General features: G+C 42.6%; 2 protein-coding genes, 1 long non-coding RNA gene, 2 other non-coding genes and 2 pseudogenes across 7 annotated transcripts; 4 read left to right on the top strand and 3 right to left on the bottom strand.

Annotated features, from left to right (window-relative positions):
* Window positions 1-92,917: 92,917 nt before the first annotated feature.
* On the bottom strand, window positions 92,918-476,810 carry NBAS (NBAS subunit of NRZ tethering complex). The gene is made up of 52 exons (XM_075557089.1): window positions 476,651-476,810; window positions 474,562-474,616; window positions 472,128-472,164; window positions 466,301-466,378; window positions 464,969-465,016; window positions 458,686-458,729; window positions 452,490-452,623; window positions 450,216-450,349; window positions 448,416-448,514; window positions 415,644-415,782; window positions 410,483-410,551; window positions 402,776-402,904; window positions 383,174-383,237; window positions 381,618-381,811; window positions 380,387-380,644; window positions 379,497-379,622; window positions 376,298-376,449; window positions 375,434-375,574; window positions 375,091-375,169; window positions 370,500-370,604; window positions 370,013-370,149; window positions 343,687-343,770; window positions 332,707-332,860; window positions 320,019-320,204; window positions 317,793-317,966; window positions 313,103-313,236; window positions 306,933-306,995; window positions 305,047-305,169; window positions 297,193-297,295; window positions 293,393-293,622; window positions 285,396-285,508; window positions 276,584-276,697; window positions 271,547-271,660; window positions 269,835-269,992; window positions 268,849-268,938; window positions 249,154-249,327; window positions 246,672-246,785; window positions 246,236-246,359; window positions 229,158-229,234; window positions 228,627-228,764; window positions 210,113-210,342; window positions 206,772-206,882; window positions 190,119-190,369; window positions 185,345-185,679; window positions 166,095-166,313; window positions 160,623-160,825; window positions 158,799-158,888; window positions 145,685-145,880; window positions 121,880-122,019; window positions 118,610-118,748; window positions 112,900-113,028; window positions 92,918-93,339 (listed from the first exon to the last, which is right to left on the bottom strand). Exons 1-52 carry the CDS (start codon window positions 476,771-476,773, stop codon window positions 93,064-93,066), a joined length of 7,131 nt encoding a protein of 2,376 aa, XP_075413204.1. The 5' UTR covers window positions 476,774-476,810; the 3' UTR covers window positions 92,918-93,063.
* On the top strand, window positions 129,410-130,586 carry LOC142455317 (UAP56-interacting factor pseudogene; annotated as a pseudogene).
* Window positions 449,315-449,477, bottom strand: LOC142455609 (U1 spliceosomal RNA). The gene has a single exon (XR_012785792.1). It is a non-coding gene; the product is annotated as a U1 spliceosomal RNA (small nuclear RNA).
* A 33,660-nt stretch (window positions 476,811-510,470) lies between the features above and the next one.
* On the bottom strand, window positions 510,471-515,385 carry LOC142455316 (uncharacterized). Its single transcript, XR_012785764.1, has 2 exons — window positions 515,137-515,385; window positions 510,471-514,948 (listed from the first exon to the last, which is right to left on the bottom strand). It is a non-coding gene; the product is annotated as an uncharacterized LOC142455316 (long non-coding RNA).
* DDX1 (DEAD-box helicase 1) lies at window positions 514,020-553,528 on the top strand. Of its 3 annotated transcripts, none has more exons than XM_075557088.1 (26): window positions 514,020-514,362; window positions 517,368-517,419; window positions 517,896-517,959; window positions 519,076-519,105; window positions 519,876-519,972; window positions 521,407-521,454; window positions 524,951-525,034; window positions 525,281-525,364; window positions 525,894-525,970; window positions 527,910-527,982; window positions 529,851-529,927; window positions 530,056-530,170; window positions 530,882-531,020; window positions 533,213-533,273; window positions 536,132-536,230; window positions 537,030-537,119; window positions 538,710-538,898; window positions 539,715-539,766; window positions 541,951-542,097; window positions 549,205-549,296; window positions 550,086-550,158; window positions 550,281-550,353; window positions 550,441-550,483; window positions 552,149-552,244; window positions 552,496-552,616; window positions 553,214-553,528. In XM_075557088.1, the coding sequence occupies exons 2-26, from the start codon at window positions 517,370-517,372 to the stop codon at window positions 553,342-553,344; spliced, it is 2,205 nt and encodes a 734-aa protein (XP_075413203.1). In that variant the 5' UTR covers window positions 514,020-514,362; window positions 517,368-517,369; the 3' UTR covers window positions 553,345-553,528. The 3 variants fall into 3 exon arrangements, with proteins under 3 accessions (XP_075413203.1, XP_075413200.1, XP_075413202.1); XM_075557085.1 differs by having other exon boundaries at window positions 514,154-514,283; XM_075557087.1 differs by lacking the exon at window positions 514,020-514,362 and having other exon boundaries at window positions 517,337-517,419.
* LOC142455850 (small nucleolar RNA SNORA42/SNORA80 family) lies at window positions 534,826-534,957 on the top strand. The gene has a single exon (XR_012785965.1). It is a non-coding gene; the product is annotated as a small nucleolar RNA SNORA42/SNORA80 family (small nucleolar RNA).
* A 3,380-nt stretch (window positions 553,529-556,908) lies between the features above and the next one.
* LOC142455661 (U2 spliceosomal RNA) lies at window positions 556,909-557,052 on the top strand (annotated as a pseudogene).
* Window positions 557,053-576,716: the final 19,664 nt, after the last annotated feature.

Raw genomic sequence — 576,716 nt, 5'->3', positions numbered from 1 at the left:
TATAAGAATTACACAGACCTATGGTTGTTATATTTATGTATGCATTTCATAAAACTCATACTTGTGAGAAAATACTACACTTTAATTCCCTTGCATTTGTCTCTTCAGTGGTCACACATATAACATAAAGAGAAAAAGTACCAAGTAACCAAAGGGTGAAATGCTGTCATTCATTTCAGCTTTGTGTTCTGCCCCAAATTCCCATGAATTCTCATGGTTTCATCATGAGACCAAGGACACCTTTTCTTTTTCCTTTTAATAATTGTATTGGGGCTCATACAACTTTTATCACAATCCATCTATCCATCCATCCATCCATTGGGTCCAGCACATTTGTATATTTGCTGCCATCATCATTTCCAAAACATTTTCTTTCTACTTGAGTCCTTGGTAACAGCTCCTCATTTTTTCCCTCCCTACCGGACCCTCCTCCCTCATGAACCCTTGATAAATTACAAATTATTATTTCATGTCTTACACTGACCAATGTCTCCCTTTACCTACTACTTTTCTGTTGTCTGTCCCCCTGGGTGGGGGTTATATGTAGATCAGTGTGATTGGTTCCCCCTTTCTACCCCCACCCCACCCCCCAACTTCCCCTTTCCCTCCTGGTATCCCTACTCTCATTATTGGTCCTGATGGATTTATCTGTCCAGGAATCCCTGTGTTTCCAGCTCTTATCTGTACCTGTGTACATGCTCTGGTCTAGCCAGATTTATAAGGTAGAATTAGGGATATGATTGTGGGAGGGAGGAAGCATTAAGGAATTAGAGGAAAGTTATATGTTTCAACAGTGCTATACTGTACCCTGACTGGCTTGTCTCTCCTTTGTCACCCTTCTGTAAGGGGATGAAAAGACACCCTCCTGAGGATGTGCACAGATGCCATACAGAATTACAAGGTGAACTATGAGCAACCCAGGCAGCTTATGCAACAGCGCCTGAGCTGCTACGGAGTCCAAAGGTCCCCCAGCCGGAGCACAGCCCCTGCCTCCTGGAGCAGGGCATCCCCTAGTTGCTGCAGGAACAAAAGCAACAGCTTTAATCCCTAAGGTCACCACAATCTGTTGTGAAGATCTGCTGAGCAGTTTCATGGAAACTAGCCTGGGCATCCTCTCTAAAGTGGCATTCTCCCTGTTGACTGGCCTGCTGACCTTCCTGGTTTATCATGGCCAGTTGGTAGGAGATGATGTAAGAAGCCTTTCAAAAACAACAGAACAAGAGGCCTGTGTATAAAACAATGGCAGAAATATTTGAGACTTCCAAATCATTTTATAGCATCGCATAACCTGTACTCTCCTACCCCCGCCTCCATCTCACCTTTAGTGTGCAGCCCGCACTCCCACAGACCCTCTGCTCCTCCTTTCAGCCTAAATCATGGGTTGTGGTCCCATCCGTGAAGCCCCACTGGGCCAGGCCCTACTGTGACTCATCTTTAAAGGACCCTACCTCCCACCCTTAAGACTCTGGGCATGTCACCTCATCCACTGTTGATCCAACTGCTCAGTACACCATCTCGGAACCCAATGGGCCCTCTGTGTAGTTAGGGGACTCAGGCACAGAGGATGCTGTTGTTGAGCCTCAGATGGCCTCCTTCCTCCTTGCTGTCACTGCCCTGGCAGGTAAGTGCCCTGGTGAGCCTCCAATTGAGTGGCCCGTACCCGCTCAGTCGAAACCGGTGTAATGGTGTTACAAAGCTGTGTTGCTTCTCCTGAAGGCAATAACACGACTCTTGCTTTACCACCCAATGAATGGCTAGGGTGTCATTTGACGTGTCCTTTCCTGAGTTTCTTGCATTGACATTGCAGCCAGGGAGGGGCTCATCCAATCAAGTTAAGTATGAATGTGAAGGGGAAGCAAAAGTCAAAATCTGGTTGACATAACTTTCAAATGGCGCCTCTGTCTAACATGCCAGGAATGCACTGATGTTGGGAACTACTATTTGTTTTAAGAAACAGAGCCATTAAAATAGCCAAGACGTCTGGATGAAGGGTCTAAGATGAGTCCTATAGAGAAATGCCCAGGTGCATATGCTTCTAGCGATGTTCACACAGGTGAACAGCAAGTGGAAAGTTGATTTGAGAGTCTGAGTTCTTTTTCCTCGACTCGATGGCATTTGAATTATAGCAAATAAAAATTCAGCCTATAGTCATTTAAGTTATGAAAAGTTCTTAAAATTTGGATTCATGGCTATATAACCAGGGCTGGCTTCCCTTTGTGTCTAAGTCAGAAAGCCCTACAGACACCATCACAAGCCTCCACTGACGGAGCGTGGTGATTGCACCTGAAGTGCCTTAGTGGATAATATAACCCACATCTCTGACACAGAACATGAACCACTGTTTTCCTACTCAGTTTGATTGTAACAAAGACACATCTAACATATCCCATTTTATGGATTTGAGGTGTTGTCCTGCAAAACTTCATAGAGTTGCTCAAGTTGAATACAATGTCTTCCAAGTTAGTTCAAGATGTAATATCTTATCATTTGATCTCCTTTCGACTCATTGTAAAGCTGTTTCTGGTTTTTGTTTTTGTTTTAAGTGAAGGGAAGTACACGTGGCTGAAGCCCCAGGTGAATCCCCTCAGACTGTGGACCAGGGATGGGAGCAGCCTTGCTCGCACGAAGAATGTCATGGAAAGTAGATGGTTGCAGGTGCGGTTAAGTTAACCTTTGCCACCGTATGATGTGAGCTCCCTTATGATTCACTTAAATTTGCTCGAGTTTTTTATATTTTCTGCTTTCTTTTCATTTGAGGTTTTTCTCTGTTTTGCTTTGTTGTTCTTGTTAGTTTTTTGTTTGTTTGTTAATGCTCTGTATATGAAATCCAGGATAGATAAATCTATAGAGACAATAACTGAATGACGGGTTCCTTGAGGGTATGGTTGGAGGGAAGGTTGGGAGGAAATGGGAAGCTAATAACGATGAGTACAAAAATGGGGAAAATGTTCTAAATCCAATTACGGTGACGGCTGTGCAATTCTTCCAAATGGGACTGAACTAGTGAATTGTGAAATATGTGAATTATAGGCCAAGAAAATTGTTAGGAGGAAAGGCACCATTTTCACTGCAGTTTTTGTGAGATGTGCAGCACACTCTGGGGGCCTCCGTGTAGTGGTGTAGGGTGGCTTCAAAAGTGTGTTGTATTGGAGAAGGTTCCGTATCCACAGTTAATTCTATGCTAGAAAGTGCATCATGGGAACACTACATGGACATAATCAATGGAAATTCAAATGATTCCAGAGCAAATAAGGTTACAGAACTAATGCATCTCACGTAATTCATTCGCCGCATCATTCTTGGGCAGGGTATTTGTGGTAGTTACAGAATCTGTAGTCAATTTGATGATTCAGAGTGAAGGAGTGGAGTCTAGCCTGTCAATCAGGTCATAGTTTGATGACCTCATTTGGAGGCACTAAGGAAATAAATATCTCGTGCTGGAGGTGGAGATGCGACCCATGATTAGACCCTATGAGACATTCTTGTTGACAAGTCACATGCAAACAGACCTCAGAGCTGGAGAAGCCATGTGGAGACCCCTGCCAGAGCTGAGATGCTTCCACTGCCATTGGATCCAGAAGACTTTCCACCCACTGGCCTGTGAGCTTCCTGCATTCAGCGTCATTGCATGTGTTTCATGAGTCTAAAGAGGACTTTAAAGATTGGTATTGGACATATGGGCGAATATCAGACTTATTGACTTGATCTGGACTGGGCTGCAATGTTTCCTCAATGTAAAATTGCTCTTGTATATAAAACTCTTACTTATACACATACGAGTGTCTATAAATTTCACCGAGATTAACACAGTATTTCAACACAGCTACTGGCTCATCAAGTACCACAGGGTACCATCAATGGAGTTACATATAGTAAGAGGAGGGGGAAGCATCTTTGAATAGTAGAATTTCACAAAACTTTACAATGATGTGGAATATTACCAGGAACCTTTTTTGGCGCACACAATACACTTGGGTGAATTGTTGAACTTGAAATTGGGTTATGCTTTTTTTTTAATGTACAAAGAGAATATGACGTTGGGTGGTCTTTTTGTGAGATGGGAAGTGGCTCTCAGCGCTATGTCGCTAGTGATGTTTTAAAACTGTGAGCATGTAATCTGCCCCTTTAGTATAAAGAGTGAGAACATGCCTGCTCTTCTAAAGAAATCCGTGTGTGAGAGAGCATTTAAAAACATTTCCATCATGGTGTCATTTTTGTTTGTGGTTTATGAGTAATAATAATCTTCACATCCTGACACACACAGAAACCTCCAGCCTGCTTTCAAGTCTCCCAAATAAAGCTTCGATGAGTTTGGGACCCATTTGCTTAAAACTGTAAAAATGAAATATCCTCCAATTAGTTTGCTAAAATAACTGCCTGACATGAGGAAGATGGAAATTTACTAGCCCAATTTCAACAAAAACCTTTGCATCATTGGCGGGTGGCACTGAGAAATGAGGATAGGATGTAGGATAGCAGTCACCAGTGCCCTTCATTCCTCTGGATCGACATCTCTTTGTGAGGCATCCTTGTCAGCCGACGCTCATTCAAACCACGTTTGCTTGTTTGTTTATACCTTTGATGTTTCATTATATTATAAATGGTTAACATTTCAAGATAAAAAATGTATCTAATCTTCATACTTACTCTAAAATATATGTAACTTCCAGTTCCAGCAAGAGGATTTTGTAACATTAACCCTCTGGCATAATAGCTAAACCATCTTTATCTTATGTGATATACACAGAAATAGAACAGATGATAGCGCCCATTCTAAAATCCAGAGCGTTGAAATGATCATCCACTACTTTAGTCACAAGCTCTTTCCAACACTTTTCAGACTTAGTTGGTACAACTCTGGTTGTAACTACCCAAAGATAGTTCTTCACTCTCAGACTAATTTTTTTTTTTTGCCATCAAAAAAAATTTAATGCTAAAGAGCAAAGGAATAATGTAGTGACACATTCTAATGTGTCTTCTTTGCTTCAACCTTTGTTTTGTTGTTGTTGTTGTTGCCTCCTTCCTAAGCCTTTGTCTACTGCCAGATGATTCATGAGTTTATATAAACACTCAGACAGGCCTTTCCCATCACTCCAAGATGCCGGGTGAAAACGCTGCAAAGAAGTCAGACACCGAGCAGAAGAAAGCTGAAGTCAAGAAAGCAGACACCAGCAACAAAGCTCCTAAGGCTAACTCAAGGGCAAAAAGTCCAAGAAGGAAGCCCACTCTACCCAAAACCCTGTCCTGATCAGAGGTATTGACAGATGTTCCCAGTTGGCCATTTGATCCAAAAAGACCATATACTAATGGAAGTGTTCAGTGGAACATCCAGGGTTGAGAAGAAGGGGAAAGTTCCTGCTGCCACCACAGAGCCATTTGGTGGTGACAAGAAGGGAGGTACCCGAGCGATGAAGTGGTGCAAAATGCCTAGTTTTGCCCTCCCGAAGGTGTTCCTTGGGAGCTGTCGGACAACAAAATACTCTCACTCAGCATGTGAGAAAACTGAGCTCCCCACTCAGCCCCACCCCGGGACCATGCCGCTCAGCCTGACTGCACCCCACCAAGACACGAGAGTGGTCTTCCTGAGGAAACTTGGCACTGACTTGCTACTTGCGGCTGAACCTCTGTCCATCAGCTGAGGTCCTCTGCTTGAGACACACCAGAAATGTGTCTCCACCTCCATCAGAATCGCCATCAGTAGTGTGAGCTTCCGCAAACATCTGACAGCGACAATGCCAAGAAGAAGCTGTGTAAGGCCAGGCACCAGGAAGGCAAGATCCTTGACACAGAGAAAGAAACACACAAGATGACAAGCAGTGTAAGGTGATTGCCAACTTGAACATGAGGCCCCAAACCGAAGATGTGCCCCAGCTCGAAGGCTGCATGGGTGCTGTATTCGCTCTCAAACAGGGAAGTTAGCCTCGCAAGTGGGTGCTCTAGATTACTTGAAAAGAACCTAACTCAATAACTAATATATATTAGTTATAATATATAATGTGATATGTAATTATATATGATATTACATATTATATCACAATATATATTTTTAATTCAGTCAAGATGTGCAGCTTTGGGGGACTGCTGGTGGAGCAGTACTGAAGGAGGGGATATAAGGAAGAGAAATGGGATCAGAGGGGAATGGCTTGTACAGTCTGACAGTTCGTCAACCATGTCTCCATGACCAGCAGTGGAGAACCAGGTCGCCCAGCACACTCTACACTGAAAAGCTGTCCTCTACTCTCCCAGTTCTGCCATCTCTAGGTCTGGAATGTCTTCCCAGACCCTTCCCATATGTGAAGTTACTCTCTTTCTTTTGAGGACAGTCGTAAAAGTTCTGAAAGACTTGACCAATGTGTCACCCTAGAAAGTGAGGTCCATATTCAACATCATCAGTATAACCCTAGGGAGCATCTTAAAATTCATATTCCGAGACCTTGTAATTCTCTAGGAAGTGATTCTTAGACATACAAACGTTTAATCATTCAAAAATGGACATTTAAAGAACTCACTGCTTGCCTTATACTTGCTTTTCTCAATTTTGAGTGATGGTTCTTTTCATGCCACGTCATGTCATGTCTTCTTTGGAAACAAGGGCCATGCCTGCATTTTGTTTGCCTTGTGTTATTGTTATTGTGTGTGGTACCACAGAGGTGCCTGCCATAGAGAAGTTGCTCAATGACTGGTTTTAAGTGAGATTAATAATCCGACTAATGTCTTTCTATTCCAGAGAAATTGTATTTTCACACTTGGGAGTTTTCTTTACACAATGTCTGTAGGGGGAGCTGTGGTTTTTCAATAGTAGATTGCTCACTTCCCATGCAGATCTGGGTTTGATCCTTAGCCACTGCACCCCAGGTACAGCTGTCACCCTTGTGTCGGTAAAAATGTAGATGCTAGGAGCCTGGCCGGGTTGCATTTGAATTATGGTCCTGGTGAAGAATACCGAGAATACCACAGACTGCCCAAAGAACAAATAACGCTGCCTCAGAGGAAAGGCAGCCATGATGCTCCTTGGAGGCAAAGTTGGCTAGACTTAGTCTCATGTCCTTTGGACATGTTATCAGGAGAGACCAGACCCTGGGGAAAGACATCATGCTTGGAAAAGTGGCCTTCCCCTCAAAGCAGTGGACTGACCAAAGGGTGACAAGAGGCTCGACCATATCGACAGCGGCAGAGATGGTACGTGGCTGGGCAGTGCTGCATTCTGGCTCTTTCTAAGTCAGAACACCTCGGCAGCCTCCAACAACAATCGCGTCAAACCAAGGCAGACTGTGAAGAAACGGCTCGCCAGTGAGCTACTTGTGAAAATTAACCAGTGGAAACCTTGGGAATCATAGCAGGCTCATCTACAACCAATCCAGAAAGCTGGGTAGCCATGAGCATGTCCTCCACTGTCGATGGAGTCACCGTGAGTAGTGTGGGGCTGACTGAAGCACAACTAGCAAAAACAAGTGTGTTTCCAGGGTTTAAACTGTTCTCTCTCAGGCCATCAGAAGGAGCACTGGTGGCTTAATGGGCCACACGTTGACCTGCTAACGGTAAGGTCATCGGTTTGAACCCACCGTCTGCTCCAAGGGAGACAGATGAGGCTGTCGACTCCCATAAAGATTTAAAGTCTCAGAAACCCAAAGGGTTAGTTCTGTTGGTTTGATAGCATCCCTGTCAGTCAGAACTGACCCGATGGTGGTAAGTTTGTGTTTGTGTTTGTTCCTTTGTGTTTGGGGCCCATCAAAGTAATTTTTAAAGTAGCTTTATTGGCATATAATTCACATATACAATACAATAGTTCAAGGAATTTTATGAAGAGTTGTATAATCATCACTACAATCAATTTCAGAATATTTCCTTCTTATGTTCATTATTAGCTCCTCATTTCTCCCAGACCTCCCTTACCGGGTCCCTAGTTCACTATTAATCCAATTATTCGTTAAAAACAGTCTGGACCAAGGACATAACTCTGCATTCCTAGAAACAAAACTTTATGTTCACTTCAATTTGAGCAAACATTCATAAATTTCTACCTCGTGTCAAAAAATGTTTCAAGGTCCAGGGAATTGAGAGACTAATCGCATGCAGTCCCACACCTCCAATAACTCCTCAGGCACGGGTGTGACAGGGACAGAGCACGTTTGCACAGGGTAATGTGACAATGACCACCAGCCATGTCCCCGTGATATTTTCCCGTGTCCTCCAGAATCTTTGGAACTTGTATCCCAGTCCCACGGCATGCATATGGAAAAGGCTAAGGCTTGTTTGGAAGACAGGGTAGTGAAATCTTTCAAAGATTACGATTGCCTTTTGCCTTGGGCTACGTCTGCCCAAATTGAATTTACTCGAACCACGGGATAGCTATTACAGTGGCACTCTTTCAGCCCTGCAATCTAATGAGATGGCTTTGGATACTATTAAAAGTTAAATCAGTCGATAAATGAAATATTAAAATCACCAGAGAATTGGCTCAATGTACAAAATATTAACACTGCAAGCTCTAAATCAAGTGCAGAACATGAATTTAGCCAAAGCTATTAAAATAAGACTGTGGATGCTGCCCTGAGTTTTGGATGTGTGCCTGCAGAAAGCTTTCTGAAAGCTCAGGTCTTATTTTGCCTCCAATTAGAATCCTGGGTGTACAGAAGCTCCTCAATGTAGCCTCTATTGGGATGCTTGACGCTGAACGGCCTTCTCTGGGAACCCGCAACACCTTGGGAATGATGTAGCAACTCACAGGACAATGTACCAAATGCTTTATCTACTCACCATTCCACTCCCCCTCTGGACCGGGAAGTCCCTGAGGACAGGAACCGAGCTCGGCCCTAAAACAATGTCTACAAACCCTAAGTGCTCAATGAACATCTAATTCAAGTTCTCTTCCCATGATGCTCTCTTTGCCTCTCTCACACACATATACACACCTTACCTTACCATAAAGTGACATGCCTCCTTCAAGACCCCATTCAAAATGCACCTCTTCTAATAACCAACTCTGATGCATGTTTCAGAATTACTCTCCCCTCCACCATACCCCCTCCTTTGAGGGTTGCTGTGTAAACCTTTGTAGGAACCCTCAAACCCTTCCCCCCCCCTTTTTTTTGGCAAGCACGTTTCACTGTCTTAGTTTAAGCTCACCCAGAGGCAGACTCTCGGGCGGGACTTAAGAGAACGGTGATTTGGTGCAGGAACCGCTGGAAGGGAAGTGAGCCAGTGACACCTGGAAGGGAAGGAAATCCGTGGGAAGTGTGGTATTAAACCAGTCCCAGCTGGTTCTTCCTTCCAAGGAGAAACAGTGGGAAAGGCAGAAAAGGCACTTCTCAGAAGTATCCACTTGAGGAGCTGGGGTATCTCTACACAAAACTGGGCAAAGCACTTGTTTGAGAGTGGCTTCTAGGTCCGTTTCATCAGCACTTCAACTTGCCCCGTGTGGACAGAGCAGCCTCTGTGTTCCAAGAAGAAAACAATCAGGTACAGCATAGAAAGTAATGGCTGTTGGAAGCTGACCAGAGCAATACCCAAAGGACAGAGGACCAAGAAGAGGAGCTGCCAACATCCTTGTCCTCCACCCACTGGACTGAAAGCACAGGGCAGAGACCAAGTACCACTGTCTTCCCTGAACAGCCACACAACAGAGAAGGGAAGCAGCATTTATTGAGCGCCTACTATGTGTCAGACACGGTACCGGTTATTTATAAAGGAAATTCACTAAGGGATAATTTACATGCCTTGAAACACACACGATTTAAATGCATAATTCAGTGAGTCTTAACAAATATGTATTTGACAAATACATAAGTATTTTAGATAAAAATACATAAGTATTAGAGATAAAAATATATATATGAGTATATAGATACATATACTATATATACACTCATATAAATCATTTATAACATTCTATTGGTGTTTATATGGGTGTGTATATATATTTATATAAATAAATGTGTATATATCCACCCACACACATATATATGTATATACAAACCTATATAAATATCAATATAAATGTTTCAAAAACTGTTGCAGTACTGAAAGCTCTTACATGTATATGCCAAGAAATTGTCTGTGTCAGGAAGACAGCTACCTGGCCGACTGATTGGAAGAGATACATATTTGTGCTCATTCCAAAGAACTATGACCCAACATCATGTGGATATTACTGAACAACCTCATTAATATCATATGTAAGCAAAATTTTGCTGAAGATAATTCAAAATGGGTTGCAGCAACACGTTGACAGGGAGCTGTCAGAAACCCAAGCTGGATTCAGAAAAGGACATCATTTCTGACATCACATGCATCTTGGCTGGAAGCAGAACATACCAGAAAGCTGTCTGCCTGGGGTTTCTTCACTATGTAAAGTCATTTACCGTGTGGATCATGGCAGTAACTTTTCAAAGAATGGGAATTCCAGAACACTAAATTGTGTTCATACAGAACCTGTAGATGGACCAAGAGGCAGCTGCGTGAACAGAACAGAATACTGCATGGGCTAAAAGCAGGAAAGGGGTGTGTCAGGATTGTATTCTTTCACCGTCCTAATACAATCTCTGTGCTAAGTAAATAATCCAGGAAGTTGGGCTATAAAAAGAATAAGGCATCAGGATTGGAGGAAGGCCATTAATAACTTGAGATAGCAAATGACACGACCCTGCTTGCTCAAGGCCAAGAATACTTAAAGCAGTTGGTGGATGAAGATCAAAGACCATAGCCCTCCTTATGGCTCTCAACTCAATGTAAAGACCATCAAAATCCCCACAGCGGGACCAAGACACAGCGTCATAATAAACAGAAAGCATTGAGGTTGTCAGAGATTTTATTTTCCTTGGATCAGCAATCAACATTTATGGAAACAGTGGTTAAGAAAGTAAATAATGCATTTCATTGTGCAAATAAGACTACTTGAAAGTGCTAAAGAGCAAAGATGTTAACTTTGAGGGCTTAGGCGAATGTGACCTAGCTCAAGCTATTTTCAATCACCTCAACTGCAGGAGAGAGCTGGACCATGACTCAGGAAGACCACACAGCCAGCAGAAGACAAAACAAATCTGTCTTGGAGAAAGTACAGCCAGGAGGTTCCTTAGAAATGAGAATGGCAAGACTTTTCCATACTTCGGTCATGATTTCAGGGGAGACCAGTCCCAGGAAAAGGACATCATGTCGGTTGATGGTCAGTGAGAGAAGAAGACCCGCAATGGAATGGAAGGATACCGTGGCTGCAACAATGGGCGGAAACAACAGCATTTCATTCTGCTGCACATAGGATTGCTATGGATTGGGACCAACTGCACTGGCCCTGACAATAATAACAATGTCACTACACTCAAAACAGGGGAACATTCGAATCACCCCAAAGTTTCCCTGTGCCTCTTCCAGGTAAATCCCAAGCCAAATCCCACCCCCAACCTGAGGCTTCCCTTGATCTGTTACTGTTGATGCTATTTGTCCTTTTAAGTCACTGTTGATGCTATTTGTCCTTCTTTACATTGGTATGGAATCCCACAATGTGCAGTTTTATGTGTCAGTTTTTTTGCTATCGATATAATGTTTTTGAGCATCATTCATTCTGATGTATTCATCAATGATTCAATCTTTTTATTTCAGAGTATAATTCCATGGTAGGAATATATCATGCAGGCTTTGCATAGTCAATCTCATCTGTTGATGGACTTTTGAGTCATTTCCAATGGGGCTATTATATTTTTAAGTTCAATATTTGTGTCTAAGTCACTTGAGATATATGTTTTCATCTCCCTTGGGCAGGGTCTGATAAATAGAAAATTACTGAGTTTCATGAGGAATGTAGATGAAACTGGGTTCTAGACAATTTTTAATTCACCTCAATTAATATTTTCAATCACGCAATAGGGCGGATATTGTTATCTTCAATTTATAAATACACAGCAGCTCATGGGGGTTAATGATTTATTTAAGCTCTTCAAGGTCATAAAGCTAGAAATGAGATTACACACAAGTTATGCAGCTCCAAAGCCTGTTCACTTTTTACTATACCTTCTTTTTTTAAATCAGCTTATTGGGGGCTCGTACAACTCTTATCACAAACCATCCATCCATCCACCCATCCATCCATCCATCAAGCACATTTGTACATATGTTGCCATCATCAATTTCAAAGCATTTTCTTTCTACTTGAGCCCTTGATATCAGTTCCTCATTTTCCCCTCCCTCCCTCCTTCCCTCATGAACCCTTGATAATTTATAAATTATTATTTTTCATGTCTTGCACCATCCTCTGTCTCCCTTTACCCCCTTGTCTGTTGTCCATCCCCCTGGGAGGAGTTTATAGGTAGGTCATTGTGATCAGTTCCCCTTTTCTCCCCCCAACCTTCCCCTTACCCTCCTGGTTTTGCTACTCTCAATATTGGTCCTGGGGAGTTTATCTGTCCTGTATTCCCTGTGTTTCCAGCTCTTATCTTCACCCACGTACTTGCTCTTGTCTAGCCAGATGTGTAAGGTAGAATGTAGGTTCTACATTTGTAAGGTTAGGGTCATGATAGTGGTGGGGGTGAGGGTGGGGGTGGGGGTGGGGGAAACATTAAAGAACCAGAGGAAAGTTGTGTGTTGCATCGGTGCTATACCTTCCTGCTGCCCTGAATTGACTCAACAAGGGAAATTTGAAGTTGAACCCCAGAAGAACGGTAGCTTTACTTTTGTCTGCATTTATCTGGTCCAGGAAAGGTTGTGTGATTAAACTGAGCCCACACAGCCATAGAGAAGAGAGGAGGGAGTGAGGTGGTTACAGAGGCTGGGAATCGCAATGTGTTGTGTAAAGCGCAAATTACACATACACACACACACACACAAAACAATTGAAAGAAAGGGGACACGCTTATATCCACCAGTGTTGAGTTCATAGTTTTGAAATCCATAATTGATTGTCTGTCAGGCTGTCAATACAACCCGTGACTAATGAACAGAAAAGAGGGTCGTTTTATTCTGTCAATATCTGAGAAAGAGTGTTTGCGGTTTAGCATCCAAGGCAGCCAAGCGAAGTTAGAGTTGTGCATAAGATCAACCAAATGAGGACCAAGGTCATCTAAGCCATTAAAACCTGCTAAATACGATTCCACATAGACTTCAGAAGAAAGACCTCGATGGAACAAGGAAATAAGGGAAACAGGGAAATAAGGTCATTCTTGATAAGAATTTTTAAGGGAGCTGCCAGCTTGTATAGCCAATCTCTTGCTGCTAAAGACGCGGTCTTTGGCGACTATGAAGGCGTAGAGAGGCGATTGAAAACGCCTGGAATGGTCATGTGAACATTCCAGGAGTCAACCAAAGCCTGTCCTTGTTTCTTGTCTATTGTAGTCACGGGGGCTGTCGGAGGAGACAGACACTGGATTTCACAGAACAGTAGTTCTTGGGAAATTGCAGAATATTTCTCGAGTTCACAGGAAGTATATGGAATTTTTTTATATATAAAAAGGAGAGGAGTCATCAATTTTAGTTTCTGACTCAGTTCCAATGCTGCCTCATGTAACCGCTCTAAGTCTCAGCTCTGCCACTTCTAACCGGGGATAAAACCATCCCGTCGTAACTTCCCTCATGGGGCGTGCTAATGAAGACCTATGGTCCGCAGCACTTCGCTCCTCGGATACCCTGCTAACGGGAGAATCAATCTAACCTCGTCAGCTCAAGAATATCACATCTACAATGTGTTTCTGGAAGAGGAAATGCATGTACTTATCCCTTCTCCAAAGATCACTAAAATGACAGTAAAAGATGAAACAATGGTGTAAATCCACAGATACAAAGTAGCCAGTAAAGAATATTGCAAACAAGAGAAGTCAATGATTTGTGTGTGTGTGTGTTAAATATGCATTCAATAAATAGTTTGCATTCGGCAGTTTTTCACATGTACAATTCAATCACAGTAGGTCTGAGTATCACGCCATCAACCAATATCATTGCATTAGACAGGGTTCTCTAGAGAGACAAAATCAGGTTGCTAATAATTTTATATATTTATTTATTTATTTACATAGATAGATAGGTAACACAAGAAATAAACAGTTCATACAGATAGATAGATATATAACACAAAAACAAACAGTTAAATTATAAAGCAGTACAAATGGCTCAGTGTAACTTACTCCTGTGAGACAGTTGTGAGACACTGGCAGTCCCTCAAGTCTTGAGGGCCACTGGGTAGTTCTCTGTAGAGAACTTAAGGCTATTCAGGCACAGGCAGCAAACAGCAATGCAGGTCACCAACAGTCATTCCCCAGCTCAAGAGATGTACATTCCAATTGTGTGGGGAAGCAGGTCTTGAAGGCACCTCAAATTACAGTGACATGGTCAACGGGTTCGGTGTCCCATGGGTAGTGTAGCTTGAAAATTGAGGCACAGAACAAGCAAGGCAGCTGCACACTGGTCTGATGATCAAAGAGCGAGAGACAAGAAAGGTGAGGCTTGCCGAGCCATTTATCTCTCTGCCCTTCAATTCATCCCACATGTGTTTATCGGCCAGGCTGGCCCAATAAACTAACTACCTCAATCATTATTAATATTCCAAGGTACCCTTCACTCCACTGTCACCTAAGTAATGAGCCACTCTCATCCTCACCTGGTGATCGTTAACAAACGTGGGTCACTATAGCTCTGGACACTTGCTTAACCTAGATGTTTCCTCCATTGGGACCGTACAATAGTTGTCTCTTGGTGACTGATTTATTCCACTCAGCATAATGCTTTCAAAGCTCATCCATGTTGCAGCGTGAATGAGGCAGGACTGAGAAAATCATGTTTGAAGCTGAAAAGTGCCTGGAGGAATGACGATGATGACAACCAGAGAGCAAACATATAAGGGTGCTACACAGACAAATTCCTGTCGGGAATCACCCGAGACCGCGCATCCACTGAAGGCAAGTGGGACGCCTCAAGCAGGAGTCAGGAAAGCGGGTGAAACCTGCACAGACGGAGACGGAGGGAGACCCCAGACTGCAGCCTTACTCTAAGCAGGTGTCCCTCCGTCTTTCCAGAGCCTTTGCTGCCCTGAAGCAGAGGCACAACCCCCGGGCAAGAGTAGGAAAAACACAGTATTGAGTGACAAAAGACAGCATTAGAATTGCTATTTATATTTTTTTTTCTAAAGAAAGAAATAAAGATAAGCTCCCATAATAGTTCATATGCAGATTGGCAGCAATAGGGATACACAACCAGAAATAAAAGATGCTTGAAAAAAAATCTTGAACGTGAAAGACAGGGACCAACATAAAGCCTTCAATAGAAGCATCCTGTAGGAGTGGGGACCGGGAACTGCAATGAATTGTTTCAGGAGGGAGGTTGACAAAAGGCATACAAAAGAAAAATATATATGAACAAGTTACTTTGTGTGGTGGCGCCCAATGTATTCATAGTTTGGATAATAAATGCTAACTTTGGGGAAATAACCCCACTGGAAAAAATGGAGGGAAGAAAAGTCCATGAATGGGTGGGTACTGGCTTGTAAGAAGACGTTATTCTTGCCTAGGTAAATGGAAGCTAATAGATAAGGTCCCCAGACCTCAACCTGGTGGCCAAGACTTGAGGCAGCATACCAGCATGAAGCAGCAAACTAACAGAGAAGTCTGTGGGGCTGGTTTCAATCCCAGCTACGGGGACCCCCTCCCCAAAAGAATGCACTACAGAGAACAGCACTGGGGATACAACCCTGGAAATGGGCGGGTCTTCTCAGAACACTGGGGCAAACTAAGAAGGAAAGAGAGAGAGAGAGAGAGAGAGAGAGAGAGAGAGAGAGAGAGAGAGAGAGAGAGAGAGATCCTGAACCTGCCAAGCACAGAGGACCATAGGGCTGACCCCACCATTGAGACATCATGTCCCCTCACTGACCCATGGGGAAAAACATTGCAGGAACTGTGCCCGGTCTGGAATGAACGTGCAAAGCAGCAAGGGAGCAAAGCAATGAAGTCCCCAAGAAATCCCCAAAATAGAATTTGGGAGCAGGGTTGGTACTTCATCAGACTGGATTAGAAAATACTCATAAATGTCAAGAGGCAGACTTGGAACTATTTATAGACTTTTTTTTCATGTATGTCTAAATAAGATAGGCAGGATAAACAATCCCAAGGAGAAAAAAATGGGACCAATATTTCCAGGGAGACATGGGGTGGAGGGCAGTTAGGGGAGAGCCAACAAACCAGGGACAAGTGATCTAAAATCATCGATGGCAAGGAGGGCATGGAATACCTGGTGGATTTGATCAAGTGCAGTGTAGCCTAGAGAAATTACTGAGAGCCGAATGAAGGTCAAACATGAGAGTGAGATAGGAGGAAAGTTAAAGGAAATAGCTAATAGAATTGGGATGCAAAGGATATTTATAGAGTTATAAATACAAGCATGTACATATGTAAAATATTTATATATAATGATAGGGATATAGATCTATGTACATATATTTATATGTTAAGTATTAAGGTAGCTGACAGACATTGGGCCTCTACTCAACTACTCCCTCAATGAAAGAATACTTTGTTCGAATAATCTGACATTCTGTGATGCTCACTTTCCTGACATGATCACTGAAGACAAAATGGGTGCATAAGCAAATATGGTGGAAAAACTGATGGTACCTGGCTATTAAAAGATATAGTGTCTGGGGTCTTAAAGGCTTCAAGATAAACAAGCTGCCATCTAGCTGGGAAGCAACAAAGCCCACATGAAAGAAGCACACTAGCCTCTGTGATCATGAGGTGTCGACAGGATAAGGTATCAGGCACCAGAGGCCAAAAACAATCATATCAAAGTGAATGAGGGGGGCGGGGAGGGTGTAGTGGAGACCCAAAGCCCATCTATAGACAATTAGAGATCTCCTTGCAGAAGGATCACAGGGAAGGAATGAGCCAGTCAGGGTGCAGTACAGCACTGACAAAACATACAACATTCCTCTAGTTCCCTAATGCTTCTACCCTTTCCATTATCTTGACCTTACAAATCTGGCATGTACATTGGTACAGATAAGAGCTCTCAACACAAGGAATCCAGGACCGCTTAATCCCTCAGGAACAATAGTGGGATACCATAGTGGGATACCATGATACCATGAGGGTAGGGGGCAGGTGGGGGGAGAAAAGGGGAAATGATCACCATGATCGCTATATAGCCACCTGCCCCCCTTCGCCCACAACCAGAGTGATGAAGTGAGTGAAGGGAGACAGACAGAGGATGGTGTCAGATAGGAAAATAAAAATAATTGATAAATTATCAAGGGTTGACAAGGGTGAGAGGGTGCGAAGGCCGGGATAAAAGAGGAGCTGATACCAAGGTCTCAAGTAGAAAGAAAATGTTTTGGGAATCATGATGGTGACATATGTACAAATGTGCTTGACACAATGGATGCTTGGATGGTTAAAAGAGCGGTAAGAGCCCCCAGTAAAACTATTGATTAAAAATTTTAATAGATAAGGTTCCACAATGGTCAATCATAAAATGAAGTATAGGATTCTGGGAAGATGGAAGTGGGCTCAGTATTTATACCAGGTTCCTGTTGCTGACTCACCGACCTGGAAGAGACTGGTAGAACTCGCGAGACTGGTTCTGAAACACCCTTCACAACTGGAGCGGAACCACTCCACTGCAGGGATCCCTATTCACCCAGTCAATCGACAGAGCTGTACAGTGAGACGCTGGGACAGACAGGAACATACTCCACAGAACAACCAACCAGAGGAGACCGGAAAGGCAGCAGTTGCCCAAAATCAAAGTTCAGAAGGCAGGAAGGGGCCAGAGAGAAGGTGAATGGAAACAGGGATCCCAGAGAGGAAATGGGACGTGTGCTATTACATTTGGAGAGAGTGCAACCGAACCACAAAACAAAATGTGTGCGCACCACGCACAGGAAAATGACTTTAATCTGCAAACCACAACGAAAGTTCCAGAAACAGAAACCAGTTTCCCATAATTGCTGTACCAGGTTCCCACAGACCTCGTGACCTGAAACAGCACCGGTTCATTATCTCACCGCCCGGGCGAGCAGCAGAGCGAAATCAATTTCCATGGGCTAACATCCACAAGCCTGAACTCTTTCTGGAAGCTCTTGCCTCTTTCCAGCTTCTTTAAAACAGTTTTATTGGCATATAATTCACAAAGCATACAACTTAATAGTTCAATCATATTAAAAAGAGTTGCCCAATTATGACCACAATCAATTATAAAACATTTTCTTCTTTCTTGGACTCTTCGTTATTAGCTTCTCATTTCCCCCTAACCTCCCCTGCCCTCCTTACCCCCAAGGAACCATTAATCCCACTACTGTCTCTATAAATTGACCTATCCTGAATTTCATATACTGAAAAACATTTTAAAAACCAAAAACTGACAACAAGCTCAACGTAAAACAGAGGAAAACCTCAAATGAAAAGAAAGCAGAAAATACTAAAAACTAGAACAAATTTGAAATGGGTCAAAAGGGAGAACAAATGATACAGTGTTAAATTTTACCCCAATGGCATCTGCCATACTGCATTTTCCATTCGGTGTGATATTAAGGCTCTTCACACTCCTGGTCTAGGGTCACAGGGGACTCGCCACAGGCTTAGTCCATGTGTACTTCCCCTTCACTTTGGCTTAGCACCTGAAACAACGTTTAAACAGGTCAAAAGGGAGAGCAAATGATAAGGTCAAAAGGGAGAGCATTGTGACCTGACTTTGCCACAATCAACTTTACCATGCTCTCTGACAACAAGACTATTCACATCCTTCAACTGTGGTCAGAGGGCAATCACCACTTGACCCATGTGTGGATCCTGAAAATGGATGTTAAGCTTCCACCATCATTGATAGCCCTCTGCAAACCAGGTGTCCACAATTTAAGATCTAATACCATTCCCTCCTCAGATTTGGATTATATTGCTTACAATCCTTAGGTCGCACAGGTTGGTGTGCTTCTTCCATGTGGACTTAATTGACACCTTACTTAGATGGCTGCTTATTTGAAGACAAGCCGTTAAGAGTTCAGAAGCTATTCCTGCTGATAGCTGGGCATCCTCCAATGTCTCCACCACACTTTGCTGTAGCACCCATGTCTTCAGTGATCTCTTCCTGAGGGAGAGCATCCAGCAGGCCACGCCATCAGAACTAATTGCTCTTAGATTGGAGCTAGTACTAAATGGGAGCCCCAAATCCACTCATCTATCTACGGTTTATCTATGTCTTTGGTTCAACTTAAAGACACCAATGTCTTGAATGTTAGAGAATAGTATCAATCATTCCCCTGGGCATAAGGTAAGTCTGTTGACAGTGTCATTAATGTAATCCATGGCATAGAATTTAAAACACTGTTGCAGAAAGGAGATGATACAAGTATAGACCAGCTGTGAACTGTAATACATGAATTATTGACGTGTGCATATTAAACTCCTAAATGACTGGACACAAACAATGGGGGTTGGTGGTAAGGCAAAGCTTTTAATAATATTAATTTACAATGGCAGAGCCAACCAGATTAATACATGGCATAATAAAGTAAGAAGGGCATTAAAATAGTAAGTATTTGGTAGTTGGGAGCCACCATGCATTGGGCACCCTCAAGGCAAGAGATCTGAACCAAAGCCCATTGTCCGCCATTTCTATCCCCTTGGGATAGCAGTCATCGACGTCTTCTCACATTAGGGAGTTTCAGCCTTAAGTCCAAGGGCTAAAGGTGAGTTTTCCTGCATTCCTTTGTCAGGGCCTCACATCACTCCTACCTCTGCTTCCACCAGCACATCTTTTCTTACTCTTACACCCCTGCCTTCCCTCCCATTCAGATAGTCCAAGAACATCTTCCCATCTCAAGAACCTTAACTGGATGGCTGTGGTATAATGAATAGTCCCTAATCCTTTTCCCCAGAAGTCCATAATTTAGGTTTATTGGAAGATAATGCTACAACCCAGAGATCTTGAGCTTGGGTTTATTGTGAGGGGAGATGAGCAAAGCTTCTTTAGAAGAGGAGCTGAAGGGGAGATGTTACCACCTTAAATTCGGTAAACCAGGATTCGTTAAAGCACTCAGCACATTACCGGGCATATTGTAGAGACACGATTTTTAAAGTTATTATTAATAGACCCATCAACCTAGGGCCACCGTGAATGGCCATAGCAATAAACATTATGGGGAGACTGTTCATTAGCAGCTGCAAATACACGTGTCGGCACTTCGGGGCCCACATCTTGTCATCACTTAATTATAATGGGAGACAAGCGCTTCACACACATAGCATCACACGTCTGTAGGAAACAAGCCGAGGTGCCATGACCATAGGCTGTGCAGATATAACAGCGCCAGAGCACTGTCAGAACAGGCTGGGGGGTGACTAACTCCATTCTCCTCGGCATTTCAAACTTCATTTCAGAGTCTGCTGGAATGACGGTTCTGGTCCTCGGTGACAGGAGTGTCAGGTCAGAGGAAAACAATCTTTCAGAACTGAACAAAACAAAACCACCCACCTCACTACCACCGAGTCAATGCCAGCCCACAGCAACCCCACGGGACAGGGTGGGGCTGCCCCTGGGGGTTTCGGAGAACTGTAACTGCCTGGAGTAGAAAGCCTCCTCTTTCTCATGACTTTCAAAGCAGCATTAACAGCAATGCTGGTGTCCCCACTTCTTTTGGATTCCCGGATGGAAGGGAAGATTCCAAGGATGAATGTGCACGTTTACAAATGAAAAACAGTTCATTATGGATTTGATTTGTTTTTAAGATAAAATGAAACTAGCTAGTTTTCCTCTGCATTTTAGGGACTTCTTAATTTAATACCTACATAGATTGTAGTTTTATAAATAAAAAAGTTCAAGTCATATTAAACACGCACTCGTGTTACCATCACTTTACCATCTTAGCACATGAAATTTGGAGCTGAGAAATTATTTTTGCTTTCTCTCTCTCTCTCATTAAGCCCCTTGCTCTAATTTTTCTCTGTCCCTTCTTATGCACGCAAGACTGTTTTCAACACAATACTCCAGAAATTAGAGCCAGAACAGGAAGTTGTACCTCTTTACAAAATACATTAGGCTTCCCGTGGCACACTGGGAGGGCCCTGGCCTACTGGTAGAAGGCATCCGGTCAATTCATGCTTGGCCACTTGAAGCTTGGAAGGCTGGGTAAGCAGTCTCCTCATCCCTAGAATGATACGTCCCAGAAGCAATCCACTCCAGAGGCTACCTGCTTCTAACCCTTGGTCCACTCCTGCTCAGGGCTTTGCTCTTTCCTGCTGCACGTGGACACGGAACTGACCTCTCCTTGGGTGCCTCTCAGAGTGCAAGTCCTGAAGCTGCTTCTTCTGAAGAACGATACCCCTGGGAGAACTACTTAGTCTGGAAAGTGCTTGTTTGAACGGAGATGTATATGCATGTTCCTCGACGACAGGACTTGTCTGAGCTTCTGGCTCGGGAATGAGCTGATGCGGTACAAATGTAGCCCTCGTGGGCTCAAAAAGGGAGCGTGCGGGCGGCCCAGGTCATTTATTGGCTGCATTTCAATAGGCTGCCCGGGCCTGGAGCGCAGTGCGCCATAAGTGAGGAGAAGATCTATTATCAGGCAACAGTCCCCTGTGTTTATCGGGAGCAGGCTTTATGAACAGAGAAAAAAGAAACAATTTGTTATTGACTCCACCTAGTAATTCACTGCCCTCTGGCTCTGGCTCGCGGAAAGCACATCTCGTCCCTGTCAGTCAAGCTGAAGAGGCTTCCCAGCCTGTGTGTGCCCGAGACTGTGGCTCAGCACGTCTTCCAGGACCGCCGGTTCTCCGGCCCCTGATTTCAGGGGAAGTTGGGACCAGCTTATCAGTGAAGTTCCCTGGGGAGTCTTCAGAAAATGCCTCGTGGGATAGCCACACAGGCCTGCTGGTTTCCGTCCAACCACTGCCCTGTTCAGACGGGCTGCAAAGAGCCACCACTCCCGGTCTCCCGTATTCTCTTATCTCATCTAGTCCACCACCAACACACACCAACACACACCAACACACACACACACACACATACACACACACACACACACACACACACACACACTCCCGGCATCCCGTATTCTCTTACCTCATCTAGTCTACCTACACTACCACCACACACACACACACACACACACACACACACACACACACACTCCTAAACTCACTGCCCTCAAGTCCATTCTGACTCAAAACATCACAGCACAGGGTAGAACTGCCCCTTTGGATTTCTGAGATGAACGCTTCAGGGTAGTCAGCTTCTGGTTTCGTACTGCTGACCCTGAGGTTAGCAGCCCCACGCCTCGCCACGATGCCACCAGAGTCCTTTGACAGGAAGTGAGCTGAGGGAGGGCAGCGTGTCCCACGCCTGCACTTACTCTTCTCTCGGTCTCTCCGCAGTTACGCTGGGTGGCCATCACTATATCTAGGGAACTGGAAATATAACTTTTTTACATGTGTCCCTCCTTAGCACATGTGCCCCTCGTTAGCACACGTGCCCCTCCTTAGCACATGTGCCCCTCGTTAGCACAGGTCATTGCCTTTGAATGGCGACACGTGGGTAGGTGGGGTGTCTGCAGGCTGACCCCATCTGTGGCTCATCAGAGCTGTTTGTATTCGGCCTGTGAAGAAATCCAGGCAGCCCAGCAGATACCTACCTACCTCCCGGGCCATCTTCACGACGGAGTGCCTATGACACCCAGGGGCTGGCTGGTAACCGCTCTTGAGCACATCGAATCCCCAGAATGAACCTGTAAGACATGATCACCCCAATTTATAGTCAGAGAAACTGAGGCTCAGAGAGCTTCAGCCAGGTCCTCAAGCCTGCCCCAGGCCGAAGCCCATGTCCTTTCCATGACAGCTTTGCCTGGGGCACGAGAAGAGTTGCCCCTCCCTCCAACAGGACTCTGCAGTAGACAGCAGCTTTCTTCTGTTTTTTTTTTTTGTTGTTGTTGTTGTTTTTCCAGGTATGGAAAGCGAGGCTCAGCAAGGGGGGTTGTGCCTCATTTAATGTGGCCAGATATGGAGTCAAAAGTCGGGATTTGAGCCCAGAACATTCCCTTTCCATCCCCAGCTCCTAGGCAGAGGACCTAGTGCCTCACCTTTGGAATTCTACTCATCCGTGTGAGGAAACGAGGGGCTGTGAGCCCACAGAAGAGAAAGGAGAGAGACGCGGCAGAAATGATCCTGCAAAGCTGGGCAAGCTGTGGGGGCGAGAGCATTCCCAGCCAGCCACGTTCTTTCTCTTCGCCACCCGGCGGGGTCGCTAAACACACCCCTGGAGATTTTCTCTTCTTCCCCCATATGGCATCTCTGAGACTGAGCTTGCTTTCAGCGGTTGACCTGTCCCCCCATCAGGACGCCTTTTGTCACTCTCCAAGGGCAGTCTTTCCTAACCTCTTTTATTCTTTTTTGGGGGGCTTCAAGAACATTTATTTTTCACTCAGCCAATAAATTTGCTCAATATCGAATCCATCCCGTCTTGAAATGAATCCAAATGCGGATGGAGACAATTATTTGTCAATTTCAAGCCAGCCCATATGTCTCCCAGAGACGGAGTTGGGGTTTCTCATAGGCAATCTTTGCTTTCGGTGGAATGACATTCTGGAACAGTGGCCTAGTGTGGCATTGGAAACAGCGGGCGTAGTACACCCTTTATCTCTCGGATCGTTTCAGCCAAGAGACCCAAGACTCCTGTAGCTGAGAGTCTGAGGAGCGCTGCTCTGGCCAAGGCCAAGTGCGAAAGGGGTGTGTCCTCAGGAGGGGGGTGCGGAGCCAGCGCTACCCCTGTGTTCTCCTCAGGTCTGGCTCTGCAGAGGAGTGAGGTAGAGAGACAGCCCTTTACATGACAGCTAGCCAGGGCAGAAAGAGCAGGGGACCGTCAGCGCCATGTACATGTCTAAGAGGGACATGTTTAACCAGGTCCGAGGGATAGTTTCAGTCTGTTCATGAGCATAAATGGGGGAGGAAAAAAACTACATCTTCATTTCTAGGCGTCTCCAACGTAAAGTTAACTCTCTTTTTTTCAATTATGCAAGCAGATCATGAAAGAGTGAATGAAGCTCTGAGGGGAGAAAAAGAAAGACCATAATCACTCCTCAGCCTTCTGGCTGTAAGTTCAAGGGCATGAAAGCAGACAACAGGTCCTTGGTAGTAATAGTCCCAAGGCGTTGTCACCAGAAGGATGGGAGATGTTTTAATGTCACACAGCAGAGCCCAGGTGGTATGGTGGGTTACTCACTGGACTGCCCACATCAAGGTCAGCAGTTTGAATCCACCCAGCCTTCCTCAGGAGAAAGATGGGGTTGTCGGCATCCCTAAATGTTGAAGCGCAGCCTTGGAAAGTCTAGAGAGCATTGGACTCTGTCGTATAGAGTTGCAGAATCAACTCAGTGGCATGGGTTGGTACAGGGGCTTCAGCTATGGAAAATATTATGTCAATTACTACACGGAAAATATTATATATGTCAATTACTACTACACGGAATATAATGGAAGTTATCTCCCCATGAACTCTTGTTATGAAATTTTTAATAGCAAACACAGTTGAGAGAAAATTTTAAAATATTGTCGTTAGGGTTCCAGTTCATATTTGCATGGGTTTACGCCAAACAAAACATGTTTAAGCATGTCTCTACAATCAGTGGAGTTCTCTCATTAATACACTCATCTTCGGTTTGTTAGAATGCCTTTAAAGAATAAATGATAAAATTGTTGTGAAAAGACCAGCTAGCTCCAAGAGTTGATCTGTTCATCAGTCTGTTAAGTAACATAGAAGCAAATGAGGACAATGTTATGGAACAAATCGTGACCCAGGATTAAAACTGGATTTACCAAAATGACCCAGAGAGCAAGGTCCAGTCTCCACAGTGGCTTCCTGGGGGACCAGCTGGGCCAATTGGAGTTCAGCTCAGAGGGCTATAGTGAGTGTGTGGGGGAGTCTCACCGGGTCATCTGGATCAATCTTTCTCAAAGGACACAGGACCATCAGAGTGCCTTATTATGAAGAAGGTTTTTTTAAATATTATTTTTATTATTTTAATTTATTTTTTATTTTTTTATATGAAGAAGTTTTACAAAAATTTAAAACTGCATTGGTGAGAAAAAGGCCAGGGAAAGAAAAGTAATTTCCCCCATTGCAACAAGGTGTCTACATACTGTTTGAAGCAAGCAAGGACTGCCCCATGAGAAGTTCATTGTGAAACCTTGTTCCATCCACCCTGCAGTCCTGGATTTTCCCCTTCAGACTTCTTTTTGTTCCCCAAACTCAAATAACATTTTAAAGAAACAGGATTTGAGTCCTTCAATGATGCCCAAAGTGTCATTTTGACATGATATCTATCAAAGAGCGTAGACATTTGTGGGGAAGAGTTAGAAAGATGGAAATACCACCTTCAGAAATACATAGACCTGGATGAAGAATATATTGAGAAATAATAACCTTATACTTTAATATTTTTGTTTCATAAAGAGTTCTATGATTTTTTAGCATTGATATTTTGGCTTACCCTTGTATATTACTATGCTGCAAATTTTTATTTCTAAAGTTTATTGTATCATATCATATAATCAAACACTATTCCACTGTGCTTTACTTTCTCTTTTTTTAAATCATTTTATTGGGGGCTCTTACAACTCTTATCACAATCCATACATGTATCAATTGTGTAAAGCACATTTGTACATTTGTTGCCCTCATTATTCTCAAAACATTTGCTTTCCATTTGGGCTCTTGGAATCAGTTTATTTTTATTTTTTCCCTACCTCCCTGCTCACCCCTCCCTCATGAACCCTTGATAATTTATAAATTATTATTATTTTATCATATCTTACACTGCCCAACATTTCCCTTCACCCACTTTTCTGTTGTCCAACCCCCAGGGAGGAGGTTATATGTAGATCCTTGTAATTGGTTCCCCCTTTCTATCCCCCCTTCCCTCCACCCTCCTGGTATCTCCACTCTCCTCACTGGTCCTGAGGGGTTCATCTGTCCTGGATTCCCTGTTTCCAGTTCCTATATGCACCAGTGTACATCCTCTGGTCTAACCAGGTTTGTAAGGTAGAATTGGGATCATGATAGTGGGGCGGGGGTGAGGAAGCATTTAAGAACTAGAGGGAAGTTGTGTGTTTCATCAGTGCTACACTGTAATCTGAGTGCCTTGTCTCCTCCCCACTACCACTCTGCAAGGGAAGTCCAGTTGTCTATAGATGGGCATTGGGTCCCCACCCCATAGTCCCCTTCAGTCATGATGATATGATTTTTTGTTTTTGGGTGCTTGATACTGGTCCCTCCAACCCCTCAGGATCACACAGGCTCATGTGCTTCATCTATATGGGCTTTGTTGCTTCTGGGCTAGATGGCTGCTTGTTTACCTTCAAGACTTTAAGACCCCAGATGCTATATCTCTCGATAGCCAGGCACCATCAGCCTTCTTCATCACACTTACTTATGCATACATTCATCTTCAGTGTTTGTGTGGGGAAGGTGAGCACACAAGGATAATTTTTGTTCTTTGTTGTCTGCTACCTGACCCCTTGAACACCTCGTGATCACACAGGCTGGTGTGCTTCTTCCCTGTGGGTTTTGTTGCTTCTCAGCTCGATAGCCACTTGTTTACCTTCAAGCCTGTAAGACCCCAGGCACTATATATTTTGATCAGCTTTCTTCACCACATTTGTGTATACACCTGTTTGTCTTCAGCAATCGTGTCGAGAAAGTGGGTAGCATGGAATGTCCATTTAGTCAAGCAAAGTGTTCTTTATTGAGGGAGTATGTGAGTGTGTGGTTATATTTTATATATTTTCTAAGAAGGGCCCTTAGGCTTCACCAGATACCAAAGAGGTCCATGGCATAAAATTGGTTAAAATCTGCTTTGAGGGAAATACTGATGCCTCAAGAGGTGGAGAAAGAAAGGGGAGCAGGGGTCAGAAAAAAAAGAAGAAAATATAAGGAGGAAGGAGAGGAAGCTTATGAAGATTGCTGTCATTACAAAGGGATGCAAAGTAGCAGGAAAGAGTGACACAGAAAATGCATGGTTTTCCAAAACTACCCCGAGAATACAGACCTGGCAATTACAACTGATCAACTGAACCAGATACATTAGGAGAGAGAAACTGAAGGAAACTTACAACTTTCTATCCTCAACTACTGTGATGGCTGAATTTTATGTCAACGCGATGCACCTGGCTCAAGATAGAGGTAAAGCCCAAACCATCAATCAAGTAGAAGTATGATGACATCTCCTTGCGACTGTGATCTTTTCTGTCATAGAGACCCTGAGCAGAACTGAGCTCTCTCTTGCCCCTTCACCTTCTGCTGGGTGTGGATCATCTGGTTCATCAAACTCCTATCACCTGCAGATCCCAGAAGCAAACAGTGGGCTCTGTAACTTGGATTCATTCAGCTCTGCACCCGCCAGTCTGTGACTCTCTTGATTTTTCTTCCTGCTTTCCATTCATCAGCTCCTGCAGCGACATGAGTCAGAAGAAGCGTCCAGCTTACATCTACCCTAGAGACTTGAGCCAGACTAAACTTACCTACCTCTACAACTGTGTCAGCCACTTCTTGATTTCCATCTCTTTCTATGTACATACTCGTACCCATACCGGCCACACTGGTTTTTCATTTCCAGAGAACCCAACTTATCACACCTGTCCAGTAATAGTACTGAAATGCCTGAAGAAAGACCTACCCGCTAGAATTAAGGAGTAGCTCTGCTTCTGACACAGGAATGTTATATGAGAATCAGGCAGAATGAGGAAAGCTCTGTTTGCAATAGGATCCTACTGTAGACCTTAGAACCAAAGTCCCCTCTCTGTGGCTGAAACCAGAAGAGGTTTCCTTGTCTTCTCTCCATTCGATGATGAGAACTTAGGCACAGAGTTCCAGCTCAATACTTTGTAGACTAGAACAGAACAGAACTGGTTGAGTCCAGTAAGGTAGCCTGGGGAATAGGCAGGCTATATTATGGCCCTTAGGACTCTGATGCATCATGGCAAATGGATCAATTACACCCCCTCAACTTCCTCATTGGCTTTTTTTTCAAGCCAAATAAAGCCAGGTCTTCCTTGTGCCCCTTCCAACACTATACCTCTCTTGACCTGGGTTCACTAGAGAAGCAAAACTGATGACATGCATAAACATGTATACATAGAGAGATTCATTTCAAATACATTGCTGAAACAATTATGGGTGCTGGCAAGACCCAAAGCTATGGGTCAAGCATCAGGCTGGAGGCTTCTCCTGACTCACATGGTCACAGGAGTTGATTAACGCCCAAATCTGCAGGTCAGGTAGCAGGCTGAATGAAGACTTCTCACATTCCAAGAACTGTAGATCACAGAATGACAAAACACATGCAGGATCAAGGGAGTGCAAACCTTGCCAAACTGGTCATTTATAGCATGACTCTAGGCTATATCCACAAAGAAAGCCCCTTCCGCACTGATTGGATGCTCACAACAGATGACAAAATGGGAAGTGATACAGAGTGGCTGTCAAATCACAGTGAGTTATAGCCTACCCATGTTGACCTACCCCATGAACCAGCACAACATCCCTGCTTTCCCCTATCTGCTCTGCCCATTTTGCTAAAGGAAGGAGAATGTGGTGTGCGGTACCTTGACTGAGATTGGGCTCTCTAAGAAGCAGATCATGAGGCCACAGGAAGGGAACAGAGAGACGAGTGGGGAACTGAGATGGGAAATAAGAGTACGCTACTCTGTAAGGGTCAGGCACCTGGTGGTCCAGTTCTGAAAAGAGTTTAACTGCCAACCCAAAGCTCAAAAGTTCAAAGCCATCCATCTCCTGGAGAAAAAGCAGAGGCTGTCGATTTCTGCCAAGATCTCTGCCTTGGAAGGCCCACAGAGAAGTGCTGGGTGGCCCTAAGGACTGCTCTAGGTTGGAATCAATGGCCACAGGTGTTTTGGGGGTTGGGTTGGGTTGGGTTTTGGAGGCAAGTGAAGCATCATCTCTTGAGGGAACTCTGAGAGCAATTCTCCCTACAGGGGGAGGGAGTGGTGATAGTGAGCCACGCGATTCCCTCCGTCAGTGGTGGCAAGATGTCATTGTGCTTAAGGGCCATTGAGTCACTTCCAACTCACAGGCACCCTGTGTACAACTGAAGGAAGCACTGCCCAGACCTGTGTCATCTTCAAACGCTTTCTTGTGTTTGAGCCCGCTGGTGTAACCACTGTGTCAACTCACATGGTTGAGCGTCTTCCTCCTTTTCTCTGCCTTGCTACTTCACCAAACATGATGTCCTTCTGCAGGGATCGGTCTCTCCAGACAGCATGTCCAAAGTACATGAGATGAAGTCTTAATGTCCTTGCCTCTAAAGAGCACTGGGGCTGTACTTCTTCCAAGACAGATTTGTTTGTTCTTTTGGCTGTATGCAGTACTTTTAATCTTCTTCGCCAGCATTTTCATTCAAGTGCATCGATCCTTCCTTATTCAATGTCCAACTTTCGCACGCACAAGAGGCAATTGAAAGAACCATGGCTTGGGTCAAGCACACCTTAGGTCAAGCACACCTTAGGTCAAGGATGTCAAAATGACATCCTTGCTTTTCAATATTTAAGGAGGTCTTGTGTAGTCGATTTACCCAACGTCGTGCATCACTTGATCTCTCAACTGCTGCTTCCGTTAGCAGTGATTGTGGATCCAAGCAGGACACAATCCCTGACAACTCCAATCGAGTCTTCCTTTCTCATGATGTTACCTATTGGTCTAGGCTGATAACGGGTGTCAATCTAAACGAAGCCCACTGTCACGGAATTGATTCGGACCCAAAGCAAACCCGAGGTAGGGGCTTCCAGGGCTATAAATCCTTCCTGGAACAAACAGCCTCCTCTTTCTCCCTGGGAGCAGCTGGTGGGGTGGAGGTGCTTACCTCATTAAGGGTGTGATCGTGATTACTTCTCTGGCTGCAGCCCGAGAAAACCTTGCAGCAACAAACGCAGGTGCTGGCTGTTGGGAGGTGGACGGTACGGTGAGAGCAGCAAGTCAAGGCACCAGCAACACTGCGAGGGAGCTAAGGCTTGTTCATGTCTTTGGAGATACCAACTACGAGAAGCCTTCAAAACAGTCTGTGGAAGAATTTTATTATTGTTTTATTTCATCTTCCCACGGACTTTTTGAAACCCCCTTACAAATACACTATTAAGCACTGTTAGTCTTTACAAGATTGCCGTAGGATTCCTTCTATCAGCCTGACAGGACCAAGGAGGAAAGAGAGCCCCCCCACCCCTGACCCCCAGCTTCTATCCAAGGTTAAATGGCTAGTCAAATGCAAACTGAGAATTGATCACAGGCTTGCTGGCCTCAGAATGCAGCTCCATGGGTTTTCTGCCTGAAAGCTTGCGGCCTGGCCCCTCCTCATGCTCAGCTCATGCTCAGGGGGACAAGTGTGTGGTGGGACTGCTCTGTTGCCATCATCTGGGATCTTTAGAAACTACCCCCAAAAGAATTTATTTCAAAGGACGAAATTGAATCTGCAGCTCCGGAAGAGGGGCATATCTGATCTCTGATCGGAGCACAAGGGAGCAGATGAAGGGGGAGGAGAGAGTGGAGCACATTCTGGTCCACCAGGTCATGAGGACGATGATCTCAATTAGAGCAGCCAGTCCAGCCCCACTATGAGACATGACGCCCCTCACTCACCCATAGACCTACAGGGGATAACACCAGAGACAGTGTGGGAATTGCACCCGATCTGATCCCACCCCACCGAGGCAAAGCACTGGGGGAGTGCAACAGAACAGCAAGGGAATGGAGCGGTGAGGTCCCCAGGGAATGCTGAAGGTGGAATTTGGGGCCAGGGCGTGGTGCTCCAACAAACTGGACTGGAAAACACTCCTAAAGGCCAATAAATGATCCTTGAACTAACTATAAGCTTTTCTTTCTTGTTGTGTTTTGTTTATTTGTCATTGGTGTGTTGTTGTTTTGTTGTACATTGTTACTTGGTTTTACTCTGTCTTGTTTTTGTGCATGTTATTATCTCCGCAGGTTTGTCTAAATAAGATAGGCTGGATGAACAATCTGGAGGAAAAACAATTGGACCGACAGTTCCGGGGGACATGGGATAGGGGGAAGTGGGGGGTAAGGAAGTGGTGTTAACAAACCCAGGGACAAGGGAACAACAAGGGATCCAAATTGGTGGTGAGGAGGGTGTGGGAGGCCTGGTAGGGCATGATCAAGGGTAATGTAACAAAGAAGAATTGCTGAAACCCTGGTGGGGACTGAGCATGATAGTGGGACTGGAGGAAAGTCCAAGGAAATAGAGGAAAGAGCTGGCAGGAAAAGGGCATTTATAGAGGTCTAGATAAAGACATGTACATATGTAAATATATTTATACATTAGGATAGAGAAATAGATCTATGTGCATATATTTACAGGTTTAGTATTAAGGTAACAGAAGGACAATGGGTCTCCACTCAAGTACTCCCTCAATACAAGAATACTTTCTTCTATTAAATTGGCATTCTATGATGCTCACCTTCCTGACACAACCACTGAAGACAAAGCAGGTGAACAAGCAAATGTGGTGAAGAAAGCTTATGGTGCCCGACTCTCAAAAGATATAGCATCTGGGGCCTCAAAGGCTTGAAGGTAAACAAGCGGCCATCTAGCTCAGAAGCAACAAAGCCAACATGGAAGAACACCAGTCTGTGTGATCATGAGGTGTCAAAGGGATCAGGTATCATCAGAACAAAAAATTTTGCCATAGTGGATGAGACTTTGGAGACCCAAAGCCCATTTGTTGGCCACTGGAGATCCCCTTGCAGAGGGGTCTTGGGGAGGAGAGGAGCCAGTCAGGGTGAGATGTAGCAACAATGAAAAATACAAATTTCCTCTAGTTCCTAAATGCTTCCTTCCCCCACCAACATGATTCGAATTCTCCCTTGCAAGTCTGGCTAGACCAGAGGATATACACTGGTACAGATAGGAACTGGAAACACAGGGAATCCATGGCAGATGATCCCTTCAGGACTAGGGGTGTTAGTGGCGATACTGGGAGGGTAGAGGAAGGGTGGGTTAGAAAGGGGGAACCAATTACAAGGATCTACATGTGACCTCCTCCCTAGGAGATGGACAACAGAAAAGGGGGTGAAGGGAGACGTCGGACAGAGCAAGATATGACAAAATAATAATTTATAAATTATGAAGGGTTCATGAGGGAGCAGGGAGCAGGGAGGGAGGGGGAGAAATGAGCACCTGATGCCAGGGGCTTAGTGGAGAGCAAATGCTTTGAGAATGATGAGGGCAATGAATGTACAAATGTGCTTTATACAATTGATGTATGTATGGATTGTGATGAGTTGTATGAGCCCCTAATAAAATGTAAAAAAAGAAAAGAAGAGAAAAAAAAGAAAATGATTAGGGCAAAGAATGTACAGATGTGCTTTATACAATTTATGTATGGATTGTAATAAGAGTTGTATGAGCCCCTAATAAAATGTTTTTTAAAAATAAAAATAAAATGATTTAAAAATTAAATTAAAAGGTCTCACAAGGAACCTGGCATTTTCATTCACCACCGGCCTGCGAACCCTGGGGCTGGTCCTGCCTCGGGGGGCCTTACCCAACCTGGGACCTAATTTCCCGAAGAAACGTGTCTCGAACTCTTCACCACTGCAAATCTGACTGACTCCACACCCGGATTGAAAACCCTCTGCCTCTTGGATAATCATTTTCTTCCCCAAAGTTGCAGGTGATAATGGTACACTCCCAGCTACAAAGACAGGCCAAATTATTCCTCAACAGCACTGGCTGCTGTTTTAATCTTCTCACTTCTGCCCTGTGTCTTGGCGCAGGAGTTCATGGCTGGCAATAACGCCGAGAAGCAGTGACTAGAAAGCTGCTGAGGCCCAGCCAGGACACAGATCTATGTTTTCTGTGAGAGGGGGTATCGAGGCTGCCTGGGCCAGCAAGGATTCTGTGATATTACGGCTGTTCTTCTTTTAAGGCCCAAATCGACAGCTCCACCCTCTCCCCCAGGGCCTCGTTTTTTGTTTTCTTTGAATCACCTGCATAGACTCTTTCATCTTACATTTCCAGGCGGCTTGCTCTTTAAAGTGCAGAGGTGACCACAAATGTGGTCCAGAGGGGAATTTGGGGGCCCTGGGTGTGATATGGGACCCTTAAGATGTGAGGGTTCAAGTCACGCACTGGTGCTGGGGGGCTTTCGCAGGCCCCTGCTGTACCCCAATAATGTGCATGCACACACAATGTTCAGTGGTGCCTAAAAGAGCTTTCAAAGGTCATTAAGGCTTCAGACATACCTTTACAATTCCAATTGCCAGTTCAGCTAAATGGTCTCTACCTGTTTGCTATGAGCGCAGACTCTCCAGGCTGCCTGGGGAAAGGATGTCAGCAGGCTCAGTGTTCTCCCCAGCAGTAGTCCTTGATAGCGCCCGAGGGAATTCCTGCGGGGCACAAGTCCACAGTCTTTTATACACAAATCCTAACTCATAAAAGTGTAGGAAACGGAATTTTCCTTAATATATTTGGTCACAACCTGAATTGGACTGAAGCTCGATTTTGTTGTTAGGTACCAGCGAGTCGATTCCAGCCCCTACTGCCTTTAATGATACCCTTTAATGAGGATTGTGGTTTTGCAGTAAACCTATAAATGCAGGTGACTCTGGGGTACTGCACCAGACCTGCTGGGGGCGTCGCATGAAAATGAACAGTACCTGCGCTCCGCAGTGTTCAATGAAAGTAGATTTCCAGACCTTTCTTCTGAGTTAGCCCTGAATGAACTGGACCTACAGCCAAATGTGCTGTTTGCACCCCAGAGCACTCCTGTTAGGCATGCTGGGACACTATGGGAGGTCAGAGAAGGCCCTGTGGTAATAATAAAAGAGGTCAAGGAAAGCGAGCCAAGAGAGAGAAAGGCCATTCAGGGTGTGCTAAGTCCAGAGACAAGAAGCTGCACAGGCAATACAGGGCGAAGGACCTCCCTGAGACCAGGGCTCGTGGGGAGTAGGAAATACTGTTGGGAAAATCTAGAGAGTCCCGTGGGAAGGCTGTTGATTGCCAGGCTAAGGCAGAGACTGAGGTTGTGGGGGGGTTTCAGGAGGTTCAATCAAGGCCAGGTTGGGCAGAGTCCAGGATTTTAGGAATACAGAGGAAAAGAGAGTGAGGCAGTAAATCAGCGTGTGATGGAGGAGTCAGGAGATAAGGTCATGCGAATAGAAAGACAAGGTTGGGAAAACAAGGAGCGACGTAGTTCTCGGGTGACAAGAATAAGAGGTTGAAATGCACCTTGTTTGCTGGGTGCGTCCCTCTACATTTGGCGTACTAATACGTCACCACAAGGTAACGAGGCCCAGGATCACCAGCTCCACTCGTCTTCCTTTGGATTTGTTCCCTAATCAACTCAGTGAGGCCTAATTATTTAAATCTCAATTAATCCTCATAAGGGTGCTTGCATGGGAAGTTTGTTTAATTAGCTCCGTTAAACTCCCCCTGCACACATGGCCTTGTTTGGTTTAGTGATCACTCAACCACCAAGCCTCTCTTTCAGAACTGACAGGTGGGGTAGCTCCGAGGGGATTCTTTGGGAGTAAATGGCAAGTGGTATTGTGCCCTTTTATTACTGTCCAGGCTGCATGGAAAGGGGGGCTCAGGATAGCCCATGGTTGAGAATGGAGAAATCAGAGCCATCATCAAGGGGCTCCACCTCTCTTTCCTCCAGGCACTTTTCTGCCTGAGGATTCTCCAGAGAAGCAGAGCCAATGTAAAACAGGTAGATGGGGAGAGAGGAGGAACCAACAGCAATGATCGCTACATTAACACCTCTCCCCTCTCAGAAGGACAAACAACAGAAGCATGGGTGAAGGGAGAGAGCGGATGGCATAAAACATCAAAATGAAAATAATTCATAAGTTATCAAGGGTTCACAAGGGTGGGAGAAGGAAAAGCAGGAGCTGATATCAAAGGCTTAAGTAGAAAGAAAATATTTTGGAATGATGGCAACATATGTAAAAATGTGCTTGATATAACTGATGTATGTATTGATATAAGAGCTGTAAGAGCCCGCAATAAAATGATTTATTAAAATAAAAATAAATAAAATAGATAGATAGATGGTAACATGTCTAATCATAACTTATAGCCCAGTAACTTCCCTAATACATCCCACAATTGTGTGTATTGGTTATTAGTTCTACGTGGCCATTACAACAGATTATTTAACCATGGGGGGGGACCGTTGGCATCAGAATAGGGTTAAAGAAGTCTGGCCTCTGTCTTGTGGGAACTGCCCTTGAGTTGCTGTGGAGTTGAATTCTTCTCCCTACTGAAGCCAGAGAAGGTCAGATATGGCCAGCAACTAGTTTTCTCAGGAGGATCAGTAAGAACTATTGATAGAAAAACCATAGAAACTTTTATTAAGCAAAAAGAACACTTGTGATGCTGTTGTTTCTCAACATGTCCTCCATCATCTCTCCAACCACACCCTACAGAGTCCTGGTGGCATCCAGACCCACCAGTTGCTCCACAAGAGAAAGAGGAGGCTTTCTTCACCCTGCTCCCCCCTCCTCCTACCCCCTCCCCCAGATTGACAGCCTCTCAGAAACCCAAGGGGGAGTTTTCCTGAGTCTGAACCAGCTTGCTGGCAGTGAGTTTGTGTTTAGGCTTTGAACCATTCCCTGAATAATTCTGCACTCTTTAGTTTGAACCCCATCAAAATGACAGTTTTGGCATCCTTGACAGAGGCAAACCATGTGCTTTTTAAATATTGTTTTTTGAGTGGTGGAAACTGAAAGAAATCTGTTGGTGCAAGATTGGACTTATAGGGTGGATGAAGAAGGTTTCACAATACAAAGAATGAACAAGGACATTTTTGTGAGGGGGAAAAAATTCCTCAGTCCAGCTTTCCTGGCACTTTTCTCACCGATTAAAAAGTCTTGATAACCTTCTGAGTTGACCTCTCTGCCTTGAATTTAGCTGGCCTAGCAGGTCCCTTAGCAAACCATGGTTTTGACTAGCTGTTTTTTAAAAGACACTTTAATGAGATTAAGACAAGTATACTTTTAAGAAAACTTGCCTGACTGTAGAAACATTATCTTCTCTCTCTCACACACACACACACACGCACACACACACACACACACACACACACACATTTGAGCCCTGCTGACACTGTGGGTTAAACGCTGGACTGCTAACTCTCCAAGGTCAGCATTTCAAGCCCACTAGCCCCTCCACTGGACAAAGAGGAGGTTGTCTGTCCCTATAAAGACATACGGTCTTGAAAACTCTACAGTTTAAGTACACTCTGTAGGGCAATGGCAGGATGGAAAATGAGGATTTTGTGTCTACCTACAATCGGTAGGCAATGGGTTAGGATTTAGTCTTGAGGAAAAATTCTCCTCCTCCCAGAAGCCTCTGGTTTTGCCCCTAAGACCTTTAGCTGGTTGCATAAGGCCCACCCACACAATCAAGAGTAATGTCTTTTGCTTAAATTCAATGGATTATAAATGTTAATCACTTTTTAAAATGATGATGGCAGCATGTGTACAAATATGCTTGACACAATGGATGGATGGATTGTGATAAGAGCTGTACGAGCCCCCAATAAAAAAATTTTAAGAATGAAATAGTGAAATATATACATATAATAAATCATTCTGTTAAAATGAAAAAAAAAGGAAAAAGTCCTATTCAAGACTTAATAAAGGATTCTTTATTTTTTTTAAGACTAAAATGACTTTTTAAAATGTTAATCGCTTAGAAATACCTGCATGATAACATCTTGACTAGTATCTGACCAAAGCAGCCGGCACCGTAAAACCCAAAACAACTACTGTCATCAAATGGATTCCAACGCACAGTGACCCTGTCATATGGGATTTCTAAAGCTTTACAGGAGCAGACAGCCTCATCAGTGTCCTTTGGAACAGATGGTGGGGTTGAGTCACAAAGCTTGCAGTTTGAAGGGCCACCTGGGTTCCATTGTGGACCCTCCACTTGCGGCATTTCACATTCTCACACAAGCCAAACACGTCCCTCTGTTTCCTGCCTATGTGCCTAGCCTGCACCCACTCCCATGTCCGGGTTCTCCCCAGCCTGGCATCTCTAAGAAGCCTTTCCCCTCTCAGACTCCTTTTCAACAACTCGATGGCCCAGAGCCTGGTTCAGCACCGGCCAGCTGACAGGGGGAATCCCATCTGCTAAGTTCATCTCTGCTCTGTCAGAGCTCTTGTGAAATGTTAGACCTTACCTCGCTATTTTTTTGCACGAAGTGACTTTTGCATGTGAGTGCTTTCCTCAAGGCAGGGAGCCTCGTGTTCCCTAAGAGAAGAGGTGTGTGGGGTTCGGGAACGCTGCACAGCACCTCACCCGGTGAGTGCTCAGTCTGGCTTTTGGACTGTGAATAGGCCTTCTGCTGAGGTTTAGCCACTTCCATGAGCACTCACCTTTACACAGCAGAGAAGGCCACTGAGCAGGCGCCAGCATCTGAGCAGGAGAAGAAACTCCATCATCTGTAGAACTTCCACAAATCCTGTCTCCTACCAGTTTCCCAACTACCCTCACGGTGCGTCGCCTCCCCATGGCTGCGCCAATGAGAAGCAGCAGCTTAGAAAGGGAAGTGACTTGAGCTGATCACACAGCGTCTGACCATTCAGGATGGCTGAGACGAGAACCCTTCTCTCTGCTTCTGAGCTCTTTTCCTTTCTGACCCTGGAACAGAGATGAGGGCTGTGTTAGGACGGAGCCTAAGGACCATCTCCTCTTAAAGTCTTCCCCAACCTGTCCCCTGGCCTCCATCCACCTGAGGCGGGCCATCCCCTCCTCTTGCTCCTTTTGTGTTTCTTTCATCTCCAGGTTCAAAGGGAAGCACATGGGTGTGCAGATGATAGGAGCAAAATGAGTAGATATTAGACTATTTTATCATCTAATTAGAAATCAACATCTAGTATTAATTTGGATTTTATTGTATAATAAGCACACTAGGATAGCATTGCATGCATATAAATTTAAAATGTGAACTATATATATAATAAATGGATTACATGTGGAGTATATGAGTACACACACACACATTTTACAGTAAAAGCATTCAAGCAAAAACTCCATGGATACGGACAGGGGATCTTTGGACTCTGAATCTCTCTAACTCATCTCTGACTTCCCTGGTGCAGCATTTAACACATCATCTCAGAGTAGTGAAAGTTGTAAGTGTAAGTTTTTAAGAAAGAAAAGCAACATATACACACACTGAAAAAATGACTGGAAGGAAATCGTCTAAATATTAACTGTGATTGCCTCTGGGAGGCAGGATTATAGATCCTTTTCTAATTATCTTTTATGGTTTGCCATAGCTTCTAAACCATTTACAATAAGAAAGCACATAATGCTTTCCCAATATGAAATAACAATTAAAGTGATAAAAATGTCAACACTCTTTTTCTGAAAAACTAAAATCCACCATGTGATTTGAAAGTCAGTGCGCCACCTCCATCAGCTCCGCAGGTGGCGTGCAAGTCCCAGTACTGACGACTCCACTGCAGAACCTCATGACCATCAAGTCCACACTGACTCCGAGCGAGCGACCCTCTAGGACAGGGTGCAACTGCCCCTCTGAGTTTCCAAGACTAACTCTTTACATGGAGGAGGAAGTCTTGTTGTTTTTCTCCCACAGAGAGGTGAGTGGGGTTTAAAGATAAGAGTAACCTGTCTTCTCCTGGAGAAGTTCACAGGCCCACTAAGAAATCAGACAAGTCAGATGTTAGAGGCACACATTGTAAGGCTCCCACGGAGAAAAAGAGAAAGTCTATGGGGGTGACAGCATGGGATGAGGCCTGGCCTCGAAATCTAAAGTCCAGAAAGGCTGCAGTCAGGAAGAGGTGCCTCAGAGATGGGAAGGAACTGGAGGCTCTAACGGGAGGGTGAACCGCATTATCAAAGGCCTGGCTCCCCGCCTGAAGAGCAGAGTTGGAGGGTGACTCTGTAGTTGCCTGGCAGCGTTGAGGGATGAGGCGAGGGGATTGAGTCTGACCTATATTGTGAAAACCAGTCAATGCCTCAATAAGCAGTTTGAAGCTAACCCCTCAGGCAACGGGGAGCCACAGAGGTTTTGAAGAAATATGGCAATCGTGTTTGCCTTTAGCAAGCTATAAAGCAGTGTGCTTCGTATGATCTCATCATTGTGTGCACGTGTACACACACCCTTTTATTTTTCCGAGATGTGTGTGCTGCAGCACCAGCTGGATTTTAAAGGTAGGCAGTATTATCTTCACAACTGGAATGAAACAATGAAGTTATTTCCATTTCAGAAACTGCTTTCAAAAAGACACTTCCGTTTTAAAGGTCAATCTGGAAGGGTGCAGACGACGCACAGAAGGGGCGCAGGCAGCACACCCAAGGACCTCGTGGTGATTGTGAGGAGCCCCCCTCTCCGTGCCACGCCCACCCTCCAGCAAACCCCACCCCCACCCCCCGCCGCAACTCTCACTTTTCCATGCACACAACTTCTCTGCCAGTCTCAGTCTCTCTCTGCCAGTCTCAGTCTCTCTCTGCCAGTCTCAGTCTCTCTCTCTCTCTCTCTCTCTCTCTCTCTCTCTCTCTCTCTCTCTCTCTCTCTCTCTCTCTCTCTCTCCCCTGCTCAGTGAGACAGAGGGAGGGAGGGAAGGAGGGAGAGAGAGAGAGAGAGAGAGAGAGAGAGAGAGAGAGAGAGAGAGAGAGACAGAAGGTTCCCCAAAGGAAAGGTTCTCACTCCTGATGAGAGCAGACATCTTTGCCCGGCAGACAGGAGGGAGACCTCAATACCTGTTGGCTTCCTGGCTTCCGTCTCAGTGTGGGGCTGGGAATGGGGACTCTTTGCTGCCTCCTCCAGGCCTCCCTGCCTCTCATCCCTATCTGAGGCTACTTACATCATCTGCTTCTTTATGGATTTTATATCTATCCCCTTTTCTAATAGTCTATTTAAAGCTGCAAGATGAACCTCATTTTTTCTAAATGTAATTTAAGAGAATTTGCATGATACACGCAGTAACAAGTAGATCCTGAATTATGTATGATCCCCTCTAATGGGCCAGCGCTTGTTTAGAAAGTACTATCTTATAAACTACTGGGTTTGCTTTTTATGGCAAATTGAACACTATTCCCCCCTCTTGCTTTACATATTCTCCTAATTAGGGGAGATGAAATAGATTTTAGACCTGAAAGAAGCTATTCCTTTACGAAAGCCCACATTTGTGTGGAGAATTCAGCTCATTTCAGTTAGCTGCACCCTCTGATTTAGAGCTGTTGTCAGCACAAAGTATAATCATAAAAGATTTTCCATCAGCTCTTACGCAATCAGATTCTTAATGGTGACATCTTCGAGTTAAGGAGGGAACATTTGGGTTAGCTCCTTTGGGTGGCCTCAGAAAGGCTCGGGGAGACTCGGATTTCATTAAGGATGATTTCAGTTTCTACCTTTTCTTTATCTGTTCCTGGGGAAGCAGAGGGAGTCTGAAATTAACAATAATTGCTCCCACTTACGGAACCCTGACAGCCTGCCGGGTGGACAAGCTAGGTGCTTCTGTGACGCAGGGCTGGGCATGGCCTTGGGTGACTCCGCAGGGACAGAGAGCCACGTCGGGAGCCCCAGCGGGAAGTAGGGCTACACTGGTAAACAGAGGAGTTTCCTTCTTGGAGGAGATCAATGGGGCTGGGAAGTAGGGTGGGCTTTAGGGTGGACCGTGTGGCCAGGGGGGCTGGGAGGAGGCTAAGAGGGGTCGTTTCCAATCATGGAAGGGTGGTTGACTGTTATATGCAGCCTGACGATCCTCGATAGTGGAATCGTGGCTTCGACTCCTCACTGCAGGCATTAGATTAAACTGCTTTCACTCAACAACAAGATCGTAGCAAACCAACGACGCCGAGGAGAGACGGCAAACTGCAGCCATGCAGGCTCAAGGGGAAAACACCAGCACCGAGAAGCCAGGCTGGGGTTAGGGGCGTCCCATCCTTTCTGGGACCCACAACAAGGCCGGAAGGAAGAGACACTCAGTCTGCGAGGCACGTGGGGGATCCAGAGAGAAGGTTTCCTCCCCCTCCTCTCCACCACCTGCCTTTTCCAGCCTCCTTTCCAGACCAGGCAGCCCCTTAATCAGGGTGGCTGGCAGCAGGCGTGTGTGTAAAGGGTGATTCGTGTCGGTGTCACCGTCCGGGCAGTTCTCTGAGCGTGCGGACTGGGGCTGCTCCATCAGCCACCTTTCAGAAGCAGATCTCCCCGCCTGTCTTGGTGGTGCTGTTGGGAGGGTGCAAACTGCCAACTTCTCGGCATCGTGGTGGTGGACTTGAGGATCCTGGTGGCGCGGAGCTCAAGTGCTCTGCCGCGAATGAAATGGTTGTGGGTTTGAACCTAGCAGCAGCTCCACGAGAGAGAGTTGGCAGCCTGCTCCTGTAAGCCTTGACCAGCCTTGGCCATCAAGTTAACAGTGAGCCTGTAGAACAGAGGAGGCCCAGCCTTGGCCATCACGTTAACAGTGAGCCTGTAGAACAGAGGAGGCCCAGCCTTGGCCATCACGTTAACAGTGAGCCTGTAGAACAGAGGAGGCCCAGCCTTGGGGCTTCCAAAGGGGCAGTTTTACTCAGTCCCACGGGGTCACTGTGGTCAAGTGGACAGCAATGCTTTATTAATTTTTGTTGTGTTTTTGTTTTTTTTCCGTTCAACTCTTTTTGCCACTTGGGACTTGAGTTTTGTGGGCCGTGTGGTTTTTAGCGAAGCTACTCAAGCGTGCCATTGGCGTGCAAACGTGTCCCAAGAGAACATGTCAGTGAAGGAGAGAGATCCAATCAGGCTACATTTAGACCACGCCCACCCTTTCCCAAGCCCTGGACCAGAGAGCCAGCCCATCTCAATGGTAAAGAACACAAAATGTACTACAGTGGGGGTAGGTCACATTTCTGTGGCCTTTTCTCTAAAAATAGATAGAGATAACACACATCTGTCTTTCCTTTCTTTAAAGCTTAAGATCTTCGTCTTGATTGTCTGCTAAAAGCTACTGTGAATAGTTCTTATTCAGCTTCCTGGGGAGGGAAGGGGAAGTCTTTTCAACTGAAATAGAGCCAAGAAACATAGCATATAAGTACAAGAGAAAAATGTGCAGCTCCTTAGAACACAGGCCAGGCTCAACAATGCTCTGCAATTCGCTGTTCCGGGCAGAAAAACACTTTTCTAAAGAAGACATCTGCATTCAGGGGAGTGGCGTCCTGTCCTGCTGTTCCCAAAGAATAGGAGGGTCTTCTCTTGACACCCAGATGACTGAAGACCTTCTCAAGAGATTTCTTTTTTAGAACAAAAGCTTTTTTTCCCCCTTTGGCTTCACAAAAAAAAAGGCACCTTTTACCCCCCCTGGAAAGTTGAAATTGGCTTCCTGTCCTGGAGATTCCAAAAAGACCCTGGGGGCCCTTCCGGTCCCTGGCCCCAACATCAGAGTTACCCTCTAAAAACACCACTCGCAGCAGGAATTCCAAAGTTGCCCGGACAAGTGCAACACCAGGGAGCGGGGCTGCGGCAGCAGGAGGAGCAGTGGCACATGGGCGGAGGGCCCTGCTCCTCGAGAGGAGGCCGAGAGAAGGGAGCATGAGGTCAGCCGGAGGAAACACCATGCGCCGGTGCTTTCTCTCCTGGAAGATAAAACCAACCAGGAACATTCTAGAAGCTCAAAGAAGTTCCATGAGGCTGAAGGGAGGAGCACAAGAGGCAAGTAGGTGCCAGATGATGGGGTGTGATAAGGCCGGGCTACTCTTTCCAAGTGGAGGAATGATGTCATCATATTTGCCCTATGGGAAAACCATCGACTGCATGGTGACATGTTCCTCCATTCGAAGGCCTGCACTCTGTGATTTTCACGTCTCTCCCATTTATCCTAGAGAACAGCCCGGCCTAATATTTAGAGGCACGGGATGTCATGGCCCGCTCTGGGGCCACATGCCTGCAAAGGAACCCCAGGCTCCTTGTTCCCCTCTTAAATGCAGGCTTCAGAAGGGAGCCCACAAACCCAAGCATCATCAAAGGAAGAGAGAGAGAGAGAGAGAGAGAGAGAGAGAGAGAGAGAGAGAGAGAGAGAGAAATATTAAAACAACCAGACCAAGGGAAGAAGACAAAAAAGAAAGAAGGTAAAAAGACAATAACCAATATTCGGGAGATGCTCATTTCATGGCTAATTTGTTCAGACTCAGAATGTATCCCTTTAGTGTGATTGCAGAATGGGACTCACTCAAATAATAAAGAGAATGTAGATGCTGCGAAGAATAAAGAGTGGGGTGATTAAGACGCATTAGTTAGCGCAGCGGGAAGCCAAGCAGTCCCTCAGAGCGCTCACCTTGCTCTGGAAAGTTAACAGGGACATGAAGGCAACCTTGTTTTCTCCTTGCCTTGGAGATGGCAAACTTATTTTTCATATCTTCTTTTTTTTTTTCTGCTGACTTTTCGTTTGTTCTTGGGGCTGGGGGTGGGGGTGGGGGGTGGTTCCACTCACACAGTGGCCCAGCATGGATTTTGTGAGTGTATGAGTGACAAGACAATGAGAATCCTTTAACCTCTCCCAAGGTGGCTACAGCCACAGACAGACAAAGCCCACTACCCCGCCCCCACCCTGCTGTGCAACTCCAATTCACTCTCCAATGTGGGCTATTACCCCATTAAAAAATAAGGAAAAGCTCTTTGAAGATCTCAGAAAACTAAGGGTGGGCAGCTGCGCTGGGTGCTCAGAGAGGCGCTGGGGAATGGACGAGTGAGCGGCATTGGCTGTCATCCCAAAGCGGACTCAGGACAGCCCGGCTCACCACAGAAGGAAGCGCCGCTGCAGGGTCCACCTTGAGGGTTGAGGAGAGGACTGATCCCACCAATAGTAACCTTAGATTGTTGTCAACCTTAGGATTCTCCCTGGGAAATTCTTTGGAATTAGATTGTCAGTCCTTTCTTCCCAATCTGCCTCAGTTTGGAAGCTTCTGGACATTATAGCAACACACCTGGGTCCACAGACAGAAGGGTGGGGGCAGCACGTGGGATGCATTGGCCGGGGATCTAACCTGGGTCTTCCTCATGGGAGGCAAAAATCCTATTGCTGAACCCCAACTACCTCCCGGGTAAGAAGCACTTTAAGACACACCGCCCCCACCACCCCGCCCCATTTTATAAAGAAGGAGTCCAGGGGATCCAGTGGGTTAAGCAAATTGAGAGGTTAGCTGTTTGCCTTACCGAGGGGGAAAGAGGCGGTAGTCTGCTTCCTTAAAGACTTACATCCTAGGTCCATGGAGGCTTCTACTCCCATCTACGCGGTGGCCACAGGCAGAATTCACTTGAAGCCAACGGGTTTAATTTTATAAATATTTCTGGCTTTTTTTTGCCTTGTCTTCCAGGAAACTGCGTTCAATCACTGTTAGTATGAATTTAATGTGGGGGATGCAGTTTTAAGGCGAGTTCATGCTTTCTACTTTATGCCTTTTTATTTGGACTTTGGTCTTCTGTGCTATTATTGTGTATCTCTTGTTGTGAGTGTGTGCTGCCTGCTACCAATCTCCATTCGTTAGAGTCATCCACACAACTGGTATCTACTTTAAGGCATCCCTTGGGAATGAAGTCAGGGTCCTCCTCTTTTCTAAATGGTACTTCATCTGAGATTAGGAAGCATCGGGGGACACCAACGAGGCTGAGGCTACTCTCTCTCCCAGAGCACCGCTCGCAAAGCCACCTAACAGCAAGCCCATGCCCTTCAAAAGGGGATATACCAGTTTGTGCCTGTGACACAGACAGCCACAATACGCATCTCCTAGCCCACATCTTCTTTTCACATTTTGACTTGGGAATTCTGCCCACAGAGGTCACGGACAGGTTTGGGATGGTGAGATATATCATCCTATATGGCTTCTGAGGCCTTGACCCCCGCTCACTTTGAGGTATCCGCCCATAGAGCCAAGCCGCCATGTGGTGAGGAAGCCTGTGCAACTGTGTGGAGACCAACCACTGGAGGGGAGGTGCCAGCCCCTAGTCAGCCTCAACTAGCAGACAGGTAAGTGAGCAAGGCTTCAGAAAATTCTGAACTCCAACTATCAAGTCACCTCAATCTTTCATCTTCCCACATGAGGGCTAAAAGAGCATGGAGGAATAGAAACGATCTCTTCCCACCAGGACCTTCCCAAATTCCAGACACACGGGATCTGTGAGCAGAAGACAATGGCTGTGGTTTGTAAGGTAAGGGCAACCATGACCAGAAGACAGAGGAAGGAGAAGCGGATGCCAAATCAGAAGCCCAGTTCCAATCCAGTCTTATTATTCGCTGAGAATCAGCTAACCTCTGTAGGCCACCTTATGTGGTGTTGCTCAGGGTTATACAAGTGAAAGCACAGAAAGCCACTGGTAAATCAAAGGGATGCCTTCCAAATATGGTGATTTTTAAATTGCAGCTAGGCCTTCATTGATCGGACCGCAAATCCGGTAGGACTTCCATATGATGCAAAGTTTACAGCACGAGGTGGAGACCTCAGGACGGGGCATCTGCTGCTCTCCCTTGGGAACGGTCGCCTAAGAGGTATTCTTGAGTAATCCAGAGAGGAAGCACAAATGAATGTGAAAATGGATTTAGTGTTATGTTGAAGTTAATTCAATCATATACTCCTACAAAGTTGGACTGTTTTAAGCACAGACTTGTCTTATATATTCATTATAAGGTTGAAAATAGAACATAGGGAAGCTCTGAGTCTTTACATACACTCAGGCTGACACTCACCCCCAGGGAGAAAACAGGGGATTCTTCTCGAGAAACTGCACAGCATCTGGCTTACTAAGAATTGCATACATGTGAGCTATTATCTCTGGTCCACTCTGAAATGATCTTTCCATGCAAAATATTTCTGTTGGAGGAAAGAGATTTCTTAGAAGTTTTTCAGGATAACCAAATTCATTGCCATTGAGTTGATTGCAACTCATAGCAAACTTATAGGACAAGGGAGAAATGCCCCCTGTGGGCTTCCAGGAGGATGACTCTTTATGAAAGTAGAAAGCCTCATCTTTCTCTCCTGGAGAGGCTGGTGGTTTAGAACTGCTGAACTTGTGGCTAGCAGCCCAACTCATAATCCCCTGTGGTGGTTACATAATTTAATGTCAACTTGAAGATAGATAAAAATGTAAGGGTGGTATCCAACCTGTCAATCAGGTCACAGCCTGATGGTGCCGCCTTATGGGTGTGGCCTTCTCATGAGGAGGGCCTGGGGAATACTCTTTCTCTCTCTGCCTCAATTCTCCTGGGTGCTGGCCACCTTCAGAGCTGCCAGAGTCCTATCATGTTCCCACGGACCTTGGATCCACATGACTTTGCACCCAGCAGCCTGTGATCTTCCTGCATTCTATGTGGTTGCATGTGGCTGCGGGAGTCTGAAGAGGGACTTATGGGTTAGTACCGGACTGATGATCTTGAGATGGACAGGGTTGGGCTGCTATCTCCATGCATGGTGGCTTCTTGATAGAAAACTCTTTCTTAGGCCTAGATGAGGGGCACCGGATTTCTTTCTCTAGTCCACCTGGCCTAACCCAACCACTCTGCCCTCATATGTTTATCCCTCTGCTCTGTGCTACCTCTATTCCTTGTGCTCTCTCCCTCCATGATTTTGAGTTGATGCAAACATCTATTATGATTTTTCTAATTTTAGAATACGCGTTTAGAGAGTATTCTCTCTGAGTTATGTGCTTCCCCAGACTCTGTTTGTTTAATCCTGATAAACGACCCGTGAGGAAGACATTGCCAACCCTATTTTACAGTGAACCCAGGCTGACCTCCCGAGCCTCCGCAGGGGAGCACCGGGCGAGCAGCAGAGGCCCAGGCCTCCGGCTCCACGGCTTGTCCACTCCTTGCCAGCTGGGTTGAGGGTACTCTCCTTCTCATTTATGTTTAGCTCTGTCTCCTAGAGTTCTGACACGATGCCGTTCTGTGATAAAGCATTTCAATTAACTCCTCAAGCCGAAGCTGGGGGACGTGTTGATAATTTGATTTTATAAAGGTTAGACTCATTGGTAGAGAGAGCCAACATGTGTTATGGTTAATGCTAACTTACTATTGATTATCAGCAAGAAACAATTTTTTTTCTTAATACGGACAGTCTACGTGTTCGGGCAAAACGGAGGGATCACAGGTGGAACGGGCGCCTCCTGGCGCGGATTCTGCTCCTTCCGGCTGCAGGGACTAAGGCAGTGGGGGCTAGCGAGGAGTCCAGGAGACTGACGTCAGGCAGATGCTTTGGCATCTGGATGGGATGGGTTTTCCCCCCCTTTTCCTGGAAAGCTAAATAATGAACTCTTGAAGTTCAAATTCCCCTCGACTCTGTAGTCATGACTCCGTGACATTTACAATCACTAAATTCATGTCAGAGAATAAATCCGGAATCACCGACAATCACTGAATATGGAAAACCCATTCATCTCCAGCCATGTGTTGGGGGACATACGCTTCAGAAAGGATCATATTCAGAAAACGCTGAAAGGATTGCACGCGGGAGGTAGCCATCCTCGGCAGCCGAGTCTTTACCCATTTCCAAATGCACTACCGACCAGGGAGCCCGCCCGAAGACACGGCAGCAGGAAGCAGATAATGGAACCAGTGAGAGCCGCCCCGCCTGGCTGTTCGTCAACCTCTACCTGGGACAGGCGCATTTGGCCTTGCCCAGAGGCCCAGGTGTGTGGGATGAACACAGCAAATGGGATGTCACATCCGGGAAAAGCATGTGCATTTCCCAGCCAGAAATGTGTCCCCATTAAAACCAAATAAGGCCCCTGCAGGTGACGTCAGAAATGCTTCGCGGCTACTGTCACAGAGGGACCATTTATTGAAGAGCTAAAAATGCTCGCCTCGGCAAGGCTGACAGGCAAATATTGGAGGGAACGCTTCACTGGCCACCTACCATTCGGAGGAGACATCTGCCAGCTCTGCTGATTGGCACCCTTCCTGTGTTAGTCATATTGCTGGGCCTTGCTGAAAACCTTAAATACAGGTTTATGCCTGCCGCTACATCTCTTTTCCCTGTGGGACTGTCCCAGGACGCTGACTGTAAAAGCTTCCTGCCCTTTCCCGCTCTCTCTGGGAAGATGATGTGGGAGGGGGAACGCGAAGAGCATTCAGTGGGTTGAAATAAACACTGACTCTCCAGAGTTTTCGAGAGCATCCTAGTTTGGAATCTTCACTTTTTGACTCTCTCTGGCGCACAGAGGACAACAAAGAAAATGCTGTAGCAGAACCGTTTCTCCCGTTTTTATAAGTAGAGGTTGAGGAACACAAGCCCACTGCCGCCGGGTTGATTCTGGCTCATAGAGTTTTAAAGACTGTAAACCTTTAGAGGAGTAGACAGCCCATCTCTCTCCCATGGAGTGGCTGATGGATTTGAACTCCTGAACTTGCGGTTAGCAGTATAATGCCTAATCCTGTATTCCTGCTGACATTTTTAAGCCCTGACTTTACAAAAGGGTATTAGAGTTTACCGTGGAAGCCCACAATCCATTTATGAGCCTCCACATAAACTCAGACTCCACTGAATTCCTTCTGCTCATTAACCGGCAGCACCGATAGCTGTATGCTCAGACGGAATGTATTAGCGAGTGAATTGCTGTCACTCCCCTCACTGTTCCAGGGCAGAGCCTCATAGCCGTTGGGGAGTTGCTGTTGGGGAATGCTTTTCTTTCATGAAAATGGGGACACTAGAGTCCAGAGTCACATCCTGACTGCCCCAGGTGGAGGGCTCTGACCCGACCTCGAAAGCTCTTCTGTCTGACATAAAGTACATGCCCAATCATGGTCCTGCTCCTCATGCCAAAATCCCCCTGCACGGGTGATCCATAGATCCGCCAGTCTTCTTTGCCCTCCCATGACATTTGCAAGTACTGCTGGAGCAGAAATATACAACACATGTCACAGACACTCTTTCTCACGGTAAAGTGGTTCAGGCGTTTGAATTTAGGGCGAGCTTCAGAAAGAGGTTCTTGCTTATCTTTTCCACGTCCAGTAGCTGCCAGCAACCTTTGGTGTTTCTGGACTTCTAGATGCACCTGTCTCTGTGGTCGGGCTTCCTTTCCTCATTGTGTACGTCTGTGCGTGCAGACTGATCTTTTTTTTTTTTTTAACTCGGAAAGTGATTCCGCTTAGAGCTCACCCTAGATTGGTAGGAGATCATTAACATCAAAGGAAAACTAAACTCTATTCCAAACAGGACCGTACTGACCAGTCTAGGAGAAAGGATGTCGACATATTTGGAGAGGCCCGATTCAAATGACACGCATGCAGTGCCGCGGAGCGTAGAGTGTGGCTCCTTTCCAGGAAGCGTCCTTAGCCCCAGCCCCTTATTGCCTATGGGTTAGCTGCCTTTCTTTAGCAAACCTTTCTGAGAGCAAAGGTTCTGTCAAGGTAGTTGAAATATACCCGGGAAGGCTTTGGAATGACATTCCAGGTAACATTGTCTAATTATTCCAATTTCTCATGATACTTGACAAATCCTAATTTCCCCAAGGCAATTTCCAATAATCATTCCAGAGAAACCAACCACAGATCAAAGTATCAAAAGCATCATCACCTCCAAATTTTAAACCTAGTTAAAGAAAATATTGTCTTGGTTGCTAATGAGTCAGCTCTGGTTCACAGCGACCTTACAGATAAGTAAACAAAGTGCTTCCCAGTCCTCCCATGCCATCTTCATGGCTGTGGCTACTGGGTTCATGCGTCTCCTTGAGGATTTCAGTCATTTTCATTGGCTTCCACTTGACCAATTATGATGTCTTTTTCTAGCGATTGGTCTTTCCATGTGACATGCCTAAAATAAGCAAATCAAAGTCACTGACCTCGCTTTTAAGACACATTCTGGTTGTATTTCTTCTAAGAATGATTTGTTTGTTCTTTTGGCAGTTGGTGCTATAGTCGATTCTTCACCAACACTACAGCCTGCAGGCATCAGTTTTGTTTTGTTTTTTTAATCATTTTATTAGGGGCTCACACAGCTCTTATCACAACCCATACATACATCAATTGTGTCAAGCACATTTGTACATTCATTTCCCTCATCATTCTCAAAACACCTGCTTTCTACTTGAGCCTGTGGTATCAGCTCCTCATTTTCCCCTCCTTTCCCACTCCCCCATCCCCCATGAACCCTTGGTAATTTATAAATTATTATTTTGTCATATCTTACACCATCCGACATCTCCCCTCATCCACTTCTCTGATGTCCGTCCCCCAGGGAGGAGGTTATATGTAGACCTTGTAATCTGTTCCCCTTTCTCCCTCACCTTCCCTCCACCCTCCTGGTATTGCCACTCTCCCCAGAGGTTCTGAGGGGTTCATCTGGCCTGGATTCCCTCTATTTCCAGTTCCTATCTGTGCCAGTGCACATTCTCCGGTCCAGCCAGATATATAAGGTAGAATTGGGATCATGATAGTGTGGGGAGGAAGCATTCAAGAACTAGAGGAAATTTGTATATTTCATCATTGCTACACTTTACCGACAGGCTTGTCTCCCCATAGCCCTTCTGCAAGGGGATGTCCAATTTCCCACAGATGGGCTCTGGGTCCCCACTCTGTACTCACCCTCATTCACAATGCTATGGTTTGTTTTTGGTTTTTTTTAGTCTTTGATGCCTGATACCTGACCCCTTCGATGCCTTGTGATCTCACAGGCTGGTGTGCTTCTTCTATGTGGGCTTTGTTGTTTCTTAGCTAGCTGGGCACCATCAGCTTTCTTCTCTACTTTTGCTTATGCACCCACTTTGTTCTCAGCAATCAAGTCAGGACAAGCTGATGTTCTTCTTCCATGTGGGTTTTGTTGTTTCTCAGCTAGATGGATGCTTGTTTATCTTCAGGCCTTTAAGACTTCGGATGCTATATCTTTTGGTAGCCAGGCACCATCAGCTTTCTTCACCACATTTTCTTGTGCACCCACTGTCTTCAGCGATCCTGCCAGGAAGGTGAGCATCTCAGACAGGCATCAGTTTTTTGTCTTCTGTTTCATCACTAAAGGGATAATTAATATCTATGTTTGACATGTTGTTATTACTATTTACTGGAATATAATTTCCTTCATAAACATTTACTGTGAAACTATTCTGTATGAGGGATTGAGGGAAGACAGCATATTGTGATTCAAACCTGGTTCCCAGGAATCCCCTGTATGTCAAAGGGGCATCTGCACATCCACATTGGCCATTTTTCTTACAACACATCACAATGGCACACACTTGCTTTGCTTTTGCATGGCGAGGTAGTTACGTCATCGCATGTCAACTTGAGGGTAATAAGAGTGAAGGGGTGGAGTCTCCCTGTCAATCAATCACAGCCTGATGATGTGGGCATGGCCGTCTCAGGAGGATTCTGGGAACTTCCTCTCTTTCTCACAGAGGCAGGCTACACTCTTTCTCTGCTTCACCATCCTGTAGAGGAGACTCTAAGAGAGCTGGAGGAGCCACGTGGAGACCCGCACCAGTGCTGAGATGCTTCTACTGCCACTGGATCAACAAGACTTTACCCACCGGCCTGTAGTCCTCCTGTATTCAGCATCGTTACATGTGCTGTGTGAGTCTAGAGTGGAATTTAAGGACTAGTATAAAACATAGGGGCTAATATAGGATTTATAGACTTGAGCTGAATTGGGCTGGGATGTTTCCTCAAGAATATTCCATTGCTCTTTGATATAAAGCAGATAAGAGAGAGAGAAAGAGAGACCCGGGGTTGTTTCTCTAGTCAACTCAGTCTAACACACATGCCCATTCTGTAACGAGAAGCCCTAGAAGAGAAGAAAAAGACCATGGATTGGGCAGTCAGACAGATCTGAGTTCACATTTGAGTTCTGCCCACTCTGGAAACGTCCAGTCTGCTGCAGCACCCAAAGGCACATTGGTTGATAAAACTTGTTTTTAGCATACCCATTTGAAGGGATGGGGACAAGCTCGCTCACAATTAAAGAGGAAGGCTGAACATGCACAGAAGCACCTCCTTTAACTCTAAGTACTCACTGATTTACAGGCTACTTGGACCACTCAGGCTGTCTGCAAAGTGAAGCTATTTGGTGGAGGCAGGAATGGAGATAATCCCCTGTATTGAAATAGTGGATTAATGAAAGAGGTTAGACCAGATTTTTAATTTGGGTTTTAAAAAAGGTCTCAATGAGACGTGAATGCCCTCCAGAATTGAATCTCAGTGGAGGATTTCACTTGGCAGAGTTTAAGGCTGCAAAGAATGGAAGACTTACACAGCCGGGTGTAGACAGGAGTGACACTTTCATTCTGCTGGTGGTTTCATGACAAGTGTTTATTAGATTGTCGGCTTTCTAGGCACTGGACATGTTTTGGAGTCTGCCTTTAAGTCTATTTTCTCTAGTTTGGTATGCAGTTTTGTAGAACCCAGGAGTCTTAGGATAACTAACGTACAGTGTTAAGGAAAGCATGAATGGATGCATGCGTTTGGGTGTATCCACGTCTAGCATTAGGTAGGCTATTTGAAAATGGGGGGGTTGTGTTCCCATTCACTCTCCACTCTGCATCCAGCAATCTGTGCAGACTTGCCCAGCGACAGGGCTCAGAACCAGCTATGGCTCCTGCTCCTGCCACTGAGAGCTGCCCTCCCAGGCAGAGACCAAGCTGCATAGATGCGCAGCAATGGCCAGCTCCAGCCCCTGTGGACTCCAGTAAGCCCAGTGCCTTGAGCTAAAGGATTTTTACCTTCTTCCTGCAGTCTGAATGCCTCACACCAGTGGTTCTCAACCTGTGGGTCATGACCCCTTTAGGGGTCGAATAACCCTTTCACAGGGATTGCCCAATTCATCACAGGAGCAAATGACAGTGATGAAGTAGCAATGAAACTAATTTTATGGTTCGGGGGGGGGGGGGGGTCACCACCACATGAGGAACTATATGAAAGGGTCGCAGCATTAGGAAGGTTGAGAGCCACTGCCTCACACAACGCTGATGGCACACCACAGTTCGACCATTGAGAGAGAGAAGGGCCCCACCTCAAAGAGTCAGGGCTACAAACACCAGGCGGGCCAGCAACCTCTGTCCTTGGGATACGTGCTACACCAGTATGAGCAGAGACGCCATCAATATGTGCCCACACAAATTCATCACAGCACAATTAACCACTGCAGACTGTTGGAAACCACCTGAGTGTTCATCAGTGGAGGCATGGATGCATCCCTTCAGGCACATTCATGCAACGCAGTGTCATGTACTATTAAATAACAATGAAGCATCTGCGAAATGAAGACCTGTTGTTTGAGATCACTATGAGAAAAGGTCTTGACACCAAGCAAAGAGATCTCCGATGGTTAGGAGGGGTGGGAAGGAAAGGGAGCAAGGGGAAGCCACGCACTAAAGCATGCTTTTGTTTGTTTAGATGAACTTGTTTGTCACTAAAGACTCCAAGTGCATTTTGATTTAATTTTTCCTCCTCTGTTTTTTAAAATTGTTTTCTTAAAGCCACGCAAACCAAGCACAACAACATTTTTGACAGCTTCCATCTTTTCTCCACTTACCGTGATGTGACCTCTTGGTCCAGTTGTGAGGGTTTTGGTCCCCTTTAATTGTGTCATAATCTGTACTGAAGGCTGCGATCCTTGCTCTTCATCAGCCAAGTGCTTCACACAAGGTGGTGTCGTCTGCACATCAGAGGTTGGTACGGAGCCTTCCTCTAATCCCGATGCCACACTCTTCCTCAGATAATCCGGCTTCTCTGATGATTTTCTCAGCATGCAGCTTGAACAAGTGCAGTGGGAAGACACAACCCTGTCCCACACCTTCCCGGATTGTAAACCACTCAGTGTTTCCTTTGTTGTGTTTGCACAACTGCCTCTTGATCCATGAACAAGTTCTGCATGAACACAGTGAGATGTTCTGGAATTTCCATTATTCTACGAGCTCTCCATAATTTGTTATGATTCACACAACCAACTGCCTTGGCATAATCAATAAAACACAAGCAAACATAGTTCTGGCATTACCTGTTTTCAACCTTCTTCCATACTCTCTTCTGAATCTAGCCGGAAACTCTGTCAATGTACTGCTGCAGCCATTGTTGGGTGATCTTCAGCAGAATTTTACTTACATGTGAAGTCAGTGATATCGCTCTATAATTTGAGCACTCTTTGGGGTCACTTTCCTTTGGCAGGGGTACAAATATGGATCTCTTCCAGTCAGTTGGTCAAGCAGCTGTCTTCCAAAACCCTGGCATTGACTAGTAAGTGCTTCCAGTGCTTCATGAACTTGCTGAAACATTTCAATTGGTATTCCACCAATCCCTGGAGCCTTGTTTGGGGCTAATCTTTCAATACAGCTTTCTCTTCTTCCTTCAGCACACTGGCTCTTGTTCATATGCGACCTCCTGAAATGGTGGGATGTTGACTAGTTCTCTTTGGTACAGTAACTGTGCATTCTTTCCAACACCAGGCTCATGGCTAGGCAGAGTTAATTTGGGTGAGGGGAAAGGCAATGTACAATAGGAGGGAAGTTAGCAAAAAAAAAAAATGGAGGCAGGAGAAGACACTGAGGTCTGCAAGAGTTAAATGTCATACAGGCCAATGCTGTTATGTACACAATCTTACAATAGTGATGATTGACAGGTAGATGCTTGGCCAGACACACAGGCTGAACAACTCTGGAAGGTAGAATGGAAGATTCCCCTATATACAAAGGCTTGACAGAGGTTATTTCTCTATGTCCTTTTACTTCTGCTTCAAATATATCCATGAATATGGTGAAGCAGGTAGGAGACAGTTATGAAAACTTCTTAGCTATTACCATACACTTTGAGGGAATGATTGAGTCACTGTGTGACCCACAGGGGATGGGGGTCATAGTCTCAAGGACACCAAGGTCCATTGGCATAATACTGTTCACAAAGACAATGTACTACATCACAAAGACATTGTGCTACATCCCACTTGGGGTCTAAAAGCACATGAGAAGAAATCTAAGGTGGAAGTGCTGGCCTCTACCCATCCAGAGGACAATCCAAAGCTATATGGAAACAATCGCTTTAATGGACTAACCAGCGTTCCTCTGCACAACCCAGAGATCAGAAGAACTCGATGGCTCCTGGCTACCACCACCAACTGCTCTGAAAAGGACCACACTAGAAGGGTTTGGGTCAAGTGGGAGAAAAATGTGGAACAAAACTCATAATCATTAAATAACCAGGCTTACTGTTCAGAGAGAGGTGATGGGCCCCCCAAATTATGGATCTTGTCACCCCTCAGATTTGGAATTGAACTCACCCCTATGTTAGAATACTCAACCATTTAATATCAAATGGTACATTAACAACCATTCAATCCATGAGTTAAAACACAATGTTTATGAATTGTTGAAAACTGATTATCTGCTCTGTAAACCATTCATTTTACTCACAGTAAAATATTTAATAATAAATAAATAGGAAGATAACAAGCTGAGCTTCCCCTACTGGAAGTGGTCAGCAGCGCCCAGAGACTGTGGCTCTTAGTTGTTCTTCATGTCTGAGATGCACTTTCCCATTACCCTATTTTCATCCCAGCAATAGACAATCCTATAAGGTTAACATTAGTGGTGGGAAGTTAGCACATCTTAAGAGTGAGCAACCCTTTGAGATCAGAGGGGCAGAATTTTCCCAGGACAAAATTCAGACTATTAGGAAAGAAGGAGAAATAGACACAGAAAACACAGGGAGGAGAGGAAAGGAGCAAGTGATGGTGTGGTGTGGGAATGGCAACCAATGGACTGAGACATGATGTGCATGAATTACTGTTGAATGGTACCCTCATCTGTTCTGGAAACTTCAGAATAAAAACTGTTCTCAAAAGAAAGGGAAGATGCTTACAAAACCCAAATGAAATATTATTCAATAATAATATAGGTTCAATTTCAATATATGAGGGGGTACTCCCCAAAAAGATGGAACATTTTTCCCCAATGTATTTAATTTTTTTTCAAAACAATCTTATCACCTTCAAAGTACTCTCCATTACACTGAATACATTTGTCAAATCTGTGATTCCATTCTAGGAAATACTTTTCAAACTCATCTGTTTGCATGGCTGACAGAACCTCCCTTGGTTTGTTTCACCTTTTCTACTTCATCAAATCGCTGTCCTTTCGTGTCCCTCTTCATTCACACACAGAGCAAGGTCAGGTGAGTAAGTACATGAGGCAAGAGAGGCAGGCTGTTTTTGCCAAACACTGGCTCACTGAGATGGTTGCATGAGCAGGTGCATTGTCATGGTGTCAAAATCAGTCCCCCACTTGCCATAAATCAGGCCTTTTTTGTCTCACAGTTATGCAATCTTTTCAGAACTTCTAAACAGAAGGCTTGATAAACAGTCTAACCTGGTGGAATGAACTCCAAAGTCACTACGAGTTGACATTTCCATCCATTTGGGAAGTTGGGAAACCAGAGCAAAGTTTGTCATCGATCGACATTTCACCTTTTTGGAAAGGAGGAAACAACTCGTACATGAGTTTTTCTCCTACCGCTGTCCTTGTCAGCTGTGTTCAACATCAACAACCGTTTCTGTGGCTTTTTCCCCAAGCAGGAAACAAAATCTCACAACCACAAGCTATTCTCTTAATTCAGCCATCACAAAAAATGAGGTTCAAGTGAAAATACTTATGAAAAAATCCACTGTGATCAGACAGAATCTTCCCAGGCGATGCCACTGGGTGCACTAACTCAGAGCAAGTTGCTTGATGCTCGCCCAGCAGGAAGAATACATACTACGGAAGCTCTGCACAGCTGAGCTACTTTCCACTTTGGGGGGTACTCTCTTGTGTATATATATATTGAATAATATATATCCAATACATGCCTTTTGGAGTTCGGTCTGCTTCAGAATACAGTGTGATGCATATAAGGCCAGGGGAGAGCTCTGTGATGATCTGCAGAAGCGAGTCTTGACATAGTTGCTATTTCAATATTATGACCCACAAGCCCAGCATCCCCAACCAGAAGAGGACAGGTTGAAGCCACCTGGAAGCGGCTTACTCCAGGTGACTGTGGAGCAGGAGGGAGCAGAGAAGGGACCCGGTCCTGTTTGGAAAACCCACTCTGTTCTTGGAGGGCTGAGATACCTCCCGAAGTTCCCCAGAGCCCAGGACAGAGGGAGAGCCCAGTCACGCAGTAGAGCACTTGGGAGAGCAGCTAGCCCTCCTCCACCTGGACCTGGCCCAGCAAGAGCTCCATGGAGTGGGTCTCCGTGGAGCTGCCAGAACTGATGGGAAGGAACAGTGAGAGCCCAGCACACGATATGTTCAGAAGGCCCTGGGGCCGTGTGTCAGGTGCTGTGGCATCTGTGGAGGGAGGCGACAAGCCCCTCAGACCTCCAGGAGAGCACCTTCTTCCTGGCCTGTCACAGAGCAGCCTGCTGGCCAGTGCATCTCTCCAGTCAGAGAGGGTGTCCACCCGTCCTCGAACCCCTGCCCTGCCCAAGGCTCTGCACCGTCCCTGAACACTGCACGCATGTAGGAGATAAGAAAGTTGACAGGAAACTGTGGCTATAGCTAAAGGCCTGTTGGGTGCAAACGAAATCAATGTGTTCTGTGGCGGTCCCAGAAGACAGAGCTAGGGCCGGTGGAGAGACATCTCTTGAAAGGGGTGGAGACTCAAAGAAAAAAGAAAGTTGCTAGAAACAGAGGCTGCGCAGTCAGCTCCCTGCACAAGGGTCCCACTGCGGCTGACTGGTACAGACGAGGCTACTTCAGCAAACTTCCACTCACAGAAGTCTGTCAGGGAAAGCAACTCCGGCCCTTTCCAACTGGGGTTGATGACTGATCAATTATTTGGAATAGCCTACAGTGATTGTCTCCTTTCTCCTCCTTCAGGGCAGCTCCCAGGCCCATGTATTCATTGCCTCCCGTTTATGTAGCATGCAAGCAGGCGGTGGTTGCTGCGGATGTTGAGAGGTGTAATTATCACATCACTCCATGAGTGAATTAGGAGCAAACAATTCGTGTGTTGATCTCCTGTCAGAGTTTAAATGTAAGACAGCAGGCTCAGATCAGGAGAAACCTGGCAGATTGTACCTGGGCTTTGAAGATGTGCTAACGCCCCTTGTCCCCGCCCCAGTCCACAGACGTCAGTTGGGAAGGGAGAGCAACATATAAGACTACCTGGAAACAATTCAATGTTGGCATGAGCCCCGTTCCTCACAAGTAGAGGCTACTTCAATGAACACTCTTGCAGTACGTGCTGATTTCTCTACGGGGTTCAGCTCTGTACTCTGTGCTGGGGACCCTGGGGGTGGGGTGGGGGCAGATCCAGATCCTGTCACCAAGGAGGCCACATCCAGTGGAGGAGATAGATAATAATCAGTCCTAAGGGTCTCCTGAAATTAGAACTTAGGTTATTGGGAAGCCAATGAATAAGACACTAAACCCAGTCTGGGCCTGTCTGGAAACTCTCCCAGTGGGGAAGTGAGGCATGACCTGCCTTTTTAGAGAGCCAGGTGGAGAGGCAGGAAGAGAGGGCGGCGTCCCTGGTCCAGAGTAGTGCCCATGTGAAAGGTCAAGGAGGCAGCTGCATGGCTGGAGGCTTCCTGAACAAGGAGAACTGACACACGCTGGGCCCACGGAGATGCCACTTGACTTGTGCGGGCCATGAGTGTGGCCTCACAATTGGAAGGAACGGAACACCCGCGAATTAGCCCCAGGATGTCAAGCCGGATAGGGTCTTTCCATGTGGGGGCAGTGGAGAGGCACCGGCTCAAGTCTAACACTAACTTCGATCACTTTGAAAGGAAGTCTGAAACCCCAGCCTGGTCACCAGTAGTGAGATCTAGGAAACAAGGACTTAAAAAGATAGAACGTAGAGCCTAGAGCTTTGGTTAGTTCATCCTCAAAATTCACAGTCACCGGGGAACTGACGAAGGTAGAATCCTTTGCTGCGGGTCTCACTTTCGGAAAAAGGAAACTATCTTAAAGCAAGGAAGGCAAGACTCCTCCCCTTGGATTATGGAAAGTTATCCTAAAGGGGCCAGTCCCCGGGGAAGGACGGCCCACTTGGTAAGGCCACGGGTCAGCAACAAATGAGGCAGCCTCAGCGAGCAGCAGGAAAGGGATGGAACAGCTACCGCGAGCATGCACAGGACTGGGCAGCCGCTCCGTCACTGTGCACACGGCGGCGATGAGTCGGAAAGGAGCGGGGCGCCTGGCCACAGCAATGACCACCTGCAGGACACCCGACAAGCCTTTTGCCAGAAGGGAACGCACTGTTCTGAAGCAAGTTGGACCAGTGGATCTCTCGGTCCTTTCTATTTTAAAAACTTACAGAATTGTGATTTTTCAGGTTAATGGTTGTTAGGAATTTAATGTGGTCCCTCCCAAATGTATGCTGTAAACCTTAGACTTGTGACTATCATCTAATCTGGAATTTGTTTTCTTTGTTATGTTAATGTGACGGTATTCGTGGAGGATAGCTTTTCTTTTCACTGTAGTGTGTGTTTAAAATCTCTTTTGAGAGGACCTGATGCAAAGGGCTTAAGTGGAGAGCAAATGCTTTGAAAATGATTAGGACAAAGAATAAACGGGACGTGCTTTATACAATTGATGTATGTATGTGTATGGATTGTGATAAGTTATATGAGCCCCTAATAAAATGTTTTTTAAAAATCTCTTTTGAGATGTAAAAGAGCCAATTAACGTGCATGCCTATCTGTAGATCTACTTTTAGATTTTTTTTATTACCTCTATTGGAGGATTGTGTAATGTATTAGCATTTCCCTTTGATTCCTTTTATCCTCCTGAAACTCCCAGTCTTCATTTGTATTGGTTACACTATGCTGCTCGCCCCCTTATTGTATATTGACTCTCCTTTCACTCAAGTTAACACGTGTCTGTTCTCTGGTTAGTGATTTTCTGCCCTTCGCCTCCTGTCACTGATAGCCATTAAAGTACGCTTCTTTCTGGGTGTCAACGTTTTCTCGACTTTTAAAATAATAGTGGCCTCATACAATGTTTTTCTTTTGTGATTAGCTTATGTCACTCCTGCTAAGGTCCTTGAGGATCACCCATATTATACATTGGTTTGTGTTTTCTTCATCATTTTTCAATGTTGCCTAGTATTCCGTTGTGTTTGTGTACCATCCAGTGTGGGTCTGTCATTGTAAATGAAGCTACAATGAACACGAGAATGCATACACCTGTTCGTGTCATGGCTCTTATTTCTCTTGGCGAAATACCTAGTAGTAGTTACTGGAGCGTATGGTCTTTCTATTCACCACTTTCTATGGAAGCACCCCGCAATTTCCCACAGTGCATGTAGCATTTTACATGCCCACCAGCAGTTTGTGAAAGGCGAAGGGGAGTACACCCATGAGGATATCTAGGTAATGGCAGAGGGTATTTTTATATCTGTATTTGCGTGTGTTGCAAAAATACTCATGGATATAGTGGAGTATGTAGGGGACAACGTTCAGAAGATTTCTTAGCCACAACCAAATGTGTCCTACGCTGAGGGAATGAAATGTTGAGGGCTTGGGATCACAGTCTTGGGGGACAACTAGGTCAACTGACATGATACAGTTTGCAGAAAACAATATGAAGAGGTTTCCCAAAGCTCATGGAGAAATGGAATTAAAAGGCAATGGAATTTTTCCATGAACTTTTTGAAGTCCCTGTATATTCTATGTCCTTCGTTGGTAAGGAGTGACTTGGAGCCTTCAAAGCTTGCAAGCGGTCATCCAAGACACCACTATTGCTCTTTCTCCATCTGAAACAAGAAGCAGTGAAGAAAATGAAAGACTCATGGGAATAATTGGTCCAAAGGACTAATGGACCATGGGAACCACATTCTCGTGACCCTGAGACCAGAAGAAAGAAATGGTTCCTGATGACCATGACCAACTGCTTTGATTGGGATCACAAGAGAAGGTCCTAGACAGGGTGGGAGGAAGAGAGGGCAATGTAGAACAAAATTTTTTTTAAATATACGAGTTACTTGTCTAATAAAGACTGGTGAAACCTCTGAGACTGACCCTGAGACATCCTTCAAGCCTAGAACTGAGCCCACACTTGAGGATCAACTTTCAGCCAACTAATAATAACCCCCTGCCAGAAAGTGGAGTGTAACTCACCACCACCTGGTATAGTTTCCCAAGATGTAATCTTTCCTAGAGCAGACAGCCTCATCTTTCTCCTATGGGCCAGCTGGTGGATTCCAACTGCTGACCTTGTGGTTAGCAGTCCAGTGCTTACCTGAGACTAGACAGGCCTGCGAACTTCATAATAAGACCAAGGATGGCTGTGTTCCTCAGTATAATCATCCATACAAAACAGAAAGGACAACACTGATCTAAAGGTGAAGCTGCAAGGGCAGGAAGGGCCTGGAAAGAAGGACAAATGGAAATGGGCCACAGGGAGGAAGTAGAAAGAGCGGTTAGTTTATGGGGATGTCAACCAATGTTACAAAGTAAGACGTGTGTTAATATTAATGGAGCTGAACGTCTCTGGGTAGAGGCTTATGGTGGAGTGGCATGCCCTTGGAGGCATTTGTTGGCAACCCTAAAAGCTTTGTAACATTGCCAGAGCAGAGGCCAGGCCAAGAGGCTGAGGACCAAAGAGAAGCCTGGACTTTGGGCATGACCCTGACTGAACAACTGTATCCCAAACACTTCTCACCCGAATTACAACCGATTCACACCTCTCATAAATTCCACAATTGAGAACAAAACTTTTTGAAAGAGCTGGTTTTCTTTGTAAACTTTCACCCAAACCACAAAAACTTAGAGATAATTAAGCAAATGAGTGTCAGATGCCATATCACTTGAGCCCTCTAAGAGCCAAGAAACGAGTTGAAAAGATACTAGGACACTCCCCTTGACTCAGTGCCCCTAAATCTAGCCTCCGGAACTAGGGGAGAATGCCCCTCTCTTGGTTAAAGGCGCCCCCTTGTCATAATGCTATGGGAGCAGCGCCTGCAGTCTCTGAAACCGAGCTCTCTGCTCTCAGCCAGGGGCCACGGGGCCACGGGTTGGAAAGAGCACAAGGTCTGGAGAAAGTCCTACATTTCATGACCTGTTCGACCATGTCCAACTGGTGACCTTTGGGAATTCAATTAACCTCTTGAGGCCTCCCTCTGTGTAGAATGAGGGGGCAATGCAGGGAGGTTGTAAGGCATAAATGAGATCATGTCCGTAGAAGGACTTTATCAACAGGAACGGCTGTACTAATGTGTGTGATCATTAAGCTGTTAGGGGCTTGGAAATAACGGACTCTGGAGGCTAGTAGCATTTCGCACAGATTGCAGTACTTGATGTTGGCACGTTGAAGGCTGCACAGAAATAAAGTGCCGTGAAGCATAGCCTGCCAACGCTGGCATGTAGCTTATAGATGATCACTCACACTTCTCGTTCAATTGCAATGATTATTTTAAAACATCAAAGCCAGGCAAGTGTATCAGTTTGGGAGTTGGCATATCTTTATTTAGGTTTCTTCTACGGTTGAAAGCTACATAGGTTCATCTCTGGGCACACGGACAGTCAGTGAAATTCCCTACTTAATTAAAGGAGTTGACAGATGGAAATGCGTCTCATTACATTATCGCCCCAACTCACTGCAGGCCTCGGAGCAAGGTCACCGGGCTGTTCACTGGGGGGCTGGTGGAGGGAGATGCTGCTGCAGCTGGACAGGGTGAATTTTTCCCTCTTTTGTCCTCCCTGGGGCTGCAGAGGCTCAGCTGTGGTTTGGGGCCTTCTTAGCCGTGACTTCTAGCGTTAGGGCCTCACTGTGTTCCAGAGAGCTGCAGCTGGGAAACACCAGTTCCAGGTGTCTGGGGACATGGATTCCTTGCATTCCCGTTGACTGTGTACCTTTTCCTTTCTCCCCTGCGAAGCTACCCTAATTCAACCAGGACTTGGTGAACACCCCACTACGCAGCAAACTTTGCCCTTGGTACTGTGAGTCAGGGTTGTTTGGTGGCTTGGGGTCTTGTGGCTTCTGAGGTTGAGGAGAGACAAGTGCTTTTTCAGGGCAGGTCTGGGCCCAGCGCTAACTCAAACGATACTACATTTATTCCGCTGCCCATTTGTATTCTAGTACTCATCGCACGGACACCCTGAGGGACTTAAGATTAATTTCAGATAAGGCTACCTATAAAATTCCCGACAACCGGTTGATAGTGGCTGTTAGGTGCCACTGAATGGACTCATGGTAACCCCATGTGACACACTGCCCCGTAGGGGTTTTCTGCCTCATTTATGAAAGCAGATCTTCAGCCCTGGAGCCACTGAATGGGTCTGAACCACCAACCTTTCAGTAAGTGACGGCCTTAATTATTTGCACTGCCAAGTCTCTTTTATCGACTGAGGGAGCAAAGAAAACATTTAAACTGAAGCTGCTTCACCAAGTTTCAAGGATCCCAACCCTAGGAGGATGGTTGGAGCCGCAATTTCTAAGGACAATGCTCTAAGACAGTGGTTCTCAACCTGTGAGTCACGACCCCTGTAGGGGGTCGAATGACCCTTTCACACGGGTCGCCAAATACATCCCGCATATCAGATATTTACATTACGATTAATAACAGTAGCAAAATTACACTTATGAAGTAGAAATGAAAATAATGTTATGGTTGGGGGTCACCACCACATGAGGAACTGTATGAAAGGGTTGCGGCCTGAGGAAGGTTGAGAACCACTGCTCTAAGATATGATGAGCTTCCTGAAGAAGGGTAACAATTTATAAAGCCTTATAACACTATGTAGCAAACATGCACCAACTGGTGGGTTCTGCTACTTAACTAGTGGAATGCCTGTAGGTGAGCTCGTGGTCTGTTTGATAGTCCACTTTTCACCTGCAAAGACAGTCGGTCCCAGATTGCTGATCAGTTCTGCCCTAACTGTCTTTAAACCCAATCCATAGGTCACTACAAGTTACATGTGGTCTGCCACTGACTTCAAAAAGTATTACTACAAAATCAAATCATAGAATCGCTTATTACACCAAAATATCAAAATATGCTGCTGCTATTTTTTTCATATCCTCCATCTAGGTGTATACATTTCTGCGGGCAGTGTTTCATCTCCCTAATTCTCCCACAAAGAATTCTGCACCCGTTGACTTACCCCACGTAAAATGGTGGTTTGGGCTTCTCTGAGAGACTCAAATTGTGTGTGTGTGTGTGTGTGTGTGTGTGTGTGTGTCTTGTACGATAGCCCTTCCTATCCTAGAAGAATGAGCAGGTGAACTCTCATAATGGGGAGGGGAGGGGATTATGTTGCTGGCCTTTTGTTTCCCCCAGTTCTAGTTTATCTTGAACCATCTCCCTAATAAGCCCCTGTGATTGTTATGTGTCCTTTAAGAACTTCTACCAGGACTTCCCCTTTGTAGTCCCTAAACACCCTCTCCATCACCTTCTGAGCTAACCTTCCTGCCTTGAATTAAACTGGCCCAGCAGATCCTCTGAGGCCACGGTTTTAATTGAACCCTTTTTGGAAGGCACCTTAATGAGATAAGGATGCGGGTTTTCCTGACAGAACTTGCCTGCAGGCATCCACTGATGGAGGAGGCAGCCTTAAACCTACCATTCCTGTAATTAACTCATGCAGGTATGAACCTTTACAGTAATACTTTTATGACTTATCGCTGTACTTCATGTATCTCTCTAAGCATAAGTAAATAAACATGTTAGATGCACTAAAACACCTCTAAAATAAAAACAGTAATATTAATAATAATGTTCTGATGCACACAATAGTACACCCTTTTATTACAATGTGCATACTTCAAAATTTCTAGATGAAAGGTTTTTATGGTGTGTAACTACAGGTTGTATGAAAGCCGATTGTTCATGGTCCTGAGACTGTAAGGATGAAAATATTTACATCCAGAGAAATTTTAAGTTCTAGGTAAAAACACGTATACCCAAATCTAGAAATTTGACCCGCACATGGAAGAAATTCCTCTTCGTGTCTTGATTTCAAGAAAGCCGAGGCTTATTTTGCAGTCAGTCCCACAGCTAGGGAGTTCAGAAGGAGGAGAGCCCCAGGACTCAACACTGTCAGCTGCTGCGAAGTCAATCTGACTCACGAAGACACCCGCGTGCGGCAAAGCAAACCCAGGCTATACTGAATCTTTGCGGGGTCTTTCTTCCACGGTGCATCAGAATGGATGTGATCTTCCCTCCATTCAGTTAGCAGCTGAGCACGATCATCGTTGGCACCACCGGGAATCTTGCTCTTCACAGGGAAGACCTGGTTTGATTCCTGGTCAATGCACCTAGTGCACAGTGCAGTCTCAACCCTGCCCGTCCCCCCCCCCCCCCCACACACACACCCCACCCTGTTAGTTGTGGTGAACAAGTATCAGCTAGAGCTCCAAAACCTGGACAGACTAGGAAGGAAGGCTCGGAGATGTATGTCCCCAAATCAGCCCACGAAAACCTTGTGGATCACAACAGTGGGATCCACAGCCCGTCATGAGGATGGGGCAGCGCTGGGCAGCACTGTGGTCTAGTGTACACGGGGTGTTCCAGGAGTCAGGAGCTGATGCCACGGCAGCTGGCAATAACCAAGACATAAGTTTCCCTGGTGGCCCTGGCAGGTAAGCACTGGGCTGCTAACAGCAAGGTTGGTGTTTCAACCCAGCAGCAGCTCACTGGGAGAGAGTGAGGTGAAACACTCCCAGAAGGCTCTACGGCCTTGGAAACCCTAAAAAGGGATGCTCCATAGCAATGCATCTGGGTTTAGTAGGTAAAGCAAGAGAGCTTCTTATTTCCATTTCATCCAACATAGTAGGAAGTTTTTCCAAACTACCATTTTTGTGGCTGAAGACATCCTTGCTCCATCAGATGGCATTTCCCTGTGACTTGGGGGGGGGGGGGCGGGGCAACTAGACACCCTTTCTCTGAATCTGGCAGCAGATGGGACACAAGGCCTCTAGGGAGCAGAGCCCCCCCACCCCCGTTCTCCCAGCCAGGCCGTGTTCCGGAGGCTGCGTTTCATAGAACAATATTCGCAGGGCTCTGCCTTTCTGGATGTAGTAAATCTTCGTCCTTCTTCCTGCAGAAGTAATTGCTGTACATGCATAAAACGGAGCGTTGAGAAAGCCTCATCCCGTTTCCCGCTCCCTTTCCACCACGTAAGCATTCCTACAGAGCTGGCTGCGCTGCCCAGATGGTCTTTGAGAAGAAATCAACAGCCCCTCACTGCGCCTCGTGGGGCCAAGATGCGCAGAAGGGTGATGTTTCACAACGGAAAGGTAAGTATCGCGAAGAAGCAGAATCCGGGGTAATAAAAGCTCCTTTCATTTCATATTCTCTTTCACAGTGGTGGGTTTTTTTCTGAATCACACTAGACACTTGGCGGGCATAAAAAGCAACTATTTCCTGCTCGGAAGTGTGGCATTCTGAGCTCTCTTTGTTCCCTTGCAAGGCGCCGGCCTAGGTAAGAGGCGGCTGTTCTGCATGGGAGGGTGGCGGCGGGGAGAAAGGGCCACTGTATGAGCTGCTTGCAGCCACAGCAGCCCTGTGGGGGCTCCCGGACGCCCCATGATTCAAGGTCTTTTCCTACAGACAGGCAAGGTGGGGGCAGGCGGGTGGGTTTGAGGCAGGGAGGGAAGAGGTTGTTTGTACAGAACTGATTTCTCTCTCACTCAGATGACTGTGGATGACTATGAGGCCATGCCATCGTTCCCTGTACGAGCTCTGCGCTTGGCACTAACTCCATGGAATGCAATTTCTGGTGCCGCCGTGCCAGGGCTCCAGCCATTCAAATAGCTTCTTACTTAGTGTGTTTCAACGTTTCTGGATTTCTGAGAATCCGACAAAAAAAAAATGTGAGCATTTTCTTTCTCTCTGCCTCTCTCTCTTACACACACATACACACACACACACACACACACCATATACACTGAACAGTTTTTGTGCGACCTTAGAGTTTTCTTTACCCTCTAAGGCAGCGGTTCTTAACCTGTGGGTCCGGACCCCTTTGGGGGTCGAACGACCCTTTCACAGGGGTCGCCCGATTCCTAACAGTAGCAAAATGACAGTGATGACGTAGCAAGGAAAATAATGTTGTAGTTGGGGGGCCCCACCCCATGAGGAGCTGTGTGAAAGGGTGGCGGCGTGAGGAGGGCTGGGAAGTGCTGCTCTCAGGTCTGCCCAGGAGCTCTGGTGCAGCAAGGGCTGAGCAGCTCAGCTGCCGAGTGAAAGGTCACCAGTCTGGGCCATTAGCTGCTCCCGCAGAGAAAGGTGCACAGTCTTGGCTCAGAAAGATGACAGCCTTGCCAACTCCTAGGACAGTCACAATCTGCGGTGTCTTTCTGAGTGGGAGTGTTCACTCTTGGAAGGCCATGTCGCTTTGCCTCCATCTCTCGGTTTCCCACCACCATCAACTCCAGGTCAAAGAGAGACTGATTCGTCACTTAATTTATGAACAACTGCCACCACAACAAAATCCTACCCACTCAACAAAGAGCTTTGAATTGGACCTCATCCCGAAAAGGAGCCTAGGTGCCGCAGTGGTTGCAAGCTGCTAACCACGAGGTCAGCAGTGTGAGACCAGCAGCTACTCCGTGGGCGAACAACGAGGCTTTCTACTGCCAACAAAAGTTGCAGGTTTGGAAACGCCCAGAGGAAGTCCAACTCCATCCTATCAGGTCCCTCATCCTGTCCTATGAGCGTGAGAGGGAGTTTGTGTTTTCTTTCAGACGAAAGCCCACAGAAAGCCTTGCGTCCAATGTCCATGCTACTGGTGGGGAAATTCCTCACGAACACAGATCTAGCCAGGCTGCTCCCTGGCCCAGAGCCCTCCCGCTGGAGCTCCCAGACCTGTTCGGAGTTGTCTTCAAAGCACAATATCCACAGGCCCCTTATCTGGCTTCTGCTGATCTCCCCCTTGAGAGGTGTTTAGCTGTGCTTAGGTATTAAGTTGATGTGGTCCTGAAAATAGGGCCTTCTCGTTCTCCAGTGGCGCCGAGGTTAAGCATGAAAGATCAGTGGCTTGAACTCACCAGCAGCTCTTGAAGGAGAAAACGTCCATAAAGATTACAACCTTGAAAATCCGACAGAGTAGTTCGACTTTAAAGTACCCACTCAAAGGCGCCTTTGCTGACTTGTGTTTCTGTATTTTCCCATTGCTTGAGCTTGCTGCTTCAGCATGCGCTTTGCCGCCCAGAGCCACCAGATTCAAAATGTCGTGGGCTGCTGCCCCCGCCTGTAACGAACACCGGTGGGAACTTCTCTAGCTGCTCACGCCGAGCCATCGTGTGCCCTTGTGACGGGATGGGAAAAGGCACCCACCCGCTCATGACTGTCGCTTCATAAACTGGAGTTTGCGTAGCGCTTGGGGCTGAGGACACTGAGCGACAGCTGACACCTGGTCACCAGCTTTTATAATAAAGCTTCTCATTAAACCAGTCCGGCACGGTCCTGATTGACCTGGAAACCCGGAGAAGGCACGACTTCTAGGATCACTGCGAGTCAGAATTGACTGGATGGCCAATTGGGTTTGATTTGCTTTTTTCTTTCTCATCAGCTGCAAAGGATTTTACAGACAGTTGCAGTCAGCCTCTGGTCACTGGCCACAGGGATAAGAGTTGTCCACGAGTGTCATTTACGTGGGTCAAAGTGCTCTTTTGAGAACTGGGGGAGAGGCGGCGCTAGAGAAACATAATGGAAAATGTAAGGCATTTGGATTGAAAACCCAGTTCCCAACCCCTGCATTATTAGTTATGAGTTGGGGCAGCCCTGGCCCTGTGATTTAACCTCTCTTAACTTTTTATACATCCTCATCTGAAAGTGAAATAGTAGTATTGACCTCACCTAGTTGTATTGAGAATTAGATGAGATGATGGCTAAAAAGTGTAACGTGCATCGCAAGGGAAGACTCTGATGAGTCATCTGGCTGCTGGTCTCAAACGCTAACCAAGATTTGCATAGTCTGCCTGGGAACAGTGTCCATGGGAGGTCAGCTGGAGCTTGCGGCACCCCGACCTCCAAAAGCCTTTCCATCAACTGCAGGGCCTAAGCCAGATCAGCTCATGGCCTCCCCCCAGACCAAGGAGCCCGGAACTTATACAGCAATGACCCTTCTCCGGTAAACTCTCTGACCCCCACAACTCATCACAAGGCAGGTAACAGCCAGCAAGAAGCTAATAAGCCTGGGGCAGGGAAGAGCAGGGCTCCAGGATCCTGTTGCCATAGCAACTCCTGCAGGTGTTCCTGAAAGCAAGGCCAAGGCCAAGGGGTTGGTTTTGCTTTGCTCTCCCGTTCAGCATGTCTAAAAGTACGAAAGGTCACCGGGTGCCAGAGGCCTCCTTAGGCCACGAGACACAAAGGCTCTTGTCTGGGGCTACACAGCTAGTAAATGGCAGCACTCTCCCACCTGCTCTTCCCACTAGACCGGCTGCCACTCTGGAAACAACAGAACTTGAAGGAACTGTCTTTGCTGCACAAGTCTCACATGCACCCTTCCTGGACTTTCTGATGCCGTGGTCCTCGGAGCTTGTTAACCCTCGCTACTGACAAACCAACCGATGGCTGCAGTCATCAACTCTGACTCATGTCCGCTGGGACTTCGATGGCGTCTTGTTAAGAAGTTGGTTGCCTGGCTTCTCTTCGGAGGCACCTGTGGGCATGAGCGCACCCCTCCCACCTTTAGATGAGTAGTGGGCAGTGGTAACCACCACCTTCTCACTGCTTAACATGATTTAATCTAAAGGAGATCTAAATCTGGGTGCCACCAGGCACCTCAGGACCCCAACTCCTCTGTGCTTCCTCTGGCCACTCATAACCCACTCTGCATCCCTCACAGTGTATCTCAGGACTTACCTGTGGGGTTTGACAGGTGTGGTAGTTATATAATCTGATGTCAAGTTGAGACTATTAAGAGTCAAGGGGTGGAGTTTAGTCTGTCAATCAGGTCACAGCTTGATGGCCTCATTTTGGAGGCACTACAGAGATAAATAGTTCGCTGGAGGCCAGATACACTCTCTTCATCTTGCTGTTGACAAGACACATGGAGCTATGCTGACAGAGCCAGAGCCCTGGAGCTGGAGACGCCATATGGAGACCCACACCGATGCTGAGATGCTTCCACCGCAAGTGGATCCACAGGACTTTCCACCCACCGGCCTGTGATCTTCCTGCACTCGGCATTGCACATGCTGTGTGAGGAGGATTTAACAAGCTGGTATCAGACATATGGGCTAATATCAAATTTATGGACTTGATCTGGGCTGGGATGTCTTCTTAATATACAAGTATTCTTTATATAAAGCTCTCTCTTATCCACATAGGAATGTCTATGAATTTGTTTCACTAGCCAACCCACACTAACACAACAGGGAAGGTGCTCTTTCCTCTTGGTGTTGAGGCATTATAATAGGACCCCAGGGTTATAGGTGGCTCTGGGTCCCCGCTGGAGGAGGGCCAGGTGTGGGCACAGAACATGAAACCAGCCTGTAAAGAAAGGCAGGGAGGACATAGCGAATGGAAGAGGGATTTGTGGGAGTGCCTGCATCCCTTCATCCTGTGTTGCCCAGAGCATGTGCCTTTCTGAAGTTGTAGATTTACATAAATAGTGCCTCTTTCCATTGGTCCTCTGTCCACTAGAGCCACAAATCTCCAGGCTTTGTACACTGCCCAGACCACGGGGACAGTCACTGTCCCCTTCTCCATAGCCTTCAACGTGGCTAGGGGCTCTGGTGGCCTAATGGTTACGAGTTGGGTTGCTAACCGCAAGGTTCAGAGTTTGAAAACACCAGCTACTCCAAGGAGAAAGGTAGGACTTTCTTGTCTTGTAAAGAGTTAGTGTTGGAAACGTACAGCGTGTAACTGGACCCTGTCCTGTAGGGTAGCGATGAGCTGATCCACTTGATGGCAGTGACTCTGGATTTTGGTTTGATCCACTTAGCTAACCTATGATTCTCGGGAATTTTGGCAGATATTGGCCTGGAAGTTCTTCATTATAATATAATATGATATCTTGTATGACTGATATCATTAACATAATGTAGTATGATGTAATATAATATCATAAACTTTCCACAGTGTGATCTGATGTGATCAGACAGCCAGTCCAAAGACGCGTTCCCTTGGGTGGATGGTCTACCTTCAGACTGTAACTGGATGTTCCTGCAAAGCTGGCTCTTCTCTCCACCTATCACCCAGATGTTTCCTCCTTGACTTCATTCCTGAGACGGGAGCAGCGTTTCCTAGCCTCCCTCCTAGCATGCAGGTTTGGGATGTGTCAGCCGCCACAATTGCAGGAGCCATCCCCTACAATAAATCTCTCGATGTAGAGATTTATAACCCCATCTCGCTGCTTTGGCTCCTATAGAACAAAGTTTCTCCAACGGCGGGCTGTGGCCTCCTATGGTCTGCGCAACTGAACGCGGAGGGCATGGCAAATGTGGCAACGGCAAGGGCTTATGGACACACAGTGACCGCAATTTGACTGAAAATCAAATGCCTGATGACCTGAGATGCTTCTAGCAGCACTGGTCCATGTTGCGTCGTGTGACTTCATGCCGTCGTCCTTCTAAAAACACACTATGCACACATTATTTTTAATTAAAAGAGCATTTTACTGGGGGCTCTTACAGCTCTTAGAACAATCCGTACAATTTTATCAAGCATATTTGTACCTATGTTGCTATCATTATTTCCTAAATATTTATTTCTTATTTGAGGGCTTGGTATCAGCTCCCCTGTTTTCCCCTCCCACACCCCCGCCCCACATGAACCCTTGATAAATTATTATTATTTTTGTATTTTACACAGACTGCTTTTGCCCTCCCCCCACGGTTTCTGTTGTTCGTCCCCTTGGGGGAGGAGGAGGAGGTGGTGGTGGTTATGTGTTGCTTATTGTGATCGGCTCCCCCTTCCTTCCCTCTTCTCCCCACCTTCCATGTATCAATCCATACATCATTTGTATCAAGCATATTTGCACATATGCTGCTATGAGTTTTCTGCTCTTACAGAAATAGAGTAGTTTAATTATATAAAATACTTTCACTGTTTCCCTACTGCTGTTGCTCAGTATCCATCAAATTAGTGTATCTTTGAATTATATGGTGCTCTAGTTTTCAATATATTTTTTAATATTTAATGCTTTATTTTCAACTGAAGTTTTCCTTTGCTTTACTTTGCTATTGTTGTTGGTTTTGTTGTTGTTATTGTTATGTTTTCCTGCATATGAAACCCAGGATAGGTGAACGTACAGAGGCAGTGACAACATCAATGGTGGCTTGGGAGTAAGGGACGAGACGGTGGGGAGAGATGGGAGGTAATGACAATGAGTACAAGAAAGAAGAACATGGTCTAAAACTGAGTCTGGTGATGTCTGTAAAACTCTTAATAGGATTGAACTATTGAATTGTATGATATGACAATTATATGGCAATAAAACTCTTTAATGTTTTAAAATTTAAGCAAAATCAAATGTAAATTTACAAACTAAAGCTACTATTAATTTGATAAATTATTAGCACTATTTATTTATACTTTAGGAAAAATAATTTTTATGCTGATTGAAATAATGGTTGTACAATTCTTCTTGAGATAACTGGACTATTGAGTTGTATGATCTGTAGATATGTGCCAATAAGACTCTAAAAAATATATTTTTTTGTTATGGGTAAGTATCTAAATTTAGATAGAGGATGTAAAAATATTAATGGCAATGCAGCAGAGTCTTCGCTCCTAGAATGTAGAAAATGTCAATTGACTAGAAAAGGAGTACATGTTGAATCATTTTTGCTATATGGATTTATTTCCAGTAATGATGACGGTGTTGCAAAACCTCGTCGCTTAATTCATAATGAAGTTTTGGCTGTTAAGAGCCTGAAACCAGCCAAATAAAATAACATCCTCATACCAAGCATGCAGCATACTGCAATAAAGCAAAGGGATATTTGGAATGATTTGAATGACCGGATGATTTTGAGAGACTGAATAATTTTGAGAGATTTGTTACAGCAAATGAAATGTATTTTCTTGCATCTTATGGAACTCCTTACTAATTGCAAAGACTAAACACCCTTTGTGAGGGGAGAAAATCTTGTGTTCCTGCTGCTATCAAAATGTCAGGATCAGTTCATGGAGAAAAGTCTGTATTGGTAAAATTCCTCTATCAAACGCTACTGTTTCTGAGAGAATTTCTGAAGTTAGTAGTGACCACTTTCAGCCCGTCGTTTGCAATTCAGTTAGATGAAACAACGGGTAATTCTCACAGGGCACGGTTGTTACTGAAGGTTAAGAAGGAGGCACAGGTGTGTTCTGTCACCCCCTGGAAGGGCACCCCGGATGGAGGGGAAGATCTACATCTGAAAGTCGATGAAGTTTCCTCAGTGCCGGCTGCCAGCGGAGGAACAGCGGCATTTAAGCCTCCAGACGGTGGCTGGAGCAATGATGGGCGAAGGCTGTGGGGTGTGTAGCATGCAGTGAGTAAAAGTGGCGTTTCCACGGCCACCAGCTTTAACTTGTGCTTGTGTGCCTCCTTCGTAGCCAACAAGAAAAGAGAAGAAAAAACATTACCAAGTAGATGTTGTGCTTCACAGCACTACCAAACTCACTGGCCTCATTAAAAGTTGTGCCCGGAACAGCCGTTTGCTTTCCAACCTTGGCAGAGACCGTGGACTCCAATTACCAAAGGTTCGTACGAAATGCGTAGGTAAAGTGGCTCCCGAGCGGGTGAATTGAGACAGATTATTGGAAGGGTGTTGTTATGTTTTAACTGAACAGAAATCTAATTTTGTTACTTTTTTTCCCTAATGACTTATAGCTTTCAAAATCGTGTTACATGTTTTTTAAAGTGTATGATTTAAAGGGATTTAAAAATATAACAGATTTAGGTTAGAACAGAAGATGCAAAGTTTTACTAAAAACGTTAACATATGGAAGAATAGGATGGAAATCGGTTCTTTAGAAATGTTTACAACTACAGCTGATCTTATAAATTAAAATAACCTCCCCAGAGATTTAATTTTAGGATTTGTAATTGATCATCTGAAGTGCTTGGAGACACGGTCTCAGAAATACTTCCCTTCAAATTTTAATTCTAAAATATTAAGTTGGTTCATATGAAATAAAAACCATCAGTTATCTGCCATCCAAAATTCAATAATTTGCCTGGTTATCAGGCAATATTAATTTAAAAGTTGAGTTTCCGTTAAAAAAAATCATCAAATGAATTTTGGCTTTGTATTTCAGAATTTCAAACATTTTCTGAAATGGCCCTCAGCATACATCTGCCATTTTGAACTCTGCGTTTACGTGAAGCGGCATTCTCAGCACTGATGATTATAAAATCAAAATATCGATCAACTGTGGAAACTGCTGAAGATGCTCTACATCCTGCAGTATCAAATATTCTGTCGATTTCATTCTTTAGGTGAAAATAAACAGGCATGCCCATCTTATCAGGATGTAAATTTGCTGTAATCTCTGATAAGTGGTAAAATTATATGTGCACCAAAGAGTTGTTTTAAAATAGACGACTTTGTGATGTTTGACTTGAACGCCTAGTTTGCATATCTGTATGTATATGTATATGTAAGTTCCTAGGGGCGGGGCGGGGTGCAGGAGGGGTTCTGTCAGAAGTTTAAGATCCCCTGCAGAGGAGCCAGGCTAGGACAGGGGTCTCCCACCTCAGTACTCCCAGAACCGGAAATTCGCCACCACTGAGACGACACCCCAAAGAGGAGGCATCAGAAACCAACAGGGAACAACTTGAACTTGGAGGTGGAGGATGGACGTGTCTTTCCACATTCCCGAAACACACCCCAAAGCAGTGGTTCTCAACCTTCCTAATGCCACGACATAACATTATTTCTGTTGCTACTTCGTAATTGTAATTGTGCTACTGTAATGAATCAGACGACCCCTGTGAAAGGGTTGTTTAACATCCCCAATGGGTTCACGACCCATAGGTTGAGAACCAGCCTAAAGACAGCTATTTTTGTAATTACAGGTAGCACAACCTCTGGGGCACAAGGCGTTGATTGGAGGGCATCTAGCTCTGCTAATAATCTGGCCCTGGTTTTCTCATTGGCACCTTGGGGGCTAATCATTATTATTAAATAATGCCTATCACAGTGTGGTCATAAGGATTAAATAAGACAGCGCATAGGGTAGTTTGGGCAGTATCAATGTCTAGCTCCTGGTCCCGCACCAGAAATTTACTATAATGACAGAAAAACAACGAAGAAAGGAACCGAAGTACTGAGGCCAGGGAGAGAGGGCGCAGCCCTCACACCGCAGGCTTCAAAGAAGGCTAACTGCCTGTAGGGCGGATGGGACCAGAGTGAAGGAATTCATGACTCTGGTCCACAAATCGCCTAGAGAAAGTCATGCGCAGTTTCAGAAAGGAATCCTAGCAGAGCCTCACAACCCCTACAACGCAAAAAGGCTGGGGGGGGGGGGTAAAAGGGGCGGCATTTCCCCCACTAATAACATTGAAATCAGCTGTTAAAACATTGAAAGCGCTCTTGAATACAATGAGGGAGAATACACTGGAAGCGGAAGTTAATATCAGAGTCTAAATAAGCTATCCAAACCTTTAAATAACTTAAAACACCAACCGCAAAACCCTTCCAAGGCAAGCTGTTGTAAATGAAAGGTAACAAAGCATTAGGAATGAACATGGAATTGGGGGCTCTTAAAAAGAAAGAAATGAATGAACACGCAGAAGATAGGAACAGAAGGTACCTTTCCAGGGCTGCCCTGCAAAGGGACACAGCTTGTACGAGGCTCAAAAGGGCAGAAGTCATTACCTTCGCGTGTGGGAGACTGGGAGGTCACGTGAGGGTGCTGCAGGGCCATGTGCTCAGCAAGGCTCTGGGGACAGATCCTTTCTGGGCTCCTTTGCCTTGCAGCGGGGGCTGGGGACCCCGGGCGAACCCCGCAGAGGAAGGTTCTTGCCTTCTGACCCAGAATGACCAGCAGAGACGCAGAGCTTCCACCGAAGGAAAGCTTTATTAGAGAAGCCAGCTGGTGGCAACAGGTGGGGCTAAGCAACACTCATGCCCATCTCACCAAAGCTAGATGAACAGGGCACTCATACACCTGTCCTCCAAAATGGGTCTTGCTTGCAAGGGATTCTGGGCTACCGCACAATTTGGTTTCCAGTGCTGCTTGCCTGAAAATTCTGCCATCTGCCACCCTCTCCGGAATGATTTCTGCGGAGACCTAATTCAGCGGACCCCACGGACTTCTTGGACCTCTCTTATGATTTAGTAAGAGCGTCTTGGGATGCCTTCCTAGGTCACAGCTGCAGTATGACTCTTTCCTCATGTTCCCCTCTCCATCTTTTCCGCTTTCATTTTATTGGGAGCTCATATAGCTCTTATCACAATCCATCCATCCATCCACCCATCCATCCATCCATCCATCCATCCATCCATCCATCCATTGTGTCAAGCACATTTGTACATTTGCTGCCATCATCATTCTCAAAACTTTTTTTTTCTACTTCAGCCCTTGGTACTGACTCCTCATTTTCCCCTCTCTTCTACACCCTCCTTCCCTCATGAACCCTTCATAATTTATAAATTATTATTTTTTCATGTCTTACACTGACCGATGTCTCCCATCACCCACTTCTCTGTTGTCCATCCCCATGGGAGGGGCTTATATGTAGATCATTGTGATCGGTTCCTCCTTTCTCCTCCCACCTTTCCCTTCCCCTCCTGGTATCACTACTCTCCTTTTTGTTCCTGAGGGGTTTATCTATCCTGGATTCTCTGTGTTTCCAGCTCTTATCTATACCAGTGTACATCCTCTGGTCAAGACGGATTTGTAACGAGAATTGGGATCATGATAGTGGTGGGGGGTGGGGGGGTGGGGAGGAAGCATCAAAGAACTAGAGGAAAGTTGCATGTTTCATCGTTACTGCATGCTGACTGGCTCATCTCTTTCTTGTGACCCTTCTGTAAGGGGATGTCCAATTGTCTACAGATGGGCTTTGGGTCTCCACTCTGCCTTTCCCCTCATTCACACTGATATGATTTTTTGTTCTGCATCTTTGATACCTGATACCTGATCCCATCAATACCTCAAGATCACAAAGGCTGGTGTGCTTCTTCCATGTGGACTTTGTTGTTTCTCAGCCAGGTGGCTGCTTGTTTACCTTCAATCCTTTAAGACCCCAGATGCTTTATCTTTTGATAGCCGGGTACCATCAGTTTTCTTCACCACATTTGCTTATGCACCCATTTTGTCTTCAACGATGGTGTCAGGAAGCTGAGCATCATGGAATGCCAGGTTACTAGAACAAAGTGTTCTTGAGTTGAGGGAGCACTTGAGTAGAGGCCCAATGCCGGTCGGCTAACTTAATACTGAATGCATAAATATATGTACATAGATCTATTTCCCTATCATGATATATAAATATATTTACATATGCACTTATCTGTATTTAGACCTCTAGAGATGCCCATTCGCATCCTAGTTCTTTCCTCTATTTCCTTTTACTTTCCTCTTGTCCCACTATCATATACAGCCTTCATTTGGGCTTCAGCCCTGTTTCCAAGCAAAGCCTCATTCACAGTGACCAGGAGTTAGGGCTTCAACATACATTTTAAGAAGACATAATTCAATCTATATTAGTGACCATTGTAATTGAAATAAACAATAACATTGAAACTGCTCAGTTTGACTTATCAAAAATATTCAAATGCACAAAATTTAAAATGACCAATTTTATATAACCAAAGATACAGAGTTAAGACATGAAGAGGGAGACTTTATATAATTCTACTCTTTTTAAAAATAAATTTCAAGAAATGAAGGATTTTTAAGGAAATATACTGATTATACCAATTGAATCAAGAAGTAGAAATTCTGAAGAAAACAATTACTATGCAAAAATTGAAAAACATATCAAAGAATTGGCTCCATAAAAGATACGGAGTTCCAGTGTTTCTGAAGAGGTCCTTCAAGCATCTCAGAGACAGGCAATACGTGTACTGTCGTGGCGCTTTGAAAGGACTAGAAACTGCTTTTCATTTTATAAAGTGAATGTGACGTGAACTCTCAAAACTTGATAAGATAGCACACCTGTACCCCAACACTCCAAGTTCATCTCACCTATTATGAAAACGTTTAAGATGAACTATTGACGCAGTGGAATAGTAAATGAATGATTCATATCACATCCTCGATCTTATGCCAGAAATGCAAGGATGGTTAACTATGAAAAGAGTGATTAATTTCATTAAACTCTTCAATTGGTCAAAGGAGACAATGACTGGAATTATCCCAGGGCTGAAAGTAATTGGATAAAATTCAACATGCAGTCCTATCAGCCTAAGAAGAAAAAAAACAAGGTTAGGTAATAAAAGGGTACTATCAAAGATTGTACCCCTCACTGCCATCGAGTCGATGCCGACTCATCATGACCCTATAGGACAGGGCAGAACTGTCCCTGTGAGTTTCTGAGATGGTCACTCTTTAAGTGAGGAGAAAGTCCTGCTGTCTCTTGCAGCGTGGCCAGTGGTTTCAAATGATGGACCTTTCAGATCACAACCCAACACGCAACCACTAAGCCACCAGGGTGCTCCGGTGGTGGACTGCTTATAAGTCAGGCTGTGATCCAAAAGTCAGCAGTTGAAACCTCTAGCTGCTCCAGAAGAAAGATGGGGCTTTTTATTCCTGTACCTAGTTACAGTCTCTGAAATTCACAGGGCCAGTTCTACCCCATCCTATAGCGTCACTCTGAGTGGGCATACCTCGAAGGCAGTGAGTTTTGGGTTTATCAAAGATTACTTCCTTACCACAGTGTAGGGGGAAAACGAAATTGCCCCTACGCCAACCATATTCAATTAGTAAGAACACTCCTGTGAGTTAGAGGAAGGTCTACAGAGCAGATCATGCGTTACAGTCAGCACATCGAGGCACCCCTCAACGTCCCATGGATTCTCCCACCTCCTCCCTCGGGCTCCATTCTGCCTTCTTTCCTAAGCCACTGAATGCCGGCCTTGAGTCAAGGCTGCCTTTTTGACTGTTAACGGAGGAGTGTTGTACCACGTGGGTGAGCTCCGTTCCAGAATTGAAGTATAACAGAGCACCATTGTCTCCGCAATCTCTATCCTACCAGTCAGCCTGGTCTCTAGTATGACTCCGAATCCTGTCCCATATTTTTCTCCTGCAACCAGACCTACGAGTGTGATCCTTTTCAGAGAGGTTGGTGGTGGCAGCTGGACATCATCTAGCTCTTCTGGTCAAAGGGCCCGGAGCGTGATGGAAGCGAGTCCATCAATCCCGTGGGTGAACTCTCCCATGTGTCTTCCTCTGGAAGTGGAGAGAGCAGTGCTTGCTGCCCTAGATGGCTGCCGGAAAGCTTTTCAGACCACAGTCGCTGCCCATCAACTTCGGATGTAGAACGCTGAGAACTACGCGGGGCCAACAGACCTTCGCTTCCCTGGAACTGTGCTCTAATCTCCTAGGACAGGTTCCCTCCAGGCGTTCGGTTGTCTAAGATATTTCCCTAACGTTGTCTCCTTGACCACATTCATGAATATATTCGCAGAAGTATAGATATGTTCTATTTTGATGCTAAAACCTTTGATGGTTGCTCAGTTTATCGAAGAATCCATTCTTCCACCGCTGCGTATTGTTTCCATCTTCTTCTATGTTGAATGATGCTACAGTGAACATGGGCCCACATATGGCTATCCTTTCAGGTCCTGGTTCTCTAAGATACACACCCACTAGAGGACTTGCTGGGTCGGATGGCATTTTTATTTCACAAGGCTTTTATGAGAATGCCACGCTGCTTCCCACAGTGGTTGCACCCTGTGTGAGTCCCCAGCCCGTATGAGAGCTCCCTTCTTTCTGCATGCTCACCAGCACTGGTTATTTTCTGTTTGCTTGTTGTTGTTTTAACCTTGCCATTAAGGCTAGGATGAGGTGGTGTCTCGTGGCCACCAGTATGTTCACTGGGGATCACAGGAGCATAGGAATGAGCCCTGAATTTGCACACAGATGCACACAGATTCTGACCCTTGATCTGTTTGCCTTCACTCTTCCTGCCACCCTAACCCCATCATGGGCCCCTCTCCTCTTTGTCTACCTCCTTTTGCACCTCCCACCTTGGAATGAAGGAACCGTGGTGGTGCAATGGTTAATTGCTTGGCTGCTAATCAAAAGTCCCATGGTTCAAACCCACCAACAGTGCTGAGAGAGGAAACACCCTTGATCGGCTCCTGTTAGGACTACAGCCTAGGAAGCCCGGTAGGGCCACCGAGTCAAAACTGACTTACTGGAACAAACAACAGGCTTGGAGGGGTCCAACCTTCACTGGAGACCTGTGTCTGAGGGGGGAACAGCAGGAATGGCAGAGGCAGCAGCAACGGGCCTCAAGACCCGCCTAGGAGCCTGAACTACATACTGGGCAGCAGCCGCCCTGGAGGTTTGTCTCCCAGGTTTTCTGTTTATGGAGACTGCCTGCTGCAAACACTCTGAAACTCTTGGATTGGATACTGGCGTTGTGGGAAGGCTCTGAGCACAAACCCGGAGTCTTCTCCCCTTCAGAGCTGGGCGCAGGACAGTCTTACACTTGGACATTTATGGAGGTGGTGAGCAATAGGATGCTATGTACCTGACGACTGCCCCAAAACTTGTTTGGGGCATGCAGGTTAAGTGTGGGTTTGAGCTTGAGAAATGGCAAGGTTTACGTCTCAGTTCTGCCACCTACTGGCCTCATCATGCTCTATAAAGGTGCGTGTGCGTGAGTGTTTTTAAATAACACCTGGTAAGAGAATGAGTTGGAATACATTCAAAGAGATGGGGGAATGGTTATTGTGAAAATTATCTATAAAGGATGTTCAATATTACATAAGAAAGGGCCCGGTCCCAAATAGGATATCAGAATCGTAGGCTTTGGTTTTCATGAGTAAGGCACAATCATGTAGATGATGCACAAGCCCTTAGAACCATGTCTCTGGTGCTGACATGGAGGGAGGGGCACGGTACTGCAGAGATGGTTGGTAAGGACAGTGGGTAGTGTTCGACCTAGGGAAGATGTGAGGGCAGGGTTTCAATTGCCACCGTGGTAGAGTATAACTTCAAGTATTCGGGAGAGGAAGGATTGGGTCCCACAGTTTGTGAGCAGAAACCAATGGATGGGCAGAGAACTCACCCCTAGGCCATGCTGACCTGAATCCAGCAAAACCTGTGGAAAGGGCTCCAGTGGGCTCGTGGCAGGGAGGGACTTGTTGCTGTTCTTAAAGAGAAGGAACTTAGAAACCATGGATGCTATTCCCTGGGAACCAGCTGGTTAGCTCGAATGCTGCCGGGGCAACTGAAACAGGGGCCAGAGTGGGGGGCTGACTAGGGAACCTCCCAGGTCCTCCCCTGTCTCTAATCTCTGCTGTCAAGTTTTCTGGCAGAGATAATCCCTAACCTGCCAATTTCCTCCCAGACCTATTTTAAATGCATGATCCAGGGGAGAGTTTGGAATGACTAAGCTGTAGGACACTGACTGAGCTCCAGCAGAAGTGTACAAGTCTGAAGGGGCGTGAGCCCCTTGTCGCCGCCTTATAGGACAGGCCAGATAAAACTGGCCCTGCGTTTCTCAGACCGTGAATCCTTCCCAGGGTAGAAAGCCTCATCTTTCTTCTGTGGAGCGGCTATGGAATCGCTACAGAAGCTGCTTGCCAGCCTTTTCTTCCACAGTGCCTCTGTGAGCAGGCTGCCACGCCAAAGCTCTCAAGTGGCAGTGTTACATCTCTGGATGATGAACTCTGGCTGCCCTAGAATAAGAAGCCCAAATGAGTTTTCTTCTCCCACCCCCACCGATGGTGCAGAGAGAGCCCAATGGAAGGGTCGTCGAGCATGAAGCCGCCTTGAAGTCCTGGTGCACCCATGAGTTGATTTTCTGATTTTCTCATTTTACAAGCCATCTTTTAATTTATAACGAATTTGGATTTAATAGGAAGAGATACTGAATTCCCAGCTGTTGGAGGTAAATGAGAATACGGTCTGCTGTGTTCACAGTTCACTGGAGAAAACGCGACTTCTCTCTAAAGAATGGGGCCAACTTGCCTTGGAATACTCTCCTGCTGTATTGCTCATAATGAGTTTTCTTTCCAAAAAGATAAGACCCAGTTTGCAAGGTGAGGGGGAAGCTTAACATATCCTGTACCACAGGGCTGCCGCTGTCCAGGTACAGGGACCCCAGCTGACTTACAGACACAAGCTCAACTCCGGATCTAAATTCAGCTGCATGTTAAAGCAGCAGGAGACCTTCATTCCTCTTTCCAATGGGAGCCCTTCTTTTAAAAGCCAGCGCCTGCTCCCCCTCAGCTGGGAGGGTCCGAAGTACAGAGCTGGGGTTCACCAAGCACTCCACCAACTCCAGCTTCCTCTTTTCCTGCAACATCTCCAGAATAGGAGTAAGAGAAATGGAGCCAGGTTTGGGGCCTTTCCCTTTCTTTGCTTGCCTTCTGAATTAAAGGCACATCCACCAGCAAATGATGAGCCGTGATGATATAAACCTGGTGTCCCCAACTGGCTGAGCTTCGGCATCACTTGCGGAGATAATTTTGATGTACCGTATATACTTGAGTATAAACCACGTTTTCCAGCACATTTTTCATGCAGTTTTGTGGTAAAATTAGGTGCCTCGGCTGATATTCGGGTTGGCTTATACTCAAGTATATACAGTAATTGGTATGTTTTAAATTCTCCTTGGGCGATTCTAATAGGTAGCCAGGAATGAAAGCTACAGATGGACTTCAAAGTGATACGGACACTTTCGAAGCCATTGATCTAGTCTTGGTTTAGAAACAAAACCCAAACCACTGTCGGGTTGACCCTTGTAGGGCTTCCACGGCTGCAAATCTTTATGGGAATAGGCAGCCTCACCTGTCTGCCATAGAGCTGCTGGTGGGTTTGAACTGCAGGCTCTGCCATTAGCAGCCCAATGCCGAATCTACAGCGACACCACGCCTCCTTAGTGAACTACGTGCTGCCCTAATAATACTTGTCAAAGAAGCGTGTTGGTGGCAGTTAAATCGACGTAGCCCCTGGAATATGGGGTCTACTAGGAGAGGTTTGAAGGAAGACCCAGGGATTCTGAGAAGTCGGGACGGGAGATGGGACATCGAAGAGGTACCGTTCTTGCGACTGGGACAAGGGCAGGTGTTTGGGACAGGGCAGTCAGGGCTATTTCAGGGACACCGGTTGCTCTGTTGTCAGTGCAGGGAAGGAAGGGAGGGATCGGAAACAGACCACAGGGTCATGCCATGCCTGCCAGGAACTCCACCAGGGTTCTTCAACGACGAACGAGGAGCCCAGGCAAGCGGAGATGACCGAGTTAACACCACGCTGAAGAAAGGGCTAGGTTCTGAGTGGATCTTTAGCCTTTCTGTCCATTTATTTACAAAGCTATCATGAGGATTAAAAGGGTTCATGTATTTAAAGTTGGGGGGGGGTCAGTTCTCCATCGGAAGAACGCCCAGCCTCAGTTACAGAGAGGAGTTCATGGGAAGACGGCGTTTCATCGGGCACAGAGACCTTGGATGGCAGTGAGGAAAGCGCACCATTTGTTGCCTGCAAATATATCCTGAGAGTCGTACTAGCTCTGGTTGTGGATGAGGAAAATGAGGGTCAAAGAGGTGGAGTGCCTTGTTCAAAGCCTCCCAGATGACTGGGGAGCCAGAGTTCCGTAGACACTGAGACAAAAGCTCACTCCACACCCCGCCTCACTCATTGGATTCCCTTTCTGGACATGCAAAGCTATAGGGCAGAATGAGAATGAGGGTCCCTCCCACCCCGGCTAGCCACTGCCATCTAGCAACCTGATAGGGCAGGGTAGAAGTAAGACTGGCGGGTTTCCAAGACTGTAGAGCTTCAGGAACAGCCTCAATTTTATTCTCAGGCTGGTGGATCCCAGCTCCTGGTCTTGTGGTTAGCAACCCAACTTTCAGCATACCATGCCACCAAGTCTCCTTGATGGTTAAATTCGGTGTCTTATGTGGTAAAACAATCTTCCATGGAAAATAAGCAGAATTAAAGGGGGGTGGGGGTGGAGAGGGCCAGCCCAGCCCTTTTTATTTCAAAAACATTTTTTATTTCATATCATTATTTTTATTATTATTGCCATTGAAGGTTTACATTCCATATACTTCAAACTCTGAATTCAATTACCGACTCATCAATCCCTAACCCCCATATCCTATTCCACACCACCACCACCCCTAACCCCCGCGATGTCTTTTCTCTCTTACGGTTTTATATCCTGCTTCACACCCAAGTCTGCAATTGTCAGCCTGCGGGGTCCATTGGTTTGTCTTCCCTTTGGGAACCTCGCTCCTTCGGGAGCCTCCAAAGGCTATTCCTTTTAGCAGGTGAGTCTTTGTCTTAGTGTTTATCCTTATAGTACTAGATTCTACAACAGCTGTCCTTTAGTGACTGACTGAATCTGTTCAGCATTATGTTCTCCAGGTCTATCCGTGCTGTGAGGGGTTTTGTAATTTCCTTACTATCTCCTATGGATGTACAGTATCCCACTGTGTGTAAGTACTAAAGTCTCTGTATCCATGCTTCTACTGATGGGCATTTGGGCTGCTTCCAACTTCTTGCTATTGTGAACAGTGCTGTGATGAGCATGAGTGTGCATCCATCTGTCTGTGTTGTGTCTCATACTTCCTTAGGGTATACACTCAGCAGGTATTGCTGGATTTTACGGAATTTCTATTCTCATTTGTTCAAGGTAGCACCATATTGCTTTCCACAATGGCTGTTTTTATTTACAGATCCAATCCCTCCACACCGCTCCAGAATGTGTTGTTTTCTACTCTGTAGAATTGGACTGTCAGTGTTTGGGTAAGGTAATATCTCATCATTGTATTTGCATTTGGGGGATGACGAGGGATCATGAACATTTTGTCATGTGTCTGTTAGTATTTGAATATCATTTTTGGAGAACTGCATGGTCATGCCTTTTAAGCACTTTCTAATTGTTTTTTTCTTATATATGTGGAATTGCTATATGTGGAATATAGCAAAGTTCCACAGTTTTAGAAATTAGTCCCTCAGGTCATTGCTAAAGATTTTTCCCATTGGATAGGTTCTCCTTTTTAATGGAGTCTTTTAATTTGCATAAGCGCCTTATTTTTAGTAGGTCCCACTCATCTATTTTATCTCCTACTGTGTGTGTGTGTGTGTGTGTGTGTGTTCCTCATTATATTCAATAGCATGTCTATGCAATAAGGCCTGCAAGTTTGTCCTGGTTTTCTCATTGGTGATCTTTATTTGGGGCTTTGATCCATCCTCAGTTCAATTTTCTACATGGAGTGAGGTATGGGTTTGCAGGTTGTTATTTAATGTGGCACTTCTTCTAGTCAAAGTCTCTGTACTACCCACCAAATGACCTTTTCCTACCTGGGGTTGGGTAAGTAGAAGTAGAGGTTGGGGGTGGGTGCTGGAAACACTGGTAAGATTCACCAGTAACTGATAATGTTAGGTAGCTTAGCCTAGGGAATTGGGAAGTCCATTACGCATGCCCAGGAGAGCCAGCAAAAGACAAAAGCTGGATTTTCCCGCTGGTGGGCTTGGATGGGCGTTACACCTGGAGCAGCCCACCTGGGCCGGGTGATTGCAATTCAGCCAATGGGATCGACCTGGGGTCTTTCACCACACCTCCCCCGGAAACCCTTAAAAGGCAGGGACCTGAAGGGAGAGGGGCTCTTGGTCTCTTGGTCTTGTCTTGCCTTGCCTTGACTTGCTTGGTGGTCTGGTTGTCTTTGTGGGAGGAGAGAGATCCTCGCGTGACCTGGAGCAGTCTCTGCCAGGCCGCATGGTCAAAGAAATCCTATGGGTGCCGCGTAAAACCTGATGCTTCTTTGAACTTTCATTAAATTCACTTGGATCACGAGCCCGGCTTCGGCGTGAAATCTTTCTTGCGTGGAGCCAAGGACCGAGGCTGAGATTTAGGCCGGAGAGAGAAACCTAACAGTAACAGGATTCATTGAGATTGCATCTTGTCAGGTACAAAATGAGCCCTCTGAGAAGCAGGAAGGGGGATTTCAGTACCAGCAAAGGTCCTTCATAACCCGTGTCTGTGATGGAATGGTATTGCAGTTTGAAAGGTAAGACATTTGGGATATATTTAACCTCCACCTTCTTAGAACTATTCTTGTGTTAATTTCCATGAAGGAAATGGTTACTTCAGGATCCTTTTCCATTCTTCTGCAGATGGAGATCCAATTTTGCTTTACCTTTGTTAAAGAGACTCTTTCCCATTTAATGTATTTTTAGTCCTTTGTGGAAGATCAGCTGTCCCTAGATAGGGACATTTATTTCTGGGTTTTCCATCTTGTCCCATTGGTCTCTATACCTATCATTGTACCAGCACCAGGCTGTTTTGACCATAGTGGCTCTCTAATAGGTTTTGAGGTCCTGTATTGAGAAGTCTATTTTGTTCTTCGTAAATTCTTTGTTTATTCTAAGTCTCTTCCATCTCCAATTAGTAATTCATTTTTATGTTTCTTTATAAAAATGAAGTTGAAATCTGGATTGGAATTTTTTTTGGATTTATAGATTGCTTTGGGTAGTACTGAACTAATATTTTCATGTTGTTAAACTTTCCTATCCATGAACATGGGATATTCTTCCATTTGTGTAGGTCTCTTTTGGTTTCTTGTAATAGTGTTCAGTGGTTTTCTTTGTACAAGTCTTTTGTTTCTATGGTTAGGTTTATTTCTAAGTTCATTTTTGTACATGGGGTCAGGTGTGGGTTTTCTGAGGCTGTGACTTATTTAATGTGCTTCTTCTAGCCAAAGTCTGCAATTCCCACCAAATGGCCTTTTACTACCTGGATGTAGGTAACTAGGTAGGGAAGGCTGATAAGATTCACCCATGAGTAACTGGTAACAGGATACATTGTGATTGCATTCTGCTGGGTATAAAATGAGCCTAAGTAATTAATCGTTTATTGCCAATTGTAAATGGTATTGTTTTATTGATGTCTTTTCCAGAGCTTGAATCATTTGTATACAAGAGTCTGCCCGATTTTTGCATGTTAATCTTATATCCTGTCATGTTGCTGACTCAATTGTTTCCAGCAATATTTTTTGCTGAGTTTTTAGGGGTTTTCTACATATAAAGCCATATCTCTGAAAATAGTGAGAGTCTCACTTCTTCTCTGCCCAACTGTAGTCCATTGATTTCTCTTTGTCGTCTAAAGGTTTGGCTAAGACTTCCAGCACAATGTCAAATAAAGGCGGCGGTACTGGGCACCCTAGTCTGCTTCCCGTTAATGGGAGAAACACTTTCAGTTTTTCTCCTTTGAGCAAGATGTTAGCTGTTGTTTTTTCATATGTGGTCTTTATTGTGGTCCAGGGAGTTCCCTATTTAGTTGAATGCTTTTATCAGGAATGTGTGTTGGTTATTGTCAAATGCCTTGTCTGTGATGACTGATAAGATCATGTGGTTTTTATTTTTATTGTGGTGGATTGCATTGGTTGTTTTTCTAATGTTGAGCCATCTTTGTGTACCTGGTTGAAGCCCACTTGGTCATGGTGCATTTTTTTCATTTTTAAAATTTATCGACCAGGATATTTTTGAATATTTCTGCATCTATCTTCATGAGAGATGTTGTACTTTTCTCTCTTTGGGATGTATTTGCTTGGTTTTGGTATCAGGATTTTGCTTGCTTCATAAAATGCGAATGGGAATTTACTGCCCTTTTCTATATTTTGGAATAGTCTCTGTAAAATTGGTATCAATTCTTCTCTGAATACTGGGTATAATTCTCCAGTGACGCAATACGATCCTGAACTCTTTGGTTGGGAATTTTTTTTTCATTATCAATTTTATTTTTAATTTGTTGGGAAGTTTTTAATGACCTGTTCTATTTCTTTTTTGTTATGGGTCTTTTGAAGCTTCTCTATATCAGTCTGGGTCAATTTGGGTGGATAGTGTGATGATCAAAATTTTCCATTTCTTCTGGGTTTCCACACTTGTTGGAGTAGTCTTTTGTAGTAGTGTTACTCTCTTTATTTTATTTGGTTCCATCATGATGTCACCATTTTCATCTATAATTAACATATTTATAACTTCTTTTCTTTTGCTATGTCTGCAAGTGGTTTGTCACTTTTGTTAATCCTTTTAATGAATGAACTTTGAAAGAATGAATTTTTAATTTTCCCCCTGTTTTCCAGTGCATTTATTTTTTGTTACTCTTGTTCAAGAGCTTTTGTTACTCTTGTTCAAGTTGTTGAAGATGTTGGGTTAAGGTGTTGCTTTTGTTCCATTTTTTTTCATATATGTAATTACTATGAATTGTCCTCTGATGACTAACCTCATGGTTCCCCAAATGTTTGGGTATCTAGTGTTTTCATTCTCATTTTTCTCAAGGAAATAACATTTTTTCTCATCCCTTGTGTTGTTCCCTATGTATTTTGTTATTATTATTTGGCCTTTATTTGTTCAATTATTTATTTCTACTTTTACAGTGTGGTCTGACAAAATGGGTTGTAAAATTTTAATATTTTAAAATGTATTAAGGCTTGCTTTGTGGCCTAACATGTGATAGTTAGGTTTATTAGGCCAACCTGGCCAATGGGAACATGTAGGCTTAATCAGATCACATTTTGACCGGAGGACAAAGAGATAAATGGCTCTGCAAGTCCTGCCGCCCCTGCCCCCCCATCACTGCTATCTGATTGGACAAGCGTGCTGCTGCTTTAGCTAGTTCTTTGCCTCAACCTGTGAGCTACACTAACTATGGGCCAAGCCAACCCATGGATCGTGTTTCTAGAGCTTGAGGCTCCTTCGAGACCTGCTTGGCCACGCTGCTGGTGTGTACATCACTTGAGCTTGAGGCTGGTGGATCCTGTCCCCTTGCATTGCTTGAATTCAATATTCCATCCAGGCCTGCTTCACTAAGCTCCTGAGCTATGGACTATTGCTGACCCACCCTGCTGTTTGCTGCCTATGGACAGACTCTGCCTGTCTTGCCCAAAGGAGGCCTCTGCTTTCTGCTTCCTTGACCTTGGACCCAGCAGTCCATGTGAGTTGAAGGACTTTCAGTATATTAACTGTTCCACGAAAGTGAGTTGAATGAACCCTCTGTACTACTACATGGACTAATTAGCTGCTATATTCCTTCTAGCGTGTGTGACATACACACACACACACATATAACCATAAGTGTCCTGGTTTTGTTTCTATAGAGAACCCTGCCTAACACATATGTGGGAAATGTTCTCTGTGCACTGGAAAACAATGTATGCTCTCATGTTTGGGGTGGAATGTTCTTTATTTGTCTAGGTTGTTAGCTAATTGCTTCGTTTTTCTGTGTCTTTGAGTTTCTCTCCTGATAGAATTGTCTTTACTCAAGAGTGGTATACTGAAATCCCCTAGTATTATGATACTTTAACACTTTGTGTGATTAATGTTATTTTGAGAGTCTTTCATTGGGAGTGTATATATTTAATATAATTATGTCTTAGCTGTTTAACTATGTAGTGTCCTTTCTGTATCTCATGTATTTTTTTTGTCTTTGATGTCTATTTTATTGAAGATTAATATTGTCACTCCTGATGTGGTGCAAAAAGCTGATGGTGCCTGGCTATCAAAAGATATAGCATCTGGGGTTTTAAAGGCTTGAAGATAAAACAAGCAACCATCTAACTGAGAAGCAACAAAGCCCACATGGAAGAAGCACACCAGCCTGTGTGATCATGAGGTGTTAATGGGATCAGGTATCAGGCATCAAAGGCCCAGAACAAAAAATTATATCAATGTGAATCATGAGGAGGGCGGAGTAGAGACCCAAAGCCCATCTGTAGACAGTTGGACATCACCTCTCAGAAGGGTCACAAGGAAGAGATGAGCCAGTGAAGGTATAGTATAGTACCAAGGAAACATACAACTTTCCTCTAGTTCTTTAATGCTTCCCCCACCCCCACTGCCATTACCCGTTTTACCTTACAAATCTGGCTAGACTGGCGCATATACAGGGGTACAGATAAGAGCTGAAAAAACACAGGGAATCCAGGACAAGTAAACCCCCTGAGGACCAATAACGAGTGGCGATACCAGAAGGGGAAGGGGAAGGTAGGGGGAGAAAGGGAGAACCAATCATAATGATCGGCATATAACATCCTCCCAGGGGGACGGACAACAGAAAAGTGGGTGAAAGGAGACAGTGGTTGGTTGGTGTAGACCAGGAATCCTCAAACTACAGCCTGCGGGCCACATGCGGCCCACCGAGGACATTTATCTGGCCCTCCGGGTGTTTTGGGCCCATTTGTTTTTTTACTTCAAAATAAGATATGTGCAGTATGCATAGGAATTTGTTTATAGTTTTTTTTTCAAAACTATAGTCTGGCCCACCAAGGGGTCTGAGGGACAGTGAACTGGCCCCCTGTTTAAAAAGTGTGAGGAGCCCTGGGGTAGATTGTAAGACATGAAGAAAACAGTCATTTATAAATTTATAAATTATGAAGGGTTCATGGGGGAGGGTGGGGGTAGGGGGTGAAATGAGCTGATACCAAGGGCTCAAGTAGAAAGATTGTGTTGAAAATGATGATGTATTTGACACAATGGATGGATTGTGATAAGAGCTATAAGAGTCCTCCAATAAAATGATTAATATATATGTGTGTGTATATATATATTCCACTCCTGATTTTTTTTACTTGCTTTTAGCTTGATAAAAAATTTCTCCATCCTTGATTTTCAGTCTGTTTTTGTCTTTGTGTCTCTTGTGGGCAACATAATGGTGGGTTTTGTGTCCTAATCCAGTCTGCTACTCTGTCTTTTGACTGATTCATTTGACCCATTGACATTGTGTCATTATTGAGACGTGCAGGTTTGCGGCTGTCATTTTACTCTGTGTGGGTTTCTTGTTGTTGCTGCTGATTTGGTTTCATTGGTCCCTTTGTTCTTCCTGTGTGTGTCGTTTGACTACTATTTTTATTGTGTTGATTTCCAGAGGTTGTCCTGTATGTTGCTCTCAGGTTCACCTGCAGTCTTAGTTTATTCTCCGTTCAAAGTGTTCTCATTAGTATTTTTTGTAATGCTGGTCTTGCTTTTACAAATTAATTTATCTTGTCTGGAAATAACATGCCTCATATTTGAAAGCCTCCATGCAAATTAGCTGCTTATTTTCAATGGGAAAGTTTTCACAACCAAACAGACAACATATAAATACTAACATAAATAAGAACGTTCATTTATTTATGCAATTAGTATGAATCTGGCGTAAACTCTTGTATCCTTTTCTTTTATTCATGTTTATAAATAGAAACTGCTCAAACCTTGAATGCTTAGTGTCCCATAAAGCCAGGACACGGGACTGTTTTAACGGAGGAATCCCTCCTAATTAGTCTTGTGAACTGGTGGATGGGAGTGTGGAAACCTAAAATTCACTGTTGTTTTTGAGAAAGTCATTTCAGCCCTCTGTGCTGGTTTCCTAATTGATAAAGGCAAATTTCTAAGGCCTAACCAGTGTGAGAGTCACTGTAATTTGACTACTTCTGGAGGGAATACTTCAATATGTGGACTATGTTCTCTCAGAATACTGCCTACTTGGTTTTCAATTGCCTGAAATGATGATGCTGGGCTGGAAGGTTTGAGACCACCCGAGCTGGCACACTCCTGCTTCCTGAGAGTGACATGATCAATGCCATATGCACAGAAGGTACCATCAAAATTCTGAAAGGACCTTCTCAGCCTTGCGGGCATATCTCTGGAGAAATATTACCAAATATGGGAAACATTTCCCCCTTTCCCACTGCCTTTCAGAGGCCTGTGCACGTGACTCCCAAATTCTAGGTGTTGCTGAAGGTTTGGCAAGCAACTCAAAAGTCAGGGGTGAATGATACACTGATGAGCCTCCTACAAAGATGTGTGTGTGTGTGCGTGTGTGTTTGGCTGCAGAGCTCTGTACCTCCACCTCCTCTGATCTAATCTATAGGACTAGGAATGAAGTGAATCCAATGATGATGCTGGTGCTGGCAGACTGTCAGGCGACATGATACTCTTGGGTTGAGGGCTGGCCCAATCAGCTCTGCGTGTGGCAGTAGTGGGCAGGGGAACTGGGGAACACGTACACCAGGTTGCCCCTCCCAGGCTCAGTGTGCTCCGTAGGAAAAGACTTACAGTGAGCCTGGTCACCTTCCATCCAGTTACTTTGACGTAGCAAAATAACTCCATCCAGGTAGACTTTTCTTGAATATGTCAAGAATTTGAGGAGGCCTGGAGGCACAGTAGTCAGCTTTGGACTTCTATAAAAGAGTTGCAATTCGAACTGACTAGCTGCTCCGTGGGACAAAGACAAGGTAGGAGTCGGTGCCTTAAAGGTGACAGCGGAGAAAGCTGATGGAGCTGCTCTGCTCTGTCCTGGGGGGCCGTGAGTCCCAATCAGGTGGATAGCAGTGGGCTTTATTAAAAATGTGTTCCCCATAACAAAGAGTGGGGAAGACTGTGTGCTGGCTCTGCTAACCCACACCGCTGGCTGGAGGCTTGGGCAGAAAGGAAAACTTGTCAAATTGAATATCTGGGCAAGTTATGCTAAGTGGCCCTGATTCGAGTGAGCACGACTCTCGTGTGTTTGTATTGTCCCGACTGTGGTCAGAACTGGGTCTGGAGCCCTGCCTGGTGCATACTCATTTATACCACAGTGCTAGCGAGGAGCGTGAGACCAATGGGCCTCGCTCGCTCTCATCACCTCGTGTAATGCTTGACAACTGTACAATACGTGACAGACCTTCGTTGACAGATGACAGACGAGGGTTCGCAGAGGTTGAAGAACTGGAACAAGGTCCCACGACTGAGAGTTGAACCTGTCCCAGCGCCCCTCATCTTCCATGGCTGCCCTGGCCATTTATTGCTCCATGGCTCTCTCTTCCTAAGGCAATCCATCCTACTGCTGCCCACTGCACCCCACCCCGGCCCAGCGTGAATTTTCTGAACTGCCACTTAGGTACATTATTAATTGAATTCTATTTAGAAAAAGCAGTTAAAGGATTCTCCTCTAATCAGTAAGCAAGCATGTTAAGCAGTCACTATAAGAAAGATAAACAAATTTTAAATGGAAGCATGCTCACAATTTACATACAGCTTTATTTGCAATTTGCTGGAATCACTTGGAACAATCCGTGGGCATATATGTTGCTTTTGGGAAGAGCATTTGGCTCTGGCTTTTCTTCTCCCCAGGGAGACTGGCGCCTGTGCCCACCGCGAGCAAGCTCACACCCAGTGCTGTCCTGCGCTCAGAGCCGTGCTGAAAGTTCTCAGAGCCCGATGTGTCCCCCTCACAGCCAAAAGGAGTGACCCGGCTTCAGCTTCGTGGCCGGCCTCCCACAGGTGTCTGCTCAGCTCCTCTGCGTCCCAGCGCCCTTGCTGCAGGCTGGCCAGGAGGTGGTCAATGATACGGGGATAAAAGGGAGTCGCGAGACACTTCACCAACAGCTTGGCATCCAGGAGTAGGGAAAGAAGTTCTGGGTCACAATTGGAATCATCCACCTGTAAGAAATCCGACACAAAACATGAGTGGCCTTTGGTTAGTCCTTCCCCTCGGACCCGCTGCGCTTAGTTGGTTCGTTACGCGCTGTTCTCGCTTTCTGCTTGCATCGTGAATACCCTTTCCTGGGTTTGACATCCTGGTCCAAAGGCACATACAAGACAGGCGCATCTCTGAGAACTTACAGACACGGGATGATGGGCAGTTTCCTTTACACAAGACAGTCATGTCTCTTGAATCATTGCGACAGCTCCCACATTTAGAGGCGCACCCCTATAGCTCCCTGCTTTAGAATCTGTTCCACACTCTCATCAGCAATGGAGCCAACACATATCCAAGCCTCGAGCGTCTCCTTCACACTGGAGGCCACAAACCTGCTTTAAGCAGGGTCTTGGTCACTGTGAATAACTTTAGTTGGATGAACCTCACATAATGTAACATTTCAGAGCCAATGAACTGGTGTCGAGATCACCAATCTCACTGGGTGTGCTCTCCCGGCAAAGGGGCCACGGGCAAGACGGTCAGCTGTGTCTGCTGGCCTGGAGCAGGAACGAGGGCAACCGTGGCGGCCTCCTCACAGCCTGCTGAGCCGGTGAAATCCACGTGCGCATCGGCTCCAGGGCCATCTTCTCAGCGACACGTTCTATCACAGATGACTCCTGCTTCCGTACTGCAAAGAGATGCCCTCCACACTCTTCCTCATGCTGTGTCACAGCGCTGCCTGTCTCCTGTGCCTGACTGCGCGGCTCTGCGGGCTCAGAGGTTTGCCATCGCTCTACTTCAGCATCCAGCTGCGTCAGCACTGGCTGAAGGCGTCTATGTCATTAAAGGTGTCACATCTGTACAAATGGGGCCAGTACATAAGGGCCCTGTCTCTACAGAGTATCCAACCAGGGATGTCCTAGGACGGCAGGGTGTCTGTCACTGCCAACGCTCAGCGTCTTTTCTTTGGCCCCTAAACAGGAGCATGTATACCCACAGCTCACCTTTAACTCTGGAAGACAAGTAGGTTGAACTCAAGTTAGTGTTTTTGCTTTGTTTTTCAGTCTAGGCAGAAAGGAAGCCAATGAACTAGTTTTTCTGCTAAAAGGGGCCCAAGAGCTTTTAATCTCCCAATGGATTGGGTTGGGGCAAGGGCTGCTTATGCTTCCTGCATGTCTTTCTCTCCATGTCTCTTCTGCCCCGTAGCAAGTCTGCAAGCCTCACGGAGAACCTGCCTGTATTACAATCGTGCACACAAGTGACTGAGTACCTCTCCCATGCCCAGTCCTAACTGGGTGCTTTGTCTCTGTGTCTTACACATCCCCAGAATATAGTTATGAACCTCGTGTTATGAATAAAGAAACTGAGATTCATTGCGGTCAAAGTCTCGTGTCCATGGAGTGTAGCTGCTAAGTGGTGGCTAGACGAGAGCCCACAGCGCTCTGGGTGGCTTGCTAGCTTCCTCCCAAGCAGAGTCTGTGTCTGTTTCCTTGCTTCCGCGGGCCCTCTGCTCTGAACAGCGCTGACCGCATGCTAGCAACACGGTCACATTTGTGGACTGAAGACCTGAATGAAGGACTCTCACAAAAGCCATAATTCTCTCCCTGTGCCTTTCCGCCTGCACCCAGGGCCAGGACGTGCGCCTAGACACACGCTGGTCTGGATCTTTGTAAGGTGAGAAAGAAAGAGCTAGGCAGACTTCACAGCTGTCATGTGTAAGGAAACGACCACGGGTCCATTTTTCGCTGCATGTCTGTGGCAGACGACAAGAATGTTAAGAGGTGGACTTTAGCATAACCTAGTCTAAGATGTGCACGTTAGAGAAAGGAGCCTGCGGGTCAGAGAAGACAGGTGCACAAGGTCACAGAGCGCCACCTGCTCTCCGTGGGGCAAGGCTACACCGAGGCTCACTTCCCGGCCCGTACTGGTCCCCGGGGGGTGGAGTGTTTTCAGGCCCTTCGGCGTTATCTCCACACCAGGGAGTTGCTAGGTTAGTTTGTGAAGCTCCAATTTGTCTTCATTTTTCTTGTTTTTGACTAACATCTAACTCCAGGCACTCAAAATCTGGTACTATCTGCCACGGCAACCTGGAACTGTCATGCCGCCCATTACTCATTCTAACCGCCGTTATTTCTCTCTGGAAAGTAACAAGAAAAAGTGGGAAGAGTTTGTCAAAAAGACATCCCCTTGGTCACGGTAAGAAAAATGCTCGGCAGTTCTTCCTCTCCACTGACTGTCCACAAGCAAGCTTGCAGAGCAGCCGAGACACAAACCCATCTGTCGCCTTCCCTTCCTCCTAAGATACACACAGTTAAGATGTTTACGTAATTTCATCCTTAGAATTTCTAAGGTTAACAAAAACAGTCTACTGAGTAGATATATCAAGTTATTTAGTGTTGAATGCTAAAAATATTTCAGTTGCTTTTAACTATTATTGAAATTCTAAAACAAATGAGCATCTATGCACACAATTTCTTCCTTATTTAAATTAGGTTCTTAGGGTAAGCTACTAAAAGAAGTATTGCTGGGCCCGTGTACCTGGGACTTCTTGGTTCTGCAGAAGGATGCACAAGATAAGTTCAAAAGTTCATCAGTTATGGAAGCCCTGTTGGCATGGTGGTTTATGCGTTGAGCTGCTAGCCACAGTTCAACGGTTCAAATCCACCAGCTGCTCCACGGAAGAAAGCTAAGGCTGTCTGGTTCTTAAAGATTATCAGACTTGGAAACCCAAAGGAACAGTTCTACTCTGTCCTACAGAGCCACGATGTGTCACACTTGACTTGATGGCAGTGGGTTTTGGTTTTTGTATCAGCTTACATGATGACATGGATGTAAGAATATAAAGATGTCAGTTTAACTATAAAAATCTTAGCTTTGGGTATTATTAAAAATAATTTGCCAATCCAGAAGATGTGTAATTAGTATTTCAATGCTGCTTTAATTTTAATTGCACTTATTTATGGATACTTTTACATGTTTCTTATTTTTCTTCTGTGTGAGAAAAATCATATTCATTGCTTTTCACTAGAGTTGTGACATTTTTCTTTCACATATGAGAGAGCTATTTGCACTTTATATATATATATATATATATATATATATATATATATATATATATATATATATATATATACTCTTATTTTAGTTGTAATAAATATTCTGATTTGTCCTTTGCAATACTGCTTTGGAAATTTTTGTTGTACAGAAGTTTTACATTGTTACACTGTCAAACCTGTGGCTCCGTTCAATTATGAACTGTTCTACTGCTTCAAACCGGGAAAATTATCACTGCTCTTGTTAGATGCTCATGTCCTGGAAGAAGAACAGGCAGGGCAACATAGCAACCTAGTACAATAGATCCTAACACTGCCTGGGCTGACGCCACTCTCACAAGAGGTATGTTTGGGTGCATCGATGCAGCCACTGTGTTGATCCATCTTGTCCAAGGTCGTCTTCTTTTTCACTGGGTTCTATCTTACTAAGCATGCTATTCTCTGGAGACTGGTCGCTCTTGACGACATGTCCAAAGTACATGAGATGAAGCTTACCCGTCACTGCCTCTAAGAAGCATTCCAACTGGACTCATTCCAAGGCAGATCTGTGTGTTCTTTTGGCGGTCTATGGTACTCTGAGGATTCTTTGCCAGCACCACCATTCAAATGGATTGAGTCTCCTTCGGTCTTTCATAATCAGTGTCCAACTTCAGCCCCATATGAGGCGATTGCCAACACTAGGGCTTGGGTCACATGCTCTTTCTTCCCAGGAGCAACAGCCTTGCTTTTCAATATTTAGCGCTCTTGCAGGGCACATGTAGTCAATGCTATGCACTCTGGCTTCTTGACGCGGTTTCCGGGAACACTGATTGTGGTTCCAAGCAAGAAGAAAATCTTGGACAACTTCAATCTCTTCTCCATTCATCAAGATATTACCTATTGGTCCAGTTGTGAGAATTTGGTTTTTGTGTTTTTTTACACTGAACTGTATTCCAAATCGAAGTCTGCAATTCTTGATCTTCAAAAGCAAATGTATCAAGTCCTCCTCACTTTCAACAAACACGGCTGCATCATCTGCAATGTTGCAGGTTGTTAAGAAGCATTCCTCTAATCCAGATGCTGCACTCTTTGTAGAATCCAGCTTCTCTGATGATTTGTTCACACACAGGCTGAATGAGTGTGGGGAGAGGACAAAATCCTGATTTTATTTTAATCATTTTATCGGGGACTTATACAGCTCTTATCCCAATCCATACAAACATCCATTGTGTCAATCACATTTGTACATTTGTTGCCATCGTCATTTTCAAAACGCTTTCTTTCTACTTGAGCCCTTGGTATCTGCTCATTATTTTTTACTCCCTCCCTCACCCTTGATAATTAATAGTTATTATTTTTTCATGTCTTACACTGACCAATGTCTCCCTTCACCCACTGTTCTATTGTCCGTCCCCCAGGGAGGGGGTTACATGTCAATCGTGATCAGTTCCCCCTTTCTCCTCGCACCTTCCCCCTACCCTCCTGGCATTGCAACCCCCATTATTGGTCCTGAGGGGTTTAACTGTCCTATTGTCCGTGTTTCCAGCTCTTATCTGTACCAGTGTACATGTTCTGGTCTAGTCAGATTTGTAAGGTACAATTGGGGTCATGATAATAGTGGGTAGAAAGCACTAAAGAACTAGAGGAAAGTTGTATGTTTCATCATTGCTACATTGCACCAACTGGCTCATCTTCTCCCTACAACCCTTCTGTAAGGGGATGTCCAGTTGCCTACAGATGGGCTTTGGGTCTCCACTCTGCACTCCCCCTCATTTCCAATGATATGATTTTTTGTTCTGGGTCTTTGATGCCTGATATCTGGTCCTATCGACACCTCGGGATCACACAGGCCTAGCCTGATTTTAAGCCATGCAGATTTCCCTTCTTTTGTTTGCACAGCCCCCCTTGACCCAGTACAAATTCCACAGGAGCACGATGAAGCCTTCTAGAACTTCCATTCCTCCCGAACCTATCCGTAATTTGCTATGATCCACAAAGCCAAATGCCTTGGTATGGTCAATAAAATACAAAACAACGTATTTCTTGTGTTCTCTGCTTTGAGCAAAGGCCCCTCTGTCCCATATCCTCTCATGATCCATCCTGAACCTCTGGCAAGCTCCCTGCTGCGACCACTATTGGACGATCTTCAGAAAAATTTTACTTCTTTGTGATATTAATGATATTGTTCTATGATCTGCGCATTCTATTGGGTCATCTTTCTTTGGTATGGGTGCAAGTATGGAGCTCTTCCCAATTTCTACCAAGTTTCCTGGCACAGACAAGTAGTGGCTTCCAGTGCTTCATCAGCTTGCCGAAACATTTTGCTATGTAATCCATCAATTCATGGAGTCTTGTTTTTGGTAATACATTTAGTGCAGCTTGAACTTCTTCCTTCAGCACCACTGATTCTTGCTACCTCTTGAAATGGTGAAATGTCGACTACTGTACATACTCGTGTGTAAGCCGAGTTTTTTCAGCACAAAAAATGTGCTGAAAAACTGGGGTTCGCTTATACACGGGTCAGTGGTACCTCAGCGAGGTGTAACATCTCACAGGTGACTGGCGTTCCTCTGCTGTTCATTCAAAGCCCCGCTGACACTGCAGGGCTTTGAATGTTTGTTTACTCACATCTAACCAATCAGAGCCATTCTATGACATGGATGGCTCCAATACCCATTTCATCCAATACCAATATTTCTGACACTTCACAGAAGCACCCATAGGAATTCACTTATGCCGGCAGCTGAACTGGTAAGGATGTGTCGGTGGCTGCACTCCATCTCTCCCCTCTGGTCTCTGTCTTAATTCACATCCTGCATTTCCCAGCCTAGGCTTATACTCGAGTCAATCAGTTTTTCTGGTTTTCCAGGTAATAAATTAGGTACCTCAGCTTATAGTCGGGTCGGCTTATATTCGAGTATATACGGTAATTCTTTTTAGCACAGCCACTTTGTGTGTTGTTTCCATCTACTTTTGATGCTTCCTGCATCATTTAATAGTTTTCCCAGAGAGTCTTTCAATATTGCTTGCAACTCAAGACTTTAATTTTTTTAGTTCACCAGTTTTAGATACGCTGTAACTGTTCTTCCTATTTGATGCTTTAACTCTAGATCTTCGCCCATTTCCCTATACTTTACTTTGTCTTCTTGAGCTACCATTCAACATTTTATTTTCAGCCCTTTCGTTTATCATTGCTTCCTTTTGCATTAGCTACTCTACGATTAAGAGCAAGTTCCAGAATTTCTTCTGACATTCCCTGTGCTTGAAATACAGGTGGGGTATAACCACTGCCATACTTTGTCTCTGGTGACCTTTCCATTTATTTTTTTCAGCTTCAACCTGAACTTACATATAACTTGATGATCGGATCCACAGTTGGCCGCAGGGCTGGTTTAGCTGCTGATATTGCGCTTCTACACCATCTCTTCCCCCCAAACAAACTCACTGCCATCAAGTCAATTCCGACTCATCGCCACCCTCGAAGGTAGGCTGGGGCTGCCTCTGTGAGTTCCCCAGATTACAAAGCCTGACCTTTCTCCCTCAGAGGAGCTGGTGGTTCGTATTGCTGACCTCATGGCTAGCGGCCCAACGTGTACCTACTGCGCCACCGGAGCTCCAGCCTCTTCACCCATTTGTAGTCCATTTGATTTCTGTGTCTTCCATCTGGAGAACTCCATGCATACAGTTCCTTTGTTTGTTGCAAATAGGTATTAACTATGAAAAAAGTCATTGATCTCACAAGATTCTATCATGAGATCTCAGTGATGCTTCTACTACCAAGGCCATATTTTCCAACTGCTGTTCATTCTTTTTTTTGTTTGTAATTTATTTTTTTCTGCTGTTCATTCGTGTTTTCAACTTTTGCATTCCAATTGCTAATACTTATTAATGAATCTTGATTGCATGTTTGATCAATTTCCAACTGAAGATATTGGTAGAATTCTTTAATTTCTACATCACTTAACATTAATGCTTGGTGCATACATTTGAATAATAGTTGTATTGACTTGATTTCCCTGTATGTGGATACATATTCTATTACAGATAGCATTGCATTTCAAAGTCGACCTTGAGATGTCCTTCTGGATCATGGTCAAGTCATTCTTCTTGAGTCTCTCATTCCTTGCCAAATAAATAATTTGATTTCCTTGTTCAAAATGGCCCAAACCTACCCATTTCATCCAATACCAATATTTCTGACAACTTCCAATTGTCCCTAGATCAGTGGTTCTCAACCCTTTAATACAGTTCCTCATGTGTATTGAACCCCAACCATAACATTGTTTTCGTTGCTACTGCATCACTGTCATGCTGCTCCTGTGATGATTCCGGAAACCCCTGTGAAGGGCCATTTGACCGTTGCCCGATTCATACTTCATACAAGCTCCGAGTAGTAACTGGTGCTTGCAGCTGTCTCTTCATTTTGCACTGTGCCCATCAGCAAATGGAAGTCTCGAAGGCTTTCTTTCCACAAACTGTACTCCCTCCGTGTCGGGATGGTCGACGCTACTTTCAGAAGGCAGCTCTTCCTCAGCATCCTTTGAGGAGCTTCTGCACTGAGAGGCTGGCTCATCTCGGTCACCATCTCCGACAATGTTCTGCTTCTTGGTGAGGATTTCAGTGCCTGACAATGTTTCGATGCTGCCCATCAGGTTTCCATTGTCTGACTCCTCTAAAGCAGACAGTCTGTTCTTAGTCTGGAAACTGCTGACCCGTGTTCAACTGGGGCGACCCTGCTGGCATTGGAAATACCAGTGACACAGCTTCCAGCGTCCCAGCCACACACAGGCCTGTCAGCTTGTCACACCACCGTGGCAAGTGGGTTATAGTCCCTCTTACGTGCTCAGAAGTCTTCTTTTTCTGACTTTACAAATAAATGCATTACTCACCAGGAATTTACTTTGCTATATGATCTGTGGAAAGTCACTTGCCCCTGAGAGTGGGCTGGTAGTTTAAGAGCTTGAGAAAGTGAACAAATAGATTGTCATTTTGGGACTCAAATGTCTTCCATAAATGAGACAAGTCCAGGCAGATGAGTTGGTTCTGTTTTCCGCATCAATTGCGTCGAGTGGCCCGAGCAGCATTCTGGTGCTGTGGAAAGATGACTAGGCCCGAGGCGGTTCCAGCCCATGCTCCTTTGCCACAGAGCCGCGTCCTTGGTGAGGACACACCCCGTGCCTGCTTCCCCACACCCTGTCTGTAAGGGACGACGGGAAGCTGTGCGCTCATATGTTCAAGTTAAGCTCAGAGTTGAAATTATTAGTCAAACAAATTGAAAAAACAAGATTCTCTAGACGGGAAGGAGTTTACACATAAAGTAAGGGAGAAATCTGCCTTGTCCTTCAATGTTTTCTTTCTTTTTTTTCAGCAATTAATTTTGGAGGATAAATGAAACTTCAGATCTTGTGAAAGAAATCTATTAAAACACAAAGCACTACTATCTTCTAACCCATTACAATGTTATCTACTTAATTCCTGTTTCAACAATAGGTAATGAACCTTCTCTAAATTAAAATCTTTGATTTTATGGATCTATGCCAAGCTAAGAGTAATTACAGTAATGGGGTAAGCTAAAATTCTACTAGCAAAATACATGCAAGGCCTTATTCCAATTACTGTAAAGAAGACTATTTAATTTTATTCCACTGCTTACTTTTAAAGAGGATATTTGTCATATATATATAAACATCGTGTGGGGAGGGAATAAGGAGAAAGGGGAAACCCATCACAACGTTGGATTTATAGCCCCCCTCTGGGGTGTAGGGCAAAAATCAGAAAGGTGGGTGAAGGTAGGCCACAGACAGTGTAAGACATGAAATAACAACAATAATATGTAATTGATCAAGGATTCACGAGGGTGGGAAGGTGGGGGAGGGAAGGGAAAATAGGGGAGCTGATAGCAAGGGTTCATGTTGAAGGAAGTTGTTTTGGAAATGTTGACGGTGCATATGTACAAATGTACTTAATACTATTTCAATGGTGGATTGTTATAGGATTTTTAAGAGCCCCCGCCCCCAGTAAAATGACTAATTAAAAAAATAACTACAAGGGCAAAAAAATAAATAAAAAGGACATCACCAATGTGTAATTGAAATAATAAAACTGCCTAAAGATCGTTTCCCCGCCCTTCTAGTCTAGAGATTCCTTCGACAAGAAGAGCAGCCACAGTCCGGGGCTGAATGACCACGAGTCAAGCTGAGCAATGCCAAGGCTGAGGTGGTACTAGGAATTAGTAGATATGCCCGGAATCTGTAAAAAAGAGGCTCAGACCCAAAGAGCAAAAATAACAACAATGACTGTGATATGAAACTTTGAACAAAGAGGACTACAATAAAAAAGACAACCGTGCTCGTGAGGATGTGGAGCAATCGGAACGCGTACACTGGGGGTGGGGCTGTCTGCTCTGGAAAGCAGTCTGGCAGTCCCTCATATGATTTTTATTTATTTATTTTTGCCCTTGTATAGAGTACACAATCCCGAACAAATGTGTGCTGATGTCTTAGTCCAGCAGGCCTGGTGCTGCCTTTGTGAGTGAGCATGACGGAACGTTCTGCCCCATCTTCAACCCTCACAGTTGTGGAAACCCAGTCCCTTAGATCGTTCACTTGTACAGATTTTTAAAAACATATTTTATCTAACAAGCTGTCCTGTACATGTATACTTTCCTCTCCTCAACAGCATTTTAAGTGAGCAATTTTAAGCTCATTGAATGACTTAATGAAACAATCAATACAATTACAGCAAGTTCCATGGACAGGATCTATAATGTTCCTCCAGTACAGTGATAGCATGTCTCTAACACGAACTAGGGACATATAGAAACCATAGCTATTATGGATGGATTTGAGCTTGCACTTAATTGTAGCCCCAATCTAAGGACAATTAGTTCTCATGATGCGTCCCTACTGGACACGTACTCTCATGGAGGGCACGTGGATTATACGGAAACCACAGCAATGTGTGGTGAAGAAATCAGGATGGTGCCTGGTCATCAGAAAGAACAGCATCTGGGCCTTAAAACTTGTATTCAAACACGTGGTGAAGGGAAATTACTTGCTACTACTCGTCTATTCATAATCTTTGCATAATTGGGAGTATGCAAATAATATGCAGAGGATTGTAAGTAGGGGATTGGTCAGTATTTCCATTCGGTAGGGTACAAGGGTAAGCCACTTCCATCACAAGAGCAGTGGAGGCCACTGCTCCGAGACTGTGAGACAGTATGGGCTCCGCGGTCTATGAAACAGGCACAGCTGCGTGTCTTTGGATGGGATGCTGGCTTGTTTAATGGGGTGTCCAGATGCTGACAACCAGAGACTGAGAAGAAGCAACGGTGTGTACAAAAGGACTGTATCCCACTGTTTTCTGATCTTGACTTGCTGTGCCTTAGTAACGTCCAATAACTCTGACTATGGCCTGTGTGCTCTGCGAGAATGTTGAAACAGGTTACTGCAGCCAGTTGAGAAGTGCCGTGGTAGGGATGGCTGCTGTCAAAATCAGGTGAAGAAGGTTGGAAGGTGGAGGCAGGGCTGGTCTTTGTCTCCTAGGAGCTGAGTTTCCCTTCCCCTCTATGTAACCAGAGGAGGTCAGATGTGTCCCTATGCACCCCCATGCTAGCTTGCCAGTTTTAAAATGGTCATGGTCATATCTATCTGTGAACACACAAAAAAAGCCAACCCAGTGGACTCTTTAAGTGGATGAATAGTATGACAAATACATCATTTCTCAATAAAAAGGCACAGCTGTTTTAAAGAGATGCAGACAATGGCATTGCTCTCTTGCATGAGACCTTTTTAAAACATGGCCCAAGCACAAAAGCAGGTGGCAATTCCCCGCTCCAAGAAGTGCAGGACCAGAGCCTGCTGGCCCAGTAACCCAGCCCCAAACTCACTGCCATCGGGCTTCTTTCGAGTCACTTCCCAGAGACTGTGGGAGTAGAATGGGCGCTGCAATGGGCTCTCAGGCACTGCTGCGCTACATCTGCTCTGCTCCTTTTAGGGGCTGATGCCACGGGGCTCGGGATGCTTTCCACAATTTCCTTCCTTTGTGGCGATAAATCCTCTTCAATAATCTAGAGGCCTTCCTGCCTACATCAGAAACATGGTGGAGGACGGTTGCTGACTGACAGTCAGACCTGGAGGTTAACGTCCAGCTCTGTGTGTCTGTGCTTCGAGCTGTGAAACCAGCGTGACCACGCCTCTCCTCGCATGAATATTAGGAAGATAAAGTGAGAACGCGTTTATTAGAATGGTTGGCAGTTGGTAATCGAAAGACAGTAGTTGCTATTAGCTTCAGGGAGAAAGCCTTACTTAGGTACTAAAGGTCTTAAAGACTTCTTATAAGCCCTTGAATTATTCTTTTAGTCCACACGGCAGCCCAGGAGAACCCCTGGGACATGGAGTCGGGGTGGAGGCAAGACGTGGGAGAGAGGAGGAATATGAGACCAGAAAATGCTCAACATGTAAAACTATCACAGATAACTATCTGCTTAATTTGCTGAACCAAATCAAGAGGCTTCCACCTAAATAGAAAATATTCAAGAAATGCTACTCCAACACCCCAGCAGGTGCGTTCTTCCTGGAGAGAGGATGAAGATTTGAAGGGGGTTCTGAGCCTCACTGAGGCTATGGTGGAGGCAGATCTAGCAGCCGGTGTTATACAGGATTTTAATTTCTCATCAACAATAGCAGCTCCAGGAGGAACTTACTCATTCCAGTCGAGGAAGAGGTTGTTGAACATTTGTGAGAGGTACATACAAAACACCTGAGGTTTGCAGTTTCAGAAACGCTTAAGAGAAAGAAACGAGCCCTGCCATTGGAGGGAAAACCTGGCATCAGCACTTAGGCATCATCCTTTTAACGGTAAACACCTATAAAGCCGTCAGCACCGTATAACAAATAGCAAAATAATGCATGCTATCAGCAAGCGAGTGGGCGTTTCTCCACTTGGATCTGCACACTGCGCAGGAGTGATTGCCTTTCAGGAGCCCCTTTGTCAAATGTTTTACTTTGTTAATGCCAACAAGAACAACCAGTAAGGGGGAACACTGTTGTGGATGAACACAGGTCCCTACTACTCGACACAGAGAATAGCAAGGCAAAATTTACAAGGAAAGTAAAAGTCATGTCTGTTTCACTGGAATGCCAAGTACGATTTACAAGTGGCCAGGCAGACATCGTACAAAATAATGTTCATCGAAACTCTGACTATTTAATGTTGGGAGAACAGTCATCCATAAAAGCAAAATCTTATTTCTGAGTAATACAACTTCTAATTCTGTTAACTATTTTCATATCTTTTGATCGTGCCAATAACCCCTTCTACGCCATGACATTTGCTCTGTTCTTTTGAGGTAGCAGGTTCCTGGGACGCATATCTCCAGTGTAAAAGCTGGGGTGGTGGCTGCGTTTCCAAGCTAAGAGCACCTTACACGCTCTTCAGAGGAAACGTGTTATTGCCATTCATCCACATAGGGAGGAGTGCATAATTCACATGTGCAGAGCACGAAGCCTTTTACAAAGGAACACACAAGGCCTGCCTCCCATGTCAGAAATTACGACCTTGGCTAGCATTCCAGAAGCGAGGCCTGTGCCATCCCTCCAGTCCCTGCTTCCCACTTCTCCTCAAAGATCACAACTGGTCAAGTTTGTGAGACAGCAGACGGGACGAGTTTACCCCTGGGGGCACAGTGGTTAGGCTTTGGGCTGCGAATTGCAGGAGGCAGAGGGGGCTGTCTTGACTCCGCCAAGATTTTAGTCTCAGAAACTCACAGGGACAGTCCCTGTCCTGGAGGTTGCTGTGCATGAACAATGGTTTCATGGCAGCGAGCTTGATTTTTAAATTTTTATTAAATAAAATTATTGATATACCACTCTTAAAAACTTTTCATTGAGAAGTAATTCACCTGTCAGGATAAATACAAAGAATATTGCTACAAAACTAAGGGAACCTTTACCCCCTGCCACCAAGTCTAGTCCCGATCACAATGACCCTGCAGATGAGAGCAGACCTCCTCCTTTGGGTTTCCAAGACTTCAAATCCTTAGGAAAGCGGAGCACCTTGTGGAAAACTAATAAATTACTGGCATTTTTTGTTGGTCTTTAATGGGTCTATACACATCTGAAGGCAGTGTTTCAATATCTGTAACCCCTCCCCAAAGAATTCTGCACTCTTCCATCTGTGCAGCATCAAAATGGCAGTCTGGGCATAGTGGAGGGGTTCAAATCACGTTCCTTTTAAATGGTCTGTGAGTTTGATGAACAAAGCACGTACGCAGGGGTAGGATCAGGGCTGCCTGGTGGAGGAGACACTGTTCTCTAGTGACCCTCAGAGGGCAACCCTTACTGTCTTTGTGACGAGAAGGTGCAACGTTTGTGATGGAACACAAAAAAACCCTCCGTGCAGTCCTCATGGTTTCTCTCTCCCCAGTAGTTTTCAATTTAAAAAAACTTCTCCCTAACACGTGATGCTCCATGTCCTTGGAGAAAATATGTCAAGATAAACAGGTGGCGTAACCTTGTGAGATGACCGCTCTGCCTATTTAGGGGGCACAGCAGATCCCTCAGAAACCAGTTTATATATATATATTTAAAGGCACCCTAATGAACCAGGCAAATGCATTGCTGGAAGTACTTGTCTGCAGCCACCGGTCAGAGTCATCGTTGAACACGCTCCCTTAGGAAGAACGAGTGCATATATGAACTGGTTCCTTGGTAGCAATTATGTTTTGACGCACTCTCACACCTACGGCCACGCATTTAAGTGCACCATGGTTTTTAATACATTTACAGAGCTTTGCAACCGCCACCATTCTCTAAATACAGACGATTCCAGTCACTCATAAACAGTAACTCCATGTCCGTGTTCCGCTCTAACGTCCAGTCCTACACAGTCACTCATCTACTCTTTGTCTCGAGAGATTTATTTTCTGGGCAGTTTGTATAAACTAGAGTAATGTAACATGTGGTCTTTTGTGAACTGCTTCTTCCACTTAGAAAAATATTTTCAAAGTTTGTCTATAGCATGGATCAATAGTCATGCCTTTTAATTCCCAACTAATACTGCACTGTATAATGTTCATAATTTATTCATCTGTGTATTAATTGATGGAGACATAGGTTCTTTCTGCTTTTTGGCTATTATAATGCTTCTTATGAACCTTTATCAGCGGCACAGACCTCTTTAAAGTGTTGAAATGCACAAGCGTCTGAGGATTAAGGTGCAGATGTACCTGACCCAAGTCAAGGTATTTTCAACTGCCTCGTCTGCACGTGGAAGTTGGACCTGGAATAAGGGAGACCACAGGAAAACTGATGGGTTTGGATTAGGGTGCTGGAGAAGGACAGAGAAAGCATCCTGGACTGCCAAGCAAATGAAGAGATGTGTCTCAGAAGTACAGCCAGACTGCCGATAGAAGCAAGACTTCACCTCACCTACTTTGGAAACGTGGTCAGCAGAGAGCAGTCTCTGGAGAAGGACCCCCTGCTTGGTGAAGTAGAGGCCAGGGAGAGAGGAAGGCCTTCTACAAGGTGGGCTGACTGCACTGATGGGCGCACACCTAAGAACGAGTGGTGAGCATGGCACAGGACGGGCCGGCTCTGAGTCGGCAACAACGTGGCCACACCGAGAACAGCAGGCTGGACCTCCAAGTACTGGCCTTAGTGGAGGACGGATGCTCTCCCTTCTCCTACACGCCTTCGTGGGAGTGGAATGCTGGGTCACGTGACAACTCTACCTTTCTATCGCTGAAGGGCCGCTCTCCTTCACCAAACAGCACCCCCCTTCCTGCCTGCCCACCGGTTCTGGACGAGGTTCCACTTGCTATCACTTGGTTTCCATGTTCCTGTTGTCCTAGTGAATTTGAAGCGGTGTCCTGTCATTTGGGTCAGTGTTTCTGAGATGGCTGATGAGGTTCAGCACCTTCTCCATGCTTATGGGGCAACTGCACATGGGGATCCCTCGGCCTCTCCAGGAGGCTCGGCAGCTGTCCTTCGGGCGTGCGGCGTGGGAGTTCCTCACTCGGCACACCTTCACGGAGGTCTCCTTTGCACATGGCTTTCTCTGTTCTGCCGGCGGTCCTTTCACTTGCTCCATGGTTTTTATTTTTCCCGTTTGTCACTTATGCTTTTGTTACTATATCTAAGAAATCACTCCCTTATCCAAGGTCACAAAGATTTATTTCTACATTTTCTTTAAGAACGCTGTAGTTTCAGATCTTCTGTGATCCATGTGTCGTCAGTTCCTCTGTGTGGTGTGAAGTGGGTGTCCACATCCATTGTCATTCTACTTCATTGCCATATAAATATCCAGTTCGCTTTGTATCATTTGTTAAAGGCCTGCTTGGATTCTTCTCAATATTATGATTGGAAAGCTTTGTGTCTGGCTCCTTTTCCTGAAGATGTTGTGAGTTTCATTCATCTTGTTGTGTATAGCATTCATTTATTAATTTCCATTGCTACACAGTAATTAATGCATTTACTGATAGGTACACGCCACACTTAAAAAAACGCACATTGTACAATTGATGGTGTCGTATTGTGTTGTTTCCAATTTGGGGCTATTCACATATATTGTTCCCAGGAACATTCTCGTGCAGGTTTTCATGGCGACTATAAGCACACTTCCCTGGGTGTTTAGTGCTTAGGTATGGAATGGCTAGGTCATAGCTCAAGCCTATGTCCAGTTTGAGTAGAAACTGCCAGTCCTAGTGGCTTTTCCCAAGTGGTGTCCCAGCTTAAGAGTTTTACCAGGCTTGTAGGGGCCTTCCATATACAGGGAAATTTTAGGAGATAAAATGAGAAACTAAGGATAAAAGTGATTTGAAAATCTGGAAGGCCAAATAAATGAGACAAAAGTGGTAGGCTGCTGAACATTAGGCCCGTTAAGTAGTTAACTTTCAGTTTACAGGCTTTCAAATTTCAACATGTAATGCCCATCGAACTGAGCTGATTCTGACTTATGATGATCCTATGTACAAATATCGTCTGCTTAAATTGGTTCAGATAAAATGTCTACATGATCAGAACCAGGGAAACATTTATTCAAGAAATGGCACATTTATTGTATGACCAATACTTTCACTCCTCGGTGAGTAGGACCTAAGAGAACTGAACACATACGACACCCAGAAAGCCCCACGTGGATATTATGGTCTCAGCTCAAAACCCCCTCCCATCGAGTCAACTCCGACCCATAGTGACCCCATAGGGCAGAGCGGAACGCCCCGTGACTGGCTCTTTACAGCAGGAGAAAGCCCCGCCTCCTCCGAGGAGCCGGCTAGTGGCTTCGAACCTTGTGGTCAGCAGCCCAGCACGCACCCACAGGGCCACCCAGCTGGCAGCACTGTCCTCATAGTCTGAAAGTCTAAATAACTCAAATGCCCACTCACTGATGAAGAGAGAAATAAAGCATCTTATATTCATACAACCTACTGCTATTTAGCAATAAGAAGGAGTGAAGTATGTGCTGTCAATAACATGGATGAACCTGGAAAACTGTCGGGTAAAAGAAGTCAGTCATGAAAAAGCCTACACGTTGCACGATTCTGTTAGTAGACAATCTTCCAATTCAGCCAATCGCGACAGAGGCAGTGAGTTAGTGGTGTCTAAGGCTGTGGGGGGGGGGGCGGGGGTTGAGGGACAGTGAAGAGTTCCTTTTGAGGTTAGGAAATTGCTCCAAATTGTATGTGATGGATGCACAACTCTGTAAATACACTGCAAACACGGGACTGTGAATTTAAATGATCGAATTGCATGGCATGTGAATTATAGCTCAATAAAGCTGTTATTTCAAAAATTAAACCTGGTCTAAATGTTAAATTCAGACACGGTGATCCGATTACAGGTACGGAGGGGAGAGGCACTGACGCTGTGTGTCGTAGAGCAGGGGTAAGGAGGCCCTGGGTGTGGAGGGGTAACGGGGGCACCTTTAGGTGAAACCGCTATGCACAGTTGACAGTGACACGAGAGGCACAGAAACCTGCAAGTGATAAAGCTAGAACTACATGCAACTAGAAACGCACACACACACACAAATGAGCGCATCTCCGGGAGGTCAAATGGTGAGATCAGGGTTTCCCAAAGTGGGCAATACGGCCCCCAGGGGGCTCTGGACCGATCCAGGGGGCAGCAAAAGCAGGTGCCTGCACTCTGTCCTGGACTCTGGGCTATGCTACCAAAGGTTCACCCTGCCAGGGAGGGCACTGAGCAATTCTCTTCCCCCCTGAACAGGGGACGGCAGGCCAAACACGTTTGGGAACCTATCGGTTAGATCCATCCATGTTGATATCCTGGTCATGAGACGGTATTTATCCTTATGAGCATAATATTATCAGAGGATTGTCTGGGCGAAGTACACAAAGGATCTGTGCTCATTAAAGCTGAGTGTGGATTTCAAACGAATTCAGACTGAAACGTTTTAACATACTTAAACAACGAACAATTGTGCAAAACTTTAACAAGGCCCTTGGAAGATGCGAAAGGTCGGGGCAGACTGGATTTTTATGGGCCACGTTTAAAAGCCACAACTTAACGTGGAGAAGCGACAGATCCCTCTCATTACGGAATTCCCGAAAACGAGGGCCTCAAAAGGCACAGAATCAACTCATCCCGCACTCCCTGCCTTTTGCTTTTGCCCTTGTATCTGTAAAGTGCAAAATATTACTTACCATTATCAAGGTAAACTACCATCTGCAAGGCAGTTTAAAAGATGCACTTTTAGAAATATGCTGCATGTCAGAAGTGAAGTTGGAAAGTGCGACGCAGGTAAATCAGTGTCACTAGAAACGATTTGGGTGCTGCAATGTTCCATTTCATTTCTTATTGTGCGTGCGTGGGGTGAGGTGTGGGTACACAGCCTAGTTCAGGAGCTCTGGCTCCAGTTAGGATTCTAATCGACGCATTTAGAATGAGGAGTGATCTTGTTCTCATTCGCCCATGGTACTGAAGAGTGCACCATGAGAGCTCTATGTGGGCTGAATAGGGGAAGCAAGGAGTTATGTATCGCTCTGACTTCCGGAAGAGGCCCCTGGCAAGTGTGGGGGAAGGATGCATTCGCAGAGGTGCCAACACAGGGTGCGAGGGTGGGCGGATGCCATGCAGGCTGACTTTCTTTAGTTCTCTCATCCAGATTTCTTGGGTTTACAAGGAAAAATAGACTATGGAAAAAACTCTCTGCAATTCTTGTATCATTTAACTCCCAAAGTTAGGAAACTTATATTCTGACACAGATAGCGAGCCTGTCAATAGAGACGTTGCCTGGATTTTCTACTTCAGCCCAGTTGCTAGAGAGGCCCTCGGTATTACATGATTATCAGTGAAAACGGAATGTACTCCCGAGCTCTTTATAGCAGCATGCACATTCTTCCGAAAATAAAAATCATCATCAACAACAATTTTGTTTTGTTTTGTTCATGATGGCTGTTGATAAATGTTCTACTTTCTATAAGCAACTAATGCAGTTTTTAGTCCTTCACATAGTCTCACATTCTCCATGTCTTTGTCCCACTCTCGTCGCTGTTTTATATGGCAAGCATGAACCTTTAGAGTGTTCCTCTACTTTCCAGGTCCCAGAAAACATCCCGTGACACTTGTGAATAATAACTAAAGACACCTGTCCACACACGTCATAGAGCAGTCTATAGATAAGTGGGTATAAATCCATGCCAATTAGTCTCTTTGAATTATAAATGATTTGCATATAGATTCGGCCTCATGGTGAGTCTGTATCTGTCGGAGCAGAATTGTGTTCTACATCTTGTTCAATGGTGAATGATCTGTCAAACGTGGATCACCAAGCCTGTCACCCACAATATCCCTGGGTGGGCTCAGACCAACCACCTTTCAGTTCACAGCATAGCAGTGTCTGCCACCCAGGGACTCATAAAGGGACTCTCTGTGACTCTCTGTCACAGAGAGACAGAGAGAGTGTGTGTATGCACACACAAGCAAAATCGCACACACAAAAGTAATTACAATAAAAGAGTGATATTTCCATGGGTTTTGAGTAAGAAATAACATGAATTCCTTAAAATAAAATGAAGTGTCTAAATGGAAGGAAAAAACAGTAAATGTTCCTTCCTGACACGACAAGCAGCTTTGAGGGCAACATATCAAGACCTGACTTTTGTATACCGTGTCTCAGGCCAAGAAGTCTCTTTCAGCAATGGCATACGTTTCCAGAGAAGACACGTGAGAGGTGTAATATGGGGCCCAGGAAACACTACTTGAAGCAATTATTTCACGAGCACATACATTCAGAAAGGAAAACCTGCATGACTCTAGGAATTTCCTAGACCCAAATTCTCACCACAAGGGGACAGCTCTTAAAACACATGACTAGTCCGGCTGCTTTGATATTTTCCAAAAGAAATTACTATATGGCTTCTCTAGAGAAACAGCATTGTTATTTCGTTTTGAAGTTTAGTAGCTAAACAGAGTCTGGCTCATGGAAAGAGCTTCCTTAGTGAGTGTTTGCAAAATACGGCAACATATACTTCTTAGGTGACTACTGATGAGCATGCTCATGCGTTCCCGACGTCACCGGCCATACCTTAGCAACGGCTGTGATCCGCTCCAGCGCCAGCGCACGGAGGTGCTCATCTCGGCTCTCGAGAAGCAGCTTCAGGGCCGGAAGCAGGAGGCACTGGTCGAGCAGCAGCAAGCACAGCTCCCTGATGCACTGAAAGCAGAAGTCAAATTCCGGGAGTGAGAACGCAGAGAAACACTGCTGACCGCTGGTGTTTTGGTGCCTGTGACTTTCCACACAGTTTTCCGTAAGTGTGAGCGCGTGAGACGTACACACAGGAGAACTCTGACTACAGTGTTCGGAATTTGCTTCCTTCACTTCAACATGTGTCGAAGATAATAAGAAGCCTTAGTGACCCAGCAGGGAAAGCACTGGATTGCTAACTGCAAGGTTGGCAGTTCAAACCTACTAGCTCCCGTGAAGATTTGCCGTCTTATCAACACTATATTGAGTTGAAACGAGTGGGAACCCGTTTGATGGTAGTGGACAGGTTTGGCTCTAAGGTATTAGATATTTGTGTACACATTGTCCTAATGGCTGCACAATATCTCTTTGTGTGAACATAGTATTATAATTTATTTTCCTAAACTAGAAAAATGGGAGAAACTGTACTTGGCTGTCAATGACACTACTGAACAACACTCAGCACACAGCACATGCTTAATAAAGAGTAAACCTTTTATGAGTTGCCAGAAATATGAACAATATTCATTTAATACCCAAAACAAGAAAAGAAATCAATACACTAAATATTTTAAAGACCTGTTTATCAGGTGTTTAATGTCAAAGTAAGCATCGGATACCTAATAGACTTCAGATATTTGTGGTCAGGGGAAAAGGGTTTGGAGCTCCACACGTGGATTTGAATTCTATTCTCAGCTTTTCAAACTGGCTGAGCCTGTCATTTGAGAATAATTGTTTTCGTGAGGTAACCAAATGGTAGCCTTTTCCAATTAAAGTACAAAGGAATAATAATTAAAAAAAAACAAACATTTACACGCGACTCTTTCCTGCTGAGCACCGCTCTGTGGGTGCCTGGATGTGGTCTGCAGCCTCCGGGAGGGGCTGCTGGAAGTGAGCATAGATGGCTACCTTTGCTCAGAGGGACCTCGTGAGTGAAATTCTGACATTCCTGTGTGCTACTCAATAGAAACCTATCAGAGGAAAATGCCACTCCATGATACCTTCATAACTTTGTTATTCTGTCGTAAAGAGCAGATTAAATGAGAATAATATGGGAGGGTCCTATTCAAAGTTTAGCATGAAGTTATCTTTGGAACGCCAACCAATCTGATGATTATTGTTTAAGCTTTCACCAAACACATCTCTCCTGGAAAGGAGCCAGGCATGAGAATTTCAGACTGGGAGGTTTGCTGCAGTAACTGTGTGACACTGATCAATATTATCAGAGCATCCGTTTGTTTCATTCACTCGGAAAGGTACCTACCATGAGTGCCCTTTTTTTCTTTATTTTTAAAATTTATTATTAATTGGGATTTATATCATATCATTCCATAGTTCAATCGCATCAAGTGGAATTGTGCAATTGCTCCCACCACCAGTGTCGACATTCTTTTTCTATGTGGACTCCTTCAGGTTGTCTCCCTTTCACTAGCCCCCCATCACCCCACACTGTATCCCACTCCCCCGAAATCCTTATTGTACTTGCTGTCCCTATAGGTTCATCAATCCTGGGTTTCAGACACCAAAAAAGGAAAAACACATAACAACTTTAAGAAGGTGACCTCCAATGATGTAACACCTCTGAGATACACCTAATACGAACAACCAAAACTCAAACAAACCATACCAACTAAACACAGAAGATTTTGGAAACGAAATGAGATACAGTCTGAATCACAGTGTGTGGGGGACGTGTCTGCTGACAAAGTTCTAACTGTTCAAATCATCAGGCTGTGCCTTTGGTCTTCTACACGCCTCTCTCCCAGCACTCGGCTTGGAGACCACTGTCCTCCCACCCTCACTGTTAGACAGGAAGAGCTCTCCGGACACTCATTTCCGATGCAATTCCACAAATGACTCTCCTGCACACCGATTCGCACAGTTTAGGCTCTGATCCTGATACTCCCTCCCACTTCTGATTACATGGATTAGAATCCTTTGGGGACTGATGTTGACATGCTTCCCCCATGTGGACTTAGTCGACAACTCACTTAAATAACTGCTTGGTTGGAGACAAGCCTTTAAGACCCCAGAAACTGTTTTATCGGATAGCCGGGCACCATCTAAATTCTTGCCCACATTTTGCTATAGCACCTTATCTTCTATGATCCCTTCCTGAGGAAGAGTTGTCAAGCAGGGCCATGCTCTAAGAACTAAATGTTCTTAAGGTGGTGCTAGGATTTATTATTTTTTTAAATCATTTTATTAGGGGCTCATACAACTCTTATCACAATCCATGCATACATCAATTGTGTAAAGCACATTTATACATTCATTGCCCTCATCATTCTCAAAATATTTACTTCAAAGGAGGGCATTGAATCTGCAGCCCAGGAGAGGTACATATCTGATCGGAGCACATGGGAGCAGATGAAGGGGGAGGAGGAGAGAGTGGAGCACATCCTGGCCCACCAGTCCGAGAGGACGGTGTTCCCAATTAGAGCAGCCAGTCCACAGAGAAGACCACATGGCATGCCCCACTATGAAATATGATGCCCCTCACTGACCCATGGCCCTACAGGGGACAACACCAGAGACACAGGGTAGGGAGTGCACCCGATCTGATCCCGCCACACCTAGGCAAAACACTAAGGGGGTGCAACAGAACAACAAAGGAATGGAGCAGCGAGGTCCCCAGGGAATGCTGAAGGTGGACTTTGGGGCCAGGGCATGGTGCCCCAACAAACTGGACTGGAAAACACTCCTAAAGGCCAACAAAGAATGCTTGAACTTGTTGTGGTTTGTTTTGTTTTTTCTGTCATTGTTCTGTTGTATGTTGCTTGGTTTTGCCCTGTCTTGTTTTTGTGCATGTTATTATCTCTGCAGGTCTGTCTAAATAACATAGGCTGGAAGAACAATCTGGAGGAGAAAACAATGGACTGACAGTTCTGGAGGGACATGGGAGAGGTGGAGGTGTGGGGAAAGGTAGTGGTGTTAACATGTGTGCCTTAACGTGCATGTGACAGAGAAGACTCACTAGGCATTTGTGCCAACAGACTCGCAGAGTTTTAATCCAGGACACCCGAACTGGCAGAAAATATTTGGGAGGGCGAAATACACACCCCCATGCCTGATAATCTGGCCCATCTGCCATGTGCCAACTGGTTCCTGTGTCCCCACCCCCAACCCCTGCACCCGCTACAGCAGGGCCCTGCATAGTCGGCACTGCCCAGGATGAATGATGGGAATGGTCTCTAACTGCTCCTGAGCCCCCGGGCTGTGACTATTGCCCCAGAGGGACCGGGTTTAATATTACCCAAGAACGAGATGGTGTCTGGCTCCTGAGGGCACACACTGACCCGAGACCGTGGAGGGCAGCAGAACAGAACGGAAAATTCTCAGATAGTCTAAACGGAAGCAATGAAGCATGGGTAAACATGAAATCATTGTCCTTGGATAACACTTAAACTTTAAGCCAAAAAGAGCCCAATGTCATCTTAAAACCAAATAATCATTTAGCTTAACTAGTTAACAGTTCTGCTTTGGCCACTGTGCTCTGTAAAGATCAGCTGGATGACAGTGACTGACACGACCAGTCAGGGGCAGTGGGGGGAACAACTCAAAAAGGCGGGAGGCATCCCTGCGCCAACAGAAGGATGAGGTCGGCGAACGAGAGCACACTGAGTCGAACTGGTGCAGGGTCTGCTGTGTGTAATCTCAGCAACAACTAAGTGTGACAGAGACAGAAACTGAGGCAGCACAGGGACAACCCCTGTGGGAACAGAACTGCTAAGTTCATCCTTTTATTTCCTCAAACCAGAACTGGGGTTGTAGAGGCCTACTTCAACGTGAGATTAAATCCAATTCCTTTCTCTTCGCTTGCTGGGAATGATGGGCTTATAACAGGTGGCTGGTTATATGCTCCAGATGAAAACGCATGTAGGCAACCCGTGTGCTCACCACGAGACAAAAAAGCACCCCACACCAAACTCAATGCTCATTTCTAACAACCCCATGGGGCAGGGTGGAACTGCCCATGAGTCCCTGAGAAAGTCATTGCCTGTGCCAGGGAGTAGAAAGGCCCTGTCGTTCTCCAGAGGAACTGCTGGTATTTGAACTGCCAACCTACAGATCACAGCTCACTGTGGACCCCTCTGGCACCAGGGCTCCAGTACTACAAGAGCCACGGGGGTACAAACTCACATGCAAGTGGGCCTGCCGACTCTCAGTTCTGTGCTGTTCAAGGGTCAGTGGTAGTATGTATACATTTAAGTATAATATACATGCACGTCATGCTATGTAAACTCGTTCATGTAAACCAGATGCTATCAAGCTGAATTCCACTTCACAGCACCCACACAGGATGGAACTGTCCCCTCAAGTTTCCAAAGCGGTCCAACCTTCCACAGATGGCCAAGGTCTTCTGTCCCCACAGCGGCTACTGGATTCAAACACCCCACCTATCCGCTCGCAGCCTGCTCTGCGCCCAGGGCTCTTGTGGGAACACCACCCGTTTTATACCTTCCAGAAGAGCACACATGAACGAGAGTCCCCGCTGCAGATTCTGACTCAGCCACGCACTCTGCGCAGCCACACGTCTCAAATGGAAGCCTTTGGGGAATGGTGCTAAATTGATTTAGTGGTTTTGAGTTTTTACCCTATAGGAGATAAACTTGACATAGGTTTTTGAATCCTAATAATAATCATTAAAAGCAAATATTCTTGTGACTGCATCCTTAAGGTATTCTGAGGAAGGGACTAAGTGTTTTAATTGAATCTTTAAATATTTTATCCATTTAAAAAAGAACTAGGGATTCAAGGTGCAAGGGTCAACCTGTGGTTCGCGACCCTTTTGGGAGTCAAACGACCCTTTCACCAGGGTCGCCCGATTCATAACAGTAACAAAATGACAGTGATGAAGGAGCAGCAAAGAGACGTTTGTGGTTGGGGGAGCTGTTGTATGAGAGGGCCGCGGCACCGGGAAGGTGGAGAGCCGCTGCTCTGGACCCCGTAGGCAACGAACGGTAGGACTGACTTGCCAGCTGAGTCTCTGTCCCGGTGCCTATGGAAAATGGGTGCTTACAGATCAAACGCCCGTCTAAGGCTGTTTTGTCAGTTTTATTACAGTGGATTCCCTTTTCCATATACTGCCTTCAGGAATGGCCTACCAAATCTATACCCAGTGTTGTCGGAGTGTTAGGCTGTATGGCCCCAGGCTCTCTTATTCCGAATGGCCTGTGCACGCTGCTGCGGAGTCAAGGCGACCCTGCGTGCACAAGATCGAACTGCTCTGTGGGCTCCGAGGGCTTGCACGCCAACCACCAGGCCGTCTGCGAGGCACCCCGCGCTGGGTTCCACGTCCCCACCTGCCAACGGGCTGTCAGCAGCACCACCAGACTCTTTCTCGTTGTCTGGAGACACTGGTGTCAAAGCTCCAACCAAAAGGCACATCTCTCAAAGCATCCTTTCTTGTCGCTTTTCTTCATTTTGCCTGATACAAACGGCAGGCTCTTCCCCACAGTGGCTCCTCAGCACTGCCTCCGTATGCTTACACTAGAAAGCTGCGTGGTGAAAAGGCAGACCCCCGCCGAGCCCCTCGCTGCGCACTCACCTCGGCAGGGAGCATCTGCTGGGTGCTATACAGAGACCGACAGAGTTTCAGTACTTCCTCTCCCAGCCTTTCCTTGTTGTCTGCGGTGCATCTGGTCAACATCGCTGTCGCCAGTCTCACCCACGGGTGAGTGTCCGTTCTAATGGAGAAAATGCACAGCATTGGAAAGGATCACGCCCATCCCAATCGTAATAGCAACTTTAAAAAAGAAAGAAGTCTCACTTTGTGAAATAAAACTCTTATGGCACATTAGTCAGTATCTAGCTGGTGCAGTCCTTTAGCAATATCATGTGGAAAACCCAAGCTCCTCGTAAAGAAAAAGGAGCTTGCTGTGATAGCAACAAGTTCCCCAGTGGCCTGCAAACAACCGGGAGTTCAGAGATAAGCTTGAAAGTTAGAGATCTGGGCTCAAATTCTGGTTCCTTGACTTATGATGTGGATGATTCATAAAGCTACACACACACACACACACACACACACACACACACACACACACACACACACACACACTCAATCTGGTTCTGGAGAAGACGCCCACCCAACCATTCCGGGCCTCCGTTTTCTCATTTATGAAAAAGACAATGGTTTCCTTGCAGGGTGGCTTATTTAATGAATGGTGTTTGCAATTGTCAAGTGTTCTGAAAAGCAGGAGCAGCTCACTGTGAACTATGGTCACTTGGTGATCGGATCACTGCCCTAGAACAATGGGACCGTGGCAGAGCTCGAGGACACAGGACGGTGGAGGTCAGAGGCCGGTCTGCGTCCAGCAGAAGGGAAAGCACAGAGGCAGCAGGGAGGCATACTTCGGCTTCACAGTGTTTCCCTCTTTCTCAAACACAGGCGCCTGGAGAAGAAGGCCTTGTCCCCCCGTGCCCTGACGGCCGTCGCCCGGGTCTCATTACCACGTCACGACATGCATGTCCACAGACAGGCGAGGGAGGAACTCACTCCGCAGGCCCTGGACAGTGACGGTTTACGCATACTGGTTTCCAAGGCACATTGTACGTCTTCAGAGTCTGCAGTCTCCTTAGCACACCCGAGGCTCTACACATCGAAGGGTGTCCTACCTTTAAATGAATCTCATACCTTGCCTCCTCAGAAAAATATCAAGTGCCATCATGATTAGAGAAGTCTGGCAATGTCTTTTTCACTCTCAGCTGTGATAACAGAAAATAACACGTCTTCCAAAGTACGACGAAGGGTCTCTAGGCGAAGGTCTGGTTGTCGGAGGACTCGTGTTATGCTCCAGGACTAACCCCCGCTTTCGTCTTTCAGAATCTGAATTCTGCTCTCCTGGGTGTTCCTGGAAGAGACTGTCTGTCTGTCTGCCAGCAGCACACACACCAGTGAGCAGCAGGGCTCTGACAACAAATGATACAAGTGTGGCCTTCAGCAGTTAGCAGTCATCCACGGGGGGGAAACGAAATCTCTTCTCTAACTACTAACTTGCGACTCTATCTTTGTCTTCATGTAGCCAAGGGCTGAAAACCAAACACCACAGTCCTTAAGCCTCACTGCTGGTATCGGTAAATTAGCGGGGGGCATGCCAAGCATATTTGTTAGGTTTTAACTTAACTGTATTTTCAAGCATGGCCACACATTATCTCTCTCTCTCTCTCTCTCTCTCTCTCTCTCTCTCTCTCTCTCTCTCTCTCTCTCTTTCCCCTCCTCTCTCTCACTAAGGCTCTCTCTGGAGATTCTGGAAACGTCCCAGTCTCACATTCAAAGGTCTGAAAGTCTTCTGAGAACATCTTTGGAAGGATCCCATCAGACGGCCTCCTCTGGTCAGCAGCACTCGAGGCAGAAGGCGGTCGGACACGAGTCTACTTGGCCTGGGAGTACTCGGAAGAGGAGAAATGCTTGCTGGGGGTTCAGCAAATTGTTCCCTGCTTTGTTCTGATGCTAATGATGTAACAGGGGCTAGCACTGTATGAATCTCAAAACAAGACTACAAAAATAAGAGTATACCTTTAAGAATTAAGAACGTGTTTTCTACCAGTGTATAACAAGCTTAAATCGAGCTGATTTTGCATCTTGTAAGTATACGTGACGACAGCAAGTGAGTGACTTTACATGGCCTGTGTTTCACATCATCATCGTGTAGGGATTTCTTTATAAACAGATTCCCAGGCCCCCACAGGAAGTTCAGCAAGTCTAACCTGCCACTTGAGGGTGTGCTCTTAACGAGCTGCTCCCATCTTCCTGTCACCAGGGAAACGGGAGGCTTTCCTGCCGCGCGGGCCTGACCGCCGTTTCAAAGGTGCAGGAAACAATCTGTTCTTGGAAGTGCATGTCGGCATGCCGTCTCTGTCAGAGGCTGGAGAGCTAAGCTGCTTTTCACTTTCCCTAAATACACTTGGTTAAAAAACAAGACCAAACAAAACACCACTCTCCTCGGTATGCGTTCGACATTCTGAAGGGTCTCACGCGGGAGTGAAGGTAGGGCGTCTGTTTCAGAGGTTCGTCGGCAGCGTTACACTGATCACAGTGAAATTTCCTTTCAGGCTGCCATCTTGTTTAACTTCCTCCCCATGGAAAGCACACGGGACATCAAGGGAGAGTCGGTCTGGCCCGTAAGGATGACCAGGATGAGTCCCGGAGCCAAAGGGCATTTCGAATAGAGGCCGCCACTGGAACTGGTCCTTTTTGCCAAAAACAAGTAGCAGTTCATGATCGCCAGCAGATGAGCTTGGAGGCAATCTAGCCACATCTTCCACAGGAGAAGAGCAAGTCGTGTGGCTGGCAGCACAAGGCAGTGCATGAAAACCCCGCGTGGCTGTGAGCAGCAGCTGCAAGCTCAGCATGCCACGCAGGACACAGCACGGCTGTGAAGACGGCCGCAATTCTGTCTCTCCTCCACTGATAAGCTGTCGACGTCCAGTTTCTCTCACTTCCGCACCTCAATTCCAATTCCGTGGCATTGGGGTAGCATCTCCTTCCTCTGCAGGTTTGTGGGGAGAATTAGTGATAGTCTACGTGAATTACACATAGCGTGGTGTGTTTTCATTCCACGACAATTAGTCACGTATCTGACACAGACTCACAGGCTAGTGTTATGAGTTATATGAAAGGGTAGTCCTTTGTTGGCTGTTGGCGAAAGCACCAGGATGAAATTGTTTTGTAAACCTCATAAATAGGATGCTATCATTAAGCACTGTCTGAACTAGAATTTGAGGTCGTCTGCAAGGAGACTCTTTGGAAAGCACTACTCGTTTAGGGCCAAGGCCCAGGCAGGAGCACCGAGGAGGCGGACGTGATGCTAGTACTCACACGCTTTCACTTCTCACAGGAGGCCACGCTTGCAGGAGCAGCGCCAAGTGCTGGAAGTCGTCCTCCCGGAAGCTGGACTGCAGGAGCTCCGTGAAGAGAGAGCCGCGGCTCGCTTCAGTTTCAATGTCGGCCACAGCCACCTGTCAGTGGAAACCACACTTGAAACTCGGGCGGAGTGTGATTGTTTTCATTAAATAGTGTGATTTGTGGAAACTTTATAATATGCACAAGGTAAAGAAAACCAAAGTGCAACACACCCGTATAAACACAAAAACAAGCAAATAAGCAATCTTGAATGGCTCTCTGCCCTACTCAATTTCAAATATTGTATTTAAAATTGTTTAGATTAGAACAACAAAATTAGAGGCAATTTCTTAATTCTTTTATCAAAAAATTTAAGCAGCATCTCATAGAACTGGGGTTTATGGTATTTAATGTTTGCTATGTTAAACTATGGAATGAATCGACTCCATGGAAGTGGGCTTGCTTTTCTGTTGCTGCTTTAAAGTACACGGTCCACTTCCAGCTTTCGCATCATGATGACCGAGTGCCCCTGCCTTTCACTGCGGGCTAGACTGGCGTATGCGCACAGCGACAGGGCCAGGGACGGGAATCCAGGAGCAGGGATGGGGGTACTGATACCAGGAGTGAGGGGGGAATGGGTCACAGTGATCACAGAACCTCCCCCACCCCCAAAGGGACACGAACATCAGAAACCGTGGGAGAAGTGAGACAGCGGTCAGTGTAAGAATATGAAATGAATAATTTGTAATTTATCAAAGGATCAAGAGGGTGGGAAGGTTGGAAAGAGGGAAAAATGAAGAGCTGATACCAAGGACTCAAATAGAAAGTAAATGTTTAGAAAATAATCATGGCAACATATGTACAAATATGCTTGATGCAATTGATGTATGGATTGTTATAAGAGCTGTAAGAGCCCCCAATAAAATGATCTTTTAATTTAAAAATTCCCTAATTTATACTAGGATTTTACTAGCATTGATTCTTTGCTATACATTAAAATAAAATAAAACATTTTATTCAACTCCATATTTAATGTGACTGAGTTTTCTATCATACATACAGTAGTCATTTATTATGTCACTGAAGAACTAAATAGTGCTACTCATACATCATGGCAGCCCTAAAATCACATCTTCAATATCTCTGAGGACAAAACATTTAAGTTAAAATCTAGTTTTATGTATAAATGCAAGCCAACAACTGATTCTCTAGTTTAAAAATCTCTCTAAATTCCTTCTATTTGAGAACACAGACATTCCTGACTCGGATAATTATACCTATAAGAATCATAAGTATAGATGGTTACCTATATATTTGCTAAATTGCCTGCATTAGTTGCATTGTTTCCAAAACATTTCATTTAATGGGCACTCTGGTTCGGATTCCAAACAGTCATCTGAAAAAGCCACACTATGAATTTGATATTCACTCAAAAGTTGAAACGTGCCATGAAGGTATTGATAATCTACGGCAGCTCTGCTCGAAGAGGGCGACCCGTCAGATTTTACCAAACCTGCATGAAAGCCCCGCCATGAAATAATAATACAAAAGCATCATGTGTTTTCAAGATAACTTCTAATCACAAGACCCCTAGAACAGTTAGTTTTGTGCAAAGGACAACAGAGGCAGACTTGGTTCATTTACAGAGGAGAGAAGGACGTGGCAGGAAGTGGCGGAGCCAGAATATAATTGTAATTACATCCGGTGTTATAACCTTAGAGAATCCAATAAGCAACAATAAGCTTTACATTATTTACGTTGATGTTTTAATTGCGGGTTTGGAAATAGTCTCTGGACTACATATAGAGAAATTCAGCAAGGAGAACAAGAGCCTTAGGGTGTTCTTTACCTGACTAAAACTCCCTCAGCGGGAACCTCCAGGCACAGGACCCCACCGCCTTGCACACCATGCAGCCCCACCTCGGGAATACGGATCTGGTTTCTTTGCCTACATCTTCGCTGCAGCTCGCCGATGTACTCACTTAAGTTGTTCAAACGCCATCTTACAGCTCAGTCAGCCGAGCTGTAGCGCTGCTCTCTGCTAAAGCGCTCACACTGTTACGTGTTCCTTCTCGGGCCTCACAGCAGCGCGGTATTTAGTATTGCTTGACCGATTGTCCTTCTTCTGTAGGAGTACACACTCCTTGCGAGTGAAAACTTAATTCATTCCCCGGCTTAGTCTCACGATTAAAAATAATACTCCGTATAAAGTCGATGTTACAATAAGTACTTAGTGAGTATATGAGAGTAATTTCTAAAGTGCTCCTACAAGATCAGAGAAACGTTTAGTAAATAAAAATATCGGAAGGCCTTTGGCATGCCACTGCCCAGGCAAGGAAGCACTTGGCATCCCCGAACTCTGGCAAGACAGGCGCAGGCCCCAGGCCCGGCCTTCCCCAGGCTACAGTGAGAGAAGCCAACCACTTCCACATGATTAGCAGCATTCCCGACAAGGACCGCTGCACCGTGATGCTGAGGAAACAGCGGCCAACTGCAGTAAGCACATAACAAGAAAAACAGTCACCAACACACTTATATCTTTTTTTTTTTTTTGCATGATGCCTTATACCTGGTCCCTTGGGCACCTCGTGATCGCACTGGCCGGTGTGCTTCTTCCATGTGGGCTTATTTGCTTCTGAGCTAGATGGCCGCTTGTTCACCTTCAAGCCTTTAAGACCCCAGACACTATCTCTTTTGATAGCCGGGCACCATCAGCTTTCTTCACCACATTTGCTTATGCACCCATTTGTCAGGTATAAGGCATCATGTAAAAAAAAAAAAGATATAAGTGTGTGTATGTATGTGTATATATGTATATATATATTATATTAAATGAAGGGGGAAGTGCAGAGTGGAGACCCAAGGCCCAAGTGTCGGCCAATGGAGATCTCCTCATAGAGGGGTTTAGGAGAGGAGATGGGTTAATTAGGGTGTGAGGTAGTATCGATGAAGAACACAGCTTTCCCCCAGATCCTGGATGCTTCCTCCCCCCAACTACCATGATCCGAATTCTACCTTGCAGGGCTGGATAGGACAGAGGCTGTACACTGGTACATATGAGGGTTGGAGGTACAGGGAATCCAGGGTGGATGATACCTTCAGGACCAAGGGTGTGAGGGACGATGCTGGGAGAGTGGAGGGTGAGTGGGTTGGAAAGGGGGAACTGATTACAAGGATCCACATGTGACCTCTTCCCTGGGAGAGGGACAGCAGAGAAGGGGGGAAGGGAGACTCCGGATAGGGCAAGATATGACAAAATAACGATGTATAAATTACCAAGGGCATATGAGGGAGGGGGGAATGGGGAGGGGGGGGGAAAGAGGACCTGATGCAAGGGGCTTAAGTGGAGAGCAAATGCCTTGAGAATGATTGGGGCAGGGAATGTATGGATGTGCTTTATACAATTGATGTATGTATATGTATGGATTGTGGTAAGAGTTGTATGAGTCCCTAATAAAATGTAAAAGAAGAAAAGAGAAAAAAATGATTAGGGCAAAGACTGTACAGATGTGCTTTATACAATTGATGTATGTATATGTATGAACTGTGAAAAGAATTGTATCAGCCCCAATAAATTGTTTAAAAAAAACAAAACAGTCACCAACAACTCAACAACACCCAGATCCCAAGAAGTATTTGGAAAAGGAGACCCTAGAACAACATTCTGACTCTTTATAATCATAAGGTTGAAAGAAAAATTATGGCTATAGATGTAAAACAGAAAATAAGAGCATGTTGATTTATACTAGGTTAAAAAATTAAAATATGAGTCCAATGTTTCTCAATATCCGCCAACTAGGTGCATCCTTAATTGTGTGCACGAAGGACCTGCACATGGATCAAAAGGCAGTTGTGCAAACACAACAAGGAAACTGTGCATGGTTTAAAATCAGGAAAAACGTGCATCAGGGTTGGATCCTCTCGCCATACTTTTTCAATCTGTATGCTCAGCAAATCCTCAGAGAAGCTGGCTTAAAAGAAGAATGTGGTATCAAGACTGGGGGGAAGGCTTATTAATAACCTGTGTGATATGCAGAGACAACCTTGTTTACTGAAAGTGAGGAGGACTTCAAGCAATTGCTGACCAAGATCAAGGATTGCAGCCCGCAGCATGGATTACCATGCAGAGTGACGAAGACCAAACTCCTCACAACTGGATCAGTAAGAAACATGATACATGGAGAAAAGATCGACGTTGTCGAGGATTTTGTTTTGCTTGGATTCATAATGCGCCTGAAGCAGCAGTCAAGAGCTCATGAGACCTCTTAAAAGTGGTGACAACCAAGGAGGTTACTTTAGGACTGAGATGTGCCTGACCCCAGCCATGGCATTTTCAGTTGCCTCCTTCTATACATGTGAAAACTGGGTACTGAATAAGGAAAGCGGGAAAGAATCAATACATGAACTGTGGTGCTGGAGAAGAGTCCTGAAAGTACCGCAGACTGACCAAAGAACAAAGACCTGCTTTGGAATAGGTACAGCCAGAATGTTCCTTTAAGCAAGAATGGTGATGTTTCATCTGACGTACTTTGGACGTAGTATCTGCAGAGACTTTACCAGGCTTGGTAAAGGGGGACAGCCAAAGATGACGGCCCTGCACAAGATGGACTGGCGCAGTGCGTATGTATCTACAATTATCTCAAGAAATTTGACAGAAAAATATCTATTAAAACAAGAAGCAGAAAACGAGTTATAAAATAAATGAACAAAATTTTATTCTGAGAAAACACATGTATAATGCATTATTTCTAACCCTTGTCCGTGATTAACATATCTCCGTTTATTTACCTGTAAGATGTACTCTAGGAATACCTACTTCACTAGGTTGTATTCATTCAAATTCATGAATATTGACTAATTACTTACATTTTGTACTGGTGATAGAAGTTGTCAGAATTCAACAAGTCAAGGGTTTATGAATATAGGTAGATATGATTCAAATGGAAAGGCATTTTTCATGAGAAATAGATTATGGAGATCAGTAACTGGAACAAATCAGGTGTCTTCAGATGCGAAACATAAAAGTAGACAAACAAAAAGTGACTGTCCTTTACTCTCATGGTTAGGTGGCTTCAATCCACCAAGAAAGCAGTACGTGGTTGCTCTGCAAACATACTCAGTGGATATTTTAAAAAGGTAAACCTTAGGTGTTTTGTACCTGGAGACAATTTCTTCAGCCTTCTTCAAGCATTACGGATAACGTCATTCCAAAGAACCTAACGGAATACCCCTGCTTCACATCTCCACTCTGATCCCCAAAGGTGGATGTGCGCAGGAGTCTGAAGACTTACTGACGTAGGTGCGTCTGCACCGGAAGAGGCGGCTGGCTCCTCTCCGGCAGGTTTCCACACTCAGTGCCTGTCGGGTGGGTCACAAGCTCTAAGAGTCAGCCACACTTGCTCCCCACTTGGCGATGCCGGTTAAACTTGTTCCCAGTCAGGCAAAGTAATTCAACACACATAAACTAAGGAGATATAAACGCGAGACACCTTTTGGTCAGACAACGAAGCTGAATGCTTGAGAATAATTCAGATCTGCCACATTACAGATGCCGTAGACGTGGGGAAGCAATAAGGCTAGCTACATAAAACACTGTGGTAGAGCTGGACGTAGACCGAAGAGCTGTGCGATACTGGAGGACACACAGTCACCCGAGACGTGCAGGACAATTGCTTTGTAAGTTCCTGCTCAAGAAATTGAAAATTAAAATATGAGATTCCAGTTTTTGAATATCTCAAAGAATAGGCCTTAGCTCTAAATACCTGGGAAATGGATGCTCATGTGGTACCTTTTATTTTCTTATAAAATGCTTGAGGTACAGTCTGTCCTTTTAATGTCCCCGACCACTCCACCAGACTCAAGTAACTGGCTCATGTGGTCGTTAAAAAGGTTTGTAGTTGAACGCATGCAGTTTGGTAAAGGCAGTCAGAAAGCTGTCATCTAGAGAGCACTAGGAAGACAGGAGCTCATTCGACCCCTGGAAAGAGGAAGCGCATCAGAGAAATGCTCACTGAAGGCACACTTCCGTCGCTCTGACATGGTGAAGCTGGTGGTTGCTGGGGCGCCTCCCTGCACATGGAATCTTCTCTGAAATGGTTTGTCATCAAGAATGTCTGCTCTGGGGAGATGGGATTTATCTGCTGGATAACCAGCACGGAAAGTCCTTAGCAACTGCCTGCGATGTTCCTCTAGGAGGGGGACATTCTGCTTTTCCTGGCAGCAAGAAAATCAACTTAGAAAGTGAAGTAGACCAAAGATTCTCTAAGTGGGCAAGCAGCAAGTCAGGCCTACCGACTCCATTTCCGCATCACCAGCAAACAGAGCTGCATCTTTGCACCCCACTGCTGATTGTCCTGGCCCCTGAGGCAACAGGGCAAGCCAGCCTCTCTCCTCGCTGGCCTCCGGGACAGACCAAATGCACAGCGTGGTGTACACAGCCTCAGTACCCAAGCTGTACTCTTCGCCATTTTCCCCTTCCTCCTTCGTTCCTGTATTTCGCTGGTGCCCGCCCGCCCACCTGACTCCACGCGCCCTCCCTTCCCCTGTGGAGCACAGGGCACACAATAACACTACACAGCAGAATGAATCCTCACCCACAGGCAGTCTTATGTTTTACTTTGCTTTGTTACTTTTGTTCAATTATATTGCCTTAAAAATATTTTCTAGTTTTCTCCTACTTTCTCTTCAGGTACAATCCCACCCAACTGAGAAAACATTTCTCCCACCCAGGAAACCAAGGGCATTTTCTTTGCTTCCCCCTCCCCCTTGGAGTGTACAAGCCCACCCACATTCATGCTGCCATAGCAACAACATTCCGGCACCCACCCCCAAGCCACACTCCTGGTTTTTGTCTATTTTGGTTCTCTTCTTCTCCACACACCCCACTTTTATGGTGACTCAGTCTCTGTGCTGGCGACTCCTGGGACTTTAACACTGTCCTTTTAAGCCACACAACCGCCTACATACACAACCCCATAAGAATTCAGTGTGGAAACCTCACAAAGGAAATAGGACTTTACCTCAAAATCACTGGAAGCAGATTTAAGGAAATGACCTATTTCCCCTTGGCGTTAGGGAATGTGAATGTTTTTCACTGGACAGTAAGCATGACTTTCCTTTGCTCTGGAGGGTGGTAACTTTCTGTTGGCAGTGGGGTGCTTACCCCTTGGGCTGCTAACTGCAAGGTCGACCATGTGAAACCACCAGTGCTCCTGATGGGGAGAGTGGGGGTCAGTCTGGAAAGCTGTTCCACCCCATGCTGCCGGGTCCCTATGAGTTGTCAGCTTCTTGAAGACAGTCTGGAATATAGGCTTCTTACTGGCAAGATTTGCAGAAATGTGGAAAACCCAAGGGAAAATGTCTCCCAATAATCTTGTGATATGGTTATAACTCATCCTATTGGTAGAAGTCCAATACTAATTACCGCATATATTCGTGTACAAGCCGAGTTTTTCAGCACAAAAAAATGTGCTGAAAAACTGGGGTTTCCAGTCTGCGTGCGCGAGTGGGAGGTGGCAGGCCTCGCTCTCTGGCCTTCGCCGTGGACTCTCCCAGCGCGACATCTCCAGCCATGAACCGGTTTGGTACCCGGTTACTGGGAGCCACCGCGAACCCGTCGCCACTTTCGAAAGCCCGCAGCAATGAAAACCTGGACAAAATCGACATGTCATTGGATGATATCATCAAATTGAATCGAAAGGAAGGGAAGAAGCAGAATTTTCCAAGACTAAACAGACGACTTCAGCAAAGTGGTGCCCGGCAGTTTAGGATGAGAGTACGGTGGGGAATGCAACCAAATTCTGGTTTTGGTAAAAATAGTCTGAGCCGTAGAGGAAGAGTAGTGCCTGGAAAGAGACGTCCTTATGGAGTTATCACTGGCCTGGCAGCTAGAAAAACAACGGGAATTCGAAAAGGAATTAGTCCTATGAATCGACCACCTTTGAGTGATAAGAATGTAGAGCGATATTTTCCAGTGTTGAAAAGGAAGACAGACCTTCTGAGACAAAATGAAGTGCAGAGGAAACCAGTTGCAGTTCTCAAGAGACCTAACCAGTTAAACAGAAAAAGCAATATTCCAGCCAACTTGACCAGAAGCGGAAATAAATTAAGCCACCAGAAAGACACTCGTCAGGCAACTTTTCTTTTCAGAAGAGGCCTGAAGGTTCAGGCCCAGTTGAACACAGAACAACTGCTAGATGATGTAGTAGCAAAGAAAACTCGTCAATGGCGGACTTCCACCACAAATGGAGGAATTTTAACTGTATCCATTAACAATCCTGGTGCAGTTCATAACCCAGTAACTCAGAAACCACGATTAACTCGTACGTCTGTACCGTCATTCTTGGCAAAACGGGAGCAATCTTATGTAAAGAAAGTTCCTAAAGGCGTTCCCCTACAATTTGACATCAATAGTGTTGGAAAACAGACAGGGATGACTTTGAATGAGCGGTTTGGGATCCTGAAGGAACAAAGAGCCCCTCTCACTTTCAACAAAGGAGGAAGCCGCTTTGTAATCCTGGGATAGAGCCCCTGTCAAAGGAACTTTTTGACTGTTTGAAAAATTGCTTGGAGAGCTTGTCACAGGAATTCAAGAAACTATTTGAAAATAGTCATAAGGCTAAATAACACATTTTTATTTTTGAAGGGTTTTTTTTTAGAACATGTATAAAATAATGCCCTGAAAGAATAACAGGGATATCTATTGTTTTAAAGATTTTATGGTTGTCCAGAAAGAACAATTCCTCTATTTGACTTCTTTGGTTCTTCGGGTAGCAGAAGAAAAGCAGAAAGATAGAAAGTGATTATTTTTCTGGGACTGGGATTTAGTATCTTGTATCCTTTGCTCAGTTTTTAGACTTTGCCTTGGTAAACCTTGGTCTTCAGAAATAGGAGTGAATCTCTTTGTTGCTGTCACTTATCTTTTAATAGTGTTTGATGTAATACGTGCAGTTGCCTTTTCTTCTATAGAGATATTAAAACAAAAAACCATTAAAAAAAAACAACTGGGGATTGGCTCGGGACAAGCGCCCGTTATCTTGCGGGAGATTGCCGTTTCTCCGCTGTTCATTCAAAGCCCCGCTGACACTGCAGGGCTCTGAATGTTTGTTTACTCACATCTAACCAATCAGAGCCGTCCTATAACATGTATCTTTGAATAAGCCTTTTAAATACCGTGTGCGAAGGATGTGGCATGAATGGATGTCATCTGGTCAAGCCCGACTAACAAAAGGAGGAAATCTCATGAAGCCTGACATAGTTAATAGCAAAGTGGGTTCGAGATGCATGGGAAGACATTCCAGAAGACATGGTGCGACGTGCCTTCCAGAAATGTAGTATTAGTAATGCTCTGGATGGCAGTGAAGACTGCGCTCTGTAGGAAAATGACAGCAGTGATGGTGATGATGGCGATCTCAGTGAGGACAGTGTCTATGAGGACCTCACACCAGCTGAAACTCTGCATTGGGATACGGATGATGATGAGGAATCCAGTTTTGAAGGATTTTAACTCTTTACATTTTAGCTTGGTTGCTGACTGAGCTCAGGGAATAGTAGTCTTAAGGTATCCTTGTTGATACCTTACTGTTTTTGTTGAATCTATTTTCCACTTACTGTACTGGTTTATTAATGTTAAATGACTTGTCCTTATGTTTTTATTTAAAATAAATATTTAAATGCATTACCCCACTGATGTCTCAATTTTTAGTAATTTTCATTTGTTTTGATTATTGAAACTCACCAAAGCTTCTGCATTTTCCACCCTAGGCTTATACTCGAGTCAATTCGTTTTTCTGGTTTCCCAGGTAATAATTAGGTACCTTGGCTTATACTCGGGTCGGCTTATATTCGAATATATACAGTAGTTTCTTTTAATTACAAATTCTGTTTTTTCAGAACAGTAGTAAATGAAGGCTCTTTAACATGGTTTTCTTAATGATTAAAGAATTAATATATTTCCCTTTGGGAATAACACTCACGCTCATGTTTACGAGAATGATGGTAAACTAATTTTTAAAAAGAGAGCATTCATAATGAGACTAATATTTTACTAAGCCCCCAATTCTCGGTACTACTAGGTAGACAGATTCTGACCAAGGAAAAACGGTACTGGGAAAGATTTCGCGCAAAGAGAGGTGAAGGCACATTTTCTTTATCAACAACGTCCCCGCAAACAGGAAGGTGAAGAGCAGAAAAGACAGTTCTTTTCAGTCGTTTTCAAGAAGGAGACAGTGAAATGGTGTGGGTGGAAAGGCAGATAGTCACAGTACCCCCACAGTGACTGAACGACCCTTAGTTTGGGGCATGGTGACAAAGGATCACATGCACTCCGGGGTGCACACGGTGGAACGAGGAAGCAATCCAGTCAACACCAGAAGGCTCGCCATCCGAAGAGCATACTTATGCAGCCAGTGGGCATCTGAGACTAGCTGGGGTGACCCTCAGTATGCCATGCCAAGTATCTCTCTCATAAACTTACCTGCTCCGTTCAAACCTTTTCTCTGTCTCTGATCTAAGTACTGTGCCTCATGTGAATACATGTGAGCTGAGCAAGAACACAGAGGGGAGGGGCTTAAAATCGTGAGCTCCCTCCAGTGACGCTGCTAGGAGATTTACTTCACCTCTGGTACTGCATGTGTTCTTCCACTACTTACTTATTCCTGTTAGAGGATTGTCTATTCATTTTAGCTGTATCTTGGAATTTTCTTTGGCTTTCTTAGACATTAGAATGATATTATCTACATATCAAATAATGATCATTTTGACTTTTAGACATGTCCGTTCCATTTGTGATTGGATTTCCAGAAAACATTAAAAATTAATGATTATGAGGAATCCTCATTTCCCCCATAATTTTCATGGGAATACCTCCTCCAAATTTTTACTGTTCAAAATTACGTTCTAGTTAACAGAGAATATGAACCATAGCATGATACACATTTTCTGCATAAATATTATAGTAAAGACAATGATGTTGTTTACTTACTTTCTAGAATGTGGTTTCAATTTATTTGCATAGCACATATAGCAATGTTGCTCATTAGGAGTGGGAGAAAAACTTTAAAGCCTATTCTGAGGAAAATTACGTTGTAAAGGGCAAGATATGACAAAATAACGAGGTGTAAATTACCAAGGGCACATGAGGGAGGGGGGAAAAAAAAAGAGGACCTGATGCAAGGGGCTTAAGTGGAGAGCAAATGCCTTGAGAATGATTGGGGCAGGGAATGTATGGATGTGCTTTATACAATTGATGTATGTATATGTATGGATTGTGGTAAGTTGTATGAGTCCCTAATAAAATGTAAAAAAAGAAAAGAGGAGAAAAAAATGATTAGGGCAAAGACTGTACAGATGTGCTTTATACAATTGATGTATGTATATGTATGAACTGTGATAAGAATTGTATGAGCCCCTAATAAATTGTTAAAATTAAAAAAAACTAAAAAAATGGTATCATGTAGTATATATAATTAAAATTATTTTTCATAATAATAAAAAAAGCTGACAAATTATTTGAAAGGTAGATTAGAGAGGACAGAATTGCTCTGGGAGCCCAAAAGTTAAAGCAAATGAGCCTCAGAGGTTTCGCAGGCTCGGGAGAACATGGGGACAGTATGAGGAGCATGCGAACTTAAGTTGCTCAAACGCCTGACAACAAGGCAGCGACGCAGACCTAGGAATCGCCTTCTTTCTGTTCTGCAAAGTATCAAGTCCATATTGAACGAGATCCAACCGCCTAAGTATGCGGCCATTTCTTAAAGCGGTAATGACTGAGCACACATGACACCGGTGCCCATATGGCTCCAGTATGAGATGAGCATGGGACATATGTAACAGAGGCACAAATCACTTTATATGGCTTTCAGACATTTCAACATATCTCATTAAGGGAACATAACACAGTGATTCAAAGTCAACCTAATTAAACAGGTAGCTTTCAAAATAGCGATGATGAAGCCACAATAATACAGAAAAATGCTTACTTTGGAGACCTTAGTAGCCCTCTTAGAGCTTTAGTTTTGTCTTACTTACATGATGGTGGTGAACACTAAATAAGATAATGTGAGTAAAACAGCTGGCAAAAGAGATCAGCATACAGTAGGCATATGATAAATGATAGGTGCTATTTATCTTATCATATGCATATTATGCTAAGTGTAAATCACCAGAAAGCTGTATTTGTGCTGTGATTCTGTTTAGTAACAATCTTGCATATATACAAGACACAGCCTCTTCACTTCATCTCAGATGGAGATAGGTTCACCTAAGGACCCGAGGCTGCTGAAGCTGGACAGGTGTATCTTAACCGACTGAAACATGCATCTCCAATAGGCACTGATAATGGCTGATTTTACCTTAAACATTTATGAATAGGAAATAGCTATAGCACATAAAATTACTTTATTTTTGGAAATAACTATAAACGTATAAGGGATCATTGTCTGGAGTAGTATCATCCGTATGAGTTAATGAGCTGTTTGACTGCTCCGAGGAAACTCACACGTTGGCCAGATGGTTTACAATAGCAAAGAAACTACAATTCCTTTGATGGACACAGAAAAGTCACGAGGTATCCTCATATATGAGAATTCAAAATACAAAACTAACACACAAACTAAAAACCACTGCCACTGAGCCGATTCAGACTCCTAAGGGATTCAATAGGATCGAGCAGAGCTACTCCTGGGGTTTCTCAGACTGTAAATCGTTATGGGGGCAGCCAGACTTCTTTCCCTGCAGGGTAGCTAGGGGTTTTGAATCACTGACCCTGGGGGAGTCTGCTTTGGTAAAGATTTCATCATGGAAATCCTAAGGGGAAAGTCTAATATGTCCTATAGGGTCACAGAGTATTGGAATTGCCTTGGTAGCAATATATATATATTTAAATTTATTTATGTATATTTACTTATATTTACATTTATATATAAAATGGTCCATTATCTTCACTAGACCCAACCACAGTCTCTAGAAAAGAAAATTTAAAGTTTGAGAAGACAAAAAACGCAGTCATAGATTTGGGACTAATAAACTTAAAGGGCCTAAGATCAAGTGGGCTGGGTGTGGATGTCCAGAGACGGAGTAAAATAATGGTTTCTCAGGCTAGAAACATTATTATAAAAGGTGGAGAAAGAAATTAAGTTTTCTGTGTTCCCCAGGGAAACAAGCAGATTTACTCAGCAAGAATTCTGTGACCCAACGGCTGGAGTCAAAGTGGGTGAACAAGTGGGTGAACAATGTGGTGAAGAAAGCTGATGGTGCCCGGCTATCAAAAGAGATAGTGACTGGGGTCTTAAAGGCTTGAAGATAAACAAGCGGCCATCTAGCTCAGAAGCAACAAAGTCCACATGGAAGAACACAACAGGCTGTGTGATCGAGTGGTCCCAAAGGGATCAGTTACCAGGCATCAAAGAACAAAAAATCATATCATTGACTGCACACCTCCATGATAGGATCGCTGAAGACAAATGGGTGCATAAGCAAATGTGGTGAAGAAAGCTGATGGTGCCCGGCTATCAAAAGAGATAGTGTCTGGGGTCTTAAAGGCTTGAAGGTGAACAAGCGGCCATCTAGCTCAGAAGCAAATAAGCCCACATGGAAGAAGCGCACCGGCCAGTGCGATCACGAGGTGCCCAAGGGACCAGGTATAAGGCATCATGCAAAAAAAAAAAAAGATATAAGTGTGTGTATGTATGTGTATATATGTGTATATGTATATATGTATGTGTATATATGTATATATATATCATATTAAATGAAGGGGGAAGTGCAGAGTGGAGACCCAAGGCCCAAGTGTCGACCAATGGAGATCCCCTCATAGAGGGGTTTAGGAGAGGAGATGGGTTAATTAGGGTGTGAGGTAGTACCGATGAAGAACACAGCTTTCCCCCAGATCCTGGATGCTTCCTCCCCCCAACTACCATGATCCGAAATCTACCTTGCAGGGCTGGATAGGACAGAGGCTGTACACTGGTGCATATGAGGGTTGGAGGTACAGGGAATCCAGGGTGGATGATACCTTCAGGACCAAGGGTGTGAGGGACGATGCTGGGAGAGTGGAGGGTGAGTGGGTTGGAAAGGGGGAACTGATTACAAGGATCCACATGTGACCTCTTCCTTGGGAGAGGGACAGCAGAGAAGGGGGGAAGGGAGACTCCGGATAGGGCAAGATATGACAAAATAACGATGTATAAATTACCAAGGGCATATGAGGGAGGGGGGGATGGGGAGGGAGGGGGGGAAAAAAAAGAGGACCTGATGCAAGGGGCTTAAGTGGAGAGCAAATGCCTTGAGAATGATTGGGGCAGGGAATGTATGGATGTGCTTTATACAATTGATGTATGTATATGTATGGATTGTGGTAAGAGTTGTATGAGTCCCTAATAAAATGTAAAAGAAGAAAAGAGAAAAAATGATTAGGGCAAAGACTGTACAGATGTGCTTTATACAATTGATGTATGTATATGTATGAACTGTGAAAAGAATTGTATGAGCCCCAATAAATTGTTAAAATAAAAAAAAATTTAAAAAGAAAATAAAATATAAAAAAAAAAAAGAATTCTGTGACCTGGAATCAGGAACATTCAGCCAACGCTTAAAAGAGAAAACTTCGAAACCAAATGCATGGTAAGCTTTTGGAGGGCACTCTCATTGAAGACAGTAGAAGAGGATGTGACAGTTAGGATTCTTGTGCCAACTGAGCCTCCATAGGAACACGCGGGTGGAGATGAATCAGCTCACAGTTTAATCAGAGGGCAACGGAGATAAATACCTTCCACCGCCCGGCCCGCATCCCATCTTTCTTCCTCCCTGGTGATCAGATCACTATGCTGCTGCTTGAGCTAGTTCTTTGCCTCAACTGTGTGCTGCACTACCTGTGGGCCAAGCCAACCGTGGATCTTGTTGCTAGAGCTTGAGGCTCCTTACAGACTTGTTTTGCTGTGCTGCTTGAGTTAGAGATCACATTGGGAGCTGCCTCACTGAGTTCCCTACTGACTGTTGCTGCCCTACCCTGCCTGTCTTGCCTGAGAGCAGACTCCAGTTTCTTGACTTTGGGCCAGCAGCAAACTGTTCCACAAAAGTGAGTTGAACCGAGACTTCTGTACTGCTGTGTGGACTAATTAGCCATTATATTCCCTTTCACGGTATAAACCTATCCATATATATGTATATATATGAATTGGTGTGTGTATATATACACATAGGTATACAAAAAATAAACTGGTGTGTATATACATCTATTAGCACACATGCACACACACACACACACACATAATATTGGTCTCAGCAGTAAGGTTAGGGAACGTGTTAGACCAGGTTGACTACTAGAGAAACAAATTCAGACACTCAAATATGTGTAAGAGAGCTTTAAATCATACAGCAATTGCCTATTGAGAAAACATCCAGCTCAGTCTAGATCAAGTCTGATACTAGCTCTTATGTCCAATGCTAGTCCATAAATTCCTCTTGAGACTCGCACAGCCACTTGCAATGATGCCGGATCCAGGAAGATCACAGGCTGGTGAGTGAAGTCTTGTGGACCCAGTGGCAGTGGAAGCATCTCAGTGCGAGTCTCCATGTCACTCTTCCACAGGAAGGTGAACCAGAGAGAGAGCATGACCCATCTCCAGGTTGAAAGGGAGGAGGTTCCCAGAATCCTCATGAGAAGGCCATGCCCACAAGGAAGCATCAGGCTGTGACTTGACTGACAAGCTAGACCCCACCCCTTCACTCTTAATATCCTCAAATTGACACACGATTATGCAAATTATTACAGGGGAGGTGGTAAATCTGAAGGCCATTCATTCATGAAAGATTTAGGCTGCATTTACACTGTGCAGGCACAACTGGACTATTCCCACTGTTTTTAAAACTGAAATCCAGTGTCCCGTGACAGCAGTGTCGAATCTTAGTAGTTAAACAACTTGTTACAGTGGATCCAGGCTATGGACTCATTCCTTTCTGGGTCTTGGTGACGCCTGCTGGAAAAGGAATGAGTCAAATACATGATTTTAGTTTTGGGAAAAGGGGAAGCGAGAAGTATTGGTCAGTGTTTGTTTGCAGTGGACCATTAAAGAGGCAACATGGACCACACCAAGCTCTCTCCCAAGAATTCCATTATACACATACTGTGATGGTTAGATTTTGTCAACTTGACGTATGTGTGTGAAGGCAGAGGGGAGTCCAGCCTATTAATCAGGTCACAGTCCGATGACACCTCCTTGAAGATATGGCCTTTTAGTAAGCGCGGCCCTGGGCAGAATGGAGTTTACTCCCTGGCTTCCTGCTTGACTGGGTTCTGTGTCTCACATCTTGGACCAGCCTCCTATTGAGCCTGGGAGCTGTCAGGGCCCTTCCATGTTCCTATTGACCTTGGATTCATGTTCCTCTACACCTACCAGCCCCTGTTCCCCAGCTTTCTGCTTTGCCCCCTTGCTTCATCCACTAGCAACTACATGGGTCTGAGTCTCCAACTAGCATGTGACCCAAGGACTTCAGATAGATCAGGCTGGGCTGCGTTCTTGATATAAAATTTGTTCTTAATATGAAGTTCTTTCTTATACATATGTGAATGTTACTCATATCTCTAGAAAAATTAGCCTAACACAGACATTGTTTCTACCTTCTACAGCCTGGGTATTTACATTATTGCTGCTCTTTTACTCTATGTTAATACTTTAGGTTACTTGGTATGATTAGGTAGGTTGTTTTGGGGTCTGGGAAGGCTAAAAAAATTCCTCATATAAATTACTGATAAAGCTGTTTCTTTACTTAATGCTTTAGCATTCAGGACTCAGGAATGCTCTATTTTTGAATGGTGGCAGGAAGTACACATTTCTCAGTCCTTAAAAAAATAATCGGGATAATTATATTTTCCATATTTCTCTCTCCTCCCATCTTCTGTCCCACAAAATCTAAACAGTCAGCCATGGTACTAACACTCTTAAGCTCTCTCTTCTATTTCCAAGTTCAGGCCTCAACTTTACCACTATCTCTGGATCTGAAACCCAGTGTCTCTCTAGGCAGACTCCGCATTCACTGCTAATGTAGATGTCACAGGGCTTCTCATAAAACACAACTTGGAGCATGTTGATTCCCTGCTTTCAGCCACTGCCTTGGCATTATCCACGTCAAGCCTGAGCATGAAGCATGGGGCTCTCCACAGCCCGGCCTGTCTCCTTCCTCCGATTGGTCTCTAAATAGCACTTGCCTTCTCATCCTATCGACCTAAGCTGGTCCCGACTCAAGCGTTTTCTCCTCAGAGTGGTCTTCCTTAACACGGCTGCAGTCCTCCTCTGAATCCTCCTTCATGTATTCAAGTATGTGTACAACTGGGCTCCCCATTGGCTCGGATGTCCCATGCCAATGTGATCGATTTCAAAGGGAAATGATGCTTTATACCTACACCCTATTTAGTTATTAAGACCATTCTAATTATTTCCTTTATATAGATGAGAAAACTGAGGTTATTAGGGATTTAATAACTTCCTCAAGGACACAGGGCTAGTGAATAGTGAAACCTGGACTTGACTCCACATCTGTATGATGGGAGAGACCAAACACTTCATTACCAACTGCCATGCCTACTTTTCTAAACCCAAGTGGAACTTCTTCATCAGTTTGCTTTGTATCTTCCAATGGTGGTGCTAGAAGCACTGGTGGTGTCGTGGCTATTCGTGGGCCTGCTAATGCAAGGTTAGTGGTTCAAAACCACCAGCCGTGGTTTCTACTTCAGAAAAAAGTTAACCCACAGACGCAGTTCCAACCAGTCCTACGGGGCCACTCTGAGTTGGAATTGACTCAAGTGGTAGTGTGTTTTTGTCTTTAAACTACTATGAAGACTGATAGTCTTGGAAACCCTTTATAGAGCTGTTAGGAGTTAGAACTGACTCAACAGCAGTGGGATAACGACTAATGACATTAACCATCTTTGCATGTGCTTGATGGCTATCTATATATACTGTTTAGTGAAATTTATACTTAGGGCCTTTGCCATTTTTTGGATTTGGTTGATTATCATTTTCTTGTTACGTAGTTGTTAATATATCTTGGATATTAAACATCTATCTGATATAAAAGCTCACTCACTGCCATCAACTCGATGCCAACTGATAGCATCCCTATGGACAGGGTAGAATGGCCCGATGCATTTCTGAGACTGTTTACAGGAGTGGAAAGCCCGTCTTCCTCTTGAGGAGTGACTGGTGGTTTTGAACTGTGGCCCTCTTAGACAGCAGCCCAACTCATTACCACGTGACCAGGGCTCCTAGTTGATATGGGGTTCCAAGATTTTTCTTCCATTCTGCAGGTTGTGTATTTTTTATAAAGTCCTTTGATACGTAGAAGTTAGTTTGGGTGAGATTCCATCTATCTATTTTGATTTTTTGTTGCTTGTGTTTTTGGTGTTCAGGCTAACTGTTCATTAAGATTATAGTCAAGAAACCACGAGTCAGGAAACAGCTCAGTAACGACTACCAATGACAAAGCCAATTGACACAGTGACACATGCTGAAAGACAGAGCAACACTTTTTGGAGGGATCTTTAGTATATTTCAAAATCCTGATTTCTTACTATCAAATTTTATCTTTGCAAATAGTGGAAACTGGAAAAGGCCATGCTTCTACACATGCTTCATGAGTTCAAATGCTATCCCAACATTGGTGCTGAAGATCCCCCTTGTGAGCAGGAAGACGGGCGAGAGAGGGCCAAGCATAGAGGTTTAGAACTGCCGGGGGGCGGGGGGGAGGGGAGGGAAGAGGCTGAATTCCAGTTCCGTCGCTCACAAATTGTGTAATCTGATGTTACTATGTGATGATCATGATGTCGGGACTGTGCTACGTCATGTGACCTAGTCGAAAACACAGGGAATGGTAACCATTTTGCAAGGCTGCTTTAAACATAAGTGAGTATTATGCATATATGATGCATTTCACAGTTCATTTCTTCACCCCAAAAGAGAATAATATCAGTTACACGAGGGAAAACCTCCAGGTGGTGACGTAGTTTCCTTCCATCTGAGGTCAAGTCAGAGGTCACACCGCAGTAAACCAATCTAAGACAACACTGAGCCCAAGGGACATATGCTTTCCATTATTCCAGTACAAAGCTTTGCTTGCACATAAGAGGAAGCAGCATTTCTAACCCTCCATCATTAATGGTAAGAACACCAGCCAGAAAGCCAAGAGTCCTGGCACTTCTTTTCCTTTCAAAACTGTGTGCTTGGAGACATATAAAAACTTACACTCATTATTAAACAACTCTTTGTTGCATGTTGGGAGATCCATGCTCTCAATGAACAGGTGTCACAGCGGAAGAAGGAAGACTTTATGCAATAGGTACACAGGAAGTAGTTAGGTCGACAGAAGTTAACATATGGTGCTAAGTGAGTTGCAAATAATTAAAATGGTGGTAAAGTAAATTATGTCTAGAGAACTAATGTAAACTTTCCATTTAGAATTGGTGATACTGAAGCTAAAATCAGAGGAAATTATCTTTTTCTTTCTTAACATGTTTCCTTTTCTAGAAAATGCGACGGCAGACTGTGATGGTCTCCAAAGTCTCTTACGGATCTTAGACTTGTGGAGACTGGAAACCTACAGCTATCGTGTGTTGCTTGTGCAGAGATGTGTACTCACAAAAATATTATAAGCATCAAACATTATAACTGGTTAATTTAGGCATTTATGTTCAGTGAGTCTTAGCTATGAACATATTTAAGTTAAAGTTACCTTTTGGCTAGAAATTAAATATGGCTTTGCAGAATGAACCTTTAATATTTGGCCTTTGTGACCGAGATATGCTCATTTTGTTAGTGTGCCAGCAAATGACATCAAATTGTGTCCTCCGATATTTCACAATAGGCAAAATGCATGACTCTGTAATGAGGCTAGGATTGGGCTTCAACACATTCTTTCTTGTGATCATTAACAACCAAAATTCAAACATGTAGGAATTTAAAAAGATCTAACAAGGCCACTTGTTCTCCTTTACATAAAAATGGGGGAAAGGTGATGGAGTATGGAATTTTTTTTAAGGAAACATCGGTATTTTGACCTATATTTTTCATGAACCAGTTAACTAGAAAATTACAAAACCTGAAAAACTCAGATAAATTCTACTACGGGGATGAATACAACACCCACATGTCCCATCCCCCTTCCTCCAGCTCCAGTGGGGGCACATTTCTAGAATGAAAATGAGTCTCTCAACCTGCTGACAAGTGAGGGCTTGTGAAGTTTAACTCTGTGAACTATGAGAATCAGTGAGGTAGCGGCTCCCCCAACTCGGCGTTTAATTTTGTAGGACCTGGTTGGTTTCCCAGCAACACGCGGGTCTGTGAGACTGCTTCTCTGGGTCCTGGAGGTAATTAAATATTCAGGCCCTCTTTGATGTATGCAAAGTCTGCCAAAGAGGATAACCAGCTACAGTTAGAGTAGCAGTCCCACATTTCCTGTTAATTGAGCATAGCAATAACATGACCTATTCTTCTCTTGACTCTGTAAGAACCCTTCTCTATTTACATTACCTAAAGTACCTTCGAGACTGGAGGAGGGAAAAGAGAGAGTGCAGAAAAGGGGGAGCCCATGCATTCAGCACATGGGGACTCAGAGGTGTTTGGGATACAGGATGAAGACTGGTTCAGTGTGAGAGAAAACAATGACCAATCCTCCTTTTGATCCTGAAGTTCAAGGTCCCATTTTCCATAACAGGTTCAGACATCATGCCTGGGATGATAAAGCTAGCAGTAAAGAGAGACTAGAGGTGCACGCACACGTCACCTGCACGATCGAGCTCCTAAAGTCTGAACTTGTCTAACACAATATTGAAGAGAAAGAAGAAGAAAACCCACAGAGGTTTCAAATTTAAACTAAGGACATAGTCGTGCCACTTTCCAGAAGCTGTTGGCATTTCCACGCTGAAACCACAGTTTCTGTTTCCATTTGGCAGCTATCAAGTATCTACTTCGAATGATCAGTATCAAGGCCCCCATGAAACGTGCTTGCCCTCTGAATCAGCAATGCCAGGCTGATATAAAATGCTTAACATCCAAAGGAGGTGGAAGATGAGGCACTCACTTATTTTATAGACTATAAATAAGTGGGACAACTAAACCAGTGTAATAGTTTACTTATTCCTACAACCAAATATGTTAAGAAACCCAGAAGAGTAGGGTCAGGGAGCAGGATAGTAGTAGTTGTGCGGTGCTGTCGCGTCTCTCCACAGGGAAAATAAGAGAAGGGAGCAATCACCTCTAGAGGGTTTGAAATAACGTGTAACATGACGCAGGAAACACTGGCCAAATTCGGAGTTACACGTGTGCAAGGGTGATTCATAAAACGCATGTGAAAATGGAACTAAAAGACGATGTAATTGTCCACAAACTGAAGCCTCTCTGTACTAGGCAAACAAGAAAACTGCGTGCATATACCAAAAAACGTCTTCATGGTTTCCACAGCTGTAAATCTTTATGGAAGCAGACTGCCAGTTCTTTTTCGTACAGAGCGGCCGGTGGGTTCAAACTTCTGATCTTACAACAGCCAACCACGTGACCACCAGCCACCACAGGGCTCCTTAACAAAGTCTTACAAAAACCCAAACCAAACCCACTGCCACAGAGTCAATTCCTGTTTACAGAGTTTCAGAGACTGCAAATCTTCATGAGAACAGAAAGTCTCATATTTCTTCTGTGGAGCAGCTGTGGATTTGAACTGCTGGCCTTGCAATTAGCAGCCTAAGCCTAACCCACGGCGCCACCAGGGCTCCTTTAACAAAGTCTTAGCTACCGTAGAATCTGATTATGAGGAAAAAAAGAACATTTCTAAAAAATTCTTCAGAAATCATCAGTTTCTGTAAAAGCTGTAACTTATTCTTGGAGCAACTGGAACACTGCGGAAACTTTAAGAGGCCTGTATTACTTCCGAAGGGTCTAGTTCCAAATAGCAAGGTCTATACTCTAGTGATTCAACATGACAGATAAAATGGAGGTTGCCCCCTTTCCCAGCTCCCCGCTGTTTCAGAACATTTCCAATATATATGTATATTTGACCTAACATGAAGTGTAGCCTCCAAAGCAAGAAACTAGCCTCACCGTCCTGCCAGGCGCCAGCCATCAAGAAGATGAAAATGAGCAAGGTTGAGAACTTGAAAAATGGAGGGTCTTACTGGAAAGTACATAACAGTAGTAACGCACATTTGCTTCAGAATCAATGTCAGAACTGAAAATTCCACATGGCAAAAATAATGTGACCTAATTTAGAGCTTACTGTGGGAAGGTTAGGTGAAACTTCATGCTTGCTGAAAAAGGCTATCTGTAACTTCTACAATGCTCGGTATCCTGAGTGTATTTTATAGCCCCTTGCAGGTGCGTTCATGTGCTGCTCTTTTAAAAAAGCAGCTTGTCGTCTTTTGGCGCAATTTAAGACAAGAATAAATCCCTGGGCAAGGACACAGTACTTTTAATGAGAGTATAATTCAGATACTAGTGACTTCTTCTTTTTTTTTCCATTTTGGCCATTGCACAAGACTAGAGAATCTTTGATAAATTCATTTTTTACTGAATTTCAATTTCTCTAACTTTGAAGAGTAGATAATAGTGTTTACCTACTTATCTCACAGAAGACAATAATTTGGAAGATGCTCTGAGATAAGCCCCAGGGTAGTCCAATGTTTGATTCATTAAAAAAGAAATGCATTGTTCTTCATATGTCTTAATAAAGACACAAATTATAATGCAGAGGTCATTCAGTTGGCGTCAGACTTCAGGGAACTTTGCAGATCAGACAAGTTTTGTTTTTCACCTTGTAGTGCCAAGGTGAGCTGCTGGGCATACAGATGCACTTTGCGGAGAATGCTGCTTTCTAGATCCGATGGCCTTAGAATGTGCCAATTTACAATTTAAGCTGAACTTCAAGAACCACCTTATTTATTTGATATAGTAGGTAATATTGTCATTTCAGCAGGTATTTAAGCTCTGAGTAGGCACAGAATACATAAAGGCGTTCAAAACATTGTTAAGAGATCTTCTGGATTCGAAATTCTCACAATAGTGGAAAAACAAAACTTTACACAGCAGCAATAATGATACATCATTAAAGCTCAACCATCCGAAGTTCATGGTTCAAAGTTGGACCTGTCACGGAAGGGTCCACGGAGAAGATGAGCTGGCTGAGCCCTGACAGGCACCACAGGGCTCCCCCACAGTCTGTGAGGACGAGAGGGGGTTCTTCCTGGCACAGCATCCCCTCAACTTACACTGCAATTCCGTGCAGATCTACATTTCTCTGGGAAAGGATGAGCCACCACACTTAACTGAGCCTGAATTACCCTGACTACATCCGGTGATGAGGACAACGATATGCAAATGTTAAGCAACTGTGACATCATCTGCTATGCACACTCAAACATATGGAAAAATGAGCAAAATTTTGTCATTCATACACAATTACTAAATAGCTACATTGACAAATCCACTGAAAAAGTTTGAGTTGTCAGGTTGATAAAACTCAAAAAACTCCCAAATTCCCTGCCACCCCGGGGATGCATAGGACGGAGCAAAGCTGGTCTGTGGGTTTCTGAGACTGTCAACCTTTGCAAGAGGAGAAAGCCTCATCTTCCTTCCATGCAGAGGTTGGTGGTTTCAAACTACTGACCGTGTGGTCAGTAACCTAAACTGTAATCAACTATGCCACCAGGGCTCCAAATCACTTGAAAGTCATTTAAAGAAACTGAAAAATGATTGCTAATAATGGTTAATCGGAAAAATATATATCGATGGTATGGTAACGTACCTGTCTCTGGGGCCAGGCCGCTCTGAGAATGGCCTCCGTCCTGAAGAACACCAGGAGCTTGCCGTCCTCCTCGCTCAGGTGGAAGCACTGCTCCACGAGCTGCAGCACGCTGATGCGGGGCCTCACAGGCACCGTGTCATCCCCACAGAAGGGCCGCAGCCACCGCAGCAGGTCCTCCGAGGACAGCAGCTCCTCTCTGCAAGGCAGAGCGCGGGTGAGAAACCAACTCCGCAGTCGCCCACCCCCGGTCATCACCCCGTCATCTTTGTTGGGCGGCTATAACTCTCCTCCTGAAAGGAAGAATTTAGATAGTAACTGGCACCGAGCAAACCATACTAGGTACCAAAAGGGATGCGGTTGAACCATCGAATCAGGTGTAAACAGGAGCCCGGGGTCTCTGGGGTTAAAGCGCTCAGGGGGCTAACCAAAAGGCTACAGGTGGACTCACCAGCCTTCCAGTGGAAGGAAAGGTGATTTCACACTGCAGAAACAGCCCTATGGGTGTCGCAGTGAAAGCACCCACTGCTTTCCCACGAGGTGGGCCATTGAAACCCAGCAGTCCCTCCATGGGAGATAAACTTGGCAGTTCTTAAACTTGGCTTCCTTAAAGATTTACAGCCTCGGAAACTCCAGGGGCAGTTCTACCCTGTCCCCTAGTGCTACAACGGACTTGATGGAGAGGGTGGGGATCGTGTTAAAATTTTCAAGTCATTAACCAATATGTCCTCATGTAGTACTGCTGTTGCCAGGAACCCCGGGTCAGTCTTGACTCACGGCTCCATCCTTAGAGTTGTTACCCTTGAGCCCATTGTAGTAGCCCCACGTCGAGCCAGCTTATCAGGGGTTTTCCCTTTCGAGCTGACCTGCCACCTTTCCAGGATGATACATACACTTCTCCAGAGTCCGGTCCTTCCTGATAACATAGCCAAAGCATGTGAAGAAAGGCTCCCCATCCCCGCGCATTAGGAGCATCCTGGCTGTACTGCTTCCAAGGCGGACGTGTTTGCTCTCCTGGTAGTCCCCGGCACATTCAATATTCCTAACTAACACCACGATACCCAGGCCTCAGTTCTTCTTAGTTCTTCCTTATTCCATGTCCAGCACACACATGAAAGCTCATGAAAAACCACAGCTTGAGTCAGGAGCACCCTAGTCTTACAAGGACCTCTTCGTAGCAGATTTGCTCACTGCTCAACGCCCCTTGGATTTCCGACTGTGGCTTTCGTGGGTGTTGAGAACTTCAATCGTTTCTCTGATTGTCACGATGCTGCTCATCAGTCCAGGTGTGAGAATTTAATTTTATGTTGAGGAGTGATCCAGAGTGAAGGCTACACTACTTACTCATTGCTCTTCATTAACGGCGCTTCAAGTCCTCTGCATTGTCAGCACAAAGTGTGAGCCATCTGCACATTGCAGGGTATTATTAAGTCTTCTTCTGCTCCCCATGCCACCTCACTCTTCGTGCGGTTTACCTGTCAGATTGGAACGGTGGGATACACAGCCCTGAGGAATACCTTTCCTGCTCTAAGCTAGGTCGTATCACCGTGTGTTGTTTGATGACTCCCTCTTGGTCTATGGGTGGGTACCAGCTGCTCTTGAATTCTCATACTTCGAAATGCTGTCTAGAAAAATTAGCCTTTGAAATCTCAAAAATAGCAGCATATATAGAACATTGTCCTAAGCAACTTATATTTGTGAACGCAAAGTTGAATAACTAGCACAACTAACTTGCATTAATGATACAAAGAGCACCAGGGGTCATTCTATTAATTTTACACAAGAGGCTTCGTATATATTCATTAAATAATAGACTGCCAAACTTCATGTCAATTTAATCAAAAAGAAGAATTTACAATTTCTATTAGAGAGTAAGAGACATTACAACGACACTATTGTAGGGTGACTAAACTTATAGAGGAGTGCCCTTCTTAATACATATTGGGAAAGGCAAGAGTGCAAGAGTGGAACACAACTGATATTCCTGGAAACCCACTGCCAGCACAGGGGCTCGCCCTAACAGTTAGAGGGAAATTAAAGTACGTGATGGAGCAAAATCTGAGGGAGCTGTGACTGGGACTCCATCTTTTCCTAAGGACGGAGGAGAAAATCATGAAAGTTATCAATCTCATTTTAGTACAAATTCCCCAAGAGTACATCTCCTGGAGTCTGTGAAGCTGAAGTGACATGTAAAGCACCTAGCATGGTAAGAGGCCCAGCAGACGTTCTTGCTAACCAGGAAGCGACACACCCACAGTACTACAGCCCTGCTGATGGCATTTGATACTCCACCCTGCTCACTGCCATTGAGTCCATCCCGGCTCCTGGGGACCCACAGGACAGGGCAGAACGGCCTCGGTGGCTTTCACAACATGCAACACTTTCTGGAGAGAGCATCATCTTTCTCCCTTGGATCAACTGTGGTTTTGAATTGTTTACCTTGTGGTGGTTTGGAGCCCAGCATGTAACCATTACACCACCAGGGCTCCTGCATTGATAATTTGATAATACGGAGATTAAAATTTATTAGGTCTCTGCATTCGAAGAACTAATAATGTAATAGAACTGAAAGCTTTTTGAAGTGACTATTGCCCGAATTATTCGTAATCTTGAATAATCCTTTGAGAGAAAGAATGAGTGGAATCAGAAAAGGCTTGGCAGAGAACAGGCCATTGAAACAGGGGCACAAAGGAGAAGAGGACGCATGTATGCAGAAGGGGGGGGGGGCATATGATCCAGACCAAAAGAAAAGAGAGCAAAAGAGTTCAAAGGACATGAGATGCTTATTCCTGAACCCTGGTGATGGCGCTCATGCATGAACCAATGAACTGCTGGACGCAGGCTCAGCAGTCACAGGAGAAAGAAGAAGCTTCTAGTCTTGTAACGCCCTCCAGCCTCAGGAGCCCACACAAGAGCGGGGTCTACAGGGCGCTGGGAGTTGTAATCAACTAGACGGCAGTGGTTTGGGTTCTGATTTGGAGTATGGACAGATGTGCACGTGACCAATGTCAGGGAGAGGGGGTTCAGGCAGAAAAGGTTTCTTAATCCAACAACCAAGAGATGCAATCGAAGGGAGAAAAGTAGAGCAGCTCAATGCTTTAAGAGTGACCAGACCTAGATTGAATGTTCAGGTTGACTTATTTTGAGCAAGAAGTCACTGAATAGTTCCAAACCTTAGTTGCATATCTGCGAACTAGAGATGGATAATAATACCTAACTCACACAGTTGTTGAGAATCAAGCAAACACGTAAACTAGGGTACAGAGAGCACATAATATCTGGCACACAACTAAGTATTTCAATTAATAACACACTTTATATTTAGAATATTGATTATTAGGTTGGATGGAAAGGGACTGAGAGTGGATATCTTAACAGCTATTTTGGTGAACCCGTTTCTTAACTGGAGAGGCATGTAGGCTGGGGAAAGCCCAGTAAATTGAGAGTCCAATTTGGGCCTTTAGTCTAATCCAGATTTTCACGTAATCTGAAGCTTGTATTTTTACCATCTCAGCTAAATGCCCTTCACCAAAAGAGGAGAACCAGAAAGCTAGAGTCCAGGGAGGTTTGCTTATAGTTCTACAACTCAGCCAAGACCTGAAATGAGTTAGAGAGAATGAAACATTAACAACTTGCTGAAAACTTCCTGTGTGCCATGGATTAAGCCACTTCATCACAAGTGCATGCCCTGGTACAGTGAGTATCCACTCACTGCTACTGAGCTGGTTTCAACTCAGAGTGACCCTCTGGAAAAACAGAACCACTCCTGTGGATTTCCAAGATCATAACTCCTTAGGGAAGCAGAACGCCTCATTTTTCTCCCAAAGAGTGGGTGGTGGTTTTGAACTGGTGACCTTGGGTTAGCATTCCAATGCATAACCACCGCACCACCCAGGCTCCCATGAGTTGCATTATTATCTCCAATTTTAAACACAAGGAAACACCATTAGAGAGGTTTACTGACTGCCTCGAGGTCACACAGTCAGTAGTGGAACCAAGACTATCTGAACTTGGCTATCTGATTACACTGTTGATCATAACACAACACTGCTAAACTAAATTGGAAGCAGATCCCAGAACACTATGATAGGAAATTTAAATTAACATATACTGATGATAACGAAAGATTATTATAGCATTTTCTGAGTCATTACTTGAGTTAGCCTCCTTTCCCATTCGATGTTTCCAAGGAACGTGCTCTAGCTTTGTTTAACAGGAGCTCTGGGTTTACAGTAGGCAGTGGACGGCTGCTACCTGAAAGGGCGACAGCTTGACGAGGCTCTGGTCTCCTGTAAAATCTTGACGCTCAGAGAGCAGTTCTACTAAGACCTATAGGCTCAGTATCAGTTGAAACTGACTGGTGGCTGGAGTGGAAAGGTGGGTTTGGTAACAGTTTGGAGTTTTAGGAGAATTCATTCCTAAATTAGAAGAACTATGTTCTGGAGCCACTCTGAGTCAAAACTGACTCCATAGTAGTGAGTTTGTTTACGTTCCAGAAGCAGTTTTCAAGATGGGGTCACTGTCACTACACAGTCATGTGATTATCGGTGCTCAGACTGCACAGAAAAGAAAAGCAGTTTTGTAGAAAAAGTGAACAATGACATTCAGGCCTTCCGATAGACTAGACACTATCTCCTGAAATTTTCATCTGCTAATGATTTCATCTGCTAAGTGATCTGCATTTTTATTTCAATTTGAGTTTTCAAAATTCAACATTGCACATACATACTACTAAAGACAAAGAGACAGCAAGAGTTATTAAAACAATTGGTGAATCAAGGTGTAGAGTACAAGGGTGATGACTTATCCATCCTCGTAAGGTTTCTGTAGGCTTCAAATTGTTCAAGACATAAAGCTGGCTGAAAAATAACTAATTGTGACTTTTACAGTGTGAAAGACCAGATGAGCAATAAGAGTGATTCTATTTTTACAATAATTTAATGAGCATACCAGTAGAATGAAACATTTTTTTCAAAAGTAGTTACTCTATCTTAAAAGTTATATTAATGATTGAAAAGGTACAAAATGGACAAAAGCAAAATTCTCCCACTGCTTCACTACAAATAGATAAACAATTGCTTCTGCCTTTTTATATATAATAAGGATATTTTAAAATTATTTAGAGACTGTTCTCTACATGGTAATTTCACTAAAAATTAATTCCTAAAACGAATTACAGTCTCATAACCAATTTTGACACAGAAAATAAAGACCCACCTATAATAGACTAGTACCCATATGAGCAACAATAACGACAACAGCATATGCATTTATTAAATGGTCAATCTGAGGCTGTGGTGCTCTGGGACAGAACGGACCGCATCTCTGCGTTTCTCTGTGTGGACGGCATGTACGGAAGCACAGAAATGGGCGAGAAGCATCAGGGAAACGAGGCAATGAGTGACGGCACAGCAAAGACGGGTTTTAAGACTGGAAACAGGCTAATCTTTAGGATAGTTTTTGTTAAGATTTTGCATGACATACACATACAAAATCAGCCAATCTGAAATTTAAATGGTTAAGGCACATTAAGAAAGATAACATATATCAGAATACTTGGTAAAACATGATATACTACGTAAAATAAAGTTATTTTTTTATTTCAGAATGGATAAGGAAAGACTGGACTCCAACAAGAAAAACACACTGACTTTTGAAATTTCTTGTAAGTACAAGTTAAAATGTCATAGAATTTGAGGGCCGGAAGGGAACATGAGGTCATTTTGTCCATTCTATTTTGAATGCATGTAACCGGCAGCCACACTTTCAGGTTCACTTCCACAGCATATGCCAGACAGACTCCGGGATCTGGACACAGGCAATCATAGGATGGGGCTAGCGGTTGGCTCATTTTGCTCCACCACGTGCTGCTTTCTCTTCAGGCCAAGTCCACCTTCATTGCTGGTCTCTGACTCCTAGCTCTACTCACTGAGGCCATTCCAGCTCAGAGCAACCCTATAGGGCAGGGTAGAACTTCCCCTGTGGGCTTCCAAGACCAACTCTCTCTCTTTTTTAATCATTTTATTGGTAGCTCACACAACTCTTATCACAATCCAAACATACATCTATTGCATCAGGTACATTTGTGCATTTGTTGCAATCATCATTCTCAAAACATTTGCTTTCTACCTGAGGCCTTGGTATCAGTTCCTCATTTCCCCCTTGCCTCCTCATGCCTACCTCCCCCCTCATGGACCCTTGATAATTCCTAAATTATTATTATTTGGTAATGTCTTAAACTGTCCGACGTCTCCCTTCACCCACTTTTCTGTTGTCTGTCCCCCAGGTAGGAGGTTATATGTAGATCCTTGTAATCAGTTCCCCCTTTCTACCCCACCCTCCCTCCATCCTCCCAGTATTGCCACTCTCACCACTGGTCCTGAAGGAATCATCTGCCCAGGATTCTCCGTGTTTCCAGTTCCTACCTGTACCAGTTCCTATCTGTACCACTGTCCTCTGGCCAAGGCTAATACTTTATGGGAGGAGACAGCCTCATTTTTTACCCACAAAGAGATAGCAGACAAACGCATACCCCACTATGTCACAAAAACAAACACACTGCTGTTGAGTCTATTCCACCTTACAGTGACCCTGTATAGATTCCAAGCATTTTCCTCCCATGAAGCAGTTGGTGGATTTGAACAGACAACCTCATCGCTTGCAGCTCAAACTAACCCAACAGTCACCAGGACTCCTTAGCCAGCCTAAGTAAGAAATGAATTTGAAAACTCAGAGCTGCATGATGGTAGAATAAGAAGAGAAGAAAGAAATAGTGAACAATTAAATGTTAATGAACAGTGAGAGACAATTTTTAAAAATTTTCTATATATGTTCCTTGTCTCAATTAATCAATTGATCCACATAATATGCACACTCTCGACACTACATAGAAAGCTTAGTAGGGAATGTTAGTTATTTATCCTCTCTAGTGAAATAATGGGGACAACTCACAAGGAAACAAACAAGAACTGCAAAAAAATGCCTCTTGAGTTAATGGCACTTTGGTACAGTAAAAAATGTGACTTTGCTTTTGTTTACAGATAATTGTTATAATGAAGTTATAGTAAAGAAAAAAACAAAAATTTCTAGACTCAACAATTTCATGTGCACATGAACCCAATCTCAATCTTTATCTTTTGTCATTACAAGTACCTGTCAACTGAGAATACAGCATATTGAGGTTCACATATTCATGATACTAGGAGCACATCTCACTGTAAAGTGGCAGCGATGTTACAGTGAATATGACCTAGGGTAATACCAATTTTTCTTGAAGTTCAAGGGCAAATCCTCCTTACGGAAGGGCTTATTCTTACAGAACATAATGTCTTAGGCACTGTGAGTGCTTAGAGAATGTCTAATGACTTACTTTGCTTCTCAGAGTATGAAGTGCAAGAAGAAATCTGATTCAATTTATTCAAGTGGGCTCCCCCAACTTGGACATTTACACCCCCCCGGGTGTTTTTACCCCATTTATTTTTTACTTCAAAATAAGATATGTGCATAGGAATTTGTTCATAGTTTGTTTGCTTGTTTTAAACTATAGTCCGGCCTTCCAATGGGTCTGAGGGACAGTGAACTGGCCCCCAGTTTAAAAAGTTTGAGGACCCCTGTCTTAAAGGCTTGAAGGTGAACAAGCGGCCATCTAGCTCAGAAGCAACAAAGCCCACATGGAAGAAGCACACCAGCCTGTGTGATCACGAGGTGTGAAAGGGATCAGGTATCAAGCATCAAAGAACAAAAATACCAAAGAACCGAATACAAGGATCTACATATAACCCCCTCCCTGGGGGATGGACAACAGAAAAGTGGTGTGAAGGGAGACATTGGACAGTGTAAGATATGACAAAATAATAATTTAAAATTTATCAAGGGTTCATGAGGGAGTGGGAGTGGGGATAAAGGGGAAAAAATGAGAAGCTGACACCAAGGGCTCAAGCAGAAAGCAAAAGTTTTGAGAATGATGAGAGCAATGAATGTACAAATGTGCATGACACAATGGGTGGATGTATGGATTGTGACAATAGTTGTATGAGCCCCCAATAAAATGATTTAAAATAAAACAGATTACTGAAGGTGATACTAGAGCTAGGTAGCAATTTAAACAAGCAAAGAAAACCTCGGAAATATTTGAAAGTTTTAAAGAAAATCTTTCATCTTTTCAAATAGCGCAGAAAGCAATTCCTCATTAATGGCTTTCTGAATGGTTTAATTCTGTACATTTTTCCGAGAATCAATAAGAATTAGTTTATTTGTGGGTTGTTCCTGTTAGAAATGGTAAAAGTATCTGAAAGCAGAAAAAACAATAGGAAACAAAACAAAGGCAGACCTGCTCAATTATCAATGAAGTTAACCCTGAAGATAGGGGTACAAGAGCCAAGTGTGGTGAAGAAATCAAATTGTGCCTGGCTGTCAGAAAGAATAACATCTGAGATCTTAAAGCTTGTCTTAAAATAAGCAGCTATCTAAGTGAGGTGTCAGCTAAATCCACAAAGAAGAAGCACACCCGCCTATGTGATCCAAGGATTATAAATAATAGAATCCAAAATCAGATGAGGGAATTTAATTAGACTTTAAATTCTGAGCACTCCATTTGTAAAAGGCTGTGGATGACAATAAAAGCCAAAAATGCATCTCAGAGTGCAGTGAAAAGTGGATTACTACAGATACAGTTAGGTTAAACTTTAACATATTATTATTTATTTTCCCTTTTGACAATATGTAATTTGTTCTAGTTTCTATTATCATCTGCTTTCTCTTGGATTGAGGTTTTTCAGTATTTTATTTTACCACTGCTTGCTTGTTTTGTACGATTTTCTTTAGAAAAAACACAGGATAGGAAATCCATGGAGGAAATAACTAGATTAATAGTGCCTTAGGGGAGGCTTGGGGTTAGGGGGAGCTAATAACAATGAGTACATGTTTTAAAACTGATTGTGTAATTCTTTTAATATTAAACCTGGGCTTGTATGGTTTGTGAATTGTATGCCATAAAACTGTTGAAAAACAAACAAACACAGGCAGAGAGAAGTAGTTAAAAGAAGTTGAGACTCCTCTTAAGTTAATGTCTTAAACCTCAAACCCCAAAGCTAACATCTCCAGTAAAACAGTTGGGGGCAACTGGCAAGAAATGCAAAAAAGAATGCTCACTGTGTGTTATATACTGTACATAATAATAGCCAAGACACAAATAGATATATGCACATACATGTTTTATCACAGCACTGTTCACAAGAGCAAAAGTAACAAAATGTTAGAAAGAACCTAACTGTTCATTAGTGGAAGGATGGAGAAAAGTTCAGTATGTGCACACTCTGCAGTAACACTAAATAGCAACTCTTGGAAATGATGGATAACAGGGATGAACCTGGAGGACATTATGTGACTGAAATCAGTTCTTCACACATTGGCCAATCGTATATGCAGTCAGTGTCATAAAAGGCAAGGGAAGCTTTTCATCCTTAAGAGGCCTGGATGGTTGCCAGGGCGGGAGGGGGAGGGAGAAAGGGAGAGCGCCGGCAGAGGTGGGTAGGTGCTCACTGGAGCAAAGGCAGTCTACAACATGAGCTCACAGGGCTATCTCTGTTATATTTTATCACAGTTAGTGGCCACTTTGACTCTGTTGTGGTTTCCGGTATATGAAACCCAGGATGGGTGACTCTATAGAGACAATAACTAGAATAAAGTTTCCAGTGGGGGAGGTAGGGGCATGCTGCTGGTGGCAGCCGTGAGGTGAGAGGGAGCCTTCTAAGCCAGCAGCCAAGTCTCTCTCTAGCCACAGCCTCTCAAACATGTGGGCCCCTGGCTTCTAGCTCTGGCCTCGGCCTGGCTCCTCTGCTCTGCCGCCTGGCCTCCGCTCCAGAGTCTCTGCTGCCTCTGGTCTCCACCACCTCAGACAAGGATCTCAAACATGCTCCACTGGTAATTCTCCTGCATGGGATTTCTCTGCTTCTGACACGATTTCCATACACAGAGGAATGGCTTTGATGGGGTGTTGTTTTGGTCTTTCAGCAGACCTATCTCCAAGGAAACAAAGGTAGTAACTTGAATTACACCTACTATGGTGGAGACTCAGCATACATTCTTCCTTAATCTTGTTACAGAGAACTCCCTCCCAAACAGGATTATAACCACATACATATAGACAGAATTTACAATACATCACAAAAAGGATTACGGCTAGAAGGGCCCGGATAATGAACTAACAATTCAAGGGGATTGCAGTGGATGAGTCGAAACAAAATGAGGATGACCTGCTGAATGCTAAAACACATGGATTGTTCTGTAAACATCAACATTCATAACGAAAGAAGTTTTAAAAAGTAAAGATCCAGAATACACAAAGAATAGGAAGAAAAGCCCACATTCATTCACAAAAATAAGTTTAATTTGCATGATCCTCTGGATAATTACCTGAACCTTATCTTTAATTGTGGATGTTACACAAGGTTTCTGACATCTGAAAAGGGAGACTGTCACTCTGTGTGGGAGAATGTTCTGCTAGTGGCCTGCGCGGGTGTGGAGAATGTATTGATTTAAAATTAGTGCAGATAAAAGAATAAGAAGAGGGGGCTGTGCGGGTGAGGGAGGAGATAGAATTGGAATGCAAACAACATCTATACCGACACAGTAAGTATGGCATGCAGGTAGTGGCGGAAACTCTAAAATGCTAAACAAACAAACAGAATTCCAATCCAATGCCGTATTGTGGATCCGAAATCCCAGCCGCCCCACGGAACTGAGTAGAGCTTTGCCATGGGATTTCCAAGGCTGGAAGCAGTAAGGAAACCGACTGCGACGTCTTGCTCTCTCAGAGCAGCTGGCGGGTTTGCAATGCTGCCTTTTCTGTTCGCAACCAAACTCTTACTTGCGGTGCTTCCAAGGCTCCTTCGGCACGAGTCCATGGACACCACTCAGTGGCGTGCTGTGGAACCCTCTGCCGGGCAATTCCAGGCTAGTGAATGCACAGGAGTGTGAGGATGTGTAAGTGTACGCGAGCCCAGAAAGCACGGTCTGCGCATACCAGGGACTTACTATTTACACAGACACTACACAGTGTGATGGATGCTAAGTTTTCCGGTTGGGACTGACAGTCGGTCGGAGTGTCAACAAGAGGAAGGGTGTGGGGACACTTAAGGCCTTGAGTGGCTTCTATAAACTTGGCAGTCAGGTCAGCTTCTATAAACTAGTGAGGAAACTGACTGGGATATTTTAAAAGAGACTGAATTCTTGTCTTTCTTTTTTTTTTTTTAAGACTTAATTCTTAAGTCTCTCCAAAGACCCCCTTTGGAATTACCGAGAGTAGAGAAGTTAAACACCCACATGACTGATAGAAAGGGAAATAAAATTCTACATCTTGGTCCGGTTTTCTCTTATCGACGTATGGCTGAAGAATCAGTGACAGGTTTCAATTTTAGTGCAGATTCAAAAAGCATTTTTCAGATATAAACATTGATTTTGTCTTCTTTTTTGAAGGTTTTTAAAAAAATCATTTTATTGGGGGCTCAGGCAGTTCTTACCACAATACATACAGACATCCATTGTGTCAAGCACATTTGTTGCCATCATCATTTTCAAAACATTTTCTTTGTACCTGAGCCCTAGGTATCAAATTAATGTTCCCTAAAGTTCTGTGGTTGCTAAAAGTCCTTTGTTAGTGTGCATCCGTGGAACCCAAAGTAGTATCTTGTTTTGCTTCTCTACTCCCTAGTGTTTTCTTCTTTGGAAATCGAAACTTGAAAAACAAAAGAAACAGAATAACAACATCTCCAAACACGTCTGCATTCAAGGCACCCCAAAGCCGTAGTCTTCTTGGTTAGAAAGTCACTAAGAGACACGCAGCTAGGACAGGGTAGAAGTGCCCTTGTGAAGTTTCCGAGACTGTTAACTCTTTACAGGAGTAGAAAGCCTTGTATTTCTCCCACGGAGCAGCTGCTGGTTTCGAACTGCTAATCTTGCAGATAACAGCCCAACACTTAACTACTGAGACACCAGGGCTCCTGGCCATGACCCTAACGAAGTCCATTTCTCTCTAAGCCCTCAGGCCTTAATATGAAAATGACAACACCAAATGCAAAGATTAAGAATAGGACGCATTAAACTTGCAAATATATATAGAAAGTGCTATAATAGTAAGTGAAGTAGATTAAAAGGTGCTTTGAGAATTTTAAAATGCATATACATTTTCATTGAAAATACATAAATACATCTTACTCAAAAAATTAATGAAAGGCAAATATGCAAATAAAATAATTATATAGTTTAATGAAACTATAGGTAGCTTGCCCCCAAATTTCTTCATTATTACTATGTCTCCAATTAAAAAAAAAAACTCGGGTAGAGGCTGTACAGATGGATGTAGCGATTAAGCATGAAAGATCTTACAAAGTCTATAGCAGTTTGTACAGTTAGTAATAACTGAAGCTCCTCATTATTATTACCATGGTGACTGGAAGTCAAATTACTTCTGAAAAATGACAGTAGGGGCATCCACACCTTTTTAGACTGTAAGTATACTGAGTTTTCAGACAAGGAGGACCCAATTTATACAAATAGATATTTTTACTGTTATATATGCACACATCCCACATGCACGCATACATCTAGCTACACCTCCTTCAGGAACTGCCAAACTTAACCAACAGGGTTAACGTCTTGAGATAATCTCCTATCCTTTTTAGGAAACTCAAAGCATAGTCCTCTCCACGGCCCCCCTTGGAAGACATTAAGTCCATGGTCTCCATGACAAACAAGGAGGAGAAGGTGAATGGCTTGCTGAGTTGGAGGGGGCCAGCACATAGCTAGAAAAACCATGTTTCTAGGAAACCCCTGGTGGTATAGTGGTTACACATTGGACCGTGAGCCAGCTGCATGGTCGGCAGTTCAAAACCACCAGCAGCTCTGTGGGCGAAAGACAGGTACTGTCTTGGAGACCCACTGAGAGTCAGCACTGACTGAATGGAACTGACTGAGAGAGCCAAAGAACACTGCTTTGGTATGCAGATCATCAACTCTGGCTAAATATCTAAAACTGCTGCCAAGTTTTTGATGGATCCTTAAGGTAATTGCAAATTGTGGGAAACATTAAACAAAGATTCATACACTGTTCTATTCTTACCCCTTTTCCACACTGTCATGGACTGCTGAAATCACACCTTCCAGGACTTGGAGGGGGTCCCGTGACCCACCAAGGTCAGCACTGGCCCCACTGTGGAGGGAGAGAGCAAAGAAGTGATTCAGAAGGGCGTCACATGCACCTTGGCTAGACACGGTGTGTGCGGTCCGCGAACCCCGCTGGATGTTGGTAAACGACGTGGCCAGCTCGTAGTGCTCGTGCTGAATGCCGGCCGACTGAAGCCGTTGGTGGGTTTCTTCAATTTCTTTATCACCAGCTTCAGTGATGGGGCTTACATCTGAACTGCCTGGATTTCCTTGCACGCAGATACATAGTATCCTATTACAGACAGCATTGTGATTCAAGATACGGCCCTATGATTCATTACCATTTCACAACGTGTATGCCTGGAACATTAATGAATTATGAAGATGCGGCAGAGGGAAACGGCAATTTTAAATTTAGAAAAATAAATTTAATTTCTATTACTCAAATCAGTTGTTTGGTTCAATTAGTGACAGACCTTTCCTATTCTGTGCCTACATAAAGTTAAGTGGCTTCCTAAAAGGTCAATGTTATAATGTCAATAGGAGCGTCGTTTTTTCTTTAAGAGGTAGGTGAACCTCTCTCCCACAACAGAATGATTTAATTCACATTTACTGAATCTTCTGTATGCAGAGCAGATGTTTATTAGACCAGAATTACATATTTAGCAACAGAACTGTATGTAGGGAGAGGGTGTTTAATTTGTCAGCATTATCTAAGTGTAAGAAAAACACTTGCCGTATTTTATTTTAATTAGTGAGGTAAATGTGTAATTTTTAGGAAATAACCAAAGTCATCAAAGCACAAACCTTTCAAAAATGTTTCTCTCTTTTGGTGAGTTTAAAAAGGATGACAATAATTAAGAAAGATACATAAAATGTGGCCAACAACTATGTCATAATCTGAAGAGGAGAGTCACTCTTACAACGACCACGTAACAGTATTTTCTAGAATGTGGCCTTTCTTCATTCTAAAATATTGTATGCTACTTCATGTCTCTTTCTCTATATAAATTTTCAAATACCTCCGAGCATTGGGTGAAAAGTGTACAAGGCTGGGGTAATTAAACTGATAAAAGCTCATTTGATTTCAGTTCAGCTGCAGAAAGCTGACATGCATTTAATCAAAAAGTTCCTCAAGAGCAATATAGAATTACCAAGAATGCTGAAAAGGAGAATAAATTAAGTGCAACTAAAGCCTAACTGCATCATTCACAGAGAGTGCTTGAGTCCTCATTCTTTTCTTAGCTTAACTTTTACTCTTTCCTAATCCTTTTGCAATCCTACAGGGACTCAAGCATATCAACACAAATGAGAATTTCTCATTTGACAGCTTTACTGACCAATTCCAAAGAAATAATGTCCTAAGACACCAACCTCTTCGGTGTATGCCCCACCTTACCCGATGGACTTCAAACAGAAGGGGAATGACAGAAACGGTGAGGTCGGAAAACCACAGGCAGTCACACGGTCTTCCGGCATTTACCTTCTTGACATTTTGGCTTTCCCCATAGTTTAGGGACAATTTCTTTTCTTTCTTTTTTTTATGTTGGGTGGGGTGGGAAAGAAACAGAAATAAGCTAATTTCCTAAGATGTTACACTTCAAAACACTAGTGAAACATTCCCCGGCTTGTCCATTTTAAAACACAAGACTCTGAGAACTCTAACATTGCTCACGTTTGTAAATTACTCCAGAGCCTATTACATGATTGTATTTTCAGGATCACCTTGAGGCAGGCACTGCTACTGGCAAAATCCCGCCTCAGTTACTCCCTTACTTACCTTAGCTCTGAGATTATCTGCATTACGGCACGCTGCACAACATCCCGGGGCGAGATAGCAAGAGGACCAACGGCTACTTCCAGCAGCTGCTGAATCATTCGTAGAGGCTGACCATCTAAACACATGGTCACAGCTTGATCATAAAGCTTCCCTTTTTCTGAGCGAGACAGGTCATAGAGGTTATAGTATTTCTGCAGCGTTTCCTGGAAAGACAGAACATTCAACACTAGATGTGAAGCAGGCATTACGTGTGTGCGTGCGTACATGGGTACCCAGTTTCCCCAGATTCTCAAGCCACAGAAGTCACAACCATGAAGGCCACACTCAAGAGCACACAGAAGTGAGGCTCTAGGTTCACCAGGACTGAACGCCAATCTTTGCTTTTCCCGTTTAGTGTTTAAGGCTCTGTAAAATGAGGACGAGGGCAGGCAGTAGGCTCTTGTGAATTGGCTAAATGAGATATCAGGCACAGAGTAATACTGATTCAGCGAAACTTTATTATTATTATTTACTATGAATAAACAAGGACTGTAATCTATTCAGGATCGTGTACACGAACCCCTGGTACTGTACATTTACCTGTAATAGCACACAGCAATAGTTTTAATGAGCCTCATTTTGGGAGAAGGTGGTTTAAGATCAAAGACGTCAAATCGTGTGCTCCACGTCCTATGGCTGCCAATGCAGAGCCAGTCACACGCAGAACCTAACCATGCCTCTCTTTGAGAGGGTCTCTGAAAACCAAATGTTAACAAAAATAACAAGAAATGGGACAGAAATCATTGCTTTTCAGCATACCAAATAGGTCACTTCATGATAATTAAATCTTCCAGGTTCTCTACAATTTATCAAGTAATGCTGAATATACTGCTTTGTCTTTGAAAACAACTATGAAAAACTATGAGCAATCATCATATTTGTTGATATTAAAATTCAAACTCACTGCCATTGAGTCGACTCTGACTCATAGCAACCCTAAGGGACAGGGTGGATTTCCCCTGTGGACTTCCCAGTCTGGCACTCTTTGCAGCAGTGGACAGTCTGTTTTCTCCTGTGGAGCGGCTGGGGATTTGAATTGCAGACTAGAGATTACCAGCTCAAGACCTGACCATTATGGCACCAGGTTCACCATGAAGGCTCCTCTTATTGATACTAAAGAACTCTTAATTATTTTAATTTTATTAACATTGTAGGGGTTAATTTAAAATACACATATATGCATACATGTGTGCGTCTGTGCATACACACATGCTTATATAGTATATTTATTGATGAAATGAAAGATGGTTAGGATTTGCTTTGAAATAATCCATAAAAGTGGAGAGGAACCAGGCAAAGGTATGAATGAAATGTAATTGGTCTTGTGTTGATATTTGTTGAAACTGAGAGTAGGACACATGGGGCATTTTATTTTGAACTTTTTAATATGATTAGGGTGAAAGTTTACAGAGAAAATAGGTTTTCCACATATTTGGATTTGAGAAATTGATTCTTTTTTTTTTTAATTTTAACAATTTATTGGGGCTGATACAATTCTTTTCACAGTTCATACATATACATACATCAATTGTATAAAGCACCTCTGTACATTCTTTGCCCTAATCATTTCTTTTTTTCTCCTCTTTTCTTTTTTTACATTTTATTAGGGACTCATACAACTCTTATCACAATCCATACATATACATACATCAATTGTATAAATCACATCCATACATTCCCTGCCCCAATCATTCTCAAGGCATTTGCTCTCCACTTAAGCCCCTTGCATCAGGTCCTCTTTTTTTCCCCCCCTCCCTCCCCATTCCCCCCTCCCTCATATGCCCTTGGTAATTTATACCTCGTTATTTTGTCATATCTTGCCCTATCCGGAGTCTCCCTTCCCCCCTTCTCTGCTGTCCCTCTCCCAGGGAAGAGGTCACATGTGGATCCTTGTAATCAGTTCCCCCTTTCCAACCCACTCACCCTCCACTCTCCCAGCATCGTCCCTCACACCCTTGGTCCTGAAGGTATCATCCACCCTGGATTCCCTGTACCTCCAACCCTCATATGTACCAGTGTACAGCCTCTGTCCTATCCAGCCCTGCAAGGTAGAATTCGGATCATGGTAGTTGGGGGGAGGAAGCATCCAGGATCTGGGGGAAAGCTGTGTTCTTCATCGATACTACCTCACACCCTAATTAACCCATCTCCTCTCCTAAACCCCTCTATGAGGGGATCTCCATTGGCCGACACTTGGGCCTTGGGTCTCCACTCTGCACTTCCCCCTTTATTTAATATGATATATATACATACATATATACATATACACATATATACACATACATACACACACTTATATCTTTTTTTTTTGCATGATGCCTTATATCTGGTCCCTTGGGCACCTCGTGATCGCACTGGCCGGTGTGCTTCTTCCATGTGGGCCTTTTTGCTTCTGAGCTAGATGGCCGCTTGTTCACCTTCAAGCCTTTAAGACCCCAGACACTATCTCTTTTAATAGCCGGGCACCATGAGCTTTCTTCACCACATTTGCTTATGCACCCATTTGTCTTCAGCGATCCTATCATGGAGGTGTGCAGTCATTGATTCTAATCTCCACATGGTAACAGCACACTTGCTACTTCCTCTCAGTATTTACTGTTTCCATTTGTCTTTCTTTTCCAGCCCTCGCTGCTTTCTGAGCTTAATCCTGAACAAACGCTGTTTTTAAAAAAATCCCCTATGGTGAGCTGTTTTAGGCACGTACATCTCCTTGGTGTTACTGTCAGCTGACAGACCTGTCTATAAGCACTCCCACTGTCCCGGGCCCAGGCCTGACTCGCTGCGAACCTACAGCAGAGCGCCCAAATGCCCTGTGGGTTTCCGAGGCTGTCATTCTTGAAAGGGAGTGGGGAGCCTCATCTTTCTCCTGGAGAGCTGCTGAGGGTCCCTGTGAATCAGGATGGACTAGACGGCAGTGGGATGAGGCTTTTGCTTGAAAAATAAGAGAAGTCATCGAAAATGTTTATACTTATAAAGAGGTCACATTTACTAGAAAATTAAGATTTTTCCCTAGTTCTTAACATTATAGCGAGCGCCCTGTAATACCCGCAAGATAAAATCAAGAGGGTAAAAGCAAATCTGCTCCCCATAAAGGCATCTGAGACGCTCAAACCTTATTGCACACTATTTCTTAGAGAGGCTAATGGGCACTGAAACCTAGAAATTGAAATAAAACTGCTACGAAGCTTTTGAATTCTTCTCATTATGCGTTCAGTGATGGGTTTGCGTGTATGTGTCTCATAAAATTTCTGAAGTCTCCCATTCGTTCATTACTTGAACTCTGCACTGATTGTTCAAATCAGGTTCAGTACAATCCAGTTCTTAAGGATGGGAGAAAACTTTGCAAATGGATAATAGTTATGGCCGCAGAATATGATGAGTGTAATGAATGTTACTGAATTACACAGGTACAAATACTGAAATGGGAACTGTAGTGTAGTTATATATATTTGCCATCATGAAAATGTCTATTAACAACAAAAAATAAAATAATTCAATCAATTATAGTTTCAGAAAAATAAAAGAGGTCAGTGGCCATTTATAGGTTCATTTGCCACAGCAGCGGGAGCCCTGGTGGCCGGCCTTGCGGCTAGGCGGGCAGTGAAAGCCCACTCACTGCTCTGAGTGAGAAGGATGTTGCTGTTTGCTTCCTTCCAGATTTGCAGCCATGGAAACCGCTACAAAGAGTCGTGAAGAACTGAAATCCACTCGACAGAAGTGGGCCTGGCAATAAAGGACACATGTGCAGTATTGTTCACGTACCTTTCTCTTACAGGTACCCATCAACTTGCTACGGCCTACGTTCCTTTTAGGAGAGACCTACATTCGTCAGAGCGTCAGCTGACAAGAAATCCCAAGAGGGTTTTAGTGACGAACAAAGCGGCATTGAGCATTTGTTTGACAGCCGGTCTGGTCTGCCAGGCGGCATCACATCCGTGCACAGAGCAGCAAGGTGACTCCACAAGCTGCTCCTGGAGAAGGACCCCGCAGCACAGCAGGAAGCCCCCAAATCCACTTTGAACGGGCTCCGAACATTCTATGCCCCCGGCAGTTAGGGTTTGTGTGCTATTTGGTAGTTTCCCCATCTCAGTGTTAATTGCTTCTTCAGTTGATGTCATTTTGACTTAAGAAAGCTGCCACAGGGAGGCTACTGTCACAGGTGTGTGTGTAACCTGCATATGAAAACCATTTACTTGTTAACTGCCAACTTTTCAATTTTATAAAAGAACTAAAAGTCACAAGTCTGCTGTAATCCTGACCAAAAGCACAAAATGCGACATGGGTGTTCAGGTTCCATACGCAGATTGAACCAATGAGGACGCTTCAGTGACCTTTAAACTCGGAGCCCCGTGGGGCTCTGAAACATCGGGGCTGTGCTTTGTGAGACACGGAAGAGGGGCTGAGATCACCCGAACGAGTAGAAACATTTGTACTGAGCAAAACACTCTTGTAAGTAATAGGTTGCATCAAGACCTTACAGATTAAAACAAAATAAAGTGTATACTTATTTTGAAAAAAACATTGAAGCAAGGCATGAAGGTTACGTCTGGATTTTTTTTTGAAAATTAGGAGAAAAACCACTACTTAATTATAGTGCAAACCACGGACTAGCTAGAATTAGAGCTTAACAGAGACAGCCGCTGCCATGTCTCAGCAGTGGAGACCACCGGCTGGGCCCCTCTCTAGGGTTCAACCCCAGCTAATCATCTCCTCCTCGCTTACTGGGCTCACCCTGTCACCTCATCCCCAATACCAACTGGTCTAATTGACTTGAAATCCTTTTAGAAAGTGAAAATGGAACCGACAATCCAGTGATACTGGAGAGGTTAAAGCATAAATGTCTGAGGACCTTTGTGAAGGATCTCTGTAACCCATGCTGCCTTTCACTGCGGGCTAGAGGGGAGATCCCCACTGGTACAGAGAAGTACTCATGACGTACGGAATCCTGGTCAGATAAAACCTGCAGGAACAGGGTGGGAGGAGCAATACCAGGAGGACGGGAAGGTGGGGGAGGAGGAGAGGAATGGGGTCACAGGATGGGCGCAGAACACCACTACCATCAACCCTCCCCCCCCACACCGGGCAGACGGACCACAGAAACCGCGGGGACGAGAGACAGAGTGGTCGGTGTAAGATACGAAAGCAATACTAATTTATAATTTATCAAGGGTTTGAGAGGGTGGGAGGGGGAGAGGGAAGGAAAAACGAGTGGCTGATACCAAGGGCTCAAAGTAAATGTTTAGAAAATAATGATGGCGACATATGAACACGTACAAACATGCTTGATACTATTGATGTATGGGATGTTATAAGGTCTGTAAGAACCCCGATAACATGATCTTCAAAAACAAAACAAACTGTTGCCCTCATCTTCAAAGAGACAGCACCTGCAGTTGACTACTGAGTATTTATCAGTTTTCACTGTGTTGTTACCTGCTCACTACTTTTCAGGGAGACGATGAAGCTGTGGCTGAGGGTCTCCAGGTGGGCCAGTGATTTTTCCAGGTGACTCAGTGTATCTGCATAGGTAACTTTAGAATCACTCTTTTCTTCAGTGCCTTCTTCTAAATTTCTTTTCCTTGGCTTCTCAATAAAATGTTCGACTGTCCTAATAACTTTTCTAGTCATCTCTTTACGCGCTTCCACAGATAGCTTAAAAAAAAAGAAAGAGAAGAGAGTATCAGCAACTGCCTAGACTGGTCTAACATTAGTACAGGTGGGTAAACAAATAAAATTTTAACATATGAATATGCAACTTTAATCAATGAATGAGAGTTTTGTTATGCTAACTTTACTTTCATTAAGAACACCAACTATTTTTAAAAAAAGAATAGTGTGATACTATTGTTACTATTAAATAAATAAGAATAGATTTAAAAACCATGGTGTGATGAAAGTAGTAGTTATGCACATTATTGGTTATCCTGAAACAATTAGATTTCATTTCTACTACCATAACTTAGAGTTTGGAGTGCTTGCTTCGGCAGCACATATACTAAAACTTATAGTTTGGATCATTCATTACAACTAAATAATTCAAAAGAAACAATTATAGGCATTCAGATTTTAACTGGAATTCAACTATAAAGGCAAAACTCCAAATGCAAAGTAACTGATCATAAAAGAGATGTTTATTAGCTTAAAGCAAATGACTGAACCTTATGCCAGACTAAGATAAAACCAGTATAGCAATTCGGAAAATGTTTATCATATAAAATAATTAAATTAAACATGTGTTTATGCCTAAAGATTTTTTTAAACACACACATAAACCAGGGTTGTCATCCTGAACAGTTTTTTTATTTTCTAACTTACATAGTTTCTGTAAAGATGATGTATTCAATCCATTATCATTACGAATATGTGGCAGGCACTGTGCTAGGCAGGCAGGGGTTTCAGTTTTCTAATAAAATTTAAAATACTAAACTGGTCTTCAGGAAAACAAAGCAAAGTTTATACCCGTTTTGGAGGAGACACCACATATCTCTAATCAGTACTGTCCTGGCACCTCTAACTGCCGGGACACTCAACAAGAAACCACTCAAAACCGGGGCTGCAACTCCACTCCAGGGACTGGACGGGAGTTATCTTTCTTCTGGTCCTCGGACTTCCAGCTCTCTGCTTTCCACAACATTTAGGAAAGATCTAATTGCTCCGTAATCTGATAAATGAGGAAAAGGCTACGTAGTGGTAGAGCTGGAGGGGCCTTTTGCTCAACTTCTTAAAGGGTGTTTAGAGAATCAGGAGGTACTTACTTCTCTGACAAACTCTTTCCCCTCGGTTTACCTACGCGAAGGAAGTTTTTAATGTGCTCATATGAAAAAATATAAAAATATTAAATACACCTTATGTCGAGCCATTTCAGTCTAGCAATCTATAACAACAGAGAATCTAAGGGCACAACAACTAATTACAAACAGTATTTAAAGCCCTGCTCACCTCACAGGATGCACATTTGAAATATGTTTTACTGTGTTATAATTAACATTTATAAAAATTTTAACATAGCTATGTTATATCAAATGCAACCTGAGAGAATTGAAATAATTCAGAAAAAGTTTTCAATCTAAGAGCTCTGTAGGAATAAGTACAATTTAAATGTTAATTTCTATTTATATATTTTTGATGCAGAGAAACAAGAATTTTTCACATAAAAGCATTTCACGTGAAAGTTATGATAGAATGCTATGAAAGAAACAGTGGGAATAAAAGGAAATACGCAATCTTTCTATTTCTAAGGCTATGCTTCCTGTATTTTATAAATGAATGGTAAATATCAAATCATTGTTACATAATTATTCCAGAAAGAAATAGAATTATATGTATTATTTTAAATGGCAATATTTTAAATATGCTGGGAATTACATTTTCCTTTGAAACCATTTACAATTGTCCTAAAAGTTTTAGATATCATGTGTGAGCAGGTTCAGCAACCTTGGTCCAAACCCCACCATCATTCTTTAAAGAAATGGGAAGTTATCCAAAGAAGTCCCTTGTGCTACTGAGAAAGGACCCATCACTTCAAGAGGGAGCATATGATCAAGGACTGATGGGATCTGGGATGGAGTTCGAGCTACACTGAGACACTGGTGAACAAGGCTAAGGATACCAAATGCAAAGTGTCCACACACAGACGGAGCGCAGGGAGGGCGCATGCTTCTGTGACAGCATATCTGGAAGGCAGTCACCTGGCCAACCAACTGGGAAAGCTCCAGTTCCAGGCCCATTGCAACCAAAAGCAATCTAGTAGAAGGCAGGACGATTTGGACAAAATCATTAATATGACGTACATGTAAACTGGGAAGATACTACAAAAATGGTTGAAGCAATATAGAGAAATCCAAGCGAGATTCAGAAGAAGATGTGGAACCAGGGAGTTGCTGTTATTAAATACATCTTGACGGAAAGTAGAGAATACGAGAAGGATGTTTACCTGGGTTTCATTGACGACATGAAATTATTTCACTGTGTGGCTGATAAATTTAGAAAATTATTGTAACGAATGGCAATTCCAAAACACCACCGTGCTCATGGGGAGCCTGTACAGAGACCAGGAGGCTGTCGTTGGAATAGGGACGACGCGACACATCTCTGTGAAGAAGGGCGTGCATCAGGATGGCAGGAGTCGTATGAACAACCTGCAATATGCAGCTGTTGTAACCTTGCATGCTGAAAGGGAGAAGGACTGGCAACATGTACTGCTGAAGATTAAAGACCGCAGCCTTCAGGAAGGACTACACCTTCAGAAGCCAAACCTCATCCCGACTAACAAGCACCATCACAATGAAAGGAGAAGAGGCCGACGTTGGGCAAGGTCTCACTTTCCTGGATCCACCATCCACTTCCATGGAAGCAGCAGTCATGACACGAAGGAGAAGTGCTCGGAGGAGATCTTAAACGTCCGATAAAGCAAAGGCGTCACTTTGAGGGCTAAGGTGCACCTATCCTCCTGGTTGTATTCTCCAGTGTCTCATATTTATGAAAAAGTTGGACAACAAATAAGGAAGACAGATGAAAAGCGAGTTCCTTTCCATTAGGGTGCTGCTGACGCACATTAAATATACCAGGGCCGACAGCAGAGTGAACACCTCTTAGAAGGGTGAACGGTCGGACGGCCTCATTTGCTGTTGGCACGCCATCAGAAGGAGCCAGTCCCTGCAGGAGGACAGAACTGACCCCATGGCATCACACACACACACACACACACACACACACACACACACATGAGACGATGGAGAAATGAATACAGCCAACTCCTTAAATTCAGATTCCTAGTCTCTAGGATTGTAAAAGAATAAAACTTTGCTCTTGGAAGCCATGCAGCTGAGGTTTTACATTCCAGCACCAGGAAACTAAGGCAGGTAGTAGTTGTCTCGCTCCGGTGCACACCCACCAGGTGCCTGTCAGCTAGCCCCGTAACTGAACCCGTATTGCCTACAATCACAGTTAGAATTACATTGCAAACCCAAACTGGATCTCATGCACACAATCTATAACCAGATACTAGAAGTAAACAAAAATTTTAAGCAACAATGCAACACTTAATACATAATGTGAGATGCATTTTGATATGTTCTGCTCTAATCTATTATCTAGTGTTTAGTTTTTTTAAGCTGGTGTAATGAGCTAAACTTCCTGCAGGATCCATTAATCCATTTGCAACTCAGAGGCTTCGAAATCCCTGTGACTGCTCTCATGATGACGTGATGCCTTGCAGAGGCGGGGCAAGTGACCGAGTTATAAATAAGATATCAAATGATCTAAGTCATATTAGATGCCATTCATTCAAAATGAATCACTTTCTTTCACTAATAGGATCGCCGCTCACCACTCCTCTTTGTGCTACATGGATGTGTGCTTTCTATGTTACATCTATTACACTCTGACGTCACCAGCACAAGCCCCATCCCTTAATTTCTTTTCTACCATTAGTGTTTAGTTTAACATACTGAGTACTAGTAAAAATTTAACATATAATTTAAAGTATTGAAATAAAGCCAATTAGATATTCAAATAATAAAAATGCATGTTTCATCATACTCATTTATATGCTTGATCAAAGCATCAACATGATCACATACCCTTTTCCTTTACTAGAAACTGCTTATATCATAAATATAAACAATGTAGGCACAAGAGCTACTTATTTTTACCTTGCCTTTTGCCTGGGCCAGTATCCAGGGAACTACCTAGCTTGTTCACTGCTCACTGCTAGCAAGGACATCAACTTGTGCATTACTAAGTGCTCAACAGCTTGAAGGTCACCTTGATCTCAGTGAAGAGGGGCACGGAGGCGGCTAAAATGTGAATGAAAGGTGAGCGCCATCAGCAAGGAAGCCGCCTCTCCGCCCGCTGAGACGACACACAAAGGCTGGATCACGACTGCAAACCACTCACCAGTTTGCATTAAAACTCTTCTCTGCCACGGAAGACACGACACAATGGCTGTTTGGAAGATAATTTCAGATCCACTGAATTGACAGTAAAGCCAAGTCATCGGAGACAGAATGCTACAGAATGACTAAATTTAATAAACTGATTATCTGCAGTGGGTTCTAATGAACAACATAGAGAAAAAAATGCATTTCTATCATATCTTGATCATATTATTTCCATCCTATGATTGTACGAAAATGAGAAAACAACGGGCAAACGCATCAAAAGCAACGATTGGTGTCCGAGGCCTATCACAAGTAGGTTCTGAACTCAAGGACCCCTTCTACAGATTCTAGAGGAGTCACGGGATGAAATGTACCTGGCAGCAAGCTCTCCAGAAGAATCCCCACTCCAGAAGCTCTGATGGAGCCTCTCACCCTGTTGAAGATGTCTCCAGCGCTCCTCCGTCTGGCTCAGGATGCTCTACCCACACGGGTCAATCCTGGGCCTCTTCCAAAAGCTTGTTTTCTACAAGTCTTACAATGTTATTTGGTTCATCTAAAATTCTCTGCTCAAATGGCTGTTCCTCAACCTCAAGGCCTTCACGGAAATACCACTTGAACAGAGATGCCTTCCCTCGCTCTTCTGTCCTAACTCAGGTCACTGGTACCCTCCATCTTCGTCCCGCCCTTCTCAAGACTCACAGCTACCTATTTGTCTACACGCTGGTATCTTTGTTTATGTTAACGCCCTGGCATCCGAAACACATCCGTCTCACTCGATCTCCATCTGTGGCAAGGTATTTTGTTTGCCTCAAGCATTCGCTGGCCTCTGTGTGGAAAAATGATACAAGCTTGGCCCTGTAATTTACCTGGACAAGTATAAATATCACATTCCTCTTCTGAGCGCAGGCTAAAGAGTGCGCATGTGGACGCACACTGCTGCAGTAGCCCACCCACGCTGCCCCCACTGAGTCAGTGCCAACTCATGGCAGCCCTGTGTAGAGTTTCCCAGGTGACAGCTGGTTCAAAAGATGAGTCAATTAACATGGCCCTTCTAGCCACAATCCCTTAGGCGACCCATTATAAATGATGCCTGTGCCACAGTCTGGTTTTGGAGGGAGTTCTCTGCTATGGTCATGCTTAGGATTATGGTGGGATTAAGTTTCTACTAGGAGAAAGACGGAGCTTTCTACTCCTGTAATGAGTTACAGTCTTGGGACTCACCTTGTCCCATAGGGTCAGTGAGTCAGCATCACCTCGATGGCAGTGGGTTTGAGATTCCACTAGCAGAGGGAGGCACGGAGCTCCACGCTGGGCTGCTCGCCCAGAGAAAGACAAAGCTTCCTGTGTAGTAGAGAGCTAAGTCTCGGGAACTCATGGGGGCAGGTCCACCGGCCCCACAGGGTCACGAGTCAGAATGGACACCATGGCACTGAGTTTGGGTTTTCAGTAAACAGTGTGCATCAAGTGAGCAGCCTTGGTTTTCAAGGGGGTGGGGGGTGTCATCTGCTGAAAGCCAGAAAGCACATCTCCATCCAAATCATTCCTGTTATAAGAGCCCTCTGGGAAACAGCAGAGAGAAATCTCAGGGACTTTGGGAGGGGGCGGGGGGGCGGGGGGAAGCCAGCAGCGGAACATGTTCAGGCTCTCTGGATGGGGGAAGGCCAAGACTAGAGGCCTTGGCAACCATGAGAGACAGAGCAAAGTAGCCAGCCCGGGGAGCAGAGGCTGAGGCCAGGACCAGGCGGAGGAGCAGTGCTGACATGAGGAGACTGTGTGGCAGAGCAACTAGCTGGCTTCCTGGACCCGAGGCAGAAGCCAATGGACTATGGAACTGAGAGGCTGTGGACCAGATAAGAGACTGGAGTCTTGGCTGAGAAGAGGTACCACTGTGGACCACGGACTATATCCCTACTGTTCACTGAGCCTGACTTGTGGTCACTTGTTAATTTCCCAACCTAATAAATCCTCTTCACTGTAAGTTTTATCTGTGAGTTCAGCGTGGTCATTGCAACAAGTTACTGAAGCCAGCAGAGAAGTGGGGTGCTGTGGGAGGAGCAGTTGGTGTCGCTGTTGGTAAAAATGGAAGCATGCGAGAGTCATTTCTGACTTCTTCCTGGCAACAGGGAGGCCAGAGGCAGCTGGCTATTTGTCCTCTGCCATTTTTCTCATGATGTTTAAAACATATTAGGAAAACCAGTACATATATTATGAATGCCTAAACAATAGTAGCTATCATAAATAAAGTATGTTTGGTGCTGATTGCTTAATTTGATCCATCATCATCTTATCCAGAAAATAGTCGAGAAAACTTCTACAGGAGAGGGAGTCTGTCTGTCTCCATACTGGTACCTTCTTCCTTTCTCCCATTGTTACCAAAGTAATGTCGGACAATCAAGTTGACTTAAAATTCAGGTTTTACAATCCATTTCCAGAAAAAAAATCGAAATTCTTTACTAGGTACACAAGAGTTTTTATTTCCATATCCTTTCCTATCTTTCCAGTCGCCTCTCTATAGCGCCAGTGGTATTGCATCATCTGGAGTTAGCTGAAGGTACTGGGTTATTTCCTGTTTTCCTGAAATTGCTCAATTGGTCTGGACTGTGTTTCCCGGCTTGTCTTTCTCACAGTGCTCATGGCAAATAACCCAGCTCGGCTCAACTCCACTCCCTCCTAGAATATGGGGCCTTCCCTGGCTATTTTTCCGGCTCCTCCTACTCACGTGTTAAACGCTTGTTGAAGACATTTCTCAATAAAGAGTTTCCAGTCCTGCCAAGTAGGCAGCAACAACTGGCACACAGTGGCAGCCGCAATTACCCCAGGACCTTTGTATAGGAACCAATATTCAGAAATCAGTAGGCATCCATTGAGAGAAGAGGACATGGCTTTTGATTATAAGCATCTTCACCGGGCTGGCTAGCGAAGACATTTATTAGCTAGCAATTAGAGAATGGATTGGTTTGCATGTTTGAAAGCTACTTCAATGAGAGGAGGGAGCTTCTAGGCCAGAGTGTGGGGGAGTAAAGGTGGTCCGTGTCACCCAAGGGGAGGTTGTATGCAGATTCATTTCCTGCCCAGACACCTTGTTCATGTCAGAATATGCTTTAGTATTTGCTGCACATTATCCCGAGATTGTTTATGATGCCCCTGCCTTCCCAAAGCTTTACACCCGCTACGGGCGTAACACACTCCTTCTCCCAGGGTTTGAGCGAGAAGGCCTGTGAGGCCTGCCAGGGCTGCGCTAACACCCGCTCAGCAGCCGCCAGACGCCTTCTTGGAAGCAGACGGCATGATTATTGATGACTGAAATGCACACATGGTCTTCCGGCCAAGTTGTTAGTCTCTCTTACTAAATTAGCACCTCAGTCGATTGGAAATAATTTTCCGAGCACAAACAGACAGTGAGTTTTCAGCTTGGCCATCAGGCCGATAACCATGAACACCACAGATGGACTTTTGTGGCCAAGTTTCTTTGGCACGAGAGGCAGTGGGAAACGAGACATGGGGATCAAGCCTATGTTTGAATACTGACATCACTGGAGGTAAAAAGGCACTGAGGCAGCTCTCTAACTCTTAAAAACTTTAATCACTTTATCTGTGAAAAGGTGGACAAAAATACTAACTTCATTCTCTAGCATGACAAGGGACAGAGTAACATTCCATTCAATATTCTCTTCCTTGTCTTAAAATATCTTGTTGGAAGGCTGGTAGGTGGAAGATGTAGACGGACGCATGGTTATGGTTAATCTATGCCAATACTTAGGCATCCTGCTGTTACATGGGTTAGGCATCAGACTGGTAATAGGAAGTTCAAGTCCATCAGAAGCTCTGTGGGAGAAGAGTCCTAGAGATTTCCTCCTGTAAGACTGAGGCCTGATCACACCATCGAGAGAAAAGAACATACAACTCACAAGGCAAATGGATACAGTTCAACGGATGAACGGACCATGGGAACGTCAGTCAGGACCTAGGTGGGCCACAGCTCCCACTGCCAGCTGCTCAGAAAAAGATCGCATTAGAAGTGATGGTGAGAGTTAAAGAAAAATGTGGAACAAAACTAAAAATGATAAAAAGCAACAAGGCTTACTGGTGGATAGACAGTCTTGAGGAGCCCCCGAGACTAAGACCTTTGGTCACCCATTATGGCCAGCCAAACACCGGGCAAGCCTCTAAGGAGGACAGTGGTCCTACTGTGGTGCGCACATCGGACAGCCATCCAACGTTTGAGGACAAAAGGGCGACATTAGCCCAAGGACAGAGTTCAGAAGGGGTAGGGCAGGAGGAGGAGAGACATGGAAACGGGAGACACATGGAGGAGGAGGAGGAGGAGGAGGAGGAGGAGGAGGAAGTCTTGTTACACTGAAGGGATAGCAATGAATAAGCTGGAACAGAAGAGGTATGAGTTGTTGAATGTTAAACTAATGATGTGCTCTATAAACCTCACCCAAGTCACAATACAAAGTTAAAAAAAGGAACAAGGAAAGTAGTAAGGGCCTGGAAACCCTCCGGGGCTCTTCCACACTGTCATATATGGTGGCCATGAGTCACCTGAGAGCAACATGTCAATATTTGTGTGTAGCTTAGAGGACTATGACAGACTGTTAGAATGGGACCTTCCCTGGTGGCTAGTTGTGCAGTGAGGAGCTGCTCAGTGACCCAGGACAAGTAAAGTAGCCAGTGGTTCCTCAGAGCCTGAAAGAACCAAATTATCACCGAACTCTTCAGGTATGGGTTCTCTTGTCTGTGAAAGACAAAAGCGTACATGCCTTTCCTTTAGTCTCTGCTTGCCCTCATTGCTAACCCCTGTGCAATGCTACACTTGCACCCTGGGACAGGCAGAGACGGACACACATTATCTGTGAAGTACTGAAGGAACCCTGGCCGCACTGTCGGCATGTACAGATTTGTTAATGACAAGGTGAACATTGTGAACCTATCGGCTGCTTCCGGGGGGAAAAAGGAGGTCTTCTTGCCCTATTTCTCACCATTCCACACCAGAACCCCAAGCCAAAGTATCCCCATCTTTTGATTGGCTAACTCCAATGATCTCAATGGCCCTCTTGCTTCAACCATTATCTCCTCCATGAGTTTCAACAAAGCAGGCAAGCAATCGTGTCACAATGTTAGGTCAGAGCAAAACTCCTGAATGGCTTCACATCCATGCAAGTCTCTATACATGTCCTACAAGACCTACTCCTTTCTGCCCCTGTGCTTGCTCAAAGAGAGGTGAATCTGAAACACTTGCTGATTAAGAGCCAGGATTGTGCAACCTTCAGTATGGATTACAACTCAATGAAAAGAAGACCACGATCCTTACAACTGGAGCCTTACAAGAGAAAATGAGTTGTTCGTGATTCTGTCTTGCTTGGATCCACAATCAATGCTCATGGATGAAGTAGTCAAAAGCTCAAAAGACCCATTTCTTGGGAAAATATGCTGAACAAGACCTCTTTAGAGCACTGAGAAGCAGGGACACTACTTTGAGGACTAAGGTGTCTCTGACCCAAGCCATGCTGTTTTTCATTTGCTCCTATATATGCATGTGAAAGTTGAACGCTGAAGAAGGGAGGCCAAAGAAGAATCAATTAGTCTGAATCGTGGTGTTGGCAATGAATATTGAAATTAGTAAGTTCACATATCCATGAGCTATTAATAAATGTGAGTGGGAAATAAAGACTACCAAATGGGCTACCAAAAGGAGAAGCAAACCTGTCTTGGAAGAAGTAAGGCCACAGTGCTCCTTAGAGATAAGGATGGCGAGACTTCATCTCACATCCTTTCGGCGTTGACAGGAGAGACCAGTCCCTGGGAAAGGGCATCATGCTTGCTAAAGCAGCAGGAAGCGAACAAGAGAAAGGTCCTCACGGAGAGGGACTCGTACAGTGGCTGCAACAACGGTCCAGCACAGGAACACTTGTGAGCAGGGCGCAGGGCTAGGTAGTGTTGATTCTGTTGTGTATAGGGTCACGATGGGTCAGAATGGGCTGGATGACACTTAACAACAACATTCTATCCTGTCATTTATAACCATTGGTTTCTACCTTCTGTTTTAAGGTCTTTGAGCAAATATTAGTTTCTCAGTGGAAATGTTTTGGGTCCCTTAATTTAAATTGTAATAGTTCTACTGCCCTGAACTCCTGAATCCTCCCCAGCTTTACTTCCCAATTACATTTATTTACTCACGGGCACATGGCCTTCCTAATTTTGATTCTTGCTAGTTTCCACCTTCTCCTTCTGCAGTTACCTATTGTACTGAGGGCTGTAAACCTAGCATTGAGAACAAGCCCTGCCATGCAGTAGGCCCTGGGAGGTTCCCATTATTGTATAATAAATTACCCCAATCCAAAACTTTGCAGAAACTCGTCTCATGGTTTCTCAGGATCACGAATCTGGGCTTAGCTAGGGGCCTTCGACACAAGTTGCTCTACAGCTGAAGCTAAGCAGTTGGCCAGGACAGCAGGTTCATCGGCTCTTTCCCGTAGGAGGAAGATCCACTCTCATACGTATTCACGTGGTAGCTAGCAAGACTCAGTCCCTTCCCCTGTGGGCTTCTTTCAGGGCTGCCTCGAAATGCAGCAACTGGGCTGCCCAGAGGGAGCAAGCCAAAGAACGAAAGCGGCCACCAAGGAAGCCAGGGGCGTGGTTGTTATTGTTTGGGTGCCCGCATCTTGAAAGTGGAATCTCATCACTTCTGCCACCCTGGTCTGCCCAGCCTACACTCTAGGGGTAGGATCGCAGAAGAGTTAATGCCAAGAGAGAGAACTCTCTGATAACCACCTTAGGTGTCAGGTCACCCACCCTACCCCGGAACAAATACTTGTCTAATGAGTACACAAACGAACCAGAGAGGCGTAGTCGGGAAAAAGGAAGAGCCTACATCAAAGGGAGAAATCCTATCAACTTCCCTAGAACTTAGAAACGCTGTACTTTAACAAATAGGAAGAGGGATGTGGGGCAGCTCATCAACTTTCGGAGGCACCGAACCCACGTAAGGACTATAGACGGAGATTCTTCTCCGTCTTTCAAGGCTTGTAGAAGAAAGTCAGTTTCCCAGGACTAGCTGAGTTTTATTTATTTATGAGTACAGCACGTTACATTACATCAAGTTTCAAAAGTCTTATCCTCTACGCTCCCAGTGCTCTTCTTGTTCCCATTTATTCGCTGCCTTTGCCAGTCATTGCGGGGCGGCGGTGGGGAGGGGGCACCTTCCTTTTAGATTTCCTCCTGTATGCTTACCGCCTAAGCTCCTTGCTTTTCACAGTTTTGTCAAGATAGGATATGTTTATCTAAGTAAACTCTCGCCTTGGAAAGCTGAAGCCTGTAGTTCCTTAGAAGCAAAGACATTCAAGTTCGGGAATTGAAGGACGGTATTGACAACTCTAATAACAGAGGCAGGCTAGCTGAAGGTTAGGAGAATCGTTTACGCCGCACATTTTGAATGCCTGGAACACACACAGGTATTAAATATTTAACTATTCCTTCCTATGCACTCACGCAGCATTTACTAACACTCGGGGTGTGCTGTTTGTAGGTGCCCCGAGTCAACTTTCAACTCGCAGCCACCCCGAGAGCACAGCAGAATGCTCCTGATGGTTTCCAGACCACAATCCCTGCAAGAGCAGAGCGCCGGGCCTCTTTCCCTGTGAAGCCACTGTCTCGATTGAAACCGCCCACTATTCCGTCAGCAGGTTTGTGTCCCAGGTCCCTGTACTTCTCACGCCGCACTCTGGGTGTGAGTCAGCTTGCTGTGCAATCTTCGGCGGCCCCAGTAAGCTCAGAGCTTCTCACAGGCAAGATGCACGGCTGTTTCCGATCTGCTTTCTGCCCCTAGCCCAGTGACAACGAAGAGGTACTCAAATAAGCATTTCCAGAATGTATTGTGAATGACTACAACTCATCCATTCAGAATCAAAGGTGTCAAGTGAGAAATAATAATCTCCGAGGAGAGATCAACAGGCAAAAAGCTATGTTTAAAAATTAGGAGTATTAGTCATCTTGTACCCCTAAGTAAACAAGGTATACTGCGCTGATAGATAAATTCTTGATATGATTTTAAAATAGCAACAAAGATCACTAAATAATTGTCAGTGTTGATTATTGCTTTTCCATTTGTTTCCATTATAAAGACGTCTAAACATTGATTCTTTTTAGGAGAATGACATGCAAAATGTTCCCCTCAGATGCTTGGGTTGGACCCCTGACATCTGTGACTGTGCTACCTTCTCCTGCAGAGAGAGGCTGGAGAGGTGATGAAAGGCGCAGACCCGGAGAACGCGGGGAGTATGCCCCAGGCTCCAGGTAGACTAGCTAGTCACATGAATCCTTACCAAAAACGGAGAACCGCGTCTGGGTCCGAGAGTAGGAGGCGAAGACAAGAGGATCAAGAGATGCAGCGTGCTGGTCTTGAAGACACGGAAGGGAGTCATAGCTAAGGAATGAGAGCTGGCTCTGGACACGGGAAAAGGCAAGTGACTGGATTCTCCCCTAGAGCTTCCAAAAAAGAATGCACCCCTCGTGGCACCTTGAAACTCCTTACTGACGCGAACCTGCGGCACTCTAACAAAATAGATCCATGCTGAGCAATGCAGAGGGGCAACTATGAGTTAATCATCCCTCTCAAGCTTCGAGATGTATAGCCCCTGCAAAGGTCACGTGTTCATGATCTAGACCTCTTAATAGTGGAAGAGGCAAGGTTTAGAGTCCTTTAGAAACTGCTCCCTTGCTTCAAGCATCTTTTCTTTCCCTGGACTTGTCTCCCAAGGCACCCCCTGCTAAGCTTAATTCGCATTACAAGGTAGATAGCTTAGTTAAAAATGATAAAAGCTAAATTTGGCAGACACGATAAAATATATCGAATAGTTCATAAGTTCAAAGTGTGGTATAATGACATTCTATCTTGCACTTTCAAATTATTTATAACACTTCCATCAAGTTGATTAAAAGTATTTGAAAAAATTGAAATGATAAGACAATCCTTTATGCATACTCAAAAATATATCTCTATTATCCTGATTTATATGGGTTTGGTTTCAGAAATAATGATCTATATCAATGGTCCAGATTATTATATGTGTATATTATTATAATTACATTGGTATATAGTTTGTTGTTTTCCCCCGTGTCACCGAGTTTGTACTGACGTTGAAACAGCATGACTGTTAAAATTGCCGATGCCTTCACATAAAGAAAGAGAGTGGCAACAACTGTAGGGCATCCACTGTAATTTTCACTGTCATTTCCTCCCAGGAATGCTCTTTATGGAGCAGGAGTCATCTTTCCACCTCATCTGCAGAGTGCACATCACTTTCACATTCTGGGTGAGGAAGGAGGAGCTGTATGTAAAGTCCACTGCTGCACACAGAAACATGATGAGGATAAAGCATTTGTGCATTTAGAACAGCGGTTCTCAACCTGTGGGTCGTGACCCCTTTGGGGATCAGATGACCCTTTCACCGGGGTCACCCGATTCATAACAGCAGCAAAATTACAGTGATGAAGTAGCAAAGAAAATAATGTTATGGTTGGGGGGGGGCCTGTATGAAAGGGTGGCGGCATGAGGAAGGTTGAGAAGCACTGATTTAGTGAACTGTGGGCAGAGGTAGCTAATTTCCACGTACAGCGCCGTGCGTGCCTGCTCCAACAACTGGCAGACAAACCACGGCTGCCAGACTTGGATAGTCCACAGCGATCTCCTCCAACGTGAACAGTGCCGGCGGTCATTTCAATGAAAACTTCGCCAAGTCTTTGATCCCACTGCTAAAGTTCAAGTTTCCACAGAAACAATTAGTTTTAGAAAACCTGTCAATACCACTGTGAGTCTGATAGCAACCCACTACTTAAATACTTAGGAATAAACATTTGATAAAATGTTTTCTCAGATTAATAAATGTGATTTGTTAACATGATTACAAAATGTATCAACATTTGAAAGGACTGAGTACCTTTGCAGAGCAATTTTTCAAAAGCTCCCATAAAACATTAATACATTCTATGACAAAATCATACACATACAAGAGATCCATTGAGTATGCAATGTAGGTCAAAAGATTTTATAACATAATAGGGAAGCATAAATTCAATAGCTTCCCCCCAGATTCCAAAATATACCCAGTTTTTAAGAATCTATCACTTGCTGAGTTTTGGTGAACTACCAAAGACAATTACCCCAAACTACTTAAAGGCAGTACTAAAATAGGTTCCTATTCCTTATCAACTTTTTTATCTGCCAGAAGTTGGATTTTCTTCATTTACTTTAAACAAAACAATAGCAGATTAAATGCAAGAGCAAGCATGCGCACACAGCGTGTTCTATTCAGAAAGGCGTGTAGATGTAAACACTGCCATTCTCCTTACTGTGGCTTGTTTTGTTTTGGAAATGCAGTTGTTTGGGTCCCCCCCCCCCACTAACTTATACTTAGATTCCCTAAAATGGATCTACTATTATTCTTTTGATTAATTAATGACTTATGATTTCTTGGTTTTAATTTCTAATATGAAAATGATTAATAGATATATGCTGCACATGGAAAAGTTCTTAAATAGATTCAATAATTTTGAAGACTTAAGGTATTCTAAAAGGAAGAAAATCTTCATGACCCCTGGCCCATGATAATAACTAAACAACGATTTAAGGAGTAGCTACTTCTTTGCAATACACTCGGAACTGGGAATCTGACATAAATGACTCCATCCCTGAGGGGGAAGACTTTCTAGTTTGAGAGGAAGAGTGCTTTCCCATTATAATAATTTAAATTAACTTTCCTGGAAAGACACATATTCTTACAGGCCTGGCTTTTACATCTTGCTGTCTACTATGACCACAATCATGACCTGTGGCACACGTGAATGCCTTTTAATGCCTACTTTCACCACATCGGATGCACTTGATTTCGTCATCAAAAAATATACTAACGACACGCAATTTCAAATTAAGGAGCACTGAGCAAGATAGCTCTACCACCTTTTGTAATTCTGTGATGACATGGGTTTTTAAAGAAGATTGCCGGCAAATTAAGGGTACCATAAGTGAGAGGTGCATCTTCCTGTCACCGCAGATGTAGTTACACCAGCGACTGAAAGCAAGCAGAGGGCCGACATTGCATGTGTGCCCCCACCCCTTTTGTAACTACTTCGTAACTGAAGGAACAAAAAGGGGCTTTTTGGTTTTGTTTGTTTTTTACCTGCGTTTCAGCTCTTTCAGTATTTTCTTATATTTCTAACCCGCTGACTCGCTCTCTGTCTCTTCAACGAAAATCTTCCTCTGATTGCTGGATTAAGAAGCAATGGAACAACTCGAACTTGACTCAGCTGAGAAAACCATTTAGATTTAGTGGAAATTTATTTGAAACGATTTTATCATGTGTCCTTTTATAAATTCAACACTTCAAATGGCATGCAAATTCAATCTGTCTACTTGACATGACATTTTGCAAAGGTGTCCCCGGAAGGAATTCCTAGGGATTCTGGTAATGCAAAAGGCACCTGAATGCTCCCAGCTAAAGTGCCTTCTCGAGGACACAAGTTTGGGGAATATTCTTCCCTGCATTCAAAAACGTGAACAATGGCTTATTGTTCTTGTTACAAAGCCTACAATTAGCTTACAAGCGCTTTCTAAAAGTTTGGTTCGGAATTAAATGTAGATACACATTTGAAAAGTACAGGCTGTCTGAACAGTGCCCTTGTTTTACATTTGTAACATCATGTACAAGCTGTGTGAACATCTGGTGTTTTGCAAATTTGGGAAAATGCAGCTGCATTTCCTTTTTGAAATGTGTCCTCTGACATCGTGCAGGCTGTATTTCAATGAGTTTCAGGTTCTCTACAGGACAGTGTGATATGATTCCAAAGATGCAGGTCACCTAAAGTTAAACTTGTTCTCTCCAAATGCAAAATTAAAAGCTTGTCAATTAATAACAAGAAAAGATATCATCTGAGATTAAAAATGTGAAATTAATTTTCAATGCCTCTGTCTCCCTTCACTGTAACCTACCTGACTCAGTAGACATGACCTTTGCTATAATTTATAATAAAATGGCATCTATGTTTAGGTTTATGTCACTAGAGCTACGAGAAAGCAATGCATTAATCAACTTAAATTCTATTGGGTCAGCTATGTATTTTTCCTCAGAAGGACAGTGTACTATGTACACATACAACACACAAATATTTGTGTGATGTATTTTAGGTTAGTGAACATCTTGAAAGTATATGATTAAGAAACCAATGTGGTAAGCAGGTGTTAGAAACCAATTTCGAATACTGTAAATAAAAATGAAAACTCTGAGAGGAACCGATGTCCTATTCTTAGAGTTAAATACGGATGAATATTTCTGGAAAGTCTAAATGGCCTGTCTAGGCCTACCTACATGGTGACAATAGCCACACGGCCTTGGTGGGGGATACGGCTCAGTTGCTGCCCTCACATCAAATGTTGAAAGCCTCCCTGAGCAGGAGGACAAAAGTGCCTTAGAATGAAAACTCCGTAAGTCGCGGAGCCGGCTCCAGGCCTTCCCTAGACCCTTTAGCCACTTCACAAGCTTCAGCTCCACAGCCATCTGCTCAGATTCCACACTCAACTGTCTTCAGTCTCTTCTTTCCATACCCTTTCTTCCGGCACTAATACAATTATTCTTGCAGTTTGAAAGTTCACTTAAAGCCACTTTGATTCTATGAAAGGCCTACATCATTACCTTTCTTTCACTAACTGAAAGAAATCACAAGAGGAGTTTTGATTTTGTGAATACAGAGCGCTGACTCCCCTTTTTCCATAGTATAAATATTAACTATACAGATGGACCTCACCAGATGGAACACACAGGAAGCAAGCTGACGAGATGTGTGGGAAGAGATGCCGGATCTGTGGGACGGCTCTGGCCCAAACAAGGCCGGGAGCAGGCTGTGGAACAGACCAACCATTGCTCACATGCAAGTTCACACTGACGCTGAAGAAAATGAAAACAAGTCCACCAGGACCAAAATACGACCTTGAATGTGTCCCACCAGAATGTAGAGACCACCTCATGAGCATATATGATGTGTTTACCACTAGTGACCAAAGCAGAAAAATTGTGATCGACATCAAGAACATGGAAAGGTCATTAAAAAGATAGGCATGGAAGAAAAGACCGAAGCAGACTTCATACGAGACTCTAAAACTTGCCTTTGATTGTAGAGCAGTGACAGCAAATGGAAGAAATGATGAAGCAAAAGAGCTCAAGAGGAAATCTCAAAAGACCACTTAGGCAGACAAAGCAAGTCATTACAATGTAAAATCGCCAGTGTTAGGAAACAAAGAGGAAAGCACGTGTTCAGGACAAACCAGATGGAAAAGCAAGAAATTCAGAAGACCCCACCTGGGTTTCAGAATAGAAGTAATCCTGTTTTTGCCTGTGCCAAAGAAAAGTGACCCAACAGGACAATATTGCTATCACAATGCAAGTAAAATCTGCTCAGATAAAAACAGGTTATAACAGTGCATCAGCAGAGAATGGCCAGAAAGTGAGGTGAGGTTCGGAAGAGGATTTGGAGCAAGGGGGTTCACTGGTAAAGTCATACAATCTTGGCTGACAACAGAGAATACAAAAAAATTACTACTTGTTTTTATCAATTATTCAAAGGTTGTTGACTTCGTGGAACACAACAAGCGATGGATAACACTGGAATGATGGGAATCCAGAGCACTCCACTGTTCTTAAACCTACACAAAGACCTGGAGGCAGTGTTCACACAAGACGGTGTGAGTCGGGGTTGTATCCTGTTGCTGTACTTATTCAATCTACATGAGGAGGACATATTGCAAGAAGCTTTCATATATGAAGAACGCCCATCAGAATTGGAGGATGGCTTGGGCAGCTTGTGAGATAAGATACCCACACCTTGCTTTTGCTGGAAATCAAAAGGACCTGACGCACTTATCGATGAAGATCACAAACTACCGTCTTCGACAGAGATTACAACTCCCGTGTAAAGAAAATCAAAATCTTCACCACGGAACCACTAGACAACAACAGGAAAATGAACCAAAGACCGAAGTTGGTGAGGACTTCATTTTACTTGTATCCACAATCACTGACAGAGCAGCAGTCATGAAATTAAAGGACATACGGGACTGGACAAATCTGCCCCACACAATCTCTCTCGGGTGTTAATGAAGACAGCTGTCACCTTGAGGACTGAGGTAGGTACACCTCGGCCAACGCATGGCGTCTTCAATTGCTCACCTACATGTGAAAGCTGGACAGTGAATGAACAAGAAAAGATGTCTGATGCATTTGAATCATGGTGCCGACCACATTGAAAACACCATAGGCTGCCCGAGAGGAAACCAATCAGTCTTGGAGGAAGTACATCCAGAATGTGCTGTGGAAGTGAGGAGGGGGAGACTGCATCCCTGACTTCGGGCATGCTACCAGTCCTAGGAAGAAGAAACCATGCTCATAGAGTGGAGGGTCAGTAGAAAAGAGAAAGCCCCTCAACAACACAGGGCTTCGAAACGGGCTCAAAGCCAGCAAGCATTTTGAGGATGGTGCAGACTCAGACAGTGCACAAGGTCAACAGCAGTTGGAGCTGACTGGATGGTGCTGAACAACTACATAAGATGTAAAAAAAGAGGAAGCCTTAGAGAGACGTTGTTCACAGAATTTTCCAACAGAAATGTCTTATGCTTCACAAAAAAATAAAACACTGCACATAAGTAGTAATTCCCCATTTCAAGAGAGAAACTGAAAACAAAAATCTACAAAATTTAAGAGTTATTTCCATTTCTTCTTACGAATTAAATCTACTTCAAGCCATCTTTGTGGTTACCTTGCTCGCAGCTTCTGGAGAAAATGTAATTGCATCAACCACAGTGATCAGGTCAGCAGGGAGGAGTCGATCAAAGTACTTCATACAGACGTCGTAGGCATGGAGCCAGGCGGGTAAGGAGTCGGGGACTTGTTTAATGAGGTGAGGGTCTCCAGTCCAGAACAACTTCTGTAACCAGATGGTGTAGAGAGAGCTTGGGGAGAGCATTCGTCCATCCTTTTCAGGGATTTTGGGAACCAGTTTGGAAATAGATAAAATGTTTTGACTTGAAAGAACTGGCTCCAATGCTTCAAGAGGACTTGTGTTGTCATCTGTCAGCTTTTTGTAATTAAGACCTATTGGAAAGAAAGAAAAACAAATGAGTAGAGGCGTATTCCATTTCCTGACATAACCACACTGAGGCTTCCAATCACACATAGCATTTTGAAAGGTTGAATGAAAAAAATTTCTAGACTGTGAGTTAAAAGATTGAGAATTTGTGCCAGACTGAACCTCAACCAGCTGGACAATCCAACTCTTGAACTTGGGTGCCTGGGTTTCCTCATTCCCACAATGGGGGTGGCGATATTTCCTCAACTCTCCAGACACCTCCCAGCGGCGCCTATGTTGTCCTCTATCCGTGCGCCCACGAGACTGCGGTGTATTCACTATATGCGCTCAGTTCACGTGAGAGCAGGCACTGGATCACCCTCCTATGTTCCCCATCGAGCCCAGTGTCTAACGGGATACTCAGGGAAGCAGACGCTTTCACAAGTGTTATGAATAGCAAACAGATCTAGGTTTGAATGGGTTTTACAAATGATAAAGTATCACATGTATATTAGAGGTATTAATGTGTACAGTTTCTTAGTTATGAGCATCAAGATGCATAGACACCAATCTAAAGATTTCTAAAATGTATTTAAGATCCAAACACTCTTATTTTAAGGTTTGCAAACATAAGTTTCCTTTCGGTGAAATTCTGTTAAATTACCTTAATCTTGTCTGTTTTGAGATAAAATATAAGTAACAGAATGGAGCTCTGAGAGGTGTTCTCAGTGGCTAAGCAAAGGTGGGAGGTTCCCTGAGGGAAATGGCTATTGACTTCCTTGTGAAAAGTGACCAGACAATGAAGAGTGTGAGGAGCACAGGTCTATCTTGACCATGTCGGCTCCCTGTAACTGGCAACTGCCTTCACGGGAGCTTTTCTTAAGTACACCCCGACTGATAAAATGGAGGGTCAGTGCAAAGGAAGGAAAACCTCAGCAAAGTGAAGTGCACAGTGGCTACCACACTGGGGTCCACAGTGCGATTGTGAGGATGGCCCAGGACCAGGCGGTGGTGTGAGCTGGTGCACCACCCAGGCGCACTCTGAGTCGCAGTCTACTCGATGGCATCTAACAGCAATGGGGGGGTGGGGGCAGGAGTTAAGAGTAGTTTTTTTTAAAATTATATTTTGTGTAAAAAAAACAAAACCTTCAGATTTTGGTTAGTATTAAGCATATCTTGGGCGCCACCACTGTCTGTCAGTTTGTCGTACTGTGGTGGTTTGCGTGTTGCTGTGATGCAGGAAGCGATGTCACCGGTATTTCAATACCAGCAGGTTCGCTCAAAGGAACAGGTCTCAGAGGAGTTTCCAGACCAAGGACAGATAATGACGACAGACTCAGCTCCCCACTTGAGAGGGAGGAGCCCTGAGAACTTTATGTCAGATAATAAGGGCCTAATGAGGGGAAGCAACACATTTTGGGAGACAGAGCCACAGGATGAGCCTCATGGGTACAAAGGCACTTGAAATGTGACTGAGCAGGAGGTGATTTCGAAAACTGGAGTCTACCATGGTGATGTGAGGTGGGTAAAGCCTGTAGGGATGGAGCCGTGTAGGTCTTTATTGGATGATGGGGAAAAATTCAAAGTAATGCGAAACAGCGGCAAAAATCTGTTAATGATCGAAAGGTGCGATGTGTGAAGTGTGAATGTAGAAGTGGTGAAAATGAAATGGAAAGCATAATGATTGATGATCTAGGCATCAGTGAGCTGAAATGGCCTGGTATTGGTCATTTTGAATCAGATAACTATATGATTTATTATGCTAGGAATAGCACAAGCAAGAGGCATGGCATGGCGTTCATGGTTAAAAAGGCCATTGCAAAATCCACCATGAAGTCCAATGCTCTCTATGATAGGATCATATCCATCTGTCTTCAAGGAAATCCAATCAATACAAGCATTAATCAAAGTTATGCACCAACCACATAAGCTAGTGATGAAGAAATTAAAGAATTCTACCCATGACTTTGGTCCAAAATTGATCAAACATGCCATCAAGATGTATTGATAATTATTGATAATGGTGTTTGGAATGCAAAAGTTTGAAACAAAGAGGAAAGAATATTTAGAAATTATGGTCTTGGAGATGTAAATGAACCTGGAGACTACATGACAGAATTCTGCAAAACCAACCGCTTGTTCATAGCAAATACCATTTTTCAACAACACAAAAGGCAACTATGCACTTGGACTTCCCTGGACGGAATGCACACAAATCAGGTTGACTACATCTGAGGAACGACATGCTGGAGAAGCTCAACATCACCAGATAAAGCAGGCCGACAGCTCATATGTAAGTTCAGGATAAAGCTGAACACAAGTAAAACAAATCCATGAGAGCCAAACTATGACCTTGAGTCTATCCCACCTGAATTGTAAGAACACTGACTCGCTGAACACTAATGACAGAAGACCTGAGGAGCTGTGGGAGGATGTCAAGAACACGACTGAGAAAGAAACAAAGGTACTGAAGAAGTCAGGGAAAACAAGTGGATGTCAGAAGAGACTCTTAAACGTGCTCTTACATACAGAGTAGCTAAAGGAAATGTAGGAAAGGATGAAGTCAAGGAGTCAGAGGGAAGCTCAAGAAAACAAAGCCAAATATTATCATAAAATGCACAAAGACCTCAAATTAGAAAACCCAAAGAGAAAAACATGCTCAGCATATCTGAAACTGAAAGAACTCAAGAAAAAAAATTCAAGACTTGAGTTGCAATACTGACTCTATGGGCAAGCCACTGAATGACAGAGGAAGCTTCAAAAGAAGATGGAAAGAAGGCACAGTCACTGTCCGCAAAAGAACTAGTGGACATTCCACCACTTCAGAAGTAGCAAACGAACAAGCTGAAAGTAGAAGTTCAAGCTGCAATGAAAGCATTAGCCAAAATAAGGCTTCAGGACTTGATGGAATGCCAATTGAAATGTTTCAACAAACTGATGAAGTCTTGGAAGCACTCGCTTGTCCATGCTGAGAAATTTTTAAGGTAGCTCTTTGGCCAACTGATTGAAAGAGATCCATATTTGTACCATTCCCAAGGAAGGGTGACCCAACAGAATGCTGAAATTATAGAACAATACCACTTATATCACACGCCAGTAAAATTTTACTGATGATCATCCAACAATGGTTGTAGCAGTACATTGACAGGGAGCTGCCAGAGATTCAGGCTGGATTCAGAAGAGGACATAGAACAAGGAATATCATTGCTGATGTCACACAGATTTTCACTGAAACCAGATACTATCAGAAGGATGTGTATTTCTCTTTTACTGAGTATGCCAAAGCATTTGACTGGATCAAAACAAACCTCGGAAAACCTTGAGAATACTTCATTGTGCCCATGAGGAACTTGTACATAGATCATGAAAGAACTGTGCCAAGCAAACAAGGGACTGCTACCTGGTTTAAAATCGGGAAAGGTGTGCAACAACAGAGTTGTATCATCTCACCATTCTTATCAACTCTGCTGAGAAGCTGGATTATATAAAGAGTGTAGAGTCAAGATTGGAGGAAGGCTTCTTAACAAGCTGTGAATGCAGATGGCACAACCTTGCTTGCTACAAGTGAACACTTGCTGATAAAGAGTCAGGACTTCAGCCTTCAGTATAGATTATGACTCAACGGAAAGAGGACCCAAATCCTCACATTGGACCAAAAGATGACATCAGGAGAAATGGAGAAAAAGTTGAAATTGTCAAGGACTTTATCTTGATTGGATCCACAATCAGTGCTCATGGAAGCAGCAGCCACGAGATCAAAAGATGTGTTGCATTAGGTAAATCTGCTGCACAAGACCTCTTTCAAATACTGAAAGCAAGGATGTTACTGTGAGGACCAAGGTGAACCTGACCCAAGACAATGGCGTTTTCCATTGGCTCATATGCATGTGAAAGTTGGTCACTGACTAAATGAAACTGAAGAATCAATGCATTTGAATTGCGGTGCTGGAGAAGTTTCTCTGAAGTACGAATGGGCTGCTAAAAGGACACACCGATCAGCCTGAAAGACGGAGGCCAGAGTGTGCCTTAGAGGCAAGGATGGCCAAGACTGTCTTGGGACATGTTGTCAGGAGAGACCTGTCCCCTGAGACAGACTGCATGCTCAGTAACGTGGAGAGGAACAAGGAGGAAGGCCCCTGAGGAGATGGACTGACAGTGTGGCAGAAGGATTGGCTCAAGCATGGGAACCCAGGGGCGAGCAGCGCGGGACCAGGAGGTGTTTCATTTATGAGGTCGCTGTGGGTTGGTACTGACTCCACGGCACCTTGCCATGTGTGATTTTTAATAGGAATCTGAATTTCTCTGGTATCTAATACCTACAACTGTAAGTAAGAGAGCTGAACAAGATTAATTAAAAGCAATTAGCTTCAAAACTCTGTGGCTTCTTATATATGGCAGTCATGGGTTATGTGCAGAAAATTAACCCCCCACGGAGGAAGTGCCAGCAATGAAATGGCCATCTTACCTGCTGCAACAACCTTGAACTTCTTCAGGAGCCGGATGTGGGTGTCTGGCTGAATGGCACGTCGCCCCAAATCTGCGCAGCCACAGTTTTGCAGAAGAGTGAAGTAATACAGAAGTCTTTCGTGATCGAACCCACCAATAGTGGGGTAGATATATTTGACCATGTGCATCTGGAATCCTTCAGGGTCAGTTTTCAAAGTCTCAAAAAGATGGAGGGCTTGGGTGCGGTTTTCAATCTCCGCTGTAGATAAACTGAAATTGAGAGACAGGGTGTTAATGAAAAACTTATTTTTTTTAAAAAAGGGGGGGTGAAATTAAGAAACAAAGGAACTGTGTTAAGATCGGATTCCTTTATTAGTCAAAGAGTTTGTCTTTTCCTTTATAAAACTAGAAAGAAAGGTGCTTCTTAAAGGTAAGTCCCTTCTGCCTGCTTAATCAAGAATAATAAGCCAGGGCCCAGGCAGCGGGTGCATCACGGCTAAGGGCTACTGTTAGGCTCTGGGAGCTCACTAGTGTAATGGTTGCACAGGGGCTGCGGTCCTCACACCAACACCCGCAGCTGCTCAGCATGAAGGAGCTTTCTCCTTCGGTTGAAAGTCAGTTTTGTCAGGGGCAGTTCTACTCTGTCCTGCAGGGTGGCCGCGAGTCAGATTTGACTCTTTTAGTTATTAAACTATCCATGCTCCCTTTGGTAGGTTTTCAGAAGGCTTGTGAGTAGGTTGGGGAGATCTGTCCACTGCTTCAGAGAGAGGACCTGAACCATGATGTATCTGTCTTTCACTCCCTCCTTCATTCACTGCCACTGAGTTGATTCTGACTCGTAGCCATTTTATCCCTATAACACCAATAGCGACGTTTTCATAACATTTAATTAAAACATATCTGGAACCGAAATTATGAAGCTTTCGGAGCCAACAAAAATGTGGACGAAATCGTCTCACTTTACTAGTACAAAGGCATACCGCTAGTCACGCATTTTAGCCGCAAAGTGCTTGAATAGTGGCAGGTTTTGACGGATTGTGCGTTTGAGGTTAAGTGGTCTTTGGTGTTCGGTGCATTTTATGATAATTTTCAAACTAGTGAAGTTTGTGTTGAAATTTTTAGTATGTGTTCATAAAACTGTAGTTTTATGTCAAAGGTGTAATACTAATAAAAACATTATAATTATTATATACTGCCGCTTTTTCAAAACATAATGACTTCGTTATGTGCATCTTTTGAATCGACAGTGACAAAAATTACCACAACACGAACTGTGATTTGTTTTATGGAAAATGGTGAATTTATGCCGTAGATGGACGTGGTACAGACTCAGACAAGGAACCAGATGCTAATATGGATGAAATTGGTAAATAAAATGTGTATTACATTTTTAAAATTTTATTTTACAATATAAAATTTTAATTATATTGCTATTCAAACTATTTTGTTAACAATATTTATTTTTTCCCATGTTAGGAAGTGAATATGCGCCCAATTATTCTGATTTGGATGAATTAGAAGACCTCGTAGTTAATAATGATAATACTAGTGAAGATGAGTTAGAAACCTCAGTTGTTGAAGTTGAAGAATCAATTCCAGTAAGTACAAGTTCAAAGCCATCTGCATCAAGAAATCGAAGAATTTCTCCTTGGTGGTACATTTCTGGAGATGGGTTAGGAAAAATAGATTCTTCTGGGGTAGTAAAACATCCTGTTGAATATTTTAGATATTTTTTCTCGAAGGATATAATTTTTTATATTGTTGACCAATCAAATCCTTATGTAATCCAGCCAAATCCCAATAAACCTCTTGCACTGAGTACCCAGGAACTTGAGCAATTTTGAGGTACACAGCTTGATTTGATAGACTCGCTAATTGCATTGTACAGAATTCACATCAGATCGAAAAATATTATCACAAATTATTTTTTCATTTTATAGATGTGACTGTTGTGAACTCTTGGCTACTTTATCATAGAGACTGTGAGAACCTTCAGTTACAAAAAAAAATAAAAAATTCAAAGTCTGCAAGAGTTCAAAAGGAGCATCACTGAAGTTCTTCTTGAAGGAAAAAGTAATAGACCAACAAAAAGAGGCAGGGCTTCTAGCTGTACTGACGTTGAGTTTGCTAACAAAAGAGAAGAGGTCCTGCCACCAAAGGTATCCATTTGGATGGTCTTCACCATTACCCTGAGGTCACAGAGAAGACAGAGGAGGTACAAAACTGTAAATTGCAAGAGTGCGCCAGTATGTTCTGCAGCAAATGCAAAGTTCATCTTCATATCACAAAAGAAAGAAATTGTTTTGTTCAATTTCACACTAATTAAAATTATAAACAAATAAATTTGTATTATATTTTATAAATAATATAAGTTTTCAGTTTGTTCTTTATTTAATAATAAGATAAGGTGAAAAAATAATATAGAAATTAAGGTGCACTTTTTATTATTGTATTACAAATCCATGGATGAATACAATGATTTGGTTTCATTTAAAAAACATTGAAAATTTTATATATTTTTCATGTATTTTGGTTGTTATAGATATTGATAACTATGAAAGTAAAGAATAAAAACAAAAAATTTTTTCCCTGAAATTAAAAATATAGGCGTAGCAGAGTTATAGGACAGAATATAATTGCCTCCGTGTTTTTCTCAGACTGTAAATCTTTATGGACAGAGGAATTCTCAACTTTATCCCTCAAAGCAGCTAGTGACTTTGACCTGCTGTGCTGGTGGTATCAGCTCAACACATGAGCCATGTCACACCACCAGGGCTCTTCTATCCAGTCTTTATTCACGCACACAATGACAAAACTCTACACCTGCACTTCCTGGCAGAAGTGTGAACGAACTTCGAAATTCAGGAACTTAGAAGATAGTGAGAGGCGAAAACTCAAAGTTTTAGGCATAAGTTTCACAACCAAGAAGCTTTAATTGATATATCCAAAGGCCTATATATTTTTTTTAGCTTTTTTTTGTATATAAATAATTTATTGGGGACTCTTATAGCTCTTATAACATCAATTATATCAATCACATTTGTACATATGTTGCCATCATTATTTGCAAAACATTTTTCTACTTGAACCCTTAGTATCAGCTCCTCTTTTTCCCCCTTCCTCCTCTACCGTTCCATCCTCATGAACCCTTGGAAAATTATAAATTATTATTATTTTCATATCTTATACCCACATTTCTGTTGTTCCTCCCCCTTGGGAGGAAGATCTTTTCTTTTTTTTTTTTTTGAATCTATACTACCTGAATTTCTTTTTAAACAATTTATTGGGGCTCATACAATTCTTATCACAGTTCATACATATACATACATCAATTGTATAAAGCACATCTGTACAGTCTTTGCCCTAATCATTTTTTCTCCTCTTTTCTTTTTTTACATTTTATTAGGGACTCATACAACTCTTTTCACAATCCATACATATACATACATCAATTGTATAAATCACATCCACACATTCCCTGCCCCAATCATTCTCAAAGCATTTGCTCTCCACTTAAGCCCCTTGCATCAGGTCCTTTTTTTTTTTTTCCCCTCCCTCCCCTTTCCCCCCTCCCTCATGTGCCCTTGGTAAGTTATACATTGTTATTTTGTCATATCTTGCCCTATCCGGAGTCTCCCTTCCCCCCTTCTCTGCTGTCCCTCTCCCAGGGAGGAGGTCACATGTGGAGCCTTGTAATCAGTTCCCCCTTTCCAACCCACTCACCCTCCACTCTCCCAGCATCGTCTTTCACACCCTTGGTCCTGAAGGTATCATCCACCCTGGATTCCCTGCCGAAGGCCTATATTTTATACTGTGTGTAGTTAAATAAAAGTAAAATAGGGGCGGGCAAACAACTATATTTTCACTTGAATTACCTAAGTAATGTCACTTGAATTAAAAATTATATCTAGATACTTCTTGGTTTGGATAGAATCAACTCAATGAGAGGGTTTGAGTCACTGAACAGAAAACAATAATTTAAGATTACTATGTATACTCGAGTCTAAGCCAACCCAAATATCAGCGGAGAAACCTAATTTTACCACAAAAACTGCATTGAAAATGTGCTGAAAAACTCAGCTTACATACGAGTATATAGGGTAAATTGTAGAAAAAATGTCAGGTGTTTCTATTTCTTTTTTTGAAATGTTTAATTTTCAGTTTTGTGGTATTTTCATTAGGAGAACAACGGTATAATGGTCCAATGTAATCCAAATGCCTGTTTGGATGGATTTCAAATTCTCTAATCTTAAGAGGCCTGTAGGCAGTCCTCCACACAGATAGAAATGTCCACTTTGCAGAGTAGAAGTAGCAACTAGTGTATATGTGGAAAATTTAAATATGGCTTCTGGCAGCATCAAAGTTAGAGTTCCCCCTTTTAAAAAAATTAACTTCTCAGTAATATGATTCTCTGTTTATTGGAATGAACACATTCAAAAAGTGCTCCAAGACCTATGTTTTTGGTTTATGAAAATAAAGCTAATATGTGGGGGTTTCAAAAGTCTATGTAAAATTCCATTATCTTTTCATTCCATTTCTCCACCAATTTTTTGAAGTACCCTTGTAGTAACTGCTTAAAGAACTTGCCTGAGTGGAGGCTATACTTGAAATAACAGAGGATTCTATAAAGTCAAAATATCAAATGACGTTTTAAAAAACTTTCATTTAGAAAATGCCATCCAACAATTTATAAAGATATCCTTGTCTACAAAAACATCCCAATTCCTACTTCTGCACTACTCTCACACTCTGGATACACTTTTATTATGGTACTCAGACGTTAACTTCTTACGTATGTGCCTGTCTCCGCACTAAATTACATGCTGCTTGATGGAACGGTTCATGGCATACCCTTTCCTTTCTATAATTCCTCAGCACCAGGCACTAAATGCCCAACACCAAAGAAAGTGATCCAGTCAAACACGGTGTGTAAATACCAAACAGATGGGCAAGTGAGCAAAAAACCAGCTGTCTAGGCACAAAGCACTGAGCTTAGCACTGTGGAGACAAAGATGTATAAAGGAGCCCGAAGCCCTCCTCCAAAGGGAAAACAGAAAAACATCTACTAGAATCACAAGTCCTTGGAGTTAAATGATAAGGCAGAGTGCTCGTAGTTAACAGGGCACACAATGATACTCCACGTGAAAATGAGGTCACGCAAACCTGTAACTTCAGAAAAGAGGGGAACATAATACCACCAAAGTGCTAACAGAGGCTTAATAGAAAAAAGTATCTGCGGTTGTACTGCTGACGGACGGAGCAGAAATGACGTGAGCAAAGTGTAGAAGGCATGCAAAAGAAACAGTGAGGCCAAATGGCTGGTCTGTCAGAAAACATTACGGAGCCTATTTTGATTCAACGTTTGCAGTGTTGCTTCTGAAAGCTACTATTCATGTAATGGTATACAAAAGTGACGCAAATGAAAAAGTAAAATGAAAACTTTTTATTACTTAAGGCACCCCAGTGGATCTGTGGATTTGGCATTTACTATTAACTACAAGGTCAGCAGTGCACAGCCAACAATCCCTCTGTGAGAGAAAGAGGAGGCTGTCTCCTCCCATAAGTACTACAGCCTTGGAAACCTTACATGGGTCACAATGAGTCAGAATTTACTCAATGGCAGTCGTTATCATTCATTCATTCATTCATGCATTCATTCATTTTGCCTGTTTGCATGTTTGCATGTTTTGCTTTCAAGTAATTGCTGTGTTCTTCAATATTAGCTCAATAAAGTCTGAAAACAATAGAGTACAAAAATGAACAAGAAACTTTATTATAACATTATGAGGGTTTGTACTCTACAAAGAATTGCACACAGAACACGTTCAACAGAGTAAGTTTCATTTAGTATTTAAATCAGGGTTTAGCATGCAAATTATTAATGTGGGTAAGCTAAGTAATTACGAATGTAGGCTGTCCCACAGAGAAGTCAAGGCACACTACACTGTCTGCGCTTGTTTCATACCAAACGTGGGCCACTGACCAGTAACCGTCAAGCGTCCACAATAACCACTGTCTTATTGCCCCTAGCAGCAGCAATTCAGAAGAGTTCTAACCTCAGAGGCCAAGAAGTTTATTTTAAGGGGAGAGGAATAAGGCAACAAAAGATAATGGGTATACATTTAAAAAACCCTAATCGACGTCACCAGCAAGACACGGAGAAACCACCGAATCTGGCATAGGTCGCGAGGTGTACAGAGCAGAGGAGCATCTGTCACTCATATTGGGCTGCTAGCCACAGGGCAGGCAGTGAAACCAACAGCCAATCTCTGGGAGAAAGACAAGGCTCCACTCCTGTAGGGTGACAGTCTAGGAAACCCAGAGGCAGTTCTACCCTGTCCCATAGGGTCACTGTGCGTCAACATCAACTAGATGGCAGTGAGTATGGCTTTGGTTTGCTGTCTATATACTCAAAAATACTAAATTTTAAAATATCAAAAACAAAATGCTCCGGGCATATTTCTTGCTAATCCTCTGGAACACTGGGGATTCCAGACAGACTTATCTACACAATGGTCAGATAAAACCTAAATCATAAAAGTTTTAGTCCATCTGGGTTTGATTTGATTCTGAATATGGTTTCTCTCAATCAGCATTACTTTCTCCCTTACACCACCCACTTACTCTTTTGTGCCTACAATTCCATTTGCTAGTGTGCAATTTTACCTAATTATCTTGTCAAGGCAGATAGCAGAACACCTTCACTGACACTCAACAAATGCCACAGCCACAGCCTCCCGCATCAGTAAATTTTGTGCTAAGTTTTAAAGATGCCCATAATTACTAACCCATTTTAATAGTTTCAATTGAAGGAAGCAGTAATCTTCCTTCCCTTTGGAAGACGAAATAAAATCTTTGCTGGAAAACAATTGCAAAGAATCCACATTCAGAGGAGTAGTAAAGAATACACTGAAACCACTGAGGATTTTTCACTCATCCAACTAATGGTTACCCTGAAAAGCTGTTTCCGTGCTTTCCCCTGAACCACTTTCAACTACCAAACTGCTTATCTAATGCAGATTCAACGTCCACCGTTGAATTACAGGGAGAAACTAGCATTCATTGTAGGCAATGTTCGAGGGATAAAGTATTAGCACTAATCCTAGGATTGAGGTGTGCTGTAAGTGCTTCAAGTTGCCAGCCACCTCCAAATGTGATTGATCTGAGAACAGTGTGTACTGAAGACACACACACACACATATAATTATTTAAATACATGAAAATACATTGAACAATTGCATAAGCTAACTGAAAGGAAAAAATGTAGCCGGGGAGAAGGCTGATAGAGGAAAGCAGGGAGATGGGGATGGGAAAGGGGGGGGGCAGGGCAAGTATGAAGAGAGAGGGAAAGGAGGTGGGGATTAATTATGTGGAGATAACCTGTTAGCACTTTGCTAAGTTACATTATTTAATGCTCAGAATAACCCTCTGTTACTGTGATTCTATAAAGGAAGTATAAGATGCAGGCAGAAAGCACACAACTAATGAGAGGTGGGTACTGAATCCGCGTTGGTCTTTTCAGTTAAACCTTCTGCTTCTGCTCAATAAAGTCAACATTTTCATTCTAAGATTTGGAAACAATGGTGTATGCAATTCAGATGTGGTAGATTGTAACACACACACACACACACACACACAACTACCCCAGACTATTTCTAAAAGATGAAGACATAGAAGTCCAAATCAACGACTATGAATTTAGGTGAACATTGGCATCTTCATCAGAGACTCCTAGGAAATCCCCGAATAAAACGTTCCTACCACAGGGAAACAATTCACGCTATTTACCAAATAAACATGTCAGAATGAACTTGAAGCACTACACTTGACCTGCCATGCTGCTCATTACTGAAAATTATTCAGTGAAAGTTTGCCAACATTTTGATCAATTTCTTTGTGTCCCCCAATAATAAATAGAATTTAACTAATGTTTTCAAGGTCTACTAGTTGGTTGATGCTTTAGTGATCTCCCTTCTGTTACTCACAAACACCAAGAAATTTCGATCTTCCCTGCCCCAGAAACTCTGCCCAAGCTTTGCCTTGGAATGCCTTCTCCCTCACTCTTTCAAAAATAAAGAGCTCTTTTCTCTTCAAGATTCAAGAGAGGCCTGCTCTACCTGTCCTTTGTGCATTTTCTTTATGTATGTAGTACAACTTACAGTCAGTTTTTGGCTATTTTTTGGAGTGAAGAATAGGGGGAGACTCAATTAAACTATAATCTCCATGAAGACAAGGATGTCTCCATCTTGTCCAACACTTAAAATGTGCCTATAATACTCTAATACCTTAATGTTTAATAAATGAATAAATACACTACCAGGCTAGCTGCTAAAAGCACCCTCTGAAATTTCAAATGATCCCGTGTCCAGAAGTTAAGGGCAGACACAGGAATCATCGCAAACAGGACTCCAGGTTATATATTTTCCACAGATTGTTTTTTTACCCTAAGGTTCGTTCCTAATGTTCGCAACTCTGTAAGGTAAGGAAAGTGAATAGAATCTGTAGGCGAGAAACTTGTGACTCAAAGAATAAAGACCCTTATTCCATGCTACAGCTGGTGGCTTACAGGAAGTAGAATTGGGTCTTGAAATTTGGCCAGAGTATCCAAAATCTATGCCCTTATACTAAGTCATATGCAAGTTTGTTATATGTTATCAGCATGATTCATAAGTATTGTATATACTCGTGTATAAGCCGAGTTTTTCAGCACAAAAAATGTGCTGAGACACTGGGGTTCAGCTTATACATGGGTCAGTGGTACGCCATCAAGGCGTAACATCTCACTGGGGCCCTCCTGAGGTAACAGGACAAGCACCCTTTCTCCGCTGTTCATTCAAAGCCCCGCTGACACTGCAGGTCTTTGAATGTTTGTTTACTCACATCTAACCAATCAGAGCCGTCCTATAACGTGTATCTTTGAATAAGCCTTTTAAAGACCATGTGTGAAGGATGTGGCATGAATGGATGTCATCTGGTCAAGCCCAAGTAACAAAAGGAGGAAATCTCATGAAGCCTGACATAGAGTTAATAGCAAAGTGGGTTTGAGATGCATGGGAAGACATTCCAGAAGACATGGTGCGACGTGCCTTCCAGAAGTGTAGTATTAGTAATGCTATGGCTGGCAGTGAAGACTGCGCTTTGTATGAAAATGACAGCAGTGATGGTGATGACGGAGATCTCAGTGAGGACAGCGTCTATGATGACCTCACACCAGCTGACTCTGCATTGGGATACGGATGATGGTGAGGAATCCAGTTTTGAAGGATTTTAACTCTTTACATTTTAGCTTGGTTGCCGACTGAGCTCAGGAAATAGTAGTCTTAAGGTATCCTTGTTGATACCTTACTGTTTTTGTTGAACCTATTTTCCACTTACTGTGCTGGTTTACTAATGTTAAATGACTTGTCCTTTCATTTATGTTTTTTGTTTAAAATAAATTTTAAATACATTACCCCACTGATGTCTCAATTTTTAGTAATTTTATTTTCATTTGTTTTGATTATTGAAACTCACCAATAGCTTCTGCATTTTCCACCTTAGGCTTATACTCGAGTCAATCAGTTTTTCTGGTTTCCCAGGTAATAATTAGGGACCTCGGCTTATACTCGGGTCGGCTTATATCCGAGTACATACGGTAACTGGAAGAATCCAAAGACACAGAAGGCTTCCAAGTCTGCAGTCAATGATTAAGGAGCCCGAGCTTGAGCAGCTAAACAAACCACAGTACAACCACGACTGACACTTAGAACTCACTCTAGGCACTTCAAACCCCCAAATCTACCGTCCACTGTGTAGATTTTGACTCATAGGGACCGTATAGGACAGAGTTTCTGAGGTCACATCTTCATAAGAGCAGCAGCAGCATCTTTCTCCTGCATTGTGGCTGACGAGTCCGAACTGCTGACCTTTCAGTTAGCACCTAGATGCCTAACACACCACAGCATTCTAGCCCCTAGAAGTCAGCACTCTATTTTAAAGACAAGGTGAGGGTGGGAAAGTAAGCGCAGGAGAACCAGGACTTCAAGTGTGAGTGTGTATGAGAACTATCCTACTCTAAAAGCAGTGAGACCAGAGGAAGGAAGCATCAATGAAACCCCAATTATGTGTCCGATATTGTAGTGTAGGTATTTTATCTTTAATTGATTTAATTTGTATTCTTTACTTGTGGTGGAGAAAAAAATGAGTTTCAGACACAGGAAGTCTTTTGCCTATGAACACACACAACTAAAAAAAACAAAACAGACCCATCTCCATGGAGTGCATTCTAACTCCCTGTGACCACACGCAGGACTTCCTAGGCTATATTTTTAGGAGTGTCATCAGCTTCATCTTACTCCCATCGAGCAGCTGGAGGGTTAGAACCTATGATCTACGGTGAGCAGAAAAATAATTAGGATTTGGAAACGTTATTTGGGTCAAGGTGAGCTTACCTGTAAGTGTGGTAATGTAGGGATTAGCATGAAAATCTCCAAGAGGAAGTAAAATTTAAACTTATGTGGAAAAGGAACTTCCTGGTCAAAAACGACATGAACTTTGAAGTAGGTAAAACAAAAGCCTACGGAAAGACACTGTGACTCTGGCAATGGCACTGACTCAGAAAGTACATGCATGAGTTCTACTGTCCTACCAGACGGCTCCTGCTAACTGTGTTACTAAGTTTAACTACATGCTGAGGTAAATTACGGTCTTTAAGTAGAAAAAAAACAACAACAACCAAAATTCACAGGGAATACCATCAAACACCATTTGAGAAATCAGTAGTGGGTGTTACGTCACTCACAAGTAATGATGCCAGGAGGGAATGATTTCCTGCTTTGGTTAATTGCTGTGCATCTTCATAATCAATCTGCTCTCAGGTTTAATGATTTGCCATGAACAGTCCCCCACCTTACTCAATTGCCTGATAATTTATAATCTAATCAGAGGCCAATGAAGCATCCTGCTTATACAGATATGACATTCTTTTATGGAACATTTAATGAAAGGAAAACATATTTAACAAAATGTCAGTATTTGCATACCCTAAGAAACAATTATTTGAGTATATTACTAAGTCTCATAAGTGATGAGTGCAATATTTATCATAGAAATGCTATTATCCATGTAGTTATTTGATAAATATTTAAAACCTAGAATGCTATCATTTCAGCGTGATTTATAAACTTCATGAAAAGCGTTTCTGGGATGGACAGCAGGATCTGACACCAATCAATATTCGTTCCCCTTCTTTAAGCTCTTTCCTCCCACGGTTTCCCTAGCGTGCGCATCCACCATTTTTCCTCCGACCTATCTGCCTGCTTTTGTGAACCCTTTGTGGGTAGTTCTGAAGTCTTTCTTCTTTTTCACTTTGTAGTTTTCCTAAAACAGTATCGCCCACACAGAGTGCTGCGGTTATGTGCCTGCTCCTACTCACAGTGCCTCAGCCTCAGAACAAAGCATCCCTCGGGCCTGTGTCATCCTCACAACTGTCTGAGCCATTGCACTGCTGCAGTTCATCAAGGGTCCTCCTCACCGCCAGTCCAAAGAATGCTGCAGCTCATCAAGGGTCCTCCTCAACGCCAGTCCAAAGAATGCTGCAGCTCATCAAGGGTCCTCCTCACCGCGAGTCCAAAGGATGTGAGAGCAAGCTTCTTAGACTCCCTTCTTACGAGCATCCTGGTTGTACTTCTTTCAAAACATCCTTGTTTGTTCTCTTCACAGGCCAAGGGAGTTTCAACATTCTTCACCAACATCATAATTTAAATACATAGATGTGTCATATCTACATACACACGACTCTCAAACGTGCATGTCTAGCCCCATCTTCTCTTTCAATGCTACACGTACAATTGCCATCTGCCAACTTGATATTTTCCTCTTAGATGTTTCAAGGTACTTAACTGCTTCATGTCCCTGAACATTCCTCCTCCTATCCTGGCCGTGCCTTATCTTTATGTAATTATGCCCCCTAACAGGTTGACCAAGTAAAATCTTAAGAGACAGTTCTTCACACATCCCCTTTGGCACAGCTCAGATCCACTGTATCTTCACATTTACCTTATTGCGTACATCCTATTTCCTCCACCACTGTCAGTTTGTTACACAGTGTGTGACTTGTGTGGTGGCTTGGGTGTTGCTGTGACGCTGGAATCTACATCACTGGTATTTATAACGACAACAGGGTACCCAAAGTGATCAGGTTGCAACAGAGCTTCCAGACTGAGAACAGACAGCTAAGAATGATGCGGTCACCCACTTTGAAGGAAGGAGCCACTGAGAACCTTAGCATAGTTCAAAACGCTGCCTGGCTACTAAGGAGCCTAATGAATGGAAGCGGAACATTGCCAGAGATGGAACCCGATGATGGGCCCCTCAGGTCAGAGGGCACCTGAAATGTGCCCGGAGTCCACCATGATGACGCGAGTTGGGTAAGCTTTGAGGGCATAGAGCCTTCAGTTGCTAATCGGGCATGACTCAAGGTAAGGCAGAACAGCTGCAAAAATCTGTAAATCATTAGAAATTGGAATGTACGAGGTATTAATCTAGAAAAATCAGAAGGGGTCAAAAATAAAATGTAATGCATAATGATTGATGATCTAGGATTAGTGATCTGAAATGAACTGATATTGGTTATTTTGAATCAGAAAATTATATAATTTACTATGTTAGGACTAATACATAAAGAGAATGGGATGGCACTCATTGTCCACTGCAAAATCCATCATGAAGTACAATGCTATCTAGGATAGGATTCTATCTATCTGTCTTCAAGGAAATCCAATCAATACAACTATAAATCAAAGTTATACACCAACCACATAAGCTAGTGATGAACAAATTGAAGAATTGTACCCATGATTTCAGTCCAATATGGATCAAACATGCAATCAAGATGCACTGATAATTACTGGTGCTTGGGATGCAAAAGTTTTAAACACTGAAGAAAGAATAGTAGTTAGAAAATATGGTCTGAATGATGGAAATGAAGCTGAAAATTGCACGACAGAATTTTGCAAAACCAACCACTTGTTCATAGCAAATACCTCTTTTCAACAACACAAAAGAAGACTGCACACATGGACGTCCCCAGATAAAATACTAAGAAATCAAGTTGACTGCATCTGTGGGATGAGACACTGGAGAAGCTCAATATCACCAGGTAAAAGCAGACCAAAGGGCTGACTTTGGAACGTATTGTCAACAGCTCCTATGTCAGTTCAGGATAAAGCTGAAAAAAATTAAAACAAGTCAGTGACCTTATGTCTATGCCATCTGCATTTTGAGAACATCTTAAGAGCAGATTTGCCTCATTCAACAATAATGACAGACAGACAGTTGATGAGCTGTGGGAGGACGTCAGGAAGATCATTCTTGACGAAAGTAAAAGGTCATGAAAAGGTCAGAGAAGAAAGAAGAGATCAAAGTTGATGTCAGAAGAGACTGAAGGTTACTCTTAAATATAGGGTAACTATAGCAAATGGAACAGAGAGTTGAATAGAAAATTTCAAAGGGCAGCTCGAGAAAAACAAAGCCAAATATAATGAAATGTACAGACTTAGAATAACAAATCCAAGCATATCTGAAACTAAGAGAACTCAAGAAGAAAGTCAAGCCTCCAAGTGCAATCTTGAAAGATTCTCTGGGGAAATACTGAATGATGCAGAAAGCATCAAGAAGAGATGGGCAGGGTGGTAGTTACAAAATCTGTTGTCAATTTGAGACTTACGAGTGAAGGGGTGGAGTTTAGCCTATCAATCAGGTCACAGCTTGATGACCTCCTTTGGAGCCGCTTAGGAGATAAATAACTTGCTGGAGGCGGGACATATGCTCACTCCCTGGGAGACATTCCTGATGACAAGCCACATGGAGCTACATTGATGCAGTCAGAGCTCTGGGAGCTATATGGGCTAAGTGGAGACCCCTGCCAGCCCTAAGATGCTTCTACCGCCTCTGGATCCACAAGACTTTCTACCCACTGGCCTGTGATCTTCCTGCATTCGGCATTATTGCATGGCTGTGTGAGTCTAAAGAAGAATCTATGGACTAGTATTGGACAAATGGGCTAATATTGAACTTATGGACTATCTGGACTGCGCTGGAATGTTTTTGTAATGTATAATTACTCTTAATATAAAGATCTTTCCTATACACATGAGTGTCTCTTGATTTGTAGCTCTAGTCAAGCCAGAATAATACAGAAAGAAAACACAGAGACAGTGTACCAAAGAGAACCAGTCAATCCTCCACCATTTCAGGCGGTGGCACATGATTAAGGAGCAATGGTGCTGAAGGAAGACATTCAAGTGGCACTGCGTACATTAGGCAAACACAAGGCTTCGGGTATCGATGGAGTACCAACTGAAACATATCAGCAAACTGATGAAACAGAGGAAACTCTCAGCTAAGCCAGGAAATTCTGAAGATGGCTACTTGGCCAATTGACTAGAAGAGATTAATATTTGTGCCCAATCCAAAGAAAGGTGACTCAACAGAATGCTCCAACTATACAATACCACTGATATCTCACATAAGTGAATTTTTGCTGACAAACAATGATTTCAACAGTACATTGATAGGGATGGGCCAGAAGTTCAGGCAGGATTCAGAAGGTGATGTGGAACAAGGCTGTATCATTGCTGACACCAGATGGATCTTGGCTGAAAGAAAAGAGTACCAGAAAGATATTTATTTGTGTTTTATTAACTACATGAAGGCATTAGACTATGAGGACCATAACAAACTAAGGATAATCTTAAGAATGGAAATTCTAGAATAGTAAATTGTGTGTTTCATTGTCTAGCTTTTACATGGATCCAGAGGCAGTTGTGCGAACACAAGGGAGCACTACGTGTTTTAAAATCAGGAAAGCTGAGTATCAGGGCTGCATCATGTCACCATGCTTGTTCATCCTCCATGCTGTGTAAATCATTAGGGAATATATGAAGAATTACATGGCATCAAGATCAGAGGAAGGCATAATAACCTATGATATGCAGATGATACAACCTTGCTTACTGAAAGTGAGGAGGACTTGAGGCACTTGCTGTTGAAGATCAAGGATTGCAGTCTTCAGTGTGGATTACCACTCAATGTAATGAAGACTACAATCCTCACAACTGGACAGTTAACATCATCATAAGTGGAAAGACGGTTGAAGTTGTCAAGGATTTTGCCTTGCTTGGATCCGCAATCAATGCTCATGTAAGCAGCAGTCAAGAGATCAAAAGACAAGATACATTAGATACGTCTGCTGCACAAGACTTCTTTAGGGTATTGAAAGGCAAAGATGTTACTTAGAGGACTAAGATTCCTGACCCAAGCCATGGTATTTTCAATTGCCTCATATGCATAAGAATGTTGGTCCTTGACTAAGGAAAACAGAAGAATCGATGAAATTGAATTATGCTGCTGGACAAGAGTGTTGAAAAGTGCAATGGACTACTAAAGGACAAACTGATCTGTCTTGGAAAAGTATGGGCAGAATGCTCCTTAAGAGGTAAGGATGGTAAGACTTTATCTTACAGGGGCATCTTTTCAGTAGAGACTAGGCCCTAGAATAGAACATTTATTATGCTTGGTAAAGTATGAGGCAATGAAACATGGGCAGGCCCCCAAGGAGACAGATGGACACAGTTGCTGCAACAATGGGCTCAGGCACAGGATTGGTCCGTGTTTCCTTCCGTTGCTCATAGGATCACTATGTGTTAGAACCAGCCCAATGGTACCCAGGAACAACAACAAACTATTTCATCTTCCAAGTGTTTCTGAAACCCAATGTCACGCCTCCTCTACCTTCCCAGAGGTATAGGGAGCTATGTGTAACTAGTTTGGGGTCTACTACTATCATATCCACCACCACTGGTTTATAGTTGTTTTCTGTGGCCTCTCAAAATTTTTTTCAAACAGTAGACACAATGAGCTCTACAAAATGCAAATATGAGAATACTATCTCCTTATTCCTCACCAATATCCTTAAATGTCTTTATATTACTCTTAAAAAGCAACACAATGAGTCTTAATAGGGGTTAAGCAATCTTGGCACTTGGTCTGACACTATGGTGCTGCCTCTCTCCGTCTCACCTCGCACCGTGATCCCGACTCTCTAGGCCCTCCTCACACTGCCCTTCTATTAGAGTCTCATACCCATCATGTCTCCTCTTGTCAGAGGGCTTTAAAAACAAACAAACTGCTCTATACTTAAAACCACTCTCTCGTCTTTGAAATATAGTCAATATTCTCCATATTCATTGGATCTTTAGTTCTCAGCTCAAGCTTTATTTCCTCAGGGAAGCATTAACTAAGACTGCCTGGCCTCTGTAGACTCATGCATGGCCCTATCAGAGTTCCCATCTGCCATTCCATTGTTTGATCATCACCCATTTCCTACAGGCAACGATAACTTCGAATGTAGCTGGGATACCTGTTTCAGATGACCATTTATTACCCTAATCCACTATAGATTATTAATAAATTCATAGTAAAGTATCTAACTCAAGGTTATTATTGCTGAAAAGCAAAATGAATAAGTTATTTTAACATTGGCGAAGCAAAGGTGCATAAAGAAAGAACAGGATAAGAACACTACTCTACTAAAGCTGAAAAACAAAACGGTACTTTTCTACTTGAAGACTCTTCTAAAATAGAATGGGGAGAAAGAAATGGCAATAGGTTTCCACGTGTGTTGTACGCTTACCCGCTGTCAGTGAACAGGAACTCCAAATGGGTCATAAACACCTCCCAACGGGACACACTGTAGCGCTGTGCCAGAGAAAGAGCAATGCTGTAGACGTGTTCCTCGAGTGTTCTTGAAGAATGACCGTCAGCCACGGGGAAGGAAAAGAAAAGGCACACATTACCTTAATCAGCAAAGACACGCTCATTAGGATTGCTTTCCAGCAGAGAGGGGTGGAGCCAGCACAGTACCTAATAAGGCATTTCACAGTACTTCGGGAAAGTAATCCTAAGGAAGTGTAATGCTCCTTAGTCACCGCAGTGCACGTCAATTTACACAGGTATTGTCCAGACCAGCAGTTCCCCACGGAGGGCGGTGGTGCTCTGGCCCTCCCTCCTGAGGACAGTTGGGGACACTTTTGATGGTCACATCTGGGAGGTTAGGAAGAGTACTAGTGGCATCTAGTGGGTAGAAACCAGGAACACTACTAAACCTCAAAACCAAAGTCACAGCCATCAACTTGATTCTGATTCATAATGACCTGTGGTTCTGTGATGCTGTACATCTTTATGGAAGCAGACAGCCTCATCTTCCTCTTGCTGAGCAGCTAGTGGGTTTGCACTGACCTTGAGGTAAGCGGTCCAACACTTACCTATCCGGGCCCCAGAATTCCAAGGATGTATTAACATCAGCTGGTTCTTTCCCACCATTCTTTCAACTCATCCAGTCACGTTATGGAGACGTTGGTGACTCATAGGGATTCTATAGCATGGGGTAACACTGCCCTGGTGAGTTGCTGGGACTGTAACTGTTTATGGGGTAGAAAACCTCATCTTTCTCCTTCAGCATGGTTACACCAAAGGCATGCAAAAGAGCAGCAAGGGGGGCGAAGAGATGAAATCCCCAGGGAATATCAAAAATAGACTTTGGAGACAGAGTGTGGCACCCCATCAGACGCTACTGGAAATCACTCCTAAAGGTCAAAAAACAGACAGGAACTATTTATAGGCTTTTCCTTTTTTGTCATTGGTTTTCTTTTTGTTGTTGTTATTTTGTTTTTGTTTTTTGTTGCTGTTATTGTTTTGTTGGTTTTGTCTTCCTTTGTTGTTTTGTTCGGCTTTGCCTAGTTTTTGTGCTTATTAATGTCTCTCGAGATAAGATAGGCGGGATAAAAAATTTGGAGATGAAAACAACGGAATTGACGGTTCCGGGGGGAAACAGGAGAAAGGGAAGTGGGTAAAGGGGGGTGGGGGCAACTAGCCCAGGGACAAGGGAACAAGTGAATTAAATTCAATGGAGAGAAGGGCATAGGATGCCTAGTGGGGCTTAATAAAGGGCAATGTAACAGTGAGGAATTAGTAAATCCAAATGAAGGCCAAACAGGAAAGTAAAGGACAAGAGGAAAGTAAAAGGAAATAGAGGATAGAACCAGGAGGAAAAGGCCATTTACAGATGTCTAAATACAGGCATCCACATATTCATATTCATATATCTAGATATATAATGAGAGGGGAATAGAACTATGTACTCATATCTATCGATATGTTAAGAATCAAGGTAGCAGATGGACAGTGGCCTCAACTGAAGTACTCCCTCAACAAAAAGAACACTTTGTTCTAATAATAAAGCATTCTGTGATGCTCACTTCCCAACACAATTACTGAAGACAAAATGGGATCATAAGCAAATGTGGTGAAGAAAGCTGATGGTACCCATTTATCAGAAGATATAGTGTCTGGGGTTTTAAAGGCTTGAAGATAAACAAGCAGCCATCAACAGAGAAGCAACCAAGCCCACACAGAAGAAGCACACCAACCTGTGTGATCATGAGGTGTCAACAGGATATGGTATCAGGCATCTAAAACCCAGAATAAAATCATGCCAATGGGATTTGGGGAGGGGAGGGGAAGAGGCGTGGAGACCGAAAGCCCATCTGTAGACAATTGGACATCCCCTCATAGAAGGGTCACAAGGGAGAGATGAGCTAGTCAAGGTGTAGTATAGCACCAATGAAACACCTAACTTTACTCTAGTTCTTTAATGCTTCCTCCTCTCCCCCACCCAACTATCATGACCTCAATTCTACCTTACACATCGGATTAGACCAGAACATGCACACTGCTAAATATAAAAGCCTGCAACACAGGGAATCCAGGATAAACCCCTCAGGGCCAACAATGAGAATAGAGATACCACGAGGATAAGAGGAAGCGGGGGAGGGAGAAAGGGGGAATCTATCACGAAGATCTACATATAACCCCCTCCGAGGGGAACCAACAAGAGGAAAGTGAGTAAAGGGTGACAGAGGATAATGTAAGATACGAAAATAATCATCTATAACTTATCAAGGGTTCATGAGGGAAGAAGGGTGGAAAAGGGAGGGGAAAACGAGGAGCTGATACCAAGGGCTCAAGTAGAAAGAAAATGCTTTACAAATGACAAGGGCAACGCATGTACAAACATGTTTGGCACAATGTATGAATGTATGGATTGTGATAAGAGATGTTAGAGCCCCCAATAAAAGTATTTGATAAAAAATAATTTAAAGACACAGCATTGAAAAATAAATTCCAGTTTTTCGGATACCCCCTCGTATGTCTGGTGCGAGGCAACATGCCAGACTCCCATAACAGAAACGCTAAGTTAATAAGGGTCGTTCTTCTCAAGGAATCTTCATTCCATCACTGCATACGAGGACAGGTAGAACTGAAGAGAGGGAGGAAGCAGGGCCTTCAAGGATTCTCGCGTGCAAGGTATTAAAAAGGCCATCTCCAAACCAGGGCGCCTAAAACATCAATCCTATGCAAAAATTCAAGCATTTTATTCCCCACCCCAAAAAGATGTCTATTTTCTTCTTCTTTTCATAGGACGTATATTTTCTAAGGCACAGCACTAGGTCTTTGTACAGGTGGTAAGTAAGCCATGCCCAATGTTTAACACACGGAAGAAACTGAACTGCCATGTCATTGTTTCCAGCCAAGGAAAAGGCCATCGTGTTTTACATTTCTAAAATAAACGTCATGCTTTGCACCTGTGGTCATAACTCTATTACTCCTAACATAATAGTGATTTTGGTACGGGACTACCACAATTATTTTAAAAAAATAATTCCCATCCTTACTATTAAATCTTCAGGTTCAGAACTTTGTCTTCACCTATGTCCTCATTTGGGAAGACACACAGCATCACTCATGTAACTACAATAAATAGGGGGAAGTTTTACTTCTTATTTATAGCAACCAGAGATACAGATTTTTAAGGGACTGTGGTTAGTAGTCTGATAATTCAATTCTTCTTATTATTTTTTTCAATTCTTCGTCTGTCTTTTAAGCCCAATCCTTTTGAAACACAATGCCCCTTACCCTGCCAGACCAAGAATAGTTTCCCTCTTATACTGGTCATCTGCAGTAAACCGCTGCACATCCACTCCCTTCCGAAGGCCTTGAAGGAGCTGAGCTTGAGTGAAATCCAGAAGACGTTCGTTGTAGTAGTGTAGCTGCTGAGTCAGTGCGATGAGACCCTCAGGCCAGGCTTCATGTCCATACTGAGTCACATGCCTGGTGACCATCTTGATTAGCTCTTTGGGATCAGCCTGTGAAAAGTATGAATTATTTTTAAGCAAAATACATGAAAATTAGTAACAAAGAGAAGGCCATGCTTATTGGACCCTTCGCACGATTGAGATTTAATCAAAGGACATACCTGCCCTGAGAAGTCAATTACAAAGGTGATTCTTCGCCCATTTTCCAGGCTACAAAGATAAGAAGCAGAAAGGAACCTAGAAGCACATCACTGGGCTTCTGCTCTAGTCTTCCAGCAAAAATCCTCCATCAAATTAAAAAATAATCTACCCTTCCTTTGTAAACTACTTCAACCGAAAGCAGATTGCTCCACAACCACCTGCTCATTTACAACAATTCACCCTGGAACTCATTTCGGCATGATTGCCTCTGAATAGATGTTCTTGTGACCACCCTGAAGTGTTCCTAGGAAGACCATTGCAATTCACCAGCCCCAGCATAAAAGACAGCTGAGGAAACGCGTTTTGCACCAGGAATACATAAATCGGGAGGAAAAATTCCACCATGAAATCATAAATACTTCCAGTGGAGTAAGAAACATCTAACTAACTTTTTACTCTGCTCAATTTAGGGCTCAATGAGATACTTTGCAGTAATTTTTAACAGCGTCTCCAACAAAAATAAAATTATTCAACTAGAATAAAAGCCAGAATTCAACAGCTGACAGCCAAGGAGAAAAGTGATTAACTGGCCACATTTATTTGTGTTAAAGTTTTTCTGAACGCCAACAGAACCATTGCAGCTGAACTATGACTCTGGAACCATTTAACAGGAAGCCGAATACTGGAGCAGCATTAATTCAATCTGTCTCAATGTCTGTGAAAGCCCAGCACATATTTTAATATGAGCAGATCAGGGGAAGAAAACCCAGAATCTACCTTTGGTTCACAGAAATGTATACCTAATTATAGTGAGCTGTCAGCATTTTAATGTGTAAGCCATTATCCTGAGCCACACAGAAGATTTGTCAATGTCGAGTCTATATTACCAAACCTAGCCTGACATTCTCGCTCTTGATCCTATTAAGGAACAATCTGGGAATACTGATAAAAACCAATTAAAGAAATCTTCCTGGATTCCAGCAGGCGAATTTGCAAGAGTCAACCATACCACACTCAAAAACATTTTTTTCCCCAACTCTATGTGTATATGGAGTCACACTCTAAAAAACCAAAGATCAGTTTCCTGGATTTGAATAGTAACCCTCCCCCAAGTAAGGTCTGGGACATTTATCATTCATTCATTCAACAAAGACTTTGTGCACCTACTGTACATCAAAGAAGCCACGGTGCAGTGGTGGTTAGGAGCTGGCTTGCTAATCAAAGGTAGGCAGTTCAATCTCCCCAGCCACTCTGCAGGAAAAAGAAGGGGCAGCCTGCTCTTGTAGAGACAGGGCGGACTCACAGCGACCTGACATACAAGGGAATAAAGTACCACCTGCTGTTTGTTGTTCCTGTGAGCGCCCTGCTCTAGCCACGGTGTCAATGTATCTGGTTAAGCATCTGCCCCCTTTTGGTTGCCCTTCTACTTTACCATGGACGATTTCTGTGCTAGACCAGGTTGACTAGGGAAAGAAATCCAGTGACTATCATCTATGTATAAGAAAGAACTTTGTATCAAGAAGTAATTGTGTAATAAGAAGGCATATATACCATAGTGAATGAAGGGAGAAGTGCAGAGTGGAGACTCAAGGCTCATTTGTCGGCCACTGGAGATCCCCTCATAGAGGGGTTTAGGAGAGGAGACGGGTCAGTCAGGGTGCGATGTAGTACCGATGAAGAACACAGCTATCCCCCAGATCCTGGATGCTCCCTCCCACCAACTACCATGATCCGAATTCTACCTTGCAGGAGTGGATAGGGCAGAGATTGTACACTGGTGCATATGGGAGCTGGAGACACAGGGAATCCAGGGTGGACGATACCTTCAGGACCAAGGGTGTGAGGGGCGATGCTGGGAGAGTGGAAGGTGAGTGGGTTGGAAAGGGGGAACTGATTACAAGGATCCACATGTGACCTCCTCCCTGGGAGAGGGATGGCAGAGAAGGGGGGGAAGGGAGACTCCGGATAGGGCAAGATATGACAATATAACAATCTGTGGATTATCAAGGGCTCATGAAGGAAGGGAGAGCGGGGAGGGAGGGGGATAAAAAAGAGGACCTGATGCAGAGGGCTTAAGTGGAGAGCAAATGCTTTGAGAGTGATTAGGGCAAAGAATGTACGGATGTGCTTTATACAATTGATGTATATATATGCATGGATTGTGATAAGAGTTGTATGAGCCCCTAATAAAATGCTTTAAAAAAAAGATAAAAAGATAAATATTGCAAAATATTTTTTTAAAAAGGCATCTCAGGCCAGTCCATGTCCATAATTCTGATACTAGTCCATAAGTCACTCTTCAGACTCATGTCGCCACATGCAATGACACGTCGCTACATGCAAACATCATAAGCTGGTGGGTGCAAAATCATGTGGATCCACAGTTGGTGGAAACATGGCAGGGCACCAGCAAGCAGGTAAGACCAAGGATGGGAAAGAGAGAGGGCAGTTCCCAGTCTCCTGGTTAAAAGAAGGCCATACCCACAAGGGGGCATGATCAGGCTGTGCCCTGACTGACAGGTTGGATTCCACCCCTACACTTCATACATCTTCACGTTGACATAAAATCACTAACTACCACAAGGCCCTTTTCCGGGGACTGGTCTCTCCGGACACCATGTTCCCAGTATGTGAGAAGAAGCCTCACCATCCCTGTGTCTCAGGAGCATTCTGACTGTACTTCTTCCAAGACAATCTGTCCTTTTGGCAGTCATGGCACTTTTAATATTCTCCACCAATACCATGAGTCAAATGCACAGATTTCTCTTCAGTCGTCTCTATTCAGTGTCAAACTTTTCCACATGCAAATGAGGCAACAGAAAACATGATGGCTTGGTCAAGAGCATCATAGTTCTGAAAGTGACATCTTTACTCTTCAACACTTTAAAGAGGTCTTATACAGCAGATTTTCCCAGTGCAATGCTGGGATCTCGTGAATGCTGCTTCCCTGAGCACTGATAATGGAGCCAAGCAAAATGACATCCTTGACAACTTCTGTCTTTTCTGCATCTATTGTAGTGTCACTCACTGGTCCGGCTGTGAGGATGGTTGTCTTTACATGGAGCTGTAATCCATTCAGAAAGCTGAAACCTTGAGCTGCATCAGCAAGTGCTTCAAGCCCTCCTCCTTTCAGTAAGCAAGGCTGTATCAGCTACATAATGTTAATAAGAATGTCTCCAATCTTAATGTCTGCTTCTTCTTCATATAGTTGAGCTTCTCAGATTATTTGGTCAGCATACAGATTGAACAAGTCTGGTGAGAGGCTATACCCCTGATGCACACCTTCACCACAGAGATCTGAGCCTTGGAAACGCGATAGGGCCGTTCTACTCTGTCCTATAGAGTCTCTATGAGTTGGAATTGACTTGGTATAGGTTTGCTTTTTGTTAGCAGTGTTGTGTACTAAGAAATATACAAGGGGGGTTTTCCAAAAGTCTATGAACAAATGGATTAAAATATCATGGAATTTTTCATGTGATTTTTAGTCCTGGTAGGTAATGTCTAGACTACTCGGGTAGCAGAAGCAAGAGGCTCAGACAATACAGACAGACAGATTCCAACCAAAGGTGGAATGTTTTTTAAGGCCCTAATGGAATAAAGCAAGAGATAAGATCCCTAAGTCGGGGCCACACCTAGAAAGATCTTGGATATAACATAAGGACCCTAATGATATTATGATAGAACCCCAAAGCCCCCTAAATTTAGGGGCCAAAGAAGCACAGTGGCAAAAACTTCATCTTACCAAAATCACAGGAAAACTGGGCACAAAGATGGAAGTCAATAGAGAAAATCTAAATTCAATTACATTGTGATTTGGGAATAATCTGTATATGGCTATCATTTCTGGCAATGGATTGGGCAAAGAGGATTCTGTGCCTCAGATCTTGGCACCTCTTTGGTTGAATAAACTTCGGGTGCCACATTGTACTGTTCATCACTGCAATAGCCACTTTGTACAGGGATACAGGCCACGGCCCATCAGCCTATTGATGCTTGCTCTGGCTGTGCTCTGCTGCTGCCTGGTGCTCTCACACGTCATCTGGCTAAGGCATTTCTGCTCAGTTACAGAGAGAGTGAGTGCAAACTTCCAGGAAGGAGGGGTTAGGGTGGCAGAAGTGACGTGCATTTGTCCTGTGACAGAGCTCAAAAGTGCTCCAGCTTTATTTTTCACCAGCAAACCCACACAGTGAAGACGGTTTTCCCCATCTATACTCTGACCATATAATTTTAGAATAGAAGTCTTCACCTGGACATGTTGTTCAAGGCATTTTGAAGGATCATCAAAGATGCAAGGGTCAGAAACTCAAAGAAGACTAGCATTTTTTTCTAGCCAAGAGAGAGAAAAAGCCTTTCTCCAGAGCCAGCACCCTCATTTGGACTTCAAGTCTGCTATACTGTAAGGAAATAAATTTCTCTTGTTAAAGGCATCAAGTTTTTGTAGCACTCTTGTACAACCACTAGATAACTAAGATATTAGCAGTATTTAAGTTTATTTCATTAAAATTCTTTTGAAACATATCCCTTTCTCTGAATATTCCAAGTATACTGTCCCCTCAAGCTTCATATTGTACATTCATTCCCACAAGTGAACCAAATGTTAAAGTTTTAAAATTCCACAACCATTGCCATTTGATGCTCATACCAACTCAATGAGTGGTGTAAGGGGCTGCAGTGCATGGTTTATAGACAAATAACAGAGGTCCCACATTCAACAGCTGTAGCCAGAACTTCTGACCTCCTCATTACAAGCCCTTTTCCCTAGACATCCAACACAGTACCATAAATTACTAACTTTTCTGTTTAGGGTATATACTCAATCACTCCTCTCTTTCCCACTTTAATTCACTAACTACATTTGAGTTAGTGATTCTAACTCAAAGTGACTCTGCATAAGGTCTCTAAGGCTGCCAGTCTTCAAGGGAGCAGTCAGCCCTATCTTTCTCCTGCGCATCAGTGGCTAGTGGGTTTGAACCACTGGCCATGAGGTTACAAGTCCACTGCTTACACAACTGAGCCACCAGGTCTCCTGAAGTCATGAATGGCGGTTTTCAATTGTTTCATATTTAGTATTTAAAGTGATATTACAAATTATTACAGGTGCCAAAGCTAACAACATAAAAAGACATCAAGAATTTAAACAGAAGGTTTGGAGTTATTCTGCCCTGTCTCTCCTCCACCACCCATACCTACCCAGGAAGACACACACAAAGCTTGTCAGTGTACTCAGGGGGCTTAATAAAATATGATTTAAAAAAAGAGTAAGGGCAAGGCCTTATAAAAACAAGATATAAATATTCATAGCAACAGAATGGTCAATGACTCAATCCACTGCTCCGTAGTAGAGACAATGGTTTCATTCGGTTGAATGGTCTCCGTTTCTTGGAAACGTCAATTGGAAAGTTTTAAGCAGGTGGTGTGTTCCCCCTCTAGGGTGGGTTTTAATTTTGCTTGAGATAATTTTCTACTTAGTATTTTCAATTAGCGTTGAAAAACAACAATACACACTTTAGAAATAGTCTACCATAAAGTTTTGAATTTCATCCCCGCTGACTTTGCTTCCTTAGCATATAAAACTAAAGGATATGTTTCCATTTTAACTGATTTAATCTTCTGAAATCTTTTACAAAGAATGCCAAGGGAATCACACTTTTAAATGCACTTACAATAATTACAAAGGTAAGAAAAAAGTTAAAAACAAAACAGGTGCAGAAAAGTATTGTATAGCTTATTTAGAATTTTTGGAGGGAAAATAGTAACCAAGTATGAATCCACATACCTTATTTCTGAAAGGATACAAAAGAGAGAAACTCTTTTACATCATTGGCATTTTAGCTATGGAGAAATTCCTGTCCGACTATGCGTCAATTATCATTATATATCCCTAAATACAAAAATGTGGGGGGAAATGCAGAATTAGGAACAAATCACACTGGCATGTGGGTGAAAGCTGACCTTCAGCACGTGTTCATGTGTCGGAAGCAAACTGAAACCACTTAGATTTCAGTGCCCAAGGTAACTGATTCATCAGCTGGTTGTCCTGTTTAACCCCAAACTCGAAAGTCCTGCTCTGTTCAGAGGAAGGAAGACGCAGAAAAGGCTCAAACAATGAACGAGCAATTAGGTTGTCAATAACAAGCTTTGTGTACTTAAAACATCCACCTGCAGTGCCTACGAATCCTTCAAACTCAAGAGGGTCAGGGCTCAAAACAGCAAAGCTGACGCCTGAAGGAAATTCTAACGCATAGCAGGTGAAATGCTCCCTAAGTTCTTTATACAGCCATAAATAGTCACACATAAAGTGAGGGTTAGGCAGAAAAAGACCCAACTCCTGTGCTCCAATGCGACCGCGCACACTGAGAGGGGCAGAACCAACACCCGAACAGAACTGCTTCAGGAGTGGGGCACACACCAAGCAGTGAGGCGGGAGAGGGAGCTGCGGATCTGCCAAGACATCATAGGCCGCTTCAGAGCGGAGGGTCTTGAACGCGTGTCTATTAGACAGAGGGAAGGACGTCTGCATGGGCACAGAGGCATGGTGAAGTGCGTTCAGTTCAGAGAAATGCCCAGTCTGTGAAGCTGGAGCTTAATCTTCACACAGGGTGGTGTCAGGAAATATGGCTGGAGGCTCAGCGACCTCATCAAGAGGCTTTATCGGTCATAAGCAGGAGTTTAGAGTTCACCAAGGCGTACATTAAACAAGCCCGCCGGGATTTCACATTTGACTCACGCCAGACAGAGTGACACGCTCCTCTGGAAACAAAGCTGGAGTGATAGCATGTCCAAATAAAGAGCAAGCAAGATTAGACCCGGGAGCTGCGAGGGACAGGATGTCACTTTCTGCCACAGAACCCTACCAAGTACCCAATGCCGGGAAGAGTCCGATTGCTGCAAAGAAGGCTCTTCTGCAAAATGCAGGTGCTTCCAGGTTCAACGGGAAAATGAGTGTAAAAGCTACTTAAAGGCAGTCAAGTGACATTGTTGGGCTAGCCTGCTATTTCTACTGTCCCTGACAACTCCAATAGACACGTTCCACAGTGGACCCTTGCTGCCAGACCCCTCCTGACAGTTTCTTAGCCAGACAGACGAGATCCCGCACCGGATCACAAGGAAGCCTGGTCAGGGCCCACATCCGTGTCCTCTCCTGCGCCTCAACAGCTAGGCAGCTTTTCTCTGCCTCTGATTTTTGTCTAGCAAAATTGCAACACCAATTCAAAAACTGAAGGAAAAAGACCACACACTCGTACGTAGGCAAGGTGACATTCCTGTGCCCATGGTGCCACTGGCCCTGCTGTCTGGTGGACTTTTCTAGACAGCTGCAGGGTGTTGCTATAGGTCAACACAATAAAGCCACCCTATCAGTTGAGGTCATTCCTGACACTATTTAAATTAAACTACACACGTGCTTTTATAGCTCTATCACCATGTAATAGAGCAAATATTTGTTTAGGATGCCTTTTTCTACAGAAGCATGTAAGTGCTTAAAGGGAAGAAATTTCTTAATTTTCAAAATCTCCACCAGCTCCACACCTTCTACACGTGTAGCTCCATGGTGTGGGCTACATTCTTCACATTGTGTCGCCATTCTTGCCATCTCTATCTACCTTGTTTGACAGCCATGAACTTAGACTTTGTTCCTGAAGCCTCTCCGTTGTCAGTTTGAGCTCATATAGATAAGTCTTTTAAGGGACACACTGCTCCACACGAATATTCTTTACTCATTGGCATCAGTTCCATGGCAATGTGGCAACTGAGCTAAACTGTTGGTTCAGTTGAAGGCTAACTTCATGGAATAGTTTCAGTTCAAGGCTGAAAGATTAATTTTCACAGAGCAATAGATTTGAGGGTTTCCCCTGTCTCACTGAGTTCAGCAAGTCAGGTTTCCATAAAAATTTAAAATCCTATTCCACAATTTTCTTCTTTTTAGATCAGAATTCATCCATTGGATCTTTGACCAATATCTATTTCCTATTATTTTTCTCAGTATGTAAAACATTGCCTAGCATAATCATGTGAACAATATTTGACGAATACAGAAAGAGAGAGCGAGAGAATTCAATGATCTCAGAAGATTAGGCATCAGTAGAAAAATACACTATGTTTTAATTTCATTTTCCAGAAATTTTTTGAAGTCTCATCACATGTACTGTAAAGCTATTCATTAATTTTCAATCAATCATCCAATAAGCATATATTGTTTGGTAGCTGTATTCTACATCCTGCTCCAAGCACTGGGAATGCCATAAATACAACAGACAGCGCACTCAAACATCTCATAATCTGGTGAGACAAAAAGTGCACAAATGTGAGCTAATAGGATCCAAGTGCTGTAACAGAGGGAGAACAGCACAATACCAGAGCACATGGGAATGCCCAGTGCAGCTGCAGAGAACTCTAGAGCGCTTCCTTGGTGTGGTAACACCTGAACAAAGGAGCTCAGCCAAGCACTGATGGGTGACAGGCAGAGACTACAACAGGCAGAAAGGCAAGAAAATGGAGAGCAGAAGATTATTTTACATAAAGTATGGTAGAATGATATGTACTTTGGTCTGACTAAAACAAGGGAAGATGAAATTGCAGATACACAAACAGAAAGCAGACCACCGGGAATGTGCTGACCTTCCTAGGGCCATGGAAACTGATAGAGGACTTCAAGCACAGTAAAATGATCCGGTCTTCATTATAGAACGACTCCGATGGCAGCTGATTGAAAGTATGCTTTAAAAAGGAACACAGAGTGAGGCTTCCGAAGTCGCGGTAGTGTACTGGTGGTAAACTGTCGTTGGGTGCTGTCAACCTGGTTTAGCTCACAGGAACCCACTGTGCAGCAAAATGAAATGCCACTAGGCCTGTGCCGTCCTCACAGCTGAGCTGGCGCACATCACTGCAGCCTCTGGTCGATCCAGCTCACCCAAGTCTTCCTCTTTCTCGCTACCCTTCGACTTTACCAAGCACGGTGTCCTTTACCAGGTGGTGGTCTCTCCCGATAACATGGTCCAAAGGGTGTAAGACCAAGTCTCACCAATCTTGGCCCAGGAGCATTTTGCCTACACTTCTTGAAGGTGGATCTGTTTGGTTTTTGGCAGTCCACAGTACTTTCAATGTTCTTTGCCAGCACCATAATTCAAATGCATCCGTTCTCCGGCTTTCCTTCGTCACAATTTCCACATGCATAGGAAGCCACTGAAATTACCATGGCTGGGTTCTTAAGCTAATATCCTTGCACTCCAACGCTCTAAAAGGTCTTGTGCAGCAGATTTGCCCAACACATTCCACTGTTTGATTCTGCCTGATGCCTGTGAGTACCGATTATGGACACAAACAAGGTAACATTCCTGACAATTTCAATATTCCTCCGTTTATCACGACGTTACTTCGTGAGGATTTTGTTTTCTTTACATCGGGCTGTAATCCATATTGAAGGTGGAAACCTTGATCTTCATCACCAAGTACTTCCGGAAATTCCTCTTCATTTTCAGCGACCTAGTTGTGTCATCTGCATATCAGATTGTGAATAAATCTTCCTCCAATCCTGATGTTGGACCATACGAAGAACACAGTGCCAGGATGAACTATGGATGCCTGAATTAACATGTTACCACTGGGAAGAGAGAGAGGCAAACCATCTGGAGAGGCATTAAACTCTCCCCCATGACTCCCCCTTAACACATCTACCTATTTGGAAGCATTTTTGCATATCTATGAGAATAAAATCTGTCTCTTCATTTCTTGTTTCAGACCCACAATCAAATGCTTTCAAAAGTTGCCAAGAAATCCCTGAAGCAGTAGGTGGAACAGATTACAAGGATCTACATATTACCTTCCCCCTGGGGGATGGACCACGGAGAAGTGGGTGAAGGGAGACATCAAGATATGACAAAATAATAATAATTTATAAATTATCAAGGGTTCATGGAGGAGGGAAAGTGGGGAGGGAGGGGAAAATGAGGAGCTGATATGGGCTCAAGTAGAAAGCAAATGTTTTGGGAATGATGAGGGAAACAAATGTAGAAATGTGCTTGACACAATGGATGGAAGTATGGATTGTGATAAGAGTTGTACGAGCACCCAATAAAATGATTTTAAAAAGAAGAAGCTGGCGCATACCTGGCCATTACTGGCTCAGTGCTCTCGTAGGCACACCGTTTCTTTCTAGGGTGAATAAGAAATCAGGAATCTTAGGCTGAGACATCATCATTTGACATCCTGGATTTTATTAACTTCTATTCCCACAGAGATAGAATGCCACTTCCTGAAGCAATGGCCCTGAATTACAGCTTCCTTATGTCACTGGGCCCAAATTATATTGGGAATTAAGAGGAAGACCCCATTTACAATGAATGATATCCATTTAGAAATCTCAACCAAGTATATTTTAAGGACCCAAACAATATTTGAAAAAGAAAATAATAATAATAAAATTCTACAACAAAGGACAATGATTTTGGTCAAAATAAGGGTTCATTGTGCTTCGATATACGTGAAATTTTGAAGCAAATGCTTTGGAACCTGTGTACGTACATGGCATGAACAGGTGCTGGTTGCAATGCTGTGAAATACGTGGTACAGCTCCTCTAGGCACGCCTTTGTCAGCGGAGCTTTCCTGATGAGTCTGAGCAGGAAGGCAGGGAAAGATATTGACGAGATTATATGATTTATCAGCAATGATCTTGGAACCTACACATCAATGTGAAGGAAAAATAATTTGATTGAACACCAACTGAGAGAAGAAATTAAAGAAGACAGCAATAGAGGAGTGAAATGGAGCTGAGGGACCCTGACAGTCACCCACATTTGGCCACCATGAGGCAAAGCCATTGGCAACCACACCTGAGGAGCACAGGAGAGCAACATCACAGAATTCCCCATAAGAAACCGACATGGAGTGGAGATACCCAGAGGCAGCAAGATGTGTCGAACAGATCAGAGGTGCATGAATCCTGGAGTCTGCAGAGTACTGAGTCAGCCGTGATCAATAGATTAGTTCCTAACCAGTGGTAATCATGGATCATTATGATTGCTGGTGAACAGGAGAAAAACACTCATAGTGTCCTCAAGGAGGTCCTATAAGCAACCAGACACAGGCAGCGCTGTTCTCCTCCCATGCTGTTTGACCAGCCACAGATGGCGGTCAGTAGCAGCACAGCCCTCCCTCAGTCGCCCTGCATGCCTGGTAGTGGAGAGAGCGCCATGTTCCCACTGGCAGCTCCTGCTCCACCCACGAAGGCACCCATGGTGAGTAAGCCTGTGCTGCCGACTGAGCAGCTAGTGCAGCATGCCTGCCCTGCACACCATGCTACATCGTCTTACACAAAGTTAAGACGAAGCAAGCAAGACATAAATAGGACACTAGAGACAACCAATAATAAAATCATAGAAAAAGGCAGGGCAATATGGCTGCAACGAATGACCAAAATAAAGGGCAGAAAACTTTGCTGAGGAAGAAATGGTACTAGAACTACCTAATAAGGAATTCACAACACTTATATAGAGAATCCTCAAAGAGATAAAGGAAAACAGATGAACCCAATAAAACAATGGACAAACTCAGAAAAATTCTGTAAGGGAATACTAGCACAAAATTTAAAAATACACAATTATAAATCTTAAGCAGCAATTACAAATAGGGAAGTTTAGCCATAAATTATTAGACATAAGAAACTCAGATCTCAATAGAAGGACATTGGAGTAAAACTGAATAACTGGAAGACAGAATCAGTGAAATAAAGGACAAGTCACTTGATACTGATTTGTTTGAGTAATGATCATAAAAAAGAATGAAACAATAAAGAAAGGCTATGAGGGTCACTACCAAGGAGAATAATGCATGTGCTTAAAATTGCAGAACAGCACGAGGAAACAAAAAATAAACACACACAGCGAGAATATTTGAAGAGTTCCTGATGGAACGCACCCCAAGCCTGAAAGAAAGAAAGAAAGAAAGAAAGAAAGAAAGAAAGAAAGAAAGAAAGAAAGAAAGGTATCCCTTGAAGACATTCAACAAACCTCATACAGGAGAGTCCCCAAGACAAAGACATATCCTAATAAAATTTTCCCAAAACAAGGAGAGAATTCTGAACAACTTGGGGGAAATGAACTATCACCTAGAAAGTGACACCAATAAAACTAAGTTCTGATTTCTTGACAGAAACTACACGAGAAAGATAGCAATGAGACAGCACTTACAAAACTCTGACAGAAAATAACTGTCAACCAAGAAACTTATAGAAAATAAAATCGTCTCTGAATAAAAAAAATCTAAGTTATTCACAGATAAACAAAAATGAAAAGAATTTATTAAATCCATACAAACCTTACAATACATATTAGACAAAGTACTAATGACAATATACAATTTAAAATTAAGACACATAATAACACTACCCAGATTCCAACTCATAAACCCAACGGTCAAACAAAGCAACAAAACTGGAAAAAAAAAGGAACCAAAGATGCCGATTTGTAAATGACAGTAACTTAAAACAAATGAACAAACTAGGAATAAATCGTGTAGTTATAGAACTTCATTTATATGAGAAACTCAGAGCACTATCAGGAAATGGAAGATTTGTAAAGATAGAAGTAAATTTGAGGGGAAAGTATGAGGAAAATTAATAAACCCACTCACCAAAGAAAAAATACAAAACTCAACAATGGCAATAAAAATTAATAAACTCAGCACATAAAATTAAGAACAAAGGAATCATCAACACTTTGAAAAAACATAAAATGAAAGAAGTAAATGCATACCAATCAATAATCACTGAATGAAAATAGTTTGAACGCACCAGGAATGATTCAGAAAGTAAAAATAGGTAACAAAAAATTCTACCAATAACTTCCCGACAAAAGAAACACCTTAGATACAAAAACACTGTTGAGGTTAGGTGCCATCGAATCAGCCGTGACTGAGAGCAACCGCAGGCCCCATAGAACAAACCTGCCCAGTCTGGCGCCATCTTCAACGTTGTTCCTGTCACTGAGCACAGAGCTGCATAGTCACTGTGTCAATCCATCTCGTTGAGGCCCTTCCTCTCCTTTACTGCCCCCTCTACCCTACCTAACATGACGTCCTTCTCCAGGGACCTGTCTCGCAGGGCAAAGTCTCTCCATCACTGCCTCTACAGAGCACCCTGGTCGGATTTCTTCCAAGACAGATGGGTTTGTCCTTTCAGCAATCTATGGTACTTTCAATATTCTTCTCCAGTACCACACAATTCAAATGCATTAGTTCAGTTTTTTTCATGTCCAACTTTCACATGCATGTAAGGCAATTGAAAATACCATGGCTTGGGTCAGACATACCTAAGTCTTCAAAGTAACATACTTGCTCTTCTTTCTTTTTTAAAAACACTTTTACTGGCACTTTATCCACATATCACAAAATTCAATAGTTCAATCATAGCAAGAAGAGTTGAACAATCATTACCACAATCATCCTTGCTTTTCGATGCTCTAAAAATTTCTTTTAAAAAACACACACATTTTATTGGGGGCTCTTACAACATTCCATACATCAATCGTAGCAAGCCTATTTGTACATACGTTGCCATCACCATTTAAAAAACATTTTCTCTCTACTTGAGCCCTTGGTATCAGTTCCTCTTTTATCCCTCCCTCCCCCACCCGTGACCCCGTGATAAATTATTATTTTCATATCTTATACTGACTACTGTGTCCCTTTACCCACACTTCGGTTTGGTTGCCCTGGGTGAGGGAGGGGGGCTATGGAGCCATCATTGTGAATGGTTTCCCCTTCCTCCCCTTCTCCCCACTTTCCCCTGCCCTCCTGGTATCGCTACTCCCATTTCTGATCCTGAGGGGTTATCTGACCTGGATTTTGTATGTCGTGAGCTCTTATCTCTAAAAAGGTCTTGTGCAGATTTTTACTCAGTGCTACACGTCTTTTCACCGCTTAACTCCTGCTTCCATGAATAATGATTATGGACCCAAGCAAGGCAAAACCCTTGAAAGTTCATTCAACCTTTTCTCCACTTACCATGATGTTACCTAGTGGTCTAGTTGTGAAGATTTTGGTCTTCTTTCTATTGAGTTTAATCCATACTGACGTCTGCAATCCTTGATCTTCATCAGCAAGCTCCAATACTGACGTCACCTTCTTCACAAAGTGCAGTTTCTCTGACTTGGCAAGTTGAATAAGTATGATGAACGGATAACAACCCTAACACATACTTTCCTGATTTTAAACCAGGCAGTTTTCCCTTCTCTATTCAAATGACTGCCATTTAGTCCATGCCCACATTCAACATCAGCACAATGAAGTGTTCTTGAATTCCCATTCTTCTCAAGGCTAGCCATAGTTTGCTATAATCCACACATCAAATGATTTTACATAGTCAATAAAACACAAATAAACACGTCTGGTATTCTCTACTTTCAGTGAAGATCCATCAAACATTAGCAATGATATCACTGTTCCATGTCCTCTTCCGAATCCTGCCTGAATTTCTGGAAGCTCCCTGTCGATATGCTGCTGCAACCACTGTTGATCTTAAGCAACAATTCACTGGCATGTGATATTAGTGATATCGTTCTATACTTTCGAGCATTGTGTTGGACCACCTTTCTTTAGAAAGGCGCATATATGGAGCTCATCCAGTCAGTTGGTCTAGTGGGTGTCTTCTAAATTTTCTGGAATAGATGAGGGAATACTTCCAGTCAGAGCCTCAGGGCTGGAAGTGCCACGTGGAGACCTACACCAGCATATTCACCAGCTTACGGAAGCATTTCAGTTGGTACTCTTTCAATTCCTGGTGCCATGTTCTTCTTGGCCAGTGCCTTCAGTGTAGCTTGGAATTTTTCCAAGTGCTAAAAGCACTGTGGCAGTGACATAATCTGCTGTCAATTTGAGACTTAAGAGTGAAGGAGTGGGTTTTAGCCTGTCAATCAGGTCGCAGCTTGATGACCACATTTGGAGGTGCTAAGGAGATAAATAGTTCATTGGAGATGGGACACACGTTCACTCCTGGAGGGCCATTCTGGTTGACAAGCCAAATGGAGACAGGTTGATGGCAGTCAGAGCCTCAGAGCTGGAGGAGCCACATGGAGACCCACACCAGCACTGAGATGCTTCTACCGCCACTGGATCCACAAGACTTTCTACCCACTGGACTGATCTTCCTGAATTCAGCATCATTGCATGTGTTGCATGAGTCTGAAGAGGAACTTATAGATCAGTATCAGACATGTGGGCTAATATTGGACTTATAGACATGATCTGAACTGGGCTGGGGTATTTTCAATATTCAACTGCTCTTGTACGTAAAGCTCATTTCGACATTCCTGAAGTGGTAGAATGCCGACTAGCTGACTTGGGTAGAGTGACGCTGTGTATTCTTGCCATCTTCTCTTGATATTTCCTGCATCATTCAATATTTTTCCCTGAGAATATCTCAAGATTGTAACTTGAAGCTTGCATTTCTTCTTGAGTTTTTTTCTGTTTCAAATATGCTGAGTGTGTTCTTCCCTTTTGGATTCTGAATTCTGGGCCTCTGAGCATTTTATTATGTGTCTTTGTGTTCTCAAGGTGCCTTTTGAGACTTTCTGTTCCATTCTTTGACTTCATTATGTTTAATTTGCCTTAGTTACTCTACAATTAAGAGGAAGTTTCAGAGTCTTTTCTGCCATCCACTTTGATCTTTTCTTTCTTTCCTGTCTTTTTAATGTGTGACAGTCCTGATGACCTCCCGTAGAGCGTCAGGTTTGCTGTCACTCAAAAACTGGATATCCAACAGGAGAAAAGTAAAAGTGGCCTCTACCTCACACCATACACAAGAAGACGAAGTCAAAATGGACCCAAGAATGTTAAACCTGGAATATACCATTGGAACCAAGCTAGCAGCTTAAATTATAAAATAAATAGACCCTCAACATAGCTAAAAATGCACAATCAACAGAAGAAAAACTAAGTGATGGAGATGTCCTGAAAATTAAATACCAATGCTCATCAAAGGCTAAGCCAACGAGTAAAAAGAGAACCTCTAGGCTGGGAAAAGTTTTTTGGCATAAGCATCTCTAATTTCTAAATTTTATAGAAAATCATAACAATTCAACAACAAAAAGGCAATCCACTGGAAAGTCTGGAAAAGGACGTGGCAGACACTTTGCCAAAGACGACCTTCAAGCGGTTAGCAAACACACATGGAGAGATCTGGAGTCACTAGCCTCTAGGAAGTGTAACCGAAAATTAAACGCAATTCCATCTCAAGTAGCAATAATGGCACTGATCAAGCACACAAAGAGCAAACGCTGGTGAGAGATTGGGACTCTGATCCACTGCTGGCAAGACCGCACAGGTACAAACCACTATGGAAAGCGGTCAGGTGCTTCCTTTAAAAACCTACAACGAGAAATGCAATCCCGCCATCCCACTCCTAGGCATGTGTTCTACGGAAATGTGAGTCGTGGCACAAAGAGGCCTATCCATACCCATGTTTTGAAGCATTATTCACACCAGCAAAAACACAGAAACAGCCTACGTGCTCATCAGTGAATGAAAGGATAAACAGATGGTTGCATATACACTTGCAATGGATCTGTGAGACATTGCATACCATGAATGAATCTGGAGGACATAATGCTGACGGGGAAAAATCAATCATTAAAGGACAAATCAGTTATGAAACCACTAAAAAGTCAAGAATAGATTTACACAAAGAACTCTGTATAATTACTTACAAGCCAGAGGTAGAAGAGAAAAGGAGCCCCACAAACTAGGTAGCAGACACATGATGATTCTAGTAGAGGGCAAGACAGTACCCAACATGGGGAAAGCCAACACAATGTGACCAGAGCAAAGGAAGACACTGCAGGGTGCCTGAGAATAAAGGGCAACTGTGGTAAATACCACAAGAGACAACCTTGCCACAACAGCATCCACAAACAGCTGGTGAGGGGGTATATAAACATAAATGTGTGCCAAACATGTATAGGCATACATATATATTTACATATCCCCCGCATTCACAGATATTATTGTGGGTATTTCTACACACATATTCATATATACTGCATAGACTAGGAAGCTTCAAAAGTTCATGAAAATATTCTTGTATCCTACAATTCTATTTTTCCACACACTTTTTAAAGCCCTTTCACATATTGATATATTCATAGGGCACATAGGGGTCACAGGTGTAGAAATTTCTCAGAACCGAATACCCTGTGGGACTGAACTAGAGAGCTTATAGGCTAAGGACCAAGACCTCAGGGGGCATTTAGATCAATTGTATAACTCAGATTATAGAGAAAACATTTTATATCTTGGTTAGTTGAGTAGTGCCCGGATTCTTCGATGCTCGAAAGCAGTCAGCTAAGATACAGTGATGGGTCCCTTCTCACCTGGAGCAAAGGAGACGCTGGAAAACCAAAGACCCACAGAATCAATTAGTTCAAAGGGTAAATGGCCCGCGTGAACCACAGCCTCCTCGATCCTAAGACCAGAAGAACGAGACGCTGCCTACATACTACTTCCAACAGCTCAGACCAGAAGCTGAGGAGAATGTGGATAGAAGGGTTGAAAAATGAAGAACAAAAGGGAAATTCCTGAAAAAGAGCAAACTACGGATCTAATGAAGCCTGGAGGAAACTCCGAGACTATTGTCCTAAGTCACCCATCTCAGTTAGAACTGAAGCCACTCCCAGAGGTCTCCTCTGGACCACATAATGGACTGACCTCTGAACTCAATAACAACACTTGTGAGGAGTGTGCTACTTAGAAAAAGACTGGAGACGAGACACGTGCCACAGTCAAAGACGTGAAGGCGCATTGTAGGCAATGCAAACCATGTCATGGATTAGCAAATGGAACACTAATTTCCTATTGAATTCTCACCTACTAGTACAATGTTAAAACATTATTACTGAATTATCATTTTAAAGACACTGTAGTGGACCTCAGGGCATTTCTTTAATGCTTTCCATTCATAGACAGGTATATTATATTCTAAGACAAACATGAGTAACTGATATTAAAAAGTGTACCTAACTGTTCCTTTTAATTTATACATACACATTTGTCCTAAAGACCAGCACAATAAAGAATGGAACTCATTCGTGATCCAAGAACAGCCTGTACAAAGCGGCTCTGTCTCTGCGAAGAGGTAAGCATGTACTCTGAGCATTTTAGAAAGGTTTTGCTTCTGCTCATTGCTAAAGCGGAAACAATGAGGACTCACCCTGTAGAGAGGATGGCACTTGTCCCTGAAGCATGGGGCCACGCGGGCATAGATCTGTAGGCTATAGTAATAAGCTGCCAGCTGGAGAGATAACGCAGAGTGGGCCTGCTTTTCAAAGCACTTGTTAGCATCTAACACCTAGGAGGGAACATGACAAAATTAACTTGGCTGAAAGGAAATTAACAAGCTTTATAATAAATCCTTGCATTTCTAGTCAGTACTGTAGGATTTTGGTTCAAAATTTCCATCATATCTACATCAACTCAAGCTCACCTGAATGTGGCCGCAGTGAAATTCAGAATGCATAGTAAACAGATCCTATGCATTTAAAGCAGTGTTAAAGATTGGTATTAGAGGTAACAACGAATTCACTTCCTGGATACCAACCAGGGTCCTATCAGCACTTAAAAGCTATCAAAAGGTATTAAAATAAACAATTGAACTTAAATTACAATGCTGATTAAAATTCTCTGCATCGATCTTTAATGCATTCATTTCTGAACTCTCCGTTATTGATAAGGGGAAACTTACCTGTGGCAAAGCAAGAAGATAAGCCAGAGCCAAGGTCATGTCATTCGGTAAAGCATCACTGGCGAGTTGTAATAGAACTGAAAAATGAAACGAACAAGACAAGACGTGCGTTATTTGCTTAAGGACTTACATCCGCATTAATAAATGTCATGTTTTAGTTCTAAGCAACTCCACAGGCATTAACCCCAAAGGATCCTTTATCAAAGGCTGCGCAGCACCATCCAAACACTAATCCCAGGGAGCAAGGCCTAATGGTAGCCTGTCTTAGCTCAAAGCAGGCTGTTCACGCCCGACACTGGAGGGAATCGTTCTCAGGACAGCTGCAACATCTACACGTACCCACAGCAACAAGGTTTATTTCTCACAGAGAATTTATTGGTATGAAAAGACTGGGATAATGATAAAAAAAATTATGTGTATCAATGACAGTCAATGAGAAAGCTGATCATGCGAGCATCACAGACTAGAAAACAAAATAGATTTGTGAAAGCAAAAGCAAAAGCAGATTGGTGAATGCAAACTTTGATTATTACTATGATCAAATAAATGTTGTTAATCAAATTATTACTATAATCAACACGTTTTGATTATTACTATAATGAAAACCATGTTTTGCTACCTCTAAGAATATCAAACTTCATATATATGTCTAAGATTTCTTGATAATATATATGCATATACATGATGCTTGCTTTCCTTCAATGACACCTTCATAGATTTCCCCCAAACTCTCAAACCAAACTCACTGTCATTGAACTGATGCCAACTAGTAGTGAACCAATAGGGAAGGATTGAAATGTCCCTGTGGTTTTCCAAGACTTTAACTTTTTAAAAAATCTATTTACTGGGGGCTCTTATCACAATCCACTCATGCATTGTTGTCAAGCACATTCATTTTCAAAACATTTTCTTTCTACTTGAGCCCTTGGACCCAATTTTGTCTCCTTCCCCCTCCTTCCCATCCTCATGAACCCTTGATAATTTATAAATTACTATTTTTTTTCTTGTCTTACAACTACCACTGTCTCCCATCACCCACTTTTCTGATGTTCATCCCCCTGGGAGGGGGTTATTTGTCGATCATTGTGATCAGTTCCCCCTTTCTCCCGCCACCTTCCCCCTATACTCATGATATCGTTACTCTCATCGATATTGAGGGGTTATCTGTCCTGGATTACCTGTGTTTGAGATCTTATCTGTACCAGTGTACATCCTCTGGGTCTAGCCAGATTTATAAGGTATAATTGGGGTCATGCAAAATAATTTATAAATTATCAAGGGGTCATGAGGGAAGGGGGAATGTGGAGGGAGGAGATAAAATGAGGACCTGATGCCAGAGGCTTAAATGGAGAGCAAATGTTTTGAGAATGATGAGGGCAATGAATGTACAAATGTGCTTTACACTATTGATGTGATTGTGATAAGAGTTGTATGAGCCCCTAATAAAAAGATTTTTAAAAATTGGGGTCATGATAGCAGGAGGAGGAAGCATAAAAGATCTAGAAGAAAGTTGTATGTTTCATCGGTGCTCTACTGCACTCTGACTGGCTTGTCTCTTCTTTGTGACCCTTCTGTAAGGGGATGTCCAATTGTCTACAGATAGGCTCTCGGTCTCCACTCCAATCCACTCTCCCCCTCATTCATATCAATAAGATTTTTTGTTCCGGGTCTTTGATGCCGTGATACCTGACCCTATCAACACCTCATGATCACACAGGCTGGTATTTTTCTTCCATGTGGGCATTGTTGCTTCTCAACTAGATGGCCGCTTGTTTATCTTCAAGCCTTTAAGACCCCAGACACTAAATCTTTTGATAGCCGGGCACCATCTGCTTTCTTTACCACATTCGCTTATGCTCCAACTTTGTCTTCAGAAATTGTGTCGGGAAGGTGAGCATCACAAACACAGGGTTATCAGCACAAAGTGTTCTTATACTGAGGGAGAACTTGAGTAGAGGGCCAATGGTAGTCTGCTACCTAATACTTAACATATAAATATATATGCATAGATCTATTCCCCTATCACTAAATACAAATATATTTACATATGTACCTGCCTGTATTTACACATCCCAGTTCTTTCCTCTGTCCTTTTATTTTCCTCTTATCCTACTATCATGTTAAACCTGCATTTGGCTTTCAATAATTCCTCTCGGCTACATTGTACTCGATCAAGTCCCATCGGGCATCCCATGCCATCCTTACCATTGATGTTAGATCACTTGTTGTTCCCTTGTCCTTGGGTTTGTTGGCTCCCCCTTCCTATAACTCCTTACAGGAGTAGAAAACTTCCTCTTTAAGCCATAAATTGACTGGCTTAAAGTTATAAAACCATTTTAACTTTATGGTTCGCAGCCCAGATGGAAAGCTATTAACAATGTTTTCCAACAGAAAATTTTATGCAAGCAGTAATCTGTCAATGCCGTACCTCTAATTTAGTTTAAAAGAAAACAGAGTACACAGAGAATCAAGCCTGTGTTGGCATGATGTTTGTGTGCTTAAGAGGTATTTCATTCATGTTTGTGTGCATAAGAGGTATTTCATTCATTTAGGACCTTAGTGACAAACAGCAAGTCAAAGGTAATCACAAGGTAAGTCGTTTATTTTCAAGGAACACTGACTGTGAGGATCTGCATTAAAGACAAGGAACAGTTTGTGAACAAGCCAAAACAAATGATAGCTGCCTGTGGAAATACACCCTATGACTATTTTCTAGGAGATGTCTTCCTTGTTGTGTCCTCCAACCAACCGACCCCATTGCTGTGCAGTGGACTCTGAGCTGTGGAGGCCCCTGTGTGACAGACAGACAGACAGGGCTTTGCTGGGCTGCATCCTGCATGGAAGCTGGTGACCAGGCTTTTCTTCAGAGGCACGCCTGGGTGTGTCTGAACTGCCAACACTTAAAGGGTATCAGTCAAGAGCACTTAGGTCCTTAATAATATCTGTCTTAGGGAAATATCTAAGTCTCCTGCATCATCTAAGTTTTTCTGATTATCTGGACAGTGGGGATGAGGCTGGGATCAGGAGAAACCAACCTAAAAACAAAACTATCTAAAAAGTATTTTCCTGAGGGGGAAAAGAGATCAAGAATTTATTCCATTGTGACTATGCAAATGAGAAGATCAATTCTCTAAATATTCATTTCTTATGAATGTCCTAAACCTTATCAATCAAATGGACCACCAGGCAATCTCAGGTTTCCTAAGGAATCATACAATTTTTCGTGATGCTTTTATTCAAGTTACTTGTTTCGAGGTCCAACCCAAATTTATTCCTTCATTTAATCTCACTGAGAACCATCTCTGAACTAGACATTGGTCTAGTTCCAAGGAAGAATGAGAGTCCCTGACTTTTAACAATAAATGTGGGACTTGTTGAAGAGAACACCTCCACATAAATAATTAAATATAATGCAAAAGGCCTAAGTCAAATTTGTGTAAATAATTCTGAGAACACAGAAGATATATAAAGTTGTCAAATACATTCTAGAACACTATTAAAAACTAAAAAATGAAGTGTAAATTTAGATGCTAAAAATATAAAGTGAGATATATAGGACAGACTAGAATGACCTTAGTGGGCTTGGGATACAACTATTTTCTGGAACAGAAAGCATCATCTTTAGGTATCAAAAAGTAATAAGAATAAGGACAGTAAAACAATAAAGTGAAGGTATCTGTTTTTGGAGCTCCCTAGAATTGTTTCAGTGCACTCAGTGGGCAATATACCCACTTTATTAGTAATATCCAACAGTGTTTTCCCGCTCCCAAAAGTAAGAGTCCCCAGGGACTGTTAGCCAGGTGTAGAGTATACATGGAAGACATAAATTAAAACGCAAACTGTTTGTGCTTACATGTGTGTGCATGCATGTGCATTTTAAAGTGAAGCTAATCCTTCTCAAATTGTCCACAGAATTCAGCCAATTAAATGTACATATATTCTCACTTTGCTAATAGCTGACAGGTTGGCAGTTCAACTATACCCAGAAATGTCTTGGAAGAAAGGCTCAGCAATCTACGTTAGAAAACTCAGCCATTCAAAGCTAATTTGTTCTAATTTGACACACATGCTTGCCAAGAATTGGAATCAACAGTAACTGTTTTTCTTTTCTTTTTCTATACTGTACATACGCTATCAATGACACGATACTTTCTGTGTGGTTTGGGAGAATCCCATTGTCAAAGATATTCGTACTTATGCTGCAAAATATTTGAATACTCCCACTAATCAGGAGAAGCAAATAGCCTCATGCCAGTATAGTTTGGGTTGTGATGCCAAATAAATGATGCAAAACCTTGATGTTTTTAAAGCACTTAGGACTTTTGATCCTATTCTCCACATATATGTATTACTATTAAATGAGGCAACGTGTGTAAAATGCACATTTCTCTATCATATACAAGCCATCCACTTAAGTTTTCTTCCTTTCTATGGAAACATTATACTTGAGGAATTAGATTATTCTGTTCCGTTGATTTCCTCCCTAAAAGTGATTGATAATAGATATTTCCATTAATAAATATCACAGCTCCAACAGATGCAATTACCTTCTGTTTCATATAAATCATAATTATTAATAAATTAATGACTACATTTGAGCACATGGAGGAAATGTATTAAGAAGAAAAAAACAGACTTAAAACAGCTAGACCTGAATAATATTGATAATATTGATTGTTAATATTTTTTCCTGAGCCTTCAAGAATTGTTTCATCTAGTTATTCCTCATAATCTCTCTCTGGAAGATCTCAAGAACAAAAAGTCCTTTTCATCAGCCCTGTGCCAACACGCGAACAAAGCAGCCTTTGGATGCCACATGCCACTAAGTCGGTTCCATGTCGTAGCAAGCCTTAGTGCGACGGACGGACGGAGCACTGCCCCGTAGCAAGCCTTAGTGCGACTGACGGAGCACTGCCCCGTGGCAAGCCTTAGTGCGACGGACGGAGCACTGCCCCGTGGCAAGCCTTAGTGCGACAGACGGAGCACTGCCCCGTGGCAAGCCTTAGTGTGACAGACGGACGGAGCACTGCCCCTCCCACCATTCTCGCAGCTATTTTTGAGCCCATTGTTGCAGCCACTATGCCAATCAATCCCATTCATGGTTTTCCTCTTGTGGGTTTAACTTTTTTACCAAGAAGATATCCTTTTCAAGGAACTGGATTGTGCTAATAACACTAATAATGTGAGCCCAAGTGTTGCCATCTAAATTTCTAAGGGGCATTTTGACTGCACTTCTTCCAAGATAGATTTGTTTATTCTTTTGGCATGGCATAGTACTTTCTTCATCACCATGACCCAAATGCATCAATTCTTCCGCAGTCATCCTTAGTCAATGTCCAACCTTCTTTTTTTTTAAAGGAATCATTTTACTGGGACTCCTACAGCTCTCATAACAATCCATATATCAATCGTATAAAGTATATTTGTACATATGTTGCCATCATCATTTTCAAAACATGGTCTTTCTACTTGAGCCCTTGGTATCAGCTCCTCTTTTTTGCCTTCCTCCCCCACCCTCCCACCTTTGTAACCACTTGATAAATTTTAAATTTTTATTCTTTTCATATCTTATATCATTTGCTGGGTGTTTATACATAGATCATTGTGATCGGTTAACCTGTTCTCCCCTCTACCTTCCCCTACCCTCATGGTATCACTATTCCCATTGCTGTTCCTGAGGGGTTTAGTCTGTCCTGGATTCCATGTGTTGATTGAGAGCTCTTAGCTCTACCAGTGTACATGCACCAGTCTAGCCAGATTTGTAAGATAGAACTGGGGTCATGATAGGGGTGGAGTGGGGGAGCATCAAAGAACTAGAGGAAGGTTGTGTTTCGTCAGTGCTATACTGCACCCTGGCTGTCTCATTCCTTCCTTGTCATTCTTGGTGAGGTGACAGGATGTCCAAATGCCTACAGAAAAATGTCCAACTTTCACAAGCATATGACGTGACTGAAATAGTGACATATTTGCTCCCCAACACTTTAAATAGGTCTCGTGCAGCAGATCTGCCCAATGCAAACCATGCTTTGATTTCTTGACGGCTGCTTCCATGAGCATTGATTGAAAATCCACGTACGATGAATTCCTTGACAACTTCAATATTTTCTCTGTTAATTAAGGTATTATCTAGTCATCCAGTTGGGAGGATTTTAGCTTTCTTTACACTTGAGTTGCAATCACACTGAAAGCTGTTTTCAAGTCCTCCTACCTTTGAAAAGGTTGTAATGCCTGAATATTGGAGAGGTTAACAAGCTTTCCTCCCATACTGATGTCACCTTCCGCTCCACGTAGTCCAGCTTCTCTGATTAGTTGCTTGGCATGCAAGCTAAGTAAGAATAATGAATGGATATGAATCTGACGTACACTTTCCTGATTCTGAACCGTGCACTATTTCCTTATTCTATTTAAATGACAGCCTCTTGATACACAGACAACACCAGCACAATGAAGTGTTCTTGAATTCCCACTCTTCTCAGGGCTATTCATAGTTTGTTATGAGCCACACAAATGCCTCTGCACAGTCAATAAAATGCAAATAAGCATCATTCTAGTATTCTCTGCTTCCAGCTAAGATCTCTCTGACATCAACAACGGCAGCCTCTTCAGAATCTAGATGGAATTGATGGCAGTTCACTATGTTCTACTACAACCATTGCTAAATGATCTTTAACAAAATTTAACTTAAATGAGATATTAATGATCAAAACTAAGCAAACAAACTCACTGCTATCGAGTCAATTCTGCCTCATTGCGACCCTCTAGGGCATAGTAAACTGTCCCTGTGAGTTTCCAAACTGTAGCTCGTTATGGTGGTAGAAGGCCTCGTCTTTCTCCCTCAGACCAGCTGGTGGTTTCGAACTGCTGGATCTGTCATTAGCAGCTCAATGCATAACTACTTTGCTCCCAGGGTTACTATATTACTGACATTGTTAAGTAATTTCCATATCCTGATGGATAACCTTTCAGTGAAATGAATACAAATATGGGTCTCTTCCAGTTAGTTGGTCAGGTAGCTGTCTTCCAAATTTCTTGACATAGGATAGTATTTCCAGTACTTCATCAGTTTATTGAAACATTTTAATTAGTATTCCATCAATTCCCTGAGCCTTGTTTTGGGATAATGCTGTCAGTGCAGGTTGGATTTTCTTTTTCCAGTATCATTGGCTCCCAATGACATGCTACCTCTTTAAATGGTTTCACATTGATCAGTTATTTTTTGGCACATTGATTCTGTGTACGCTTTTATATGTTTCGTGCATCAAAACATTGGCCATAAACTTCTGCAATACTGAAATTCAGGCCTTGGTCCCCACCCTACAGCTCTGAGCACGTTGTTCCCTTTGCTTTTCTACTTACAGGGCTGTGCATACTTCATTACAATGCTTTGTCTTCTTGACTTGCCCTTTAAAAATTTCTGTTCCCTTTTCATCATTTCTCCCATTTGCTTTAGCTGCTTTGTGAGGGTACAAGCTTGTTTCTTTGAACATCCACTTTGATAGTTTTTCCCATTGGTCTGTTCGATCCTCTTTTGCTATCCTGTTATGATGTTTTTGAAGTCATCCCACAGTTCATCGCTTCTGCTAACGTCAATGTTCAACACATCAAACCTGTCCTTGACATGGTCTCAAGCTCAAGTGGGGTATACTCTAGGTTTTATTTTGGCTCTTGTGGACTTATTTTTATTTTCTTCCACTTTGATTCGAACTTATATTTGCCCAATTAACGACCTGTTTCACCATCAGCTCCTGACCTCATTTTGGCTGCTGATATTAAAAGCTTTCTCCTCATCTCTCTCCACAAATGTGGTCAATTTGATTGTTGTATGTTTCACCTGGGGAAATCTAGATGTTTCGTGGCAATTTGTTGTTGAAGAAAGGTATTAGCACTGAAGAAGTTGTGGTCTTATCAAGTGCTATCATGAGATCACCAGGTGTTGTTTTTTCCCTTGTCCCTAAGGTCATATTTTTTTACTACTGTTCCTCCTTTGTTTCCAACTTCTGCTTTCAAATAACCAATAATTATTAGGCATCTTGATAATGTTTGATTAATTTGACTGAAAAAGTTGGTAGAATTCCGCAACTTCATTACCTTTAGTGGTTTGTTCATACACGTGAAAAATAGTTGTATGAACTATATTTCCTTGTATGGATATTCTATCACACCATGAACTTCAAGATAGATCTTGAAATGTTCTTTTCGACAACAAATGGAACACCTTCCTCTTGAATATGAATTTCCTTTCTTATATTTTACCCAAGAGAAACAAAAAGTGATGGCCACAATAAAGACTTAATAATAGCTCTCTCAGTCATAAGCCAGAAACAGCCCTTTTATGAGAATGGATAAATAGAAAGTGGTATCTGATACAATGAAAATACTCAGTTTAAAAAAAAAGTATGTATGGAATACATGAACTCTCAAAAGTTTTAAGTCTGATACAAGAGAATACATATTGCATAATTCCACCATTTAATTAAGCCATCCAATAGTCAAAAGTACATCAACAGTGGGGGGAAATATGAGAATACTGATTGTCTTCCAGAAAGTATAAGGAGGAGGTTTATTAGTAAGAGGTATAAGGTTTCTGGGGTAATGATAATGTTTGTATCTTAACAGGAGTTAGAGGTGCGGAGGGGCTACATTTATCAGAATTGATAAGCACACTTGAGATTTCTGGGTTTCGTATGTAAATTTCATGTCATTAATAAAATAAGAAAAACTGACTTTAATTAAAGATATGCATAGTTCATTATTTGGGGATATCTTCAACTTACTTTGAAATATGTCAAAAATTAATTAAATTCGGTAGCGAGATAAACATGGTAGATAGTCTGCTCAACAACAAGACAGTATGCATGACAGCAAGTTCCATGAAATGTTAATTGTAGCATCCAAGTGGAGGGTATACAGAGGTTTATTGCAAAGTTGCTTTCAACTCTTTGGTGCATTCATAGGTTTTCTTAGCAAAAGAGAAAAAAAATCCTCTCAGATAATGTCAGCGCTGCAACTCACCTGCCTGTTATTACTAATTCCTCTGAACAGGTGGTTTTGGAGAAATAGGCCTCCCCTCCATTACTGCAACCAGTTGAGTTTCTGGCCTCCAACAAGTTTAAGCCCTCCGGGCTGACCCCAAGACTTGAAATAGTCTAGCCTTCAAGTATGCTACAAAGCAGGGGATAATATGCCCCTTCTCTAACCTTTAACACAGTCTGTTACTGAAGTTATCTCTTGGCATGTTTTACACACACACACGCACGCGCACACACACGCACAGATCGCAGCTGATTTCTCCACAAGCTCACTGAGCTCTCCTAAGCAAGAACCACTCAGCTGCTGGAGAAAACAGGGAGCACCAATCCCCTCTCCACCTCTTGGCATTCAGTCTTTCCCAGCAATCCTCCATGAGATCAAAGGGCTCTTGCAAGGGAAAAATCAAGCCCCACATGTAGGGAGCTTTCCAATCTGAATTTATAACCATCTAAAGCAGTGGTTCTCAACCTTCCTAAAGTCACAGCCCTTTAACACAGTTCCCCATGTTGTGGTGACTTCCCCCACAACCATAAAATTATTTTTGTTGTCACTTCATAACTGTAATTGTGCTACTGTGATGAATAGGGTGAGCCCAGTTAAAGGGCCATTCAATCCCCAAAGGGGTCGCGACCTACGGGTTGAGAACTGCTGATCTAAAGCAATGTGCGAAAAAATTATTAGAGAGGAGATGAAGTTGACTGACCAGTTTCAATGGGGGTCCATCAGATGTCATGGAAGCGGTAGATTTCAGCCATAGTGACTTTATAATATTATTTAGGATAACAACAAAAAAAGATCTACCCTATACTTAGCAGTTGTATGAATTTAATTAGTCATGCTGGTTCTCAAAAATTGAGTACAATGATTTTAATTGGGGGCTCGTACAGTTCTTATCACAATCCATCCATCCATCGTGTCAAGCACATTTGTACATATGTTGCCATCATCATTTTCAAAACATTTTCTTTCTCCTGAGCCCTTGGTATCTGTCCTTTTCCCCCTCTAACCTTCCCTCCAGTACAATGCATTTTCCATAAAAGTAACACACAATCAAAATCATATGGTATGGCAGTTCCATAATATCATGTCAACTTGAGCATGAGTGAAGGGATGGGTCTAGCCTATCAATTAGGTCACAGGCTGATGGTGCCTCCTTGTGGGTGTGGCCTTCTCCTGAGGTTTCTTGGAACTTCCTCTCTGTTCTCACTGGAGGGGGCCACACTCTGCTTCACCCTCCCGTGGAGGAGATACTTAGAGAGCTGGGGAAGCCATGTGGAAGTTTGCACCAACACTGAGATGCTGCCACTGGCATGGCATCCACAAGACTGTTTCTCCCACTGGCTTGTGATCTTCCTGCCTTGAGCATGCTTGCATGTGCTGTGTGAGTCTAAAGATGAATTTATAGAACAGTGTGGGATGCATGGGCTAGTGTCACACTTAGGGACTTGATTTGGACTGGGCTGGGACGTTTTCTCAATATACTTTGAAATATGCAAAAATTAATTAAATTTGGTAGAGATATAAATGTGGTAGATAGTCTGCTCAACATACTAGATGTTTTCTCAATATAAAAATTGCATTTGATATAAAGTTCTGTAGGGAACTTCATGTCCCTCAGCCCTGGATCAAAAGCCATATACTACCTTCATGTATTTACTCTCGGTTTTCTGTCATATAAATTGTGCCTAGTGGTCTTCCTGCCCTTGTTTCCCCTGCGGTCATTAGTTACTTGACCTTTGCTAGGATTGGTGCTCAATTGCTAGCAGCCGCTGCACTCACTGGATAACACACATCCGGCGGCACTTCTACCAGGCGCCCAGTATGCCTCATTAGCAAACGAACCTGTTTGAGCACAAATGCCCGCCATTTGGTAGGTGCATGACTATTGGCTACTCCAGCTATACCTTATTTCCATATGACGTAATGGTGCCCGCCCTTCGCTGGCTATTTAAGCTCCTGCTCTCAGCTCAATAAACGAGACTTGATCAGACTCCTGTCTTGTCTCCATTCTCTGCGTCTCTTGCCCATCTTCATTCTAAGTGCCTCTTTCAGGTACCCATACTGTTGATGACCCGCAGGACGGGCCAAAGTTCACTTTTACACACATGAGTGTCTCTGGATTTGTTTCTCTAGTCAACTCAGCCAAATAAAGATGGATTCCATGCCTAAGCTTCTCTGCACTCATTCTGTACAAAATAAGTGCCTCTGGAAAGAGCTCTTTGATAAATTTAATATCAGAGCTAAATTCACAGAGGAGAGCTGCACTTATTATTGATTTGGAAATCATTAGTCATTAAATCATTCATTTAACTAAATAAATAATGATCAATTTTATTCAGCTAATTTTCATAAAACTCTTTTCATTGATTTTATTTAAAAAGTTGGAGAGTCTGATCATGTAGGGAAGTTTTATTTGCATTATGACCTACTTTTGAAGCAAAGCCAGCATGCAAAATTTGCCATGACTTTTAATTTGGGTCATTTAACCTAGGTGTATCTTCAATTTTGAGAATATTTTAAACAAATACTTCATAAAATAACCAAGGAGACCTGCTCCTGATGTTGGCATTATTAAAATATGTCAAATAAAATAGTAATTGTGGAAAGACTTCATAATCATAAATTCACAGGTAAAGAAAATAGATGACGATTAAAATAATCTCTATAATTAAAATTTTTTAGATCCTTTCCTAAGCTTCATCCATCTTTTTCCCTCAGAGTGGCTGTGGGATTGAACTACCGACCTCCAGGCTAACTACCCAACACCTAATGCACAGTGCGCCAAGGTTCTTTAGTATACTCAGTAGGTATTCCAAAGGGGTGTTTTTTCCTATTAAATTCGACAGTATTTGAAAATTCTTTGGGGGACTTAGATTCTTTCCCTTAGTAGAGTATGATGATAAAAAAAAAACGACTATTTAAAGAAACAGATGGAAAATCCTTGCGCCCCTTTAAAATCTCCTGACACTACCAAGAATAGTATACATACTCCCGAGAACTTGGAGTCAGCTTAGCCAACAGCTCTGTTATCATTGAAAACATGCTTTTGTACCTATGCGTGAAAGTAGCACCCTCCCCTAGCATGCCCCTCAGGGTGTGGGAATGAGGGTATTTAAGTTTGGGAGACCAGATGTAGGCTTAAAAGATACAGATAATTTTCTCCAAGTTGCCAGGTGAGCAAGTGTGTTGCACTTTGAGGAGCGGATATATGGTTGCTAGGGACTCCAGCTGCATCGGGGAAACTTTCCCAAAACTCTTAATCATAGCTTCACAAGAGAATCACCTATGTAATAGCTAAAAAATATGACACCTGAGCCTCACTCTAGAGATTAGGGAATAAATGGTCTACTACGGTGTTCAGGCTTCAGGATTTCTTAAACATGTCCGAAATGATTCTACCTACGGATCACAATGGTTCCATCCATCCTGGACACAGCACCGCACGGGCTAAGGATCCCTCCTGTTGGGTGCGGGGTCACCGAGAGTCAGGGCCACTAACAACAACATGTTTGCAATAACTAACCAGGGCTGAGACCACCAAGGCAGGGCTGAAAACCAGGGGAAGGCCTTATGTGGTTGAAGGAGGTGCCTGGCAAGGAGCCCTGGTAGCGTAAAGATTGAGCCTTCATTTGGCTGCTACTAGAAAGGCCAGCCAGCATGTTGAACCCACTAGCCTACCAAGCCAATCTGCAGGAGAGAGGATGGCAGTCTGCCTGCAGAAAGACTGCAGGCAATGGTGTGGGCGCCCTATCCGCCTCCTCTGTTTTTCCTAGAGCCACGAGGCAGGGGTCAGACACGCCTCCGGCCTCCATCCTTCTTTACCTTCTGTGAGGCCACGGCACTCCTCTACCTCTGTGCTGGCTTCAACAGGTCATCGCAGTGCCCACTCGGAACTCGCAGACAACACTCCAGACTGCGGAGATGTATTCGTTAGGCTAATAGGTTAGCACAAGCCAGGGTCAGTAAACAGTAAGGACGCGGTCACTGGTCCAGAGCAACACCTCTCCTCAGCCAACAATCAAGTCTCTCTCTGGTCCTCAGCCTCTCAGTCGCATGGTCCCTGGGCCTTCCTGGACTGGGCAGCCTGCCTGTCACTCTGTCTCATAGTCCCACAGGCTCGGGGCAGCTCCTTTGGCTCATTCCGAGTCTTCCTGCCAGTCTCTGGCACCTGTGATTCCTGCCTCTGCCCCTTCAGACTGAGATCTGGAGCATACTCTTCCAACGGCCAATATGGCTTGCCCTCTCTGTTGGAGATGGGCCCAAATGTCCCGATTTTTAACAATTTTTCCCGTGTCCCGGGGCGTTTTTTAAAAGTCCCAATTTTTGGAAAGAATGCATGACAAGCTAGGGTATACGGTTTTCGGCTGCCATGTGGCTATTTCACCAAGAGATGAGTTTTATCAATGGTGTCCTGCTGGTGTCCCTTTTTACCAGTGTTAAAATCTGGTCACCGTACTCTTAGCCCAACCACGCTCACTGCCATTCCTGACTCATGGCGGCCTTCCAGGGCAGGCGGAGGTGCCGCTGCGGGTTTCTGAGACTGTCACTCTTGACGGGAGCAGACGCTCCCTCGGTCCCCCTTGGAGCCCTGACACCCTGTGAAATGGCTTTCATGAAGGTGTGGCTGTCTTTTGATTGACAATAACCCCAAGGGAAATGAAGATTGGTGTATTAAACAGATAACCCTAAGGACACAAGGTTGTGACTTGGTTCACACCCTCTACAAAGATCAGGACTTAAGCCCACCTTAATCCTGCTCACTAGTATAGCGGGGAATTCACTCATATTGGATTATAGCCGCAAGCATGTGGTCCAGAGTTATAACGCATCACCTAAGAAACTATGGCGAGAATGGGCACCTCAAAGGTTTAGAGCCGTGGAAACCCTTTGGGTCAGAAGTGCACTTGCCGTATCCTTAGAAATCAGAATGAATTCCAGAGCCATGTCGAATGCGCACTGTGGTGCAAGAACACCCATGTGAGCCACGGGGTCAGCTAAGCCGGTGCGGGAACGGGAGCACCGCCACGGCAAATGCTAAGTGACAGTCCGTGAAGGACCACAGCAGCTGCTGTGCCTATGTCAATCATGGGGCCGCTACAGTGAGGCAAACAGTAAACAGCAGTCAGTGCACAGAAATCTCCATAGCTTTCAGTAATGGGTTCAAGCTTTCACTGGGCACGCAGGCCTTGCTTCCCCTGCGTAACTCCCGTCGCCTCATTTCTTCACCGTAGACCAGTGGCTCTCAACCTTCCTTCTGCCGTGACCCTTTCATACAGTTCCTCATGTTGTAGTGACCCCCCCCTACCATAACATTATTTTCGTTGCTACTTTATAACTGTAATTTTGCTACTGTTATGAATTGGGCGGCCCCTGTGAAAGGGTCATTCGACCCCCCAAAGGGGTCGTGACCCACAGGTTGAGAACGGCTAAACTAGATGCTAGCATCATTTACAAAATTCTCACAAACCACAGTGTATTATCTTCTTTGGTTCCGTGAAGCTGATCCCCTCTTCATAACACGTGTCCCTTCTTCTTCCCTGATTCATCCTTCTCCCACCCTAACCATTCATCTTCATCTAGGTAACGCTTCCTAATTGCCAGAATTCAGGCAAAGGATTATCAGCTCAGCCAAGAGCTGCATAAGCCCCAATAAAATGATTATAAAAAAGGAAGAAAGGATTATCAGCTACAAGAAGCCTCCGCGAGCCGCTCTGCACTAAGTTCACACTTCTCTCACCCCATCGCCTCTGTGTTTGTCCATCATGGCATGTCGCACAGCGATGCCTACCTCCCACTGACTGCAAGCACTTTAAAAGACAGCGACGACTGCAACATTGCATCCTAAATTCCTTGGACATTCTAAACTCATAGGTGCTGGATGGCCATTTCTTCAGTGCATAACACACACAGGGTTGCACAGGGAACTAGAGACGCTTCCCCGAATTCCCCATCAAGTATGTTTCCCCGACTCCACCCGGCTCCACAGAAAACCACTCCTCTTGCTTTAAGTCCTGAGATCATTGTGACAGTTCATCACTTCGTTCCTATCACAAAGATGATCAAGAACTCGGAGGATCTTGAGAAGCAGTGGGGAAATGTTTTGACATGATGGCAGCATCTGTACAAGTTCGCTTGATGTAACTGATTTATGGATTGTTCATCTGTAAGAGGCCCCAATAAAATGATCAATAAATAGAAAAAAGAAAGAAAGCGGAGGCGTCACAGGGACCTCTCTCTTGAGAAGCAGCTAAGGAAACACCAAAACCCTTAACACACAGAGGAACCATTTGAGAGGGTCTCCTCGGAGAAGACGTTCATCTTTCAAAGTCTCCCCTACAGCTCTTTCCGTTTTCCTCATAAGAATTCTTGTATTCTAGATACTCAGAGTCGCGTGTACTTTCCAAACCAAACGATATACCCAAATATTACATGAGCTAGTTGTTGCAAATTGTTTGATTATTAATTCAACTCATTATTATACCAATCAGCAGGTGATATGTCCACTTCTATCCCCGTGTTTTCTTAAGGTCTCGGATTCTATCTGTATAAACTAGTGAATATTATAAGCTAATCCACAGGCAACTTATGCAAGACAACAAAAAAGTGATAAAGAACGTAAAACCCAGAGTGAACAACAATGCAGTCATAATCTTTACGAACACTCAGCATCAGCTGCAAGACGTACCGTACCTTTGACAGTACCTTTCGAATGAATCAATGTACCCATCAACCATGAGTTTATTGATCTCAGAAACAGGACGATCTGGAAAAGCCTTCACCTAAGAAATGAGAAGAGCCTAACAAAGAAAAATTCGAGATTGCATCCACGAGGCCCAGGAGTGAGGGCAGAGAAGTGGTGTTCGCCTCACCTCGTGTCAATTGCAAAAGAAATTGAAAGAAAACTATATATTAAAAATCATTTACATTATTGGGCATAAGGGAAAGTGGTACTTCTAGTCCTGGTAAAATGTTCTTTTTCTCTCCAATAATAGAATCCAACTTTTTTAATAACCCATGTTTTCAGTTAAAAAAAATGCCATCCAGAATTATTGGCAGTTAATGATGGTCAATAGTATGTCAGAAAAGGCTGTGGGTAAGATTTTCAAGAAAACTATTCTCTCTCCCACCTCCCCTTCTTAGAGATGCCTGGAAGGCAGGCAAAGCAGCCAGAGCTTTAGCAGCCTTTGAGTCATGAGGATTTCACTAAGGACAGCAGAGCAGCGTGAACTGAAGGAAAAATGGTCCAGGGATCCATCCAGAAAGTGGGTAAAGAAGTGAGAAGGCTAGAGAGAAAGTAAAAATGATAAGCAATCCTTGTTAAACTTGCATGCATTGACTTTATTCCAAGGAATTCTACACTGGAAGATATGCCATGAGCAAGAAAATCCTTAAGATAAAATATGTATCTATACAGTCTATGAAGCACACACTTAAATTGTTAATTAACACATAAAAGCATGACATAAATAAGGATTTACTGAACCCTTTTTACCACTCTCTATGAAAATAATGTAAACGCCAGGATTTTATCTAATTTATCTCATCAATTCCTTATTATTAAGTATCTCCACACTCAACAGAGGTCTTGAGCAGCAGATTTTACCCAATGCATGTTTCACTTGACATGAGCATTAATTGTGGATTCGCTTGTTTGTATGCACAATCAATGCTTATGGAAGCAGTGACTGGGGAGCACTGGAAACCGATGGGTCACTTTTACTCTGTCCAACAAGGACTCTGAGTGGAAACTGACTCAGCAGGATGGAGGCTTACTTTCCATTCAGTCATACGTTCTCATGAGTCTCCTAACATGGGTTCCACTGCCATCGTCGATGCCAATGATGGTGGCACACGGCGACCCTACAGGATAGGGTAGAGCTGTCTCTATGGGTTTTGGAGGCCGTAGCTCTTTACAGGAGTAGACCCTCTCCTTGTCCTGCAGAGATGCTGGGAGTTTCGAACTTCTGATTGCGTAGTGAGCCACGCGACTTGTCACCACTCCATCACTGGGTCAGACTCTGTGGAAGAAACAGGCCTTGCATTCTTACCTTCTGTTGTTGGAAATCCTTCTTCCCCTTCACTTTTCGTCTCTGTCAGTTTCCCAGTTCTCAGCAAGACTTCTGCAAAGCTTTCTGCTGGAATGTGCTGATAGGTGTCGTAGGTCCCTTCCGACTAGACAAGAGAGGCAGTCACACAGCTTCAGAGGGTGGTGAACACATTAGAACTTCTTTTTATATGAACATATATCAGAAACCACCATTTTCTGTTGTGCTGACGTGAATAATACTTTCTCCCTTACTAAAGTAAAAAATGTTAGACTTTAATCTCGTAAGATGTCCTAATAAATGTGAAATAAATGACATAAAACTAATTATATAATGAGCAAAGCAAAAAGAGCACATTTTCAGAAATTTTTTGGTTTTTTTCTACCTGGCCATAGCAGCGTGACAGTGAAACCTTACATCCTTGGGCACCTTTGCTTACCTCAGTGACAAAAGGATCGGAGATAACAGATTCATAAAACGGATGACAGCCTTGTTTTTCTAGATCCTCATTAGCTGTGTTTCCACTGTGATAAGCACCACCAAAGTCCTGCTCCTAAGTAGAACAAAATGAAGACAATGAAGAAACAAGATGTTTGTGAGAGAGAAAGGCTCCTTTCAGGAGGAACTGATCACAGCGCTTTCTGTGTCAGCGAGTCCGGGACATGGATACACAGCAGACAATGTAAGAATAGTAAAGTACAATCGGAGAACAGCACTTTACCCTCACCCTGCAGGTGCCTTTTGGAGATTCTGGTCACTCTGACATCAATGAATCAGAGACACTAGAATGGCCAGCTTTACACGCCCGCAGGGTCAGTTCTCCACACAACAGTCAGTCAGAGAAATCATTCAAAACATTCTGTACATGTTGATTCCCTGTTTGAAAAACTGTTAGTGGGTTTGAATAATGCAAACTCACAACAGCATAAAATCCAAATTTGTAGTGCAGTTGTTGTGTTTTTAAACTTTATATGGTGAATTCAGTGATGGTTTACAGAGCAGAGCATCACTTTTACATTCAACAGTTCATACACATTTTGCTACAATTCATCCGCTGCAATCACCTCCACGGACCAGCAGCCTAACTCTCTTCCTCTCCATGTTTCCGGTTAACTGTCCTCCATCTTGCCTCACCCTCTCTCTGGCCTTGGTCCTTGGGTACTCACTGCCCTTTGGAACTTAAATAGACGACGATTCTAAATGGGAGGTCAGTTCAGTCCCAGACTGGAAGAGTGATTCAGGGCCATGGTCTTGGGGTCTCACCAATCTTTGCCAACCTGCAGTCCTTAAAATGTTATCTTTTTCTATTCGAGCTCGCAAACACTCTACTCCCACTAAACTGATGTCCTTTTCTCCCAACGAGAGCCCTGTCCATAACGACTACCTTGTTAGATCCAAGTAGTCCTTTCAAGGCCCTCTGAGACCTTACCAGTTCAACACAAGACCAAGAAGTTATGGCTGAGCACCCTTCATCCTTCCCGACTCCTCCACCATTCCCACTCTTGAGAATACCAAGTATTTCCTGAGCCGTTGTTCCAGAGAAACAACAGAGACTAAGAAACCCCGCTGCCCTTTACAGTCCAGTAAATGGCTCACAGAACAGAATCACCCTCCCCCAGATCACCCTTTAGATAAGACACGTGTATGCTGCAAGGACAAGTTCCCACGCAGCTCCAAAAAGAAAACGAAAAACCTCCCCCAGATGCAAAACGGGAAAGACTTTTTGCATCCTTTTCTCCAGGTATTAACTTTAAAAATCTGTACATTTTTTCTCTGCCTCTTTTGAGTCATGTTCAAAATTCAAAACATTTAAAATATACATTTTCAGATCAATCCCAACTCATAGCGACCCTAAAGGACACATAAAGCTGCTTCATAAATCCTGATGGAAGCAGACTACCTCGTCTGTCTCATGTGGTGCAGCTGGTGGGTTTGAACTGCTGACCTTTGGGTGAGCAGAAAGGGGCACGTAAGCACCAATATACCAAGTCTCCTTTCAAAATGTACATCATTTCAAAATCTTCCACGAGTCCCTTGCCAGTCTGACAACCCAAGAACGCTTCCTCGTGGACCTGGGAGTCTCCTTGAAACACCATGCTTAAGGAACCCAGCAATCATTCCCAGGTTCTGCAAGAGGGTGACAGCTAAGTTCTGGGAGTGCTTTGCTCCAGGTTGCAAAGCTACTTCCTGTCATTTAAAGATAGGAGAAGTTACTTTTCCTTTGGACAAAGTCACTTAGCAGACACCAGTTACCTGACAGCTCGATTACCAGGTGAACTTAAGATGAACTGAGATTGGAATATGACAGTGGCCTTGGCTTAGTTTTCTGTGTAATGAACAGTGCCACCGTGCCCTGTGACTGGGGACTCAAACTCAAATTCACTGCCAGCGAGTTCAGTCCAACAAGACACCACTCATCGTGAAGCCAGATGTGAAGTGGTCTTAACCAAAATGCCCTCAGCTTCCTTAAACTTTAGACAGACTTCATCCTGCTTTATTTCCCCTGCTTGAGTCTAACAAGGGCCAGGCGACCTACTGACAGCAAAAGAAAGCATCCTAAGGCAAAGGACCCTACGCAAACTGAATCACTCCGTCACCCATCCCCTCACCAATTCCCCGAACCGGAACAGACACTGCATGGAATCATCTCCAACTTACAGTAAACTGACACAACTATGTTCCAAGCCTTACTTCATCTACCAACCCCTTTTCAGAAAAATATTACTCAGTACCCCACAGGCAATGAAAAGCTTGTGTACGATAGCCCATAATCCAAGATAAGGTGCATGGAATCTTTTCTCCCTTTCCTGTCTTTTAATGAATGTTTGCTTTCTTCAGGAATGAAGGTCCTGATGTGATTCAAGAGTTTAAGTATGTATTTAGAACAATTAAGAAAAAAGTAGCCACACAGCCTTGCATACCCGGAGGGGCCGAAGGTAAGTTAAAGACTTCTTCCACCACTGTCCATCGCTGACGGCCTGCAGCACTGCCTTGGTGGTGGTGGTGGTGTTGGAAAGGACTTTCATGGTGGCGGTCGTGGTCCAGTGCAGTAGGTCAGCTGAACTGCTGCCTAGAACATTCCCTTCATCCTGTGACTGCGGTCAAGAAAAGCAAGTCAAACATGTACACTGTCCTTAAAACGGAACAAAGAGTGAAGGAAGCACCAAGCGATTTCAAATACCGGTCTTTCCACAGGAAGATATGTGCATTTAAAAATCCACCTTTTTTAGTATTAAGATAAACGTGAAACAAAGCACCCTTTAGTCCTAGTATTTTATCAAATTATGCATTTAATTCAGAAACTTACTAATTTTATCATAACTGTTTCAAGAAAACAGATGCCACTATCTAAAATAAAGTGTAAGATTTGTCATTTAGGACCTGCAGGGGCAGCAGTCAAAACCTGGGGCGTCCTCCTCCAGGCTATGAATGACAACCTGCTATCTCCCCAGCACCTGGCTCTGCGGGGCAACGTCTGGGGGAAAGCCCTCACGTCTCTGGTCCAGCCTCTCCTCCCTGGACTGGATGCGTGTCTGATAAAAGGGATGTGCTGGAACCATTCAGATCTGCGTCTCATCACTGCTGGTCGAGGGAAAGGAAGGTGGCTGCTTGGAGAATGGCTCATACAATACAAGCTTTTTGGGAGAGAAGATGCACGCGTTCCACACAGACCAAAGGGAGGTCTCTGGAACAGGCCAGAATGGGATTGACTGAAATTCTGTCCAAATCTGATGATGAGGAATCCCACGTAACAAGAGAGGGGAACTGGGAAAACAACAAATCACTTAATTAGAAATTAAGGATTAAGCACCTACTAAGACGTCAGCAGGGCCCCTGGTGAGACAGTGGTTCAACACCGAGCAGCCAGCTGTACGGCTGGCATTACGGCCCCACCAGCCACGTCACAGCCGTCTGCTTCTGTAGCAATCACTCCCTTGGAAGAAGCCCTATGAGGTTCTAAACTGTCCTACCTGGTCACCATGAGTCAGAATTTAATCCAAGAAACAGAGAGCGGGCACGGTAGAACTACTCCTGTGGGTTTCTGGGACTGGAACTCTTTAAAAGAGTAGAAAGTCTCATCTTTTGCCCACGGAGCAGTGAGTGGTTTCAAACTGCTGACCTTTGGATTAGCAGCCTAACACAGGGCCTTCTACACCATCAGGCTCCCTTGGCTCCCTGCTGGGCAATCCAACCCCAGTCTCCCACATGGTGGGCTGGCGAGTGCACCACTCTATCACTGAGGCAGGACTTAACCAAGGGTGCCTCTGAATGAGCCACACGCCTTAAATGGGCATTCCTTTCAAAACTGTTATGCAAAAGGGAATTCTGGTTATTTTTAATATACGAGACACTTCTATGAGTTTTTTTCTTAGGAAATATGTTCAAAGATACATTATTTCACTGGGATTTTAAAACTATTTTACTTTAGTCTAGATTTAACATATTGTTCCTACCCAACACATTAAAAAATAACTATTTGGGAAAGAAAACAGAATGTTATAGTATATTAATTAATACCCTTTCAAAAATATTTATAAAGCAAACAATAGATTCTTTTTTTTCTTAAGCAATGCAATAATCCAAGAATGTGATTCACGAGTTTAAGTATGTATTTAGGACAATTAAGAAAAATGTTATCATAATATTGCTTCAGTGACCTAGCAAAGGTAAAAAGGAATCAATCCACCGTAAATGTTAGAAGGTAATGCTTTTCATCCAAACAAATAGATGATTAATAAAGTATAAAAAATGTTTATAATGTGGAATATCATGCCAATCTTGAAGCAATCAGCTAAAATTCTAACTCTCCATTTACTAAGTTGAGAGATTACATGCTGAGAAAAATGCCAGCACATTAACAATGAACAGTCTTTTTGAGTACAGACAGAATCGACTATTGTATTTATAAAAACGACAAAGTAGAAAAATTATGACATATTAATTTTAAAAATCATGTCACTTTTCAAGTATATTGCCAAGGGCAACCACGTAAGACTGTCTTGTCTGGGGCTTAGGTGCCATGAGAAAACAGCATCTTTCCTCAGTTCCGTATTGTGAAGACATTGCAGATGGGTTACTCAAGCTCGATCCATTTTCCTGTCACAGGGGACTGGAAAACCAAGCCCACATTTCCTAGCGGGTCTTACCTCTATGGAAGGTTCCACAGATGCCCAACGGCACCCTGTTGTTTGTGTTACTGTTAGGTGACTTAGAGTCTGGTCCAATTCATCGTGACCCGATGTACAAGAGACAGAAATACCCACGGCCCACGTCATCCTAATGCTGCTTGTTTGCGCTCACTGCTGCAGTCACTGTGTCAGTTCACCTCACTAACGGCGGCCTCCTTTCCACCAATCCTCCACTCTAAACGCACCATGCCCTTCTCCAGGGCGCTGCTCCCGTGTGATAATACACCCCCGGTAAAAGAGCCGATGCTCACCATGCTGGCTTCGACGGCCCATCCGAGCTGTTCTTCTTCCACAGGCTTGTTCATTCTTCTGGAAGCCAAGGTATGTTCAAATTGCGCTGCCTAGACCGTAATTCAAGGAAGTTCCGTTTCCTGTTCGCTGTCCAGCACTCATGAGTGCGTGAGAGGACTAAGAGCACTGTGACTTGAGCCACGTGCACACTTTCCATAGAGAGTCACGATGTAACACATATCTGACTGTAGAGCCAAGGAAAATAAAATCCTCGACCAGTTTCATCTTGTCTCCATTTATTGTCACACTGGTTTTCAGTCCAGTTATGAGAATCTGTAGTCGGTGATCTTCAAATTCTCTTCACAAGTCCAGCAAAGCAAGATGGCATCATCTACATATTGCTAGTTGTTAGTAAACCTTCCTCCAACTCTGACGCCCAGTTCCTCCCGTAATCCACATTCTCAGCGCATAGGTGGAACAAGACTGGCCAAAGACACAGACAGCCCTGACACACACCTTCCTGAACTTTAAACCACGCAGTGTCCCCTTGCTCTATTAGGACCCCTGCCTATTAGTCCATGTACACGTTCCACATGAGCACAACTAAATGTTCTGGAATGCCCATTCATCACAAAGTTATCCACAATTTGTTAGAGTCCACATAAACCAAATGCATTTGTAGTCAATAAGAAAAATAGGGAATCAACAAGGGTGTTCCAAGGAGTTTCTGGAAAAAACTGAATTGAAAAATAATGAGAAATGTCCATGAACTTTTGGAAGTGCCCACACAGGCAGAATTAGAGATCAAAACTATCTGTATTTCTACTCATACAAAGTGGTTTCCAAAAGTTCATGGGGGAAAATGGATTTAAGTCTCCGGTTATACTTTCAAAATCTTCCTGCATGTCTTTACCTTTCTGTGTTGGGGCCATGTTTCAAGGAGAAGTTAGGGCAAGCCCAAGGTCCTTTCTTAACTAAAAGACCACTTTATGAGGGCTCTTACAGCTCTTCTAACAATCCACACATCAACTGGATGAAGCACATTTGTACCTGTGTTGCCATCATTATTTTCTACTATATATTCACTCTCTATTAAGCCCCTCGGCACTTTGACTACTTTTTGCCAGCACCATAGCCTAAATGCATTGATTCTTTTTCGGCCTTCCTCATTCAATGTGCAACTTTCACGTGTCTAGGAGAAGGCAAGTGAAACGCCATGACCTGGGTCAAGCACACCTCAGTCCTCACAGTAACCTCCCTGCTTGGCACCACTGTAAAGACACCGCACACGTAGATCACCCGATGCTCCCAAGAGCACTGGCTATGAATCATATCAAGGCAGTTACTTGCCAACTTCAACATGTTCCCTCATCATGACGCTGCTCATTGGTCCAGTGTGACGACTTTGGTCGCCATGCTGACTTGTAATCCATATTGAAGACTGTAATCCTTGATCTGCAACGGCAAATGTTTCAAGTCCTCCTCATTTTCAGCAAGCAAGGTTATGTCATCTGCTTATCAAAGTTTGTTATTAAGCCTTCCTACAATCCAACTTCTGATGATTTTCTCAGCATACAGATTAAGTATAATGAGCAGATGCAACCCTGATGCACACCTTTCTTGATTTTAAACCAAGCAATATTCCCTTGTTTTGTTCACGCAATTGCCTCATGATCCATGTACAGGTTCCACATGCACAATGAGGTCTTCTGGCATTCCAATTTTTCTCAAAGCCATCCATAGCTTATGATCCCCACAGTCAAATGCTTTGACATAGTCAATAAAACACAAGTAAACATCTTTCTGGTATTGTCTGCTCTGAGCCAAGATTCATCTGGTATCAGCTATGATATCTCTTACGCTAGGTATTCTTTTGAATTCACTTAAACCATTAACAGCTCCTTGTCAATGTACTGCTGCAATCATTTTTGGATGATCCTCAGCAACATTTTACTTGCATGTGACATTAATTATACTGTTTTATAATTTGAAGCATTCTGTTGGGTCACCTTTGGAATAGGTACAAATACGGATCTTATCCAGACAGTTTGCCAAGTAACACATTTCTTGGCATAGATGAATGAGTGCTTCCAGGACCTCATCAGCTTGTTGAAATAGTTCAATCGGTATACCATAAATTCCTGGGGCCTTGTTCTGGCTAATGCTTTTAGTGCAGCTTCGAATGGTCAAGAGAGAGAAGTCCCTGGATGAAGACATCGTGCTTGGTAGACAGGCACAGAAAAAGAAGAAGGCCTTCGGTAATATGAACTGACATAATGGTGTGAACAGTGGGCTCTAACAGAAGAACAGTTGTAGGTGTGGCACAGTGTTTTGCTCTGCTGTACAAAGGATCACTATCAGATGGAACAGACTCAACAATACCTAACAACAACAGCAACAACTACTCTAGGTCTTCGCATTTTATTTTGTATAAAAACAAGTTATTAGGAGTTCTCACATATTATTACAATCCATAGTTCCATTAGGTCAAGCATAATTGTACATTTGCTGTTTCTTACATCTCTTATCACAATCCATACATTCATCCAGTGTGCCAAGCACATTTGCACCTATGCTGCCATTTTCATCTTCAAAGCATTCTCTTCCCACTTGAGCCTGATATCCACTCCGCATTTCTTCCCCCGCCCCACCCGCCACCCACCCTGCACATTTTATTTTACTTTGTCTCGTTGAGCTGTTCTTTGCATTTTCTGTTCACCTCTTTAAAATTTCTTCCATTTGCTTTTGCTCCTCTATGATTAAGAGTGAGTTTCAGGGTCTTCTGACATCCACTTTGATCTTTTCTTTCCGTCTTAATGACAATGTTTTATTCACGATGAATGTTTTCAACATCCTCCCCACAGTTCATCAGGTCTTTTTTTATTAGTGTTCACTGCAAAATCTGTTCTTGAGATAGTCTCAAAATTTAGCAGGATAGCCTCAGTCCTTTTTTGGTTATCATCGGCTTGTTTTAATTTTCTTAAATGGATGATCTGTTCCACAGTCAGCTCCTTATTTTGTCTTGGCCACGAATATTGAACTTCTGCGTCATCTCTTCCTATGTACACTCCATTTCTGTAGATTCCACCTGGAGAAGTCACATGTATTGTATTACGGAAAAAAGATATGTGCGAAGAAGAGTTGTTGGTCTTACAAAATTCTATCATGTGACCTCCACCTTCATTTCTACCATGAAGACTATATTTACCGACCACAGTTACTTCATCTTTATTTCCAACACTTGCATCCCAATCACCAATAATTATCAATGCATCTTGACTGCATGTTTGATTAAGTTCAGATGGAAAATTTTGGTAGAATTCAATTTCTTCATCACTAGCTTTCATGGTTCACACATAAATTTGAATAATAGTTGTATTGATTGTATTTCCTTGAGGGAAGACAGATGTAATGCTACCAGACAGCATTATACTTCAAGTAAGATCTTGAAGTGTCCTCTGGACAATGAATGCAATGCCATTTCTCCTGATTTTATCATTCACAGCATAGGAAATCATGTGATTTGCTGATTCAAAATGGTGTCTATTCCAGCTCACCAACACCTAGGATACTGATCTTAACGTGCTCCATTTCATTTTTGACCACCTGGAATTTTCCTAGATTCATACTTTGTACCTTCCCCACAGCAAAAGAAGGTCTTGCAGTCTTTACCTCCCACAGGCTTTATGCTTCATTCATGTCACTGTGGTCAACTTCCCCTAGAGAAGCAAGCTCTTCCTCAGTAATGTTTTCAGTGCCTTCTGACCTGAGGTGCTCACCTGCTGGCACTGTCTCTGACAATGCAAAGCTCTGCCTTCAATTCTGACAAAGCTTAAATGCTTTGCATAAGTTTTGCATTAGTTAATTCCTCTGAAGTGGGCAGCTGGTTCTTTCCTGTAGAGTCTGTTCTTTGTCTGGAAGCTCTGATGAAACCTTTTCACTTTGGGTGGCCCTGCTGGCATTTGAGATACTGGTGACATACCTTCTAGCATCCCAGCAACACACAAGCCGCCACAAAAAGACAAACTGGTAGACATTAGATAATCCATGCAAAACTGTCCGGAGGAAACTAGAGCAAACTTTCCGTTGAAGGGCATATGCAAGACGGAACCCAGCAGGATTATGCCCTACACTCTTACTTCTTTCTCATAATTTATTTCAGCAGCCAAAAAAGTTACTCATTTTGTTTTTAAATTTTATTGGTGGCTCTTACACCTCTTATCACAGTTCATATATACATCCATTGTGTCAAGCACATCTGTACATATGTTGCCATCATCTTTTTCAAAACATTTTCTTTCTACTTGAGCTCTTGGTATCAGCTCCTTATTTATTTTCCCCCTCTCCCCAAGTCTTGCTCCCCCATGAACCCTTGGTAAATTATCTTTTTTTTCCATGTCTTTCAACCGCAGTCTCCCTTCACCCATTATTCTGTTGTCCGTACCCCTGGGAGGAGGCCATACATTGAACATTGTGATCGGTTCCCCATTACTCCCTCTCTCTCTTTCCTCACCCTCCTGGTATCACTACTCCCCTTATTGGTCCTGAGGGCTTTATCTGTCCTGGATTCCCTCTGTTGCGATCTCTTATCTGTACCAGTGTACATTTTCTGATGTAGCCAGATTTGTAAGGTAAAATTGGGGTCATGATGGGCGGTGGGAGGGGAGGGAAGAAGCATTCAAGAAGTAGAGAAAAGCTGTGTTTTTGTCTGTGCTATATTGCACCCTGACTGGCTTGTCTCTTCCTTGTGAGCCTTCTGTAAGGATGTCCAATTGACTACTGATAGGCTTTGGGTCTCCACTCTGCACTCCCCCTCATTTATATCAATATGATTTTTGTTTTGTTTGAGTCTTTGATGCCTGATGCCTGATCCCATCAACACCTCATGATCACACAGGATGGTGCATGTCTTCCATGTGGGCTTTGTTGCTTCTTAGCTAGATGGCCACTTGTTTATGTTCAAGCATTTAAGATCCCAAACACTATATCTCTTGATAGCCGAACACCATCAGCTTTCTTCAGTACATTTGCTTATACACCCATTTTGCCTTCGGTGATCGTGTCAGGGAAGGTAAGCATCACAGAGTGCCAGGTTAGTAGAATAAGGTGTTCTTCGGTCAAGGGAGTACTTGAGTGAAGGTCCAACATCCATCTGCTGCCATAATACTTTATAAATAAATATACGTACATAGATCTATTCCCCTGTCATTATATATAAGTTTATATATATTCCCCTGTCATTATATATATATGGCTGTATTTAGACCATTGTGGAAGGTTAAGTGAAACAGAATGAAACCCTAATTATCTAGCACTTCTGAAAAAACAAGGGTAGAAGAGCTAGACACAAAACAAAAACACACCAGAGCAAGCTAAGAGGGAGAGAGAGAGACAGAGTGGACCATATCCTGGCCCACAAGTCTTGAGGCCGACATTCCTGCTTGGATCAGCCACTGCACAGAGAGGACTGTAGGGCTGACCCCACCACTAGATATGACATCCCTTCACTGATCCACAGCAGTACGGAAGGACAGCACTGGAGACACAGTGCAGGAATTGTGCCTCATCTGACATTCCCCCCACGCCCCCTCTGTAGGGCAAAACACAAAGGGAGTACAACAGAGCGCAAGGGGAGAAAAGCAACCAGAGTCCCTGAGAAATCCTGGAAATAGACTTCAGAATCATTGGGCAGGGTTTGGCACCTCACCAGACCTCATGGGAAACATTCAAAAGGGTCAGCACACAGACTTGGAACTATTTATAGGCTTTTTTTGTGTGCCTCTGTCTATCTATGTAAGAAACAGGTTAAACAATCCCAAGGAAAAACAACAGGGTCAATGGTTCTGGAGGGACAGGGGAGAGGAGGAGGTAGGGAAAAGGGACGGGGAGCCAACAAACCCAGGGACAATGGAACAAGAAGACATCTAAAATCGATGGTGAAGAGGGCTTAGAATGCCTGGTGGGTTTGATCAAGTGCATTGTAGCCCAGAGGAATTACTGAGAGCCAAATGAAGGTTGACTATGATAGTGGGACAAGAGGAAAGTAAAAAGAAGTAGAGGAAAGAACTAGGAGGCAAAGGCATTTATAGAGGTATAAATATAGGCATGTACATATGTAAATATACTAATATATAACAATAGGGATATAGGTATATGTACATATATTTAAATGCTAAGAATTAAGGTAGCAGACAGACATTGGGTCTCTACTCAAGTCCTCCCTCAAAGCAAGAACACTTTGCTCTAACAACCTGGCATTCTGTGAAGCTCCCCTTCCCAACACGATCATTGAAGACAAAATGAGTCCATAAGCAAATGTGACAAAGGAAGCTGATGGTACCTAGCTATCAAAAGACACAGCGTCTGGGGTCTTAAAAGCTTGAAGTTAAACAAGTGGTTATCTAGCAGGGAAGCAACACAGTCACATGGAAGAAGCACACCAGCCTGTGTGATCACCTGATGTTGAAAGGAATAGCTATCAAGCATCAGAAGACCCAAAACAAACAATTATATTGATGTGAACGAAGGGGGTCAGAATGGAGACCCAAAATCTGTAGACAAATGGACATAATGAGGTATCACAGAAGGGTAACAAGGAAGGGACAAGTCAGTCAGGGTACAGTAAAGCACCAACGAAACACCAAACAATCCTCTAGTTCTTTAATGCTTCCTCCCCCCATACTATCATGATTCTAGTTCTACTTTACAAACCAGGCTAGACTATAGCACATACACTGGTACAGAAAAGAGCTCTCTACACATGGAATCCAGGACAGACAAACCCTTCAGGAACAGTAATAGGAGTAGCAATACTATGAGGACAGAGGGAAGGTGAAGGGAGAAAGGGGGAACCAATTACAATGATTGACATATAAAAACCGCCCCCCCAAAGGGACGAATAACAGAAATGTGGGTAAAGGGAAATAGTAAGCGGTACAAGACATGAAAATAATAATTTATAATTTATCAAGGTTTCAGGAGGGTTGGTGGGGAGGGATGAAGAAAGGGGGAGCTGATACCACGGGCTCAAGTAAAAAGAAACCGTTTTAAAAATGATGATGGCAACAGATGTACAGATGCGCCTGATACAACTGATGTACAGATAATTATAAGAGCGGTAAGAGCCCCCAATAAGTATTTTTAAGATCATTTTTTAGTCTTTCTAAGCAGAAATCATTTGAAGGGCAGAAACTATAGTTTAAAATATAAAGCACTTTTCTCATATACTTCTCTGAAATGATTTATATTCATTTTAAGCTTGTCTCTGAAATGTAAGCAGGAACTAGGTTTGTTTGCTATATTCCTATCTGCTACAGTGCCTAGCACAAGTGAAGCACAATTAATATTCGTTGAATAAATAAATGTGTCAAGATGTGGATATGATGAGTCAGAATAAATTGTTATTTACATGTAGAGGAATGCTTGAGTGGGATCAAGTTGATTGACAATTGTTTGTGTAATGAATACTTTAAAATTCTCTCTATAACTTTGAACTTGTGCAATTTTGGATAGTGAACATTTGGATACAAGAGATTGATACTCTGCAGTTATCACATTAGACATCACACTTTCTATAAATCTTCCAAATGCTACCTGGCACTCTCACACCCTGCCCGCAGTCCATCTTATCTACACCCTAGAACACTCTTCTGACCTATTTTGGAGCACTTACAATGTAACAAATTTGCTTATTTGCATTCTCTTTTACTTTGGTCTGAGATCTTTGAGAGAAGGGTCCATGTATCAATCATCACGGTCACCTTGTTGCCTACCACCAAGTCTTTAGACACAGAGGCAGCCAGAAACATGTTCAGTACACTTCCTTTATGGACATATCTAGAATCTAAAAGCATTTACAAAATTAATATATTTTAATGGGTATGGAAAAGGGAAGTAAAAATATACTTAGCACATTTTTCTTTTTCATAAATTCAGGTCTCTTATTTTGGACCCAAGAATGTTAGCAGAATGGGGGCTTCAATTTCATGGGGGGCTCATGTTGTATGCATGTATCCAAGTTAATATTTCTGAGGAAAGAAATTTACAGTTCTCATCATAGATGAGGAGGGGTACATGAGTCCCCAAAAGGATAAGAGCTCAACTGTCTTTCCCATTTTAATAAGAGGTAGAACCAGAGCCAGACTTTGGGGGGTTTACTCTAGTAGAAAGCTTTCTATTAATACTTTTAACAGGTACGGCTAAAAGGCACCTCAAAGCAGTAAACATTACACATCCTAAATATTTTGAGTAAAAGACAAAGGTGGCTGTCGGTGAAGAACCTTGGTCTATTTGAGGCATGTTGGCGAGGAAAGGTGGAGCTCAGCTGAGTCATGGTTTATAAATCCTACCCGCTCAGTTTGCAGCAGACAAGATGGGGTTAACCATTCCATTACCAGCCAAAAGAGAAAGCAACTCATTAAGTAAATTATCCACCACAGGAACGGATATAGTAAGAATTATTTCTGTGAGCCACGCTTGACATGTAGAACTGCTCTTGTTCTATTAGCTGTGTTTGGTAATGATGCTTCTTGTCTGGGAATTGGAGACTATTATTAGCGCAGAGTAAGCCAACCTTTGAGTTGTGTGACACACTCGACATTAAGAAGATTTCACGTTAAATTTTATGCTGGGAATTGTTGATCTGACTTAGAGTTCAATCTGTTTCTATTATACACTCAAAATTAATTAACTATGTGTAACTATGAATACACAAATTGCTACCAGTAATCATTTGAGGGGCAACTTTTAGCGAACATCCTCCTCCTACATCCTCAATATATCAAGTAAGAAGAAACTGTTTTCCTCGCTAATGACTCTGGTAACAGCATAATCTTGGTGTAAAATCTTGTCTCCAAATTAAATGTTTCTTCTGAAGTGAAAACGAGCTTCTTCTGCGGTCAAAACAAAATCTTACTGACATTCTCTGCTGTAATCCGTACTACAGGAAGTTGTTAGTGGGATTTAGTATTACTTTCTTCTCTGCGCCCATGAATTTATATTTTATAAATTTTCATTTATTTTATATTTTCATTTATCTTCTGAAACAAGCTTTTATTTTATTGGCCTTATTTTATTTATTTTTTATCTTGAGCTAGACCACCTTCATGATTTAAAGTAAGTTTAACTTTGCTTGTTTTTTTTTTAAGTTTAGTTGTGTTTTATGAAATAGATGACTGTTATGGTCTTTGTTTTCTGCTATCCTTCAGCTGATCTGATTTATGCCTACTGAAGGTGTATTTTATTTAAGTATTTCTTACCAGGATTATAGCTTCAGTTGTTTCTACACTTAGATTATTTGGTGAATCAATTCACTCATTAGACCTCCAAGAAAGAACGCATAGAGGGTCAAAAAGAACCAGCCCAAACTCTTTCTGCATACATATGACTATTTTTCTTCTATCCTCAACAACACAGCGGATAATAAGCCCCACTGATCTAAACTAAGAAAGCAAGGGATTAGTCAGACTATTAACTCACTTCCAACTAGAACCAACTATTTAAGATCGAAAGGGCGGTGTTTAGCCCAGAACTAAGCTCAGAGGGCTTGGGAGGAAGGAGGAATGGATACAAAAACCAAAAAGTGTATGTATTGTTGACTATACAACTGATGCTCTGTTCTGGAAACCTTCACCTAATTCAAAAGGACAAGTTAAAAAGAAAAAATAATCAGCAAATATTACAAGTTACTTGGGATGACATTAGAAACAGAGTAGCTAGATGTAGACATTATTTAACACTGCCTGACTCTACATTGGCTCTTCAACTTCTAACACACTAGGACTCTGCTACAGCCTTTCCATATTTAAAATCTAATACTCATTGGACTGATAGCTTTTAGTCACTACAAGCAAGACGCCATATGGATATATTCTGTACTACTCAATCCTGCTTCTTTGCATCTTAAAATATACAACCACACCTTCGGCCTTAAAATATAAAACCACACCCACTGCCTTGCAGACAGTGCCAACTCACAGAGAACCTATAAGACAGAGTCAATCTACCCACAGAGTTCCCAAGACTGCAAATCTTCATGGAAGCAGACTGCCACATCTTCCTCCTATGGAGCAAAGCAGTTGGTGGGCTTGAACAGCCAACCTTTTAGTTAGTAGTCAAGTATTTTTACCACTGGCCACCAGGTCTCTTCCATCAGCATTACCTGCCCTGAAATTGTGTAGAGGTTAACTGTCGATTTTAGAATGTGAGTCATGTATAAAAGTGTTCACATTTGAGAAAATGTCCCTTGAATGTGAAATAATTATAAGGTTGGATGTCTCAAGGTTGGGTATCTCATTGAGTCAATTCTGACTTGGAGAAAACCTATAGGTCAGGTTAGAACTGCCTCCTGAGACATTCCATGAGTGTCCCCTTTCATGGGAGTGAAATCCCAGTCTTTCTCCTGTGGAGCGGCTGATTGTTTCAAGCTGTTCATCTTTCATTGGCAGCCCAACATGTAGGTCAGGCACACCTTAATCCTCAAAGTAACACCATTGCTAGTCGACATTTTAAGTAGCTCTCATTCAACAGATTTACTCAATACAATGCATCCTTTGATCTCTCGACTAATGCTTCCTTCCAGAAGCATAGACTATAGATCCAAATAAATTCTTGACAACTTCAAACTTTTCTCCATTTATCACAATGTATCTATTGGTGTAGTTGTAAATATTTTTGTTTTCTTTACATTGATTTGTAACCCATAATGAAGGCTGTAATCCTTGATCTTCAGTCAATGCTTCATGTCCCCCTCACTTTCAGCAAGGTGGAGTGTGTCACATGCATGCCACAAGCTTCATAATTCAGCTTCTATGATTATTTGCTCAGCATACGGACTGAAAAGTATGTTGAGAAGACAAACCTGAAGTACACTTCTCCTGGTTTTAAAACATGGAGCAACTCCTGTTCCAATTGCTCTGTGTGAGCAGAATGAAGTGTTCTTGAATTCCCATTCATCTCAAGGCTATCTGTGGTTTGTTGTGATTCACACAAGCAAACGCCTTTTTCTAGTCAATGAAACACGAGTAAACATCTTTCTGATATTCTCTGCTGGATTCAGCCAAAATTCATCTGACATCAGGAATGATACCCCTTGTTCCATGTCCTCTTCTTCTAAGATAAGCGCGAGCCTCTGTCAGTTCTCTGCCAGTGTACTACTACAACCATTGTCGGATGATTGGTGGCAACATTTTACTTGCATATGTTTATCAATGGGTTTATTCTGTAATTTGAGCATTGCATTGGGCAACTTTTCTTTGGAATGGGTACAAATATGATCTCTTCCAGCCAGGTGGCCAACTTTCAAATTTTAGGCTTTCAAATTTCTTGGCATAGAGCAGTTTGTGCTTCCACTGTATCATCAGCTTGCTGAAATATCTCAATTGGTATCCTGTCATTTCCTGGAGCCTTGTTTCTGACTAATGCTTTCAATGCAGCATAGAAGTCAACAATGTGAAGACAACTAACCAAGTATAAAAAAGGTGGAGAAAGGACACAAAATATTAGCATATCCATATTACCAAAGAAGATGTAAAAGATGAAAAGATTCTCAATATCATTAATTACTGGAGAAATGCAAATCCAAACCTAATGAGACACCACTTGTCGCACAGATGGCTATAAAAAAAGTTTTCAAAAAGACAGTATCAGATTTCACAATCCTTTTTTAATGGAATTAAATCACTGAATTGTATAATATATGAATGAAATGCCAATAAGACTGATTTTTTAAAAAGTATGATAAATAAATGGAGATCTATGTGTCTATATTTATAGGTTAAGTATTAAGGTGGCAAAAGGACCTTGGGCCTCTACTCAAACACTCCCTCAATGCATGAATACTTTCTTTTATTAAATTGGAACTCTATGATGCTCACTCTCCCGACACAACTGCTGGAGTCAAAGTGGGTGAACAAGTAAATGTGGTGAAGAAAGCTGATGGTGCCCGGCTATCAAAAGAAATAGTGACTGGGGTCTTAAAGGCTTGAAGATAAACAAGCGGCCATCTAGCTCAGAAGCAACAAAGTCCACATGGAAGAACACACCAGCCTGTGTGATCGAGTGGTCCCAAAGGGATCAGTTATCAGGCATCAAAGAACAAAAAATCATATCATTGACTGCACACCTCCATGATAGGATCGCTGAAGACAAATGGGTGCATAAGCAAATGTGGTGAAGAAAGCTCATGGTGCCCAGCTATCAAAAGAGATAGTATCTGGGGTCTTAAAGGATTGAAGGTGAACAAGCGGCCATCTAGCTCAGAAGCAAAAAAGCCCACATGGAAGAAGCACACCGGCCAGTGCGATCACGAGGTACCAAAGGGACCAGGTATAAGGCATCATGCAAAAAAAAAAAAAGATATATGTGTGTATATGTATATATATGTATATATGTATGTGTGTATATATATATATATGTATGTATACCATATTGAATGAAGGGGGAATTGCAGAGTGGAGACCCAAGGCCCAAGTGTCGGCCAATGGAGATCCCCTCTTAGAGGGGTTTAGGAGAGGAGATGGGTCAGTCAGGGTGCGAGGTAGTACCGATGAAGAACACAGCTTTCCCCCAGATCCTGGATGCTTCCTCCCCCCAACTACCATGATCCGAATTCTACCTTGCAGGGCTGGATAGGGCAGAGGTTGTACACTGGTACATATGAGGGCTGGAGACACAGGGAATCCAGGGTGGATGATACCTTCAGGACCAAGGGTGTGAGGGGCGATGCTGGGAGAGTGGAGAGTGAGTGGGTTGGAAAGGGGGGAACTGATTACAAGGATCCACATGTGACCTCCTCCCTGGGAGATGGACGGCAGAGAAGGGGGGGAAGGGAGACTCCAGATAGGGCAAGATAGGACAAAATAACAATGTATAAATTACCAAGGGCACATGAGGGAGTGGGGAGCGGGGAGGGAGGGGGGAAAAAAAGAGGACCTGATGCAAAGGGCTTAAGTGGAGAGCAAATGCTTTGAGAATGATTGGGGCAGGGAATGTATGGATGTGCTTTATACAATTGATGTATGTATATGTATGGACTGTGATAAGAGTTGTATGAGCCCCTAATAAATTGTTTAAAAAATAAAATAAAATAAAATTTAGAAAAAAAAGAAAAGACTGATTTTTTATTAAAAATATGATAAATAAGTGGAGAAACTACAGCCTCATCTATTTCTAGTGGAAATGTAAAACAGGATAGGCACTTTGGAAAACAGGTTGTAAATTTCTTGATTTTTTTAAACATAAATTTACGAGGTATAAACAAATCAACTTTTAGGTAAATACTCAACAGAACTAAGAACCTATTTTCATACAAAGAAATAATAGCTAAAAATTGGGAACAACTCAAATTACATCAGCTGGAGAAGGAATAAAGGAAACATTGGCTGTGATATAGAAATATAACTATCATTACACATATTTTTAGTTAAGTATTTCTAAATGACCCCTTTATAAATTTAAAATAGCTTTATGTCTAGCCCAAGCTCAAATTCTAAATATGAGTCTAGTTATATATATCTGTAGCCACTTAAAATGCTTACAGCAATTTTCCCACAGAAAAATGCTTTTTTAATGGGAACTTTGTACACAATTCACTTCTAACTCTAATTAGACTTATCAGGGGAAAACACCATTGACTAAGTGATATAACTAATAATAACTAAACAAAATGTTAATATACCCTAAGTGTTGGAATACTGCTACATCTAAAAAAGTTTAATAACCACCATTAATAAAAAACTAGAAATACATAATCTTGGTCTTTATTCACAAATTAGCATTTTTCTCTACTTATAAAAACAAAAGTTCCTGCTCATAGAAACAATAGCAATATCTTCAAACTTTTATTCATGCAAGTATCATTGAATAGCAATTACATCTATACTTTGCTTGGATATATAAATAAAAATCATCATTTTTATAACTGAAGTAATGAAAGTCTTGAGTATTGAGCAGATAACACATAAAGTCAGTTCTCATTTATGAGTTGTAATTTAATGTGGTTATTATATCTACTGTTAATGTATAACACAGCATCTTATAGCTAAGCACTACATTTTAATCCAATAATAGTAGCTATAATCTTCTGAAATGTTCTTAATGAATCAAAGCTATAATGTGTTCACTGAATGTTTGAATTAGCACTTCACGAGATCTACATCTATTACAACTTTCTGCAGGAGGACAAAGAGAGACAAGAAACCTTTTAAGGAGTTTTTTTAAAAAAGGAGAGAGAGAATCATTATAAGAGAATTCCATTTCTTTGCTCTGTGGAACAAGGACTGCCTGTGGTCGCCTTCATCTACTGAAGAGATGTGTGGTAACATTCCAAATAAGTCACCAAGGGACCAGACTGACAATTTCCAATTCATTGCAGAAGGAGAAAGAGGAAACCCAAAAAGCCTCAAGAGCTTTTTATACATTTTATGATGTAGGGTGAGGAATAAGAATAAGCTGTGAGCTGAGTTAACAGAAAAAAAAATTTCAATTCTTTACTGAACAAAGACATGATCCATAACTTACAATAGTCAATATAGCCCATACATGTGTTGAACAAAAAATTCTTTAAGGCTAAAATAATAGCCTTATTTATATTGTAATTCCTTTTCATCACTGTCTAATGGTTACGCTGTGGAGGTTTATAGGTGAGCTTCACAAACAGTTGTTAGGCATCTCCTCTGTGGTCAGCACTCTACCAAGAGAGTGCCAAGATGCACCACATACTTCCACAGCAGAGAGATCTTGAAACAGAATGATGTGCAAATGCTTAATATAGAGACAGAAGTAATTTAGAGGACTCAGCAAAATGTTTACAAAGAAAATGATACTTCAGAAGGAATCCGAGGAAGAAGATCACCAGAGCACAAAACAAGAGGGGCAACGCAAGCAGAGAAAAGTCTACATAACAAAGGTGGAGAATGGTGATGTGTTTCGTGGTGACGCACAGCACGTTTGGAAAGCGTGAGCAGAGACAGGAGAAAGGCTGAGTGATGTCTGAGGCTGGACAAGTGGGGAGGGACCATAGCTTCAAGCGATGTGCGACTTTGGACGATGACCTCAAGAAAAGCGCGCTGCACATAGGGATGAAGTGCCAAGAAAACGGTGAAAAAAGCAGGTCTTCCGTTGGACTTTGCAAGATGAAGACATTTGCCAATACTTCTCAATCCACAGAGCACTTAGCAAACATTGGCTAAGGTTAAGGATGTCTTTGAATCCCATGAAGGAAAAAAGACTTAAATTGAATGCACTCTTGCAGCCAACGAGAGAAAACCACGTAGTGACAATGACAACAAAACAAAACATGCCAAAGGCGAAAACGCAACTACACTACTCTAAGCTACCCCAAAACGTCCACTGCCTTTAGAGTTAATGGAAGCGCACTCCACTGAAGGCCTGCTCTGTCTAGAGCCGGACACGGTCCCATCGGGTAGTGACTGCCTTTCGTGGGTATTTAAAGTTAAATTAACCAAAATTTAAAATTCAATTACTTAGCTGTGCAAGCCATATTCCAAGTGCTCAAAAAACACATGAACATGATGGCTACTCTACTGGGCAGCAGAATTATAGAACATACCTGTCCCTTCAGACAATCTACTGGTCACTGCTGTCCCAAAGTCACAATTAAAGGAGAAAGAGAAAAAACAGGCTTAAGGACAAAAAGCCTTTACTAATTTCCTTGGACTCGTCAGATCCATTATCATTAAACTAGCAGCGCACATTGTATTCAATATGTATGTCATTAAATTTTGTTATAAAAGAAGAAGGTAGCAGGACAGTTCCACGGTGGGTAAAAGCAAAAGATACTGGCCCTAACTCCACCAATAAGTTCCCCAACTGAAGCTTTCCATTAGAGAACTCTAAAAGTAACTAATGTAGAATTACTATTGAGACTGTCAAGATGGCTACATCAAATTGTTTAGGGGGGAAAAAAGGCATAAAAATACAACAGATGTCTTCTAAAATAGTAAAAAGAAAAATGAATGACATTTTACATCTTAAAAGTGAAGCTTATGATTTAAAGAAAGCCTATGGAAAACAAATCTATAAAAAGAATTACCTCAATTTATTCAGGTAGCATATCAGAATTGGACTAATCTTCTTTTTAAAATGCCAGCTCTGTGCTGTTGAAATAGTCATTGAAATATTATGTAAATCCTCTGGGGCAACCACTGGCTAACAGAGGCAGATCTGTGGGCCTATACTCTTTCTCTCCAAGGCCTATTATCCTGAAATACGTACATATTTAATTGTCAGAGATATACATTATTCATGAAATCTCAATGAGGAAAGGGAATAAGACACAAATCTAACAGAAAATTGGGAACAGAACTGAATGGATAAAAGAGAGTTTTGCATTGTGACCCTATTTTATTTGTAATCAGAAAAATACAAATCAAAATAATCAGAAATCACAAAACACTTAGAAGAATGGTAATATTCAGAGAAATGATAATACCAAGTTACTGAATATTATTAAAAGCACAAATCAGCACACTCATTTTAGAAAATCATCTGGCATTATCTACTAAACTTGAACATATACAAATCCTAAATTGAAACGTCAGTGCTAATTATATGTCAGAGATATGTGTGCATGTGGGCATCAAAGGCAGGTATTGATAGCATTCTATTTTTAGTACCTAAAAATCTAAACAATTCAATGTCAATCGTTATTAGTATGGACATAATACAGCATTAAAAGAAGAATAAATTTTAAGATCTCACAAAACTAATGCTTATCTTAACTAGGTCTACTAGAATAAAAACCGGTAAAATTAAACTATTATTACTAGAGATGCTAACATAATCAGCTTAGATGTGTAAAATGGGAGATACAAAAACACAATGACGTGATAAGCAGCCTTAGTTGAGTCAATGGCCATCTCCATGAGAAGAGAGGACGGCTGGGAATGAAACTGGGTGAACTGCCAAAGGCTGGCCAATGCACTATTCCTTGGCCGATAGCTATACGGGTATTCTCTTTGGGATAATTTAACAAGCTGAACATAGTTAGTTTGTGTTCTTTTACACATGAAAAGTTGAGAAAAAAGAAAGAAAGGAACGGAAAATGGAGGATTGAAAAGGAAAGCAGTCTCCATAAACAGACAACGCAACCCCCTCTCTGACGTAAGGGAGACACGAGCCGGCTGCACTCCTGTCACACGCACCGTAGGTCTTCCCCTCTCCCTCCTCACCACTCACCTCCGGCAGGGCTTTCCTGACTACTGGTGCCGCGCTGATATTTCTGTCTCCTTCGGCATGAATCTGGAAATTCACTCTTTGGTAAAGAATCTGAAACAAGAATGAGGCTTAGTACGTCTTGGCTGCGAAGGAGTTGTGCTTTCAAATGTGCCTCTCTTCAGGCTGACAGCTTGAAGTTCAGAAGATCCTTCGTAAGGAAGGAGATTGCTGCATCGGAATGAACAATTGCTGTACAAGGCTGACTTCGGCTTCACGAAGACATAACAGTTTCAGAAGTGGAAATAAACTGCGAAAGGTCTGCTGTTCAGAGGAATGAGCATTTGTTGCTAAAAGGCTGACTTCAGGACTTCTGTCAGTGGCTTCACAAAGACATAACAGTTTCAGAAGTGAGAATAAACCGTGAAAGGTCTTCTATACAGAGTAATAAATGACTACTATGATGAAAATGCAAATTCAAAAACCCATGCATTTATCTTGGCAGTGTTTCTCAGCAAGGGCATCAACAGTACACTCTCCAATCCTGTGCACTTCAGGAAATTTAGAATTCATGTAACCAAACCTTCCCTCCATATCCAAATGACTCCCTAAAGTAAAACCATAGATAGATAGATGAATGATAGATGATAGATAGATAGCTAGATAGATAGATAGATAGATAGATAGATAGAGATTTCACATGATGATTTCGTTTATGTTCTGTCTTGTCAGCACTAAAGTCTCTATTATACTCAGTAATTTACTTCCTGATATCGCTTTTCAGTTTCCTCTGACTTGCATTCAATCCTGCTTTCTCTATAAATAGTACCCAACAAATAATACTATATCCTGATGTCATCAAAGTCTTTTCACATGTGCTAGACAATTTTTTCCAAAATTGAAATCCTTACATTATAGTACATATACACACAAACACATATGTCCATGTATCTTGGATCTACCTGCCCAGGAAAATACAAGTCAGAACTTATTTTATTGAGAAGACTCACTTCCGTTTGCAGAGAGCTGCTAGCTGCCAAAAGACCTTCAATGCTGGTCGGAGGGCAATGTGTCAGAGCAAAGGCCATGAGCTCCTGACGAGTAAGCACATCCTGGTAGCCTTCGGACTGTCCTAACTGGCTACAAACATCCCAACTTTTAGAAAAACCTGTGAAAAAAATGGCAAGATGAAACACTAATTTCCAGAGGAAGATCCACAGATTTAAGATGAGAAATGCAATGGATTAATCTTTGCATCTTGGGCTACCAAAGCAAAACCTTAGTCTCTAGTTGACACACATCATACCAACAGAAAACCACATGAATCTTAGGATAGAAAGGAAAGATTAGGTTGGTTCATTACCCAGAATGTTAAGTGCTACTCTACGCAAGTCTTTCCAGATAGTTTGTTAAATTTCAGACCCACACTGACTACAAATATTCTATGGTGTTTTAATACTGAATAAAAGCTTCTACTGAATTATGAAGCCTGCACTCTAGCCCGATCCTGCTACATAGCACTACTGTGACTTTAAGAAAGGCATAATCATCATGTGCGACTCACTAATGCCTAGGAAGAATAACACTGTCATGCTCATTAAATAAGGATTAAATAACATTTGTGTTTAAATCACTTTTAAAACTAAAAAATGCTAGAGATCAATTACTGTCAAAATCTACATGGAATAACTCAGTTTATAGGAGATGGGCAGAGCTCAGGGGCAGGTGCCAGAACGAGAAGAGCAGCCCGGATTGCTTTTCCTGCACAATGCTACACTCAGAACTCTTACAGCGGAGCTCCAGAAGAAACCAGTCTTCCTTTTTCCACCTAAAAGGAAAGCCTCGTGGCAGAAAATACTTCATCAAGTATATAATGTAAGAATTAACCCAGGAATTACACTTACAGGAACAGCATTTGTACAGGGCTAGGCAATATACAAATAAATAATTCTGGATCAAGCGCCCTCGTGTAATATGGCAAAATCAGCTAGTTAATATTATAGAACACAGATCTTCTATGAAAGCATTTTCAAATTCTGGAGTTAGGAAGATGGATGTTTTTATTTTTCCCGCTTCTGTCATGCAGGGAAGCACGGAGTTTTGACGCCCTCGCTGGCATAGTGCAGACAGCGAGGGGCAGGATACTGTGCTGTCCTACCCTCCAGCACATTCACAGAAGGAGCCCCTCGAAAAAGGCCTGCCGAAGAAAAAATGACTCATATCATAACCCTCCATCTTCTACAGAACCCTGAATTTAAACAGCGAAATGGAAAATTTTAAGTTTCTTTAATACCTACTTGCTCAACATTAGTTTGAAAACTGTTATATTACCTAGTGGAAAAGTTAAAGAACAGAAATAATTGAATATACAGTCATAAAATGTAAATACATAGTTTTTTTCTTGTATAGAGCAAATACATGAAATGGCATTACATATTTCACATAAAAACATTCTTAAAATTGTCAGCATGGTGTCAAAAAGGAATAAGGAAGACAACAAAGTGTCAGATAGACCACAGCCCCTAAACTGAATAAAGTGTTTATATTAAATATAAGCATAGGGCATACCGACATCAGTTGCTCATCAAATTTTTTCTCCTGCCATATAAATTAAATGTGGCTGGTTTACCAATCAGGCCAACGGATTTCAAAACAGAGCGATTCCAGTATGCATCACATAAATAAGGGCCTGAGGAAAGTGTTAAAAAGTAGTCTACTTCACCTGTAGCCATCAGCTCCTGACAATGCATATTGGCTGCTTTGTAGTCGTTGAAACGAAGTGCTTGCTCTACTAAAAGAATTAGAACCTGTCCTCGTCTTTCTTCTGAGTCCTCACCTGTAAACACATGCAAATGGTTTAATAATCATGGTGACATAAATTCATGAAAGAATTAATCTTCCAAGTTAATTCAAAACTGAAACAGACTGGACTTGAACTGTTTCAATCTTTCCCCCCCCCTTTCCTGTTTCAATCTTATAATCATCCGACATAAGGGTTTCCAAGGCTGTAAATTTTTATGGGAGCAGATAGCCTAATCTTTCTCCCACAGAGCAGCTGGTGGATTTGAACCACTGACCTGTGATTAAGCAGCTGACCACTTATACAACAGGGTGTCACGGCTCCCATCTATTGAGATGAAAGTCCCCTATGAGAACATTGATTGATATCAATTTCTAATTAAAACAATGCTCATCAAATCAGAAATTCAAGATTAGTCTGCCAACCTACAGGGAGCGCTGGTGGCATAGTGGTTACATGTTGGGCTCCTAACTGCAAGAGAAGCAGCTTCAAACCACCAGCCACTCTATGGGAGAGGCATGGGGCTTTCTACTTCTATAGAGATAGTCTCTGAAACTCGCAGGGGCAGTTCTACTCTGTTCTACAGGGTCACTATGAGTTTGCATAGACTCCAGAGTAGTGGGTTTGGTGGGTTTGTTTGTTTGCCAGCCTAAAGAGGAATCTTGGTATTACTGAGATTAACACCAAGCCAAATCCACTGCCATGGAGTTGATGCTGACCATACAATCTACAGGGTAGGTTATCACTGCCCGGTGGGCTTCCGAAACTATAAATCTTTACAAGAATGGAAGGTCTCGATTTTCTCCTTATTAAAGGAAAGGAGAGGAAATAAATCCATGCATACAAAAGAAAGCATGGAATAAAGACCTCAAACACCTGAACAACAGACTAAGTGACTGGGTGAAAATAGTGAAGCAACATTTCTCATTTTATTAATTCAACTAGGATGTGCAATCTCTAATATAAGAGTTGTCCTGAGCACCATGGATCTGAACGATTCAGATTTGTGCTTAGCCAGATTGGCAATGAAAAAATATATTTTCATTTATCTACACTAAGCCTTATACAAATTCACCTTTGTAAACAGACCCACTACGACATTATGATGTCTTCTAACAAATTGCCTCCCCCTTTTATACTCTTGAAATGTGAACAGAATAAAAAGAAGTGCAGTAGCAACAACTGAAGGACGCATTTTCTTACTTTAAGTTCCTTATTATAAATGAACACACATTTATCTTGGGTGTGTCCAATTAAAACATTCACTGATGGACAGTACACTGTTTCCTTTCCTATATCCTTAATAAACCTATTTGCATGCTAACGTACTCGATGGTAAATAAATCGATCAAATCTCCTAAAAGTAACTCAGAGAAGTTTCATTTCTAAGAGTTTGGTAATTGAGATAGTTTGGCAGTGTTCTCTTTACACTCTGCCCCTTGCCAGGTTTTTGTGTGACCACAAATAGACAATCCACGACAATGAAAGAGGTGAAGAAAATCTTAAACCCAAAATAAAGTGAATATAAATTTATACTTTCACTGATTGTACACATATCTTATTTACCACAGGACATGTATAGATTCTACAAACATACACCAAAATTCAGCTAATGTAACATAAAGATCTTATTTTTCCAAAAAGACACGTAAGAGGCCACCGCTTAGCTGTTGTTCAAACTTGGACATCTCCACACGCTCGTCAGATGAAATACATGATTTGGATACCAGTTGACATGTTGCTTTGGGTTTAAATCTATTAATAACAATTAATTGTCATTATCTTTGTTATAGTCTACCTCTTCCACCAGAATTTAGGCTCTTTGAGGGCAGTCCAATTCATTGCTGACTTCTCAATACCAAGTGCACCCAGCCACGCACATAAGAACACTCACTGCCACCAAGTCAACCCCACTAACAGCAATCCGAGAGGACAGGGTGCAATTGCTTCCGTGTGTTTTCAAGGCTGTAGCTCTTTATGGGAATTGTGGGCTCCATCTTTTTCCTACAGACCTACTGGCGTTTTTTGACCCAATGACCTTGTGGTTAACAGCCCAAGTGGAACTCATTGCACCAGGACTCCTTGTACAATTCATAAGGCCTCAAAAATGTTTCCTCAATGAAGCAGGTATATAATCAATAAAGAATGTAATTGTCAATTAGGAATCATTCAAAGTTACAATATAAGTACAATTTAAATTTTTAAGCAAAAAAGAGAAAAGTAAAAATATTTTGATTTTAATAAAGTAATAAAACCTTGCAATTGTTTTCAGTATTTTCTTTAAAAGGGTTAAGTTGCAGTGTGGAGGAAAAGGCTTAGTTAAGACTAGAGAGAAAAATAAACATCACAGAAAATGTTCAATTAAGTGTCTATAACATGTCCCCATCAATCTTCTTTCTAAATTTCAAAATTTTAGATGAAATACAAAGCAATTACTGGTTTGATTAAGTCTGAAGAAGTCCTAATGCAAAGAAATGGTATAATATTTTTAAAAATACTTGATATTTTAGGAACAGACATGTGAGAAGAAATGAAATAATCATAAATGCTTTCCAAGAATAAATGCACATGCCAAATTAATATGAAACTTATCTCCAACACAACATTCTTGAAATGTTTGCATTCATTCAGAATATACTAAAACAATAGGAAACGGTCTGGATGTAATTTTCTTTTTTTCTTTTAATGTGGCGACTGAAAGAGACTAACAGTCCTCAGTTATTCCATATTAAATGCTAACTTGAGAGAGTAAATTATTGCAGATGCAAGTTAGTTTAAAATGTAACAGCTTATCATTTGATCTCCCTTTTGATCAATTTTGAATTTGTTCTGGCTTATAATATGTCCTTCTTTCTTTCTGATTGATGTTTTACGTTGCTTTTGCTTCCTCCTTAATGTCGGCCTGCATACGGCACGCGGGATGGGGAAATCTATAGCGTCGGTAAGTGGCTCCACGGTTCCTGTGGGCATGGCGGGGATGGACCGCTAACAACAGAACTCCCCGAGCGAGACAGTGCTCCCAAACGCATGATGGTGAGCCTGCGCTTCTCTTCTACATGCGACTGAACTATTGAGTTCAATGACATGTGAACTATATGCCAATAAAAGTTTTTAATTCTTTAACGCTAACCCATGTGTAGCTGTGAAGGTATTTTACAAATGCAATTAAAGTCCTTAATCAGCTGCCAGGTAAGAGAGTGTATCCTGGTAATCTGTGTAGGGCTGACTGACTCAGACGGAGCCCTTAGAAACCAGGGCTAAAGTATCAGAGAAATTCCATAGAGCTCCATCTAGCTCCTCATCTTCCCTTGAGAGCAAGAGGGAATAAGCTATAAATTTCAGATTTGCTAAGTCACCCATTACCAATTTTCAGAATAGCGATCTCATACAATATCTGAACTTTTGTGACTGACTTATTTCAGCAGCATACTGTCCTCCGAGTCCATCATGTGAGATGGTTCACCCTTTGTTGTTACTCTTTACAGTGGGGGAGCATTCCACGGTGTGTGGCCCATCATTCCTTATCCATCCATCCACTGATGGGGCCTCGGGTGGTTTCCATCATGTTACGATTGGGATTATGCTGGGACGAGCACAGCTGTGTACTTGTCTATTCATGACCTAGGGTTGATTTCGCTAGGATATATACCTGGCAATGAGCTTGCTGGATCATATGCTCTATCGCTATATAAAGGAAGCACCATATTGTTTTCCATGGCGGTTGTACCATATTACAATCCCACCAGTCATGTTCTGGAGAATTCCAATCTTCTCACACATTCTCCAGGGTGAGATAATAGTTCACTGTTGTTTTGACTTTTATTTCTCTACTGGCTAATGATAAGAATCTTCTCCTGCATTTATTTAAACATATTTTGGAGGATCATAGTATAATCCACAAGGGCATCCCTGAGTTATTTACTTCAAGAGCCTCCCCAAAATATATTCTCACGATGCCCTTCCCCAACAATGAGTAGTTTTAGAGTTTAAAATATGCTTTCCAAAGAATATTCTTTGCATTGGGTTATTTCAGTCAGGCTTATGAAGCTCTATTTCCCACAGGCAGAAACTCGAGCGAAGGGGGTTTCTTCCTCTGACTTCTTCTCGGACTTTGTGTTCTTCCACTCATCCACAATGCTGCATCATGAATGACCGGTCCCAACATTCCATACTGTCACCTTACACAATCTACCTCAAACCCAGAGATAGAGATCTGAATGCTGTGTTCAGACAGACTAGAAAACAGGAAATGTATTAAAAAATGTTAAAATGTAGAGACCTTAAGAGTTCTATATTTTAAAATTTAAAACATTAATGTATCTAGTATATAAATATAATCTTAACAACTTTAAATATACCCATAAATCTTTTATGATTTTAGTCTAGAATATGGAGCTAAGGTATTAACTCCAATCTAGTACTTGTTGAACAAATGGCCAACAACTGTTCTTATAGAGATTTGCTTAGTCAAAAAGTACAAAAATATTACATTGTTAAATAGCTGAGGTGCAGTACAGTGGGGGCGGGGGCTAGGCACTGAAAGAGTATTTTATCACAGACATTGTGTGGTTAAGGAAACATAAAATAGATTTTCCTTAAAAGCCATGGTCTACTATGCAAGACAGATATTAACTTCTCTGATCCTCAACTTCCTCATAAAATAGAATGAATACTATCATCATAGCCATTCATGAAATGATTAAATAATTAACTTGAAAGTGAAAAAAGTCGTATACACAAAGCATTCTAACCAATTGCTCAAGTTCAAATCAAAGAGAAGTTAGGCAAGTGCGAGCTGCTCAGGCTGGCTCCTTTCCCCTATGTCCGCTTTCTACTATAAATGGAAGGAGCCCTGCGGCTCCACGGCTGCTCTCTGGACACACTGCACACAGTCAGAGTTCACACAGGAGACGTGAAGAAGGGCAAAGAAAACTGCAGTTCCTCCTTCAAAGGGCTTACCTGCTACCCTCAGCAACTCAGCAAGGCCCAGAAGTTTGGCTGACTGTTTGTAGCATGTTGGGGACTGGGCAATACACTCTTTGATGAGGCCAATTCGATCAGAGAACAGTCGCACTACAAAAGGGAAACATATTATAGGCATGTAACTTTTAACCAAGGACATCATATGAGAATCTTCCTAATTTATGGCACCAAACAAAATGAATAGTGGCAGAGAACTTGCTTAATTATGTTCCAATTATAGAACTTATAAGTGATGAACCTGGATATTCAGCTGAGCAAATTTCCAAGCAGAGCGCTGCAAAGACAGCCTGATTTCTTCTTGTTGCTTATAATAAAAGGCAAGAAGAAAGACATCAATTAAGAACCCGCTGAATAAAAAAACATCAGCATTTTCTGGTTTAGAAAATTCTCAGCCTGAGATCAGCGGATGGACACACACACACACACACACACACACGGAGACTTCAAAACTTTATGGCAAAATGTAACTAAAAGACAGAGAAAATTTTCCACAAATTTGGAAGTCCCTTTGAGGGTGTGTCTGTTCTTGTTGTTTTTAATAATTTTGATAATAAATTACATGCGTATTTCCCTATCCCTAAAGCCCTCATTTCTAAAATTTGACGTGGACAATCATACCGCTGTGCTACTATGACAATCTTGCTGTGGCCTACACCATGAAATACAAATGTGCCACCATGCAATCCAGTCAACTGGCATCAAAGGTTGATTTTCAAAGTCCTGGTGAGGGGAGCGGCACCTCTGTCTTCACAGTCCGTGAGAAGCGTCTAAGACACAGTCACTGGATTCCACAGGGAGTCTCCAGTTGTGAGCAAGATCTAGTCTTACGTGTGTCTCTAAGGCAAATCTGTAGGTCTGGAGGAACAGGTGAATATGGCCCATATTTACTTTACTTTAATGTAAATAAAGGTTTGAATCCTCTTCAATGATTTCAAAACTGAACACGGAGCAAGAGAAAGGGGCTGGGATGAAGACTGGGTTTCGCTAGGAGCTGGTTCGATCATTTTCAAAGTGAGGGCAATGTACCCAGCATGAAAGAAGAGCACACGAGCCCTACCCTGGATGTTCATGAAAGAGCACTTTAAGTACTTCTGACAAGCAAACTAGAAGTAGAAAACAAATATCTCAGGCTAATACCCAACACAAGCCATCATCTCACCCACTAGGAGGGTACAAGAACTCAGTGGTGCCTGAGGGCCTCGACTGTCAATTCTGATAAAGGCCACAAAAGATGGGCCCTGACGGAATGTAATAAAAATATGGAGCCAAGGTAAAATTCTTTAAAAGTCCATATTAACTAAACAAATTAAGATGAGAGTACCACCTAAAATTATGCCCCAGGACATTATTTAAATTAAGCCTTGGACCAAAATTTTATCAAAATAGCAGATCAGTGTGACATGATATTATCCACGAGTATGGTCCTCCATTGAAAAAATAGCTCTATGGGTATGAGGAGGACTTGAAGGCCTTGCTGATGAAGATCAAGGACTGCAGCATCTAGTGCGATTACAAGTCAACTTAAAGTAGGCAAAAATCCTCACAACTAGACTAATGGAGAGTGGGGGGCGGAGGGGAGCCCGACCACAAAACTCGCTGCCGTTGAGTCAATGCCAAGTTGCAGTGACCCTACAGGACGGGGTACAACTAGAACTCTTCATGCGAGGAGAAGGCCTAGCCTGTCTCCAAGGGGCCTGCGATTCTGGGCTGCTGACTCTGTGACAGCAGACCAGAGTCAGCATTGTGCCCAGGCTTCCTCAACAGAGCAAAGAGTGAAGTTGTCAAGGATTTTGTCCTGCTTGGATGCACAATCAGTGCGCTTAGAAGCAGCAGTCAACAGAGCAAAGGATGTATTGGCTTAGGCAAATCTGTTGCACAAGCTCTCTTTAAACTCCTGAAATATAGGATGTTACTTTGAAGACTAAGTAGCAGCTGACCCAAGCCACGGTATTTCCCATGGCCTCCTAGGCATGTGAAGGTTGCCACTGAGTGAGGAAGACTAGAGGAATGGATGCATCTGATCTGTGGTGTGGTGCTGGAGAAAGGTACCGACAGCACCACCCACGGCCAAAAGGACAAACCAAGCTGAACTGGAAGAGTTGAGCCAGAGCGCGCCTTAAAAGTAAGGATGGAAAAGAGCTTTCTTACATCCTTTGGACATGTTGTCGAGAAAGATGAGTCCCAGGCGAAGGACACGATCATTGGTAAAGTGGAGGGCAGTAGAAAGAGGAGACCACGATGAGATGGATGGACACAGCGGCTGCAACAATGGGCTCAAGTACATAAACAACTGTGAGGGCGGAGCAGGACCAGGCAGTGTTCCAGTCTGTGTGCACAGATCGCAATGGGTTGGAGCCAAACCGATGGCAGCCAACACAGTAAAAGGAACCAAAATGCGAACAATTACTCTACAGCAGACATGAAAAGAGAGGGGAAGGGAGAGTAGAGTCCTGGAAAATGGACCAACTACCCTGTTTCCCCGAAAATAAGACGGTGTCTTACATTAAATTTTGCTCCCAAAGATGTACTAGGTCTTATTTTCAGGGGATATCTTATTTTTTGACGAAGAAGAATATGGTACACATTTACTGTTTATGGTTTTATCAAAAGAGCCCTCGCACTTCCCGTCTGCTCCGGCTGCGCTGCGGCCAACAGTGAGCTGTGAGACGGCACCACTGCTGTGGTCTAGCGTCCAGAGTTACTGTAGCTTCGGGGGGGGGCTTATTTTCGGGGAGGTCTTATTATCTGGGGAACCCTTATAAATCAGCAAGAGGCAAAACTGTAAGTAGGTCTTATTTTAGGAGTTGTCTTACTTTCGGGGAAACAGGGTAGAAAGCTGTGAAAGAGAAAGGTAACACCAAAAAAATGTAACACGTGTGTGAATTGTTACATGGCAATGTGGTTTGTTGTGAACTTTCACCAGAAATGAAATACTAAATATAAATAAATTACATATATATGGAGAAGGAAGATGAGAGAATAATCAATGCATTTAAATCATGATATTGGAGAAGATAAAAAGTACCACAGACTTCAAGAAGAACAAATAAAACTATCTTGGAGGAAGCACAGTAAGAAAAATACTTCTTTAAATGCAAGGAAGGTGAGATTCCACTGCATCTCTTTTGGACATGTTGTCCGGGAGACCAGCCTGGAGCATGACCTTATGCTTGGAAAAAAATAGAAGACATCGCTGACTGAGATGAACTGACAGAGTAGCTGCAATACAGGGTGGAGATATAACAACTCTGGGGATGGTACAGATGCCAGGCAGAACTTCATTATGCCGCATGTGGGATAGCTATGACTCAGAACCAAACTGGTATCGCTCAACAACAACAACGTTTAAGGTTAGTGTAGATTGCAGTATTTGCTCCATAATTATTATAGGCATTATCGACAATCTGAATAGAGTGGCTACAGACTGCACTGCTCCCATTTATACTATGCATTTGTAAATAGTGCCAAAAACCTGTTCCGTTAACATCCAGCTCCACCACGTGCCTGTGAGTGGAAGTCACGTACGCCCCTTCTAAGCAAAAGCTCTGAAGAGTCACGGTGTGGTTCTGCTTTGCGCTCTGCCATCAGAGAAATAACCTATTCTCGGAAGCCACTGTAGTCTAACAAAAACTGAGCTGATAGAGCAATTTGACCTAAATTTCCTACTCTATGGATGCTTTCCCTAGTGTTCAATAAAAAGTAAATAATTTTTGTAAAATTCTATAACATATGCTGACTATTGGACATTTTTTACATTTCTAATTTTCAAAACAACATTTGACAAATATCATCACTCTACACGTGTAAAAACCTGACTGAGGCTTTCCTGCGTCCCTTGTTTGAAGAACTCTTACTGTCTTCTTAGAGAATCGTAGCTTTAATAATTCTGAGTAAAAAGATTTCTTTTACTATTTGTACTCTTCCTAGCTCCATAAAACTAAGGTGGAGACCTGATAACCACATAACCACATATAACAATAGACAGTCCTTGTCTCTAAACTTCCATTGAATAAATTACTCAAGGATGATTCTTTGTCTCCTTGCTGTTCTAAACAAAGAGTACTACTAATATTTCAAGTACATTAATAAATTTGAAGAGCATGATTCTAATAGATATCAGTTACTGAGGTCAAATGATTTTCACTCTGTGTGTGGAGCGTCTGCACAATTATTGAAACAGTTCTGTTACCGCTTAACTTAGGACATGCTTAATTACATTTCAAAATGTGATCTGACGCACCTAAGTACATTTTAAAATGTGATCTCTCAGTTAAAGTAGTTCAGGCATATATGCTACTATCTGTCCATAAAGAGAAAAAGGTTGGAAGTCCCGAATCCCTTTTCAACACAGAATTGTTGAGCTAGGTGTGCAGCTGTCTTTTAAATATTGAGCATTCGTTATTTCCCTGTGGCTCTCATACATCAATCTCAAATAGAAAAAAACTTTTTTCACATACGTCTTCAATATGTAAGGTGAAAACATTATAATTAGCATTTACTGGACAGTTACTCTCATGCCAAACAATCACTTCACAACCCTTACAAGTCAGGGAGAGTACAGAGCTTCCAAACTACGCCTGTATAAGAAGTTTCGTCCCTCATAAATGGACTCAGAGTCCACAGGTCAGACAGTGATCGGAGATACTGCTGGAGTAGATCACTGAAATACGCAGGTAGGGAAGGTGATAACCAGTCACCCACTGAGCTGACACATGAGAAGCTAAGTCAAAATGCACTTCTCAGAGGTTTTACTTCTGCACTTCTTGGACACGGTCCACTGCTTACAAACAGGCTGTGCATCAAACTGCTTGGATGTGAGTCCTATCTCCACAGCTGTGCAACCCACAGGACCTCAGTTGATCTGTGCCATGATTTCACCAGGTGACAAATGGAGACAGTAAGAGAAACTACCTCGGTAAACTGTTGTTGTTTTACATTCATGAATGCATGTAAAGAAAATAGACCATAAAAATAGTTTAATGAATATTAGTAGTTTTTATTTTAATGCTATTGGGATATCAGCAGAACCACGTACGAATGCTGTAATATGAGGACTGGCAATGTTTCTGGATATAAATCTTAGGGCAGTCCTACGTCCACCACTGGTCTGTCAGTCCGTTGCAGTGTGGGGGCAACCTCAGAACTGGAGGTGTCAGGGTTGGAGGAAGGTTATAATAACCTTCGATGTGCAGATGACACAACCTTGCTCCCTGAAAGTAAAGAGGAACTGAAGCACTTGCTGATGAAGATCAAGGATTACAGCCCTCAGTACAGATTTCAACTCAGTGTAAAGAAAATAATCCTCACAGCTGGATCAGTAGGTAGCATAATGATAAATGGGAAAAAATTGAAGTTGACAAGGATTTATCTTGCTTGGATCCAACGTCAATGCTCATGGAAGCAGCAGTCAGAAGATCAAATGACACTTTGCATTAAATAAGTCTGCTGCACGAGACCTCTTTAAAGTCTTGGAAAGCATGGATGCTACTTTGAGGACTAAGCTGTGCCAGGTTGTTTTCAATTGTATCAAATGTCTGTGCAGACTGGACAGTGAATGTGAAATCACTGGGACGCACTGGGACGCCGGTGCCAGTGAAGAACCCTAGGAGGACCACAGACTGCCACAAGGACGAACAGATGCGTGTTCGAAGGAGGACAGCCAGAATGCTCCTTCGAGGCAAGAATGGTGAGCCCGGTTATCTCTAGGTCCAGGAGAAGAACACCATGTGTGCTAAAATAGAGGGCACAGGAAGAGAGGAAGGCCCTGGGCAAGACAGACTGATACAGTGGCTGCAGCCATGCGCGCAAAGATGGGAACAGTTGTGAGGATGGTGCAGGCCGGGCAGCGTTGCCGGCCGTTGAGCATTGAGTTGCTATGAGTCAAAACGGACGCAATGGTAGCTACCAATAACAAGGATGCACGTGCTATTATCCCGTCAGGAAGGTGAAAAGTCAAGACATTCAGTGGCCAAAGGTCAAACAATGGTGAGTGACTAAGCCAGAATGTAAACTTAAGAAACACTGGTATGACTGCTTTATCATCAGTGTGTTGGTCTCTCAAATGCAAAGACTGTGTCTTACTTAGACCATTTCAGCATTTCAGTACCTAGTATGGAGTATTTGAATTGTTTATTGAATAGAGCCAAAGAAAGTATGAAAATAAGACAGTGTACAAGGGATAGAAAGAATCAGAGCGAAGGAGAGGAAAGAATGAAGAAAATGGAAGGAGGAAGATTAAGATCACACTAATTCTAACATTATTAGAAACTACTTTCAAGAAAAATTTAAAAAGTGATAGGTAAAAAAATGATACATTTTTTAAAGTGATAGGTAATTCTTATAGAGTCCTTACTATATTCCAAGCACTGTAAACATATAGCCTTATTGTATAAGGTGTTCATTGTTGTTATTGTTCTTGGGCGCCTTTGAGTCCGTTCCAACTCACACTGACCCCATGTACAACAGAAGGAAACAATGGACACTTTAGTTCTTCTTCACAGCCAGTTCTCAGCTGGGCTGCTCCAGGGAAACCTGTTCAGCATGGCTAGCCTGCTGGTATCTGGAGTACGGAGTGGAGAGAGCACCCAGCATCACAGTACCAAGCAAGCCACCGCAAGAGAATAAACTAACAGGGGAGTACTCAAAGGTGTTCGTTAGCATCCCTGTTTATAATCGAGAAAACTTAAGCACAAACAAATTAAATTACTCATAAATAAAAGGTGAAATGGGATTCAAACCCAGGAAAAACCTGGCTCCATGCTGGCTTTAAGCACAGCACTTTACCAACACAAAACCTACCCTATTAAAGAAAGAACGTGCGGGAAAGCCGAGATAGCCTACATCCACTCCCTTGCATATTAAGGAAAATGTACACACGCGGAAACACTGAAATTATGGAGGAAACACACAGACACGAGCACAAACAATACTTCACAAGAGATGTAGTACATCAGGAATCTTCTGACAGACTTCTTTTCCTGCTCTTTATTAAATCACTAATTTAATCAAGTACAGCTAGTCTTGAGATGATGAGAAATAGCAACTCTTGAAGAACAGGAAAAGAAGGCTTGGAAGCAAGACAGACAAAACGTATGGAGAGCTGACTACCATGAAAACACCTAAACTAGAAATATCTAAAAATCAAGTTAATTTGGGGCAGCATAAAAGCAGCTTAAATCTTTCTTGTATTCATGCAACAAACGATATACAGAGGCAATAATACTCTGTCCCCACATCCAGAAGGTTTTCTGACAGTGATTCTAATAGGAAATTCCAAATCAATGGATCAAGCTGAAAAGCTGTCAAGATGTGAAGGCGACCGTCTGTCTTAAACCACTCCCCCGACAGAAGCTTTCTCAAAGCTCTAGCAGGACAGAAGGTTTGCTTCCAGACAGTCAAACTCAGCCGCCAAGAATGCAAATATATTGTTAACGGACTACCACAGAAAATCAGGACTCAATATTTCAAAATTTGTTAGCATTTGAGAAATATAAGAAAATAATTTATTTGTAGGGCTCTGCTTGAATTAAATATTAGTGTCTATACACTCACACACACATGAAGACTTAAAAATACAAGGAAACAGAGGATTGAGACATTTGAGAATAAACGGGCAATGCCTTTTAGTAGCAACAGCCTTCATAAGCTTAAAAGGCTCTGAAGCAAAAATGTATGTAAACGGTACAGCTCAATAAAATGTTCTAGTGATTTAAAAATCTCCTTAATACTTAAGATGCTGCAGGTTATTTACAATCACCTTCAAATTCTTTTCTACATAGTAATATTTAAAGAGACTTCTTTCAGGTCTAATAAATTTACCTGACAACGCAGAACTTTCATTGTCAATAAAGCCATAATGAGCCTATGGGTTCCAGTTCGTGTCCCCTAAGGCTCACCCCGCCTAACCACCAGAGGGGACAAAGACGCCAGGAAACCCTATGAGTAGGCCACCAGGCCTTTTCAAAAGATCGTAATGCAATAAAAATGAAGAGGCACAATCTTGGTGAAACCTAGCGAGAAAGCAGGTAGAAGACGCCTCCCCTACCAACTCAAACTACAGCCAGTGAAAATCCTATGAAAGCTAAGTCTGATCCACAACCGACCAGAAGGGAAAGATTTCTTTTCCATTTGGCCTTTCTTCCATTATGCTCTAAGGCTACTCAGACATGCAACTAAAACAAACTACAGAAATAAGCTACATGAAAATTTAACTGGTGATAAACTGAAACTCTCATCATAATCCTTAAATTTCTTCTTTAATCCAATACTTTAACTGCTATTTATTTTTATCATTGTAAGTGTGCTTTTATTTTTATCATTGTAAGTGTGAACTTAAAAAATCATTTTATTGGGGGCTCCTACAGCTCTTACAACATTCCACGTATCAATTGTATCAAGCATATTTGTACATATGCTGCCATCTTCATTTCAAAAACATTTTCTGCTTGAAAACTTGGTGTAAACACCTCTTTTTCCCCCCTCTCCCACCTTCATGAATCCTTGGTCAGTTATATATTGTTATTATTATTTTGTATCACACACTGTCCGTTGTTTCCCTTTACCCACTAAATGTGAACTTTTAAAAAAAGAAAAGAAAAACCAAGTAAAATGTTATTTCTTATGTACTTTCAAGGTGAAAACTTTAGTGATAAAAGTTATGAAAACTCATGAAAGAAAAAGCAGATAGGAGTATAAAGTACAGCTTTCATTTGTTCAGTCTCCTGAATAGAAAAGGGGCTCAAGTGATGAACGCACACTAAGTTCCCTGTGCAGCAACAAGAAAACTCACCTTGTAGAGGCAGGATCTTGACCCCAAATTCTTCAAGGCATCCAAGGGCTTGAATAAGATCTAGCTCCTCCTGGATGGCAACGGGTCTATCTGTTATCAGTCGTAAACAGCACCTGGGAGAAATTATATTAGTTTTAATTAAGAGGTGGCAAATGTTCAGAGTTTGGTGCAGGGCAATACGTGGACTGATTTCTTGGCCACTGCTCCCAGGGTCTTTGATTGTGGACCCAAGGAAAATGAAATCCTCGACACCTCAACTTTGTTTTGTGTTTTGTTTACCATTGTGTTGTTTACTGGTCCAACTGTGAGGAGTTTTGTGTCCTTTACCTTGAGATACAATCCATACTTTCATCGTCCGCAGTGCTTCAAATCCTCTTCATTTTACACAAGTCAGGTGTGTGCTCTGCACACCCTGTTCCTCCGGAGTCCTCCTACCCCTCTCCTGGGGGATGGGGTCTTGCTCAGCAGAGAGAATGGAAAGGGAGGGTGGGGACACCATCCAGCACCTTTCCTTTCCTTAGGAAAACTCTCACTGACTCTGAGTACAAGTGAAACGTGAACACAAGAAAGCTCTCTGGAATTCAACATAAATGTTGAGATATTCTTTCTGCCAATAAATGCAACATGGTTCCTCTTCAGTTTGTTATTCCTGGCATAGAATTAAGTGATTCAAGAAAGGCCAATATCAGTCTATTTCATGTGGCTGAGTATCAATTTTATACAGTCCGTTTCATTTTAGTGACTTTTAATCATCCAACACCCACACTTCATGCATTCTATCTCTGATGTCACGATGTACTTGCAGCTGCTTCTTCTCATTTGGAGTTGTGTCCTATCAGGAGAGGAGGTTCCCAAACGTTCTACTGAAGTCAAACCTTATGACCAACTCTCCTTTGAGGAGGCAAAGGCGACAGGCGAGACTTCCTATTCCCATCAAATCCAGTCTTGGACACCCCTCACAGAAGGGTCGCGGGGAGGGGACACGGCAGTCGGGGTGCAGGGTAGCAACATAAAACATATAACTTTCCTCTAGTTCTTAAATGCTTCCTCCCCTCCTCCCGCCCCCACGATCATGATCCCAATTCCACCTTACAAATCCGGCTAGACCAGAGGATATACACTGGTACAGATAGGAACTGGAAACACAGGGAATCCAGGACGGATGATCCCTTCGGGACCAGTGGTGAGAGTGACAATACCGGGAGGATGCAGGGAAGGTGGGGTAGAAAGGGGGAACTGATTACAAGGATCTACATATAACCCCCTCCCTGGGAGATAGACAACAGAAAAGACGTCGGACAGTGTAAGATATGACAAAATAATCATAATTGATAAATTATCAAGGGTTCATGAGGGAGGGGGGCCAGGGAGGGAGGGGAAAAGTGAGGAGCTGATACCAAGGGTTCAATTAGAAAGCAAATGGATGGATATATGGATTGTGATAAGACTTGTATGAGCCCTCCAGAAACTGATTTTTAAAAAATATACAGATGTGCTTGACACAGTGGATGTATGTATGGATTATGGTAAGAGTTGTATGAGCCCCCAATAAAATGATTTAAAATAAAATTAGTATTGGAAACGCACAGGGGCAGTTCTACCCAGTCCTACCGGATCACTACGAGTTGGATTGAGCTCGATGGCAGTGAGTTTGATTAGGTTTGGCTTTGTCATCCTGAAGGGTTCGTTTTCTGACACTATATCAGACTTGCCAAGTTTTTCACCAATAGATTGCCAAGGCTTCTTCCTAGTCTTTGTCTTGAAGCTACACTGAAACAGACCCACTATAGGTGACCCTGGTGGTCTCAAACAGAGGAGTGTCCAGCATGACAACACGCAAACCACCACATCTGAGTGCTGAAGCCAAGCTATAGATGCGCATATGGAAAATCTCGACTATAGATCGTAAATGAAAAAGGGCATGATATGTGTATATAAACAAACATACATACATACATATACACACAGTTGTGTGCGTGTATCTGTGTGCACGTATACATACTCAACACTTGATTGTGATATAAAAAAGAAGGTAACCGTTAATGAAATGTTTTAGAGAACAATGCAGTAAGTTGATTTAAATTCATTAGACTCACAGGTCAAAATCAGTTTATTGCCACATTAGATACACATATGGCTTCTTTTTCTTAATTAAGAATATCTTTTCAGAGAAGGAGTCAGAATGAAGGAGAAATATGGATATGCCTTTTCAAAAATGACCTCTGCAGAAAGGCCTGCCAAGGAGATCTAGGGCAAACGCACGGCGCAGTTTCAGAAGTGACCCTCGTTGAAGTCTCCATCATCTGAAAAGGAAGCACAGTCCACTGGCAACACAAAAAATGACCGAGTGCGTTAAACGACTTCGTCAACTCCAACAACATGGTTCCCGAAAACAGGATTCTGAGATAAGATATCATTGGGGGAAAAAAATACAGTTTACTTCAAGCTTTGGTAGTCCTGAAACAATTGCTAGTCACATTGAGGGGCAAAAATGAAGAAAACCAATACCACAATCTTCACATCAAAATTAGTTCTAAGTAGACCTAACACTTAAATATAAAACGTAAAGCCATCAAAGTACTAATAAATAATTTGGTAACTATTTTAATAATCTAGTAAATATAAAGATCTCTTAAATGATTAAACAAAAGAAAGAAAATACATAGGAAAGAAGAATTTTGTTTCTAAGATTCTGAATACCAGTTTGAATAAACTACAAGAGGATATATCAAGAAGTAGTGTAACAATATCACACAAGCCGTTATTAAACAAACGTATCAAAACATGAAGCCACTGATTCTCAACATAGCTACCTACTATCAAGGTCAACTCACTTCAGAACGCAGTATGCCATATGGTCCTTTTGTGACTACAGAGCAGACCATCAATGTGACATTCAACAAGTCACACACACTGGGTCCCACCGCCCTGACGGCAGTGCCTCACTCTAAGTCCACTTGGCCCACTTCTCTGTGTGCCACATTCTTTTCATTTCTCCTTCTTGCTCAACCTTCTGAACATTGCTCCAGTGATCTCAAAGGATTGGCTCTTCTACGGTGAGCAAAACACACTAGTGTTATTTTCTCCTTATAGACTGGGGGAGGGGGTGGGGCCGGGTACAGTCATCTCCACACCTGAAGGATGATGACCAAAGACCATACTCTCAGGAATTTCATGAGTCTCTTTCTACAAGATATCTCTCCTAAGATTTTGAGTCTGCCTTCAGCATTCCCCGTGCTGTTCTGTTGCACCCCTTTAGTGTTTTGCCTTGGTGTGGCAGGATCAGATCGAGTACAATTCCCATAGTATATCTTTAGTGTTGTCCCCTGTAGGGCTATGGGTCTGTGAGGGGTATCATGTCTCATAGTAGGCCGGCCATGTGGTCCTCTCTGTGAACTGGCTGCTCTAATTGGGAACATTGTCCTCACAGCCTGGTGGGTCAGGATGTGCTCCACTCTCTCCTCCTCCCCCTTCATCTGCACCTGTGTGCCCCAGGGAATGCTGAAGGTGGACTTTGGGGCCAGAGCGTGGTGCCCCAATAGACTGGACTGGAAAACACTCGTAAAGGCCAACAAACGATCCTTGAACTAACTGCATGCTTTTCTTTGTTGTTGTGTTTTGTTTTGTTCTTTGTCAGTGGTTTGTTGTTGTTTTGTTGTATATTGTTGCTTGGTTTTTCTCTGTCATGTTTATGCGCATGTTATTATCTCCACAGGTCTGTCTAAATAAGAAAGGCTGCAGGAACAATCTGGAGGAGAAACAACGGATCAACACTTAAGACAAAGTGGGTAAATAAGCAAATGTGGTGAAGAAAGCTGATGGTGCCTGGCTCTCAAAAGATACAGCATGTGGGGTCTTAAAGGCTTGAATGTAAACAAGCAGCATTCTAGCACAGAAGCAACAAAGCCCACATGGAAGAAGCACACCAGCCTGTGTGATCACGGGGTGTCGAAGGGATCAGGTATCAGGCATCATCAGAACAAAAAAATCTTACCATAGTGAATGAGGGGGGAGTGTGAAGTTGAGACTCAAAGTCCGTTTGTAGGCCACTGGACATGCCCTTGCGGAAAGGTCTCAGGGAGGAAATGAGCCAGTCAGGGTACAATGTAGCAATGATGAAAAATACAACTTTCCTCTAGATCCTAAATGCTTCTCCCCCGCCCCGCCAATCATGATCCCAATTCTACCATGCAAGTCTGGCTAGACCAGAGGATGGGCACTGGTACAGATAAGAACTGGAAACACAGGGAATCCAAGGCAGATGATCGTTTCAGGACCAGTGGTGTGAGTGGCGATACTGAGAGGGTAGAGGAAGGGTAGGTTGGAATGGGGGAACAGAAAAGTCAGACAGGGCAAGATATGACAAAATAATAAATTATCAAGAGTTCATGAGGGAGGGGGGAAAGGGGAAGGAGGGGGAAAAATGAGGACCTGATGCCAGGGACTTAAGTAGAGAGCAAATGTTTTGAGAATGATGAGGGCACTGAATGAACAAATGTGCTTTACACAATTGATGTATATATGGATTGTGATAAGAGTTGCATGATCCCCTAATAAAATGATTTTTTTAAATTTGAAGTTAAAAAAAATTTGTGTTTGGTTTCACATTTCCCCCCCTAATCTATCAAAGCCCACGGGTTTCTTTTAAAGGTTCTTTGAGCTTGGGGAATGAGAAGATGTCTAACGGGTGAGAACAGTGCTGCAGGTGGATGAGATGAGGCTTGCCAATTCAATTCTCATTGTACTGCCCTTGCTACCCTGGTAGTGGAAACATTTTCGTGATTAAAAAGAAAAATTATTTGGTACATTTTTTCTGGCCTTTTTCTTACCAGTACAGCTTTCAATTTCTTAAAACTTCTTCATAGTATTGATGAAAGCATCCCTCTGAAATCCCCAAGCATCAGTTGCCATAACCTTCTGAACAGACCTTTCTGTTCGGTCTGGTCCAGAAAATTCCAAGCACTCTGATCTCACTGTCAGCAAGCTGATTCTGACTCCACCTCTTGACAGCCATCGGTGATTGGAGTCTGTCTCCTGGACCATGCTGGCAAAGCCAAGCGTCCTCTCTCACAGTTCTTCAAAGAAAGGCTTCCGAGTCTTGCTGCCATTTCTTAAAACTTCTGTTGACAGCTCTACCTGTACCTGGTCTGAAGATGCTCATCTTTAAACTGTCAGTCAGAATCTTGTAAGCCAAGACCAATGAGACGCCGCCGACAGACCCGGCTCTTATTCCTGGTGTTAATCAGAGGGAACAAGTAAGATTACATTTGTCCTCACAAACTGCATTGGTTGATTTGCTCCTCTGGGCATCATCTTGAACATCGTTTTGTTCTTTCTTAAAACGAGTTGTTCACTTGTAAACTGTTATCTTGGGAACATAAACTTTCCATAAAGCACCAATAATCCTTCCGCTCAAGCTTCACCACAAATTTGATGTTTGTTTTTGTTTCCATTTTCGCAGAATTCATGTTGCTCTGATAGGAGCTCTTCTGATGCCGTATCCCTTCTGACTGCCTCAAAGTAGATCCTGTTCATAATGTTCAACAAGGTACTCACTGCCACTGAGACAGTTCTGACACACAGCAACCTGTAACGGATGGAGTAGAACCAGCGCTGGAGAATTACGAGGCTCTAAGTCCTCAGGAGACTAGAAAGTCTCATCTTTCTCCCTCAGAGCAGCTGGTCGTTTCAAACTGCTGCCGAACGTGGAGCCCATTACACCACAGGCACACATTTATTTTGGTGAAAAAAAAATTTTCTACTCCAGGCATTGTTTAAAATTTTAAGAGTTCGATTGGCACATAATTCACATAGCATGCAATTCAAGGGCTAACCATATTAAAAAGAATTGTACAATCACCATGACAATCAATTTTAGAACATTGTCTTCATTCTTACACTCATTCCCTATTTTCCCCTAACCTCTCCTGCCCTTACCCTAAGAAACATTAATACAGTTCCTGACTCTAAAGATTTACCTATTGTGGATTTCATATTCAAAAAACCACACACAGAACAAAAATAACAAACAAATCCAAGAACAATAACAAAATAAAACAGAAACTCCTCAATCAAAACGAAAGCACAGGGAGCTCCTTTTAAGGGTGATTTAACCACCGGGAGGATATGGCTCTAAGGTGGATGTGGTACTGATCGTCCAAGCCCCTTGGTGCTACTCAATGACTGAAACAGTCAACTGTAGGTGTGTGCCAGCAAAAATGTTAGGAAGAGAAAAGAACAATAAAAACTAGAACACACTGTAAATGGGCCAAAATGGAGAACAAATGATAAGGTGTTAAATTTTACCCCACGTCTACATTAGTCCATGTTCCAATGCGGTCTCTCTGACAGCACGGCTATTCACATCCCTGGTCAATGGTCTACAGGTCAGCCGGAGGCCCCATCCACACAACATGAATTTTGCGCTTTTGCTGTTCTACAGAGCATTCCATGAATCTTTTGTTTTTAAATAACATGCATTTTCCATAATCAGAATGAGGACATCTCATCTTAATAGATGATAAACTGGAATTACTGGAAACACATATCAAAATCATGTGTGTTTATCCTCTGATTCAATAATTCCACTCGCCATTTTCCATATAACAAGTATAGTTCTGATATTTTATAAATATAAAATAATATTTCAATAAATATACATGTTTAAAACTATAATTATTTTAAACTAATAAATATAATATTAGTAATAATGCTGAGTAGATTCTATTCTGCTTATTTTATATATGAGGGTGCTGAGGCCCAGATCACTCAGCCAAACACACATGGCTTTCAGTTAACTAAGGCTATATAGGCACCAGGCATCTGGCGCCAGGACCTGTATTTGTAACTTCAAGATTCTACTGTTTTTTCTGCTTTGAAAGGAGAGAAATTCAAAACCAAGAAAAGCAATAAAAGAGACAAGGCACATATTATACAGTCATTGAATACAATGTTAAACTATCTATAAAAATAATATTGATCTATGTGAATTCACATTACAAACTAAAAAAATCATAAATGCAGTGGATAATATTTTTGTCAAATTATAAACAAGGTTTTTTTGTGTGTGTATGCAATGTCAAGAAATAAAAATGTAGATATTACATGAGAAAGCCAGACTCTATCAATAAAATGGCAATTATCTTGGTTAGGAAAATATAAGTAGAAGACAAAACAAAAAATCATGTTTTGAGAAATTAATGTGGATTAGCTCAGCTCTAGGCAAAGAAAAGCAGAGCAAAATTCTCAAAAAGAAGATCTTGGACAAAGAAAAACGCTATGATTCTAGTGTCTAAATTGAAGGAGAAATACACATGAAATCGACTGGGACGGCTTGCCGTCTAATGGACCCCAGACCCGAACAGCACTGAGTGTCCTAGGACGTCAGGTTCATAGGCGCACGTCACTAGCGCTCTCCTCCATGGTGCTGCTGCTGGATTCAAACCACCAACCTCACACACAGCTGAACTCTTAACCATGGCTCCTTATGAAATGGACGACCAAAGACAAAACAAAACCCACAGCCACTGAGCCACTTCGATGTTATCTAGACGCATGACCAGATACTTCAAAAGGACCGGTAGAAAAAAGGTCATGGCAAATACATCCGATTATTGGTTTGGGGGCAAGTGAAAGGAAACATTAAAAAACTAAAATACTTTGCAGCCTCTGGAACTTCCAATCAGCAAGGTTGCCTTCCTAAAGCTTTTAATCTCTGCTAACAGAAGAAATAACCTCACATACAATCAGCAAGAATGACTTTGGGGTGGGGGTGGGGGCGCATAATGGAGAAAGGTCAAGAGGAAATAATTATCCATAATGTAGTTTTCTTTCAACATTCAAGCTATAACAACTGTGTCCTATACAATATAGTCAACTGGTCCCTGTGATAATGTACTCTTATTTTACAGATTACAGACCAAAAGCAACACTGAGCTTATACATTTTGATTCCCGCTCCCACACACATCCCTTTGGAAGGAAAAAATGGGATTCTACCTGGCCAGGTCCATGCAGCTATCAGTGAGGCTGGTAGACGAGTTGAAGTACTCCCTGCTGGCAGCCAAGACCAAGTCAATACTCTTTCCATAGCTGACCTTGTACAGGGCTTTCCCTTTATGAGCTCCACCAGCAGGGGGGTTGACTGAGAGAGCAGAGCAATGCATCATCTGCCCGGCAAGGTGGATGTTTCCAAGGTGGCTGGAACAGAGAAGGCTTTCGGTAAATATCTGGGAAAAGAAGAAACTGGAATTAGTGCTAAGGAGAGATGATTTGGTTCTCAATTAATGTTCTAAAATTCAAATAAAATACAGGGCAGATATATTCTATCTTCCACATTCTCAAAATCATGTATTTGTTTATTTGCCTACTTGTGAACATCCATGTGGAACTCCCAAACCAATGCTCAGGGTGCTTTCCCGGCATCTGCAAACCTCCCTAAAGCGGTGAGAGGGCGGAGCCAAGTGCAGATTCCCAATAGTCTGGCTTGTTTCAGCTCAGCATTGTAAACAAGGACCTTTCTCAAGGTGCTTAATGCTACCTTAATTCCCATTTGTGCTTTTTGCTGGTGGGCTTTTGTTTTAAAATCGTGACGTGTCGTTCCCTAAAAACAAGAAGGCTATGATGCGCCCACATGTGGGTTAAATGAGTCATGAGGAATAGAATTGTTTATACGGTTCAATGTTACGAACCAACCGTATAGGGTATATCAAATAAGATTTCTTTAAATAGAAACACACATAAAATAAGATTATATATTGATCAGTAGATAAAAATGTTGTGGCCCGAAGCACTAAGCATGTTCATCCTTTATTTCACCCCTGAGCAATAGTTCCACATTTGCTAAATCGGTGTTCCTGGGACGTAATAGAGTAGACTACAACAAACAAGAATCGACCATCCATCCTTCCTTGCAGTGGCGGCGGCGCAACACTGGGGAGGAACTAAATATCACTGAGTCGTGCACTTCAAAACCGGGATTCTGTGCCAGGTAGAAGTCATTTCAATTTTTTTAATCTACCCTTTTAGTAGAAATAAATAATTCACTCAATGAACCAAGAATAAACATATTTAATGTGTTACAATGAATACCTCTTCAAGCACCTAAAGTTCATAATCAATGATAAACACTGTCTATTAACTCTTTTGTCCCAATAGGGCCCATGCGAGAACTATGCATATAGTCATTTCATTACAAGTAATCATTTAATAGTTAAAACACTTTAATATTATGCTGCTTTCAGAATGTAAATTCAGTGTTACAACCTAATGGATAAGCTATGAAAGCTATCATCAGACCTAATCATTAAAGCCACAATATAACTTTTCCATTGGGTTTTCTCCATCATGTAAATTTAAAGCTATTTTCATAAAACAACCTACTGAGGAATGCATTTAATTCTATCACACAACTGATTTTTATCAATTAATAAAATTAATCCTATAATGGAAAGGTTATACTTACTTCACAAAAACAATTAGATAAGCTTTCAAATTTGCACTAATAATATTGATTATTATTACACTGATAATATTGAATGCCCTTTCTTTTAAGTCCATTGTTGTGTGGCAATGAGAGCAGCACAGTAATAAATGTAATGTGTGCTAAAAATATATTTTCATAAAGAAGCAAGAAATCCTTATAATTAGGAATATCATCCAACTGTTACAGGATTTTCTTTATTTTTATTTCTTTTAGGTCTAGATTTCCCACGATAGATCTTACTTGAAGTACTGGGTGGGGATTTTTCAGCTATGGAATAAACATGACAGAGAGTAAGCTATCAGTGGGCAATCCTTGTCATTTCCATGTGACAGATGAAAGTTGGCTGCTCCTAGTCTAACAAAAATGACTTCAAAATGAGTCTTCTAGACCTTTGGTTTATTCAAGTAAGTCATAAGAGTCAATGCCCAGCATTACAAAATTCAATTCACTCAACTTAAAAGGTTCTGCTAAAATAAAAATATACAAAATAGATTTCTGTTCTAAAGTCAGAAATCTTTATCTAAGCTTTTCAATATTGTGCTGTTGAGATTTCCGTTTCCAAGAACAATAAAATCTAATGGGAAAAAGCCACTAAGTCCAGGTATCATAATTTACAAAGTACTTAATATTTAAAATTTTAATTTATTAAATTTTAGTTTAATTTGGCATCCCCTATAACCCTTTCAAAACTATTGTGTGTTTTCCAATGTTTGCTTAAGAGTGAGAGACTGATAAGCAAAAGTGATTAAAATATCAAAGGTTAATTTATTTTTCTAAAGGCTAACATATTTTTAAGTATGTTATGTTAAGTATGCTATGCTAAGTTGTTAAAATAGGTAACTCCCCACAGGAAAAAGCTGAAGTACAATATGCTCTTTGCCAATTTTTCAATAAAATCAGAAACAAGGCAATAACAAAACTATGCCACTCTAACTCAAAAGTATCCCTTCACACATTCTAATGATGGTTCTGGTGTGGATTTGTATGTACACAGATTAGTTTCTAAATGGTCTCTCAAGTGGTACTTTGGATCAAAAAGGGAAAGTTACTGGCAAGGAATGTGCTTTGCCTGAAAGCATCACACTATTACTCTCATTCAAGTATTTAAAAATTAAATTCAAATATAAAACCATTCATTTCTTACAAGTCTGTGTTACTGCTGTTTTATTTCAAATCATCTGGAATTGACTTACTAAATAATTTCCCGTAACAGAAATACACTTTTTGTATATTCTCAACAATGAGTCACGCTCAGTGGTGCGAGCAGAGGGACACAAGGAGCCTTCTACTTGAGTTTGTGCCTGGCTTAGTAAACACCAAATTCAAATGAGAGAACATGTTTAGCCTGCATCTCACTAGAATTGGTTAGCCTCATCATTTTTATGCAACTCTAAGTAATTTATTGATAATGCTGATAACTCCGAAATGAGTGACTCCCCATGGGCTACCCTCCTAGTCACCTAACAACTACTTCTTACGTGTCCTTTATATTCCAGGTAGAATATACATCGGAGAATCTAAGAGTGAACATGACTTGATAATGTCTACCTAGAGGCTCACGACCAAATGGAAAAAACACATGTACAAAACAAATAACTATACTAAAGAAAGGCTATAAAGGACATGACAGGGAAAAGGAAGGCATCCTAGAAGGCAGTCCTTCCGAGTCCTGCAAAAGTGTTCAGAATTTTCAAGGAAAGTAAACAGAACTGAGACATTTCAGGATAAGGAAGCAATGTGTACAAAGTCAACGACACAAAGAGCTTGATGTGTACAGCAATTCATGACAGAATGAGGAAGCTGCAGCCGAGGTTCCCAGTGGACAGTCACAAAGATACGTGTGGATGACGAGACTGGGTGGAACCTCCCATGCCATTCGACAACATATGGATGTTTCTGATTGTTGATAGAATCCTCTATACTAAATAACCTAGAAATGGATACCGAGATTAAGGAGACAATTTGGAGGACTCCTGCAACTTGTCAAATATGATGAGAACTTGGAGTACAAAGAAAACAGGAAATATTTGAAAGGCATTTCTCAAATATACTTGATAAACAGCCATGACCATCAAAGCAGTGGCAATGAGAAAGGAGTCAAGTATGAGAAGAGCTGGAAACGAACCCACGAAAGCACTGCAGTGGGAAAATCAGGGAGCAGCGTTCAAGTGCCCAATAAATTAAAAAGCACAAATCAGTTATTATTTAATAGTATTATATCAAAGCTTTCTACTGCTACTTTGTATCTAATAAGGAAATTGTTTAACTACCGAAGTTTCTAAATGAAAAGAAAATCAATTGCAGATATAGTTACCGCATAGCAAGCGTCGGAGTCCAGGCACGTGTAAACATTTCGCTGCATAGCTAACATATCTTGCAGCAGCATTCTCCAATGAGACTCACTCACGGGAGGCTGCCTGCGAAGGAATGGGAGAGAAAAAGAATTCATGAAATCTCTCTCGTCAACTGGCTAGCAATGCATAAAGCTAGTGCCAACATTCTTTATGCTACAAAACCCTCTTTAACAGAAATACACAGCGTGGATGGTTTTAACAAACAAGTCTGTTGCCTCGCAGTTGAGGCCAGCATTTTCAGCAGGGAGCCAGCAATAGGGGGAGGGCTTGTTTTCTCTTGGCAGCTGAGGAAGGTCCTGTATCTTCTGAGCTTCTGCTCCTGCGTCTCTGCTTCTGTCCCTGGTTTGTTTAATCTCTTTCGCAGCTCAAAAGGCACATTCTGCACTAATTCTCTCGCACTGAGATAATAAAAATAACCCAGTTCCAAAGGCGATTATAAGCACAAACATACATATTTCACCCTGCTTATTAACAGGGAGAAAAGTCTGGCAGGTCCACTGCACTGCTACTGATGGTGCTCAGGCGACTTCCGTCCTAGAATAGGACACATGGGGATGGCAAAGGCAAATTCCCAAGGTAAAATAAAGTTCATGCAGATGTAGTAGCTATGATACATACAGCAGGAAAAATACTTGATGTCAAGAGGATTAATGTCAAATTCCTTCTATAACACCCTGCAGCCCCAGAAGGAGTCTAACTTTAATTAAACAGATTCATAAACCACCCAGAGGCCATCCTTGGCATCAGTTTATCAATCAGCAACTAGCTTGCTAACAGGGAAGCATCATTGATTGTTCTGCTTGCAGAAAGTCCCCCCGGCATTCCAGGAAACAGTTTCTCCCCAGGTAGTAGTCCAGCAGCAAGGGGACAGGAGACAGAGAGGAGGGACAGAAAATAACCTGTTTGGCTTAAGAAGCTGCCTCACATCCTGCAAGAGGCAGTATCTTCCATAACAAATCCAGTGGGGCAGTTTGCCTGTCTTTCAAGGAACAGAGCAGTCACCGGATTCAGAAAAGTCCAAAGCATGGAGTCCCTGTCAAGCATTTGTAGTTCATGTACACATCCTTCAACCCAGAAGCAATCGATCCATCTGGGATCCGTTTTACTACAAACAGAGAGTCCTAATCAATCAGGTTGATCAAATATCATGGTATGCAGCTTCCTGGGTGGCAGGACAGGGGTTCATGATTCAGATTCTCCTGCAGCACAGGAAAGCATTTTGTTCTCACTTTCACCCTGACATGGGCAGATTCGTTTTTTTGTTTTGGATTTATCAGATAAACAATTGATATTTCCCCTCCATGCATCTTTATCTTTTATAATATCATTAAATATCAACAAAATTTCCAAAGGCTTTTTAAAAAATGTTAAAAAATAAAAATAAACCAGCCTGTAAATCCTTTGGAGAACAAGAGGACACGTTCTCGGGCTGCAGATACCAGATTTGCAATATTACACTTGTTAGATCTTGGTACGTGAACCCTCTTGCTAAACCTAACAGAGTAGAAAATAATCCAGATTCTGTTTTCAAGCAAAGCGGCGGCAGAGGGTGATGAGTGGTGCACATGGAGCCCCGGCATGACGCGATCAGAGCTGGGCTCTGTCCAGCTGTCCTCAAGCTCCCTGCTCCTCTGAAAGCCATCAATACCAGGCAGACGGCAGTATTCTTCCACACGTGGCTAGCAGTCAGTAGACCTTGTAATTACACTCAATGATAAGATACCATTCACACGGCCACATTCAAATACAGTCAGAAAACAGGAACCAGGATTTCAAGAAACTATGAGAGTAAGTCAAAAGACATTGCTATAAAATCATAGAAATTATTAAAACGAAAATATCAAAAAGGGGAAGCTACTGATTCTCCAAATATCTTCTTCCAACTAGACAAGTAGGTGGTATTTCCAACCCCCTCCCCCCAAAGATTTCCTGAAGAATCCTGTGCTTTTGAAATTACACCACATCAAAGCAGTCATTCTGGCATCCTGGAGGACTGAAATGTTCCTTGTAAAACATGCATTGAGTGTTAGATGCAGGGAGACTGAATGGGGCAAGACAGGGCAACAGGTTGGATGGAGCATGGTCTCCCAACAAAATTCTCATTGAACAAAACTTTCTACCCTCAAGAAACAAGCAGGTGTATTTTAATAATGAAAAATATTTCCTCGGCCAACTTCCTTGACCTTTTACTCATCCATACAGTTCTTAATATTCTTAAAACTTCCACAAAGCCCCTGTGATCACCCTTTAGGAACCCTAAAAAAAAGTGACCATAATCTGTGAGCTGACCTCTCTGCCTTGCATCTACCTGGCCGAGCAGAGCACCTGGCAAACCACTGCTCAGATTGGATCTCTTTTTTTTAGGAAGCCTCACGAGACAAAGACAAGTATGACTGAAAGAACTCATCTGCGGCCATCAAATGCAAAGACATGCTTCCTCGTTTTGTCTGGAATAGACTCATATACGTATGAACTGGCACCGATATAACAATCTTTCACACTAACCCTCATATATAAAACATTTACAAATTAATAGGGAACCCTGAGCATGGGCATGATGTGCCAGTTGGAGCTTGAGAATACAGGTGGCTGCCCAGAGAGAGACAGTATAAGATTAAAAATGGTAAAACCTGATTCATGAGATCTGCCATCATCTGTAATATAAAAAGAGTCCGGAAGTGCTGATGGCCAAGCCATACTGGCATACATGAAATTACTGTGTTTCATTTCAAGTTGACTACTTGGAAAAAGAGAACAATATTCTCTTTTGTTATGTAATCATTGTGAACTTGTCACTGTTGAGTCCAAGCTGACATCAACAAGTGTATAAGCATTTAAAGGATGCATGATAGGTATTCTAGGAGAAACAAAGCTTTCCTATCGAAGTTACGTTCCAGGCAAGAGTCACCATGATTTGAGAAATACTGGCCATTCATTTTGAGTTGTACAAAAATCTAAAAATAAGTTATTAAAAAGCATTCATTTAATTAGTAACTACTGAGGTGGGTCATAGATAAATGGTTCCTATGGTAGTTAAATAATCTGGTGTCAACTTGAGACTATTAAAAATGAAGGGGTGGAGTCTATCCTGTCAATCATAGTCAATAATGCCTCTGAGTGGGCATGGCCTTCTCCTGAGGATTCTGGAAACTCCTGTCTTCCTCCCTGGAGGTGGGACACTCACTCTCTCTCTCTCTCTCTCTCTCTCTCGCTCTCTCTCTCTCTCTCTCTCTCTCTCTCCCTGTCTCTCTCTCTCTCTCTGCTTGGTCTTCCTGCTGACAAGTCACATAGTGCTACACTGATGGAACCAGAGCCTGAAGATGGAGGAGCCATGTGGAGACCCACACCAGAGCTGAGACACTTTCACTGCCACTGGATCCACAAGACTTTACAGCCACTGGTCTCTGATCTTCCTGCATTCGATGTCATTGCTGGTGTTGCATGAGTCTGAAGAGGAATTTATAGACTGGTATTGGACATATGGGCTAATATCAGACTTTGGACTTGATCTGACTGCGCTGGGATGTTTTCTTAATGTACAACTGCTCTTTGATATAATGATCTCTCTATTACACACATATGAATGTCTCTGGATTTGTTTCTCTAGTCAACCCAGACTAACATAGTTCCCTATCAGGTATTACTAGCTACAACACTTACCTACTTGAGTAATAAAAATAGAGCAAAGAAAAGTCACCATCATGTACTGGCCAGGTTGTGAAATAACAGTAACTCTTAAACACTGCTGGGTGAAATAAAAACTAATTAAACAATTTTTGAAATGCTACTTGGTAGAATGTACTGAAGTAGAAAAGGATTGTCTGATGACTTAGCAATTCCAACCAAAACTGTATATTTGAGAAATAAAGAAACATGCACACCAAAGAACAGGAATGTACAATACTCTTCAGAACAGCATGATTACTAAAAGACAAAAACTAGAAACAATGCAAATATCCATCAACATAAAAAGCATAAACAATGTTTGGCATAGTCACATGATTTAATACTTTAAAACAATGAGAATAAACAAACCAAGATTGTGTCAACAAGAATTAATCTCACAAATAATAAATATACAGAGCAAACCAGAATTGAGGCATCAATTAAATCCACATGGAAGAAGCACACCAGCCTGTGTAACCCAAGGATTGTAAATAATATAATCCAAGTATGAAGGAGAGAAGAGCATCAGATGGGCACGTGAACTCCCGTTTTGCAGAAGGCTATGGATGCAATGGAAGCCCAAAATCCATCTGCAGGATCCACATATTCATTAAACCTCAGGTGATGTCCACTGACCATAATCCATCTGCAGGATCCACATATTCATTAAACCTCAGGTGATTTCCACTGACCATAATCCATCTGCAGGATCCACATATTCATTAAACCTCAGGTGATTTCCCACTGACCAAAATCCATCTGCAGGATCCACATATTCATTGAACCTCAGGTGATTTCCACTGACCATAATCGCGGTATGTGAACAGTCTGATTATCATACAGAGATCATCTAGTTCTAGCAGTTAAACATAAAAAGTCAAAGAGGAAATGCATGTGCATAGAGCCTCCGGTGAACCCCCTCTGGACATATAGACCAGGAATGTGAGTAGACTTGCCGTTATACAGAAATGCATTACAAAGAGGATTATGACCAATGTAACTAGGTTAAAACCTAACACTATCATTTGAGCTCTCTTTTGACCCATTCTACAGTTGCTCCAAAATTTAATAGTTTGTTTTCTTTCTAACTAGGACTTTTCTCCATTTTATTTTGTTGTTGTAAACGTTTTGGCTCTGTTTCTAATTTTCCTAAGTTTGGGGCATATAAAATCCAGGATGGTTGAATAACTGAATTCATAGTTCCTTGGGAGTATGGCAAGGGAAGTAGGTTGGGGGAGGGGAGGGTGGCAGTGAATAACAAGGAGTACAAGAAAAAAGAAAATGTTCTAAAATTGACTGTGATAATGAGTTTGAAATACTTCTTGATATGAACTATCAAATTTTATGACATTTGGATTATGTCCAAATAAAACTATTCATTTTCCGATCCCATGGGCCTCTCACAGTGTCTCATGCGAAAGCAAACTGTCACCCCGAACCATTGCCTGGCTTTACCCCGTGGGCTTCAGGCATTGAAGTGGGTCGCACAGCGAAAAAAAAAAAAATCTGACCTTAGTAGAGTGTGAATCAGCCACACTATTTATTTAATGGTGATCTTGGTTACTGTCCCCTATAACAGATATAAGGAATGACATGTTACAGCTAAGAAGCAAAAATGTACTTCTGGTGTGGCCAGGGGAAAAGCTGGATTAAGAACAGTAGGAGGTCTCTGATGACTGATACTTGATCCCTTCCACACCTCATGATCTCACAGGCTAGTGTGCTTCTTTCATGTGAGCTTTGTTGTTTCTCAGTTAGATGGCCTCTTGTTTATCTTCAAGCCTAGAGGACCCCAGATTCTATATCTTTTGATAGCCACACACCATCAGCTTTCTTCATCACATTTGCTTATGCACCCGCTCTGTCTTCAGCGATCCTGTCCGGCTTTGTTGTTTCTCAGCTAGATGGCCTCCTGTCCAGACACTTTTTTTAATATATAAATCATTATATTGGGGCGCATACAACTCTTATCACAATCCATACATACATCAATTGAGTAAAGCACCCTTATACATTCATTTCCCTCATCATTCTCAAAATTCGCCTTCCACTTGGGTTCCTGGAATCAGCTCATATTCCTTTTTTCCTCCCCTTCCCTCCCCACTCCCCCCTCCCTCACAAACCCTTATAACTTATGAATTATTACTCTATCCTATCTTACACTGCCCAGTGTCTACCCTCACCCACTTTCCTGTTGCCCATCCCCCAGAGAGGTTACATGTAGGTCCCCGAGATCGGTTCCCCCTTTCTACACCCCCTTCCCTCCCGGTGTTGCCAGTCTCACCGCTGGTCCTGAGGGGTTCATGTCCTAGATTCCCTGTGTTTCCAGATCCCAACTGCACCACTGTGCATCCTCTGGTCTAACCAGGTCCGCAAGGTAGAAATGGGATCATCATGATAATTGGCGGGGAGGTGGGGGGGGGGAACCATTCAAGAACTAGAGGAAGGTTTTGAGTTTCATTGTTGCTACACTGAACCCTGAGTGACTCATCTCCTCCCCACCACCCCTCTGCAAGGGATGTCCAGCTGTCTACAGATAGGCATTGGGTCCCCATCACACACTCCCCTTGTTCCCCCCTCCCCCGGCCTTTGTTGCTTGAAGCCTGGTCCCCTCGGCCCTTCATGATCACACATGTTGGTGTGCTGCTTCCATGTGGGCTTTGTTGCTTCTGGGCTAGATGGCCGCTTGTTTATTTTCAAGCCTTTAAGTCCCCAGATGCTATATCTCTCAATAGCAGGGCACCATCAGCCTTCTTCACTAAACTTACTTATGCACACATCGTCTTCGACTCTGTATCTTTTGAAAGCAGTGCACCAATGAATGCGGGGGAGTGCAGAGTGGGGACCCACGGCCCATCTGTGGGAAATTGGACATCCCCCTTGCAGAAGGGTTGCAGGGAGGAGACGAACCAGTCAGAGTGCAGTGTAGCAATGATGACACATACAATTTTCCTCTAGGTCTTGAATGCTTCCTCCCCCACTATCATGATCCCAACTCTACCTTACAAATCTGGCTGAACCAGAGGATGTACACTGGTACAGATAGGAATGTAAACACAGAGAATCCAGGACAGATGAACCCCTCAGGACTGGTGGTGAGAGTGGCCATACCAGGAGGGTAGAGGGAAGGTGAGGGGAGAAAGGGGGAACAGATTACAAGGATCCACATATAACCTCCTCCCTGGGGGATGGACAGCAGAGAAGTGGGTGAAAGGCGATGCCGGGCAGTGTAAGATATGACAAAATAATAATAATTTATAAATTATCAAGGGTTCATGGGGGCCGAGGGAGCAGGAAGGGAGGGGGGAAATGAGGAGCTGATACCGAGGGCTCAAGTAGAAAGCAAATGTTTTATAATGATGAGGGAAACAAATGTACAAAAGTGCTTGACACAATGGAGGGATGTATGGATTGTGATAAGAGTTGTATGAGCTCCCAATAAAATGATTTTTTAAAAAGTAGGAGGCTAATATCTACTAGAAACATCCCGCCAGAAACCCCAGATCCTATGTGCATAAAAAGATACACTCCAGGGTGGAAAACAGATTCTTCTGGTTGGGTGAAGGGTTACATGTTAATTTGATTACGCCCCTCATACTTGATGTAATCCCATCAAGTGACATGTCCCTGCACGAAGCTGTGAAGAAGATGGTGGGAAGGCACTGATGGGATTTGTCTGTAAGTCATCGTGAACGACACCCTGCTGCCCATAAAATGAGCCCTCTGAGAAGCAGGGGTGTGTTCTCCTCACCGGTCAGAACCCCAAGTGCGGTACACATCCTCTGGATCAGCATCTGGCCGCCCCTGCCTGTCCTTCACATTGTGGACTCAACAGCACATACCACCACGTGAGACGCTTCCTCACACTGTCGCGAGTTTCTGTGGGACCCTGCAGCACTTTCCAGAACTCAGAAATGGGAGGGAACATACTGAAGGAAGGCGTGAGGGGGGAATGGAGAAGAGTATCATCTAGGAAGAGTGGGACATTAGGAGCTTTTTCAATCTCCAATTCAATTCCTTGGGACTAGTCTGGTATGAAATCTTACAAAAGAAATTATTGCCACAAATTATACTAAATGAAGCTATCAAAAGACACATTATTTTAACAAGTCATATATAAGTATCAATTAATTTTGTTCATCACTCACTTCCGACCAGTGTGCCTGGTCAATCTCACCATCAGCTTGCGTGCTTCTTCTGAGCTTGACTGAGTATTCTTAACAAATGAAACTGGTTTCCCGAGACCATGTTTCTCCAACAGCTCTGACACACTGTACAGGAAAGAAGAAATGCATATAGTTTTTCTATAAACACCTTTAGAAAAAGAATCTTGAGGATTCTTAAAGGGGTAAGATGGGGTAAAGAGAGAGAGCTCATAGCATGAACTAATTCTACATAGTAAGTTAATTCTCAAAAGAAATTAATAATTAGATATCAAATTTTATTTCCTCCTTTGATTTTTATTACAATAATCTGGGCTGAAATATAGTATAGTACATTATACTATAATGAAAAAGAAAAATATTGCATAGCTCTATTTTAAAATATTTTAGTTGTTTTTTATTATTTTCAATTTCCTTTAACTCTAGAAACAAGTCAGTAAGATAACAATCCACTTGAACTCTTAATAATCTTGTTTGTTATAGGTAGATTCCAGAATATAAGCTAATAATTTTAGAGGACCCCAGAAAGAACACTAGGCTTAATTTATCTGAAGAATCCATTCTGTAAAAACAAAAGATAAATTCTCTGATCTTAAATAATTCTTCTTGATCCCATAGTAATTAGTATTGTGTCCACACCTGATCTGTCTCACTAAACCTCACAATCATAAATTAAGTATAACAGGTTTTAGAGTAGGAGAAACCAAACTACAAGCTAATAAAAAATGCCTAATCAATATACTTTTTCAAAAAATAACAAAAGTATACCACTTTCAGAACACAAAATAACACGAAACAATCCAAGTCAATGGTTCTCAACCTTCCTAATTCCGTGACCCTTTAATATAGTTCCTCATGTTGTGGTGACCCCAAACCATAAAATTGTTTTCGTTGTAACCTCATCACTGTAATTTTGCTACTCTTACAAATCGGGTGACTCCTGTTAAAGGGGTGTTCGACCCCAAAGGGGTCACAACCCACAGGTTGAGAATCGCAGGTCTACATAGTGATAAACAGCAGTCCTTAGGAAACTGAACGGTAAATTCTTCATTCTACTCACCTGTCATGCTACACAAACACATTCTGTTCCATAACTGCAACTTGATACTTTCATACTAAAATTCCTTAATCTGAATGAACCAAATGTCCAACTAATGGAGTCCAAATTATTGCATTTTAATATTCATATTACCAAAACTTATATGCTGATATTATATATAATTTCTATAATTATACACTGCATAGTTTTTTTCTTAAAAAGTTGTTAATGTAAGCATTTAAAAATTACTTATACTCATATAAAAATAAATATTGATAATCAACATTACACTTCCTAAATGGCAAATCAGGTAACACTCTCCCAATGAGACAACGTACTGTTTCATTATGATAGCAAAGATTACTACAGAGCTACATGAATTTTCTAATACGGCATACTCTCTACATCGTATTCAGCCAAACACACTGTGGTCAGAAACAGAAAGTTACACGTAGGCAGTGTTTTCTCACAGATGCCATCATTGCTATAAGAACAAACATATGCGGCATGAGTCCCTTGTGTGAATAACTACATGTTTGATTTAAAATTAATTTCATAAAGTAGATATAATAGATAACTCAGGGCTGGAAGATTCTATAAATAGTAACCTCCAGCCTCTAGATTTCAACCCAGGTTTATATGTTTTCAAAGCCAGAGCTATTTTACTGTTCTTCTAGAATAACCTACCAGTTCCATTGTTATTGAAAAAATTCCCTCCTAAGAGAGTCAAATCATTATGAAGGCAGACTGGACACATGATACCTGAGCGGACTTAATATTTCTGAGACAGATGCTCTGACTCAGAAAACAGCTAAAAGACTGTCATTCTCACCTGAGAATTTGTTCCAGTTGGTCTACCATGTCATGAAGTGTTGCGGACACATTTGTCTCGTGACTGAAAGGATTAAAAATATATATATAAATGAAGTCTTAATTGTAGCTTTAAAAATAAAAGTTACATCTCAAATTAAAAAAGAGAATACATAATAAAAAATAGTAGTCTCTGAATAATAAATAATATAATCCAACCAACATTTCAGTTCTCTTTGCTCCAATCTCTTTAATTCTTTCAACATCTTTCAAGAGATGAGGATAACAATATTTTCTGTTACACATGAGCCAGATATATAAAATTATTTTCTAAGATACTTTTCAGCTCAGTTCAGCTTAAAGACAAAAAGAATCATAAATCAACTGCTGTCTTTTTTAAATAGCAAGACAAGAGTAAACCCCAAATGCATTATAGTTATTATAACCAATAAACAAATTAGGAAAGTGCAGCCCTCCACATTGGCTCTGACATAGTCCTGTCCATACCACCCTATGGGCAAAAGATTTTCTTCAGACAGATGAAATATGTAAGTTGCATGATAATTAAATATATTGTTATTCATTTCCTAAATGGCAATCTATACACATACAATATACATAAAGGGGCAACAAAATTTCTTGGGAAAATGGAATTAAAAGATAATGGAATTTTTCCACCAACATGTTGAATGTCCCTTATATGTATATGTATGTATGTGTACATGTGTGCATGTTTGCATATATACATAAACATTTTACTATCTTGTAAATAAACAAAAATTAAACAATTGGAAAATGGAAATGATAAGCTCACATGAACAAAGAAATATTTCAAAGCACTGTATTTTAACATAATTACAAATTATATAGATAATTACTTAAATGGAATAACAAGTTATCAACCTAACTTTTGTATTTATACTTGTGTACTACATTCCTATCAAATAATAATACTGCATATATTCCAGTGTAAGCCGACCCGAGTATCAGTCGAGGCACCTAATTTTACCACAAAAACTGCATTAAAAATGTGCTGAAAAACTCGGCTTATGCACGAGTATATATAGTAATTAAATCTGAAGCTAAGAGAAGCTATTGGTCCTACATAGATTAAGACATTTCTTTGCCTTCAAATTCTACTAAAACAAATATACCTACTAAGCTCCCTAAGTGTAAAATCTATGTTAAAACTGTTCTTTTGTCATTCCATTAGTGTTGTGACTATCTCCTCATGGGAAGGCAATTAATGTTTAAAAATTATATCACCTATGATATTGTTAAAGAGCCCTGTGAGCGGTTAACTGTCAGAACAGCGATTCAAATCCACTAGCCACTCTGCTGGAGAAAGAAGAGGCTGTCTGACCATGTCAAGATTTAGTGTTGCAAACACCATATAGGGTCACCAAGACTCAGAACTGTCTCCATTGCAGTGTTTTTTGTTGATATTTATACCTACTTGATCTTAATAATGTCTAATACATCTATACAAATAAATTATGTAAATAAACTAATTACATAATTCAACCAAAAACCAAACTTAGAGCTATCAAGTCCTCAATTCTGACTCATAGTAACCCAACAGGGCAGGGTAGAACTGCCCCTATGGGTTTCAGGCTGTAACTCTTTCCAGGAGTAGAATGCCTTATTTTTTTGCTGCAGAGCAACTGGTGGTTTTGAACTGCTGACCTTGCAGAGAGCAGCCCAATGCCTTACCCACCATACCAGCAGGCCTCCCTAAATCACATACTTCAGTTGGAAGTAACAGATATTAGACAATGGATTCAGAAACAAAAAGGAGGTATATCAAAGGTTACCAAGGAACCACTTCCCAGCCCCATCTAATTTTCTAGTTAGGAAAAGAGCCCACTGCTTCTGCTGTCCAGGGTAAATGTTGAGGAGCAGAGCCTTCTGTATCTCTTGCCATCTTTAAGAAAGAAGTGATTTGCTACTGGTACCCTGATATCTGCTGCATTGAGGTTTTTTAATGAGTGGTCAAGGATTTTGCATTGCTTGGATCTACAATCAATGCTCACAGAATACTCAGCACTCAAGAGATCAAAAGACGTGTTGCATTGGGGAAATCTGCGCATGACCTCTTGAGTACTGAAAAGCAAGGATGTTACTTTGAGGACTATGTTACGCCCTGGCCCAAGCCATGTCATTTTCACTTGCCTCATGTATGCATGTGGAATTGGACACTGAATACAGATCAAAGAGGAACTGATAGGTCTGAACTGTGTTGTTGGTGAAGAATACTGGAAATACCACAGATGGCCAAACAAAACAAATTTGTCTTGGAAGAAGTACAGCCAGAGTGCTCCGCAGAGGCAAGGATGGTGAGGCTTTGTCTTACGTAGTTGGCTAGTTGTCCGAGAGACCAGTGCCTGGAAAAGGGCATCATGCTTGGTAAAGCAGAGGGGCAGCAGGAGAGAGGAAGGCCCTCAAGGAGAGGGACTCACACCGCGGCTGCAACAAGGGACTCACCGTAGGAGCGATTGTGAGAGTGGCCCAGGCCTGAGTGCTGCTGCCTTCTGCTGTTCACGGGGTTGCCAAGGGTCAGACCTGATGCGACAGCCAGCACCTGACAACAACCACCACAGGGAGCCCTAGTCACGTCAGCAGGGGCAGACCCACCAGATACTCTCTCTTGGGCAATTCTATTCTGTCTGATTAAGAGTTGCTATGAGTTGGATTCAATTTAATGTCGACGGGTTTGATTTTTTTTAAGGACATTTTGCTTCAAAATCTACTAATACACTTTACTTTCTTTATCTCTCACTGTCCCTGAGGCCATGGCTCTCTGAGGTCCATGCTCCACATGGGCAGCTCACGCTTAGGAACAAGCCTAATCCCCACAGCCACAGGACTTCCATTGGTCTTTTATTTCTTTACATAAAAATGGTAAAAAATCATGATCCATGGAGGAAAGTTCATAACAATAAAAGCAGAAACCCAAACAGAAGGACTATCAAAAATCAGATTAGAATAGGGATGAAAGGAATGCAGGAACTATTAAAAATATATTCATATCTGTAGAAAAAAGAATAGGACATAATTCCTTTTAGTGAAAAAGAAAACTTCTTCAACTTTAAATATAAAATCCAAAATAAATCTAAAGATTCAAAAGGTAGTTAAGAAAAGAAAGCTGAAGTAATCTCTAGAAAATAGAAAAGAAGGCAATAAATGAAAAACAAAACAAAAGATAGTTAAGGGGATATGGCAGGAAATTTGGGGGGAAATGGTGAGCTAATTAACAGTGACTTCAAGAAAGAAGAAAATGATCTAAAATTGATTTTTATGATGCGGGCACAACTCTTACTGACTGAACTATTGACGTATGTGTTATGTAAATATGTCAATTAAACAGATAAATAAAGCGTGAATAAACCAGAATGACGATGGCTCAGCAACAAGTTCAGGACAGCCACGGATGCGGAGCAGGAGGAAGGGTCACATACAGAAAGAGAGAACAGGGAGAGCAGGAAGAAGAAGGTACAAAGAAACCTGCCAGTGGCAAAACGGAAGAACATTTCCACAAAGCGTTAGCTTCCAGACTGAAATCACCTATCAAGCCAATAACACAATGAACTTAGCCCCATCATACACACATCCTGGTGAAATTTCAAAACTTTATAGATGGAAAATATTGACAATTTTCAAGAGTGAAAACCACATATAAAACACCAGCATTCAGAGACGGCACTTCTCAAGGATGCTGGGCCAAAAGCCAAGAACAAGGCCCTCCAATCTCACAACTAAAATTATTTTAAGCCCTTCAAAAATCTTTCTCTAACTCTAAGATTCTCTTTAAACTCTATCTATATTCCATGTGCAGCCAGAACCATAAAAGGTGAGATTGCAAATAGGAAGCCCCCCACCCCTTGAATCCTAAGAACACCTCCCATATCATCATTGACAGGGAGCTAATCGAGCCTGCATTCTAGCAAAACTGAAGACTCAATGAAGAGCAAAGATAAGAAATTATAGGAAATGCCATGTGCAACCAAGACGCAAACCAAAGACTGAGAACAGCAGTTGTGCAGTGGACATAAAGAACAATTAATTTCTACAGCAAGAGGAAAGAGAATTCCAAGAATAATGTTGAATTGTGAGGATAGAAAGAGGAAATCAACAAGTAAAAGCATTTTCCAATCTATAAGAAACAAAATGTGCATTAAAAGAAACAAGACCATGCTTACTCTGTGCGAATAATATTTATCTACTCACAGTGATACAAACTACCTTTGAATATATTGAAAACGTGGTGAGAGAGGCGTAAGCATGGGGAAAGGAAGATAATAAAAGAAGTTAATAATCACCTAAAAGGGCAAAACAAATAAGCAGAAGCATAATATTCTAAAGGAAGCAATGCAAGAAGACTAAAAGAAAACCTATTAAAAAAGCCAAAGTATTTGGTGTCGGCAGAGAAGTCTCCAAAGATGAGCGGTAGGACCTGCAAACAGTCGTTCATTTACTCCAAATCTTACCGCGCCTTGATCTGACGCATGTCCACATTTACCTTACATTCGAGAATTAGGAAGGATCGTTTCTAGTCCTTTGCACAGCCATCCACCACACAGTGGGCCACCGCTTCCCCAGGACACGGACTTCTCAGAATGACCAGACAAGTGCATTTGCAACTCCACACATCCGGTACTTGTGTGCTGACTCATGGTGTAGTTTAACGTGTGCCTCTCTAACCCAATGACTGTCAGCCATCAGCTCAGCCTGGAGGGCTGATCAGATCCAGGGTAAACTGCTTCTGCAAGGATGCTTCTTAGGGGACGCTGGGTACTTCATACTGCGTAGCACTAGGAGGTGCACAATGGCACGTTACCCCCCATTCTCAGTGGTGCTACATTTAAAAGCTTGATTAAGGAGACGGCAATCAGACTTCAGCTTTTTGGAAATTAGAGGGAAAAAGTCACTTGGATAATGCTATGGAACCATGCAAGAACAGCATCATGAGCTGTCCCCCGGTGCGCAGCGCCATTAATGACCACGGGAAACAACGGCTTCAAAGGTTGCAAAATTGGTGAATTTTACCAATCATGTCCTTTTTATAAGAAAGGGAAGGTAGGAAAACTTTAAGAGTAAAGAAAGAAAACTAGGTGGCCTTAATGTGTAAATATCTTATTTTGCAAATGATGAATCTGGTAAGAGAAATGACCTAGGAGAATTCACAAAGGCTTCGAAGCAGGGCCCTGAGTTTTCACTCAATGTTCTCATTGAGTTCTACAGATAAGAAATTTAAAATACACAGTTTAAAATCATGACTAACGGAAGAGCCATCACTTGATTTCCAATAACATATACATTCTATCTACATATAACTCAATACCTAAAAGAAAGCCTATATAAATTTGCCCTTAAATATACAACCTCTGTGGATGTTGCGCGTTTCCAAAAGTTTGTGAAATTTTCCATTCCTTTGCTTCCATTTGCCCTGGAACTTTTCGAAGTTCCCTCGTGTGTGTGTGTGGGGGGGGGGGGGGGTATTTGTGTGTGTGTGTATTTGTGTGTGTGTGTGTATTCATAGCACATGACTTTAAAAGATTATCAGTGGCAAAGTTGAACAGTAAACCATTCATAAAAGAAATGCAACTGGTCTATAAAAATGAAAAAAAAAATTAGTGCAAATTTAAAACAAAAAATATTGCCTAGTGACTTAATTTCTTTTTCCTCATAGTGTTATTAGTTTGTTTTATGATTATCAAGGTTAAAAATTACAATCACTGTCCATGTACTAGAAGAAGAACCAAAGTTTATCTCTAGAAATTACAATATCTTTTTTTAATTTCCAAAAGTTTCTATAATAAAGGGTCTGACAAAGGAAACAACATTTTTCTTTAAAATGTTAGCATAATACAATGATACAACAAGGCTATGAGACACACTCGCCTGCACAGAAAAACAAAGACCTGATACAAGCTATGTCCAGTATAACCCTTGAAGACCTTATGCTGAGTGAAATACTTGCGAGCCAGTTATAAAAGGGCAAATACTGGATGACTCCAGTTATATGAAAGAATTAGCTTCGGTTAGGGGTATTGGGAAAGTTTTAGGTCCAGTAAAGGCATGAACATGATTAAAGTCGCCTAACTGCACATGTGAAGACTACTGCAGTGTTCTGTTACCAACATCCTCACCACAAGTAACAGAAAGAGACACCGTGAGCAGGTAGGTTCTTACCCATAGCCCCTTTGTGGTAGACACTCTAAAATGTCATAGCACAGGGCGAGCTGGTCACTCCGTTCACAGCTGTAGATGCACTCCAGTGCTACTGACATCAGCTGGTCTTGATCGGGTATAATCTTTGGCTGCAGCTGGAGAAAAGAAAGCAGGAGCGCTAATATCAATGGAGGTACAGTCGCGTTCAGTCACCTCGCCATATCACTCTCAATGGAATATTAAATAGTACAAGGAACCAGCTGCAGAAACAAATTCTAATTTTTCTTTTTCTTACTGACTTCTACGGTCTCTAGTAATTACAAATGAAATCACATTTTAATTACAGGATCAGCTAGAAAAGATCATTGGTAACCCATACACTTTACATCCACTGAAAACAAACTCTTCAATTTATGACCCACTCAAGATTAAGTAGACAGGAGAAACACAATGAATTAAAAAGTTAATTCAATAAAAATCATTTCTAACCCTACAACAGAATTTTATATGTTTCAATTACAAAAAATATATGAAATACCTTAACTAATATTCACAGATGTTAGAACTTATTATTTTTCTCAATGTGCATTACATATTATCCATTAAGGTACATGACATTTTATTCAAAAGAATTTGCATTGTCAATGAAGTCATACACAGATCACAGAAGAATATAAACCATATTTCTAATGCAGAAAGATGGCTGCGACCCCAAACAATAAAGCAGAACTCTCTGTTTGGGCTTCTGAAGCTCTAAATCTTCATGAGAGCAGAAAGCCTCATCCTTCTCCTGGGGAATAGGCTGGTAGTTTTGAACTACTGACCTTAGGGTTGTCAGCCCAGCACTCAACCTCCTGTGCCACCAGGGCTCCCCAATTCCTATGCGTATGCACCTTTTCCCACAACAAATCCTAGATTTTCTAACTTGAACTATTTTCTGGACTCTAAAAATAAACCTGCTTTTATATGTCTTCTAAGTTTAAGTTCTAGAGCCAGACTCTCATGGTAGAAATCCTGGCATTAGTCCATAACTAGTTTTGTGGTCAAGTCATTGAATAGGTTTGTGCCTTGACTTTCTTATCTATAAAACCAAGACACTAATAAAACCTTCTTAATAAAAGAAAATATGAGATTGAATAAACTAGCACATGTAAAATGCCTATATTATTACCACCACAAAAATTTAGTGAAGGCTTGAAAGTATATATTTTAAACACTTTTATTGGCATCTGGTTCACATAGCACACAACTAACTAGTTCAATCCCATTAAGAAGAGTTGTACAATCATGACTACAATAAATTTTAGAACATTTTCTTCTTCTTGCATTTGTACTCAATGTTATTAGGAAACTATTTTTAAATCCATTTTCAACAATAACATTATTGCTTAAAATAATCTCCATAGTAATAACCTACTGGTTCTCAAAATGTTGGCTTATAAAATGTCAGAGAACGAATTTGAGCTATTTTAAAACTAAACCTTTAAGAGCCAAACCACAAAAGAGAGAACTGCTTTTTCAGTCTCAATCTGAAATGAATGAGAGCCGGAACAGAGCAGATGCCCACCTACACCTGGCATGGAGAGTTAAAGTGAAGGCATGCTCCTTTGTGTCTGCTGCCAACATTTAGAGGTCATCTGTCAGTGTGCTACAACTTAGTCTAAGCTGTCTGGTACAGAAACCATTGCTCTAAGCACGACTCATGGTAGATGAGGGTTTGTTCTTTGGTAAACAGTTAAGAAAAACAAACAGTATCACCACAGGCTGACACAGTAAAGCAAACAGATGTAATCAGTGATTGCGAGAATCACAATAAAACTCAGTCATAGTTACTCATTCACTCGGCCTGACAAACGTTCCTGAGCACTTGCTTTCTAGTAGCCACCCTGACGCTGCTGTTGACTTTGACGGTGTTGGGGGCCATCAGGTCTGTTCTGGCACACAACAGCCCCCTCACGCACAACAGTCTGAGCACTGCCGGGTCCTGCACCATCTCACAACTCTTTCCGTGCTCACGCTCTTTGCTGCAGCCACAGTGTCCATCTCCTGAGAGCCTTCCTCTTCTTCCCTGTCCCTCGGCTTCACCAACCGTGACGGCCCCTCAGGGGCGGCCTCTCCGGACAACATGCCCCAGCATGGAGGCGAGCTCTCCCAGCCCTCGCCTCTAAGGAGCATGCTTCAGCCAGACTTCTTGTGAGACACACGAGTTTGTCCTTCTAGCAGTCCACCGTACTTTCAATATGCTTTTCCAGCACCACAATTCAAAAGCATCAAGTCTTCTTTGCTCAGTGTTCCACTCTCACATGCATATGAAGCAACTGAAGATACCATGACTTGGGTCAGGGGCACCTTAGTCCCCAAAATTAACATCCTTACTTTTCAATACTCTAATACAACTCGACTTTTGATCTGCTGGCTCGGACTTCCATAAGTATTAATTCTGAATCCAAGCAAGACAAAATCCTTAACGACGTCTACCTTTTGTCCACTTATCAGCATGTGCCCATTGGGTTCAGTTGTGAAGATGTTGGTATTCTTTACACTGAGTTGCAATCTGTTCTGAAGGCTGCAATCCCTGATCTTCATCAGGAAAAGCTACAAGTCCTCTTCACTTTCAGCAAGCACAGTTGTATTATCTGCATATTACGGTTGCTACAAAGCCTTCCTCCAAATCCTGATGTCATATTCTTCTTCAGGTAAGTCAGCTTCTCTGATGATGTGCTCAGCTTACAGACTGAACCAGTTCAGTGAGAGGATACAACCCTGTCACACGCACCCTGACAGTCCCAGGCAATACAGACAACATGAATGTGTTATTGGGGACATACAGATGAAACAACTTAGACCCTGGGAGTCTGTATGAAGAGACAAGAGAAAACAAACAATGGCAATAGAGCGCGAAAGGACCAGAACAGAGGCAGGCACCGCACCCTGTCATTGCACGAGAGGTTTCCCAGCAGAGGGAATCTTAACAAGCAGGATCTTAAAGGACAGGCAAACACCCGTTAAATAACACAGAGGGGGATAAACATTCCAAATACAGGAAACAATTCACGAAGCGGCACAAAGCCATGAAGGGACGGGGCAGGTTGCAGAGCTGGGAAGTCCGGTGGGAGGGGACCCGGGAGTTCACTGAGGGAACGGAGGCTGAGGGAAAGCAGATTGCAAAGGGTCACCCCAGGGTCCAGGTTAAACAGCTAGAGTCCAACCGTTTGCCCTCTAGATAGCAGCAAATCACTGGAGATTTGTCCGAGATTGGGGCCTGATCAAATCTGTGCTGTCGACAGGCAAAATCAGTGGAAATATATACAATGGCCCAGAAAGGCCGAGCCCAGCACGTCACGATTCTGAGCTTCCATGTTTACACATTTCAGCAAAGGCCAATGGCTGTATGTTTTATTCAAAAGGCACATGCTAAATTGCCAAGTAAAAACAACAAAAAGCTGACTACATACAAAGGATTTACAAGACTCTATACAGAAGACATATCACAAACAAGATTACTGGAAAATATTTAAAGTCACTTCTTTCCTGCTCATAAAACATTCATATTCAATCCATCCTATTTTTCTCACATCGTATTCCGCTGTCATAAGCAACTTACCACCCTCTGCTTGCTGTAAACCACCTCAAATACTAAGTGGAAAATGCTACTGATAAAAGATGGAAACTTTAAACAGCCATGGAGCGGTCAACTATCTGACAGACATCTCTTCCCCAACCCAAAAAGGTCTAAGGTGAACTGTCGAATCTTTCCTTTCTCTCTGGACCACAATGGACTAAGGCTGGGCTCCAGATTCCTAATGAGGGCTGGTGCAGGGAGTGGAGTCAAGGAGAATTCCGAGTTAGAAAATCCCTAATTTAGCATCTGCTGCAAGTCCAGTGTGCTGTTGGAACTTCACTACAAAAGCAGTGCTTCAAGTCATGGTCGACACCACAGGCTTGAGTCGCCTTCCAAGAACACGGGAGCTGCTGTCTCTTTAACTCGCATGTTTTACCTGCAGTGAAACTAAAAACTTGTTGACTTTTAAAAAGTATGCAGCACTTAACAAAATGGCTTTTCCAGCCATTGGATTCATTCTCTCAGAAACATGTAGCTACAAATATAAGAATTATTAAAAGTCATTAAAAAATCTCCAATGAGAACACAGAGATTTTTACAAGTTCGATAAAGATATTTGAGCACATACATCTTCTCCTATTTATGGTGGAGAGTCTCCACAGTGGAGAAGGACAATCTGTAGATCAAGAATGCCTACGTGTTTGAATCCAGGGCTGTCCACATATTGTGTGGCTTTGGGTCACACTACACAACCATTTTCGTGTCCGATAACATTAAAACACTACATTAGCCTCATGAGACATCAACTATCATGAAGATGACGCAAGACCAGGCAATATTTTTGCGGTTAAAATAAGGTTGTGTGAGTAAGAGGCAACTTGCTATCATGTAACAACAACCTCATTAAACTTATAAAATTTTAAAAGCTAACACGTGTAAAGTACTGGCCTGAGGTACAAACTCAGTCTCTACCAACTCTTAATCCTCTTACTATTACCAGGTTCCAACATACAACACATATTGAACCAATTTTGGATGAAATCAATCAAAATAAACAACTTCATGAAGTTGTAAACATTTCATAAACAAATCAAAATTTTGTATGAAAAATGTACAGATATTTTTAAGGAGATAAGAGTTCCTGCTTACATCTGGTTTGGAATGTTGAAATATCTTCAGAGGAAATGTTAAGTCTCCTTTCGCTAAAGTTACCAAGTATTCTTTTAACAGCTCATTGGCGACACCAGGAGACTGCTTCTCACAACGGTGAAGAAAAGGTACCATCCACTGATAGGCACTTGTCACATACTTGTCTTCTGAGCACTAGAGATAAAATGAACCACAACACACAAAACATTGAAGTAACTTACTATACCACAGAGCAAATCCTAAAGCTCACAGAAACAATGACGCTCATCACTCATACCACCTTGTGAACGGTCACTCGCAGCGGATTCCTCTCTAGCAGGGGGCTGGGTGAGAGCGCAGCAGCACTGTGGCTGCAGCAGCACTGTGGCTAGCTCTTTCCCTCCCCAGTTCCAGAGTCTGCTGAGGGTCCCAAAGAGCTGGAACCCACCTCTAGGAGACAGGCACTGCCCCCCTCATGCATACGGTCCTTCAGGGAAAAGAGAAGTTCTGTCCAAAAATGCACACGCACGTAAGGGGCCGAGCAAGAGACAGACCACACACCACCTGAGACAGGGAAGCAGAGCGGCAGGAGCAGGCAAGCCCAGTGACCTCCAGCAACGGAAGGACCGCATGAGAGGTGCTGTCTCACCCCGGCACCCCAGATTTTCTCCTTTCCTTTTCCACCTTGTGTTGTTTTGCTCTTTCACACCCACCTATAAATGCTCATGGCAATTCTGTCCAGAATTAAGTCCCCGAAGATGAGGGGACATGGGACCGAGAGCAGCTAAGGCAATGGGCTTAAACGTGACAGCAGCGGAGGGGCTGGTGCAGGATTGAGCAGTATGCCCTTTGTCACACAGGGTTCCTCTAGGTCTGAACTGACCCAACAGTCATATCAGCAGGGCACCCCTAAAACTACATATTCCCTTTGAAAATTACTCCAAGAGAGAAAAAACCTCTTAAAAGGAGCCCCATGTACTGCATCGCTGCTACTGGGCCCAATTCCTTGGTTGGTGTAAAGGTTAATGAACTTGGCTGCTAACTAAAAGGCTGGAGAAGTCTGAGTTCACCCAGCAGCACCTCAAAACAGGATTGATGAACCTATAGGGATAGCAAGTAGAGTAAGGCTCGTTTTGTTTGTTTGTTTGTTTGTGTTTGTTTTGAGGGGTAGTTACAGTGGTGATGGTGGTGGTGGGAGGGAGGAGGGGTAGAAGGGAAATGATATGAAGAAGTCCAGGAATAAAAACAATATTGGAAACTGAGTGTGATAACAATTATACAATATTGCTTGATGTGACTGCATTTTGTAATGATATATGTATTAACTCCCAATTTATAAAAAATAAAATTTTCTTTTTTAAAAAACAAAGGCCTGGTGATCTATTTCCCAAAAGTCCGCCATGGAAAACCCTGCGGGGTGCAGTTCTACTTTGACACACAAGGGGCCTCCAAGAAAGAGGAGGTGAATGAGGAGTGGGGAAGTAATGACACAAGCAGGGAGGAGAAGGAAGAATGAGTGGGACAAGAGTGATGAGAGGGAGGAGGATGAAGCAAGGAGAATGAAGAGTGTGGAACAAGGCTATGGAGCCAGGGGTACAGGGGGTACAGAGGAAAGAGTGCAGGGAGAAGAGAGAGCACACCCAGCAGCTGAGACCCCACCCCCTCATGCAGGCCCAGAAGCAGAGATACTGGAGAGCCAGCCACAGAAAGAATACTGCTGGACAGCTGGCACCTCTTCAAAATATGCCATGGGCCCAGCAGACACCATGAAATAAGAGAGAAACTATAGATTGGCCCAAGAAAAATCTCAGACTACTGGGGAAACTCTTCTACGCATACCAGCCCTGAAACCAAAATATTTTATTTCATAACCACTCAACCCTCCTCTGGACTTCAGTTTTTGTTCTTTTGTCGCTTTTTGGTTTTTAACTCCTTGAACTGTGCATATAGCTAGAAACATTTAACATTGTGAAGAATTATAATAGAGTTACTAGATAACCAGGTAGTTTAACAATATGCCTAAATAAAAGGTGTGGGTGTGTGCATGGTATAGATGGGTCAGAAGGAAGGGCAAGCACAATACAAAAATAGTTTGGATGGATTCAAGAGCTTATCTATATAGCCTTTCACAAGAATGATAACTCAAAAAAAGAGAAAAAGTCAAATTTGGAGGCAAGTTAATCTCAAACACATGCAAATCTGATCTACACAGGGAATGCTGAAAAAGAAAGACAAGATAAAACCTACACTATCCATAAGTAGTCTTAGCTTTTCAAAGTCTTTCATCTGTTGGAGTTCTTTCAGGGTTAGGGTTAAGTCACATCCGGCTTCATACACCAAGGTTTCCAGGGTAACCAAATTGTCACACAGAACCAGCAAGCCAGGAATATTGCGCTCCACTCCAAGCCGAATCAGTGACAATGCACAGTCAACCTAAAATGGGAAAGTGACAGGTAAGGCTCTACGCACTGAAGCGCGCCCATCTACTCCCAAGTAAAAGCCACCCGTCCCAGATCTCATCCACAGGCATTCTTGATAAAAGCACGTTTATCAGTGAAGTACATTAAATTCTTTACCAAATATACTAGCAGCATGCTATTTCACTTCAATCAATAAGAAAGACTAAAAATAAAGAGGGAAAAAATCTTAAGTGTGTAGAGTATTTTACAATTTACTAAACACTTTTATATACTGAGTTAGTTTATTGTGCCAACCTTGTCGATCAACACATGTACGATTAATTGAAGGGCGGAGGGATAAACGGCTCAGTGAGCCTTGACTTTCTAGTTCTCCTGTCTCTTGCTTTGTGATGATTGTATCAGGGTGCAGCTGCCTTAGCAGTTCCCTGCTTCGGCTTGCAAGGTTGACTTCCTGCAAGAATCCCCAAGGAAAAGCCGCATGAACCCAACCCGATGCAGCCCTGGGTGCTGGAGCACGCGTGTAGAGACCCCTGCTAGCGCTGAGATATTTATACATTCACTGGTTTGGCTTTCCTCCTGCAGTCGGCATCACTGTGTCTGTTTTGTGAGATGGAGGAGGACTTTGTGGATTGGTGTCGGACATATGGGTTAATGGGTTAATAATATTGGACTTGTGGGCTTGGGCAGCACTGGGTTGGGATGTTTTCTTGATGCACACTTAATCTTTATATAAAGCTCTCTCTTATACATGAGTTTCTGTAGATTTGTTTCTCTAAAGTACCCTAACATATATAGAAATTCAGAGGAAAAATTCATTATCTTTTCATTCCATTTTCCACAAACTTCTTAAGAACATCTCATATTACTCTGTTTTATTCTCACAACAGTATATGATCTGGAAGAAAAAAGCTGAATAGTGAGTTAGCTATAATGCCAAATTTATCATATTTTTATTATACTACTCTGTTCCCCAAAAGAATGCTTATTTACAAGGTTTTGCTTTTGTGGACCCCTTTAGCACCTAAACCCTGAATGTCTCCCACAGTGAAGGCATTCAAAGATTATTTACTGAATAAGCAACTCCAGTACAATTTTTGTCTTAATTCCAATCCTGGGCCTTCATTTGAGATCAGTTCTACAGAAATAACAACTTGACCCCTACCACTTAATCAGATTAATAAATTGACAAATCCTCTGATTTGATGGCAAAATCAACTATTATGGCCTACTTCCATAATTTCTCACACTAGAGTGGTTAATTGTCTTACTCCTAGGATAAGTTATTTATTGAGTGTGCACTGACTTAAGCACCATTCTAGGTATTAGGATACAAAACTGTACAGGAAGAGGTCTCTTCCTTCTGAGCTATCTTAATCATATGGGGGGAAGGTTATCTGGTAAATCACTGATGGAAGTAGAATGAGTAAAGTGCTGCTTATCATCAGGATCTCAAAGAAAAGCTCATTAAGCTCTCAATCTAGGAAATGTGGGGGTTCAGTGGTTGTGCATTCAGCTGCTAACTTGAGGGTCAGCAGTTTGAAAACACCAGCCATTCTGAGGGAGAAAAAAGGGACTTTCCACTCCCATAAAGAGTTAGTCTTAGAAACTCACATGGGCCATTCTACGCTGTCCTGCAGAGTCACTATGAGTTGCCATCGACTCGATGACAGTGAATTTGGTTTTTTGGTTTTGGAAGAGGGCCAGAAAGTTTCCCAGGAAAGAGAAGACTTAAAAATGAGCTTTAAACAATCAACAAGTTTGTTTTCAGGAGAAGAAGGAAGACGGGGCAGGAGAAGAGCATGAAGAGCGGAGATAACCTGTGTCTGTGCATGGATGCGTAGCCCCATGTGGCTGGAGGAAGAGTGTGCCAGTGATCCTGCAGTGCAATACATGCGACCAAAGGGTTTCTGACTGAAGCGTGTCATTTGAACTTTGGAAAGACTCCTCAGTAAATAGTAATGAATGATGAGTGAAATGTGAACGGTCAGCTTAATATGACCCAAACTGAAAACACACCAATTAGGAGAACTGTAGCTGCTGATAGAAGAATCGTGACCGAAATAGATTGACTTGCCCATTCATTCGCAGATTTGTACACTAGTTATTCTCACATTGAGTACATAGTGCACTCTTTCTTTGTACTGGACAAAATACATAACAAGGAGCTAAAGTAAAACAGTAGCACTGACGACATACAAGAACAGTATAGCAGATAACTGAGAATACAGAATCTGCCAAGGTTATTTGGATAAGATTGAGTAGTTGGAGTAAAGAGAAGAAGTTTAGAATGATGCTCTAGGCATTCTCATCAGAATAGAATTTGTTTTTCATGATATAATTTTAAAAGGAGCACATTTTATAAAGTAAAAAATAGCATATTGAAAATTCTGATTCTGAAGTGTTTCCATAATGATCTTGATACAGACATCCAAAAGGGTCAAGGACAATGCCTTTGAGTCGATGTTGACTCATGTCAACCCTAGAGGACAGGGCAGAACTTCTCCGGTGAATTCCTGAGGCTGCCGCTCTTTACAGGAGTAGAAAGCTCAGTTTTTCTCCAGAGGTGCAACTGGTGGTTTCAAACTGCTTATCTGGCAGTGAGCAACCCAACTCCTAACCACTACGCCACCGGGGATCCTGCAGACATCTAACAGTATGTTCATAAACGAGCAAACAAAATCTATACCTATATAAAATGGCTGATGATGTTTGGGAAAAGTCAACACATAAATCAGAGAGGCATTTGAAGAAAAGAACATGAACTGGCCAAAAAATGACAAGAGGAGCACAAGCTAGGGAACAACAGTATTTAAGGAATGAGGCAAAGATGGTGCACCCCGCAAAAAAAAAAAAAAAAAGGAAAAAAAAGGTGGGCCCCAAGAAGACACTAAAAAATGAATGGCTAAGAAAATGGCAGTAATAAAACGCTGAAATGTTATCACAGAAAGCTAAATAGATTTTGGAGTTGGGGAGGGGGATAACAAATAACCAACAGAATTTTATGTTAGCAATAGACGAGGTAGCCTTATCGACCTTACCTTCAATAGAGTGGTAGAAGCCACACTCTAAGATACTGAAGAAAACTAGAAAAGTGGTACTAGAATTCAGTGGCTTTCTCAACTGTGTTATGAAAAGACAATGGGTAAAACAAAAGCCATAAGAGAATATGGCATAGAGAGGGGGCAGTATAGCACCAATGGGACATACAACTTACCTCCAATTCTTTAATGCCCCCCCCCACTATCATGATTCCAATTCTACCCTACAAATCCGGCTAGATCAGAGGATGTACATGGGTACAGATAAGAACTGCAAACACAGGGAATCCAGGACAGATGATCCCTTCAGGACCAATAGTAAGAGTAGTGATATGAGGAGGGTGGAGGGAAGGTGGAGTCGAAAGGGGAACCAATCAGAAGGATCTACATATAAACCCCTCTCTGGGGGACAGACAGCAGAAAAATGGGTGAAGGAAGACAAAATGCAGTATAAAACATGACAAAATAATAATTCATAAATTATCAATGGTTCATGAGGGAGGGTGGGTTGATAGGGATAAAAATGAGGAGCTGACACCCTCCTAATACAACTGCTTAAGACAAAGCGGATGAACAAACAAATATGGTGAAGAAAGCTGATGGTGCATGGCTATCAAAAGATAGCATCTGGGGTCTTAAAGGCTTGAAGATAAACAAGTGGCCATCTAGCTCAGAAGCAACAAAGCCCACATGGAAGAAGCACACCAGCCTGTGCAATCACGAGGTGTTGAAGGGATCAGGTATAAGGCATCATCAGAACAAAAAAAATCTTACCATAGTGAATGAAGGGGAAAGTGCAGAGTGGAGACTCAAAGCCCATTTGTCGGCCACTGGAGATCCCCTTGCAGAGGGGTCTAGGGGAAGTGATGAGTCAGTCAGGGTGCGATGTAGCACTGATGAAGAATAGAGCTTTCCTCCAGTTCCTAAATGCTTCCTCACCCCCAATTATCATGATTCGAATTATACCTTGCAAGTATGGATAGAGCAGAGGATATACACTGGTACAGATAGGAGCTGGAGGCACAGGGAATCCAGGGTGGATGATACCTTCAGGACCAGAGGTGTGAGGGGCGATACTGGGAGGGAAGAGGGTGAGTGGGTTGGAAAGAGGGAACTGATTACAAGGATCTACATGTGACCTCCTCCCTGGGGGACGGACAACAGAAAAGGGAGTGAAGGGAGACGCTGGATAGGGCAGGATATGACAAAATAATAATTTATAAATTATCAAGGGCTCATGAGGGAGGGGGGAATGGGGAGGGAGGGGGGAAAAGAGGACCTGATGCAAAGGGCTCAAGTGGAGAGCAAATGCTTTGAAAATGATGAGGGCAAAGAATGTACAGATGTGCTTTATACAATTGATGTGTGTATAGATTGTGATAAGAGTTGTATGAGTCCCTAATAAAATGTTTTTTTTTAATGAAAAGCTGACACAAAAGGCTTAAGTAGAAATACAATGTTTTGAGAATGATGGCAACAAATGTAAAAATGTGCTTGACAGCATGGATGGATGGATAGATTGTGATAAGAGTTGTACGAGCCCCCAATAAAATTATTTTAAAAAGAAAAAAATGAAAATATGGCACATGTGTGTGTGTTATATACTGAAGTATATACCGATCAGCATATCCGCCAAAGGACCTAATTTTACCACAAAAACTGAGTTAAAAAAGTAAACTGGGGGTGTGCAGCAGAAAAGCAAGGGTAGCGGAACAAGGAAGTCCCAAGGGTGGACTTTGAGGCCAGAGTGTGGCATCCTATCAGACTCAACTGGAGAACATTCCGAAAGGTCAACGAACAGACCTTGAACTGTTTGAAGGCTTTTCTTTTTTTCTTTTTTTTGGTCATTGGTTTTTTGTGGTTGTTGTTTTGTTTTGCTCTGTCTTGTTTTTTGGGCATATTATTATCTCTGCAGGTCTATCTAGATAAAAGATAGGCGGGATAAACAATCTGGAAGAGAAAACAACTGGACCAATGATTCCAGAGAGGGCGTAGGGGAGGGGGAGGCGAGGGGAAGGGAAGTGGATGTTAACAAACCCAGGAACAAGGGAACAGTAAGTTATCCAAAATCAATGACGAGAAAGATGTGGGAGGCCTGGTAGAGCTTGATCAAGGGCAATGTAAAGGAGAGAAATTACTGAAACCCAAATGAAGGCTGAGCATGATAGTGGGACAAGAGGAAAGTAAAAGGAAATAGAGGAAGTAACTAGGAGGCAAAGGGAGTTTATGAGATCTAAATACAGACACGTCCATATGTAAATATATTTATACATGATGATGGTGAAATAGATCTATGCAAATATATTTATAGTTTACTATTAAGGTAACAGATGGACATTGGGCCTCTACTCAAGTACTCCCTCAATGCAAGAACTATGTTCTATTAACCTGGCATTCTATGATGCTCACCTTCCCAACATGATCGCTGAAGACAAAGCGGGTGCGGTGCATAAGCAAATGTGGTGAAGAAAATGATGGTGCCCGGCTATCAAAAGATATAGCATCTGGGGTCTTAAAGGTAAACAAGCGGCCATCTAGCTAGCTAAGAAGCAACAAAGCCCATATGGATGAAGCACATCAGCCTGCGTGATCATGAGGTGCCAAAGGGATAAGGTATGAGGCACCAAAGAACAAAAAATCATATCATTGTGAGTAAGGGGGCAGTGCAAAGTGGAGACCCAAAGCCCACCTCTAGGCAACTGGACATGCCCTTATAGAAGGGTCCTGGGGAGGAGAGGAGCCAGTCAGGGTGGAGTATAGCAACAATGTAACATACAATTTTCCTCCAACTCTCTTTAATGCTTCCCCTCCCCCACCCCATTATCACGATCCCTATTCTACCTTACAAATCTGGCTGGACCAGAGGATGTGCACGGGTACAGATAAGAACAGGAAACACAGGGAATCCAGGACAGATAAACCCCTAGGGACCAAAAATGAGAGTAGTAACATCCGGAGGGTAATGGGAAGATTGGGTTGAAAGGGGGAACCGATCATAAGGATCTACATAAAACCCCCTCCCTGGAGAATGGACAACAGGAAAGGGGTGAAGGGAGACATCGGACAGTGTAAAACATGACAAAATGATAATAGTTTATAAATTATGAATGGTTCGTGAGGGGCGGGGCAGGGAGGGAGGGGGAAAATGAGGAGCTGATACCAAGGGCTAAAGTAGAAAACAAATGTTTTGAGAATGATGATGGCAACAGATATACAGATATACTTGACACTTTGGATGTATGTATAGATTGTGATAAGAGTTGCATGAGCCCCCAATAAAATTTTAAAAAGAAAAAAAAGGCAAAAATATGCTGAAAAACTCGATTATATATGGTATATAGAAATGAGTTGTGCTTTTTTTTACATAGAAAAATAACCCCAAAATGAAGCAGTAAAAGATCAGAGGTTAAACATTTATGAGAGAAAAGATGACAGGCAGGGTAGTTCCAAACAGGCAGGAGTACAGAATCCAGGATTCAGATACTGTGCTGTGGACATAAGAGAGACTCCTTCCTTTATAAAAAGCTGCAAGGAGAGATGCACATTCGCAAAATCCAATCAAATGGAAAGCGCAATCACTTTCTGAGAATGATGAGGATAATGGTGGGGGGTAAGATTAAAACTACATAGCGAAGGAGGAAGAGAGAGAGAGATGGAACGTTAATACCAGGCAACACCGAAGGCCTGCCGCAAACCTTCAGAGATCAAGAAATAGGAAAAAGGAAGTGAACAAAGGAGAAATACATTTTCCGTTTGAAAGACTGGTTCAAAGAACTACATAGGAAAACAATTACAGTAGGAAAAGCATGCAAAGAAATAGGAAAATTTGGAGTAATCTGCTAAGACTTCAACAGAGAATTTTTTTACCAGCCTATGTTAAAAGGATACAATTAAATGAATATTCTATCTCAAGTGAATTAAATAGATTAATTATGTGTGTTACATATACACACATATTTGAATTTTCAAAAAGCATGAAGAAAACTTGGCATCTAAAACGCAACTTTGTGTAAGTAATACTTTATACTTTACATGCATAGTACAATAGCAATCTGTAATACACTCACTTGTTTTGTGACCCAAAATCTTTCTAATGTCTACTCTTCCAGAAGTAAAAAATGTCTTTGAAGTGTCACCTTATTTAACATCCTAAGTGAAACTAGGCTCCAATGCAACTTACAAAAAGATCATGTCACACACCCCCAAACCTCACTGGATATTAATTCACTACTATGAACATTTTCCTTGATTAATAAACAGCTTTTGCTAGAGGCATTTGTAGACACTAAGGAAAAGGAAATCTCACATCAATTAAATCTCTAAAAGTGTAAATACAAAACTATGTCAGATAATACCAATTTAAGTGTAGTATAAGTCACAACAATATGTAACTGAGGTTATTTTTTTTAAGTTTTATAATAGATGTATTTAAATACATAAATGAAAAAGGTAAGAAAGGCAATATAAACCAATGAAATAAAGCAACCAATGACCAATTTTCTTTTTTTTGTAATTATCTCTAATTACTCCAAAGGAATCCAGTGCATCTAACTTATTTCTAGACTGATTAAAATTTTAAATTTCAGGTTGTCTGTCATTTTTAAGGAGGTATAGCACGTGAGCTCAGACTACTGACGTAATGTCAACTCTGTCACTTACAGTAAATAAGATATTAGCTAATATTTATACAAAAACAAAATTGCAAGGTTTAATTTACACAGTTACCACATAAATCAGGAGAAGATTTTACTCTGTCCTGTGAAAATTTTTATCAGGGCTGACTCAAGTCACCAGCAGGACTTTGGGGTAGTGAACTCCCCCACACCACTAACCTGGACCTGCTTGCAGTTGGAGCTCTCTTCTTCAAAGGGATTTCACTCACTCACTTCTAGTGTAATCATGACAAAGCATAGATATTTCACTTATGCTGTATATTGCAGTTCAGTTTTTATAAATTAAGCAGTATCATTTTTGTAAATTAAAGCAATATTTGTTATTTTCACATCAGGATAATAAGGATATATTAGAAAATATTTGCTACAGAAAAAATATTGATATAAGGATTGAGAAAGATTTATTTTTATTTATTTTAAATGTTTAAAGTCTCACTGTCTATACAGTCACTAAGACTTGAATAGCTGGTCAAGATTATAGTACCTACAAAATATTAGCTTAAGATCTGGAATTCTGTCCTGTATGTTCTGAGATAGTTGGCCATTCTTATCTGTGGACCTTAGTTGTTCTACAAAAAATACAAAGAAAAAGACTAGAGAGAGCACTTGCAGAACTTCCTCATTTTGATATTTTACAATTCTAATCCTTTTTTTCTTCTTTTTTTACATTTTATTAGGGGCTCATACAACTCTAATCCTTCTTATAAGTTCAATAATCCTTAGCTAGTCTCAAAACTTAGAATGCTGCGCCCAATCTGATCCCACCACACGGAGGCAAAGCACGACGGGGGGTGCAACAGAACAGCAAGAGGAAGAGAGCAACGAAGTCCCCGGGGAACACTAAAACTAGACTTTGAGGTCAGGGCTTGGCACCCCATCAGACTCGACCGGAAAACACTCCTAAAGGCCAGTAAACAGTCCTTGAACTAACTACAGGCTTTTATTTTTGGTTGTTGCTGTGTTGTGGGTTTTTTTATTGTTTTGTTCTGGTTTTTGGCATTGGCTTTTTGTTGTTATTGTAGTTTTGTTGTATATTATTGCTTGGTTTTGCTCTGTCTTGTTTTTGTGCATGTTATTATCTCCGCAGGTTTGTCTAAATAAAATAAGCTGGATGAACAGTCTGGAGGAGAAAAAAACAGGACCGACAGTTCCAGGGAGACTTGGGATAGGGGGAGGTGTGGGGAAAGGAAGTGGTGTTAACAAACCCAGGGACAAGGGAACAACAAGTGATCCAAATCTGTGGAGAGGAGGGTGTAGGAGGCCTGGTTGGGCATGATCGAGGGTAATGTAATCAAGAGGAATTACTGAAATCCAAATGAAGGCTGAGCATGACAGTGGAACAAGAGGAAAGTCAAAGGAAATAGAGGAAAGGATTAGGAGGCAAAAGGCATTTATAGAGGTCTAAATAGAACAAAAAATTATATCATTGTGGGGGAGTGCGGAGTGGTAACTCAAAGCCCATCTGTACGTGACTGGACATACTCTTACAGAAGGGTCATGGGGAGGAGCCGAGGCAGTCGGGGTGCAGTGTAGCAACGAAGAAACATACAACTTCTCTCTACTTTCTAAATGCTTCCTCCCCCCACTATCATAATCCCAATTCTACCTTACAAATCTGGCTGGATCAGAGTATGTACACTGGTACAGATAGGAACTGGAAACAGGGAATTCAGGACAGATGGTCCCTTCAGGACCGGTGGTGAGAGTGGCGATACCGGGAGGGAGGGTGGGGTGGAAAGGAGGAAGCAATTACAAGGATCTACATGTGACCTACTCCCTGGGGGACGGAAAACAGAAAATTGGGTGGAGACATTAGACAGTGTAAGATATGACAAAATAATAATTTATAAGTTATCCAGCATTCATGAGGGAGGGGAAGCAGGGAGGGAGGGGGAAATTGAGGAGCTGATGCCAAGGGGTTAAGTGGAAAGCAAATGTTTTGAGAATGATGAGGGTAGCAAATGTACAAATGTGCTTTGTACAACTGATGTATGTATGAATTGTGATAAGAGTTCTATAAGCCCCCAATACAATGATTTAAAAAAATTACAATGCCAAAACACTCAATCATAAATGCCCTTGGCCATCCCCCAAAAGTTGAAATAGGAAAACTCCCATCAGTAACAGCAAACAATTTATCATCAATTCTATGAATGAGACAGAGAAATTAGATTACAAAGGAGACCTCCCAAAAAAACTATCAAATGAGCCATATTATACTCAGTAAAAGAGATTTAAACGCAGGGGAGCATATTATTTCTTGCAGTATTACTGTTCACCTGACCCTGTGGAATCACCTTCCCATCAGATACCCACTGATGAGGGATTGGGTAGAATCGGAATTATACTTTCAAGTGGATTCTGGATTTGGGCTCTGAATTATCTACCCCTGTTCTGTGTGACGGTCTCCTGGGGTGTTACGAATGGATACGCATTCTGCTATGAACTGGAAGGTTGGAATTTAGCAGTTTGAAACCACCAGCTGCTCTACAGAGAAAGATGAGGTTTTCTGCTCCTGTAAAAAGTGGTTGTGAACAGAGAACATGGGGGCAGGGAGAGGTGAAAATAATAGCAATGTACAATCCATTAGGAGCTTACGGTTGGTAGGGGAGCTGATACCAAGGGCTCAATAGAAAGTACATGTCTAGAAAAGAATAAGGGCAACATATGTACAAACAGACCTGATGCAATTGATGTATGGATTGTGATAAGAGCTGTACAAGCCCCAATAAAATGAATTTATAAAAAAGAGTGGTTGTGATCGGCATTCTGTGATGCTCAACATCCCCCTCCCCCAGGATGCTGAAGACAAAAAGGGAGTATACACAGATGTGGTGAAGACAGAGGATGATTCCCAGCTATTAAAAGATATAGTATCTAGGGTCTTAATGGCTTGAAGTTAAACAAGTGGACATCTAACAGTGAAGCAATAAGCCCACATGGAAGAAGCACACCAACTGGTTCCGATCGTGAAGTGTCATGAAGACCAGGCAACGGGCATCAAAAGATTCACAACAAACAGTAAACAAACAAACAAAAATGCACTGGTGAGAATGGAGGGGGGTTGGAGCGTAGACCCAAGGCCTATCTATGGACAATGGAGCATCTCCCACAGAGGGGTTGCAAGGTGGGGGCGAGTCAATCAGGGTGCAGGAGAGCAATATACCTCTGATCCCTGGAGGCCTCCTCACCCCCAGTTACCATGACCTCAGTGTCACTTCCCAATCTAGACTGGACGGGAGCATGTACATAGGTACAGATAGGCAAGAAATAAAACTCACAACACATGGAACCCAGGAACAGGAATGGGAATAGATACCAAAAGGGTGGGGGGGGGGGGGGAGAGGTGGGCACTGGTCGCAATGAATAGCCACACACCCCCATGCAGGGGGAAGAACAACAGAAACCAGAGGGGAAGGGAGACAGCGGTCAGTGTGAGATTTGAAAATAATTAACAATCTACACTCTATCAAAGGGTCACAAGGGTTGGGGAGGGGAGGAGGAGGGCGGGATAAAAAGAGGAGCTGATCCCAAGGACTGAATAGAAGTACATGTCTAGAAAAGAATGATGAAATATATGTACAAATATGTTGGATAAAATTGATGTATGGTTTGTAACAAGAGTTGTAAGAGCTCCCAATAAAATGATTTTAAAGATTGTTTTAATTAAAATAAGAGTGGGGTGGTTCTGGGCTGTCCTATCGGGTTGCTAAGAACTGGAAGGTAGTCTAGGAAGGGAGTGTAAGTCTGACTGGAGCGATGCGCAGGACAAACGTCTGTCAATATGGGTTAGAAAGGCCTGGGCTTTAAAAGTACTTCTTTTGGGAACACAAGACATCATGAGTACAAACTGACTAAGCAGCCACTATTTTCTGTTGTCTTAGGGTTTGTGATATAATAAACAATAATTTCTTATGTTTACAGAATACTTCCATCGGCAGTGTTTTTTGTTGCTATCTAGTGTACATTTTCTTTTGTTCTGACATACAAGAAATAACCCCATGAGAAAATAAAGGGGCAGAAAGGAAGGAAACATGCCCAGTCCCATGGACTCTTGGTCAAAGTTAAGACCGGGATTGTGATACCTTAAGGACCAAAGCAATCCTCTCATGCCTCTTCCACAGCCCCTCTGGGACGCAGTTGGTATACAGCTCAGGAAAGGTTCATAAGAACTGAGGGAAACTAGGCGTGGACATAAGGAAAACATGAGGGGCTTCGAAATGTTCACTGAAAAATGAAGTTGAAAGATAATGGTATTTTTCAAAAAACGTTTAGGGGCTTCCACATAATTAGGAACAGAACTTCAAGTAAAGTTCCTGAAAGACAAAATTCCATATATACTCGAGTATAAGCCAACCCAAATATCAGCCAAAGCACCTAATTTTACCACAAAAACTGCATTAAAAATGTGCTGAAAAACTAGGCGTATACGCAAGTATATACGGCAGTAACCAACTGTCCTGCTATACTATGATAGAGACAAACTCAGCAATTCTAGGTTGATATAATCATTTAAATTAATGTGGTTTTAAACTATTAAAAATATAGAATATCTAGGAGAGTGCACATCACACACTACAGCTTACATTTTAAAGAACAATTCTTACTGCGTGTATCCAAAAAGAGCTGTAAACTTTCTGAGGCCACGAGTAGATGAACAAAAAGAATGAGACATATTGATTTTGTGGGTTGCGTATTATACACATGATTCCTCACCGTATTGCTAGCATTCACTACAGGCACTGCGTCCAAGCCTCCAAAGCACTGCGCGCATTTCTGCACAGCAGCTGGGAGTCACCCTCACCTGTCGAGCACAATGCTCTATCTCCTCTGCTCGAGAGTGGTACCATTCTGTCACCTTCTCCACGGAAAGCTGAGCTGTCCTGTATTTGAGTAACTCAGGCTGTGCAGTATACAAAAATTCATTTTCATCTTGGAGATTCGGCTCAACAACCATTCTGAAAAACACAAGAGAGTCATTAATGATGGATGAGAATTCTGCGTGTACACACAGTATACTCTTGTGAGAGAGGGGAGAGGAGGGAGGAGGGGATGGAGCACCATCAGGCTACAAAGACAAACTGGGTGCTCTCTTATAAACATGTAAACATTTAGAAGATAAATGGGACCTTTTAATATGCTTAATTTATTTTCCTATTGCTTTTCCTCACTTAAAAATGAAAACTGCTATTAATTAAATCAACACACCTATGCCACAAAATAAATCATATAAATAAAAAAATAAAACCATCCTGGAAAGCTTCTACAAAATGCACACGGCTGGGAGACAAGCACAGGCCAATACATCTGAATAGCCACCGATGGCCCAGCCGCGTCTCCCGAAGGAAAACATCCACAGGTGATTCCAAGTCAAGCATGAGGAAGGAAGCCTTGCTTTACACATTCCTAATAATTACGGGAAATAGTCCATACTTGAGTGGGTTGAATACTTAACAATATAATGCTGCACTGGTCTTTTTTAAAAAATCATTTTATTGGGGACTCCTACAATTCTTATCACAATCCATACATACATCCATTGTGTGAAGTACATTTGTACATTTGCTGCCATCATTCCCAAAACATTTGCTTTCTACTTCAGTCCTTAATATCAGCTCATTTCCCCCTCCTTCACCCCTCCCTCATGAACCCTTCATAATTCATAAATTATTATTTTATCATATCTTACACTGTCTGATGTCTACGTTCACCCACTTTTCTGTTGTCCACGTCCCAGGGAGGAGGTTATATGTAGATCCTTATAATCAGTTCCCCCTTTCTACCCCACATTCCCTCTCACCACTGGTCCTGAAAGGATCATCTGTCCAGGATTCCCTGTGTTTCCAGTTCCTATCTGTACCAATGTACATCCTCTGGTCTAGCCAGATTTGTAAGGTAGAATTGGGACCATGATAGTGGTGGGGAGGGGTATGAGGAAGCATTTAGGAACTAGAGGAAAGTTATAATATGTTTCATCATTGATACCCTGTACCCTGACTGGCTCATGTCCTCCCTGAAACTCTTCAGTGAGGGGCTGTCCAGTTGCCTCCAGATGGGTTTGGGTCTCCACTCTGCACTCACCATCATTTACAATATGATTTTTTGTTCCTTGATGCCTGATACCTGATCCCTTTGACACCCCACGGTCACACAGGCTGGTGTGCTTCTTCCATGTGGGCTTTGTTGCTTCTGAGCTAGATGGCCGCTTGTTTATCTGCAAGCCTTTAAGACCCTAGACACTGTATCTTTTGATAGCTGGGCACCATCAGCTTTCTTCACCACATTTGCGTATGCACCCGTTTGTCTTCAGTGATCATGTCGGGAAGGTGTGTATCCTGGAAGCTGCACTGATCTTTACACCATAAAGACTTCCTCTATGCCATCCCGCAGCCAGTGAGAAGAATAAGTTTCCTTTTGAACAAGGTTGGAGTTTCAAATCAAACCCCAAGCAGCTACTGAAGGCACAGAGATGAGGCTGTCTGATCCTACAAAGCTTTACAGCCTTGTCAGCTCTGAATGGCAGCATTTCCTAAAGTGGGTGCCACCAGGCCCTGGGTAGCACGGGAATCACCCCAGAGAGGCTGCAGAAGCAGACACTTATCATTTACCCTGGTAAAGTTTGCAGCTACTGGGCGGACTTTTTTTTCCGGATAAGGGAGTAGTAGGCCAAATCAGTTTAGAAACCTCTGTTGCATAGGGACACTATGAATTGACATAAGGGCAGTGAGGTTTGAGTTTGGGCTAGAGGAATGTACATGCAGATAACGTCACAGAGAACATAATTTATAAGGAGTTTTTACAAGGATTATCTTGGCCAAATGCACTCAGATGGACAGATGCATGCCATGCATGGATGGATGGATGGATGCATGGATCAAAGAAAGAAAGAAACTTAAACTAAAATATTCCTAACATGTAGAATAATGTGTTCCACAAAAAACATCTGTATCTAAAGTAGATAGCAATCAAGACATACAGTGTTGGCTTTACTGTTAAAAGACAATAAACCAATCACTATCACAGGATATATGTGATTTCACAAATATGTTTATAGGCATATATGCATATAAATATGAGGGTCAATATGTGTACAGAGACAGAAATAACAAGCATAGATACACACAGAACATTCATCTATATATGCATCATATCCTCATAGATGTAATAAACCACATGGAGAGAGTTATGGATACTTCTTAGACATAGCCAAGCACCTCACAAGATTGGGCTTCTGGGTTTGAAGGTTTGGGAGCATCCTCTCCTGGGACAACTCTGTTAACTGGCATAACATAGTTCAGAAAATATATGTTCTACATCCCATTGTGACGGTTAGGGTCTGGGAGACTAAAAAGCCTGTGGAAGCCACCTATGTCACAACCACTGATCTCCAGAGTTAAAGAAAGAGAAAGAAGAAAACCAAAGACTCAAAGAAGCAGCTAGATCTAATAATCTACACAAACCACCACTCCCTCTAGCTGAGACCAGAAGGACTAGATGGTGCCAGGGCACCACTGATGTCTACTCTGATCAGGGCACAACATAAGTATCCTTACAGAATAGAGGTTGGGGGGGGCGGAATAAGGACAAAATTCAAATTCTTTTTGAAAAGTTCTAACTCAGGAGACCTGTGAGGCCAAAGATTCCCCAAGTGCACTTTAAAACGTATAATGCAATTACCTTTGAAGCCACCTTTCAGCTCACAAAGAGAGAATACCAACTGTGAGGGGTCGGTTCCTGTAAAAACCTGCCTGTAGGGGAAACTGGTCAAAAATGGCACGATGGCAATAGGGAAGGAGACCATGGTGGGCCACGGAAACTAGATACTGAAAATGCTACAGCTGCAAGAGAACAAACGAGAATGAAGACACAACGTGAACACTAAGCCAGTGTCATGAAGGTATCTGTACAGAAATTATTCAATAAAAACCTAATGTGCTGTATGAACTGTCAGCCTAAACATAATAAAACATGATTTTTTAAAAGGATAGGGCTTCGGAATCAGAATGGGATCGGCAATGCTGTTGCATCACTGACAGTCGTTTCTTAACTAGTCTCTGAGTCAGTGTCTTCATGTGAAAAAGACGGGGCGACACTCACGACAAAGGAGCACGGACTAGTCAAAACAGTGTGAAGCATTCACAGTGAGCACGCTCTGTGGTGCTCAGCACATACTTTGTGTTTATTTATAATTAATATTGTATTAAAACTATTATAATTGCAGCATATATATGATCAGACAATTCATATATATGGCCATTAAATATTTGCTAATTTTATCCACGCTGCCTTAGACAACCTACTGTGCTTATAAAAGGTACAATAAGGAGCCCTGGTAGATCAGCTCATGTGTTTGAAATCAGCAGCTCCTTCATGGAAGAACGATCAGGCTTTCTGCTCCCGTACAGAATTAGTCTTCATCCTGGCTCCAGGCCCTGCTCTGCTCCCCGAGTCTCTCAGATAGGAAAACCTGCCCTCGGAGCAGGCCCTGGCCCCTAGCCCAACGAGGTAGGTGGCAGTTGTAGTCCCCACACCTCTAACCCCACTTGGTCATCCCATTATCCAAAAAGAGTGAAGCTCATGTGGCTAACTCTACAGGGCTGCCTGGAACAGGCAACCATAGTGAATAGACCAACGCTTCCCACAAGCCCAGGGAGCTTCAGCCCAACCAGACAAAACTAACCTACCTTCCCTGAGGTTCAGCTCCACACCCTCCCGCCCCTGGATCTTAAGACACCCAATGAGATTGAAGAGCACAGGCATTCAAAGTCCTTTTATTTACACTTCCCTCCCCCTTTTTTCTCATTTTAAACTCCCCTGTGTGCAAGCTGACACACACCTGGTTTATTAACAAAATATTAGCATAACAAAATAAGGAGAAGCTTCAGCAGGTTTTACATTTAGGCTTGAGACAGAGACTGGAAGACCAAGGGCCCAGAGGCTGCCCAAGATGCACATACCTAGCTATCCACATACCTAGCAATCCAGACCCTGTTCAGTACCCCAAGCCTCTCACATAAACCACCTGCCCTTGGGAGTCGGGCATGGCTTTAACCTGCCCTCCAAGACCACCTAGGTAGGTGCTAGGTATGGTCACCCCACCATCTGAAAAGAGCAAACCCCATCCCCTGTGCTGGGCTGTGCCGTGCCGGGCCGGGCCGGGCTGGGCTGTGCTGGGCTGGGCCGTGCTATGTAGGGCTTCTGAGGCTTTGGAAATCTTTATGGGAGCAGGTAATCTCATCATCCTCCGGTAGACTTCACTGCTCTCACTGCCGTGGAATCAATTCCAACCCACAGACAGAGCAGACCGGCCCCTGTGGGTGTCTGCGGTGGTAACTATTTACGGGAGTGCAAAGCCTCATGATTCTCCCTCAGAGTGGATAGTGGTTTCAAACTGCTGAACACGTGGTTAGCAGCCCAATGCAAAACCACTTTACCACCTGGGTTATACTTCACTTATGAGCGCTACAATTTTCTGAATAGACTCACACAGGGTTCCAGGAAAGAACAGTACTAAGCAAAAATGGAAGTTGACTAAATAAGATGATGAAATGGATGCCGCCTACATCAAATGACATCAGCACAAAACCACTATATCACTGAGAACCACGGGCAAGCTGGCATACCTTAACCTTAACAATCAGTCAGCATAGTTCCTCATCTGAGACTAGGGCATGTATCTATTCCACATCGACCGTATGTTACTAAAGCACAAAATAATTGGACAGTTCTTTTTCATTTTTGTCATAATTGCAAAATGCCAGATAATGAGACTTTCGATAAGTAAGGAGTAGGTGTATTTGTTCTAGATTGTTTCATATGCAGTAAGTTCAAAGCAGAATTGCTAATATTCTCAGATAATAGTTTTCTCCCTTCAAAAAAAACCTTGAGTATCTCAACCCATGCCTGAAACACTTCACAGCTTCTAGCTTGTCTTCCAATGTCCCACCCTCCTCTTGATGCCGACTTCACGTTTGTTCTGAAGGCATCGTTGAAACAGATATCTTCAGTCCTTGAGGAGGGTTTTCCCTGACACTCCCAACATGCATTGCTCTACTCCAACCCTCCCTGTTCTCACCCACCACACTCATCTTCTAGGGAGCACAGTTCTACCTTTCTTTCCAACTCCGCTGTCAAGTCATTCCGATGGGAAACTCTTCCGGCCCTTCCCCAGGGTTAGGACTCCTGCAGGGCTCTTTGTCAAACAGGGTCCAGCTCACTGTCCCTCAGACCATTGGAGGGCCTGACTATAGATTGAAAATAAAACAACCTATGAACAAATTCCTATGCGCACTGCACATATCTCATTTTGAAGTAAAAACCAAAACGGGGCAAAAACACTCAGTGGGCCGCATGTGGCCCGCAGGCCATAGTTTGAGGACCCCTGCCTTAATGTAGACTCCCAGCATACTCTGCACTTCTCTCTCACAGTGCTCATTCCGATTGTAATTACGGTAGCAGCAGAATCTTTCCTGCTAGATTGAGTACTGCACAAGGATAGAGACCACTATATCTGTTTGCTCGTTTCAAGGATATTGAAAAAGAGGCCAAGTGCAAATTAAATGAACACACCATATAAATGATCTGTACTACTAAAGAGTTGTATCATCTTCAAAATCATTACTTTCTCTATCAAACTCTTCCTGGCTCTACATTGATACCGTTTTGGAAGTTCCAGCAGGGTATGTTGTGTTTCCATCTATGTGTGCATTACTTTTGGACAGCCTGCTGGGGTTGTTCTAAGGAAAAGCATTCTAATTCTTTTTACCTACATATTAGAACCCTGAAAAAGCATGGGATACCCAGAAAGGGATTGATCAGCTGAGAAAGGGATTGATCAGTGTAAAAAGCACCCTGTAGAACTGAGGGAGTCTGTGTGACGCACAATCTCCCTGCAACGTTCTCAAGTATCACACCCGCTGCCCTTCATCCCCGTCTGTTTCCTTGACCTCCCCAGTCTCTCACTACAACATTTCTAAATACTCTGCTTCTGAACAGTTTTGGAGTGTGTTTGTTCGTTTGTTTCTTTTAATCATAAAAACTACTGGGGAGCAGGGTCCACAGCAAACAAGAAACTAAGTCATTTGCTTCCATTCTTGAAAGTCAACAGGTATGGTCCCAATTCTATCTTGCAAACCTGGTTAGACCAGAGGAAGCACAGCGCTGCAGATGGGAACTGGAATCACAGGGAATCCAGGACAGGTGAAACCCTCAGGACCAGTGGTGAGAGTGGTGATACCGGGAGAAAAGGGGGGGGTAGAAAGGGGAAGCCGATCACAAGGATCTACATATAAGCTCCTCCAAGGGTGATGGGCAACAGAAAAGTGGATGAAGGAAGACACTGGGCATATATGATAAAATACTAATTTATACATTGTCAAGGGTTCATGAGGAAGGGAGCTGGGGGGGCGGGTTGAAAATGAGGAACTGATTCCAGGAGCCCAAGCAGAAAGGGAAAATTTTGACAATGATGAGAGTAATGAATGTATAAGTGTGCTTTACACAATTGATATATGTGTGGATTGTGATAAGAGTTGTATAAGCCCCAATAAAATGATTATAAAAAGTCAAGAAATAGCTAAACAATTATGTCATTGAGTAATATGGCTCTAAATACAAAACAATTACCATTTACAATAAATAAAAGTATTTACTTTGGAGGAACAGAATATGGAAGAAGGAATATAAAGGGCTTTGGTTATTTGCTTTTAGCTTATGAAATATTTTTGACTTGTTAATGTATCTGCAAGTATATAAATTTTGATAAAAATGTATAAACTAAATTAAAAAAGGAGTATACCAGGATATTTATGGAGTGGTGATTACTTGGAGATGGCGCTCCAAGTTACAGTCCTTGTAATTACTAGATGTGGTTTAGCCCGGGTTAGCTGGAACCCAACACACCCGGCCAGCCGACCTCCCAATAGACCTGACATGAGTTGGTTCTGGGTGAAAGTATCTCAATTGTTCCATGACAACAACTTCTTTTCTGGCTTTCTGAATGTTGATTGAGGTCTTTTCTTTCTTACTCATTACTTGTATTTTGGTCTTTATATTATTACAGTGTTAAACGGGGGGGAGGGTGTGCATTTTTACTTGATATAATTAAACTATTAGACTATATGATATGTAAATTGTGAGCCAACAAAACTGTTGAAAATCTCAGCAAAGATAAAAGAAAAACACCATTAAAAAAACAACGGGCTCAAACACTCCTCAATGCATGAATACTTTCTTTTATTAAATTGGAACTCTGTGATGCTCACTCTCCTGACACAACTGCTGAAGTCAAAGTGGGTGAACAAGTAAATGTGGTGAAGAAAGTTGATGGTGCCCGGCTATCAAAAGAGATAGTGACTGGGGTCTTAAAGGCTTGAAGATAAACAAGCAGCCATCTAGCTCAGAAGCAACAAAGTCCACATGGAAGAACACACCAGGTTGTGTGATCAAGTGGTCCCGAAGAGATCAGTTACCAGGCATCAAAGAACAAAAAATCATATCATTGACTACACACCTCCATGATAGGATCGCTGAAGACAAACGGGTGCATAAGCAAATGTGGCGAAGAAAGCTGATGGTGCCCGGCTATCAAAAGAGATAGTGTCTGGGGTCTTAAAGGCTTGAAGGTGAACAAGCGGCCATCTAGCTCAGAAGCAACAAAGCCCACATGGAAGAAGCACACCAGCCTGTGCGATCATGAGGTGCCAAAGGGACCAGGTATAAGGCATCATGTAAAAAAAATAGATATATGTGTGTATATGTATATACATATATGTGTGTGTGTATATATATGTATGTATACCATATTGAATGAAGGGGGAAGTGCAGAGTGGAGACCCAAGGACCAAGTGTCGGCCAATGGAGATCCCCTCTTAGAGGGGTTTAGGAGAGGAGATGGGTCAGTCAGGGTGTGAGGTAGTACCGATAAAGAACACAGCTTTCCCCCAGATCCTGGATGCTTCCTCCCCCCAACTACCATGATCCGAATTCTACCTTGCAGGGCTGGATAGGGCAGAGGTTGTACACTGGTACATATGAGGGCTGGAGGCACAGGGAATCCAGGGTGGATGATACCTTCAGGACCAAGGGTGTGAGGGGCGATGCTGGGAGAGTGGAGGGTGAGTGGGTTGGAAAGGGGGAACTGATTACAATTATCCACATGTGACCTCCTCCCTGGGAGATAGACGGCAGAGAAGGGGGGAAGGAAGACTCCGGATAGGGCAAGATATGACAAAATAACAATGTATAAATTACCAAGGGCACATGAGGGAAGGGGGAGCGGGGAGGGAGGGGGGGGGGAAAAGAGGACCTGATGCAAAGGGCTTAAGTGGAGAGCAAATGCTTTGAGAATGATTGGGGCAGGGAATGTATGGATGTGCTTTACACAATTGATGTATGTATATGCATGGATTGTGATAAGAGTTGTATGAGCCCCTAATAAAATGTAAAAAAAGAAAATGATTAGGGCAAAGAATGTACAGATGTGCTTTATACAATTGATGTATGTATATGCATGGATTGTGATAAGAGTTGTATGAGTCCCTAATAAAATATTTTAAAAAGGAAAAAAAACTGTTAAAAATAAGAATTAAAGGTAGTCCTGGATTGTTGAACAGAGCAGGAGATGGGATGAAATATATGAAGATCCCCACGCAAGACAATCTCAATAAATTAACCTGGCATGCTTTAATTAAAAAACAACAACAACGGATTTAAAGCCTCAGAAAGTCTGCATAAGTTCCGTCCAATTGCACTAGATGCTGCATGCTACCTCTCATCTAAATATTAGGCTCACTTAAAATAATGTTTTCTAGCTCTGTATTTTTCTTCTCTCTAGGGACATTTTGTACATTTTTTTAAAGTTCCTTACTTTTACCTCCCAATTCTTCTAATGTTTGTATACCAACTATGTTTTTGAAGTTTTTATCTAAATGGTTATTCCTCTCTGATCCTCTCATTTGCTGGTTTTGCCCTATCTTTTCATTGGTTTTCCTTGTCAAATCATCTAAGACACTCTGAGGGTGTGCCAAGATTAAAATATGGGTAGGTTTCATGTGATCTGCTAGTACATTGGCCATCTGGACCCAAATCTCACCCTTCTTCTTAGAGGCTATTCTGTTTCTCCAGAAAAGACTTTTCCACCCTCCACTTGGGGAATGTATGTGCCTGGCAGCAGCATTCTAGGAGCTGGGAGAGTTCAGGGAAACAGGCTTTCTGCATCCAGAAAACAGTTCCACTAAATGTCTCTCCCTTCGGTCCTAACACTGCACTCTCACCCTTTGCAGTGACTAATATGCAAAAATCTAGACACTCCCTGGCTCAATCTAGAGGCTCGAAGGCTCAATTTGTGAGTCCACAAATTCTAATGCAGTGGTTCTCAACCTTCTTAATGCCATGACCCTTTAATACAGTTCCTCATGTGGTGGTGACCCCCCCAACCATACAACTGTTTTTGTTACCACTTCAAAACTGTAATGTTGCTACTGTTATGAATTGTCATTTAAATAGCTGATATGCAGGATGTATTTTCATTGTTAAAAATTGAATATAATTAAAGCACGGTGATGAATCACAAAAATGATATATAATTATATATTGTAAAATATTGATTTCTAATTACAAATAAATTAAATTTTGTCTTGAAGTATGGTGTAGCATGCAACAGTCTTCACGCTGGGTACTCCTTTGTGGGCGTGTCTGCATGTGGGCGGACCCACCTGGAGACGGATAAAGGAGAAGGATAGAGGAGTGCTGTCTCCGTTCCTAAGACCATCGGAAATATGTGTTTGATGAGAACCGTGCTCTAATGTCACTTGGGAAAAACATGAAGCAACATGGCTTCAGTAGTAATGATGGCGGAGTTCGAGTCCAATGCTCCTCATGTGGACATTCCGCCCCATACCTCACTTCCCTTACCCATCTGTGCAGCATCTGGTGCCTCCACGTTCTGAGGCATGGCAAGGTTACATTGTACACAAAGGAAAAGGAAAACTAAGTCAAGGGAAAAGTCCAGTGCACGCTATGATTACAGCTCTGAAAAATACATCTGTGTAAGTCAAACCCCAATGAAGAGTATCTCAATATGAAAAAGAGTTGATGTGTTAGGGTTAGCTTCAAAACAATTCCTTCATAACCTGTTAAGACTTTTTCAAGTAAAACTTGATTTTCCATTTCTGAATTTTTTATTTTACTGATGATATTCTTACACAGAATGTCACAATCTGTTCACATAGTGCACAATACTTTCCCTTTTGTGGCAAGATATAAATGCAAATACATGCTTCCTGACACTTCTCCTTCATTCTGCTGGTAGCCAGAGTAAAAAGGGAAAATCTAGTTAAATGTTCCTTCTCCGGCAAGACAGAAAACTGCACTTCGTGCATGCTTCATCATTTGTCAAATAACAGATCTGAAAATAAAAGTCAGTTACCCAATGGTTTAAAAATAGACAAAGCATTCATTAGGGTGAAAATGTGATAGGACTTAGTCAGATGGACTAACATCCCTGGGAACGTGACTATCCTTTAGCAAAGGTCATGATAGAAACTCCCTGACTGAAGTAGGGGCACCTGCAGATGGTATCTGGCATTCAGTGGGCTGAGATCAAGTCACACTTTTTAAACACAACTAAACCCAGAGTATTGTTTTTAAACTTCAAACCAACTGTCACCGTCACGAACAACCACCAATTCAGAAATCACACTTCTCACACTGCCCTCAGAGGGCTACCTATCCATTGATCACCCCAAGGACTGCAGACACCTTCCTTCCGCTGGCTCATACTTACTTGCACGCCGATTCCTCACACCAATCCTTATCGCGATGCGTATGTTCATGCCAAGGAATGATCACCAAGGAGCCATCACTGCCACTTAAACAAAAAAAAATAATAATAATAACAACATTTACAATGTGCATTATCTAAATAGACAAAGAATTTTTAAAAGCATCTTTCACTTAATCATCGATTCCTATAATAGCATGTAGACTTGTATACAACACATATTGAACACAATGTAGATGGCCCAGTGGCACAGGCTTACAATGCTCAGCTGCTAACCCCAGGTCCAATTCCAGACCCTGCAGCAGCTCCACAGGACAGGAGGAACCTGGTGACCTGCTCCTGTAGAGATTAGACTTGAGCTAACCCTGGGGCCTCTACTCCTGTAAGGTCATTGTGAGTCAGACGAGAACCCACAGCACACAACAAATGGACGTGCTCATACAGTGAGATCAAAGATAAACATAAACTGATGGATTTCCCTTGTATCACAAATAGTCCAGAAAGTCAAAATTCAAAAATCAAAATTGTGACAAACAGCTGAAGAATGATATAGATATGTGTTAATATATGTGTTCTAAAACATTTATCGAGTCCCATTGTATCCTTTATGTACACGGATCAATAGAAATGGTCCCCTGTCCTCACAAGACTTATAATTCACAGTAGTGCTATACAATAAAACTTGCTGTTTCACAAAAATATCCTTTATCTGTTCTATCCAACACAGAACCACTAGTTACATGGACTTATTGAGCACTTGAGATGGGATATTGCTACTGAGAAAGTAGATTTTCATTTCATATTAAAATAAGTTTAACTTAAAAATTTAAATCCATAGAGATCATAGTAAAAGTGAACAAGTGATTTTGCTGACTGAAAATATTACTACAAGATAACAGAAGGAGAAGCTAAAGGAAGTAAAGATAAAACCTGATGGGATGGAATTAAGAATAAATGAAAAACAGGAAAGCAAGAAAAATATAATAACGTGTTCCACCAGTCCTCCAAGCTGAGAGACAGTAACGGCAAAGGTCTGTCTCTGAACTGCCTGTGCTTCCTTTCCGCGTGACTTTCCAACAGGCCGTAATATAAACACCCACGCTAGTCCCTGGCAGCACTAACATTCCATAGATTCCCAACAACCGCCAAACCATTCTGAACTAACAAGCGAGATAAAACTTTTAAAAATAAATTTCAATTATATAGCTTTTACAGCTCAATAAAACATCTTACATTTTTGAGTATCAATAACCGTATTTTCTGAAAACTTTTAACACCCACAGAAAAAGTCTTTCTTATATTATTACACTATAGAATGCCTTCTAATATGACTAAGTTATGAAATACATTTCACTAGAAATCCTTGATATATGTTTGACAATTATATTGGTCTTCGTGTACAAGTAGGCCTGTGGAAGCTTTCTGAAGCACCAGGCAACACCAGCTAAGCAATGTTCTGAGGGCTGCTTGGCAGCCCAGTTTGAGAAGGTTTGAGAAAGGGCAGCTCTAATTGATGAACCAACAGCATCTCCTCCTGTAGCTATTACCGAGGACTCTGCCCCTATCCCCCAAGCAAGGTTCCCCCACTAGGTAAATACAACAGGGGGATTCTATTTTTAACAGCAAAATACTTTATTTGCTTTTTAACTAGCAAATGATGCACCAGAGATGCATGTGTGATGGTGCTGAGGTTCATCTTGAAAACTTTCTGAATCGTACAGGTGATCACATAGGAAAGCTGCCGCACCACCACTGCTGCATCTGTTACCTAGTGCCACGTTATTGTCCTTCTCTCCATGTCAACAACTACCGCTCTACCACAGACCACTGAAATACAAGGGAAAAAGCTGACATGTGGGTACAAGGAAGAAAACAATATTCACTCTTTCAACAAAAGAATAAATTACAGCAACAAATTGAAATGTAGGAAAAATAAACCAATAAATGATTACTGCCTTCTCTAATTAAAGCAGACACAGTTCCTTAAGCCACACAAAGGTTTTCTATAACAAGTTTGGAAAACTATTACCAAGTTGGAATTTTTCCATTTTCTATACAAAGTATAGACATATCCAAGAGTAATTACCAAAATAATTAGCCATGGTTTAAGACCAGGAGCAAAGTAATACTTATTTGGGATTAAAAGAAAGTTGTAAAACTTTATTAAAGCTTCATTAAATGGAAGTGGGTAAGAATATATACATAATTAAGAATATGTTTTTTGACCAAAACACATATTAAACACAGGTACTGATCAGAGTACCAATTTAAAAAGTATGCCCAAACAGTTCCAACGTTAATATAGTATTTTGTATGAACTTTCAAGTCATACCACAACTGGTCTGTTTCTAAATATATTGATCACAACTAATATAATAATAATATGTATATAAGTGATGACCAACAATAATCTATAACACCTATTAACCTCTAAATATGGACCACACAGTAATAAAGTTTTTTTACATGCAATACCTCATGTAATTATGCCTAATATAGTAGATGATGTAATCTTTCTCATATTACAATGAAAAAGGTAAAAGTTAACATGCCAATCTTTATAAGGTTAATAAATGATAGGTCCAGGATTTGAACATAGCTTGAACTCATAGATGACACATTCATCTATCACACGGCTGTACAGCTCCCAGAAAGAAAACAAGGCTACAAACTAGCACCAACTATATTGACCTTCACCACTTCATCATCAAAAAAAATCAGCTCATGTGAGATCTAAGGATTTTAAGTAATAAAATCCAAGACAGGAGGAATGCATTATAGTAGAGCTTGAATATCCAGCACCTGGTTTACAGAAAGCTATGGATGACAGTGAAAGTCCAAAATCCATTTGCAGGGTCTCCCTGTGGATTAAGCCTCGGGAGAATCCCCTGACCATTCATCAGGGAGATGAAAAGCCATGCTATCAACAAAAAAAAAAAATGCATTAGAAAGTGCAGATGTACACGAGGTACCAAAGGGATCAGGTATCAGACATCAAAGAACAAAAAAATATCTTTGTGTAGTCACCTCCCCCGATATGATCACGGAAGACAAATGGGTGCATAAGCAAATGCGGTCAAGAAAGCTGATGGTGCCCAGCTATCAAAGATATAGCGTCTGAGGTCTTAAAGGCTTGAAGGTAAACAACTGGCCATCTAGCTCAGAAGCAACAAAACCCACATATAAGAAGCACACCAGCCTGTGTGGTTACAAGGTGTTGATGGGATCAGGTATTAGGCATCAAAGAACAAAAAAATAAAATCATTGTGAATGAGAGCGAGTGCAGATTGGGGACCAAAGACCCATCTGTAGGCAACTGGACACCCCCTTACAGAAGGGTCACTAGAAGGAGATGAGCCAGTCAGGGTGCAGGGTAGCAACAATGAAACACACAACTTTCCTCTAGCTCCTAAATGCTTCCACCACCACCACCACCACCACCCCCCCCCCCACTATAGCATGATCCCAGTTCTACCTTACAAATCTGGCTAGACCAGAGGATGTACACTAGTAGAGATAGGAACTAGAAACACAGGGAATCCAGGACAGATGATCCCTTCAGGACCAGTGGTGAGGGTGGCAATACCGGGAGGGTGGAGGGAGGGTGAGGTGGAAAAGGGGGAACTGATTTCGAGGATCTACATATAACCTTCTCCCTGGGGGATGGACAACAGAAAAGTGGGTCAAGAGAGTGGGTACGATATGACAAAATAATAATAATTTATAAATTATGAAGGGTTCATGAGGGAGGGGAGAACGGGGAGCAGGGACGGGGAAAAATGAGGAGCCGATACCAAATCAAGCAGAAAGCAAATGTTTTGAGAATGATGATGACAACAAATGTACAAATGCACTTGACACAATGAATGGATGCGTGGATTGTGATAAGAGTTGTACACGACCCCAATAAAATGATTTTTTTAAAAGAAAAGAAACATTAAAAAAAAGAAAGTACAGATATAATTACAGTAGGTTAAAATTTAACATCTTTTCATTTATTCTCCCGTCTGACTCATTTTAAATTTGCTCTAGTTCTAGTTCTTTTCTGCTTTCTTATACGTCCACAGCGCAAGTCCATTTCACCCAAACAGATGCTATTTCTTCTATGTTCTGGTAAGTTCTTTTCTCCCCAGCCCCATTATCTTATTGGGAGCCCTTCCAGATGCCGTAACATTCCATAATTCAAATAGATCAAGCATAAGTGTACTATCGCTACTACATTCCGTTTCAAAACATTTCCTTTCTTCTTAAACTCTTTGATATCAGCTCTCCTTTATCGCCTCCCTCCTCCAGAAGCTTCTATTTTATTTTGTTACTGTTGGGTTCCTGTTGGTGTGGTTATTTGTGGTATCTTTTTCTGTACATGTAGGCTGGGATACGAGAATCTATAGACAGTAACGAGATGAAAAGTTTTAGTGTTTTGGCGGGGGAGGCTTAGTGTTGTGGTTGGGGTGGGCGGGGAGGGGAGGGGAGAACGGGAGCGAATGAGCACAAGAAAGAATCAAGTGGTTTAAAATTGAGGATGGTGGTGATTGCACAGTCTTTTTAATATGTTCAAGCCATCGAGTTGTATGATATGTGAATTATATGTCAATAAAAGTTTTCCAAATCAGGTCAGACTTGTCCAGTATCACATAGAAAGCAATTTGAGGCTTCCCAAAGTCTAATACAGACAAACCAGTAAGTTCCATTAATATCCATATCTGAAGAATATGTATTTAATATACAAAGAAAATCAATCTTCCTACCACTAACTGCTTCATAAAACTAACTACTCAATATGGCTTAAGCTTAGATCCAATCACCACCATTTATATAAAACAAGCAAAGAGCCTCTCTTTTCTTTCATTTTCTCACAAGATGTTTACACAAAGGAAATTATTTCCAAAGCTAATTTTACAAAATTAAAATGCTTGCTACAAAACTACCATAAATTCTTTGTTATGCTTCAAAGATACAGCACTTAAGAAATAGGCAGGATCTTCTCTCCAGCCAGAATATAAACTCCTTGAGGGTAGGATTTTGTTTCTGTTTTGTATACTGCTGTAGCCTCAGCATCTAAAATACAACCATCTTAAGTAGACACTAACAAAGAAATATGTGACAACTGCAAGCACAACAAAGACCGTGTAAAATGATCCCATGCGTATCACAAATTTTCAAATGGGAATATACAGCAATTTTGGAAAGGGAGAGCTTGTTGATTTTTTTAAAAGGTACATCAAAGAGATGCATTTATGTAGAAACTACAAGGCTGAGAAAAAAGAGCAAGAACACATTTCCTGATCCAGATTTATCAGGAAAGGATGCCGTGCTGGTCATGGCCTATATCTACTACAGAAATAAAACCTTCAAAATACTGACTTCTCTAAGTTTTACTTTTCTTTCCACTTCAGAATAACTGGCTACTTCTGACTTTATCTTTTAACATATGGTTAAATTTGAGTCATTCTCTCAAAAACTAAGCAGAGTGAGAGAACATTTGCTACAATTCAAAGAACACTGTTGCTCATTTATTATATTCTCAACTGACATATTAATCAGGTAAGCCAATTCTAAAAAGGGGGCACGCTGAAATTATAGTTAAAACAAACCTTCTATAAAACTATACAATGTTTGGTGAGCTGAAAAACTTACCGTGTGAATCTATTGTTCTATAAACATAGAATAGCACTTACATATACATTCCTTATTTCATATTTTCTTTGCTGAGAAGTCTTAAAATTCAAATGCATCATCCCCATGGGAATAAAAAGCTAGTGTGTGGTAAACTTAAATTATCTCTTTACAAAATAATGGCTTCTTTTGCTTACTTTTAGGATTCCTTATATTAGAACCCTGTTCATTGTTTTATCCCCAACAATAAACTATGCTGGTTTCATTAGAAGGTAACATTTATCTGTCAGCAGGAGAGGAGTGATTATAAGAAGCTCTATTGTGTTCAACAATTCTCTTACCAATTATTTCTCACACTAAAAATACATGCTGTATTTCAAAGAAATTTTATCAAGAATGAATTTCTAAACTGTTCTTTTATTTGTGTGCTGTGTCTGAGAAACAAAGGCAATAGACAGTGCATTACTACTAATTGCTACCTTTTATCCATTGGGTTGGCGATGTAGAGTTATATTTATTTCTGTTACTTAGCATAAAAGAAAATGTCCTGATAAATAAAAGACAAATAATAATAATTTAACTCAATATGTAGAACTACACTGTGGTTACCATCACTGAACTTCTCATGCTGATCTCAAACTCAATGTGAAATAATTGAAAAGTTAGCTATTGATAATAATGGGTACGAGAATAAAGAAAATGTTCTAGAATTGATTGTGATAATGATTGTACAACTCTTTTAATATATTTAAGACACTGAATTGTAAGATACATGAATTTGTGTCAATAAAACTGTTAAAAGGAAAAGAAAAGTTAGCTGCTAGCAAAAATACCACGTTAGGAAAAGCTGTCCTAAGAGGTCATTCCACGTTTTCTCTATCAATGGGGTTTAAATTTATCATTAAATGGCTTTGGAAACAGAGCAGAGATTACTAAGCTAGCTTGAGATTTCCTGGTAGTGTGGTGAAAGTTCTGGTTTGACGTTAAGTGAGCCTAGAGCATGATCTAGCTACAGGGGACCAGGCCTGATGGATGTTTGTAAAGGAACCAGATAGTCTCAGGGCAGTGTTTCGCAACCTTCCTAATGCTGCAACTCTTTATACAGTTCCTCGTGTTGTGATGACCACCCCCCCAACCATAAAAGCATTTCATTGCTACTTCATAAGTGTAATTTTGCTAGTTATGAATCGTCATGTAAATATCTGATATGCAGGATATATTGTCATGGTTACAAATCGAACATAATTAAAGCATGATGCTGAATCACAAAAATGATATGTAATTATATATTGTGAAACATTGATTTCTAATTACAAATAAGTGAAATTTTGTCCTGAGCCATGGTGTCGCATGGATAACAGTCTTCACGCTGGGACTCATGTGTGCATATCTGCATGTAGGCGGAACCCACCTGGACACAGCTAGAGGAGGGGTGTCTAGGTTACTAAGACCATCAGAAATATGTGCTTTCCGGTGGTCCTAGGCGACCCCTTTGAAAGGGTTGCTCAACACTGAGAGGGGCCGCGACCCACAGGTTGAGAATCGCTGAAGATTTAAATGCAGGTGGGTATGTGTGAACTTCTGAACTTGATACTGGTACCCACGGACCTAGTCTGGACACCTGCATCTCGTCACAAAACAGAAGATTACTCCATCTTTACACTACTACCACATTATATCATGTCGTGACTGTCGAGTGACACCATTACATACATAACTGCCAAAACCACGAGAATCGTGAACCCTCAGTCAGCGTGCGTCTTGCCTTGCGAGTCAGTGCGCTCATTATTGCCAGGTGGATATTTAAAATGTTCAAAATAGTAAGATACTAGAGTTCTTTCTATTTTCTTTTAATCAAAAATAAAAATCCTTGTTCCTCAAAAGGGGGGGGGTAGGTAAAAGTGAAATGGACCTGAGAGTCTTCAGTGACAAATAAATTCATTTCTAAAATGAAGCCGTGCAGGTAATCTTCAGGTTATAATCTAGGTCTACGCCTACATGAATCTTTTAGAATGTGTAGGTGTTAGGACAGGCACATACAGTTCCTATATGGGTTTCTTACTTTAGTGCAGGAGAAAATACAAAGCCTTTTCAATAATGTAAAAACTTTAGAGGTTGGTTGGCTGTTTCAAAGTGAAGGCAAACTTGCCTAACATTAAAGCAAGGCCTCCGAGATATGAGCACTCCACTCAAAGACAGCGGGGGCCAGTTTTGAATGTGCGCGAAGCACCAGACAACATCCTGTCCGTGATCCAATCTCACGGGTCAGGCTCTCGCACGGCTCACTATGCCTGTACTGTGCCTTCCACTCCAGAGCTTCCATCTGTATTTTTCCCCATTTCTGTTACCATGATAAACTGTAAAAAAAACAAACTTCCCATTTGTTCCTACTTCACTTCACTGGCCATCAAGTAACTAGTTCAAAACCCTGCACTAGAGAGCAATTAGGAGTTTTCTGTAAATCCAACGTTCATCACCTGGGGCTACCTGTAATGATAAAATGTACCATGATTTATGGGTAGAGCCAGGCAAGCATTTCCAAAAGGCACAATCTTTCTCCCAAATGCATAGAAACAAGTTGAAAATGTTTTTGCCTATGAGCAAAGGATGATTTAATTATTCCAAAGGACATCTAGTTTGTAAAACCATGCAAATCTTTAGTGAAAGCTACAAATTCCAATGGAGAAGCATTGACAATTTTTCTGGAAAAGTTAAAGAACTGACAAAAAGTATCCTTCAGTTGGCATGTCAGTACAGAAAGAACCTGCAAACATTTAGGCAATAAGGTTGACATCCTGCATTTGTTTCGGGCAAGATAAATATGTATAAATGCATATATTTGTTTTATTATTTTAGTTATTCTGGTGATGTGTTCTTATTAGTAATACTGCAACCAGAGAAAATAAGGACTCAACTTAAAAAAGGTAAATTACAACTTTCCTGTAATCAACTTATTTATGTGTCCAGTCACCAATACTTCATCCAGTGAGGATAATTCCCACTAAATATAATGCCAGGGAAATGCCTGCAATCTCACGCTAAGGACTGATGGCGATTGTCCACACGCGATGGAGCTCCTTAGTAAGAATGACCAAATAGGAAGCAATACAAGCGATCACAGTAACCTTCCTCCCCTACTCTTTGTTACTTACACTGACAAGGAATCAGTGGAGAAGCTAATAAGAAGGCTCTTACTTCACATTATTTAAGGAACCCAGAAATAGATAAATCTCCTTTGGTGTATTAATTAACCCAGAACCCATTTCCAGTCAAGATAAAAATCTGTGGCATTTGAATTTGTCAACTGCAATCTAAAATGAATTCCACTAATGGACATTAGAAACCCCAGCCCATCATAAGGATACAGAGCTAATGGTGTTAGAAAATAATTAGAAAGAAAAAGAGAACCTACTTTTACCTCTGTTTCATTCATATCTCCAAGACTCACAGCAGTAATGCGTAGGCTGCCTCCACATGATTGGAGGACGGACTTCCTTCTGGTCACTCACCAAAACCTCCGCAAATTCCTGTTTGTACTTTATTCAACGAGCAATTCCCCGACTATACAGCTATCCAAAAGGTCCTCTCTACGCCTAACACTTAGGGGCCATTTACTTTGTGTCAACACAAATATCAAGTTCTAACCAAAATGAACAGACTTCCAAAGGTTCACATCATAATGGAATTAAAAGATAAACGTTTGCCACCAGCTTTGTGACACTCCCTTGTATAGATATATAGATGTAGACACAGATATAAAAGTATACCCACCCACCAGGGTGAGTGAAAAGTACTGCTACGAGGGCTGCAGGTCCGACACGCATGTAGCATCCTACAGGGATGCTTTACAGGGATGCTGTGGTCCACGGATGGCAGTAGACAAGTTCTCCCAGGAACAGTCTCCTTGGGGTATCTTCCAAAAACAAAGGTGCCACTGAAACTGGCCTCCAAGGGGAGCTGGTGGGCCAGTTAAATTCCAGGCCAGAGTGGAGTTCAGAAGGGTATGGTAACTGCTTTTATTTAGATTCCAAAAGGGTAATCTTGATAATCTTGAAGAATACAGGATGGTCATAGGGGTTTATTATAGAGCTGGGGTTTTTTGTTTTGTTTTTTAACATTTAAAAAAAATATTTATTTTTATTTATTGGGAGTTAATACATATATCATACCATTCCACAGTTCAATCACGTCAAGCAGTATTGTACAGTTGCCACCACAGTCAGTTTCCATTCTTTTTCTTCCCAGACTCCTTGACAGCGTCTCCCTTTTAACCCCCATCCATCATCACAGTACACCCCAAATATTGTAAGTCCTCTCTATACCTCATATTAAAAGAAACAATCTGACTTACTGCCCCATCAAAGTCCTTGTGTAATCTTTTTAGTTACTATTGTCAACTTGCTTCCAGATAGTTCTTAAAATAACATCATGGTCAATGCATGCAGTCCCATCTCTTATGATCAAAAATCTACTTAAAAAATAAAAAAGAACATGCATTTTTAAAAAAATCAGCTCAAAAGAGTTAATTATCCCACTTAGACCCAAGAAAAGAGGAGGCTTAAGAGGAGGCTACACAGAAGTCACCCATGACATGGGATGCAAATATACACACTGAGTGTTTGGGAAATGCCAACACATTTCAGGATTGGGTGTAGGAATGGGATGGCATATACATTACCTTGCACATGACAATACAACTTTCCTCTACTTCTTTAATGCTCGCCCTCCCAATCCCACGGCCCCCATATCATGACCTCAATTCTACCTTACAAATCTAACTGGACCAGAACATGTACACTGGTACAGATAAGAGGAACAACACAGGGAAATCAGGACAGATAAACCCCTCAAGACCAATAATGAGAATGGAGATACCAGGAGGGGAAGGGGAAAGTGGGGGGAGAAAGGAGGAATTGATCACAGGGATCAACATATAAACAACAGAAAAGTGGATGGAGACAGCGGATGATGTGAGATGTGAAAATAATCTATAACTTATTAAGGGTTCATGAAGGAAGGTGGGGGAGGGAGGGAGGGAAAAATGAGCTGACATCAAGGGCTCAAGTAGAAAGAAAATGCTTTGAAAATTATGATGGCAACAAATGTACAAATGTGCTCGGCACAGTGGATGAAAGTAAGATTGTGAGAAGACCCGTAAGAGCTCCTGATAAAAGTATTTAACATAGAGCTATTTTAAGAAAACTAAAAACTGCATTAATGAGAAAAAAGCCAAGAAGTTGTGCTGAATAATTTTTTTCCATCAAGGCAAAGCCCTTACTCGCTCCTTGAAGGTAACAAGAGCGGTCCTATCAGATGTAGGAAAACTGTGCCGATTCACCCTACAACTCTGATGCTTCCCCTTCACACGTCCTTCTGTCCCCCAAGCTCCAAGAACCTAAGAAAGGAACCGGACGGGAGACTTTCCAGGATGCTCAAACTGCCATTTGGATGTGGTATAAATCAGAGCCAAATTCTTCAGAGAAGGAAAGCCTGCCCTCAGGTAGATAGACCTAGATAAAGGATATGTTGAAAAACACTAATTTCATATTTTGATACATCTGCTTTAAGAAGAGTTTTGTGATTTTTGCAGTAATATTTTGGTCTGAGAGAGAGAGAGCACGCTGCATTCATCCAATCCTCACACCAACCTTAGGGGGAAATGAAACGTCCTGGCTGCCATCAAGTAAATCCCATCTCACAGCAATCTTATAGGACAGAGAGAAGGCCCCTCAGGCTACCACGGCTGTAAATGTGTACAGAGCAGAAAGCCTCACCTTTCTCCTGTAGAGCCAGGCTAGCAGCCCAGTGTATGGTCCACTAATCCCCCAGGGATCCTTTACAACCCTAAGGAGTAGACAATCTTTTCTTTCCCATTTTACAGAAGAGGATGTATAGGCATTGAGTGGTTAAGCAAGTTGTCCAAGGTCACAAGTCTAAGTTGGGAGCTGAGCTATGAACCCCGATAGTCTGGTTCCAGAGTATGCACTCGGTGCACAACATCCTACCCTTCTCAATTATACCTTACAAACTTCCAGATGCTCACACATAGTCCTGTGGGTGTCCCATTCCAATGTCTAATTACAGAATCTGGGCGATTCAACTAGTGTTTATTTCTATTTAATCTTATAGACTTCTTAGCTTTTTTTTTTTCTAAATTCCTACTACACCTTTAGTCCCCACAACAAAAGCTGTGGTTTTAAAAAAACCTTCTGTAATTATTATAAATCCTAGACAAGTTACATGGACAGCAACAGATGAATAATAATCTTAACTAAATTTATACTAATGCACATTTTTATTCAATCCCCAGTGAGCTACATATTATAGTTACAAGTTTGCAGAACACCCAGGTGCTCAAAAATCATCACTGAACTATTGAATTGGGAAATAAATACCAGAAAATTGAACCACACAGTAAACGAAATCTATAAATGTCATTCTAAGAAATACTACATGGCCAAGATCACCATGGTTTATAGATAACTTTTTCAGTATTTATCTCTCTACCATTTTAATTACTCACAGTGTAAAAATTCTTTGCAGAATGGGGCACTTTATATACTCAGTCCCCAACTCAGAGAATCTCAATAAAATAACTTGTTTTGTTAAATTAATCAATTACTAGCAAAAACTCCTAAGAAAGGAAACTTTTTGCTACTTTTTTGCCAGGGGAATCTAAGGGTTTAATGGCAGTTGGGGGGCAGGATGAGAGGTAGGCATGAAATATTCTAATAGAAAAACAGGAAATTAAACAGTAGTACTATTAATCTAATCTAAAAGAAAAGTACTATGATTTGCAACATACACAATAAAAACACTATCTTTAATCAAGCCATGTTCATTTCTCAAACTCATTGCCATCAAGTCGATGCTGACTCAGAGAGATCCTCTAGGTCAGGGTAGAACTGCCCCTGTGAGTTTCTGAGACCTACTCTTTTTAAAAATCATTTTATTGGGGGCTCGTACAACTCTTATCACAATCCATACACACATCCATTGTGTCAAGAGCATATTCACATTTGTTGCCATCATCATTTTCAAAACATTTGCCTTCTACTTGAGCTCTTAATATCTGCTGCTCATTTTCCCCCTCCCTCCCCACTCCCCCTACCCCATGAACCCTTCATCATTCATAAATTATTATTATTTTTTCATATATTATACTGTGCGAGGTCTCCCCCCGCCTTCTTCTCTGCTGTCCCTCCCCCAGGGAGGAGGCTATACGTAGATTCCTATAATCAGTTCTCCCTTTCTACTCGACATTCTCTCCACCCTCCAGGCATTGCTACTCTCACCACTGGTCCAGAAGGAGTCATCTGTCCTGGATTCCCTGTGTTTCCAGTTGCTATCTGTACCAATGTACGTCCTCTGGTCTAGCCAGATTTGCAAGGAAGAATTGGAATCATGATAGTGGGGGGCAGGAAGTATTTAAGAACTAGAGGAAAGTCATATGTTTCATCGTTGCTACCCTGCACCCTGCCTGGTTCATCTCCTCCCCACAACCCCTCAGCAAGGGGTGTCCGGTTGGCTACCATTGGGCTTTGAGTCTCCACTCTGCACTCACCCACCTTTTCAATGACATGGTATTTTGTTCCTTGATGCCTGATGCCTGATCCCTTCGACCGACTTCTCTTTCTCCCTCAGAGCAGCTGGTGGACTGACTCCACCTTGCAGTTAGCAGCCCAACAGCACCAGGCCTCCTTCTGCTCCTTACAGGGGAAACTTCTTCTTTTGTTTGCATTTGTTCTCAAGCAACTACATAGCAATGCTTCCCAGTCTACTTCAAACGATGACTTTCTTTGAAAAAAGTATCAAAATTCCATTTCTTCTTTTAGTAGTTGAGAAATTTAAGAATAAAGTAATAACCATCAGGGAAGATGTGAGGGAAGCGGCCCTTAATTGCACCACTGATGAGAACGTGAAATACACAGCCACAGGGGGGGAGTCTGGTAGCTCCACGCAAACACCCACTGATCCATCCACTGATCTGACAAGTCTGCATGTAGAAGTAGACTGAAAATCATTGAAAGTTGGGGCTCAAACTGATATTGGTTTATCAGTGTTCACTGCAGCAAAATTTAAATAGTCATTCTACCCCAAAGTAACTATTTTTGACTTTGTTTGAAATCCTGATTGTTCCGATTTAAATGTATCTAATATGAGCCATATCCTTGAGTAATTTTAAAAGGAATATAAGCATAATTAATAGGATAGAAAATTAAGTGTGATAATAAACGACCATGTCATCATGGGTTTGGAGTTTTTGTTTGTTTATAACCTTTGTCTCAATAGATTATCAAGTTTCTATTGGCTTTCTTCCTTCAGAAATAAAATTTATTACATTTGAAAGCCTTAAAAATCAGTTGGGCCACAACAAAGGTAACCGAGAAGCAAACGGTGTTCCTCCAAATGGCAACGTGGAACTCAGCATGGGAGAGCGCCTTTCAGCAAGGAGAACAATCAACACCGAGGACAAGGGCTCCCAAAGAAGGTGACTGAATTGTTGGTCATGATTTCCCTGCGATGACATGAACTACACTGGACCAGAGAACAGAGCAGAACAAGAGGGAAAGTGATCCTGTAGTGCTACAGTTAATGTAAGTAAACTGGTAGATATAAGTCCACTTTATGAACTTCAAACTACTTAGGCCAGGAAAGACGCACACTGATCATCTAACTTCAAGCTCTTACTCCCGGAAATCCTCTGAAGTGTTCAGAGACTAAGTTTATCAGACCTTTATAAGTTACTAAACCTTGTATAAATTCTTATGACTACTGTCATCACACTGAATTACAATGATTTATTGATGTGACTTGCTACTTTACTGGACTCTTAAGGACCTTCAAAGCTTTAGTCATTTCTGTATTCTTAATGTAATAACTGATATTCATCATTTACACATCACTAATTCTTTATTTAAAAAAGGATGGATGATAGATGGAGGGACAGACATAAGTAAACAACTGGAAAACATTAAACTGACTCCAAGACCACAAGGGTATTTGCAACTCTAGATAAGTCTGTTTTCCTGTGGTTGAAGATTAAGAGAATGCACCTGAGGTTTTTCAAACACTTCTGATTTAAAATTTCTCAAAAAGATTGCACAACTTCCTGTCTCACAACTATGCCATCGGCAACGCTGCACAGGTGACCCTGCTTGAGTGCAGGAGAATGCAGGCGAGGAGAGAGGGAATGCGGTAAGCTTTCAAGAAGGAACAACATACAACCACTTTTGCTAAGACACTAAAGCACAGGTCTAGTCACAGCTTTTCATCATGCTTTCTGTGAGTCTACCCACAATTTCACTATCAAAACTGTATTTCAGATTCCAGAAATAAAGAGTCAGAGGTTCAAACGAAATTTCTACAGGCTATGTTTTCGAAACAATGGTCTAGGTGTCTGCAGCGAGAGTGATTATAACACATCCCAATTGGTGTCTGTTTGTCACACTTGTGGCTCCCATGTTGCTAGGACGCTGGATGTTAGCTGCCTCACTGATATCTCAAACACCATCAGGGACCCCAAAGTGAACAACTGTTAACACAGCTTCCAGGAAAAAACAGATGACGGAGGAGGAACAGGCCGTCTCCTTCTGAGGAATTAGGCACTGAAAATCTCATGCAGAGCAGTGACACACTGTTAGATACTGTACAGGAGGTTTAGTGCCTTAGGATAAAAATGAAAACAAAACAAAACCTCCCAGCTGTCAAGTGAATGTCACCTCACAGAGACACCATAGGACATCTGCAGAACTGCCCTGCGCATTTCCAAGCCTGTAAGGCTTTAGGGGAACGGACGGCCCTGTCTTTCTGCCACGGAGTCCAGTGCATAACCATGTCATCAAACACATCAAAATATAAGGGAGGAAGGGCTGCCTTTCAAAGTAAACTCGACCATACAGAGGTGGATAAAGTTTTCAGGATCCTCATTTCCTGATGGAGAATAACTCAAAATGAGGAGAAACAGCTGTGGTATCATTAGCCTGTATGGCAACGTGGCTGGGCCAGCACTGTCCCAGGATATGATCTACTCTGTGGTCAACTCCATGTCAGGATCTAAGTGAGCGCCACGCATTTGTCCGGAGGACACGGTAGAGGAGGATGACCTTCTAGATCTGGTCACAGCCTTGATTTAGCTTGGATTCCATGAGGACTCCCAGCAAAGGACCTGGCAGGCTGAGCGACAGCATCAGGGGCATCACACAAGCAGAAAGCAAACGCCATCAAGATGACAGGAAAGAAGAGCAGGGTGGCTACCGAGAGAGACGCAGCTTGCTTTTGAAAGTAGAGTAGCTAAGGCAAAGGAACGAGAGAAAAGTAAAACAACTAAACAGGAAATTTCAAGATGCAGCTCAGGAAAACAAAGTACAATAAAATGTGCACAAACCAAGACTTCGAAATCCAAAGAGGAGCAACATACTTACCGTATCTTCAACTGAAAGAACTCAAGAAAAGAGTCAAGCCTTAATTTGCAATATTGAAAGATTCTAGGAATAAAAAAATTGAACAGTGAAGGAAGCACAAAAGAAGAGGGAAGATAAAATGAAGTCTTTTCAAATTAGCCAGAGACATATAGAAAGCATCCTTATATGAGTTTGGGGTTCACACTTCATTCTAGCCATGACGCTAAGAACACTTAGTTCCTATGGCTTGGCCTTGCTACTGGACACCTCCTGAAAAGGACAAGGACAAGGCGGAACTGCCCCTGTGGGTTTTTGAGACTAACTCTTTACAGGAGTAGAAAGCCTCATCTTTCTCCTGTGGAACGGCTGGTAGTTTCGAACTGCTCATCTTGAGGTTACTAAGCCACCAAAACTCACTGTTCCACTAGAGTTCCTTATAAAAGCTTCAAAGATGCCAATAAACATTCAGTATTAGAAAAATAAGGTATTTAAATGGCCTCTCCTCTTTGTTGTAATGTTCAAACATTTCTTTCTCACTCTTGCAGAGTCAAAGTACACATTTTCTATAAGCAAAATAACTCTCATAAACCAATCTCCTTGTTGAACTGACAAAATTAATCCAACAGGAAAAAAACAGAATAGGGGCTCTCTTGGAAGATGTGATTAAAGGTGGGTGAGAGAGGAGCATCAGGATTGGTAAAATGCTCGATTTCTCCATCTTTGTCATTTTTTAGAACAGTGAGAAGTACGTTTGTGATTTGTTCATTTCTCTGTATCTATACAACTTAAAAAGTTAAATAGAAAGCTTCAACTTCTCTTGAAAGAATGCTCTCTAAGCAGCACTTTTATTAAAAATTTATTTTAAAATTTAAATTTCACATGTCTTCGGGATTATTTATTCACATTATGCATATCATTGTCCCAGATAAGACATCAAAGCTCTACTGTCCCCAGGGGGAATACCCCGTTACGATTTTGCATTCATTACAGTCTTTTCGACGTCTACTTAATACCTGAAAACCAAAAGATGTCTGTAACGTGGAATCTTTTGTAACACCTGCTACTGCTATAACCACCACCGTTACCACACATGGGACACAGATCATATGCTAAGATCTCCACAATATCTCTACAGCTCACCATCACCCACCAGCTACGAGAGATCCTCACAGTAACAGAGCTATCAAAACTGCAGACTAGGAGGAAACAGAGACCTGGGTTTGTAACTCAAAGACTTTGCTTGCTCCAGTTTACCATGCTATCCTCATTCCCGTGAATTATGTGTCAGTAACATGTAATATGATCTCAACATTTACATGTGACATAGGTTTTTTTAATTTACATTCATTTGTATAGTACCTGAACATCATCATTGGACTAAGCAAAATGGGTACTCATTGAGCTCAGCACACATTTTATCTATATATAAATGCACATATATATCCTACATACAAAATATGAACTTGATCCTTAATAGAATCTTATTAAAATAGTGTTTAAGTAAGCTTACCTATGTCAGAAATTACGGAGAGTGTCACATGAGTTATTTGTATGTTAATTAAATACAGTATGATAAAGAGATTTATTCTTGGTACAGCAAGCATTTACATATTAATGAAGACTTGATGAGGAACAATATTAGGTTATCAAAAAGAATTACAGGGATTTTCTGTGAAGCAATTCACATTTCAGAAGAAATGTTACAATCTACTTAAGAATCACATGTTCTAAAATTATCAGTCAAGGTATTTAAATTTGTGAAAAAATGAATAATGAAAGAAAGTTCTTATCTCCCCGAAAAGAGAATGGATTTGGTATCACGAGGTACTGTTAAATTTAGAAACAATATTCAAGAGAGCCTTTCAGTAATATATACGTGTATAGATATACACACCTACACATATATACTCTTGAAACTTTCTTAATTTTATATAAAAACAAACACTTTAAACCAATGGTTTTCAACCTTCCTAATGCCAAGACCCTTTAATATAGTTCCTCATATTGTGGTGGCCCCCAACCATAAAATTATTTCCGTTGCTACTTCATAACTATAATTTTGCAACTGTTATGAATCAGGCAACCCCTGTGAAAGGGTCATTCGATCCCAAAAGGGGTCGCGGCCCCCAGGTTGAGAACCGCTGCTTTAGACTGTTTTAAGCACATTAAAGACACTTGACAGCAGCTGCATCTACACTAAAAGAGTAATGCAATTAACTGTTCTTTGCAAAATAATTCCCTATTTCAAGACACACTAATACGATCACAAATTTATTGTGTTTCTCAAAAACTTGTTGCTAGAACCATACATGAAACACATTAATTTGTAAATTTTTTAAATTCCCATACTAAATCATGTCTCTTGAGTAGAAATGGAAATAAATTGTTAGCCAAACCTTATACCTTCATTTTTATATTCTTTAGAGCACCAGATAAAATATAAATACCAACATACTACATACAGTTCTATAAAATTTACTCCAAAATAATTTTTATTTTACTTAAATTAAAGAAATTACTCCAAATTAAAGAAATTATCCCAAACCCAGTTTTATAAAACAGGAAAACAAGAAGGAAGCCACTCAAAATCTAACACCCACATTTCAGGAAACAAGCAAACCAGTAATCAATCTCCCCACCTGCCAAGACAACTGAGGATATAAACCATCTTTTCATGTAACAACCATGAGGTCATTCTTAGACTTAGAAACTGCCAACTAACACGAGGGGGCTTCAAAAAGGTTGCAGAGAAATTCCATCAGATTTCCATTCTATTTCCCCCAAAACCTTATGAAGCCCGCTCCTACACAGCCATGCCTGGGAAAGTAGAGAGGCGTCAAAAAGAAGGCCCCCCAGGAGACAGGCTGATATCGTAGCTGCCACAGGGGGGCAATGGTTAGGGTGGCAGCAGACCAGGCAGTGGTTTTCTTCTGTGGACAGGGTCACTAAGGTTAGAACACACTTCACAGCTCCTAACAACAACAAAAACAACAATGAATGACCGTACTCCAACAAGTTTGATAATCTAGAAGAAATGGACAAATACCATCTCCACAAATGAATCTAGATATAGAAAACGTGATCAGACCAATAAATGAAAAAAGAAACAGAGAAGATCATTAAGAAACTTCCAACCAAGAAAAGCTCAAGGCCAGATGGGTTTACGGAGAAAGTGTACCAACTACTTAGTGAAAAGCTGTCACCTATTCTACAGACTATTCTAGAATATAGAAAGGGGCAGAAAACTCCCAAATGTATCCCTTGAAGCAAGCACAACCCTGATACCAAAAGTCACCAAAGACCCATAAAGAAAACATCCCTCACAAACACAGACACAACAATTCTCAAAAGAATTCTCACCAGTAGAATCCAACAACTTATCAAAAAATAATTCATCAAGAGATCAAATGACATTACATCGGGTAATTCTGCTGTGAGAGACCACTTTGGTGTAGAAAAGCAGGGAGGTTACTTTGAGAACTAAGATCTGGTATTTAGCTGACTGGAGCATGGCATTTTAAATGACTTCATATGCATGCGAAAGCTGGACACTGAGAAGAAGAATCCACGCCTTTGGATCGTGGTGCTGAGAAGAATACCGAAAGTACCATGACTGTCAAAGGAACCCACAAACCTGTCCTGGAAGGACAGCCAGCATGCTGCTTAGAAGTGAGGAGGGTGGGGCTTTAGCTTGCATTCTGGACATGTTATCAGTCTCTGGAGAAAAACATCATGTTTGGTAAAAGGGCAGCAACAAAGAAGATTCTCAATGAGACAGACTGACACAGGGGCTGCAACAATAAGCCCCACCCAGCAGAGGTCTCCAGGAGGCACAGGACTGGGGGGGATTCTGTTCTGTAGTGCGTGGGGCTGCTCTGAGTAGGAACCAAATTCAACTGCACCTAACAACAAATACATGCACTTCATAACCATCTGATATATTAGAACTAGTTTATGGTTTTTGAGGGTTTTTTAATTCATTGGAATTAATACACATATCAAATCATTCCATAGTCCAATCACATCCTGCAGAATTGAACATTTGCTACCACATCACTTTTCAAGCATTCTTTTTCTATATGGACCCGCTGACATCATCACCCCTTCACCCCGCCACCACCTCTGTGTCCCCTCCCCACAGAGCCCTTATTCCACCTGCTGACTCTGTGGGTTCATCAGCCTGGGCTTATGGTTTGTATTGCACTCTTACGTCTGTTACACTAAGTTTTAGGGCGCTCTGCCTGCCATGAACTCCATCTTCACCACTTGTCACTGTACAATTGTCCACAGCACAGTAATTTTTAGGAATATACAGGAGGACTTCAGAAAGTTCACTGGCAAAAGAAATTAAAGCATAAGGAAATTTTTCCATGAACTTCTTTTTGAATTCCATTCATATTTCTCATCTTATTATGTAACCAACAGTTCCAAAGTGAATTAATTAGTCTTGGCAAGTATGCTTTGATTACAAATGTTAACTCTAGGAGGTTAGAAGGCCTTATAAAAGCTAGAAGGCCTCTGTATGAACTTTAAATTTTTTCTGTAAATATAAAATTTAACCAAATTAAATTTAAAAACGTTACGTATATGAAAAGTATAAGGTCACACTCTTAATAAAAAATAATAATTGCTTGGCCAATAGCACTTAATGCTTGACATCATTAATCATCCGCACAACACTACAAACGGTATACTAAAACCACCCATGCCTCACTAGTAAGAATGGTGAGGAACAGCTGAGAAATTTAACCAGCATCGCACCTCTAGACAACTTAGCTCTAGAGCCAATGCCTTTCCATAAATCCTATGCTGCAGAATCTCAACAGACAACTGTTAAAGTAGATCTTTTTTTTTAACTGTTTGCTTCATTTTGAAATCATTTTATGATAAGGAAAAGAAGGCACAACTAAAAAATCTACTGCATGTGGAATGTGTCACAGATAAGCATCAAAGAATGCACTCCTCTTACGTCCCAGAGACCACCACTACCACAAGGGGGAGAACGGACTTACGACGGAAGGAATGACACCTTTGTGCTTTAAAACACAAACAGCCAACCGGACTACAGACATTTTTAACAATGACAAAACTAAAAGCAGGTACGTAATAAAGATACACCATCTGCGATAAACAATAGAATTTCCAAAATGTATAATATTTAGTTACAATTTACTCATGTTAAGTACATGAAAACTTTCCTTGTATTTTTTGAGACTCGACATGGCAAATATAAGACTTTCCACATGTATGATTCGGTGACATTGGCTACATTCTTCAACCTGTGGGTACATTTTCACACTCCTTTTCTGAGTTGTTTCCCTGCCAGTAACAAAACTCAGTGCTCCCTGAGATTCCTACCCAATCGCTTGAGCTGCTGTCATCAGTTTGAAACCATATAGAAAGATGCTAAGAGCAAATGCTGATGGAGGTTTAGCTTCCCTGGGTAAGCGAAACCACTGTTGGTTTTCAGAAGGCTTCGGGGGCTATTTTAGCTTAAGGTTTAAAGATTTATTTAGGGTAATTGTTTCAAGGTCTATCCACACGAAGCGTTACAGTCTCAACGTGCTATGGGGAGAGCTCTAGCCTGTCCTGTACAGTGGCTGTGAGTCAGAACTTTCTGGAGGGCAGTGAGTTTGCTTTGCATATACCTTTGATTCTCCTTTTTCCTTCATTGTTCCAAGTGGATAAAGATCAATTACTATGATTTTCATGACAGATTGTAAGACCACAGCCACTACTCAATAAACTAGAAAATAAAACAAAAATACTAAACGCCTCATTCGGCTACTTCACAGGGACATCCTATAAACTCACTATCCTAAATCACCAAATCAAAGAATCAGTCCCATGAGGCTTTTGGCTGCACATAAGCATCTTCAACAGCACTTGTTTTGTTTTCCCTGATGTCACTGTTGAGAGTGCTTCTAGCACACAGCTTCTGCCAATTCAACTTTTTAGAGGTAGACAACTTATTGATAGCGATTGAAATAACCAGCTGTGCAATCCAACCCTTAATCTATGTGATATTTCCCTCACTGTTAGCCCCCAATCCCCCCTTCCTACTGCCCCTGGACTCACTAATAAACTTTGGTCTTTACCCAGTTACCTTCGTGTCTTCTTAAATTACTTTTAATATTATGGTACCACTGAAATCGGCACTGCAGCGAACCCTGGCGTGCGAGTCTGGTTTCAGTCTCTACTTTCAAGTCTTTTGAGTACATATCCAGGATCGGACTTGCTGGGAGTTCTATTTCTAGTTTTTAGAGGAACATGACTTTTTGTCTATGAATTTTATGTTTCAAGGTGCATATTTAGATCCTCAATCCATTTTGAATTTTGTTTTCTGTATGGTGTGTGGTGCCTATCCTGATTCATGTTCATGCAGAAGGAGACCACTTTTCCCAACACTATCTATTGAAAGGCACTTACTTCCATCACATAGACTTTGGAACCTTGTGTTTTTTTTTTTAAAGGCAGTGGACCATAGATTTCTGGGTGTATTTCTGAACTCAACTCTATCCCATTGTTCAGTATGTTTTTTGTTCTAACAATATCAGGTTGTTTGATTAGTGCAGCTATAGAGCAAGAGTTACAATCAGAAGTGTGACTACTCCTGATTTCTTCTTTTCTTTCAATACTTCTTAAGTTACTTGGGGCCTCTTGCCAATCCATACGTAGTTGAGGATTAGAGTTTCTGTACATAATTATTTTAAAGTAGTAATATGAAACATAAAAGTATATATATATATATATATCCTTAGAACTTTCCTAACCACCAGCAATCATAAAATTTGATTCAATAAAAGTTGGTTAGTACAATGAAGCTACATTAGCTGGTATGGTTCCTGCATCCACAGCCTGGGTGACTCCCATACGGTGAGTAGGGGGAGCATGAATATAGGTGTGGACCACACTAACAAGGTGATTGGTCAGTTCTGCTACTCCTGGGCACAAAGCAAGCCAACTCAGAAGAAGGAACAGAGATACCCACAATTTTAAAGAAAAAAGGGCTACCAACCAGTGGTCCTTCCAGTTTTTCTAAGTAATATAGCCCACAAAACAATGATTCAGAATATTTATGTTTTCTAACTACCCTCTCTAGCAGAGATATGGTATACCTAACGTACTTATCACAATTTAACAGCTCTTGTGGCACATTGGTTCTATAGAATAACAACGGGTCATTCAAAAGTACTATAGCCTCAGACATTGCACAACTATTGTGCAAGCCAATTCTAGAAAGGTCAGATTAAAGTCATTGTGCTTATCTAAACAGTTGTCAGAAGACAGTAACAATAAATGTTCTCTAATTTGAGATTCTATCGGATTTTTTCTAAAATCATTTTATTGGGGACTCAAACAAGTCTTATCACAATCTATAAATACATCCATTGTATGTCAAGCACATTTGTACATTTGTTGCCCTCACTATTCTCAAAACATTTGCATTCTACTTAAGCCCTTGGTATCAGTTCCTGTTTTTTCCCCTCCCTTCCCACTCCCCCTTCCCTCAAGAGTTTCCATCTTACAAAAGAAAAATAAAATAAAATGAGAGACAGGAGCCCTTTGCTTTATACTAACAACTTAGAGTATAAAAGCCTTTTTAATTTATATTAGATATATTTTTCTGTATTGTAAAGAAATAAAGAATGATAAACATATATAATTACATTTCTAAATCACATTTACATCTCTAGATACAGACCTACAAGAAACTATTTGATATTAAATGGACCTTAGACTTTCTTTTTCTTCACTTGAGAAGAGGGGTGAAGGGAGACGCCGGACAGGGCAAGATATGACAAAATAATAATCTATAAATTATCAAGGGCTCATGAGAGAGAGGAGAGCGGGAAGGGAGGGGGAAAAAAAAGAGGACCTGATACAAAGGGCTTAAGTGGAGAGCAAATGCTTTGAAAATGATTAGGGCAAAGAATGTACAGATGTGCTTTATACAATTGATGTATGTATATGTATGGATTGTGATAAGAGTTGTATGAGCCCCTAATAAAATGTTTAAAAAAAGAATAAAGTGGGATGAATCAATTGACAAAAAATATATATATATTTTCAATACTAAGAATAATTCAAAATAAGGAATTCATCGATCTTTCTAACTAAATGAAACCCAGTCCTAGCTAAACAAATTACTAAACCTCTGTAAATCAAAATCTTTGGGAGCCAAGACATAAGTAAACGGCAAATATGTAGTAATTATTCTAATTATTCTAAAACTGTGGGTCATCAAGTCTAAAGTTCCAATGGCGATGTTGTAATAATAAGATTGAGATGAGTTTATTCTTAGAGGAAGGAAAAATGCTAAAATAAATTACCGTATATAGTCATGTATAAGCAGAGTTTTTCAGCACAATTTTTTTTCCAAATTTGCCTTTTATTTTTAAATCATTTTATTGGGGATCATACAACGACCATCACAATCCATATGCAAATCCACTATGTCAAGCACATTTGTTCATTTGTTGCCATCATCATTCTCAAAACATCTGTTTTCTACTTGAGCCCTTGGCATCAGTTCATTTCCCACCTCCCTCCCTCTAGCCCCTCCCTCATGAACCCTTGATAATTTATAAGTTATTATTATCTTGTCCTATCTTACACTGTTCGATGTCTCCCTTCACCCACTTTTCTTTGTGCGTCATCCAGAGAGGAGGTTATATGTAGATCCTTGTAATTGGTTCCCACTTTCTACCCAACTTTCGCTTCAACCTCCCGGTATCGCCACTCTCACCACTGGTCCTGAGGGGATAATCTGTCCTGGATTCCAGTTCCTATCTGTACCAGTGTACCTCCTCTGGTCTAGCCAGATTTGGAAGGTAGAATTGGGATCATGATATTTTGGGGAAGGAAGCAATAAAGAACTAGAGGAAAGCTGTATGTTTCATCATTGCTACACTGCACCCTGAATGGCTCATCTCCTCCCTGCGACCTTTCTGTAAGGGGATGTCCAGTTGCCCACAGATGGCCTTTGGGTCCCCACTCTGCACTCCCCCTCATGCACAATGATGTGATTTTTATTCCTTGATGCTTGATAACTGATCCCATCGACACCTCATGATCACACAGGCTGGTGTGCTTCTTCCATAAGGGTTTTGATGCTTCTGTGCTAGATAGCTGCTTGTTTACCTTCAAGCCTTTAAGACCCCAGATGCTTTATCTTTTGATAGCTGGACACCATCAGTTTTCTCTACCATGTTTGTTTATGCACCCATTTGTCTTCAGCAATCGTATCAGGAAGGTGGGCACACAATGATGGGATTGTTTTGTTCTTTGATGCCTGATATCTGATTCCTTCACAACTCATGATCACACAGGCTGGTGTGCTTCTTCTATGTGGGTTTTCTTGTTGCTCCTGAGCTAGATGGCCGCTTGATTACCTTCAGGTCTTTAAGCCCCCAGACGTTATATGTTTTGATAGCCGGGCACCATCAGCTTTCTTCACCACACTGATCATATCAGGAAGGCGGGCGCAAAATATGATTTTTCCTTCTCTGATGCCTGAAACCTAATCCCTTCAACACCTCGTGATCACACAAGCCGATGTTCTTCTTCTGTGTGGGCTTGGTTGCTTCTCCGCTAGATGGCCGCTTATTTATCTTCAAGCCTTTAAGACCCCAGACGCTGTATCTTTTGATAGCCGCGCACCATCAGCTTTGTTTGCCACATTTGCTTATGCACCGACTTTGTCTTCAGCAATCGTATCAGGAAGGTGAACATCATGGAATGCCAGTTTAATAGAACAAAGTGTTCTTGCATTGAGGGAGTACTTGAGTGGAGGCCCAATGTCCATCTGCTCCTTAATACTAGACCTATAAATATATGTACACCTCCCCCTCTCCCATGTCTCCCAGAACCGTCAGTCCCATTGTCTTCTTCTCTAGAGTGTTTATCAAGGTATGCTCCCATCTTGATTCCCTCTGTTTTGGGGGGTTCAGACGACGCTGCTTCCCCACCATGTGACCCAGAAATGTCATTTGCCCTTTATTGCTCAGTGTCCAATTAGCTCCCAGCAGGGACGTCATCCTCTTAGCACCCTGTGCCAGCGTGGGGCCCAGTCTAAATCTCTTTCTCTTCCTCCCTCCAGGCCTGCCTTCCTGTGGGTGTGGCATTCAGCACATTTTTAATGCAGTTTCTGTGGTAAAATTAGGTGCCTCGGCCGATATTCAGGTACGCTTATACTCGAGTATATACAGTACATTAATTTTATTTTTCTACTTTAAGGTGTTCAGCATAGAACAACACATTGTCGCTGTTTAGAAGGAAGATGAAGTTCAATGGACACATTCACTTACCAAGCTTCAGGCAGTAAAACAGAATACTCATGTGGGGACGTGGTCTCTGGAAAGTTGGAAAGAATTGCTAGGCGATGAGGCAGCAAGTCTGCACCGTGATAAGTGAAGAGAATTTCTAGGGCTTGTACATTACTTTCCTGTACAAAAAAAAGAGGAGGGGGTATTTCAAATGTCAACTTTAAAGAATGAATGACTCTATTTGTATGACAATATTCAAAAAGTATTTTTTCACATAATTATAGATAAGAAGTGACTAAAACTCTTCCTGATTTTTCCTAGTCTATATCAAGTGTCTCAATCTCACGCTGTAAAAATTATTTTTTAAACTCAGAATTATGAGCAATTAAAAATATCATTTTGCCTATATCAATACTACAAACTAAAAGAAGAGATGTAATAGTATATGCAAATAATAACATTAACTGCATGGCTCAAGGATTTAGAATGTTAATAATCAAAATGACTTCACTTTTTAAAAAGAAATTACCCGAGCATAAGTCCTTGCTGAGAGTACAATATTCTGATTTCGGAACTTCTTAAAAAATTCAGCATCATATCTCTGTTCAGATGCATGAGGCACTCCTAAGATTTCCTGAGGGGAAACAGTGATTTAATGAAAAGACTTCTAAACATGGGCAACAAGACAATATTAAAAATTTTTACTATGCCTGGCTAAATAAATAGGCCTGAGATAATTAATTTCCACTATAAACTCTTAACTAAAGTACTACATCTGCACCCTTGTCTTTTCTCATAAAACAACCATACTCATAAATGTAGCTCTTTTTAATCCAAAAGTAAATAAAAGAGTGAAAATCAAAATTACAGTAGGACAACCAAAATCAACTGCCTGGTATATACAAATAGGTAAAGATGACTCATGCATGCAAAAGAAGTTTGATACATGAAAGCAAAGACAGATAATCCTTCAGAAACAGTAACAGGAGCAATGGGTCCCTGAGGGTACACCTGAGAGAGGTGGGGAACAGGGAGCAGACAGCATTGATGACTGTATAATTCCCCTAGATAGGATCGAAAACAGAATTGTATGTGAATGCATATATGTGTAAGACATGGCAAAAAAAATAAACAGATGGCTGAATCAGTGAACAAATAGACAAACAAACAATATTGTATATGAATACCTATATTGGATGTGTAAGCTATGGCAAAAAATGAACATTTGGCTGGATCAGTGAATAAATAGATAGATAGATAGATAGATAGATAGATAGATAGATAGATAGATAGATAGATAGATAGATAAGGGTTCCTGAGGGGATGGTAGGGAAGGGAAGGGATAAAGAGGTACAGATATAAAGGAGTTCAAGAAGAAAGAAAATGTTTTGAAACTCATTGTGGTAGCAACTGTATAACACTGCTTGACGTGCTTGACCTATGAAATATTATAATGTCTGTAAGAGCTTCCAATAAAATGATTTTTAAATAATAATTCTGGATTTATTTTACCATTGCCAGAGTCGTCTACGTGAAGTGCAGACTGACCAGCCATTCATAAACGCACCAAATGTTTACTGAGAGTCCCCTGCATGCCAGAGGAACAGTGATTGCCACCCTAATGCAATGCACTTTCCGAGCCCTCAAAGTCGCCTCAACCTAGTAAGGAAAACAAGTCAGAAAATGGAAGCAGGTAAGGGGAACCACCTAGGAGAGATGTCAAAATTGGCTCTCCAAAGGCAGGGAAAACTTAGAGTGGCAGCCAAGCAGAAAGGCCAATAGGAATTAACCATGAAAACTGCAAGTATAGGCCACCCTCACTGAATGTGTGACGTAAAGGCCAGGTCTGTGACGTTCAATGCTGTATCCCAGAAACCTACCACATTGCCTTTCCCATGATAAATGAGCGGTAAGGCTTGCTAGCTAATTCTCTGAGGAAAGAAAGAAGAATGGGGAACTTTGCAGAAGATTAGGGAAGACGGGTGGTGATTAAGTTCAGCTGAAAACGTTTTTAATGAGAACTAAAGCACCTGGACAAAGTCCCTGAAGCAAATGTTTAAGCATTGAACCACTAGCCGACAAGGTGACAGTTGAAACCAGCCCTGAGTGGCCTCAGAAGACAAGCCTGGCAATCTACTTCCAAAATGTAACAGCCTTGAAAAACCCTATGGAGCCCTCCTAGTCTGCACGCACGGAGTGCCCATGAGAAGGAATCTACTTGACAACGACAAGCAGGAGACACCCAGGGGACAGTTGGATACACGAGCTCAGGGTGCTAGAGTAAATTATTAACCAGACATGATTTCATATTATAAAGCATGACTATGATTCCTAGAAGGAGCCCTGGTGGTACAGTGGGAAACATATTGGGTGGGCTATGTAACCCAAGGCCAGTAGTTCAAACTCCTCAGGTGCTCTGGGGAAGAAAGATGAGTCAGAAACCCAAAGAGGCTTTGGTTCTATAGGGAAGCAGTGTGTAAGAATTTACTTTATGGTAGTGACTCTGGTGTTTTTGTTTGTTTGGCTGTTGTTTGATGTCTCCTAGAGAGATTAAGTAGCGTGAACTGAAAAGGGCTTTAAAAATCAACATCATTGATGTATGTATGGATTGTGATAAGAGTTTTATGAGCCCCCAATAAAATGATTAAAAATAAAAAAACATTTTTAAAAAACTACCATTGAAAGGATGAGCAAAGAAAAAGAAATACATCTGAAAAGTAGATGAAGAAGGAGCCAGCAAAGGGGTGTTGATGTCAGAGTGGAAAGGGATGAGTGAGTCAATGCAAGCTCATTGAAATAAAATAAGGAAAACTGCCCGAGGCAAACTAAACTGCCCAAGGTTCTTCATCTCCTTGTCTCCAACCACCCTTTCTTTTATGAATTCCAGTTGTACATCCCATGGCCATACTCTGGGACGGCTCAATGTTAACTGCCCAACTGGGTGGCCACCTAGTCCTAGTTCTCCAGTTAGCTTACCAGAATGAGATTTGAGCCATTCTTCAACTTCACTGAGGCAATATAATCTACGCTTTGGCGGGGGGGGCGGGGGGAGCGCAGCTGGTGGCCTTTCATCTTCCTCTAAAGTCTGCCATCCTTTTTTAACCAGCTTAACATTCCTGGTCCATCCTGATAACAGGTTTTCTTCAATCCCTGGCCTAATCACCAAGCAAATGTCCATCCCTCGGCAAACCCAACTAAAAATCCTAAATAACAGTTACTCACAGTCAATAAAGAACTATCAAACAACCGAGCTGATAGTTCTTATTTTAATTCCATGATCTCAAACCTGTTTGGATCTTGATTCACACAAATATTTGTTTAATGAGTTGTGAGTCAATCAACGAATTTTAAAATGAAGTGGTTTGCAATAATATTAGTGAATCGCTATTTGTTAGAAAGAAGTACTGTTGGAAGGAAGGAAGGAAGGAAGGAAGGAAGGAAGGAAGGAAGGAAGGAAGGAAGGAAGGAAGAAGTGCTGAAGCTATCCTTTTCAGAGATCTGATAAGGAAGAGACCTCAAACTGTTCATAGAGAAATTACATTATCTCTTAATTCCATTTCCCAGGAACTTTTTGAAGCATTCTTTGTACACTTAAATATTGATGGATGAAATGATAACATGCTTGAGATCTGCTTTAAAATATTTGAGCGAAAGACAAGGTGGCAATACAAAGGTAGAAATTAAAAGAAGGAAGACTGCAACATGTTGACGGTGACTGGAGAATGGCTAACAAGGGCCTGGGGGTTCGTTACCCTAGTCGCTGTGCGTTCTTGCATAAGTCTCACTTTTTATAATAAAAATCTTAAAATAGATAAATTCAAGGCGACAAAATTCAAATGGGTACAGTCTCTCAATACTCCATCTTCCTAAGTTATTTTTCTCATTGTCTGATACAAACTTTTTCATCATTCTTTCTTTTGCGATCTCTAACACTCTCTACCCTGGACCCCTTCCCAGCAGACAACCGTGTTTCCTGTTATTTTCTCAAACGGGGACTATCAGATGGACAGCCCTTCATCTCCCAGGCCACGGAAACTACCAATCCACTGCATCTGTACCAACGTTTTCCCTCCCTTCCAAAGGCAAAAATATTTACTGCTCCCCCAAATAAAAAAACCTCAAAATTTCATGCACACTCTGGATCCCACTTCTATTCAATTCCATAGTCATGCAATGTTTTCTTCAATAAACTGTGTGTGATCGAGAAGTACTACCCACCTCCATCCATCTGGCAATGAGCATCACAAAATTGGGTGTGGGGTTCACTACGTGCTTCCTGTAGGGCTGGGAAAGGACGGCCACAGGAGGGGCACAGACTAAGGACATGGCCTCCAGGTAAAGTCAGATTCCACTACTTAGAAATGTATTTGAAGCCCCGGGCAACTTCAGTTAACCAGGCAAGTTAAAAAGTAGTCTAAGCTATGTCCATATTTTGAGATGCTCCTCATTTCCATTTCTACCCTTAACAGAACCTGATGTGGTCTTAGAGCACAGAGCTGCTATTGAAATGCTCCCCAGAAACACCTATGTTTGTGTTCAGAAAGATCCAAATACAGGGTAACTTCTTAAAGTATTAAATGGCTTAATTTTGTCCTTAATTAGGATCAAAGTCAACTTAGCAAATTCAACCCACGAACAAATCAAAATAAAACTACTCCAATATATCCATATTAAAACTCAGCCTATACGGAAATTTGGTATTCAAGCTCAAACTATTGCCATCAAGTCAGAGCCGCCTCATAACGACTCCGCCGTGTGTTTACTGCAGGTCGGTAGATACTTGTTATTAGCTTGACATTCAAACGGCAAATGAAAAGCACTATGCGCTCAGGAAGCACAGACGGACGGGAATGGCCAGGGCATTTCTCCCCCTGGTCTAACAAAGCAACCCTGCCCTTTAACGCTGAGTGGGTTTGTCTGAGGGGTTTTGCTGGGGGTGATGGGGTGGGGGTGGGGCACTGGAATTCTCTCCAAACAATGGTGTCCACGAGAGCAGAAAGTGCTCAAGTGCTCCCTCACGTTTCTTTCCAACACACAAGCCTGCCGGCTACTGGGTCAGCGGCAGCGCTTATAATGACAGTTGAAACGAACAGAATTGGTTTGATTAAAATGATTCCTACCTCATATGTTGCAAGTCGATCCAGGTAGGTTAATAATTTCAATCTACAACGGCAAAGTTCCTTTTGTTCCAGTGTTAGCCTGTTTTGAAATAACTATATTAGGTCATTTGTATTTACATTAAAAGCATGTTTCACTCGGAGTTAAAGCAGAATAAAAATCATTAACATTTCACTGAGCCTTTGACTCATGGCATAGTACCCAAAGGTAGAAGAATAAAATAAAACTAAATGTATTTAAGTTGATGAAATAATTAAAGCAGTTATTACCAATAAAGAACACACTGAACTGACTAGTAATTACAGAGAAATTACTTTACCAAAAGAACAATTATAAATGATTTACTTTGAAAAGTTCACTAATGTGAGGAGCTCTCTTCTCTTCAGGAGTGCCTTTTCCTTTGTACTTATGGAGGGCTCGGGGTCCTCGGGTGAAAGTTCTTCATAGGAGATGTTGTCAACGTCAACTTCACCAGGCAATGTAAATCTGCAAGGCAACAACAAAACAGAAATCAAAACAGATTGGTAGATTGTAATTTTTTTCGAGTCCCATTTTAGACAGAAAATTTTTTAATCCAGAAAAGAAAATCTATTTAGGAAAACCTAAAACTTGTGGAGTTACGTTCACCTAATGTGAAGCGGCTAATGAAGAAAATGTAACTAGAGTTTCCATTTTAAGTCATTTCTACTGAAGGTTTTAAAACAGCACCGCATGCTGGTTTCATTTTGATTATTTATCAGATATACTATCAAATACACCATGAACTATTATATTGCAAAAGAAGTTCCAAATGTCCAGTGAGCAGAGGCTCTGGTCAAATAACTATCATTATTATTAACTGACATTTCCGTGGTGCTTAACGTGCATGAGATACTTTCACAAGATATGTCATTTAATCACACACAGTAATTCTGTGGATTACAGATGAGAAACGTGAAGTTTAAATGAGTAAACAAGCCCAAGTATCTGCCTTATAAACTCACAGATCTGAAATAGTCAGCATTTAATAAATTTTATACAGCTTCGTCTTTACTTGGCATTACACTGACAACTTATAGGAAAGAATGCTGGGACCTCAGGTAAAGAAGCACTGATCAAAAGCAACCGTTTCAGAATCTAAAAACATAAAGAAAAGTTTCCCCTTTGCAATTACTGCCTTGTCTAACAAGTGTTCTTGAAGTCAGATTTGCTTATCGCTCTGTAACCAACCTGCCGTCATCGGCTCCTTCCCCGATTGCTATGAGAGCCTCTAGGTCGGTGCCTTTGAGCCCATACTGAAGCAGTTCTTTCGCAGCATCCACATTTTCAGGAACTCTTTCCAAACACTCATGAAGAACCCAGGACCGTTTTTTTATTTTACTCTAGATACAAAGAACACACAAACAGAGGCATTAGGCTGCAATGGGTCATGTCACTGAAGGTGCGGGCTGAGGAAAATCGGGCAACAGTACAAGGCTGAACATGCAATGATCAAACATTCATTCATAAGCGCCTAATGAATCTGATGCATGTCTGGTCATGCTTACCCATGTTGCAAATTTCTCCAGTGAAAAGGGAGTTTAAGAAGCCCTGAAAGAGCCCCAGACATCTTACAATCCCCACAAAGTCAGGGAGGAAGTTTGGTCATAGGGAGTGAATTCCCCAGTTCTGATTAGAACGGGGACATGGACTACTGTGACTCCAACCAGTCTCTTTCTTTTCTTCGACGTCACACTGAAGCAAAGCTCAGTGCTCGAGCGCCTTTGGAAATAAAAAGAGATATTTCCAAGCTCTTATCATGGTTTTAGGCTTATATTTTGAGTAAATAATAGAGAATATAAAGAAGGGAAATACGGTATGGCTCGTGTAAGAAGCATTTTCTACTTATTGCTGTACTCTGTATCAAAACTAGTAAGATGTAGCACATCAGGAGCATTTACGTGAGAATGAAACCAATTATACAGCGCAGACTATAAGTGCATCACACACACAAAAAGCCATCGCACGTTGCTCTGTGGGAGGCTCGGGGTCCTAACCCTCCAGCAGATGGTTTCCCTGGACTACATTCAAAATCCCTGATGTGCCCTCTTCTTGGAAAGAATCTGTATAGTTACAAATGTAAACTACAATTTGACTCATATCCTATATTTATTTAGACATACCATGACATCAATTCTTTCTTCCATTGTCTCCTACACTCATTTCTCTGTGGCCTCCTAAGAGTCCAAATCATCACTGCCTAGCCCCGTGCCCCCAGCAGGAGTTCTCCACTACCATTCTCCTGCCTCTCCACCTCATCTTCTGCACCACCTTCCTCTGCTTACTTACAATGTCATTAATCCATCCAGTAACTATGCACTGATGTGCTGGGCACTGCGCTCTGCAGAACACAGCAGTGAATTAAACAGATTTTGTCAATGACTTCGCAATTAATGCTCTTCCTGGTCTTCCATCATTTCTCCCACATCGACGACGGCCTTCCTTCCACCTAACTCCAGAAGACCATTTTACATATTTTCAAACCATCTTCGTTATGTAAAGTATTCTTAAACCACTTCATGGTGTCTTCTGAGTGAGATTATACATGTCCAAAAGCAAAGGCCCTCTTTATGCCTCTCCTATAGCCCCTCATTGTTTCCAGCATGTGGTTTTGGTTTTTAATCTTTAACTCTCTACTTATTTAACGGAATTAAATATTTCTCCCAATAAAATTGTGCTTAAAATATTTTAATGTGCTTGCTTTCCCTCTCCTACAGCCTGCTCTCTGTTGTGTGCGCAATGCATGGGGCACATAAGCGCGCAGTCTCAGTGCGCTACGATCGAACAGAAAGGTAAGGGCTGTTCTGACTTTCTAAGGAAATTCAAGCAACTTTCCCCCTTTTTCACTCTCATTTCAGAACAAGAAGTTAAACATGGAAAGGCTGAGAGTCAGGTTATTTCTTTGAGCAGTTCACAGACACAGCAGTGGCAGATTGTAAACATGTCTACTTTGAGGGTAATCCATGATATCTTACCTATAAACACAATTTACCTTTCTGTTTGGTTGAAGTACCAACTTTTTCCATACAAATTTTACAGAGTATGTTTTTGCTATTTGTAAATTAATTACTCATGGTAAAATCACCAGCCGGTGGGTTTCTAACATTTTCTTAGACTTTCTCTAAATGCAAAAGTTATTTCCTTTTTAAGTGTCAGACCAGAAGGTGTATATTTTTTCAAGGCCTTCTATGACTACAACTATTTCCTCATGACAGTGCCAAGGATCAGCGCAGACAGATTACACACGACTTTAGTGAGACAGACAGGAGAGGCGCGGTTGTGGGATCTGAGCAGATGTGGGGCGTTTGAGAAAGCTGATACACCAGTGAAGTATTTCTATAGGCCCTCATCAGGAGTCTAAACCTGTTTTGCAGTAACATTTCTCCCTGGGAGCGAACACAAAATTAAAGTTGTCAACAGATTGAATGCTGGGAAGTCACTGCACAAGAAAAGATCTCCATTTCTGGTCCTGGGGGGCTTTGATTCTTCTCTCCTGCCCATCACAGACCGCAATGTATGTGGGAGACCACCCAGGGATGTGCACTTCAACCCCCACTTCCAATCTCTGCAGAAAAGGTCCCGTTAAATTTCATTGGCGCTCCTGTGGGCAAATTCGCAGTGAACACCACGGGCAGGTAAGTGGGACATTTCCTCCCCCCAAAGCAGCCTGTCACACTGGTATTGGATTCTGCACACACACACCCTTTCCCCTCCCCATGGTTCTTTATCTGGAGTTTATCTGACCCTCAATGTCAGCTCACTAGCACCCTAGCAGTGGGCTTACAGCTTGCCCATGGAGCCATCGCACTGCCTGTCAACCTTCACTAGTTGCAAATGCACTGGGAACTGCGGCCTGAGCAGCCCCAGGAGCTCCTCCATCCAGTGTGCCACAGTCAGCTGCCCAGTGAGGCCGGATCTAGCCATGGGAGGAGGCCCCGCATTCTACTTTGTATTTACAAGTTGCCATCCCCTCCCAGCAGTGAGTCTTTTCGTTTGGGCTACGTACCCTGTAGCCCTGACATATTCTTTAGAGTGTTCTGTATCCCATTACAGTCAATCCCTTGTAAATGATTCTCTTTATTACAATTTTACCTATGGAAATGACAGTGATGTCTGGCATGCAGCAGCTAGAACCTGATGTTGGTAAACGAGGTAAATGAGGGAGCCTAGGATGAGCCAGCAGTAGCCCAATTATCACTGAATGTTTACTGATGTCTCCAGCATCAAAGTTCAGGTACAGAGGCAACAGAACCTGATCAGACAATTTTCTCAGGTGAGTAAACCACATTTCTTCAGCTGCAGAAATGCTAGAAATGAAAAATGAAGATCTATAACAAGAAGATATACCATGAATTTGAATTTTACCACATAACAACATATTTAAACATACCAAATAATTCTGAATTGAAGCAATGTTGACTGCTGATTTCCTCCACTGCCTCTGATACACCAGGTCAGTGTCCAGGCTGTACGTATGAGCCAGAGACAACGCCTCCTCGTATTCCTCACTTTCAATCTGTAGGCAATGAGATGGACACAGAAACGTCACCTTACAGAGTTCTTCAGAGGATCACTACACAGACGTGCTACGTGAGCAGTGAGGAGCCTCCGAGGGCCTGCTGTACAGTCCCATGTACAACATGGAACGAGAAGAAAAACATCTCGATGGGCTGAGGAAGCAGGTTATTTCTTCTAGCAGTTTACCAGAAACATCGGCTAGGGGCTTTCAACCTGTCTAGTATGAAGGTCTCTCAAGACACTTCAGAAACAAAAAGCTAGAATACACAGTGTTGGCCAATGTTCGTCAAGCATTAGAAAACAGGTGACCACATGTCAATCCTTCTCCTCTGACATCTGAGTATACAGATTTAGAGTTCAAGGCCACATGAAAAGCCACCCGGCAGCACAATCACGTGAGCACCAGACTGCTAACCAGCGCCGCCTTGGAAACCTAGAGTCACAGTCACTAAGCTTTGGGGTCATCTCAATTGCAGTTCGGTGTTTTTTCGGTCTTGGGTTTATCTTTCCGTTCATTTGCTTTTGCTTTTAAGCCTAAAGTAGATAATCAGTCTTTAACCAATTCTTAAAGTGAATTTATTTTTGTCCACTGTTTTAACTTCCATTACTTAGCTACAAAGTCCAACATTATCTTCAATTAAAAAAAAATAACTGATATTTCTAACACATTGATGATTTCACAGCCCTTCATTAAACACCTTTCCTGGTTTCCCAATAAAAGACGGATGCCAGCAAACTTTGGTCGTGATGAGACACTCTCACCTTTCTCTGATAAAGCTCCTCTGGAGTTGTGGATCTCAAACTCACAAGACGATAGTGTTTGGTAATGGTCCGTGGGCGCTTCCGGGGTGGTGCAAACCGCTCCATTTCGGTCACTAAGTAAAGGCCCTGTTTTATATAACCAAAGTACCGAGTCTTCGCAGAAATTTCATGATCAGAGTCAGAATCCTCCTCCCCATCATCTTCTTCTCCACTTCTAGTCTCTAACCGAGATCTCTTGGGAGCGAGTTTAATTTCACACTAAAAAGTTGACAAAGGAGATGTTAACTTAGTAGTGAGGAGCTAAAGACAAGCTTTCAGAAGCAATAACAGATACATACACCTACATATTTTTTGATTCTGTAGTTTAATAAATCAGGGGCATCAGCAATGTGAGTAAGACTACAATGCCAAGGGCCCACATAACAAACATTATACATCAACAGTTTCAAAATTATGCATATGTGTTATAAACTCCACATCTCTAAAACAAAAGCTTTTGTAAAATCATTAATATGGCCCTGTAACTGTGTGCCATATAATAATTTTAAAGAAATAAAGGAGGTGAGGTGGTTCAATTCCTAAACTTTGATATTTCTCTACTTGCTATGAAAACATGACGATTTAGAATGACCCTATCTCTTCCTTTTAAATATGTCTAACAGCTTCAAAAAAAAGTCTTGAATCTGAATTAACTTATATTTTAAGCCTAGTTCTTTTTCAAGAGCATTTTGAGACTCAATAACAAACTGGGATAAACAGCGTCGATCTGCACGGATGTGAAAGTAAGACTAAGAATGACTTAGAGCGAGACTGGAGTAAGTGCAAAGTACCGGCTGCTGGCTTCATGTCTTTTGCCATAAGTAGGTTCTTATTCCTATAAACAATCCGAATTTCCTGGAAACAAATTATAGACTGTATTGCTTAAGTAATAATACCAATATCTTAAGATAACACAGAGAAAAAAGATCTATAATCTGAATGAAAATGTTTTATAGAAAGCAAAGTAATTATACATTTACTTCATTTTGTACCATGCATTTTTAAATTTTTTTCTAAAGAATGTTATTTTCCCCTGTGATTCAGTATCCAGTACGTCATTCCACTTGTAAATTTCAATCTATAGACACAACAGTAGCTCAAAGAATGACTACAACAAAGAAAGACGTTTATGTTTGGGGGAAATACTAGTCTGCTCTCAGACTCACTGACTGCTTTCAAAGGAAGACCTTACCTCCAAACTTAGAAACCCCCCATCATGGGCAGCAGTGACTTGAGGTGATGGTTCAAACCATTCACAAGATTTCCCCAACAAATTCTTCAACGTTGTCACGGAGGAAACGGTCAAAGCACCAGAACAGCGAACCAAAGTAACGGCACTCTCTGCCCACCAATTGACATCAATCAGTGGGTAAAAGGACTCTTTATCTAATGAGGGAAAGAAAACCATACAGATGCTTCTGCATTGGGGTTAAATACAGCACATTCAGTCTAATCATCCATTCCGAAACGAGGCTCACATGCATTATTTGGGCCATAAAGATGTGTGCGTTCCTGGATGAGGCAAACAGCTGAGCACTTAAACACTAGCCAAAAGATGGGCGGCTTGAGCCCAGGCAGAAGCACCTCAGAGGACAAGTCAGGACACCTGCTTGCAAAGCTCACAGCCATGAAAGCTCCGCTGAGCAGTTCACCTCGGGACACCAGGAGAGGCCGTGAGTCAGAGGGGCTCTATGGCAATTAAGAGCGTGCATCACTCAAGTCCTTACTCAGTCGTAGGGCCCAAAATGGCAATTCATTTCATGAGTCTCTAAGTAGCAGTACGTTGTCCAGCAGTCTAAGGGCCTCAGGGTACTCTATAACCCTCTGCTGTTGAGTCCAAGCTGACTCACAACAACCCTCAGGACAGGGTAGAACTGCCCCCACGGGTCTCTGAGGCTGTCATGCTTCACAAGAATAGAAAGCCTCCTTTTTCTCCTACAGAGAAGCTGTTGGGTTTGAATTGCTGACTCTGATACAGCGGTTCTCTTAAGAAACTATATTCAGGAGAGAGAGATAGCACTATTTTCAACATAGGAAGTTGAAACGGCTGTGTATGAAATGTCTGTATTATAAAGGTTCCAAGTGCTCCTGAAAAATGTTCACCTATCACTTTTCAGCCAAACAATATGGAAAAGTATACCCGCTAGAAAATATAAGAGAGATAGGAGAATTTCCAGTAAGATTTCTTCAGAAACTTGCAACTCAATAGAAAAAAATCAATAGGTCAGAAAGAATTTTTAGGGATATAAATGAATTAGGTTTCCCCAAACTACGGCATGACATTTGTTCTAGTTTTATGACTTCCTTTATACTCTATTTGTTCCACAAGAATCTTGAATGTTTTGGAGGTAGCACATGCAACACTGAACCATGTATTTAACTGTATATGTGAGCCTTAGACTGAAAAGAAATAGAAAACAAGGCGCCCCCCCCCCTCCCAAATCATGTCCCCTCTACTCCCTTAAAAGCATTGCCTATGCTCTCTGAGCACTGTGCTTCAACTATCCCCCCAAATGCACCTGACAAGGACTATACTTGGGAGTGTGAATTCCGGGTATCGTTTTAAGCTGGTTTGTGGCAGGAACACCGTGCTGCTTGCCCCATGCTGAACAGACTGGGCAATGTCCGTCATTTTAACATCTGACCAACGCAGTATCCATAGATGGTTTAGAGAGGTTACCTAGAGAGCTCCTCACCCGCCTCACAAGGTTTTAACTGTTTTTGCACAGTTACTATTTTAAAACCCACCTTTTATTTTTTTTCTCTTCTCAGTAGACAGTCTCCAGTCAGGATTAAGGTCATCGAAGCCTGGCTGAAAATAAAAAATGTATACATAACTGAGACAATCCTAGGAGAAAACTGGGAGAAAATTCATCAAGACCTACACATTTGTAATATACATAAAACCTAGAGATGATGTTTTTCTTTGATCTCTGTTATATCTAATTGTAATTCACCATTCTCCTTAACAGTCGTAAAAAGCTGCTTGTGCGACACCCTGCACTGACACGGTGCACATGCAGATGCTGTGAAGCAGCTTGATGACGAGGTATAACCTTGGCACAAATGAAAGCGATAGAAGAAAAATCCATTAGAGACACACGCACATGGACATATATATATACTCTGAGAATAAACACTATTTTGTTGTCAATAAAGTCTAGTCAGGAAACAGGCCCTAGGCCCTAGCCCCACACTAGGAAACCGAAAGGCATCCCACCAGCCCTTAGTGCCCAGTGTTTAGAGATGATTAGGTAACCTCTAGGCAACTTCTCAGTTCTAATTTCAATGACCCTAATTGTAACTAAGTAAAAAATATAACAATGCAATTCTCAAATTGGATGCATCCTAGTCAATCTCATGTCAACAGAATCTCACCCAAGTGTAAAAACAGAATGACACACCGAGGTCTCACAAAGGGCCATTAAGTCAGTCGGTCAAACTCTTAACTGAACAATAAATACTTAATCTCCAGATTTAAGAAAGACAGAATAGAGAAAGACCAGACAAAAATAATTTGGGTATTAATTTGAAAGCTTAAATTTGATGAAAGTTATGGTATAATAACTAAGTCAAACTAAAAGTGTTTTTTCACCTAATACATTAGAAACAAATATTTTATTATCATTCTATCAGTGTCTTACAATTTGGAGAATCAAAATAGACATTTATATCACTCAGTTGTAAGAGAGAAGAAACATTTCTTTAAGCTCCATCAGGAAAAGGAAATTATCATAGAAAGTCACTTATATACACTTATACACCATAGCTGGAAAGCAAATTTATTTTATTTAATTAGAAAAAGAGAATCTAATAAGGTAGATATAGTAACAAAAAATAATCAATAAAATTAAAATATTTGGGGGCCATTTATAAGGCACTTTAGAATTTTTTCAATGCCTCCAAATTACCAGTTTATATGTGCAAATAGCACTTTCTAGATACTGCCATTAAATTATATGATTACACTTGTGTATCCAAAATTATATTCTGGAATATATAGGGGAATGGAATAAACCTTTAAGTTCCTCAGAGGCCTTTTTCTTGGGTTTCTTGGACAGGCTGGCTCCTGTCTACTGCATGGCAGGCTACGGAAAGAGCTGGTCTCCAAAAGTCCCAAGAGAAGTGCACTAGAATGTGCACTTGAATGTCAGCAGGCAGCCTGCCTTTTCTGGAAGAAGTCGAAATGGGTGGAAGGTTTCTGATGCTGTATATTCTAATTAAGGTTCCTTTCCTATACTCAATCTTTGCCACAAAAATGTGCATGAATATTCTGTTGTAGAACTTCTGGAGGATGCCATACCACAGTGATACATTATAGACGGAACTGGCAGATTGAGCCCTTCACCTTCACTCACTCCTACCTATCTGCCTACCTGTAACCTACCTTGTACTATAGGACGATTTAACCTGAGGAGGGCGCGACTGTTAGAGTTGTAACGCATTAGGCAGAGAGTGTTTACACCCGGGGCACCAAAAACCCCGGAATTGCGCTGGGCAGAGTGCAGCTTTCACAGTCCCCATTCTTCCTGCTGGGCGAGCATCTAGCAGCTCACTCTGAGTTAGTGCGCCCAGTGGCATCGCCTGGGAAGGTTCCATCTGGTCACAGTGAGTTTTTCCGTAAAAGTATTTTCGCTCAAACGACGTTTTTGTGATAGCTGATTTAAGGGAACAGTGTGTGACTGTGAAATTTTGTTGCCTGCTCAGAAACAAGGTCGCAGAAACTTGTGATGTTAAACACAACTTACAGGGTCAGTATTATGGGAAAAACTCAAGTGCATTTGGAGTTCATTCCTCCAGATCAGACTGTTAATCAAAGCTTTCTATTTAGAAGTTCTGAAAAGATAGCCTAACCATGTGCAACAAAAATTGCCTGGTTTGTGGTAGCTGGGGGTGGAGGTGGGGGTTGCCACCACAATGCATCTGCTCATGCAGCCGCTTCAGTTTTTGGCAAAAGACAGCATGTCTCTCTTGCCCCACACACCTTAATCATGGACCTCGCTCCAAGTAACTTCCTTTTATTTCCAAGCATGCAGAGGGACATGAAAGGACATCAATTTGATGACATAAAGAAGGTTGAGAAAAAAACGAGGGAAGTTCTGTCAGCCATTCAAACACATGAGTTTAAAAATGTTTCCAAGAATGGAATCGCAGATTTGGCAAATGTTTTTAATTTAATACAGAGTACTTTGAAGGGGATAAAGTTGTTTTCTAAAAAAAATTTTAAATAAATAGCTTCAGGAAAAAACGTCTGTTTTGGGGGGAGAGGTACCCCCTCATATAAGATTCACTGACAATTAAAGAGGGTCATGGTGTGTAGCTATGGTCTAGGAGAGCATACACGCTAGCAATCCAAACAGCTGGGTGGCAGTGCTTCTGTAGATGACCTGCAGAAAGAGATGGGTAAATAGCACTGTCAGAGACTCGTCTTGCCCAACAGTTCCTAAGCGGAATATTAAAGGCTCTCAGCAATCGAACCAGCAGACTCTAGCGGAAGGAGGGGGGGGGGGGGGGGTAGGGAATGTGGCTTGAAAGGAATTATATGGGATTTAAAAAAACAGTAAACAGAACGAGTGAACTTAAAAGAGCTCACGGGCAAAGAAATAACTAGTCAATATAATAAATTATTGATAATGAGTAAAAGAAGTTTTGTGGCCTTGAATTTAGTAATGGTTTCTTAAATATGGCTAAAATAGTATATGCAACAAAACAAAATTAGACTTCGTCAAAGCTAAAACCTTTGTGCATGAAAGGACATTCTCAAGAGGGTGAAAAATAATAATGCGAAAAAACATTTGCAAATTATAATCCAGAATATCAGATGGCTTCAAAAAGTTCATGGAAAATGAAATTGAAAAGTAATGAAAAATTTCCCACAACCTATTTAAAGTTTGGTTTTATAGACAAGACGTGTAAGAGAAAAGGAGTTGCTCCCCCACGGTCCACCAAAGACCAAGTTGTAAGTAGCCATGTCCATCCGCAGGGTCCTGCGGAAGAGATCGACACACATCAGAAGGCTATGGGAACAGACATGCTCAGTAAGGACCAGCGAGGTTGCACACACCCACATGTGCGCCCACTCAACGGTTTAGGCATGTGCAGTAAGGACCAGCGAGGTTGCGCACACCCACACGTGCACCCACTCAACGGTTTAGGCATGTGCAGTAAGGACCAGCGAGGTTGCGCACACGCACACATGCACCCACTCAACGGTTTAGGCATGTGCAGTAAGGACCAGCGAGGTTGCGCACACGCACACGTGCGCCCACTCAGCGGTTAGGCATGCGCAGTAAGGACCAGCCACATTATGAGTCGGATGCTTATTCAAGCACACCACTAAGAATCTACCAATACACACACTCAGGCCCTGCAGATGTGTGTCCCTTTGGAGGAGCCCAGGAAGGAGGGCTGGTACATGGCTCTTTTTAAAAAATCATTTTATCGGGGGCTCCTACAGCTCTTATTAACATTCCACATATCAGTTGTATCAAGTATATTTGTACATATGTTACCATCACCATTTTCTAAACATTTACTTTCTATTTGAGCACTTGATATCAGCTCCTTTTTCCCCTCCCTCCCGCCCTCTCCCACCCTCATAACCATGGATAAATTATAAATTACTGTTTTTATATCTTACACCAACTGCTGTCTCCCTTCACCCACATTTCTGCTGTTCATCCCCCAGGAGGGGGGTGTGGTATCCATCAATCATTGCAATCAGTTCCCCCTTCCTTCTCCCACCTTCCCCCTACCCTCTTGGTATTGCTACTCACATATCTATTCCTGAGGGGTTTATCTTGCCTGGATTCCGTGTGTCATGAGCATTTATCTGTACCAGTGCACATGCTCTGGTCTAGCCAGAACTGAAAGGCAAGACTGGGGTCATGATAGTAGGAGGTGAGGAAGCCTCAAAGAACCAGAGGAATATTGTGTGTTTCATTGAACAGTGCTATACTGTGTTCTGATTGACACATCCCTTCCTTGTGACCTTTCTGTGAGGGAATGTCCTATTGCCTACAGATGGGTTTGGGGTCTCTGATCCAAACTCCCTCATTCTCAACAATGTCTTTTTGTTTATTTGTTTTGGGTCTTCTGGTGCTTGTTACCTGATTCTGTCAACACCTCATGATCGCACAGACTGGTGTGCTTCTTCCATGTGGACTGGTTGCTTCCTTACTAGACAGCTACTTGTTTAACTTCACGCCTTTAAGAGCACAGATCCTACCTTTTGAGAGCTGGGCACCAACTGCTTTCTTCACCACATTTGCTTATACACCCATTTTGTCTTCAGAGACCATGCTGGGAGGGTGAGCATCATAGAATGCCAGGTTGTTAGAACAAAGTATTCTTACTTTGAGGGGGGTCTTGAACAGAGACCCAAAGTCCATCCATTTCCTCAATTTATTGCTATACAATTATATGTACATAGGCCATTACCTCTGATTTTACTAATACATTTACATATGTATACACCTATGTTTATACCTCTAGCCATAGCTTTGCTTCCTAGATCTTTCCTTTGTTTCCTTTTACCTTCCTCTTGGCCCACCATCATGTTCACACTTCTTCTGCCTCTTAGTAATTTCTCTGAACTAGATTGCTGTTGTTCCAACACCCCCAGGATCTCCATGTCCTCCTCATTGTTAATTTTAATACCCTAGTTGTTCCCCTGTCTATGGTGTTGGCTCACCGTTTCCTTTAACCCATTTCTTCCTCCCCTCAGGTCCCTCTAGAACCGTCAGTCCATTGCTTTCTCCCCAGGCTTACTTCCATGACTACCTTACAGTGGTAGGCAAAGCAACAATACCAGAGACAAAACAAAAGATTAAATAAGAAGAAAAAAATCTAGCAAAAGAAAGGCATACATAAACCCAGGTCTGTCCACGGCCCTTCACGAGTATCTCCCCACTGGTCCTAGATGTTCTAGACTGCCCCTCCTTGGCTGCCCTTTTGGTGGTTCCACTACCCTTCCTTGTCCTGGTCTCTGCACATGGCCCTCCAGGCAGGCTTTTCAGAGAAGGACCCTTTGGGTCTATCAGAATGTACTCTTAGAAGATCTACTTCCACTCAGAATGATTTACTTTCACTTGCAATCATGCTTCTGCCGTGTGAAATCTTCATGTGCCAAAAAGCAAGACCCGAGGAAAACCACACAAGAACCTCACACCTTGTATGTAAAAGTCTTACAACTTGAAAACAAAAAACATTTCATGTTAATATGCTAATAACTTGAATAGATATTTCTCCAAGAAGATAAGAGCTCAAAGGTCACTTTAAAACACCATGAATATCATTAATCTGTAGAGAAACGTGAATCAAAACCGAGTCACGCCCACACAGTGGATGTCAAGAGAGGAGGAAAGGAAGGGAGAAGGAAGGACAGAAGGTAAGAGGGAAGCGAAAACGAAAAGCTTCATCACCAAAGGCCTAATCGATTCCATTCCCAGCATCTGCCTAAAAGAACGGTGAACAACTGCGCAAACAAAAACGTGTGCACACCTGTTAGCAGCAATGGTACACACACATTCTGAAGGTGGAAACAACCCAAAGTGATCCTTCAACAAATAAATGGATACAGAAAATGTGACACGCCTGCACAGCGAAATATTATACAGACATAAAACATAAAAGGAAAGAACCAGTGCATAGTTGATGCTCAATATATACTTATTATCTAAATTATCTTACCATGACATGAAGTTAATTCACATTAATTGTCCAACGTTTAGAGGCATATAAGGTTGGGCAAAGTGATTGAAAGAGAAATTTTCTTCTATTTGGGTCAATAAATATTTGTGGAAAGACTTATCGTCCGTCATGAAGTAGAAACACATTACAAAATAATTTAAAATCACACTCAAAAAGTATGGATGAATGCTATAACCTGAGCTTCAAAAGTATATGCTAAAACCTTGAATATCATTAATCTGTAGGGAAATGCAAAAATACAAACCAATCCACTTTCCACCTACCTACTTATGCACTAGGATGGAAAGGAGCCCGCTGGGTACCCATTGGGCTGCACTCCGCAAGGTTTGCAGTTTGAAACCACTAGCAGCTCCATGGGAGGGAAGACTGGGCTTTCTGCTCGTGAACAGTCCCAGTCTCAGCACTGACTGGATGGCAGTCAGAGGGACCTAAGGAAACAGTGAACATAGGCAGGAGGAAGGAAGAAGAAGAGGCAAGAGGGAAGCAAGGACTTCGCTTTCATAGTCAGAAAGGACAATTCAAGATCTCTTTTAAGGCACAATGCAGGCTGTGATACAGTTGTTTTCTATCTGCATTCAAGGAAGTCCAAACTACTACTCAAATGTATACACCAACCTCCAAAGCTAGTGATGAATTCTACCAAAGCCTTCCATCTAAAATGGATCAAATATTCAACCGAGTTGCTAATTACTGGCAAGTGGAACATGAAAGTTGGAAACAAAGAAGGAATAGTAGTTAGAAAAGACAGTCTTGATGAAAGAAAGCGGAAGGACGAATTTTGCAAAACCAATGACTTGTTCATAGCAAATACCTTTTCCCAACAACACAAACATGACTACTCATAAGGAGTTCTCACATGGAATACAAAGAAATTAAACTGACTACACCTGTGAGAAAATATGGGAGAAGCTCAGGATTAGCAGCTAAAATCAGGCCAGGTGCCGAGAGTCAAACAGAATAGCAACTGCTCAGTGTAAGTTCAGGATGAAGCTGGAACCTCTGATCAAGTCCACCACAGGCCAAACATGACCTTGAGCATCCATCTAAATTCTGAGAGCATCTCGAGAACAGATTTGCTGGATTGAACACTAGAGACCGGGACCTGTTGAGTGATGGGAGGGCATCAAGAACACCATTCATGAAGACAACTGGCTATTTAAAAGACACAGAAAAGATTGAAGTGGATGTCAGGTGAGACTCTGAAATGTGCTCTTAATTGTACAGTAAGGCAAATGGAAGAAAGAATGAAGACAAAAGTTGAATCGAATATATATTATAATAAAATGTGAACAGCCATAGAGTAAGAACATGAAAAAGAAATAACTCAATTATCTTATCTTAAACTGAAAGAACTCCAAAAAAAAAGTCCAAGCCTCAAATTGTAATATTGATTCTACAGGGAAAACATTGGATGCAGGAAGCGTCAAAATAAGATGGAAAGGCTATACCTACAGACCGACAGTACCAAAAAGAACTAGCAAACATTCCAAAATTCAGGAGGAAGCAATCAAGCAAGAAACAATGGTACTGGAAGTAGTTCAAGCTGTAATGAAAGCATTAGCCAAAATCAAAGCTCTAGGAATTGATGTACTACAAACTGAAACGTTTCAACAAGCTGATGAAGCACTGGACGCACTCACTCATCTATTCCAGTAAGCTACAAAGGCAGCTAAGTACAAGGCCAACTGACTGGAAGAGATCTATATTTGTACCCATTCCAAAGAAAGGTGTCTCAATAGAAAGCTCCTATTTTAGAACAATATCATTAAGATCACAAGCAAGTAAAATTTTGTAGACAATTATCCAACAATGGTTGTTGCAGTTCAGGGAGCTGCCAGAGGTTCAGGCTGGATTCAGAAAGGACATGGAACAAGGGATACAGATCATTGCTGCCGTCAGATGGACCTTGACTCCAAGCAGAGATACAAGAACGATGTGTACTTACATTTCACTGACTAATGCCAAGGCATCTCAAGTCACAATTAACTTGAGAAGAAAAGGAGTTCCAGAACACTTCATTGTGTTCATGCAGAATTTATATATGGATCCAGCGGCAGTTGTGCAAACAAAGCAATACCGTACGGTTTAAAATCAGGAAAGGATTGTAGGATCTTGAGGAGGGGCTAATGAGGATTGCGGAGGGGGCGGGGAGAACTGCATATATGAACAGTTTAACAGGATATTGTTGATCTCACTACACTTATTCAATCTGTATGCAAAGCAAATAACCAGAGAGGCTGGATTTTATGCAGAAGAATGCAGTAGCAGAATTAGAGGAGGCTTACTAGCAACCTGAGATATGTATATGCCACAACCTTGCTTGCTGAAAGGAAGACTCGAAGCACTTGCTGATAAAAATCAAAGATGGCAGCCTTTAGTATGGATTGCAACTCAGTGTAAACAAGACCCAAATCCTCACAATTGGACCAATAGGTGGTAACATGATAAATAGAGAAAAGGTTGAAGCTGTCAAGGATTTCGTTTTGCTTGAAACCATAACAAATGCTCATGGAAGTCAAGAGTAGTCAAGCGATCTAACAATGCACTGCACTGGGTAAACCTGCTGCATAAGACCTCTTTAGCAAAGAATGCTACTTTGAGGACTAAAGTGAACCTGACCCAAACCAAGGTATTTTCAATTGCCTCATCTGCATGTGAAAGTTGAAACGCTGAATAAGAAAGATGGAGAAAAACAACCAGTGCTTTTGAGTTGTTGTGTTAGGGAAGGATACTGCAGATACAATGAACTGCCTAAAGACAAAGCTGCCGAAGAAACAAAAAAGTCTATTAAGGCCAGGGTGCTCCTGAGAGGCAAGGACGGTGAGATTTTGTCTCACAGACTTTGGACATGTTATCAAGCGAGTCCAGTCCCTGGAGGACATCATGCTTGGCCATCATGGCCATCAAGGAGGTAGACGGACACAGTGGCTTCACCAATGGGCTCAAGCACAGGAACAACTGAGAGGATGGTGCAGGACAGGGTAATGTTTCTTTCTGTTGTGCACAGGGGTGGGTTGCTATGGGTCGGAACTGACTCAATGGCACCAAACCACAAGAACTAGTAAAAGCCAGATACAAAAGACCTCAGTCTATATGAGTTCATTTATAGTCAAAATCCACTCTAGGCAGCAAACTCATAAAACGAGAAGTCAGATTAGTGCTTGTCAAAGTTGATAGAGGAATATGAAAATTTCTTCTGTGACCACACAAAGGTTGCACAACTAGACAGAGGTGATGCTCGCACAGCACTGTGACCGTACTGACACCACTGGAGTGGTGCACCTAGAGCCGCCCAAACCGCCCCCGCTGCCACCAAGTAATTCCCACCCAGAGCAGCCAGACAGGAGAGAGCAGACCTGCTCCACAAGGTTTCCAACAATACCTTCACTGGAGCCATCATCCCACCCTTCTCTCTTGGAGCAGGTGGCGGGGGAGGGGCGGGGCGGGGGGGGGGGGGTCCGATGAACCACCAACCTTGCAGTGAGCAGCCCAACCACTGACCCATTGTACCACCAGGGCTCCTTTTGCAAACTTTACCATGAGCCAAAATGCTTTACCAAGCTTTACCATAAAATTGTGTTTTATACTATGTGTATGTTGCCACAAAAAAATGACTATAATTCAGCCTTGGGTAAAATTATGAATGTAATTGGCATTACTTGACAACAACAACAACAAAACACCAGAAAAATTAAAGAACAATCTGATTGACATAAAACTCCAAAAACCAAACTCATTGCCATTGGGTCAATTCTGACTCCTAGCCTCAGAGGGGAGAACTGTCCCTGTGAGGGTCATGAGGTAGAGAGGGGAGAACTGTCCCAATCTCTGAAACTGTAACACTTGACAGGAGTAGAAAGCCTCCTCCTCCCACGGAGCAGCTGCTGACCTTCAGTAAGCACCAGGACTCTCCTCACCGATAAGAAAAGGCACACTGCGTATGGCAAAGTTAATAAGAAGGCGCTCCATGAGCCAGCAGTACTAACCTAACAGAGCCGCAGTGCCATGTAACTCGACAGCTGGGATTATTGCCCCGCTTGGGAAGGGGGTTCTTTATGATGTTAATGATAGTGTTCATGTAATGTATGTTATTTCAATCATTTTAAGGCAAAAGATATTTAAACAAGCAAGTAAGAATTAGAGATGGTGGGGTGAGGAGGTGAGAGATGTCAAGCCACATGAAGATCACCCAGGAGCAGAAGCTCAGAAACGAGCACCTCCCACCAGAGCCAACAAAGAAAGAAATCTTTCTCCTGGAGCAGGAGCAGGGAATTTGAACTTCTAGCCTTCCAAACTGTGATAAATCTATTTATTAAAGTCACCCATTTGTGGTATTTCTGTTATAGCAGCATTAGAGAACTAAGACATGTGGTGGCTAGACACTTTGGGGTACACTGTTCCTCGAAGACTATTTCAAAACGAGGCTCTCTGAGACATTCGATTTTAAGCAGAAGCCAGGCCTCCATCACAGTCATCCTTCTCCATGGTTCATCACAGTGCCTACCTGTCACAGCAGCAAAACGAAGATGTGAGTAAACTAACCGCTCTTTTAATTGATGGGTTAATCAAATCATTGGCTATTAAGGAGCATGTCTAACCTATAGAAATTAGCTGGCACAATGTCAGTCTTCCTATGCCATGCCCAAAGTCTGGTTTCTTCTGCTAGTCAGACAATAAACACTATACATTCTAAGAAGGGAAAAAAATAATATGAATTCAGATATCACAGATACCACTTTCAAGAAGCCTCCAATTTAGGTAAAGAGCTAAAAAATGAACATACATGATAATAACCTGAGGTCAGATTTGTATCTGTCGAAAGAAAAGTCTGAGTCGATGGTGCTAGAGGTTTTCAGAGAACAGCAAGATAATATTGAGTACGCACCTAAGGGGCACAAACTGTGGTAATAAACCTAATACTGAACAAGATTCCAATGTGGAAATCTAGGTGAAGGGAAAAAACAAAAGAAACAGAGGTAGGTGTGATAGTTTGCGTAGACTAGAGAAACAAATCCACAGAAACTCATCTGTATATGAGTTTTATATGCAGGATAAGTATACATTAAGAAAGCATCCCAACTCAGTGCTGTCCAAACCCATAAGTCCAACATTAGCCTATATGTCCGATACCAATCTACAAAGTCCTCCTCAAACTCACAAAACACACGCAATGACACTGAATGCTGGAGGAAAGCCAAATCAGTGAGCATGTAAGCATCTCAGCCTGGCAAGGGGTCTCCACGTGGCTTCTCCAGTACCCAGGGCTGCATCAGAGTAGGGCCATGTGCTTCTTTCTCCTCAGGGATGTCTCACAGGAAGTGAGCCTTGCCAGCTGAAAAAGGGAACTAGCTAAGGCAGCTGCACCCTGGTCCAAGCATCAGAGAGCAAGGGACCAGAGAACAAAAAAGGTGAGTCTCACCGAGCCATTTATCTCTCTGCCCTTCAATTAATTCCACATGTGTTTATCGGCCAAGTTGACATAATAAACCTTAAATATCACAGTAGGAAAATACTTAATATATTCAAGGAAAGAAGAGGAGTTTAAGTACAGGATATTAGATATTACCCATAAGCATTTTGTCATAGCATATTCATTCTAAATCTCTGAATTGAAGGTTTAACTTTACAATACATGGCAGTATGGTGAAACTGTCAGCACGGTATGTTCTGGTGAAAAATCCAAAAATGTTAACTATTTTTCAGAGAGATTAGCAACATCAACATGATTCAACTTTCCCCAGACTTAGGATACTCGATACCAAGGACTCTGTTGTCTTAATTAGTGTTCTCTACTTGATCTCCTAAGTTCTATCAATTGCAATGGCTACACAGAACTTATTGACAAATTCATGATTAAAGGTTTCATTTATTAAGAAAGTTAACAATTTATAATGCCAATGAGAAATGCTCAGGGTAGTTGTTTATCAGGATGTGTTAGAAAGTTCTTTTGAATCTGCAAATAAATGCCCAAAGGGGCATACTACTTCACTGTAAACCTCACCCAGAAGGAAATTCAGCTCAAGCTCGGCAAAGCCAGCTCCCTGGCCTAGCGGCACCCCACTCCAGTAATGCACTCCAGTAACCCACTTCAGTAAGCCTCAACCCAAAGGCACTGTGGTCGTTACATAATCTACTATCAACTTGAGTGTATTGAGAGTGAAGGAGTGAGGCTTAGCCTGCCAATCAGGTCGCAGCTTGATGACCTCATTTGGAGGCACAATGAAGATAAACAGCTCACTGGCGGCCAGACCCTCACTCTCTCTGTTACATATTCCTGTTGACAAGCCACATGGAGCCACGCTGATGGCAGCCAGAGCCCTGGAGATGTGTCCATGGCCCGCCATTGAATCCACAGGACTTTCCACCCACCACCCTGTGATCTTCCTGCACTCAGCATCATTGCATGTGTTGCATGAGTCTACAGAGGAATTTATGAACTAATATCAGATATATGGGTTAATACTGGACTTGAGGACTTGATCTGGACTGGGCTGGGATGTTTTCTCAATATACAATTGCTCTTTGATATAAAGCTCTCTCTTACACACGAGTGTTAATGAATCTGTTTCTCTAGTCAACCTGGACTAACACGGGCACTCGGCTCCACTTTCATGGGTTGGCAAGCCCAACTTCACCAATTAAATGCCCAGAGGCACCTCACACCAAAAGCCGGCCTCCTGCACAAAAGCACTCAGCTTTCCGTGCCCCCCCCCCAAACTCTGTTCCGTGCTCTGGCTGTGGTTCTGCTGCTGCTCCTCTGATATCATAGCTGTCTTCTGAGCCCAGGAGCTTTCCTGCACAGGGATCTAGGGTCCAAATAATCTGCTCCTTTCCTGGCTCTGGCTGATAATGAGACCCCTCCTCCTGCTTCCCATAGGGCTCATTTTATACAAAGCAGGATAACATTGCAGGGAACCCTCTTCACAATCACTCACAGGTGAATCCCATCTGAATCGTCCCATGCTTTCTCAGCAGACCCTGCCACTTGGTAGGAGTTAAGAGACTTTGGCTAGAAAAGCCACAGGAAATCATTCACTGCCCCTGCAGACTCTTAAGTATGAGGAGAATCATAATCTGCCCAGGCTTACAGTATCTGATACACATTCTATGGGCTGGCTCTTTGAGAACAGACGCATCAAGGTCTACATGACCCACAAAGAAGCACACCTCAAGGGTGCACACTCCTGGCATCTGGCTGAAGGTGTGTGGAAACGACCTCAGGTAGTGCATATCAAATGTGTGCGAGAAAGTCTCAGATGCTCCGCTTCAGAGTGTAGCAGGGCCCCAGGAGAAGATCCTAATTAAGAACATAGCATAGATGGTGTACGGTAATGTTACTAGGAATAATACCATTTTATTTTATATGTATGAATTGTGTTTGCCACTAGAAAACAAATATATGGGACACCTTGCTTAAAAGCAGCATTTGAAATATTTATTCATTCCACAAACACTTATCAGTATTTAATATGCCAAGTCATATTAAAATATAAAATATACATTCAGTGCCCGTACCCACGGATCTCAGGTGGTTATGCGCTGAAACAGCTGTGGATTATATCAAGATTAATCAGATAAACTCTCACGGTTGACACTTTTCCCTCATTGATTTAGCCAATTAATAAACTTAGTCCAGTACCTAATATGTGTCAAAAGGAGAAATTAAATTAAAATGGAAAAGCTAGGTTGTGTCCACTTACAATAGGGATGTAAGAAAGCATCTTTAAATAAAAATTAAGGCTAAAAATAAGATGTAAAGATATAAGCATAGCACATGGGAAACATTTGATATAAAAATCAATTGAACAATTTCAAAACAAAATATAATACTCACAGATTTCTTGCCAGATGGATTTTCATATTGACAATGAAAGCCAAAATATTCAATCAACTCAAAATTAGAGGGAAGTAAATCAGAACAGGTACTTCTACAACTACCTTTAATCATTAGGTTTTACAGAGAAAATACGAAATTACACAAGGTTCATTATGAAAACTAATAAAGTAGCTGGATAGAGCAGAGGATGTACACTGGTGCAGATGGAGCTGGAGGCACAGGGAATCCAGGGCGGATGATCCCTTCAGGACCAGGGGTGTGAAGGGCGATACTGGGAGGGGAGAGGGTGGGTGGGTTGGAAAGAGGGAACGGATTACAAGTATCTACATGTGACCTCCTCTCTGGGGGACGGACAACAGAAAAGGGGGTGAAGGAAGACGCCGGATAGGGCAAGATATGACAAAATAATAATTTATAAATTATCAAGGGCTCATGAGGGAGCGGGGAGGGGGGGGAAAAAAGAGGAACTGATACAAAGGGCTTAAGTGGAGAGCAAATGCTTTGAGAATGATGAGGGCAATGAGTGTACAGATGTGCTTTACACAATTGATGTATGTATGGTGATAAATGAGTCCCTAATAAAATGTTTTATAAAAAAAAAAGAAAACTAATAAAGTAGCAAAGTACTTGAAAAAAATCAACGTGGGCTGAATTCACAAGGTTGGGAAGAGAGTTGTACAGGAGAGCAGTAAACCCAACTTCTTCTCCAACAGCGTTGCAACTATTGGTCTAAGGCGGCTCTATCACACGTATCAGACTCACTGCCGCCCAGTCGATGCTGACTCATGGGGACCCTGTAGGACAGAGGAGAACTCTTCCTGGGGGTAGAAGCCTCATCTTTCTGCCACAGAGCTGCCGGTGATTTAAAATGACTGGCCTTGTAGTTATCAGCCCACGTGTAACCACTCCGCCAGAGGGGCCTTCAAAATGTTCTCAGATAATTCCCACGACCTTCTGTTTTGGATCATTGATTTTAAATAACCAGGCCTGAACCTTCAGTCCCTACTGCCGCCCCAGAGAGGCTTCTGGCCAGGTGCACAGAAGCAGCCACCTGACGATTTCTACAGCAGTGGGACCAGAGCAGCTGCCCTGTCCACAAGGAGGGAATGCTCTTCAGGCCCCCGGTCTTCTCTTGAAAGAGATCCCAGTGACGGGAACACACCACTCCACTTGAATGCCTGAACACTGAGGAGACGCTCTCTCCTTGAAGGAGCCTTGGGGGCAGAGAGCGTTGTGCTCTGAGCTGCTGACTACAAGGTCTGTAGTTTAAGCCTGCCAACTTCACCTAAGGCAGAAAGATGGGGCTTTCTGCTCCCGTCAAGATTTACAGCCTCGGAAACCCAAGGGGCAGTTCTCCTCTGCCACATAGTAATGAGCTGGAATGAACGCAGTAGCAGTGAGTTGTGAGAGCTACCTCCCAATTGTCAATATTGGGGCATATCAAGGATCTACATATAACGACTCCCTGGATGTCACTGAAATCAACTTCAAGCGGATCTCTCTCCTTTATTTCCCTCTGAGTGTTGCTACTACCTGATTTGCCCAAATAAAGGCCAGTATTTCTAAATATAAGGCATTAAACGGATACTCTGAAAAGAGCTGAGGATGTAAAATTAAAAGATCCATGTCAAAATGGAATCTTGAGTCTAAAATCTGGTGTGAATGCAAGGTAACATGGTATAGCACTAATCTACTAAAATCAGTATAAACTAAAATACATCACTTAAAAATGCTGTGTCAGGAGGCAGATTAACACCATAAAAATGAAACCATCAGGCCAGGCTCCTGGTCATGGGCCTGTGCTGAGTGGATTCTGATCTGCTGAGTGACAGAAGGGAAGGGAAGGGGAGGGGAGGGGGAGGGGAAGGGGAGGGGAAAGGAACCAGGACTGGACCCAATAACCACAGGTGAGCCACTGCTTCCATCAGCAAAGGATGTCCCTGCCTACAACATACTATGAGCAGGTCTGTAGGCTGGGGTTCAAGTTTGCCAGCCCCCAACCTTTTTTTTTCCTTTCAGTTAGGCATTCATGGGAAATCAGATTGAATGGACTTGTAAACCTTTAAACAAGCTGGGGGTTTTTTGGTTATATAAGATACATGGAGTTTGAGAAGCAAGTTGAATCTCTCTCCTGAGTTAGAGGCTGACTTACACGCCAAACTTGCTCTATCTGAGGATGAGGTAGGAAATGATCTGTCTACAGCAAACTCTCAGGGACTTTTGTTCGAAAGACTCTGACCAGCATGTGCTAGAAACACACTTTTGGGACACACTGACCGCCGCCCACCATGAACCTCTTTTTTCCATCCTCATACTCTTCCCAACTCATTACTTTACTGATTGCGGTTTTCTTTTTTTTTTTTCAAATTACGGACACGTTTACACTTAATTATGTTCAGACTTGAAGGCTTTACAAAGAAAAAACATACACAATTAAAGTTTGGGGTTTTTTTAAGCACTATAAAAATCTACTTAATGAATGACATTAATGAGTAAAGATTAATCAATTACAAGGGCATCTACTAACAACTAATCACATGTAAAGAAAAGCTGAGCATATGCCAGAAAGGCCTTCAATAGACGCAATTCATCTTTGCAGGCAGAAGAGGGGATGCAGCTTTCCAGTCAACAAAAGAGCACACGCATCACTGTTGCTGTGAATTGCCTTTACGCTGCATGCATGGCATCCCAAGACACACAAAATGAAATATCAGTGTGTTTTGAACCTGATCGATATTTCTACCAAAAGAATGAGAATAATTTAAGAAAAGAGAAAGCCAGAGGGAAAAATAGCTTTGTACTCAAACGTTTTTACCATTAAAAAAAAAAACCCATTTTTCCCAAAAGTGGAATTTCCCACTTATCTGAGAATGCAGCAGGATCCTCCCCAAAAAGGGTAGTTGAATGTTTTATCACTGTACAGTGATTGCAGCAGGGTTTTTCAACATAAATTGTACTTTCTTAGTATTTTTATTATTATTAATCATTTTATTGAGGGGGGCTCTTACAAATCTTATAGCAATCCATCATTCAACTGTATGAAGCTCACTTGTACATATGTGGCCATCAACATTTCCAAAACATTTTCTTTCTACGTGAGCCCTTGGTAATAGCTTTCTCCCCCTCGCACTCCCTCCCTCCCTCATGAAGCCTTGATCAATTATATATTATTATTATTGTTTTGTGTCTTACATCAACCTCACAACACAGCCTTTTTAGGCAAAATATGTGTTTATAACTATTTTGATAGATAAGAAAAACACAAAGAGAAGTGAATGAAAGATGACTAGATATTTTGGCCCTGGTCTTCTGATTTTACAGATTACACCTTTTTCATTCTTTATGCTTTTATTTAGAAATACAAACTTTTTTCAGAGAAAATCCAGTTGTAGCCTACACAGTTAATGAAAAGCAAGTTCACCTGAACTGCAACCTGAGGGGGCATTTTGTGGAGACCTGGACATGCACACATATTAGCAAGGGTTTCCTTATTTACCAGTGTTTGGATACCACTGTGTGGACTCATCTCTGGGGTTCCTTATATAGAGAAGACCAAGGCCGTAAACATGCTCAGGACCTTTTGGATCAATAAACTGAACTTTATTTTAATACTGACAGAAAACCACAGAATTCACTTGCTATGCCTCTCCAAGTGTAATAAGTTATGTAGCATATAAATTAGTCTGCACACTGATCATCAGGGAATTCTTGACCAACCTCGTGGAAGTTCTGCTGCCTGGCATGCCTCACCAGGTTAAGCAAAGTCGTACGAGTTTATCCACGCCTAAAGAGAACAGTCAACTCAGCTATACCTCCAGTAAGAACAAATTCAATGGGATGCAAGTCTCTGAAAGCGGCCGATATTTGAAGAGCACATTAAACTGCAAGTGAGTCCTTGGGAATTGAGGAGCCGATGCGACCTTTCCTAAACCTATGCATACGTCAGAAAACAAAGAACACCTGAAAAACATAGAGTAAGAACTATAAAGCCACTTTCTCTTCTTCAGTGCATTTGCTCATTAATAATGCATTTAATATCATTTGATGCAAGGAAAAAAGGAGAATTCTGAAGAAAAAGTCATTGTTCCACTGAGGTGACTCAAGAAATAAGCTTACATCTTTGAATCATGAAACACAAAACCGTGGCGCAGGCTGGTGGCAGAATCTGTGCACAGCTGACGGGGTGAGAGGGGTGAGAGAAAACGGAAAGAACCCTTAGAGCCACCGCCAGGAAGCACGAGACCTGTGCTACGAGGGATTCTCGGCTGAAGAGAGACTTTCATTGTTTTACCCTTCGTGCTGCCACAGTTCACGGCATGAAATGAGTCAACCTTACTTTCCTATTGTGATTTTCAACTACAGCAGACATTGAATCTACCTGTTATAAACAGCTAAATCGTTTGGTCCTTAAAACCTGTCATTTCCCTTTCCAATGGGCACCAAAATTAAAGGTCCTGGGTATAGAGGGGTTGGGGGAAGTATAATAGAAGTCAAAATCATATAAAAAATCAGACTTACTGGTCTGATAAAAGATTGGAGGAGATAAGAGCTCTTGACACACAGAATCCAGGACAGATAAACCCCTCAGGACCAATAATGAGAGTAGCAATGCCAGGAGGGCAGGGGGAAGGTGAGGGGAGAAAGGAGGAGACGATCGCAATGATTGACATACAACCCCACCACCCACCCCAGGGGGACGAACAACAGAAATGTGGTAAAGGGAGACAACAAATGGTGTAAAATATGAAAATAAAAATAATTTATAAATTATCAACGGTTCACAAGGATGGGAGGATGGTGGAGGGAGAGGAAAAATAACTCATACCAAGGGCTCAAGTAGAAAGAAAATGTTTTGGAAATGATGATGGCAACATATGTACAAATGTGCTTGATACAACTGATGTATGGATTGTTATAAGAGCCCCCAATAAAATGATTTTTAAAAGAGAGAAAGACAGATTGGTGGAGGCCTGAGACTGTGGATCCCATGCACCTTTCAAAGCTGATACTGAACCTACCACAAGCAGGAGAATGAGAGCCAGGAGAAACATACTCCAGTCCCGTCAAGCACCCAGCACAAAGGAGCAGCGCAGACCCACACACCGAGCTCAGAGGGCAGGCGGGAGCAGAAGGGAAGGAGCAGTGGAAACCAGGAAGTGGGAAGAGAGCTGCCAGTGCACGGAGGGGATTGCAAACCATATGCTGTAAGACATGTATCAACTGTCCAATGGAAAACTTTCACTCAAACCAAAATTTAAAAGCTCGGAAATTAATAACCATGGCATTCCAAGGCACTAAAAATTAAGAAACTGCATCTTTCTCTACATCTTCACTCCCTACAACGAAGTAAACAAAAGCTAACTCCCTTCAGCTTTAAGCAAACAACATATTATTGGTAATCACATTGGCAGATTCAGGAAGAATCATAACTCCTTTAGAATGTTAGCCTTACTTGTTTTCACATAGAAGTCTCTCCAAATGCTGCGTCATAATCATTGACTTTCATTAGGAAAAAAAGAAGTACACATGTTCATTTGGAAACTGTACAATGGCTGAACAAAAGCAAACGGCGATTTCATAGGCTGATGACACTCGGGGTCCAGCGCTGCTCTGTTCTTCATGTGTCCTAGTGTGTTGGGATCATCATTTAACAAAGGAACAGGACACATCTTTGGAATGATGAGACTACGTCCAAGCTGGGCAATGCAGCAGGTTCTGAACACGACGAAATCAGGATTGCCAGCACTCACCCCTCAGAGAGCATCCTTCTCTACAAGGAGTCATAACTGATACAGACATACCTGCTCATTTTGATTCCATTCCCCTTGTTGCTTCAGAGACGGAATGGCCCAGATGCTTAGTTTTCCTGAGAAATGAATGGCTGCAAGGAGAGTCCCATCTGGAGAGAGGCTCATCTTAAAGATCCCATCCTACATGATAATTATATTAGAATAAGGTCAGAGCAAGGACTTGTAGCCTAACAGAAATAACATCCAGAATTGGTAAAACTCTTTAAAGGTGCCGTGTCATGCATGATTTTTAGTAATTAAAGATGCCAACCCCTTCAAAGCAGGTATATATAACTATACCGCAGCCTATGGAAACAGGGCCCTGCCCTTATGGAGTCTCATGTGTTTTATAGTGTTACGAACTACATATAACCCAAAACCCAAATGCATGTCAACATTACAAAAATACTTGTTCATGTTAAACATCAATTACCATAGGTCCTCAATTACATTTTATAGTTTGGTCTTGACTAAATGGCGAATTCTTTAAAGTTTGAGCCCACGTTCTTAAAAAAAAAACTTTATTCACACAATACATTGAATATGTTACACATCATGAAGAGTCTAAAAACTCATGCTTTGGAAGAGAAAAGTAGCATGAAGGAACAAGAGGGAGCTGGGGGAAAGAGCACCAGAGAGTCATGGGAACAGGTGGAGAGCAAGCAAGCTCAGGTGTCGTTTTGTTTCAGGTACATGTGAATGCCTAAGATTTGTTATGCTGAGCCATTCAGGGTTAGGCACTCATCTGCTGGCACAGAACAGAGAAACTGTGTAACACATTGCTCTTATATGGCCACCTGGGATGTACAGAGGAAGACTTGGGGGGGGGGGGGTCTTACCCGTCCTACAGGTCTCACAGGCCTTTCCTGGCAGAGTACCAGGTCTTCTCAGGTACGCATGAAAACACGGGAGGAGCACACGATGGCTGGCTGCCTGCCAGCTATCACAGAATCAGAAGAACGGGGCAAACACTAACTGGACAACTATTTCCTTTTGAGCCTTTATTGAAGACAAGGCCTAAAGAAAGTTGCCACATCAAGTAAAGCAGAGACCATAAAATAGCAGTCGCGACCGTATTTCTCCACAACAATGCTGGCCCAAAGGCCATCATCAAGTGGAAATAACTGGTAGGTGACCCCTTAGAAAAGCCATGGCTTCCCAGTTGGCCAGAGCCCTGACTCTTTCCCTGCTATCACTCCAACATCAAGGCCAGTATCAGCTGCAGAAGTGAAAACTAACCATGACCAGATTGAAAAACCACAATCACTACACATAGCTCGACTCGTCAATGTATATTATCTGCCTGTCCTTTATAAACTTTGTATGGAGTTCAAGTCCTCAGGTCTAAAATGACCAACACATATGAATAATCAAGAACACAAAGAACAATTCGAGGAGGTGAAGGACACTATAGATGAGCACGTAGAAAGAAAGATGAGCATTATCAACCACCTTTCTGAGAACTACAATTACTTTAGCCAGCTGTATAAATCTACCGCACACTCTCAGACCTTCAGAGATGAAAATACAAATGCCGCTGAGAGGGCTGCAATACAGACACCGCACCCCAAGTCTGGACTGCGACCCCTCCTCTGTGACGGAGTTAGAGGAAGACAAACGAAATAAGCGACATCTTCCTTTGAAGAACTTAACATTAATAAGTGGGCCTCAATTGTGTAGAGTTCTAAATAGTGTATATTAGCAAAAGTGTAGGATAAAAAGAATTTTCTGGACTTCTCATCCGAATCATTTGATTTTACAGAGCAAAATACTGATGGGCAGAAGGAAGGCGGGTTCCAGATGAGGTAACAGAACCTGAATTAGAACACACAAGTCTTCAACCTCACTCTACGGCACGTCGAAGGCACCACATGAATTTACATGCAGGCTCCTCAACAGAAGTTATAGTTAGGAAGATCTTACTGTTTAAATCACGTAACTAATTAGTCATGTGTGGACCTTATGGTAACCCCAAGTAATACAAATATTCACTCAACAATTCCACTTACAACATTCTGAAAATAATGGGATTTGTGAATCTTTTTAAGAACCAAAAAAGTATAAGTAACGTGATCAGTTGAATAACAGCTCTGTAAGCAGAAAAAAATGAAATGAATATGCTGCCTTTTCTCTTCCGTTTTTTTCTTTTCTTCCACTCTTCCTTGCTTACTTTTTAGACACTTTAAGAAATAAATGTATTAACTAAAATGTTACCCTTTGCTTTTAATGCTTTTAATATTAGTTTCACTTGATACCATCATATCTAGACTACAAACTTACCATTCCTTTATTAAAAACATTTTTTTGAGGAGCTGATGCCAGGGGCTTAAGTGGAGAGCAAATGTTTTGGAATAAAGAGGGCAACGAATGTACAAATGTGCTTTACACAATTGATGTACGTATGGATTGTGATAAGAGTTGTATGAGCCCCCAGTAAAATGATTTGAAAAAATAAATACACCATACCAAAAAAAACCCAAAACATTGTTTATATAATCTTCACAAGCACACAAAAGTGGAAAGTATAGCATAGTAAAGACCCATGTGCCCAACCACCCTCTTCAACAAATATCTACAGTGTCAAGTTTGTTTCCTTTTTCCTTCCCCAACTGACACCCAACCCCAGGATTTCCCCCACCCCCTGGAGAATTTTAAACAAATTCCAGACATTCCATTTCATCAAGCTAGACATGTAAGTACGCAGTTCATTAAAGTCCCAAGCTATCTGCTTAACTTCCATATATACTAATGGTAATACTGTAGAGTTAGTAGCAGCAAAAGAATCATAGCCAATCAGTGATGAACAAATCATTCTTGTTGCTTACATTGTTTGCCTTCTGAAATGGAAGCTCTAGTATTTATGTACAGGAGAATTTCTTAATGCCTATAGCACACAGGTACAAGGCCCAGGAAACAATTTAGCATCCTAAAAACACCTGTGGTATAAGATCTCAAGGCGTAGGAAATACTGTAGAAACTCTATGCTGAATTCTGTTAAGTCTGTGATACTTAGATGCCGAGTGTCTATTAGTTGGCAAGGAAGGAGCTCTAGGCTGCACACCACCAAGTGGCTTTTCTATAAACAGGACATCACTATAAAAGTGAATTTTTTAAAAAACTCCTCCACAATCCAGTTTATGAGGCTCCTGAGGTTGTGCAACATTGTGGCTAGAGGCATTTCACTCTTCCTTCCCACAGCCAATGATGGCTAATATCCATTTTCAACATCTAGTAGTGAGAAAGCAGCTTTTTAAAAAGGGTGTGTGTGTCGCAAGGAGCTGGAAACAACCCAAATTCCCATCCACAGACGAATGGATTAAAAAACCGTGGTACATACATACAGTGGTGTACGATGCATTGCTAAAAAGCAGTGATGAATGCATGAAGCATATCGCCGCATGGGAAGAACTGGAGGAAATTATGCTAAGTGAAGTAAGCCAAACACAAAAGGACAAGTATAACATGAGTCCGCTGAGGTAAGTTTATATATATAAGAGAGAACAGAAAGGTAAGTGCAAAAGGGGCACAGGGAAAAGGTACTGTATACAAACACTCCAGGGGTGAGGTCCAGGTAGTATGGCAGGGGCCAGACCAAATCCAGGGGTACATAAGGGAGCCAACTAAAAAGGGGGTAGAGGGACGAAAGGAGAAAGAAAATAAAAGATGTGTGATGGGGGAATAGGGCACTGACCCACCCAAGGGGAGAGTATTGTTTGTGTCTTCACAGGGAAAGAGGGACCAGATATAAAGCACTGCCAGACGAATGCAGTGTGCCGGCAACCAGTGGGGAGCCAGTGGAGGGGCCTGAGGGCTCGGCCCCCATACCACCTACGTGGATAACTGCCCCTCACCCCAGAAGAATTCACTTGAGAGGACGGCACTGAAGCTGCAGCTAGGGGAGAGGGGTATGTCTGATCAGAACAAATGGGAGCAAATGAAGGAGGAGGAAGAGAGTGGAGCACATCCTGGCCCATCAGGCCTGGAAGACGACATCTCCACTCTGAACAGCCAATGGTCAGAGTGGACATTATGGCTGATCCCACTACGAGACACGCCATCCCTTGATGGCCCAGGGCCCTAAGGGGGACAACACTGGAGACTCTATGACGGGACTGGCCCAGACTGACCCCGTGACACTGAGGCAAACCAGAGCAGCCGTGGGAGCAGAGCAGGGAGCCCCCGAGGGAGTACAAAGGACAGACTCTGGGACCAAAGCATGGTACCCCATTGGACCTGACTGAAGGACATGCCGAGAGATCAAAAATCAGACCTTGATCTATGTACAGGTTTCCCTTTCTTTTAAAATTTTTTTTCTTTTAATTAATTTATTCTTCTTTGGTAATTGGTTTCCTTTTTTGTTGTCATTGCTGTGTTCTCACTGATCGCCTATCTTGCTATGGCTTGATTTTTGGTGCGTATTATTATCTCTACAGATCTATCTAGAAAAGACAGACTGGATGAATAGTTTGGAAGAGAAAACAATGAGACCAATGGTTCCGGGGGGACACAGGAGAGGGAAGAGGGGGTAAGGAGGTGGTGCTGGCCAACCCAAGGACAAGGGAGCAACAAGTGATCCAAAATCAGTGGCAAGGAGGGTGTGAGAGGCGTGGTAGGGATTCAGCAAGGGCAAGGTAACCAAGAGAAATTACTGAAACACAAATGAAGGCGGAACATGATAGTGGGGCAAGAGGAAAGTAAAAGGAAATAGAGGTAAGAACTAGGTGACAAAGGGTAGTTACAGAGGTCTAAAGACTGGAATGTACATAGGTAAATATATTTATATAAGAATGTAGGGAAACAGATCTATGTGCATATATTTATAGGTTTAGTATTCAGGCAGCATTGGGCCTCCAGTCGAGCACTTACTCAATGCAAAAACACATTGTTCTATTAAATTGGCATTCCAGGATGCACACCTTCCTGACACAATTGCTGAAGAAAAATGTGTGCATAAGCAAATGTGGTGAAGAAAGCTGATGGTGACCGGATATCCAAAGATATAGCATCTGGGGTCTTAAAGGCTTGCAGATACATAAGCGGCCATCTAGCTGAGAAGCATCAAGGTCCACATGGAAAAAGCACATCTGCCTGTGTGATCACGAGGTGTAGAAAGGACCAGTTATCAGACATCAAAGAACTAAAAATCATATCAGTGGGTGTCCACCTTCCTGATACGATCAATGAAGACAAAGGTGTGCATAAGCAAATGTGGTGAAGAAAGCTGACGGTGCCTGGCTATCAAAAGATAGCATCTGGGGTCTTGGAGGCTCGAAGATAAACAAGTGGCTATCTACTTCAGAAGCAATAAAGCCCACATGGAAGAAACGCACCAGCCTGTGTGACTACAAGCTGTCGAAGGAATCAGGTATCAAGCACCAAGGAACAAAAAATCATATCATTATAAATGTGGGTGAGTGCAGAGTGGAGACTCAAAGCCCAACGGTAGCCAACCGGACACCCCCTTAATGAAGGGTTGTGGGGAGGAGAAGAGCCAGTCAGGGTGCAGGGTGGCAACAATGAAACATATAACTTTCCTCTAGTTCTTAAATACTTCTTCCTCCCTATTATCATGATCCCAATTCTACCTTACAAATCCAATTCTACCTTAAAAATTCTCTAGACCAGAGAATGTACATTGGTACAGAGAGCAACTGGAAACACAGGGAATCCAGGACAGATGACCCCCTCAGGACCAGTGGTGAGAGTGGCGATGCCTGGAGTGTGGAGGGAAGGTAGGGTAGAAAGGGGGAACTGATTACAAGAATCTACTTATAGCCTCCTCCCTGGGAGACGGACAGCAGATAAGCGGGCAGGGGGAGACGTCGGACAGTGTAATATATGACAAAATAATAATTTATGAATTACTCATGAGGTAGGGGGGGAGTGGGGAGGGAGGGGGCTCAAGGAGAAGGCAAATGTTTTGAGAATTATGATGGCCAACAAATGTACATATGCACTTGACACAATGGGTGTATGTATGTATGGATAGTGATAAGAATTGTACGTGCCCCCAATAATATGATTTTTTAAAAGGGTGTGTGTGTGTGTGTGTGTGTGTAGTTCAAACCATTATTCTGCTACAGTGTGTTACAAAGAAATAAAATACAAGGAAATGACTTGCTTGTTTGTCCTCCCTCTGCTCAATCAGAGGCTACTGACAAGAATGAGAAACAGCTAAATTCCACATGAGAGAATAGCCACAAAATGAGGGTCAAGGTAACAATCAATCTAACGTTCCCTGGAGGTGAAAACAAATATAAAAATGTCCTTTTCTGAGACTGATTGAACAGACTTGTATTTGTCTTTCAACGAATCAAATCAACCAAAATATACACAATCAACAATATAGACAACCCTGTTCCAAAAAAGACAAGACTATCAAGTCCCCAAGAACAAACAGTTCACAAAAAATGACATCCAAATGGCTAACCAACATTTGAAAAATGCTCACATTAGGCATCCAGGAGATGAAAATCTAAGTTGTGAGACACAACTTTATATGACAATGACAATCAAGTAAGAAAATATGTATTTTTGAAAAAGGCTGGAGAGTGCAGAGAGATGGCAAGTCTCAGATACTGCTGGTGGGTCTGTAAATATATACAACCAGAACGGAAAGCAATATGGCGCTACCTTAAACAACTGGGAACAGAAATTCCACATGTCTCAGCAATGCCTCTGTGGGTACATAACAGCAAAAGAAGTAAGAGCCCTAACTTGAAAAGACATATGCACACCCATGCTCGTCACAGCACTGTTCACAATAGCAAAACGTCATAAACAGTCTAAATGCCCAGCAGTAGGAGAATGGATAAACTGGTACATACACACAATGGAATACTATGCATCACTTAGAGGAAAAAATACAACTACAAAACACCTTAAGACACGATGGGCTTGGAGAACATCAATATGTATGAGAGTATTATTATAAAGGCAAAAAACAAGACAAAGACTTGCATGCCAAAGAGAGTGGACTTTAGAGGTGCCCAGAGGAGGGCAGGCCAGAGTGGAAAGATGAAACAACCAATGAGAAGGTTGACAGGCGTTGTCTTGGGTGAAAGGGAGGGCAGAGGTCATAGCAGGGAGAAGAGAGATCTCGAGAGGAGGCTGCAATAGAATACAGCAGGGAGTCTGAAGTTCAGGGGTTGATGAGTGGTCTGAACTATTGAATACAGAGCTGATGTTCTGAAATGCAAAATCCCCCATCTATTTCATAATATAAATTTTTAAATCATAAAAAAGAACATCAACTCCCCAAAAATTTATTATGAAAATTACACTGTAATGCTCAAATAAGGTCTCCCAACAGACACCGCACAATTACCCGTGCTGCTCTCTAGGCAGGAAACAGCCACTGTGCCTTTCTGCCTGAGGAACTCTTACTCCCAGACGCACGTCAAGTCTCGCCTATAAAAGGAATGCTCTCTCTTCTTCACCTCAACAGAACTCGGTATTACATTAATTCGAATATAAAATATATAATATTATACGGTCTGAGAACAACTACATTGCAAGCTCCTTGAAGAAGTGCAAGAGTACGCTCAAACGTCCCACCTTTTGACTGCTGCCAATATGTGAACGCTTCCTGGCACCCAGCGTTTAATTAGGAATACATTCAGAGAAAAACACAGAATACCCTAGTTCATTCCATTCCGCCCTGAAAGGTATTCTGGGGGAAATATTTGAGAAGCACAAGGTTAAGCCAATATGCATTACCTGTTCTGGTCCTTGTCGGCTGTACAGCTTCACACTTAGCATCCTTAATAATCCTCGTGTCTGTGGCACCTGCACAACACACACATTACACAGAGAGTTACTATACAAGGCCTTCTCAATATATAAAGGCATTGCATCACACAATACAAACTAAAACATTAGTTTAAGAAATGGTTGATAACACCTTCAATAGCTGTCAGAGATCTTGGTGAGATTTTGTTATTAATATTTTTAATCCACTAAATAGTAAAATATTTTAAAATATACCCATAGTCAAGAGCATTTTAAATAGATAAATAACAAGTCTAGCATAATCTAGGCAAGTTATAATCAATTGTATATTCTTCTCAAATAAGTTTGTCCAAGATTACCATTTTGACATTTTTACTATTAAAAAACTCAAAACTCCTACCAGAAATCTCACATGTTTTACCCTGCACTTGAAAAGTACTAGGAAAAAAACAATTAGTTAGATTCTAATATTTGAAATGACATTATTTACAAAAACATCATTTTCTTGCTGTTCTTATTATCTTTAGGCTTAAAAAATACATTAAGCAAAGCATAGATGATAGGTATAATATAAATGCTTCAGTTGAAAACAGCAATACTACTTACTACAGTCAAAACATGGAAACAAACAAAGTCCAACTAACATAAGTACAAAACAGGTCTTTTATATCAGACACGTTCACTTTCAAGTATCAAGACTGTAGAAAAACAAGTTTGAACTTCAAGAACTTAAAGATTTCTTCCTCCACAAGCCCTCTCAAAACATTCACTAGGGGGAAAGGGTCACTCAACCACGAGAACCCTGAGAGAGCGCCCACAAAAAACTAACAGCAAACGATTACAAATATAATGGGGGGGGTAACAAAAGACCACAGGAATTGGACTCTCTCAAAAGTAAGGAACTTCATCAAATAGGTGATCGGATAATCTAGAATGAACAAAATATGAAGGAGCTTCAAAAAGTCCATGGAAAAGTGCAGTTAAAAGATAAAGGGAATTTTTGAAACCCTTTTTGAAATCAACCTCTTATTTCATAACATAAGGTTTAATATCCAGAATACATATATATATATATATTAACTTCAACTAAACAACAAAAAGACAAGCAACCCAATTAAGTAGCCAATGGTTTGAATAGACATTGAATTGAAGAATATTTTAAAATAGCCAACAGGCACATGAAAAGATGCTCAACATCATCAGTCATTAAACCAATTGCCCTCAAACCAACTCAACTCACAGTGATGCCAAGTGTATCAAAGTAGCACTGTGCTACATAGATAGGGTTGTCAATGGCTGAGCTTGCTAAAACAGACCACCAGGTGTGCCCTCAGAGGTGCCTCGAGGGGACTCAGGCAGGTTAGCGTCTGCACCACCCAAGGGCGACCATTAGGACGGCTATGGTGAAAAGAAGAGGAGGAGGAGGAGGAGGAGGAGGAGGAAGAAGTGCTGCCAAAGTTTCAGTGATGAGAGTCAAGGAAATGACAGAGATACCCTCATGCCAGTGTATTCAAGACAATGAAAAGGAAACTGTCCGATTCTTTTGAGCAACATTATGAAGAAAGTAAACAAAATGAAATGGTAGCTGGACTGCCAAGTGGAGTCTAAAGAGCTCTTTTTGGGGGTGAAGGGAAAGACACGCTGTGTGCTCGCATATAAATCTAATAGGCAGCAAAATCTTGGGAAATAAAACATCTTTGAAGACACACGAGTAGGGAGAGGTTGGGTGAGCAAGAACAGTCAGTTTGTAAACACGCAAGAACGTTGTTCTCTGTAGGCAGAGTCCCAAGCAAGTACTGAAATCTTAGGATCACTTCCATTTTCTCAGGCAAACAGGATCTAGAAACTGGATTCCAGAAAGACTTTATTTCCAGAACAATACTGTGCATGGAAAACCCTCAACAATAACACAAAATTGCCAGTTGTGTTCATTGTATGGGTTTTCTTCCACACTTTTTACCTTAAAACAAAAACAGACGATGATTAAACACTGGTATATCATTTTACAATTTATGATATACATGATTTACATTATTTCATTTGATCCAGGCTAAATAATCACCAAAGACAAGAATAAAATCATCCTGTGTGCCTAGCGTGATATACCTAGCATGCACAGAATGGAAAAAGCACTAACTCCATTTTCATCTTATATTTTAGAAGTGAATCCACCCCCTAAAAAAGGGAACAAAACAAAAATCCTAATGTATTACCTAGTGCTAAGTGATGAGGTACAAATTCAGCTGCCAGCCATCTGCCTCTAGGACCTCGGTCCTTGCCTCTCGGTCTCAGTTACTGAGCTCTAACTGGGACCTGTTACTGTTTGCTGCCCTTATCTGTAGCCAGAGCCTCTACCCCAGAGCACAGAAAGCCCCCGAGGGCTGCTACCAGCATCTAAAGACTCAGTTCTGGGAGTTGAACAAATGCATAAATAAAACCGCCTCACGCCCACGACACTAACAGTTTGGAGAGTCTGGTTAATGAATGTATTGGATCTGCACAGTCTCGTTTACAGCCGGGCAACCTTGTGAGAGACTGGAATAAGTGTCAGCAGCATTTTTCAGTCACTATCTAAGTCAACACAATAGCAACCTTAAGCAAACAATCAGAAGCTCCATGAGAACAACAGCTGCCACCTGACAAAGGGAACTAATCCTCAAATGGCTGAGGCAGGAGAAGGCAACACAGAAGGATTGCAAGCCGAGCTGCAGACAGTTAAAAACCACCAACGGAATTTCCACACTTGCAGCGTCTCAAAACGTCAATCAGACTGCAGAGCATTCAGTTTGCAATTCAAGAGTTCCCCCACTTATTTTGTCAGTGCTCGTGGGAGTTTCTTGTAAAAGACTCCCACATCGAAGCCTCAGGCCGAGAGGGAGGGACTCTTGAGGAAGCAGTTAGTGGAAGCACAATGGATTTCCAAGAAGTCCAGGGGGAGCATTGTGTGCAGCAGGGCTCTGCGACTCTCCCTTCCCCAGACCCGAGTCACAGGAAAACCAGGTCAGACTGTACTGAAAAGGGCTGTCAGTTTGCCTCGCTACCTCCCTTTCATCTCCTTGAAACACGGGGATTTCGAGCCGCCATACAGAGCTAGTCTCAGAAACCCACAGCAGCAGTGCACCCTGTCCTAAAGGGTCGCAGTGAGGGACACCGACTCCGTGGTAGTGAGTTCGGTTTGGTTTTCATCTCCACACATACACATCCTCCCTGCACTCCAATCTTTAGTGTGTGTGCTTCCAGAAAAAGTAAAAGAATTACCCAATTGAATGGCCTTCACCTGGGTTCACCAATTCCTATATTTGCCCCATTTGCTTTATCTTTTGTTATATACCATTATCCTGCTATTCCATTTTTCCACGATCCATATATATCTTTATGTATATATACACAAACTATTTTAAAAATTATTTGTGAGTGAAACCATTCAAAAGTAAGCTGCAAACAGAGTGAGTTTCAGAAAATTTCAGGAGATGAAAGTCTTCATGCTTCTCCAGATTTTCCCTGGTGAATCTTACACAGGAAATGACCAATTAAATCAGACAGAGAAATACTTCCAACCAGCACATGCAAATCCTGCCCTGGTGTCTCTTACAGATTATGGAATAAGCAACATAACATGAACTTGATAATGCCACTGATAAGTAGTAATATTATTGCAGGGGTGGGGGTGGGGGTATGGAGGGTCCACTGCCAGTGTTAAGGCCAACTCAGAGGGCCCTATACAGGGTTTCCAAGAACGGATATCTGTGTGGAAGCAACAGCATCACCTTGCTCCAGAGAAGTGGCTGATTTGCTTAACTTTGCAATGAGCGCACAGTGCTCCTTATAGCAGAGCCTCCTTATATCATAGCCTCGTTGGGGAAAAGTTACTACACAGGAATGAGACATTCCATCCCCTGTCCTACACTTTTAGTAATTATGATCTCACAAAGCGTAGCGCTTGTCTGTGGGAGACACACCTAATAGTACTCCAACTACACTCCTTGCCAGCTCCTACAGAGGAAACCAATAAACAGTGGCATGAGTAGCGAGAGAATGAAGACAACGCCATCTTGACACTGATGTATACAATGTAAAGTGGTGTATAAACTAATCGACCTTTGATGCTATGTAAGCCCATGAGGCGATTTTGAGACCGGGAGGAACATCAAAAGCGCCTTGTTAAATTATCTTAAAAACCCAAAGGGAAATCACAAGCACTCAGAACTGCTAACAAATGCAGAGAAATGCTAAAGCACATCCTGGAATGAACAGGCAGATTACAACGTTAACCACCCAACTCAAGCTCCTCTAAAACTGCTTCTCAGAAAGCCCAGGCAGCAGCTACAAGCAGCAGCAAGTCCACTGTGCTCCCCGATAAAGCAACAGAAGAGAGAGGCTACTTATCCCGGACCACAGCGGGCACGCATGACATCCCACAATAAATCCTACCCTCTGGGACCCTGGCAGCATCTTGAAGAACTGCCTGGGTGCCCTATTCACACAGCCCAGCTGATTCCAAGCAAACGCCACCTTCCTGGGAATTTTAATGAATAAGTATAACTTCCCAGACGCACAGGGAAGTTAGGGTACAGGATAAGCACCCTGAACTGCCTTAGCTTCTGGGAGCTGAGGGTAAGCGTTGCACCAGCTGGCTCTGGGATACAGCCTTGCCAGTGGGCAAACCTGACTCTCCTGGTCATTACTGGTCGGCAGAAGGCAGGAGCACTCCTTCGTAGGGTAGAGGAGCTTAACCAGAATCACCCCGGCATCAAGTCCAATTAAAAATATACATACATATTGACTTTTGTATTTATCATTAGTGATATGGACTACATAAAATGTTACCGTATATACGTATTGATTATCACTCTCATATGTTCACTTGTAGATGTTTATGATTATGATTTACTGTTCAAAGCACTGCCATTTAAAGAAAATAATTCTTTTCAAAAAGGTTTATATCAGCACCACCTTAGGACAGAATCAGAACAGAATCCTATTATAAGCTGAAAACTACCTACATTAAACTTTCATAACCAAAAACAAAAAAGGAAAATAAGAAAGAAATTCCATGACCATTAATGCATTTTTCTCTTAAATCATTTCCTCCTCTACATTCTGCAAAGCATTCATTTAGCTAACCCTATTAGCAAACTGAAATGCTTACCACAGTAACTTTGTCTCCACCATTAGTGACCTGCTTATAATAAGGTGATCCTGAAAGAACTCTCCAGGCAGAAAGGCCACAGCTTGAAGCTTTGGATATGCCCGCGTCAGCAGATTCACATCCACCAACCAGTAAAAGTCTTCAAAGTGAAAAACAAAACAATTGGTAAATTACAAATATGAATACCAAAACAAACACACAGCAGAGACATTCAGCTTCATAAAACTAAACTAAAACTACTGGACACAACACTTACAAAGTAAATGTTCTAAGAGAGCCCCTTGTTTGTTTTAGGAGAAATGAAACTGGATCAATGACTCGCATCATACACAAAAACAAATTCAAAATGGATTAAGACCTTCAATTTGTTTAAGAACAAGCAGTGGTAATCCTGCCAGACTTACCTTTCAACTATGCCAGGCTACCAAATACTAGGGGGCTTAAAAAGTTAATGGTAACAAAAAAAAGTTCATGGAATTAAAAGATAATCAAATTTTTTCTTTGAGCTTTGAAAAGTTCTCTCATATGACATTATGAAATTCCCGACCCAATCAAAAAATTAAAGTCCTACCACCAGGTAATTGTGAATATTAAGGAAACATGAATCATAGTTGAGTAGGGTGGGCCCTAACCTGACATCCCTGTAAAAAGGAGAGACACAGAGAGGCAGATGACACATGAAGGCAGAGACAGAGCTTGAGGGTGACTCATCTACAAAACACAAACTACCAGGCCTCTGGGAAGAGCTGGAGTCTAAGAGAGTCATGGAGCTCTCTCTCCCTCAAACCCTTCCAGGCAGAGAGCAATCCAGCAACCACCATCAAGTCCTGGTTCTGAGCCTCCCAAAATAGGATTTCCAAGATTAGAACTATTTTTAAAAATTAATTTTTGGGGGGGCTCGTAGAGCTCTTACCACAATCCATACATACAACCATGTGTTAAGCACAACCATACATTTGTTGTCATCATCATTCTCAAAACATTTTCTTTCTACTTGAGCCCTTGGTATCAGCTCATTTTTCTCACTTCTTCCCCCCTCCCCCCTCCCCCATCCCTCATGAACCCTTGATAATTTATAAACTATTATTATTTTGTCATGTCTTACACTGTCTGACATCTCCCTTCACCCACTTTTCTGTTGTCCATCCCCCGGAGAGGAGGTTATATGCAGATCCCTGAAATTGGTTTCCACTTTCTACCCCACGTCTCCTTCACCCTCCCAGTATCACAACTCTCACCACTGGTCCTGAAGGGGTCATCCATCCTGGATTCCCTGCATCTCTAGTTCCTATCTGTACCAGTGTATATCCTCTGGTCTAGCCAGATATGTAAGGTAGAATTGGGATCATGATAGTAGGGTATGGTGGAAGCATTTAGGAACTAGAGAAAAGTTGTGTTTCATCATTGCTATACTGCACCCTGACTGGCTCATCTCCACCCTGCGACCCTTCCCTAAGGGGATGTCCAGTTGCCTACAGATGGGCTTTGGGTCCCCACTCCACACTCCCCCTCATTCACAATCATTTTATTTTCTGTTCTTTGATGCCTGGTGCCTGATCCTATCGACACCTCATAATCACACAGACTGGTGTGCTTCTTCCATGTGGGATTTGTTGCTTGTTTACCTTCAAGCCTTTAAGACCCCAGATGCTATATCTTTTGATAGACAAGGCACCATCAGCTTTCTTCACCACATTTGCTTATGCACCCGCTTCATCTGCAGCAATTTTGTCGGGAAAGTGGGTATTATGGAATTCCAGTTTAATAGAACAAAGTGTTTTTGCATTGAGGGAGTACTTGAGTAGAGGCACAATGTCCACCAAGATTAGAACTATTTAAAGAAACAGACAGTCTCTTATGTCTCTCTCAAGGCAGCTAGTGGGTTTGAACCACCAGAGCCCTACGCACATGACAAAGGAGAAATAAAGTCGTAGATGTAATTAGGTTTGCTAATCAGCCAATGTGAAATATAAAATTAACCTGAGTTACCCAGATGAGCTCAATATATTCAGGAGGGTCTCTTTAAACGTGGAAGAGGCAGGCTGAAGAGTCAGTGTCAGCATGCTACATTGTGAGGAAAAAATGCAAAGGGCCATGGTGGCATGGAAAATAGGGGCCCCCAGCTGAGGAATCTGAGCAGCCTCGCAAAAATCTAACCCAAACTCACTGCCACGGGGTCTACGGACTCACAGAGACCCTGTAGGGGAGAGTAGAACTGGCCCTGTGAGGAGTTTCAGAGACTGTAACTTTGTATGGGGGTTAGAAAGCACACTAGAAACAGCAGTCAACTGGATTCCTGTCTAGAACCTCAAGAAAGACACATAACTCTGATGAAACCTGGGCTTAGTTCTGTAGGCTCCATCTCAAAATTTCTGAACTCCAGAACTGTAAAATAACAAATTTGCACAAAACCACTACATTTGTGGTAATTTAGTGCAGCAACAAGAAACTAAACATGGTTTCTTCCCAGCTCCAAAATAGAGAGGATAAATGAGACTGTAATCCCACACCATTTTCTTCTCATTTGGAAACGTTCTTTTTTAACATCTATTCTTCATAAAAATAATAGCAAAAGCAAAACAGTTACTCTACAATGTACTCTCAGATCTGAAATTTTCAAACTAAATAAAATGCCAAGCCCTTTAGTTTAACCCTCCTCCACGTTACAAAGTCTGTATGAAGGCATTCAGGCAGTCAACAGCATACACAGAAATCCTCAAGATCAGAGAGATGCAAACTACAACAATGAGCTACCATGTCACCCCAGCATTAATGGCAAAGTTCAGAAGAAAAAACAATGAAACAGCAAACAAATGCCCGTGAGCTGGGGAGCCTATGTAATTGTGGAACACCATGGATAGCATGTAACATGGCAGCACCATTGTTAATAGCGATATGGTGCTACCTTAAAAAGTGGAAAGTAGAAAGTCCGAGTAGCGGACCAGAGCTTTGCAGGCCCGCCGCCTGCCACTGCCATGCCCGGAGACGCTGGAAAGGGGACACACAGACCAGAGACTTACAGGCCTGCAAGCAAGTGCCTAGCTGAAGGGACCTCGGGTACGCGCTGCGAGGGTCAGGGATCTTTGCTACTTGGTCCACTCCCAGCCCACGCAGCAGGTGGAACAGTGGAGAATACATCCCTGGCCCAGAGGGAATCCTTCCCCAAATCTAGCCTAGATCCAGAATACCAGGGACCAGCTACCCAGTTCTGGGAGCTCCCCCAGCTCACACTGGTCACATCACTTTAGACCCCAAAATACCACCACCTGCCCCTTGGTCCCCTACAGCCCCACCACTGTACCGGAGCTATCCACCAGCCAAACTGAGTTCCCCACAGCTGTCCCAACCGGTGCTCACCACTTCTCATTCCTGTTGATCACTGAGTCACCGAGGCACCTGCCTACACAGCAGCCTGACATACCTCCATAGTAGACCACAGGCAGCCCTTGAAAACACCGTTACCAGTCACACAGTAAAAGAATTCAGGGCCTCTTGGTCTCCCATAAATATGGCATCCAGCTCTTTGAAATCATCACATATACAACATACCACATCACTCTCAACAAGAAAACAAGAAACGACAACAGCAGAGCTAACAACGCTCATAGAAGAATCTGACGTGGATCTGTCGTAAAAAGAAATTTTCAGAAGGCTGCTTGGAGTAATACAGGAGATAAGGGAAGCTACACAGACTAAGGATGCAATGATAGAGGGGATGAAATCCACAACAGAGAGAATGAAGTCCATGATAGAGGGAATGAAGTCTATGTACCAAAGGGAAATACAGGAGCTAACAGATGAAGTAGCAGAAGCTGCACACAAGATCACAGATCTCACCGACTAGAGGAGGCTGAAAACTATATCAGTGATCTCAAAGACAATTAGGCAGACCTCAGCAAACAAGAAAGACAATCAAACAAGATAATAAAAGAGACGGAAGAAAACCTGAGATCAATAACTAATGCTATGAATAGGAACAACATCCGAATTATTGGCCTACCAGAACAAGACACAGCAAAGACATCAGCAGCTAAACAAACAAGGGAATTTCTGGAAGAAAAAGTCCCCACCCTAATGAATGAGAATCAGTCACTCATAGAGGAAGCAGAGAGGACACAAGGTACACTAAACCCCAGAAAGAGCTCACCAAAGCATAAAATAGTTAAACTATCCAACTTCGAGGAAAAAGAGAAAATCCTAAGAGCAGCCAGAGAAAGGAAGACGCTCATATACAAGGGTTCTCAGGTAAGAATATTCTCAGACTTATCAACAGAAATCATGAAGAGGAGGAGAAAGTGGACTAATAACTTCCCAAAGCTGAAAGAAAATGACATCGCACCTAAAATCCTTTACCCTGCCAAATTATCTATTAAGACAGAAGGAGAAATAAGGGTCTTCCGGGACAAGGGAAAACTTAATAAATACGCTGCAAGACACCCAACCCTGAGGAAGATCCTGGCTCACTCACAATGGCCAGAAACCAACATCCACCAAGCACAAACAGGAGAACACCATATATCCCAACTCCAAACAGAAAACAAGAAGCCGATACCAATCGCCAAGATAACAAGACCACAGAAGGAAAAGAAGGCAATAAAGAAGTCCCCCACAAAAACACAGCACAGTGATAAGAAGGGGGACAGGAGAACATGCAAACCAAAAGACACTTGATGTCAGCAATGAATCCACAGATCGTAACAATAACACTAAATGTCAACGGCCTTACTCCTACACTAAAATGAAAAGGCTTGCAGACTGGCTTGGAAAACTGTTGCCTGCAGGAAACACATCTTAAGCTAGCAGACAAAAATAAACTAAGACTAAAAGGCTGGTGGAAGATATACCGGTTAAACGGCAACTAAAACTAAGCAGGCGTTGCAATCCTAATCTCAGACAAAAATGATCTCAAAGTTCAAACCATAAAAAGAGATAAGGAGGGGCAGGTCATAATGCTCAAAGGAACCAGTAAGCATAATAAATATAAACGCCCCAAGTGAGAGACCCGCTTAATCTGTCAAACAATCAGAACATGAAAATAGGTATCACAGATACAAAAATTAGAGTAGGTGACTTTAATACACCGCTTTCAGAGAAAGAAAGATCATTGGGAAGGGCGCTCGGGATAGAGACTATAGAGCTAAACACTACAATTAGGCAACTAGATCTGATAGACATATCTAGAGCTTTCCATCCAAATGGCACATTTTCGAAAATAGACCACACGCTGGGACACATGTCAAGCCTGAGTAAATTCAAAGACATAGAGATTACGCAGACGTCCTTCTCGGATCACTATGCCATAAAGCTGGAGACAATAAAAGAATGACCAGAAAAACAAGGGCAAACAATTGGAACATGAATAATGATCTGCGACATGAGTGGGTACTGACCCAGATTAGAGGGGAGATCAGAAAGTTTCTAGAAGCTAAGGAGAATTAGACTACATCTATCAAAACCTATGGGATACAGCAAAAGCAGTCACCAGAGGTAGCTTGATAGCAATAAGGGCATATATGAAAAAGGAAGAAAATAACAAAATCTACAGCAACTAGAACAGAGTCAACAGAACAATCCCTCCAACAGCAAAAGAAAAGAAATAATAAAATCAGGGCATAGTTGAACCACTGAGAAGACAAAAAGAACAATGCAGAAGATTAATGCAGCAAAAAGTTAGTTCTTTGAAAGGATCAACAAAATCGACAGACCGCTGGCAAACCTAATCAAAGAAAGGAAAGAGCAAACAATAGCCAAGATGAGAAGTCATAGGGATCAGGTAGTAGGCATCTCAGCAGACACATAACAAACAAAAACATATTGTTGAGAACGACGGGGACTGGAGCAGAAATCCAAAGCCCATCTGTAAATAGTGGAACAATCTCCCCACAGAGAGCCCACACGGAAGGGATGAGAGTCACCAGAGTGCAGAAAAGCATTAGTGAAACACACTATAATCCTCTGGTTCCTTGAGGCTTCCTCACCTCCAACTACCATGACCCCAGTGCTATCTCTCAATTCAGGCTAGACTGGAATATGCACACAGGGATAGAATGGATGGGAGCTCACGACACACAGAATCCAGGAACAGGAGTGGGAATAGTGATACCAGAAGAATAGGGAGAAAAGGGGAACCAATCACAATGATCGACACATAACCATACACCCATTTACATGGGAAGAACAACAGAAAACATGGGGAAAGGGAGACAGTAGTTGGTGTGAAAGATGGTTTAACGTCTTTTTATGGGGCTCTAGAGAGTGAATTGCATAAATGGGTCGTAATACGCATGGGAATCTGCATACATGCTCTACAAATGGCTAAAGATGACAAATATAAAGCACCAGACATTGAAAAATTTGCTGCATCAGCAGGATGGTGTCCCCGCTTCATGAATGGGTTTGGCCTACTATGTTTGAGACAAAGAACAAAGATTTCCCTGAAATTGGCACAAAACCTTGAAGAAAGAATTATGTCATTCCAGTCATTTATTATAAAACAAAGAAGGATTTATAATTATGACCTGCAGATATTGGGAATATGGATGAAACTCCCATGACTTTTGATCTTCCAAGCAACAGAACTGTGGCAAGTTTAGGAGAAAAAAATTTTTCTCAAAACAACAGGAAATGAAAAAAACACTTTACAGTTGTTTTATCATGTTTGGCTAATGGAACTAAGCTGCGTCGTCCTGTCATTATTTTTAAAAGAAAGACCTTGCCTAAAAAGCTCAATTTCCCACCAAGAATTACTGTGCGTGCACATTGTTAAAGGCTGGATGGATGAAGACGGAACAAAAAAAATGGCTGGAAGAAATTTGGAACTGACATCCAGGAGCAGCCTTAAAGAAAAAGCCATTGGTACTTGTTTGGGATATGTTCGGAGCCCACCTAAGGATGACCTACAAATAATTGGCAAAATCTAGTAAAGTTACTTTAGCCATTATTCCAGGTGGGCTACATCTATACTGCAGCCTCTGGATGTATCTTTGAATAAGCCTTTTAAAGACCATGTGCGAAGGATGTGGCATGAATGGATGTCATCTGGTCAAGCCCGACTAACAAAAGGAGGAAATCTCATGAAGCCTGACATAGAGTTAATAGCAAAGTGGGTTCGAGATGCATGGGAAGACATTCCAGAAGACATGGTGCGACGTGCCTTCCAGAAGTGTAGTATTAGTAATGCTATGGATGGCAGTGAAGACTGCACTTTGTATGAAAATGACAGCAGTGATGGTGATGACGGCGATCTCAGTGAGGTCAGCGTCTATGATGGCCTCATACCAGCTGACTCTGCATTGGGCTACGGATGATGATGAGGAATCCAGTTTTGAAGGACTTTAACTCTTTATATTTACCTTGGTTGCTGATTGAGCTCAGGGAATAGTACTCTTAAGGTATCATTGTTGATACCTATTATTTTTGTTGAACCTATTTTCCACTGACTGTGCTGGTTTACTAATGTTAAATGACTTGTCCTTTTATTTGTGTTTTTTATTTAAAATAAATATTTAAACATGTTACCCCACTGATGTCTCAATTTTTAGTAATTTTATTTTCATTTGTTTTGATTATTGAAACTCACCAATAGCTTCTGCATTTTCCACCACAGGCTTAGTTTTTCTGGTTTCCCAGGTAATAATTAGGTACCTCGGCTTATACTTGGATCGGCTTATATTTGAGTATATATGGTAGTTCTAAGTCTTGTAAGGAACCACCTAAGGTACAACTATCGCTCTCTCCCCAACAGCAAAGAAGAATGAAGAAAAGCAAAGATACACAGAACGATTAGTTCAACTTCAAACTCCACGCGATGAGACTAAACAAACTAGATGGTGACCAGCTATCTAAACTGTATGCTCTGAAAGGGATCTCATTATAGAGTTCTCAATAGACTGTGATAAACTCTGGAACAAAACTCAAACATGAATTTGTTGAATGGAAACTGAATTTGCTCTGTAAATTTATACCCAAATCAAAATTTAAAGATTTCCCCCACAAATTCAATGAAAGCATTATATGAGAATCAATTATCTATGTTGAATTGACAATTAAGAGTAGTTCATATGTAACTATTTGTAAAATGTCCACCAAGTAATGTTCATTCACTTCACTCAATGAAAGAAAACTTGACCTTTCACTTTAAACCTTTTCTGTTAGTTTTCTTAGCCCTGATGCCACTACTGGGTTAAACACTGTACTGTCAGCCTCAAGGTCAGCAGTCCAAACCCAACAGCTGCTCCATGGAAAACGATGGGGACTTTGTAAAGACTGCAAGCCTCACACACCCAATAGAGCAGTTCTCTATCATACAGAGTCTGTGTCATCATCATTGACTCGTTACCAGCGAATTTGCGGGTTTCGGGGGTTGTTGTTTTGTTTTAATGTTTGGTGACTAGTACATCTGCATCACAGCAAATGACAACACACAACTAAATTTGAGAAAAGGGCACAGAGCACACCATTGGTTTGCTTCTGCCCCGGACAAATCTGCAGGAGGCCACTGTCATCCAGTCAGTTCCCACTCGAAGTGGCCCAGGGTAAGGCAGAACTGCCCCTTAGGATTCCTGAGACTTTGAATTTCGCAGGAGCACGCAGCCTCCTTTCCCTCCTACGCAGAAACTTAGGATTCACAACACTGGCTCTTTGGATAGCTGCTCAATGGGTAACCCATTTTACACCACATGTAATTTACCCTGTTGACCAACACAAAAGAGAAGAGGGCCAAAGTGACGCTAATATTATGAGCATGCTTGGTTAGAGCATTCAGTCTACTGAAATGATTATTTTTCACAAAAATAACTTCGACCATCTACATTTTTGCAGTACTTCTAGGTCAGATAAAAAATATATATAATTTCTCTGGATCTATCTAGCAATTTACAGAAAATACAGGTGATAGAACATTTTAAATAACCCTACAAAGATACAATTAGTAAAATCTACCGAACAAGAACATACAGGAGAAAAATATATAAATAAATTAGAAGACCTGCTTTCTTCAAGGAACAAGCACATCTGAGCAAAAGAGCAAGCGAGTGAGTGATGTGAGTGACTGGGGAGGGAGAGAGACAGAGAGAGAGACAGAGAGAGACAGACAGAGAGAGACAGACAGGAGGCACCAATGATGCACTGAAGAGACACAAAGTCCAGATATCTAAAGATATTGCCAAGTGTAATTATGTTTACTGAGATAATGCTATGTTATTATTTTTGGTTTTTGTTTAGACTATTTTTTAAGAAAAACACACTGAAATATTTATAGATGGAATGATATGCTATCAATACTACCTAGTTTAAAATAATTCAGAGAAGAACTCATGGAGAAATGACTGAAGTATACCTGAAAGATGCTGATAATGTTGTAACTTTATCATAGGTACAAGGACTCAATGTACTATTACTTCTATTATGTGATATTTCAAAAGTTTTCACAATGAAACTTTCAAAAAAACTTTTGTTAGAAAAATCATTTCTGAATAAATAGGAAACAGGCTATTTTCACTAATAAGCCTTCAGAATTTAATCGCAATGCTTTTTCAAATAGAAAAGCTGTGGTTCATAGTACATACCATTACAATCAGTGAGGTATAATTATAATAAAAATAACACTACTTTAAAATCCAACAAAGCCCCAAAAGGCCAAGATAGAGCAGTTCCACTAAGAACTAAAATAATTTCTCTTCTTAAATACTATACATCTACAACGGGGCTTCAAAGCTGGTGGGGGGAAATCTATTATCGTTTAATTCCGTATTTCCATAGATTTTTTGAAGACCTTCATGTGTATTTGTCTCTGAAGTTCGTGTGAGGTAGGGCGCAGGTATTACATCCAATTTTCAAATTAAAAGTTAAAGGTATGAAACTTTAGATTGCCTGACTATGGAAGGAATTACAGAGCTGAGAAGCCTAGTCTTGACAGGGAAGTGTGGTGGGGTCGTGGTTACGCATATTGGGCTGCTAACTGCGAGGTCAGCAGGGGGAACCGCTAGCTCTCTTTGGGAGTGAGTTACCTACAAAATTAGTGCTGGCAGCTCCTGTAAGCGGTGTACTATGCAGGCCACTGCAGCGTTTCAACAGCATTCAGCATTGTCACCAAGCCAAATCTGACTCAAGAGTAATCCTCTGGCAGACAGGGTAGAACTGCCCACATAAGTCTATGAGAGTAGAAAACCTCATCTTGCACCCACGGAATGTCTGTTGCTTCAAACCACAATCCACTACCCCACCAGGGCTCCTTCCACTGAGTGTACAGAGATGAATACAGTATTGTGTGAGTCTGGGTACTTCAGAGAAACAAATCCACAGAAACTCATGTGTAAGATAGACTTTTATATAAAGGTTAAACCCAGTGCTGCCCAAGCCCACAAGTACAACATTAATTCATGTCTGACACCAATACACAAAGTGTTCCTCCATCTCACAAAACACATGCAATGACGCCGACTGCAGGAGGAAAACCAAATCATTGAACGTGTAAGCATCTCAGCACTGGCAGGGGTCTCCACATGGTTGCTCCAGCACCCAGGGCTGCATCGGGGTTGGTCCATGTGGCTTCTCCTCAGAATGTCTTGTAGGATGTGAGCCTTGCCAGCTGAAGCAGGGAACTGGCTAAGGTAGCTGCACCCTGGTCTGACCATCAGAAAGCAATAGACCTGAGAACTAGAAAGGGAGGCTCACTGAGCCATTTATCCCTCTGCCCTTCAATTGACCCCATGTGTGTTTATTGGCCAGGTTGGCACAATAAACATTAACTATATCAGGTATGTTCTCTGCATTCCTTAAAACTTGCTCTCTAATTAAGAATAAACAATGACAACCAAATCTGAAGATGACAACCCAATTCAAATTTAGTGAAGGGTTCTCTTGTTACACATGCCAAGGGCTGTCAACCTCACTTAATTAATGTAACAAATTGAAACAGTCAATGGGAAAAGTGGAGTGCTGAGGCCCAGCAAAGCAGACTCAATAAAGATGTTAACTTACTCCATAACATTATTGCTTTACTGGAAATGAAATTTCACCATTAAATATGGCTCCTTTATCCATGGCTCTGTCACTCCCCAATGTTCTGTAACTCTCAGTAATGACTGGGTCGGGCTATGCAAATAAGGTGTGTGCAACATTCATAGAGGAGATTGGTCAGCTTGGGCTGCCCTTCCTCTCTAGATAAGAAAGGCATCTCCGAAGGAGAAACAGAGGAAAACCCCAGGAATATCAAGGAAGAGGCACTGACAGCAGAAAACATTCAAGATCTCTGCCTGATATAGTGAAATCCAAGACCAGAGACCAAGGTGTGGACACGAAGGGCCACAGCAAGCCACTTTGAGGCACAGCAAAGGGCTGCTGTGTCTCTAAGATCTGACACTGAAATGGTGAGGCAGCATAGCAAGTGGCAGAAGCCAAGGGACCACGTGGCTAGAGACTGAGGACAAAAGAACCAGAGCTGAGCTGAGCTGACTGAGGAGAGGCACTGCTATGGACGAAATACTGTATCCTTACTCTCTTATGAGCCTGGCTTTGGTAAAAAATCTTTTTAACTTCCCAAATAAACCCTCATCATGAGTACTGTCTGGGAGCTCCGTGTGGCCATTGCAAGAGACTGTAGAACCTGACAGCGAAGGAGAGTGCCAAGGTGGAATGGCTGCTGTCCAAAGAGGGTAAAGAAAGATGGAGGGCGGAAGACAGTGACCTCACAACATAGGTTTTGGGGTTAGGAGGAACTGGATTCTCCTCCCTCCTAAAACCAGACATGGGTCCCACACCATTTCCTCAAGAACTGATTATATTAATTAGGATTAACCTAAAAGTGATTTTTTAAGTAGTTTGGCAGTGATGCTTTGCCTAGTAAATAAATCTCAAACATGATCAGAGTGTTCAAAATAGGTTTCCTGAACATGAAAAGTCTGTAAAGAAATGGAATAAAGTTCTACAACAACAACAACAAAAATAATAATGTAACTTAAATTGAAACAGTCAATGGGAAAAGAGGAGTGTTGAGGCCCAGCATAGCACCTCAATAAATGTTTCCTGGGTGTCTACATGAGTTCAAATCCCCAGGTCTTTCCTTCAGTGCCTGGGTGAAAGGTACTATACAGAGTCTCCACACGCTTGTCTGCTGCTTACAACGCCGCCAGCTAGTCCTCAACAGCAAGATCTGAGGAACAGGTGGGTAGAAGGGCGGGGAGAAAGGAGAGGCCAAAATCATGGAAGGATCACAAACTAATACAAAGGCCCAAGACAAAGCTAAGCCAGGAAGCTGATCAAGGAGAAGACCGGGTGAAAACTTAAAATGTTCATGAGCGACATAAGAGGCCTGACTGAATGGAGAGAGGCTCCATGTTGCTTGATGGCTATCTCTCAGAACCTGAAAAACATCCATTCTTCTTAAATCAATCTATAACTTGAGTGCAATTCCAACTAACTCCCAATAGAATTTTCCTGGAACTAACCAAAACGATTGAATGAAACTAGGCAAACATAAAAGCAACAAGGGAGAGAAGAGTTCTAAGAAGAACCACCTCAATCCAGACTGGCCAATCTCTCCCTTGATGAGCTGTGTGTTGCACATCCTGATCAGTATTTTCTTTGTTAGAATTGACACAATGACCCCTAACAACAAAACCAACGACAGTTGATCTGTCACATGACATTGTCACTTACATGATGGCAGTGCCCAAATTCATATTGCCATATTTGACCCACCACCACTTGCTCTATGCAAGCTATACATGGACAGCAAATTAATGACCAAAATGTCCCTCTGAATAGCTAATGTGTATTTCAAACATAACAGGCTAAGAACCATTTTTCTCCACTGTTCCCCATCCAACAAATGGTACCATTACCCCCTAAAAGACAAAACAGACACATTTCTTCCAAATGTGACCGATTTAAATTTTCTTTCCATAAAAAGAAGAGACAAATTGCTCCATAAAAAGGGTCATGGTCAACAACATCAGTGTAAATTGTGAGCACCGGCTTTGCAGGGGCCATGACACAGTGCAGTGGTTAAGCACGGGCTGTGGCCTACACTTTGAAACCACCCGCCACTCTGCAGGAAAAAGATGGGCTCTCTACTCGCTAACGAGTTTCCGTTTCAGAAATTCAGAGGGGCAGTTAACCCTGTCTTGTAGCGTCACTATGAGTCAGGCTCAACTTGATGGGGATGAGTTTGGAGGACCACTCCCCAAAGAGCTATCTATCTTGGAAGAAGTATAGTCAGAATTTTCCACAGAAGTTCATGTACTTCAGACATGTTATCGGGAGGGACCAGTCCCTAGAAGAGGGCAGACATCATGTGTGCTAAAGGACAAAGGCAGTTAAAGGGGAAAGATCCTCAACGAGATAGATGGATTGACACTATGGCTACAATGGGCTCAAACATACAAATGATGAGACTGACGGAGTTTGCGCAGTCGCTGGGATTGCTAGGGATTATGTCACTGGACCCTCCTGGGGAAGGGAGGGGCAGGTCCCAACCTATCAATGGGGTCACAGGCTCTCTGTATAAGAATGAGAGACACTGGGAACTCTATCTCTGCCCTGTCTCCTTCACGCTTACTGGGACACTGCGTGCGTCCAGAGGTGCCTCATGGGGCCCGCCTGACCCTGAGGTCTGTAGGCAGCCTGCCCTGTTTCCATCCATCTTGGAGCCACTTGATGCTGCCCTCATCTGCCTGTCACGCTCCTGCATCACACTTCCCTTTCCTGCATATTCGGCTGCAGCTATGGGGGTCTGAAGAGGCCCCGGCTAGTACCTATCTGACTTAGGGGCTGAGTTAGACTACAGGTAATTACTTCTTCATATAAAGCTATTTCTTATACAGATGTGAGCGTCACTGGATTTGTTTTTCTAGACAGCCCAGCCTAACAGTCACGGTGTGTCGTAACTGACTCAACAGCACCTAACAACAGTAGAAGCATGCACGCGACAATGCCACAAATTGCCATGAGGAAATCCTAGCAAAACTCTCACACAGGTACACTTGTCTCGTGACAAAGGAGTATTTCCTGCAGCAAATTTTATAACACTGCAAAGACAGCAATGTTTTACTTACATATCATACCTGTATATCTATGTATAACCATATGCACACCTATTAGGTTTTTAAAAAGACAGATGTAATATTTGTTCATTCTTGGCAATAAGTCCCTAGGTGTTCTCTACTGTGCCTTTTTTTATTTCTTTTAAAGGATACAAGCTATGGCATCCTCGGTTTTATATATGTAAAAATAATTCCAAGTAATGAAATGTAGGAGAAAATATTCAGTGAATTGGCTGGCTTTATCACTTTGTATCAGCCACCAAGTCTACTCAAACAGCGAAAAGCAGTTAGCATCCAGTTTGCTTTGTGACACTCGGCGGTTTCTACACTGATGATTATATATTAAGCTCTTTGTGTTGCTACTAAAAGAATTACCAGATTTTGTAGAAATTATGTCCATAGACAATGCTGTGGAAATAATTTAATTTCACAACAATGTTTGTAAGTAAAATAATTGCTTTCAAACTATTTTATAAAGACATCAGTGGAAAACTTTCTATTGCACTTTGCCCTGAAACATTATGTATGTCAAGTTCAAATTTTATGGGAAATAACAGAACAATCATGACTCTCGGAAGAGTATTGGGTTCACATTCTTACTCTGCATGACAGTAACTAAGTAATCTTGAAATACAAAGTTATTCCAGTAGTCTGTAATTACTAAACAAACTGTACCAATTATACTAACCTATAAATCCACTGTCATTGAGTCAATTATAACTCATAGAGATCCTATAAGATGGGGTAGAACTGACCCTATGATTTCCCAGATGGTTACTCTTAATGGGAGTAAAAAGCCTCCTCTTCCTCCTCTGGAGTAGCCAGTAGTTTCAAACATGTTTCGCACAACCTACTACACCCTCAGGGTTCCTACCACTTTCCTAAGCAAGGAGAAAGCAGGAATGTATATGAAAGCAGTCCAGAGGTCGTGAAATAAATCAAACCAAAGTCACTCCAGTCCAGCAGAGTGTGACTCATCCCCAAACTACGGTAAGTCCAAGAGTACCAAAGACAGGTAAACACAAAACTACCAATGTACTAGACATCTTCAGGGATGAGTGAGATAGGTGCAAAAATGGCATAAAAGTCAGAGACGGTCCTTGGGGAATGGGGGGAGGGAGTTTCACAGAGTAACATCGCCAAATGGTGTATCCTTCCACTCGCATCACATTAATGAAGTCATCTTTAAAAGTAACATTTATTCCTGTATTCTGTATTTACTTAAAGGAACCCTGGCGGTGTAGAGGTTGGGCGTGATCCGCATGGACGGCAGTTGGAAACCAGCAGCAGCTCTGCAGGGGAAAGACTGGGCTTTCTGCTCCCACAGACGGTCTCAGAAACCCCCCGGAGTCGCCATGGTCAGCACTGACACAGGGCAGTGAGCATGGTCTGGTATTTACTTGGTGAAGAGCAAGGGCACAGGAGGTGCAAGGGTTCAAAGAAGAGTGTGTAAGAGACACATTGAAGGCGTTCTAAGAAATGCAGAGCTGCTAGCCCATAAAAAGACAAGCAGGGAGTCATAGGACGGACAGTTCGGAAATTAGTCCTTAACAATACAGCACAATTTATCTTGCTCACTTCCCTGGACACTGATCACATTCTACCTTCTAGAAAAGTTATTTAAATCCGACCTCCACTAGGAGGGCTTGAGCCACTAGGACACAGAGACAGTGTCTGCTGCACCCTTGTAGCCTACACAGCATTTATCAAAGTGACTGTGCTCAAGGGACATCTCCTTGGGAACTAGGTTTTAAAAACAACTATAGGAGCACAAAGACAAATAAGATATCATCCTTGTCCTTGGCTTAACCTCTCAGTTTCAGTTCTCCCACCTGAGAGATGAAGGGGTTGAACCAAGTGATGGATGAAGGTCTTTTCCAACTCTGACATTCTGAGTCTTAAACTCAAAGCAGGAACATAGGTATCAGACAGCAAAAATAAACTGTGACTGATGGAGGAAAGAGTGAATTAAATGAGGAAGAACAGAGAAAAAGGTCAGAGAAGGAAGGCAATAATAAGGAGGTGGTCAAAGAGTTATCTGAAAAAAAGGAAGGTGCTGCCGGAATACATATCCCGTAAACATTACAGCACCCTCGTAGGGGATACTGATGAACTGCGAGGCTTAAAAGCTACCACGAAAGGAGATTCCAAGGAGAATCAGAAATGGCTTATATGTCTTCAACCCATTGGGAAAATCTGCCATCTAGTGGCTTAAAACTTCTTAAAGCCTAGAAAAGGGGTTTAAAATAAGGGGAAACTCTCCTAGTTATAAATTCCCTAAAATACAATGTAAGAATTAAGAGATGTAGGAAAATTTGTCAAGCTTAATATCCCTTGCTTTGTAACTTCCAAATAGTCTGGACTAACACTCAGATAGTGACTGCATGATACAGAACAGGATCAACACATACTGGTAAATAGTATAGATCTTGTTAGTCATTTGTTTTCATTCACAACTACTCAATTCTGCTGTTGTAGCACGCACACGTGCACACACACACACACAAATCCATAGATCATATGCAAAAAAGCTAATGTAGTTATGTTCTATTTTATAAATTTGATATTTGTATATTTTCATGTGTTATAAAATGTATTCTTCTTTTGATTCTTTTCAACCATTTAAAAATTTTAAGTCACTCCTACCTATAGTTCACGTAGCCCTGCTGTAGGAAACGCACTTACTGGACATGGAAAACAGTGGTAAACCAGAGCTGAGTACTTAAAAGCTTCGCCACCTGAAGACTCTCTTCATTTCTCTGCTTGAGATTCTCCAATACTGGTTATTATACCATTTCGGAGAACTGTGATGACTGAGACTCACTGCCATCAAATTGATGCCAACTCAGAAATGACTCTGTGGGACAGAAATAGGACTGTCTCTTACAGGTTTCTGAGGCTGTAAATCTTTACAGGAATAGAAAGACTCATCTTTCTCCCACGGAGCAACTTGGGGTTTCAAATTACTGACCTTGATGTTAGCAACTCAACCCATTACACCACCAGGCCTCCTAGCAATCTCCAAGTAATCTCCACAGAGGCTCATCTACAAAATTAGTTTATTTTCACTATTATAATTTTAACTTCATATAAGTCAATTCAGAATTAATTAAAGTGTATCTAAAACTTACAAGGCCCTGTCCTTGTAAGTTATGTAAGACATACTATATAAATAAACCAAGATCTGACTGTCTTTGTGGAGTTTACAGTTTTATGGATGGGTTAACTTGACTTTAATATCACCTAAGGAGAGTTAGAAAAAGCCTGTTTCTGAACTTCCATTCATACAGTTCCATCTGAACTATTAAACTCGGGTGTCTCCAAAGTCACGCTCTCATTCTTTGATTCAAAACTATTTGAGTACCTGTTGTGGGCATCAGGCTCCACTTTAAATGTGGGAAACAGAACTGCTTTGGACACAGATAAGGCCCCGTCCTCATGAATTTGGTGGTACACTGGGTTACAAAGAGGGCTTCTAACTGAAAGATCAACAGCTCAAATCCACCAGCTACTCCTTGGGAGAAAAAACGAGGTCGTGCTTCTGCAAAAACTTACAGGCCTGGAACCCAGCGGGCAGTGTGACTTTGTCCTCCAGAGTGGCTATGAATAGGTCGCTAGGGTCAGAACACACTCGATAATAGTGAGTGTGCTAGTATCCCTTTGTCCTTGTTGTGCTTCACCAAAGCCAAGAACTAAATCAAAATTTACCACCATATGGCATCCTAAGGCAGTGGTTCTCAACCTTCCTAATGCCGTGACCTTTTACAATTCCTCATGTTGTAGGGACCCCCCCAACCAAAAATTATTGTAAATACTACTGTATAACTATAAGTTTGCCACTGTTATGAATGGGGTGATCCCTGTGAAAGGGTCGTTTGACCTCCCCCAAGGGGTTGCGACCCACAGGTTGAGAACTGTCTTAAGGTATCTGCCTCACAGATAAATTGATACTATTAAATAAAATTAAGCCATTCGTTATTAACAGCATGAAGATTACAAGTCTAAATGGTCAGCCCAACCAAACATATAACAGACAGATTTTCTAAAAGAAAAGAACATTTTTGGCTGAAGTAAAAACAAGTAAGAAATCACAAAGGTCTTGGAGAACAAAGGAATTGCAGACCACTTCATTGTGCTCGTGCACAATGAGAAAGAACCCGTGCCCAGAATAAGAGGCAATCGTTGCTACAGAACAAGAGAATTCATAGTTTAAGATCTGGAAAGGTGTGTGTGTCAGGGCTGTATTCTGCACCAAACGTACTCAATCTGTAAACTGAGCAGATAATCCGAGAAGCTGGGCTCCATGAAGAGGAACGTGGCCGCGGGCTCGGAGAAAGACTCGGGAACAACTGAGGACACGCGGACGGCACAGCCTTGCTTGCTGGACGTGCAGAGGACTGGAAGCAGTGAGCCTCCCAGCAAAGACTAAAGCCTCCATTCCGGATTAAGACGCAATATAAAGAGAACAAAAGGCCTCGCAAGCACGCCAATAAACAATATCACAATAAAAAAGTTGAAGTTATCAAGGATTTCCTTTTACTTGGGCCCACGATCAATGTCCACGGCAGCGGTGGGCAGGAAGGCACACAATGTACCACACAGGGCAACTTCGTGGGTAAAGGAAGACCAGAGCTCTGTTCTCAGTGGCCTCTTCGGTACAGGACAGCTGGTCCCACCACTGTCGCCCTTTCGGAAGTGCAGCCCACTGAGGGAGGGTCTGTCCCCAGTGTGTCCAGATTCACTGCTGAATAAGCCTGCTCTGTTGGCCCCTCCTACTGCTTGTTCAGTCTCTGCGTTATCGCCAGGCCACTGTGGAAAAGGGGTAACCGTACCCTAGCATCTTGAGAAGAAACAATACTCACTAAGATATTAAATCCTACAGGGAAAAAAAATCCTACAGGAAAAAATGTTAACATTAAAAAAATTAAGTATAGGAAAGCTGGACAACAGGTAATGAAGACCAAAAGAGAGCTGATGCTTTGAACTATGGTGTTGGTAAAGAATATTGCATTACAACGGATTGACACACACACACAAAAGGACCAAATCTGTCTGGGAAGACATACAGACAGAATACGCCTTCGAAGAGAAGACAGCGAAACGTCATCTCGCAAAATGTGTCTCTGTCATCAGGAGCGAGCAGTCCCTGGAGGAGGACACTATTGGTAGACGGGCAGCGACAAAGAGGACGGTCCTCCCTGAGAGGGGCTGACACAGAGATTGTGAGTACGGCCCAGGATCGAGCAGGGCTGCACTCTGTTGCACTTCGCTCACACAGAGCACTGGACCTTATCTGAAGCAGCAGTCAGCAAGCTACAGCCCCATATCAAATTCACTCCACCATCTGTTTCGGTAAGTCTCACGGGAACACAGCCTCTGTCAGTCATCTCAGTATCGTCTATGGCTCCTCTCATGCTACAAAGGAAAAAAGGAATCGTAGCCACAGAGACTGTATGGCCCATAAAACCGAAAGTATTTACCCTGTGAAAATACTTGCCAACCGTAAGCAAAGAAAACACAAAGTGGAGAAGGGTGATAGGAGGCTTGAAAGTACCCTGATGGGCCAGTGGTTGAAACACTCCGCTGCTAACCAATAGGTTAGCAGTTCGCATTACCCAACAGTTAGTTCCAGAGGAGATTCGTGTGGCAGTCTGCATCTGTAAGGACCTGCAGTCTCGGTCACCCTAGTGGGCAGTTCTCTATCCTACAGGTCACTATGAATTGGAACTGATTCACCCGCAAAGGGTTTGGTTTTCGGTTTTCTAAGAGACTAATGGAATTCTGGTGGCATTGTAGGTCATGAGTTGAGCTACTAACCACAAGGTCAGCAGTTTGAAACCACGAGCCACTCTGAGGGAGAAAAGCAGATGAGACACATTGAGGTAAAAAAAAAATCAACATGACTTGAAGATTTATAAGAATGAATTAGAGAATTCCACAAAATGAATCTCTTGTTTTACTGGTGGAAATGCTATATATCGAGGTGACTACAAGTGATGAAGCAGGTTTAGAGGTGAAGGTGCTGAGTATGATCTTAATATAATGGATGTGAGGGACTTGTGAACCCGCTAAGAAAACTGTCCTGGTGAATGGGTAGCTCTGAAGCCCAGAAGTGATTTCCAGGATACAGATGTGGGAAACATCACATACACATTTAAGAGGTTAAAAGCCATGACTTTGAGTAAGGTCACCCATAGTAAAATATATGAGGAGGCTTCAAACAGTTCATGGAAAATTCCACTACCTTTTCACTCGTTTTTTTCTACAAACTTTTGGAAGCCCCCTTAGATAACTGTTATTACAAAACAAAACAACAACCAAAGGAATGTGCTAAAAACATTTAAGGACGGCACTCCTACCCTCTCCTGTAGGGTCTCAATGAGTCGGCATCAGCTTGGTGGAAGGGAGCGCTGAGCGCACAGTGACGGAAAGGCGTGCATGCGAGTGAAATGCGTCCCAAACTGTACACATGACTGTAGCACCGCTGTCATGTGAGAGTTATTCACAACCTATTTTCTTTACTCATTTGACTAAAGTCAACATGATTTTCTTCCAATTTAGCCATGTCAGAATCCCTACTCTGTGACACTTTTAACACAGATTAAAATGTTTTTAAAAGCCCGTCCATGTACTACCTGAAAGCCTCATGTCTGCACGGGGACAGGCAAAGGAAGAAAGCAATTTGGGGACATCAGGACAAAGATGAGGGCTGCTCACTGGGATGCCCGGCTTGGGAAGCGCAGATGATCTTGAGTACGCAGGATCTCAGAGACTGCGCGCATGCCTTCCGCACCTGCCCCAGGCAAACTGGGAGGAGGGGCAGTCAGCAGGATTACATATGCGCCACTTCTTCAAGTACCGTATGTATATACTCGAGTGCACGCCAACCTAAATATCAGCCAAGGCACCTAATTTTACCACAGAACCGCATTAAAAATATGCTGGAAAACGCGGTTATACACATTATGTATTTATACCTATATTCTTTGTCTATTAAAAAATAAGAGAATAAGTGCCCATGTCCATTGGAAGTTCCTAGTGAATAACTGCGTATGTCCATCAGAAGTTCCAGCAATTAGAACGTCAGTATACACATCCAATGAGCACAGTTATGGATTTCCTTACATAGTCTCTCCTAAAATTATTGGGCACAACTTACAGATAATCGGTGGATGGACCATCCACATAATCGACTTGCGAGGATTTGGTACATTTAGGATCCATTCAGCAGGGGACCTTTACTGGGACTGAAGCCAATAGTAGCTGACCTTTACCAAGATTGATAGAATCCTCCTTTACTGAAAACACCTGAGGTCAGACTGAAATGAGAACAGGGTCCAGCTACTGGAGGGTCTCCTTTAGCAAGGCCTGCCTGCTCCCACACTGACCTTGTCTGAAGCTGTCCTGCTTGCTGCAGGGGACGACACACTCTGTGCTTTGGGGAGCCTTCCCAGATCTTCCCTTTCTCTGAGCTGCATCCGCAGCAGCGACCCCAATTGTACCCTGTTCTTCTGCACTGTTATCCCAATACACCACAGACCCTCGAGTACAGACTGGGAGTTGTGTGTAGGCCATTGGAGCATATTATTGAACCAGCAGGGAAATAAGGAGTACAGTAATAGAGAAGTGGGAAGGAGGACGTGAGTGACGAGGACATAGAAGACCCCTACAGCTCATAAGAGCCAATCAGATGCTCATTCTTGCTCCAGGAGGATTCTTTTCAGCTAGTGCAGGTGATGCCACACTGCTGTGAGCCACTGAGATGATCCAGCTCACAGGGACCATATGGGATGGAGCAGCACTGCCGCGCGGGGTTTGCTACACTGCAGTCTTACAGGGACCGACCATCAGGTGTTTGCTCCCCTGAGGAGCAGCTGGCAGGCTCAATAGCCAACTTTCAGTGAACAGCTTTCCGTGAGCAGCCGAGAGCTTAGACACTGTGCCAACAGGACTCCTTGTAGGCTCCCTGCAGTCAATGTGCAGCCCCTACTTCAGATGAATGTCAAGAAACATTCCAGTTCTGTAACACTCCTTTTTCTGTCCGCACCTAACAACTTTCAGATTACAATTGGGGTTCCCATGTAGGTCTGCCAAGACCAATTCTGGATTGCATATTTATAGTTTCCAAAATAAAATATTAAATTAGTTTACTGTTTTTTAAATGAATTTCTTTTTCAACATCAGTCTTTAGGTTTGGTTAGCTTCTGACAAATTCTGTTGTCTAGGTCTACAAAGCCAGATCATGGACTAAGACAAAGACCACCTTGCTAAAGAAAGGCTTGGTTGTGGGAAATGATGCTGCCAGGTAAGTGTTGAGCTGCTAACCACAAGGTCAGCAGTTCAAACTTACCAGTGGCTGGGGGGTGGGGGGCGGAGATGAGGCTTTCCGCTCCCATAAATATTGACACTATACAAGGTCACTATGCGTCAAAGGCTGGCCAAGTGAGCCTTCCTTGGACATTTGAGCTTCCAAAAGACATGGCGCGCCACTCCAGAGCGCATTACGACACTGACGGTTACTCGCTGAGTACTCGTCATCTGAGTATCAAATCTTTACAGCATGAACGAAAGTCGGCCTCGTTTTGTTTTCCCTGTTGCCAGGAAATGCCTAAGCAGACATATGTACTTGGCTTGCACTCATCCACTCACCCACCTCAGGGTGTCCACTTCCCAGTACTCTAAGCCAGTAACTCTAGGCAGCTACGACCAATGAAAGAGAAATGCTAGGCAACACCGAAAGCAACTTCATTATCCTATTCCTTTTAATTAATCACACAGAGCCTTCATAAAAGATTCTGAAAGAGGGAGGGGGCATATAGCATACAGACAGCATAATCACCTACAGAAACTTTAATGGGTCTTTGAGAGTATGACCCAAGTATGCTTTTTTTTTTCAACCTCAACAGGTGATTCTGTTATCCATAGCTAGCAAAAATAATTCATTCAATAAAAAGACTAATGAATATATTACTTTAGACTCTTAGATGTCCCTGCAAAGCTTTAAGGTCATGTTCTTACCAGATTTTCATAAAAATAAAATACTTATTTTTAAAAATCATTTTACTAGGGCTCATACAACTCTTATCACAATCCAAACATACATCAATTGTGTAGAATACATTTGTACATTCATTGCCCTCATCATTCTCAAAACATTTGCTCTCCACTTAAGTCCTTGGCATCAGTTCCTCATATTTCTCTCTCCCTCCCTCCCGGTCCCCCCCATGAACCCTTGATCATTTATAAGTTATTATTTTGTCATATCTAACACTGTCTCCCTTCACCCACTTTTCTGTTGTCCATCCCCCAAGGAAGAGGTTGAATGTAGATCCTTGTAATTGGTTCCTCCTTTCCCCACCCTCCCTCCATTCTCCTGGTATCACCACTCTCACCACTGGTCCTGAAGGGATCATCCACCCTGGATTCCCTGTGTTTCCAGTTCCTATCTGTACCAGTGTACATCCTCTGGTCTAGCAGCCAGATTTGTAAGGTAGAATTAGGATCATGACAGTGGGGGATGGGGTTGGGAGAGGAAGCATTTAGGAACTAGAGGAAAGTTGTATGTTTTATCATTACTACACTTCACCCTGACTGACTCATCTCCTCCCCATGACCCTTCCCTAAGAGGCTGTCCAATTGCCTACAGATGGGCTTTGGGTTTTCACTCCCCTCTCCCCCTCATTCACAATGTTCTGATGATGCCTGACATCTGATCCCTTCGACACCTCGTGATTGCACAGGCTTTGTTGCTTCTGAGCTAGATGGCCGCTTGTTTACCTTCAAGCCTTTAAGACCCAGACGCTTTATCTTTTGATAGTTGGGCACCATCAGCTTTCTTCATCACATTTGCTTATGCACCCATTTGTCTTCAGCGATCGTGTTGGGAAGGTGAGCATCATGAAATGCCAGTTTAATAGAACAGAGTATTCTTGCATTGAGGGAGTACTTTAGTGGAGACCCAATGTCCATCTGCTACCTTAATACTAAATCTATACATATATGCACATAAATCTATTTCCCCATCCTCATATATTAATATGCCTTTATCTAGACCTCTATAAATGCCCTTTGCCTCCTAGCTCTTTCCTCTATGTCCTTTGACTTTCCTCTTGTCCCACTATCATGTTCAGTGTTCATTTGGGTTTCAGTAATTCCTCACAGTTACATTACCCTTGGCCAGGCCCTACCAGGCCTCCTACACCCTCCTCACCACCGATTTGGATCATGTGTTATTCTGTTGTCCCTGGGTTTAACACTACTTCCTTTCCCTCCACCTCCCCATCTCCCACTTCCCCCTGAGACTGTTGGTACCATTGTTTTCTCCTCCAGATTGTTCATCCTGCCTATCTTATTTAGACAGACCTGTAGAGATAATAACATGCATAAAAACAAAACAGAGCAAAACCAAGCAACAAAATAAAACAAAACATCACCACCAACAAGCCAATGACAAAAAAGAAAAACCACCACAACAAGAAAAGCTTGTAGTTAAAAGTTCAAGTACTGTTTGTGGCCCTTTAGGAGTGTTTTCCAGTCGAGTCTTATGGGGCACCAAGCCCTGGCCCCAAAGTCTATTTTTGGTATTCCCTGGGGACTTCGTTGCTCTGTTCCCTTTACTATTCTGTTGCACGCCCTTACTGGCTTGCCTCGGTGTGGTGGGATCAGATAGGGCGGAATTCCCACACTGTGTCTCTGGTGTTGTCCCCTGTAGGGCTATGGGTCAGTGAGGAATGTCATTTCATAGTGGGACCGGACATATGGTCTTCTCTGGATTGGCTGCTCTGAATGGGAATATTGTCCTCAAGGGTTGGTGGGTCAGGATGTGCTCCATTCTCTCTTCCTTCCCCTTCATTTGCTCCTGTGTGCTTTGATCAGACATGTCCCTCTCCCAGAGCTGCAGATGCAGTGCTGTCCGCTAAAATGAATTCTTCTGGGGGAAGGGTCAAGTGTCCATGTAGTTGGGATTGGGGCCAGCCACTCAGGTCTCTCCATTGGTTCCCTACAACTAAAATACTTACTAAGAGCAATTAACTTTCCAGTTACCTGCAGACTATAAATAGCTTTAAACCTTTTAAGTCTTTTTTTTTACTTAGACGACTTCTCAACTTATGAAAATTTAACTCTAACAGTTGAAATATAAATCAATATATAAGAAGTTATACTTTGGTCCTATTTTGTTTTAATAATGCTTTTATTTTCATCAAAAACAATAGCATTTTATTAAGAGCCCAACATTTTGCATTAATGAAGTGGGGAAATTTCTTTTAAGTCCACTGAACCGACTCCCGCTATGTAAATACTACTAGTGATATTTAGGAAGGGAGGAGAGATACAAGTATCCGTCCCCATAATAGCAACACTGAAAGACAACGTGAAAATTGAGGTCCACTGTCTTGTGATTCAGTACATATCCTGTTACCTCAAAAATACATTTGTAAACTTGCTATTTATGAACCAAACATAATTATTAGTCTTTTAAAAAATAAACTAGTCTTATCCCCTTACAAGCGGGTCACAAGGAAGAGATGAGCCAGTCAGGGTGCAGTACAGCACTGATGAAACAAACAACTTTCCTCTGGTTCTTTAATGCTGTTCTTCCCCACCCCTCCCACTCTCATGACCTCAATTCCACTTTACAAATCTGACTACACCAGAACATGTACACTGCTACAGATAAAATCCCACAACTCAGGGAATTCAGGACATAAAAACTCCTCAGGACCAATAATGAGAACAGAAATAGCAAAAGTGGAGGGAGAAATGGGAAATCTATCACAGGGTGGACTTATAACCCCCTCCCAGGGGAACAAACAACAGAAAAGTGGGTGAAGGGGAACAGCAGATGGCGTAAGATATGAAAATAATAATTCATAATTTATCATGGGTTCATGAGGGAGTGATAGTGGGGGAAGGAGGGTAAAAATGAGGAGCTGATATCAAAGGCTTAAGTAGAAAGAACATACTTTGAAAATGAGGATGGCAACATATGCACGAATGTGCTTGACACAATGAATGAATGTATGGATTGTGATAAGAGCTGTAAGAGCCCCCAATAAAAGTATTCAAAAGGGAGGAAGCTAGTTCTATAAAAAGATAGTCCTATAAAGAGTATTTCTATAAAAAGATAACTCAACAGTATTCTTTCAGCTCTCCATTCCCAAAAGTGATCAGCAACAGCCAGCATAAGGAGAAAACGTTTTTAAACTGATTATTCAACTATGCTTGAACTATTGAAATTATGGAATGTTATGACAGCCGTAAGAGCTCCCAATAAAATGGGGAACTAAAATTTTGAAAATGAAGAAATTCACACTGACCCACGGTGCATTTCCCTAATTATTTCAAGAGAGATTCGCACGCAGTCCTTCTCGCTCACTGGGGCATGGATGGGAGGCTGTGGTCCAAGCACAAAACATCTTGCTTAAAGTAAATTAAATTCACCAACAAATAAAGTTGCATCGTGTGAAACAACTGCAAAACTGCTGAAAGAAGAAGAAACTCACGAGCTGAACAAATTTAAAAATCTATAAAGATCTTCAAAACCTGCCCCTGCCACGGAATCCATTCCAACTCATAGCAGCCCGCTCCAGGGGCTTTCTCTTTTCCTGCAGGGTTTCTGAGTTGTAAATCTTTACAGGAGCAGATCTATTCGCTCATGGAGCAGCTGCTGTGTTTGAACCACCAACCTTGCAGTTAGCAGTCCATCTCTTACCCAACAGCACCACCTGGGCCCAAGGTCTCCAATGACTCCCTGATATAGGTAAATTTAGCATAGTGAGTACCTGGCCCCTAGTGTCAAATAAGTGGTGTGATGGGGTAGTTGATTTCTAATGGTTTTTTTTTTAAGTGGAACCCAAAAAGGGTGAACCTAATAATGCATTCTCCTCTACTTAACAGGCAGCTAACTGGAGGTTGGTAAGAACCAAGATATTTATTTTAGACATGTGAAACATTGTAGACTGGCCAGACGAGAAAGAATTAAAATACCGAGGTGACACGACATAGCCATAATTCTCCTATCCTCTGCCTTCCCCAGAAACAAATGACTGTGAAATGGGAGGGGAAGAAAAATCAGTCTAACGTGCAGCTAGTCCTTGAATTCACCGCTGTTAAAATGAAACAACTCTCCAGAAACCTGGACAACGCTCCCAGACTTCTGGGGATCTTATCATTAAACGCACCCTTGCAAGCCAACCTCGTTAATCCCTCAGGAATGGCCCCCCTGCTTCCCAAGGAACCTGCTCACTTTGAAGGAGCAGATGGTAGAGGTTTAAGCTAAATTTGTCTTTGTCCCAAGATCTTAAGTATGTTGTGCTTTCCAAGTGATTTGTTCTTCTGAACTAGTGTATAACCTTCAAAGAATCAACTGCACATGCTGCATTTTATCACAAGATGGTAAGGTAAGTGAGACAGGCACAGAATACTGCTTTGCAATCGCAGGGCGCACATCTGTAAGCATCTCTTGGAGTAAATACAGCTCTGTCAGTCGTCGTCGTGCTTTGAACACATCTAGGGGCTTCTGGCGCTACCCCAAAAAGACGACAGCCTATGGTCAACAGTGCCTCTACACTCTTCTTCAAGAACCAACCTGAGCTGATGCAAAAACATTTCTCTTGCTAGCGGAATGAAAACTTGAGAAACAAAATGAAAACTTTCTTCTACGAGGTCAACTCAATTACTGACACTCAGACCTGCCACGCACAATGCTGAGCATCAATCGCTCAGCTGCCAGTGACCCTCCAGGGCCAAAGGCCACGCCCTCGCCGGCAGTGGGACACAGTCAGCGGTGATTCTGACTAAAGTACTCATTCCCTGTCCAAACACAATCGTTAAAAAACTATTAATTTCATCCAGTTAGGACTTATGAAAAATTTTCTAGTGCAATTTATACATAACTGCTCTTCCAGCTGTCAATAGAGTCCATTAAATCACATATCAGTACCCTGACTAACAGAGTACAAAGGACCTTAGGAACTTGAGAGCAACACAGGCAATTTTGCAGCACAGCAACCTGTGTGCAAATCCAGATGGGCTTCTGCAAGTATCGCACAGTCTAGATGTAGCGTTCCCTTCCTTCCCATGGGGGAGAACTAAATCTGCTCTGGCCCTGAGTACACCCTAAAGTAGAGCCGTCAACACCACTGTAGGGAAATGAATTCCTTTATGTGGCCCAAAGACCATTAACGTATGAAACAAGAACAGCATGCTTAACATAAACATATCTTTTTTTTGGTGGGGGGGGCTCGTCCAACTCTTATCACAATCCATACATACATCCATTGTGTCAAGCACATTTGTACATTTGTTGCCATCCTAATTTCAAAACATTTTCTTATTACTTGAGCCCTTGATATCAGCTCCTCACTTTTCCCTTCCTTCCCCCTCCCACTCTCATGACCCCTTGATATTTTATAAATTATTATTTTTTCATATTTTGCACTGTCCAATGTCTCCCTTTAGCCCCTTATTTGTTGTCCATCCCTCTGGGAGGAGAATATAGGTAGGTCATTGTGATCAGTTTCCCCTTTCTCCCCGCATCTTCCCCTTACCCTCCTGGTATGGCTACTTTCAATATTGGTCCCGAAGTGTTTATCTGTCCTGTGTTTCCAGATTTTATTCGTATCCATGTGCATGCTCTGGTCTAGCCAGATTAGTAAGTAGAATTAGGTTCATGATAATGAGGGGGGTGAGGGGAAGCATTAAAGAACCAGAGGAAAGCTGTATGTTTCACTGGTACTATACTGCACCCTGACTGGCCCGTCTTCTCCCCGCGACCCTTCTGTAAGGGGATAAACATATCTTTATTAACATAAAAGTATTCCATGAATTTAGAAGGCCTTCATTTTCTTTTTTATTCAATGATTGATTTATTATAGCTTTCTATAAGTATGATTTATATTCCATTAAACTCATAAGTGCAAGGGCTCTGTTAAAATATGAAACGCTCTAAATAGATAATAGTAATGGTCTCAAAACTCTGTAATTTCACAAAAATGATTGAAATGCATACCCACTCCTTATCTATCAACATGGTTAGGTTCCAAATATCCGGTCATTCCATGAAATAGGCATTATGCAAGAACTGGGAGCAGGGGACTGTCTGCCAGTGTTCGCTCTACCCTAGTTTTGGACTGCCTGACAGACGCTCCCTGCTCCAAGCAGTTCTCCCAGTGTGCATGGCACTTCTCAATCACCCAAGAGCCCATGGGATTCGCAGTGGCGGTGCTGGGGGTCAGGGGTTGCCTACCACCTGCCCTTTCCTGCCATATGCCCCAGGTGGGAGTCCTGTTCATCCTCCTCCTGCTGTCACTCTGGACTGAGACCCTGTTCATCTTCGCATCTGCCCTAACGCAATGATCCCAGGTAACTCACTACCCTGCCCCACTGCCTCCCACTGGTCTTCCCAGTGCCTTCGGGCCCTCGCCTATTCTGACCCCATTCTGTGACTTCCTGTCATCCCACCACTGTCCCACCGTCTTTGGGGCCAGGTCAAGATATGGCAGACAAATGGGAAAGATGTCCTGCAGCACCTGGTCAGCCACCATGCTTCGCATGGCTCAGTCATAAGGCCGGGACCATCAGAAGTGCTGAGAATTTTTTCAAAGTTGCTATAAATGCAAAATGGTAGAAAACAACATAATAGAGAAGTAGGTGCACACTCAAATGGTCTGCAAAGACTTCGAGCAGGGGAAGCTTCTCAAAAGGATGGGTCTCCTAAGAGAAAAGGTAGCTTTTCTAACTCTGACTATTGGGATGTACGCAAATGAGGCCCTTGACATAGATTCCTTCAAACACTATTTATTGTGCACTTCTCAAGGAACTGTTAGTGATTTAAGGATGAGTAACTCAGATTTTGTTTGCAGAAATTTAAATAAGAAAAACAAGTGCTACCTAAGACTGAACGCAGTGAGCGTTAAATATAAAGGCTTTTATTTCCACTCCCCTCACGTAAATGCCTTCCACTAGGAATATATGACTCCCAACTGCTAGTACTGCCAGAGAAGCATTGGACCGGTAACCACAAGGTTGGGAGTTCAAACTCCACCAGCCACTCTAAGGGAGAAAGCTGTGAATATCTGCTCCCATAAAGACTTAAAGGGCATTGGAAAGGCTATACAGGGTCCTCGTGAGTCAGAACTGACTCGAGGGCACAGTGGGCGTGCTTTCTAAAATAGGCTGCAAATTCTAAGCAGGCAGGGACTGTATCTGAATCGCCCCCCAGCCAGCAGAGCACCCAGAATGGACTAACGTGGTAACAATGCCCCTGGAAGATGCCAAGAAGGTAAGGAAGAACAAAAGCACTGCTTTTGCAAATCAGAAAAATGTCACGCTGCCATGCAGCTAACCAAGAAAACAGGAGTCTGGGAGGAGTTCGGGGTACACGGAGAAGGAGAAGGAAGACCGGAAAGAGAAGAGGCCGGGGAGTGTAAAATGGGCTCACTGGTCGGGGAGGCAGACTGCACAGAAGAGAAAATAGCCCAAAACAGTCCATCCATAGAGCTCATTCCAAAGTTTCCCAATGAATTTTTGTTTTGTATCACCTAATTTGCCACCTCAATTTCTCTTCTTTAGCAGTGCTCTGTGTATCAAGCAAAATAATGAATTTCATAAAACCCTGGTTTTGTATATTACCAATTTCTCCCAACTCCACTCTGGCTGATTTATTTCAGAAGTATAAAATCTCTGTAGATGATAAATATCCCAAGCTCACATTACTAAAATAACCAAATAAAAATAAAAATGTGATGAATATTTGAGTATCTTTCATTTAAAAAAACCACATAATGAAAAATATACACAACCGAGCTATATTTTTGGCGTACACATAAGGCATCTATGCAGACCCCTTGCTTTATAACAATTTCCATTCAAAATATTAATTCATCCATCCCTCTCCAAGATGACTGCTGTCAAGAGTTGTATATGACTGCAAACCAAGTGGAAACTTTCCTTATTTGATTTGATTATGTTTATAAAAATGCTATTGAAATAGAAGGGGAAACATATACATGTGTCTGCGTATATTAATGTGTGCGTACACACATACACGCACACACCAGAAGATCCCTGGCATCATAGTGGTTACATGTGAGGCGGTTAGCTGCAAGGTCAGCAACTCAAAAGCGCCAGTTACAGTCTCAGAAACTCACAGGGGAAGTTCCATCCTGGTCAATAGTCTTTCTATCCTTTCTAAGATTACAGTCTTGGAAACCCTATGAGGCAGTTCTACCCTGTCAAAAAGGGTCATTATGCTCAGAATCAAGTCAGCAGCAATGGGACTGGTTTGGTTATCAATATCAGTAAGTAATTCAGAGAAGGAGGAAGCAACAAATCATTAGCAATACATATCCTTCATCCTGAAATACCTCACATTTTGATTAGTAATGTAGGATCTATTCATCAAAATAGGGGAACAAATGAAAAATAAAATGTAATAGGTAAGAAATGTCCAAAATGAGGTCAAACATGACACATATACATGGGCCCAACTGTGTATGACTTATACCCACATGGCATCCAATAGTCACCTGGCTCCGTGTCCCCACCTAAATCAGTATGCTTCCAGTGTTTGTCACCAATTCCAACTCTCAGTGACCTCACGTATGTCAGAGCAAACCTGCACCCCTAGAGTTTGCAACAGCTGGTCTCCAGAAGTGCATGACCAGTCTGCTCATGGACTCAGACCTCGACCTTCAGAGCAACAACCTGGTCATTCCACCAGGTCCTGCTGTGCGTCAAGCTTTCTAGGCAGAGGTTCTGAAAAGAGTGTGTAACAGTGTGCAGCCAAAAAGGCCTGATTTGTGGCAGGCAGATGGAGGGCTGATTTTGCCACCACAACAATGCACCTGCTCACACAGCCATCTCAGTGCACCAATTTTTGGCAAAAATATCATGCCTTTCTTGCCCCACACACCTAGCTCATGTGACCTAACTGCCTTCTTTTTGTTTCTGTGAACGAAGAGGAACATGAAAAGACAAAGATTTGTCCACATAGACGAGGTGAAGAAAAAAATGAAGGAGGTACTGCCAGCCATCCAAACAGATGAGTTTGAAAAATGTTTCCAAGAAGAGAATCGCAGATTTGACAAATATATTAAGTGTAATGGAGAGTGCTTTAAAGGTGATATAGTTGTTTGTAAAAAGAATTTAAATAGATTGCTTTGGAAAAAAATTCCATTTTGGGGGGTACCACCTCATATATTTCCCTTCTTCAGTAACAAAGTGGGAGATGCCATTGGAGTGGAAAATGCTAAGCTTCCAGTAGCTCTCAATGCAGGTGTAGACATATAGAGAAGTGGTATATGAAGAACGGGACATGGGTGTGGGAAGCCAGTTTACAGCAAGCAATGCAACCTGACCTTTGGAGGCAGGAGAGTAAAGGAAGTTATACCTACTGAGAGTGTTTTCTCAATAACTCTGAGTTAAGCATTATCCTCAGTTTACAGATAAAAAAGGATTTAGAAAGTGATGAGAGAAGAGGAAATGCCTCCTTGAATATCCCCATTGGCCCCGGTGGCTCAGAACAACTCCGTCAACCAGTCACACAGTCCTGACTGATTCGAAGATGACTACACTATTTCAGAACTTCAAGAATAGCTGTACACAAAGAACAGAAACAAAGAAGGCACAAAGAAGAATCTGAATCGACCATTTTCTCTCTCTTAATCTGTGCCACAATTCCTATATGCACCTAGGAATCCGGTAAATATGAAAGCAAATGGGTGCTTACCTGTGGCCGGGATGGTACACCGCTGTGCTGATTCCACGAGGGTAGTAACTACTAAAGCTGAAACAGTGACTTTCTTGGTAGCTTTGATTTATTCCAACACTAATTTGGTCAAGGAAACAAGAAATAAATACCATTACATGGGTGATACCACAAAAAGTCCCAAAAATGTCTATAATTAAAAATCACACACACACACACAAATGACACAAACACCAAATACTGCCAAAGGCATAAAATGACCAGAATTCAGGTCACATTATTGGTGGAATGTGAATGATACAACCACTTGAGAAAAATTAATTCTTATACATTATTCTTAAAAAAATTAAACTGCGATCACCCAACTCCCCAGAAGTTTTACAGTAAGACATTGACCCAAGAGAATGAAAACATGCCAGAAAGACTCGCAGAGGAATGGTCATGTGGCCTCCTTCACAATAACCCCCAACGGGAACGAGGGCCCACCACAGGGAAACACACTGAAAGACAAAGCCCACGCAAGAGGATAGTTCAGCAACAACAAGGAACAAACGACGGCTGGATGAAAGAACAGTGGTAAGTGTCAGACTTTCATGGTGCAGTAAGAACTACACCAAAGAGGTCTGGCTTACGTAACTCCACTAATGAGAATCACTAGAGGGCACACAATTAACCGACAAGCAGGGAGAAGACCCTGGAACAGCGGTCACTGGGGAGAGGGGAACCGAAGTGCAGGTTTGAATGGCCTTGCTGGCATGATGGTAATGTTTCCCATCTTGACGGGGATTTAGACTGCACACGTGTAAGAATCTGTCACAACTAACCAAATGACACACTTAATGCTCCTTCTTCTGAGGCACAATTTACATTGACAATGTAACAATGCTCACATTGTTGATTGAAATCTTTTTCTTTTTTTAAAGAGGAGAGCGCGAACGCAGTCCCCCACTACCACAAACCATGCAGTCGTGTTTCCTGCATTTGGGGAAAGCACAGGGTCAGCGCACCCGCAGTGCACTGGGTGAGCCCCGCCCCGGGAAAACCACCTTCCTGATCGTGGTGTCTCCCCTGCCAGATCAGTATTGTTCATGTCAATCTTACCTCTAAAGAAGGCGTATTGGTTTTTAAAAAGGTTAAAACCTTAATGATTTCACAAAAACCCGACCTCGCTGTCATTCTCAGTCATCTAGATGCTAGAGAGTGCATCCAAGCCTGTCCATCCCTACAGCCTCATCTTGCTCCCTGGAGAGGCTGGTCGATGAGAACCACGTACCATGTAGTTGTCAGAGCGAACCTTAAGTCACAGCACCACTCCAAAAACTCACTGTCACTGAGTCAAAGCAGATTCCGAGGCCACACAGAGCAGGGTGAACGGCCCCTGTGTGTTGCTGAGACTGTAACTCTTTAGGGGAGCAGAAAGCCCCTTCTTTCTCCTGCGCAGTGGCTGGTGGCCTCAAGGTGCTGACCTGGAAGTTAGCAGGTCACCGTGTAACCACTAGACCAGCTGTGAACAGTGATGAGCATGTTAAAGTGTTTGGGTGCTAGTTTCTGCAATTCACTGAAAAATGCATCAAACACAAGACAGACAGTGGCTAGCCGCATGAATGCAGCTGTGGGGGCATGTGCAGTGAAATGCTGACTGGGGAACCCCGAGAGCGACGGCGAGCTTTCCAACGCAGAATGCTGCTAGCTATTCTACGTTATTGGATCCTTTCATAATAAACTACTTGAAGAGAAAGAGAAGCAGTATTAAAAATGGATACAAAACCAGAGAAATAAGCATTCATTCAGAAACAGCCCCCGGACAAAGTATATTTTTACCTTACAAGGTAACTTCTAAGTTCTCCTCGGTAAGTGATGACCGAGAGCTCTGCAGACCACTGTGCACTTGCTTTGCACTCCAAAAACACCAGCCCCGCGACAGCGCAGCTCAGATCACCGGCAAAGCCAGAAGCCTGCAGAGGAGGGAGAATCACAATACTACAGCAATATGAAATAAAAATTAACAGAAAATTGGAGGACAGCGAATACACTGGCCTTGCCTGTACACTTTTAAAAAGACAGTCCTAGAGTTTCTCTGTGTGTGTACTAAAGTAGTATGCAAGTCAGAGTCTCATGCCTCGTACTATACACTCAACTCTAGACTAGCTCGCCGCCCAGCCTTGTGCTAGAACCACATCAAACCCTTTGGATGTTCTCCTAGACTTTTCTTCAGAATGAACTCCTACTGCAATATCTGTATAGAGAGATTAGATATAGATATTGCAATAGCTCAGTATCATTGAATGCTATTGACCTGTTGCTAGAAATGTCTCCAAATGTTGTTTTTTTTACTGGTGGCTTTAAAATGTCCCCAATTATATTCCATCCACCAAATCAGCAACTTAATCCAAAGAAAAGACATCTAAAACTCTCATTTGTAGCCAAGATATTTTTTTCAAAAAATAACCTGGCTATAGTGTAAGCATGTAAAAGTATATTCACACTAGAAACATATAAAGGTTAGCCTCTCTGAAGAGCCCTCGTTTTCTAGAACCACACAATACTAGCCACCTGCAGCTGCTATGAATTGAGGTATCTTGCTAGTTTGAATTCAAATATGCTCCAAATGTAAATTGCTCCACATTTAAACTTTAAAGACTTATTACCAAAGAATGTAAAATCTTAGTAATTTTATACTAGTTACATGTTCAACAGATATTTTGGACATATTAAGCTAAATAGCAAATATTGTTAAATGGTTTTCTATTCATTTTTTTAATGCAGCCAGTAGAAATTTTTTAATTACATACGTGATAGCATATATGGCTCACAGTATATTTCCATTAAAACTGGCCTAGAAAGCACTTTGATTTGCCTCCCAAGGACTTCCACAATCAGTGGATACACATTTTTTTCATTTCCTCTCTTGATTTCTGAATAAAAGTCATTTTACATTTATCAGTGGTTCTAACTTTAATCATCTAAAATAGTTGAAAACACTATTAAGGCCTCGGGCCCCACCCAGATCAATGAAATCAGAACCTCTGTAGATTGAGCCCATACAACGTAGTAATTGCTTTCTGCAGCTGTCCAGTTGATGCAAAGACAAGGCCAGAGGTAAATCCACTATTCTCTAACTGCCACTGTACCTTATTCCTTTGAGGAAGAAAGATACGCACTACTCGGCGCTGGATTCACAGGAGAAAAACTTGTGAATTTGATTCCTCAATCTCAGTTTCCTACATTATAGTAATATAGCTACGAAACCAAATTACACAGTTGGGAATTCTACTAAATAGCAAAGGCACTGAGAAAATACAGAGCACTACTCGAAAGAAAGCTCTGACCGCCATCAGTGGCCGACTTCCGGCGGCCCATGTGCGTGCAGCCCAACTGCTTCAGAGCATTCTCGTGGCCGAGATCTTAAAGGACACAGATCACTAGGCCTTTGGGCACAAGGTCCTGGGCTGGATTCAAACCGCCAACCTTGAATTTGGCAGTGTCTGCAAAACGTGTGGGCCACCTATGAACCTTATTTTTTTCTCTCCACTCTTTTACAACTTTTACCCCCTATCCTCTCAACAAAAGAAAAATTCTTAAAAACCCACTGCCATTGAGGCAAATCTGACTCACAGCGACCCTAAATACAATTTCTGAGTCTATAAGTTTTTATGCACTCAGACAGCTTTATTGTTCTCCCCGGAGCGGCGGTGGATTTGAAGAGCTGACCTTGAGGTAAGCAGACCAAGGCTTGTCTCATAACACCACCAGAGTTCCATTTCTCTCCTCTATAAAATCAGTTACATTCAAACTCCTATAAAAGTTGATCCTGTTGCATAAGTCAATTAATTTGCTTCCTTAAATAGAACAACTTTCTGCACCTCCAGTTATGATTTCCTTACTACTCAGTTTTAACAATGGTTGTTTACATCAAACATACAAAGCATCAATCTTTCAAGTAGCTTGACCTCTTAACTAGATTTGAACAAATTCAGAAATTATTATTCTGGTCTATTTTGAGTTTCTCCTCTCTTCAAATTCATTCATTCAAGTGCCGGTACTGGAATTCCATTGGGGGAGGGGAAGCACTATCAGTTTAAGGCATGTACGTACAGGAGAAATGACAAACAGTTCACTTCCCATTAGGTCAAAGACCCTCACAGTTCCTGTACTTTCCGCATAGGCCAGCAGGGTACAATCATGACTCCACGCTACGCGTCTCCATTGGGGTTTGGGATCCTTAGGAACTAGGAAAGAAAAAAAGTGTTTTTAAACAAATGTATTATAAAGATAGTTAATACCTATAGTTACTGCAACCAAAGTAGTCAACTACATTTCCTCATCTCCTAAGGATCGCTAACGCTTCCAACTGAACAGAAAAGAAAGCTCTCTGAAGGCCACTTCATGTGAAAAGCAGGGAATATAAATGATAGCAAATTCTGCTCCGCTTGTTGTGTTCACCCCATCCCCCTCTCCACATATTTTCAAAGAAAAGCCTACTGACATCAATCAATGGCCTGGTAAAGACTAAGCAAGACCTAATCTGGTGAAGGCGCAAGAATATGCCTCAAAACACTTATGAAATAGAGAGAAACCAGAGGCACAAAGAAGAGGCTGAAAATAGTTTCAATCCAATGGGTTTTGCTCCTCAAAAGCTAGATCTGAGAATCTGAACTGAGATTATTTAAACAAACTGCGAGGGAAAGAGAGACAACAAACTGCACCCTGCCTCACCAAACCCGGGGACGACATTCCTGCTCAGAGAGGTCCTCTCTGCGCAGGCCCACCACATAATATGACAGCCCCTTACTGACCCACAGCGCATGGGGGCAGCACCAGAGACACAGTACGGGAATTGTGCCCGGTCTGAGACTTTTGACTCCAGCGGGCAGGGCTTGGCACCTATCAGACCCAATCAGAAAACATTCTTAAGGGTCAGGAGACAGACCTGGAACTTGATAGGCTTTTTTTCCCCCATGTCTATCTATATATGATAGGCAGGATTACTGAAAACAACAGGACCAACAGTTCCAGGGGCACATGGGAGAGGAGGAGGTGAGGGAAAGGGAGGGGGAGCCAACAAACCCAGGGACAAGGGAACAACAAGACATCTAAAATAAATGGCGAGGAGAGCATAGAATACCTGGTGGGGTTCGATCGAGTGCAATATAGCAGAGAGGAATTACTGAGAGCTAAATGAAGATCAAACATGATAGTGGAACAGGAGAAAAGTAAAAGAAAATAGAGCAAAGCACTAGGAGGCAAAAGACATTTATAGAAGTATAAATATAGGCATGTATATATTTAAATAAATTAATATATAAGGATATGGATATGGGTCTATTTGTAGCCATATATTCATAAATATTAAGTATTAAGCAGATGGACATTGGACCTCTAATCAAATCCTCCCTAAATACAAGAGCACTTTATTCTAATAGCCTGGCATTCTATGATGCTCACATTCCCAACATGCTCGCTAGAGACAAAATGGGTGCATAAGCAAATGTGGTGAAGAATGCTGATGGTGCCGGGATATTAAAAGACATAGCATATGGGGTCTTAAAGGTTTGCAGTTAAACAAGCAGCCATCTAGAGAGATCAACAAAGCCCACATGGAAGAAGCACACAAGCCTGTGCTATCATGAGGTGTCGAGGGAAAAGGCATTCAAAGTTCAAAAACAAGCAAGCAAATCAGTGTGAAGGGGCATGGGTGGAGACCCAAAACCCACCTGTAAGGTAACTGGACAGTCCCTCCCATAAAGGCCACACAGAAGGTATGTTAAATCCAGGGTGCAGTACAGTACTGAAGAACCACATAACTTCCTCTAGTTCTTTCATATTTCCTCCCCTTACTATTAAGATTTTTATTTTATCATTATCAGATTTACATAGGTCCCTTTGCATATTTAAGAACATTCAATATAAAAAATACAAGATAGATAACCCTTCAGAAACAGTAACAGAGTAATGGTTCCCTGAGGGTATGGGAAGAGAGGGAGGAAAAAATGGATTCGGGAGCAGATAATACGGATGGCTCTACAATACCACTGCATGGGATCCAAGCACAGAACTGTGTGTGAAAGGACACACTGGATGTGTACGATATGGCTAAGTAAGGGTTCCGGGGGAGCATGGAAGGAGAGGGAGGGGAAATGGAGCAGATATCAAGGAGTTCAAGAAGAAAGAAAATGTTTTAAAAACTATAATGGTAGCAGGTTTTTTTTTTTAAATGGTAGCAGTTTTATACCAATACCTGATGTGACTGAATGATGGAATGTTATGATCTCAGTAAGAGCTCCCCCCCCAAAAAAAAAATCATTTTTTAAATAAATAAATAAAGCTTCCATCTGTAGACTCGTATAGCTTTTCATTTTCCATTTCTAAAGCCTTATCTTTCTCCCGAGACTCAGCTGGTGGTTTTGAACTACTGACCTTGCATATCACAGCCCAACTCAAGACCTCTACACTACCAGGGCTCCTTGCCCAGAACTTCCATCTTTAGAAGATGGGAAAACAACAAATTACACCCCGTAGGCAGAAGGAAGAAACTAATAAAAAACAAACACCAAAGGAAACAAAAAAAATTCTTGAAATCCAAAGTTTGTTTAAAGTAAAACAGAACGAATATAAATTTCTATTATCAAAAATGAAAGAGGGGCATCACTACAGATCTTAAAGAAATGGGTAAAAATGAGTATACACCGTAATAAAAGACGAATAGCCCTACTGGACACAGATGTGAAAATCTGCCCGTTGACACAGAGCTATTTTCATGCTCATAACAAGCATGACACCAAGTTGCTTGCTCCTCGAGAGGCAGGGTCTATAGGCATCATCTGGACAATCTGGGTAGTCGGGAGCCCTGCAGCCGACGCCTAAAAGGTCATACAGTAGACAATACCACAGAATACGCCTCAAGAAGTCCTTTATACACGTCAAATTAAAAAATCGTCTCCAACATCGCGTTAAGAGAAGGAAATCTTAATTCTTTGAATTTTGAAAACATTAGACTTTTATCTATAGCAGCAGCTATCAAGCTGTGGGTCAAGACCCCTCTGGGGGTCAAAAGATCCTTTCACAGGGGTCGCCCAATTCATAATAGTAGCAAAATTACAGCTATGAAGTAGCAATGAAAATAATATTATAGTTAGGGGTCACCACAACATGAGGAACTGTGTTCAAGGGTCACAGCTTTAGGAAGGTTGAGAACCACTGCTCTGCAGTAATAAGGACAAAGGAAAACATCTGAAGAAAGCGGGAATGGACTTAACTCTGGTGCAAATGTCTACATTTTGTTCCCTCACACTTTATAAAGTTTCTACCATTGCTCTTTTCAATAATATCTAAAGATACAAAGGAGGGTAAATGAGGCTCCTGAATCGCATTTCTAAAATGAAACGTCTCACAGAAAAGGGTAGGGATGCTTATAATGGCTTATGGTTTCCCACCTTTTTAACATCAAGGTGCACACAGAAAGTCACATTCCAATGACACCCAAGGGATGATTAACTGATGAGGCTGCTGAAAGCTAATGGCAACCTGCCTGCACTCAGGTCTTTAAGGGCTTGCCCAGCCACTGAAGGGCTGATAGGATCTCAACATCCCTATCACCCATTCTAGGCAACCTGCTGCTTAGCAACTGTGAAGCTCTACTTCATGGTATCTTATAATCAGAAACATGGGAAGAATCTCTTGAGTAACACAGCTCAAAAACGTGTAGATTCTGTACTATAATTAGGTCCTTATTCAAGCTAGAAACAGAGGACTGAATTACTACTTATGGCCAGGGAAGCAGAGCCAAAACAAGTTGCAATTCACATTTATAACACTCTCAAATGGCAGACCTTTTATACAACAATAATTGAAAAATATAAAAGTGGAACCAAATAGCTCCTATTTCAGTTTGCAGACTGTGCAATGTGTACCCTCAAAAAATGCATTAGCCACAACCTGGCTCCTTTTCTCCAGGCATACGCATGAAATATCATTTGGCATATGGGACTTATTCACATCAAGACGAGTCAGATAATAAGCAAATGATCATTACCTCCCATTACATGGAATGGAAAAGAGCCATTAATACGGCATTAAAGTCATAAATTCATACATTCAGAAGCCAACAAATAAAACATTAGTTCTGATAGCATTATTATCTCATCCATTCTGCCACATTAACTGTACACATTAAAAACTCTAGCAATTTTATAATCTGTTTAAAATAGAGAAGGTTAAGCTTCCCATTTTCATATACAGTTGCACATTTCTCAGTTTACTTACGAGCTAAAAGCAGGTGTCTAACTCCAAATCTCAAAAGAACCCTATCTGTCTGCATCACCCCAACATTCTAAAGTGTGCTGCTTAGAAGGCTTGGGTTCCTTAAGCTTTCACTCCAGAAAAAAGCAGCATGAAGAAAAAGCCAGATAAATGCCCACACATCCTACTTCCTTCTTGATTCTTACCCATTATTTAAGCTGGCTCTGCTCCATTCCAATAAGCACTGGTGATGGAACTTTCAAAGAAAACTTCAGAAATACCTTTCACACTTAAAACTCTCCTTTCTAATATTCTCAAGAAGATACTAAGCAAGGGGTAAAGAAAGCTGATGGTGCCCGGCTATCAAAAGATATAGCGTCTGGGGTCTTGAAGGTAAACAAGCGGCCATCTAGCTGAGAAGCAACAAAGCCCACATGGAAGAAGCACACCTGCCTGAGTGATCCCAAGGTGCTGAAGGGATCAGTTATCAGGCATCAAAGAACAAAACACCATTTCATTCTGTGCTCACCTCCATGATATGATCACTGAAGACAAATGGGTGCATAAGCAAATGTGGCGAAGAAAGCTGATGGTGCCAGCTATCAAAAGATAGAGCATCTGTGGACTTAAAGGCTTGAAGGTAAACAAGCGGCTATCTAGCACAGAAGCAACAAAGCCCACATGGAAGAAGCACACTAGCCTGTGTGATCACGAGGTGTCGAAGGGATGGATCAAGTATCAGGCATCATCAGAACAAAAATCTTACCATAGTGAATGAGGGGGCGGAGTGCAGAGTGGAGCCCCAAAGCCCATTTGTAGACCACTGGACATCCCCTTACAGAAGGGTCTCGGGGAGGAGACAAGCCAGTCAGGGTGCAATGTAGCAACGATGAAACATACAACTTTCCTCTAGTTCCTAAATGCTTCCTCGCCCCCCTTTCCCCCATTATCATGATCCCAATTCTTCCTTGCAAGTCTGGCTAGACCAGAGGATGTACACTGGTACAGATAGAAACTGGAAACACAGGGAATCCAGGGCGGATGATCCCTTCAGGACCAGTGGTATGAGTGGCAATACTGGGAATGTACAGGGAGGGTGGGTTGGAAAGACGTAACCAATTACAAGGATCTACATGTGACCTCCTTCCTGGAGGACGGTGAAGGGAGACATCGGACAGGGCCAAGATATAACAAAATAATAATTTATAAATTATCAAGGGTTCATGTAAGGGGTGGGAGCGTGGAGGGAGGGGAAAAATGAAGAGCTGATCCCAGGGGCTTAAGTGGAGAGCAAATGTTTTGAGAATGATGAGGGCAGTGAATGTACAAATGTGCTTTATACAATTGATGTATATATGGATTGTGATAAGAGTTGTATGAGCCCCTAATAAAACGTTTTTTTTTTAAAAAAAAAAAAAAAAGATACTAAGCAAGCAGAGAAGGGGCATCGTATCTACTCTTATTCTTCCCATGATGGTTTATAGGCACATATGGGTGTACATTAAAAATAAGATGCATTAACATAGTGACAATTAGTCAACTATTTACACACATATCACACTGTACCATTCCAGCCAAATACACTGCCATACAAGTCATTTCTACTCATAGCAATGCTGTGTCAAGTTTCCGAGGTGGTAAATCATGAAGGGGGCAGAGAGTCTCCTATTTCTCCCTTTGATTACAACATTACATATACATCTATATTGCCATCAAGGCAATGCTGACTCAGTGATCCCCTGTGCGTTTCCTAGACTGTAACTGTTTATGGGAGTGGAAAACCCAGTCTTTCTCCCAAGGAGCTGCTGGTGGTTTCGAACTACCAACGATGTGGATCAAAGTCCAACTGTTAACCACTACACCACCAGGGTTCCTGGTAAGCAGCAACGTATTAGAGAAAGCCATGAAACCAGTTAAGAATTTAAACTTAGTTGAATAGTCATATTGGTCCTTGATTATAATTAGTTAATACCTATTATGACTCTTAAAAATATTATAGTGATTATAGATTCAAGATTTAATTTTTAAGAATATTTTCGAAAAAAACTCTTACCTTGACATTTCCCAATAATTGATGTAAAATCATCCTTTGCAGACCTGCAAAAGATACACAAAATTAAAAGAACTTCACCATAGCAGCACCCGAAGGATGTGCAGGACAGTGTTGTTGTTAGGCTGTTGAAATGGTCCCAACACAATGCAGCCCTAAGTACAAATGAGAAAACATGGGCTAGTCGGGCATCATGTCCACAATTGTTGGTCTGTGCACGCTGGTGGGCCACTGTCAGTTCATCTTCCTCTTTTTCACCGACTCTCCTTGACCCAACATGCTGTCCTTATCCAGGGCCTGATCCTGCCTGGAACGTCTCCAAAGTCTGTGAGATGAAGTCTCACCAACTCTCTTCTAAGGAGCATTCTGGCTGTACTTCTTCCAAGACAGATCAGTTCACTGTTCAGCACCAACACCAACACCGTGATTCCAGTGCCTAGGTCCTTCCTTCCCCTGTCTTCTTGAGTCACTGGCTAGCTTTCGCATGCACATTTGGTGCTTGGAAAGACCATGCCTTAGGTCAGGCACATCTCATTCCTCAAAGCGTCGTCTTAGAGAGGTCTTCCCAGTACAATATGCCCTTTAATTTCTTGACAACTGTTCCATGGGTATGGATTTGGACCCAAATAAAATTAAATCACTGACAATGCAATCAAAGCCTTTTCATAAAATATAAATGGCCAGTCCCCATTCCAAAAGGCTCTGATTCAGTGTATCTGGAATGGAGACTGCCAGGGATAGGAAACTGTGTGTTCCCAAAAAAACATATCTTGAAGGTGTGATCCTTAAACCTGCAGAAGTGGTGCTGCTTGAAAACAGAGTTTCCTTACGTTACATTCATAAGGTCCCATCGGTGCTGCGTGGATTCTAAACTACACTACTCTTGGTAATAAAAGGAGCAGAATGAACAAAGATGCATTCACAGGAGAAAGCAGATGGTAAGTGGCCATCACCTATCCACAGGAACATAAAAGATCTCTAGTACACATTGAAAACTTGGAGAGAGGTACACAGAATTAATTTCCATCACTAAAACTCTAATTTGGTCTGGTTTATCTGCCAAAGTCATGAAAAGATGAATTTCCACTCTTTGAAGCCACCACCTGGTAGTACTGTTTTACGACTGCCTGAGGAAACACGGACGGGCCCAAGGAAAAGCTCCATGGCTCCTAAATAAGAATCACTGGCGTCCATCTTAGGTTATAACATTTTCATCATCTAGGAAAAAAATAACCTTATTTAAATAAATCCAGAAGCATTAATAGGTAACCAAATTTATTATCAGGAAGCCTTGGTGGTACAGTCAACTGCTGAATGTCCAGTATGCCAGCAGCAGCAACCAACACTAAGTCCAAGATATGGGACCATCCTTCAAGGACATTAACCACCAACTTAGCAGGTTCATGACATAAGATCAGTTCCATGATGGAAATGGAAGTGTTTCATTCTTCGTGGAAGAGACACTCTGGATACAGATTTGCCTTCCCTGCACTCAAAGCTTCTGCCATTCATGGCCTTATCCACCAGGACGGCATCTACACAGCATCACCTCAGATCAAGGGACTTCACTTCACGGCTAACGAAGTGTGGCCGGGCTCACGGAATCCACTGGTCTTGCCATGTTTCCCATCATCCTGAGCAGCTGGCTTGAGAGAGCAATGAAATAGACACAATCACAGCTGCAGCTCAAAGGGATAACCTTTCAGGATTAGGAAAATGTTCTCCAGGAGGCCGCATGTGCTCTCAACTAGCCGTCCATGTACGATATGAAAAGGCACCGAGCAGTGCCATCTCTCAGCGCTGCTGACCTCAGTGAGCCAATCACATCTCTGCTTCCAGCCCCTAGAGTCTTCAGGTCTGGAGCTCATAGTTCCAAAGGAGGAATACTCCCACCTGGAGACACACCACCGAGTCCACTGCACTCGCAGTTAAGCATGTCCCTGACCACTACGGGCGCCTTGCTGCTCTGGATCAGCAGGCAAAGAAGGGTGTGACTGTGCTGAGTGCTATGACTGATCTGGATTGCCGTGGGAAAAAATGGTTTAGTATTACATAATGGAGGTAAAGAAGAGTATGTCTGGAATCCAGGGGGTTCCTTAAGCCAGCTCTCAGCCCTACCATGTCTGAGAATTAAAGTAAATGGTAAACTACAGCAGCCAAATTCTGACATGACCACTAATGGCCTCTTCAGGAATGAAGGTTTGAGCAAAGAATTACAATTGGCTGAGGTACTTGCTGAAGGAAAAGGGAATAAGGAGTGGGTAATGGAAGGAAGTAGTTCTAAATATCACTGACAGAAACACGACCAGTTGCAGAACCGAGGACTCTTTCCATGTATGCATCAAATATTTGTTTTGTTCACTTATACAACGTAAGATATAAGTAGGATTAGTTTATGTTTAGTTATACTCAGGAAAGTTTGATCAAGTTAGGTGCAAGTATAACTTCATTAATGTCCTTGGTTAGAAATTATGTACAATTAAAAGAGATGTGTACAGGTGCCAAATTGACAAGGGTAGACTGTGATCGTTAGGTTTTATGTCAACTTGGCTAAGCCATTCTTCTCTCATGATGTGATCTAACATAATGTAATCAACTCCCGGGTGGGCTCCTCTGTGAGCTGTCATGCAGTTGTCGGAAGAATAAGGTGGAGGGCTGCCCCTTTCATCTGATCTCAGTTTTCATATAATGGAAAGTGCTGAGGGTGTGACCCTATAGGGAAGCTGGCTCGCTTCCTTGTACTGGTCTAGATTCTGCATCAACTGGGTCATCGACGCCTCACCCCTGGGAGCTCTCAGTGGCCTGCCATGTTGCCTGCTGACTTTGGATTCATCCAGCTCTGCAGCCTGGAGCCTGACTTGTGGACCTTGGATTCATCTGCCTCTCCCTCCACCAACCTGTGGCTCCTGCTTCCCAGCGTATTGGCCCCAGCAGCTACTAGAAGGAAAAACCTCTACCTTAACATCTGACCCACAAATTTGAACACAACTAGACTTAACAAATTCTACAATTGTGTAAGCCACTCTGCTGATATAAAATTCTCTGTGTGTGTCAGTGTTTCTGACTGGCTTCGCTTTTTAAGAGAACTCAGCCTAACATGAGCAAAATATTTAATACAAGTTCTTTTTTCTTGTCTTGTCTTTTTTTTTCCCAAATAAACTGGACAGGTCATATCAACCTCAAAGTTTAATAAAGGATTAAATGAGTTATGTTCAAATCAACTCAATGGCAGTAAGTGTGAGTCTTTGAGATTTCAGTAAAAGTCCATTACTTGTATGCTTAATATGCCCACTTGATAATAGTGACTATTTCTGTTGGGAACAGGAAGGAGGGAAATACAAATTTGCTTTTACCCAACTTGACAGAACTTACTCAATTGGAAAAATTAAGCAAACTTGGGTGGAAATTTATACATGCCATTTTATAAAGTCTTATTTTAATGCTTTCCGTTGGATTCTACGATAGTTTCTAGTTAGTTCTGAAGTTCATAATAAGCTGTAATGATAAGAAAGTATTACTTCACTATTCAGGAAATAAAGAAACATATATTAGCCACTTATACTCCATAGCCAGGTTCTGTTGCTGGACTACAAATTTAAAGTAGCAATTCACAATAAGCCATTTTTTATCTATGGGCAAACTCAAGTTAAGTAATGTACTGTACATTACATAGGTTAAGTGACTCATATCATTTCCTATGATAAAAATAAAATGAGAAAACAGCAGCCCTGGTACTGTCTTGCAAAAAGCAAAGGCATCTCTAAAAATTAAATTATGTCTCTCAATTTTCCATTTTAATTTCTCAAAAACATTTCTTTATAACTTTGTTTATAACCTCAGATAACCTCAGAGATGCTCATATTTCAGTTTTAATCCAATCCATACACACTTAACTAATTATTTAAGTAATACCTACTTGGTGTCTTTTGAAAAATGAGAGGGCAATTCTAGCCAGTCCTTTAGGGCGACTAGGTAACAGGTAATCAAACCCAGTGGAGAAGAAAAGGGTCTGGGAGGGATGGTTGGTCGAGAAGCTGGAGGACAGAAGCACGTCTGGCTTCTGTGCTACATGCCTTGGGCACCCTAGGGCAGATGTGGAGCTGGCTTCCCCTGCCCCTTTGTGTGGCCAGAAGCCAGACGTGGCCCCCACATCATTTCTTCAAGCATTATGCTCCTTAAGAACTCTCCACATATGATCACATTATCAACAGCAACTTAAACAATTAGGCAGGGATTTTTCAAGAGGAGGATGAGGACAGCTACACAGGTAGGGGGGTGGGAGGAGAATGTATTCAGCAGCATTAATGGGAATCTGTTGAAATGGTCTGTGTTGTGCTGTATCTGCTCTCAAGAACCAAATAAATACGACTATATGGTAAAAATCCATTTATAGGGTCTATAAAACCTTAGTCAAATTCTATCCCCTGGGCTTGATTATCAATCTCCATTCCCACATGCACCCCCTGCCTTTAACAACTAAAACCACTCGATTCATGTTCTTTTATCAGAAAATATGGGAATAAGATTTTACTGTTAGCTACTACTTATGTCCTACCAGAAGTCCATTTCCAAAAGGTACATTTCACATAACTACAGCACGTCAAATACTGTTCTAGTGAACAGTAGAAATTCACAACTTAGCCAGTTGTTAATGATACTCTTAATTTTTAAAACAGTAGGATTTGCCTATAACAGTATTGTCAAAATAAATAACGTAGTTATAAATGCTGTCATTACTGTCAAACACTTCTACCCTCAAAGGTTGTAAGGGGTTCAGAAAGCCTCCCCTCTGAAACTGGTGCCCAGATGCGACAGACTCTGTCTCCTCCCCACAAAGCTCCGTTCTTCTTGGATACATTGATAAGTATCAAAAACAGCAGGCTAAAAGCCATGTGGTAACAAACAAATTTTCACTACTACTGTCTTTAGTCAAAAATCAGAAAATGGTACAAATTTCGTGAGTTGTATGTAGGCATCCTAAAAATTGCCTCATTGTCTTTTTTAAGAAACAAATATTAAGTATTACATGGGAAAAGAATTAACCCAAATATTAGATCTTTAACTAAGTCCCTACATAGAATAATGGCCCCGCACCGCTGGCCAGTAGCCAAAAGGCTGGCAGTTAAGATGTTCCTCAGAACAAAGGCCCAGCAACCTGCACATGCAGGCGCGCGTATGCGCACACGCACACGCACACGCAACCAGCCGTGAAAACCCAGGCAGCATGGTGCCACTCTGACACTGAAGCTGTCGCCGTGACTCAGCAGCAACTGGCTTTATCGTGTTGGGTTTTCAGTTGATAGTTTAGTCTGTTGTTGAGAACCTCCAGAGTTGTTGAGAACCTCCAGAATTGTTATTGTTGTTTTCTTTTACAAGAAATTAGTTATTGAGAAAAAACATTATACACACACGATATCTCTGAAAGGCATATGATATGTAACACCAAAGGAATTCTCTGACAGGACAATGACCATCCTGTTCATAAGCAAGACATAACCCAGGTCTTTTGAAAACCCATATCCAATCCACTGCTTTAAATCAATGAAGCATTTATATCTTCCTGAACATCTGACTGACAAGGGTGTAGTAACAAGGTGTATCAAGGGTGTAGTCTAACAAGAATGACTTTCCAGAGTGCTGAAGAAAAGCCTCATCTACTTAGAAAGCAAATCTCTCAGGAGACAGCAGTGAACTCAGGAAATAAAGACATTTACTCTTCTACAAAATCAAAAGATCCTTCCCCCCTTGACTGATGTGACACTTGACAAGAGTGAATTTCTAGAAAGCATTTTTAAAATATCCCCTCTAAAAATCTTAGTTCCTATTTGTTTTAGTAATCTAGCGCCGCTGTATCAGAAATACTACAAGTGAATGACAGGATCATACAGAAGTCTATTTCTCACAGTTTGGGAGGTTATAAATTCTAATCCAGGGTACCAGTCCTAGAAGGCGGCTCTCTTTTTCTCTCTGTTGGCTCTGGAGGAAGGTCCTGGTTTCTTCAGCTGTGTTTCCTGGCTTCTCAGAGATCTTCAGCTCCTTGGCATCTTCCTTCCTTCATCGTTCTTCTGCTTGCTCACTTTTACATCTCAGAAGAGACTGAGATCACACCTATTAACTTAACAAGGACAACCCAGTCCCACACAGGAGGAGAGCCACAGGCACAGAGATGAGGATTCACCACACATATCTGGAGGGTAGAAGGGGAACGTAATTCATTCTCTAACACCATTATCAGGTAATTTTTTTCTCAAATGAAATCCAGAGTATCAGTCATATTAACAATTACCTGATTTCCACACACTGATCTTGAACAGCAGCCAGAAGTTTCCCATTGCTTTCACAGAGAAAAAAGAGGGGGGAAATTTCATGTTAGGAGTGTTTACAGCACCCATCAGTACAAATTAAATTAATTTTTAAATTTAAATTATCATTACATTTTTTCACATGGTTTAATTCTCTAGCTTGTGATCTTATAATCGGATGAGCCAAGAAGTATAAATGCAGAAAAATGATTCAGCATAGCTTACATTGCATCTTTTGTCAATAATAATAATACATAACAAAGGGTACTACTATAGGGTTTACAAACACTTTTAGCCAAAGAATATAGCCTTTGTCCATGACTGGAAGTCTCTAAAACCTTGGAATGTCCCCAGTCTTTGTTATCAAAGAGGACTCCCAACCTGACGTTGGCATGTGCCAATCAAGTTGAGTCCAATGCTAGCGACCTAACAGAGCAGAATCCAACTGCCCCACAGGGACCCAGGGCTGCTCCCCCCACCCCCCCAGGAGAGCTCTGGTTCTCTTCTCCCTGGGAACAGCTATTGGGCTCTAACAGCCAGCCTTTCCGTCAGCAACAGGGTGCTTCGCCATGGTGCCATTGGGGCTCCTTCCTCGACCTGAGAGGTTATACCAGTGAGTGAACTGCAGTGGGGGCTGCCAAGACCAAAGAGCCTCAAAATATGTGATCTGTCTATCTCAGAGAGAAGGGCTCTGAGGTAATCCATCTTGGCTACGGGAAGACTCTGGACACAGAGGCGGCATGGACTTCCTGGTGGGTGATGAACTCCAGACTCTGGAGAGTAACTTGCTCTCTTCTGAGGCAGAGACGATCCACATTGGGAAGCATTCCAGATCTCACTCTAGTTGTGCATGCACATCCTGGCTCCTCAAGTCCGTCTGTCCTGCACAGCACTGCACCCTACCTCCTTGCCTTCTGTGAGGGATGCTAGTGAGTGACTGGAGCTAACGGAGAGTGAGAGCAATAGGTCAGAAATAATGGGAGGCCTGGGCACCTCCAAGCTGGTGGCTGGGATCCTGAGGTTGTAGAAAAAAATCAAGTCAGAAGTGAGAGTATCAGGGGACCCCCTCAAGTATGTGGAGAGCACTGGGGAGACTTGACAGTCTAAAGAAATGTGCCCCTAACTTGTGAAACCTGACCTAGCTCTAGCGGTTGGGCCAGAGCAAGAAGCTCTGCATGTGATTTGACTAGTCTTTACAAGTATATACCATAAAAATCAAGAGGGCATGCTCTAAGGACCCTAAAATCAATGTCCATATTAAAATGTAAAAGCCAACCCAGGCAGAGGCATCTTATATGAATGGTACACATGCTCACCTTGCAAGTACCAGATGCCAGTTTACCTGTTTGTTGACCAGGCGAACCAGTCCATCAGGGAGCAGAAACGGTGCGGGGCTGAAAGCACAACACATGAGACTGAAGACAGTGTAAACGCCACAAGCACATGTAAGTAAGTAAACAATGCAAATGGCATTTATAGAAGGAGAGAATGTTTTTTATATTAGAATGTAAAATCTGAATAAAAACCAACCCCAGACCAAAAGTTATCATTATATAAATCTAAAAAATTGACCATATTCATATATCTATTCCCAAAAAACATTGTGAGATTACAAAAATATAAATGCATGTACTTTGAAAGAAAAATCATACAATATTTACCAATAATACAGCAGAGTGAGCTAAAACAATCCCTTCCTGCTATCAACACGTAGCTATTCTGGCTCAACTATACAAAAAACATTTCTAACACGAGGAAGCTTCAAAAAATGTTCTCAAAGTCAAACAACAGTTTGGCCCAATGCCTGCCTTGAGCACTGTGCACCCTTAAGACCTAAGCACATGGGATCAAGTCGACCACAGCAATGTCACAGGTTCACTAGAAACGTAGGAAACAGGGAGTTTAGGTTAGTGGAGGAACACTTACAAAGGAGAGTGAAAATGGTGGGACATCGCTACTGACTTATACAACAGAAATGACTGGTGTTTGTTTTGATGTGTATACTTATACTACCAACAACAAAAATAAAATGCATTATTAAAAACCAGATAGGTCTATTCTAATAGAAACAGCAAACATGCACTAAAACAATACCAAAAACATGAGGATGAGAAGGGAGAAGAAAACTGAGGACCCAGAACTTGAACTGTAACATTTTGAATATAAAAATGCCTGAAGACGAGAAAGCAGAAGATATGGGTGCTATAGCAAGAGGAAATTAGGTGGTTCCTGGTTCTTAGATAAAACAGCATTTGGGTTGGCAAAGGTTTGTTTTCAAACAAACAGCCATCTAAGTGAAATGTCAACTAAGTCCACAGGGAAGAAGCACACCAACATCAGTGACTGAAGGATTGTAAACCATATAATTAATCCAAAGCCAAAGGAGGGAATAGTACCATAGCCTAAAAGATGAGATTCTGGTTTGCAGAAAGCTATGGATGACAGTGGATGCCCAAAATACAGTTGTGAGATCTGCACAGGAAGTAAGCATCCCATGATTTCCTTCTATCCATAACAGAAAAATGGGAAGAACCCAGTTACCAAACAGAGTGCATTGGACAGATGACTGGAGATCAAAATGATAAACTTGACTTGAACGGCTGACTTGTCATCCCTCACCTTCCCAACACGATCGCCGAGGACAAAGGGGCGCATAACCAAATGTGGTGAAGAAAGCTGACGGTGCCCGGCTATCAAAAGTTATAGTGTCTGGGACCTTAAAGGCTTACAGGTAAACAAGCAGCCATCTAGCTCAGAAGCAACAAAGCCCACATGGAAGAAGCACACCAGCCTGTGTGACCACAAAGTGTGGAAGGGATCAGTTATCAAGCATCAAAGAACAAAGAATCATATCATTGTAAATGAGGGTGAGTGCAGAGTGGTGACCCAAAGCCCATCTGTAGGCAATTGGACACCCCATTACTGAAGGGTCATGGGGAAGAGATGAGCCAATCAGGGTGCAGGGTATCAGCGATGAAACATACAAATTTCTTCTACTTCCTAAATGCTTCCCCTCCTCCTCCCCACTCTCATGATCCCAATTCTACCTTACAAATCTGGCTAGACCAGAGGATGTACATTGGTACAGATAGGACCGGGGAACACAGGGAATCTAGGACAAATGATCCCTTCAGAACCAGTGATGAAAGTGGCCATACCAGGAGGATGGATGAAAGGTGGGGAAAAAGGGGGAATCGATTACAAGGATCTACATATAACCCCCTCCCTGGGGGACAGACAACAGAAAAGTGGGTGAAGGGAGACGTCAGACAGTGTAAGATATGACAAAATAATAATTATTTATAAATTATCAAGGGTTCATGAGGGAAAGGAAAGCGGGGAGGAAGGAGAAAAAATTAGGATATCAAGGACTCAAGTAGAAAGAAAACATTTTGAGAATGATGATGGAAACAAATGTACAAATGTGCTTGACACATGGATGGATGTATGAATTGGGGTAAGAATTGTATGAACCCCAAATAAAATTAGTTTTTAAAAAACACCTTGTCATCCACGATCACTAAAGACAAAATAGGTGCCTAAGGAAAGGTGGTGAAGAAAGTTGATGGTGCCTGGCTATCAAAAGATATAGCATCTGGGGTGTGAAAAGTGTGAAGTTAAACAAGCGGACATCTAGCAGAGAAGCAACAAGCAGCACACCAGCCTGTGTGACAACAGAGTCAGGTAACAATCACCAAAAGACCCAATATATATGTGTGTGTGTGTGTGTGTGTGTGTGTGTGTGTGTGTATATTGTTGAGAATGAAGAGGGTCCGAGCAGAGACCCAAAACCATCTGTAGACAATAGGACATCCTCTCACAGAAGGGTCACAAGGAAGGGATGAGTCAACCAGGGTGCAGTACAGCACTGAGGAAACACACGGTATTTCTCTGGTTCTTTGAGGCTTCCTCACCCCTCACCATCATGACCCCAGTTCTGCCTTTCAGTTCTGGCTAGACTGGAGCATGTGCACTGGTACAGATTAGACCTCATGACACACAGACTCCAGGTCAGATAAACCCCTTAGGAGTAGAAACAGTAGTGATACCAGGAGGAGAAGGGGAAGGTGAGGGGAGCAAGGGGACATCTATAGCAATGACCAATGTACAACGTCCCCCCCATCTCAGGAAGACAACCTGAGGGTGAAGGTAGACAGTGGTTGGCATAAGATATGAAAATAATAATTATTTATAATTTATCAAGAGGTCACAAGGGAAAAAAGAGGAGCTGATACCAAGGACTCAAATAGAAAGTAAATGTATAGAAAATGATAATGGCAACATATGTACAAATATGTTTGTTACAATTTTTGTATGGAATGTTATAAGAGCTGTAAGAGCCCCCAATAAAATGATTTTTAAAATACTTGTCATCACTTAATCTCCCCTCATGTTGGGCCTGATCTGGTTTTCCAAGTTTTCTGTGGGTTTTTTTTTTTTTCATATTGGGGTTTATCTCAGTTTTGTCATTGAATTATATATTTTTCTGGGTTTTGGTATTCAGGGTTGATGAACCTATAGCTACAGTAAGTTGAATAAAGGTTTCTGGGGGAAACTGGGGGTGAATAAATGTTCCTGGGGGGGGGGGGTTAGGTAAAGGGAACTGATATTAAGAAGTTCAAGAAGGGAGAGAATGTTTTGAAAATAATGGTGGTAGCTATTGTACAAGACTGCTTAATATAAGTGAACTATGAAATGATATATGTCCATTACCTCCCAATAAAATGGTTTTGGGAAAAATAAAAAAGTAAAAAAAAATTCTAAAATATTAAAAAATATCTGAAGTTGTTTTAATTCAGATTTAGAAAAAATAACATATGGTTCATATGCTATTTATAAATATCAGTATCCTTATATTTCACACTAAAAAAAATTTTAAGTATATAAATATGAACTGAAAATATTTAAGTTTACCCTAAATTCAAGAGCAAAAACTGAACTGCCACCTTTTTTAAAGCAAGTCATCACTTCAATGTACATTCACAATCTATACAATGATTAACCTGGCCAATTCAATGAAATAAATTTCTCAGGCCAAAAAAGACACAGAAAGATTATCGACTGAATTTTGGTCTTATGGCTCTTACATACAGAATCAGGCCTGTCTCAGAATTAACTCTTTTTTTAGTCCTCCTTCCACAGAGCTAACCAAAAAGACTGACTCTCAAGTCCCAATGTTCCATCTACCTCGGGAATACCTGACTAGCCAGCGTAGCTACCACACTCAAGTAAGCTCAGGGAGCCTGGCCTACCTTTCACACCCCGTGCCCTTCTATTGGCCACCCTTCCGCCTGACTCACTTCTCCCTCCTATGACACCACTGCTAAATATAAAATAGGCAAACAACTAGGAAAATACCCAAACCACTGCTATGGAGTCCATTCTGGCTCACAGAGACTGTGTGTGTGTGTGTGTGTGTGTGTGTTCACAGAGTAAAAGAAGAAAATTGCTGGAGCTAATCTCAAAGAAGAGGCAAAGGTCTCTGTGGAGTCCATTCTGGCTCACAGAGACTGTGTGTGTGTGTGTGTGTGTGTGTGTGTGTGTGTGTGTGTGTGTGTGTGTGTGTGTGTGTGTGTGTGTTCACAGAGTAAAAGAAGAAAATTGCTGGAGCTAATCTCAAAGAAGAGGCAAAGGTCTCTGTCATGAACTATTACCCCGACAGCTGTTAAGATTAGATATCCTCAAGGAAAAGCAATCTCCAGTGAATAATTCTATAGAAACAATGCCAATGCATGTATCCAAAAGCAGAATTGTCTCCTTTATCAAAGTCATTCTTTTTTTTTGCTCTTTTTAAGGCAGGAAATTAACATCATGTCTGCAGACTCTGTTGACTTCCACAAGTCCACAGGAAGTGAAAGGTAAAGCATCTTCGTTTACCCACGACGCTTGTGCTTACGGTTACGTCAGAGCATGATGGCTTGTAAAGCTATGGGAGCTGACAGCGACCAGGCTTGCTGGTTGGACAGAGAATGATGGAACCCCAAAGACTAGCAACCCTTAGTCACTCTTCAGAACTGGATGGAGACTCATCACTGTGGCTCAATTTTCAGCCAAACGATAGACAGACCTACAGGGAAACGGTGACAAAAATGTGGTGCACACACTTTGGAATAATCCATTCTTTGAAATCAAAAGGGTAGCACTTGGAATCCAAGCGCACGTTTCAGAGGACTGGGAAGGAGGAGGAAAGACAGGGAGGGAGGGAATAAGGTAACAGACAGTCCCCCGAGGAGGGTGCAGCCAATGAGGTGACAGAAAATACAGCCAGGGACAGGAATAGCCGCAGGTGAAGCCATGAGCTGCTCTGGGAGCTTTCACCCAGTTCACAACACAAAGTTTTGTTAAACGAGAAGAGGTTTACAGGGCAGACAGACCAGGTAGACCCCAGACGATGGCCCTTGGTCACCCTTCAGACTGGAACAGAACTTACCGGCATGTCAGAATAATCAGCCATTTAGAGCCAAAGGGTGACATTTACCCAAAGACAGGGTGCAGAGTCAAAAAGGAAGAATGAAAACAGAACACAATGAAAGGATTGAAAATGGATAAAATGAAACAAAACATATACAAACAGTTAAATACAAAACTGATTATCTGCTCTGTAAATCTACACTTGATTCACAAAAAGGATGTTTTTAAAAAGCTTTAAATAATAATAAACTATGAAAGCCTCATAGCCATCAAATGAGCAAACAAAATAAGATTAAGGACATGCAAGAGAAAGCAGAATTTATGAGATAATCTTAATCGTGGCAAAAGCAAACGGCAAACTCACTGCCATTGAACTGATTCTGGCCCACAGTGACCCTAGGGAGCAGGACAGCAACTGCCCTGGCGGGTTTCTGAGACTAATTCTTTACTGGGTAGAAAGCCTCCACTTTCTCCCAGAGAACAACTAGTGGTTTCAAACTGCTGACCTTGCAGTTAGCAGCCCAATGTGGAACCCACCACACCCCCAGGGCTCCACTTAGGACCAAGGGAACAAAAGCTACCCTACACCTACTCAGACATCCTCTGCAGTTATGGCAAAGATTGAAATGTCTGTGTTAGCATCTCTATCATGAGCTTGGATTCATTTATAAAAACAGGTAACATTCTTTGTCTTTGCACTCACCCTGCTTCTCTCAAAGACTAAAGACTCACCTGTACCAGATGTATTGTTGTAAAAATAATAAACGATCTGTAAAAAAAAAAAAGAAATGGCAAAGGCAAATATTACTCAGTTGTCCTCTAAAATTATTTTCAAATTATATTTAGCAATGCAAAATCTAAAATATACTGCAGACTAAGTCATTACAAAAAATACTGAAAAAACTCCAAATACATGAGAAATATATACAACCTTGCATATATTATAACTTTACAAAGTCATATAGTTCTTTTGTTCATATTAAGTTCTAAATTTGTGTCTTATTTTAAAAATTTGAAGTTATCGCCTAACAATAGAAAAAGTAACAGTGGGGGGAAAAAAGAAATAGTGATTTGAGGTATTAAATTTCATCTAAAAAGCTTTAATAAACCCATAGATTAGAGATCAGTCACCCTATAAAACCAATAAAGGATCTCACTCTTACTACCACTGAGGCAATACTAACTCACGGGGACCCGACAGAACAGAGTAGAGTGCCTGTGAGTTTCGAAGACTGTAAGTGTCCAAGACTCATCTTTCTCCCACAGAGCATCTACTGGTTCTGAACTGCCAACCTTTTGGTTATTTGGTTAGCAGCCCAATGAGCAACCCATTACACTACCAGGGCTATGTAATGCGAATAGGAAAGTTGTTTTTTTTAAATAAGTGATATCTAGGAGAGAAAGTAAATGAGAAGCAAAATCTCTAACACATTGTTATGAAACAATGTTTTATATGCTTCCCCTTGAAATGGACGTGTATCTGTGCATCTGTACATGGCTAAGGATGTATGTAATAGGAAATGGTCTGGAAAGAGTATCATTGATTGTCTCTGGGCAGTGAAATGAGGTATTATTGTTTCGTTGTAATTTGTGGTTGTTTGTTTTCTAACTTTACTAGAATTAATTGATATTTTATACATTTTCTATAGCTTCAAAACTCTAAGTTGATTGTGATCTTGAAAAATCGATATGCTAGGGTTTTCAGTATGAGAAGATAAAACATAGTTAAAATACACCAGCCCTTTGACAGGAAGAAAGATGAGGCTTTCTGGTCACATAGATGTGCAGCCTTGGAAACCCATAGGGTCACTATGGACTAGAGTCCACTCTGGATGGAGTAAAACTGAATGTTCTCTTTAAAAGTAGCCCAAATGCAGAAAAAACCCAGGGCCCATCTGGGGAAATTGGACATCCCCTTGCAGAAGGGCTGTAGGGAGGTGACAAGCCAGTCAGAGTGCAGTGTAGCAACAAAGAAACATACAATTTTCCTCTAGTTCTTAAATGCTTCCTCCCCCCCCCCCCAACTATCATGATCCCAATTCTACCTTACATAGCCGGCTGGACTGGAGGATGTACACTGGCACAGATAGGAACTGGAAATAAGGGAATCCAGGACAGAAGAGCCCCTCAGGAACAGTGGTGAGAGTGGCAATATCGGGAAGGTAGAGGGAGGGAGAGGGAGAAAGGGGAAAACAGATGACAAGGTCTAAATGTAACCTCCTCCCTGGAGGATGGACAGCGGAGAACTGGGTGAGGGAGACATCGAGTGGTGTAAGATATGGTAAAATAATAATTATTTATAAATTTTCAAGGGTTCGGGGGGAGAGGGGAGTGGGTAGGGAGGGGAAAAATGAGGAGCTGATACCAAGGGCTCAAGTAGAAAGCAGGTGTTTTGAGAATGATGATGGCAACATATGTACGGATGTGCTGGACACAAATGATGTATGTACAGATTGTGAAAAGAGTTGTATGAGCCCCTAATAAAATGATTTAAAAACATAGCCCAAATGCACTGATAGGAAGAGGTGCTCTGGGGCCGAAAAGACCTACAATCAAATTCTAAATGGCTCTGGGCAAGTTCTCTCATCTAAAAACACAAAGGAGTAACATTACCTATCTTTCTGGGTGTGGGAAAGGATTCCAATAATTAATATATGTAAATCTCTCACAGAATCAGGTCAGAGGCTAATGAGCAATACTTCTCTAATACATGTGTTAGCTATACATACAAACTGTCAGAAATTAAAAGGATGCCCTTGTTCATCAAGTTCGTCATTGTTTTTCTATAAGAGCACCTGTGGCCAGATGTATCTGAAATCGCATGTGAGCCACATAAAGGGCCTGTCTTTTCATGTTCAATGTCCACAGGCTTTTTGAGACTCATACCAAGTTTTATCTTCTTTATTCTTTGTAGGAAACACATCCACAGCTAAACACAGGTCATACTTTAGCTCTCAGCTGCACTGATAATGTGTGTACAAATTTTATATATATATATATTTTTTGAACATATATGTACTCACTCTTCTCAGGCCCCATACACCAGAAACCTAAATAATCCATTTTAAAATCCCTAAATTCTCTCAAACAGCACAGTTACAACTGGAATTGGGGGGGGAGGGGAGTCTGTTAACTATATCATTATAAATACACCCTCTGTACTCACCTCTAATTGCTTTTGTGATGATAAAGGACGCACCATGTTTGCGGTTGCCTCTAGGCTGCAATTATTGAACAACACAAAGAAAAGTTTAACTTTCATTTGGGAATTTTCTAATAATATTGATACTACATAGAAGAATGTGCTTTTTAAAATAAAATTTCAAGACAGCACTCAAAATAAATTTACAAGACAGCAGTAATTAAAAACTAGTTCTAGATTGAAACTAAAAAAACTACCAAACTAAATTGAACAGTGGGAATTAAAGTGAGCACTGCAGAGTTACAGGAAATGTCAGAATAGACATTGCGAGAGAACGTGTGGGAAAGAGCAGGAATGGAGACTGGAAAATGCAAAACACCAGCCCAAAGCCCAGAGAAGTCGAGGGCAAAGACCATGCTGGGTCCAGTTCAGCAGGAGTCATTGTAAATAAACTGTAAAATGTACTAATATGATGTCAGTGGTACCAATAGAGAAGACGCAAAATAAAACCAGACAAGGCTAAAAGAAACATAAAAACTATTTCATTCCCTGAACAGTTTCAGCTGATCTACATCCCAGTCACAATGTGGTCTGTGGGAGAGCTGATGACTAACAAGCAGCTGCTCTCCTAGAGCTTCAACAGTACACGTCCATAAACTGGAGGGATCAATATAAGGGCACTGGGGAAGGCAAGTGCTATGAGGCTTCAAATGTAAGTTGATGATGTGCTTATTTTTAAAAAATGCTCATTAAGCACCTGAAGCATGATTATAAATAACCAGTAAGTTCTAAGGAGAAATCGTTACCCAACTACCAGCAGGGAGCTGCGTCCTAGTTGCATAGCCTACAAACATTAACACTGGTCAAGACTAACAAAATCTAAGTAAGTATCTGGGAAACAGTAAGATGTGCAGAGTGCAGAGCTCTGGTCTGCCAAATGCCCAGACCCAGTGAAACCGCAGTGTGTAAGAAGTTGAAGAACTAAAAACTGCATCAGAACGTGAAAGGGCGAGTAACTTTGCTCCAGAATAAACAGAAACGTTATCTTAAAAGAGAGCTCCAGGGTTGACCCGCTGATCCTAATTCTCTGTTTAAAGTGTCTTTAACCCAGCGCTGTGTACGCAAACGTTTGTTGAACAGATGGTGGACTGGTGGTTCTCAGCCTTCCCCAATCGGGTTTAACAAGGCTTTGGGTCAGAAAGCAGAGCCCTGGAGGAATAACTACGCTGTGCTTGGACTGAAAGCACTTCTGCCCCAGTAAGCAGTGAGTTAGAGGCTGGCGGACTCCCAGGGGCAGTTCCACCTGTGCCATGGGGCCGCTATGCGTCGGCGTCGACTGGACGGCAGTGAAGTGTGGGTCACAGACCACACGAGGCACACACTCTTCACCCTGTCCCGGGCTTCCTTCCCGCCGGTGCAGTTCCTCCGTCACCCACCCCTCTATTGAAGCCATTGGCTAGCGACAGCGCCCCCAGCTCTTCACTCGCGGGGCGTCCTGCCCACCTCGCTTGGACAATGCGCACGACCCACGTAGACGACAACTGTTCCCCCCTAGAAGGCAGGCGGGCGTCCATCTCTCCGCCTCTTACCCAAGGGCCAGGCTCGGGACCCTCTGGGCCCTGGCCACCGGACACGGGCGCACACACGCAAAATGATTCAATAGGTGCTCGCTGGGGCGCGCAGAGAGCGGGGCGCCTCTGAGGGGCCGCAGCCGCCGCTGCACCGCGGCCCGCAGGACGGTACGAGGGGAGCCCACCTGCAAGACTCCCTCGGGGGACCAGCGAGGGGGACAGCGGTGACAGCGCGCCCCGGACGGCGGGAAAGGATGCCCCGAGTGGGTCCCATGGGTCCCACCTTCCCACCCTCCCACCGAAGTTCCAGCAGCGAAACCGATCGGCCCCGTGTGGAACCCAGACGCTGGGCGCAGAAGGAAGTGCCGGGGTGCCCTGCCGAATGGCAGCCCACTGGCACGCGCTCGCCACCTGGACGACCGCCGGCTACCGCCGCGCCCCCCCCCCCGCCCGACGCCGCTCCGCGACGTGGCTCCGCGCCGCGCCTCTGCCCGGCGGCGCCCGCGCCCAGCTGGCCGCGACCCCCCGAGAGCTGCCGTCACCTGCACTTCTGTCTCCGGCGGCCACTCGGTATTGACGAGCAGATCGTAGAGGATGGTCTCCTCCTCGGCCTCCGCTGACGCAGCGCCCGGCTGCGAGGCCGGCCCTGGCTCGGGGGCCGCCATGATGGCCGGGGACCCAGGCGGCGAGAGCGCCGCTACGGTGTCCTGCGCGGGACAAAGTTCCCCGCCGCGACCGCTATTGCTTCGCGAAGACGCGGGGTTCGTTTCGACCGGGATTCGTCGCCATCCGACCATCGGACACAATAAGATTACCCCGGTTCGTTGCTCAGGCTGTGACCCTTTACGGGATCCGAAAGCCTCATCTTTCTCCCGAGGAGTCACTGGTGGAGTCGAACTGATGACTTTTATGGTTAGCAGCCCGACTCCTAGCCTAAAGCACCTCCACGGCTTTCGGAGTTAATTTGCAGGACTCGAAAATGGAAAGACTAGGTTAATACTTTCATAAATAGTACTGACGTTTGTCATTGCAACCAGAGGAAGAAGGGAGAGTCCTGTGGGTAATTTTCTCCAAAGTAGATTCTCCACGATCCTTGCATTGACTCAGTGGCAGTGAGCTTAGGTTTTGGTTTTTGGTTTGCTTTTCTTGGTTTTTTTGTTTGTTTGTTTTTCAATCATTTTATTGGGGGCTCTTACAGATCTTACAACATTCAAGACATCAACTGTATCGAGGATATTTGTACATGTGTTGTCATCATCATTTCCAAAACATTTTAGACTTGAACCCTTGGTATGAGCTCCTCTTTTTCCCCCCACACTCCCCCAAACTCCCACCCTCGTGAATCCTGGATCAATGGCTTTTTTTTTATTATTAAACATTTTATTAGGGGCTCATACAACTTTAATCACAACCCGTACATATACATACATCAATTGTATAAAGCACATCCGTACTTTCTCTGCCCTCATCATTTTCAAAGCACTGGCTCTTTTTTTAGTGACCCTAAGAGTCTTTGCTTTTTAACACTTTAGAAATATGGCAGATTTACACAAAGCGATACATCGATTTTCTGACTGCTGTTGATTGTGGATCCAAATAAAGTCGATTCCTTGAGGATGTCAGTCTTTTCTCCGTTTATCATGATGCTTATTGGCCTGGTGTCAGGAATTTTGTCTTATGTTGAGGTGTGGTCCATATCGAAGGCTGTGGTCTTTGAAATTCTTCAGGGAGTACTTTAAGTCCTCCCCACTTTCAGCCTGCAAGGTTGTGTTATTAACATTACAAGATTTTGCTTGTTGTTGTTTTTTTTTTAACTTCTTTGTGAACTGTGTGAAGCCTGACAGAGCAGATCCGTTTTCCATTCAATAATTCATACCCATCTCTTTCATCTCATTCATTGCCATCACCTCAATGTAACAGGACTTCTGTATTCCACCTCTACCTTGTGATTCCCGTTTCCCTTCCTCCTTGCTTCCTACCCATGCTGAACTTTGACCTTGGATAAATCTTATATCTCCAGTGGCCTTTTACTCTAAAATGTTCAGACCTCCCTCGTGTTGTTGTTCCTCTTACAAAACTGTCTATTGTTTGGTTGAAAACAGCCATGGTGGTGAGTTGATTTCTGGACAAAAAGGGCGACTAAAGGCCTTAGCCTCAGGTGACCCCCAGTCTCTATCCAACCGATAAGCCTGGCTTTTTTTTTTTCATTTATTTTTCTTCCATTCTATTCAATACCTGCTCATATGGTTCCTTTCAGAGCAGTTAGTATTGGTAAGCAGGCACCACCTAGCTCTTCTGGTCTCAGGGTTTGGGAGCCTAGTGTTCACGTGGTTCATTGGTCCATTGGATCATTGTTCTGTAGATCTTTGATATTCTTTCCCCCAGACAGGGATGGACCATAGATGCACCTCAGATGGCTTTTCAGACCCTCTCGCTCCTCACCAAAGCAGGCTGTCCAGCATTATCCTTGTGGACTGTGTTCGTCTGCTTGACCCTGATGTACCCCAAGATATTGTCTAGAACCCCCAGGTCCAGCGACTCATGCCTTTAAGTTGTTTGGTTATGTCTAAAAATTTTCATACCGCCCCCCCCACACACACACATGCTTCATCACATTCATGGACATATCTGCAGTAAAATAGATGCTCATGTACAATTATGCTGTCAAACCTGTATAGACTTGAGGGAAAACTCCCGCTCTCCCTCCCTCCCACACTGACTCATCTTGCGTGTGTTCTACATACATCTTTGTCATGAGTCTCCCTCTAATCATATTGCCCCATTCTTCACACCATCTAGTCCAGCTTCTGAAATTATTTGCTCAGCATATAGGATAAGTCTGGTGACAGGATGCAGCCTTGTTGCACACCATTACTGATGATAAACCCATTGTCTATGCAAACTACTGCGTCTTGGTCTGTGCACAGGTTCCCCAGGATTACAGTGAAGTGTTGTACAATACCATTCTTTACCGTGTGCTCTATAGCTTACTATGCAGGAGCGTGTCTACATTGGTTTTATTTGTTTTGTTTTGTGGTCTTTGGAATCATGGGGTTTTTGGGGGGGTATAATCATTTTATTGGGATCTCGTACAACTCTTATCACAATCCATCCATCCATCGTGTCAAGCACATTTGTTCATTTGTTGCCATCATCATTTTCAAAACATTTTCTTTCTGCTTGAGCCCTTGGTATCAATCAGCTTCTCATATTTTCTCCTCCCTCCCCCTCCCTCCGTCCCTGGCCCTTGATAATTTATAAATTATTATTTTTTCATGCCTTACACTGACCAATATATCCCTTTACCCACTTTTCTGTTGTCCATTCCCCTGGGAGGGGGTTATAGATAGATCATTGTGATCAGATCCCCCTATCTCCCCCTACCTTCCCCTTCCCCTCCTGGTATGGCTATTCTCAATATTGATCCTGAGGGGTTTATCTGTCCTGGATAAACCAGTTCTTATCTGCACCCGTGTACATGATCTGATCTAGCCAGATTTGTAGGGTAAAATTGGGGCCATGATCGTGGCTGGGAGGAAGAGTATCTACATTGTTATGGAACACGAGTAAACAACTTTCTGGTGTTCCATGCTTTTAGCCAACGTCCATCCATTATCAGTAATGACATCCCTCATTCCGTGGCCTCTTCTGAAGCTGGCTTGAATCTCTAAAAGTTCCTTGTCAATACTGCAAATGTTTTAGAATTACCTTCAGCAAAATGTTTCTTGCATGTAATACTGATACTATTGTGTAATAACTACTGCTGTCTTTTAGATCATCATTCTTGGCAAAGGGGAACAAATACGGATCTCTTCCCATCAGTTGGCCAGCTACGTAACTGCCTTCCAAATTTCTGCATAGAAAAGTGACTGCTGCCGTTTGTTGAAACATTTTGATTGATGGTCTGTCAATTCCTGGAGCCTTGGATTTTTCAATGTTTTCAATGAGCTGAGATTTCTTCCTTCAACACCATGGCTCTTGATCATAGACTGTCTCTTGAAATGGTTGAACACCAGTACATTCTTTATGGGATAGTCATTCTGCGTATTCCTTACATCTTCCTTTGATATTTCCTGTATCATTCAGTATAGACTCCTTCAATATGTCAACTTATGACCTGAGTTTTTTTCTTCACTTCTTTCAGCATGAGAACTACCGTGCATGTTGTTCATGTTTCGGTTAACTACAGGCCTTTACACATTTTATTATAATGCTTGTCTTGGTCTTCTAGAGCTTCCCTTTAAAATCTTCTCTTTAGTTTTTGACATCATCATTTCCTCTTTTCGCTTTAACTGTTCTCTGTTTAAGAACAAATTTCAAAGTCTTCTGACATCCATTTTGGTGTTTTATTTCTTTCCTGCTTTTTTAAAGACTACCTTAGCCTGGGTTGTTTAGAGAAGTCCATCTATTTATGGACAGAGATAAATTTAAGTAAGAAACTGGCTCAGCTGTTGAAGAAGTGAGCAAGTTCAACTCCAGGTAAGTCCTCAGTGCACGTGGGTCAGATGTTAGGCTGGAGGCTTCTCCGAACTCTTGTTGTTGTTTGGTTCGCTCATATATTCCCAGAGTTTACCATAGTGCCTAGCACAGAACATAATTTGAATAACCAAAGCCAAACACAATCCCATCAAGTCTATTTCAACTCATAGTGACCCCATCAGACAAAGTGGACCTGCTCTTTAGGGTCTTAGAAACTAGAGATCTTTACGGGAGTAGACACCTCATCTTGCTCCTATTGGGCTGCTCATCAGATTGAACCACTGACCGTGCAGGTAAGCTCAACGCTTATCCCACAGTGCCACCAGCCAGGTAAAGAATATTGTTTACACCCTGTCTCCCCACACTCTCTCTCTTCACAGAAGCTACGCCTTAAAAACATCAAGCCCCAGTTGCACGCTCCCTAACTCACTAGCATTGACAAAGAGTATCTTTTCTCACTGTGTGGTGTGAAATATACAGTGGTAGCAACACCATTCACTGTGTGCCACCCCCTGCCTAGTTTGCAATTTAAAAAAACCATTATTAGAAAAGGAAAAAGGAAAAGGGGGGGAGGGAGTTCCTGCCATTCACGCTGCCTCAGTACAACCCCGCCAATTCCTTCGCACCAAACTGCCTTGACCTTGACTCTTCTTCCCTTTCCATCGTCTCCTGGGTAGATATTTAGACTGCTTTCTGCCTTATACCTTCTTGTCCGGACCAGCATGACCCCAAGCAGCTGGCAAAAGATGCTTTCTGTTCCAGTGGTGCAGGAAATGAACCATAGCAAACAGAGTACTAAGTTTGGGATTCATTTTCTTTTTTCCTTTGACTGTGGTCACACTATACTCATTGCTTCACCCATCCTCTTTTTTATCCCATTCATCAAAAATGTGTACAAGAAACAGGAAACACAAGACCATGCCTGGTGGAGCCCCAAGAGGAGCTTATATTTTAAAGAACACCCAAAGCACAGGTTGAAACGATAATATCTGGAAGGTTTCTGTGCATCTAACTTGGAGCAATTCCTAGAAGGAACATTTTATTACCAGAGATGCTTTGCACAGACAGGCAGGTTGCTCAACTTTGGTCCCCCACAATCTAGAAGATATCACTAAAAGGTAGATTGTGAGATGATCAAAGGGAAAGAAGGTAGTGAAATTATGCATCAGATAACTCAAAAACGCACTGCCATCGAGTTGCTCCTAACTCATAGTGACCCTATACAGGCTTTCTGAGACTGTAAATCTTTTCAACCTCATCTTTCTCCCAAGGAGCTGCTGGTGCATTTGAACCACCAACTTTGAAGTTTTTACCCCAAGGCCTGAGGCGCAGCATCAGCAGGGAGACTTAGTGTGTCAGATGCTGGGTTGGAAAAGAAAAGGCAAAGAAGGAATCAGAGCTAAAGATCCAAGGTCAGCGGAACAGAAGCAAAGGGATAGAAAGGTTTAGAAAAGATTGGGTGGGTGGAGGCAGATGGCTATATGGGTTTATTTAAGGTAACCAAACAAACAAACAAACAGATTCATTGCTATCAAGGCAATGCTGACTCGTAGTGACCCTCTGGGGCAGGGTTGATCTGCCCTGTGAGTCTATGAGACTGTAACTCTTTTCCGAAGTACAAAGCCCTGTCTGTCTCCCACGTAGAGTAACATTACAGCTCATTCCCGGAGCTGGGAATTTGGAAAGTTACTCAGAACCCAAACTCCCTGCTGTCGACTCCATTCACACTCAGAACAACCCTCTGAAATAGAGGGAAACTGCCTCACAGGGTGTCCAGAGTTGTGCATTTTTATGGAGGGAAACTGCCCCAGAGGTCTCCCATGGACTGAGAGTGCAATTAATTAATAATTCATTAAGTGAGCCAGGGCAGCATGGCTACTCTAGGCAAACTAGCATGAAGATCCCCTTTATCTTTTCTTTTAATGGGGGCTCTTACACCTCTTATCACAACCCACACATATGTCCATTTTGCCAAACACATCTTCACATATGTTGGCATCATCTTTTTCAAAACATTGTCTTTCTTCTTAGCCCCTGGCACCAGCTCCTCATTTCCCCCTCCCTCCCTGATCTCAGGAAGAGGGCTTGGGGGTGTCCAGCAGACTCAGACATCTCACTGTACTTCTCTGCTCCTTTCCTCCATCATGCTGTAGTAGCAACTAGCATGCTTCTCTGGCCAGACTTTCTGTCCTTGGGGAACTGTTCCAATTGCTCTTCCTTTGCTCAAGTCATGTGACTACAGTGACTGTCAACCCCCGAAGCTTTGCATCCTGTGCCCTAAGCCAGTCCTTTCGATGAACTTCATTACCTTGACTTCCAAGATTTTGTGGAGCGTGGGGAAGTGACGGACAGTGGCCTAAGAAAGGTGCTTCCCTGGGCTTTGTCCTGGTTATTGTTTTTAAGATGCAAGTGGATGTCACATAGGTGGAAGAATACAAAGCAGGAGTTCTTGCAGCCATTTGCTTTCCCATCCAGAGAAAGCCTCTGTTTGTGAAGAGCATGGAACGAGTGCATGGAGAAAAGCGGAGGAGTAAGAGACGAGGGATAGGCCTGGAGAGCCCTGAGCACCAGACTAGAGGTAGACCAAGAGCACAAGAGAGTCTGTGTGATCAGAGTGATATAAGTTTGTCTGAAATAAAGGACATCTGGGGGTTTTGTCTTCCCAGCTAAGGAAGCCAGAACATTGGCCTTTATTCATCTAGTCTGAGCTGAATTTCTGTGGATTGAAACCATTTTTCTTCCACTGGTCAATTTGACAGGTTTTCCAAATTTGCAATGTGTATTTAAACCTATAATGCCAAGCACAGCGTTTTCGTAAAATTTAATTAAATGTATATATTAATATATATAGATGACTATGAAAGTAAAGAATAAAAACAAAATTTTTTCCTGAAATTAAAAATGCAGGCATTATAGGATTAAATGTATAGACCTCTGCAATGTTGTTTCCAAAGTGGCACTTTGGTGAAGTCATTATTTCATAAACATTAGTCATGGTCATGGCTTAGACCACTCCTCAGTCTTTACACCCACTGTTGAAATGAACGCAGAAGTGGGGCGAGAGATTTAGATGCTTAATCCACAGAGAAGGGCATTGAAGCTTAGAGAAACCAGAGATGGTGAAGTCAATGCATGACAGAACCAAAATGCAACCAATTATTTGGGCCCAGCAGCTGTGCTACAGAGGACTTCATGGCCGGGGAGTTTCAAAGAAAACATCTGGAGGATTTAGAGGGTTGACAATGGAACTTAACTATTATAGATAACCAGGTGTACCAACATGTGGAGCTGAGATATTATCGATCTGTTCTCCGGCAGGGAAATCAGAGAAAATTCAGTTGCTTCCTTATGAGAATGTGATTGTTGTATGCGATCATGGTCACCTAACACCCACCTTAGCTTATTGCCAAAAGTCCATCTCGGGGTGGAAGATAGTTTAAGTAATGAGCAAGTCACTTAAAAAATGACTTTATGCATTTAACATAACGAATATAGCTGCTAGCTCTAACAACCCTTTTCAGGAAGTAAGCCTGAAGTGAAAATTTAGACAATTTTTTAAATGCGTAATAATATTAATAAAATTAATACCTATATTTATCTACTTGCTACAAACACTGCCAGGTATTTAGTATATCTTATCCATACTCTATAATGTTACAAGGAAACGGTTACTAGCCCCATACTCATGCATGAAAAACTGATATCCTGAATCTCTGTGTGAAGCAACCTAGGTCATAAGATAGTAGGATGATGCCAGAATTGAACATAATTTTTATCTAATTTTCAAATTATTAATAGGGAAATGTCAGCGATATTCTGATTTTAAAGAGTAGTAATTCGATCTTTTGATGACTCTTAAAGGGACAGAAGGAAAAATGGAAATTTTCTTTCCCATTTATTATTATGCTCACAGCATATCATGCATGCATCAACTGGCCTAAAATATAATTAACACTCACTTTGCTGATGGGTATAGACATTTTGATTTTAGATTTAGACAAAATTATCTTAGCAGTATCTCACATAGAAGAATTAAACTATTCTAATAATTTTTCTCTTAGCTTCATAGGAGAGTTATCAGTGGTAGATTCATTTTGCACAAGCCCGGATTTTTATGTCGACTATAAAATCCACTAAGCCAAAGGAAAGGTGACCCAACAGGAAGCTCACACTACAGAACACTATCACTGATGTCGCAATGAGCAAAGATTGCCAACAATCATCCAACAACAGTTGCAGCAGTAGATTGTCAGGGAGCTGCCAGCAGTTCAGTTCAGATTCAAAAGAGGGTATAGAACAAGGGATATCATTGCTGATGTCAGAATGACCTTGGCTCAAAGTGGAGAATCTCAGAAATATGTTTACTTGTGCTTTATTGACTATGCAAAGGAATTCCACTGTGTGGATCATTATAAACCATGGATAGCCTTGAGAAGGGTAATTCCAGAACACTTCGTTGTGCTCCTATAGAACTTGTACATGAATCAAGAGGCAGTTTTGTGAACAGAACATGGGCATATTGCATGGTTTCAAATCAGGAAAGGTGTATGTCAAGGCTGTATCCTCTCACCATACTTGATTGATGTGTATGTTGAGCAAGTCATCAGAGAGTCTGGCTTACATGAAGAAAAATAGAGTATCAGGATTCGAGAAAGGCTAATGAACAATCTGAGGTATGCAGATGACACAACCGTGTCTGTTGCAAGTGAGGACCTGTAGCACTTGCTGATGAAGATCAAGGACTGCAGCCTTCAGTGTGGATGGCAACTCAGCGTCAAGAAGACCAAACTCCTCACAACTGGAACAACGGGTAGCATCATGATACACGGAGAAAAGGTTGAAGTTGCCAGGGATTTCATCTTGCGTGGGTTCACAATCAGTGCCCGTGGGGCAGCAGTCAACAGATCAAAACACAAGTTACAGTAGGTAAATCGGTTGTACAAGACCAGTTTAGAGTATTGAAAAGCAAGGACATTACTTTGAGGACTAAGGTGTGTCCTGACCCAAGCCATCGTATTCTCCACTGTAGCCAATGCAAGTGAAAGTTGGACATTGAATAAAGAAGACCCTGGAAGAATCTGTGCATTTGAATTGTGGTGCTGGGGAAGAATATTGACAGAACTGTGCACTGCTAAAAAGACAACCCGATCTGTATTGGAATAAGTGAGGCCAGAATGCTCCTTAGAGGCAAGGATGGCAACATTTTGTCCTACCTACTTTGGACATGTTCTCAGGAGAGGCCAGTCCCTGAAGAAGGACATCATGTTTGGAAAAGTGGAGGGGTAGTGGGAAAGAGAAAGGCCCTCGATGAGATGGATTGACGCAGCGACGGCACCAAGGGGCTCAGGCACAGGAACAATCGCGAGGACGGTGTCAGACCACGCAGTGCTCCATTCTGCTGTGCGTAGGTTCACTACGGGTAGCAAATGTCTTGATGGCACCTAACAAACACAAACAAACAAGCCAAAAATCACTAATGACTCAACGTTTAACTTTAAAAAACAAATTTTTAGCATTTAATCTTTTTATGCTTCTGCGCCTTAGAGTTCAAAGAGCTTACTTCATCACATAAAGTTGTTTCCATTTTCAGTTGAAAGTACATAATAAAATTGAACTATTATAAAAAATAAATTGAATATAATAAAAGCTAACTATTATAGGTTTCAGGCATTTGGACTTAATTGAAGAGTGTGCTTTTTTATTTAAATTATTTTATTGGGGGCTCCTACAATTCTTTTTTTTATATTTTATTGGGAACTCTTACATAAATCATAACATTCCTTCAATCACATAAAACAGTATTGTACAATTGCTACCATCGTTGGTTTCAAAACATTTTCTTTTGTTTTTTTTACATAGATGGCATATAATCTTTTAAAAAAATACCATTAAACAATGTATTCTTTAAGGTTAAGTATAAAATGAGGGGATTTTTTAAGTAGAAAAAATGAATTAAATATAATGGCAGCTTCCCACTTTTCCCCACTTCTTTTTTTTAAAAATCACTTTATTAGGGACTCACACCACCCATCTCGATCCATACATACATCAATTGTATATAGCACATGTGTACATTTGTTGCCCTCATCATTCTCAAAACTTTTGCTCTCCACCCAAGCCCCTGGAATCAGGTCCTCATTTTTCCCCTCCCTCCCCCCTTCCCCCTCCCTCATGAACCCCTGATAATTTATAAATTATTATTTTGTCATATCTGGCTCTGTCCCACGTCTCCCTTCCCCCACTTTCTGTTGTATGTCCCCCAAGGAGGAGGTCAAATGCAGGTCCTTGAAATAGGTTTCACCCTTTCCAACCCACCCTCCCTCTGCCCTCCCAGTATCGCCACTCACTACACTGGTCCTGAGGGAATCATCCGCCCTGGCTTCCCTGTGTTTCCAGTTCCCATCTGTACCAGTGTACCTCCTCTGGTCTAATCAGGCTTACAAGGTAGGATTCGGATCATGACAGTGGGAGGGGGTAGGGCGGAAGGAAGCATTTAGGAACTAGAGGAAAGTTGTATTTTTGATTGTCGCTACGTTGCACCCTGACTGTCTCGTCTCCTCCCCAAGACCCTTCTGTAAGAGGATGTCCAGTGGCCTACAAATGAGTTTGGGGTCTGCATTCCATACTCCCCGGCTCATTCACTGTGATTTTTGTTCTGATGAGCCTGATACCTGATCCCTTGATGCCTTGTGATCGCACAGGCTGGTGTGCTTCTTCCATGTGGGTTTTGTTGCTTCTGAGCTAGATAGCCGCTTGTTTACCTTCAAGCCTTTAAGACCCCAGACACTATTTCTTTTGATAGCCAGGCACCATCAGTTTTATTCACCACATTTGCTTATGCTTCTGTTTGTCTTCAGCGATCATATCAGGGAGGTGAGCACAAAATGACACGATTTTTTGTTCTTTGATGCCTGATAACTGATCCTTTCAGCACCTCGTGGCCACACAGGCTGGTGTGCTTCTTCCATGTGGGCTTTATTTCTTCTGTGCCAGATGGCCACTTGTTTACCTTCAAGCCTTTAAGACCCCAGATGCTATCTCTTTTGATAGCCGGGGACCGTCAGCTTTCTTCACCACATTTAGTTGTTCACCCACTTTGTCTTCAGTGGTTGTGTTGGGAAGGTGAGCATCATAGAATGCCAATTTAATAGAAGAAAGTATTCTTGCATTGAGGGAGTACTTGAGTGGAGGTCCAATGTCCCTCTGCTGCCTTAATACTAACCTTATGAATATATGTACATCGATCTATTTTATCACAATCCATACATACATCCATTGTGTCAAACACATATGTACATTTGTTGCCATCATCATTTTCAAAACATTTGCCTTCCACTTGAGCCCTTAATATCGGCTCCTCATTTCCCCCCTCCCTCCTCACTCCCCTCTCCCTCATGAACCCTTCATAATTCATAAGTTATTATTATTTTGTCAAATGTTACACTGTCTGACATCTCCCCCCCCCCTCTTCTCTGCTGACCTTGCCCCAGGGAGGAGGCTATCTGTAGATTCTTGTAATCTGTTCCCCCTTTCCACCCCACATTCCCTCCACCCTCCAGGCATCGCCACTCCCACCACTGGTCCTGAAAGGGTCATCTGTCCTGTGACAGGGAAGGGCTGGTTTGGTGGCATGTACAGGGGGCTTACTCCAAAGGGAAGGTTACACATGACTGATGGTCCTGTGTCACCCAGTGGGAGCAAGGTCCCGGGAAAGCACTGTTTACTGTGTTGACGATCATTCATGCCCAGGGTTGGAGAGGGCCCGAGGAGTCTTGAATAACACCCAAAACCCCAAAATTCAGAAGACAGCTATAAAACCAGATTACACGAATTCTCTGTGGACTGGGACACAAGTTTGTTTTTTTTTTCAATCTCTGTAAATGGGTTGAAGGTAGGTCCTGAATTAGGTTTTATTGACTGTGTGAATTATTCACGATGCTGGTGCTATTGTAAATGGATCCTTTTTGCTTACAAGAGAAATCACAGCTTCTAAACAGCTTCTTTTTTTTTCTCCAGAAAAAAACGGTAGAGGGGCGGCGGGAGTGAGGCCAGCGCTGCACCCCAGCCCCGGGTCGACAGTGTGTGGTTGCTGAGCCCTGACTCTAGGAAGATGTGTAAGGCTCCATTGCGTGCTTGTGCCGCACAGGCGGGCCCTTAGTGTGGCTGGGGCTGACGTCCGCATTGCTTGCGTGATGGAGAGGGTTTAAATTAGAATTTCAAGTGCACCTGTCTTGCATGTGCCCTACTTCTTTCCAGACAAGCAGCTCAGCATGTGATCTTCCTTGTGTCAGAATGTCCCTTTCACACCTCTTTGTCTTCCTGATTTGGATTTGTTGTACCGTATATACTCGTGTATAAGCCAAGCTTTTCAGCACGTTTTATGCAGTTTTGTGGTAAAATTAGGTGCCTCGGCTGATAGTCGGGGCGGCTTATGCTCGAGTATCTACAGTAATCTCTTCAGCTACACCTTGCAATCCATTAACTCCCTCTTGAGCTTTATCTTTTCATCAAGTCTTTCTTATCTTTTATTTACATTCTATCTGAGGATGAGGAGGAAGAGGAAGAAAGCGGGAAAGGTGAAAAGTGGAAGAGAGAAACAGATGATGAAGGAGAACATGATCAAGACCCCAAATAACCTGCAGAAAAAAAGAGAGAACTGTTCGGTATCGGTTGGGCTGCTCTATGGAATTGGTAGCTGTTTAAGGTTTTTGTTTTGTTTTTTAACAGCTGTGATTCAAAACCCCAGGACGTCTGCCCACCCAAAGAGCCAAAGAATAGTTCAAGACGGTCCAGCTTTCACTCCTCAGTCCCTCTTGGAAATCCACCACCAAGCCTGGGGACTTCGCCCCAGCAGAATTGTAAGCATCGTTAGCTTTCCGCAGAAGACTCCACCATAGCCTGGGTAGCTGTGATCGGGGGAGTCTGAATCATTCGTGGCTGCCAGTTACACTGAGATTGTCACCACATTTTCACTTTCTGCACGACAAAGAAGCTTTGAAGATAAAATCTTAACCTTTAAAAAAATGAAGAAGACAGAGAAGCGCCCACAGCCAGAGCACTGTGCAGTCGGAGCGCCCAGGAGGGACTCCTCACACCTCTTCGGCTCAAAGCCAGGGCCAACCTGACTTAAGCTCTCCTGAGATGACCAAGCAGCCAGACTATGACCTGGAGAAACCTGAGAACAAAGCAGAACCCACTGTAGTCTGCAAGCTTTCAGGAAAGCCGTGGTCCTGGCCATGCAGGTAGAAGAGCAGGCCAGCAAAGGAACCAGGAGCAAGAAATAGCCCCAGTGATGACTACAAATTAATTAGAAAATAATGGAAGCTTCCCACAAACTTTTTGAAGCCCCTTGTATATCTATCACACAACTTTTGCCTGTTCAGTCATTTATAAGTATAAGCCTTATTGCTAGCAATTACAAGAATCTGTTTGCAAGCTAACATTCCATGATCCATGTAGTTTTCATCACCTCTACCATCCACCCCAACTTTCTCTGTACTGACCCTAGTAACCACTGATAAACATTAATATCTATTTAAAAAGAAGAAGAAAAATGCTAGCGAGTCGGGGAAAATGTTTTCTAAGTAAACTATTTGATTGATTTTTTTCTTTCTTTTATATTGAAACTACAGTCATGCCTTCATACTTGTCCCTCAGTTTTGTCTAATAAAAACCACCATGGAAATATTAACTGGGAGAAACTAAGTATTCAATGAAGCTAACAAGTAATTAGCAATTAATGTGTTTTTCAAGAGCCAAGGACTAACTGAAATTATAGAAACTATTAACATATCAAGATCAGACATGCTCTTCTACATGAAAAAAAAATCAAACACAAAGGGTTATGGCCCATATGTGGAGTCATTATGAAATCTGTCAGTTTTAATGATCTTCACTCATCGGTGGAATTTCATGCCATAAACCGTTTCCAATTGAAGTCTTTTCTCTTTTTAGGTTTCCACTTAGATAAGAGCGTACATTTACTGTTACATTTCTTAAATTTCAAAGTACATTTTTTTAAAGTGTTCTATGGAACCAAAAAAAATCTAGATGGATTAAAGAACAAAATGTAAAGAAAGCCTAGAACCATAAAGGTCATTAATGGAAGTGTCAGACAGGCTTAAAGGGCATAATTCACGGGATAAGCACGTGATCAGACATAATAACCACATGCGGCAGGACACAAACATAAGTGCCTAGAACCCCCAAAAATAAAGCACTAAATGTACTTAGAAGACTCATCCAAAGGGGTTAGAAAGAGAAGCCACAGATGGTGGAAAACTGGCAATGATACATCAGTCAAGGGACCAATCTGTCCATCAGAAAGCTGCAAGACTTCAACAAGAAAAAGGCAAACACAAATCCAATTTAAAAATGACTAGAAAGTTCACCACAGATGACATCCAGGCAGCCAAAAAACTAAAGAAGAGCTGGTCACAATCGCTGGCCATTTGAGAGGCAAATCGCAACGATGATGAGATACCGCTTCACACTTGCACGGATAGCCAAGTTAAAAGAATACAACAAAAGAAAGTAATATGTTGCAGAGGGTGTGGAGAGAAGGGACCTTCATACTCCACAGGTGGGTCTATAAACTGTACTTCCACTGTGGAATGTGGTACGGAGCTTCCTCAAACAACCAGGAATAGAATTACTATATGATTGAGCAATCCCTTACTCGTCTGTATCTGAAAGAAATAAAGAACAAAGCATATGCAGATCTGAGCACACCCATGGTCATTGCAGCACCATGTGCAATTGCAGGAAGATGAAAGGAAGCTAGATGCCCAGCGGTGGATGAATGGGTAAATGAACTTTGGGACACACCCACCAAAGACTATTCTGCAAGGCTAGACAATGATGGCGACACTGTGAACAACACCTCAAGGCATATATGGGTTTGGAGGACATTACAAGAAGTGAAGTAATTGAAGCATAAGAGGAAAAATGTTGTATGAGACCCCAGTTATAAAAGACAAAAATAATCAAAAGAAAGGGTTTCATACCAAATGAAACGGACTTTGGTGGTTACCGAGTGAAGAAGGAAGAGGGAAGGGGAAACAATAGGCTAACGTGCAGCCATGTGCTCACCTGGGTGACTCACTCGCCCCGCCAGCGAGTCAGTGCTGACTCAGAGGGACCCCCTGGAGGTTTCTGAGACAGCAACTGTTTACAGGACTAGAAAGCCCAGTCTTTCTCGTGTGGAGCAGCTGTTGGCTTTGAACTGTCAACCATTTCCATCCCAGTCCAACATGTAACCACTACGCCACAGAGCTAGATAATATCCTAAAAGTGGAAGAAGCAGAAAAAAGGAGAGGGACTGGCCACGCCGATTAGATAGGTTAGATAGAGAAGTTACCTTGTTGAACTCAACAATAATGATCTGAAACGCCTATGTAATCCATAACGGACGTTTTTTAATATTAAAAATATTTAATTATTATATGCTGCTATAAACATGAGATAAACTCTGAGGTGAGAAGTGATACAATCTAATTAAGACCTCATCAAACTAAATAAAATGACAGGGAAGAACCAAATCTTTCCCAAGCATAAGTAGAAAATAGTAAAGTCAAGTGAGAAAATAGCAAAGTCAAGTGTACTGCTATGCTAGAAATTGCTCTCCAGGTAGAACCTGAAGGACGGAATTCAACAGTTTTGCACTCAGACTCATTTCTATCATGTCATTTTTTTTTTCTTACTCCACAGGTCTTGACTTGGACAATCTTCTCTGTGTGAGGCCAGGTTGGCTCGAGCAGCAAACCCAAAGACACTCATATGTACCAGAAAGAGTTTTGTATGAAAGAGGAATTGTTGATGTATGTATATGTATGAACTGTGATAAGAATTGTATGAGCCCCTAATAAATTGTTAAAAATTTTTTTAAAAAAGAATAATTGTATATAAAGAAAACATCCCAGTCCAGTCCAGATCAAGTCCATAAGTTCAATATTGGCCTATATGTCTGATACGAGTCTGTAAATTCCTATTCAGACTCATGCAACACATGCAATGATGCCAAATGCAGGAAGATCACAGGCCAGTGGTTGGGAAGTCTTGTGGATCCAGTGGTGATGGAAGCATCTCAGTGCTGGCATGAGTCTCCACATGGCTCCTCCAGCTCCAGGGCTTTGGCTCCATCAGTGTAGCTCCATTTGACTTGTCAACAGGAATGTGAAGCAGAAAGAGAATGTCTCCCACCAAGAGGGAGGCAGACAAGAGGTCCCAGAATCCCCAGGAGAAGGCCATGCTCACACAGAGGCCTCATTGGCTATGACCTGATTGATAAGCTAGACTCCACCCCTTTGCAAATTGACAAGAGATTATGTAACTGCTACATTCTGCTTTCTACTCCTGTCCTGGACACAAATTCCAGAATCTGGAAGACCTTAATTTGAATGACAGCTCTCTTACTGACAAGCTCTATTGGCTTGTAAAAATCACTCAATCTTTCTGTGCCTTGGCTTCCAAATCTAAAAATGGAGTTTGGGGATATAAAGCAAAGCATTGTTTAAAAGTAGGAAATAACATGATCATCTAAGAATAAAACCACAAATTAACATGTTCAAATTGGCATGCCCTAAAGAGAATAATAAATTCTAAAATAATGTTCATAACAATTTGGTTCATGTAGGCCTTCCTACATCCGAATCACCAGAGGACTTGTTTTATATCCAGATGCCCATCCAGCTTTGCTATTGCAAGCTGCTTGCTGGGGAAGGTCCAGCTCCCCACCACTAATCATGGGTTCCATAGGCACAATTGTACGGTTGGGATATTTAAATATTATATTAAAGTCATAGAGAGCATGAGAAATAAAAGAAATAGAAATAAAGGAGTCAGACACATTTCATGGTAGCATGCTCATCTCAGCCCAGCTTGTTGGTCCAAGTGGAGAGAGGGGGAGGGGAAGGAGGACAAGAGGAAAGGGAACAGGGGAGCAAGGATGGGAGAGGAAAGGGAGTCATCCAGAGGCCAAGAAAGGTGCCTGAGAGAGAGCTCTTTATTGCTAACCCAGGCTTGTACATTCTCTGGGGACATGCAAGCCCCCTCATTACTGGTAAAGACATACATCACAGGAAAGGGTTGTGCTATAGGTAATACAGTAATGGGAGGGGGATGATCTAGGGGTATCCGCGCAATAGGAAGGGGAGGTATTGGGGGTATCCATGTGATAAGATGGGTGGATCCTAGATTCAGGGTGGCAGCCTAAGTTTGGAGGTCACTGAGCTGGTTTGCCCTGTTCTCTGACTCACTATAGAAACGATTATCAGTATGGTGCAAAACTCCACCTACAGGCACTAAATCAATGACTGTAAGCCTTTAGGGAGAAGTAGTCCATTGCCTTTAACAGCAGAGTGAGGAGCCCTATCAGTCCAGACAGTTGTTTGGCAACTGACTGCCTTCAGGGAGGTAACTTTACCATCATTAGCTGCAAGCAGTGTGCTAAGTCTAACATATTTTGGGGAGACGACTTGGGAGAAATCTTTCTGTTTCCCACAGCTGCTGTACAGTCCATTTCTACTCCTAGCAAAGCCACGTAACCAAGTAGACTGCCTCGTAGGGTTTTTTTTTTTTTTTTTTTTTTTTGCTGTAATCTTCATGGAAGACCTCTCCAGGTCTTTGGAGACATTGAATGCCTATTGCCCAATCTTCAGCATCCAAGCATTTAAACCATTTGCTCTAGTTGTTCTAAGATGCCATTGAGTCCGTTCCAACTCACAGTGACCCTGTGCACAACAGAACTAAACACTGCCCAGTCCAGCACCCTCCGCACCATTATAATTATGTGTGAGCCCATGGTTAGAGCCCCACTATGTCACTCTTTTTCAGTAACCTTCTACTTGACTGAGCATGATAGCCTTTCCCATGGACTTGCCTCTTCTGATAACATGTTCCAAATACCTGAGGCCACATCTTGCCATCCTCAGTTCTAGGGTGCATTCTTAGGTGGTACTTTTTCCAAGACAGTGTGGTTGGCTTGCTCTCAAGGGTTCCACAGTTTCTGAAGGCTAAGCCTGGGAATTTGCATTTGAAAGGGTGTCCTGAAGTAATTCCTATCTCTTTGAGTTAAAGCTTTCAAACCCACTGGCTGCTCTTCTGGGAAAATGAAATAGCAGTCTGCTTCTGTGAAGATTACAGCCCTCAAAATAAAATAAAACAAAACTGAGGCAGTTCGACTCTGTGCCAGGGGATCACTGAGAGTGAGAATGCACGCAGTGGCAATGGGTTGGCTTTTGGTAAGTTTGAGGATCATTAGACTCCAGAATTCATTACAAACATGCAGCTTAAAAGTTTCTCGCCAACAAATGGTAAGGGTGTAACATATGTGCTGCCTGCTTCAGCAGATGTTAGGCAAAGTGCCTCTGACAAACAGGAGACTGGAGGGGAAGCCAGTACAGTGTTCTCAGTCCCTCTATGATGGCACAGTTCCATTAGTGGATAAACTCTATAGCTAGCCACAAACAAATCAGCCTCTCCACCCCCCACAGGCCATCTTAATGCCCTCGGAGATTTAGATTTATTAACTCTGGAATGCCATCCAGAAATCTAGATTTAAAGATGAAACATTTTCCTGTTGAAATTTTATTTTCTTTCCATGTTAAAACCACTATTCTTGTATCAAATTCATTATCTTCTAACAGACAAGATATATGCTATATCCAGATTATCATTTGTTTGGGTGAAACTTTTCAGCAGTAGGTTTATAATTTATCATTTAAAAAAGTGACCCTCACACTCTAATGGGGTTAATAATGAATTTAAATCAAAACCCATTGTCGTCATCCCAACTCCTAGGACAGAGTAGAAGGCTGTAATCTTTAAGGATGCAGACTGAAACATCTCTCTCCTATGGAGCTACGGGTGGTCTTGAATTGCCAACCTTTATGTTGGTGGCCAAGTAGTCAATCTGTGCACCACCAGTCATCCTTGCCAGTCCCATGTGGGCCTGATTATGCTGGAATACTGACTCCAGGCACGTTTCTGTTTCGCCAGGTCTGTATGTAAGACTGTGATAAACGAACAAAGGGAATATTAAGCAAGGTTGTCTAGAGAAACAAACCAGTAACACTCATCTATGTATGAGAGAGTTTCATACCAAAAAGTAATTATAGATCTGTGCAAATCAACAATTCTTGTATTGCAGCTTATAGCTGTTCTATACTCATAAATTTTCCTTTTCTCAACAGTGTTTTGAATTCTACACAATTGACTCAACTGATGATATTGTCAATATGGAGTGGCTATATAGTGGGCTGTTAAATGCAAGGTCAGCAGTTTGAAACCACCAGCCAGCTCCAAATGGGGAAGGGAAAAGCTGTCTACTCCTGTGAACATTTTCTGGCGAGGAGACTCACAGGAGCAATGCTACCTCGCCCCATGTGGTCACTATGAGTCAGTATTGGTGTTCTCTAACATAAAACGGCCATGATGTCTTTAAGGTGAACCAGAAATCTGTATGAGCCATAGATACATGAATGGGTTTGGGACTTGCACTTAATTCTAGCCTCAATCTAAGCACATTTTTTTCTTATGACATGGCCCTGCTTGATGCTTGCCCTCATGAAGAAATCACTGAAGTATGGGTGCTATAGCAAAGTGTGACGAAGAAACTAGATGGTGCCCAGCTAGCCGAAAGAACAGCATCTGGGGTCTCAAGGCAGCCTTCTAGGGGAGATGTCTACTAAGTCCACAAGAAAGAAGGACACCAGCCTGTGTGATCTGAAGATTGTAAAAAAATATATAATCTGAAACTAAAGGAGGGAATGGCATCAGAGCTTATATTGTGAATAACTGGTTTGCAGAAGGCAATGGATGGCAGCGGAAGCCCAAAGGCCATTCGCAGGTTCCCCACATGCATTAAGCCTCTGGAGAATCCCTTCCCACATCTGAGCAAAATGAATAGCCCTGCGGCCAGACAGAGAGCATTGTAGTCGATTCTGGCAGATGTAGTTAAGTCAAGGTTTAATATTATTTGACACTGATCTCTCTTTTGGTCCATTTTAAAACTGTTTCGGTTTGTCGTTGTTTCATTTTTTAGATGAAGAGATCCATGTGGATTAAGTCCATGGTGAACCCCCTCTGCCCATGGACCCGGGATGTGGCAAGCCTTGTTAACACGCAGATTGCACTGGGAAGCGGATTGCTGCAGATGCAGTTAAGTTAAAATGTAGCACCCTATCATTTGATCTCCTGGGTGATGCATTTAAATTTGTTCTAGTGTTTAATATTTTCTGCTTTCTTCTCAACTGCTGCTTTTTCCTAACAGTTTTATTGGCACTTCATCCACATGTCATACAATTCAAGGAGAGTTGTCCATTTATCACCACAATCCGTTCTAGAACATTTTCTTCTTCCTTGTCCTCATTGTGATTCATGTAATCATTTTTTAATGGTGGCAAAATTTTACACAACAAAACATTCTCCAATTCAACAACTTCTACATGTATAATGAGTGCCATTGATTATACTTTGTGTTGTATAACCATGACTGCTGTCCTTTTCCAAATTGTACCACTGCCATTACCATAAACTCAATGCCCCCTAAGCAAAAACTCTTCCTGCTTCACTCAAAGTTGACAAAGGTCAACTTTGGTTTCTTTCTTTTGTTTTCAGTCGTTTTCTTGATATAATATTCACATATCATGCATTTCCATAGTGAAATAATTTTGTAAAAGAATTGTATAAATATCATCACAATCAGTTCTGATGTTCCCTCCCCATCCCTGCTTAACCTCCAATCTTCCAGTTAACAGCCAGATGCTTAATCTTTGCTCCTGGTAAGACCCCAGATGAATAGATGACCTGGGAGAATCTGATGGCCCAGTTGCTTCCTGTCCGGCCACCATAGACAGGTAGATGTCCTCCGTGTTGTAGAATTTGGCAGCCTAGGGGGACCGAGGATGGAGTGGATCACTCGGGGCTCCAGATCCAGCAGCAGGGCTCAGGGAGGTAGTGCTCACCGTCTGCCTGGTAGAAAAGACATCCTTGTGATCAGTGCCTTTCATGCATCAAATGCTCTTAATTATACAAATGAGCGTAAGCAGGTCTCACAAGATTGATGGGGTAAAACAGAGACCATAACTTCAGATGTCCTCAGGGCTGATACCGTGCTCAGCAGGGCACAGCTGTTTCCAGGACTTGAACTCTGTCTGATTGCCCCACTGGCCCAACTGGAGGGTGATCATTTTCCTCCACATAGCTCCCCGAGTCCAGGTCTGGCCTCACAGCCTCTGCCAGTGACAGCCTCATCATCACCCTCGACTCAGGCAAGCCATGGTATCTGCCATTGCCTCATATGCTTGTGAAAGTTGGCCATTGACTAAGGAAGACCATAGAAGGATCGTTGCATTTGAATTGCAGTGCTGAAGAAGAATACTGAAAATACTAGGGACTGGTAAAGAACAAACCCACCCGAATTGGAAGAGTTGTGTCCAGAGTTCTCCTTAGAAGCAAGGATGGCAAGACTTCATCTTACATACTTTGGATATATCGTCAGGAAAAAACAGTTCCTAGAGAAAGACATCGTACTTGGCAAAGCGCAGAGCCTGGGAAAGAGAGGAAGGGCCTCTAAGAGGCGGATCGACACCATGGCTGCAACAATGGGCTCAGGCACAGGAACGGTCATGAGGATGGTGCCGAACCAGGCAACGTTTCCTCTTGTGCGTAGGGTCGCTATTGGTGGGACGCGACTTGAGGGCACCTAACAAAATCCACAGCGCTTCTCCAGTCTTCACACTTACACAGCCAACAACTCCCTAACCACCCCGTGTGCGTGCCCTGCACTCACAGGGCATCCCACATGCCAACCCCTTGCCAAACCTCTGTCCCTTCTTCAGTCTTGTCTTCTCGATTGACACTGCTCACCCAGCTGTCACTACCAAGAACCTGGGAGTTGAACTTCCATCTCTCTTCTTCGCATTCATCCCAGCTCCGCTGCCTCTCCCCCAGCCTAATCCACGACCCACCCTGCCCTGCCAAGCCAAGACCATTGTTCATGTTTCTCCTGTCAGACCCACTTTCTTTGCCCGACGGAGTTTCTTCTTTCTCGTACTGCTGTGAAAACCTGTTGAGAGAGTCTTTGCAAGTCCGTCCTTCACACACCAGCTAAGCCTATTTACAAAATTGAGACCTGATCATCTCACTTAACATCTGCCTTAGAATCTGCCTCACTTGCAAGCAAACTCGTCAGTTTCCATGGAGTCAATTCTGACTTGTGACCACCCGTGTGAGTCAGAGTAGAACCATGCTCTGTGGTTTTCCGTGGCTGTTTTCCCAGAAGCAGATAGCTATGATTTTCTTGTGAGATCCCCGTGAATGGGCTCAGACCTTCAGCCTTTGGGTTGGCAGCCAAGCTCATTCCTCATTCGTATTTTGTGAGAATTCTTCACCCAGACGATGGTCAGACCACCCACAGCAACAGCTCCCAGGAACTTGAGAGAAATGTGAAACAACTGCTCTAATCCCCAATCCCACTGAATCAGAAACTTTGGAGCTAGGCCTCGTGTCTCTGTTTCTAACGGATATCCTAAGTTAATAGGAGGCACCCTGAAGTTTGAGAATGAGTGTTCTATCAGCTTAAGCCAATTTTCTTAATCTGGTCTTCCTCGGGCATGTTAGCCCAGGTCCAGATGACCCTACCCGTGCCACTGTTTGGCAGGGGCTGGTGAAACTGTGATCAGCCATCCCTGCTGTGCTCCTCCGCATTCCTCCCCTCCAGAATCAGCGAACATCATCAATGCACGCTTCAGTTATGGCACATAGCCAGAGTGACTGGAGCATCACCAGTCAAAGCTACCTGTGCAGCAGCCTTTGAAATCTCCCAGTCTCTGAATTATAGCATCGTGGGAACTTGTGACCAAGCAGTGAGACCCCTAACATCCGCTGTCATTGAGGTGACTCTGACTCGGGGTGCTTCTATCATCCTCCCACCGAGCCACAGGTGGGTTTGAATCCCGAATGGCCAAGGAGTGTACAGTTCCATATTCAGAACTCTTTCCTGTGTGCAGGGCCCTTCCTTCTCATGGCCACCTCCACCCTTTTTATTGTGCCGCGTTGCTGGCTTCAGCTTGCTCCAGAAAGGACAGACTTTGTTAACAAGAAAACACGGATCGGGACAGAGGCATGGCGAAGCAAGCACACCAGGAGGACCCTGGGCAAGCAGGCCTGAACCCTGTGAGCAGATGCGAATGACTGTCCCATGACACCTGGCACCTGGGTGCAGAACGTGTGTCTGGGGAGCAGTCTGTTCTGAGACACCCACAGCCCCCAGGCCATGCTCTTTAGCCAGGCCCCGAGGGCCGGGCCACTTCCCCATGGGCCATTGTCATCACTCGCAGGGGCTAATGAGCACTCAAGATGGCGGGCATGGGAGAGAGTGACACGCGCGCCCGCCGGCCACTCAGCACCCGGCCATAAATCCATCCCAGCCTGGCTTGCTCATAATGAGACAGACACAGTTAGGGAGATCTCTCTTTCTGTTTTACAGTCCCTCAGAAACTCATTCGATTTGCCCTTTGTCTCCCTCTACCCATATATCTGGAGTGATGAACTTTATGACCACTTCTTCAGGGGATACAGAATTATAGATTTCTGGATTTATGTCTGTTTGCTGGGCCCCCTCAGGTCCCTGCACCAGGAGGTGAATGCCGGGGCAGGGAGAATGATGTTGCATTCTGATAGATCCGGGCCAGTTTCTGACAGCTTATTTCGACAAAGGCATAAAATTCAACGATTGTTGCTCAGCTCAGAAGCTGTAGGAAATCCCGAGGAAAAAGAGGAGATTTACACGTGAGCCTTCTTGTCTCCAAACGGCTCTCTGAGCCAGGTAGATTGTAATAGACTGGGAAAGCTATAAGCTAACAAATTTAATGAGAGCGGTGACGAGTCCAGAAGGAACAATGTATCCCAGGGGGCTCTCCTATATGCTGGCCATTCTCCTGAGAGCGAGGGGGCACTGTCCCTACTTGACCAAATAAGGAACCTGCTAGGGAAGAAGAGAGCTGGGACAGTCAGCCTCTGAAACGATCTTCCTCTACTGATATTCACCCCTCTGAATGGAGTACAGTCTCCCTCCATGTTCATCGGGTTGACCTGGGTGACTCATAAGAGATTGCAGGCAGGAGTGTGTGTGTGTGTGTGTGTGTGTGTGTGTGTGTGTGTGTGTGATCGAAGGTAGACCGGCACTCATTCTGCTTCATACTCCAGGATGGTGTGCATGGCGGTGCAAGCCGCTGGTTTCGTAAACACCTCTCAGCAGTCTTGAAAGCCGTTCAAGTGGAGAAAAGCAGATGCCTCCCACTAACTGCCAGCACTGGTTTGCTACTCATGTGAGTGAGCTACCTTCCAACCTGATGATCCAGCCCAGGATGACTGGAAACTTGGCCAGCAGCTTGGCTGAGAAGTGAAGATTCTGAGTGGGACTGGCCAGCCAAGCTGCTCCTGAAATCCTGTCCCACAAACTGTGATGATAAGAGCTTATTGTTTAATAGAACAAAGTGTCCTCGCATTGAGGGAGTGCTTGAGTAGAGGCCCAATGCCCATCTGCTACCTTAATATTAAACCTATATATTTACGCACATAGATCTATTTCATCACCATATATAAATATATTTGCATATGGACATGTCTGTATTTAGATCTCATAAATGCCCTTTGCCTCCTAGTTACTTCCTCTATTTCCTTTTACTTTCCTATTGTCCCACTATCATGCTCAGCCTTCATTTGGGTTTCAGTAATTCTTCTCGGTTACATTGCCCTTGACCACACCCTACCAGGCCTCCTACACCCTCGTCACCATCAATTTTGGATCACTTCTTGTCCCCTTGTCCCTGGGTTTGTTAACACCCACTTCCTTTCCCCTACCTCCCCCTCTCCCATGGCCCCCCATAACTGTCAGTCCTGTTGTTTTCTCCTCCAGATTGTTTATCCCACCTATCTTATCTAGATAGACCTGCAGAGACAATAATATGTACACAAAAAAACAAGACAGAGCAAAACAAAGCAACAACAACTAAAAAAGAAAAGAGTGACAACAAAAGAAGGGCCTATAAATAGTTCAAGCTCTGTTGGTTGACTTTTAGGAGTGTTTTCTGGTCGAGTCTGGTGGCGTGCCACACCCTGGCCCCAAAGTCTATTTTTGGTATTCTCTGGGGACTTCATTGCTCTGTTCCCCTTGCTGTTCTGCTGCACGCCCTTAGTGTTTTGCCTCAGTGTGGTGGGGTCAGATCAGGTACAATTCCCGCACTGCATCTCCAGTGTTCTCCCGAGTAGCGCTATGGGTCAGTGAGGGATGTCATGTCTCATAGTGGGACTGGCCCTATGATCCTCTCTGTGCACTGGCTGCTCTGAGCACGAATATCTTCCTCAAGGCTTGGTGGGCTAGGACGTGTTCCACTCTCTCTTCCTCCCCCTTCATGTGCTCCCATGTGCTCTGATCAGACATGTCCCTCTCCCTGAGCTGTAGCTTCAGTGCTGTCCTCTGAGATGAATTCTTCCTGACACAATTGCTGAAGACAAAGCGGGTGCATAAGCAAATGTAGTAAAGAAAGCTGATGGTGCCCGGCTATCAAAAGATATAGCATCTGAGGTCTTAAAGGCTTGAAGGTAAACAAGCGACCATCTAGCTGAGAAGCAACAAAGCCCACATGGAAGAAGCACACCAGCCTGTGTGATCACAAGGTGTTAATAGGATCAGGTTTCAGGCATCAAAAAACAAAAAAAATCAAATCATTGTGGATGAGGGAGAGTGCAGCATTTGTAGGCAACTGGACATCCCCTTCCAGAAGGGTCACAGGGAGGAAACGAGTCAGTCAGGGTGTAGTATAGCACCAATGACACATATAATTTCCCTCTAGTTCTTTAATGCTTCCTCCCCACCACTATCATGATGCCAATTCTACCTTACAAATCTGGCTAGAGCAGAGGATGTACACTGGTACAGACTGGAAACACAGGGAATCCAAGAGCCCCTCAGGACCCAATAATGAGAGTAGGGGGAGGGTAAGGGGAAGGTTGCGGAGAAAGAGAGAACAGATCACAGGATCTACATATAACTCCCTCCCTGGGGCATGGACAACAGAAAAGTAGGTGAAGGGACACATCGGACAGTGTAAGACATGAAAAAATAATAAAAATTTATAAATTATCAAGGGTGAGGTAGGGAGAGAGGTGGGGAGGGAGGGAAAAAATAAGGAGCTGATACCAAAGGCTCAAGTAGAAAGAAAATGCTTTGAGAATGATGATGGCAACAAATATACAAATGTTTTTGACACAATGCATGGATGTATGGATTGTGATATGAACTGTATGAACTCCCAATAAAATGATTTATTTTTAAAAAGTTACAAAATTATAAGGGAATAGGAGGTGGGGATTAGGAAGGGAATAGAAATACTTAATGTATTTGAATAAATAGAATTTCCATAGGTGGGGGAGAGAGCTTATTGTTTTTAGTCACTCTATCTGGAGGTAACTGGTTTTTCAGGAAAAAAGATAACAAATTGGGGTATATAAATAAAAAATGTGTCTCAACTATGCGGGACAGAAAACCCCAAACGAAAAGATAGTTGTTATTCTCATTATAAGAATCTGAGAGTTGCTATTTTTGATCAACCAAAGAAGAATGGGTGCATTTGAATTATGTTGCTGGTGAAGAATATGTTAAGGACCATGGACAACCCAAACAAGAAAGCAAACTGATCTGTCTTGGAAGAAGTACAACCAAAGTACTGCTTCGAGGCAATGATGGTGAGACTTCATCTCACATATTTGGACATGGTGTCAGGAGAGACCAAGTCCCTGGAAAAGGCCTTTATGCTTGCTAAAGTGGAGGGGGAGGAAAAGGAGGAAGGCCTTCAACAAGACAGGTTGACACCACGGCTGCAGCTCTGGGCTTACTAGCGTAAGAACAATTGTGAGGATGGCATTGGACAAGGCAGTGTTTCATTCTGTTGTTCAGAAGGTTGCTAGGAGTCAGAACTGACCACAACAATGAAAACAAGGTCTCTGATGATAGCAGGCACTCATGTCCCTTCTCTTGTGTTGTTCTGCCATCCACCCTGTAGGGCTTTCTTCCCATGATCAGTATGACTCATCAAACTCCAGCCATCAGATCCCCATGCCAACCAGCAGCAAAGAACAAGAAAGATGCCCCAACTCCCTTGAAGACATTTCCCAAAAGTTACCAACATTGGGTTGGTCAGAAACAGGCATATGGCTATACCTAGCTACCCGGGGAACTGAGAAATAGAGTCTTTATTCTGTGTAGCATGTTTGTTAAGGAGTTTGCCAAGAAGATACTTGTAGTATATTTTACATGGAAGCACTGGTAGCACAGTTTGTTAGGCATTAAACTGACAATCACAAGGTCAGTGGTTCAAACCCATCGGCCACTCCTTGAGAGAAAAACGAGGCTGTCTGCTTCCATAAATATTTACAACCTCAGCAATCCTAGATAGGGTTGCTATGAGTTGGGATTGACTTGATGGCAGTGGATTAGGTTTGGGCAAATTCTTTGCCAATCTTCGTATCAAGATGTAGAATCCATTTCCTCTCCGCCCCCTCAGCCCACCCCCCACACGAATCTGGGCTACGCTTATGACTTATTTTGATCAGCAGGATGTGGCAGAAGTGCTAGTGTACAAGTCGCCGTGCTGGTGTCAGAGGCATGTCGTGCCTGTCTTTCTTTCTTAGAAGAGACTCTTTCAGAACCCAGCTATCAACAGACCGGCCATTCGCTGCCATTGAGGCAGCTCCAACACAGAGACCCTGCGTGTCAGAGTCGGGTTTCTAGGACTTTACAGTCTTTCTGCCTCAGAGTGGCTGGTGGTTTCACACTGCTGAACTTGCAGTTGGCATAGCCCACTATACCACCAGGCTTCCCCTAGGACTTCGCTGCTCTGTCATCCAGTGGTGGGAGTGAAACCTTGGGTGGCAGCCCTGAATCACTGCCTCGTTCCGCTTCCCAGAGCGGCCATAACAAACTGCTGCAAAGAGAGTGGGTTTTGAGCATAGAAATGAATTGTCCCAGAGCTCTGGAGGCTAGTGGTCTGGGTTCAAGGCATGGGCCAAGCTATGTTCTCTGGACAAGAGCCCACATCACTCTTTTTTTTTTTTTCAAATACTTTCTTTGGGGACTCTTACATCTCTTATCACAATCCATACACTCATCCATTGTGTCAAGCACATTTGTACATATGTTGCCATCATCATTTTCAAAGCATTTTCTTTCTACTTGAGCCCTTGGTATTTCTTTCTACTTGCACTCATTTTCCCCCCTCACTCACCCACTCCCTCCTTCATGAACCCTTGATAAGTTATAGATTATTATCTTCATATCATACATCATCCTCTGTCACCCTTCACCACCTCTTCTTTCAGCTTCTGGTAGCTTGGGCGTTTCCTAGCAGCTCAAGCCCACAACCTGCTCTGCAGGTGAAAGATGAGGTTGTCTGCTCCCATGGAGATGCACAGCCTTTGGACCCCTACACAGAGTCACTATGAATGGGAATGGACGCCAGGACAGGGGAGTGTAGCGAGGCCTGGAGGTGCAGTGGTTAAGTGTGGGGCCTGCCAACAGCAAGGTGAGTGCTTCAAACTCACCAGCAAAAGATGAGGCTGTTGGCTTCTCTAAAAAAGTTACACTTTCAGGAACCCTCAAGAGCAATGCTACCGGGTCTATAGGTCTGTGCTAGAGGTTCACGATGAGTCAGAATTGACTAGAGGGCAGTGTTTTCGGTGGGTGGGTCGTAAATCACAGTGGAGAGTCTGGCAGGTGGCCAAGCTGGACACGGGCAGGTGCCCGTTCACGGAAGGCCTAGTATGTGTTCCCTCCTGGTGTTAGTTGCTGTGGGGTCAGCTCGGAGTCATCGTGAAAACACGCATAAGAAAACAAAACAGTGCTACTTCTGCAGCATTTTCACACTCTGCTCCACTGGAACCACTGCAGCTCCCGTGTCCTGGCAGCTCGTTCAAGGCCTCCTGCGTGTTCAGACTCTCTACCAATCGTGATTTCCTTTCCCAGCACTTGGCCTTTCCAGATGGTCGTAAGCTAACAGATTGAATGACCACCATAGCGCCCACAGTTCCAATTTGGAGCCTTTCTTAGCCGGCGTCGGTGCTGAGGGAGGACCAAACATCTCTCAAACCCCAGCCTCCCTCACTGCTTCAAGGGGTCCGCTTGTAAAGGTAAAAACTTGCGTGACCAAGTGGTGGGTCTGAGTTTTTCTATACAGCTGGGCAAGTGAGTTACAGGCGCCAAAACAAGCGTTCACTTCCAGAACTGGAGTGGAGCACATTCTGGGAGCAGTCGAGATTGTCCAGGCCATTCTGATCACACAGCCCATCCTGCAGGCTATTCTGACAAGGTGGTATATTCTGAGACATAGGCAGGGGAAGGGTCCAGAGGAGTGTTAAAAAATCTTAAAATAGCGTTCCTTCTGTCAAATCAGCTTCAACACAGACGGCAGGTCCAAAGTAAGAAGGAGGAAGGCTCATCATGGCTTCTAGAGAGCATACTGGCTCAGCTGCTCCCAGTACGGATTTGTCCCTTCTTCCGGTAGTCTGGCCAGTGCCCTTGGATGCCACACGATTTGAAGACATCCATTCTTACTCAGTCTTCCCTTTCACCGCCCCGATTTTGCATGTCCACCAGGCAACTGAAAAGACCCTGCATTTAAGTCATCAAAGTGACATTTGAGCTTTTAAAAAATTTTGTCAGGAGGTTTTCTGCAGTCATTTTGTTTACTTAACCGCTGCTTCCACAAGCATTGATTGTTGATTCCAGTAGAAATGAAAGCCGTGACAGCTTCAGTGCATTCACTCTTGGTTGTGATGTTGTTTCTTGGCCCAAACATGAGGATTTATGTGATTTTTGCATTCAGGTGTAATGCACACCGAGGGCTTCAGTTCTCAGTAAGCACTTCAAGTTATCTTCCTTTGTGCAAATGCGATTGGGCCTCTTGCATATCACAGGCGGTTCCGAGACATCCTGTAATCTGGACGCCACCTTCTTCTTCAGAGCCCAGCTCCTCAGATGATGTCCTCAGTGTACATCTTGGGAGTAAGGCGAAAGACTATGACCCCGTCACACACTTCTCCTGACTTTGCACAACACGGTATGCCCTTGTTCTGTTTGAACAACTGCCTCTTGATCTACATAATCGGTCCTGAATGAGCACACTTGACTATTTTGAAATCCTCATTTTTCAAATGAGATTGGTAATTTTTATCATCTGTATAAAACACAGGTAAACTGCCTTCTGCTGTTCTCTGATTTCAGTCACGATCCATCTGACACCAGCAATATCCCTTAGTCCACATCTGCTTCTGATGGACTGACCATGGTGACTTTGAGTCTTGGTGTGACGGCAGGACCTATGCCACTGGTGTGATGTTCCCTAAGGTGAACAGGTTACAGGGGAGCTTGGAAACCAGAAGAACACCTGCTAGCCACTTCTGAAGGTCAGTCAAGGAAAACCTAATATGCCATCCCAAGAAAGGTGAATTGAGAAGCCTTTCCAGCTAAGAACTACATAACAGAGACACAAATATACTGATGGAACGTGTATTATATCAGGTCCATCCATCCACCTGAACCCCCTTTCCCTGACTTATAGATATGAAAGGCATCAGGTTAAGGAAACGTCATGGGCAGTATTTGTGGAGGGATAGATAGTGGTTACATGTTGGGCTGCTAACCACAAGGTCAGCAGTTCCAAACCACCAGTTGCTCCATGAGAGAAAAATGAGACTTTTTACTCCTGTAAAGAGTTACACAGGGACACTTCTGCCATGACACACAGGGTTTCTATGAGTTGGCATCCACCCAATGGCAGGGAGTTAAATTAAATGTGATAACTGCCAGTGTAGGGTGATTGGTGTGTTTTTATCATGTGTTTGGGGGGAAGAACTTTTGGTGGCTCACATAGTAAAAGGTAATATATTTTATAATAAATTTGTTTTAAGGCAAAACTGCTGTTTCCTTCTTCTTGGTGGCTGGGCCTTCAGGAGCTAGGCAGTCTACTTTATCTGGTGTTAGAAATGGTTGGTTAGGGACTGAGGAGGAAGTTGGGTGTTAACCAAAGGACAAAGCAGATCATCTGATTTGTAGTATGCTAGCTTGATTCAGAGAAACATCCCTCTTTGGAGACGGCACGTTTTGTCTTTGCTTTTGCAGAATGGGATTCTCAACGAATTTCATTTAAAATAAATGAATATTTTGAAAAGAAATCTGTCTTCATTGTTTAGAATCCAGAGAACAAAATACACACTGGTTCCACACTTTCTCTGGGTACACTTGCGTGTCATTGGCTGCAATCTGTGAGTTATTCCACCCTTCTCATCCTCCTTTCTGAGTTGTTCCTCCCCCATTAACCTACCTCCACTGCCTCCGAAGTTTCCCAAATAATCACTGACGTTGTCCATTTGATCCCTGTGGGAAACAGAGAACGGGAGAGAGTGTATATGGAAGAATCCTTTATTCTGATACCTTAAGAAGCCTGGAAGGCTGGGTTGGAGGGAGGCCTTCACCCTTGTGAGCTGGAGGTGAGACCCAATCACATTCTCATAATTAATATTGTTCCCCACTATCTCCTCCCATACTCGTGCTACCTTAAGGTTACCTCGTACAAACACGTGGCTGATCACTACAAAGCCGGCAGCTTTAACTATAGAGGCAGATGTATGCTGTTGTTCTCCAGGCTCTGAAGACAGCCACTCCCCCTATCTGCTCTGGGCACTGGTGTTGAGTTACTCCTCCAGTAGACTCAGGTTAGGGTACACCCCACTCTGTTATCTGTAATTAGGGGGATTGCACACCCTTGGTCAGAAAAACATTCTCTCTCTCTGTATGGAACCTGGCTCCTGAAGTCATGGCGGTCACAGAGGTGAACACTTGCATACCTTATCTTGTCTGAATTCTTTTTAATTTTACCCCTCAATTACACAACTGCCCTTGGACCCATTCGATTGGGGGGGGGCTGGTACCCCACAGATCCCATATAGATAGTGCTCAAGGCAGATGATAGATTTGATTTTAGGAAGATGTCACAGGATATGCTTAGTTTAAAGATTTAATCCGTGGTTCATCAGTCTCTTGGGCTCCAGAAAGTCTCGAGTCTGAGGGAACATGAAATTCTATAATGTATTTCTCCATCTAGATCAGCATCTTTGATTGAAATGTTCAATAATGCTAGTCAGGCACCATCACAGTTTGGTTCTGATGTTGCCTTCCAGACCCAGGCCTACTGTCTCCTCGTCCTTACAGCCCAATGGGTTCATGTTGTTCTAGTAGAGCACTTGAAGACATTTTTTTTCCTGATTGATTCAATAGACAAAATTCTTACTGACCATTTCATTAGATTTCTTTTTTGTGCCAATAGAGGAGTTGGGTAACTTAATTAAGAGTTCCTGGTTGACCCAAGTGGTTAAAAGCTTGACTATTAACCTAAAGATTGACAGTTCAAACCCACTCAGAAGTTCCTTGAATAAAGGCCTGGCAATCTGCCTCCTAAGGGTATCAGCCGTATAAAACCCCTGTGATGTGCAGTTCTATGTTGCAGTTCGATGGTGGGCTGAGGGAAATCAACTTAGTGACCATTGGTGGTTATCTAAGCCATCTCCAGGCGACCAGAAATCTAGGGCTCAGCAGACATAGGTTAGCAATTAAACTGAGCACCCCCCTCCTCCTCATCACCATCAAGGTCCCACCTCCTAATTTGCGGCTTCAATCTCCTTAGCATGAGGCTTTCATCTTCGTTGTTGTTCACCAATCGCTGCCTTTGCAGGCATGGCATCCTTCCCGGGAGGAGGAAGAGTGCATGCCGGTCACGTCTTTCTCCTTTAAAGGGAAATCTTGGACGCCTCAAGGCCCCACTCCCTTTAACATGCCTTTTGGCAGAACTCTCGCTCTACATCGACCAGGAAGTCTCGACAGGTGGTCATTTTTACTCCTTCTAGCCTCTATCACAAAGGAAAGGGGCTGACCTCTGGACTTTTGCCGGCCATACTTCTCTACAGCCTCCTGACCGCCTGCAGGGAGCTTTTCCTGCAGCATCATCTTTACAGAGCTGCCTTGACAATCCCAAGCACAGTTATTATTTGGGGCGCATAAATAACATATAAAATCGCACCGTAACATCGTAAGTAGGGTCCAAAGGATTAAGTTGCATAAAATGTACGGTTCTGGCGAAGTTAATGAAATGGTGTGTAGGGCCTTGCTGGGCGTGTTGGAATCCAGGCCGGTCATCGAGCTCAGGTGCGAGTTGGCGCCCCCTCGTGGTCACTGTGCCGAGACGTAAACGCAGGGACACCACGCCCAGACCGGAAACGGAAACGCGCTGCAGAGCTGCTCTTTCTGAAGCGCCTTTACCCCGCTGGGCGAGCATCGTGCTCCGTTCGCTGAGCTGGTGCACCCAGTGGAGTCGCCTGGGAAGCTTTTCTCAGCGGGGAGTGATTTTTTTTCCATCAAAGCAGTTTCACTCGAACCTTGTTTTTTGTGACGGCTGATTTAAGACAACAGTAAGTGACTGAAATTTTGTTTCCGGCTCGGAAAAAATGCCCCAGAAACTGTTGTGATGTTCAACACAGCTAACAAGGACAGCGCCATGGGAAAAACTCAAGTGTTTTCTTGTTTCCAAAAAGGCGAAATGTCCATTGCTGACAAACCTCATTCTGGACTTCCCCAACAGATAAAAATGTTGACTCATAGTGCATTTGGAGTTTATTCCACCAGGTCAGACTGTTAAGTTTTCTATTTAGAGGTTCTGAAAAGATTGGGTAACAGGATGGAACAAAAAAGGCCTGATTTGTAGCTGATGGAGGGCTGGTTTTGTTAGGTAAACTGAGGCATGAAACGAGAAGAGACAGACCAAACTCGCCGAGGACTGATTAAAAAGCAGGCTTTATTGGGGACAAGCGGACGGGTTCAACAGCCTACAGTAAAGTGAAGCTGTGGAAGCCGCACCAGGGGAGCGCTTGAGGGTTTTTTATACGACGCCCCCCCTCCTGTTGAAGCTTCTGGAGAGTTGACGTAAGGTGCGGTTTTGCTCAGTGGGGCATACGTGACTGCTCGTTGTACAAGGTCAGCCTGTTCTGGTTCTAGGAACAATGATATGGGCGGTCTGTACTTTTAGAGGGTACAGTTACAGAACTAGCCCGTTTCTGGGAAACTCAGTCTGGGGGTAGGGTGCCCATGCTTTTACCAGACAGGTTTTGCCAACACAACAAAGCGCCGGCTCATACAGTCATCTCAGTGCACCAGTTTTTGGTCAAAAAAACCCCAGCATGCTTCTCTTGCCCCATGTACCTTACTCACCTGACCTTGCCCTGTGTGACTTCTCTTTGTTTCCATGAATGAAGAGGGACAGGAAAGGACAGCAATTTGACGACATAGAAGTGGTGAAAAAAACAAGGAAGGTGCTATCAGTCATCCAAACAGATGAGTTTGAAAAATGTTTCCTGTCATTTCTCTATCTGGCCTTGCGTGTTTCCCAAGGAGAGCAGCCAGTAACATCACTGAAAATTTTATAGCACACACCCCACACTCACTGTCATCCAACAAGCGGATTCCAACTCATAGGGACCCTATAGGACCGAGCAGAACTGTTCCTGTGGGCTTCTGAGACTGGAACTCTGAGAGCAGAAAAAGCCTCATCTTTACTCTGCCGTGCCACTGGTGGTTTTGTTAGGCAGCTTAGCCTAGGGAATTGCGAAGTCCATTTACGCATGCCCAGGAGAGCCAGCATAGGACAAAGCTGGATTTTCCTGCCGGGCTCGGATGGGCGTTACACCTGGACCAGCCCACCTGGGCCGGATGATTGCAATTCAGCCAGTGGGATCGACCTGGGGTCGTTCACCACACCTCCCCCGGGGAACCCTTGAAAAGGCAGGGACGGGAAGGGAGAGAGGCTTGTCTGGTCATCTTCGCAGGAGATCCTTGCGTGTCCCGGAGCAGTCTCTGCCAGGCTGCATGGCCAAAGGAATCGTATGGGTGCCGCGTAAAACCTGAAGCTTCTTTTAACTTTCATTAAATTCACTTGGATCACGAGCCGGCTCCGGCGTGAAATCTTTCTCGTGCGGAGCCAAGAACCGAGGTTGGAATTTAGGCCAGAGAGAGAGACCTTACAGTTTCACATTGCTGACCTTGCAGTTAGCAGCCACCATGATTCCATAAACACATGCCCACACGCACATTTGTATTTACTAAAGCAGCTGAACTTGCTAAGCCCCCACCCCGCAGAAATTAATATTCCTTATCTGGAAACCCTTTGTGGGCTATTTCGTTCCCTGTCCTAGATGCTTTGGTCACAACCATAACTTCATTTCTTTGTACTTTCCTAGTCATTATATCCAAGGTAACTATCAAAATCCATCTTTTAAATTAACTTTACAGCTTCCACTCCCTCCAGCTTGGCCTGTCCCAAGACCGAAGGCTGCAGTAGGGTGGAGCTGTAGTGGGTTGTTGTCAAGGACCTTTGCTCCCTCCCCCCCTCTGGCAATTCAGTCTTCCTTTAATCTTAGCTCTTCTACCACTCCTTACACTTCCCAAAAGCCAAATATTCTTTGGGTATGCCTGGAATGCTGGAATGCCTCTCTTCCTTCAGAGAGGGAAAATACCAGAGCTTCCACAGCACTTTCTAGCAAATCCCATCACTTCACTTGCACCTTCAATCCTTTCCTGCTTCTGAGGTGGGAACTGACTGAGGGCCCTATGCCAGATTTCAGACCTCCCTTTTGTCAACCCTAAATCAGACATAGTCTTGAACCTCTCTCTGGAATGTGGTTCCAAAGGACTTGACATCTATTCAGAGCTGCTAGATTGTGTCATTGTGATGCATATCATTGCTAGAAAATATAATGAGAATAACGAGTGCATTGTGAATCGTGTCTCCTGGACTTGTGCAGTGCAGCAGGGTTAGATGTATTACTACTGTCTTTGATCTTTGATGCTTAACCTATCCTATTACATATAATAGGATTTATAAGTCTGCTCCTATAAAGATTTAGACCCTGGTAAAACCTGTAAAGGTCACTGTGAATTTGAATGTACTCAATTGCAATAGGGGTTCAGGTGGAAGGAACTTCTTGGCGCTGTCTGGTAAGCACTGGACTGCTAACTGCGAGGTCAGAGGTTCAAACCCACTAGTTGCCCTGGGGGAGATGAGGTTGTTCCTCCTAGAAAAGATTAAAACTTTCAGAAAATCACTGGGGCAGTTCTACCCTGTCCTGTAGGGTCTCTGAGTCCGACTGACTTGAAGGTGTGAGAGTGGGCGAGTGGGGAAGAATGAATGGTGACAGTGGGTTTAGTTCCAATCAGCTGCAGGAAAAGTATTTAACTTTCCTGAACCTTAGTATGCTCACCCGTAATCTGGTTATAATATTCACACACAGTTGTTGGGGGACTTTTCCCACTTACTTTTCCTCTCACTGCAAATAGAACGCAGTTAAAAAAAACTGAAATAGTCAATGCGACATCATCGGTGAATGGAAAACGAGACGCAAGTAATTACTTACATCAATGCAACTAGTAAATGTTGAGTTGGTGATACTAAAATTCAAAACCGAACTCTGATCTCGCCAGTCGATTCCAACTCAGCCGGACTCTACAGTGCAGAGTAGAACAGTCTCTGAGACTAAGTCGTTATCCGAGTAGACAGCCTCGCCTCCACAGTGGGTGTTTCCCAATCTGGGCGTTAGCAGCCCAGCACATGCACGTAACTCACTGCCCACCTAGAGTCTCCTAGTGGTTGATCTCATTGCCATCAAGTCCTAATGACTCACAGGCACCCAACAGGACAGGGTAGAAATGCCCCTGTGAGTTTCCGAGACTGTGACTCTTTGTGGGAATAGAAAGCCTCAACTATTCGCCTCTGCAGCAGTTGGTGGTTTTGAACTGCTGACCTTGAAGTTAGCAGCTCAGGTAGTCACCACCTAGGTACCCCATTATGTTGCTGCTGTGGACACTGAAAGCAGTCACAGCACACAAAATACTGCTTATTATTCTGAGACTGAGAAATCCAGTGAGGTGCAGCTGGCCGGTCAATTAACACCCAAGTACCAATCACCCCAATCATCAAATTTCTGCTTCCTTCTGGAAATAGGAGCTCTGGTGACTCACAGAGTCACTATGAGTGGAAACCCACCCCGTCGCAGTGGGGTGGTTTTTTTTGGGGGGGGGGGTTGGCGGGGTGCGCAGTTTAGTGGTTTGACGGAGGGCTGCACACCACGAGGTCAGCAGTTTGAACCCACCAGCTCTCTGCTCCTGGAAAGAATCGCAGCCTTGGAAAGCTACAGGACAGGGTTGTTAGGAGTCAGAATCCACTCAGGGGTCCTCAAACTTTTTAAACAGGGGGCCAATTGGCCAGTTGACTGTCCCTCAGACCCGTTGGAGGGCCGGACTATAGTTTAAAAAAAACAAACTAGGAACAAATTCCTGTGCACACTGCACGTATCTTGTCCTCGGCGGGCCATAGTTTGAGGCCGCTTGCTACGTGGCCCTTTGGTCTTGCGACCGGTTTCTGCGGCGGAACCGTCGGCCGGGTGGCGGAGCCCCGGCCGGACTCGGGAAGCCGAACACCGCGTGACCGGAAGCGCGCCGCCGCAGCGGCAGCGTGTCACCGGGTGGGGGAGGGAGCGCGCAGCGAGCGAGCGGGCGACGCCGCGGAGGCCCGAGCGCGAAGATGGCGGCCTTCTCCGGTGCGTGTGAGGGAGTTGGGGCGGGCTGGGTGGCAGGAGCCACGCTTCAGCCTTAGGCGGCCGTCCGGGGTCCCTGGAGGTGCGAGCGGACAGGGGGACGGGGTCCCGCGCGGTGCCGGAGGGCGCTGTCCGTTGTATCTGCCTGGGCGGTATCTGTGCCAAGGGGGCCGTGGCGGCGGCCTGAGGCCCGCCCCGCGCGACTTGGGCCCCGGTGCGTTTGTCCAGACTGCGTCCCTCGTCCGTCCTCGCCGGGGCTTCCTGCGGCCGGGGCGGCGTGGTCCTGGCTGCGCCGGACGCCGGAGGACGGCCCTAGGGAGACCCCCTTTCTGCCCGCCGCCGGGGCCTCTGGGCGGGGGGGGGGGGACTGCGCCCGCTGCCCCGCCCCCAACCCTCCCGAACCGCAAGGTCCCGACGGAAACGGCCTGCCGCTCCTTTGTGAAGCTCCGCTGCAGCATCCTTCAGAAACGCGCACGCCACAGCGTGTGGATGAGTGTGCGTGCGCAGTGGCCCGGCCCAGCAGGGCTTGGCGAGCGAATTGTCCTTTTATTGCCCGCGTCGCAGACCCTGTGTTCTTCCAACCAGGATGTTAGGTGACTTCTTCCACCCCAGTCAGTCCTCGTTTCATCACCTTCCGTCCAGTATCCGTCGTTTTACTGCCGTGTGATCTGCATTAGAATAAGTTAATAAATGTACAGAGCAGTGGGGATGTCAGGGTAGACTTTTCATGCTCTGACCTCCTAAGCCAGCTTGGGATGCAGAGGCGTATAGGACGTAGGTCCGTTTTCTCACGTAGGAAGATTGGGAATTCCGAATCTCTACCCACCAGAGAAAGTCCAGCGGAAATCGAACCTACCCAGAGGGATTGCTGAGTTTGTTGTTTTTCCTCGCTCCCTCTGAAAGCAGGGTTTGAAAGCCGAATTCCGTAGACTCTATGGCATAGAGGAATTCCACGCTGTCGTTTTTATAGGCCTCATGTCTTTAGGAATTCAGCTGAAATCTCAGGAACGTCAAGACAGCGGGCTGGAAGAAGCGTTTGTGATATGGTGAAATAAAGATAAAACGAGAATTCCGTGAAGAATGCGAATTTTTAAAAAATGTTATTATTTTCCCCTAACGGTGCATGCTGTACGTGCTGTTCTTAAAAATATAGTAACCATGCCCAGAACAAAAAGTGGTCTGAAAGTTATTCAAAGCAGTGCGTGCTTACTGTATGTCCTATGAGAGTTTGGGGAGTGAAGTACTTGATAGCATCGTCATCATTTCCAAGCCTTTTGCATTTTCAGAGAGAGAGTATAGGTAAATTCTACTGGCCACAATTCTCAGAAAGGGCTGCATGGATATACAACTTTCCATTCTGATTTCTCTATCTGGGTTTTTCCAGGAGAGATTTAGAAGTAGGAGAGCCTTCTTTTTCTTGAAATAATACATACTTTCCCGGTCATCAATGTTTATGTGAATTAGTGTATACTATATATACATTTAGTGTTGCAGCTTTTATGTTAATTGCTAAGATGATTCTCACCTGGTGCAAAGAAAGTAACGTTGGAAAAGGGTATGCTGTTTGTAGCTTGCAGAGTTGTCTGTGTGGCTTCACGATCACAAGAAGTACAAAATTCTCAAACTAGTTATCTTTGGGGTTTGGGAATATTTAAATGTTTCTAATGGTAATATGTATTTTATAGTAGTGTATACTGGTCATTAGAATTAGAAACTAAAAAGCCAAATCTAAGCTAGACTCTACCACTGAATGGATACTGACTCATAGGGCCCTACAGGACAGGATGGAACTGCCCCTGTGAGCTCCCGAGACTGCATGTATCTCTATGGGATGAGAAAGCCGCACCTGTCTCGTGCACAGAGGCTGGTGGCAGAGATTTATAGCCTTGGAAACCCAGTGGAGCCCTTCATCTGTCTGCAGGGTTGCTGCTCCTTGGCATTGACTTGATGGCATGAGGTTGACAGGGTCGCTATGGGCCAAATTGACTTGACAGTACGGGGTTTGGGTTTTGGTTGGCTCATTTGAGCAATGATAATGAAAAAACAACCAGGAACAACTCAACCCACTCATTTAGGACGGACCTTGAAGTAGAATTATTTAAATATGTGCACAGTTAAACACACCAGTCCTTCATTTCCAATTTCCCAACGTTTCAGCACCAGTACTCTGAGTAATTATAGTTCTGTTATGGCTGCCAGCTAGTGTGAGCTTTCCTGCATGTTTGTTCATTTAGCTCGACTCGCTGAGGTATTCACGTCCTTGAATGGCCAAGAAACACGTCTCTGTCTTTCGATAAAAAAACAAACTTTTTTTTTTGTTTTTGTTTTGTTTTTTTATTTTAACAATTTATTGGGGCTCATACAATTCTTTTCACAGTTCATACATATACATACATCAATTGTATAAAGCAATAAAAAAATAATATAATTCAAAAAAAAAAAAGAAAACTAAAATAAAAAATACCATCTACAAAGAAAATACCATATACAATAGTGAGTTGGAATCTGCTCAGTGACAGAGAGTTTGGTTTTTAAGAAAAAGAAAATACCTTAGAGAACTGTAACAAAACATGACCAGGTTTTATGTGCTGTGACGCCCGCTGTGCTGATAAACAGCTCAGAGACTTAAATAAATGAAGTGACAGAGCAGAAACAAACAAAAAAAAACAAACGTTAGTGAAGGAGCCTCTGTAACTGGCACAGTTTTACTCATCATAGGAGGTAGACACTCAGTAGCAAGCACTTGGATTTAAGTGACAAATGCAGTAGATATTATCTCTAATTGTATATTCTAGTAAGGTCAGACGAGAGGACTTCAAAAATGTGAATGAATTTATGATCTTTTAATTAAGTTCTTTTTATTAACTTCTTAGCGCTGCCTTGTATTAATTCCATGTTGTGCAAGAAAATAGGCTAGTAAGTGAGAGCTTGGATTAAACCCAAGTTAAACTCCCAAACTTACACTTTTCAACGGTACCAAGTACCTACTATATGGTTGAGCTGCTATGCTCTAAAATCTTTTTCCCTATGAACCATAATTTTAAGAGTAGTATGATAATGTGCCAAGTTTAATGACTTTATTTTCAGAGATGGGTGTTATGCCTGAAATTGCACAAGCTGTGGAAGAGATGGATTGGCTGTAAGTAGATGAATCTTAAATGTACCTACGACAACTGTGCTAAACAGTTAACTATTATCAAAGATATGGGGAACTAGTTGGGTAAATAAATGTATTTTTTTCTTGTAATTTCTTAAAGAAAGTTGGATGTTTAAACTTTGATATATTTTTAGCTAAAAAAAACAAAGGATTATATGTGTCAGAGAAAATTATTGTTCAAGCTTAGGTACGAGTTCCTGGGTGACAACAGTATCAAGTACCGGGCAGTTCACCAACGCTTTGGTGGGGTTCAGACCCAGCTCGAGGGGCCTGGCTTCGGAATGGTTAGAGCCTTGAAACCTCCTAGAGTGCAGATCTGCTTTGCACACCTGAGTTGGAATCAACCTGGTGGCGACCAACAACAGGCTTATTGTTTCATGACTGACCCAGCTCAGGTGACTTAGTTTTAGTGATGCATGGGTTGCGCACTAAACTTCTTTAAAATCGCTTTCTTTTAGTCTCCCCACTGATATCCAGGCTGAATCAATCCCATTGATCCTTGGAGGAGGTGATGTACTTATGGTATGTTGAAATTTGGTGAGGTGATTAGGAGCTGGGGACATAATTCTCTGGCCATCTGTGACCTTCTTTAAGAATTGTAGGTTTAAAAATATTTCCCCTAAATTGTATTCCTTCACAAGCATTCATGATACATTACTGTGTTCAAGGTGCTGGGTAGAAACTGGGGAAATACAAAAGTGCAAGAGATTCACTTGAGAATCTTGTGCCCTTGGGAAGCATAAACCTCACAGGGCAGTTTGATGTGTACAAAACTGAGCATCACGTCAGAGAGAACGTGACCCCTGCAAAAGAGCCCGAATGCTACAGGATTCCAGTGTGGGAGCAAGTGGGAGGCTGGTGTTTAGTTAACTTGATGAAGAAATTATAAGGAACTTCCTCGAGAAAGTAGATTCTTGACATGGAAAGGGGAAAGAGAAATGCTCTCCAGGTAGAGCATCAAGTGAAATAGATAGGGACTGGGAGAATGTGGGATATGATCCGAGAGGGATTCTGTGAGATTGTTACTGCATACAATCTTCGTGTTTAGGGGAAAGGGCTCAATTTAGGTTAAGTGCTCAGCTATCAGGGTATAACTTGATAGAAGATGGAAAATCTGTAGGAGTTGAAAATATATATGAGGGTAGGATTAATCCAATTAGCAAAGCAAGCACATAATTCTGACATTGGGATTATGGAGGGATTTCAAAAAGTTTGTGGAAAAGTTCTATTTTCCTGCAAACTCTTTGATGCCCCCTCTCTTGTGCATTGAGTCAGATTATTTGGACTCTTTCTTGGGTGTTCTATTAAAGAATTTTGTATTTGTTGGCAGTGGGGAGAATTGGAAGCTTTTGAACCTGGGGGTTACATGGTAGAATTGCATTTTTATGGAGATCAGTTTAGCAGTAGCGTGTAGTACGGCTCTGGAGGCCTGGCTGCTTTTGTAATAACTAGGTTAGAATGACGAGGTCCTGTACTTGAAAGGTGGAAATGGAAGAAGGGAGGGAGCGCTGGGGCAGTGGGGAGAAAGTGATCGTGTTGACAACCGTGAAAGTTAACTGAGGTGACCGGAGTAACGTGGAAGCGCTTCATTAAATGTTGAAGATTTCTACATAAACTGCACTTTCACTTTTCTTACAGGCTGCAGAAACAGGAAGTGGAAAAACAGGTGTAAGTGCTACTCTTAAATTGACTTCATAAAACAATTGAATTTTAAAGTAGCTTTAAACCTACAGCCCAGGTAGTGCAATGGCTAAGTGCGCAGCTGCTTACTGCACGATCAGCATTTCCAATCCATCAGCCCCCCTGCAGAGAGAGATGTGGCAGTCAGTCTCCGCAAGACTTCCAGCCTAGAAGGCCTAGGGGAATTAATATTCCGTGGGGTCCCTAGGAGTTGGATTGACTGTAAGGCAGTGTTTGTTCTCTTTTCAGAGTAGCTATTACTTTGAAATATTTAATAAAATAATCACTTCTAAACTGTAGGGATTTATTGCCTACAGTGAATGGTTGTTGTTGTCCTCTGATTCTGACATAACATCAAAAAGGAAATATGGCATTAAGAATCTAGCTTATAATTAGTCTTGGAGAAAGGGCCATCGTACCTTTAGTATTTATACTCACTTCTAAAATATTACTACACTGGCTGTGATAAATAAAAAGGTTGAAAATGGAGCTCTGTCAGAATGGACATTGTTTCTCTTTCGTTAAGGATCATTCAGGAGGTGCTCATGGCATATTGTTTTGAGCTGTCTCCTGGCTCGTATCCTTTATTTTATCCTTTAAGTTATCTAACTGGTATTTTGTGTGTGAACAAATTAAATGAGAGCAGCATTGTTGTAGACAGGTGTAATTAATCTCAGGTGTAATATTTTGTCATCTGTAAATTATGAAGCGGCTTGATTTCTGAGTATTAATGGGGAAAGCACTTGTTTCTCTAATAGGCTTTCAGTATTCCAGTTATTCAGATCGTTTATGAGACTCTAAAAGATCAACAGGAAGGCAAGAAAGGAAAAACAACAATTAAAACTGGTGCTTCAGGTAATTTTTACGTTTTCTCTTTTTGTGTAAGCCAATGATTCTTAAGTTTGTGGCCTTTAGAAATGTAAGATGTTTGTGCATTTTTATTGCCAATATTTCAGGATGCTTTTGACTTTGTCCTAGAAACCCGGGATTCTAAATTATTGGTTACACTTTGGGCTGTTAACCATAAGGTCAGCAGTTCAAAACCACCAGCCACTCCGTGGGAGAATGATAGGGCTTTCTATTCCCCAAAAGAGTTTGCAGTCTTGGAAGCCAGTAGGGGCAGTCCTGCCCTGTCTGCCAGGGTGCCTGTGAGTCAGACTTGATTCCATGGCAGTGTATTTGGTTTTGGGGTTTTGAAGGATCCTTGGCTGTTCCCTGTACAGGAGAGAGAGGCATCCTGTACTTTTTTGTCAGAGAAGTGAGAAGGAGCCCAGGCAGTTAAAATGTAAAGTATCGATTTTAAACTCAGATTTATATTTTTCACCCTAGAGATGGTGTTCCATTTTATTAGGGTTTTTGGTTTTACCTCTGCCCTGACTAATCATACCGTAGTTTCTTTTATCTGTAAATGGTGCTGTTTCTGTTAAATGACTTCTAAATTCCATGTTGTCTTCATCTAGGACTCTCATTTTAATACGGTGTGTTCCACATTGTAGGTCACTTCTGTTTCATGATACAAATCTGGGTTGTGACAAAACAGCAAGCTTCAGTGGTATGAACTGGCATATCAAAGAGTAATAATGTTAAACAGAAATGAATGAATGCGTTTGTGAGTGAATATGAGATTAGATAAAAGAAGTTTTAGTTCTAAATGAACTGTTATTGGGGTTCCACTTCCAAAAGGCCACAGACTTGAAAACCTTGTAGAATCCAACCCAAATCAAAATTTAAAATAAAAAATAAACCTCGTGGAACATAGTTCTACTTTGCAACTTCTGAGCTGATATTAATTGTAGTTCATGACAACTGGTAGTCTCTAGGTCTTACAGGGCTGTGATAATCTTTAGCTTCAGACCCCATATAAATGAAGTGGGGCTTTTGGATTATGATAAAGGATGTGCTTTTCTTTTAATGATAGTAAGATAACTAATTGGCCCAGAAATAATGAAAGGCGGTTATTGCCACTCTGACTGAAGTCTGCTTAGCTAGGTGAGCTTCCTTTTTCAGGGCCCTAGTGGTTATTGCAAAGATTGGTGCCAAGTGATAGATTTCAAAGTACATTGAAGCAAGTGAGGAGATAGGGGCTCTCTTCCTCATCTTAATAGAGTTTTCGTTTTACTTTTGTCATCAATAAAATCAGCATGAGTTTCATATTTGTATATTCCAAATATGTGTAAAGCCATATTAAATATTAGAGGAATTAAGTCTTGTAAAATATACTTGCTTTATGTTTGATGGTTTTTAATTTCACATTTATGTTGGTAATTTTTCTCATTTTAATTTGTTTAGTGCTCAACAAATGGCAGATGAACCCATATGATAGAGGATCAGCGTTCGGTAAGTAGGTAGATTTAATAGATGATTTTGTAATTCAGGCAGTTTGTCTCTACTAATGCTTGATACCAAGAAAATTGTGACAAAACTACTGTCAAGGGAGATTTAATTTAGTGGATGTTACATATAGTCGCTGTAATAAAATAGTGTAGTATTGGCACTATTATAGGAGTAGACAAATAGGTTAGAGGAATAGAATGGAAATAAATCCCAGTAAATGGCAGAAAGTCGTGTGCAGAATAAACAAAGTATTTCTTCAAAGTAGGAAAATGATGATTTATTCACTAAGCATGCTGGCATATAGGCATTCCATCTGTAACAATATATAGTTTACTGCTATCATTTTAAATTAAAAATAAATTCTAGGTAGGTTTAGGATTCAGTTATATAAAACAAATTTTAACATATGGGAGACACATGCAATTTATGAGTAGACATTTTAAATTTGTTTTAGTTTCTCTTATTTTCAACTTCTCATAGGTTTTTCTGTTTTATTTTGTCATCATTGGGGTTTTTGATCTGATTTATTTGTAGGTAAATCTGTAGTGATAGTAACTAGATTAATAGTTACGTAGTTCCTTTGGGTATGGCAGAGGAGGTTGGGGGAACTGGGGAGCTAATAATGTGTACAAGAATGAAGAAAATGTTCTAAAATTGATTGTGGTGATGAGTGTACAGGTCTCTTCAATTCATTTAAATCATTGTTTGTGAATTTTATAACATTTAATAACAAAAGCAACTTAGGGATAAGGAAACCACTAAAAGTTGGGAACTAGAAATTATGAAGGAAAAGCTCAGTGTGTTTGTATAAGAAGTTAACAAAAATGATTAAAATGTAATAGACTGATAATTAAGATAGAAGAATATTTGTCATGTGGATGACCTATAGAGAATCCTTAAGTAATAGAGTCATGTAGCTAACCGATTAATGTGTTAGAGATTACCAATAAGAGCAAATCCAAATTGTCGATCAACATGCAAAGATTTAACTCGCCGGAAAGTGAAGAAATAGAAATCCAGATACAGATCTTTGCCCCCTGGTTTGCAAGAACTCAAAAGCGGTAGCACACTTTCTTGGTAGAAATATGAATTATCGTTGCCTTTCTGGTAGGCAGCTTGTTAGCATTCCCTGTTAGACCTTCCTGGAGGGTCTAGCCCAGGTGTTGACAAAACTTTGGAGATGGGAGAGCTAGTCGTGTCCCTCAAAACAAATACGGATTTATGAGAATGCCAGAAATATAAATATTTTTTCTACCAATGGTCAATCTGGTTACAAACATTGGATTTACCACTTATTAATAGTCTCACTTTAGGAAACTAACTTTTTAATCTTTTATTTATTTAAAAAATCATTTTATTGGGGGCTTGTACAACTCTTATCACAATCCATACATCCATCCATTGTGTCAAGCACATTTGTACACTTGTTGCCAACATCATTCTCAAAACATTTGCTCTCCACTTAAGCCCCTGGCATCAGCTCCTCATTTTCCCCCTCCCTCCTCACTCACCCCTTCTTCCTCACTCACCCTTCCCTCATGAACCCTTGATAATTTATAAATTATTATTTTGTCATATCTTGTCCGACGTCTCCCTTCACCCACTTTTCTGTTCGTCCCCCAGGGAGGAGGTTACATGTAGATCCTTGTAATCACTTCTCCCTTTTCACCCACTCACCCTCTACCCTCCTGGTGTTGCCACTCTCACCACTGGTCCTGAAGGAATCATCCATTCTGGATTCCCTGTGTTTCCAGTTTCTATCCGTACCAATATTTTTACAAACAAAATCACCATGATCTGAAAAATGTCCTTTAAATGTTTTCAGTTTTACTTCAGAGCCATGTGTATGTACTGAAAGAGCAGCTGTTAGCTCGGGACTGCAGTTTGCCGGCCCTGGTCTATCCTGTGGAAATAACAGCGGTGTGCAAGATAGACTTACACAAAGGATGTTTGTTGCAGTATTATTTGTAGAGATACCTGCCAACAAGTGGAATGCTATCGCTAGGAGAAGGCATAACCAATGTTAGTTTATTTTCAAAGGCTCCTGTGGGGCCATTACAAAGAATAAATGAGAGCTATCCGCTTGACTTGGGGGAATTTTCCCCACGTGTTGATGATGGAGAAGGCACGCTGCAGAGAGAAGTTAGGACTGAACCTGAAGAATCAAACTCCTTCCCCTGCCCCCCAAATATTTAGCCTCCACTATAATATATATGATTTTTATCTGTATAAAAGAACTTCAAATATAACAATTATAAGAATTCGCCACTGATAGACAATTTCAGAAGTTTGAAGTTTTATATCATGCAGTACCCAAATGTATAAGAATTTAGACTCAGCTTTATACTCAAATATAAATTTGATTGCTGGTAAGTGATGAGGTGCTTTTTTTAATTTTGAAAGGTTTTTAATTTTTAAAGATCATTGTATTGAGGGTTCTTATAACAGTCCATACATCAACTGTATCAAGCATATTTGTACATATGTTGCATCATCGTTTTCTACACATTTACGTTCTATTTGAGCCCTTGGTATCAGCTCCTCTTTTTTCCTTCCTTCCCTCACCCTCCTGATGAAGTGCTTTTAAACATTAGGAAATGATTTCTAAAGGGTTTTTTACATCGAGTTGCTGAAAAATGAGTTGCAAATGAGGGCGTTTCTTTTCATTACAGACAAAAGCTAAAAGCTTGCCAGTAAAACACCCACTTGGTGACTGCCATTGATTTACAATGATATATAATAAACCTCTCTGAAGGTTCTTATATTGGTCAGTAGTGAGCCCTGGTGGTATACTGGTTACCTCTTGGGCTGCTAACCACAAAGTCAGCAGATTGATACCATCAGTGGCTCCTTGGGAGAAAGATGAGGCTTTCTAGGTTACAGCCTTGGAAACTGACAGGACAGTGGGCAGTGAGTTTGGTTTTGTTTTAGGTATTAGCCAGTGACAAATATATTTAAGCATACTTTTTTGTTGTTGTTTTCCCATATGGTTTCTGGATCTGTGGATTGGAGAACAGATCAGAAACAGTTCCTGTTAAGTTTTTTTAGGGTAGAAATCACCCAAGCTCTCACTTAGTTTTAATAGCAAAGCAATAAATCCTTGCATTGCTGCACCATCCTCCTATAGGGGACTTTAGAGAACAGTTGTGTAGGACTGTCTGTGCTGGTGCTGTCGCTGCTGCTGGTGTAAATCAGGTTAGGGCAACGTTGATTCCTTTCTCAACTTGTTGCTCCGAAGTCTCGTCCTAGTTCACAGATGATAATTTAGAAAGTAGCTCTCAACATGACCCAGCACTGCCAGGGGATGAATAAGAGCAGTTAGTTACTCATGGCGAAGACATCGCGCTTTCAGGAATTCCTGAGTGTCAGTCTCTGGACCATTGTAGCAAGTGAAAGCCTGATCTCAGTAGATTGAATCATACTTACTTCAGAGTACATGGTTTATACCGTCTGTACTGTGTGTTTACCGTGTGTGTGCTTTGTCTTTCCCTCAATCCAGCAATTGGATCTGATGGTCTTTGTTGCCAGAGCAGAGAAGCAAAGGAATGGCATGGATGTAGAGCGGCTAAAGGAGTAATGAAAGGTATCTGAACCGCATTTGTGCTTGTACGGTTTTGAGGCAATGTATTGTTAACATGGACTTTCCATAAGTAGCTTTCACTTGAGGATTTGGAGAGATTTTTGTTGGTACAAAAGACTTTGTAATGTTTTCTGTATGAAACCTAGAAAGTGGTCGTTGAGAAATAATGCAAAAAAATGGTTACAGGGTAAATGAATTGTGTGTGACGTAACTTATTTAAATTTCACCGTATTTTGTTTGCCCTTATAGGGAAACACTACTATGAAGTATCCTGTCATGACCAAGGATTATGCAGAGTTGGGTGGTCTACCATGCAGGCGTCCTTAGACCTGGGTAAGCATTTCTAGAGTAACTGAATTTAGTGTGGTTGTTAGCATTTTCTTTTACTTCCAAAGGCAGTGCAAACTGAACCGTACAAAAATTATATTTGAGGGATATGAGAATAAAGTTACTTATATATATACCCAACTCTATTCCCAAAAAAAGGCTTGAAGCAGATTTCCAAATGCATATATATTAAAATAGTGTAACATCAGGTGGAGTAAGTGAAGACTATGAGGCCAAGCTGAACTGAGTGTGTGAGTGTGTGCTGCAGAGTGCTGCATAGAGCCCTGCACTTAGGGTAAACTCAGTCCCTGGTTCCTTACTGGTCAGAGCAGAGGCACGCAGGGTCATTGTGTCCAGTGTCACCTACTTTCCACAGGCTAGCAACACTTCAGTTTGCAACATTTGGAAACTTAAACAAGGATTGCCTGGTGTTATTTTAAAAGGAGTGACTGAGTCTAGTGCAAATAAAATCACTTATTTTAGAGGGCTTTGCTTCATATTTGTTGTATTTACTCTTGCCACGTTTCAAATCCAGGAACTGACAAGTTTGGCTTTGGCTTTGGTGGCACAGGAAAGAAGTCCCATAATAAACAGTTTGATAATTATGGAGAGGTAAGCTCACTATAGTATTCCCTTCAACATAGCTTTCGCAAACTTTCTTGTTCATTTATTCAATCATGATTTAACCCGAAGATAAAGAAATGATTTCTCAAAGACAAGTGGATTTTTTGTGTATTCCTCCCAGACTGTTCAGATTTGGATGATGAAGAAGTAGTGTAAAATGAGATGAATGTGTAGTGGTTACAGTTTTCTTTTCATGTCGTTCATTACTAGCCTGTGAAAAAGAAATGACATGGGGTGTTGTCTGACCTCCTCCAGCTGCACAAGGCATGCCCAGCCCTGCCAGTTTTGCCCCCAACTGCACTCCCACAGCGCTCTGCTTTGCATCTGGGTTCAGTCATTCATTGCAGTGGCCACACAGAATGCAGTCAGCACTCAGGATTATGGGGCTTATTAAAAATGCTCAGGATACAGTTATTCAGACAGGACACCTCTTAGTCCTGGGCTCCTCAGCCATAGGACTTATTAGCCTTTGCCCTGCGTGGGCAGTGTTACAAAGCTCTTTAAGGGCTGTCAGTACATATTGAAAGGGCACTCCACCCAGCGTCAGCCTGGGAGCACTCGGCTCTGTGTCTCTGAGTTAGCAATACTAGCTTGGCCAATTAAGTGCCTGAAAGCCCTGAGCTTTACTTGCTGTGTGGATTGGGAAGTCCACTGCTTTGTTGATGTCCTGCCTTTTGGTTCTGCTGCTGTTCTCTCATGCCAGAGCTGTCCTTTGGTTGAAGGAAGTTCACTGTGCCGGGAGCTTGTGGCGCAGAGGATGCACTACACTACGGACTCCTCTTTTGCTGGCAGTGAAATCCCCTCCTGCTTCTGAGGTGGCTCGTTTTCTACCCACAGGATGGCAGTCACAATCAACCCAGTTAACAGGAGCTCACAGTTGAATTGTGTGTTCTTTTTTTCATAAATGGAATCATAGAATATTTCTTCTTTTGTGTCTGGCTTATTTCATTTAGCATCATGATTTTAAGGTTCCTATTGTAGCCTATCTTAGAATATTCTTTTCTTGGTAGGATAATAACTATTGTGTGTATATACATTCATGTGTTTATCCATTCTGGTGTTGATGGACACTTGGGTTGTTCTTTACTGTTTGACTGTTGTGGCTCTTGCTGTTGTGAGCCTTGGTGGACAAAGATACCTGAGTGCCCCGGTTTTCCATTCTTTTTGGTATATATCTAGGTGTGGAATTATGATAATTCTACTGGAGTCTCTACTCATCACACTGGGGTTGGTTTTCCTTTTAAAGTTTCATGGTTTTAGCTCTTCTATCTAGGCCTTTAATTCATTTTTAGGTAACTTTCATATATGATGTGAGTTAGAGGTCCAACTTTATTCTTTTGCATATGGAAATTCTTTTGCCCCAGAACTCATTTCAGTTGTTTTTTTTTTTTTAATCAAAATGTAATTATTCTGGTAAGCTTAAAATCTAGTATGTGGGTTGAGCCAAAACATCACCCTGATTCTAAGTAGCCTGATGAGTCCTTCTATTATGTATATGTTATAATAAACGTTGCATACCTATACTTAACCATGGACCTCTAGTGGTTACACTTTGGGTTGCTGACTCGCAACAACAGTAATTTGAAACCACCAGCTGCTCTGAGGGGGAAAGAAGCAGCTTTCTCATGTAGAGTTACCATCTTATAAACCCACAAGGGCAGTTCTGCTCTGTCCTGTAGGTCACTGTGGGTCATAATTGACTTGATAGGAGTGAGTCTTGGCTTATACTAAAACTACAAGGAATTATTTTAAAACCAAAGATTATAGCCTCAAAACCCTAATAAGTTTCTGCCCTGACATATAGGCTTACTATGAACAGGTATTATGAGTCAGAATCGACTCACTGGTACACAACTTTCTTTTGAGCTTTTACTCTTACTTGAGGTTGTGCTTCCTATGAACAGCATTTGACACTCTGGTTTCCTAGGAATTCACTATGCATGATACCATTGGATGCTACCTTGATGTAGATAAAGGACATGTCAAGTTCTCGAAAAATGGTAAGCTTTCCATGGGTTGCCTTAGTAGATAAATGATAAATGGCATTTGGTATGTCTTCATTTTTATTCCCTTCTCCCCCTTCTTAAGTCCTTTCTCCTCCTTTCCCTGACTTCCTTTTGAACAAATATTATTATTGAACATTTGTTGTGAGTCAGACTTATGGGGACTGGAGAAAACATAGTAGACAGTGCCTCATTACTTCACCGGAGCGTACATACTGGCGGGAGAAGCCGACAGAAACATGTCAAGTGAGAGTGCTATGAAGGAGAGGATTAAAGGAGGGAAGGAAGTGGAGAGCGAGATTCCTCTAGAAGTGTGTTTTTCTGTATTTATCTTCTCACATAAGATGGCATTTGAGTCAAAACCTGAGTGAGTTGGGTAGTGGGCCATGCGGCTGTCTTGGAAGACCACTGCAGACAGAAGAACAACAGTTAGTGCAAAGGCCCGGCTGGAAGCTGTGTGAAATCCCTGACTGACTAAAGTAGAGTGCATTGAGCATAAGGAAGAATGAGGGAAGATGCAGTCAGTGACGGTAGTGAGGCTGGGTCACACAGGACCTTGTAAGCCGTGATGGAAACATTAACTTTATTTCGGGTGCAATGAAGAATCCATTAGGATTTTGAATAGAGGAATGTTATCATCAGACACTGGGAGGTGGGATAGGATGGCATTCGGCAGGAAGCTGGGAATTTGATTTTGGACATACTAAGTTTAGACAGCTAGTGGTGAAAGGAGTGATTAATTGTAACTAAGGAGTGGGAGTAAGAAGTGAAATGTTCAAGTCAAGAATTCAGGGGAATGATCTTTGGAACCCATCAGTTCTGGGTGAGATATAAAGCGCTAGATAGGATTACCTAGAAAATAACCCACTGCCATCGCGTCAGTTCAGACTCAGAGCGACCCTACAGAACAGGCAGAACTGCTCCTTTGAGTTTCCGACTGTGTAGGGAATGGAAAGTCCTGTCTTTCTCCCATGGAGCAGCTGGTGGTCTGGGCAGCCCACTACATAACCAGGACACTCCTAGCGAATGGGAGTAGATAAAGAACAGAAGAGAGCTGAGGCCTGGGCTGCCTGTTGGCTACTAGATAGATTAAGGAGGAATGTCTGTAGTAGAAATAAAAGGGAAGGCTCCTGCAACCAGGTGAAGAAAGTGTTTCAAGGAGGGAGAAATGAACAAATTGTTTACAATGCCAGTATGGGTCCGTCTAGAGAGATGAATACTGAGACTTTACCGCTGGGTTTGGCAAGTGGAGACCGCTGTCAAGCTTGATAGAGATCTTTTTGGTAGAGCAAAGAGTGGGCATGGGGGCCTGACTAGGAACCCTTTCAAGAGTGGGGTGAGAGGAAGTGCTCACAGTCAACATGGAAAACTCTGGGAGTTTTACTGCAAACAAAAACAAGAAGAAAGCTGGAAGGTCAATGGGAGCTCAAGGGAGTTGTTTCTGTTTCAGGGGAGCTATGACAGTAACCCCGAATGCTGATTGAAGTGACCCAGTTGTTAGGTGATGTCAGGTTTTTGATTTTCAGATTTGTGTCTCATAGCAATCTCCTATGACAAATTGCCCCAGATGGTATTCTAGGCTTCTTGATAAAAGCAGATTAAAAGCTCAAACAGGTGAGGAGAGTGAACTGTCAATTTTTCATTTAGCTGCTTAGCCACTTGACCAAGCGGAGCACTTGGCCAAGGCTCTTCAAGACAAGACATTTTTATAAAATGTAGAGGGTGAGGGGGCGATTTTAGAAATAATGAGGTAGAGGTCTTGGAGAAATGGCAGCACAGTTTGTATCAGTGCGAATGGAGGGAATGCAGATGTGGTGTGAGCATATGGAAATTCTTCATTGACTTTTTAAAATTTTCTTTAAAAGGAAAAGACCTTGGATTAGCATTTGAAATACCAGCACATATAAAGAATCAAGCCCTTTTTCCTGCCTGTGTCCTGAAGGTAATCTGATTGAAAAATTGTGTTGCAATCATAAGCTACTTTGACTTGCATTACTTTATAATGTTTACTTTTCTCTTAGAGCATTGTTAGGGATACGGATTTTCATTTTCTCCTTTATTCATTGCTAGAATGCAGAACTAAAATTCAACTTTGGTGAAGAAGATTTTAAGTTTCCACCAAAAGATGGTTTTGCTGCTCTTTCCCAGGCACCGGCTAGTTGCGTCATGAAATCGCAGCACACAGGTATGCCACGGATGTGCAGGGTGTCTAGAATGGGATATTGAGGAGAATTCTCAGTAAGACTGCTTGGTGTTAGCTACTTATACTCCATCTACTGGCATGGTACACATTTTTGTTTAGCACGTCAATAAAATGAGGTTTTAAAACTTGATGCTTAAATTCTTAAAAGTATTTACTTTTCCATATTTTGGTTCTCTCATGAAGGCTGTGCTTATGAATTGCTGGGCACTATGCTCTGGCCATGCTATGCATGGATTATTTAATCTAATCTTCACAACCCTATAAGGCAGTCTTCCCATTTCAGATAAAAAACTGAAGGGTAGGGATTTGAAGTAAGTTGTTCAAGGTCACAAAACAAGTTAGCAGAGCTGAATTCAAATCCAGGCACTCTCTGGCTCTGCAGCTCTTAACCTTTACAGTGTCTAGTAGGTTTAAGTTACTTAGAGACACGACATTTTATAACTTGCTTGCTTTATTACAAAACAAGTTGATTTCCAGAGATAAAGTCAGTTGCAATTATTCCAGGTAGATATAATTTAAAGAAGACTTGGTCCATTTTAGGAATCTTAACTTTATTATTTCATGTTGTTTGAGTCTCTTCTATACTTTTAAATAATTGATACTAAAAATTTTGTGTTGTAGTATTTGTACGAAATCTTTCATTATAATGGTACTTTGAGGTGTGACTTGAATGCTTCGTGTCGTCTCCCTAAGGCAGCGCACAGGTGGCACAGACAAAGTTTCTCCCCAACGCTCCAAAAGCTCTCATCATCGAGCCCTCCCGAGAGTTAGCTGAACAGACTCTGAATAATGTCAAGCAGTTTAAGAAATACGTCGATAATCCAAAATTAAGGTAGGTAAAGTTCTTTCTGTGCTGAAATATCTGTTGTTTAGGTTTGAGATATTTTAAAGGAGTAAAGTAGAAAAAAATTAGTTTAATATGTGTACACACAGACATGAATTGTGAATTTGTACTTTTATGGAAACAGTTTGTTTTTATATAGATTTCCAGTTTATCTGGTAAGTGATAAATTTGATTGGAAAAAAACAAATAGAATAGTGTCTGTTCCTGTTAAGAGTTCACAAAACATTATCAGTGAAAGCTAGGTTCCTGAAGGAAACATTTTATTCAATACTAGATTCATTTTATTCATCTACATAGAAAATGTATTTCTGTATATCTAGAATATTGGTAAGAAGCCTGGGGGCGTCTTGAGTAACATGCTGGCTGCTAACCTCAAGATGAACAGTTCAAAACCACCAGCTGCCCCATGGAAAAAAGATAAGGCTTTTTATTCCCGCAAAGAGTAAACCATTTCAGAAACTACAAGAGCAGATCAACTCTCAACTGTAGGGTAGCTATGAGTTGGAATCGACACAATGACAGTGAGTTTGAGGGTGTGTGTGTGTGTGTGTGTGTGTGTGTGTGTGTGTGTGAGAGAGAGAGAGAGAGAGAGAGAGAGAGAGAGAGAGAGAGAGAGAGGAGTTGGTACTGACAAGGATGATTCCAGACTGTCTCACAGTGGTGACTTTCTTCCACGTGGGCTTTCAGATTGGTCACTATCAGGTTGTAGGGCTCTTTCTGCTGTTTGGTGGTGCAAATGCCTCATACTTTCAGCTGCTAGCTAAGCGATTGGCCTAGTGACCTGCATCCCAAAAGCAGCCGTTGAAAAGCGCTCGGGCGCATAGTTCTGCCCTGATGGAGGTGGCCGTAAATTGGAACCTACTTCATGACAACTGGCTTGGAGTTTTAATAGCTAATTATGTTGAACATTTTTAAAGTTTGTTGAAGTTCAATATGTGAGTGTTGTTAGTGGTGCTTTGGGTGGTATATCTCTGAAAGTCTTTGCCTCACCCAAGGTCACGAATATTTCATTGTACAATTTAAAATGTTTAGGTATTAGATTTAGATCTATGATCTGCTAGAGTTAGTTTTTGTACAGGAGTCTCTCTAACTTCATTTATTATACATGCAAGCCCAGTTTCTCCTGTATCATTTATTGAAAACACTATTTTTCTCCCATTGAATGTTTCAATTTGAAGCAATCTTTTTTCATCTAAATTTTTTGAAGTATTTGGGATAAGAAAAATGCAAACAAATATAAAAGGATATTTTGTGAAAAATAAGGCTTTTCTACCTTATCTCCTCCAGTTTTTGATGATCTTCCCAAAGAAAATTGTTTTGCAGAGATAATATATAAAAATTAAAGAATATATATCTATAAGAGTAAGTTAAAGGCAGATTTTTGAAGTTAGGAATATATCATAATATGAAGGGGTGTATAGATAAGGAGTTTTCTTTGTTTCCAAATTCCACATTTTGTTTAGTTACTTTACCTAATTTTAGCGTTGTATTTGGCTATGTGGGTGTGGGAATAAAGTGCTTATTTTCATCAGGCTTCAAACTTACTGTGGATTCTTTGTCAATACTTTGTTGTTCGTTGGCACTGAATTAGTGCTTCTCTTGGAGACCTTATGTGTAACAATAAGGTCCTGTGTCGTCTTGACGGGGACAGGCTGGAGTTCCTTGTTGAGGCGACTGTGTCATTCCGTCTTGTATTTGCTGACCTCCTGTTTTATCTAACAGGCTCTGCTTTCCTAGCCGTTCTTTTCCTGATGAGGGTTCAGACGAAGCAAGCAGAACCCTCACCATCCTTGCTTCTAAGGAACATTCTGCTTCTATTTCTTCTAAGTCCAAGATAGATCAGTTCTTTTTGTTTCTTCCATCCTCATTGCAGGACTGAGGAGGTTGAAAGACTGAGCCTGGTGCACGCTAGTCATCAAAATGACATCTGTGCCTTTAAAAACGTTTTCCAATGGACGCTTTTGCTGCACTCTCCCCAGGATAGTGCATCATTTGATTTCTTGACTGCTGTCTCCATGAACATTGGTTATTGGTCCCTCTAGACTTATTGATCCAAATAGTGTGAAATAATCGACACATTCAGTTTATTCTTAATGTCGCTTATCAGTTTGATACAGATCAAAGGATGTCAAGGAGAACTTAATTATTTTTCTTCTTTATCATTCTGATACGCATTTCAGGGAGCTTCTGATAATTGGAGGGGTTGCAGCCCGGGATCAGCTTTCTGTTTTGGATAATGGGGTAAGTTGAACTTTTTATTACAGCGTTGTGCTTAGGTAATGCATTTCTGTTTTGTCTCAAGAAAAGTCAAATGAGGCTAAAATTAGTGCAAGCTTAGAAGAGTAGGTATTTATTTATCTTTAAAAGAGCCTTGGAGACCGTTTGAAAGTACCAGCCCCTCCACGAAGCTTTACAACCTTGGAAACCCACAGGGGCAATCCTACTCCATTCTGCAGCGTTGCTATGAGGCAGATTTGACTCGGTGGCAGACAGTTGTTTGGGTTGTTTTGTTTGCTTTTTTTAGCTATCTTACAAGTACTCCTTTTCCCTCAGAAGTAGACAGACACATACATGAAGTTTTTTGTTGTTGTTCACTCTTTAAGTAAGAGTTACTCTTGGAGATAATTAAAAATGAAGAAACCGGAAAGAAATGAAATAAAGGTAAAGTAGAAGGGTAGTGGTGTTTTTTTCCAGTGATTTTCGGGAAGCATGAAGAGCATGGCAAGGCAGTGAGCAGAGGCTCCATAAGGAGGGGGATGTGTTCGGAGCAGTTAAAGAAAACCTTGAGGTCAGGGAAACAGTTGGCAAGGAAAGCCAGCCTTGTATGACCCTTTACTTGGGGGAAAAGCCTAAGAAGTTCCCACTCAGCTGTACTTCACCATGTGCTATAGCTAAATACAGGTCACACAAAAGGAGGCCTCAAAATATTTCTCATGTATGAAGTAACTCTTTATACTTTCTTTCCTAAAATTTTATTATTTAATTTAAACCACCTGGTACTGTGTCGTGGCAGCAGCAGTGTCTTTCCCTCCATTCCATTGGTTCTCCTCCCTCTCCAACAAGACTTCATGCTGCGTAGACTTAATTTGGCCTGACTGGGCAGAATAAGAACAGAGAATCAGTCTTTCAAAGTATTATACTTGTAGATACTAATGTAAGAAATATTGCTTTGATGTATTTCCATCTAGTGTTTGATATTTTAGTGATTGTACAATAGATTTAATGGGTTTATTTCCAATTTCGGTTCCTCAGACCCATTTCTCATAAGAATATTAAGTTTTTTTAATTCTTTAGTTGTAAAGCTGTGAGGACGTATATGTGCGTTCTGCAGTTGGATCTCAGAATTTAACAATGATTGATAGCCCCAGTGACAGGAAAGGCGGTGTTATTCCGTTGCGTTCTTGGCAAGATTGAATGCCATTCTCCTGAGATGATATGTCTTCCTCCTGCTCTTATTGTCATGATACTCAAGTATCCTCCCCTGTTCTCGGAGTCAGATGACCCTGACGCTGGGACAGAGAGCAGCTTTGGAGTGGAGGAGTACAGCTCTTCTGGTTTTTCAGTCTTGTGCTCTATTACGCAATATGTGCAGATGGAATAGTGCTGTATAGGTCATATAAATGTTTCTCTGAGCCTTTCCCAACCTAACTGGCTTTGTGTTTTCCAAACCAAAGGGCCTTGTGTTTGCTTTCAACATGACTTTAATCTACTGAAATTGGGGAGCGAGAAGTCTTAACACGATTGGTTAGAATCCTGGGTGTTAAAAAAGAAAAAAAATTGAGGTTGCATACGTGCATGGGTTTGGATTTGTGGCAGGCCCAATCCCATGGGCCTCTCAGTATCCCATGCCAAATCAAACTGTCACCCCGAACCATTGCCTGGCTTTACCCTGTGGGCTTCAGGCACTGAAGTGGGTTGCACAGTGGGGGGAAAAAAACCAGCAAAACGGTTGCATGCAGAACCAGAACTGCATTTTGTCCCTCTGTACAGGACCTATCACAGTGCTTGACATAAGTAAGCGCCTCATACATTGAAAAGAGGTGATTTTTATCATATATTTTAAGATTGTGTTTCTACACAGTACTGAGATTTGTTGGTTTAGTACAAATAATTAATGACATACTGTGTATACTCAAGTATAAGCTGACCCGACTATCAGTCGAGGCATCTAAGTTTACCACAAAAACTGCATAAACATGTGCTGAAAAACTCGATTTATACACGAGTATATACGGTTTTTGGAATAATAACAGTAGTATTTATTTTTGTATTTACCTTTATGATAGTTACTTTTTTATGTAATGTGAAATGATATTTTATCAGCAAAATGCTTAATTAGCATAGTACCTGTTTATTATAAACACTTGGCAAATAGCAATTTTTGTTTTCCTGACTAGTCAGATAATCATTATTGTTAATGACAGCAAAGTTTATTCAGCACCCCAAACTAAACATCAAGAGTTTTATGTATCTTGTCTCCTAATTATCACAACCATCTTGCAGTTGAAGGTATTACCCCATTTCAACAAGAGAACTTAGAAGGGATTAAATAAAGGTCACATAGCTGATTAAAGATGGAACTGGGATTTCAATTTTGGTAAAATTTATATATTCCTTTATATATTCTTCAGATATTTGTTTGGAAAAGAGAAATTTATATATAGAAGTTAAGATGACAAATTTCTTGGAAAATTCTTCACATTCATTCAAACCACATACAAATTTGATATGGTGTATTATCTACAATGAAGAATTTATATGATTTTTCATAAATTACTATTGACTATGACTGGTCCCAAGTAGTACAGATGCTATTAATCATTAATTGATAAGTTGGTTGTTCAAACCTTCCCAGCAGCACTTGCAAAGAGGCTTGAAGGGCTGCTTTGGTAAAGTGCCACGGCTGAAGAGAACCCGGTGGAGCTCAGCTCTGCTCTCTGAACCGGCACTTCACCGTGAGTCAGAATTGACCTGATGACTCCAGGCTTAGATTGGTGACTATTCTCGTGTGCATGTTTTATTATACATGTACAACTGTTGGCTGGTATTTAAATATTCTGGGTTTTTTTTTAAAGGTTCTTTCGTTTGATATTTTCCAGGTAGATATAGTTGTCGGCACTCCTGGAAGACTAGATGATTTGGTGTCAACTGGAAAGCTGAACTTATCTCAAGTTAGATTCCTGGTCCTGGATGAAGCTGTATGTTGTCATATAATTATGCTTCTTTTAAAAAAGTTCATTTGTGTTTTAGGTAAAACACATCAGGTGATAAAGAAAAAATTGTAATGCAATTGTGACCTCACTACCCAGAGAATGATTATTACCAGTTTGGTATATGTTCACCAGCTTTCTGTGTAACTGCTACTTTTTTGTGATTAAAATCAAACTGAAGAATTGCAAAGCCTTTTTTTTTATATATATAATTTAAGTGTTTATGGCCCCTAGTGAAGACTATTCATAAATAGTTTTCAAAGGCTGCCTAGTGGTCTGCCGTAAAGATACGTCACGTATTATTGAATTGTTGCCGAGAGTAAACAGATAGGTTTTGTTTTCCTGTTTTTATCTGTACATATATTTTCAATCCATATTGGAATTATTTCTGTCAGAGTTGCAAATGTGAAGAAACTGCAAGGCCATAAATGTGCCTCAGGCTTTTCATAAATATTATTTTCAAGATGAACTAGTTTCCTAGCCCTGAGGGATTTTTATTTGTTTCTTTTAATTGAAATCATCATTAAAGACATATATATGTCAGCAACTATTAACTGTGGAAATGGCAGGTGTAGTTACCGAACAGTGGAATTTTAGTTTTTAGATCCTGGTCAGCTTTTTCATATTTTAATCACCTGGAATCTGAAGTTGTACTTAGAGCTTTCCTTTAAATACCATGTGAAAAGATGGGGTATGCAGGTGTGTACGTTTTCTCTACACATCTAACATTTGATTTAGAAAGGATTGGGTGCTAAATACAAAATTGTGTTCTTTGCTTCTCCTACAGGATGGGCTTCTTTCTCAAGGCTATTCTGATTTCATAAATAGGATCCATAATCAGATTCCCCAAATAACCTCAGATGGGAAAAGACTTCAGGTATAAAGTGAGAGTGGTACACCTTAAAATACAGGTGGTCATTTGTTACATATCTACACTTGTAAAGAGGGTCAAAAATTTGGGTTTTGGTGCCCCTTCATTAACTGCTGTATAAGGTACTTACTTTTTCATTTGATTAAATAGTACACAGGGAAGAAACAATGCTTAAAGCTCCTTTTAAAAAGAATGAATTTTGTATAAGTTACTTAGATGTGACAGAAAAGTATAAGGGAAAAACTTGTTTTCCACAGAACTTAAAGATTATATTCAGACTATTAGTACTGCTTCATGTTGAAAGAAGAAGAAAAAAGTCTGTAATTTAAACACAGCTGTCTTTTTTTTTTAATCATTTTATTAGGGGTTCATACAACTCCTTACAGTCCATACACATCAATCCTGCAAAGCACATTTGTACATTCATTTCCCTTATTCTTGAAACATTTGCTCTCCACTTAAGCGCCTGACATCAGCTACTCATTTTTACCTTCCCTTCCCAGTCTCCCCTCCCTCATGAACCCTTGATAATTTATAAATTATTATTTTGTCATATCTTGCCCTGTCCAATGTCTACCTTCACCCACTTTTCTATTGTCTGTCCTCCAGGGAGGAGGTTATATGTAGATCCTTGTAATCGGTTTCCCCTTCCAACCCCACCCTCCTGGTATTGCCTGAAGTGATCATCCACCCTGGACTCCCTGTTTCCAGTTCCTCTCTGTACCAGTGTACATCCTCTGGTCTAGCCAGATTTTTAAGGTAGAATTGGGATCATGATGGTGGGGAGGAAGCATTTAGGAACTAGAGGAAAGTTGTATGTTTCATCATTGCTACACTGTACCCTGACTGGCTCATCTCCCCTCAACCCTTCCGTAAGGGGATATACAGTTGCCTACAGATGGGCTTTGGGTCCCCAGCCTGCACTCCCCCTCATTCACAATATGATTTTTTGTTCTGATGATGCCTGATACCTGATCCCTTCGACACCTCATGATCGCACAGATTGGTGTGCTTTTTCCATATGGGCTTTGTTGCTTCTGAGCTAGATGACCTCTTGTTTACATTCAAGCCTTTAAGACCCGTCGCTATATCTTTTGATAACCAGGCACTATGAGCTTTCTTCGCCATATTTGCTTATGCACCCATTTGTCTTCAGCAATCGTATCAGGGAGGTGAGCATACAATGATGTGATTTTTTTTTGTTCTTTGATGCCTGATAACTGGTCCCTTCGCAGCTGTGTCTTTAGTAAGGATAATTGCTCTTTATTTTTCACCTACTTAGAAAGAGCTCAAAAGGGAGAGGGTATTGAGATCTGGAGATAAATAGTGACAGGGTTTTGAATTTTCAAAACCATTTTATCATAAGACTTGAGCTCCTAATAGTTGGCAGGATTTCTGTGACACTGAGGGTTCTGAAGGTCAAGGAGGTTAACCAGCTTAAGGTCACATTCCTGGTTCTTGCTGCAGAAAACCAGCTATTGGACTAGCAGGATATACTTTTTTATATACTTTGTGCCCACATGTTATGTCAGTTTCATGGGATATAATTATTTTAAAATAAAAGTATTTTTTCAATTTTAATTTTTCTAATCTTAGGTGATTGTTTGCTCTGCTACCTTGCATTCTTTTGATGTAAAGAAACTGTCTGAGAAGATAATGCACTTTCCCACTTGGGTCGATTTAAAAGGAGAAGATTCTGTTCCAGAGACTGTACATCATGTTGTCGTGCCCGTGAATCCCAAAGCTGACAGACTCTGGGAAAGGCTTGGCAAAAACCACATTAGAGTAAGTACTCTGTTTGGATGCCATTTGTGTAGAATAGACGCTTTTCATAAACTAGGCTAGCCTCGCTTCTTAGGGGTCGTTAATGCGACCTCGTGCTGCACCAAAGACAAGTACCTAACACTGACTACTAGTGAAAGCAATCGGCCTCTAAGTCACTGACAAGGTGATGAATTGTCTTTTCTTTTTCTCCTGTGTGTACAAGGGGGCTTCAAAAAGTTTGTGGAAAAATGGATTCAAAAGATAATGGAATTTCCCCCACGAACTTTTTGTTGCCCCTGAGTACTGGTACTCTTGTGATTAGCGTCCTCCATATAATTTTAACAAGTAACTAGAATTGTCTAACTACAGTCCTAATATCATACACCATTATTTTCATTCCTAGTGTTATAGTAGAAACCCTTAGCTGCGCCATCTTGCTGTTTCTTGTTTTCTAAAATTTAGTTTCATTTGGATGTTTTGTCATTTTTCCCACTATTATTAGATTTACATTTCTGTAAGTAAAAGCAAACGATCGTTTTCTTTGCTTTTACCCGGTGTGTGCCAGTCGAGCTGTGCCCCGTTGGACCTACATTGACTGGTTTTTTGAAAGTAGATTGCCTGCCAAGCCTTTGTTCTGAGGTGCTACTGGGTTGACAAATGGGTTAATCTTTAATCTTTGTAATAAAGGCTTCTATTCCATTTGAAGAATGATATTCACAAACTATAGAACTACATGTCTGACATGCAGGCTAAAGATGTACTTAGCTTTTAAGAAAGATGACATCTGGTCTGAATTATGATCATTTCATAACCTTTTATATTCTTTTCTTTTGGTAGACTGATGAAGTACATGCAAAAGATAATACCAGACCTGGTGCTAATAGTTCGGGTGAGTTAAAAAAAATAGTGCTGAAAGATTTGGAGAAGGAATTGGTTTGTTTCATTGAATTTATTGCCCTCCCTACGCTCATGAAAGAGCTGAGGTGATTTACAGAATAATAAGTTAGGAAAATTGAATGTAAAAGCAGGACAAAAACAATTAAAAACCGTTTACTTAGAAGAATTAGTTATACTATAATTAATCACTTATTTACTTCTTAGCCTCCTGGCATCTAAAATACAAATATTTTGGGTTATGTAAGTCTCAGTAGTTGTAGGAAAGCAGCAAGTTTATGCAGAGACAGCCTTCACTGGCCCCGAATGTTATGTAGCCTTTTCACATAGGTTTAGTATTTACCAAAAAGGACTTTAGCTACTACTTTGCAAAATATACCAAAATGATCTTCAAATAGTTTATGCAATTTTAAAAATGCTTAACAATGAATCTTGTTGTAGTAAAGATATTTTTATGCAGAGTGAAGACTTTGTTTTAGATACATAGTGCTTTGAAGATAATATGACGAAACGTACAAAGAGTTCTTAGAAAACCATAGGAGAATGGGTGTTAAGTTGTAAGACTGACATTATATGTCTCCAGGGGAATCGTTTGCAAGGGTTAGACTACCTTTGGCTAATGGTCGAAGTATTGGCAAGTTTTTTGATAGGTTTCTAAAATGTGAATTACATGAAATCTGGATTAAAGATTTCCTTTTAATGCAGTTATATATGAACTCCAAATTGATAAGATGTGTGCTCGCTGTGATTGATACCTCAGTAGTCAGGTGGTTCCACACTTGAATTTTCCAGCACACAAACAGCAAAGTTCAGAAACATCTACTCATTGGTCATAGCATTGCTTCAGAGTCGGGCCACAGCACGACTTGAAACGACGTGTAAAGCGGGAGAGTCAAGTCACATGCCACGTCGCCGTGTGGCTCTCGCTCTTACAACAGTCTGTGCGTTAAAGCATTCGTCTCTGGGCGCTTTTTATGCTGTATTTGCATAAAATATGACAATGGTGCCAAAGAAAATGTGTGATACCAGTGTTAGAGCCGAGGAAATCTGTGAGACCCACAATGGAGTTAATGAAAGAAAAGTTACGAAATTTGAATCTGATTGCCGCTTGTTTGCATTGACAGCTGAATACAACATGGCTAAATCGATATTATCAACATTTGGGGGGGTGAAATGTGAGATTAGTGTGATATAAATGTGATCTAATATAGAGAAAGATGTGAAGTTGTTACCCATGAAGCCAAGTACTCAGACTATTGGAGAGGTAGAAAGGTTAATGCTGACCTGGATAAAATCAGAAACTACTTGATAGCAATGGTGTATCTGGGACCGTGATGGGCAAGAGGGCCAAAAGCCTCCGGAGTGGTTTAAAGTCCTGGACAAAGGTATTGTAAGTGTAATATTTTGGCCTGAGAACCAATTTTGTTTTCCTTTATTTCTTATGAGAGACGTATTCAATTCTTTAACGTTTGAGTGTTTGAACATAAATTTGGAACAAATGAGTCCGGCAACTGAGGTATCACTATAATCGCTCACTGCTTGGGAATGCATTTTATGATAAAAATATATATTTTAAAGTTTTGTTCATTTTGCATCTTTATAATGAGATGACCAGAGAGACCTTGGAAATATGTTGAATTACAGAATTAAAATCTTGTACTAAGGAGGTAAGAGATAACTAGCGTCAGGTACACACTGAAAAAAATAGACAGGAGGATAATTACTCAAGACTTAACTAGTGAGGCTTGGTGTTGAGGGTTTTTTTTTAATTTTATTGAGTGACATTTGATCTTGACCAGTGTTTAGTATATACTATTTTTGTTTAGAAGAGTTAGCTTCAACGAGCATTAGAAATAGTTGCTGTAAGTCAGAATGTGATTAGTGCTATATGAGAGGTCAAACCGTTTGTTTCAGTGTAGATAGGTTTTTTTGTGTATTTGTATGTCCCTCCCCTCCAAGTGCAGTTATGAGTGTTTGTTGACTCCATAGATTGGCTTAAAAATAATAGAAAACAGTGAACAAATGGATTAACGCACATGCTGTTACTCCATTTTGCTCTTGTCTATATTAAAAATTTGGGTTTTTTTTTTAAAGAAAAGTTAAAATATTAAGTCTATAACTAATTCTGAGTGTTCCTGATAACCTGAGATTTGATTCCCCCACCCTCCTTGTATTCAAGAAATGTGGTCTGAAGCTATTAAGATCTTGAAGGGAGAGTATGCTGTCCGGGCAATCAAGGAACACAAGATGGATCAAGCAATTATCTTCTGTAGAACCAAAATCGACTGTGATAACTTGGAGCAGTATTTTATGCAACAAGGAGGAGGTACTTTTTCTTGACTTACATAGGTTGATTGATTTCCTCATTTAATAGAGCAATAGTGAATTAGTCAGGAGCCCTGAAGCAGTTGGACTGCTCACTGCGAGATCAGCAGTTTGAAACAAGCAGCCGCTCTGCAGGAGAAAGACCGACCTTTCTACTCCCGTAAAGAGTAGAAACCCCAGGGGCAGTTCTAGGGTTACTGGCAGGTTGACTTAGTACTTTTTCATCTGAGAAGCCCTAGGAAAGCAATGAAAAGATTCTCCACATAGCTATGTTTTCATTGCTGTGAGAATGAATCAAGTGTCGTGTGTTAGTCCGGGTTGACGAGAGAAACAAATTCATAGACTCTCATGTATGTGTAAGAAACAACTGTATATCAAAGAGCACTTGTACGTTAAGAAAACAGCCCAGCCCAGTCCAGATCAAGTCCATAAGTCTGACTTTATTTTTTAGCCCATATGTTGATACTAGTCCATAATTCCTCTTTAGACTCGTGCCGAATGCGGGAGTGCAGGCCAGTGGGTGGAAAGTCTTGTGGATCCTGTGGTGGTGAAAGCATCTTAGTGTTGGTGTGGGTCTCCAAGTGGCTCCTCCAGTTTCAGGGCTCTGGCTCTGTCAGTGTAGCTCCATTTGGCTTGTCAATAGGAATGTCTCACAGCGAGTGTCTGTCTGCCTCCAGTCAGCTGTGGTTTTCTGTTGTACCTGTCAAGCTGCGGCTCCACCCCTTTGCAAGTTGACAGGAGATTCTGTAACTGCCACATGTAGTAGTATTGATAATGTTAATTATTCAAGAGTATTGACTAAATGATAGAATATTTACCTAGAACAATGGTTCTCAACCTGTGGGTTGCGACCCCTTTGGAGTCTAACGACCCTTTCACAGAGGTCGCCTAAAATTATCAGAAAACGCATATTTCTGATGGTTTTAGGAACCGAGACACCACTCTTTTAACCATCTTCATTGGGGTCTGTCCACATGCAGATATGCCCTTATATAAATATCCGGCATGAAGATTGTTACCAAGACTACACCATGCTTCAAGACAAAATTTCATTCATTTGTAATTAGAAATATTTCATAATATATAATTATATATTGCTTTTGTGATTAATCACTATGCTTTAATTGTGTTCAATTTGTAACAATGAAAATACATCCTGCATATCAGATATTTACATTATGACTCATAACAATAGCAAAATTACAGTTATGAAGTAGCAACGAAAATAATTTTATGCTTGGGGTCACCAGAACATGAGGAACTGTATTAAAGGGTTGCGGCATTAGGAAGATTGAGAACCACTGTTCTAGAAGATAGCTAAGAAAGCAGTCATTCGTAGAAGTTAGAAAAGGAGAATGTGAGCTAGAGGGAAGTGGGAAAATCTGAACGGATCAGTTTATTTACTCTATAAATATAAGTAGCCTGACGTTTTCTGTGAAAGATAGTTAAGACTGGAAAACTTAGCTGTGTGTATTTACAGGAAACATACCTAGAATCTGAGGACAGAAATAACCAATGGCACGGGAATGTTGTGGAGGTTGGGGGTGGATGCACACTCACTGGCTTTCAAAAATTCAGGGAAAAATTTAATTGTCCTTTCATTCCATTTTCTTAGGAAATTTTTTAAGTTCCCTTAGCTATATTGGAAGAAACAAGAGACTTTCCATTTCCATAAAGAGTTTAGGTCTTGGAAAGCCACAGGAACAATTCTATTCAGCCCTATAAAAATCACTGAATTGGAATTGACTTGATGGCAGTGAGTGTGGTTTTTGATTAGATAGCTTAGATAACCCATATTAAGTAAGCTGGTGTGTAGCTGTTTTAATAAGGAACATAGTACAAGATAAAATTTCTAGAAAGACAAACTCACCATTTACGTGTTGAAGAGCAATGTCGCACTGAGGACCTAACTTTAGCCCCGTGGTATTTTGAATCGCCTCATCTACATGTGAAAGTTAAACATTGAATGAGGAAGATCAAAGAAGAATCAGTGCTTTTGAACTATGACGCTGGCGAAGAATATTGTAAATGCCATGGATTATCAACATAACACACACATCTGTCGTAGAAGAGAGGAGGGAGAGACCATTCCCTGGCGAAGGATATCATGCTTCATAAAATGGAAAGCAAAGAAAACCAAACTCACTGCCGTCCAATTGCTGCTGGTTCAGACCTTCACCAGGACTTGCTGGTAAAGTAGAGGGGCTGCGAAAAGAAGACCCTCGACAAAGTGGATGGACCGACACGGTGCCTGCATAAGAACCATTGTGAGGATGGCTCTGGACTGGGCACTGATTCATTCCGATGTGCTTAGGGTTGTCATGAGTAGGAACCAACTCCATGCCACCTAACAACATATGATAAAATATTTAATCTATGGGAAGATAATAAAAGATTCTCATTTGCATGCGCTGTAATAACTGTACATCTATACCATCAACCGTCATTAAAGAAATGCAAGAAAACCCCACAATGGGTGCCAGCTTATATTCAATGGCTAAATTTAAAGGACTGACAATACTAAATTTTGTGAGGGTGTGGAACAACCAGAATGGTCGTATATTATTGATGCAAATGCAAAATATGACCACTTTGGTTGAGAAAAGGTCAGTTTTGTGAAATTAGACATACTCCTGTCTTGAGACAAAAAGAAACGGTCGGGTCGAGTCAACTCTGACTCATGTAGGTGACCCTGTGGGATGAGTACAACTGTCCAGCAGGGCTCCCAAGGCTGTACATCTTCACAGAAGCCGGCTGCCACGTTTCTAAGCACTCTAACCATTGTGCTCCTAGGGCTCCTGTCTTAAAAAACAAACGCACTGCCATCGAGTCAGTGCCAACTCATAGCGACCCTGTAGGACAGGGTAGAACTGCCCTTGTGAGTTTCTAAGACACTAACTCTTGACAGGAGTTGAAAACGCCTTCGTTGTCCTTGCGAAGTGGCTGGTGGTTTCAAACTGACCTTGCGGTTAGCAGCAGCCCAATGAGGCACCGATTCCATTCCAGCTATTCACTAAGGTCTAAATGCACATGCATTGACAAGATGTGTACAAGGATGTTCATAGCATCTTTATTTACAATAAACCCAAACTGAAAACAGCTTAGACACTCATCAGGAGGAGAATGGCTAAACAAACTGACATGTTTCTATAGTGAGGAAACTCAGCACTAAGAAAGACTGTAGCGCTGATGTATGCAGCAGTCATGGCTGAATCCCAGACACACTACTTTGTATGAGGGAAGCACTGCAGAAGAGTATGTACTAGACGAGAACAGCGACTTCTAATCCTTGATGGAAGGTTGGGCACAGAGCCTAACCAGAAAAGGTCATTAGGATACTTTGTGGATAATATTAATGCTCTGCAGCTTGCTAGGGGTTGGTGCTACATGTGTTTGCATTCCTCAAAACCCAGCAAATTGTATGCTTAGGATTTGTGTATTTTATTGTGTGTGACTTATAACTAAAAAAGACCAAATAAAAATTACCTCTAGTTACTGCTATGCATACTGGATTATATACTGATGTATGTAATTTACATTGGAATGTACAAAGTATAAAGGTGAGCCAATGGAAGGATAGAAGGATGGAGAGATGTGGTAAAACTGGTATATTGAAATGTTAATGGTAGAATTTGGGTGATGCATATTCAACAATTTCAGGGAGTCTTGATGGCACTGTGGGTTTGGCATTGGGCTATGAATCCGAAGATTGGCAGTTCAAAAAACCCCACTAGTTGCTTTGTGGGAGAAAGAAGAGGCTGTTTGCTCCTATAAAGAGTTATATTCCTGGAAACTCTGTATAGGGCCAATATAGGTTGGAATCAACTTGATGGTCGTATGTATTGTCAAATTTTTTTTTCAGTTTTCCTATATGTTTGAAAAATGTTAGAGAAAAATACATAAAAGTTATGAGGATGAAGTTGTAATCTTAATTGTTTTCATCCTCCCTAAATATTTGGGTTTACTGTGCCTAGAAAACAAATGTCCTAAACCATTACTGAAGCCAAAATAACACAATACATATCAGATTCTAGGGATTTGAGAGAGGAATAAAGCATCCGCAATCCCTCTACTACTCCTCTACCCCCGAAATTCCAACCTGGAATTGGGATTGTGTATCACTGTCATTGAGTCGATTAGACTCAGACTGATCCTCTGTGATGGGCTAGAACTGCCCCTGTGGGTTTCCGAGGTTGTATGTCTTTACAGAAAGCCTCATCTGTCTCCCTCTGGGCAGCTAGTGGGTAATCCACTACACCACTTAGGCTCTGCGACTGTACAGATGTTTCCCTAAACCATTTGAATTCAGACTGTAAGGAAACATTAGTTATATATTTCTACAAGTTCTAGTTTGCTATTTCACTCCTGCATAATTAGTGTTAGGTTGGGTATATTTCAAAAAGTATTCCGTTTCTTTAAATTCTCAAGTGTATTTTATTGAACTAATTTTAATGTACTATGGAGTGTAGTTAAGTGGTCCTAATTGTTTTTCCAAGAGGTTTCATAGTGGTGCCCACAGGTTTAGGTGAGGTTTAGAAGGCTGTTTCTCCGTTACTGTGTAGGCTTGACTAGTTTCCTTTTTTGGTGCTGGCTACCACACGCTTCATCCTTTTGCTGCTTCTAGTCTGTTTGGGTCATGAGAACCCGCTAACTAGGTTGCTTAGAAGACCCACAACATGCTGGTTGTGGGCAATAGGTATTTAGTAAAAGCCTATTTAGTTTCTTGTGAGACTGATCTCCTTTGACTACTTTTTTATTCATAGCATTATACAGAATAGGAGAGTTCTTTCTTCATATATTTTTCTGTTATTAATGCACTGTAGCTTGCATATTGTTTATCATTACTGAAAATTGGTATGGGTGACTTTTGAGATATTCTTAAAATTAAATCGTTTAATTATACATGGAATTCATTGTCAGGACATTCCTCCCATGGCAAAAAAATGTTGTCGGCCATGCCTCATGGCAAGTTAGGGTATAGAATTAATATTGCTTGAATTTTAGGCTCTTACATTTTTTAATTAGAAATTTTTTTACATGCGTTAGGCCGGGTTGACTAGTTAAACAAATCTAGTGACACTCGTGTGTAAGAAAGAGCTTTATATCAAGAACTAATTATATATTGAGACAGCATCCCAGCCCAGTCCAATTCAAGCCCATAAGTCTGACACTAGTCTCTAAGACCCTCTTCAGACTCACACAGCTGCGTGCAATGATGCAGAATGCAGGGCGATCACTGCCAGTGGGTGCAAAGTCTTATGGATCCAATGGCAGTGGCCACATCTCGAGACGTCTGGCTGGTCTCCAGCCGGTCTCCAAGTGGCTCACCATTAGGAAGATGAAGCAGAGAGTGAGGGGCCGGTTCCCAGAACCTTCCTTATGAGAAGGTCACGCCCACAAGGAGGTAGCTTCAGGCTGTGACCTGATTGACAGGCTAGACTCCACTCGTACACTTTTATATTTTCAAGTTGACATGAAATAATGAAACTGCGACATATTAAAAAGTTTTAAACTAAGGAAACAACAAGTGATCCAAATTGGTGGTGAAGAGGGTGTGGGAGGCCTGGTAGGACCTGATCAAGGGTAATGTAACCAAGAGGAATTGCTGAAACCCTGGTGGTGACTGATCATGATAGTGGGACAGGAGGAAGGTCAAGGGAAATAGAGGAAAGAGCTGGGAGACAAAGGGCATTTATAGAGATCTAGATAAAGGCATGTACATATATAAATATATATGAGGATGTGGAAATAGATCTAAGTGAATATATTTGTAGGTTTCGTATTAAGATAGCAGAAGGACATTGGGTCTCCACTCAAGTACTCCCTCAATGCAAGAATACTTTCTTCTATTAAATTGGCATTCTAGGATGCTCACCTTCCCAACATAACCCCTGAAGACAAAGCGGGTGAATAAGCAAATAAATGTGAAGAAAGCTTATGGTGCCCAGCTATCAAAAGAGAGAGCGTTTGGGGTCTTAAAAGCTTGAAGGTAAACAAGTGGCCATCTAGCTCAGGAGCAACAAAGCCCACATGGAAGACACACACCAGCCTGTGTGATCACGAGGTGCTGAAGGGATCAGTTATCAGGCATCAAAAAAAGAAATATCGTATCATTGTGTGCTCACCTCCATGATACTATCGCTGAAGACAAATGTGTGCATAAGCAAATGTGGCGAAGAAATCTGATGGTGCCCGGCTATCAAAAGATACAGTGTCTGGGGTCTTAAAGGCTTGAAGATAAACAAGTGGCCATCTAGCGCAGAAGCTACAAAGCCCACATGGAAGAACACACCAGCCTGTGCGATCACAAGGTGTCAAAGGGATCAGGGATCAGGCATCATCAGAACAAAAAATCTTACCATGGTGAATGAGGAGGGGAGTGCAGAGCGGAGACCCAAAGCCCATTTGTAGACCACTGGAAATCCCCTTTGCAGAGGGGTCTCAGGGAGGAGACAAGCCAGTCAGGGTGTGATGTAGCAACTATAAAAATTACAACTTTCCTCTAGTTCCTAAATGCTCCCCCCCCCCACCCCACCCCCCGGTATCATGATCCGAATTCTCCCTTGCAAGTCTGACTAGACCAGAGGATGGACACTGGTACAGATAGGAACTGGAAACACAGGGAATCCAGGGCAGATGATCCCTTCAGGACCAGTGGTGTGAGTGGCGATACTGGGAGCGTAGAGGGAGGGTGGGTTGAAAAGGGGGAACTGATTACAAGGATCTACATGTGACCCTGGGGGACGGACAACAGAAAAGTGCGTGAAGGCAGATGTCAGACAGTGCAAGATATGAGAAAATAATAATTTATAAATTATCAAGAGTTCATGAGGGAGTGGAGAGCAGGGAGGGAGGGGAAAAATGAGTAGCTGATGCCAGGCGCTTAAGTGGAGAGCAAATGTTTTGAGAATTGATGGGGGCAATGAATGTACAAATGTGCTTTACACAATTGATGTATGTGTGGATTGTGATAAATGTTGTATGAGCCCCTAATAAAACGATTTTTAAAAAGTAAAGGATTAAAAAAATTATGAAAAGTTTTTAACTGGAGTTAAAAGTCTTAAGTATGTTATTTCCAAGGTTCAGTATTTAATATGTTTTTCACTAGGACCTGAGAAAAAAGGGCACCAATTCTCATGTGTTTGTCTTCATGGTGACAGAAAACCTCATGAAAGAAAGCAAAACTTGGAAAGATTTAAGGTACTGATAATTAATTAGCTTTATTTCCTTACTATTTAAGAAGGAAATTTCTGTAGTTCGCTTTAATCAATCCCATTGATTAAAATGTTTTTAAAGCCATTCTTGTCCCAGATATTTCAAAATATTTCAATCTTACTGATAAATCTTTAAAATCTTTATCCTGGCAGAAGTTAGGCTTGACACCCAAATGGTAACTTACACCTTCCCTGTAAGCACAACACTGCTATAATCAGAATTTACATTTTGACTCAGTTTTAGTAAATTTTTCAGGTAGCTTTTGGAGAAGCATTAGTGGTTATTTAAACCATGTTTGGAAGACTTATGAAAAACAGCTTGTGATATTTATCAACTACTTTTTTGTGGATTAATTTAAACAAGCTATCGATATATGGTTTTGTAGAATTAAAAAACATTTTATCATGTTTTGTGCAGACCTTCCCAGTAAAGGGCTTGCAGTAGTAGTAGGCGGCTTAGCTCCTGGTGAGCGGGAGGGTTGGGGATGGGGACTTGAGCCGTTTGGAGCCCAGAAGCAGCACCGCCACCCATAAGCACAGTTTGCCACAAGGTGCTTACCTCAGTGTGTAATGCAAATACAGTTTTCTCAGACTGCTAAAATACAAAGTAAGATGGGAAGTACGGACAATATGATCCACGTAATTATAAGTATTCTTCCCTGTAATCGTATCGTGACATGTTATTAGGGGCCTCATTTGGTCGAAAGGTAGAATATTTGTTTTTATTTAAATGTATGTACTAACAAATTCCTTAATCTTTCCCCTCTGTTCTTAGAAAGGAGATGTGAGATTCCTGATTTGCACAGATGTGGCTGCTAGAGGAATCGATATCCATGGTGTTCCTTATGGTAAAAGCAGCTGCTTATGTCTGTAGTATGGATTTTGTGGAATCTAAAGCCAGCTGTCATCTTTGGGATATTTACATATTTAGGAACTAAGAGCAATTGGTGGTCGTTGTTTTTATTTCCAGTTATAAATGTCACCCTGCCTGATGAAAAGCAGAACTATGTACATCGAATTGGCAGAGTAGGAAGAGCCGAAAGGTACTGGTGTAATTTTCCCTTTTCAAAAAGTTTAAGCTTATATACTTGCAGGGGAAAAAGCTAATAAAGACTTTTAACATCTTTTAGGATGGGCCTGGCCATTTCTCTGGTGGCAACAGAAAAAGAAAAGGTAATGTTTTCAGAACACTATATTATATTCAATGGGTGTGTTGTAATTTTAAGTGTGAGAAGTAAAAGCAGTTTGGCTTTTTTATTTAATACGGTTGTGCATTGAATATGAGCATTCTTCTAAGGGCATGTTTTCTTTGTAGTTGTTAAATAAGCAACTAATAGAGTGAAGCCTAGAGGAAAAGTGCAAAATGTGATTTCCTCTCTGTTATCATATTTTACCAGATTTTTTTGACGGAGGGAGTAACTTACTATTTTGATACAAGTATATTGAAAAGTTGCAAGAATAAGGAATACCCCTATATCCATGTTTAAATTCACCACTTTATTTTGGGTGTTCTTTGCCTTGTTGTTAGGTGCCATTGAGTCGGTTCTGACTCACAGTGGCCGTATGCATAACAGAATGAAACCCTGCCCAGTCCTCAGAATCGTTCCTATATTCTTTCCCTACTTGCTTAATTATTATTTTACAGAAGATTTTTTAGCTTTATTGTTGACATTAAACATGCTATGTCTTGGGGTGGTACACACTTGACTGTTACACGAAAGTTTAGAAATTCAGTCTCTACTCACAGATGCCTTCCCAAAAAAGGGATAGCAGTCTACTTCCCACTGGCTCAGCTGTGGCACAGTTGTATTCTAACACACTGAGATCGTGAGGGATCAGAATCTAACACACTGAGATCGTGAGGGATCAGAATCTAACACTGAGATCGTGAGGGATCAGAATCTAACACACTGAGATTGTGGGTGATCAGAATCTAAACACACTGAGATCGTGAGGGATCAGAATCTAACACACTGAGATCGTGGGTGATCAGAATCTTAACACACTGAGATCGTGAGGGATCAGAATCTAACACACTGAGATCGTGGGTGATCAGAATCTTAACACACTGAGATCGTGGGTGATCAGAATCTAACACACTGAGATCGTGGGTGATCAGAATCTTAACACACTGAGATCGTGAGGGATCAGAATCTAACACACTGAGATCGTGGGTGATCAGAATCTTAACACACTGAGATCGTGGGTGATCAGAATCTAACAAACTGAGATCGTGGGTGATCAGAATCTAACACACTGAGATCGTGGGTGATCAGAATCTTAACACACTGAGATCGTGGGTGATGAGAATCAGCTTGAAGGCGGTAACTGGTGATGATGCGAGGGCTCTTGATGGAGCATTCCTCAGTTTCTATTGCTACAGGACAATGTTTTCAATTCAAATATTAGTTTACATTTTGTTTTGTAATATTAACTGCAACCCCCCCTCAGTATAACAGCATTCTTCCATTTTTTCCCTGAGTTCAAGTCTTCTTCCTGCCTCAAGTTTGATTTTGCGGGCTAGTGTGTACTTTTTAATGCCTGTTTTGTCTGAGAATTCCCTCTTTTAACTCATTTGCAAAAATGCTTAATTTATTCTTTTTAAAGATATATTTTATTAGGGACTCATACAACTCTTATCACAATCCATACATACATCAATTGTATAAAGCACATCGCTTAATTTATTCTTGAGAAGAACTGTTGACTAATAATGACAGTTGAACAGAGTGCTAAATGTGCCTTCCTTTGTCTTGAAAAACCAGAGGTTTAGAGTGGAATTACATAGCATGCGTTTACCTCCATAAGATGGTAGTATTCTGTGCCTCTTCAATTTAGGTTTGGTACCATGTGTGTAGCAGCCGTGGGAAGGGGTGTTATAACACAAGACTCAAGGAAGATGGCGGCTGTACTATATGGTACAACGAGATGCAGGTAAGGCCTGGGGGACACTACTGAAACGGGTCAGATGGACTGGTTGGACTGCAGCTTTCATCCACTTGTTAATTGTGTGGAAAGTAGTAAATTGGTTTTAATGTTAGTTGTAAATTGTAACTTATGGGTTCATCTCTGCAGAAATCTAGCTTCCGCGTATACTATTGTAGCTTTCTGATTGTGTTTAATACTGTTAAAATGCAACTCTGTTGAAGTGAATCTTAAAATAAAAATTTCTCTCCCATTCTTAGTTGCTATCCGAAATAGAAGAACACCTGAACTGTACCATTTCTCAGGTTGAGCCCGATATAAAAGTACCACTGGATGAGTTTGATGGGAAAGTTACCTATGGTCAAAAAAGGGCTGCTGGTGGTAAGCTTGGAGTGATTTTTAACTCTAAGTGTGAGTGAGACATTTGGTTTACAAAGTGTAATTTTGCTTCATTATGTTAAATGTATTATTATCAGTTTGTCATTTTTTTCTTTTCACTCTTAGCACTTTTTCCACACCTGTTGTTTATCATTTCTATTGCATGCTTTTGTCTGAAGAGTAGCAACATAGCTTTTTCCGTGAAGTTTGCATGTTCTAGTTTAATGTTTCATGGAATTGTGTAGAGGTGAGCACAGCAGGTACTTGGAAACAAGGAATCGGGAGACGTAGTAGGTTAGGCCCTCCAGCATACTATTTTCACCTTTCCCTGGGACGCCATTTCTTAGCTTGTGCTGGGAAGTTTTTTAGAATTCAGGCTAAATTTGTTTTCAGACTAAAGCAGAGGGTAGAGAACAAGGTGTGGTTAGGGAGACCTAATTTATGTATATTGAATAATTGGTGTAACACTTTAAAAACTCACCATTTGGAGACAACTTGCCCAATCGTATATCATCATTGCTGGAAGCAAATTTTCACTAACATAATTGAGCCGACAAGCTTGTCATTTACATTACTCTGTAATTTGTGTGTGTGATATAGGTGGAAACTATAAAGGACATGTGGATATTTTGGCACCGACAGTTCAAGAGTTGGCTGTCCTTGAAAAGGAGGCGCAGACATCTTTCCTACATCTTGGCTACCTTCCTAACCAGCTGTTCAGAACCTTCTGATTTAAGGTTTGCGTAATAAAATTCTGTAGTTTCAAAACTCTAAATAAAACAGTTGTACTGCTTCCAAGCAGCAGTATGGATAGTTACTTCAGCTGTCAGTGTTAACTCTTGCATGTTGAAAAACATTAGTCTTACAAATTTTTTTTAAAATGGCAGCCTAATGACAATAAATATGATGAATATATGTTTATGATGGTTTGTGTCTTATTTCAAAGTTAACCTTGAATTTTTTTTTGGTGAATGTAATTTAAAAATGTCACTGAATTGTATACTTAAACATGATTAAAATGGAAATGTTTGTTATCTATATTTTACCACAATAAAATTTAAATTAAAATCAAAATGTATGGACTTCTGACGTAGCATTTACGGAATACAGATTTGGCAGAGGACCTATGTGAAACAATCTGTGAATATCCCAAGAGTAGACCTTTTCACTGGAGCTAGTTCTAAGTGTCCAGAGCAGTAGACTGGGACATAACAATGTGACAATGGTCCAGGGCCAACAGCATTTCATTCTGCTGTGCATCTGCGTTGACTCTGCGGTAACGGAAAGCAACAGTCCCAAATGGAGACAAATGTTGAGATGGGAAAGGTTGCCAACATATAGATTGAGATATTGAGACCAGTGGAAAATCATGTCCGGAAAGAGTTGAATGAGCCAAAGTAGAACGCAAAGAGTTTTTTAGGGGAGTTAGGAAAGATTCTGTGTCTGTGGATTGACTAATGTGTTTGGCATGGTGATAGTAAAGGTTTCTTTTTGAACGATTATCTTCCTAATAAGAGCCTTTCTTTCAAAAAAAGAACCTTTCTTTCTAGTTGATAACACATCTTCTATAAACCAAAACTACTCTGCTACTCCTCTCGGTCTTTAATAGGTCAAAGTTGAGCGCAGTTCTTTAGAATATATTTCTAGCGATGCATGCCTAAAATACCAGGAGGAAAAAAGGAAAATTTAAATACATTTAGATTAGCCCTTTGTGCCTTTTAACTCTTCATTCATAAAGTAGCTTCTCTGCACATATATATATATATATTACCATATATATTTGCGTATAAGGCAACCTGAATTTCAGCCGAAGAACCTAATTTTACCACAAAAACTGCACTAAAAATGTGTTGAAAACAAAGAATACAAAAATTCTCACCACTGGACCAATTCATGCTATCATGATAAACTGAGAAAAGATTAAAATTGTCAACTTTTACAAAAAAATGTGTGTCCATAACCAGTGTCTCTGGAAGCAGTAGGCAAGAAACCCATTGAGAGATTGCACTGGACTAATCTACTGCAAAGGGCTTCTTGAAGTTTCAAAACCAAAGGTGTCATTTTGTGGACTAAAGACAGTATGTCAGACACCCCCCCCCCCAATGTTGAAAAGCTCAATTCATACACGAGTATATACAGTATTCCTCTCCTAGAGTTTCTTTTGTTTTTAATCATTTTATTGGGGCTCATACAACTCTTATCATAATCCATCGATGCATCCATTGTGTCAAGCACATTTGTACATTTGTTGCCATCATCATTTCAAAACATTTTCTTTCTACTTGAGCCCTTGTATCAGCTTCTTATTTTTCCCCTCCCTCCCTCATGAACCCTTGATAATTTATAAATTGTTATTATGTAATACAACTTCTTACAAGGTGATTTTCAAAATGTCAATGAATATACAAATAAAAAAAGCTTATCATGGGAAAACAACAACCTAATACTGAGTTCATATTTGGGGGGATATAATTTTGGAAGTCCTATTCTTTCACTTGTTTCTAGAACCCTTTATTTGGAGATATCCTTAAAGGTAAAGTGATGGCAGAACTTAGCAGTGCCCACAGACATCAGTCGGGGCTTTAAAAATGAGTTCTTTGTTGATAGCAGACAAAGACTGACAAACCGTTTTAAAACTCGAACTGGAAAGGATCCTCCTGACCATCTTCCTCAAAGCTGACTTTCAGGAAAATCCAGGTTCACAGGGCTTGGTTGGTGGAACTGGAGATTGAGCATGGGTCCTCTCGCTCAACTTTTTCACTCTGCTTCTTTGGGGGGATGAGTCTCAGTCCAATGGGTTGACCAGAGAGGACTGCTGGGTGGAGATTGAGCTTTTTTCCGCTTCGAATGACTGCCTAACTGGAATTGCTCCCCAGAGAGCAGTTTTCCAAAGAGGAAGCCACAGACTAAGGGAGGGGTTCTTTTAGAACACCTGATTTGTCCTTTGTGCCCATATCTCCATTAATCTTTCCCATAATTCAGTGGTTCTCAACCTTCCAATGTCACGATCCATTACTACAGTTCCTCATGTAGTGGTGACCCCATAAGTGGGCGTAATCTGCATGTGGGCAGAGCCTCCTGGAGATGAATAGAGGAGCGGTGTCTCGGTTCCTGAGACCATCGGAAATAGGGTCTTAGGCGACCCCTGTGAAAGGGTCACTCAACCCCCTCTTAATTCTTTGTGTTTCTAGATTATAGTTCCTATAGGTGTCTATGTTAGTGCTAAAGGTGAGAAGACTTGCTAAATTCTGCTGGTCACTGAACCAGTACAGTGTTGACTGCCCCCTTTTCATCACAGCAGCTTCTGAGTTTGAGCTGGTGCAAGACTGCCCAGCTCTGGGTTTGCTTCTAGTGAGTGGGGTCTGAGTACAAGAGCTGGACCCGCCGACCTTCTTCCCCTTTGTCCCGGGCTAGGCTTTTGGAGGTGTTATCTGTGAGCCAGTTCTCCAACTCCCCCCCCCCCCCCCGACCCCAGGGACTGACAGCAAGACTGAAGGAACCTGGATAACCTTGTGAAAGAAAGGCCTCTTCTCAACGGACTGCCTGGTGCAGTGGCTTGACCTTCCCTGAACCACTGGGTTTAGTCTCTGTTAGCCTAGACTTCAACTAATATGGAGCGCGAGAGGTCCCTGTAAGTCCCCAGAATGTTGAATATTGACTCTCCAGTGTTGGTGTTTCTGACCCATAGCTTCAGCTTAAGTCTGTGTAGTGTAAGAGTTTATATGTACTCACATCTCATGTCTTATCATTCTGTCGGTGTTTGCTTTGTCAAAGAAGTGCAGAGGCTTGCCCCAACATCAACACTCACAGGCCTGAGGTCTTCACGAGTCATGGCACATTCCTCCTCCCCTGCATGGTCTCCCCGTCAGGCTTCCATGGCTTTCACCTGAAAGAGTTATCATTTCATAGCAATAGAAATGGTTTTGTACATGGGTTTTTGTTTTTCTAATTTTAATGAGCTTGCTGCTCCAACTCTAGCTGCTGTAGTCACGCTGTTGCTAACGTGAAGATCCTTCGAGCCCCTTCATGGGACAGACCCACTTGAGGAAGTATAGGAAACTGAGCAAAAGCATCTAGTGCGTACGAATGTTTGCTGGAAAGCTGGATGGTAGCGGATCCTAACGAGTGGTCTTTGCTGTGGTCCCTCATTTGTAATAGAACTCTCCTACACAGTGTGAAACTTCTGATTAATCTACTTTTTGTAATCTTAAGCTTCAGAGAAATTCATTGCTTACATTTTGGTCCTTATTTTTTTGGTCTGTAACTTAAGATCATACAGTATATGCACATTGTGTATCGCTTCTCGGCCTTTTGGCTAAGATCAAGTGTAGTACACATTGTGTGTACACATTGTGTCTGTTTAACAGCATCTCTCTCACTGTAAATGCTTTAGTGGCTGCATAGTCCATTGACTGCGGTGCTTCATGTAGCCATTGAACTCGAGCATTGAAAAGATTGTGAATTTCAGAGTGTTTAACTTGGACTTGAATCCCAGCACTAATCCATACTAGCAGTTTAACAGAAAGCAATGCCCTCAGCTCGTTCAAGTGTTAAGAGTTTTGCTCATAAAAACGGTGATGATCATTTACATCATTCAGTTATGTTACAAATTCAGAAAAATGGCCAATCGATGGGAGGCACCCATTCTCTATTTTTATTCAGATTGTTGACATAGTACCTGTGTTACATGTAATGCGGCAAGGAACATGTGTGGATTGTTTTCTTAGACTGGATTCCTAAAAGTGGGATTACTGAGTTCAAGCATTTTTAAGAGCCGTCACGACCAGATTGCTTTGAAAGGATTGCACCGGTTGACAGTCACACTAATAGTAGGGGATTCCATATGATGCTCTTATAAACTTCAATGTCACTTGTAGATAGGACTTTGTTGTCATGTCGTCTGTTTCCTGTGGGCTGTGAATTATTGCTTGCTACTCAGCACATGACTCCTTACCTCCCGTCTTGTCTCTGTCACCTTCATATTATCATCAAAAAGGATCCAGACTTGTTTCTTTGTGAAAGTGGACATGCATGTGACAGTGACTAAAACTGCCCAGATTTTAAAAAAAGAAAAAAGGTTTCTATCGATACCATGTAGACCAAGCCATTTAATCACATTTCCTACCTATTGCCCTGTCTTAAAAGGGATCTGTCTATGCTTTATTGCAGTTTGAATGTAGTTAAATAAAAAATGGGAAGATCAGTATATATTTTAGTAATTTTTTCATTCCCCTTTTGTTGCTAACAATTTCTAAAATACTCCCAGGGATTAAAAAAAAGAAAAGAAAAGCCAGTGGCTTTTATCTAGTGTTAAAAGGGAAGGAAAAAGTGCGGTGGAATAGGAAGGAAAGGGAGGGATGTTATTTTACTATTCCAAAGCAGAGTTGACAGAAAATTCCTTTGGAGGGAGGATTGGAAGGGGAGCTTTTGCTATTGTCTGTTCTTGTACTTTAGATAATTATCTTTCACTTAAAGGTCCTTTATGTTCCCGTCTTTTCTAAGAGGGATTCCACTCTAAGTGAAGTGTTGAGGGGAGTCAGAGAGGCCTGGATTCGATCCCAGCATTCATTATGCTTCACTTAGCGATCATTAGGAGCCAGCTGCCCTGGTGGTAGAGTGGCTACATGTTGAGCTGCTACCCCCAAGGTCAGCAGTTTGAGACCACCAGGCAGACCAGGCTTTCCAGTTAACAAAGCATTGCAGTCCCTGAAACCCACAGGGGCATCTCTACTCACCCTGGTTGTAATTCAGTGAAGCCTGGGAGCCAGGAGGCCTCATTTGAACAAATTCTTTAGGCGATTGTGCTGCAGGTGGTGCTTGCACCGCTGTTCAAGAAGCACTCAGAAATTCTCTTTTATTTGTTGTGCAATCCTTTGCCCCAAGACCTCATCGAGACGATGTAAAAGGACAGCCTCGAAGACATGCGCCCTGTGTTGGATGATCTGTTCTTTCCAGTGCCAGTCCCCTGCACGGCATCCGAAATTTCCACTTTACTTATCTCCACCTTGATACTATTGGCTCTCAAAGCTGGCTGCGCAGTGGAACCAGCTACCCAAACCCCCCAACTCCCTGCCTGGACATCCGTCCATTCTAACTACGGGGCTGCACTGCCCAGGAGGGTTTCTAGTACTGGAACTCTTCACAGAAAGCCTTGTCTCTCTCCTGTGTGGAATTTCCCACAAAGCTTTAAAAACTGTTACCTTCACTTCACTCCCAGAAATTCTGACACTTGCCCCAGGACCCTGGGTCCGGGTGTGGGGTCCCCATGATGTGGATGTGCTGTAGATTGGCCTGATTTGAGTCTCTGGGTCCTCTCGTAAAATTCTGTGTGTCCTCTGCACATGCCGAAGCTAATTGCGAAAGCACAGGTCAGGCTCGAGTTGGGGTCGATGGTGTAGACTATGCAGTGCAGGTTATGATAGAAATGGCCCCAGGTAACTTTAGAGAAACGAATAAAATGATTTTAAAATGTCATTTTGTCGCCAGATGAGGCTAGTTCCCTTAAAAATAGTCATTTGTGGATTCAGAAAGCCTTTCCAGGATGGTGCATCTTTTTCTAAAGCTGCTGATTCTTCTGCCTATTGATTTCTTTTGTTTGTTCCCGACCTTACCGCTTTGTATTCACTTGAAACATTGCCATTGTTTTTGACAGACCCACTTTATAGGCCCCTAGAAATCACTGGTTCAAACCAATATTTTACCTGAGTCTCTTTCAGCGTCTCAACTTGATAATTCATCCTGTTCCCTAGAAAAAGCTCTGGATGTTCCACCCAAATCCCCACCAAAGGACAAATGCGTGCAGACGCTAAAGTTGGACTTAGAAACAGCAGCCGGAGGACAAGAATCCTGACTATAGAGTAAGAATTAGTGTTACAGGTTTTCCTGGTTTTTGTTGTTGTTTTTGATGGGTTCGGGCTTCAGGGAAAGGAATCTGAGGTGGAAAACCCTTTTCACCTTGGGAATTGGGCAGAAGAAGGTTGGCGTTGGGGTGGAGGACTGGCGTCTCACAGCTGTGACCTCAGGTGAATGCAACTGGGACGAGACTTGGTCATTTGGTGCTGCCACCACAGAGATTCCGTAAGCGAATGGCTTCACAAACAAGTGTGCTCTCACCACTGAGGAGGGTGCAGGCTGAATCTGGGACACCGGCAGGGGTAAGGGTCCTCATTTGGTGAGGCATTTCTCCCTATCCCTCCTGGCTTCATCTGCATCTTTTCTATCTCAAGAGATGGACTTAGAATACATCTTACACGAAGACCGTCACATTAAAACAATGATAAATGGGTAAAGGAAATGGGTCCTGACTCGGCCACTCTAGGTTCAACCGAATGAGCACCGTGCCATCCTCGGTCTTCCCTGTGCGTGAGCCCATTGCCGTTACTGCGTCCGTCCATCTCCTTCGGGATCTGCCTCTTTGGGCCTGGCCCCAACCAAGCTGGGTGCCCTTCTCCGGGGACTGGTCTCGCGTGATAACATGCCTTGAGTCTTGCGATCATCGCTTCTCAGGAGCCTGCTGGCTATGTGTGGTTCTTTTCAGCATTCTTTGCCGGCACCATAATCCAGTGCTTCAGGTCTTTATTCCGCGTCCAGCTGCATGTGCATGTGAGGTGACTGAAAATACTATGGCTCAGGTCAGTGAAACCTTTGCTTTTTAACCTTTGAAGGTTGCAAATCTTAGGAGAAGACAATTCAATCCCCAACAGCAATGTGAGCATGGTGTGTGTATCACGGAGGAGCCTTTCTGTGCTGGGACAGAATGCTATTGGAGATTATGCGGGAGCTGGTTAGGACCTCGTCCTGTAGGAAATGATTCCACAATGGGAGGAGAAGAGACACAGCTGCCTGAAGCAGCTCAGAAAAATGACATCTAGTTTGGGGTGACATCAGGCCTGGCATAGACTTCCAAAAATTCATAGACATATTTGAGAGGAAATTGGCGAACCTGCAACAGAAGGCTGAAAGCTTGAAGCCATTTTTCTGACTTCCAAACCCAAACTCCCTGCCCTTGAGCCCATTCTGACTCAAAGTGACCCACTGGGACAGTCGTAGAACTGCCCCTGAGTTTCCAAGACCAACGATGGGAGCAGAAGTCCCGTCTTCTGAGCAGCTGTAGTTTCCAACTCACACACTGCGACGTCAGTTTGGAGATGCTGGATTAGCCCCCAGCATCGAATCTCCTTCACTCAGGACACTGGCGTTGACTGCCTGACCGCCATCGACTCGGTTCCCTCTCACAGTGCCCCTCCCTGTTTGGCGCAGAGTAGAGCTGTCCCTGGGGGCTTCCGGGAGTGTACCTTTCTATGGGAGTAGAAAGTTTCATCCTCCCGTGGTGGAGAGGCTGGTGTTTCAAACTGCTGACCTTGCGATTAGCCATAACCCACTCCGTCACCGTCACAGGACTCCCACTGGTTATGCTAACAAACTCAAATCCTTCCAACCATACGTTGTTTCCCCACGGTTGGCCTGCAACCCAACACCGCTGGAATCCTTTCCTACAAGATAACAAATGCAGGGGTGAGGGGGGAGGTCTGTGATGTCATCACTTGCCAGACCAGGACACCAGGTGGCGCCAAGATTACACTGGGACTACTCACAAAGACTTCAAACCTGGTGCTGGTATATTTTTTACCACTTGGGGTCAGTTAAGGACTAGCTGACTTTTCTCCTTGTAAGTAAATCATAGACTCAAAGGAATGATTTCTCATTCTGACTTTCAGAGGCTGTGGGTTTTTTGTTGCTTTTTATTCTGGATCCCGAAGGCCACAAAATGTGCATTCCTAGGTTGGGTTTTTCCCCTGTAATGATTTTGGCCCCACGCAGCCCGCACTCCAGCGGTTTCTGCTGTCACAACGCATTTAAAGGACCTGCCCCCCCATCCCCCCACCCCGCTAGCTTTCTTAGGCCCAGGATTTGGGAGTTCTCTGTACAAAGAATTTCCACACATGTCAAGATTGCCTTTATGCTAATTGTCATTCTGATGAACCTTTCCAGAACTCGGAATGCTTTCTCGAAGTCGTTTTCTTTGATAATGCCCTTCTCTGAATGAAGTGCAATGGAGTACCGACCATGCTAACAGCTCACTGACTCCCACTGACGCTCAACTGCCGTGTCCTGCAGGTCCAAGGAGGGGTGCCATCGCCCTCCGGAGAGCCTGCTGGGATTTGTGGAACAGTCCCCAAATAACATTGCTCACCTGTGGATGGGGGGAAAGGTGGGGGTGAAGGTTGAAGGGTGGGTTTTGTCAGAAGTGCAAATAGTGAGCCTGGTTCCTTCAGAAAGGGGCTGGGGCTAGTTACTTGAAATGCCAAAGAGATTGGACGCCCAGTGATCATCTTCCAGGATGTCACTGGCAAGGTGAATTCACGTGGCTGTTAATTACGACCAGGTGTAACCTGTCCTTTGCTTTCGACTTTTCTCCAGGGAAAACTGTCTTAGGGGGTGGGGGGCAAGGGCAGGGGCAAGAGGCGACAGAGTCCCTCCAACGACAGCCTCTTCTGGGATGATAGAAAAGTTCGAGAGGAATGTATTTTGTTTTTACTGTTTAAATTTTATAGTTAACCTATTCTGAAGCCATGCAAGGACCTGTAATGAGGTGTTTTGGGTTTGGGAGGTTTTGTTTTGGCTAATTAAGCCCAGACTAACTGGATACATAAAAGGAACTTGGCCCCCACCTTCCGAGTCTTACTTCCCTGGTTCTCCGGCTTATGCTGTGCCTGGTCTCCTCCACATGTAATAGCAACATTTCGTGCCCCTGACTACGTGCCCTGAGCCCTGGCGGCGCCGTGGCTATGCATTGTTTGAAACCACCGGGCTCTCCTCGGGAGAAAGATGGGGCTTTCTACTCCCGTTGAGCTGCAGTCTCCTAACCCCAAGGGCCGTTATACCCTGTCCTATAGGGTCCCTGTGAGTCGGAATCGACTCATTGGCAGTGGGGTTTTTTGGTATTGTTCTAAGTGTTTTCTTGATCTTAGCTCCCTCTTCACAACTCCAGCACACAGGTTCTATTAGCGTTCCCATTTTATCGACAAAAACAGGCATCAGGAGGCGAGTGAGTTGCCTAATGTTCTAGTAAGCAGGTGAGCCAGAATGTAAGGCCAGGTTAAAAGAATCGAGTTCTTTCTCCCAGGTGGGATTCTGCGACTGCTGCTGCCTGCTGGACGATCTCCCTGTGCTGTCTGTACCTGTGGGGACTCTGGCAGCTTGGGGGGCCTGAGTCACTTTTACTTTCTTTGGGAGAGTAAGAGAGCACCCTGTGTTTGAGTGTCAGCCCAGAGCCAGGGGTTTTACGTTCTGCTTCCTGTGATTGCCAGCGCTGCCCTCTTTGGCACATGAGGAATGGTGAAGTTCGCCGGGCGTGGTCTGTCAGCCCCCAGCACCCGCGCTGTTCTGTCAACTGCTCTGCCTCCAGGACACCCTCTAGCCCATTACTCAGCACCCTTGCCGCCATCACGCGAACTCCACCTCCCAGCGACTCGAGAGGACAGAGCTGCCCCCTTGGTGTTCGGACCCTTGGGAACTGACTGCTCCATCTCTCTGCTCTGCTGCTGGGTTTAAACGGCTGGCATGTGGGTAGCAGCCCAGTGCTTAACCGGCTGTGTCACCAGCGCACCGATCTTGCCCTTGCACCGCATCGTATGGCTCTTTAAACAAAATGCATCTCTTGTCTCGGCTCCCGCTCTCCGCTTTCAGGTGGAACAAGGGTTCGTCCCCCTGTGAACGACTTCGGGGTACACTTTTCTTTCCCGACAGCGTTCTTAGTGGATTTGTAACAAATACCATCGATTGACCTGTTTCTCATGCTGCGGAGAAAATCTATCAGCTGACCTGACAGCGACACAGAATTCTTCCGAGGAGACCGAGAGAAGCAGAACGACAGCGGCAACTCCTGACCTTGGCGCGAGCTGTTACTCCAGGACCTTAGCTACTATCGGGTGGAAGCCTGGACCACATGCGGTAGGAAAATGCGGTATTTAGCCCCTTAAAGAAAACCTCACCCCAAATCTCTGGGTGTCATGAGCACATGGGACGCAAGGCTTCCGTCTCCTATAGCTGAGCCTCATGTTCTAGTGGACTAGCACAGAAAGAGGTGGGGTCATCCGGGTTCTTTATGCAGCCTTGGGATTGGCCAGGTTCCACGACAAGGACTTTCTGCCTTTGCAGGCCTTGGTTATTTGAGGCTCGGTGACTCACTGCGCCGCACCCTCTCGCTTTCCTCCCGTAGGCTCCTGAGAGGACTGGCGGCAGCAGGGAGGGTGTGGGGGCTTCTTTGCCCTTCTGTCATGATTGTTGGGAAGTCTTCTGGATCTCCTTTCATTCTCGCTCACCAGGTCACTTTCCTCTCCCGCACCGCTCCTACTTGCTTCCCCTTTCGCTTTAGTAGAGCATCGTCTTCCGACATTTTATTCGCTCGCGTATATATCCCTGCCTCTTCTACGGGAGGCCAGGGCTCAGTCTACTCAGAGCCTAGAGTACAGTCTGGTCTGGCAAGGGTGACCCCAGGAACTTTTGTTGAGTTGGAAGGATGGATACATGCATGGGTTATCACAAGAAACTCCTGTGAAAATATTTTAGACATCAACTAACAAAACTAGGATATGGTAGGATTAGGTAGCTACTTAAAAAAAGATGGACTAGAGAGTGGCATACCCTATAAATGAGTCTGTAGAAACAGATTCTGAGCCTCATCTTACTCTTTAGGAGAGGCTTATATTTTCAGGCCAAGCCTTCAAAACCACCTGGTTACTGAAGAAGGAATGCCCGCCCCCGCCCCGCCCCGCCCCACCAGCACTGTGCTTCCCTCTCTCCCTTCATCTGTACTGTGGTGCTTTGCATTCTACAAGGCTGGATTCATTTTCCTCTGTGGAAACCAAGGTTCAAAGAAGTGAGGTAACAATTCAACGATAATAGTTGGAGAGCCCTGGGAGCTTAAGGGGCCTTGGTGGCATAGTGGTAACGAGTTGGGCTGTTAACCACAAGGTCATCAGTTGAGAACCACCAGCCACTCCACAGAAGAAAGACGAGGTGTTATACTCCTGTTAGCCATTCTAGCCTCAAGAAACAGAGGCAATTCTAGCTGTCCTATTTGGTCACTATGAGTCAGCATCACTAAATGGCAGTGAGTTTGGTTTATATTACCCCACTTTCACTAATGGATTGAACAACTTGATTTATCAGAAGATCAACAAGGAAAGCGAAGACTTGAGTAATACTATAAACCAACTACACCTAATGGACCTCTGTAGAACACTCCACCCAATAACAGCAGAATATACACATTCTTCTCAAGTGTGTATGGAGCATTCTTCAGGATAGACCATATGTGAGGTCTCAACACATTTAAAGAATTGAAATCATAAAAGAAAATTCACTGAGTACACTTGATGGAAATGACAAACATAAAACAACAACCTTCAGGAATTCACAAATATGTGGAAATTAAACAACTCACTCCTAACTAAGCAATGAGTCAAAGAGGAAATCATAAGATGAATTGGAAAATACTTTGAGATGAATGAAACAAAAAACCCAACCTTACCCAAACTTAAGGGATAGAGGTAAAGCAGTGCTTAGAGGGAGATTTATAGCTGTAAGTGGTCATGTTAAAATGGAAGAAAGCACACCAGTAGCCCAATTTCTACCATGAGATACTGGAATACAAAGATGAAATTTTATAAAATCAAGCCGATAAAAACAAGAATAAAGAGGAGAGTGGAAATTAATGAGAAAAATGACAGACAACAAAATCAAAGTCTTCTTTTTAAAAATAAGATCAGCAAAATAGATAATCTTTTACTAGGAAAAGAGGAGGCGATTTGCTCAAGGTGACTCCAATTGTAAATGGCAGAGCCAGGATTCCAAAGTGGGACTGGATGTCAGAGCCTCTCCATCCAGACTGTGAGCATTGCCAGGATCAGGACCGCGTCTTACTCATCTGTGCATCCCACTGCTTCGCTCTGTGCCTGGCATGTGGTTGGGGCTCAGGAAATGTTTGCTGAACAAAAATGAAAAGTAATTCTCCCCGTCCTTAGTCAACCATCTGTGTGAGATGATAAATTATGCTTCCAATGCAGATTGAGCTGAATTGCACTATTTCTGACGAAAAAGCTGAAAACAGCAAACTGCTTCTCCTTAAAAATAAAGCTTTCAGCTACAGGGATTTGGCCCAGAAATGAACTATGCTATAGCTCAAGGTCTCAGATTGAGTTCATTACCCTAGAGTCGGGGTGAGGAGGTTTCTGACTGCAGTGAGAAACTCAATCACCTGGACACCCCTCCCCCTGTGCTGTGTGAAGAGGCCCTCTCCTGTGTCCTGAGCCTGGCAGGCTGGTTACCAGACCATGGTGAGGACTGACGCAGCTCAGAGAGCACAGCTAATCCCAGAGGGCGCAGATGTTGAACCTTGTCCCCAGACTGGTAGATCAGGAACAAGGGCTCAACAGGGGCAACCCAGTTGAGCCAGAATGGACTCCACGTGGAGTTGAGCCTTCTGAAGTGTGCATATAAAGAATGATGTGCAGAGAATGTTGACTTTAATTAACCCAGTGCATGCTGGTATGTCCTGAAAGGCTGGGAGGAGCAGCTGGGAGTTCCAGGTAGATTATGGACCAGAATGTCCCCTCCCCATGTTCAGGCTGGTGTGACATGGCAACTGTCGTGGGAGGCAGTGGGGAGACAAAGGGCCTCCACGGTGTCTCTGGCCTGATAAATGGCTCTGGGAGAAAGGCAGGCTGCAGGTTATTGGCCCTTTGTACAGAGTAGCTTAGGAGGCTCATGGAAGTGGTCGGATTTTTGAACTCTGCCGTAGCCTCACTTCTTGGGAGCCTTCTTTTAGGAACACTATTACAGTTCCTATGAAGAATATGTATGTGGGACACAGGAGCAGGGGTACAGGTGACACACATCGACGTGTATGGTTTTCCTGGGTGGTTATGCAATTCCCAAATCCCAGCTCCCTGCCATCGAGTCACTTCGGACTCACAGCAACCCCATGACAGAGTAGAACTGCTCCTGTGGGTTTCCGAGCCTGGAACTCTTTAGGGATGCAGAAAGCCTCATCTTTCTCCTGAAGAGTGGCTGGTAGGGTTGAACCACTGACCTTGTGGTTAGCCACTACACCACGAGAGCTCCTTTGGTCTAGAATACCAGCCCCCACCCGGCCCCCCACACCTTTTTTTTCCTTTTTAAATTTAAAAAGGTATCTTTTCTGGAAGCCCTAAATGTGGAATTGACCCTAAATGGAAAAGAAGATCTTTTTAGGCAAGAGCTTTGTTCTTGTGAATTTTCTGCCTCACCAACCATGGGGAATGTGGGCTTCGGGGGAAGTCTGTTAAAGAAGCTGCCCATTCATCTCCGGGGCCAGGGAGCTGTTTGGAAGGAGAGAAGTCTCTTAGTTCCCCTGGCCTTTTGATCCACTCCAGGCCGGGCAGGAAGGTACAGAGCAGCCACCCGACCACCCAGCGCTCACTGAATGGAGCGGAGAGGAGAATCGAGGGGAAGGGGTCAGGAATGAAAATAGGGAAATAAGAGGGGGCTTCACGAAGTTTATGGAAAATGACATGGAAAGATCATGGGACTTTTTTTCAAAGCCCCCTTATACATTGTTTAGTTCTATCTTTAAGACGGACAGTTTCTAATAATAAAATAAGTCCAATTTCTCTCTCTCAAGCACTTCAAAAAGTTTGTGGAAAAATTCCATGACCTTTTCTTTTGAATTTTTCCATGAACTATTTGATGGTCCTTTCTACATATTTTCATTTTAACTTAAAAATCAATAATTTGTAATGAAGTGAATAAAATTATACACACACACAAATGCTTCAGAATTTCATGGGAAAAATGGAGTGAAGATAATGGGATGTTTACGTGAACTTCTGGAAACACACACATTTAAAGAAGAAAGTATCAACTGGTACATCTACCTTGATCACTTATTAAGCGTGTCTCTGTTTTACGTCCCAGCCCCTACTGTTCTGCCGTCACTCAGCGTGTTGGACATCGCCTTTAAAAACAACAGCTCTGTTTTATGGTTAGCATCAAAGAAATAGTTATTATCAATGCACACTAGTATAAAAATTTCATGATAAATTAGGATTAGGGCTAGGGTCAATGAAATACAGCAACATAATGGTGGCTTACACACTCAGGATGTCTGTTTCTGGTGCATACAAAGATGTAAACGTGAGTGGTCCGGAGCAGATGGCGTCTGGCATTCTGTGCTTGCGCACCGAGCTCAGGGCAGGCAGCCTCAGAAACGCCTCACCACCTCGGCATGCAGGATCAAAATCAAACCCTCCACCACCAAGTGGATTTCAACTCCGGCACCTTACAGGACAGTCGCTCTGTCCCCAGAAGCTCCCAAGGGGCCCCGCATCTTCTGGCTCCTGCCTCATCCCTCTCCTTTTCGAGAGACTGGGAGATTTGAACCATTGACCTTTGGGCTCATTGCTTAACCGGAAGCACCACCAGAGAGTTCCTAGCATTCGTGACAGCCCACAGGTAAAAAGAAGACAGAAAGGAAGCGAGCTCCCCAATTGTCTTTTTTATAAAGAGCCTTTAGCGAAGTCCTATCTGCAAACCCTATGCACATGCAAGCTAGCACCTTGGGCTAGAAAACAGAGTTGGATTTTTTTGTTTTGCCTTTGTTTGAAAGATTTGGCCACATCGAGGTTTTGACCATAAGCCAGAATGGAAAGGGGGATACTGAGGACGCTAACGCGTGATCTCTGTAGCATATATTGTGTATGTGTGGTGGCAGAGCCTTCTGAGTTTCACGTCCAGGCTGTGTCAAAGGGCGTTGCCCGATGAAAAGAGCGAGTTTGGATGACTTACTATGTCCAGGACTAGTTAGGGGAAAGCTGTGGTTTGAGGCCCGGGTTTCTTCTGCTTAATACTTCTACCTTCCAGCACCTCACAGTAGAGAGCGCCATTCCGTCCCAGAGCTCTGGGGCGTGGGGTTGACCTGGTTGGATTCAGCTCTGCCAGGGCAGTAGAGGCCAGCGGGTTCTTGCCAGAGACTCAGTACGTGGTTTGGAATGAACAGATGACAACTCCCTCCTCACCGTGGGCTGGGGAAGCTCGTGCTGGTGTGGAGGTGAGAGCCACAAGTTGATTGGAGCTCCATGAGGTCACAAAAGAGACAGGAACAACGAGATGTGTCTGCCTTTTCGAGGAGAACAAGTTATCACATGGTGCTCTCCCAACTGTCGATAGCACCACTTCACCTCCTTTCTGAAAGCACTGCTCCGTGGGTCCTGGGGGATGGGGGGTGGGGGGGTGGGCTGCTGAGGACCTGTCAGGCCAGAGAGTGGGCGTGAGGACTAGCGCCGTCGGAAATTCTATCACGCATTTTTCACACTCTGGGCCTTTCACGCTTGCCTTAGGCTGCATCAGAAAGGATGAGACAATGGTACCCCCAAGTCCCGATCCAAACATGGCCTACAAAGCCCTCCACCATCTCCCTTCTGTCCATCATCTACTCAGTAACTTTGTCTGGACTTACTGTAGGCTAGGGCCTATGCCGGGTGCTGAAGATACAGAAGTAAGCAAGGTAGAAGCAGGGTACAGGGAAGACCCATGGCTGTGGAGTTGGTGTCTGATCCACGGGGCCCACAGGCTCCATGACATTGTCAAGGCAGTGATCTGTTGGAAGTAAGTCGCCAAGCCTTTCTTCCAAGGTGCCTCTGGGTCTGGGCAAACCTCTGATTGTTTGATTAATAGCTGGGTGCCTCACTGTTTGTACCAGCCAGAGGTTTTCTAGTGGGACGATAGGCAATTCAGTAAGCAATAGCAAGGATTTCCAAAGTGAACATGTGACGTTTCCAAGAGAGGAAATATCCATCAATAGTCAGCCAGAGACAGCGGACGTGTGCTGTTTTCAGAACGATATGTGAAGCTCCTAGGTGTGAGAGACATTGGAGAAGAGGAAGGCTCTCCTGGCTGACAGGGGAGGAGAGTAGAGTGGTCATGTGTCTTGGTTTGTCCCGGTTTGCATCCATTGTCTTGGCCATTCCATGAACAGGATTCCTCTCACTCTCAGAAACATCCTGGTTTGTGCAACAAATAGTCATTCTACTTGTGAGTAATGTTAATTAATTTGGGTATTATTCTAAGGCCAATGGGACAATGAAGGTTTTATGAAGGTGTGGTAGTTACATCTTAAGGGTGAAGGGGTGGAGTTTAGCCTGTCAATCAGGTTGCAGCTTGATGGCTTCATTTGGAGGCGCAAAGGAGATGAATAGCTTACTGGAGGCAGGACACAGGCTCACTCCCTTTGAGACATACTTGCTGACAAGACACATGGAGCTGAAGGAGCCACATGGAGACCCTTGCCAGTGTTGAGATGCTTCTACCACCGCTGGATCCATAAGACTCTCCACCCACTGGCCTGTGATCTTCCTGCATTCAGCATTATTGCATGGCTGCATGAGTCTAAAGAGGAATTTATAGACTAGGATATATGGACTAATATTGGACTTATGGACTTGATCTGGACTGGGCTGGGATGTGTTCTTAATGTACAATTACTCTTTATCTAAGCTCTTTCCTAAACACATATGAGTGTCTGAATCTGTTTCTCTAGTCTACCCAGACGCACACAGAAGGACTGCAATCCAACTTGCGTTCTTACAAGATCGCTCTGGCTACACCGCAGAGATGGGTGAGACAGAGGCAGGCACCAGGGATGGCTCCTTGGGAAACCAGGGGACTGTTGCAGCCACTCTCAGGGGCAGGAAACACAAGGGGCCCCCAGCTGGTCGTTGCATTTTGGACACATTGAATCCCAAGTCCCTGCTAGACATCCAAGTAGAGGTCATCTGTAGACCTGGTATGAGCAGACCTACAGACAGCCAAGTTTAAGAGTGAGCAGGGGAAAGAGCTCTTTCGGGAGGCTGGGGCTGTTTCAGAGCATGTCCCAGTTGTACCTCCCAGTGAGCTCTGCTGCATTTGTGATATATTACCTCCCCCTCACCCCCACCCCCGCTTTCCCAGCGTGGCTTCACTTACTACTTCCTTCACCTTTGCTGGGACCCGGGCGACACAGTGGTTACAAGTTGAACCACTCATGGCCAGGGCAGCAGCTCCCCAGGAGAAAGATGGGGCTTTCTCCTCAAGAGTTACATGGTCAGAAGTTCACAGGGACACTGCAGTCCTTCCCGGTCCCGTAGGGTCGCAATGAGTCAGCAGTGACTCGATGGCAATGAGTGCACTTTTGCTTAGCCTTCCACATGAGATGCCCCTCTCTGCTTGCGCATGTCTGGAATAATATCCAACAATCATCTTTCCATGTGGATGAGGATTAAAAATGGCACGTTCTCCATTAAACCTCCTTGGCTTTTCCCTCTGGAGCTAACCTCCTCCTCTCTGTGTACCCATGCCGCCGTGTTCCCAGTGCCTTAGCGGCACATGGTGCCTTTCACTGCCATCTGCAGGCTCTATAATCCCAGCCGGTCAATTCCTCAGACACAAAGTCGATTTTACCTTCGTGTTTCCCCTTATTATTGACTGAGTATCTCTTTTACGCCACGGGCTGTACTCCGCCCCTATTACGTTCCTTCATTTATTCATCCTTCAGAGAACATTTGTTGCCTGTCTTGGAGGTAACAGAAGGAAAGAAAGTTTTGCACAGTGCGGGGCATGGACAAAGACATGAATCAATGTAACGCAGGATTGTTGAGCGTCAGCTGGCTGGACTCTGATGCTCAGTGGTTTCGAGGCAGTGCGCTGGCTAATGCCATCAGTAGGGTTTGGTGTCAACACGGTGATGGCTCCTGGTGTCCTTCCCCCCTTCCCCGCCCTCCCCCCCCCCCCCCGACTGCCATGGGCCTCTTTCCACCCCAGGCCCTACAGAATCCTTAGTAATGCTTGATTCTAGAATAATATAGGACAAAGTATCGTTCTAAACGGCTTACTTGCAATAATCCCTAGATGAACGAATACTAAGAAAATTGACGAACTCTTTCTACATTGAGTTAGAGAGACTGCAACTTTATTAGTAAGCGCGGAAAGCCTTTTTGATTTTCTCCTTCTTTCCCTTTAATTACTACTTTAATCTCAGAACGTTATTGATATAGGTTTACAGATGTCAATTCCTACATCTACATCTTACAGCGAAAACACAGGAAATTGGACAGAACCGGTGACTATACCCCCCCCCCCCATGGCAATCACAGAGGGACGGCATGTGCTTGTAGCGTGCGCAGCTGAAACCAGTGCGTGTGCAGCGATTCACAGGTCACGGTAATGGGTTGTCACGGTGCACTGGAAGGTTCAGGAAGGAAGCTCTTGGCCTTGTAGGTATATTGATCCAAGGAAGCTGGACTTACAAAAATTATGTTCTGGTGTTGTAACTAGTGGAAAGGATATTGTTATTAAAGAATAATACATTTCTGCTGAAACACTTCACAGGATTTTATAGACAGTCATTTTGAGCCCCCTCCCCCCCCACGGACTGTGTCACGCAGTGCAGTCTGCAAGCCTTGCACAACCCTAGTGACACCACTTAGTGACAGATTGCTATCCTATAATGTAATAGACTGTCATTCCTGATGGGATCAGCCAATCAATTGGAGAGAGAGGGTCCTGTTCCCAGGATATAAAGGGATGTTCTGGACAAACTTTCTTTCTCAACCCTGCACTCCTTTTGTTGTCTGACCTCTGCTGCTTGGGACCTGAGCAGGCCAAAGTCTGACCTGTTGCCTGACCTGCAGGTTGGGGCTAGGTTTGCCCACCAAGCAGACGCAGCCTGCAGTCTGTCGATGGGTCTGTTGAGTTGGGACTGCCAGCCCTCAAAGCGTGTGAGTCATTTCCTTGCAGTCAGTCTCTCCGTGGTGTACACTTGCCTGGGTTTGCTCTTCTGAAGAAGCCAGACTGCGAGATGGAGTGTTTCCGTCTCACCCTGCCCGGCAGTTAGCTTCCCACTGACTGCGTGGCTGGGCAGACAGAAGGTGCTGGGTCAGCTTCTCTTTCAGAGGCAGCAGGGAACACACTGGGAAGAGAACTTTACCCGAGAATTGACTGAGAAGAAGTAGCGAGAACAAGAGGGCCTTCTCTGGAATCCCGTGCACTGTCAGTGTGCTTGCTGGCAGCAGCTCTTAGTCGCCCGGTCTTTGGGGTGTGGGCGACACTTCCTCCTGCTCAGGGAGCTCTGAGCCGCGGGGTATCTGGGCTCATTCTATAGGTGCGGCCTCAATACCCTGGGCGCCTGTCCGATTTCCGAGTGCTCTGCCAGGCCGGCCCCCTTTCACGCTCCCCGGGACTGCCACAGGATGCCCTGCCAGAGCAGCAACAGGATGCCCAGCTCGGGCCCCCTGCGAGAAGACCAGCGCCAGGAAATGCTCCTTCCTGCTGCAGGGCCAGCTCTGTGACCTGGAAAGGTGTGGGCCAGAAACTGGTGTTTCAGAGGTGACGTCACCTCTGGTGTTGATCCAAGACTCCGGACCATGTCCGTAGCCTGCGAGCCATGCGCATGCTGTCACGAGGACCTATCTGGCAGCTGGTGTTTTCTATATCCACGCAGGTACCGCTCATATTGGCACTTCGGGCTTTCACCACTGGAAGAGCTCACAGAGCGGTAGCATCTCAGATGAAGGAAAAGATGAGAGGACTCCACTCTCTCTACGCCTTGCAGGCAGACACACTTTCTCTCCAGCCTTCTTCCCAGGTGGTGCTGACTTGTGTACTTCCAGGAGCGGGGAGTTCACCTTCCTGGGAGGCCATGACTCCACTGCCGGCCGATTCAACCGTTCACAAGTTGTTAGGTGATGTTGAAATGTGCCCTTCCCTCGTTGCTCTTCAGTCCACACCGGGTATGGAGCAGGCAAGGCCTTCTCTTCCTGGCCAACTCCTTCCCAAATAGCTCCCACAGGCCTTCTCTTCTCCAGGGTAAAGCCAGCGCCCTGTCCTGGGACTTGCTTCGGGCTGCTTTGTTCTGGTGTGTCCGGAATTGCAAAGACTGGAGCCCAGGGCGGACTCGATGCTGCATGCGTGGTCTGCCCGAGAGGAAGGGATTGGGAGCCTCACCTCCCAGAAATGGACCTCTACCTCCTGATAATGCAAGGGAGAAAGCTGGGGCTGTCTACTCCTGTCAACGGTGACAACCTCAGAAACCCACGGGGCCATCTGCCCTGCCCTACCAGGTCGCTATGAGTTGGCATCAACTCAATGGCCGTGGATCTGGAGGGGTTTTTTGGAATTAGTCTTGGGTGGCCTTAAGAATTGGTAACCACATGAAACAATAATAATAATTTATAAACTATCAAGGGTTCATGAGGGAGGGGGAAGGGGGAAAGTGAGGAGCTGATACCAAAGGCTCAAGTTGAAAGAAAATGCTTTGAAAATGATGCTGGCAGCATATGTACAAATGCGCTCGACACAGTGGATGGATGGATTGTGATAAGAACTGTAAGAGCCCCCAATAAAATGATAATAAACAAATAAATAAATATTTGGCGCTTGTCAGGCTGTAGCAGAAGCTCAGCTGATTTGTCCCCTCTCTATTCCGAGCTCTTGGGTCTGTTTCAGGAGCCCTGGGGACCAGTAGGCGTCCTGGGGGCTGAGCTTGACCGATAACTGCAGGGACAGCCCCACCGCGGGAGAAAGACGGGCTTTCTCCTCCTGTAAAGAGTGGCATCTCATAAACCCGCAGGGGCCGCTCTACCCTGACCCGGAGGCTTGCTATGCACTGGCATTGACTCTGTGGCAGTGAGCTGGTTGGGGGTTTGGTGGAGCCATGGGTTAAGCATCAGGCTGCTAACAACAAAGTCAGTGGTTCACACCTGGGGAGACAACGAGGCGGGCTGCTCCTGCTATGAGCTCCAGCTCTGTTCTCCAGGGTTGCTGGAAGTCAGAATCGACACGATGGCAGTTGGTCTTTCTTTTTTTGGGTGGGGTCAGGTTCGACCTGTGTTGGGACAGTCATTGGTTTCCTGTGTCTGAATCGGAGGCTTAGCTGACTAACGATGCTATTCCCTCCATCACTTTAAGAACACCACAGTTCTGACTCTAGCCTTTCTTTCCTTTTTGGGTTTTCCACTCTGGAAACCAAATGGTTTTTCCCTCCCGATACACTCAGTTCTATTTATCCAGCTCTCAGGCCGATGCCCCGTCTTTGGTGGGAGAAGGCGGCTGTGTGTTGACCTGGGCACTGCAATGCACTGTGCTGTCGAACAGCATCCACAGTCTCAGGGAGCTGGGACCCAGGGATGCTCCAGGCCCCGGGGCCCCATGCCCCTCTGTCTATTCACCTCCACCTCAGGGGCTGCTCGCAGTCTTATTGGGCTACACATTCTGTTACCTCCTATTCTTCCTCGCTTGTTTGCTTTCTTCATTTTTGTCATTTAGAAGGTCTGCCTCTCCCAGCCCAGAATGCCCATCACTCTGCCACCCGTATATTCTCTCAAACACAATCTTTGTGCCTGGAATTCTGCACAGGCTCAAAGGCAGGGCCGGTTCCTTCCCTTCTTGTTAACATCTCCAGGGACTTGTCAGGAGGAGGAGGTTGGGGACACATAGCAACATTAGTAACTCACGGGAAAGCTTGGAAAACAGGATGATCAGGCCTGGAAGGGCTAGAAAAGACCATCTGGTCCCACTGAGGTAAGAACCTAACGCAGGTCTTGACACAATCCTGGGCTAGCAATGACAGAGGAGGGACCGATGCCCCAGGAGTGGCGTGTATTTTGGGGTGTGCTGTGTCCTGTCCCAGGGTGCCTAGCCAGGGTGCCTCCTCTCCTCTCGGAGGCAGGGGAGCCTTCTCCTCATTTTCCTCACACAGGTTAGAAGTGCGCCAAGTACTTTTCACTGAATGCTCTGATCTGATCTTCTGCGGTGGCTTCGTGATGCAGCTGTGCCCGTACTTGACCGCTTCACTGCCAAGGCGCTTTGCTTTGCCTCGGCGAGGTCCCCCTTTCACTCCGGGAAGCTACTCCCCACTGCTGCCCAATGGAGCCTGACTCAGAACGACCCTGTGACATAGAGAAGTGGCCCCCACCCCCCATCCCCATGGGTTTTCCTAGGCTGAAACCACTCATGGGAAGTCGACTGCCTCATCTTTCTCGTGGGGAGTGCAGCCATGCGGGTGAGCTTCAGAGTGCTTTAACCACTGCACCACTAGACCTCCTTGTAAACCACGCAGGTCTTTAAACGAGCAATGACTGCTGAGAACCCTTCACCAGACTAGGCAGATGCTTCCCACACGGAGCGCCTCTGTCCAGCCTGCGACGGAGGATCCTACCTAAGTTTTCCTACCCGCTCCTTTGCCCACCTTCCTGCCGCCCTGGTTGAAGCTCCCGGGGGTACGTTGCACGGGCGGAGTGAGGCAGTTGTCATTCCAGGTGCCATCGCATCAGCTCTGACCCATAGGGACCCTGCGCACAACAGAAGGAAACACTGCCTCGTCTCACCCCATCTTCACAGTGGTTTCCATGCTGGCCCCGCCTTGCAGTCAGTGTGTCAGTCCTGCTTGTTGAAGGCCTTTCTCTCTTTCACTGCTAGTGGAAGTTACATCATCTGGTGTCAATTTGAGACTATTCAGAGTGGAGGGGTGGGGTTTAGCCTGTCAATCAGGTTGCAGCTGGAGGACCTCATTTGGAGGTTTGACAGAAAATAACAGCTGACTGGAGGCAGACACACACTCTGTTTCGACTCTCTGCTGCGACTCTCTGCTTCGGATTCCTGTTGACAAGCCACATGGAGCTATGCTGATGGAACCAGAGCCCTGGAGCTGGAGGAGCCACGTGGAGACCCACGCCAACACTGAGATGGTTGCACAGCCACTGGATCTACAAGACTTTCCACCCACTGACCTGTGATCTTCCTGCATTCAGCGATACGGCATGTGTTGCATGAGTCTGAAGAGGAATTAATAGACTCATATTGGACATGTAGTCTAATCTCGGAATTATGGGCTTGATCTGGACTAGGCTGGGATGTTTTCTTAATGCACACTCTTTTTATAAAGCACTTTCTTATATACATATGACTGTCTCTGTATTTTGTTTCTCTAGTCACTGCCTCTCTACTTTACCAAGCATGATGTCCCTCTCCTGACAACATGGCTAAAGTATGTAAGATGAAGTCTTTCCAGCTATGCTCATTCTAAGGAACT

The sequence above is a fragment of the Tenrec ecaudatus genome, chromosome 8 (genome assembly GCF_050624435.1).
Source record: "Tenrec ecaudatus isolate mTenEca1 chromosome 8, mTenEca1.hap1, whole genome shotgun sequence".
NCBI lineage: Eukaryota > Metazoa > Chordata > Mammalia > Afrosoricida > Tenrecidae > Tenrec > Tenrec ecaudatus.
The sequence above is the reverse complement of the archived record's forward strand: the minus strand, read 5'-3'. Positions and strand labels throughout refer to the sequence as shown.

Excerpts from the sequence above, each read along its gene's own strand:
- NBAS (XM_075557089.1), bottom strand. The coding sequence starts at position 476,773 with ATGGCGGCCCCCGAGCCAGGGCCGGCCTCGCAGCCGGGCGCTGCGTCA. Across the intron at positions 379,623-380,386 it reads AGGAGCTTTATCAGAGAAAG|ATTGAAAGTGAGGAATACGA; the intron begins GTGAGAGTGTCT and ends CATTGCCTACAG. Across the intron at positions 145,881-158,798 it reads CATGACAGTGTGGAAAAGGG|AGAGGAGCTGCTGTCCTCGG; the intron begins GTAAGAATAGAA and ends TCTGCCTTGCAG.
- DDX1 (XM_075557085.1), top strand. Across the intron at positions 517,420-517,895 it reads GTGGAAGAGATGGATTGGCT|TCTCCCCACTGATATCCAGG; the intron begins GTAAGTAGATGA and ends GCTTTCTTTTAG. Across the intron at positions 538,899-539,714 it reads TTGGCAAAAACCACATTAGA|ACTGATGAAGTACATGCAAA; the intron begins GTAAGTACTCTG and ends TTCTTTTGGTAG.